This window comes from Balaenoptera acutorostrata, chromosome 1 (genome assembly GCF_949987535.1).
Source record: "Balaenoptera acutorostrata chromosome 1, mBalAcu1.1, whole genome shotgun sequence".
In the NCBI taxonomy this organism is placed as follows: domain Eukaryota; kingdom Metazoa; phylum Chordata; class Mammalia; order Artiodactyla; family Balaenopteridae; genus Balaenoptera; species Balaenoptera acutorostrata.
The window spans coordinates 119,575,676-120,075,679 of record NC_080064.1 but is presented as its reverse complement, the minus strand read 5'-3'; the positions used below and the strand labels follow the sequence as shown (position 1 = coordinate 120,075,679).

The 500,004-nt window shown below is 43.4% G+C and overlaps 4 protein-coding genes and 1 non-coding gene across 11 annotated transcripts; 4 read left to right on the top strand and 1 right to left on the bottom strand.

Moving 5' to 3' along the window:
• Window positions 1–18,410: 18,410 nt before the first annotated feature.
• SH2D1B (SH2 domain containing 1B) lies at window positions 18,411–49,735 on the top strand. The gene is made up of 4 exons (XM_007171680.2): window positions 18,411–18,544; window positions 45,584–45,647; window positions 47,901–48,057; window positions 49,698–49,735. The coding sequence occupies exons 1-4, from the start codon at window positions 18,411–18,413 to the stop codon at window positions 49,733–49,735; spliced, it is 393 nt and encodes a 130-aa protein (XP_007171742.1).
• A 19,306-nt stretch (window positions 49,736–69,041) lies between these two features.
• Window positions 69,042–381,071, bottom strand: C1H1orf226 (chromosome 1 C1orf226 homolog). Of its 4 annotated transcripts, none has more exons than XM_007171683.2 (12): window positions 380,525–381,071; window positions 304,073–304,144; window positions 169,715–169,807; window positions 161,140–161,213; window positions 121,935–122,043; window positions 111,533–111,674; window positions 98,312–98,478; window positions 96,506–96,685; window positions 89,225–89,390; window positions 87,643–87,795; window positions 73,360–73,669; window positions 69,042–72,545 (listed from the first exon to the last, which is right to left on the bottom strand). In XM_007171683.2, the coding sequence occupies exons 1-12, from the start codon at window positions 380,627–380,629 to the stop codon at window positions 72,047–72,049; spliced, it is 2,070 nt and encodes a 689-aa protein (XP_007171745.2). In that variant the 5' UTR covers window positions 380,630–381,071; the 3' UTR covers window positions 69,042–72,046. The 4 variants fall into 4 exon arrangements, with proteins under 4 accessions (XP_007171745.2, XP_007171744.2, XP_007171746.2 ...); XM_007171682.3 differs by having other exon boundaries at window positions 161,140–161,198; XM_007171684.2 differs by lacking the exons at window positions 87,643–87,795; window positions 89,225–89,390; window positions 98,312–98,478; ... (4 more) ...; window positions 304,073–304,144; window positions 380,525–381,071 and having other exon boundaries at window positions 96,506–96,585.
• SPATA46 (spermatogenesis associated 46) lies at window positions 78,448–81,246 on the top strand. The gene is made up of 3 exons (XM_007171681.2): window positions 78,448–78,557; window positions 79,835–79,948; window positions 80,612–81,246. Exons 1-3 carry the CDS (start codon window positions 78,455–78,457, stop codon window positions 81,136–81,138), a joined length of 744 nt encoding a protein of 247 aa, XP_007171743.1. The 5' UTR covers window positions 78,448–78,454; the 3' UTR covers window positions 81,139–81,246.
• Window positions 381,072–399,194: 18,123 nt separating the features above from the next.
• On the top strand, window positions 399,195–399,329 carry LOC114236438 (small nucleolar RNA SNORA70). The gene has a single exon (XR_003622398.2). It is a non-coding gene; the product is annotated as a small nucleolar RNA SNORA70 (small nucleolar RNA).
• Window positions 399,330–440,303: 40,974 nt separating this feature from the next.
• OLFML2B (olfactomedin like 2B) lies at window positions 440,304–476,687 on the top strand. 4 transcript variants are annotated; one of them, XM_057531745.1, is made up of 8 exons: window positions 440,304–440,947; window positions 443,432–443,695; window positions 445,969–446,076; window positions 458,227–458,403; window positions 462,260–462,491; window positions 464,362–464,895; window positions 474,860–475,036; window positions 475,583–476,687. In XM_057531745.1, exons 1-8 carry the CDS (start codon window positions 440,774–440,776, stop codon window positions 476,182–476,184), a joined length of 2,268 nt encoding a protein of 755 aa, XP_057387728.1. In that variant the 5' UTR covers window positions 440,304–440,773; the 3' UTR covers window positions 476,185–476,687. The 4 variants fall into 4 exon arrangements, with proteins under 4 accessions (XP_057387728.1, XP_007171747.2, XP_028019651.2 ...); XM_007171685.2 differs by having other exon boundaries at window positions 440,306–440,947; window positions 462,263–462,491; window positions 464,359–464,895; XM_028163850.2 differs by having other exon boundaries at window positions 440,306–440,947; window positions 464,359–464,895.
• Window positions 476,688–500,004: the final 23,317 nt, after the last annotated feature.

Below are 500,004 nucleotides of genomic sequence, written 5' to 3'. Positions count from 1 at the left end.
ATGCTTTAACAAATGGTTTTGATGTGATTGTTAAGCTATTTTAAAAGTTAAATTCTCCTCTTACCCCCCTTTTAAAGACAATCCTAGATATCATGCCATCATCTTCGTATTTCAAAGTGTGTTTTAAAATATACATACAATTCTTACATAATCTCCATGCCATTATCACAATTAAAAAAATGAAAATAATTCATTGGTATTATATAATGTCTAGTCTGTATTCCAAGTTCTCCCAATGGCAGAAAACTATTTGTAGTTGGTTTTGTTTTCATCAGAATCTAAACAAGATCCTTGTGCTGCATTTTGTTATTGGACCTCATAAATATCTTCTAATCTACAGAAGTCAGTGGCCCTCACCTCCTCCTTTTTTTTTTTTTTTTTTTTTTGAGGGAGGTTTCTCTCTTTCACTCTTTCTCTTTTAAGTATCATTATAACCTCATGAATTTTAGTATATGCAATGTGTGTCAACTGCAATTATTATTTTTATGCTTATATTTTCTCATCTTTGGTCAATGTGAGACCCTCCTTGCTGGTTCCTTTGTTCTTTTGACATGGCTGCATTAGGCTTTTTTTTTAATTCTTTTTTATTAAACATTGTTGTTTAAAAATTATTATTTTATTTATTTATTTATTTTGGCTGCGTTGAGTCTTCGTTGCTGACACGCGGCTTTCTCTAGTTGTGACAAGCGGGGGCTACTCTTCGTTGTGGTGCACAGGCTTCTCATTATGGTGGCTTCTCTTGTTGCAGAGCACAGACTCTAGGCACACGGGCTTCAGTTGTTGTGGTACGTGGGCTCAGTAGTTGTGGCTCTCGGGCATAGTTTCTCCGAGGCATGTGGGATCTTCCCGGACCAGGGCTCGAACTGGTATCCCCCAGTGCATTGGCAGGCGGATTCCTAACCACTGCGCCACCAGGGAAGTCTGCATTAACCTTTTATAATTTATTTGAATTCGTACACAAGAAGGTATTCCAGGCTCAACTTGTTCATAAACTTCCACAGACATAAAAGCAGCCATTCCTCAAAAGATCCCTTATTCCTTTAATGGGGGAATGCTACTTAGACACCACAATTTTGTCTCTAAGCATGCTCATTGGTATTGGGTTGTCATTGCTTACAGATATTTTCAGTGGACAGAATTAGGAAATACATACTCTTTAAAGAAAAAATGGAACAAAAATTTGTATTTTTCCACTTTCTATTTAAATTCTTTGATTTTACACATATCTCTTCTTTTACAAGAAAACATCTTGGTTCCTAACAGCACTAATGTAAAAATGTGTTTGTTTTATCCTGGAAAAAATATATACAGTTTTAAGATAGTAATAATATCAGAATTGTTAATAGCAACAATAAACACTGAATGAGTTTTAACATTAACATTTAACATCTAACATTTCTTTTTTTTTTTTTTTAAAGCCTTTCAAGAATTTTTTTTTTTTTTTTTTTTTTTTTTTTTTTTTTTAATTTATGGCTGTGTTGGGTCTTCGTTTCTGTGCGAGGGCTTTCTCCAGTTGTGGCAAGCGGGGGCCACTCTTCATCACGGTGCGCAGGCCTCTCGCTATCGCGGCCTCTCTTGTTGCGGAGCACAGGCTCCAGACGCGCAGGCTCAGCAGTTGTGGCTCACGGGCCCAGCTGCTCCGCGGCATGTGGGATCTTCCCAGACCAGGGCTCGAACCCGTGTCCCCTGCATTGGCAGGCGGATTCTCAACCACTGTGCCACCAGGGAAGCCCAAACATCTAACATTTCTTTGTAGGTTTATTCATCCTGTAACCAAGCAGGCCTTCTCAGACTAGACCCCCACCCATGTCCTCCGCCTGCCTTTTGTCTGTAGTAAAACTTTAGTCAAAGAACAAATTTCATCAGAAAAGTGAGAAAACACAGAAAGAAAGAAAAACAGTCAAGCAAGACAAAATAATAATACTCTAGCCATTAAATAAAGTCAAGGACCTTTAGTTCTTCCTCAAGGACTATAGATAATATTCTGAGCCATGTCCTCTGAGCTGTTTTGCAGATACTGAAACCCCCATCAGGTGGAAGAAGTTAACTGTATGCTGCCCACAAGCACGTAGACCCCAGACTTGTTGCAACCAGAGGTTGATGATGCTGACTCCCGATTACCTCACCACCAACCAATCAGAAGAATATCCATGAGCTAATCACGCCCTGCTCCTTGAAGACTCCTCATCACCCCCTCCAGGGTGGGTCACACAGTCTTGAGGGCATTAGCCCACTGTGGCCCCCTTTGCCTGGCAAAGCAATAAAAGCTACTCTTTTCTACTTCACCCAAAACTCCACATCTCCACGTTTCTATTTGGCACCGGTGAACAGAGGCCAAGTGTCGGCAACAATCCTTAGATATCTTCCACACAGAATGTACAATGAAAATATTAGGTCTGGCTTTCTGCAGTCAAATCAGCTTGGGATACAAGAGGAGTCCCCATGGATCTGCCTTATTACCACGGCCCTCTGTCCAAAAGAGAATGTGAGACCTTGCTGCTCAAGGAAGGGGTGGACGGCAACCTTCTGTTAAGAGACAGTGAGTCTATGCCCGGAGTCCTGTGCCTCTGTGTCTCGTGAGTGGCCTCATCTTCCACACATTTGGAATCTTATGTTAACTGTAGGACTGATAACCAAGTAGAAAAGAAATTGTACTTCACTGACTTCGCAGCCCAAATAAGCAGAATGAGAAATAGTTAGACTGCCAGGAAGGGATGGAAGGAACGTGTCTGTCCAAGCTCCTCCACCTGCCCTTCTCTCCCTGGTGCAAATGCCATACAAGCAATGAGCAGACTCTGTGGAGAAGCAGAAATGGGGCTGGTGAGGAGAAGAGTGCAGGAAGCATGGGAGCGGAGCGGGGAGACAGAGAAGGTAGCCACGTGGGAAAGGTCCTTTCCTCCAGATGTCTATTTATTTATTATGGAAAAGGCTAGAGACCCTTTTGAAATTTCAACCTGAAAGACCAATTATTACATGCATTCGGCCACCTCTGCTTGCAATATTTAAAACAGTAATAATATTTCACATTGTATTTAGATTTATAAAAGGCTTTAACATTTATCATTTTCTCTTGTCTCTCTCTGGGTCCACTAAGGTAAGTATAAATAATCGCTATTATTTAGATGAATAAGCCAGGCCCAAATTCCTCAAATGACTTGCTCTTGCTAAAATTCATCTGATATCAGGCCAAAATGCCAGAACTATCCTACCAAAGTGATTACTTAAAGACTAGTATAGAAAGCAATGCTGAGTGAATAATCACTTTAGTCTCCCAATAAAGTATGGACCACTGAAAATTTTCACATTTTACCTGCTATAGAATTATAATCAAGTCAGTCAAACATAAGGAGAAGATATATATTTCTCTCTGGGGATACAGAGATGAGACAGGTAGCCCTAATTTGTTCTGGGTCTATTGGAGGAAAGTGAGTTTAAGCAAATATTTATAATATTGTATCTTACCGTAGACTTAGAATTTTCAACTCTTGCCCATCTTCCTGTGCCAACCTTGAAACCTCTGGCCTTCTGAGACCAGTTCTTACCTGGACCACCACATATATACCAGGCCAGGCAATGAATTACCACCTTCACCAAGCCTCTACTTCTATTACTATCCGGGGTCCCAGCCTGGTTCTGCACTGAAGCAATTTTATTATTTGGGACTTCCTATTCTTTGTTTTTCTCCTGTGACCCAGTTCTTCTTCCCTTTTCTTTTTTTAAAATTTATTTGTTTATTTTTGGCTGCATTGGGTCTTCGTTGCTGTGGGCTTTCTCTGGTTGTGGCGAGCGGGGCTACTTTTCGTTGTGGTGCGCAGGCTTCTTATTGTGGTGACTTCTCTTTGTTGCAGAGCATGGGCTCCAGGTGCCCGGGCTTCAGTAGTTGTGGCCCAAGGGCTTAGTTGCTCCATGGCATGTGGGATCTTCCTGGACCAGAGCTCAAACTCGTTTCCCCTGCATGGGCAGGTGGATTCTTAACCACTGCGCCACCAGGAAAGTCCTTCCCTTTTCTTATATACCTTTCCACTGAGCCTTCTGGGAAATGAGATAATAGCAGTGTTATAAACCAGTAGTGACAACCAAAAAAAAAAAAAAGAAGAACAGGTTTCAGTGAGAGGAGGCACAGACAGACAGAGAGGAAAGATTATGAATTCTGTTTGGAGTATATTAATTCTGCAATACCTATGTGATGTCCAGGTAAGTTACATGCATTATCTCATTTATCCTTTGCAAAGCCATCTTCAGTAGGTGACATAGCCCTGTTTTGTGGGGAAAGAAACTGGAGCTTCTTATTAACTAAAACATCCAAGGTCAAACTGTTAATACGTTGTTATGTTCCCTCTCTTACTAATGTCCCCAGTTCCACTGAAATATGTTCAAGGTGGTCCCCTTAGAACTGTGTTATTAAGTGCCCAAACGGGGGACTTGAGGGCTTGGCAGGAGATCCTGATATGTGGAATCTTGCATTCTGCTTCTTAGAAATGAGCTACCCTTTCTTCTTTGCTGTATTAGAATGGCAATATACTAACTTCCATGCTTTCTCAGATCTAAATGAAGATATTATGGAGAAGGTTAGAAATAAAGGAAGGAAGTCACAGAGGAGAGTTGGCCTAGCAGCATATAGCACTGACCAGAAAGCTATGTATGTGGTAACCATGAACAGGAAATGTTACTTGATCTCACAGCCTGATAGAATGTGCAGAAAACACCAATGTGTAAAACACTGTCTGTGTAGGTGACATTGTGAGTGTTAGAAGTTGGAACTGGGTCTGGCTTTATAATCAGCAGAGTCCAAATGGAATAGTTATTCGGAGATGCAAGGAATTCACCTACGGGTATGAAGGGAAAGGAGGGACTTTCTGTAGTCGTAGGAAGGCTGCAGGTAAGAAGAACCTAAACCCTGACTCAGGGCATGTCCTCACTGAGAAGGAGGATGGCAATTAAAGAAATTGGTAAGAAAGGCCTTTGGAAAGTCTCTACATTTTAGAAAAAAGACATTTTATAGAGGTTCATAGTAGAAAAATCCAACAAAATACAAAGGCATAAAGAAGAAAGCAGAAACCCTCTAAAACCTTACCATTTATAAATGATCCTTATCAATATTTTGGCAAAATTCTTTCTAGACTTCTCTCTGTACATATACATATACACATACACATACACATAAGCATGTGCACACACACACACACACACACACCCAAACGACACACATATGTGTTTAGGTGGAATCATCTGATTTTCTGATCTGCAACATTTTGTAAGTCAAAAGATACATCATGGGCACCTTTCTACATCCATGAAAGCATATATTCATAATACTTTTATAATTGCCTAGTATTCTATTGAGTGCATGTATTGATTTGCATAAAATTATGCTAGAAATTTTCTCAACAGTGTGACAGTAAAAATTTTCATACTTACATTTTTAAAAGTTTACCTAGCTCTCTCTTGAGGTTAAATTCCTAGAAATAGTATTGTTTGGTCAAACACCTGTACATTTAAAACTTCGATATGCATTTACAAAATTATCCTGCTGCCCAAGTATTGTACCAATTTACCAGATGGAAAATTCTTAAAGTATTTTTATTGACTTGGATTCCCCTGCATGGGTCATGTCATGGAAAAATGAAGGCCACGTAAATAACATAACACACACGCATTCAATTTTATTTCCTCCAAGTGACTTTCCAAGTTTGTTTAAAACAAAAATTAAAACTCAAGCATGAACATCAGAACAGAATGTGAGCAGGTTTCCCCTGAGATACTGGTCATCTGCAACTGTTGAGGGACTAAGCACAGACTCAGAGACACATGTACAGCTCCTACATTTACTCTATAGAAACAGGATGGACTTCCACTCCAAAGTGGTTCAGATGTCAGACTAACGGTGCCACACACATATACCAAGAGGGTCTGAAAGGCTTATTACTTCTATAATGAGACGTTCTGGCTAGAGGAGCACAGTCTTCCAGAACTGGTCTGAAAAAGTGGAGAGAGCAATCAATGAAAAGTGTTAAAATGAAACAGAGACCAGACTTGAAAATTCCCTGAGCAAGCAAAGCCAGTTTAGTCAAACAAGCAAAGCTTAATCTGGCTTATTCTGCAACACAAATGAGGTTAACTTGGGTCACTTCTTGCTTATGCCTCTTGAGAATCATAAACGAAACTTAAGTTCCCCAAAATTGATATTAGATAACCACTAACCAATTCCCGTTCATTTAAGAAAATTCTTGTATTAACAAATCACTGTAAAGAATAAACACTCACTGCTTTCACGTTATATAAGCTGCTTTATAGCAATATAACTCTGAGTCTCATTCCATGTTTTGGTTTGAATGCTCCCAGTTTGCAAACTGTCTTTTTGGTGTGCACAATAAACTTTTACTAATCACTACTTACGTGATTCATTGATTTTATTTATATTTTTAAATGAACTTTGACAAAGGAGTCTGGCTTGGGGCTTTCATAGTACATCGGAGTGGGGTTGGTATGAGTGTTCCTGCATTTGGTCAGAGGCTTGTGTGCTTTGAACTTCTTGCTTGTGACAAAGGAAGTAATACCCAGCCTTTCTTATCAGCTTGATCAACTTGCCCAGTTGTGGGGCAGAAAGGAAAAGGATGAGGTGAGGCTTAAAAACTGTCAGCAGTCGAACATCAAAAATATAATGTCAGATTCTTACTGCATTTACAAGGCCAAAACTTTGTCAAGAAGAGCTTAGCAGTTTCATAAAGGACAGAAATGTAGAAGGCCTATAGTCTTCTTTAAACCTCAACTGAAAACATCAAACCAAAGATTGACAAATGGACTGTAAAAGACCTATGGAGTTCTAATCTCTTAAATGAGAATAAAAGTTCCCACTGGAGAACTGATAAAGGAGGCACTTCAATAGCCTAAGGCTTGCAAATATTAGAGAGGATTTCATCCTTCTTGTTATATCTAAAGTGGTCGTCCACTGAGGTCCAGCCAGCATCTATATATTGAAAACCTATATCAAATATAGGAAATCTTTTTTCTATATAAAGCTAAATATCCACCTAGAAAACATCAAGATCCACATTTGTCAGATCAACTCAAATTGTTTTACATTATAACAAGAAATTTAAAATGTTCCATTCATAGTTTTAATATAAAGCACAAGATACATAAATTTATATTTAAATAATATTAATAATAATGTATTACATTTATTGAACACTTACTTTGTGCCAGACACCCCATGTTTATTGCACATTATTTACAATAGCCAAGATATGGAAACAACCTAAGTGGCCACTGAAGGATGAATGGATAAAGAAAGTGTGGTACAGATCTTCCTTGACTTACGATAGAATTACATCCTGATAAACCCATTATAAGTTGAAAACACTGTAAGACAAAAATGCATTTAATACACCTAATCCACTGAACATCCTAGTTTAGCCTAATCTACCTCAAACATGCTCAGAAACACTTAACGTTAGGCAAAATCACTTAACACAAAGCCTACTTTAGAATAAAGTGTTGAATATATCATGTAATTTATTGAATTCTGTACTGAAAGTGAAAAACATATTGGTTGTATGGGTACAGAATGGTTTTAAGTGTATTGACCGTTTCACTGTATCATTGTGATTGTGGACTGACTGGGAGCTACGGCTGCTGCCACTGCCCAGCATCAGGGGAGAGCAGCGGAAGGCATATTGCTAGCCCAGGAAAAGATCAAAATTCAAAACTTGAAGTATGGTTTCCACTGAGTGTGTATCGCTTTTGCACCATCGTGAAGTCAAAAAATCGTAAGTTAAACCATCGTAAGTCGGGAACCATTCATATATATATATATATATATATATATATATATATATATATATATACACACACACACACACACACACATATATTACTCAGTCATAAAAAGAATGAAATCTTGCTATTTGCGACAACATAGATGAAACCTGAGGGTATTATGCTAAGTGAAATAACTCAGAGAAAAACAACTTATATGTGGAATCCGATAAAAAACTTATCTGTGGAATCTTGAAACTTATATGTGGAATCTTCAAAAAAAAAATCAGGCTCATAGATCAAAAGAACAGGTTGGTGGTTGCCAGAGGTGTGGAGTGAGGGAGGTGGAAGAAATGGGGGAAGACAGTCAAAAGGCACAAACTTCCGGTTATAAAATAAAGTCATGGGGATGCAGTGCACAGCATAGCGACTATAGTTAATAATACTAAATTGCGATACTTGAAAGTTGCTAAGAGAGTAAATCTTGAAAGTTCTCATCACAAGAAAAAAAAAATGTAACTCTGTGTGGTGACAGATGTTAATGAGACTTACTGTGGTGATGATTTCACAATGTATACAAATACTGAATCATTATGTTGTACACCTGAAACTAATATAATGGTATATGTCAATCATACCTCAATTTAAAAAATTTTTTTAAAAGTAGAACCTTTCAATGAAGTCATTTGGGTTTGAAGTTTTCTTAGTGGGAATTATCTTTCTAATTATACGTTTATTGAACTGTAACATACAGAAAAGTGTGCATATGATAAATGAAGAGTTCAGTAAACTACCAGACAGTGAGCCTATTAGTGTTACCACTACTGACACCAAGAAATTAAAAATTACCAGCAGTCCTTAAGCCTCATCTATTGCCCTGTCCCAATATCAACATGTAATCTCTCCCAAAAGGTACCAGATATTCTGACTTCTAATACCATAGGTTAGTTTTGCCTATAACCAAACTTTATACAAATGGGGTCATACAGCATATGTCTTTTTTCCATCTGACTTCTTTTGGTTAACATTATGTTTGTAAGAGTCATTCATGTTGTGGAGGCTAGCTGAACTTTCTTCATCTTCATTGCTATATGGTATCCTTCTGTATGTGTACACCACACTTTATTAATACATTCTACTAGTGATGAACATTTGTTTTTTCAGCTTGGGTCTATTGTAAATAATACTTCTATCAACACCATGTACATTTATTTATTTATCTATCTTTTTATTTATTTATTTGTACTTACATGCTCTCATTTATATAAGGTATATACCTAGGAGTAGAATATTACTGGTTCATAGAGTATGTCTATATTTAAACTTTAATAGATAATAAAAAACCATGTTCCAAAGAGGTTGCACAATTTATCCATCCATCTGCAGTATATGTGGGTTCCCATTGTTCCACGCAACATTGCTCCACTGATAACACATAGTGTCATTAGTCTTTTTACTGTAACTGTTCCTTGTGGGTGTACCTTGGTATCTTATTTTAGTTTTAATTTTTATTTGCCTGATTACTAGTGAAATTGAAACCTTCACAAATGTTTATTAGTTACATTGTTACATATTTTTCAACTCCTTTGCTCATTTCTCTATTGAATTGTCTGTCATTTCCTTTTTATTTATATGAATTCTTTATATATTCCAGGTAAGAGCTTTTTGTTATATGTTTTGCAAATATCCTCTCCTATTCTGTGCTTTGTTTCTTTACTCTCTTAATGGTGTTTTGATGAGTGGAATGTCTAAATTTTAATTTAGTACATCTTATCATTTCTTTTAGGGTTCTTTCTTTTAGGTTTGGTTTAAAATTTCTTTCCCTACCACAAAGTCATACAGAGTACAGATATTCTACTATAAATACAGTATCTTTTAGATTTGTTGTTTTACACTTCACATGAGGGTCTACAATACACTTGGAATTTTTTCATTTCTTTCCCACATGGATAGCCAATTGATCCAGCACTATTTGTTGAAAAACTGTCATTTCTCCATAGCTCTGCAATACTTTTTGTCATATATAAATGTCTATATACATCTGGGTGTGTTTCTGGAGCTTTTATTCTGTTCCATTGTTCTATTTGGCCTTTCTTTTGCTTCAACCACACTGTCTTAATTGGAGTAGCTTTATAAATAGATTTTGATATCTGGTAAAATTAGTTCTGACCTCTTTCCTCTTCTTCAACAGTGTCTTGACTGGTAGTAATTCCCTTCATTTTCATATAAATTTCAGAAACATTTGTCATTTTCCACACTAAAAAAAACTGCTGTGTTATTGTCTGGGATTGTCTATATATATTAATCTGGAGCTATTTACATCTTTACAATATTGATTCTTCCAAATTGTATACATATCCATTCATTCATTTGGGTCTTCCTTTATATCTCCAAATAATGCTTTATAATTTGATTCTGGAAATCTTACACGTCTTTTCCTAGATTTACTCTTAGGTTCTTGAAGTGTTTTGATATCATAAATGGTGTCATAAATATTTTCAAGTTTACTTTTCTAAATGTTATTGTTATATGCAAATGCAATCAATTTTTACATAGACTTTGTATCTTGTGCTTTTCTAAACTCACTTATTGATTTTAACAAATTATCTGTAGATTCTTTGGACTTTATTGCCCAAACAATATTGTTTGTGAATATGGATGGTGTTAATTTTTCCTTTTTAATCTTCCCCCACCCCCTGTCTTACCACTCTGGCTAGAACCTCTAGTACAATATTAAATATTTTCCTTTTTCCATTATTATTTCTTCTTTGATACATAGATTATTTAAAATTGTATTTCTTGTTTCAAAATATTATAAGATTTTTTTAAAACTTCTGATAATTATTCATAGCCTACATTCATTACCATAAGAGAACATTATAGAGAGAGTATGTCAAAATATTTCACTTTGTGGATTCGTCTATTTCTCCTTATAGGTCTATCAATTTTGTATTATATAGCTTAAGATTATCCTACTAGGTGCATGCAAATTTTAAATAGTTATATATATAGTTATATTTTAAGATTGTCTTACTAGGTGCATGCAAAGTTTTAAATGTTATGTATTACTCATAATTATATGATATATTATAAATTGTTATATATTAAACCTGTTTCATTACAAGGTGAACCTGTTTATTAATACTTTTGTCATAAGCTCTATTTTGTCTGATATTAATATAACTACTCCAATTTTCTTTTGGTTCATATTTACATGCTATATTTCTCTATGCTTTTACATTCAGAATTTCTGTTTATATGTTTTATATGTCTCTTTAGTAAACATTACAAAGTTAGATTTTGTTCATTTTAATCCTCTCCATCAATTTTTTTTTTTTTAACTCACCTTTCTTATTTATTTATTTATTTATTTATGGCTGTGTTGGGTCTTCGCCTCTGTGCGAGGGCTTTCTCCAGCTGCGGCGAGCAGGGGCCACTCTCCATCGCGGCGCGCGGGCCTTTCACCATTGCGGCCTCTCTCGTTGCGGAGCACAGGCTCCAAACGCGCAGGCCCAGTAATCGTGGCCCACGGGCCCAGCCGCTCCGCGGCATGTGGGATCCTCCCAGACCAGGGCTCGAACCCGCGTCCCCCGCATTGGCAGGCAGATTCTCAACCACTGCGCCACCAGGGAAGCCCCTCTCCATCAATTTTTATGTTTTACCTGGAGCACTTAGTCCATTTACATTAAATATAATTACTAATATACTTGAGTTTATGATTTATATCATTCACCAACTTTGTAATTATTCAGCTCTTGATTTTTTTCTGATTTAGGGGGATTTGGAGAATATTTAGTAATTCATGTCACACTTTTTGATTTGCACTATTCAAAATCTTATTAAATATAACCTGTCACTATATTTGATATACAGTTCAACAATGTAATCTTTTTTGAGTTTTTTTTGTCTCCTTTTATCTTGTGTTTTTGTTTGCTTGTTTGTTTGATTGACTAATTTGCATATCACTGTGTACAAAGAAGGGAGATATGACAAGACTTTGCTTATGGGAAAGGGGCAAGGGTGTCAAAGAGAGTTCTTGGGATATCAGTTAGCTGAAAAGTCACTCTGTGGAATCAGAATGTCTAAATATATTTCTAAGTTATTTGTTGTGGAGTGTGCAAGGCAAATCTCTCCTCCCCTACCTCCTCTGCAAATCTTCAGTAAATTCTACTTTGCTCACCAATCCTTTCTTATGAGTGAATTTTGATCTTGGCAGGGAAAGGCATTAGAAAAAGTGTTGCAGTATTGCTCTATGGGTCCACATGGCAGTGTTAGGAGAGAATGTGAGGCACAGGAACTTGGAGGCAGAGGAGATCATAAAAAAGTAAGTCCCTAGGAATTTACAGAAACACTGGAGAAATTTCCCCAGGGCACGGACTTGGGGAATTGAGGTAATTCTACCTAAATTTCAAGTGCTGGGGAGGGGTTCCCTGCAAGCTGTGTTGTACACCACTGGAGTTATTCCTACATTAGCCAATCAGGCAGCTGCATCATCTCTGAAGTCCCCAAGAAAAACATTTTATACTTGGGAGAAACCCCTTAGACCTCTACCATTAGTGCCTTTGGGTGGACATTAATTAATTAAATTTATTGAACCAATGGTCTTGTGTCCAGAAAACCTCTCCGGACTAACCATGCTGAGCACTCACTGCCTCGAGTTAGTCACACTGGTTTGCTGAGCCTCTGGAGGGACTGCCCTGACGAGAGCTAGCCAATTCCTAGAGATACTAAACAGCTCGCATCACTTTTCAAATGCAAAGACAACCAATCCAGAGCCCATACTCCTAACCACCTCCATTATCTCCCACTCCCAGCCACTATCCACCAGCCCTAACCACCCAGGGCGAGGTACCAGACAACTAGGAACAACCGCTATGCTCCAGCATCCACTGAAATGATTCAAACTAGCCAATTCTAGAAACAGGAAGCATTCTGTGCTTTTGGATACAAGGGCCCCTAGATAGTTAAGATGCATGTCTAGTGGAGAATTTCAATGACCCCAGATTCTTGCACCTTCCTATACATAAAAAAAAGCACTAAAATCATTAAGTTGAGATATCTGTTCTTTATGATTAGCATTAATAGTTTTATGCTTGACTACATGTATTTCCCAGACCCCCCCCCCAAAAAATCATATATATCCTGGCTCCTCCCCCACCTCTTCAGAGCAGTTCCTCATAGCTATCTGAGAGACTGTCTCCCAGGTTAGAGGCCTCAGTAAGGTCCTCGTATAAAACTGAAACTCACTGCTCTTACATTGTGCATTTTTTTTTCAGTTGACATTCTCTCTACCAGTAAAGAAATGGACCAGCAAAACATTTCACTGAATTCAAGTTATGTGGCCAAAGAAGAGCATAGAGCTAATTAGCTTAGATAGAAAATTAGCTCATCCTTTCCAACTCTTTAGAACTATGGTCTAACTACTAACTGAGATAGTTAAATCATAAAGCAGTTCCTAAAACTGCCAAGACATTTGTTTTTAATATCAAGTGTAATCCATGGTTACCGTTTGAGATTCTATTTCTCACCTAACAGTTATTCAACTAGATAATAAACTACCTCTCAGTTAGAAAGTACCAACATACACTCACACACACACACACACAAACACATACACACACATACACACACACGTGCACTTTCTCTTCTCTGTATACTGTGTAGGAAAAAAAGACCTGTGATCTAAGGAATGCAAGTTAGAGGAGATGCAGATAATATTAGTTTTATTTGGAATGAAGGACTGTGGGACTTGCACCTGACAAGTAATAGAGACTTCTTAGGAGAAACAAACAAACAAACAAACTAGCCAATTCTAGACCTGCTTACCCTGCCTCGCCTATTCCTTCCCCGGGAAACCACAATAGAGGCTATGGCCTCAGTTCCCCCCACCCTCTCTGCTCTTGTGCCTGTGACCTGTGTTTTCCCGTGTGCCCACTCCTATTGGGAACTGTGAGAAAAAAGGTGTTTTTTCCATGGCAATGGTCTCCTGATCATAGGCCTTACTGTAGGCCTTACTGATCTTCAAATTTTCTATGTATTTACTATATTTTAAAACAGCCCAGTACCTGGATGTGCCAAGTTCCTAAAATGTCCAGGATCACAAGGAGAAGGAGCACTTGTCCCAGGAGAACTTACATCACTGGGCAGTAAGTACCTGCGACTGCCCTGACCTGAAAAAGAAGTGAGAGAGTCCAGAGCACCTATGTGGACAGTGGGGTGTGTGTGTGTGTGTGTGTGTGCGTGTGTGTGTGCGTGTGTGTGTGCTAGGAATGGGTGTGTCCTTTTCTCAGCACTCCCTGACCTTCTCAGAGCATTTCCCAGGGGTCCTGGAGATGCCAGAAGGATCAATTACCTGCACAAGGTGTGTGGATGGAATACTTGGACCTTTGGCAATCATCCTGGGACCACAAGAGCCAGGCTGCTTGCTGAGAAGGCCAAAGTGGAAAGAGAGAAAGAATCTGGGTCCTCAACAGTGGCACTGAGCTGCTTTACCAACTGGCCTAGGAGCCCATGCCTCCTCTGGACTTCCAGTGGTGTGGAAGATGAATTTCATCCCTGTTTAAGCTATTTGAGTTGGGGCCTATTTTTGCAGCAAAAAGGATCCTAAGAGATACACTGACACAGGGCATGGAATTGTTAAATTAGTTTAGATACTATCTTAATTGATCTGGGTTTTTTTTTAATGTGGTAGATGTTACTCATCTACTAACAGTGTGTAGATGTCACTACAATGTTGAACTCCCCCTATTTTCTGATTTCCTCATATCTTGAGCTATCAGCTTTCCTAAAGTCCCTCTACCACAGATTGACTATCTCTCATTTTCTCCTTATCATTCATCAAATAAAATTTTAAAAGCTGTGTTATAATTGTATTGAACATTGAAAATAATAACTTGGTGTTAAATTAATATGAGCATACCTATGACATCTAAGAGGTGAAAACAGATAATGTATCTGTCTTACTATTTCGTATACTGGAAAATAGTTTGACATGCATCACTTTATTTAAAAATTGAAATACTCAGAAGTAAACAAAAGAAAAAAGCAAATGATTCATCTGAGGTTATTAATCTTCAGCCAGGATCTGTGGGTGACTTTTATCACTGAGATAAATCCTTTCTCTGCTCTATAGTTTCTCTGAGGGCCTTGGAGCTCATTTCTACAGTTCTTATTTAGATGGTGTTCATCTCATAAACCACTCTGAGGTTTAGAAGAGGAAAAGGAGGTGGAAGAAGAGGGGAGTAGGAAAGTACACTGGGTTGGATAGTGTCCTCCAAAAATTCATGTCCAGCATGAATGAAAAAAGAAAACCCTGAAGAATGCAAACCAAAATCTCAAAAGTGTCTGAGACACTCCAATCAAATACAAAAGGTAAACTTGCTAAGTATGAATTTTAGGAGAAGATGTGATTAGGAAATTTGTTCATTTGGCAAGTAAACATTAGGTAACTTTTTTTTCATGCAGTTTGATTTAGATAAACAGGCTTGACTGTTCGTGGAGCAGTATGAGAGAAAAGGAAGTTAAAATGTTCTTCCTGCAACAAGGCTTGGTTGCTGGGCTAATTCATAGTAAATAGGATCCTACTCTTCAATGTAACTACAGATGAATGAGGAGAGAAAAGTTAAGGGAAGCTACTTCATCCTGCATGAGAGAAATCTGGATTTTCTTCCTGAGGGAACCAGATTTGTTAGGTGTATTAGTTTTCTATTGCTGCTGTAACAAATTACTACATATAGTATTTGTCTTTGTCTGACTTATTTCACTTACTATAATGCTTCCAAGGCCCATCCTTGTTGTTGTAAATGGCAGGATTTCCTTCTTTTTTAATGACTGAATAGTATTCCGTTGTATATATATTTACCACATCTTCTTTATCCATTATTACGTTGATGGACACTTACGTTGTTTTCATGTCTAGGCTATTGTAAATAATGCTGCATTGAACATGGGGGTGCAAATGTCTCTTCAACATAGTGATTTAGTTTCCTTCAGATATATGCCCAGAAGTGGAATTACTGGATCATATGGTAGTTCTATTTTTAATTTTTTGAGGAACTTGCATACTGTTTTCCACAGTGCTATGCCAATTTGCATTCCCACCAACAGTGCACAAGTGTTCCCTTCTCTCCACATCCTCACCAACACTTGCTATCTCTTGTCTTTTTGATCATGGCCATTCTAACACGTGTGAGATGACGTCTCATTGTGATTTTGATTTCCATTACCCTAGTAATTAATGATTGTGAGAACCTGTTCATGTACTTGTTGTCCATTAGTATATCTTCTTTGGAAAAATGATTGGTGAAAGATGTTACCTCAGTGTGGATTTAATTTTCATTTCTCTTATGATGAGTGAGGTTGAAGGGACTGGGTTTTGAAACAGGAAAAAAAGGCATGAAAACCCCTGTGATGATAAAGACCTTGAGTGTATATCCAATTATTTCCTCTGTTATGCCCAAAAACATCCTCACACCAAGCTTAGTACCCAATTTCCTCTTTCGTGAGTAAAAGTTCTCTCCTCAACTGCCATAATTCTCAAAAAAATTATACATTGAATGGCCTGAGTTCACACAAGAGAAACTGGGGTTTGAAAGCATATCTCTCTGATACAACTCCTCAGTTACTGTCACTCCATTACACTACATTAAACCAAGAGCAGAGCAGTGGGACTTCCAAGGAAGAACAGAAATCTGCTACAGGAAAGTTCAGTGTAAGACAAATCCCCAAGAGTGGGTAGACAGCTGGTAAGCAAAGCAGTAAGATAAAATAATCATCTGAGTTAAGAAGGCATTAAGAGAAGTAAGGATGAGTCCTGAGCACATGGTTCTATTTTTATAGATAGGTACTTGAGATATGTACAAATTCCTATAGATATCTGGATAAGGCAGGTGAATAGGGAGAGAAATTTACATATAGTTCATACTAATTGACATTGTGTGATGGTAATTGTTAAAGTTAAGTAAACGTAATTCAATTTAAAACATTGGATTATAGATATGTTTACATGGCTTCTATCTGAAATTAATTAATAGCTAATTAAGTAATACTATGTAGGATGCTAATCTATATTGACACTAAATTTAGTCACATGGTCACAGATAGCTACAAGGCAGGGTAGGAAAAATAACCTTTAGCTAGGCAGTCATGTACTCAGTTAAAAATTTTACTACTCTAAATCAAGGACTGACAAACTATAGCTGGCGACCAAATCTTGCCAGTGGCTCTTTTTGTAAATAAAGATTTATTTGAACATAAAACAATACTATGTAGGATGGTTTAGGTGCTCAAAAAGCATTGGAGGAAATGGGGAGATATTGGTCAAAGGGTACAAACTTCCAGTTATATGATGAATAAGTTTTGGGAATCTGATGTACAGCATGGTGATTACAATTAATATTGATAATACTGTATTATATACTTGAAAGTTGCTACAAGAGTAGATCTTATATGTCCTCACAACAGTAAAGAAATGGTAAGCATGTGACAAGATGGCATTATTAGCTAATGCTATGGCAGTTATCATTTGCAGTGTACCAAATTAACACGTTGCACACCTTAAACGTACACGATGTTATATGTCAATTATATCTCAACAAAGCTGGGGGGGAAAGGCCTTAGAAATTACTCTTAAGACTAATTCTGATTCTCAGATAACAGAAACCATCTTTTCCAAGTATATCAGTTGACCAAGGTAGAAAAGGCTCAGCAGAAAAAAAGAGATTTTTCTCATCAACACCAGGTTGCCTAAAGGGGGCTAAGTGTCCCTGGCTAGATAGACTTTTCTTGGTCATCACTGCTGTCCTGCAGGATGGAAATTTCAAAGGACCTGAGACTCTTCAAACCCAAGCCTAATATATTCTTTTCTTCCACCTGGAGAAGTATCCCTGCACTAATTTTGCATATCCAGATATCACTCCCACATGCACCAGCTCCTTCCCCAAAAGGCACGATGCTTGAGGATGTCAAAAATGGCCTTTGTTCACCAGTGGCTAGGAGCCTTAGCCAGGGGATATTCCCCCCCCCCCAGCCATCCTCCCCCACAGCATCCAGTTGCTTTCTATTCCCATTGCTGTCTTACATTTCTCATGTCATTTGACCCATAGATGCGTCCTACCTTCTTAATTGTTCCATTGTGTCTGGACACACTTGGATTCATTCAGCATCTGAACAGTTTGTGAGCAACTGTTCTGAGATAAGCATAGCATAATCATAGGCAGCTTCAGCAGAAAATGGGCATCCATTTCAGCCAAAAGCAGTGATGTGATCCCTGGAAGGGATGCCATGAGCTAGAGAAGGTAAAAACTGGTGATTTAGGGTGACATACAAGGCTGCAACCCAGTTCTGGGGAGCTTGTCTTCAGCATTGAGCTCGAGCCATGAACATCGTTGATTCCAGTGTTTACCCAAATGCACTTTAACCCACGTCTATGAGTCATACTTGGTCTATTTACAGGCTGAAAAGTCTTGGCCACTTCATTACCCCACCTCTCACATTTCCTGAATCTTGTGAAACTACTTGAGTCCCACAGGTAACCTCATCTCACCCCCACGAGGCAGAGAAGGAAGAGGTATTTCCACAGGCTCCATTAGGCCAACTGCTTCCTCTTCTCTCCTCAGAGTTGTCCCTGAACTTGGGATATGAGAAGGCTCACCATGGATCTGCCTTATTACCACGGCCCTCTGTCCAAGCGAGACTGTGAGACCTTGCTGCTCAAGGAAGGAGTGGACGGCAACTTTCTGTTAAGAGACAGTGAGTCTATACCCGGAGTCCTGTGCCTCTGTGTCTCGTGAGTAGCTTCATCTTCCACACATTTGGAACCTTATGTTAAATTTAGGACTGATAACCAAGTAGAAAAGAAATTGTACTTCACTGACTTTGCAGCCCAAATAAGCAGAATGAGAAATAGCTAGACACTGCCAGGAGGGGATGGAAGGAACGTGTCTGTCCAAGCTGCTCCACCTGCCCTTCTCTCCCTGGTGCAAATGTCATACAAGCAATGAGCAGACTCTGTGGAGAAGCAGAAGTGGGGGGTGGTGAGGAGAAGAGTGCAGGAAGCATGGGAGCGGAGCGGGGAGGCAGAGAAGGTAGCCATGTGAGAAAGGTCCTCTCCTATAGAGGTTGATTTATTTGGTATGGAAAAGACTAGGTGCCCTTTATAAAATTTTTATCTGAGAGGCCAACTTTTTACATGGATTCTGCTGGCTCCACTTGTGATTCTTAAAATACTAATAATATTTCAAATTTCGTTGGATTTGTAAAAGGCTTCAGCATACATCATCTCCTTTCATCCTGCTTGTAGTCTATCAAGACAAACCACCATTTTACAGACGAAGAAACAGAGACCTGGGATTTCTCAAACAACTTGCTTGCGTTACAATTCATCTAGTGGTTCCAAAGAGGCTGGGTTCAGTATGCAGGTCCAAGCCAGAGCATCAGAGCTACACTGCTGAAGGAACTTGTTTAGCCCAGTTTAGAAAGCAATCCTGAACAGATATCAGGGGAAACCTACTGTCTTTAAGGATTCTTGTGTTTGTGGAGACCACTGAAATTTTTCTTTACCTGTTATAGAAATTAAAACCCAAGTATCTCCATGGATGTGCTTCAGGGCTTCTTAGAATTCAGGAGCTATAAGGACAAAAGAGATTGTCATTACTAACAGAATAGGCAGGGATATATTTCTTTCTCTATATGATACCAGGAATACAGATATAAGAAAGGCAGCCTTAAGGTGTTAGCAGTTTGAATTTTCAAGTCACAGGTGATGTTGAGGGTGTTTTCATATATTTTTAGCCATTGTTAATTCCTCTTTTGAGAATTGCATAATCATATCCTTTACGCATTTTTAGCTTGAGTTGTTCGTCTTCTTACTGATTTTTTCAATTTCTATGTATTAAGGTAAAACTTTTTTTTCAAAAACAAAGACACACACAGATACAAGAAAACTACAGACCAATTTCAATTTCATTTACTATCAATTGTCAATAAACTACTAACAAAATGGAAGCCCGTAAAACATTAATGGAGAAAATACACTATGCTCAAGTATCGTCCAATCCAAGAAATCAAGGATGGTTCCCTGATAGGAAAATTATTAGTTTAATTACATATTAATAAGTCAGAGGTTACAAACTGCATAGCTGATTCAAATTTGCTTAAAAGGTATTAGATAAAATTCAGCGTCAACCCCTCAATTAAACACACACTCATGTGTGCATATGCATGCACACACTTACATACTCTTAATCATGTAGAGCTAGAGACATGCTTCTTTAAACAAAGGCCAGATGAAGCACTAGAAGAATTACCCCCCAAATCATGAATGAGCCAAAGATGTTCATTATAAACACTACTATGTAACATTTTCTGAGAGATGTTAGCAAGTGTAATTAGTCAAAGGAAATACATGTAAAAATTGAAAAGGAAGATGCAAAATTATTATTATTTGCAGTTGACATGACTTTATACCTGTGAAATATAGATTTAACTGAAAAGAAAAACTACTAAAAACTAAGAAAATCCAGTAAGGATATCTGCTTATATTATTGAAATCTAAAAAATCAATAGCTTTTTCATACAGAAACAATAACCAGTAAGTAAATATAATAACACATCTCATTTACATCAGCAAAAAATTAATAATACCCAGGAATAAATGTAATATGAAACGCACAAAATTAAATAGCTACTGGGGAGCTTACTAGAAGACTTCAGTAAAGGGAAGGATTCAGTTTGAAAGCATATCACTTCACCATAATTAATCATAAATTCAGTATGTTTCCAGTGAAAAATCAACAGAATTTAAATTTTTTTCTTCAAAGATAGTAAAGTTTATCTAGGTGGGAAATGAAACACAAGGAACCTGCCAGAGAGCCAGAAAATTTTTTATTAAAAAAGGGGGACTAGTTGTACCAAATATTAAAATACATTATAAAACTACAGTAACTACTACAGTAATTAAAAGAGTTTGGTACTGAGAGATCAATGGAGTCGAATATAGAATCTGGTAGAAATAAAGCCAAATAAGTATGGAATTTAGCATATGCGTAAAAGAACATTTCAAATCAATGAGGAAAAGATGAGTGATAATTGTGTTGGGACACTTGGCTGGTCACTAAGAAAAAAATAATCCTGAATCCCTTTCTTACTTCTTGAAGTAAAATTAATTCAAATTGGTTCTAATACAGAACTTATTTTTCTAAATGAAACCGTGTGTACTAGAAGAAAACATGAACTATTAAAAAATATTCCTGGAATTGAGAAAGACTTCCTAACAAGATATAAAACACAGAAACCAAGAAAAGATTGCTAAATATGACCATTATAACAAATAACTGTTGTTAAAAAAAACTTATTGACAAACCAACAGAAAAAATCAAAACTTCATTAACATATAATGAAGCTTTTAAAAAACAATAGAAAACTAGGTAAAATGCAAGAGGAGGAGATTCTCTGAAATGGAATGTGAAAAAGAAAGATAAGAAAAAATGCTAGATCTCACTCATAACTAAAAAAAACACAAATTAAAAGAATAATGTGGGCTTCCCTGGTGGCACAGTGTTTAAGAATCCGCCTGCCAATGCAGCAGACATGGGGTCGAACCCTGGTCCAGGAAGATCCCACAAGCCACGGAGCAACTAAGCCCGTGAGCCTTAACTACTGAGCTTGCGCCCCTAGAGCCCATGAGCCACAACTACGGAGCCCAAGTGCCACAAATATTGAAGCCTGTGCGCCTAGAGCCTGTGATCCGCAACAAGAGAAGCCACGACAATGAGAAGCTTGGGCACACTGACGAAAAGTAGCCCCCACTCACCACAACTAGAAAAAGCCTGTGCACAGCAACGAAGACCTAACAGAGCCATAAATAAAAAATACATTTATTCATTTAAAAAATAATAATAATGTGATACCATTTTTACCTCTTCAAGGGTTTAGAATTAAAACTATGAAAATACCCAGAGGAATTTCAACTGCTGGGAAGCAGAAGTGCTTGCACATGCTAAATATAGCCTCTTTGGATAGAAATGTGGTCAAAACATAAAATGCACAGATATAACTTTTGACCCAAAATTTCATTAATAAAAACATACCTTATAGTTATTACTACATAAGTACGTGCAAATTGACATTAACAAGATTGAGTAAATCCATATATTGTATGAAAAAAACTCCAAGATCTATTGTTGTGTGAAAAAAGCAAGATGCAAAGTATGATCCCGTCTGTGTAAAAAAAAAAAAAAAAAAAGTAGGCCTATATCCTTGTATATTCATAAACAATTTTTGAAAGTTATATAAGAAACTTATAATAGTGGTTACAGCTGGGAAATTTAGGAGGAATAAATAGGAAAAAAAGGTTGTGGATTCATTCTTTTTATTTGATAACTTTTTCACACTGTTTAAATGCTTACGTGCAGGTATTACTTTGGTAATTTAAAAAAATGTTTATAAAAATGTAGTGAATCCCTACTATCTATTCAAACACTGTGCTAAGGCCTGGGGAGATTCTAAGGAGATTCCAATAGGGGACTTGCAATTTTTTTCAACATGTAAATAAATAAAATAAGGGTAAGACAATATTGTACAAATTCAAGGACAGAGGAGATGAGCAGGAAAGTCTTCTTAGAGGAGGTGGTATTTGAGCTGGGATTTAAAAGAGTGGATGAGATTTGGTTACACAGAAATGGGATGGAAGGCATTGTAGGTTGGGGAAAAGGCAGGAACATAGGTCTAGAAATAGGATATTTTAAAACACATAAGAATCATACAGGGTTCTGGAAAGGTAGTTTGGAAACCAACTTTTGGAAAAGTCAGTTTGGGGTAATATTATGGGGTCTTAAAAGAATGATACTGTGGCTAATGGGGAAACATGGATGGTTTCTAAGCAGGGAAATGACAAGACTGGTGCTGAGTTTTAGGAACTCCAGTATAATAAGAAGAGTGTACTGAAGCTGGCAGATGATGATGGCAGTACAGATTGCCGTGTCTCTAGATGGGAGATGGTGAGGAACTAGCTACGGTGGGGCAAGCAGTGGGAATGGAGATTAGAAGAAGTTGCAAGAGATGTGACAGAGACAGGAGAGACCTTGGTCAAGATTTCAGGGTAGGTAGTCAACACTGGGATTCTCTTTAAAAATGGACATTTATGCTCAACTGCTCTGTGATACATCGTCCTAGCTTATATATTCATTCAAAGCAAAATTCATTGAGAAATGTAATACAAATAATAATAACTAATCAAATGGAGAGGCAGGAATAAATATTTGTTAAACACCTGCACTTGATCAGGGCTCACCCTCTTCCCTGCCCACGTCACTAAAAGGCAAACAAAATTTCAGGCACCCTCAGGCTTAAGGCTCAGATCAAATGGTCCCCATCAAAACGGCCTTTTTCATAATTCTTGTGAAATTTTGTTACCACACAGATCAGACAGACCATTCAGTTGTTATTGTTCAACAGTTATTTAAAGTCTCCCATGTCAAGCACTATGGTAGACACTCAGTTGATGCCTTCAACACAGCTCAGAGTCTAGTGGGGAAAATAAAGAAGTAAAAGGACACTGTGACGTGTGTGATAACTGATGACTGAGAGCAAGGAGTGATTCATTCATCAAGGAGTAGAGAGCCTGCATGGGAGCTGGGACTTGGAGGATGACTAGAACCTTCATTCATTCATTCAACAAGCACACACTGAGCGCCTATTATGTTCCAGGCATGTTCCTATGCATTGGTGAAACAGTGATAAACAGTACAGGCACTAGTCCTGCCTTCATGAAATGACATTCAGGTGAGAGGAGACAATACAGTGAAAACAAAACAGAGGAGTATTACAGGGAGGGACAAAGAGTCTTCTTTAGGTTGGGTACAGGAAAGATTCCTCTGAGAAGGTCACATAAAGCAATTCATATTCCAGTATACCACCCTAAGTAAGCAAAGCCAAAATTATCTACAACACAAGCCTTAGACTGTTTTTCTACATCTGTGCAGCAAGAGCCACTATGAAGGTGCTTTCTATGAGTCAAAAATTGTGCTAAGCATGTTACATCAATTATCTCATTTATCTTTTGCAAAGCCATCTTCCATAGGTGATATATCCCTATTTTGTGGGAAAAGAAATGGAGCTTCTTATTAACTAAAGTGTCCAAGGTCAAACTGTTAATATGTTGTTATGTTCCCTCTCTTATCAATGTCCCCAGTTCCACTGAAATATGTTCAAGGTGGTCCCCTTGGAACTGTGCTATAAAGTGCCCAAGCAGGGGACTTGAGGGCTTGGCAGGAGATCCTAATATGTAGAATTTGCATTCTCCTTCCTAGAAATGAGCTACCCTTTCTTCTTTGCTGTGTTAGAATGGCAATATGCCAACTTTCACACTTTCACAGATCTAAATGAAGATATTATGGAGAAGGTTAGAAATAAGGAAAGGAAGTCACAGAGGAGAGTTGGCCTAGCAGCATATAGCACTGACCAGAAAGCTATGTATGTGGTAACCACGGACAGGAAATATTACTTGATCTCACAGCCTGATAGAGCGTGCAGAAAACACCAATGTGCAAAACACTGTCTGTGTAAGTGACATTGTGAGTGTTAGAAGTTGGAACTGGGTCTGGCTTTATAATCAGCAGAATCAAAATGGAATAGATATTCGGAGATGCAAGGAATTCACCTACAGTTATGAAGGCAAAGGAGGGACTTTCTGTAGTCATATACAGGAAGGCAGCAGGTGAGAAGAACCCAAGCCCTGACTTAGGGCATGTCCTCACTGAGGAGGAAACAACAGAAAGAGTGAATGAGAGAGAACCCAAGAGTCATTTCCAGCTCTCAGATTCTGAGATCTTTGGAAAGACTTGAGTTCAGAAAGAAAAAAAAAAATTCAAACTCTTTTGTTGCTTTAGAAAAATCAAATGTTGAGAAAGGTATAAAAAAGAGAGCAGAAATTATCTCAGTCTCACCACTCAGAAATCACCTTTTCTAATCTCTCCAGACTGTTCTCTATTCATATGCATGTATACGCAAATATTATGTATGTACATTAATGGTTCATTATATATATGATCATCTGCAACCCTTTTTTTCAGTGTATAATGGGTATCTTTCCACTTAAAAGAAAGCCAATACACATCATCCTTTCATGATTGCTTACTATTTTATTGATTGCATGTATCAAAATTTATACATAACTATACATTTAGGTTATTTCCAATTTGGTCCAATGGACACAATGTAATTTGAGAAGATTAACATTGTTGTGCTTACATCTTTGAGAGTTTGCCCAACTCTCTCCTCAGGATAATATCCTAAACATTTTAACATTTTTACACACATTGACAAATTAGTACAACAAAAGGTTATATGGATGCACACTCCAATCAAGACCAGTGAGAAAGCCAGAAGTTAAAAGTCTTAAAACATTCTGTATTGACTTGTAACTGTTTTTTTCATCGTCTTAGCAGTATATTTCAAAGAACAGAAGTTCTTGATTTTGATGAAGTCAAATTTATCATGTTTTTCTTTTATGAATTATGATTTCAGTATTGTATATAATAAACCCTTGCTTAATGCAATTCACAGAGATTTTCTCCTTGTTTTCTTCTAGAGTTTTATAGTTTTAACTTTCACATTTAGTGTAGCCTATTCTGATTTAATTTTTGCAGTCTGGGGTAAGGTTGGGGTTGTTGTTTTATTAAATATGGTCACCTATTTGTTCCAGCTCATTTGTTGAACAGACTATTCTTTATCCCAATAAATTGCTTTGGTGCCTTTGTAAAAAACAAAAACAAAAACAAAAGCTATTGACTATATAAGTTTGGATCTATTTCTAAGCTCTCACCATGGATTTTTTTTTTGTCTTTATGCAAATTCTGTATTGTGTTGATTACTATCACTTTATAATAAATCTTGAAATAAGATGGTTTAAATCACCCAACTTTTTCAGGGTTATTTTGGCTATGTTAGGCCCTTTGCATTTCCATACATATTTTAGATTCAGCTTTTCAACTACCCCCCCCCCCACACACACACAAACACACACACAGACTGATGACATTTAGATTGAGATTGCATGAATCTAGAGATCAATTTGGGGAGAACTAACATGGTAATATTAATTCTTCTGATCCATGAACATAGTTTAATCTCTTCATTCATTCATATCTTTTAAAATTCCTCTCAGAAATGTTTTGTAACAGGTCTTGTACATCTTTTGTCAAATTTATCCAGAAGATTTCATACACTTGATGTTATTGTAAATGATATCAGATTTTAATCATTTAAAATTTTAAATTATTTTATTTTCACTTTCCACTTGTTCAGTGCAAGTGAATGGAAACACAGTTGATTTTCATATACTGAACTTGTATCCTGCAACCTTGCTAAACTCACTTATTGGCCCAGTGGCTTTTTTTGTAGAATCTCTGTATGATTTTCTATGCCATCTGCAATTAAAGATGGTTTTATTTCTTCCATGCCAATTTTTCTATTCCACTTTTTTCTTGCCTTATTGCACTAGCTGAGACTTCCAAAACAATGTAGAATAGAAGTGATGAGTGCAGAAATCCTTGTCATTTTCTGATCTTGGGGTAAAAGTATTCAATCTTTTCCCACTAACTACGTCTTTAGCCCTCCTCTTCCTAGTAGGGTTGAGAGGTTTTTTCTGTATCAACTGAAATGGTAGTATGAATTTTTGTTTCTTGTCTGTTAATCAACAGATTAAATTTTCTAGATTCCAGATGTAAGTGATACCATGCAGCATTTATCTTTCTCCATCTAGCATAGTTGAATAATATTCTATTGTTTATATATACTGCATCTTCTTTATCCATTCCTCAGTTGATGGACACTTGGTTTGTTTCCTTATCTTGGCTTTTGTGAGTAATGTTGCAATGAACATGGAGTACAGATATCTCTTTGATATCTTGTTTTCATTCCCTTTGACTGTATACTCAGAAGTGGCATTACTGGATCATAATTTTTACTTTTTTGAGGAACCTCCATACTGTTTTCCATAGTGGTTGCACCAATTTACATTCCCACCAACAGTGCACAAGGGTTCCCTTCTCTCCACATCCTCACCTATACTTGATATCTCTTGTCTTTTTGATGATAGCCATTCTAACACATGTGAGGGGACATCTCATTGTGATTCTGATTTCAATTTCCCTGATGATTAGAGATATTGAGTTCCTTTTAAAGTACCTGTTGGCCATTTGTATATCTTTTTGGGAAAAACAGGTATGCTTTATGTATTTTGAAACAAACAGTTAGGTGCATAAACATTTAGAATTGTTATATCCTCTCGATTAATTGACCCCTTTATCTTTTTGAAAACCCTGCTTCTTTATTCCTGGTTATAGTCATTGCTCTGAGCTGATATTTCTAACTTTCTTTTTATTCGTGTTAAGAGTATATACTTTCCCCATCAATTGACTTTTAATCTAGTTGTGTTTTCATTTTTATATCAGGTCTCTTGTAAGAATCATACCCCTGAGTCTTGCTTTTTTATCCAATCTGACAATAACTTCCCTTTAATAGGGATGATTAGGCCATTTGTATTTAATGTGATCATTAATATGACTGTGTTTAAATCTACTGTCTTGGTATTTATTTTCTATTTGTCCCATCTGTTCTTCTTTTCCCCTTTCTGCCTACTTTGGAATTGATTGAATATTTAAATTATTTCCAAATTATCTCTTTTGCAGGCTTGCTACCTATAATTCTTTGTTTTTTGGTAGTTTATTTAGTATTTATAGTATTCATGTTTAACTTATTATAACCTATATTTGAGTAATATTATACCACTTCACCTATAATACAAGAACCTTACAATAATATCCTTTCATTTCTCCCACACTCTAATCAAGCTTTTGTGCTCTTATTGTCATCCATTTTATTTCTATATATTTTATTACCCCTACAGTAGATTGTTATTACTTTTACTTTTAGCAATCAATTATCTTTTAAAGTGATTTTAAATATAAGAAAAATATTTTTTTCTTTACCCACATAATTACTATTTCTGGTACTCTTCTTTCCTTTGTATGTACCAGGGTTTCTCAACCTTGGTGTTATTGAAATTTGGGGCCAGCTAATTCTTTGTTGAGGGGAATGCCCTGTGCAACTTGTGATGACTAAAAATATCTCTAGACATTGCCAAAAGTCACTCCTAGTTGAGAAATATTAGTATTGTTTCAGATTTTCACCTGGTACCATTTTCTGTCTGTCTAAAGGACTTCCTATAACATTTCCTGTAGTGCATATATACTGGTGTAAATTATTTCAGCTTTTGTGTATTTGAAAATGTCTTCTTTTCACCAGTTTTTGAAAGATTTTCCCTGGATATAGATTTCTAGGTTAATTTTTTCTTTCAATATGCTTAAGATTTTGTTCCACTGTCTCCTGACTTGCAGCGTTTCTGATAAGAAGTTTGCTGTCCTTATATTTGTTCTGTAGGTATGTATTTTTTTTCTTCAATTGCTTGTGAGATTTTCTCTTTATCATTGGTTTTAGGCAATTTGATTGTGAGGTACCTTTGTGTAATTTTCTTGGTGTTTCTTGAGTTTGGGGTGCATTTAATTTTTTTTACATGTGGGTTTATAATTTTCATCAAACTTAGAAAATTTTTGTCTGTTTTTTCTTCAAATAGTTTTGTTCCCACTCAGGGAATTTAATTACAGGTATATTAGGCTACCCAAAGTTGTTCCACATTTCACAGGTTCTCTGTTTATTTTTTTCAGTCTTTTTTCTCTCTGATTTTCATTTTGGATAGTTTATATTGCTTTGTCTTCAAGTTCACTAATTTCTGTCTTCTGCAATGTGAAATTTGCTGCTAATCCCATCTAGTGAATTCTTCATTTTATACAATGTAGTTTTTATCTCTAGAAGTTTAATTTGGGTGTTTCTTTAATATCATCCATGTTTCTACTTAGCAAGCTCTCTTTTCTCTAGATTCTTGAACATCTGAGATAATAACAACAACTGTATTAATGTCCTTGTCTACCAAGGTAGAGCCTTATGTCTCCCTAAGTTGATGAAATAGAGCTAGGAGTCCAGGAAGGCCAAGGTGCCTAGAGTTTATGGGGTTGAGAACATAGAAGAAAAGATACACTAAGAAAGAGCTCCTGGGATCTGCAGAGGGGTTCCTTGAATCTTCAGCTTAGAGTTGAATAGCTCATGTGCATGAGGTAAATAACCTGGTTGGGTAAAAAAAAAAAATCACCCTAAAAGCCAAGGGAACAATCTCTGGAGCTCACGCTGGTCTGGAAATAGTTTGTATTCTCACCAGAGTAGAAAATTTTATAATTCATGGACCTCAGTTAGAATAATCAGAAGCATATTGACTCAGTAGTGGTATAGAATTAGCTCTGAACTAAAGGCTGCTCTTGTCTCACCTAAAAAAGATTTAAAACAAGTCTCCAAAAGACTGAACTATTTCCAAGTAGCTTAACTACACCCTAGAAAGAAGTTCAAGAATCTTTATAGGAAAATGAGAATATCCAGCACCATAAAGATAAAATTTGCTACTTCTGGCATCCAATCAAAATTTACCAGGTATGGGGACTTTCCTCATGGTCCAGTGGTTAAGACTCCATGCTCCCAATGCAGGGGGCAAGGGTTCGATCCCTGGTTGGGGAACTAAGATCCCACATGTTGCATGGTGCGGCCTAAAAACAACAAAAACAAACAAAAACAAAATTTACCAAGTATGAATAGAGGCAGGAAATACAATCCATAATGAGGAGAAATGTTAATCAATAGAAACAGACCCAGAAATGAACCAACATCATATTTTATAGGATATTAATATAATCAATGTCCTTCTGTGTTATATTATGCCACAGAAAGAGAACTGATACATCTGTGTGATAAGACCATGACTGTGTACTGTTATTCTTATCAAATGAAGGCAATTGGTTCTGACTACTTTGCTATTAGGAATTTTAGCTAGCTAGCTAGATAAATTGCTTTTGTTTGATCTACAGCAAACCTTTTCCTAGATCTAGATGCCAGATCTGTGATTATTTTATCCACAAAAATATGCACATCTGGAACTGCAGTTGAAAATACAATAACCTTTGATTAAGGTTGTAATAATCCATAGTCATTCTTCAAGATATATCTGGTGTTTGTACTGGCCAATAGGTCAGTTAAATGACAATGTGGTAGGAATCAACACACCGTACATTTCATGATTTGATGGTGCCCTTAGTATAGAAATCTCTTCCAGGGATGTGAAATTGCTTTAGTTTACTGTCTTGGCAGATGAAACCAGTTATAGGAGCTTCTGCTTTGTCCTTTCCACTACAATAGTCCTCATTCTATGATTCAAAGAACCAATGAAAAGATTTTGACAATTCCTAAGTGTGTAAGTGCATTCTGGAACTGGGGAAATAACCATAGGATGGTCCCGTAGTCCCATTGGACCCACTTGAAGTAGACTCGGGCCAAGATTTCTTCTATCACCTGACTCCCATGAGTTCTACCTCTGACTGCTGGACCATGGGAATATTTGAGTCTCCAAAAATTAGCGTCAGTTCAGCGCCAGTATCAAATAACCCTAAAAAATATTGGGTATTTTTCCTTTTCCCAGTACACAGTGCCCCTAGTAAATGTTGTATGTTCTTCTGGAAAAGGCCTGGGGATGTGTGGTCACATTCCTTCCTTAAAGGAATCCAGAAACCCAACACCCCTCTCAATGAAAGGGATCTGAGTCTGTCAACTGGATTAAACCTGTAAATTGGGTAAGACATCCAAGAATCCCTACTCTGTGACTCAAGTCAGTGTTGTGCCACAAGACCTAGAAGTTCTCTGTTTACTTTATATCCAACAGAACTTTAGGCTGCCCATCATTCTATGCTTTGGAATCCAGTGAATCAATTAAACATCACCACAGATCCCTGTACAGCAAATTGCTCTTACACTGTTACATCCCTCTGGCTTATGATAATTGTGCCGTCTTTGTCTCTCATTGAGTGCTAACACCTAACCTCTACTATTCCTTGATCCCATTATTTCCACTGAAATCAGGGCGCCCAACCATTTCAGGATTCCCCACTGTCAGCTCCAGCTTACAGCACAGAGATACAGTTTTCAAAGATGCTGGTTCTCTCCTCACAATTTATTTTTTAGTTCATCATGAAGGTGCTGACCTTCAGACACCTGAAGGGGGGTGAGGAATAACTAGACAGTTTGCATTAATAGATTTATTATAATATTCCCATCTTCCTGAGTCTTCAGATTCCTTTCTCTATAGAATTCCAGGGAAGTTTAGGCATTTTGATCTCTATTGAATGTGAGCCATCATTAAATCCATGCTTCAATTAACCAGTCTAGCAGAATGTTTATGTCACTCCCCAGTGCATGAGCTAACACATTAATTCCAAATCCTGGGTGAGTGTGCCTTTATTTATGAATTCAGCCAACAAATCTTCTATTTTATCTTTCTTGGTTTAACATCCTAATATCCATTTCTGTATATACTCTTTTTTTTTAAACATCTTTATTGGAGTATAGTTGCTTTACAATGGTGTGTTAATTTCTGCTGTATAACAAAGTAAATCAGCTACTTTATCCTTCTTGGTTTAACATTCTAACATCCATTTCGGTGTATACTCTATATATGTGTCTCCCACTGACTGAACCCAATCAGAGACCTGAGAGCAAGGGAGCCCATAGAGGTCAGAGCACAGAGCAGAGTGGGGAAAGTTAGAAAGAGGATCTGGAGATACAGAAAATATCCGGCACATGTATATACTGGTACAGTAAGTCCCCTACATACGAACCTTCAAGTTGTGAACTTTCAAAGATACAAACGTGCGTTGGCATGTCCAATCATGTAAGTTAGTTCACATGTCTGACGTACCTTGCCACTTGCGTGCATCCTCTACAAGTGGTTGTGCTTTTGTGTACTTTACTCTACAGTACTGTATAGAGTACAGTAGTACAGTATCTTTATTTCAAGCCCAGGATGTCTGGTAGCAAGCATAAAAGCAGTGGTGATGTAGGTGGTACTGCTAAGAAGAGATTCACGACACAGAAAATGGCAAGGGGATTTTCTTTATTTGAGGAGGCACAGTTAGTTTGAGGCATAGGACCTGAACGTAGAATGGTACACGAAGGTTGCAGCAGCCATTCAGAATGCAATCCAGTGCCATCGTGTCGTCTATGGTGAAAAAAAAAGAGCTACCCAGACATCATTGGATCGTTTTTCTCAAGAGGGTAGATAGAATTGAATCCAGCAAGGAACCAGAACCTGTGCCATCAACGTCAGGCATGAGTGAAACTGCAGCTTGCCCTCCATCTCCTATTGCTGATGATCCTTCAACTCTACCAACTCCCACCTCCTCTCCCTCCTCCAGTCAGTAACTCTTCTTGCCTGTTCACTCGATGCCAGCCCCTGGAAGCCAGCAATTGTACTGTACTACTGTACTTTTCAAGGTACTGTACTGTAAGATTAAAAAGTTTTGTTTGTTTGCTTGTTATGTATTATTTGTGTGAAAAGTATTATAAACTTATTACAGTACAGTACTATATAGCCGATTGTGTTAGTTGGGTACCTAGGCTAACTTTGTTGGACTTATGAACAAATTGGACTTACGAACAAATTGGACTTATGAACGCGCTCTCAGTACGGAACTTGTTCGTATGTAGGAGACACTGTTCTGGACACGTTAAGTTTGAAATATCTAACATCCAAGAGGAGATGTTAAGTAGTTAACGTTAAGTAGTTAATGTTAGGTAGAAAAAATGAGTCTGGAGTTCAGGGGCAGGTTGGAGGTAGAAATACAAATTAAAATATAATTTGATAAGTGTTCATATTTTCACAGTAGTCAGTCTTTTCATTCAAAAACATTCCACCTCCTTTTATTTTGTTCATTTATGTCTCTTGGTAAGATTTTTCATACACACTTGGCACATTTCTTATTAAGATAATTCAATGCAACTCAGCAAACAGTTATTGAGAATGTATTGTAAGATTGGCAATGGTGCTAGAGTGAACAAAGCAGACATGATTCTGGCCCGAGTATGAACTACAGATGAGGAAATGGATAATTAAAATTCGGTATGATAAGTATGTTTCGATAGTAATGGACAACTTTTTCCAAAGGTTCCCCTCCTTTCCCCCTGATGGAATGCCCCACCCCAGGGTGCCTTACCTGAAGCCCTAGGTGCCTTGAATCAATTCAGCTGCCTTTCTCCGCCAAGTCTTTGAGCAAAGCCTGGATGGCAGAGGTGGCATGTGGCTGGTTATCGTGGTATGTAGTATGTAGATAGTGAGGTTATTGTGATATTGATTATCACTTGAGACCTGTTAAGACAGGAATACATACACCGATTAAACCCCATCTACCCATCATTCCTCTTCTCTCCCCATGAGAATCAGCCTGAAGTCACCCCATCCCCCATTCCATCCTCTTAAAAGCACAGGGGGAAAATCAGGGATACAAATTTTAAGACTATATTCATTTTAGGTCTGTTTTTTGAAAAATCTAAAAATTTTCTTGAATATTGAAAAAAGTAAAACCACTCTAAAAGAGAATTATTAGAGAATTTAAACATAGCCTTTACCACAAAATAGTGTACTTCAAAAGAGGTGAGGTTGTTGGCAAAAATAATAAATACTTAGTGGTGGGCCCTTTTTATCTGTTTAATTGTTTTGCTTTTGTGTTTGGATAAAGGCTGTTTCAGAGCAGTCAGTAAGCATCTGGTATCTAGAAAGTTAACCACTGTGATTACTAAAGGCTTAAATAACAAACTCTGTAGCTTGTTTTCAGTAAAGAGATATCAGCTCCCACAAAGAGCCAAAATGTTCATAATAGATTTTTTTCAAAGTTGCAGAACAAGAGATGTTTGTTGAAGATCAACAAATCATAGGAAAAGATTTACTTAGCCTATTCTTACATCTTTAGCATTTCCCAACTAGTGTAAACAGATAGAGCTTTTCCAGCAGATGGAAAAATTTGCACCAAAACCCCTCAGAACTCAATGAAGACACCACTGATACCCCTCCCTTCCTGCCTTCCTCCCTCTCCCTCCCTTCATCCCTCCCTCCCTTGTTCTTTTATCTTTAATCTCAAAATTGCACTAAAAAAGCTATTTTACTTTAAACTTTCATTATTAATTATAATTTAGTAAGTTTTATAGAGTATGTGTTATTTTTGAATACTGTATTTTGATTAAGTTAATCTAATAATAGTTCATATTAGAAAATATGTACTTTTCACTAATTTACACTTTTATTTGTACTTTATAATATACTTATGTTTAAAGTATATTTAAATGTAATAAATACATAGTTTCACTGATCTTTGCTTTGTAATAAGTAATAAAATATTGGCATTGTCAGTTTTGTTTCAATAGTGCCAATCTGAAAGAGTAGACACTTGGGCTCATGGATTATACACATTTCAACTTTACTAAATTTTGCCAAATTGTTCTCCAAGATATTAGTATCTAATTAGACCCCAATTAGTAGTATATAAAACCTTGTATAGCTCCAAATCACAGCCAATATTTTGAATTAGTTAACTCTTACATCATTGTCAATCTGGTATGAAATTATATCTAATGTGGTTTCATTTCTGTTTCCCTGATTGTTAGTGAAGTGAAGCACCTTTTCATATGTTTATTGGCCATTGTACTTGTCTTTTTCTTATTGTACGTTAATGTTCTCATTTTATCAATATATTAGGGTTGCAATTATCTTCTCCCAATTTGCGGACTTCTTCACTTTGTTAATAGTATATTTTGATAAATAGAAGTTTCAATTTTAATATAGTGAGTTTATTAATCTTATCTTTTGGCTTGTACTTTTTGTGATTTAAGAACTCCTTCCTTAACTCAAGGTCATTAAGTTGGTCACTTACATTTCTCCCAAGCTTAGTGTTTTGTTTTTTCATAATTGGATCTTCAATTAGAGTGAGAAGCAAGAATCCAATTTTATTTGTTTACACATGAAAACGTTACCATTACCATTTAAAAACAGTCTATCCCCTTCTCATTCATCTGCTATGCCAGCTCTGTCCTACGTCAAGTTTTTATACATATATGGGTCTGTTCCTAGGCTATTTTAGTCCATTTATGTCTTCTTGACTCCAGAGACAGTTCCTCACTATCTTTTTTTTTTTAATACATCTTTATTGGAGTATAATTGCTTCACAATGCTGTGTTAGTTTCTGTTATACAACAAAGTGAATCAGCCATATGCATACATATATCCCCATATCCCCTCCCTCTTGAGCCTCCCTCCCAGCCGCCCTATCCCACCCCTCTAGGTGGTCACAAAGCACCCAGCTGATCTCCCTGTGGGATACAACTGCTTCCCACTAGCTAGCTATTTTACATTTGGTAATGTATATATGTCAGTGCTACTCTCTCACTTCATCCCAGCTTACCCTTCTCCCTCCCCGTGTCTTCAAGTCCACTCTCTACATCTGTGTCGTTATTCCTATTCGTTTTTTTTTTTTTTTAGATTCCATATATATGTGTTAGCATACAGTATTTGTTTTTCTCTTTCTGACTTACTTCACTCTGTATGACAGACTCTAGGTCCACCCACCTCACTACAAATAACTCAATTTTGTTTCTTTTCATGGCTGAGTCATATTCTATTGTATATATGTGCCACATCTTCCTTATCCATTCATCTGTTGATGGACACTTAGGTTGCTTCCATGTCCTGGCTATTGTAAATAGTGCTTCAGTGAACATTTTGGTACATGACTCTTTTTGAATTATGGCTTTCTCAGGGTATATGCCCAGTAGTGGGATTGCTGGGTCATATGGTAGTTCTATTTTTAGTTTTTTAAGGAACCTCCATACTGTTCTCCATAGTGGCTATATCAATTTACATTCCCATCAGTAGCGTAAGAAGGTTCCCTTTTCTCCACACCCTCTCCAGCATTTATTGTTCGTAGATTTTTTGATGATGGCCATTCTGACCTGTGTGAGGTGATACCTCATTGTAGTTTTGATTTGCATTTCTCTAAAGATTAGTGATGCTGCGCATCCTTTCATGTGTTTGTTGGCAATCTGTATATCTTCTTTGACAAAATGTCTATTTAGGTCTTCTGCCCATTTTTGGATTGGGTTGTTTGTTTTTTTCATATTGAGCTGCATGAGCTGCTTGTATATTTTGGAGATTAATCCTTTGTCAGTTGCTTCATTTGCAAATATTTTCTCCCATTCTGAGGGTTGTCTTTTCATGTTGTTTATGGTTTCCTTTGCTGTGCAAAAGCTTTTAAGTTTCATTAGGTCCCATTTGTTTATTTTTGTTTTTATTTGTATTTCTCTAGGAGGTGGGTCAAAAAGGATCTTGTTGTGATTTATGTCATAGAGTGTTCTGCCTATGTTTTCCTCTAAGAGTTTGATAGTGTCTGGCCTTACATTTAGGTCTTTAATCCATTTGGAGTTTATTTTTGTATATGATGTTAGGAAATATTCTAATTTCATTCTTTTACATGTAGCTGTCCAGTTTTCCCAGCACAAATTATTGAAGAGGTTGTCTTTTCTCCATTGTATATTCTTGCCTCCTTTATCAAAGTAAAGGTGACCATATGTGTGTGGTTTTATCTCTTGGCTTTCTATCCTGTTGCATTGATCTATATTTCTATTTTTGTGCCAGTACCATACTATCTTGATTACTGTAGCTTTGTAGTATAGTCTGAAGTCAGGGAGTCTGATTCCTCCAGCTCCATTTTTCTTTCTCAAGATTGTTTTGGTAATTCGGGGTCTTCTGTGTTTCCATACAAGTTGTGAAATTTTTTGTTCTAGTTCTGTGAAAAATTCCATTGGTAGTTTGATAGGGATTGCATTGAATCTGTAGATTGCTTTGGGTAGTATCGTCATTTTCACAATGTTGATTCTTCCAATCCAAGAACATGGTATATCTCTCTGTATCATCTTTAATTTCTTTCATCAGTGTCTTATAGTTTTATGCATACAGGTCTTTTGTCTCCTTAGGTAGGTTTTTTCCTAGGTATTTTATTCTTTTTGTTGCAATAGTAAAGGGGACTGTTTCCTTAATTTCTTTTTCTGATCTTTCGTTGTTAATGTATAAGAATGCAAGAGACTTCTGTACATTAATTTTGTCTCCTGCTACTTTACCAAATTCATTGATTAGCTCTAGCAGTTTTATGGTGGCATTTTTAGGATTCTCTATGTATAGTATCATGTCATCTGCAAACAGTGACAGTTTTACTTCTTCTTTTCCAATTTGGATTCCTTTTAAATCTTTTTCTTCTCTGAATGCTGTGGCTAAAAATTCCAAAACTATGTTGAATAATAGCAGTGAGAGTGAGGAACCTTGTCTTTTTCCTGATCTTAGAGGAAATGGTTTCTCTTTTTCACCATTGAGAACAATGTTGGCTGTAGGTTTGTCATATATGGCCTATATTATGTTGAGGTAGGTTCCCTCTATGCCCCTTTTCTGGAGAGTGTTTATTATAAATTGGTGTTGAAATTTGTCAAAAGCTTTTTCTGCATCTATTGAGATGATCATATGTTTTTTATCTTCAATTTGTTGATATGGTGTATCACGTTGATTGATTTGCATATATTGAAGAATCCTTGCATCCCTGGGATAAATCCCACTTGATCATGACGTATGATCCTTTTAATGTGCTGTTGGATTCTGTTTGTTAGTATTTTGTTGAGGATTTTTGCATCTATGTTCATCAGTGCTGATAGTTTTCTTTTTTTGTGACATCTTTGTCTGGTTTTGGTATCAGGGTGATGGTGGCCTCATAGAATGAGTTTGGGAGTGTTCCTCCCTCCGCTATAAATTGGAAGAGTTTGAGAAGGATAGGTGTTAGCTCTTCTCTAAATGTTTGATAGAATTCACCTGTGAAGTTATCTGGTCCTGGGCTTTTGTTTGTTGGAAGATTTTAATCACAGTTTCAATTTCAGTGCTTGTGATTGGTCTGTTTATATTTTCTATTTCTTCCTGGTTCAGTCACAGAACATTGTGCTTTTCTAAGAATTTGTCCATTTCTTCCAGGTTGTCCATTTTATTGGCATAGAGTTTCTTGTAGTAATCTCTCATGATCCTTTGTATTTCTGCAGTGTCAGTTGTTACTTCTCCTTTTTCATTTCTAATTCTGTTGATGAGTTTTCTCCCTTTTTTTCTTGATGAGTCTGACTAATGGGTTATCAATTTTGTTTATCTTCTCAAAGAACCAGCTTTTAGTTTTATTGATCTTTGCTATTGTGCCCTTCATTCCTTTTTCATTTATTTTTTTATCTGATCTTTATGATTTCTTTCCTTCTGCTAACTTTGGGGGTTTTTTGTTCTGCTTTCTCTAATTGCTTTAGGTGTAAGGTTAGGTTGTTTATTTGAGATTTTTCTTGTTTCTTAAGGTAGGATTGTATTGCTATAAACTTCCCTCTTAGAACTGCTTTTGCTGCATCCCATAGGTTTTGGGTCATCGTGTTTTCATTGTCATTTGTTTCTAGGTATTTTCTTTTTTACTCTTTGATTTCTTTAGTGATCTCTTGATAAAAATACTCTCTTATTTAGTAGTGTACTGTTTAGCCTCCATATGTTTGTAATTTTTACAGTTTATTTTCCTGTAATTGATATCTAGTCTCATAGCATTGTGGTTGGAAAAGATACTTGATACAATTTCAATTTTCTTCAATTTACCGAGGCTTGATTTGTGACCCAAGATATGATCTATCCTGGAGAATGTTCCATGAGCACTTGAGAAGAAAGTGTATTCTGTTGTTTTGGATAGAATGTCCTATAAATATCAATTAAGTACATCTTGTTCAACGTGTCATTTAAAGCTTGTGTTTCCTTATTTATTTTCATTTTGGATGATCTGTCCATTGGTGGAAGTGGGGTGTTAAAGTCCCCTATTATTATTGTGTTACTGTTGAGTTCCCCTTTTATGGCTGTTAGCATTTGCCTTATGTACTGAGGCACTCCTATGTTGGGTGCATAAATATTTACAATTGTTATATATTCTTCTTGGATCGATCCCTTGATCATTATGTAGTGTCCTTCTTTGTCTCTTGTAATAGTCTTTATTTAAAGTCTATTTTGTCTGATATGAGAATTGCTACTCCAGCTTTCTTTTGATTTCCATTGGCATGGAATATCTTTTTCCATCCCCTCACTTTCAGTCTGTATGAGTCTCTAGGTCTGAAGTGGGTCTCTTGTAGACAGCATATATATGGGTCTTGTTCTTGTGTACATTCATCCAGTCTATGTCTTTTGGTTGGAGCATTTAATCCATTTACATTTAAGGTAATTATCGATATGTACTTTCCTATTACCATTTTCTTAATTGTTTTGGGTTTGTTTTTGTAGGTCTTTTCCTTCTCTTGTGTTTCCTGCCTAGAGAAATTCCTTTAACATTTGATGCAAAGCTGGTCTGGTGGTGTTGAATTCTCTTAACTTTTGCTTGTCCGTAAAGGTTTTAGTTTCTCCATCGAATCTGAATGAGACCCTGCTGGGTAGAGTAATCTTGGTTGTAGGTTTTTCCCTTTCATCACTTTAAATATGTCCTGCCAGTCCCTTCTGGCTTGCAGTTTCTGCTGAAAGATCAGCTGTTAACCTTATGGGGATTCCCTTGTATGTTATTTGTTGCTTTTCCCTTGCTGCTTTTAATGTTTTTTCTTTGTATTTAATTTTTGATAGTTTGATTAATATGTGTCTTGGCGTTTTTCTCCTTGGATTTATCCTGTATGAGACTCTCTGCACTTCCTGTACTTGATTGACTATTTCCTGTCCCATGTTAGGGAAGTTTTCAACTATAATCTCCTTAAATATTTTCTCAGACTCTTTCTTTCTCTCTTCTTCTTCTGGGACTTCTGTAATTTGAATGTTCGTACATTTAACGCAGTCCAAGAGGTCTCTGAGACTGTCCTCAATTCTTTTCATTCTTTTTTTCTTTATTCTGCCTTGTGGTAGTTATTTTCAGTATTTTATCTTCCAGGTCACTTATCCGTTCTTCTTCTTCAGTTATTCTGTTATTCATTCCTTCCAGAGAATTTTTAATTTCATTTATTGTGTTGTTCATCACTGTTTCTTTGCTCTTTAGTTCTTCTAGGTCCTTGTTAAACGTTTCTTGTATTTTCTCCTTTCCATTTCTAAGATTTTGGATCATCTTTACTATCATTACTCTGAATTCTTTTTCAGATAACTGCCTATTTCCTCTTCATTTGTTTGGTCTGGTGGGTTTTTACCTTGCTCCTTCATCTGCTGCATATTTTTCTGTCTTCTCATTTTGTTTAACTTACTGTGTTTAGGGTCTCCTTTTCTCAGCCTGCATGTTCGTAATTCCTGTTGTTTTTGGTGTCTGCCCCCAGTGGGTGAGGTTGGTTCAGTGGGTTGTGTAGGCTTCCTGGTGGAGGGGACTGGTGCCTGTGTTCTAGTGGGTGGGGCTGGATCTTGTCTTTCTGGTGGGCAGGGCCATGTCCAGTGGTGTCTTTTGGGTTGTCTGTGAACTTAGTATGATTTTAGGCAGCCTCTCTGCCAGTGGGTGGGGTTGTGTTCCTGTCCTGCTAGTTGTTTGGCATGGGACGTCCAGCACTGGAGCTTGCTGGCCATTAGGTGGAGCTGGGTGTTAACGTTGAGATGGAGATTTCTAGGAGAGCTCTCACCGATGGGCAGGAGGTCTCTGGTTGCCCAATGTCCTGAACTTGGCTCTCCCACCTCAGAGGCTCAGGCCTGACACCAGGCCAGAGCACCAAAACCCTGTCAGCCACATGGCTCAGAAGAAAAGAGAGAAAAAAAGAAGGAAAAATAATAATAAATTTAAAAATTATTAAAATAAAAAAATTTTTAAATAATAATTTTTAAAAAAGAAAAGAGCAACCAATCCAATAAACAAATCCACCCACGATAACAAGCGCTAAAAACTATACTAAGATAAAAATAAAAATCAGAAACAAATTAGTTGCAGACAGCCAACCCCATACCCCACAGTTTCTTCCAAAGTCCACCGCCTCAATTTTGGGACGATTCATTGTCTATTCAGGCATTCCACAGATGCAGGGTACATTAAGTTGATTGTGGGGATTTAATCCACTGCTCCTGAGGCTGCTGGGAGAAATTTCCCTTTCTCTTCTTTGTTCACACAGCTCCTGGGGTTCAGCTTTGGTTTTAGCCCCACCTCTGCATGTAGGTCGCCCTCAGGCATCTGTTCCCACCCAGAGAGTACAGGGTTAAAGCAGAGGCTGATTAGGGGGCTCTTGCTCACTCAGGCCGGGGGGAGGGAAGGGTACGGTAGTTATAATTGGAATGTGGGGCGAGCCTGCAGTGGCAAAGGCTGGTGTGACATTGCAACAGCCTGAGGTGCACCATGTGTTCTCCCGGGGAACGAGCCCCTGGATCACAGGACTCTGGCAATTGTGTTGCACAGGCTCCCGGGGGGGGGGGGGGTGTGGATAGTGAACTGTGCTTGCACACAGGCTTCTTGGTGGCTGCAGCAGCAGCGTTAGCATTTCATTCCCGTCTCTGGGGTCCGAGCTGATAGTTGCAGCTCACGCCCATCTCTGGAGCTCATTTAGGCAGTGCTCTGACTTCTGTGGGCAGACAGTGAAGGAATCCCCTCTCCTCGCACACCCTGAAACAATGGTCTCTTGCCTCTTAGGCAGGTCCAGACTTTTTCCCAGACTCTCTCCTGGCTAGCTGTGGTGCACTAGCCCCCTTCAGGCTGTGTTCATGCAGCCAACCCCAGTCCTCTCCCTGGGATCTCACCTCTGAAGCCCGAGTCTCAGCTCCCAGCCCCCACCTGCCCCAGCAGGTGAGCAGACAAGCCTCTCAGGCTGGTGAGTGCTGGTCGGCTCTGATCCTCTGTGCGGGAAGCTCTCCGCTTTGCCCTCTGCACCCTTGTTCCTTTGCTCTCCTCCGTGGCTCCGAAGCTTCCCGCCACCGCCCACCCCCTGTCTCCACCAGTGAAGGGGCTTCCTAGTGTGTGGAAACTTTTCCTACTTCACAGCTCCCTCCCATCCTTATTCTTTTATCTCTGTTTTTTCTTTTTTCTTTTGCCCTACACAGGTATGTGGGGATTTTCTTGCCTTTTGGGAAGTCGGAGGTCTTCTGCCAGCGTCCAGTAGGTGCTCTGTAGGAGCTGTTCCACATGTAGATGTATTTTTGTTGTATTTGTGGGGAGGAAGGTGATATCCACATCTTACTCCTCCGCCATCTTGAAGGTCCCCTGGCTATCTATTTTACATTTAGTAGTGTATATATGTCAATGCTACTCTCACTTTGCCCCAACTTCCCTTCCCCCCTCCCCACGTCCTCAAGTCCATTCTCTATGTCTGCATCTTTATTCCTGCCCTGCCACTAGGTTCATCAGTACTGGGTTTTTTTAGCTTCCATATACATGCGTTAGCATACAGTACTTGTTTTTCTCTTTCTGACGTACTTCACTCTCACTATCTTAATTACAGCTTTATAAGAAGACTTAAGACTTGTTAAGACAGAAGCACCCCACCGCGTGCACACAGACACACACACACATACACACAGACACACACACACACACACACAAACACACACACACCGGTTTTCTTTTTCTTTTTCAAAATTGACTAGACCAGATTTTTATGCAGAGGAGTGACATGATCTGACTCACAGTTTTTAAAAGGAGCACCCTGGCTGTTGTGTAAAGAATAATAATGACATCAGAGAGAGAGGAAAAATTGCTAGAATTATGTCCTTGAATAGATGAAAGCAGATGGCAACCAGTGGAAATAAGAGGGATTAGCTTTGCAGAGCAGCATGCAAAGTTCAACTACGGTAATAAAGAGAGAGTCTATGCGTGTAGATGCTATTATGCTATTATGGTGGTGGGAATCTGGAGATTCTCTTCTGATTGTTTTAATCTTTTTGGTGAAATCATCAGTTAAGAATGAGACATTGAAGGTTTAAGAAGAAAGGAAATGGTGTAGAATCATTGTTGAGGAGAATAGGAAAATAAATGATCACCTGGAGGCATTAAGAGCCCACTTGAGGTTTGTGGTCATTCATTTAAAGACAGAACAGTGAACATGGCTGTGTCTCCCAGCCACATACAGCTGTAGAGATTTGGGCTTGGTCAGGATTCTGCTAATTAAGGAAATAAAGTGAAAGATGATAAAGGAGTTGAAGGGAGTGATTGTAATGGTTGACAAGCAATCTAAACTGGGTAAAGAAGGGAGTGAAGACATGTGAGTGAGAACGCTGAAAAGTGGTAAGATCAATGTATTGGAAAGTCTATGGGGTCAAGGGAATGTTGGGGAAGGGATCTGGAAAGACAGGAGGCAGGAGAAAGAGAGTGGGATGCATGAAATTCACATTATGAGAGGGTTGCCCATATTGGCAATTACAAGGTCAAAGTTATGAGTGGGGCTGGCTTCGTGGCGTGCAACCTTATGCAGCCACCCAGGGCCCTACACTCAGAGGGCCCTGCACTTGGTTTCCTGTTCTGCTGTCACCATCTCAAAATCCCTAATAATTTTTTAAGAGGGGCGTTAAATTTTCATTTTTTCTATGGGCCCCACAAATTATGTAGCCAATCCTGGTTATGAACATGGGAGTGAGAGGGCGATGTAGGTGGAAGACAAGATTATCGAAGGAGAGGAATTCGAGGAACTGAGAAATTGGGATGTTAAAGGATAATCTACATGTGAATTGAAATTGCCAACAATTTAGTCAGGAATAGTACTGAAGACAGTGACAGTGAGCTAGGAGCTAAATCCTGGAGACATGAGTCACAGTAACCCAGAGCTGAGGAGCTGTCAGCATAGTGACATCTTGATTGGGTAGGAGGTGATATAATCTACTTGAAGCTCAAAGCTGAGGGTTTGGAGATGGGAAACAACACTGAAGAGCTGCAAAAGCAAGAGCACGGGCCTCCCCTCCAGGCCAGCCTTTTAGTGGGGTCCCGGGGAAGCAGTGTCCGTGGGACAGAGCCAGGTTTCCCTTAGAGTGAGAAGGTGACAGGGGTGATTAGAGAATAGGTTGAAGACATAGGAGACTTCGGTGATGGCAGACCTTGAGTGCTAGAGAACACATGGAAGGATTTCAGGAGCTAGGGAGAGGACACAATACAGGCTGTACAGAGCTTTGTAGGATTAGAAAACAGGAGAAAAGATATCCTGAGAGACTGGGGTTCTTGCAATGACTAACAAACAGGGATAAAGGGCATGATGAGATTAACCCAGTGGATTCCAGGCAGAGGGTGGAGGCAAGACTGTGAGTGCTGGGGGATAAAGAGGGGCTCCCTCGTCACCGTGGTGACAGGGGCAGAAGGCCCAGGGGAAGCATGGTCTTTATAACTGCCTTGAGTGTAAATGCACATTGAAAAATCATGTATCTTTTAAAAGTTTTATAAGTGGCATCTATAAAATAATAATTAGAATAGGAGGCATTACAATAAGTCTTTATGTTGACCCAGTAATATTGCAGTTGTATAAAGTAGATACTAATCTCACTGCTCTGTAATCTCTTACAGCATTTTTTGGGGTAAACATTCCAAAATAAATGCATATAGGTATCACAAATTCAGTAAATCAATTTCTTGTAAAGCATCACTGCAATGTGGCTTATTTCATGAAAAATACTTTGCAAAGAATAAGGCTATATTTGAGCAATGTCCCTCTTTCTAACTTGAAGTATATGGCTTTTGGATTAATTAATATAGAACCTCCATTTGTTTTATTCTTTCAAACTCCTCTAGTAAAGATTTTCTTAGGCTGATAATACAACAGTATAATTAAAAATAAAGTCATTTATTTAAGAATTTAACTTAGGCTATATGATAGTTGAGTTTCAAGAAACCATGTGAGCAACCAAAAGCAATGTATGGACCTTGTTTGGATCCCTATTTGAATAATACTTCTGTGAAAAGACACTTGTGAGACCTCATCCCAGACTGTGGAATACTTTAATTTGTCACATATAGACAAGGATTCATGTAAAAACTTTTTGTTGCTTGTCATGTGATTTAAAGACACCCACTAGCTTCTTCTGGCCTCAGGAAACCCCACAAAAAGGATTGGGATTTGAAGTCAATTGTCAAAGCCGCCAGACAATCAGTGATGAAGTCTCCTGTACCTTAAAGCTATAGCTATCTGCCTTCCTAATTCAGTCAAAAGATGGGTCATCTGATTCTTTGGCATGGGTGCAAGTGAAGGGGTGAGGAGCGATCAGTCAGATAATTTGAACTTCATGTCAATGTTTTTGATCCTCATTTTTTACATTTTAATATTTCTTTGGAATCAGAACATGGTTAACAGTTGATAGAGACATTTAATGCATGCATTTTTCTCCTCAAAAGCTATTATTAAATTGATAACATCTTGGAATTGAAGAAATATGGTAATGTATGCTATTTCCTGTTTTGGCAATTGCTCGATTGAGTCTGTTATCTAAATTCTAGTTAGATTACTTACCCAGTGGCTCCTGTTCCAGTGAGGCACAACAGCGCAATACATCACTTCCTTGCACAAAATTCCCAACCTTCTCTATTTTAGTTACATTAACTATCTCTAATGAGGTCAATGACCTGTCACTTAATAAACAACACAGGAATGGTTTGATGGTGTTTTGTATGTTGTATCAACTTAGGGCTAAGTGAAAAAACTAGAGAGAAATACCAAGACAATAGAAACTGTAAAATTTCTCTCCTTATTCTCTTTGCTACAGCCCAGACTTCCACCTTAGAATAAAGGTCTCCATTTTAAAACCTCTCTTTCAAATTCCCACAGATGAGAAGGCCTGAAAATGATCAGTTTCTTTTTGGGATCCAAGATTGACAAAGGCATTGCACACAAAATACAGTGGTAGATGTTACCTGGATTTGCATATAAGAACATTGTGATTCACACAGTCATCTTTCCACAGGTTTAAAAATTTGGTCTACACATACCGAATCTTCAAAGAGAAACATGGGTATTACAATATACAGGTAAGAACATACAAAAACTCCTATAACAAAAACAACACAAGCTGGGGGGAGAAAAACCTGAGAACATCTCTTGAACCTGAGACACCATGAAGAGGCATTCTAAACAGGGAAGCAGCGTGCAGAGTTAGAATCAGATCAGTAGTTAACCTTGTCTTTCTTTGAGAGAAATAGGAATGCACTAGAGTTGGGTTCCATTTTCAAGAAAAACAAGCCTGTTGTTCAAAAGTGTAGAGGCACAAAGTTCCTCCAGGGGTCAAATATACCAGCCTGAACTCCATATAAGACTACTGTCAAATTATAAGACTAAACAATGAACAGGATGGGTGGAAAGGGAAGGTGGGGAGAGGTCCGAATGTTTAGGAAGTCAACATTTGGGGACACCATAGCTGTGTGAAAATGCAAAGGGGAGCATCAGTCAACTGGCAATTTAGGGATTTCTTTAATGTTTCTGGTTTACTGAGAGCTAAGCAGAAAAACCTTTTTTCTTTTGAAGTTACTTCTCTGGTAGGAAATAGAGTATAATAAATGTCATTGAATCTTTAATTACTGACATAGACTCCTGAAATAATCTTTCTGAAACACTTGCATAAAGCTTAAGCAGATTTTTTTACTGCAGGATTTCTCAGAATCTTCAATATGCTAACGTTCATTGTGACTATCTGAAAGAGATTAGAATATACAATGATCCCCAGACACACACACACACACATATATGTAATTTTTCTTTTGCCACAAAGGACATTATTGAGGCAACTGACAAACTCTGCATAAGGTCTGTAGATTAGTAATAGTATTGCATCAAGATTAATTTCCTTATAGGGAGGGTGAGAGGTACACACAAAAGGGAGGAGATATGGGGATATATGTATATGTATAGTTGATTCACTTTGTTATAAAGCAGAAACTAGCACACCACTGTAAAGCAATTATACTCCAATAAAGATGTTAAAAATAAAAACGTTCCCTATAATGGCCATTGATATTCTAAACTGCCTTTGGTCAAGTCTGTTCATTTAGTTACAAATGTAGCTGAAAAAAAAAAAAAACGATTAATTTCCTCATTTTAGTGTGGATATGTAATGTTCTTGCTTTTTAGGAAATACGAAGTATTTAGGGTCAAAGGGATATCATGTCAGCAACTTACTCTCATAATTTTTTTTTAAAAAAGAATACATATATGTATACATATATACATACACATATATATTTAGAAAGAGAGAGAATGAAAGGCAAATACAATAAAATGTTAACATTTGGGGTATGGGTGAAGGTTATATATGGAAATTTAAAAAATATTTTTGCAGCTTTCAAAGCAACATATTTTAAAACATTTATTTCTTTCTTGTGCATATTTTGGGAAATTCTGGATAATTCCTTAATACCCCATTTTGTCTCTTGTCTGAACAAAACAGAGAGGCATCCATATCAGTTATAACAGACACAGAGGGGCATTTCATTGAGGAGCAGCTCTGTACCAGGGCCTGTGCTGGATGCTGCCTTGGGCTGAAGTGACAGCCTTTCGTAGAGCTGACTTCCATGTCAGCCTGCATCTCTGTCACGGAGGTTAACCACACCCCAGGTCACAGAGCCTTCCTGTCCACACCCCTCTGTAGACCAACACCGTGGTCCTAAGAGAACCACAGGGATCATTAAGAAAATCAAATACATAAGAGCCAAGAAAGCTCTTGTGTTTTTAAATTATTTCTATAAGATTATATTAGAAAATTGTACTTGGCTTGTAGGTGGTAAAGAGAAAACAACTATTCACAGTTTACCTGAGTCATGTTGACATTCCCATTTTCAATTTAAATCGGGACTTTTTGGTCTTGTTTTCCTCTCATGGAGAGTCTGAATTCATCAAGTACGTAAGTTGCATATTTTGCATTTCCCATCAGAAGTCCTCCCGTATTAGTCCCCTACACTCTGACATAAGCCCTTAGAGGGGTACCCTCCACAGGGTACCTACAAGAACTGTCCCCAAATTGCCAAGAATGGGAGCTCATTCGATACTGCAGACTAAGGTGGGGACCTTTGATTGTTAATCTTCTTTACTCAGAGTAGCTCAAGTCAGAATTTCGTTTTAAAAAGGAGGGTTTCTGGGTATTGCGTACGGTGTGAGCTCCCACACAAGAAGTGTCGGCCACCTGTTTTCAATTCACCGCTCAGAGGCAGCCCTGAAAACCACTGTTTTGAGAAGTGTCATCTTTCACACACAATTGCACGATGATGAGTGATCTCCTTGCATTTTTGCAGACCGTGGAAGGCGCTCAAAGACAGATCTTTCCAAACCTAGAGGAATTGATCTCCAAGTTTGAAAAACCAAATCAAGGGCTGGTGGTTCACCTTTTAAGGCCAATAAAGAGAACCCGTCCCTGCCTGAGATGGAGAAGATCAAAGATAAAACTAGATGGTATTTATGATAAATAACTTTCACATGGGTGCCAGACAGGAACCTTAGTCCCATTTCCACCACTGGCCTACTTTGCAGAACCAATGCAGATAATTGTCCCTTTCTATGATGTTAGCTCTGAAAAGCTTCATTCTATGAAGAACACTTTCCATTTTGTTGCGGAGTGGTGCCTTCGAGCTCCTGGAGGTGGCAAACACATAGAGCTCTCTCTCTGTGCTTGGACAGCCCGGGGAGCAAGGGTGGTTCCTGAGCACTCTCCGAGAGCTGACTTCAAACTCATTCTGTGACCTTGTGCACACAACACAGGTTTGGGAATAGATGACCAACAAGCAGAATTTTCAAACCAGAAAATTGCTTCAACCCTCTTCCCAAGCCTCATCCTGTTACATTTTGCTCAATATTTGCTAAGCATTCATTTATATAGTGTTAGGGGAGTAATTATTTCAGATACACCCCAAAAGTTATTAAGCCACGGTGGAAAAGGAGAGATGGTCAGTAAATCTGAGTGCAGAGAATCCAGATCATATCCCAAGCAGCTACTCTTGCTTACACCCCTTGAAGTCTGCTCTCAGAAGAGCATCTAGTATCTGTCCATTACAACATATTTCGAATTTAACTCAGACTTCCTGAGACATTTACAGTTTAACCCTGTCTTCTCAAGGTGGGATGTGTGGTGATAGCCCCAAGAAAGGGATTTCAGTCATCAGTGGGTAGGTGATGGGGATGGGAGCAGAAGTGCTAGCTAGGGAGAACGGCGGAGGACAGAGAGTTCTGGGGAGCCTGCAATCACCCCACACCCATTGTACTCTGTCTATAGCAAAGTTTCCCTTTAGACTGCCAGAGCAAACTTCTCACCTCCCCAACAAGACTAAGCGTGGCTTTTTAATTATGGAAAAAATCCCACAAAACCCTCCTCTACCATTTTCTCTGTCCCCCTTACCCCACGTAGAGGAGTGTGCACCCAGAGGAGAAGCGACCCATGCAGACCCGCTTCCTATAGGTTCAGCTGCAGATGTAGTCCCACGGCCATTTTCTACCGTAACTTACAGAAAAGAAGAATAAAAGGGGGCAGAGTAGAAACCCAGGGATGTACCTGTGCTGCAGTCCTCAGGCAAACCCAGATGAGTTGCTCAGGATGCTTGGGGTGGTGGTAGTATTTGTCTCAGCAATGATAAAAATAACCACAAATTCCAACAGGGGAACCCTTTAGAGTTCGTCCCCAAGAACTGGGCGAGAGTCTCGCCATACCAGTTGTCCATGCTTGGTCAGCCTTGACAGAGCAAGCTCCCAAATCCTCAGCTACCAAAGTGGGAACTTCCTCCCATTAGCTCATCTTCCTCCTCCTTTTCCCTTGGCCTCCTTAGAACAAGCCTTAGGTGTTCTCACTCTGAGGGAGGCACAGGTGTTCTCCTGGTGAGTGGAGGCATCTGGTCCTGGAAACTCTGATGTTTGACTTACAAACAGACCCCCTATTTTGCCAGCAGAGCTCCCTGTGGTACCCCAGCCCTTGAAGATGTCACTTGGATGTGGCATCAAGATCACCCTCTGCCTGGGGAGAAGTCTTTCGCTTGAGTGGTGTTGGTCAGTGTGACTCCTGGGTGTTGAGCCTCATGGCTGGTCTTCTGCTTTTTTTCCCCCAGGGAACAGTAACAGCGATTATGTGGATGTCTTGCCTTGAAGATAAGGAGACTGGACAAAGCACTTATAGAAGAGATGGGGTGATAGCTCTCACCAACGACCCTGCTTCTCCTGTAGGTGTAGGTCTGCAAGGCCAAACTCTAGGGGACAATTTAGACTCTCCTGGTGTGAGTGACTGAAGATGTTCTGTCCACCAGTCTCAGAGAAATCACTCCCCCTGCCCTCCCTCCCATGCATACACCTTGAGCAGCTTCGAAACCCCTTCTCCCCTCTCACTCTTCTTTCTTGCAATAGGACAGCCTGAACCTATTCTCCTTGACTTGTTAAAGGTGCCACCACTACATCGCAGTTGACGTCCCCCTTTCAACCACGTGACCAGAGGGGAGAGAAGAGAGAGCGCTGGCTGCTAGTTAGGAGCCTGAGTTCCAGTCCTGGCTCTGTGACTGCAGACAAACCTCTTCTTCTTTCTCGTTTTTTCATCTATAAAACAAGTGGCTAAGCAGAAGGGTACACAATGCCCCAGCCTCTCTGCTGAGCCTGGTTATGTCCAGTGGAGTTGGGGAGCCCTGGAGTGATGGACATGCATAGAGCATCCGCAAGAGATTAGGATCCCAGCCCTCCCAAAACAGCCAGTGCATTCCCTGCACCTGCCTGTGCTGGTCTTGGTCATGGTGGGAGCCCTGACCCACTCATGCACCCTTCTCCCTCCCGCCTGGGCTACTCACCTTCTTTCTAACCTTGATCCCTGCCAAATATTGCCCTGGAGACTCTTCCTATCTGATTCTGCCTGATTTCATTTATGCACTAACCACTTCAGCAGCAGGGATGTGGTTTTGCATTGTGGTATGTGCGGGGATTCTGAAGGTGTGGTTCCTGTTCCCAACGAGGTTTTAAAGCATGGTTGGATCTTCCCTGAACCCTCCACAGCACGTAGAAATGCATGGGGCACAGAGCTGTGCCCCATTCAGAGACATTACTGACTAGAAGCTCATTCCTGAAGGGTTTGTCGCATTGGTTCTAAGGCCCTTTGAATTTTTCTGCTAGTTCACATTTTAAATTAAGACCTGATTAGTGTGGAATGTACCAAATTCTATGCCCATTCTATCGCCCATCTTCAAACCGTAGTGATTCATTTCACCCCACTAGCCTTACCTTTTAAAGTTATTAAAGAGAGGAACTTAGATTTCTAGGAAACATGAACAGACATTGTGGCTGGAACCCCAAAGCATGAGCCGTTCTGACTTTTGGGTCACAGCAAACCATAGTAGAGAAAAAGTGCACTGTAGCCATATTCAGAGAGCTGAGGGAGCCAAATCCTTCGGGTTGGTTCAGTAAAGGACACCAGAAGCAAACCTGCTCTCCAGGGTCCTGGGTCTTTGATTCTTTCTCCATGGTACAAAGAAGCATGTTCCAGTTGTCAGAGCCTGCAGCGATCCTTGGCACAGAAAATATATTCAGTGAATATTTCTTAAATAAATGACTGAATAAATCAATATACATAAAATGTGGCCACTTATTCTGGATAGCAGAGATTTGTTTGAGCTTTATACATTTTGAAATCCAGTAGAACGTGACTATGAATTCAAGACCTTTCAGTTATAACTCTCATAGAAGTGATCTCCTTTTTTCTGAGCATCTGTGCATAGCACCTTACATGATGCTTGGTCCCCACTGGGTTTTCAGCATATTTTTCAAACGAGCAAGCCACATTTAATAGCTAATGTGGATGTCATGCTATAGTTCCCTGAAATTTAGAAGACCCTGAACAGGTCATGTGAAGAACAGCTGAAAGTTCTGAGTATGTGGGACTGGATGAGGGAGGACTTGATAAACTAAAGCAGTCGTTTCAAGTGTTCGAAGTGCTGTTCCGTGAAAGAGCGTGAAGATTCACTGGGTACAATGCCAGACAGCAGAACTCAGACCAATGGCTGGGTGTTTATAGGAGGGCAGTTTTAGCCAAATCTAAGAAAGAACTCTGAACCCACTGCAGCTATCCTACATTCAAACAGTCCTCCCTCTGCTGTGGTCCAAGTGACTTAGGTATGGAGAGTAGAGTTAATCCCATTCCTTTCTTCATAACTCCTTACCACCATCAACCCGTACAAGACTATTGTTTTATTTCATCTTTCTTCCCTTCATCCCTAATTCCCATTTCAATGGAACCAGCTCTGTACTATTTGATACATGCCCTTGGTATGTGTGCACCCTTGTAGAATATACAGAATTGGTTGTGACTATAGATCTTTTACATTTACGTGCATGATATGGTGCTATTGCTCCAATTCTGTTATTACTTTTCTTCACTCAATAGTATGCTTAGTTCTATTCCATATTGTTGAGTGTACATCTAACCCAGTGCCTCTAACTGATGCATGGTATTCCACAGCGTGCATCCACCACATTTTGCTTCCCTCTAGAGATGGAGATATCTAAGTTGGTTCCAACTTCCTGCTACTGTGATGAGCAACCTTGAGCAAGTCTCTTTATGGAAGTGTAAAAGACTTCCTCTGGATTATATGGGTGGGTCAGAAAATGTACTCAGATTTAATTATTTATTAATCAAGCCCATTAAGTGCTTTTTTGCCTTAAGCTTTGTGCTTTTTGATCCTTGTTTTACAAGCCCTTCCCCACTCCAAGATCGTGAAAAAAAAATTATCCTACATTTTCTTCTACTGGCTTTATACTTTTACCCTCTGCAGTTAGGGTTTTAAAGATGGCAAGGACTTTTGCCTTTTTCACTGGCATATATCCAGCGTCTAGAAAAGTCCTTCACCCATAGTAGATGCTCAATAAATATTTATTGAATAAATGATGAATCTGGGGTTAACCTTTGTTCATGGTGAGAGGTAAGAATCCAGCTTTGTATTTTTCCATATATATTTAAGTGGTTTTCTGATTTCAACCCGCTTAATAATTCATTTTCCCCCCTCTGACTTATGGCGTCTCCTTTATATCACAACTGTTCTAATACTCTGGCTTTTAATTGTCTGGTAGGATAAGCACTCTCTCTTATTTTTTAATACCAATTTAGCTGTTTGTGGACCTTGATTCCTCCACATACATTTTAGAATAAATAAGTTTCTCAAAACATCTTCCTGGAATTTTGTGTAAAGTTGCAATGAATTTGTAGAGTAATTAGGGGAGAACTGATATTCTTGTGATGTTTTCCCATGCATAAACATGCTACATCTATTTTGTCAGGCCATCTTTTTTGGTCTTTAATTCAATCATAAATTTTCATTACAGAAGTCTTGTATATTCTGTTAGTTTAATTGCTAACTATTTTTAGTTGTTATAAATTTAAGTCGTATGTTTTATTACATTTCTTTTTTTTCTTTTGAGGTTTCCCTTTATTTTTTTTTTTAATTGGGGTATAGTTGCTTTACAGTGTTGTGTTAGTTTCAGCTGTACAGCGAAGTGAATCAGCTATATGTATGTATACATATATCCCCTCTTTTTTGGATTTCCTTCCTATTTAGGTCACCACAGAGCACTGAGTAGAGTTCCCTGTAGACTACGGCAGTAGCAAACTGTTTATGCTCTGATTAGATCTACTGGTTTATCTGTTGATTCTATTGTAAATTAGATTGTAAATTCCATGTAAATGATTTTGTCAGCTATAAATGTTAGAATTTTGTTCTCCTCCCTTTCATCAGTTACACATTTTATTTATTTTCTATGTTTACTTGGTTGGCTAGGACCTCCAGTATACATTAAATACTAGCCATGAAGGTGGGCATTCTTATGTTGTTCCCATATTATATGAAATGCTTAGAAATTTCCCCATTTAAGCACAATGTTTGTTGCAGCCTTTAAGAAGGCTATTTTAGTTTTTATTGGAAGTGTTTGGAAATTTATTAAATGATTTGTTTCTGTATCTACTGAGATAATCACATTCCTTTAATCTTCATTCCATTATAGAGGTAAATTACATTAATTAAATTTCTAATATTATACCATCCTTGCATTGCTTAACTTGATCATGTTACATTATTTTTAATAGACTGTTGGATTCAGTAAGTTAGTATTTCATTTAAGATTTTTGCATTAAAACTCGTAAACCAAACAGAACTATAATTTGCTGAATTATGGTTATACCAACCAGATCAATATAAAGTGAATTAAGGAGTCTTTTTCTTTTTTCTATTTTTTTGCAACAGCTTTGTAAGGTAAGGATTATCTGTTGCATGAAAGCTCATTAATACTCTCTTGTAAAACTGAGTTTGAAGTTCTGGTGAAGAAGGAGAGGGTGTCTTTTATTACTATTTAAATATCTTTTTTTTTTTTTTACAAAATTTACAGAGTTTTATTAAGTGTCAGACACATGCATTATATCTCACACATGTTAAAATTTGTATTTGAACCCCAAATTTATTTTATTAAGAATTTCTCCCCCAGAGCTCTCATGTGAGCTATAGTTGGTCCCATAGGAAGAAGAACAAAAATAAATACTTTAATGGGGAAATCTATTTACAAATATATGTTTTTTAAAACATAGTCTGATGAGAGGGAATTAAACATATAATTTTTATTATGACTGGTTTGTTCAGCAAAAGAACTTGCTTATTACTCTCTTTAATGCATATTGGTTTATTCAATTATTTTGCGAAATTTGGTATTCTTTATTTTTCCAAGTATTTATCCATTTTGTCTAAGTTTTCTAAATTATTAGCATATAGTTAATAATACTATTTTATTATTTTTAGGAATATGTTGTGACAGTCATAATATCTCCTTCTTCACTCTCTATCTTATTTGCATCTTACTCTTTTTACTAATCAATTTTATGCATCTTAAATGGTCCTTTCAGAGTCAGCTTTTAGCTTTAATTTTTTTTGTTATTGTTTTTAGATTGCTATTCTCTATTTCATTGACTTTTATTCTCATTTTTTAGCTCATTTGGCTTATTTTCAATATTTATTGTTTTCTAATAAATATACTTAAAGCTATGAATTTATCTCATAGTACTACTTTAGCTGTACCCCACAAATTTTAACATGGTATTTATTGCTGTTCAGATCAAAGTATTTTTAATCCCTGTAAAAATGCCCTCTTCAATCCAAAGAGAATTTAGTAGTTTGTAATTCTTTTCAAACATGTACAGTACTTTAGTACAGATTCCAAACTATACAGCATTAAAGTTAGATAGCATAGTTTGACTTGATGAGGCTTCCTTGATGACCTAGTATATATGAACATTACATTTGTTTGGAAGAAATAGTTTTTTCTACCCATTTTAAAGCTCACTCTCTTCACCACTGCCACCATTGTATTCAAGATTATAGATCATATAAACCAAAACTTTAATATATTTTCTTATTTTTCATTTATTTGACCTATCAAAGAGAAATAAGTCTCTCATTTTAACCCAATATATAATAGAGTTTAGCTTTCTAATTACAATAGTTGTACAGATTTGTCTTCATAGTTCTGCCATTCTTGTTTTAACTATTTTGAGGTTATATTTTTAGGTGTGTATCTTTTTATAATTATTTTATCATCTTAATATCTTTCTTTTATGAAGGGTTTCTCTTTGTCTCATAAATTTATGCCTTTAGGGACTTCCCTGGTGGTGCAGGGGTTAAGAATCCGCCTGCCAATGCAGGGGACACGGGTTCAAGCTCTGATCTGGGAAGATCTCACATCCCACAGAGCAACTAAACCTGTGCTCCACAACTACTGAGCCTGCGCTCTATAGCCCATGAGCCACAGCTACAGAAGCCCACGTGCCTAGAGCTCATGCTCTGCAACAAGAGAAGCCACTGTGATGAGAAGCCTGCTTACCGAAACGAAGAGTAGCCCCCACTCTCTGCAACTAGAGGAAGCCTGCGTGTGACAATGAAGACCCAACGCAGCCAAAAAATAAATTAATTAAAAAAATTAATTTATGCCTTTAATTTTATTTTATCATATTAAAATTGCTATCCTTTCTTTTTTTAATTTAATTTAATTTTTTTTATACAGCAACTTATTTGTTATCGATTTTATACATATTAGTGTATATATGTCAATCCCAATCTCCCAATTCATCCCACCACCACCACCATCCTCCCCCCACCCTGTTTTCCCACCTTGATGTCCATAGGTTTGTTCTCTACATCTGTGCCTCTATTTCTGCCTTGCAGACTGGTTCATCTGTACCATTTTTCTAGATTCCACATATATGTGTTAATAAAAGATATTTGTTTTTCTCTTTCTGACTTACATCACTCTGTATGACAGTCTCTAGGTCCATCCACGTCTCTACAAATGACCCAATTTCGTTCCTTTTTATGGCTGAGTACTATTCCATTGTATATATGTACCAAATCTTCTTTACCCATTCGTCTGTTGATGGGCATTTACGTTGCTTCCATGACCTGATTATTGTGAATAGTGCTGCAATGAACACTGGAGTGCATGTGTCTTTTTGAATTATGGATTTCTCTGGGTATATGCCCAGTAGTGGGATTGCTGGGTCATATGGTAATTCTATTTTCAGTTTTTTGAGGAACCTTCATACTGTTCTCCATAGTGGCTGTATCAATTTACATTCCCACCAACAGTGCAAGAGGGTTCCCTTTTCTCTACACCCTCTCCAGCATTTGTTGTTTGTAGATTTTCTGATGATGCCCATTCTAAGAGGTGTGAGGTGATACCTCATTGTAGGTTTGATTTGCATTACTCTAATAATTCGTGATGTTGAGCAGCTTTTCATGTGCCTCTTGGCCATCTGTATGTCTTCTTTGGAGAAATGTCTATTTAGGTCTTCTGCCCATTTTTTGATTGGGTTGTTTATTTTTTTAATATTGACCTGCATGAGCAGTTTATATATTTTGGAGATTAGTCCTTTGTCCGTTGATTGATTTGCAAATATTTTCTCCCATTTTGAGGGTTGTCTTTTCGTCTTGTTTATAGTTTCCTTTGCTGTGCAAAAGCTTTTAAGTTTCACTAGGTCCCATTTGTTTATTTTTATTTTTATTTCCATTACTCTAGGAGGTGGGTCAAAAAAGATCTTGCTGTGATTTATGTCAAAGAGTGTTCTTCCTATGTTTTCCTCTAAGAGTTTTATAGTGTCTGGTCTTAAATTTAGGTCTTTAATCCATTTTGAGTTTATTTTTGTGTATGGTATTAGGGAATGTTCTAATTTCATTCTTTTACATTTAGCTGTCCAGTTTTCCCAGCACAACATATTGAAGAGGTTGTCTTTTCTCCATTGTATATCCTTGCCTCCTTTTTCATAGATTAGTTGACCATAGGTGCGTGGCTTTATCTCTGGGCTTTCTATCCTGTTCCATTGATCTATATTTCTGTTTTTGTGCGAGTACCATATTGTCTTGATTACTGTAGCTTTCTAGTATAGTCTGAAGTCAAGGAGTGTGATTCCTCCAGCTTCATTTTTTTCCCTCAAGATTGCTCTGGCTATTTGGGGTCTTTTGTGTCTCCATACAAATTTTAAGATTTTTTTGTTCTAGTTCTGTAAAAAAAATGCCACTGGTACTTTGATAGGGATTGCATTGAATCTGTAGACTGTTTTGGGTAGTATAGTCATTTTCACAATATTGATTCTTCCAATCCAAGAACATGGTATATCTCTCCATCTGTTTGTGTCATCTTTGATTTTTTTCATCAGTGTTTTACAGTTTTCTGAGTACAGGTCTTTTACCTCCTTAGGTAGGTTTATTCCTAGTATTTTATTCTTTTTGTTGCAATGGTGAATGGGATTGTCTCCTTAATTTCTCTTTCTGATCTTTGGTTGTTAGTGTATAGGAATGCAAGAGATTACTGTGCATTAATTTTGTATCCTGCAACTTTACCAAATTTATTGATTAGCTCTAGTAGTTTTCTGGTGACATCTTTAGGATTATCTGTGTATAGTATCATGTCATTTGCACATAGTGACAGTGTTACTCTTTTTTTAATTACCTTTTATTTATTTATTTTTAACATCTTTATTGGAGTATAATGCCTTTACAATTGTGTGTTAGTTTCTGCTTTATAACAAAGTGAATCATCTATACATATACATATATCCCCTATCTCCTCCCTCTTGCATCTCCCTTCCACCCTCCCTATCCCACCCAATATATATACTACTTCTTTTCCAATTTGTATTCCATTTATTTCTTTCTCGCCTCTGATTGCTGTGGCTAGGACTTCCAATACTGTGTTGAATAATAGTGGTGAAAGTGGACATCTTTGTCTTGTTCCTGATCTTAGTGGAAAAGCTTTCAGTTTTTCACCATTGAGAATGATGTTTGTTGTGGGTTTGTCATATATGGCCTTTATGATGTTGAGGTAGGTTCCCTCTGTGCCCATTTTCTGGAGAGCTTTTATGATAAATCAGTGTTGAATTTTGTCAAAAGCTTTTTCTGCATCTATTGAGATGATCATATGGTTTTTATTCTTCATTTGTTAATATGGTGTATCACATTGATTGATTCGCGTACCGTGAAGAATCCTTGCATCCCTGGGATAAATCCCACTTGATCATGATGTATGATCCTTTTAATGTGTTGTTGGATTCTGTTTGCTAGTATTTTGTTGAGGATTTTTGCATCTATATTCATCAGTGATATTGGTCTGTAATTTTCTTTTTTGGTAGTATCTTTGTCTGGTTTTGGTATCAGGGTGATGGTGGCCTTGTAGAATGAGTTTAGGAGTGTTCCTTCCTCTGCAATTTTTTGGAAGAGTTTGAGAAGGATGGGTGTTACCCTTTTCTAAATGTTTGATTGAATTCACCTGTGAAGCCATCTGGTACTGGACTTTCATTTGTTGGAGGATTTTAAATCACAGTTTCAATTTCATTACTTGTGATTAGCCTGTTCATATTTTCTATTTCTTCCTGGTTCAGTCTTGGAAGGTTATACCTTTCTAAGAATTTGTCCATTTCTTCCAGATTGTCCATTTTATTGGCATAGAGTTGCTTGTAGTAGTCTCTTAGGATGCTTTATATTTCTGCAGTGTCATTGTAACTTCTTCTTTTTCATTTTTGATTTTATTGATTTGAGTCCTCTCTCTCTTTTTATTGATGAGTCTGGCTAAAGGTTTATCAGTTTTGTTTATCTTCTCAAAGAACAAGCTTTTAGTTTTATTGATGTTTGCTATTGTTTTCTTTGTTTCTATTTCATTTATTTCTGCTCTGATCTTCATGATTTCTTTCCTTCTACAAACTTTAGGTTTTGTTTGTTCTTCTTTCTCTAGTTGCTTAGGTGTAAGGTTAGATTGCTTATTTGAGATTTTTCTTGTTTCTTGAGGTAGGATTGTAGTGCTATAAACTTCCCTCTTAGAACTGCTTTTGCTGCATCCTATAGGTTTTGGATCATCGTGTTTTCATTGTCATTTGTCTCTAGGTATTTTTTTATTTCCTCTTTGATTTCTTCAGTGATCTCTTGGTTATTTAGTAACATACTGTTTAGCTTCCATGTGTTTGTGTTTTTTACGTTTTTTTCCCTGTAATTGACTTCTAATCTCATAGCATTGTTGTCGGAAAAGATGCTTCATGTGATTTCCATTTTCTTAAATTTACTGAGGCTTGATTTGTGACCCAAGACGTGATCCGTGTGCACTTGAGAAGAAAGTGTAATCTGCTGTTTTTGGATGGAATGTCCTCTAAATATCAATTAAGTCTATCTGGTCTATTGTGTCATTTAAAGCTTGTTTTCCTTACTAATTTTCTGTCTGGATGATCTGTCTATTGGTGTAAGTGAAGTGTTAAAGCCCCCCACTGTTATTGTGTTACTGTCGATTTCCTCTTTTATAGCGGCTAGCATTTGCCTTATGTATTGAGATGCTCCTATGTTGGGTGCATATATATTTATAATTGTTATATCTTCTTGGATTGATCCCTTGACCATTATGTAGTGTCCTTCCTTGTCTCTTGTAACATTCTTTATTTTAAATTCTATTTTATCTGATAAGTGTATTGCTTCTCCAGCTTTCTTTTCAATTCCATTTGCATGGAATATCTTTTTCCATCCCCTCACTTTCAGTCTGTATGTGTCCCTCGGTTTGAAGTGGTTCTCTTGGAAACAGCATATAGATGGGTCTTGTTTTTGTATCCATTCAGTGAGCCTGTTTCTTTTGGTTGGAGCATTTAATCCATTCACATTTAAGGTAGTTATTAATATGTATGTTCCTATTACCGTTTTCTTCATTGTTTTGGGTTTGTTTTTGTAGGTCCGTTTCTTCTCTTGTGTTTCCCACTTAGAGAAGTTCCTTTAGCATTTGTTGTAGAGCCGGTTTGGTGGTGCTGAATTCTCTTAGTTTTGCTTATCTGTAAAGCTTTTGATTTCTCTGTTGAATCTGAACAAGATCCTTGCTGGGTAGAGTAATCTTGGTTGTAGGTTCTTCCCTCTCATCGCTTTAAATATATTGTGCCATTCCTTTCTGGCTTGTAGAGTTTCTGCTGAAAATCAGCTGTTAACCTTATGGGAGTTCCCTTGTATGTTGTCATTTTTCCCTTGTTGCTTTTCATAATTTTTCTTTGTCCTTAATTTTTGTCGATTTGATTACTATGTGTCTTGGCGTGTTTCTCCTTGTGTTTATTCTGTCTGGGACTCTTGCGCTTCCTGGACTTGGGTGGCTACTTCCTTTCCCATGTTGGGGAAATTTTCGACTATAATCTCTTCAGATATTCTCTTGGGTCCTTTTTCTCTCTCTTCTCCTTCTGGGACCCCTATAATGCAAATGTTGGTGCGTTTTATTTTGTCCCAGAGGTCTCTTAGGCTGCCTTCATTTCTTTTCATTCTTTGTCCTTTATTGTCTTCTGCAGCAGTGAATTCCATCATTCTGTCTTCCAGGTCACTTATCCGTTCTTCTTCCTCAGTTATGCTGCTATTGATTCCTTCTAGTATATTTTTCATTTCAGTTATTGTATTGTTCATCTCTGTTTGTTTGTTCTTTAATTCTTCTAGGTCTTTGTTAAACTTTTATTGCATCTTTTCAATATTTGCCTCCATTCTTTTTCCAAGGTCCTGGATCATCTTCACTATCGTTATTCTGAATTCTTTTTCTGAAAGGTTGCCTACCTCCACTTCATTTAGTTGTTTTTCTGTGGTTTTATCTTGTTCCTTCATCTGGTACATGGTCCTCTGCCTCTTAATTTTGTCTGTCTTTCTGTGAATGTGGTTTTCGTTCCACAGGCTGCAGGATTGTAGTTTTTCTTGTTTCTGCTATCTGCCCTCTGGTGGATGAGGCTATCTAAGAGGCTTGTGCAAGCTTCCTGATGGGAGGGACTGGTGTTGGGTAGAACTGGGTGTTGCTCTGGTGGGCAGAGCTCAGTAAAACTTTAATCCACTTGTCAGCTGACGGGTGGGGCTGATTTCCCTCCTTGTTGGTTGTTTGGCCTGATGCAACTCAGCACTGGAGGGGACAGGTTCTATGGTGGGGCTAATGGCAGAGTCCAGTAAGGCTCATGCCAAGGAGTACTCCCCAGAGCTTCTGCTGCCAGTGTCCTTGTCCTCACGGTGAGCCACAGCCACCCCCTGCCTCTGTAGGAGACCTTCCAACACTAGCAGGTAGGTCTGGTTCTGTCTCCCATGGGGTCACAGCTCCTTCCCCTTGTGCCCTGATGTGCACACTACTTTATGTGTTCCCTCCAAGAGTGGAGTCTCTGTTTCCCCCAGTCCTGTCGAAGTCCTGCAGTCAAATCCCACTAGCTTTCAAAGTCTGATTCTCTGGGAATTCCTCCTCCCGTTGCCAGACCCCCAGGTTGGGAAGCCTGACGTGGGGCTCAGAACCTTCACTCCAGTGGGTGGACTTCCGTGGTATAAGTGTTCTCCAGCTTGTGAGTCACCCACCCAGCAGTTATGGGATTTGATTTTGTTGTGATTGCACCCATCCTACCGTCTCACTGCGGAGTCTCCTTTGTCTTTGGATGTGGGGTATCTTTTCTGGTGAGTTCCAGTGTTCCTGTCGATGATTGCTCAGCAGTTAGTTGTGATTCCAGTGCTCTCACAGGAGGGAGTGCATGCACACCCTTCTTCTCCGCCATCTTGAACCAATCGAGGCAAAATATCTATGCAGACTTTCTTTTCATCCATACTTTTCATTATATAATTTTCCATCCCTTTGTTTTTAAGTTTTTTCATATCTTTTGTTTTAACCCTGTCTTCTGCAGACAAAGTATTGCTGGATCTACTTTTTTTTTTTTCCAACTTAAGTTTTCCTCCTTTTGTTTGGTGAGTTCAATACACTTATATTTATTATAATTTGTTCTATTTGAATTTATTTCTGCCATTGTTATGGGCCAGATGTTTTTGTCCCTCCCAAAACCACATGTTGAAGCTCTGACCCCTGACGTGATAGTATTTGGAGGTGGTGCCATTGGGAAGTAATTGGGTTTAGATAAGGAGGCGCCCTCATCATAGGTTCAGGGCGCTTATAAGAAGAGGAAGAGACACCAGAGCTCTCTCTCCACCTGCAAGCACAAGGAAAGGCCTTGTGAGAACACAGCAAGAAGGGGGCTGTCTGCACCTCAGGAAGTATCCTCACCAGACACAGAATCTGCTGGCACCTTGACCTTGGACTTCCCTGCAAGAAAGTCTAGTACAATATCTGCTGTTTAGCCCGCCCATTCTGTGGTATTTTGTTACAGAAGCCTGAGCTAAGATAGAAATCTTATTCCATTCTTTCCATTTGCTATACATTTTGTTTCTTTTTTTTTTTTTCTCCTTTTCTGCTTTTCATTGGATTTCCCCCTGCTGATTTGAAACCTCTATTAAAAAAAAAAATTATGGTGGTTATCCATAGCCTATTAAAACCTGTAGTTATTCTCTACCTAAAAAACTTAAAATATGTTGTTATAATTAAGCATACTCTCATTTCCCTTTTGTCACCATAATTAATCCCACCTCATTTTCTGATCTAAAATTTGAATTATTATTATCTACTCCTTTTGGGTCCTTTACCATTTAAATAACAGTAAGCTTTACTGAATCAATTACTCATCCTTACTTCCTACATATTTACAAACACATAGAACTCTTCTGAGTTCACTTCTTTTCTTACTGGAATATTTCCTCCAAGAATAGTTTCAAAGATGGTCTTTGAGAAGTAACCTTTTGCAGTCTTATATGCTTCATAATATTATTTTATACTCATTCAAATGATAGTTTAACTGAATATAAAATATAGGTTTAGTGTTTTTTTTCTTTCAACAATAGCAAATATTAAGCCATTATTATTTTGTATCTAGAATTCTTATTGAGATGTCTGATGTCAATCTGATTCTCCTTTATAGCCAATCTTCTTTTTCTGGAAACTTTAAAGATGGTGTATCTTTTTTTTTTTTTTTTTTTGACAGGTAAGAAGTGAAAGATGGTCTGTCTTCATGATCTTAAATTTCGCTGTAAATGTGTCTGAATTTTTCCTCCTCTATCCTGTTTGAAGGTCTATATGCCATTTTATTCTTAAGATTTTAATCTTTCTGTACTTTTGGAGAATTCTCATTTTTTTCAAAGATTTCCTCCCCTTCTATTTTCTCTCTCCTACTGGAATTCCTAGTAAAGAAGTGTCATCTGTTTTATTTCTCCTTTCCCATGCTATTTGTTGAATGATCTTAGGAAAATTACAAGCCTTTCCAAAGGAGGTAGTACTTACCTCATGAATGTATGTTATTTTTATCACGAAAAGCTGCCTCTTGGCAGAAATTAGCTGCCAGAAACTGTAATGCCTAAAGTCAGCCACAAGAGGTCAGACAACCATCAAGAAAACAGGTACTGAACCGAGGGTTTTTTTGTTTGTTTAGCACTGCTGAAGAACTATGGTAACCACAAAACCGGAAACATTCCTCTCACTAATACTCATCTCTCATTTGAATGCTTAATCTCCAGTGTCAATAGCAGGATTACTGTATGAGCCAGCCTTCCCTGAGTTTGCAATTTGAGATGCAATAGAAATACTTCTGCCACTCCTGCTTGGGGCTGAAATTCTTGCAATTCATAGAGCAGATTTACACCAAAACCATTCAGAATGGATGTTTTCAAGAGGCACCAGAGTCAGCTCTGTCACTCACTGGTAGAGTGACTTTGGGCAAGTTGCTGAAACTCCCTAAGCCTCTGGCCAGCCTCATCTAGAAAATGGGGTTAACGATTCTTACCGCATAGAGTTATTGTGAGGAATCAGAAACCACGTCAGCACAGGTTAACACTGAAAAACTGTAGCCTTTGCTGTTTCCTCTTCTGTAAAATGAGGGATTGGTGAATGGGTCTCTACATTCCCACCCCACATGAATATTCAGTGTTTAATGAAACTGCATTCACCCCTGGAGATGGTCCAATTCAACAAGATGTTTCTGGGCCATGAACATTTCCGGGAAATTTTTATCAGACTGGTGTGATGGAAGCAGAGAAGAACCATGTGGTGGTGGGGAAGCTGTCTGCCCCTCGGGTCTAAAAACCTAGGCCTACACATCTAGCTCTGCTTTTTATCAGTTGTAAGACTCAGGCAAATCTGCTTAGTCATTACCTCAATCTCAGTTTACCCATCTATAAAACGGGGCTGAAATAACTACCTCACAAGATACGAGGATTAATGAGAGCATGTGTGTGAATTATTTGAATGCAGTAAGGTTTTGTCTGTATCTAAAAAATGGGCAGGGCTTCCCTGGTGGCGCAGTGGTTGAGAATCTGCCTGCCAATGCAGGGGACACGGGTTCGAGCCCTGGTCTGGGAAGATCCCACATGCCGCAGAGCAACTAGGCCCGTGAGCCACAATTACTGAGCCTGCGCGTCTGGAGCCTGTGCTCTGCAACAAGAGAGGCCGCTATAATGAGAGGCCCGCACACCGCGATGAAGAGTGGCCCCCACTTGCTGCAACTAGAGAAAGCCCTCGCACAGAAACGAAGACCCAGCACAGCCATAAATAAATTAATTAATTAATTTAAAAAAACAAAAACAAAAAAAAAAACGGGCGTAATAGGACTTCCCTTGCAGGGCTATTGAGAAAAACAAATGAGATAATGAACGTAAATTGATTAGCACAATTCCTGGAATGTATAGGAGATTTAGAAATATAATAAAGCATCAATGAATAGCAAAGCCCAAAATAGTAAAGTACGAATATTAAGAACTGGACCTGAGAGAAGCTGGAGGAGCAGCAACCAGAGGTGGGCAGGTGCCTGGCACTGGAGCGCGACCCTTCTTACATTAGGCCGGACATAAGTGCCTGCTTCTGCCGGCTCCATGGCAAGGTGTCACTTGTCCGGGGGGCAGAATTAACGAAGGCTCTGGCTGGAGAGAAATGAGCTACACACTGGCCCATTCATCATTTTCCACTTTGAAAATGGCCTTTCTCAATCCCTCTCTGCAGTGGGTGATCAGGTACAGAGACTGCCTGTGGGTGGAGGCCCTGAGGAAGGAGGCTGAAAGGGGCGGGGTTCACTTAGCACTAGATTGTGTGTGTACACGTATGTAAAATCTCCCGAATCAGATGACACGTTCTGTGAGTTTAATTCAGTCCAAAGCACATCTTTATCAAGCGACATACCAGGTGCTGTGCCTGGGACCGAGGAGTCAGAGATGAAGATGACAAGGCCCCCGCCTTTGAGGAGCTCAGAGACTTGTGGGAGAGACAACAGGAGGCAGCTCTTGATACTTCCTATGTCACATGGCAAGTGCCAGCATGGAGAAACGCACAGGGTGCTACCCAGGCGCAGAGGATGGGCTGGGGGTGGCGTCTGGGCAGGGACCCCAGAGGGGTCCTGGATGCAGAGGGAGCGCATCCACTGGCTGAAGCTGCAGGGCTGATGGAGCTCCAGTCCCTCCATCTCAAAGGCCAGGCTGCCCCTTTGCTGGTCCCACAGTGGCCTGGACTAACCGGAACCACCCCATGGTAGCCACAGGGAGATGCTGTAAGTTGCCATGAGTTAGCCCACAAAGCAGGCTGGACACTTGGCTGTGCTCACACACCAGACCAAACCGGCGGGAGTTCTGTAATAAACAGGAGTGTAGAGACGCTACTGGCGGCAAACACGGAGGGTGCTCTAAGGCAGGGGTCCCCAAGCCCCGGGCCACAGATTGGTACCAGTGCTTGGTCTGTTAGGAACCAGGCTGCACAGCAGGAGGTGAGTGGCGGGTGAGCGAGTGAAGCTTCATCTGTATTTACAGCCGCTCCCCATGGCTCGCATTACCGCCTGAGCTCCGCCTGCTGTCAGATCAGCGGTGGCATTAGATTCTCATAGGAGCGCGAACCCTACTGTGAACTGTGCATGCGGTGGATCTAGGGATCTAGGCTGTGCACTCCTTATGAGAATCTAATGCCTGATGATCTGAGGTGGAGCTGAGGCGATGGTGCTAGCGCCGGGGAGCAGCTGCAAATACAGATTATCATTAGCAGAGAGGTTTGACTGCACAGAGACCATAATAATCAATTGCTTGCGGACTCATATCAAAACCCTATCAGTGAGTGGCAAGTGAAAACAAGCTCAGGGCTCCCACTGATTCTGCATTATGGTGAGTTGTAGAATTACTTCATTATATATTACAATGTAATAATAATAGAAACAAAGTGCACAACATGCGTGATGCGCTTGAATCACCCCAAAACCATCACTCCCCCGCCGCCGGTCCGTGGAAAAACTGTCTTCCACGAAACCAGTCCCTGATGCCAAAAAGGTTGGGGACCGCTGCTCTAAGGAAGAAGGTGGACAAGCAGATGGCACTGGAAACCACTGACTTGTTAAACAGTAAAACGCAAAACAAAAGTTGCAGTTTGTTGGGAGACTGCTTTTTGCTTTGGGGGATTTTCTTCTTTTTTCCTTTTTTTGTCTTTTCCAAGAGAGAGAAACTGGCAGCATTTCCTACTCCGAAAAGGAAAGATTCCTCAGGCACCTCCCACGAGGGAGAAAGTAGCCTGGTGTCTGAGTTGGTCCTTAAATATTTCCTCAGGCTGGCTTCCCTGTGTGGTCACTTACCAAGTGATTCGTTCCGTGGGGTAGAGCTTCCCCGGGTTCCCTCGAGCTGGACTATTTATCATGGCAGCAGCTGGAGATAAGCTGGACACAAAGAGGATTTGTGTCTCCACGGGTTGGGCCCTAGATACGAACGCGGAGGAATTTTCTCATTAGTGGTAAGTCATGGAGGGCACTCCGGGCTTTCATCGTGCGACCCAGTGCAAACGGCAGCAGGGAGGAGGGCACCCTGGAGGGGCAAAGTCCTTGAAGATGCTTTCACTGGACAACTGAAATGAAGGTTTCCAGAGTGGATTTCCTTGGGAGAGATGAAAGACACTGAATGTTGTCTGCAAGCTGTTCGGGGGTAGGTGGGGCTTCATCTAGGAGGGCTGCATTTCTTTGTGTGGACTTAATTACTTGCTCCCACTCAGAGGGGAGCCAGAGCGGGGGCTCCAGATGGGGCACCTCAAACCCAGCGGTTGGCTGGCAGGGGCAATGCTGAGTGAAGCCCAGGGGACCCTGAGGGCCAAAATCTCAAAGGCAAGGAGGTGTAACCAGCAGCTGGCAGACTGATCCGGGGAGCCCTGCGGTGGTGGAGATGTGGGTAGAGAGGGGACAGGGAGTTGAAGCACAGACGTTTCTAGAATACTCCCAGGATTCACAGACTTCGAAGGGATTCGGAAGATGTCCGAGAGCAAACTGACCAGGAAGGAATTCTCTGAGCTTGGAACAGTATCTGAGGTGCATTCCCAGACTAGCTAATTCCATAAATTCTGAATCCCAGCTGGGGTTCCTCACCAGCACAGGCACAGACTTTAGGAATGAAGTGGGCTTCCTGATGACCTCTGATTTGTTCGTTTCCTTCGGCAACCTCTATAGGCAGATTAAGCTCAGAGGAAAAACACTTAGTTGAAATTACTCGGGCACCCCCCCCCCCAATTTAGTACTTCATTGCATAACAGGCTACACTAACATAGCCTGTTAGCATACCAGGAAGGCAGGTTCCGTGGTGTCCTCACCCATCGTGGGCATAGTGAGAGACAGAAACAGGTGTCTCTTCTCCACCAGCGTTATCACTGTGCCCCAGTCAGCACTCAGCTCACAGACAGGCTTGGATATGTTGTCTGAATACATGCATCTCTGTATCCCAGCTTCTAGGCCAAAGGCTCAGAGCACAGCATTAAAAAATGTGACATATTCACATCCTTTTTCACACTTAAAAATTTCCTCAAAAGTTTTTAATTTTTACATTATAGTTTTTCATATTTGATCTTAGCCAAAAATAACTCCTTTGCATAATAGTGGGAAAGAAAAGTGTATGAAAGGCACATTTCACACCTGAATGACTGCAGAAGCTGATCCTGAAGCCATCCAACGGGAGAGGTCACCCAAAGAATAGTCACTGGACTTAGCTGAAAGGAAGAAGTTGGTATTGTAAGTACTTTCAATGCCTTTTCCCATGCATGGAATACGCTGGATTGGGTTTTGTGTTACTCCTGCCTTCCCAGAACAATACGCTGCACCCCACTCCAGAGCGAGCGAGCAATGTGAGTGCCCGTGGTCTTCTTGCCCGTCCTCTGAGAAAGGAAGTGCAGGAGTGGAATTCAATGCAGAAAAGGCTGGAGACAGCCTCATGCCTGAGACGTTTCTGATGTGCACCCAGGGAGGGACCCCTGGCATGTCATGGGGGCGAATGACAGGGCTGGGCAGAAAGGTCCCATCCTTCCCCCTTTAGAAATGTGTATGGCTTCTTTTCCTTCCCCTTCCTGTCTCTTCTCCACTTTGTCCCTTTTAAGGAGGTTAAAGGTCTGGTCAACTCTCAGCTGGGAGTCCTCTGGGTCTCCTGGTCTGACACCAGCCAGGGGCAGCAAGGGGGTTAAAGGGGCTTCAGGCCAGCGCTGCTCCAAGCCATGCTGTCTCAGTAAGGAGTATCTGGGTTGCCCCAGTCTGGGGTAAGTGCCTACGTCAGCAGCTTCGGGTGTTTTACCAACATTACTAATGACTCTGAATCTGATGGCAGCTCTGGTCCCTCTCTGAAGAGTGTCTGTGTGCACACCCAGCTCTGTCCCCTCCTTGATGGGAGAGGGCTATGGACCCCAGGTGGACGCTCTGGTGGTCACTCGCATTTCCTCCCTGCTTCCTTCTGACGGGGACGGTTGCACCTTTGCATGTGATGTTGATGCCCTGAACCAGACATAGGTCTGGTTGCAAGAGGGACACTTCCACAGCAGCCAGCCAGTCAGAGGAACATATGAGGGTACCTCCCGAGAGATCATTTCCTCCCAAGGTCTCGTGCTGGAGATCTGTCAGCAGTGCCCATCAACCTCATGTCTCACTCTTCCAGGCTCACAAAGCAAAAGGCCAATGCTCTCCGCTCAACAAGGCAGCCTTCAGAAAAACCAACCACTCTGCATCAGTCAGGAGAAAAAAAAACCAAACCAGCAAAACCAAACCAAATCATTTTATTGTGTAGTTTCCTTCTACCAGAAGATTACTAAAAATATAAATATAAAATCTCTAGAAAACACTTGGAATAGCTCTGTAATATTCTTCTTTCCCCAAACCGGGGCCAACCTCTTTGTTCTTTAAAAGTTGATGGACTACATGAATGTCTTCATATATCACCCACATTCGTTAACACAGATACATTTCTCTCCACGCAGGGGAATATGCCACCTTCCTGCCAAGTTCTGGAAGCTCACCTTGCATCTATCAGGGTAAAACTATTGCTGAATATGGGGATACAGGACAGTGGGTAACAGGCAGAGAAAAAACTCTGTGGCCCCAGCTTCCTTCTGTTGGACATAGAAGACAGGCCCTTCATTTCTCCTCAGTACCCTGTCCTTGAGCAGACTGGGCCACCCGAGGGTCAAGCTTCCGGAGAAGCTGGATTCACCATGAGGGGTGTGTCAGGGCGGTGACTGCAGTCATGGGCAGGTCAGGTTGTTGAGATGGACACGGGAAGTCAAGTGGGGCTTTGCATAGAGAGCTGGTCCAAGCCGGGGCCCTCAGCAGGACAGAAGTCGCTGTTCCTACTGGCCTCTGGGCAACACTCAGCCCTAGCACCAGGCACTCCCTGTCGCATCTATAGGACCTGATTTTAGCCTCAGAGAGCTCCCCCACCCCGGTAGCAGCAGCACCCCTCCTGTAGAAGGATGGCTGAGATGGAGATCGCAGAGAGGCCACCCAGACATTGAAGCAGGGTCCCACAGCCCCTTATTTGGTACTAGGCACGAGTCTGAGGAACACTGGGTCACCCTGGCCATGGTCCTGGGACAGCCTGATAGGATCCCTGGGCTAACCCTGGGTCTGAGGGCCAGGACCTCAGCAGCGGCTGGGTGTGGAGCGGAGAGCAGGGTGCTTAAGCCTGCCCAGGCCTGCCACCTCTGCACCTATGGCTACAATATCACCCGGCCAGACCCACCCTGGTCTCTGGGAGAGGAGCAGCCCCAGGGTGCAGGAACCTGGTAAGTTTCCCGTCAGAGGAGCAAACCGAGCTTCTGGGATGGAAGCGCAGATGAGAGCGGGCTAGCTGCCAGCACGTGGGGTTAGTTCTCTGCCCCCAGCTCTGTGTTTTGTGCAGAACCCCAAGCCATTCTGGGAAAACTCACAGGCCCCCGAATGCTAGTCCTGAGAACTTCTGAGCATCAGGGTCAGATATCAACATCTTTGTGATATTCCTGGAGTAAGTCAGGATCGACTCAATTCAGTAACAGCCTTCCTCACTTCACCACGGCCTGCAAGGTGCCTGGCGTGCCTGGGCCCTCCTGAGGAAGATGAGACAAAGCTTCACTCTGAGAACGCAGGGTAGGAGAAAAGGCAGCGGGAGAGCTGTGGCAAGGCCCCCGGCTGCAGAAGCAAAGAGGCGGGAAGGGCACCTGCATCCCGGTGGTCCCCCGAGGCTCCCGGGTCTGCAGGAGTTAGCTTGGACATTTTATAAGGCAGAGGTGGTGGGGAGGGGAGCAGGAAATGGGTGATGAGATGAAGTGGGCAGTGAGCTCTGGGGCACCCAGAGTGGGAAGCCGAACAAAGAATAGAAAAGGGGAGGCGGCAGGAATCACAGAAGAACTGAACAGCCCACTCTGGCCAGATGTGCTACTCCCAGCCTTCTCCCGGGGACCCAGCCACCTTGCTCAAAAAAAGGCATGTTCTCTTCTTGCTGCAAAGGCCCCCAGGGTTGGGATCACCCCCCGACAGGGTCTCTTGGCCACAGGAAAACAGCATGACAGGACCCCTGGTGGGAGACAGGAACACAGACGTCGGTTAACCCAGGAAGGCAGAACCAGTGGCGTTGTGTGAACTGTCAATCCCTCACAGAGACCCCAGAGGCAGGCAGGTAGACAGCACCTTCTGTACAAGAGCGGAGCGCCTCCTCCTTAAGGGCGGTCTGCTCCACGGTTCCTACCACATTCCAACCTCTCACACTCCTCACCTTGCTTCTCGTACTTACCATGCCTAGACCCTAGAACTACATCACATCACGCTGTGGAAACCCCGAAAAGCTGCTCTGAGCCCTTACGACTACTCTTTCCCCATCCCGTTTTCACTGCCTTCCCCACGACTGCTCTGGGTTCTCTCGGGACCAGCTCCCTGGATGCCAGGTTCCTGGGCCCTCCCCGCCAAACAAGATCAGAACTTGCTCTGCTGCTTCTGCCAGGGCCTGCCTAGCCCTGTCTTCACGCACAGCAAGGGAAGCCCGGGTCCCTTCTGTGCGGCGAGCCCGAGCGTAGCTGGCTGCATCATCTTGCCCAGTGCCTTCCACACTCCCATGCTGGCAGGCGCTCTCGCTGGCTGGCTCTGTGCCCTGCCTCAGGCTAGATGAGACACACCCTGTGAACCCGGGCTGTCGACAAGGCTGCCCGAGGTCTCAGGCCCGGGAAGCATTGCCCCCGGCTTGCATCCACACGGGCAGAGGCGAGGTAACAACCCGAGGCCTGTGCTGTCTTGGGACCAGGAGAAGCTGTGGCTGGGCTGTGCTCAGGGTGTGCGGCTTTCTGGGCCCGGGCCTATCATCAAGCCAAACCCGTCATCCCTCATCCAGCCTGATTCCCCCGGGGGGCAGGAGGCCTCTGGCCCCCAGGGAGGAGAAGAAAGGAACCAGGAGGGCAGGGGAGGAAGAAGAGCAGGCAGCATGTGGGAGCCAGGCAGAGAGAATACCCTTCAGCCTGCGCTGCTGGCCCTGCAGGTCGGTGGGAAGCCAGGGCAACTCGGAGCAGAGGCGCCCTAGTATCCAAGGGCTGCAGCCAGCACCCGAGGAGCTGGGGTGGCACCCGAGTCCTTTTGCCATTCCACGGACGGACTCTTGAACTAGGACTACGCATGGACTTGTGGCCCTGCAGCAGCCCGTGTGGAAGACTTGGCTCTGCTGAGCCTTGTGCAAGCAGGACAGACAGCAGGGTGGAGCTGGGGCAAGGGCCAGGGTGCACGGTGGAGGAGCGGGCAGAGGGGAAGGGGGGCTCAGCAGGAGCAGAAGAAGCTCTACTCAAAGGACAGCAGGTCTGGGTGAGGGCCCTCGATGTCAAGGCTGGAGGTCCGTGCCCGAGGAGGCGGGCTGCCGTCCTCCAGAGACTCAGCCAGGCTGATGGGGCTCAGGCTGAGCTTGAGACCATTTCTCTCGATGAGGCCAGGGGAGGAGGCCCTTCGGCACTCAGTCACCTTTAGCTTCGGTTCGTCCTGGTTGTCCTTGTGGATTAGGTCAGGTACCGACAGGGAAACCTCTCCATTGGGCAGAGCCTCGCCCCTGTCCATCATTTCCATGACGGCCTCTGGCTGTGAAGCATCTGCTGGGCTGGGCTGGGCAGTGGGAGGGGAGTCCTGGGGCTGCCCAGGTGACAGCTCTGTCCCATACTCCAGACTACTTAGGACCGGCTGCGATGAAATCAGCATGTCCTGGGTGGTCTTCAGGGCCCGAGGGGTTCGCTTCCTGGTGGTAGGAGGCGGGGGATCCAGCCGAGGGAATGCTTCTTGCAGGGCTGACCTATAAGGTTGGTGACATGAGCTGACATAAGGCTGGCAAGACACCGTGCTGCACTTTCCACTCACCCACCCGGGAAGCGCTTTTCGCTGTGGGCTTTCGTTCTTGGTTTAGCGTGCGAGTCGCGGCAGTTTGAACACAAATGGCTTTGGGCCTGTCACATCCTCACTCGGTGTTCACAGCATTAACACTGGGACCACTGGTGAACTGCGTCACGTCAGAACCTATACAGTAGCCCTGAAAAGTGCATCCCCACGTGGGGAGTGTAGGCGTCTACAACGAGGCTGGACGTGGGAGGGCTGCCAAAGCAGAGGCTCCTCTCTCCCCTGACCAGTGGCTTCTGCCAGACGCCGGCTTCTCCACTACCGACAGTCAGGGCAGCACTTCTCAGGTGTGGCTGGGTGTCAGAATCCCCCCCGGGGAGCTTCCGGCAATACCTGGGTTTGAATCCAACCCTGCCAATTACTAACTCTGTAACCTGAAGCTCCTCAGGTGACCTCTCTGAACCTGCTTTACCTGCAAAATGGAAATAATATAATTTATCTCAGAGGGCTGTTTCAGGGTTAGGTAAAATAATGCAGCTGAAGCATAGCACAGTGCTAGGACGTGACGGGCACGCCGTAAACTTCAGCCACGGTGGGAGAGTGGAAGCCGGCTCCCACAGACATGGCCCGATCCTTCAGCTGTTCCTTATGTGACAACCTCCGTCCCCACCCCAAGGCCATTCTCCCCTCTAGACACTACAGTCTGTCGCAGGCCCCTTCCAGCGGGTCCAGACCCGTAAGGATGTCAGGGCGGGAGGGAGAGGTGCACTCACCTTCCGTCATCCACGTCAGCCCCGCCGGCCAGCTGGGCCCCTGCGGTCTTGTTGACCTCCATCGTGCCCGCGCTGCCCAGGCTCGAGGGCTCTTTCCTCCGCAGGAAGTCGTTAACTTTGGCCCCCATGGCTTTGCCCAGGTTCTTGAGGTGCTGGCCGCTGCCCACCCACAGTCCAGGCCCTCCGGGCTCCACAGACCCCAGGGCGGCAGAGCTGGGGGCCGCAGGCCTGGGCAAGTGGGGGAAGGAGCGGCTTGACTGGAGCTTTGGAGTGAGGGTTGTGTTCAAGTTCTCAAACATGCTGTGATCGACTACAAACAGAGAGGGAAAGACAGAGAGCCGGTGAGGAGAGGGGAGGGGGGCCTTCGACCTCATCGCTTTTGATCTGCTCCTTATACCACACCCACAGCTTGTAACTTCATGAGGCTTTGGCAATAGTCAAGAGGGAGGCAGCAAAGACACTCTTGAACCTTCCGATCCAGTTGTTTTGATGGGATGTGGGACCAGAAATTCTAGTTCTGCCTCACCCAGGTTAATCAGTGATGAACTCTAGCCACAAGAAAGCTAACTTATCCCTTTAAACATGCCTCCTTGACTCATGGCTTCACCCCTTACCTTGGGGTCACCAGGCCCTTTGAAGTAGAGAAAAACAAGGATGAAGCAATGAGATGTGACATTTTTATCCTGCCACGAGCACATGTGGAGCTCTCTGAGTCAGGCGCTGGGGTAGAAGCTGGTGGAGGGATGGCAAGTATGAGGCTTGGAGTTGGAAGCTCCCTGCTAAAAAGCCACATGAGTAGCACGTTTTCTCCAGGAAAAATGCTCACTTCTCTTGGGGGTGGAACTTGGGAGGATGGGACAGCTGCATGCAGAGAGGTGCTAAGTGGTGGTTCAGAACCAGTTCACGCCAAATGGACAAGCATTTGGTGCCAAGGAAGCAGGAGGAAGCTGACAAACACCAGCTCGCTTAATCCTCACAAGCTAGTAAGGTGGGGCGTGGTAAGATTTCTCTTTATAGAGGAAGAAGACGGGGCTCAGCGTAATGAACTGCTGGGCCCGAGGTCACAGCCCAATTACTGGCACGGTGGGAACTAGAACCCAGGTTTTCTCACCTAAAGCTCAGGGCTCTTGCCACTACTTTTCCTGCCTTGCATGGAATAACCGCCTAAATACGCCTCGTGCACAGTCTGCCTCCCAGGGATCTCTGTTCGGCTGGAAAGATTAACTCAAAGGGCTGGGAGGAGACCCACTGGGTTGTAAACACTTGCAGGGCAGAAGCCATGTCTCGCTCATCTTTGTGTCTTTAACAGCTAGCCTGGGTGTGGCACATAGTAGGTGCTCAATAAATATCCTGAAATGCCAACCCCATTTGCAGATAGAGAATTGTGGAGACCAAGACCACAGGAGCTCCGAGGTCTGTAGTTGGAATGGCTAGAGCTCAGGGCTCTAAGCTACACTGTCCACACACTTGCACAGAGGCAGCCTCTCCCCACCAGGAAATCTAGCTCAGGCCTCAGTGCAGCCAGACCCACTCTGGGGCCTTGGAAGCAGGCTTGAGGTTGCTGTCCTTACCAGCTACTCCAGATATTTTGTCAGTCTCAGAGGAGGAGAGCGATTTGGTCATAGGCTCTGCTCCTTGTCAACACCTCTGCTAAAGTGCCTACTCTAGCCGAGCCTTCCTAAGAGTAACTGAGGTTAGGGTATACCTTTTCTTCCGCTGAACTTCTGCATAAAGCAATTCTCTGCCCTGCACTGCTGAGTCCTGGGCACTGGGAAGCATCTCTCTTTATTGTGGTTTTATGCAGAGATATCCCTTCTGAGCCAACTACCTCAATAAGCCATATGCTAAGGGGCTTCGGGCGGCAGGAGGAAGCTGTGGGAGGAGTGGAGACCTCCCCCTGTGATGAACCCCACAGTCTTCACCTCTGTAACTGCCCCTAACCCACGTGCGAGAAAAGCACCGCTGCAGGGGACATGCCGGGAACTCGATTAGAACATCCCTGGGACACAGGGCACAGAGCTGACTGGGTCAGGCTGGCTGGGTTCCAGATGTAGACCCACCACATTAGCAGGAGATCCCGGCCTATCCCACAACAGGGGTATCAACTCTTGAGTCTTCTCCTGAGAGTGTAAATCTTGCCATGTCATCCACTTTTGCATAATTTACCTATCATGTCCCATATCCTTCTAAATTTTCTTTAATCGTGAACTCTGCAAACGAGCAGAGAAGCCTTTGGAAACTTAAGCATTTAATGATTTCCCCCCAAACCAGAAAGTATTGGGGCCACCATGAAACTAGAGCAAATGTTCAAGAGATATATGCCAGGGAAGAAGGCCAATCCCTACCACTTTCGGGCTCACATAGTTCTGTGGCTGTTTCCTTACTGGTTTAATGTGAATTTTCAGAGCAGACACATTCATTTCTAAAAGTGTAAGTACCAAAAACACCTGGCAAAGTGACTTGTAAATTGTGAGCCCCTTTGATTATAATTATTGAAGAAACACATTCTAAGAAACATAAATAACTTTTGGATTAAGCACCATTTTAGATTTCCTGTACTTCTTGTTTCTCTACCCTTCAGGATGTATACACTGAATTCTTAAGTAATTTAAAAATAGCTCATCATATACTCTCTTCATAATTCTCTTAAGTCTTCTGGTAAATACATCTTGTCTTTAATAATAAAATAAATCCCTTGATGGGATGAAGCATCTTAAGTGACATTTTTTGTCTATAATGCTCAGCATAGGGCCTTGCACAACAGTAGGCATTTAATAAATTAATTGAATTGACTTTTGATATGAATACTTAAAACTGACTGCATTATGGGCTAACATCGTAGAGAAGCTGTTCCCCAAGCCTTCTTCCATTTACAAAAGCCACTCAAAATGCCCTCCTCCAGGAGTGGTCCACAGGGGCTCTTGAGGTCAGGCCAGGAAAAACTGCCCTTCTCTCCAAAGCAGGACTCTGGCTGGGGCTCCCTTCATCTCCACATCTGAGGGATGTGCAGCGAGCCCCTTTCCTGCTGAAGGCGCTAATGACCCCACACTCTGTCAGGATGGGAGGCTTGGTGGTTCAGAAAATAATGGTGATGGCAGAAAGAAAGGTGACTGGATCCCAACCAGGTGACCCTCCTAACAGCACCCCCCAGCATGCACATAGCCAAGCAGAGGGGAGCATCTGGGGCCAAAGTCATCCAAAAGAAAGACAGTATCTTACCTGTCCGAGAAAGGGGCTCGGAAAGCAGGCGGGAAACAAACGAGAGAGAGACACAGTTTATGTAGTGACCGACCACTTTGGGAGTGTCACCTCCCATCTCGGTCACCAGCAACAGCACACCAAGAGGATACAGTATGCAAGACAGGGGTCCTGCTATGAGGAGTGTAACAGACCTGGATGACCAGGTTCCCATACGCTTTGTAATAAACCAAAACAGAGTCGTATTTTAAAAATTCTACAAACAGGCGCTGAGGCAGCCTCCTGTATTTCCCCCAATATTTTGAGGCCCCTTTACATTAAGTATATCTGAAGTTCCTAGCTGGCACTGGGAGGAATTGAGTGGGCCAAGGCAAGATGAAATTCTAAGTTTTCTGGATCATGTGTGTATCACTCATTTTTTTGCTGTCTCGTTTCCAACATGTGAATCCCTAGATTTTAGACCAGAAAGATGTTCATTCATCCACTCCAACCGTCTAAATTAACAAAATGGGAAAAGCAGGTGGCAGAGAGGTCTGCCTAATACCACACAGGGAGATAACAGCAGAGCAGGGGGTTAGAACTCACGTAGGCTGACTCCCAGACCCATCATCTTTCTCTACACCACGACGGCCAAGTGAAACTGCCAATACCCTCAAAGTTGCCAAGGTACGTGGCGTCAATTTACATCCTAACATGTTCTAACGTTCCAAACCAGGCTATGAAGGAGGTACATGAGATCTCATTCTCCACACTGTCCTGCAAATGTTTAAGTACTGTGAGTAAACACAGACAGGAAGACAACTCTGGAATCTCATATGCACATGCTAACTCACACTTGCTTCACACACTGAGAGGGGAGCCCACTGCTGATTACGGGCTGGGCCAGACCTTTCCGACCCAGCAAAAACATACCCACCTTTAGATCTAAAGCCCTGTATGCATCTAGTCATGATGATCTAGAATGGGGCACCTTCAAGCTCATCTTTCAACCCTCTAGCAGGCTGGCCATGACAAAAGTGAAGCAAAGAGAAAGAGGCTACCTTGCCACTCTGAGTACACAGCCTTACTACCAAATTGCTTATAATGAGCAAAATGGTGTTGAGTAAGCCACCCAACTATGTTTTAGTCATTTGCTAAAAACAGACAACACCAACCATTTAAAACAGTATTTGGTCCCTATTCCTAGGACGTACGTATTGAAGTATTTAGGCACAAAGGGGCATTATGTTTGTAATTTACCTTCAAATATCTCAGAAAAAAAAAATGTATACACACATAGAGGCAGAGAGAGAGGGAGGGAATTGATAAGGCAGATGGAGGAAAATGTTAACAATAGGAAAATCTGGATACAGGGTACATGAATGTTCTCTGTACAAATTTTATTTTTGCAGCTTTTTATAGGTTTGAAATTATTTCCAAAGAAAAATGTAAAAAATATACCCCAAACCAAAAAAACAGAAACTAAGGTAAAACAACAAAAACATCTGGTGACAGAGGTTAGGCAAATGAAAAAAGCAAAGAGGTCATTAAGAGAGGACAGAGGATCCCCAGAGCTGGGGGTGGTGACAGCAACGACATGGAAAAGGGACACTAAACAACAGAGGGGGTGAATAGACAACATCGCTCTCAGGTCTCCACTACATTCCTCCCTCTCTCTGGGTATCCCCAATCAGGACAGGCCACGGAAGAATGACAAGTGAAAAACATCTTTAAAATTTTTGTATCTTGCTTGCTACAGACCCCATCCATCTTTGAGAGGGATAACCTCCCCTGGCGAGTAGAATCATGTGGTCCTCTTGTGATGTCAACTGAGCTCAGAATGTTTATTGCCTAGACAACCCAACCAGCCTCTTGGGAGCAGGTGTGTGTGATCTCCATACACTTCAGTAGTCAGAATATGGAGAACTTCTCACTCCTCAGCATTTCTGAGCCTCGAATCTCTTCCTCTGCTCTGAGCACTTTTCCTGATATCACGTCCTCACGTGCCACCAGCTTGCCAGGTAAACTCTCGTGCCACTAGGGCCACAAAAATGTGGTTTTCTGAAGCTTGTTAATTGAGTACCAGATCATGTTACAGGACCACAATTTAGTGAGAAAGTCAAATTACACATGGGGAGAAAATAATTTTTCAAAATGCTGCATACATGGTAAGTAGTTCCTGCTGTGTATTCATTTCTTGCAAGGGAAGGATGGGGGAAACATTTGTTGTCAGGCTTTTTTCCCCCTCTGAATCTGCATGAACCCTCAAAGTGACAGTTTGTCTAAGTAAGGAGTAGCTACTAGTTTCAGCCCTGTTTTGAAACCTGGAGAAGATCTAGACTTATCCATCCATCAGAAGGAACCTAAGGGGGGGGGGGGTGGTAACTGATGAGCCTATCATGAAATAAAGTTGAATGTTCTGAGGACTTGCTATTCAAAGCATGGTCCATGGACCTGCAACACCTGGGAGCTTCTTAGAACAAGGCAGAATCTCAGGCCCTACCCCAGACCCGCTGAATCAGAATTTGCATTTTTAACAAGATGTCCAGGTGATTCCTACGCACATTAAAGATTGAGAAGTGCTGTCCTCTGAAGTGGTTCTCCTAAACATCCATTTGCCTATACACAGGACATCTGTATCCATCTGTTTCCCAAACTGAGCACAGCTACTGCTCTGCGATTTGAGGCAAGTCAGCTTCTTAACCCAAGTATTAGCAACCATCAGGCAGCTGGGGTCCACCTGAACACTCTCTAGCTGTGGGTGGGAGGCATTTTAATTGGAGAAACGGGCTTCTCGTCCTCAAAGGGATCTTGTAACATAGCTACGCGGTCCGCGACCAGACTCCCTCCTCTGGGCCCTCCAGGGACCCAAAGGCTGCAGTGCAGAGTGAAAACACACACACACACACACACACAGTGCGGAGTGAAAACACACACACACACACACACACACACACACACACACACACACACACACACACACACACACAACCTGCAGGAGGGTCAAGAAAGGGGAGGGCCAGGCAGAAAGCTGTCATCTGGTCCACATCTTATATTCTTCTTTGGAGAGGACCTTTCCAGGGTCTCAGTGAAACCAGCACCCCATTTGGAATTCCCCAGGAGCTCATCCAGAATAGCTCTGCCTATGTGGATGCCACAAAGGTCATTATTTTGCTTCAGTTTTGCAGCGCCTTAAAGCACCAAGGTTGAACCTCTAGGTAGGTCTCGGGGGGAGGGGTCCCAAGAAGAGGACGCCCAACCTCGCTCAGCTCACCAGAGTGTTTCTTCTGTAACCCAGGCATTGCAAAGACGGTGTTTCCCACTGAGGCGTCCAGCCCAGCCCAGGCCCTGCTACCCCAGCACCAAAGCAGCGCTCTCCGGCATGGGGTGTACAACACAGTGTTCTCACCAGGTGAGGCCTTCTCTGACTCAGGCGGGCACATGTGAGAAGCTGGGGGAACAGGGGCTGCTCCCCTAAGGGCAGGGTGCCTGTGTGTGGGATCGCCACGTGCTGCCTTTCCCCCTGTAGTCTCCTGTCCGGTGCTTCCTTTAGCAGAGACCTGCAGGTCTGTAGAGTCCTCTGCTTCTCCTCTCCTGTCTCTCAGGCTGATGGAGAACAGCACTTTCTGCCTGACTGGGCTGTTGCAGGCAGACAGTGAGGCTGGAGAAACGGCCGCAACCGGTGGTGGTAGAAAGCGGGGCTCTAGGAGGCCAGAGGTCTGGCTGTCTGCTGAGCCACCTGTGTCTATCCTCAGAGGAGGCAGAGGAAAGGTGTCTGCAGGGAGGGATGCACCTGACAAATGCCAAGGCTTAGTTAGTCATTGCAAGGGGAGTCTCTACGCAGAGATCAAACTGCTTTTCTCTGGACAGCAGGAAGGAATGCCTTAGACTGCTCTCCCCACCCCACCCTCTGCCTGCTCTCAGAACTGCACTCAAGGAGGGGCAGAGGTAACCTGAGGTCCTGCCTGACTACCTGCCTTCTTGCCCTTCTGCTTCTCCGCTCGGCCTCCAGCCACCCCAGGCCTCACTGCTCCCTGCCTGGCTCGAGGCTCAGACCCAGCCCTTTCCTTTGCAGACTGCATCTTGGGGGACCCCCCAAACAGAGAGCAGCTGAGGTGGAACTGCACCATCTACCGGCCCTGGTTCTCCCCTTACAGCTACTTTGTATGCAAGGACAAAGAGAGCCACCTGGAGACCTACAGCGTCCCAGAGGTGCAGCGGGACGAGGGCAGGGGGGACAACTGCCTCCCAGAGGACACGGCTGAGAGCATCTGCTCGTCCTCTTCCTCCCCAGAGAACACCTGCCCCCAAGAGGCCACCAAGAAATCCAGGCACGGCCTGGATTCCACAGACCACATCACAACCCAGGACATCCTAATGGCCTCCAAGTGGTACCCGGCCCAGCAGAAAGGCTACAAGTGTGCGGGCTGCTGCCGTATGTACCCGACGCTGCACTCCCTCAAGAGCCACATCAAGGGGGGCTTCAAGGAGGGCTTCAGCTGCAAGGTGTACTATCGCAAGCTCAAAACCTTCTGGGGCAAGGAGCAGAAGGTCCGGCCGGGAGACAAGCTTTCCTCAGGCAGCTGCCAGGCCTTCAAGTAGGGCTGCTGGGTGGCGGCAGCTGTCTTGTTAGCGGACAACGCTTCAGGGAAACGGGGGATGATGCCTATTTATGTCTCTACAGAGAGGCCAATAAACCAAAGTTAGTGACAGCCTTCTGTCAAGTCTGAGGTCACCCTGTACCACCTGTGCTTCTCAGTCCCTGGTCCCCATCATCGCATTCCCCTTCTGCTACCAGTTGCCTAGCAACACCAGGCCCATCTCCCTGCCTCTCTCTTTTTTTTTTTTGAAAGACAATACCCAAAGTTTGAGACTATCTTCTAAAATGGTGGTTTTCAAAGTGAGGTGCTCAGACCAGCAGTGTGAACATCCCCGGGGAATTTGTTAGAAATGAAATTCTCAGACCTAATGAATCAGAAACTCTGTGGGGTGGGCCCCTCAATCTGTGTTCTAATTGCCCTCTAGGTGATTCTGATGCAGCTCAGGTATGAGAACCACTGCTCTAAGACCCTGGCCTTCCTGTTGGTCCCTCTGTGATTGGTCCTTGCCCTGCACCGTGGGAGAGCTCACACTGAGGGAGAAGGGTTGAACGCCCTTTCCTCTCGGTTCCACCAGCAGAATCTCTGCACAGTTTGAAAGCTTCTTAGGTGTTAGCTCTTCTGAGGGGTGGAACGGGGAGGACAACATGCCCCACGCATAAGGCAGAAAAGAGGCAAATAGGGCTGGGGCCCATTCCCACCACGTGTACCATGATCCTTCATTTGGAAGGGACATCTCTGGCTGAAGCAGAACAGATCATTTTTGACCCAGGGGGCATTTTTACATGGCTCTGTTGAGTCATGTCTAAAAAGCCCGGTAAACATGTGAAAACACTGCTTCCTAGTACCAAGAAATGTCCCAGCAGACAGCCCTGACCCTTATTCCATCACTGAGCAAACCTCATAGCCAACTCTGACCCAGAAAAATGGATGAGCGTCGAGGGTGCAGCAAGGACATCGGTTCTGCCCATTATGTGGTTAAAGAAAAAAGAGCTTATGTTTGATGGTCTTATTTTTAGGCCTTATTTACCTCTCACTTCATCTCCCTAATGACTCAGTGGGCCCCTTCACTGCAAGGGGGCATTTCCTTTCAGGGACCCTGGCACCAACCCTCCCCTTGTCTCTGCTTCCCCACTTGGGCCAATGGCTTGGCCAATGGGTTGGGGTGGAGGATCTCCGCTTACCCTTCCAGTGGTCACATAGTTAAGTCTTCCGAAGCCCCACTTTATAGTTTGGCCAAGCTGCTTCTGCTTATCACTGTTCTGCTAAAATATCGTTTGTGGTTCTTTTGTGAGAGACAGGCTGGCTCAAACCCCCATCACACACCAGTCCTGCACCCACTACCCCACTCCTCACCCCACTCTTTCCCCCACCCTCCAGCCACTAAGTCAGAGTCCCAGAGTCTACTTGATTTGCAGGCTCCAACTGGTCTGGGAGCCAGGACATGCAGGGTCCCACCCGCTCACTGGGGGCGGGGCAGGGTGGTCTGCAGGCAGCCCTGACATTATTCCATTGCTTCCAGGGCCCGGCTCCCGGCGGGAGCAGATGAGGGACTCTGGCGAGTCTTTAGTCCTCACTCTGACCTCCTGCTTTCCTAAATGGAAAGGCCACCGGAGCCCCCGGAGGCTTCTCCCTACGGACGCTGCTGTGCACGTGTGTCCCCTTGACAGGGCTCCTGAGGGAGTACGAGGAGGGGGACACGGAGTGGACTTGTCTCAGCATGGTCTGTGGGAGGACCGGGCGAGGAATCACTCCTCATCTGGTCTCTCTCCCTCTGCCCAGCCCTCACTCCCCCCTCCAGGGCATCCACATCATGGGCACAGAGCACAGTGTAAAAAAAAAAAAAAGAGAGAGAGAGAGAACGCCATCCAAAGGCCAGGGACTGAGCCCAAGGGCCACAGCACATGCTAATCATGGCCTGGCAGGTGCGAGAATTTAGCGTTTTCTCCCTAAGGACAGGGTACTTCCAACCTTTCACATTTAACGTAGTGTCATTATGACCCCAGGAGCTTTCTCGGTACAGAGTTCTGCATAGTTTCCGCACAGCAGAAAATGCACGCAGAACACAACTGCACTGAGCGGCACAAACACGGCCTCCCCCTCCCAGTTAATTAGGGGGTAAACCGTACTGCGCCCTGGGCCACTGCCAGGCATTCTGCTGGGTGCTTCTAAAATACAATCTCATCTACGCTTCATTATAGCCTTATGTGGTGTGTTGCATTCCCATTTTACAGATAAGAAAATAAGGCTCAGTTCAGTTCACTCAGCCAGAAAAGGGCAGAGGGTATATGACCCTGGTTGATCTGACCCTCCAACTTTCCTTCAGGCCTGGCCTACCACCAAAGTATCAGGTTTAACAAAACCTCTGCCTTCAAAATGGTTATGCATTCCAGTCGGGGAAGCCTGGTTTTCAAGATGTGGGTTCTGCAAGATCCTGCAGCTCCATATTTCTCTACCATCCCTCTCTGCTAGCAACCCTCCTCCCCTTTCATTTCTACTCCCTGCAGGAAAGCCCACATCTTAACGAGTCAGGACTCCTCTGCTGAGCTGTGTTTCAGCGACACCATAACCCTTCTAGGCAGGTGTGGGAAGAAAAGTCTGTTTGCCTCCAGTATGGACATTCCTGGAATGGGCCCACCCAGAAACCTACCAACTACATATTTCAGACATTTAGTCGGGGAGTCAGTGAAATTTTATAATCTTGATGATCTTAATTATATCTGAAAGTATCTATGATGTACTTTTTCAAGCACTCAAAACCTGCTGCCGCCGCCAATATATTCCAGTGATGTTTGGAGTTTGAAAAGACCTGGGGTTTGGGAGAGTCCAAAAAAAAAAAACGGGGATAGCCTAGGCATTACTGACATTTTGGGCTGGATAATTCTTTGTGGTGGGGCTGTTCTGTTCATTGTAGAATATTTAGCAACACCCCTGGCTTCCAACCACTATGTGTCAATAGCCTCCTTCCGAGTTGTGACAACCAAAAATGTCTCCAGACGTCACCAAACATCCATCCCTTGGGGGAGCGAAATCGCCCTAGGATTAGAACCGTTGGTACAGCCCGATCCTGCAAGGCTGGTCTGAATAAACTGCCACTGAAGACTCCACCTTCCCCCGCTCCTTGAAGGAACACACGAGTTCTTTCTAAACACCACACACCCTTGGGAATCGTGTGTCACAGAGCTGATGCCACCGGGTTTGGGAAGTTGGGAGGTGGGTGGGGAGAAGGAGCAGGTAGAATAGAAGAGGCAAGAAAAGACAATGGAAAAGCTTTTAGAAATAAGAAAGGTTTATTTAGCAAAAGCCACTAGACTAGTGACAACATCCAGGGAGTAAGTGCACTTACATGAACAGAATCTTTTCCCAGAGAGTTGATCCAACAGAGTTAATGCCACACAGTTTTAGGAAGTAGAGGGCTCAGGGGGGAGGGGGCAGAGTGGGAAGAAGCAGTCAGGCAAAGAGAAAATAAAAGGAATACAACCCCTAAATGAGAGTTGAGAGAAGTGAGGCTACGAAGAGGCTTTATAGACAGCATTAGTATAAGCAGGAATATAATTTTCAGTCCCAATATACAGTCCATCCTGTGTAGAGAAATTCTTTCCTGGCTCCGCAACTGTGGGAGCCTCGTGTACCCAAGAGTCTGCTGGCACCTAGGAAAGGCTGGGGCAGGTACAGTAAGGGAGGCGCCCCTGGTGTCCACTTGTCCTCCATACAGGGCAGAGTAGAAGGATGAAAAAGAGGGGGGGCAGGAGTTGAGTTAGCAGAGCGAGAAGCAAGGAGAGAGGACAGGGTGACATTGCTCGGAGATCAGCTCTGCAACATTCCCTTTCCTGCCCAGTGGCTGGTGACCCTTCAAGGCCCCTAGATCTGTCCTTTGTCTCCTCCACCTCCAACACACCTAGTGCGCACTGGTGTGGGTCACACTGAGGAGAATGCCAACACACAAACCAGTGCTCCAGGGAGGGCCTGAACTGGGGAAAGAATGGGGCCGAGGTGGGTGGAAACCACTGTGGAGCACCCCTAGGGCAAGGGTCTTAAATGGGTCCCAAGTCAGCGGTACATAGAACTAGTCTCTCCAATTCTTCAAACTCTCCACCGCCTCCTTTCTTCCCTCCCTTGGCAAGGTTTTCAAGACCCTTTTAGAAACTATCCCCCCCACCCACTCTTCTCCCCATCCCAAACAAGCTTTCTCCTACCACATTCCACACACCTAATCCACTGGCCTCTGGCTTTGTCCTCAGCCCCTGCTTGCAGGCAGTGGGCCTGGAGAAGCCAGACCTTCCCTCCCCTGAACACCCCAAATTCTAATGAGCTAAGAGGTCCCACACTCAAGGAAGCCCGGGTAGGATTTTGTAAGCTAGCTAGAGAGGCTCAGCCAAACTGGACTCCTAACCTCTCTCCTTTGATTTCATGGTTCTTCCTTCCCTTGTGTATCTGGACCTACTTCCAATGATTAATTAGAGAGTATAACGAAAACAGAACCACTTCTCTCCAACCAAATGCACATTAGGAAAAGAACACAAATCTACTGTTGATTCAAACACCCTGAAGATTCCCATTCTCTTCTCTCTGGTCACTTCTCACAAGCCTATGCACACATATACACCTTCCCTCACACGTGTGTGTCAATGCCAGCACACGTGTACACACATGCACACACACACGCACCCGTCCCATTCCACTGACACCCTCGTGCACCAAGGAAGGCTAACATAAAGCTACATTTATTTCCTTAATTTGGACTTTTTGGTCTAGAAGAAATCCAACTGTAGCTATAAGAAAAGACCTGCACTTCCATTTCTATATTTTATGAAGCCAAGTTAGGCTTGAAGAACTCAGTTTTGCAACTACATCCTTACCAATTGATCCCCAAATAACACTGCAGTCTGGGTCTGTGGTTTGCTGTCCAAGATAAAGACTTATTTCCCCAACACTTGGCACTAGCATGTCTCAGCTCTCTCTTCAGGCATCTTTAAATCTGTTAACAGCCACTTAGGGCCTTACCGGAACCAAGGACAAGTAAGCTAGCCCTCCCTGCCCCAATCAGCTCACTGTACCAGGTGGTAATCTCTAGGCCTAGATGGTGAAAGAGAATTCCACCTGGCACTTTTTACAGGTGTGCTTGAGGCACGCACCCACAGGGAGACAGGTCAAGGGCAAAGTGCCTATCGTCTCTGACTTAAGTGGCAGTGATTCTGAAGAGTGGACTTGAGCAGTCTCAGCTACCAGTCTATGTTTGGGTTTTTTTTTCTGCAGTAAAAACTGACTACTGCCCAGTGGAAGGGACAGGTTGAGAGGTAAGGCTGGGGGCTCCAGGTCTCTGAGGCTTTTATAGAGGCAAGAGTGCTACAAAAGCTTCAGCTGGCACAGCCCCTGAGGCAGGACACAGGGGAGAGAGGGCGGCTTTCCAGCCTCCATGTGGATGAGCTGGACTTGCAGGCAGGAGGTGGGCAGGACATCCACACTGAGGAATCAGACCTAAGTGATCTGGGGCAGGCAAGAGGCTGTCCTCCCCACGGGCTTTCACGGCAAGGGCCTGAGTGACAGTAAACTCCCAGTCTCCCTCAGTAGCAACACCTGAAGCCCATCTAGAGAAAACATTTGGATCCAATTCATCTGAAAGCTTATCCCCGCAATGTGACACATCCCAATTCCACGTTCACACTGAAAGGACTATCCTGTCTTTCAGCCTAGAGCGTTCAACCTCTACAATCTTCGCAAGGGCCCAGAGAAGGAATTCCTCCCACGAAGGTCAGGGGAGAGTTAGGCAACTGGTAGCATCCTGATATCCAAACACAAAGTACCTGAGAAGGTACCGATGGCTTCCCTTCATAGTCGGGACCACAGAAGTAGCGGGGGGGGGGGCAAGGGGACATCATACGACAGAGCAGGGGAGCCTGATGATGCAGCGGGCAGAGGGAGCAGGTCCTTCAGCAGCCTGGTGGTCCTCAAGAGGGACCCCTTCCCAAAGCCACGGGCTCTGAGAGGCCCCTTGCCCAACCCCCACCCACCCAGTAGTCACAAGCAGGAGGGAGGAGCTGAATCACTTCTGGGAATCCAATGTCTTCCCCACGTGACCCTCCAAAGCAAAATCCTAATCCTTTTCTGAAACTGTAAACGCTTCTGGGCCCCTGGGTATTATCCTCAGCAGTGCGCATATTCGCCGGCAGCCCCTACCCGGGGAAGCAGCCCGACTTGGCCCTCCACACCTCGGCCACGGCCTCCGCCTGCTAGCACCACGGCACCTACACGGCGATCTCATCGTCCAGGCTGTCGCCCAGCTCCTGCCTCTGCAGGACGTTCCGCGGGCGGGGCAGCTCCTCCTGAGACCACGAGTCTCGCTCCTCGCTCTCGTCCGTGTTGGATTCGTACTCCGAGGCGATGCCTGACTCTCGGAACTTGATGAGCTCCAGGCTGCCCAGGAGCGGCTCGCCCTGAGCAGGGGGCGGGGTGTCCTCGGGCGGGAGAAAGCGGAAGCACTCCAGCTTCACCAAGCAGTCGCGCCTACCTAAGGGGCTGCCCACCGGGTGGGCGAAGTCGGCCAAGCCCGCGCCCAGGGGCGGAGAATGCAGGTCCTCTGGCTTCGGGGTCGTGGGGTCACAGAGCACGGGAAGAGCTCCAGAGCGGAAGGTGATCTCCAGCAAGCTATCCTGGGAGCCCACTGGAGGGGGGGTGGGGAGAAGAGGGGAAGGGGGCGACATTAGCAAGGTGGTTGGTTTGGAAGCCACCCTTGGCCCTCCCAGGTCCCTGGCCAATTGAGCGGACCCTCACAGGGGCTCTTCAGCCCTTGCTTCCACCCCATGCAGCACAGACACGCCAGGCTGAAGGGGAGGAGCTCAGGGGAGGTGGTAAAGGCCGGGCAACGATAACCACATGATCAGCTGGTGAGGCCCGTGGATGCCTTGAATGGAGTGTGTGGTAGGAAAAAGGTACAAACTGAAGAGCTACGTTAAAAGCATGTAGTAACACTTGGTGCAACCTTGCAAACTGGCATTAATTAGAATACAACAGGGCCTTGATAAACAAAAGTAAAAATCCAGAGAGGCTTTCAGAGTGGTGAAGTACAGTGGTTCCCAATCCATAACTTCGGGCCACTTTAAAAACACAGATTTATCAGCCCTGCCCCAGATCTACCCATGCTGAACCTCTGTGGGTTGGATCTGGGAATATCCATTTTTTAAAAAGCTCACAGGATAGTTTGGGAGAACTACTGGTATAATAGGGAAAGCATTAGACCTGGGTTTGAATCTTGGCTCCACACTTTGCTAGTCCTGAAACTGTGAGCTGGTTACTTAACCTCTCTGAGTCCGTTTCCTCATCTGTAAAATGGGCACACCACCACCTACCACTACAGGGATTAAATGAGATTATGTATATGATCAATGGATATTGGTCCACAGCCAATGCACACTTAGAGCAGCAGACAACCCAGGGACAAGCTCAGGAGGGAGGGCACGGAGGCACGCTGTCTTCTAGTACTTCTCAGTGCAGCCTGGGGGCGGCTGGGCGTAGAGGCAGGCATCTCAGGCTGGGAGCCAGGCAACCTCTGCCACTAACCAGCAGAGCTAGCTGGCCACAGTTACTCCTCTGCCTTATCCATTAAATAGACGGACTGCTGCCAGCCTTTTCCATGCTGCTGAGTTGTGAAATAGTGCAGGGAGAGTAAACTACTCAACAGTTCGATGTCTCCTGCAGAGCTCAGAGAGAGCACAATTCACAGTAGGTGCTCAGCGTGTTTCGACTGGGAAAGCCCTCTGAGAAAGAAACGGGCAGCCCTAGCTTACGTGTAAAGAGACCGGGCCCCCATCGAGGAGAGGCTGGGTGAACATGTGGTCGTGACTGCCGCGGACTTTCAAGGTCAAGTCTGGGCACTGGGCTAGAAGGCAGCCAAGCCCCTCTCTGGCCCTGCCCTTTTGTAATTCCATGAAATGTATGGATGGGACAAACAGAGCTGCTTTTGTTTTCTGCCGGGATACCAGGTCAGGTCAGGTCAGGGGTCCAATAAAGCACCACCAAAAAGCTTTAGGGAACAGAACATGTGGTTCCGGAGCTTCCACATGGAGGTGAGGCTGGGCAGGGCCCTGGCTTACTGGCGTTCTGTCCCGACAGCTTCAGCTCCAGCTCCTGCACCTGCTTCACCAGCAGAGAGATGTGCTGAAGCATGTCCTTGTTCTGCAGCAGGAGCTGGTGTACGCGAGCCTGGGCCTCCAGCCGCGCCGCAGCCTCAGCAGCCAGCTGGTCCTTCAGCAAGTGAACCTGCAGGGGAGGAGGAGGCAGAGAAGACAGCGAGGAGACAGGACAGAGAGAAGAGAGGCACGTGAATGCAAATGCGAGTCACTGGTGGACGGCCAGGACCAGAGACACCTTCCAGGTTCAATTCAAGACAAAGAAGCCCTGCCCCGGGCAAAATGGGCGCCCGGGCTTGCAATTCAGAGGAGAAGCCGAAAGAAGCTGCTCGCTGGATCTCTGTCTGTCCTGAGTGAGGGCTATGATGTGTCACTCATGTAGGACTCAGAGCCCCACACCACGAGCCAAAGGTAGGAAAGAGTTGGGCCCCAGACCCTGCCCCCTGCTCCATCCCTGTCGGAACTCCTTTGACAGCTAACATATGACTGCTGTGTTGAGGCAGGTACATTTTTCTTATCTTGTCTTTTAAAAAACGAAACCAAAAACTGATATACTGACCCACCAGCTAAGAACAGTGTCACAGTAAACCCCCTGCAATCTTCCTTCTCCCCTTCCTCGCATCCAAATACCATGAGAAATAGGAAACCCTACACCTGCCCTTTCTAAGTCAGTGAAATGGCTGTAATGGTCTGTGTTTGCACATCTGTGGGTGGGTGTCAGCTTCCTTCCCTGACCTTCCGTTCCCTTTTTATTTCCCAGGGCACCTGGGAGCATGCTTCATACCTGGCAAATGTCAAACGTTTGCTGACTGACTAATAACAGGGCCTCATCCAGCAACCCCAGCAGGGCTGAGGTAAACAGCTTACAGAGACGGCCTCTATGAGAAGAGGGGGACCCTCATCAACTCTCGCCTTCTCATGGTAGAGCACCTGGCAATGGCATACCCCAAATGCTCAGGGCCCAGTAGGGTCTGCTCTTCGTGTGCAGTCTGGGTGTGGGGATACAATTCAGTGGGAGGAGAGGTGGGGTGATTCTGTCAGGACCCTGGTTTGAAGAAACTGAGTCACGAGACGATGGCAGTATTTACACATATGTGACTTTTCTGCTAAGAAGTGGATGAAGGGGTCTCTAGGAGGGTTTCTGAAGGTCCCTGAATAAGCAGAGCTGATGAATTTGGTGGCCTGGACCAAGGCAGCCTGTGGGAAAGAGGGTTTTCTTGAACCGAAAACATGGTGTGGATAAAGACACAGAGTCAGGGTGAGCGGGGTGGGAGAGGTGGAACCAGGAGCGGACGAGAGAGAAGGAAGGAACTGGAAAAGCCAATTCTCTGGCTCAGATAACAAATGCTCTGGATTTCTGAAGAGCAATCTGCTCCAAAGAGATTCACATTCTATCAGGGAGTAAAAGACCATGTCCGCCCCACAGTCTGGCCAAGCCTGACCCAGGGTCCTGCCAGCCCAGTGTCTGCCCTCCCAGCAGCCAGCACTCGGAGATCATCCTCTTGGATGCAGTGGCTGCTTCCCCCGCGGCCCGGATTTAAGGACCTGATCCTGCAGTTGGCTCTGCTTCTAAGTGGGGCCACTAATGAGATTAGTTGCCACTTTCCATTAGTGGCTCCCAAGGTGAGGCCGATCTTTCCCTCAGTGGGGAGGATGCCTAAGGAATCTAAAGTAAATCTGTCCTCCACCTTAGGTGCTGCTAAGGACAGAACTGATATTTTGGTCCAGAAATCAGCCTCCTTTGTTGCCTCAGATAATCTAAAGAGAGATCTAGAGAAGGGTGAGAACAGAGAAAAGAGTGGCAACAATATTTCAACCTGGATATCAGATGGTGGATGGCTATGAAGCCTCTATCTTCCTCGGAAACTGAGGCATGGAGGTAGTTCACCCGAGAGTCCCCCAGATCCTGTTGCTTCTGAGAAACAGGACAGTTGCTGTGGGAAGCCCACCCCCAGAAGGGCTCCCAGAGGAAAGGCCAACCTTAACCTTCTATCTGCAAGTAATGTAACTTATTCCAACTAAGAGTATCATTGAAAGGAACGTACCGAGCAGACAGAATTGTTAATTATCCATTTTCTATTTTCTTTGGAACAAAACAGAAACATTAGGCATAAATGTGGAACAAAACTTTCAATGCATGTAAGCAGAGAAAGTGGAGAATCCTGCCTACCACTAACTGGCATCTCTGGAGGGTTCCCTGCACACATATGCTACAGACTCAGGTGCCTGAACCCCACATCTGAACATCCCAACAGAAGCTGGAACACCTGAGTTTGCTGGTTACTCCCTATGCAACTGCAGGTAATTCACTTCTACTTGGACCTCACTTTCTCCATCTTTCAACTGAGAGGGTTGGCTAGAGGCTCGGACAGTCTGTGATTTCACATCCCGGTGGACGTAGTGGTCAGTACCAGGGGCCATTCATTAAAGGCTCACTGAAGAACATTTCTAGATTTCCACTGGGAAGTCAGAGAACTTGGACTGGGAACAAAAGAGGAATTCCCTCCTACAGAAGCCAGGGGGAAAAAAAATTGGAAGTTTCTTTTGCAGGTAACCATCCCAGTGGTGGAGGTACCATCAGTACATAAAAGACGACCCTTGCATCAAATGCTTTCATCACAAAGCCACTGGCACTCAGCACCATGAAAAATGCTGTGTTTGAGTGCTCCTCGTGCCAGACTAAATAAGAATTTTAGCTTTGCAAACGTAGTTATAACATTTCAGGCATTTTTCAAACCCTGGGAATGAGAAAGCACACACCGCTGCCGCTGCCTAAACCCAGCACTAACGAGCCCTTCTGCGCCTGCAGCCGTCAAGAGTGGCAGCAGGCATAAGGCTCACGACCTCTCTCTGCAGCAGTCTGCACATCACAGGAGAACCCAGACCAGGCCAAGCTGGGACAAAACAGCCAAGGCTTCCTTTAAATTCGAGGCAATGTAATAGTCCCTGTGTTTTGCATATGTGGGCCTGGCCTTGAAGCACCAAAATGCGGCAGCATTATCTTCAGCCTTGGCTTTGGGCAGGTCAGCTACAGCTGTGTGCTCGCTTCCTCCATGGTACAACAGGAGCAGGTAACACCACCTCTTCCCTACCAGGCGGGACTTATTTGCACTCAGCACACTCTTAAAGCATCAGACACCTTTCGCAAAGGTAGGCCATATCAATTTCTGAAAAGGTAGGACTTAGCTTTGCCTTTCCAGAGCTGTGTGGTCTCTGGCAATGACTTATTCCGGTCACAGTCTAAGTCAGTGGGAGGGCCACGCCTGGAGGGCGGCGTCCAGTTCTGCATTCCTGCCACAGCGCTACTATAAGCGTACGTTCGACCCTGTGCCCTCCAGCTCGGTGCCACTTCCCAAAACTCAGATACCCACCCCCTCAACCCACCCGGCAACACCAGACCACTGCCCACTGGCTCTCCAGCCTACTTGCCTGGACTCCAGCTCCTCCGTGAGAAGTGGGGGCAGGCCCAGGCTGAAGTTAGGGAGCGGCAGGCACATGGAAATGGCAGTGGAGAGAACCAGAGCGATTTGCCCACACACACACACCGGACACACAAGCGGAGGCAGGCAGCGCTGTCTCAGCATGCACAAGGCAGGGACCTGGGCAGTGCACCCAGGGTGCTGGGGACTGGGAGAAGCCACAAGGCCAGATGCTAAATCGAGGGCCTCGGCGGGGTGTGGAGGGTTTTTTAGCGCTGTTCCTCTAACTACGGCGTACACAATTGCGAAGCATAAGTAACCAATCACTTGTTTCAGAACAAGCGCAAGTGGCAGCAGGTAGAGGAGAAATCTATAAATAGCAATACTGAGCTGCAGTATAACATCTTCCCCATGAGCTAGGCCAGGAATTGGCAAACTGTGAAAGAGCCTGGCCTACTTAACTGTTGCCAGTCAGCCACAGCGCCTGGATCAATTCGGGAGCTATGCGGGCCCAGCCCGTGGCCATGCGGGCGCCAGCTACATCCCAGCTTTGGCTCAAGGCTTGGCTATACTCTCATTCGCACCCTTGAACTTCTGGTCCATCTAAAAGCAGGAAGCTAGTGCAGCCAGGCAAGCCTCATGCTGGGTCGGGAAAGTGGTCCAAAGGGCTTGGGGTTCACTATTTACACACTGGTATCTAATCTAGAAATGCTTAAGAGGCAGCTGAGCGACACCTTTGCCTGGATACCTTTAAGGCCAGGACAGGCCCTTTCTAGGCCAGCTCTGAACCAATTTAGGGAGAGGCTGGGAGAGATCTTGAGGTCTTAGACCAAATCAGAATGCTGTGAAGGAGATCTAAGCCTAGTCCCAATGATAACAGTAGAACCAGACTGGCCTGTGAGAATAAATGGGGGAGAGGGGCATAAGTCATGCAACAAGGGACCCCAAGAGTGCACCTGTTTGCAAGAAACTGTCTTTATCCTTAGCTCTTCTCAGGAGCCACACAGGAGGACTTGGATGCCCCCAGAGCAAAGGAGGATATGTTCCCACCAAAGTGCTGAGGTCACAGTATTACCCACTGGAATTCTGGGGACTGCTGGTAGTTTAACGAAGAAAGAAACCTTGCAGTTTGATGACAACAGAGTCTGACAGAACAAGTAAAAGCTGACCTCATAACTGGACACTGTGCAGAGAAACCAAATATGCCAGATTTGATATATTTTAAATGCATGAAAGATGCCAAGAAGACCTATTAGTCCACCTATATACCTTATATCGTTTATACCCAAAGATATGGATACTAATAAAAAGCCCTTGGATCAAATGCTACAAAGAGAGTGGGAGAGGAACACGCAGAGAAACCTGTAGCTGAAGGCTGGTTTAGGACTGAATCGGTCCGGAGGGCAGGGGAGCGGAAAGCCAGTTGAGAGGTTACAATAATACGGCTGCTTCCTTCCCGGGCAGCAAAGGAAGGTGCAAACTGAAGAGACTGCTTATGAGGAAGGCAGAGAGGGGCAGAGGAGTCTCCTCCAGAAGCTCTCTGAAGACCTCAAGGTACTGTCTGACCTGAAGATTTTACAAGTCTACGACCCTACCCCAAGTCATTTCATCAGTGAGGGATACTGATGCACTCTGGGGGCCTTTCAATCATGTCACTGCCCGAACTGAGACTCAACGAGGACACCACCAACGATAATCAACAGATTCCAAGTGCAGGAGAGGCTGAGGGTGTCCAGCCTGTGGAAGGGGCTGGAACTGAGAGAGGCTCATCAAGTGAAATGCAAGCACCATGCTCTTCCCCTCTCCTAGCTTCACTGTCTTCAAGGACAGAGGCAATTAAAATAGGGCCAGGGCAGTGATGTCTCCTTGAGACAGATGCTTGATTCTGGGCCAGAGAACCACTCTTAGGGTTTCATCCCGACTGTGGGAGACTTACAGGTCTTGTGGCTTTGCTGAGTACGTCGGTAACTGCCACAACACTCTTCTTCTTGTGCAGGCTGTACATTTGCAAATAGTTTCTCTTTAGTATTAAGCAGTGAGTTCACATTCAAATGCCTCTCTGACAATATTCATCATGAATATGCATCAAGCCCATTCTTAGATAAATAATAATTACTTGGCAATTGATATGCTGAAGGAGAAAAGTATCATGGTTGGAGGATGGATTTATATTTAATGGGAAACTTTTGGAAATGACATGAGTTGCTGAATGGCCCTGTGCTGCAGCACGCAGGCTTTGTGCTCCTGTCAGCCATCACACCTGGGAGGAGGGGATTCTCGGGACAGCCACTCCGTTAGTAACTAGAGGAGATGAGTTGTGTTATCTGACAAAAGGCAATGATTTTTCCCCCAAATATAAGAAGCCATTAATGACATTCCTCCTCTTTGTTGCTGTTTTGGGAACACCTGCGAATCCTCCTAGAATTAGCACACATCCTTTTGGGTTCATGGTCTGGATTTTTAAAAAGGTTCAAATCACTTGGAAGCAGTGCCCTACTGATTTTACTCTCTTGAAACCTGGCTGCAAAAGGCACCCATGAGGCTGGGCCTCAGGCCCAGGTCAGGGTGAGACTGTTACAAAGAAGGTCTTTTCAAGACCCAAGTCATTGCATCATTTTGGTTAGGCTGCTGGATGCTTCCTCAAGGGGTATGTGTTGGAAAGGACGGCTCCGCCTGGGTGATTCACTCCACCCAAGGGTCATGAGAAGAGTAAGGAGAAGAAACGATGAGGATCGATAGGAGCTCCCTAGAGAAGTCTTCGTGTTCTCATTCAAGAATGCAGAAGGCCAGCCTGGTTGACCAGATGTAGAACGTCGATGCATAGAGCTGCCTTTCCCGATCTCTCATCAACTCTCCAAACCCTGAAGACCCCACCCTCCTCCTCACTGTCTTCATCTACCCACCCAGGTCCTCACCCTGTCTGACTCTTACCGCAGGATTCAGCCTGTAAATGGTACAAATGATTGTGTCTTCACCATTCCCCGATAGCCCGTAGAGAAGATGAAGCTCGGACTCACTAGTTCCAAGGAAGATGTGGACTACCATGCCCTCCACAGAAAGCAAGAGAAAGGAATCCCTGCTAAAAGCAGCAGGGAAATCAGCTCACCCCTCCTTTATAAAGCAGCAGCAGCACAACACGTCTTCAGGGCTCAAACAGCACTTGGCTCCTGAAATCTAAGCCAAGTCTTCTCATTATGGCTCAAATACTACGCCTAAGTTTCTGTAAGTTAAATCCCAATATAATGAACTCCAGGCCAGTAGGGTATCAAATTCTGCCTGGAGAAATCTTAAAAAAAAAAAAAAAAATCCTTCCTGGAATGCGTAGATGACTAACAGAGGCATGGAAACCCCTATGGACGAGGTTTCCAGGGTGGTAGCTTCTGCAAGGGTGTTTGGGACAAATTCATACTTTAAACTCTTTTAAGAGTGGTATCACAAAGTCACATCTGTCCTGACTCCAGAGGCGTCCCTTCCCACCCCAAACACCAGGAAATGAAGGTAGGAAAGGAAGGGTGACATTATGTGCATCTTGTTCCTTAGTAAGTTCAAATCATTATCCAACAACATCCAGCCAAGCCAGCCAAGCCCAACTCAGAGCGGGGGGGGGGGGGTACACGGGAAGCCAAAACGCTTCTTCCCATTTCAACCGCGTCCCCCATCTCTCCCCTCCCCGCCGCCCCCATTCCTCAACAAGCAATGACCCAACAGCGGGAGCCATCCCTCATAGCTCGCTAGGTTGTAAACCTGCCCTGTGCCCCTCGCTAAGGAAGGCGCGTCAAGCCCATGAGAGTGGAGCCTGCGAAGTAGGGAGGAGGCTGAGGAGAACCTGGGCCACAGCCACTTGCGTCTGCTGCTGCTGCTGCTGGAGGAGCTGCTGGAGGAGCTGCATCTGGTGCTGGGTGGACAGCGGCGTGCCCGCGCCCAAGCCCGGGGCCTTCGAGGAAGAAGAGGGAAGGAGCATCCTGGGCGAGGCTGTCAGCATGGGCTCCTGGGGGCGGGGTGAGACCTGGCGGAGAAGAGGAGACACGGCGTGACCCTGGGCAGGCGCCACCTTTAGGGGCCTCACTCTGCCTTTCATACCTACAGCATATAGGAGGGTGGGGTGAAATGGCCCGCTTTTAACCAAGAGCTGGAAATGCTACATCTCCAGTGGAAGTGTGGACAGACCCCCACAGAGGAGATGATGATCTGATGGCCTGGGCTGGGACCACAGAGTCAGAAAACCCTGTTTGGACACCTGAGTTACTGATGCCGTGTGATGGGAGACCAGGCAGCTGAGACCATCCCATCTCTTGCCCACAGCTTCCAACTATACCATGTTGTTGAGTTACTTGAGGTTCTGGACTTAGAGGGGATCTGCCTCTATGAAAGATAGCTACCTACCACCCCACTATGAGGCGGCTTCTACCTTTACTTTGTTGTGTTCTTAGGGCTCCCTCTTCCAGGCTCTGCAGGGTTCTCCTGAGCTGGCCACAGGCGAGGGAGGTGCTCCAGCCCAGCACGGCCTCCTCTCACAGGGAGAGCCACCAGGGAAGAAAGTCGGGACACAGAGAGTGGTCTGGAGAGATCCTCTCTCTGAAAGGGGAAAGCAGTTTCCATTCCCTTCCCTCCTGTTTCCCTCCTGGTAGTTGGACACTTTCATTAAGATGGTTTCTGTGAGCCAGAGAATTCAAGCGCAGGGTTGAATTTGATTTCTGGCAGCTCTGCTGCCGGTCCTTCTGCAGATGTGCAAGAGGAAGCACCCAGTGACAGAGGGCTTTCGCCACTTGCAGAGAACAAATTGGGCACCAAAGAAGATATCAGGCAGACAATCTGAAACAACATTGCCCTTCAAACTAGACAGGTTTCTCCTTCTGATGAACCAGCCTAACGACTTCCACTTGAGAAAAGGCATTGCATGGTGAGGAAAGAGAGGCACTCCTGATACAGGGAACTGGCAGGGAATCTACAGGAAGGGCAATTTGTCAGTCTTTTCCTCCTGTTGGCGGGGGAGGGGGGGTTTGTTTTGTCTTCGGGTTGGAGGCTCTTAGTTTCTTAACCTGGATCGTATCAGGAACTCCTTGAGGGCGTCCATCATCTCACCCGTAAGATACGAGCGTGAAATTGATGATGCCTGAGGTGGTCTGGCAGCTTCTAACCTCCAAGGGGCCAATCTCCAGCCTCCCCAGGAGCGTCAAAGGCACACAACTGCTAGCTGCAGGCAGAGGCAGCCCAAACTCACTCTGCTCCTTCAGCTAAGCCCCCGGGGATCACGTCACGTTGTGCAAGGATTAGCCACGCACAGGTATCGTGCAGCGACAAGGTGCCATTCAGGGTGGGGCTTCCACTGAGAAGAAGGGGACCGAGTACTGATGGGACCCTGGAGGGTGGCGCGCATAGGAATGAGCTCTGTGGCATCCTGACACGCAGCGGCGTCTAGCATCAACACACAGGGACTGAATCTCTAGAAGTTAGGCCCCTCTGAAAGGAAGTAAAACATGCTCTGGAACCACCACCGTGCTGGGGAGCGCCTCACTCTAAAGGTGACCCGGCAGGGGCTAAGAGGTGACTGACGGTGGCAGAGGCTGTGACACAGACTGCTCTGGGAGGTGATATGCGTGCAGACCAGCTGGGTGGGCCACCTCCGGCTTACCTTGGAGTCTGTGTGGGAGCCTCCTTCCTTCCCTACCGCGTCGAGGTCGGTCACACCTCGGCTGAACTCCAGGGCATCGTTCCCTGGGAGTGGGGCCTCAACTGCGTCGATGTCCGTCTCCTCTGCGGTGGCCGTGGAGGCCCTCTCGGCTCCGGTGAGCTGGCGGCCTACAGGGACAACAGAGAGGGCAGGGAAGGGATCAGCCACACTAAGAACAATGCCCCACTTTCCCAACACTTTAGTTTTCAGCTGTGTCACGCCTAGGGACGCCTCTGGCTTTGCGACATTTTCACATATCTTTTCACTCAAGTCCGTTAAATTTCCAATCCAATAAGATGTTCACATTTTAATATCCTTTTGAAGTCCAGAAACAAAGACAACATTTCCTCAAGCCTGGACATGACTGCTTTGCCAAGCTGGCATGATGTTTATGCTGACAGGGCGTGGGGACCCTGGAAGAAAGGGATGACAGTCATCTCAACCTCATCCAAACTCAGGAGTGGAAACAGCCCAGGGAAAGAACACTGAACTGGGCGTCCAGAGATGTAGGAGTTTCCCCCACCATGCTCCTAACGGGCTGTCAGATAAGGGGTAAATTACCTCACTCCCTGGGCCCCAGTTCCTTCAACTATACAGTGGAGGCTGCGTTAGGTGGGTGGGAGGGTTGCAGGCCTGAAAAATAAGGACAAGGAGATCCGAGGCCCCATCCCACACAGTACATCAGTCTCCCATCCTCAGAGCCTGCCTCTGACCGTCCCCCAGGGGCAGAAGCTAGGGGAGGGTCCCGGAGAAGGCGGCAGTGGCAGGGGAGAGACAGGTGGCTGGTTTTCATGCCTTGCCTTGTCTATTTCCCACTTTCCCCTTCCTACTGAAGACAGTGACCATGTCTTTGATCACATGCTCAGCACATGTATGAAATTCCTACTGTTTCTTATTTCTCTTCATTCCCTGTTCCTTTCTCTTTCCTGGGCTCTATAAGAACACCTGGCAATTCTCAGGCATCTCCCAGGAAACATTTTTTTCTCTACATTTGGGATTAGGTTCATCACTACTGTCTTCAAATAAAACTTCTTTTTTTTTAATTTTAAAATTTTTTTTTGTTTTACCGCGACGCTTTCCAAGGCACGGGCCCCCCTCTTGGGGCGAACCCATTCCAGGGCGCCCTGCCCTTCACAAAGAAAAGAGAACTCTCCCCGGGGCTCCCGCCGGCTTCTCCGGGATCGGTTGCGTTACCGCACTGGACGCCTCGTGGAGCCAAATAAAACTTCTTAAAAGGCTTCAGAGACCAAGCACCAATTTAAAACTGCACAGGCTAATGTCAGTAGGAAGTATGAAGAGTTGATTCCCTAACCCTAAGGCCAACCCAGGGAGCCAGGCTTTGGTCATTTGAGGGCCTGCCTTGTAGAACAAATAGTTCTAACAAGTCTTCTCATGCAAACCCTTACGAGTCATCAGGGGAAGCAAGGCGGTATTTAGAAAGCTAACAGTGTGCTTGGTTTTCCTGCTGGCTGCTCTGGGAGCTGGGAGACGGACTGCTAAGGGTTGCAATGGCATGTAACAGGAAGGAGGGCCCTGGACCATGGCCTGGCAGGGCAGCTCTTCTGCCCCTTTGTAAACCAGCCGGCAGGAGCACAGGGAGTGGGCCGCTTTCTACCACCTCCTGCACCCAGAAGTGACCTCCTTGACGATGAAGAGGTTGATCCTGGGAGAGGGAGGCCGATGGATAACTCGTGACTATTTCTTAGTAGGTGGATGGTGTTGGGAACTGAGCATCTGAGTCTCCTTGCCCGCAGAGGAGTGAGCAGGGTGAACGGGGCCTGCGTTTGAGGAGAGATCTCCATCAGTCATCAGGAGGGACTGGCTCCTACAGCACCGGGCATCCATCTGTCAGTGCACTTAATTAGCACATGATATCAACTGTGCCCTTCTGGTCTTGAGACCAAGGGTGTATTTCATTCACGTCTCCCAAGGATCTGGCACAGAGAAGGTGTTCAGTAAACACTAACAAAGGCAACAGTGTCACGACAGGGTAGCAGAACAGGGAAGTGGGCTATAAGAGGCAGCTGCCCCTCATCCCTGGATATCCGAATGACGAGAACTAAGCAGCCCTCCAGAGGGTCCGGAGATGCCCAGGCCAGGAGCCCAGAAGGGACTGGAAAATCTCTTAGGTTCTAGCTCTGCTTCTGGGGGAGTCATTAAAAAACAAACTTCTCAGCCATTCTCTTTGTACTAGTGGAGTTCCCAAACCAAGCCTGACGTACATGAAGTCACCAACTATGGGACTGCTTTTTGAGAGACTTCCTGCCACTCAGTGGGTTCTTTGATGATCACATTTGGAGTCTCATAGATTTAGTACAGCTAACGGGTAGAGAGTACAAGCATACCTATTTTATTGCACTTTACAGATATTTCATTTTTACAGATTGAAGGTTTGTGGCAAACCTGCATTGAGCAAGTCTACTGGCACCATTTTTCCAACAGCATTTGCTTACTTTGTGTCTGTGTCACATTTCGGTAATTCTCACAATATTTCAAACTTTCTCATTATTTGTTATTAGGTGCTATTCATTATTTGTTATGATGATCTGTGATCAGTGATCTTTGCTTATAATTATTTGGGGGCACCATAAACTGTACTCATATAAGACAGTGAACTTAATAAATGTGTTCTGACTGCGTCACTTGCCAGCCACTCCCACCTCACCCCCCCATCTCTCTTCCTTTCCTTGGGCCTCCCTATTCTCTAAGACACAACAATATTGAAATTAGGCCAATTAATAACCTTACACTGGCCTCAAGTGTTCAAGTGAAAGGAAGAGTCACATGTCTCTCATCTTAAATCAAAAGCTAGATATGATTAAGCTTAGTGAGGAAGGCATGTTGAAAGCCAAAACAGGTCAAAAGCAAGGCCTCTTGCAACACTTAGCCAAGTTGTGAATGCCTAACCCAGAGCAAGGCCCTAACTCTCTTAAATTCTATGAAGGCTAAGAGAAGGTAGGAAGCTACAGAAGAAAAGTTTGAAGCTAGCAGAGGTTGGTTCATGAGGTTTAGGGAAAGAAGCCATAACCATAACGAAAAAGTGCAAGGTGAAGCTGCAAGTGCTGATGTAGAAGCTGCAGCAAGTTACCCAGAAGATCTAGCTCAGATCATTAATGAAGGTGTCTACACTAAACAACAGATTTTCCATGTAGAGGAAACAGCCTTATATTGGGAAGATGCTGTCATTCAGGACTTTCATAGCTAGAGAGGAGAAGTCAATGCCTGGCTTCAAAGCTTCGAAGGACAGGCTGACGCTCCTTAGGAGCTAATACAGCCAGTGACTTCAACTTGAAGTTGAAGCCAATGTTTATTTACCACTCCGAAAATCCTAGGGCCCTTCAGAATTATGCTAAATCGACTCTGCCTGTGCCCTACAAATGGAACAACAAAGCCTGGATGGCAGCCCATCTGTCGACAACATGGTTTACTGAATGTTTTAAGACCACTGTTGAGATCTACTGCTCAGAGAAAAAGATCCTTTTCAAATTATTACTGCTCATTGACAATGCACCTGGTCACCCAAGAGCTCTGATGGAGACGTGCAATGAGATTAATGTTGCTTTCATGCCTGCTAGCACAGCATCCATTCTGCAGCCCATGGATCAAGGAGTAATGTCAACTTTCAAGTCTTATTATTTAGGAAATACATTTCACAAGGCTATAGCTGCCATAAATAGCAATTCTCCTGATGGATCTGGGCAAAATAAATTGAAGATCTTCTGGAAAAGATGCACCATTCTAGACACCATTAAGAACATCCGTGATCCACGGGAAGAGGCCAAAATGTCAACATGAACAGGATTTTGGAAGAAGTTGATCCCAACCTTCATGGATGAGTCTGAGGGGTTCAAGACTTCAGTGGAGGAAATAACTGCAGATGTGGTGCAAACAGCAAGAGAACTAGCATTAGAAGGGGAGCCTGAAGATGTGACTGAACTGCTGCAATGTCATGATAAAACTTGGACAGATGAGGAACTGCTTCGTATGGATAAGCAAAGAAAGTGGTTTCTTGAGATGGAATCTACTTCTGGCAAAGATGTGTAAAGACTGTAGAAATGCCAACAAAGGATCTAGAATATTACATAAACTTAGTTGATAAAGCAGTGGCGGGGTTTGAGAGGACTGACTCCAATTTTGAAAGAAGTTTTACTGTGGGTAAAATGCTATAAAACAGCATTGCCTGCTACAGAGAAATTGTTTGTGAAAGGAGAGTCAACCAATGTGGCCAACTTCACTGATGCCTTATTTTAAGAAATTGTCCCAGCCACCACCCCCCACCTTCAGCACCCACCACCCTCATCAGTCAGCACCCATCAACACTGAGGCAAGACCCTCCACCAGCAAAAAGATTACGGTTTGCTCAGATGACAGTATTTGTTAGCAATGAAGTATTTTAAAAGTATGTACAGTTCTTTACACATAATACTATTATACACTTAATAGACTACAGTATAGTGTAAAGGTAACTTTTATGTGCATTGGGAAACCAAAAACTTTGTGCTACTCGCTTTATTGCAATATTCATTTTATTGCTGTGGTCTGAAACTGAACTCACGCTATCTCCTAGGTATGCCTGTATAGTAACAGATCTGTTAGAACCAGGGGGGTAAAGCTGGGGTAGAGAGAAAGAACAAGCTAGATGGAGGAATATTATTATTGTGTGTGTGCCTGTTAGTGTATCAGATAACACAATATCTCGAAAAGGGACCCACAGCAAATGGTCTTCTTCAGGTCCTATCAGACAAGGTACAAAATCTGGTATTTGCAATGTTCCTGACATCGACAAGCCCAAGGGACAAGAAATGATACGAAAATCTTCTGGTAAAACCAAGAAACTTACAGGATTGGGCACTATGGATTTCAAATTGTAATAGGGACAAGTAAGACTGAACTTGGGGTGGGGGTGGTGCTTTTTAAACTGTTTATTTAAAGTATACTGGATACATTGAATAGTCTCTCGACATATGCTGATTTCATTCATCTATTCAATAAGTATTTGTTAAGAACCCTGTATACAAAAGAAATCTACTGGGCATAAAGATGAATAAGCAAAATCTGTGCTTTCAATGCTTCCCCAGCCTGATGGAAGAAACAGACATAAACCACAGATGCAGCATGAGGCTGTATCACCTATGAGGGAGCTATCCAGGGTGCAGGACAACAGAAGAAGAACATCTAAGTCAGGAGGGGGTTAGAGAAGCCTGTGCAGAGGGGAAACACCTCCTGAGGAAGGAGTACCAGCTAAGGCAGGTGAAGAAGCAGGCAGAGGGGAGGGGAGGCCATGGAAGGCACTCTAGGCAGAGCGCAAGGCAGGGGCAAAGACACAGAGGTACAGAAATCCACAGCATGGTTGGAGACACTGCAAATGACTCTGCGGGAGGGACCTCACCAGGAAGAGTCAGGATCTGATCTTGAAGAAAGGAAAGCAGGTAAGTAATACCAAAAGATTTTCATTTTTTGAAATTTCACCTAGGGATGATGTGGAGGATAGATCTATAAGGGACAAGATAGAAAGCAATACTCTAGGTGAGAAAGACGAGGGCTTAAGCTAAAGAGGTGGCATAAGACAGAGCAGAGGGGACAAATCTGAAATACCTTCTGGGGTGCAGAAATCATAGGACTTGGTAACCAATTGTCTGTGGGCAGGGAAGGGGGAGGGAAAGAGGGAGAGAGGAGGAGATGGGGAGGGAGAGCGAGAGGAATACATGTAGAATGAGTTTTAAAACTCTGATTTAGGTGACTGAGTAGAGACTGGCATCCTTTAGGGAAAATTGAGGAGAAGGAGGATTGTGGATAAGAGAATGAAATTGTGAGAGTCCGTAACAGCTAACTGGAGATAGCCACTATTCATAAGTGGAGAGTTCAAGAAAAAGGTCTGGGTTGGAGTTAAAACCATGGGAAGTCAATAAAGAGCACAGGGACCAATCCCAGGAGAAATCCCCACACCTGAGGGGTAGGTAAAAAGAAGAACCTACAAAGGATGCTGGAAAGCAGCTATCGGAGGAAAAAGGAAAGAGTGCGGGGTGGCGGTGGGGTGCCCCAGAAGCTGGGGAAGGGGAGTGCTTCATTCCCAGTGGTGCACACTGCAGACAAAGGCTGGTTCAATTTGCCAACTAGGTGGCCCTTCAGTGACCTAGACTGGTCGTTTCAGGACTGGCAGGCAGCAGACACCAGATCACTGGAGGTTGAAGGGCTAATGGCGAGGGTGGGGTAAAACGTAGACAATGAGTATAAATGTGTCTCGCAAGAAGCTTGACTATGGAGAGGAAAGAGATAGGCTGGAGGAGATGCAGGGACAAGGAAGGTTTGATTTTTGGTTTCTTTATGATGGAAAAGACTTGACTGTATCTATCTGCAGTGGGGGAAAAAGCCAGCACAGTAGAAGATTCAGGAGAGAGAGCTGATGGCTCAGGGTTTAGGAAGAGGCGACATGAGGGGCAAAGCAGAGGCAGTGAAAAGGTGAATCTCGGACAGGAGAAGAACATCGTCCACCAAGATGGAAACTGGGGATAAGGGAAAAGCAGAAGGACTGCTGAATGGCAAAGTAGCCTGGGGCCAAGTCTGGGGACCACAGATGTGTAACGGACCAGCGTCACAGGGCAAAATGGATAGGTACTGTTGGATGAATGCAGAACTTTGTACATGTCAGTTATACCTCAAAATAAAATGGTTGGAAAAAAAAAAAAAGGATTATCAGCTCAGTCCAAAAGTACTTGAAATGGCCACTTTTTGCCTCAAAATTGCAACAGCAATAGCTTAAACTCAAATAGTGCTTACTATGTTCCAGGCACTAGTTTAAGGGATTTACATGTCTTAACTCATTTATCCTTATAACCACCCTGAGAGTTAAGCACTATTATTATCCCCATTTGACAGATAAAGAAACTGAGGCACATAGCTGGTAAGGCTGGAGCTGGGGCTCAAAGCCTGCCAGTCTGGCTCCAGGCTTGGTGCTTTTAACCATTGCACCACCTCGTCTCCCAACAGGCTCACTGCTTCCACCTGTAGTCTCAGCCACCCTGCTTTATCTTCTTCATTGCATCGACATCCCCTAAAATGGTCTTGTTTGTCATCTGTCTGATCCCCCACCCCAACTTTCAACGTGAGGTCCTCGCCAGCGGGAACCTTGTCTTGTTCACAGTATCCCCAGTACCCAGAATCGAGCCTGGCACATGCGGAAACTTGATAAACATCTGCTGAATGAAGGAAGGGAACTGAAACTAAGGAGAACCAAAGGATCAGGCAGTGGTGGCCTGATGAGATGGAAGAGCAGGTGTGGTGGGAGCGTGGAAGTGACACAAGGTCAGTGGTGTGCTTGCTTGAATAAGCCAGATGCCCAGGTCCAGCAGATGTAACAGGTACACAGTAAATACTCCTGAATCCACTGCTCACTGTCTAGATGGCAAGAGTTTTATTTTTAAGAAGCTCTAATCTCCAAAGGGCTCCAAGCCCTTCCCCACGTTGGATTGTCTGCTGCCGTGGGAAGAGGGACGCCTCCAGGGGAACGGGATCTCTCCCAGGAAACCCTCTCCAGGAGTCAAAGAAACTGCACAGGGCAAAGCAAGGCAAGCGGAACAGGGGCAGTGGCCCCACCTGGCTCTGAGCCCCGGGTACTGGCCAAGGGCAGCTGCTGCCAAAAGATACAAAAGATAAATCTCCCCCAGGGTAGGGAACGGTGGGAAGAATGAGGGAGGAAAGAAAGGCAGGCAGAGAAAGAAAGAGAGAGGCAACACACACAATGAAAGTGAGGACCTTCATTAAAAGCACTCCCGAAACCCAGAAGGGAAAGGGCTGACAAGACATCAAAGAAGATAGCAAAGCCTCCGCACTTTCCAATTCCTCCAGAGTAAACAAGTTTCCTCTGCATAACAAACGGCCTGCCTGGGGCAGCTCCACTGGAAAGATAAACACTGCATTAAATGAAAGCTCCCTAATGTGGAAGCAAGAGTCTTGTTAAAAGGAAAAGAAAACCTGCCAACCAACAGTTCCACTGTGGAGCTTCAAGGTGCCCCATTACAGAGAAAAATCCTAATGGAGTCAATAAATTCTTCCGGGTGAAGAATTTACGGAAAAAAGGAATGTGTCCCTAGCAGTTTATAGACAGTAAGGAAGCAAGTGGGGCTGTAAAAGGGAGGTGACTACGGGGCTTGATAAGAAAATATTTCCCATCTCAGATCTGTAGAATTCCAAGCACTGATACTCAAAGTAGGTTTCACTTCACGGCAATGGCACTACACCGCATTCAGAGGGCACCTGATTAATCATTTAACGTGGATCTGTCATAAAATCATGGGACTTCAGAGATCTTCTTGTCCACTGCCCCCACTGCATAGATGAGGTCACGTAGTTGAGACTCTGAACTGGAGAACTGGCTAATAGCTAATGTGTATTTAGAGTGTATTACATGCTAGGCACGATGCTGATTTACATGCATTATCTCCCAACACCTAGCAGATAAGAAAGATCCAGAGAGACTATAAAGTTTGCTGAGGATCACCCAGCTGAGAAGTGGTAGAGTTAGGATTCAAGCCCAGCTGTTCAGGTGCCAGAACCCAAACTCTCAGTTGCTTCTCTAGTCTGCTGGTCCAACACTCTCTCCCATCATGCCACACTGCCTTTTCTTTTCTGTGATGGTTAATTTTGTGTGCCAATTTGGCTGGGCCATGGTGCCCAGATATTTGACTAAACATTATTCTAGATATCGCGGTGAAGGTATTTTTCACATGAGAGTAAACATTTAAATCAGTAGACTCTGAGTAAAGCATATTACCCTCCATGACGTAGGTGGGCTTCAACTAATCAGTTGAAGGTCTTAACAGAACAAAGACTGACCTGCCTGGAAGAAGAGGGATTGTGCCAGCAAACCACCTTTAGATTTGAACTGCAAGTCTTTCCTGGATTTCCAACCTGGAGCCTACCCTGCAGATTTTGGACTGGCCACACCTCCACAATCACATGAGCCAATTCCTTAAAATGGGGTGTGTGTGTATCTCCCTGAAAAATACAATTTACATCACTCCACAGGCCAGATTCTCCCTTACAAGAGTTGGGGAGAGCCCCTACCACTCCCTTTACTCTGCAGAGATGCCAATACGATATATGGAGAGCACATCCAACCCATGCTTGACCTCCTTAAAGAGATACACTCAGTGCTTTGACATCTTAAACTCTGAAGCAACTACACTGGGCCTGACAGATTTCCCTAAAATGAACCGAGATGTTTCTACATGCAGAACATCAGTTACATTCTTCTTAGGGAGAATGGTATACAGAAGGTGCCAAATCACTGAAATCTCACGTATATTACTGTAATTTGAAAAAATTATCACCAAAAAGGTTATAAAAGGAGAGGTGCATGTAGCTGATGGGCCCAGTATCTCGACGCTGACCACCTGTTAGTCAGAAGAGCGTAACCACGTTGGTCTCTATCTGCAGCCTCAGCCACCATCACTCATCACCATCAGTACTCTCTTCAGCCTGCCAGTCTCATCCTCTAGGCTATATCACCTCAATTCTACCTACTCCCCCCATCCAGGTCATCGTTCTTCATCAAGGGGACTGTTTAGAAGTCACTCCCTGCTGAAATTTCTACTCAATCTCCATGCTCATTTTGGCACAGAGTAAGCACCGAATAAATGCTGTGGACAATGACTAAAATGACACACATCCCTTGCCACAATCACTGACCATGTTTATCAGTTTATTCAATAAGCATTTATTATGGCAGGAACAGTCCCTACCCTCCCAGAGCTTGCACTCTACTGAAGACAGGAGGACACTATGTATCTGGTAGACAGTGAGCTAAATGCTAATGTTAACAGCGTCAGCCAGGAGTGAAAAGAACATAGGAATCTAGAGGAAAAAAGTGTTTAAGTTTTCGGGAAGGGGAAAGGAAGAGGATGGGACAGTGGAAGCTGGAAGGCAGGCTTCCCAGAAGACAGAATAGTGAAGGATGAGTAGAATGGCTGCCTGGGGTAAATGCAGGAACCACTGGCAGATGAAACAGCACTGACAACGGCTGAAGGGTACACGATACACTCAGGGTGCTAGGGGAGGAGTGGGGGAAGACAAGACAGAGAAAAGGATAGGAAGGGATCCCTACTGGAATCTCTACTCAGCCCCAGAGAGAATCCTTCCTAGTATCACAGGAAATCATATCAACCCACCCCCACCCAGAAGACCCCTGCAGGGTCTAGAAGGGGAAGGAAGGAGTAGCTCCCACTGCAGGAGGGAAAGAAGACCTACCCCTCAGAATAGTCTGTATGAAATGCTATCCAGCTCTTCTCTCCAAAAGGCCAAACCATACCATCTCTTTAGCAAATGGCTGAGAAGTGAGTTCTGATTAGGTGCCCGGAGGCTAGGATCAAGCTCCTCAGACAGGAGTTCTGGGATAAGAACAAAGTTCAAACACTCAACCTCTAGGTAACCTCCCTATGTCCAACCCCTTTCACTCCAGGAATAAATGGCTTCACCAGAGACAATGCCCTTTACTTTCTGATTAGAATTTCTTTGTATATGTGCATCCTGGCTGCTAGTGGTACCGTGGGTTTGAAAGCCTCTGAGGCTTAGCTATGATTCTCCACCAACAGGGGAGCAGGGCATTACTGAAGAACAGTTAACAACGTAAAGGTATCCATCTTTTCCAGCTAGCAGCTCTGAGGGCAAATCCTCCAGTTCAGAAGTGAGCAGATCAGCTTCTGTTCTCTGAGCAACATGGCCAGCTATAGGTCTGGTATAATGAAAAGTACATCTTTCTCCCACTATCGCCACCTAGTTCCTTTTTCCAGAATGAACCACAGTTACCAGTGTCTTGTGTATCATTCTGGAGACATTCTACGCTGAGTAGGCACATATATGGTTTCATGTGTATATGTATATATATACATATATATACACACACACTTACATTTACATGTATATATTTTTCTACAATATAATTGGTAGCATATCATATCCACAGTTCTACACCTTGATTTTTTTTTTTTATTCAACAAAATATCTTGGAGATGACTTTTTATCAGTTCATAGAGTACACCAACTCTGTGTAATATTCCATTATTTGTAACCATAATTTATTTTAAAATCCCCTCTTGCTATTTCTGATTTTTTGCTTTTATAACAAATTATTTGCTTACGTAACTTTATGTATGCATTATTTCACATATGTATGGGTTTACCCTTAACATGAATTCTTTGAAGGGAATTTGAGGATAATTTGGGGGTCAAAGCATGTGAATTTTCAAAATTAATGATTTCCACATTTTTCTCCATAGGGATTCTACCTTTATCACACACTATGTCAACATGTGTGTCTGGGTTTATTTCTGAGCTTTCTGTTCTGATCCATTCACGTACTTATTCATGCATTAGCACAGTTTTACCTATTATAGCTTTATAATATGTTTTTGTACCTGGAAAGCCACTCCTCTGTCATCACTCATCTCTTCCAGGATTTTTTCTATTCTTGTTTTTTCCCATATTTTAAAATAATAATAGCTAACATGTATTTGGTGTTTACCATGTGCCAAGCACCAGACTCAGCATTTGAAATGTATCTGCTCATCTAATCAACACAAAAATTCTATGAGGTAGGCACTACTGTTATTTCTATTTTTTCCAAAAGAGGAAACTAAGGCACAGAGAGGTTATGGAACTTGCCCAAAATCACACAGCCAGTGACCACTGCAGCTAGAATGTAAACCAAGAGTCTCTACTCTTCACCACTTTGCGATAATGCCTTTTGCAGTATGAGATTTCTTTTGCTATTTTCTAACTTCTTGAATTGAATGTTTAATTAATTTGATTTTCATGATTGATCATCTATTAATGTAAATAATTAAGCCTTTGATTTTCCTCTGAGCACTCTTTTATCTGTATCCCATAAGTTTTGAATATGATAGCTTACCAAGGTGCCTACTTTGCTGTTAAGAATTTGTATTGTAATGTTAAATTTATAGATTAATGTAAGGAGAATTAACATTTTTATGATGTTGAGATTTCCCAACCAAGAACTTTCCAATTGTTTATGATCTTCCTCATATAAAACATATATGTTTTATTATGATTATTCATAGGCATTTTATCTTTTTAAATTGTTATTTTAGTGGATATTTGCTTCCACTATGACTTCCAACTGGTTGTTGTTGGAATAGAAAACCATAGTTATCCATATGTATTTATTGGACCTCACCTCTTTAACTAAATTCTTTTATTTCTAATATCTTTCAGTTTATTTTCATGGGTTTTCCACATAAAAATGTACAAACAATATTAACTTTTGGCCTAATACTCATACCTTTTCCCCCACATTTACTGTTAGATTATAGAGATGATAAAAGACACCTTAGTCTTATTCCTGACTTTTAATGAGACTTGAAGATTGGAGATATTGGAATAATGTCCACACTGAGGGTTCATAGAACTACAGAATTTAGAAATAGGAAAAAAAAAACCTACTTAGATAACTGTAATTATCTTCTTTCTAATTTGTTTTATGAAGGTGCTTTTGTACGGTCATTTTCTTTGGCGTCTGACTTGGTAGCATAAACAGTTCTACCTTTAAAGTGTGTTTCCTGATATCCAGTTTAAATGCTTCTTTGTTTGATAGTTTAAATATCTTTAATTTTCTGTTATAAAAGTAACACACATTCCTTAAAGAAAATTTGGAATATAGAGAGAAATGGAGAAAATCAAATGTTTTTTAAGTGAACTGATTGCTTGCACGCATGAACACACACACACCCCCAAGAGTACTCTCAGAGTTAAGGACTTGGTCCTGGTAAGATGGAGGAGGGGAGACAATTGAATCTGAATATGGAGGAAATTATTTTCAGAAGAATTTTATTTTTCAGAGTCCAAAAATCTAGCCAGGATAAGCTGATCCTTAGGACTGTTCCCTGGGCTGAAATATCCAAAGATATATTTGATTCTCTGACCAATTCTCTCAGTCTTTTTGCCTGTCTTCTCCCCACCTCTCCGGGGGAAGTCACCCAGCCGGCGAAATAGCCCCACACTCTGAATCTGTGAACCAGGAGGAAACAGGCTTCTTTTGGGGATCGGCTCAAGATTAAAACCAGACTGCTCCCCACCTGAACATCCCCATTCCTGGGCCACCGTTCACTTCCACCGCCCCACGCTGTGTGTCTACCTGCCTGTCCATCCGCACCCACAGCAGTGACCTACCTGGGTCCCCTGAGCTGTTGCTATTCCTCTCACTCTCCCCGTCTTCCTGGCCGTCGGCATTCTGCTGTGTGTGCTGTAGGCTCAGCTTGTGGCAGACCTCGAAGGCCTGCCCCACCGTCCGGACGATCCGCATGGCTTGGCTCTGGGAAGGAGAAAGGAAAGGAGAGAAGGAAGGATGTGGAGACCCTCTATAAGGACACAAGAAGGGCCGAGGTGGGAGAGGATGTGCAAGGAGCATGCAGACAGAAACCCATGAAGCCAGCAAAGGAAAGAGATGGAAAAACCTAATGTTGTTTGGATGTGCACATACTCACAAAGAAGAATGCAAAGACATTTTCCCTTCCTGAAATACTCCAGAAAATAGAAATTGTCACCACAGTTCTGAAACCATCAGTCAACTGAATGGACAGATAGCAAACAACCCAATTCTGGACTTAGCCCAATTCCGCCTCCCAAGTTTGACAAAAGTGGTTGATATGCTTCAGAATTCTTTGCCAACCATTATCAAATGTTCCATGGGTTCATCACACTAAGAGTAACTCAGCCATCATTTTTTTTTTCTGCTGGGAGCGGTGGGTTTCCCTGGTGTTCCTGCAGACCAAGGGTTGAGAAGCCATGGTCTAAACAGCAGAACCAGCTGAGGCCTAGAGTCCAAGTTCCCTGGAACACCACTGGCAGCCGACGGTATCTAAGGTGAGCTTCCCAGCCTTGCTCTAAAGATGTCTCTCACTGGGTCCATTCTTTGGCTACTTCCTTTCTTTCTTTCTTTTTTTTTTCTTTTCTTTCTTTCTTTTTTCTTGCTATTTAACCTCTTCCTCTAACTGCCCAAGCACTGAGCTTAACCCTAGCTCCCAGTATTCCACTACTAGGACAGCAGGAGACAGGACAAAAAAGCCTGTTCCTGGAAGGAGTCTCAAGTGGCCCACGTAGGCCATGAGGAAAAACCACATGCAAGGTTTTCAGGGCATGGTCTTCTAACTGGATAACTGATTATAATTTGATAATCGGTCTGCTTTCACATTCTTTCAAAGACTCACTGAACGACTTCAGTGAGAGCCATGCGGAGTTTAAGAGCTCAGGCCGGGAAAGCTTAGGTCACTTCTCCTTTTACACCAGTGGTCCCCAAACACTCTGCCACCACAGACTGCACCGCATTTAACTGTGGCTGTCACTCCATGCCTTGAGTCTAAGATTAATCACATCTTGGATGATCTGACTTCAGGTCAGCTGTGACTACCTAATGACACCATCAGTTCACCCAGCACATTTAAAAAACCCCGAGGTAACATCAGCAGTCAAGTAGAGCTTCTCATCAGCAAACCGATGCAATTATAGACAAACGCAGAGTCCAATGTTTTGATAAGCCTGTAAGGCCTTGTTGAGGATAAACGTATGATTCATTTACACTATTCATAATATTGAAATTAGCTCATATTTCTCCATTAGTATCTTCATGAATCCCTACGGGCCTTGGATCCCATGTATGGAACTACTGCTCTAATTCACTCTCTGCTAGGTGTTAAGTCCCCAAGTCACTCCCCTTACTATTTCCTCAAGCCTGGCATTACTTCTGTGTTCTCCCTTTTCATTTCAGGCCGGAGTATTCAGGTTAAGGTGAAAAGGCATCTTGGCCAATCGTCGTCATAGGCCTACTTCAGATCTCAGTCTACTTCTACTCCTCCTGATGTTCCTCAAAACACTTCCTAGAAGTGACCGTCTTAGCGCTCAGACCTCTCTTCGCCCATGATGCGAACTCCAGAGGTGTTCTTAACTGACCTCTCACCTGGACCATCCTGACGTGTCTGGATGATGAGAACTTTAAGTGAGGCAGGAAGAGATGAGTAACTTCTGTGGGATCCCCCATCACCCAGGGGTGGATCAGAGCCTCTGTCCTGTACCTCCAACCTTAACTTCCTCCTGTTTACCAAAGGTCAGGCTGAGGCCCCTTCTCACGCCACAAGTTCGTACTATCTAGGAGATAACTGCTCTGTCTGTGCTGGAAGTTGAAGAGCAGCAAGCACTGGTCTTAAGCAAGAAGCCCCCACCTTCCTCACTCCCCAAATATATTTTAAAAGTGTCATTTAGGGGCTTCCCTGGTGGCGCAGTAGTTGAGAATCTGCCTGCCAATGCAGGGGACACGGGTTCGAGCCCTGGTCCGGGAAGATCCCACATGCCGCGGAGCAACTAAGACCGTGAGCCACAACTACTGAGCCTGCGCATCTGGAGCCTGTGCTCCGCAACAAGAGAGGCCGCAATGGTGAGAGGCCCGCGCACCACGATGAAGAGTGGCCCCCGCTTGCCGCAACTGGAGAAAGCCCTCACACAGAAACGAAGACCCAACATAGCAATCAATCAATCAATTAATCAATCAATCAATAAATAAATCTTTAAAAAAAAAAGTGTCATTTAGAGGGCACAGTCCCTAACCAATCCAGGCCAAGCACATCTTTCACATCTCCTTTGGCAATCAAGCTGTGCTCTGATGAGGAGGCTGAGCCAGGAAGCTCAACCCTCAGGTAAAAAAGAAGGTTCTGTTCCACTCAAAAGTGTTCTTCCCCCAGGCCTCCTTAGATCTGTTGTTACTTATTCTCTTTATGAGAATAAGAGCAGACTGCCTGTGGTTAATCTTTTACAGCAAAGCTTACTACCAGTTTACCAAACCTTAGAGATGCTATATTCTACCTACCAAATATAGCCAGTGTCTATTACACAGAGCCTTTCCCCTTTCCCTTCTTCTGACTTTCGGAAATTTTGCTCTCTTACACATCTTTACAAGAGGCAGAAAAGGACAAATTTGGGAGGTCTAGAAATAAAATATGGTAAGTCTAAATGATATGTAGAGATTCCGCATTTAATTCCATTACTTCCTTATCTTCCATAAATTAACCCAGATAAATCATACTGCATAAGTATCTGCAAAGGCTGAGTTAGTCTTTTCCCAGTTGTATTATTACCAGAGTACAGACCCAGTTTCCCTCTTAAAAATATATACTCACACAGAAAATGCCAAATTTACTACCACATCTGTTGCTACAAAATCTCAGGTTCTCCTAAGGAGGACATGTTACAAATCCCCCCAACTCCGTAAGTCACAGATACCTCCCTTAACTAACTTTTAAGATAGTATTAAAAAATGAAAGGGACTCAAGTGTCCCTGAGTCTAAGGAATTAACAGGGGAAAGGACAGGATCTCTAAACTTCTCTTTGGAAGGAAACACTCCGATTTAAGTATGAGGATATAGCTGGTGGGAAACGACTTTTCAGAGGACCTGCATTTCTCATGCATCACACACTGACAGTGGATGATGGGATACACTCAGGACTGAGCATCTGCAGAACCTGGAACCCAGCTCAAATCTCTATTCTGCCACCTTCATCAAGGACAAAAGTATGACACACACACCCACTGGTTTCAACCAACTATTTACAAGCCCAAAACGGTCGTAAGGAAGTGGCTGGTCTTAATGCTTAATATTTGTACTCTCCGTGTCTCATTTTCACATTTTAGTACATTTACTAGGACAAGCAATTGACCTTCACCTCTATCTGATTCCCCTGAAAAAGTAGAAAATGCAGACTTAGGGTTCACTGGTCCTGACTTCCCTGTGTTAGAAATGACTCCCACCTCCCTGGCCTCCCATATCCTTCCTAGCCCCCTTTACCAGAGCTGTTCTGCAGAACATCTCTGTAACTTCAACGGAAAAGTGAATCACTGATGTTTATAGCCTCTCCTCCGCCACACAGAGGAATAAATATATGGCTAACGTATATGAGAGCACCTCCCACAGTGCTTGGCATATACCAAGTGCTCAAGAAATGTTTTTTTCTGAATATGGAATTCACTGCACCAAAGGGGAATTAAGACATAAAGCAAACAGTAGTTCAGGAAAGGCTAGGCTTACTTTATCAATGATAGAAACGTGAAGACATGAAGGGAACTGCCTCTTACGTAGGTATGTTAGCATCAAAAGGGCTAAAGCCACCATCTCTCCGTCCCCATAGCAACAGAGAAGAACTGGGCCAAATCATCTTTGGTCTGAGCTGGTATGAAGGTTTCTGCTGTGAGGAAACTGTTCAGTAAGAGTTCTAGATTGGCACATTCAGTGCTAAATGATTTCATTTTGATTTATCCTTTACTCCTGTTTAATGTGAAGGCTGTATTTCCATTCACAGTAAAAGGACACAGTAGCATGTTTTATGAAGAGCTCTCCGCACTTGAAAACATAAACAAGCTACCTTATCTGCTTTACAGAATGATTATATACACGTAAAAGAACAGCCCTTCCCACTCACCACTCTAGCAGTTAGAAGAGGCTGGGTGGCTGTTAATTCTCTCACAAATGGCTATGTGAATTCAGAGGGCCCTTGACCTTTTAGACTCCGCTTCCTTCACCAGTAAAAAGTCTACTTTTAGAAGATTCTATATAAGGACCTTGTTGGGGCACGTTACTTGAAGGTGGCTAGGAGGGCCAGCCTGCACCTGGCAGGGGCTGTCCCTCCCCTCACTGGTGTTATCTTCTCCCTGCATGGTCATGCTGGCCCCTGCCTGCCAGGCCTACCCCACGTGGTAACTGGGCCCTCCGGCCTTCTAAGCAAGAACACTGATTCTGCCTGCACCTCGGAATGCAGGAATCACACAGGCTGGAACTTATTTTAATAAACCATAACTAACTCAGGAGGGAGAAGCTTTAAGAAGAACCCATTCCACCGGGCCCCACGGGTCATCACGAAGCAGGTGCTCATACCTCCTGACCTCTGCAAATCAAACTGGGGCTTTAAAGTTGTGAAGATAGTCAGGTATGAAGCAGAGCAAATAATTAGCATGTTGGGAAGGCACCCTTTTCCAGCTCCAGCTGCGGGATATGGTCATTCTCTGGAATTTACTAGGTTTTTTATTTTTAATTTTTATTTATTTATCTACTTATCTATCTGTCTATTTATTTATGGCTGCGTTGGGTCTTCGTTGCGGCGTGCGGGCTTTCTCTAGTTGCGGCGAGCAGGGGAGTCATCAGATAAGTAAGGAAAGTGAATAGAAGAAGCTCAAAATGCAAGGTGTACATGATGATGGAGAAGATGATGACGACAATGACAGAGAATGAAGAGAAGACTGGGGGGCACACTTCTTCCAAGTAAGTGTCTTTCTTAGTCTACTTAGCCTTTCTTAGTATAAACTTAGCTTTCTACCCCAGTGTACATCCCCCTCCTCTGCCACCCTGTATCTCCTGGGAACTTGAGATTTATCTGCCAAGTGCTTCTGAATTCTAAGGAACTGCAGCCCAGTAAGCCAGTTCTAGGACAACTGACAGGTTTATAATTCTTTTCATCTACCACAGCAAGAAAGTACAGTGCCCCTCTCTTGACCTTAACCAGCACAGAATCTCAACAAAAATAGAGCTGAAGGTCACGTTTCTTTAATGTGTTTTTTGAACCTTAGTAAAAGATTTAAGCTTATATCTACCAAATGATCTCAATCTATAGAATCTGCAATGCTGAAGCAAGAAAATATATCTGGAATTCTACATAGAGGAAGATCCAACAAACTAAGCCTCTGAAATGGGAGATGGATTAGGTTTCTGTCTAACAGGTTCTTTAATGGCCTTGATCATGTAATTTGATCAAGGCAATGCCTTGGACAGTAGAATATTGCTACTATGGGGAAAGCTTAGTTTCAAAGTGGGTATGACTTGCAACATTGACAGGAGGTAGTGGACCTTACAGTTTCCAATGGACTGCTGGGTTTTCCCTTGTACTCTGCTAGTCCATGAACCACAGTACCATAGAGAAAAGAAGGTCAAGTTATAACCTTAATACTGTCAGTAACCAGCTAGGTGACCATGGGCAAGTTAATTCACTTTTCCAGCTACTGATTTCCTCTCCATTAACAGAGAGGTTTGGACTAGATCAGTTCTGAGACTCATGATTTCTATATTTCTGACTTCCCAACCCAACCCCACCTCAACATTAAAGATACAAAACATGAGGTTCCTTCCCTAAATTTAGGACCTATCTCTCCTCCATTTCTTGAGCTTGGCCAGGAAAGTGACTTATTCTTTAGCACATGACTGACATCACCATTCAAAATCCATTGCAAGCTCTTAAGGACAGTTAAACTTCTCCACTGTGGCCCCTAATCTGATGGTGACAGCATTATAGGAGGCAATGATTTCTCCTAACCCAAACCAACTGAGCTGTGATTGCCAGCAGAACAATTTCATGAAGATAATGGGGAGATTCCTGTGGCTCCTGTTAATCACCAACACTTCACGCACTGATGCGCTAATAAGCACAGTCACACTTAATCAGGGCAGACAGCCACATGCTCCTGGGGCTCGGAGGAAATGACAGGAGCGGGACAGCTACTCCACTGGAGAGGTCAAGAGACCACACAGAGGCTTCACAGGAGTCAAAAGGCCTTGCAAATGAATACTGTCATTATATCCCCTAAGGAGGAGAAACAGGAAAGCCGTGTTATTAGGAAATGTCTCCAATGCTCTGGGCAAGGAAAAGACCCTCTCCTACCCTTCCTTTCTGGCACTAGTCTGAAGAGTGCTGGGATCTCCCCACTACAATCCTGGTGATCCTTCCCAGTCACACAAAACTTGTTTCCTGAAGACCATCTCACTCCACATACAAAAAACAGCATTCCTGAGATGCCTTTCATCTTAGTTGATGGCTGGAGAAACTCAAATCCAGAGAGACTCATGTATCTCTTACGAATTTTGTATAACAGAGTTAAGTGGCCAAAGCTCTGGACCAGGAAGCAGGAAGCTAGGTTTTTATCTCAGTGGCAATGTTGACTCACTGCGCGACCAATGGAAATTTACATCCCTGGGCCCTTTCTTTCTCCCACTGTAAAATAGAGTCAATATTGACCAAACAAAGATACTAAGAGAAAAAAAGGAAAATCTATGTCAAAGAGACTTGGGCCCTTCAGAGTTAAGGAGCTCTTCATACCCCAGTAACAATTACAGTAGAATCCGGTTACAAGTAGGTCTTGGAGAACAAAGCTACTCCTCAGTTATGCAACTTCCTGATGAAGATAATATAATGCAGTGGCTAAAAAGATGAGCTCCAGAGTCAGACTTTCTGGGTTCATTTCTGACTCCACCACTCTTTATGAATTATGTCCCTTAAGTCTCCATTTTCCCATCCATAAGAGGAAGAGCATGACAGTACCTACACCTCACAGGGCTGCTGAGGGAATGAAGTAAGATAATTCATATAAAGAGTCTAGAACAGTCATGAGCACATAGCAAGTAACCAAAACTGATTGGATATCATTTGACTTAATATAAGGCTAAAACTTGGAAAATCTAGACTAACAGATGAATCGCTGGTAGTATGTTATCTTCCTGCAACATTCTGCTATCTAACTTCTGGTGAAAGCCCAACTGAAAAAAATCAGCTCAAGATTAAAGTCCCCAAGATGAGAACCACATTGGCTATATAGGTAAGTAAAGGAAGATCCACAGGTATAGAATAACAACTGTGCTGGGAGCGAGGTACAGGGAGGTCCTCTACCAGGCAAGTTGAGACACCTGACCCATGTTCTCAACCAAGAGAAGAGACAGTCCTGTTCCCCATAGTGAACTGTAAGGTAAGGATGACCCACATGAGAAGCCTGTCATGGGAAATATGCCATGAGTGCCCATTCGGGACATGATGTGACGTGAACAGCAATAACCAAGCCTTGACGTAGCAAGGAGCTCATACAAGGTTTTTCTATGCTATAATCAACATGAGGGCTCTGGAGAACACCCAGGTCCGCTGGCTTCCAGTCAAGAGACCACCATACTGACCTCCAACAACCCAGAAACATCCCTGCAAGACACTTATGCTCAGAGTATTTAGTCCTTTCCCCCTCGCCTCTTAAGTATTCCTATAATGTGCCAATTAAAACTCCTTCCCAAGCTAACTATTATCTCTCCAAACCAGAAGGGCTTTACAAGAAAGTAAATCACCAGATCTGGAGACTAACCAGGATAAGCATGCAAAACCTTGCAGACGTGTTCCCCACCCACCCCTCCCCAACTGTGCTTCCTTTGCTGAACGATTAATTCACTTCTCTTTCCTGGCTTGGAAACTAGCCCTTCCACCTATAGTTCAGCTGCAATGGGGCTCACAGCCCAGGCTGTCTGGAAACAATTCCTTCAGCTGCATGGCTACAGGCCAGCAAAGGGCCTGAGAACCAGCTCTGAAGAGTTACAGTCTCAGTAGGTGAGGGTGAAAGGGATATAGAAAATAAAAGAGCCAGAGATCAGGATTAGCTCTGAGAGCTAAGAAACATGGAAAACACTGATATGATAGGGAACCAGATGACTACTCCTTTGTCACTGGGTAATAAGAACTTAATTCTGCCCTTCATTTCAAGATCAAAGTTCCAATGGGCATTGTTCTTAGACTCAGGTTTTGGCAGAAGAACTGGACGACCCCACTGAGTTTGCATTGCTACACTAGATTGGCTGGCAAAGCAAATATAACCATCTCCTTTACCTAGGTTTCCTGCTCAAAATCCTTTTGTTCTGCATGTCTCCCTGATTCTAGCCAATGCCTATTCATGGGACCTTGGGCAAGTCATTTAATCTCTCTGAGCCTCAATTTAAATTTACTTATCCATAAAATTGGGCATGAAAATTACTTGTCTTAACTTCTTTACGTAGGTTTTTGCAAGGATCAAGTAAGATTAAATATTAAAGCACTTTGTAAATTAAAAAGTGCCATTTGTAACTTTAATAAATTCCAAGGTCCACACGGTCCAGTCTCTGGACAAAACTAAAGTCAGATGTAAAGTGGAACACTCGAAATGAATTAAAGGGAATCCTAGTCTTCAGTTGTATCTGTCAAAGACCATTACAGACGATCCAATTCATAAGTCTCAGGAACACTTTGTATTTCCTTTCCTCTCCTCCCTAGATCCACTACACCTCAAAGCCACACAAGTGCTTTTCACTCTCCCAAGCCCTAAATTCTCATCTCCAGCCCCTCTGGTTTTTCTTTCTCTCCCTCTCCTTCCTACTCTTTCTATCAGTTCTTTAATATGCAGCTCAACTTCACCCCACTTTCACTTTTTTCCTCTCAACTGTACTATTATCTAAAAGTGAAATCTACCAACTTGCCCCTTTTTCCTTCTACCTTTCCAGTTCTAGCTCTTTCCATCCAATTCCATGATTTGCACTAAAAAGCTTGGTGAGTAAGGGCACAAATCTCCTTAGAGGAAGAGGCTAAATCAGCAAAGTATAATTCTCTTTACGGAGCTAGGGTGGGGGACAGGACATATATAATAGTAAATCTTGACCCTGTCACATTTTTATTCTTATTATCCCCACTTGGCAAGGTACCTACAAATCTATTAAAGATGTCTTACGGCATAAGATGCATTAAGATATCACATAGCATCAAAGAAGGGACAAACACGAGAGAATTTGGAAGGAGTCCTCATAGAAAGCCAGGGTTAGTGGTTTGTGTCTAGAATGGTTGGGACCTTACCATTCCATACCTGTAAGGGACCTTTCAGACACAAATAGTGTTTTCCAAAGTCACCTCTATAGTAAAGTAGTTCCCAGGATATTAACACTTATACATGGAAAAAATATGATTCCATGGCCAATTCAGTTCGAAGAATGCTGCGTTACAGGGATTTCTCTGACTTTAGGACTTCCCAGCACATTTAAATTGAATAATTTTAACATGAAACATTTTGGATGGTAAATGTTTTACAGGATACATTTTAAGAAAGGCTGGTTTTGGCTCTCCTCCTCATTTTATAGACAAGGAAACTGAGACCCATGGGGGATACTGACCCTCATAACATCATTCAGAGTTCCGGGGGAGAAGAGGGGCTACAGCCCACATTTCCAAACCCCAGTTTTGTGTGTTAGACTCCGGGAGGAATGATAGAGAGGAAGCATGCCTCTACGGAATTGCAAAAGTTGCATTTACTCAAGCATCAAGGTTACTATACATCAAGGATGGTTACAAAATAATCATCCAGGACAACCAACATCACAAAGTCTAACTAGATCCCACATGTCATGTTTGTAGGCCACTGAACAGTATATAGGATTATGATGAAGGGTCACCTTAGCTAGCGGCAATCTTCTTTTCTACCACACATCAAGGGGAGCGCCACTCCTGGACCTGTCTGCCTGCTCCTGTTGCAGAGCCCTTAACCAATGGTCAAGATCTCTCCAGTTGTTCGCATAAAACTAAGTACAAAGTTCAAATGAAACTAAAAGAGAATTGCATTATATAGAAGCAACGACAGACTAGTGAGAGAGTTCCCCTATATCTTGCATTGAAATAGCCACCTCCAAATCTTGCCTCTCTATCAACAGGGAGACGGGTCAATGTTAGGAGCACGCTGGTTCCATCAGAGGAAGATAAGAGATGACAGCCCCTTTACCTTCTTCTTGGACTTGAAGACGTTACACCTGAAGATATTGCTGGCACCATCTCGAGCGATATAGCTGAAGATCTTCAAGTCTTGGGAATCGTGAGAGACGTAGAAGATCCTACAGGAAGAACAACAGAAAAATGCGCTGAAAATGGCATTAGGTTCAAATCTCCAATGAGGAAACCTCTGTTTAAGGACACTCTGCAGACAGAGCTCACTCAAGTCAAGTCCTTAGAGAAAGCTTTCTTCCTATGAAAGCCACAATGCAGGAGGCACTTTCCATGGGCTCCACAAACACTGACATTCCAGTGAGTGACCTCCAGAGGTGAAAGGGTGGACACAGGTAGGACATGGACCCCACGCTATCACTAGTAAATCTGTCCTGGCAACTTGTATGTTAGAAGGAAAAAATCATTCCCATCCTTATCAGAGCAATAAATCTGCATCTAAGCCAGGGAAATGTGGGGAGGTTTCCTAATACCTGTTCACAGTTACGTCCAAATGAGGAGACTTAGGGAACCAGCAATGCTAACCACATTGGGAGACACTCTGTTTCATTATTGTAGGTCCCTCGGTGAGAATGACTTCACTTTCTGTCCCACACCATCAAGTCCACAGCTTCGATGTATTCATTCCATCAGTCAACCAATCCCCCTGAGTGCACACCATGGGCCAGGCACTATCCCAGCAGCCAGAGGAACAAGCAACAGAACATATAAAACCCCTGAACTCATGGAGCTCATATTCAGGAGATATCAATAAACAAATAGAAAATGAGTGCCATGAAGAAAAATAAGGGACAGAACATGACAGAGCTGCTATTTTAGACAGGGTGGTTAGCAGGAAGGCCTTAAAGAGAGGCAAAGACCTAATGACGTGAGGGTGCCAGTCACTGGACTACGTGGCAAAGGCAGTGCAGAAAGTGGGAACAGCAAGTTTCAAAGCCAGGTGGTGTTTATAAGGCGCTCTAAGCATTCAAGGAATGGCCAGAAGGTCAGCGTGGCTCAAGTCAAGGGAGTGCGGTCAGTGACAGGGTCAGAGAAGCAATCAAAGGCCAGAACACAGGAGACCTTGAAGGGCAGGGGTTGTACTCCAAGTGAGACGAGAAACCATTAGAGGCTTCTGAGCAGAGGATTGACTTCCTGATGCTTTAGACTAAAGAATCCCTCTGGCTGCTGTGGGTGGGTGGTGGGGGTAGAGGCAGAGGAAAGGCCAGGAAAAGGGGAAAATTATAAGCAAGGTCCTAATGGCTGACTCTTAGGTGGGCCTAGGACAGGGTACCACCAGAACCACCAAGTCTGAGTGCTGTCAACATGGGGCAGGGGAGGTGAGTATCAGGGATACATCAGAGGAACTGATTTGAGCATTGAGGAGAGTGTTGCTCTTTATAAACACCCTGGGGACACATCATTTCCCCCCAGAATCTTTTCCTCAATGAAAACACAACTTTTCCATCCCAGGATTTCACAGGCCTGGTATGTCTAAGTCAGTCTTTCTGTGCAGCACAGACAGAACGGGATTTAGAGTCATATCCACAACTGTGCCCCTTACCATAAGGTAAGCCGGGGAACCCTCAGAGGCTCAGTTTTCTTATCTGTAAAATGGGACTTTTAATAGTAACACCTTGCAGTGTTACTGGGAAGATGAAATAATGAGTAAAGTGCTTTTTACTTCTCCTTACCGATATCCCCTCTAAGTAGCCTTTTTACTGAGATTCTTACCAAGGACCCCAAGAAGTCTGAAAGGGACTTTCAAAAGAGAAGTGATACAGAGAGGAGAACAATCCCCAGAAGAAATCCAAGTTCACCTTGGGGACCAAAGCTTCTCTGCTGAACTCTGCTAAAAGTCATTTCAGTTCATCTCACATGTCCACCAACTCTGAACGATGCTGAAATAGAGGTTATTATGTTTGTTTAACGTGGCTTCTAGGAAAGCTAATCTTACATTATCGGGCCCGCACCATAGAGTACCCGATTCTTCTAATGACGCCAAAGTGTCCTCCTAACACGGAAGGGACAAGCCAACAACGGCACCTCAGCATCTCCTGCCTGAGCTCCAGGCCCACCCAGCCAGTCCTTATGGACACACACTCCTGATCTTCTCTCAAGCTTCAAATTCATCATGTTCCCCAACTAAATTAATCATCTCCCCTGTAATTCTCAGGCAAACATGGCCTTCCTTCTCCCAAGCCCTCTCTCGATGAGGGGCTCCATGTCCACTCAAGCCAGAAACCTGGGCAACACCTTTAACTCCTTCTTCCTTTGTTCTCCAATATCTGTCACTCATGACCAAGTTCTCTGCAGCCCATCTCCTTGACATGGCTCTGAAATATACTTTCTCCTTCAGTTCCACAGTACTGCCTTAGTCCACAGGTCCTACTGTTCACCTGGAATTTTGCAACTCACCTAGTGTCTCTCTGCTTCCTACCTCACCTACTGCCAAGCCACTCTATTGCTAGCAAAGTGATATTTTTGAAAACACAAACTACATCCTAGTATTTCCTTCTAAAAACCATTCAAATGTTTCCTACTGCCCTCAGACCAAGTCCAAACTCCTCTGCATGGAGCAACTATGTTTCTGCTTTCACCTCTCTCCAGGAGCCTGACCTACATAGCCCTTCAGAACCAGGTGCATACATCTGCCTGCCTTTGCAACTGCTGTGACACCTCTGGCATCCTTGAAGACTTGATTCAGAGAAGCGTTCCCTGCCCACCCTGCCCCCAAGTCTGAGCTGCTGAATGCCCCTGGGTTCACCTTTACCATAGCACGTTATCTCATACTATGATGTTTAATTTTATATTTATTTTTATTTTTTCAGAATTTTATTTTATTTTTTTATACAGCAGGTTATTAGTAATCTATTTTATACAATATTACTGTATATATGTCAATCGCAATCTCCCAATTCATCCCACCACCACCCTCATCCCCTTTCCCACGCTGGTGTCCATACGTTTGTTCTCTACATCTGTACCTTGCAAACTGGTTCATCTGTACCATTTTTCTAGATTCCACATATATGCGTTAATATACTATATTTGTTTTCCTCTTTCTGACTTACTTCACTCTGTATGACAGTCTCTAGGTCCATCCACGTCTCTACAAATGACCCAATTTCATTGCTTTTTATGGCTGAGTACTATTCCATTCTATATACGTACCACATCTTCTTTATCCATTCATCTGTCTGTGGGCATTTAGGTTGCTTCCATGACCTGGCTATTGTAAATAGTGCTGCAATGAACACTGGGGTGCATGTGTCTTTTTGAATTATGGTTTTCTCTGGGTATATGCCCAGTAGTGGGATTGCTGGGTCGTATGGTAATTTTATTTTTAGTTGTTTAAGAAACCTCCATCCTGTCCTCCATAGTGGCTGTATCAATTTACATTCCCACCAACAGTGCAAGAAGGTTCCCTTTTCTCCACACCCTCTCCAGCATTTGTTGTTTGTAGATTTTCGGATGATGCCCATTCTAACCAGTGTGAGGTGTTACTTCATTGTAGTTTTGATTTGCATTTCTCTAATAATTAGTGATGTTGAGCAGATTTTCATGTGCCTCTTGGCCATCTGTATGTCTTCTCTGGAGAGATGTCTATCTAGGTTTTCTGCCCACTTTTGGACTGGGTTCTTTGTTTTTTTAATATTGAGCTGCATGAGCTGTTTATATATTTTGGAGATTAATCCTTTGTCCGCTGATTCATTTGCAAATATTTTCTCCCATTCTGAGGGTTGTCTTTTCATCTTGTTTATAGTTTCCTTTGCTGAGCAAAAGCTTTTAAGTTTCATTAGGTCCCATTTGTTTATTTTTGTTTTTATTTCCATTACTCTAAGAGGTGGGTCAAAAAAGATCTTGCTGTGATTTTTGTCACAGAGCGTTCTTCCTGTTTACCTCTAAGAGTTTTATAGTGTCTGATCTTACATTTAGGTCTTTAATCCATTTTGAGTTTATTTTTGTGTATGGTGTTAGGGAATGTTCTAATTTCATTCTTTTAAATTTAGCTGTCCAGAGTTCCCAGCACCACTTATCGAAGAGACTGTCTTTTCTCCATTGTATATCCTTGCCTCCTTTGTCATACATTAGTTGACCATAGGTGCGTGGGTTTATCTCTGGGCTTTCTATCCTGTTCCATTGATGTATATATTTCTGTTTTTGAGCCAGCACCATACTGTCTTAATTACTGTAGCTTTGTAGTATAGTCTGAAGTCTGGGAGGCTGATTCCTCCAGCTCCGTTTTTCTTTCTCAAGATTGCTTTGGCTATTCGCGGTCTTTTGTGTTTCCATACAAATTGTGAAATTTTTTGTTCTAGTTCTGTGAAAAATGCCATTAGTAGTTTGATAGGGATTGCATTGAATCTGTAGATTGCTTTGGGTAGTATAGTCATTTTCACAATATTAATTCTTCCAATCCAAGAACATGGTATATCTCTCCATCTGTTTGCGTCATCTTTGATTTCCTTCATCAGTGTCTTATAGATTTCTAAGTACAGGTCTTTTACCTCCTTAGGTAGGTTTATTCCTAGGTATTTTATTCTTTTTGTTGCAATGGTGAATGGGATTATTTCCTTAATTTCTCCTTCTGATCTTTTGTTGTCAGTGTATAGGAATGCAAGAGATTTCTGTGCATTAATTTTGTACCCTGCAACTTTACCAAATTCATTGATTAGCTCTGGTAGTTTTCTGGTGGCATCCTTAGGATTATCTATGTATAGTATCATGCCATCTGCAAACAGTGACAGTTTTAATTCTTCTTTTCCAATTTGTATTCCTTTTATTTCTTTTTCTTCTCTGACTGCCGTGGCTAGGACTTCCAAAACTATGTTAAATAATAGTGGTGAAAGTGGACACCGTTGTCTTGTTCCTGATCTCAGAGGAAATGCTTTCAGTTTTTCACCATGGAGAATGATGTTTGCTGTGGGTTTGTTATATATAGCCTTTATGATGTTGAGGTAGCTTCCCTCTATGCCCACTTTCTGGAGAGTTTTTTTTTTATCATAAATGGGTGTTGAATTTTGGCAAAAGCTTTTTCTGCATCTACTGGGATGATCATATGGTTTTTATTTTTCAATTTGTTAATATGGGGTATCACATTGATTGATTTGCATATATTGAAGAATCCTTGCATCCCTGGGATAAATCCCACTTGATCATGGTACATGACCCTTTTAATGTGTTGTTGGATTCTGTTTGCTAGTATTTTCTTGAGGATTTTTGCATCTATATTCATCAGTGATATTGGTCTGTAATTTTCTTTTTTTGTAGTATCTTTGTCTGGTTTTGGTATCAGGGTGATGGTGGCCTTGTAGAATGAGTTTGGGAGTGTCCCTACCTCTGCAATTTTTTGGAAGAGTTTGAGAAGGATGGGTGTTAGCTCTTCTCTAAATGTTTGAAAGAATTCACCTGTGAAGCCATCTGGTCCTGGACTTTGGTTTGTTGGAAGATTTTTAATCACAGTTTCAACTTCATTACTTGTGATTGGTCTGTTCATGTTTTTTGTTTCTTCCTGGTTCAGTCTTCGAAGGTCATACCCTTTCAAGAATTTGTCCATTTCTTCCAGGTTGTCCATGTTAGTGGCATAGAGTTGCCTGTAGTAGTCTCTAATGATGCTTTCTATTTCTGCAGTGTCCATTGTAACTTCTCCTTTTTCATTTCTAATTTTATTGATATGAGTCCTCTCCCTCTTTTTATGAGTCTGGCTAAAGGTTTGTGAATTTTACCTTCTAACAGAACCAGCTTTTAGTTTTATTGATCTTTGCTACTGTTTTGTTTCTATTTCATTTATTTCTGCTCTGATCTTTATGAATTCTTTCCTTCTACTAACTTTGGGTTTTGTTTGTTCTTCTTTCTCTAGTTCCTTTAGGTGTAAGGTTAGATTGTTTGAGATTTTTCTTGTTTCTTGAGGTAGGATTGTATTGCTATAAACTTCCCTCTTAGAACTGCTTTTACTGCATCCCATAGGTTTTGGATCATCATGTTTCTGTTGTCATTTGTCTCTAGGTATATTTTGATTTCCTCTTTGACTTCTTCAGTGATCTCTTAGTTATTTAGTAACGTATTGTTTAGCCTCCATGTGTTTGTGTTTTCTACGGTTTTTTTCCCGTAATTGATTTCTAATCTCATAGTGTTGTGGTCGGAGAAGATGCTTGATGTGATTTCAATTTTCTTAAATTTACTGAGGCTTGACTTGTGACCCAAGATGTGATCCTGGAGAATGTTCCATGTGCACTTGAGAAGAAAGTGTAATCTGCTGTTTTTGGATGGAATGTCCTATAAATATCAATTAAATCTATCTGGTCTCTTGTGTCATTTAAAGCTTGTGTTTCCTTATTAATTTTCTGTCTGGATGATCTGTCCATTGGTGTAAGTAAAGTGTTAAAGTCCCCCACTGTTATTGTGTTACTGTCGATTTCCTCTTTTATAGCTGTTAGCAGTTGCCTTATGTATTGAGGTGCTCCTATGTTGGGTACATATATATTTATAATTGTTATATCTACTTCTTGGATTGATCCCTTGATCATTATGTACTGTCCTTCCTTGTCTCTTGTAACATTCTTTATTTTAAAGTCTATTTTTTCTGACATGAGTATTGCTACTCCAACTTTCTTTTCATTTCCATTTGCATGGAATATCTTTTTCCATCCCCTCACTTTCAGTCTGTATGTTTCCCTAGGTCTGAAGTGGGTCTCTTGTAGACAGCATATACATAGGTCTTGTTTTTGTATCCAATCAGTGAGCTTCTGTCTTTTGGGTGGAGCATTTAATCCATTCACATTTAAGGCAGTTATCGATATGTATATTCCTATTACCACTTTCTTCATTGTTTTGGGTTTGTTTTTTTTTAACATCTTTATTGGAGTATAATTGCTTTACAATGGTGCGTTAGTTTCTACTTTATAACAAAGTGAATCAGCTATACATATACATATGTTCCCATATCTCTTCCCGCTTGCATCTCCCTCCCTCCCACCCTCCCTATCTCACCCCTGTAGGTGGTCACAAAGCACAGAGCTGATCTCCCTGTGCTATGCGGCTGCTTCCCACTAGCTATCTATTTTACGTTTGGTTGTGTATATATGTCCATGCCACTCTCTCATTTTGTCACAGCTTACCCTTCCCCCACCCCATATCCTCAAGTCCATTCTCTAGTAGGTCTGTGTCTTTATTCCCGTCTTGCCACTAGGTTCTTCATGACCTTTTTTTTTCCCCTTAGATTCCATATATATGTGTTAGCACACTGTATTTGTTTTTCTCTTTCTGACTTCACTCCGTATGACAGACTCTAACTCTATCCACCTCACTACAAATAACTCAATTTCGTTTCTTTTTATGGCTGAGTAATATTCCATTGTATATATGTGCCACATCTTCTTTATCCATTCACCCGATGATGGACACTTAGGTTGCTTCCATGTCCTGGCTATTGTAAATAGAGCTGCAATGAACATTTTGGTACATGACTCCTTTTGAATTATGGTTTTCTCAGGGTATATGCCCAGTACTGGGATTGCTGGGTCGTTTGGTAGTTCTATATTTAGTTTTTTAAGGAACCTCCGTACTGTTCTCCATAGTGGCTGTATCAATTTACATTCCCACCAACAGCGCAAGAGGGGTCCCTTTTCTCCACACCCTCTCCAGCATTTATTGTTTGTAGATTTTTTGATGATGGCCATTCTGACTGGTGTGAGGTGATACCTCATTGTAGTTTTGATTTGCATTTCTCTAGTGATTAGTGATGTTGAGCATCCTTTCATGTCTTTGCTGGCAATCTGTATATCTTCTTTGGAGAAATGTCTATTTAGGTCTTCTGTCCATTTTTGGAATGGGTTGTTTGTTTTTTTGATATTGAGCTGCTTGTAAATTTTGGAGATTAATCCTTTGTCAGTTGCTTCATTTGCAAATATTTTCTCCCATTCTGAGGCTTGTCTTTTGGTCTTGTTTATGGTTTCCTTTGCTGTGCAAAAGCTTTTAAGTTTCATTAGGTCCCATTTATATATTTTTGTTTTTATTTCCATTTCTCTAAGAGGTGGGTCAAAAAGGATCTGTAGGAATAAACCTACCTAAGGAGACAAAAGACCTGTATGCAGAAAATTATAGGACACTGATGAAAGAAATTAAAGATGATACAGACAGATGGAGAGATATACCATGTTCTTGGATTGGAAGAATCAACATTGTGAAAATGACTCTACTACCCAAAGCAATCTACAGATTCAATGCAATCTGTATCAAACTACCACTGGCATTTTTCACGGAACTAGAACAAAAAATTTCACAATTTGTATGGAGACACAAAAGACCCCGAATAGCCAAAGCAATCTTGAGAACGAAAAATGGAGCTGGAGGAATCAGGCTCCCTGACTTCAGACTATATTACAAAGCTACAGTAATCAAGACAGTTTGGTACTGGCACAAAAACAGAAATATAGATCAATGGAACAGGATAGAAAGCCCAGAGATAAACCCATACACATATGGTCACCTTATCTTTGATAAAGGAGGCAAGCATATACAGTGGAGAAAAGACAGCTTCTTCAATAAGTGGTGCTGGGAAAATTGGACAGGTACATGTAAAAGTATGAAATTAGAACACTCCCTGACACCATACACAAAAATAAACTCAAAATGGATTAAAGACCTAAGTGTAAGGCCAGACACTATCAAACTCTTAGAGGAAAACATAGGCAGAACACTCTATGACATAAATCACAGCAAGATCCTTTTTGACCCAGCTCCTAGAGAAATGGAAATAAAAACACAAATAAACAAATGGGACCTAATGAAACTTAAAAGCTTTTGCACAGCAAAGGAAACCATAAACAAGACCAAAAGACAAGCCTCAGAATGGGAGAAAATATTTGCAAATGAAGCAACTGACAAAGGATTAATCTCCAAGATTTACAAGCAGCTCATGCAGATCAATAACAAAAAAACAAACAACCCAATCCAAAAATGGGCAGAAGACCTAAATAGACATTTCTCCAAAGAAGATATACAGATGGCCAACAGACACATGAAAGAATGCTCAACATCATTAATCATTAGAGAAATGAAAATCAAAACTACAATGAGGTATCATCTCACACTGGTCAGAATGGCCATCATCAAAAAATCTACAAACAATAAATGCTGGAGAGGGTGTGGAGAAAAGGGAACACTCTTGCACTGTTGGTGGGAATGTAAATTGATACAGCCACTATGGAGAACAGTATGGCGGTTCCTTAAAAAAACTAAATATAGAACTACCATACGACCCAGCAATCCCACTACTGGGCGTATACCTTGAGAAAACCATAATTCAAAAAGAGTCATGTACCAAAATGTTCATTGCAGCTCTATTTACAATAGCCAGGACATGGAAGCAACCTAAGTGTCCATCATCGGATGAATAGATAAAGAAGATGTGGCACATATATACAATGGAATATTACTCAGCCATAAAAAGAAATGAAATGGAGGTATTTGTAATGAGGTGGATGGAGTTAGAGTCTGTCATACAGAGTGAAGTAAGTCAGAAAGAGAAAAACAAATACAGTGTGCTAACACATATATATGGAATCTAAGGAAAAAAAAAAAAAAGGTCATGAAGAACCTAGTGGCAAGATGGGAATAAAGACACAGACCTACTAGAGAATGGACTTGAGGATATGGGGAGGGGGAGGGGTGAGATGTGACAGGGTGAGAGTGTCATGGACATATATACACTACCAAATGTAAAACAGATAGCTAGTGGGAAGCAGCTGCATAGCACAGGGAGATCAGCTTGGTGCTTTGTGACCACCTAGAGGGGTGGGATAGGGAGGGTGGGAGGGAGGGAGAAGCAAGAGGGAAGAGATATGGGAACATATGTATATGTATAACTGATTCACTTTATTATAAAGCAGAAACTAACACACCATTGTAAAGCAATTATACTTCAATAAAGATGTTTAAAAAAAAAAAAGAAGGATCTGTGATTTATGTCATAGAGTGTTCTGCCTATGTTTTCCTCTAAGAGTTTGATAGTGTCTGGCCTTACATTTAGGTCTTTAATCCATTTGGAGTTTATGTTTGTGTAAGGAAGTGTTCTAATTTCATTCTTTTACATGTAGCTGTCCAGTTTTCCCAGCACCACTTACTGAAGAGGCTGTCTTTTCTCCATTGTATTCCCTTGCCTCCTTTATCAAAGGTAAGGTGACCATAGGTGCATGGATCTCTCTCTGGGCTTTCTATCCTGTTCCATTGATCTATATTTCTGTTTTTGTGCCAGTACCAAACTGTCTTGATTACTGAAGCTTTGTAGTATAGTCTGAAGTCAGGGTGCCTGATTCCTCCAGCTCCATTTTTCGTTCTCAAGATTGCTTTGGCTATTCGGGGTATTTTGTGTTTCCATACAAATTGTGAAATTTTTTGTTCTAGTTCTGTGAAAAATGCCAGTGGTAGTTTGATAGGGATTGCATTGAATCTGTAGATTGCTTTGGGTAGTAGAGTCATTTTCACAATGTTGATTCTTCCAATCAAAGAACAAGGTATATCTCTCCACCTATTTGTATCATCTTTAATTTCTTTCATCAGTGTCTTATAGTTTTATGCATACAGGTCTTTTGTCTCCTTAGGTAGGTTTATTCCTAGATATTTTATTCTTTTTGTTGCAATGGTAAATGGGAGTGTTTTCTTAATTTCACTTTCAGATTTTTCATCATTAGTATATAGGAATGCAAGAGATTTCTGTGCACTAATTTTGTATCCTGCTACTTTACCAAATTCATTGATTAGCTCTAGTAGTTTTCTGGTAGCATGTTTAGGATCCTCTATGTATAGTATCATGTCATCTGCAAACAGTGACAGCTTTACTTCTTCTTTTCCGATTTGGATTCCTTTTATTTCTTTGTCTTCTCTGATTGCTGTGGCTAACACTTCCAAAACTATGTTGAATAATAGTGGTGAGAGTGGGCAACCTTGTCTTGTTCCTGATCTTAGTGGAAATGGTTTCAGTTTTTCACCATTGAGGATGATGTTGGCTGTGGGTTTGTCATATATGGCCTTTATTATGTTGAGAAAAGTTCCCTCTATGCCTACTTTCTGCAGGGCTTTTATCATAAATGGGTCTTGAATTTTGTCAAAAGCTTTCTCTGAATCTATTGAGATGATCATATGGTTTTTCTCCTTCAATTTGTTACTGTGGTGTATTACGTTGATTGATTTGCGTATATTGAAGAATCCTTGCATTCCTGGAATAAACCCCACTGGATCATGGTGTATGATCCTTTTAATGTGCTGTTGGATTCTGTTTACTAGTATTTTGTTGAGGATTTTTGGGTTTCTTTTTGCAGGTCCTTTTCTTCTCTTGTGTTTCCCACTTAGAGAAGTTCCTTTAGCATTTGTTGTAGAGCCGGTTTGGTGGTGCTGAATTCTCTTAGCTTTTGCTTATCTGTAAAGCTTTTGATTTCTCCGTTGAATCTGAATGAGATCCTTGCCGGGTAGAGTAATACTGGTTGTAGGTTCTTCCCTCTCATCACTTTAAATATATTGTGTCACTCCTTTCTGGCTTGTAGAGTTTCTGCTGAGAAATCAGCTGTTAACCTTATGGGAGTTTCCTTGTATGTTGTCATTTTTCCCTTGTTGCTTTTCATAATTTTTCTTTGTCCTTAATTTTTGTCAATTTGATTACTGTATGTCTTGGCATGTTTCTCCTTGTGTTTATTCTGTCTGGGACTCTCTGCGCTTCCTGGACTTGGGTGGCTACTTCCTTTCCCATGTTAGGGAAGTTTTCGACTGTAATCTCTTCAAATATTTTCTCAGGTCCTTTCTCTCTCTCTTCTCCTTCTGGGACCCCTATAATGCGAAAGTTGGTGCGTTTCATTTTGTCCCGGAGGTCTCTTAGGCTGTCTTCATTTCTTTTCATTCTTTTTCCTTTATTCTGTTCCATGGCAGTGAATTCCACCATTCTGTCTTCCAGCCCACTTCTCCATTCTTCTGCCTCAGTTATGCTGTTATTGATTCCTTCTAGTGTATTTTTCATTTCAGTTATTGTATTGTTCATCTCTGTTTGTTTGTTCTTTAATTCTTCTAGGTGTTTGTTCTTTAATTCTTCTAGGTCTTTTTAAAACATTTCTTGCATCTTCTCGATCCTTGCCTCCATTCTTCTTCTGAGGTCCTAGATCATCTTCACTATCATTATTCTGAATTTTTTTTTTTCTGGAAGGTTGCCTATCTCCACTTCATATAATTGTTTTTCTGGGGTTTTATCTTGTTCCTTCATGTGGTACATAGCCCTCTGCTTTTTCATTTTGTCTATCTTTATGTGAATGTGGTTTTCGTTCCACAGGCTGCAGGATTGTAGTTCTTCTTGCTTCTGCTGTCTGCCCTCTGGTGGAGGAGGCTATCTAAGAGGCTTGTGCAAGCTTCCTGATGGGAGGGACTGGTAGTGGGTAGAGCTGGGTGTTGCTCTGGTGGGCAGAGTCAGTAAAACTTTAATCCACTTGTCAGCTGATGTGTGGGACTGAGTTCCCTCCCTGTTGATTGTTTGGCCTGAGGTGACCCAGCACTGGAGGCTACAGGCTCTTTGGTGGGGTTAATGGTGGACTCTGGGAGGGCTCACACTAAGGAGTGCTTCCCAGAACTTCTGCTGCCATTGTCCTTGTCCCCACGGTGAGCCACAGCCACCTCCTGCCTCTGCAGGAGACCCTCCACCACTAGCAGTTAGGTCTGGTTCAGTCTCCTATGGGGTCACTGCTCCTTCCCCTGGGTCCTGATGCACACACTGCTTTATGTGTGTCCTCCAAGAGTGGGGTCTCTGTTTCCCCCAGTCCTGTCGAAGTCCTGCAATCAAATCCCACTAGGCTTCAAAGTCTGATTCTCTAAGAATTCCTCCTCCCGTTGCCAGACCCCCAGGTTGGGAAGCCTGACGTGGGGCTCAGAACCTTCACTCCAGTGGGTGGACTTCTGTGGTATAAGTGTTCTCCAGCTTGTGAGTCACCCACCCAGCGGTTATGGGATTTGATTTTATTGTGGTTGCACCCCTCCTACCGTCTCATTGCAGCTTCTCCTTTGTCTTTGGATGTGGGTATCTTTTTTGTGACTTCCAGTGTCTTTCTGTCGATGACTGTTCAGCAATTAGTTGTGATTCCTGTGCTCTCGCAAGAGGGAGTGAGCGCACGCCCTTCTACTCTGCCATCTTGAACCAGTACTCACTATGATGTTTATACTGAAGCTTCTTGTAGCAAGAAGGGCCACACCTTGGTATTCCAGTGCCAGCACTGTGATTGGCACATAGGAGGTTCCTAATGCCTGCTTAGGAGGGAGGGAAGCGTCCTTGCCGTCATTAATAAGCACCCATAATGTGCTCAGCCTGGCTATTCATTTCCCCCACCCCCAGACAGAAGTGAGGTTCCATTAGTTCAGATGCATCACACATAAAACTCCTTTGATTTTTGAGTTTTTCATTTATTATTAGGTAATACCCTAAGGAATGTGAACTAGATTTAAAACCGATGGAGCAGATATGAAGGCAGACTGGCATGCCAACAAGGCATAAAGACATGGAAGGCACTCAGGGATGGCAGCAAGCTAGTGTTAACTTTACCTTGGTAGACAAAGCACCTTTTCGGCAAATATGATGACAACCTGGGCATGGATGCAGCCACTCTCTTTGGACTGGAGCTCTTCGGAGACTGCTCTTTTATGTCTGAGTTCAGAAACTTAATGTGTAAGTTATTAAAAGTCAATAATCTCTAGCTAACTATAAAGTCAACTAGTTAGAGTTTAGGAAAGTATCCGCCAACACAATCAAGAAGCAGGAAGTTTTTCCATGTGACCTCATTCACCGACAAATTAATAAATCAACAAATTAAGGCCTCACGTCCAAACTTCTAGATCTACAACTATATTCCACGAACCCTTACTTCTTCATACCTTGGTTTTAAGAACTGTGATTGTGTGTGTGTTGGGGGTGGGGGAGGGGAGAAAGAATAATATGAGGACTCAAGAGAATAAGGAAAGATTTCCCTTTTCCCCTCCTTAATCTTAATCCTTAAGTCTAGTGCAGTTCTGATCCCACTTCCAAAAAGTATCTCAACTTTCATAACTTTCAGTATAATTAAAGGGTAGGATACCAAAGTAGTTCATATAGTGTTAATAATGATTACTAAGATATTATTAGATTTATTCCCACTTCAAATTTCTTCAAATTTCTTGGTTTTATTTCAAAATATGCATAGAATTATAATTTTCACTCACTAATGGAACTGTTATGCGTTCAAGCCACAGCAATAAACTTTTCTGTACACTGTTATGTCCATAAACAACATAAATTACTGAAATATAAACAATATCTTGGGGAAACTGGATTTGGGGTTTATAGTTATGTTGGAATTTAAGTTGACGGATTGATAAAGAACCACTAGACCCACCACCAACACCCCGCTTCTCACTTCCTTGACTATTAATCTATAGGTAAATGTGTTTCTTTTAGGAGCACAGGAAAAAAAAACGGAATGTAGAATAGAAAGAGACCTGTGTAGTCCTCAGATCTGTCCAACCCAGCATCCCTGTCATTCAGCATTTGTCAGTGATGGGCAGTTCACTCCAGTTACAGTAGCCATTCCTCCTTTTGGAGGGCTTCTAATTACTTGGAAATTTCCCCTTACATTGATTAGAAATCTACCAACAGCAATGCAGTGGAAGGAAATGGTTGAAAACACTGGCCCTGGTGTGGGACAGATCTGGATTATAGGTCCAGGCTCTGCTACTTACTAGCTGTGAGATCCTGGGCATTATCTGGATTTACTCATGGTTCTTCACCTGTGAAATGGGGATAACCATAGTACTGTACCTCACTCATGAGGTTTAAAGAATGAATGTATGCAGAAAGATCAGCTTATAGCAAATGGTTAATAAATGGTAACTACTATTAGTACTGCCACACTACTGCCCTAGTTCTATCCTTTGGGGCCTTAGAGAACAAGGCTAATCCTTCTAAATGGCAACCCTTTGAAAACCACCACCATACTTATATTTACTCCTCTCATTCTTTAAAGTGACACACTTCCTCTTCCTTCAAGAGTTCCTCAACCAGCCCATTTTCTAGATCCTTTATTGCTCTGGCAGGTTTGTACTGTGGAAAGAGTATGGGCTTTGGGTTGAGAGAGATCTGGGTTCAAGTCTTAGCTTTGCCACTTCCTAGCTGTTGGCCTTATGCAAACTATTCAGTTGACATAACCCTTTCTTTCCTGATCTGAAAATAGGTAGATTAATGATCTCTTCATAGTATTAAGTATTAAAACACTCCCCTCCAGTATTTAACACAATGCCCAACATATGGTGAGTTGCTTGTTCAGTAAATACGATCTCCATCTTCCTTGTTAACCTTTTCTGTACATACCCCAATCTACCAATAACTCTTAAAACACAGTTCACAGAACTGAATGCATATTCCTAAAGGGATGAGAACACGACAGAGTGAATTTGGATATTTTCTATGCTCTAGAACTGAATTTTTAGCAAAGCATCTCTGATCATATTTTTTTAGCAAAGCATCTCTGATCATATTTTTTTCTTTAGTTACAGCATCTCACTGCTCATTCACACTGTGGTCAACTCAAACAGTCAAATCTAATTTGCATAGCTGCTCTTAAGGCAGATTTCCTAAGCATACTTGGTAATTGGTTTTTAGGACTGTCTCCTAGGGATCACTATTTCCTTTTCCAAGCTCTCACAGATCATCTGCTTAATGATCTCTTCTAGAATTTTGCCCAGGGGCAATGACAAGTTCACTAGTCTATAATTCCTAGACCCAGATTTTCCCCCTTTCTAAAAAGTGAAGTGTCTTTTTCTTGTAATCTTCTCATATCTCATCCATTCCCCATGATTTTGCAAAGATGATCAATCATCATTTTGCAATCACATTCTTTAGGACTCCAGGTCTTAAGTGACCAAGGCCTGGACACATTTAAAGGAGTGAGGGATGTCTGCCTTTTTCCTCGTGGTTTTCAAACTTCTATTTTTCAAATCACCTATGTTCTAGTGTTTCTAGTTTGAAGATCTGACAGTTCTCTACTTGAGGTAAAAAAAAAAAAAAAAGGAGATACATAGTTAGAACAATGGGACTTCAGAATATCTCTTTGCCATGTGCTACTCTCTTTTTATACTTTTCTTCTCTCATTGTCAGTCTTTTCCATGAACCCAACGCATTCAGTGTTTCAGTTCCTCTGCACTTATACTTGATTTTAAGCTCTGCTTTCCATACTGTGTACTTCTCAAAAGACATTTTATGAAAATGTAGGCAGCCACGTGATTTTTCTTCATGGTCTCAGCTTTTTGGACCCAATTAGAATAAATTATGTTGTACTTCTGTCTTCAAGTTCTCATCTCTTATTTCCTGAGACAACAACCTTACTCTGTCACCATCCCTCTCTCTGGATGTTATACACTCGAAAATGCCATGGCCATGTCCCCCCAGCAATTAGTATCCTGCCCCTACTACCCCTTGTCTCCATGGGGACTGCTGGCTGACCTTGGAACCCACCGGCTACAGAGAATGTGAAGGGTCTTGAGTCACCTGCAAGGTTTCCTGAGTCTACATCCATGCTCCCCTCTCCAAGACCCACAGACACAGAGCTCCACAGAAAAGTCTCCATGCAGCTCAGAACCTGCTGGGTCTCACCTAGCCAGCTGGGACCTGCCACGGTAGAAAGCACAGAACCTCAGGACAGAGGATCTAGACCTGCCATGGGGCCCCAGGCAAACTCTTTTCCTTCTCTCAGCCTTCTTTCCTAATCCTTAAAGTAAGGGCAATAAAAATATCTTTCAGAGCAGTTGTAAAGTTCTCGGATGGGCAAATATTGAAAGTGGATGAGATAGTAGATGGACAAATATTCTATAACCCATTGTACAAATACTTTAAAACTGTGGAAATAACTCTAGAAATGGCAAATGGAAGAACAAAGAGAAATCATCCCTGTTCCCCCCAACATCACCATCTCTCTGGGGGTTCTCCAGTTTGAATGTGGAGAAGAGATTTTTCTCTGAAGGCCCTGGAAGGCACGGGCATCCCTAACCCACAGGGACACATGGAAATGAACGAAGATTGAAAAGATAAGCTACCAAGTAACTTGCAGATGGTAAAGACAAAACCCAGTGGGATCTTAAGGGAAAACCTCTGGGAGAAGAAGAAGCATGATGTGAAAAATGCAGAAGACAGAAAACAGAACCAACCTGCTGCTTGAGACCAGCTGAGCGTGGCACAGCCATAAAGTCATGGTCCTGGGAAAACCCAGCATGACTTCTGCCCACGGGAGCAGTGATTCCCCAAGCAGCCCAGACCGTGTGATTTTTGTGGGTCCCCCCAAAGGAATGTGTTATCTTCAGAGGGCCTAGGAAACATATTAGGAAAGGTGGTGGTTGGAGGGAGGCCCCCAATGCTTTGCTAATAGAACCACACCAAAATCTACAGCAATGAGCACCCCCCACCCTTACCCCCAGCCCCTGCATATGCTCCCTGAACACTGGTGTGTCTTCTCTTCCCGCCCAGTCCTGGAGCATTCACACAGTTCCACACTTCTGTCCCTGGTCATCATTCTTTTCCCCATGTCTCTTATTTTAATCTAATCTTTAGACCAAATTGTCCTTCATCTTGATCATTTCTTCCTGTCACTGCTCTGGTCTGATTATCTTTCTCTCCCACTGTATTTTCAGGGCCCTTTATCACTTTGGCTGGTTTTCTTTAATTAGAAGTTAGGTCAGTTTTCATCTTCTTCATCCCTCAATTTAGCCATTTTCAGGGCTGCTGTTTGGCATAAAGGAATGGTGATCAGCTCATGAAATGGTGCCACGGTCCCTCATGGAACTGGTCTCCTTACTTCATAGCTGTCTGAGGTGTAGGAATACGTTGTCCAAGATCTGCTGGCAGCCACAGCTGGGCCGTATTTCACAGACCTGCCTCACCGCAGTGCGATCTGGAAAGAAGTCTGGGATTTTAGGGCTAGGAGAGACCTCGTGAGACAGTCAAGCCCGTCTACACAACTGCAGGCAGAGAAATCCGAGTATCCTAGTTGATTTCTAAGGTTTCTTCAAGGCGTAACATTATAAAAATGTCTAAATTATTATGACAATCTATCTACTGTGTACCTGAAATAAGAAGTAAGCAATCAGCTGAATTTTAAAATCTAGTGAGAGTCAGACAAATACATATTTATCTTTTGAAAGTCCAGTTAAGTCACCCTCATGGCCTATCTCAGCAGTTAATTTATGTTTTGTTTTTTTAAATTTTTATTTACTTATTTATTTTATTTATGGCTGTGTTGGGTCTTCGTTTCTGTGAGAGGGCTTTCTCTAGTTGCGGCAAGTGGGGGCCACTCTTCATCGCGGTGTGCAGGCCTCTCACTATCACGGCCTCTCTTGCTGCGGAGCACAGGCTCCAGACGCGCAGGCTCAGTAGTTGTGGCTCACGGGCCTAGTTGCTCCGCGGCATGTGGGATCTTCCCAGACCAGGGCTCGAACCCGTGTCCCCTGCATTGGCAGGCAGACTCTCAAACACTGCACCACCAGGGAAGCCCCTAATTTATGTTCTAATTTCACAGTTGTTAAGAAGTGCTTTCTTATATCCCACAAAATCTTCCCTGGTTTACTTGAATCAACCACAAACCACCATATAGCACTTTCTGAATACCAAGCACTGTGATAAGTAAACTTCCTCTTGTTCACTACTTGACAAACAGGCCAGTGTCCCTCACAAAACCCCAACAATCCTTTCACATACTTCAAGGCTTTAACTTCTCTGCAACACTGGTAATTTCTCCAAAATAGCTGTCGCCTGCTGTTGGCTTTCAAAAACGAATCTTCACACAGGCTGCAAATTCTTTCTCCTCTGCTTCCGTGTTATCTGGATTCGCACATTTGGCGTGTTCATGTTTTCTGGGGTCAGCCAACCTTCCTACACTTCTGAGGATCCTCAGGCTTCCTGAAGACTCTTGCTCAGAGACACAGCTTTCCTCCTGAGCCAGAGAGCGGAGAGAATACCAGCACACCACAAATAGAAGGGTGCTGCTTTGACTGGTGTGTGCTGGGGGAGCTTCGTTTAGAAAGCTGCATCTTCCTCTCCTTTCCCCATGAACAATTTGTCTTCTTGCTTTCACGACAGGGAAAACTTCCCTTCTTTAAGTGGTATGTGGAGAAAGGGATCAGGCATAAGTCTTCCCAATGCAAAATAAATCATAATCAGAAGTTCACACCCTTCCTGATCCACTCCTCTGTATCCCTTGAGATCCCTGTGGTTTTGTGGAATAAAAGAACTGACAGAACAGAGCCACAAAGCCTCAGCTGAGATGGCAGCTCTTCTACTTTCTCAAAGCTCTGAGCTTTAGTTTTCTCAACCTCAAAGAGGCACGAGAAGAGTCTCACAGGATTCTTACGCAAATCAAATGAAATGATTTATACACAGTGCGTGGCACACAGTAGGTGCTCAAAAAAATCTTTACTGAACTGAAGTGAGCAAGAATATTTGTTAATCTCTTGTGTCCCTCTCATGTGCCAGGCACTGCTCAAATCACACTGCACATAAAAACTCATTTAATCCTCACAACCTTATGAGGTGGGTACTACTACTATCCCCATTTTATAGATGAGGAAACTGAGAGGGGTTAGTTAACATTCTCAAGGTCACACAGCTAGTAGGTATCTGTATTAGTTTCCCAGGGCTGCTGTAACAAATTATCACAAAGTGATAATTTAAAACAATAGAAATTTAACCTCTCAGAGTTCCAGAAGCCAGAAATCAAGATATTGGCAACGTTAGTTCCTTTGAGAGGCTCTGAGGGAGAATCCAGTCCACATGTCTCTCCTGGCGTCTGGTGGTTGCCGGCAATCCTTGTTGTGCTTTGGCTTTTAGTTGCATCACTCCAATCTGCTGTCTCCATCTTCACACGGCCTTCTTCCTTGTGTCTCCCCTCTGTGTTTCTGTCTCCAAATTTCCCTCTTCTTATAAGAACACCAATCATTAGACTTAGGGCTCACTCTAATCAGTTATGACCTCATCTTAACTCAATTACATCAGCAAAGTCCTTTTGCCAAATAAAGTCACATTCATAGGTATCAGGGGTTAGGACTTCAGCATATCTTTTTTGAGGGACACAATTTGGCCCACTGCAGTCTCTGAGACAGAATTTGAACCCTGGCCATCTTAACCAAGTCCTTCACATCTGCATTATCTGCTTAGCTGATTAATAACTGTCAAAAATCATTCAAATATTAGATTGTTATTATTACTCTTGTTATCTCTATATCTAGCTAGAAGTCAGTGCTATGGTACATTTATGCCACCTAGGAACCCTGAATTTCCTTATTCCAGGTATTTTTCCAAGCCCTGGATGCCTTTATAGACACTCTATGGCCAAAACAAATTCATTCTCACGTGGGTAAGATTTTCACTGGACACTTGAGTGAGTGGTGCTTGATTGCTTTGCTCTCCCTGACGGCCCACCTTCCATCCAAGTTTCTTCAAATAAACCAACCCAGGAATATGATAAATGTCATAAGAACATCTTAGTCTTTCCAAAGACTAAGTGACCCTCAGGCCACTTGCTCAACACATGGGGAGCCTTGTGTGCCGTGACAGGAAACGAAGAGAGGGCATCCCCCTCTCCCCCCCGGGGCCTGGAGCATGCCTGACTGGGCCTGGCTGTCATGGCCACGTACTCTTCTTTCCTAGTAGTTTTCTTTCTCTGATTGCTCTGACCTGCTTGCCTGATGCTACATCAGAGGAGGTCTGAATCACAGCTCACCTGAAGGCACTTCCTCCCAGGACCTGAGATTAAGAGAACAAGCCAGGGAGCTCAGGGCAGGCGTTTACTCCAGGTGTCAACAAGGCTAATTCTCACATATGCCCCCAGGACAATGGCTGAACCACTCTGATTTATCCTAGGACAACTCACTCTCTATCATAATCTAGATTTTTTGTTCTATTTCTATAAAAAATGCCATTGGTAATTTGATAGGGATTGCATTGAATCTGTAGACTGCTTTGGGTAGTATAGTCATTTTCACAATGTTGATTCTTCCAATCCAAGAACATAGTATATCTCTCCATCTATTTGTATCATCTTTAATTTCTTTCATCAGTGTCTTATAGTTTTCTGCACACAGGTCTTTTGTCTCCTTAGGTAGGTTTATTCCTTGTTATTTTATTCTTTTTGTTGCAGTGATAAATGGGAGTGTTTCCTTAATTTCTCTTTCTGATCTTTCATTGTTAGTGTATAGGAATGCAAGAGATTTCTGTGCATTAATTTTGTATCCTGCTACTTTACCAAATTCATTGATTAGCTCTAGTAGTTTTCTGGTAGCATCTTTAGGATTCTCTATGTATAGTATCATGTCATCTGCAAACAGTGACAACTTTACTTCTTCTTTTCCGATTTGGATTCCTTTTATTTCCTTTTCTTCTCTGATTGCTGTGGCTAAAACTTCCAGAACTATGTTGAATAATAGTGGTAAGAGTGGACAACCTTGTCTTGTTCCTGATTTTAGAGGAAATGGTTTCAGTTTTTCACCATTGAGAATGATGTTGGCTGTGGGTTTGTCATATATGCCCTTTATTATATTGAGATAAGTTCCCTCTGTGCCTACATTCTGGAGGGTTTTTATCATAAATGGGTGTTGAATTTTGTCAAAAGCTTTTTCTGCATCTATTGAGATCATCATATGGTTTTTCTCCTTCAATTTGTTAATATGGTTCATCACATTGATTGATTTGCGTATATTGAAGAATCCTTGCATTCCTGGGATAAACCTCACTTGATCATGGTGTATGATCCTTTTAATGTGCTGTTGGATTCTGTTTGCTAGTATTGTGTTGAGGATTTTTGCATCTATGTTTATCAGTGATATTAGCCTGTAGTTTTCTTTCTTTGTGACATCTTTGTCTGGTTTTGGTATCAGGGTGATGGTGGCCTCATAGAATGAGTTTGGGAGTGTTCCTCCCTCTGCTATATTTTGGAAGAGTTTGAGAAGGATAGGTGTTAGCTCTTCTCTAAATGTTTGATAGAATTCGCCTGTGAAGCCATCTGGTCCTGGGCTTTTGTTTGTTGGAACATTTTTAATCACAGTCTCAATTTCAGTGCTTGCGATTGGTCTGTTTATATTTTCTATTTCTTCCTGGTTCAGTCTCGGAAGGTTTCCAATCACCCTTTAACAGTCTTCTGTTTTTATTTTATAGGTTTGGGAAAGGGGTGAGTTGAGAGGCCTGAGGCAGCCAGGTTTTTGTTTGTTTGCTGTATGCCAGAAGTTCTCTTACTGTCTGTCTCCCCACCACCCAAGAGCAGTTGCTGAGGGATTACAGTGCCTCTGGGGTGGTTCGGCATAACGTTTATTCTAAGAAATGCACGTCTTGCTCTGTATCCACACACTCCCCCACCCCACATCAGATTCTCTTGGGACACAGAGCTGAGCAGTTTCAGAGCCTGTCCCTGAGGAGCTCAGAGTGTGCTGATGGAGTGAGACAAGAGCGGGACAGTGGAACAGAGCACTATGGACATGGTCCTGGAGGAGCATGCAGCCAATGGCCTGTGAGCCAGGAAAGGCACATGGAGGGGAGCTGCTGCCTGAGTGACGTCTTGAAGAATACGTGGGAGGTGGCAGGGACTGGCGTGGGGAACTGATCAGTCCGGGTCCTGGCAAGAAACAGATAATTTGAGTCATCTGAGGAGAGTTTAATAAGGGACTGTTTACAAAGATGAGGGCAGAGTGCAGGGAAACCCCAGAGGATACTACAGTACCCGTGGGAGCTCTCAGCACCCCAAGGCTTGAGGGGGCAGGGCAGTGAGAGGTCATCAGAACCTGGAGAGAAAGAAAGAACTGTGTGCCACCTGGCAGGAACTCTCATGACAGTAAAGAAGGCTGCTGATGCAGTACACACAGGCCAGCCTCCCTGGGCACCTAGCACTGCAGAGAGCAGATCTGGAGGAAGGAACAAAGAAAGCTCTGCATCACAGAGACAGGAGAGGGAAGAACGTTCCTTGCAAGGGAAACTGCACATAGAAAGGCGAGGAGTCATAAAACAGCAGTTTGCTTGGGCACAGGGACATGGGACATGCTGAGGGAGTGGCAGGAGATGGGAACAGAGGGAGGTCAGGGCCTGCTGGGGAGCGGATTTCACCTTGGGGGCTCAGGGTACTGATGGGGGGGGTCTGAGCAGGGGAATGATGTAGTTGGTAATAATGGTGGTGTGAAGGGTATCTTGGAGGAGGACAGGAGCAGAAGAAGGGAGGCCAATAAAGAGGTTACTGCAATACGGAATGTCTGGGGGAAGAGGAAGAATCTGGACCCAGGGCTTGCCAGTCAGAAGAGCTGGACTCAAATCCCTGCTCTGCTGCTTACAATTGTGAGACACTGGGTGAGTCTTTTAATCCTCAAGTCATAGTTTTGCCATCTGCAAACACGGGAGCTGTCGTGAGAATTAGCGTTTGGGTAAACCAGGTGCCAAGCACAGGGCAGGGTGACCGACACACCCTGGAGTTACGCAGTGCACAGAGCATGCAGCCAGACCGGTCAACCTGAGTCCAGGCAAGAAAAGCTGAAGGCCTAATTAAGGCACTGGCAGCGATAATAGGTAGCACATAGATTCAAGAGTCTTTTCTCTGGATGTGAGAATAAGGAAGGGGAAGACTCCGAGTTGTGTAACTTGGGTGACTTGGTGAGCTGACTAAACATTAACTAGGTCAAGGGGCACAGAAACAGGAAAAAGTTGAGGGGACAGGGAAGGAAGAAGAGGAATGTGGTTCTAAACATGTCAGCTCTGAGGAGCCACCAAAGCACTCAGGCGGACTTGCCTATGAGACAACTGGAAACAAGGGATCGAGGAGAGAGGCAAGACGTACGAGTCATCAGGACTTAGAGGGTGACTGAAGCCATGGGAAATATGAGATACCCTGAGATGAAGTAGAACGAGAAGAGAAGGGGTCACTGAGAGAATCCCATTAACAGTATCCATTTAAATGGAGCACAGAACAGGGAGAGTCAGCAAAAAAAAAAAAAAAAAAAAATAGAGCAGGAAAAGACCAGGAGAGCAGAGGAGGAACAAGAGAAAACCACCATGGAAGCTGAGGGAGGAGAGAGACTCCACGGTCCACAGCACTAAGTGCTTCAGAGAGAATGAATGGGATGAGGCCAGACAGTGAGCCAGAGACTTCGTAACTAAGGCATCCCTGGTGAACTCAGCAAGGGCGGTCTCCACAGGGAGCACAGGAAGCCCAATTATAATGAGCTGAAAAAATGAGTGGGGGGTTTTGGAAATATATACAGCAAATGCAATCATTCCAAAAAGCCTAGCACTGAAAGAGCAAGATACCATGGTAGGCTGCGGGAGGATCATTTCTTTTTAGGATGGTGAAACCTGAGCCTATTTATAGGCTAAAAAAGGAACAAAACAGAAATAGCCTCCAGGTTGAGGGGAAATACAGAGAAAATGATGGCTCAAGAAACAGAGACAGCAGAAGACCGGGTCCAACTGGGGAAGCTCACCTCGGAAAAGAGGCAGCAGTGCTTCCTGTGGGTCAAGAGGGCACCGACTGTGAACCTGCTGCACAGGGGGCCGTCGACCCCTGGCTTGGCTCCCTCCCGCCTTCCTAGAGAGCACTGCGGTGGCCTTTCTGAAGCAGCTAAGCCTTTCCCTGGCAGAGAGTTGAGCTTGATGTGCAAGCAGGAGGAACGAGACTGGCTGAGGCAAGAGATCAGTGTAACTGATCTCTGATTAAAAGCAGAGGCTGTTTTACCTGCAACAGACCTGCATTTTATTGTCCATTACTTACTTCCCTTTCCTCAGGGTGAGGATGACTCCCAGAAAGAGACTGGATCAAAAGGAAAGCATGTGCAATCAGAAATATTTTTGCTGCAGTCTTCTTAGGAGATATGCATGAATTCATCCTGACTCTGATGGCCTGAAAGACGAGGCTCATGTAAATACATGGGGTGGGGAGGTGAGGAGGGAGGCCTGGCCAGGGACACTAAAAGCTCTCCGGGGACCCGGTTTATGAGCACTTGCAGTTTCAATCTTATATTTAGCCTGTCAAATTCCTCTTCATCAGCTAAGGCATCTGACAGGCTTAATTGTTTCCTTAGGGCTTTGTCCTTCCCATCAGTGAACAAAGGCAGTTGGGAGGGATTTGGGTTTAGCTCTTTTGATAAAAGAAATACTTTTTAACACACATATACACACACATAAAAACAGATGTGTGTGCATGTGTATTATGCGCACGTGTATATATACACGTGTGTGTACACACACACACACACACGCACATACATATTTTTTCTTTCGTTATTAGTGTTTTGGGAGTAGGGATAGGTAGATCTGACCGCTGGCCTGCTGCTGGCATGGCCACTCCAACTTTGGAAGGAAATGCACCAGCAATACCTCACCACCTCCAGCCGTCAATGCCATCTTCAACAACTGATTATGTGCCAACAGGAGACAATGAGGGAAAACGAGCCCATGTGCAGATCGCGACCATCAGGGCTTGCCCTTCTGAGGCTCTTCCCCTCCAAAAAACCTTTTACTGGGGCCATTATTAAAAACAAGATGAACACATTTACTGTTTATTATGGTTTCATTTCTCCCATCCACCCTCTGATAGTTACAAGACAAACTGGACAAGAGATAAAGTCAAAGACCAAGATAATCAAAAAAAGACCATCAACCCCTCAAGCCAAGAGCTAATGCACAGCAATAAGAGAGGACGGGGACCGGCATCCTTGGCCAACTTGAGGAGGGAGCAGGTATATTTTCAAAGGCAGCCTTGTTTTGTGGTTAATCCCACAGCATGAAGAGATACTGGGTTCTCTCCCGGAGCAAAGCTGAACAAGGCCTCTTGACTGCTCATTTCTGTGTTCTCAACTGCAGTGCTGCCTTTTCAATAGTCATTTGTGTGCTGTTCATTATCTCCAATTGGAACACATGTTCTGAAGTTCTAATGTTAATATTTTTTTGTCACCTTCCCCAAATATCTTTACATATGAGTCACATTCAGGGCTCAACAAATGTTTGCAGGTTGGTTGGTTCGTCTGTCCATCCATCCATCCATCCATCCATCCATCCATCCATTCATCCATCCATCCATCCAATCCTGGATAAAGGTCTACAGAATGAGTGTACCCACTTCCTGGGAATTTCATAAAGATTTAAGAAATCAATTTGATTTAACAAATATGATTTGAGCACAATTATGTACAAGGCAGTTGTCAAGGAGACATAAAGATGAATAAGATGTAGCTCCTACTAAAAAATACAAGACAGGTAAACAAATAACTACAGTACAAGGATGAGCTATATAGCCTTGGGGTCCAAAGGAGAAACAGAAATTAGATCCCCACTGTGGGAGTGAGTATGAAATCAGGAAAGAATTCCTGGTGGACGTGTATTTAAAATAAACCTTGAAAGATGAATAAGAATTTGACAGGCAGAAATGTTAAACCAAACACAGAGAACTCAATGAATCATGATTTGATCATGACTGCCACCAGCAACTAGGAAAGGCTGTAACTCCTCACTAAGTGCTTCTCAGAGTCTCCTGATAAAGGATGTGGGGACCTGCAGACAGTTTAGCTTTTCTTATTGCAAACTTCCTGAATTCTATGCATTATCCTCTGGACCTCCCAGTCAGCCTCACCTCCACAGTCTGAGGTCTGTGCTACCAGAAAGGAAGACCAGGCTCACAACGGCTATACTCTTAGAGGTGGGACACCACCACCCTTCCTCCAAACTGTGCCAAGACACAAGGAGGGGCCCACAGAGGGCTTCCCAGCCAGGCTGGCGGACAGGGCACTGCCACACAGCATCTAGCCTGGTGTGTAGTGCAGAATGCCCAGCTGCCGCTGTGGGATGAGCTATGATACTGTCCTACAACAATCCTAGAGACTATCTATTAACATTAAGGGCTAGTAGACAGGGGTTACAGCTCCAAATCAAGAGCAATCTTTCTTTACTGGCTTTTGGTGTTAAGGTTGGTCACACAATAATCCTTACACACTAGTGTGAAACATGGACCCTATGCCAACTTCCCCATATCCATATAAATCCAGGACACTCAGGGCATCATAAGGTCTCCTCTTACACAAATCCTTTCCCCTTACATGATCTGAAACCCACCAACACAAGATGAGTTTGTTTTGAATAAGACGACTCCTCTAACAACATGCAAATACCTCCTGGGAAACGAAAGTAAAATCTATCAATCATTCAAGCATTAAATTACTAAGAAAGTTAAACTGGTTTGTTTACTTTCCCTCCCACAGTAGGACTACCAATTATAAACTTTCCTAGCTTGAGATGCGAAATATTCAAAGAGGCTTATAATGCTTATTGGCACCAGGGGGCCTTACACCTTGGAATCGATAAACCTCAGGACTATAGGGTCCATGAATTGACAGAAAAATCAAAATTTTGCAAGTATATACAAGAATTAATTTTTCTAGGCAGAGAATCCAGTTCTCACCATATTCTCCAAGGTGTCTGTGTCCCATAAAAGGTCAAGACCATCCAATGGACACCCAGGCAAGTGCCTACTTGGTAGCAAGAAGAGAAGTCAAGGGGAGAAGTGCTGGTTTTATTGATACACTGCACATACTTTCCCATCTGAGACTCTTCAATGCATTGCATAAACTCTAAATTGATTCTCTTTATGTATTCAAGGAGAACAGGAAGCACAGAGTAATGGAATTTGAAACCAGGCATTTAGTAATAGAACTGGGACCAGGCCTGGTTTCCCTGTTCCCCTGGTTCTTCCTCCACAAGGAAATGCCCTCCCTGCTAGACAGTGCTTAATTATGTGAAGTTTTCTAAACTTGGCCTAATTGAATTTTCCATCATTATTAGCGTAAAAGATGCCCTCTAAGGCCTGGCATAGAGAGACTGATCCAGAGGTTTAACTTTGATCATGCTGGTGGCCGTTTTCAGTTTTCTGCTGTGCACATGTATTCATTCTCTGGCTGGCTTCATGCCTCATTTGGGCTGTGCTTTTGGCCATCAAGAAGGGCAGAGAATAAGGCCACCAAGAGGATAAGTAGGCTTAACAGCCTTTTTGGAATGAACGTTTTAGTGCAGCAAACAAGTGAATCAAGCCTGCCCTAGCTTTGACATGCAGTATTTATTGAGCACCTACTATGTAATAAGGATCCTTCCAGGCAGTAGGGATACAGTAGTGCACAAAACAGGTGTGGTCTCTGCTTTCGTGGAGCTTAGGCTTAAGTGTTACCATGACAAAAATTTCCACCCTTTTGCCATGATTGAATTTAATAATCAAGCAGGATCCACCAGAGGCAGAGAGCAGATGTAAAACTACCAAAGATTCAAGCTGAAGTCACTGCGATTTTTTTTCTCCCCCCACTCCTCAAGAAAGAGGATTCTCCTTTATTTACTCTCTATATTCAGACTGTCACTAGTCTGAATGACCCAAGGTTACAATAGCTCACAGACTGACCCCTTTCTATGCTGTCTTTATACGACATCCCTTTATATGGACACTCTTCCCATTATCCTCAGATTACTGGGCAATCTTTCCCTTGTTCACCTCCCTGACACGAGTCTCTTCACATCTAGGGTGCATTGCATTCCATGCCACACTGGTTGCCCTAAAACATCACTTTCACTTTGGAACTCTGAGTCAAAGCCCTCATGGGAAGACTGTAAGTACGGATGTGGAAGCAAGTCCTTGATACATTACTGAGAGGAAAACAGGCTCACGGTAGAACTATACACAGAATATCAGATTTTGAAAAAACATCTGAGTGTCTATATTTGCATACAGAGTGGTACTAGAAGGAACAGATGTTGAAGGAAGGGCATTTGACTTTTTCCTTTATAAAACTCTGTCACGACTTTATTTTTAGTAACAAACATGTATTATTTTGGTCATTTTAAAGCTCACACCTCAGGCATATTCCCCTGAGCCTTACCTGAAAACTGTCAAAGAAAGGAGGGGTCACTGTGAGGACCCTGAGGAGGTGAGCTATGCCTTACCTGTCTCTGCATTCCTGATGCTTTCTACACAGTGCATATGATGACCTTGAAGTCAAAGAGATCAAAGACAATGAGGAAGGAGAGAGGAAAAGAAAGTCTTGGGTGCATCTGCTAACATGAGCATGGGACACAAAGCCAGAGAATGAATTATGGGTCTGCAATCCCTTGCTGGAGACTCACAGTCTATCCTAGGTGTTTACTGAGCCTTCCCAAGCACAAGGGACTTTATCAGCCTATAAAGATTAAAGTGCAGAACTTGCTTTTAAGGAAAGATAAAGAATGGTGAAAGATTAAAAAATGCATATAACTACTTAGGTTTGAAAGCAAACAAAAGAGAAGGAGGCAGAGAAAAATGAAACAAGAGGAGAAGGAGAGGTGGCTTTGCAGAAGAACCTAGGAAATGCTGCTGTATCCGGAGATGTGGAGAGCACAGACAATAAACTTGGAGGGAGTAATTTCTACCAAGTGATGGAAATCAGTGTCGACTACAAGGAACCACAGGATGGTGGGCACTGGTGAGGACACGCTCAGTGCTCTGGGAGGAAGCCGAGGGTCGACAAAAGATGTGTCCTTGAATGGGGTTATCAGGGCTGAGGGAGGTTTTACTTCAGGACAGGAGAGAGCGGGACACATTGCTAGGGAGAGAGGGCGAGCCCAGGGAAAGTGAGATGTGGAGTGGTTGGGGGAAGGGTAGGAATGCTCACGGTGCTGAAGAAACAAGCGAAGGTGGGTCTAAAACGCAGAGAGGCAGGGGACAGAGCGACAGAGGGCAATGACACAAAGATGTTTGAAGAAGAGGAGGAAACCTGAGGAACCTCCCAGAAGATGGGGGTCACCTAAGGAGAGTGAAGATGTACCAACAGAGCTGACAGGTGGAAAAGGTCTTGGCACTTCAGCAAGCGGCATTTCTACCAGGGACAAATAACGGATTGCAGAGCAGCCCTGGGGAACTAAGTGAAGCCAGGGAGCATGAATGATTTTCCTTCCCCTTCTTAGTTCACAAGCTTCTCCATGCATAAAATTGGGTGAGTCATTCCTACTCATGCATATCTATAAAAAGACACTGTCTGTGAAAGGTTCTGGAGCTAGAGGGAATAAAAACATCAACTCTACCTGAAACATCCGTCACGACGAGAGTGATGGACACTTATAGCCTTCAGATGGGCTGGCCCAGAAATGATACGAAAAGAACTTAGATAGAGATCGATAGGCGGGGCTGCTTCCAGATTCCTGGTTATCAGTTTTCCCCGTTTAGTAGAGGCCCTTCAAGAAACTCACACGCTGGGAGGCTGAAGGAGGAGCAGACACTCATCCTTAGAAAAATAATATGGGAAGATGGAGACAGTCACCCTGTCCCTTGTAGATCACAGAAAGAACAAATGAGACATGCATGTAACAAAAGCAGAGAACTGGCTCCAGCTCCAAGTCTGCTCATCCTTCCCTGATCCTTCAGGACCCTTCATACCTCGGCCCCCCTCCATAACCCAGTGACAATGGAATGAAGGGAACACATGCCATGGTTTGAGTTGGGGACTTGGGTGTGTGGAGGTTTGAAAGAAGGGAGCTCATAAAATAGGATTGTCTGTATCTGGGAGGTCTCTATCGGATTTTGGAGGGACAACATGGATTTTGGAGAGTCATCTTACAGAATTCTGAAAGAGCTTTTTTGGCTCCACAGAACAATACAGTAACCAATTACTATATAGTCTATCTTCTAATTATGTAATTCTATCTATATATCCTAAGTTAGGATAGTAACTAATTCCATTTAAAACGTCTTCAGAAATGCTGTCTAGGATTTTTTCTACCTTACTGTCATAATATGAAAGTATTAAAGGAGTACTCTCTAAGCTTCAGCACTTAACCTGCCCTGACTCACCATATTCTTAAAGATAATTCACTATGTTTTGTCTTCCATTTTTGCTATTAGCCTGTGTTCCTTTGTAGACAGTATATTTTTCCCCTCCAGATTGTTTTTAAAATTGTTGTCTTCCATACTCTGTAGTTTCATTACTACGAGTCTAGAGTTTAAGAATCAATTTCTTAAAAAAAAAAAAAGAATTTCTTTTTCTTTCCTTGTTTGTAATTTGATATGCTTCCTAAATCTGAGGATACTCATGTTTCCTTAATTTTGTCTGGCTTGATCATTTAAACTCTTGACTGTGAACTAAGTTAAACATACTACATGGGGTGCTTGACTACCCAAGAAATTACCAAATATCACACAGTAGGTTTATCAATCCCCAAGAGAGAAAACATTTCATTCACCTTAAAATCTAGTTTTTGGGGTCCTTCAAAACGTCCTGAATTGTGATATATCAGTTTGAAATTATAAAAACAATAATATGAAGGCAAATAAATGAGTGGGTTTGTCTTGAGAGGCGGACGACACTGAGTGGAGTAGTAAAACAGAAAAGACAAAAGTTCAGGAGGCAGGCAGTTCTCCAAACATTTACTAGTTATGTGGTCATGGAAGTTATCTAATGTCTCTGAAGTTTAATTTCTTCACCTTAAGAATGGGAATGACAGATTCTACCACTTGGAGTTGTTAGGATTGAGGAAAACATACGTCAAATCTCATCTGACTATAGATTTAAGGGTAGGAACTATGTCTTGCTCACCACTTGTACCAGTTACCAATCTCTTGCCCTTTCAATACATGCTCTGTGATAATGGGCAGAATTCTGTTATGTACTCACTCCTTTACAGTAAGCGGGCTATTCGAATTTCTCTGTATAACGGAAGGACACTGCAGGAGGAAAGGGCTTCTCTTGCTGGTTGCAGCTGCTGTAGAGCCTATCAGCAGGACATCTGGTGGTGGTCTGTCCCAGCCACGTGGCCCAGAATATAGCTCTTCAGCGACCTCACATTCCCAGTGTGGCTGGGTGAGTCCCACCTACCTACAGCCCTCCCTGCAAAGATCCTGGGCATCCCAAGCCTCCCATCTACAGTGACACCCCTACTCCCTCCGTGCACCCACCGACCAGCTGCCCTTCTCCTTCACCCAGCCCCTGAGGGTTGCTTCCTATTTTCCAAGCAACTGGGGACCACTCTGGCCTAGGCAACCCAGTGAGCTTCTCTGCCATCCAGATGCTGCAACACAATCTCCACAATGAAATCTGAACCCCAGCCCAGGAGAGGGGTCTTCCTCCCCAAATTGGTCCTCCTTTTTGTACTCTCCTTCAGCCCCAGAGGACTCTTTTTTTTTTTTTTAATTTATTTATTTATTTTTGGCTGTGTTGGGTCTTCGTTTCTGTGCGAGGGCTTTCTCTAGTTGCGGCGAGCGGGGGCCACTCTTCATCGCGGTGCGCGGGCCTCTCATTATCGCGGCCTCTCTTGGTGCGGAGCACAGGCTCCAGACGCGCAGGCTCAGTAGTTGTGGCTCACGGGCCTAGTTGCTCCGCGGCACGTGGGATCTTCCCAGACCAGGGCTCGAACCCGTGTCCCCTGCATTGGCAGGCAGATTCTCAACCACTGCGCCACCAGGGAAGCCCCCAGAGGGGCTCTTAAGATTGCTCTTTACATCTTGAAGTTACTGTTTTGTTACAACTTAGTCATTCTTCATAATCCTTCTCCTGTTTAAGTCATTGTGTGAGTTCTGTCTCCCACTGGACCCAGACTGATAAATTACTGCTTTCCTCAGTGCCTAGTACAATGACCAGCAATGCACATCAGCTCTCCGTGCATTCTTTCCTCCCTTCCCCAGTTAGCCTTGAATAATCTGCGACTTGCTCAAAATCAAAGCATAGCTCAATGTGGAGGGCCAAAACTAGAATGCACTTTCTCTGATTTCTAATCATCTCACCAACCGCTTGGATGTTAATTAATGCCATTTCTGGGGAATGGCTGGAAACCCTATGGGGGCTCTACCTGGTTTGATCGTTTATACTCAAAACTGGAGAATTACTTCCAGTCTGTCTCCTGAAGACTTCAGGTTGATTAATTTACTTCCTCTGGTCACCCCCCTCCCACAAAAAAAAAAAAGGATTTTTGTTTGTTTGATAATCTGATCCCTAGCATGAAGAACATAAATGTCCTAGAGACTTTTTTACCCAAATATGTTAATTCTATTAGCGCCCAATAAGACTAAAATGTAGACGACATCAAGGCAGGGAAACTGAAATTCAAAAGCACAGTGACTTCTGCAACAGTACAACCACTCCAGTGCTATTTTTAAACTTTTAAAAAAAATCAGCATGCCCTTTAAACCAGAAAAGGTAAAATAAGCATATTAACTAAGGAAGTGAAAATAAAGAAAAATAAAAACATGAAGTCTACATTTTCCAAGCTTTCCCATTTTATTCAACAGCCTTATCAGTGACTTGGATGAAAATATTAAAGTTTCACTTAACAGAAAACGAAGAGGGATAGATAGCCTGTTACTAGAACCTGCTGTGATGGTTTATACTGGGTGAACTCAGCTAAGCTAGAACTGTGTACCTTGGCATTCGCTTCCCTGGAGAACTGCAGTTTAGGATTGCTCGCAAGAGAAATCTGTGGGGGATTTAGGAGGCCGAAATGAAGTAGCCCTGACGCTCTGAAGGTCATCACTCGTTAAAAGCAGGAAAGGATGAACATGGAGGTGCTAGTGAGTTGCAATTTGTCTTCACTCTTCTGTGCCCCATATCTGGCTGACCTTCATAACTGTCAGCCCTGCTGAACAACAGTGAACCCAGGACTGCCAGCAGAAGCTTCACTGCAAACTCAAATGCAGCAGCCATCAAGGGCCTTCGAGCCATCAAATGCCTTTCACAGACATTTGCGCCTGTGCCCCTTCCCAATTCCACTCCAGTACACAAGCGCACCTAGCACCCTGGACACGCTTGACTTCTAACACATACCGGGGCTGGCTCATGACTCCTCTTTGGTCGTTTTTGGACTTTTACTTCCCAGCTCCTACCGCAACTGTGTAGGTCTAAATCCTGTAACAAATTCCTTATGCCATAACACTCATAGTTGCCTGCTTCCCTGATTTCACTCTGATTCATAAGAATCCAAAAACTATGAATAATGGGTTCAAATGAAATATATCTAATTTAACAATGGTACATGTAAAGTTCTGTATTTAGGCTAAAAAATAAAACAGAGAAAACTACAGAAATAAAGAATGATTTAAAAATCTTGATTGAAAGCAATTAACTGTGAATATCCTAAGGATTCTGGACAATAAATCCACCACGACCTAGGACCTAACACAGTTTGTTTAATAAATAAAAATACAGTATGATCTAATTCTTAAAAAACAAATGCAGAACTCCATATCATGAGGGTAAAACTGTGTCTCTATAATTTACACTGATAAGACAGCATGAGATATTGTATTAAATTCCAACATATTTTACGCAGAAATATGATGTTTTGAAATTAGGAAGTATAGAAAAAATATAATAAAGAATGGCTTCAGAAACTTTAGAGAAATAAGATCTATGTATGTGTAACTCCAGACAAGAGAGCTAGGATAAATGGACAAAAATTACATAAACAAAGACATTTGCCTTCACCTAACAAAGAAGACCATAATAGCAAATACTTCAGAGAAATAGAGGCATCCTGTAATGGAGGGGAAAATGGACTAGACGTCCACCACAGTACTTTAACCTCTTAAAGTTCATGACTTTAAAAGTTACATGGGGTTCAAGGAGGGGGAATAAGGAGTTTGTACATAATGGATACAAAGTTTAGAGTGATGAAAACATCTTGGAAACAGTGCTGCTGGTTGCACAACACTGTCATTGTAATTAAGGCCACTCATTTGTATACTTAAAAGGAGATAAAATGGCAAATTTTATGTTATATATATATATTTCATCACAATTTTAAAAACACGATTCTGTTATTCTAGGTGAGAGATGCAAAAGGTTCAAATTGAAATTCTGACTTAGTAAAAAACAAAAACGTCATTACTGCTGTGGCAAAGTCCCTTCTTTTGACTAGGAAGAATATGTTTTACCATAAAGGAGTTTTCCTAACGTGAACGCTGCAGTAATCCTTTGTTTCATCAAAGGCACAGCAATTATGTATTCTTCAGCAGTGCTACTGAATCAAACTAGAGTGGTTGCTTAAGGGCAGAAAAATAATTGTACCCAGGAAAAAGCTCATTTGTAAATGTTACTATATTATCATGATAATAAATGTTCTTATTGATGAAAAAATGGGACACATACAGTTTAGAAAAAAGTTCTCTTTCATCTACCCATAACAAATAGATACACAAATACACATATACAGAGACTAAAACACCCACAATTTAATACATGAGGGGGAAAAGTATCTAGGAAACTGGAACAGCATTCCTTTGTTCATAAACACAGGTTGCTAAATTTTGATAGATTAGGAAGATATCCACAAGAAATCTACAACCAGAAAGTCTGCTGCGTGGAGGTTGGCCAAAGAAAAATTCACTTTAAGATTTCTTTGATGTTTTCTACTCCCCACCAAAAACCATTTTTCTTCTTAAAAATGAATGGAAAAAGATATACCATACTAATACTAATGGGAAGAAATCTTTGAAAAACAACAAAGTTGGAAGAGTGAGACTACCTGATTTCAATGACTGTTATTAAGCTACAGCAATCAAGACACTGTGGTACTGGTGTCAAGACAGACAATTAGATAAATGGAACAGAATAAAGAGTTCTGAAATAAACCACACAGATGTGGATGACTGATTTTCAACAAAGGTACTTCAGTGGAGAAAGAATAGTCTTTTCAACAAATGAGGCTGGAACAACTGGACATTCATTTGCCAAAAAAACCCAAAACTGAAACAAAACAAAAAACCCCCAGAAAGAACTTTGATATATCCCTCACACCATATAAAAAAAATTGGATCAAAATAGATCATACACCTAAACGTAAAGCCTAAAACTATAACGCTTCCAGAAGAGAACACAGAAGAAAATCTTTGTGTCCTTGAGTTAGCAAAGATTTCTTAAATATGACACCAAAAGCACAACCCACACACTTTAAAAAATGATAATATGAACTTCTTCAAAGGACACTATTAAGATAAAGACAAGCCAGACTTGGATAAAATATTTGCAAATCATATATCTGATAAAGGACACGTATCCAAAATTTATCAGGAACCCTCAAAATTCAATAAAACAAAACACCTCAATTAAAAATGGGCTAAAAAATTTGAACAGATGCTTCACAAAAGATATACAAATGGCACATATGATGGAAAGATGCTCAACGTCATTACTCACTAGGAAAACGCAAACTAAAACCACAATGATATACTACATCACACATATTTGCAGGGCTAAAAATAAAAAGACTGATGATACTAGATGTTGGTGAAGATGTGAAGGAGCTGGGACTCTCAACCACCGCTAGCGGTACAACCGCTTTGGAAAAATGTTTGGCAGTCTCAGAAAAAGTTCAACAGGGACTTTCCTGGCTGTCCAGTGGTTAAGACTCCATGCTTCCACTGCAGGGGGAGCAGGTTTGATCTCTGGTCAGGGAACTAAGGTCCCACATGCCACAGGGTGTGGCCAAATAAATAAATAGATAAAAATTAAAAAAATAAAGAGACGCAGTTTAAAAATCACTCCGGGATTCACCAACCAAAAAGATAACCACTTAAAATTCACTTTAAAAAAAAAGTTCAGCATACACCTAACAAATAATCATTCATTCTACTCCTGGGTATTTACCCAAGAAAAATAAGAGCGTATGTCGGGCTTCCCTGGTGGCACAGTGGTTGAGAATCTGCCTGCCAGTGCAGGGGACACGGGTTCGAGCCCTGGTCTGGGAAGATCCCACATGCCGCGGAGCAACTAGGCCCGTGAGCCACAACTACTGAGCCTGCGCATCTGGAGCCCACGAGCCACAATTACTGAGCCTGCGCGTCTGGAGCCTGTGCTCCACAACAAGAGAGGTCGCGATAGTGAGAGGCCCGCGCATCGCGAAGAAGAGTGGCCCCCGCTTGCCACAACTAGAGAAAGCCCTCGTACAGAAACGAAGACCCAACACAGCCAAAAATAAATAATAAATAAATAATAATAGATTAAAAAAAAAAGCATATGTCTATACAAAGACTGTATATGAACAGTCACAGAAGTTTTCACTGTAAGAGTCAAAAACTGGAAACCACCACAATGTCCATCAACATGTGAATGGCTAAGCAAATTGTGTTATACTCATACAATGCGATACAACTTAGTAATAAAAAGGGATAAGCTACTGATATATGCAATGGCAAGGAACGCATCTTAAAATAAGTATGCTAAATGAAAGAAGCCAGGCCAAAAAACAGTGGGGGTATACTGTACATATGTATACTGTACACTGTATGACTCTGTTTATACAAAACTCAAGAAAATACAAACTCATCTCTAGTAACAGAAGGGAGATCAGTAGTTGCCTGGGGACTTGGGGGGCAGGAGGGAGATGCAGCAGGGAGGGAGAGAGAGAGAGATTACAACAGGGTACAAGGAAACTTCTGGGGGAGACCTATGCTCAGTATCCTGACTGAGGTGATGGTTCTAGAAGTGTACACATATATCAAAACTTACCCAATTATTCACTTGAAATATGCTCAATTTTTATATGTCAATTATACCTCAATAAAGCTGTTATAAAAAATAAAAACAACAGCTTATTTGGGATATAAAACTTTGGGGAAAGTTCCTTCTTTCAAACCAGGAAAAGGCAAGATTAAAGTTCATGACCACCATCCCACACAGAGGTCGCTTTTGTATGGATTTGATGCCACTGTAAAAAAATAAAAACAAAAACACAAAAACCAAGAAACACTTCCTTTTACAAAGCGCAAATGACAGAGGTTTGTCCATTCACATCCTTCAAGCCCAGTTCCGACACAACTTGTTTCTTAAAGCCTTTCTTTATCACTCAAGTAGAAAGTGATTATTCCCTCCTGTGAATCACCATACCACTTACGTTAATTTTCAGATATTGATTCAATACATTTATCCATCCACCCGTCACACATTTACTAAATGCCTCATAGAGAACAGACACAGGCTTGGTGCTAGAAATACAAAAGTGAGTTGAACATAGTTCTTCACTGGCAAGAGCCTCACCGTCCAGTGGCAAAAGACAGATTCATTTTGAAGTAGCAGTAACTGTAACAAGTATTTCAACAAACACAAGTACAACAGAAACACAGAGAAAGAAATCCATTTTGTCAGACACACTGTCTTGTACCACAATGATTTGTTCAGGATTCCATTTCCCTACTAGACTAAAGCTTCCTGAGAACAAGGGACCATAACTTATTTTCGCCACCTACTAAATTACCTAGCACAGTACCTGGGATGAGTGTTTTAAATATGTATACATATTTGAATGAATGGAAATTCCATTTCACAGGCAGCTACTCTTTGACTCAGCAGGGCCACCATGATGCCAACTTCTCAGGTGAGTTCCAACCTTAATTCACTTTGGCAACCAAGGCAAGTAATTTGAGAGGAGACAAAACCAAAGCTTAAATCTAGACCCCCAAATCCCAAAAGAATAGCTAATACCCCTTTCCCCCAAGTGAAGAAAACAGGAAGGAGTTAAGAGGTGGGGTAGGGCTTGGTCAGCGGAGATCTAGGACAGAAGAATGACACACAGATGAATCAAGGCCCTGCGTGGGTCCCAGGAGGGCCCTGGCTCTGTGTGTGTATTGGTATCAGGTATCCCTCTGCCCAGAGAGTACACATGAACGGCAGTCATCTAATCTGAATAGGAATACCAGTATCATTGTAAAAGCAATTTCTATGGATTTTATTTGTGACTTTCTGCTGTCCCAAATGATCATAACCCCCTTACCTATGCTCAGTTTCTGAAGGGGCAGAAAGGAAGAACAGGTAACTGTGGGGAATTATAAGTATAGCGTAATGGGAAAACCCAGTTCTCTCATTTTTATCAACATATATGCAATTATGAAATTTCAGTTAAATTTAAAAAAAAAAGTAAAAAAAAAAAAAGAAATTTCAGTTAAAATAAAACTAGCACAAAATGAAAAGGTCTCAAGTGACAACTAAAAGACTTGCATTAAACATCAAGCAGAAATCCTTCATAGTTCTCTTAGTGCTACTGAGCATGAGAAGAATTTTCCTCTCTTTCTTAAAGAGAGAGCAGATTTGCTCCTTGTACTTACATCTACAGAAATAACAGGTCTCAGGAGGGAAAAAGGAGAAATTTATTTTAATTTGTCTGGACCCACCAACCCAACAGATGGCTCCCAGAGAGGACAGGTGTACCCTGGGGACCGGGCTCTTACCTGTAGATAGGGTCCTGCATCACCAGCATCTTGCTCTCATCCCACGTCCACTCCTTTTTCTGCAATAAAAGAAGCTGTAAATGAATAAGTTAGGCTTGTCCTCAGCTACAGAACCAGGGCACACACTGAGCTACTAATGCTTATGCAAACACATGCATTTGCTTCTGGCCTTGTTCCCTCTCAGAGGCCTGGAATCGATTGCTCCAAAAGGACAAGCGGAAAATGTCAAGTATCTGGTCTGATCAGTTTCCTTCAAGCACTTTAGGAGAGTGTCTCTCAAGGGTGCAGAGGGTAGGCAGGAGCCAAGGGGTCTCAGGAGACTGCAATCTAAATCATACTTTCATGGAGAAATCACCAAGAAAAAAAAAAAGATCATACATCACTCCAGAAGAGCAGGAGAGGCAGGGAGAACAAAAGGGAGAAGGGGTCATAGACACTGAATGATGCCATCAAATGCAAATGATATGTGGACCCCAGCCTCCCTCCCTTAAAGAGGTGGGGAGGAAGGCTGAACACAAGCCTGGCAAGCTAACTAGTACATTTACAGCCACCCATAAGAGGATACTCATCTGGTTTTGAACCTAACTTTCTGTGAACACAAAGGAGACAGATCCCTAAGCAGCTGGGGATAGAGGACAGGCATGAGGATGGAGGAAGGTGGGGGGAGAGGATTCTGGGGCAGTACTGGAGACCCCAGATGCTTGATGAGGTCAGTAGCACCCCAACATTTTGCAGAAGCAGCCGCCACGTGCCCTCAGGTCCCACCCGTAGGCGCAGGGACAGAGGACTCTGCTCCACCTTCACTGGCCTTTGTCACAGGGGCAATGCTGTTCAGGACCCCTGGGGAAGGAAACACTCAGCTCCCCATGGAAGAGAAAGGGGGGACGGGGCTCATTACCAGCTGGCAGGGGTGAAAAGTCCCTGCACTCTTCTTAGCTGGAGAGCCTGGAATCCCCTTGTTACTCCTGGCAAAAGGGGGGAGTCTAGGCTCCCCACTCACAGTCTTTGCTGGCCTGGGTGGTGGGGAGCCCATTTTTCTGCGTTGTCTGGCTGGAGGTTTTCTGCCTTGCTATGCCGTCCCTCCCCTCCTCCTTTGGCTAGAGAGAGAGCAGGCTTTGTTGGGGTTCTGTGCCATATCCAGGTTACAGGCTTCTTCGGCTCCGGGTCTGGGATATATGAGATTAAAACGAACCTCAGGGAGCTCTCAGCTGCCTGCTTCCGTGCGTCCCCAGCCAGCCTGCCTTGCCCCACCTTTACGTTTGTTTTACAGATAACGTCCAGGGTTTTCAGTTGTACTTTGGCAGGAAGAATAGAGAAAAATGCACCCATCCAAAAAGTGAAAGTCTGGTTTGTATGTTTTTTTAAAAACTCCAGATGCCAGGGCTCCGACTCTTTGGGGTCATTCACATGATGGGTCTAAGCTCACGGGAGGCCCGGTCATCTGTAGCTTTAACAAACATTTCAGGTGACTGTGATGTGACCTTAGGGTTGAGAGCCACTCTTCTATACCAGAGAAAAGGTATACATTGAAATCCCCAACAGGAGGATCTCTTTCACACACAGCACAGTCTGGAGTCTCAGGCCTGGCACGGGAAGGGTCTCCTGACACTAAAGACAGCCAGCCGATGGTGATCCCATTAACCACTGCCCCTGGCCAAGGCCCCCCCCCCCCCGCACCCCGGTGTTACTCAATAAACAGCCACTGTGAACTAAACACCTGGATGGCTAACAGCAGAGGCTGCTCTGCTCCTGAGGGAATCGAGCCCCAGTTTTCTCATGTTCTTACTATCAAGAAAGGCTACTCATAAGCGTCCTTGCTGCTCTGATGTAATTTTCAAAGTTAACACAAGAGTTAATCACTCAATGCACCAAGCAGTCCATAAAACTCCGAGAAGCTGCCACACCCACTGCTTTCCTCTCGGAGGAAAGCAGCCCCAGAGAGGGTTCTTTCTGAGTGTGGGTGACTTGGCTCACGCTGCGTGCATCTCATGAGCCATTCTTGCTAACGCAGCCGTGACTGACGGGGCTCAGGATCAGCACCCGACTGCACATGAGGAAGGTCAAGTGTCACGGAGGGGCTGGCCAGACCTGCCTAGTCCTTGAGCTCCACGATGAGAAGACCCAGTTCCACCCACTCAGATCCTCTCTTTGGAGACTACCAAGTCCTAGATGGAGCCTAGGCTGAACCCCCGGTAACGGTAGGTGGTTTCTGTGACCAGCCGCATACTTTCCACTCAAACAGACTGCCGTGCTGAGGAAGAGGAAGCATTGTGTGCCAGCCCATGTTTCCGCCCAGCCTGAAATAAGCCTCTGTTCAAGTTGATCTGGGCACGACTCTTCCTTGCAAGTCTAAGGAATGCAACTAATACATTCATCAAAAAGAAAGAATAATGAGGCAAAATAATACAGAATAAATATTTTTCTTTCTCTGGAAGACATGAGGAGAAGGATGGAGAGACCAGACTCCCAGGGAACCTTGTGTTAATTTATTGAGGAACATCAGAAGGGTCCACAGCGGGCAGAAAATACTTTACTTCTTGAAGTGATATCAGCATCTGTATAGAATACGCTGGCCAAAAATAATAAACATCTTTTCACTGACTTACTTACTAATTTTCCTTTTCTGAAAATCCCATTAAAATCCATTTAAGTAAAATCCATAAAATCCCATTAGATCTCCCTTTAAAGGTCTTGCAGTAATCCTTGCATGAGTCCATTCAATCTATGCAGGGATAAGGAAATTATCAAAATAACTCAAAGGGTTTGGAGGGTAGACGGGACTCAACAATGTTTCAGTTGTTCAAGAACCTAAGGCAAATATGGTTGGAGCATTTTAACCCAATCTCCTCAATGCCTGAATGATGCTCCAACACTTTGATAACTAAAGCCTCTCCACTCCTCCTGGCCACACACTCAATATCTTTCCTATCCCACCACCTTTCAAATAAGACCCAGAGCAGTGCAGTTTCTTGAGCAAGGTGTCCCCCTAGTTAATAGCCCAGTCAAGACTAGAACCAAGTTCTCCTGATTTTTTGACCCGTACAGGTACTCTGGTACAATTCAGAGTCAACGTGGTATTATCTGAATAGCGTAACTCAGAGGGAGGCAATGCGTGTCTTAAAAACGATTTGATTCTTCTCTTTGCTCTGACATTGTTTTACACATCTCCTCCATTTTTCAAACGTTGTAGAGGAAAAAAACACACACACAAAGGGACCACCCCCTCCTCACTTTTCTACATGGAAACATTCTTCTAAGGAAAAAAATTTTAGAAAAAAAAAGGTTCACGAGAGAAAGAAAACAGGAAGAAAAGCTACTGATCTACCTTTATGGGATTATAAATCAAAGTTGGCTTCGACGATAAAACAGAGACATATTATTGAATGGTAACTATAGCCAAACTCAGTTGAACTGTCCTCAGAAAACTCACACAGCTCCAAGTTACACCTGAAAACCACTTTTTTTTTTTTTTTTTTTAGTGCTTGGAAATAAGCCTTGGAGTCTTGGTAGCTATGTGAGGAAATTTTCAGTTTTGCTACCCACTGTCCTCAATGAGCTGTGGTCTCCAAGATATGCCAGGAAATGAAGACATGTCAAGTCCAAGTGGGAGTGGAAAAGGAGGTGGAGGGGGGGAAGAGAAGAGGGGATACATCTTTAAAGCTGTCAGCACCTCTTTGAGTGCTTTTGAGGGAAAGAGCGCCCTTCACAGCCGTACTCACTGCAAACAGCCCAGGGGGACCAACGGGACTGATCGAGGCTGGTCTTCAGGCTCCTTCCACCTGAAGCCCAGGCTCAGGCAGGGCCTCCCTGGTATCACTGGAAGCACAAACAGTACTAGCATTGAGGCCAGTGAGTGAGGCCCAGGGAGACAAGATCTACCTCCTCACTAGCTCCATAAATATAAAGAAATGGGGGTAAAAATATGAGTGGGCAGAGTACCTACTGGAGCAGACTGATGCCCTTGGGGCAGCTGTCTGGCATTTTGCCATACATATACACATACAGAATTGGGGTATCACTCCTTTCTCTTACTCTTTGTCCCCTCCGTACCTACAAAGGACACTCACTCAAGGCACTGTTGAGCCTTTTAAGAGGCCTCTGAATTAGTTTATTAACCTGTCTCTCTCCATGCCTTTCCCCACCCCAGCAGTCTCCCCTTCCCTCCTCTTTTTCTTCTCTTTTAAAAATGAATTTCTTACTCCAAGGTAATTAAAATGTCATGAGATGTAGAGAGCAGCTTCACTTGAAAGAAGGTTCTGCTTCATATATTGGCTAGTAAAAAATTTCTGGAGAAAAGAAGATGTTATCACAAGAATGTGCCCCACAGACCTCCAATTACAGGAAGTTTAACTAACCAAGGGCCCCGGCTGCTGCATTCTGAAATCCATCACTACATACACGCAGGGGCCCTGCCCCCAGACAGTGACCAGTGTGCGGGGATCCTGAGGAAGCCCATTCCTAGGAGACACAGGGGTCCTCTGACAGATGACTCTGGCTTCAGAACTCCCTGACGGCCCTGCCAAACCCTCCTCAGACCGTGCTGTACTCTAAGAGACCTTCACCCAACCTACCTGCCTTCCTTCCTTCCTCTCTCCTTCACTTGGAGTCAGACCCACACTGAAATCTGACAGCTATCTCAGCCTTGTCTCCCCACCTCCTCCCACAGGCATTTAATCCTGTCTTGGCATCTACTTGTTGGAGGACCTAGAATAACACAGAAAGTGAGAAAGTAAAAAAAAAAAAAAAGGAAAGATACAGGAAAGTCATATTTAGCTGCTTCACTTTTTGTTCTCACAGGAAATTTCCCAGTTGATATGGGAAAAAATGTCCTTTCTTAAGAACTTTATATATTGCTTCCTTGACACTATCAAAATTGATCTCAACTTTACAGACAAACAATCAGGCTCCGGAAGTTAACTTACTCCCCTGCAAGGCCATCTAGTGAAGCGGTAATTAAAGTCCAACCTGTCTACCTCTAGACCCCACGTTCTCTTTGCTACTCCAAGTGATGAAGTCAAAGGTTTTCACTCTCCACTGCCAGGAAGCTTTTCACTTTCAACAGAGGGAGAGGGGTAACGGGCTTTCAGTGGATGCTTTTATAAGACCGCCCAATGAGGTAAGCACATCCTTGAGTTTAGATTCTTCTCTTTTCTTTATCTAATGAGTGCAAATATCCGGTCCTCCACGGAAAGTTACAGCCATTTAGTTATTCCAAAATCTCCTGCCAGGGAATATTATATGCGAACTGGTTCAGAGGTAGGTCTGCCTGGAACAGGGCCAAGAACAGAAAACAGAGTCAGGGATAATTATCACAGAGGTCCTTCCTCCTTTTGGAACCCAGAAATGGACATGGCAGTTTTGATAGGCCTTCCCTAGGAACCCAAAAGTAGAGGAAGAATTTGTATTTCCACTTATTTCCTATCCCTTCTGGAAACTATCAGTAGGCACATCACGAAGTCTGTCTGCTTTATCATTATTTATGCTCCTGAAAGCAATGGTGACCTCTCAAAAAAATAATTTAAAAAAAAAGTTGTTTTAAATCACCTTGCAAAGGCCACATTAACTCAGCTTGACAAGTTCTCCATGCCTCCAGACAGAATAGGAGTGGCCTGAAAACACAGCTACCACCCATCTTAAGGTATAACCTATATAGATATAGAAAACACATTTCAAAACTGAAGCACTAATAAGTTCTCACACAATGCACACAATTTCCTAATACGCCTCTTTTAAAACTAGCAGAAAACATGGCAGAAAGAAGACTGGACTCAGTTTAGTCCCGGCTCCATAACTAGCTGGGTGACCTCAGGACCGTTCCTGGGTCTCTCTTGTCCTCTGTTACCGCATCTAATCAATTAGGGGATCAGACTAGAGCATTTCTGAAGCTCTTTCTCCCAAATTCTGGTTCTATAATTCTAAGTGCCTCCTTTTCTTACCCAAATAGATCTAAGTTGTGTGTTTCCGTTGGAACTAACAGTACTCTTTGAGCAGGAAACTAGTTTCCTTGTGATGTGATATCCCAGTGACAGGGTAAAGGCTAGAAGTTAAAGACACTGGATTAATTCATTAGGCATTTCCTACAGAGCAGTTTTTCTCTAAAGGATTCTGAAGAGATTAGTACACACACAGCAACATGGTAGTGGGAAGAACCCACTTGGGATCTGAACAAGACAGACCTGGTTCAAACCTCAACTTCACCACTGATGGGACTTGAGGCCTTGGGCAAGGTGCTTAATCTTCTTCTGCAAACCAAGCCTTAAAATGGTACCTACCTCACAGGATGGTTGTGTGGATCTAATAAGTATACACTGCATCAGACAAGGCCTGGCAAAAGGCAGGGGCTCAATATCAGTGTTAGCTATTATTGTTGGCTGTTCTCATTATCATCTTAGTGTGTAATTACGTTCATCAGCTTGCCCCCACTGGTCTTCTACCCTCTCAAACAGATGAAATAGAACTGGAAAGAAGACGTGGTCCCTGGCCCTAAAGGCTCGCAGCCTACGGGGTAAAGAGACAAATAACTATAATGCAGTGTTATAGGAGCTATGATAGACCTATGTATGCATATAGTGTCATTCAAAATAGCTAATTTTGCTGGAAAGGGTCCATATCTAATACCCCTATGTATCCTACCCAGTTCCTTGAACATGGTAGACACAGTAAATATTTGTTAATGAGAACAGTAGAGCCTTTCTAGAACAATGCTTTAGGCTATCCCAACAAAGTTACTGGTGTATATGAGAAACCACAGGAAACAGAGGCCCTTTAGGGTCCTTTTGTAGAAAAATCCTTTGGATGAAGTTCAAGACTAATCTTCCTTATTCAGAAGTCCCCTCCCTAGCAAATGGTGCAATAGTGTGATTCCAATACTATAATAAATAATCATTATCATATACACAGGAAAGATCATTACTTGGGCCTAGTTGGGAGTTGAAGAAAATATACTGATTGAGAAACCACAAAGCCAAGCCAATTATCTTAGTAGCTGGGTTCACACCACAAATAAAACCTAAGATTCATAAGGGAATTTGAGATTCATTATCTGTTAGCATCAGTTCAAGATGACAGCATTTTAGACACATTAATATAAACAAAAAGTTTTTTTTTTTTTATATCTCAGTAAGAGATGATCACAATATACTTGGCTACTGCCTGCATTAGAATAATACACCTGAAGATCAGAGTCACTGAAGAAGTCCTACTCATAAAGTTAGCAATTTCCACTGAGGCTTTTCTATGCTTGGGAAGGCTCTCATCCTTGTTTGTTTGTTTTTTTAAATGGGAAGGTTGACAGAGGAGAAAGAGGGAGAAGAATGTGACAGCCAAAAGTAACAAATGAGACTTCATTTGACCCAACTGCTAAGAACTTAGTTCTTCCTGATTTAATGACCATCATACACAAAACATGTTCATTTACCCAGCTAGCCAACAGCCAAAATCGTTGGAAACACACTACACATACCAGGTGTCCAACTGAGTGCTGAGCTTACAGAGATGGCCCCTGCCCTTAAAACATTCTCTGGAGAGCAGGGAGTTCCTGTAAACATGCTTCTCCCCACAGCCCGGAGGCATACCACCATTCAACAGTCATGGACAGGCTAGGGAAAGAGAGGCGGCTTGGTGGCTGCTTTGGGAAGTGTTTAACCTCTGAGGTTCCCATCCTGCCTCAGAGGTTCAGGGGGCAGAAACACACAAACCCATTTGGCCTCTAGGGTCTGCTTTCTCTGTAGCCCAGAAGGTTCTCAAAAACCTGAATAAGCACAGGTGACCTATACATACACATGCAAGCACCGAAAAGCACGGTTCCAGAGCTGGTGCAGTGTAATTGATCTGACAAGGGTAAAGTGATCGCCTAATCCAACTCTTCATTTTATAGTTGAAGCTCCAAAAAGCAAACTAACTCGCTTAGAACCACACAGTCAGAAAGAGAAGAGCCAGGACTAGAAACCAGGTCTTCTCCAATCCGCTGAGGGCTCCTTCCAGCATGCCACACTGACCCAGTAAAAAGCAACATGTTGGCCACGCTCTAGCCTTCCTGCATGCTGAATAGCAGCGGTGGCTGGGTCTTGAGGGACTATTGAAATAGATGGGCTAAAGCAGCAATAACTGTAACAAGAGGACACAAGGACACACAATGGGGCCGGATGCCACCTCAGCTGGAACTGAGAGTTATTCCTGCAGCAGAATGGGACAACTTCTGAGGAAGCCGCCTCTTATCCCCTCCCCCACTGAACCCTGCTACTTGCCCTCACTTGAACTTAAAGCATTTCCCAAGATCAAGACTCAAAGGTAAAGGTATCAAATGGGGGAAGGGGTCTGGATGCCAGGATGACAGGAGATGACCCTTGTCACTCATGGGATACCAGGACTGACCAAGCCAAACAGCTGACTAGGCCTTTGGCCCCTGCCTCTTTGCTCCAGCTGTAGCCTCTCAACACTGCTGCTGGTCAAAGCAGACCACCTCACCAGATAAGGGAAGGATTCTGTCTGGAAGGTAGCCTAGAAAGAAAAGCTATCCCACGCCTACCTCCCCTCCTTCCCTCTTCACCAGAGTTTGTGATTTAGAGTCACTTACCTTTTTCTTCTTCTTCAGAATCACTTTCACTCCATCCACTGAAACCATAATGCTCACCTTCTTCTTCTTGATGTTTTTGGCTTTAAACTCATACTGCAAGTGAGAAGAGAACAAGAGCACAATCCAGTTAGATCAGTGCATCTGCACAGCCCCAGAGAGCTCATGACCTGGAAAGGAGGGCCACAGATGGGCCTAGGGAGCTGATGCAGTTTCCGGGGACATGAAGCACCTCAGGGGATGTAAAAGCAGGTAGATGTCTGCAGGCAGGGGCTCGGCAATATTTGGGTTGGAACAGGGACTCTGAATGGTCACTGGTTTTTCCACTCAGCTATCACGTAGGGCCATGGGAATGGACCTGATCCATTCTATCAAGATGAAAACAGAGCCTACTCTGAAAATCTCATGAGAAATCCAGAACCTGCCCTCAATAACTCATTCTGACATTTAATGACTTTCGCTGTCAGGCAAGTTTTCCTCGTGTCTACCCAAATGCTGCTGGGACTCTATTCCATCCTCAATGAAGATTAGGAAGATTGGCACCCGTCTTCAAATCGGGGTTTTTACATACTTAAAGATCATTATGAAATCTAAGTTATTCTCCGCAAGTTCAAGTCCCAAATTCCTTTATCTGTAGGTCAGTCTCCAAATCTACCCATAGCCCCGTTAACCTAAAATATTCTAGAGAGTATTCTAAAAAGGATCTGACTAATGATAGTTATAAGGGAGGGCATTGCCTTACAAACCCTATATTCTAAATTTCTGTTTGCAATCCCGAATAGGCCTGCTTCAACCACAACTACACTGCTGAGGGATGCTGGCCCTCATCTTCAATCCCAGATATTTTTCTATCACATTTGCTCACTCACAGCCATTTCTTAGGTTTGTGCAGACATTCAGAATGGTGGAATAATTCTACACTTTCCTCACTGAACTTCATTCTGAGCGCTTACCCATTTTCATCTGGTTCCCATCTTGGTATCACCACCTAGCAAACTTACCTGCCAAGCTCTCTAACCAAAGATCTGGCCTACAGATTAAAAAAAATAACAATACAAGACCCGGGGCCAAAATCTCTACTCCAACCCACAGGCCCTCTTCTCTGGGACCTTTTATACTCAAAACCCTTTCCCACCATGCCACCACCCAAGCTTAGTAAGGCGTCCAGCTCCTTGTCTGGACATCTAAAACCTAACGTATTTCTACTTGGTATTTTGACAGATATGAACTTTAACCAACTTAACAAGATGAAAACATAACCTACTTTGAAAATCTCGTGAGAAATCCAGAACTTTCCCTTGGCCGTGCCAATTAATACTCTGATTTTAAGAACTCAGATTAGAGCTTCTTACTGTCTGTATTCTATCCCTTCCACTGAAGTCTCAGCTCGTTTTCTTATTCTGTTGCAGAGTTAGTGCTGATGCCCACTGGCTGTCAGCTTCTCAGAGACAAGGACATGACCTAGCTAAGTGAGGTGAAATATTTTTCTCTACATCGTCAGGGCAGGTTCTGGTTTACTGCTGATCTGAGTTTCCAGGTGATGGCAACATACATCACTCCCCAGTCTGGCGGTCACTTCTCCCAGCCTCCCAATCACTCTATCCTGTCAACAGCTGTCATTTTTACCAGCGATCCTGAAAGAAGAGCAAACCGGAGCAGCAGACACATAGGAGAAAGAGAAGAAAACTTCAGCTTCAGACTCTGCTTCAGAGTCTGGGAACCCAAAGCCAATTAAGAGTAATACAATAAAAGAGAGCAGGCGTGTCTGACAGGATGGGGAGAACTGCTATCTGTACTGGAGTCTGGCTTATAAGAGGGCCTTGGCCATGTAACAAATTCCTCTCTAGGTCAACGGCTGTAAGCTGGTGAAGGCTACAGTTGTGTGATGGGCATGCACTTCAGGACACAAGCTACAATTTGCAGAGTGTCCCCTGACTGCAGCCTTCGGCTCAGGTGCAGCACTAGATGAACTGAAATTACCTGTGGGTGGGAGAACTAGCGTGAGAATCTGTAAGTTGGCTGACTTTGGCCTTGTGCCTGCTGGGAGAGGTGAACCAGCTCCATTTCCTGACCTCACCTGCATTTACCTCTGCTCACAGGCTCTCAATAAACACAGTCTTTCAGCTGTGCCTCCCTTGGGGACAAATCACTAAAATCATAGCTGCTCCTGCCGGTCGAAGGAGGGCAGAGAGGTGTGTTTTGATGAACTCAGTGGGGGCAGACAAGGGCTCAAGAGTCCAGGAAACACCCAGAGGTGGACAAAACCTGCCCTAGACAGGTCAATCCTTGCCTGTTTTATTGTCTTTGCTCTCTTTCAGCATGTCACTCTCACAAGCTCCACATACTTCCTTCTTCCCTTTTTCCAGCAAAAAATTCAAAGCAGTGACTACTAAGTACCTATCTCTGCAGGGCAGGATGTCACCTCCCAGCCCTGGTTTCAGAGAGCATACTGCCTGCTAAACCAGACCCTTAAATGTCTTATATTTCCAGGAAAAACCTGTAGCTGACCATATCTCTTTCTTGTTTGGCCCACCACCCTATTGGTTTCATTCTCTCTGGGATCTTTTTAAAATCAGTATCCCCCCACCCAAGGCTCGCAAGAGACGCCCAACCAGCTCCTTGCTTGTGTATCTGAAACCTGAACTATTTCCACAGTTCGTGTTTTGACAGCGTTGGCCATGCCTTTAATACCCTGATCTTAAGAACTCAAAATGCAGCTAAACATTCCCTTTAGCTGGAACTGGAAAACAGCCTCTAATTCGATCCCTGTGCACACACTCCCAGGTGGCTCTTCTATGGTGTGTGGGCACGGTAACTGCACGGAGAAGCATGACCAAACGATTGCATTATAATCTCAATGACGGTGACAATACAGGTGCTCCTCCTTACAACAGCTGGTGGAATGCTCTCTCGAGTGCTTCAAAATGAAGAGAGCAGAAGAGGCATGAAACAGGCTTCTAGGCCCTGTTACAGCTGCCAGTATGTACCACCTGACTGCTGCTTAGAAGGCTCTTAGGTTCGACACACTTTGCAGCACCTACTCCACCTGTCTGGTGGTCAGATGTCCCAAACCTTTTGCAACTGAAGAATAGGTACTCAGATGGTAGTTTTGTTGAAAACTAGGGAAATGAAATCAAGTGTCTGAAAAGCTTTAAATCTTTATTATCATAAAACCATTCATTTATACGGCAATTATATTGCACTTGGACAACCATATTACTGTGCTCACTGTGGGGATGGAAAATGGATTTGGAACAGAGGAGATGTTGGGAGTGACTAGAACAGAGAAAAGAGACTCACAGGGACAAGCCCTCCTTTTTACCAGACTGTGCTGCTCCGAGGGGCAGGCGGGCCCAGGAGGAAGCATCTGTGTTCCTCAGGATAGGAATCTAGTCTGCCCAGGCTTGGCCAGGGGCTGAAGAACAAACAGGACTGCTGATGCCACCGTCTGTGGTCCAGGCCCGCCTCCCACAAAGCCCATGCCAGCTCTGGAGTCTGTGCCAACAGGCCTGGCTCTTCCCCCAACGTGGCCAGGCTGACCTGATATATTTGCTTTGCTAGTCAGAGCCCCACCAGCAAGGACAGATTAAACCTTACAGAACCTGACCTTGTAGGGAACAAAACAATACAAGCCCTGGAACACTAACCACTGACTAGAAAGACCAAACGTCTGGGGTTCATAAACCGAGCCTTGGGACCCTGCATGGGAACAGTAGCCCTGGAACTGAGAGTGCTGTGCCAACCAGTGAGGCCCATGAAGGGGAAACTGGGTGGAGGGAGGGGTTCAGATCCAGCAGGAGCCAGGAGTAAACACTCAACCAGAACACTGGCTGGAAGTCAGAGAGCTGCCAACAGAACAGGATATCTCTGATACCCCAATGCTTCCCTGTCCCCAACTCCCTCCCAGAACTACCTCCTAATCTTGTGTGTCTCCAGTTTCAGCCACAGGGTGTCCAAGAAGGGAAAGCAGGAGGTCTGTTAACAGGGGAGTGAGTTAATGAAGGGACTGGCCCAGCCCTGAGCTTGAGGCTGTACTGCAGAAACAGAAGTAACAGAATCACTTTCTTAGTAGTCGGGAAGGTTGGGGCTGTATACACACACGCACGTGCACACACACACACACACACACCCTCTTAACAGTCTATTTTCACAGTAATGTCTAGCTACCTGAAGAATCTGGGTTTTTTTTTTTTTAAATAAGGATCCCTGGTTCCTCAATTACCTTGTCTACAAACAACTTAAACTGAGTGATGCACTCTCTTACCAGCTATGTAGGAAACTGGTCCTCTCACTCGTCTCCATAAAATTTCTTTTGCCTAGCTCCTTCCCAGCGTCCCCACAATGCTTAGTTATGAATCAAGGTGCTCAGAGGCTACTTTACCAAGAGAGGAGATTTCGTTTGCAAACGCAGATAGTGATGCTCTGGCTTGGTAAGTCCTCGGCTGATAATCAGCTGTGTTCACCACCTGTCTAGAGGAAGTCTCGAGGCTTTGCTTCCCGTGCATGATCGCAGGAAATTTAAAAGTGAATTCTAGTAGTGCCATTGGGTATTTTAATCATATTCTGCCCGTAGTCTTGGGTTCAAGAGTGCAAACACGTCTCCACAACAAAACTGTAAGCACCTCAACCAAAGGCACTGTCTTATCAAGGGTTTGTAGGAAATCATTTTGCACTTAACATCTGAAAGTTTAACAGCTTAGGTAATAAGATACAAAATCGGAGTACGTCCATATTCAGAGCATATTCACAACAGCCCAAAAGGTGGAGGCAACTCCAGTGTCCACTGACAGATGAACAGATAAACAAAATGTGTTAGAGACATATAATAGGATTTACTCAGCCTTAAAAAGGAGATTCTGACACGTGCTACAACATGGATGTAGCTTGAAGACATTATGTTAAGTGATGTTTATGTTACGCTGGAACAAACAGACAAATATTGCATGATTCCACTTACATGAGGTACCTAAGAATAGTCAGATTCAGAGACAGAAAGTAGAATGGTGGGCTTCAGGGTCTCGGGGAGGGGAGAGAATGAGGAGTTACTATTTAATGAGTACAGATTTTCAGTTTTGGAAGATGAAAAGATCTGGAGACGGACAGTGGTGATGGCTGCACAACAATATAAATGCTGTATGTAGATGTCACAGAACTGTACATTTAAGAATGGTTGGTTGAAATGGAAAATTTTATGTAATATATATTTTCTCACAATAAAAGATAAAAATCTGAAAACACTGTAACAAACACATTTCTTCTCATGGCAAGTCCCCTTAAATTCTGCTTGCGAAAGGATATTGCTGTTACTCTCCCACGTGCAAGTCAAACATGCCATACTTTTCCATACTTCCATGTAATTGCATTTGCTAATGTTTATGCCCAGAATGCCCTCTCCCCCGGCAATCTTCTTAGTGATCTCCTGCTTATTCTTAAAATACCTACTCAGCCTTCTCCACAGAGAAGCCTTGCAGGTCAACGCCCCCTTCCCGTAGGCTCCCACGTAAATACTTAAATTTATGCTGGGTAAATTTAAGTATTTACCCAGCTCTGTAGACCAGGGGATCTAAAACTTGTTTTAAATTCCATTCGGGATTCCTGATAAAATGGCAGAATCCCAGACCCAGGCCTCAGAGATGCTCATTCAGCAGATCTGGGATAGGGCCATAAGTTGGCATTGTTTTTGTTTGTTTTTCTGTTTGTTTTAACATCTTTAAAGTATAACTGCTTTACAATGGTGTGTTAGTTTCTGCTGTATAATAAAGTGAATCAGCTATACATATACATACATCCCCATATCTCCTCCCTCTTGCGTCTCCCTCGCACCCTCCCTATCCCACCCCTCTAGGTGGTCACAAAGCACTGAGCTGATTTCCCTGTGCTATGTGGCTGCTTCCCACTAGCTATCTATTTTACATTTGGTACTGTGTATATGTCCATGCCACTCTCTCACTTCGTCCCAGCTTACCCTTCCCCCTCCCCGTGTTCTCAAGTCCATTCTCTACGTCTGCATCTTTATTCCTGTCCTGCCCCTAGGTTCATCAGAACCTTTTTTTTTTTTTTAGATTCCATATATATGTGTTAGCATACGGTATTTGTTTTTCTCTTTCTGACTTACTTCACTCTGTATGACAGACTCTAGGTCCATCCACCTCACTACAAATAACTCGATTTCATTTCTTTTTATGGCTGAGTCATATTCCATTGTATATATGTGCCACATCTTCTTTATCCATTCATCTGTTGATGGACACTTGGGTTGCTTCCATGTCCTGGCTATTGTAAATAGAGCTGCAATGAACATTGTGGTACATGACTCTTTTTGAATTATGGTTTTCTCAGGGTATATGCCCAGTAGTGGGATTGCTGGGTCATATGGTAGTTCTATTTTTAGTTTTTTAAGGACCCTCCATACCATTCTCCATAGTGGCTGTATCAATTTGCATTCCCACCAACAGTGCAAGAGGGTTCCCTTTCCTCCACACCCTCTCCAGCATTTATTGTTTGTAGCTTTTTTTGATGATGGCCATTCTGACTGGTATGAGGTGATACCTCATTGTAGTTTTGATTTGCATTTCTCTAATGATTAGTGATGTTGAGCATTCTTTCATGTGTTTGTTGGCAATCTGTATATCTTCTTTGGAGAAATGTCTATTTAGCTTTTCTGCCCATTTTTGGATCAGCTTGTTGTTTTTTTGATATTGAGCTGCATAAGCTGCTTGTAAATTTTGGAGATTAATCCTTTGTCAGTTGCTTCGTTTGCAAATATTTTCTCCCATTCTGAAGGTTGTCTTTTCGTCTTATTTATGGTTTCCTTTGCTGTGCAAAAGCTTTTAAGTTTCATTAGGTCCCATTTATTTATTTTTGTTTCTATTTGCATTTCTCTAGGAGGTGGGTCAAAAAGGATCTTTTGTGATTTATGTCATAGAGTGTTCTGCCTATGTTTTCCTCTAAGCGTTTTATAGTGTCTGGCCTTACATTTAGGTCTTTAATCCATTTTGAGTTCATTTTTGTGTATGGTGTTAGGGAGTGTTCTAATTTCATTCTTTTACATGTAGCTGCCCAGTTTTCCCAGCACCACTTATTGAAGAGGCTGTCTTTTCTCCATTGTATATTCTTGCCTCCTTTATCAAAAGTAAGGTGACCATATGTGCGTGGGTTTATCTCTGGGCTTTCTATCCAGTTCCATTGATCTATATTTCTGTTTTTGTGCCAGTACTGGACTGCCTTGATTACTGCAGCTTTGTAGTATAGTCTGAAGTCCAGGAGCCTGATTCCTCCAGCTCCATTTTTCTTTCTCAAGATTGCTTTGGCTATTCGGGGTCTTTTGTGTTTTCATACAAATTGTGAAATTTTTTGTTCTAGTTCTGTAAAAAATGCCATTGGTAGTTTGATAGGGATTGCATTGAATCTGTAGATTGCTTTGGGTAGTATAGTCATTTTCACAATGTTGATTCTTCCAATCCAAGAACACGGTATATCTCTCCATCTGTTTGTATCATCTTTAATTTCTTTCATCAGTGTCTTATAGTTTTCTGCACACAGGTGTTTTGTCTCCTTAGGTAGGTTTATTCCTAGGTATTTTATTCTTTTTGTTGCAACGGTAAATGGGAGTGTTTCCTTAACTTCTCTTTCGGATTTTTCATCATTAGTGTATAGGAATGCAAGAGATTTCTGTGCATTAATTTTGTCTCCTGCTACTTTAGCAAATTCACTGATTAGCTCTAGTAGTTTTCTGGTAGCATCTTTACAATTCTCTACGTATAGTATCATGTCATCTGCAAACAGTGACAGTTTCACTTCTCTTCCGATTTGGATTCCACTTATTTCTTGCTCTTCTCTGATTGCTGTGGCTAAAACTTCCAGAACTATGTTGAATAACAGTGGTGAGTGGCATGCCACATCTTCTTTAACCATTCATCGATGGACACTGAGGTTGTTTCCGTATCTTGGTTACTGTAAATAATGCTACTATGAACATAGGAATACATACACCTTCTTGAATTAGTGTTTTCATTTTCTTCAGATAAATACCCAAAAGTGTAATAGCTGGATCATATGGTAGTTCTATTTTTAGTTTTTTGAGGAACTGCCATACTGTTTTCCATAGTGACTGTACCAACTTACATTCCCACCAACATGAGGTTTGTGTGAGGGTTCCCTTTTCTCCACATCCTCCCCATCACTTATTTCTTGTCTTTTTGATAACAGTCATTCTGACAGGTGTGAGGTGATATCTCACTGTGGTTTTGATTTGCAGTTCCCTGATGATGTGATGTTGAGCATCTTTTCATGCGCCTATTGGCCATCTGTATGCCTTCTTTGGGAAAACATTTATTCAGGTCCTCTGCCCAGTTTTAATTGGCTTGTTTGCTTTCTTGATATGGAGTTATATGAGTTTCTTAAATATAATTTGGATATCAACCCCTTATCAAATATATTGTTAGTAAATATCTTCTCCCATTCAGTAGGTGAATTTTGTTGGTTTCTTTCCCTCTGCAAAAGCTTCTGAACTATTTCAACAAAAATTTAGAGGAATCGTTGTGTTTGAAATGTTTGGGACCACAAATGTTGACCAGATATTTCATCTTATGGATGAAGAAGTCACTGCCCAAAGATGGTAAAAAAGTTCCCCAGGTTCATTGGCAGAAAACCCAAGCCTGGAACCCACATCTTCTGTCTCTTAGTCCTGTTCTCAACATCTGTTCCCTATAGCCCCAGCACCTCACCAGCCCAGAATCCTGGCTCCAGCAAATACAATTATTCATTCATTCCTCCTTTCATTCAGTACATGTGTAATGAGCTCTCTGATATGCAGGCAACTCCATCTTATAACAGGAAGCAAGAAGAGGAGGAAGAACTTACTGGAAATTAACTTCATAGGATCTGGAATATTCTCAGACCACTCAGTGGAAAGCATATAATCTCCCCCCACCCCAAATTCTTTCCCGTACTAATCGCACTGGCTGCCCTCATTTCCTTTGTTGCTTCCCACCCTGTTCCACACCCATGGACAATATCAACGGCCTGGGAAGGGCACAGAATGCCAATGAGGTCAGAAAAACATGGCAAAGGGGCCCTGTGAACATAAGGAGGCCTTCAGGGCAGGAAATATCCAAGTTCACTGCTGTTTGGAACACTGAGAAGCGGGGAGAGAGGTTCATCCAAACACAGATGTTCTGTGGGAAGGAGGCATTTTCAGTGTGGAGAGACCGGCATGATGGTAGAGGGCAAATTAAACAGGCCCTTGGATGACGCAGCGGCAGACTCAAATGCAGGCAATTTCGGGCTGTGTACTCAAGGGAGCCTCTGAGTGGTGGTTGCTCCCTATAGAGAGGAGATGAGACAGGCCCTGGAAGACAGCCATCACTTTTTCTGACTGAGAGCATGTTGACAGGTCACGGGGAGCTGAACAACATATCAAATGATTAAGGGGCCCAAAGGGGTGATTTATGAAGCAAGGTAAGTACCACTACTAATAATAATCCACTGCTTTCAGGTTGCTTTTCCCTCCGCTAGTTCTTGCAGCACATTAAAAACGTGTATTAGAACCTTCTCCTTTTAAGTAAAAATAGAGGCATAGGTGGGTGAAAAGCCAAAAATAAAACAAAACAAACCCTGACTGTAACCAATTCTATCCTTCTCTAATATCTAACCCAGACCCTCCTCCAATTGGTTAACACGGTATCTCATGTAAGTAGAAAGACAAGGGACATTAAAATCATCTTCCAGAGGAAGAAAAAAAAAAAGACACAACAATGCTTAAACAGTATAACTCATATCTACACACACACATACACACACACACCGCCCCCTAGAAGGAGTAAGTGCCTGCCAGTATTTAGCAGAGTCATGAATGAAGAATTTAAGGTTGCCTCTGACCAAAAATGGTATGAGACAAATAATGAATCCTTTTGTCTTTCTAAGGCTTGATTTACCTCTCTTTAAAAGAAGGCAATCCATCATGTTTTGTGACTTCCCTGCATCCCTCACCATCCACCATGCACATCCCCACACTTACCTTGTAGTTAAACGAAACGGTTCACATCAAGTATTACAAAGTCCCCTGAAGGAGCCACACTGGACAGTGCTGCTACTTCACATCAAGCATTTGCACCCTTAGCTGTGTGACCTTGGGCACCTAACCTCTCTGGGTATTACTCTTCTCTTTTGCGAGATAAGGGTATTGGGTTAGATTGTATCTGAGAAGCTTCCCAGCTCTCAATGTGATTCAAGGTAACACAGAGCTCACAGCCCTTGTAGGAAGAGTGTGATGGGCAGGCCCACTTGAAGAAGGAAGGGGAGAAGGTGTAATAAAAAGGAAATGAGGGTGTTTGGCCAGGCCAGGCTGATCCCAGAAGCAGAGGTAGAGGATGGGAGGGAGAAAGGATGCAGACAGATGGGGGAGGGTTCTCAACTGGAAAATAAATTATTAAGAGTTTTGCATAGAAAGGAGGAGGGAGTTACATTCTTTAGGGTTTTGAAAACAGTGAAAAGCAGAGGGGCAGATGTTGAACATAATCTTGGCACCAGTACTGAGGATTCCAAAAGGAGAGAGACTGGAAATGGGAAACCTAGGAAAGACCAGGAACATATATCAAGTACTGGGTTGTAAGAATAAAGAAAATGTCTGGATGAGATCACTATATGGACTGAGAACCAGGATAAGGAAATAATCTCTAGATCCCATGCCTGGAAAAAAGTAGCAATGCTCTCAACAATGACAGCACAGGTGAGCACAGAAGATGTGTTATACATCAAAAAAGTCTACCTCGTACTGGAGAATCTGGGCCTAGGAATTAGAGGGGAATTTAGAGGTTATGTAGGTATTCATATGGGACTCCCTTTCCTAGCCTCTCCCAAGTCTTTGATCCGTTCAACCTTCCTCCCTTAGTTTAGATCCAGCAGCACAATGAGAAAGAGATGAGAAGACTTGGATAACCTGTGCTTGCACTCATCCATTAGGGTCATAAGGGTTTCCAGGTTTAAGCGGGGAAACAATGGGAAGACCACAGTGCACACAGCAGAACAGATGGCTGCAATGCACGTTCATGGTATAAGGTATAAAGAAAGTCATTCTTGGGAGACACTGAAGAAACTATTTGAGGAGGAGGAGAAAAACAATAAAATCAGACTTGGGAGGGCTCTTAGAAGTAACAGTGTTGTCCCTGTCAAGTGGTCCTTCAGTCTAAAAGAATTCTGGCAGCTGTGTTTGAAAAGGAGTTTCTTACTCTGAATTGAAATGTACTCACAGAAGCTTCCACTTATGATTCTCTAAAGCAGTGCTTCTCAAGCTTTAAGGTCCATATGAATCACCTGAGGATCTTGTTAAGTTACAGATTCTGTGGGTCAGGGGGTGGGGGTGGGTTCAGAGGTGGGGTGAGGAGGACGGAAGTCCTGCCTTCCTAACAAGGTCCCAGGTGATGCTGACACTCTTGATCTACACTTTGAGTAGCAAGGCTCTAGGGCCAGAGTATGTAAGTCCAAAAGATACTTGGACATGCTAGCTGTTTGAGCTAATGACCTCTAAGGTTTCCTTCAGTGTTAATATTCCATGATTCCTATCAATTGTATACACCAATATTCTGGGTTACATCAAAACTGAGACAGGGTGTTACTTATTGAGAGCTACCTTAAGATGGCCAAAAATCAAACTCTAATATACAAATGATAAAAAAAAAAAACCATTATCCAGAGCACAAGATCCCAAACTGGAATGGAATCTGAAGAGTTACTGACTTGTTTCCAAGCATAATAACTTCCTACTGTCAGTAGGTGGCAATATTTCCTCGGGGTCTAAAGAACTGCAAAGTGGAATGAAGGTTCTCAACTGTGGCTATACGCCGGGAACACCTGGGAAACTTAAGAAATCCTGGCAGCTCGATCCCACCCCAGAAATTGGCTTAATTGGTCTGGAGTACAGACCAGGTGATTCTAATGTGCAGCTAAGGCTGAGGACCAGTAAAGTCAAGTGTAGCAGATACAGAGAAACAAAGAGTCCAGGAGGGGTAAGAGGTAAATGCTGGCCATCACATCACCCCTAAGTCCCTGAGTCTCCCCCTCCCACATCGGGACTGGCTCAGATGCACCACATAATCTCCACTCAGTCTCATCTTTCCTTTAAGCCCATCACCACTAGGTTATTCCAAGGCTGCACCAGATTTTACTTCCTCCAAATTCCTATGATGATACTGCATCAAAAGATGCTAGGATGGTTTATGTAGGAAAAGCACTGTTATCGCTTGTTTTCTACAAGATTCAGTTTTAACCTCAGCAAAGTGCCCTACCCCGAAACTCATCCCCAGTACCAGCCTCAACTCCATGAGCTGGCAACACTTTTCTGTAAAGGGCAAGAGAGTAAATATTTTATGCTTTGAGGGCCATATGGTCTCTGTTCCAACTATTCAACTCTGCCACTGTAGCATAAAAGCAGCCATAGGCAATATATAAGTCAGTGGCTACAGGCAGTGGGCTGGATTTGATCCATAAGCCATAGTTTGCCAACCCCTGCTTTACCCCACACCTGAGTTTCTTCTGAATTTTCTGTCTCCTCCCTATGACATCATGTTCAGGTACCAAGCACAACCACTGAGACACCCACAGTACAGGAATGAGACCACTGCATGGAGAATGGAAAATATATGAGGGGGCCTTGGGAGGCAGATAAGATTTGAAACACGGACCTATTCTGACTATTCAAAAATGAGGACAAATATAGGGAGAAGAAAACCCCTTATACTAAGAACTGCAAAATCGCCAGATTTCTGACACATGGGGCCTATTCCTGGGATTCTTTTCCCATGAAGCAACAATCTGTAATCTGAGGCTGATTTTCATCACTTGCAACGGAAATCTAAAGTCAAACTTGTCAGGAAAAGACAATGAACTACCGGGAGTGAGATAGGACCAGACTAGGCAAGCAGATGAACTGTGACATAAGCCTCACACCTTATGCAAAAATTAATTCAAAATAAATCACAAGTGTAAATGTGAGCCTATAAAACTTTTAGAACAGAAGGAAATTTTCACGACCCAGGGTTATACAGAATTCTTAGACATGACACCCAAAGCATGATCAAAGAAAACTGATAAATTAAACTTCATCAAAATTTAAAATTTTTGCTCTGCGGAAGCCAATTTGAAGTGAGTAAAAAGACAAGCTAAAGACTGGGAGAAAATATTTGCAAATTACACAGCTGACCAAAAATAAACTCAGAACATACAAAGGACTCTCAAAACTCAACAGTAAAAGAACCACCCAAGTTCAAATTGGGCAAAGGACTTTTACAGAACTTCATCAGAGGCTATATGGAAGGCAAATAATCTCAGCAGAAGCCAACGAGGTCTGGTAGTTGGTTCAATGTTGCTGTGTGACGGGAAGAAGTGGGACTGCAGCGAGACTCCTGCCTAGGAAACTAGGCTGGAAGATTATTTTTGCACATTGGAACCTCTGAAGTCTGCATCGTGAGTCTCAGGGCCTACTGAGACATGTCCAGACCTCATTACAGCTCCCTCAGACAGCAGGATATTCCCCCAAGCCTGGAATAATGGCCTCCCACGGAAAGATGTTCAACAGCCATTAGGCAAATGCAAATCAAAACCACCATGGGATTCCACTGTGTACCCATTAGAATAGCTAAATTAGAAAATATTACCACCACCAAGCACTGGTGAGGATTCAGAGCAACTGAACCCCTCGTACACTGCTGATGGGAACGTAAAATAGCACAACCGTTCTGGAAAACTGTTCTGAAGTTTCCCATAAACATACACTTACCATATGCCCAACAATACCTCAGCTAGGTACCTACTCTAGAGAAAGAAAAACTTCTGTTCACACAAACACCTTTACATGAATGTTTAGCAGCTCAATTTATCATTGCCAAAATTAGAAACAACCAAATACCCTTCAAACAGGTGAATAGATAAACTGTGGTACATCTATATAATGAAATACTACTGAAAAATATAAGGAAAACGGGTACTTCATGTGTGATGTAGTGCTGCTATAAAAAATTACAGGTAAATCAGTTGGAATGTAAAAAAAAATTAATATATATAAATGAATCAACTATTGATATACACAAAACTTGAAAGTACTGCAAAGACATTAACATTGAATGAAAGAAGCCAGTCTCAAAAGATTACATACTGTATGAGTCCACTTATATAACATTCTCAGAAAGGCAAAACTATAGCTATAGTGACAGAGAACAAATCAGGGTAGTTGCCAGGGAGTAGGGGTGGAAGAGGGCATGACTGACCACAAAGGGATAGTGCAAAGGAGATCTTAGGGGTGATGGAAGAGTGCTGTATCCTAATTGTGGTGGTGGTGACACGAATCTACACATAAACTAAAATTCATAAAACTACAGTTTAAAATCTATTTTACCCTGTTAATTTAAAACAATCAATTAAAATGCTTACGGCTGGATGAAACATCAGGATGGGGGATGCGTCCCTACCTCCTCCTCAGGAGTCCCCCACTCCTCCAGGGTTGGTACAGACTGAATGTGAGGGGCACTGTCCCCACCGAAGTGCAAACTAGACAACTCGGACCCTCTGCCTCCCACGTCAAGGGCAGGGGCTTCCAGCGGTGGCCTACAGTACCAGCCCATCCAGGAGAACCTCATATTGCCTAAGGAAATGAGGGAAGTCTTCCCAGCCACAGAGTTCCTTCCAGCCTATACACAGCCAGTACAGGTGCTGCCTGAATCACTGCACTGGGGCAATGGACACCCTTTAAGGTCATCCGACTGCTATTTCCAAGCCTGCTCAACCATGGCAACTCAGCCCCTATGGGAGGCCATTATTCCAGACTTGGGGGGATACCCTATTGCCTTAGAGAGCTGTGACCAGTCCTGGATATGCCTCTTTAGGCCCTAGAATTCAAGATCAAATTACAACGTTCCCAGGGGCAGAAATCATTTTTCAGCCTAGTTTCCTAGGCAGGAATCGTACCCCAGTCTCAGGTGTACTGTCTGTCACACAGCAACATCGAGCCTACCACCCTGTTGGTTTCTGAACACCTCTGCCTGTCTCTGAATCCACACTAAGCAAAGGCTAACGAACTTGCAACTCAGACAAAAAGACAAGCTGAATAACGAATGCATGCTCTGAGCAGCCAGCGGAGGGAAGGCCTGCAGGGGAGCAGCTGATGAAATCAGCTGGCGACAGTCAGCTTGAGAGGAAGGGGGAATCCAGTGCGTTCCGTTCTTCTTCACACCATCCCGATCTAAGGCCTCTAGTCATGCTGCCGCCTCTCTGGGTTTGTTTCTCCTTCTCAGAGGATCAGACGTCTGTGCTCCACTCCCTGCACAGAGTCCTGAGTGGACGTGGAAAATCTACGAGGTTGGCGGCATCCCCAGCTTCAGCCAGCCATTCTGGAACGCATGCTGCAGAATCCCCTTCCTGTTCTCCACACATGCTGCAAGTGGGAAAGGCACTGTCACAAGGAATCAAGAAAGTCCTCAGTACAAGAGGAAAACAGGGAGCTGGTGGTCATTACTACTGCCCTGAGAGCTAAGTTCATGCCCTTGGAATCAGCAAGGCTGAGCCGGTGTCGCCTATCTCCGAAGGCTGCTTCCTCTCTCCCACTCTATCATAATATTACTGCTGCTAGGATACTACTCTAACGCACAGACTTTAGTCTTTTACACAATAGTCTTTGATAAATTTCAGAGCACCATCACATGTATTATCCTATTTAATCTTGGCCAGCACTCACCAACTTGGCCCTTATATCTTTTCTTCCTTTCTCCCCTTAAGTTATTTCAGCCACACATATCTTGCTCCTTAGTCAGAAAAAGTAAACACTCTCAGTGGACTCCTGCGGGGTGTTCTAAGGATCATGCTGTGGGGTGAGGGGGCACAAAAACTGCACCCTGCCACCATCCTAATCTTCCTGTAACACTATGTTAAAAGGTTCTGATCAAAAATTTTCTATAACAACCCACCGGCTAAACAAGAAACTCAAAATGGATATCCAACACTTTTTATCAACTGACCCCAAGTGGTCAGTTTTCTTTCTCCCACCAAGCTGCTCCCTGAAACATGTGGTTTCTAAGCTTTATTCCTCAGAGTGCTGTGTCTGGCGAGAGAGCCTCAAAGACCCCCAGTGCAGAGCTGAGAAATCACACAGGCAGAAATGGGCGAGTACTCTCCACCTGCATCCGGCTTTATCCACAGAAGCTACAGTTCTCATGTTTAATATGTTGGAGTTCCACATAATATTCTGCTTAACAAAAGGGGTCTTGACTTTAAAAAAAGAAAAATTTGAAAATCACTGACCTCTATGAAATACCATGCTGCAACAGTTTAACTGCACCGCACTTTATTCACTGTACATCCTGAAGATGCTTGGATTTTATCATGTCTGCACTGTTATGCAATTATTACCTTAAAACTCCTTGCTTGTTTCCTTCATCTATCCAAAGCAGTCCCATAAGTTGTACTTCAAATATCACTTCATAAAAACCTCCCCTGACAATCATAACCTAAAGGAATTGCTTCCAAACTGCTACGGCAATTAGCACTCAGGGGACTGATTTTATAATAATGCTATATATAAAACCTATCTAATACTCTTAACTTAGAACATGGATCTTTTCCATCTTCTCAACCAAAATGTAAGTTCTCTGAAAACAGGAGCTATATAGGTTCCGCTTTATATCCTCTTTAGCAACTATTATTGGATTTCCAGCCAAATATAAGGACTTGATCTGACAATCACTCTGGCTGCTGTGTCAAGAATATTAGAAGGCAAGTGAGGAAGCAAGGAACTCATAAAGGAGGCTAACTGCCCAGTGAAGTGAGAAAGTGACAAGAAATAACAATACAATCCATTAATAGAGGCAAATGGATCCCAGGCAGGAGGAATACCACCAATGGACAGGTTTTTGGCTAGTTGCCATTTAATTTTGGAGGAAGACAGTCTTCCAAATATGGCCAATGTTCTCCTTCGATTTATTTTTCCTTTTAAAATACTTGGTTGTTCTAATGGATATGATAAAGGAGAGTCATGGCATCATAAATTCTCAGAATTGTAGGTTAAAGCCCCTTGGACACTTAGCCCAACACTTTGAAAAGTTACTTCAGTTTAGGAGACAGAGTCAGCCTGTTTGAGTCTGTTGAGTTTTCCTAAGAGCTTAACATCTTTTAGGAAATCAGGCTACTGAGTGGACCAGAAAATTGTTCTCTTTCCTACTTTTTCAAAAGAAAATTGGAAAAAAACCAAACAAACAACAGTAGCTATAGCCCTTAGAAAATTATCTCAAATCATCTTCGTTTTGTAGCAATCATCACATTCTGAGCCCAAATCAAAGTATCTTCTATGACTAAGTAACATAATAATATGTCATTTAAACAATTTCTTTCCTTGGAATAATTGTGCCCCTCCCCGCCCAAAGAACTATTTTTCTCCAGTCTAAAAGGAGCTGAGTTCCTTTTATTTCTTCCCAACCCTTTTTTAATCAGGATGATACTTGGTTGCAACCAATTAGATTCAGATCACTGCTCAAAAATGAACACTGATTTTTTAAACTTGAATGAGTTTATTCATTCTAGTTCCCAAAATATCAGCTATTATCTCTTTTTTAAAATGTTTCAAATGACTTCTCAAAAAGGTGGGGAAAATATTCCTCATTTCATATCTCTGTATCTCTTAACTCCTCCTCCAGTCACTACAAAGAATAAAAGTAAATCCAACTTTAAAAACAGGGACATTTTGGGATTCCCTGGTGGCGCAGTGGTTGAGAGTCTGCCTGCCGGTGCAGGGGACACGGGTTCGAGCCCTGGTCTGGGGGGATCCCACATGCCGCGGAGCAACTGGGCCCGTGAGCCACAACTGCTGAGCCTGCGCGTCTGGAGCCTGTGCTCCGCAACAAGAGAGGCCGTGATAGTGAGAGGCCCGCGCACCGCGATGAAGAGTGGCCCCCGCTCGCCGCAACTGGAGAAAGCCCTCGCGCAGTAAGCGAAGACCCAACACAGCTAAAAATAAATAATAAATAAATAAATAAATGAATTTAAAAAAAAAAAAAAACAGGGACATTTTATTTGATAATGAATAATTAAGATAACCAAGGAACTGTCAGGTCTATTTTACCATAAGAAACTGACTGCAAGGTTACCAAACTCAATGAGCTTAAAAGACAGAACATGAGTCTTCCTCAAGTGATACGCTATGGCCCCTTCTAAAATGGAAAGGGGCAGCCATAGAGAAGAGTTCCAGCACAGCTACCTCTGGAGAAGGAATTGATCCTTGAGGTGCCTTAGTTTGCCTGGATTTGCCCTGAACACTCAGTGAGTCCTTCTCATTTTCACTGTGCTGATTATTCAGTGGGTCCTTTCAATCTGAAAAACTTAAATCAACTTGGAAATTTTTCTTGTATTGCTTTCTTTGACAATGTCCTATTTGTTTTTTTTCGGTTCCGTTTTAAAACCCATATTTATCAGGATGTTGGACTTCCCAGATTGATTCTCTGATTCGCTAATCTTTTCTCTCCCACCTTGTATATTTATTCTAATTTTTAGCTGATTTTCTCTCTCTTTCTTAACCTTTCAACACTTCCATTGATTTCTTTTTTTTTTTTTTTTTTTAATAAATTTATTTTTGGCTGCATTGGGTCTTCGTTGCTGCACACGGGCTTTCTCTAGTTGCGGCGAGAGAGGGCTGCTCTTCGTTGCGTTGTATGGGCTTCTCACCGCGGTGGTTTCTCTTGTTGCAGAGCACAGGCTCCAGGCGCACAGGCTTCAGTAGTTGTGGCATGTGGGCTCAACAGTTGTGGCTCACGGGCTCTAGCGCGCAGGCTCAGCAGTTGTGGCGCACGGGCTTAGCTACTCCGCAGCACGTGGGATCTTCCCGGACCAGGGCTCAAACCGGCATACCCTGCACTGGCAGGCGGATTCTCAACCACTGTGCCACCAGGGAAGTCCCCCATTGATTTCTCTTTTAGTTTGAATATCATATTTTTAATTTTGGAGAGTTCTGTAATTATTTCTTTTTCATAGCATTCTGTTCTTATTTTAGGACATAGTGTCTTAATTCCAGGTTTGTTTTTTGTTTTTATTAGGTTTTCTTCTGATCTCTGCTATCTCTGTTTTCTTCCGCTTCTTCCTTCCATTTAATTTATTTTTGTCTCTCTATTGTGTAGGATGGTTTCCTCAAATATTTCATGATTTTGGGCTGCCCGCCCCTATTTGAGGAGAAAAAAGTCAGAAGCTGACTGGAAATGCTCTGTGTAGGGGGTGGGGCTAGTTGCCTGGAAGGCCTCACTGACAAGTGAGTTTCCCTAGAGAGTGATCAGGATGAAGACTGGCCTTCTAGTTGCAGAAATCTTCAAACGTCAAGGCCTAGAGATCATTGCTCTGGGACCATTCAGTTTCTCCAGAGATAAGTCTTCTTACAATCAATATTCCAGAAACAGGGGAGGGAGCTCTAGGGTCCTGCCAGTTCAGTATGAAGACTTCTACTTAAAATCTTTTTTATCTTGTCACTTTACCTCTGCCTTTTGCAACAACTGGTACCCTCCATGTCTTGAGCCTCTCCAGAGCTTTCCCACATCAGTCAACTTACCTGTCACCTGGCACTGCCTCTGTTCAACTAAAGCCATCAACACACCACACATTCTGTCCTTTAAAAAGTCACTGAAGGGCTTCCCTGGTGGCACAGTGGTTGAGAATCTGCCTGCCAATGCAGGGGACACGGGTTCGAGCCCTGGTCTGGGAAGATCCCACATGCCGCAGAGGCAACTGGGCCTGTGAGCCACAATTACTGAGCCTGCGTGTCTGGAGCCTGTGCTCCGCAAGAAGAGAGGCCGCAATAGTGAAAGGCCCGTGCACCGCGATGAAGAATGGTCCCCACTCACCACAACTACAGAGAGCCCTCGCGCAGAAACGAAGACCCAACACAGCCAAAAATAAATAAATATAAATAAATAAATAAATAAAAAGTCACTGAAGTCTTTTACTATTTCCTCTTCTATTCCCTTTGTCCTAATGGTTATTTCAGTGAGATCTGGGAGGGAGAGGAGAGGAATACATGTAGCCAATACACCAGGTGTTACGACCATTCCCTAACACAGGTGGGGCCCTCTGGGAAAATTCTGTATGATTCTCTACACCAATTTTAGCGGTGCTAAAACTAACAGAAGCAGATTTTTCTCTCTTCAAACATTAGTTTGGAAGTAGTATTACCTCAGTAGGGCAGATACAACTCTTTGATCCATCTGCTAGTTTTTCTTCTACCACTACTACTACTACTAATACTGCTACTACTACAACTACTACTACTACTACTACTAGTTTTTCCACAACTACAGAAGTGCAGTTGTTCCACTGTGGCCTATCGTTCCATGGCTCACCATTGAAGTATGTATCCTCTAGGAAGAAAAGGACAAAAGATCAGAATTATGAGCATCCTGGTGAAATGTTTTCATAATTAACAGGTTCTTCTTTAGTTAGAAACCCAGCATTCAACAGAAGAAGCATGCCATACAGCACTACTCAGAAGATGAACAGACAGCCCTTTGGTCAAAGCCTTCCACGACAACAACAACAAAAGTAACCATGTTTAAAGACTCAGTAGGGAGGAAAATACCAAGAACCAGAAGACAAACAAAAGCTTCACTGACACCAATGAGATTAAAAAGCAATCCTCTTATAACCAGTATTAGAATGGTAAAGATAAGTATCAGGTGTTGATATCATCAGAAAGAATGAAAGGGAACTAGAAAGGGATAATTTTCTTACCAAGTGATTCATGGTTATGGACTGCCGTGCCCACTTAACACCTGAAGCTTTCCTGGATACCATCAAAAATTATCTGGTATTTCTGAACACATACCACATGCTTGGTAACATCCTATTACTGATATTACTTCACTGGTATTTCTCTTTTACTGTTAACTTATCATTTGTTTATATTTTGTTTCCCTAGTAAAACAGAAATCCTTGAGACCAGGAACTTGCAAGCTCAGTGGTCAAGAGCTTGGGTTTTACAGTCTTACGCAGAGACTGCCTGTAATCTCTGGATACACACTGCTTCTCCTCCTAGGGTAATAGAAACCCCAATATTTAGCTAGCACATAGCCACCTGGAGTAGTGACTTCATTTCCCAGCCTCCCTTGCAGTTTATGTGGCCATAAGACTAAGTTGGAGCCAATGGGACATAAACAAAAGTGCCCCATGGCAGCTTAGGGAAACCTTCCTTAAGAGGTCGTTGCATGTGCCCTCTGTGCTCCTCCCTGGCCTCAGACAAGGTCATGTTGGACCACAAGGTCAAGTTAAGATCAAGTGAAGCAACACACATAAGTAGCCAAGGTCTCTGACACCACAGGATACTAAAACACCTTGGGACAGTATTACATGACAAAGAAAGACTTCTACCTTGTGTATAAACTTCTGTTATTTCAGGTTTTTCTGTTCCTCAAAACTGATCCTAGCATTAATAAATACATCATCACACAGATTTGGGTTCAACTCCCAGCTCAGTCAACCTTCTAGCTGAATTATCTCAGGCAAATCACCTGCCCCAGTTCTCTCATCTGTAAAATGGGATCAGCCTAAATTGGAGTTGTTATGAGGATGCACACATCCAAGAATCACACAAATCCACGTAAAATTGTAACTGAGGATTTTCATAAAGAAAATGAGCTTATTTTAGGGAGATGTGACCTTGTCAGGAAAGAAAAGGAAGGCCTCTTCAAGGAACTGACACGTAAAAATTTAAAACATAAATAGAAGCTAAGAAAGCAAAGAAGGGAGGAAAAATATTCCAGGCAAAGGTCACCACCTAGGCAAAGGCCATGGGCTGGAGGGAGTACAGAGGCCACAGAAATGAAAAGAAGAGCAGTGTGACCCCAGAAAAGACAGGAAGGGAGCAGTGAAGGGAGAAGAGGCTAAAGAAGGAGGCAGGGGGCCACCTTGCACCAGTAAGGCCATGTTAAGAAGTGTGGCCTTTAGCCTAAGAGAAAAAGGAAGCAAAGAATATATTTAAGTTGGGAGGATGAGGAGGGGCATGGCTGAAGATTCTGATTTCAAAAGCTCACTCTGGTCATAGTATGAAGAACAGACCAAAAGGGTGGGGCAAGGCTGGCAAAGATGTAGGGAGACCATTCAGATGCTACTGCAATAGTCCACTTGAACTAGGACCACTAGGAGGGTAGTGGGGATGAAGAGAAGCTGTTGGATTCAAGACCTAGTACAGAAGTAAATGTAACAGGGACTGGAGAAAGAGCAAGGGACCAAGAGACAGGTTACTAATGTTTGTGCAACTGTATACATGGTGGTGCCAGTCACTGGACCAGGATAACTGGAACAGAACCAGATTCACAGAAGAAGAGCAAGAGTTTGATTCTGGACATGATGATACCGAAGTATCCCTGAGAAATCCAAGAAGAGACGTCAAGTAATCAGTGGTAAAAATAAAAATTTGGAGTCAGAGAAGAGGTCTCAATCAAACATACAAATTCTGGATTGTCTGTGTATAGTTGTAAACGTATATGAGATTACCCAATGGCAGCATAAAGAGAGAAAATAAGAGAACTCCAAAACTTAGAGACTATAATAGGACCAACGTCGCTATGAAACCACAGGAAAGTGCCATTTCTTGGACCCAAATAGCTGACTACCAGCAATTTCTATACGATTCAATCTAATAGAAAGGATGGCCAGAGCGGGTAAAATCAGGAAGGTGTGATGTACTGACAAAGCCAAAAACTTTAAAGGAAGTGGTGATGATCAATGGTGACAAATGTTCCTGAGGAGTCAAGGAAGATGACTGAAAAACATCCAATGGGTTTGGAGAGAGTGATCACTAATTTCTTTAACAAGAATTATTCTGGCAGAAAGATGAGGCTGGAAGTCAGTTTACGACGAGAGAGAGGTGAAAAAAATAAAGTATGAGCAGCAAGTAAGCAATTCTTCTGAAGATCAAACAAGATAATATATCTAAAGAGATGAGAAGAGTGCCTAGGCTCATTTAAATGGCTCAATAAATGGGTTAAATGATTAAATGTTTCTTATGCTACTATTAAGATTACTAGTAGCTTTACACCTCCCACAGCACTTTAAACAATGCTTTGCACTTAGCTGGTACTCAGTAAATAGTTTGGATGTGATGATAACTGTTAAGCAGGAACAAAGGGATGCTAAATCATTCTACACAGTTTGCAATTAAAGTAGCTACAAGTTCTTGGTGAACCAGATGCCCTATTTTCCCTTCATTAAAATACAAGCTAATCTAAATATGATTGTGTTCTTCAATCCCTCATGAATTAACAAAATCTTCCCATTAGAATATCACTGAATTATTACCATGATGAAGTTACCCCCTCAAAAAAAATGAAATTTGAACCAAAAGTGAAACTGGTTATATTTTATGACACTATTAACTATTAAAAGATTTAATGAGGATACCTATGAGAGCCCTGATCTTCCTAGGATCAGGAGCTGTTCTTTGCTATAGTCAGTGAAAGAATGAGGGCTTCAGGAATATTCCAGAAAGTACACTGGCCACAGGTTAGGTGTTAATTAGGTTTATATTTATAGGTAATTGATGCTTCTCTTAGCCATGGGTAAAATTCTGCAGCTTGAAGGACTAAATATCCAGCCAACATGCAGGACAAAAGGCAAAGAGGGCCTTAGAAAACCAAAACAGGTGTGAGTGTCTGCAGGGTCTTCATCTACTTCCCTCAAAAGAAAATCAACTGAAGGTGATTTACGAATTTTGCATTATCTGCAATGGGCTTTGCCCATCTACCACTTTTTCAATCAGACATGACTCCCCTTTCACACTTCCTCCCCCCACCAATCACATACACATTCATTCTGTAAGACCTGAACATTCTGGATCCCCCAAAATAAGATAGTTGCCTCTCTTCTGAATTCCTACCATTCTTTATTCTTTATTCATTCTTTATTCAGTTTCAGCACCTAATAGATTAGATTGCAAAGATACTTTTATCTGTCTTTTCCCAACTCGATCTCCCAATTGGACTAGGTACACAGCAAAACTGAGATGTGGGACACACTGTGTCTTATTTCATTCTGAACACCTGATACAAAATTGATAACAAATGTTTGTTGGACAGAAGGTATATGTATAATAAATTCAGTCGTCTGATATAATGCGTCAAATCAGGAGGGCAACAGCCAGGGTCAGTGTATTAGTTTCCTATGGCTGCTGTAATAAATTACCATGAACTTAGTGGCTTAAAAATGTCACAAATTTAACATCTTATTGTTCTGGAAGTCAGAAGCCTAAAATGAGTCCACGGGGATGTATTCCCTCTGGAGAATCCATTTCCTCGACTCTTCCAGCTTTGAGAGGTTATCTGCATTCCTTGGCTCATGCCCCCTTTGTTATCGTCATAGCCAGCAGCTTATCAGCAGCTTCAGATCTCTTTGATCTCCTGCCTTGCCCACAGAAGGACCCTTGTGATTATATTGGGCCCATATGGAAAAATCAGGGTGAGTAAAGGATCTCCACGTGGGAGATTAATCACACCTGCAAAGTCTCTTTTGCCACGTAAGGTAGCACCAGGACCCAAACATCTTTTAGGGGCCATTACTCAGCCTAGCAGAGTCAGGCACACTGACAGCTTCAAAAAGCAAACACCAGTAACCTAAAAGCAAGGGATAAAGCAGAAAAAAAAGATGGAAAGTAGAGGAAAACTAAAAACACACAAACAAAAAAAGGAGCAACTTGTGTCATTTATAAAGTGGAAATAAATTAGCACTATGCTCCCTCCATGACCTCTGAGGACAGTACTTCGTTATTTTGGTTCAGTATTACAAGTAGAATTCAAAATAATGACTTTGAGCCATGGGGGGAAAAAAGTTAAGTTTCGTTCTGTAAAGTTTCTTTAAGAAAGAGGGCATGACAGATCATGAAATATTTCAATTAAATGATTATTAATTTTGAAAGACAGGACTAATGCTTAGAGGGAGAAGCTTAAATTTTACTTATATGGAAAATCTCACTGTCTGATACAAAATGAGATTTATGATGTGTTATAGGCTGAATGTTTGTGTCCTCCCAAAATTCCCATGTTGAAATTCTAATCCCCAATGTGATGCTACTTGGAGGTAAGGCCTTTGGGAGGGGATTAGGTCATAAGAGTAGAGTCCTCATGAATGAGATTAGTGCCCTTAAAAAAAGACCCCACAGAGCTCTCTCACCTTCTCCGCCATGTGAAGATACAATGAGAAAATGGCTGTCTGCAACCTGGAAGAGGGCCCTCACCAGAACCCGACCATTTCAGTGCCTTGATCTTGAACTTCCAGCCTCCAGAACTGTGAGAAATAAGTTTCTGTTGTCTGTAAGCCACCAAGTCCATGGTATCTGTTATAGCAGTCCAAATGGATTAAGGCAGTATTTATCAGAGAGATTTATTTCTGTCATGTATACTTGAATTTATAGATCCAAAAAAATGTTAACCCTCAAAGAAGTCACCTTGGGAACATAATAAATTCTAATGAAATAACTGCTTGAAAGTTTAAGGAAATCACCCTTTAAGAAGTTATTTTAGAACCAATGTATAAACTACATCATTATCAGTCTCATTACTTTGTAATGATACTTCATTTTGTAACTGGAATAGCCATAAGTTGAGTTATCAAGATAGGCAATCATTAAACTTGGTTCCAAATGATTTGGACCATTAAAAAAAATCAAATATCATATATCCTGATAATGGTCAAAAGAGTGAGCCGCAATATCTGGATGCAGTTCTAAAAGAGGAAAGGCAAAAACAAAAGTGGGAGCAATCACTGAATTAAGAGCTTAGCCTTTCCAGACCACCTCTCTGAACAGGGCCACACTCTTCGGAAGCATAAGTTACAGTATGCTGCTTAATCAAACTCTGGCTCTGATCAATTAGTCATAATTTGTATTATTCATCAAGTCATTTACATTTAGAGAACATTTAAATGCATTCAAGTTAAACTAAACTATATGTCTACTGTATATCAATGCCTATTTATTACATGCATTATTACAAAGCTCCGATTTGTATTAATGCTGACACTGCAAGCCTTATGTATCTGGATACCAAACCCTGGAGACATCTTTCTCCTTCATTTCTTCCATAGATGCTGGGAACTTGATTTCATAGGTTACAAGTTCCCACCTCATGGACCTGGGAATCCAGATGATCTAAAGTCAAACCGTGAAGCAGGATTTATTTCACAATCACATACACATGGCTTCACAAACACACACTCCATATGGGCTGTCCAGAATTGCTACACAAATCCACTTTCCTCCCAGTCATATATATTTCAAGTTGCTGACAACAGAGCCCCATTAGCAACTTCATAGGTAAAGCTGGGCTCTATCACTGGCCTTGATATATGGCACTCCTGGTGGTCACTAAGCCCCATTCATACCCATGACATCACTGTTTCCATAGAAACAACATCACTACATTCTGTAAGGGGGAGAAACTACAAGGGGATTCTCAAAGACAACAAAACCCAAACAATGCAACTAGAATATGCATGCTTTTAGTTAAAGTGGTTTTTTAAGGGTGTCTTAGTTTCTTTAGAGAAAAACACAAGCACAAAGTGCAGATTTTTTAAATTACAAATAAACGCGGAATAAATGCAACTAGGAAATACAAGTGCTAAATTTCTTTCTGAAACGTAATCCACTCTACTTTGCACAAGCCAGATTTGAGAAGTTTAACTTTTCTTAAATTAAGTCTTGCAACCCTATAACATACACATGTTAATGTTTTAATGCTTTTAAAAAACATTTAAAACGTTTAAATGCTTTTTGACTTTGTGTTTATATGCTGTGAACTTAACATAATCGAGAGTAAACTTTAATGACTTTTTGGCAGTTCAACTAAGAAAAAACACATATGCAGTCTTATTCCACAATAAAATATAAGAACCAAGCCACAATCATGTAAATATTGAACGATGGAACTATATAAAATTGGAAACAAAGAATGGCAAAGTCGAACTATTATACAAAATTTGAACAGAACATTTTCAAAAGCAATCACAAAAATAAAAAATTCATGGAGAAGAAAATCAGACAATAGTACCATCCTCTGATCGTACAAACGTAAGAGACTATATCGGTATTGTTAGAAATGGCCCACTGTGCTTATGGTGAGAAACCAGCACATTCTTTCAAGTGTTTATAATTAACAGCCTGATTCACAACTCCAGAAACATCTGAGGAATGCCTTTCTGGACATGGGACTGTCTTTTAAAAGACTGAAAATGTTACCCAAGTCAGTCACCCAAAAGCAATCTAACTCAGAAAAGATGGAGAGCGCATAGGGGTATGGTCCCAGAGAGACCACTTGTATACAGACATGTGAACTCTGTCCCAGATGAGAATCACAACCAAACAAACCATATCAGAGGTTACAGGTTGTCTTTTCTACTCTTCCTGAGCAACGGTAAGAAAGATGATGATGCCTGAGCAATAGCGAGTATGGAAACCACAAAGTTTACAAGCTGAGAGAAAGGGTACTAATGGAATCAACCAAACATCATCCTATACACGCCACTGTGAATACCCACAGCACACCCTGCCAACCCCAGGGCTATTCCTTTGTTATCGACCTTATGTCAAATCCCCTAGGCTTATATAAGCATTTAAACCTTAGTATTTAACGATGATAAATCCTACAAAGATGCATTTATTTACCCTAGTGGTAGACTTGTTTGTGGGCACTCTCCCCCTCCCTGAAAACTCACATGTAGGAAGTAGCCTAAAGAAATACCAACGACAGAGAATGACAGCAAGTACCTGCCAGAATATCAACCAATCCTGCAATAGGTGCGACAGGCACTGTTGTCAGAAGATTTCCACCGTAGATCTTAAAGGCTTGACCAATGGGGAGACAAAAACATCTACAGCTAAAAGTTGAGCCATGGATATAAAATACCATGCAACTACAAGAGACCACTTATGTGTCAACCTGGAAACAAACCAAGGTAGGAGAGGAGAACCCAGGGAAGCAGAAGTAGATTCAAGTGAGAGGAAAAGATTACAGATAAGATGCATGGTGGGAGCTGCACCTATGCCTCCTACCCACCTGGGTTGTTTTTTTTTTTAATCAATTCTCTCCTGCCCAACCCCACCACCATCACAGCCCCTATATCCCACTCACAGTCCTGTTGGAAGATACAGGGATAAGGACTGACTGTTCTATAAGCAGGTCATACAAAAATTATTAGGAAGTGGTTCCTAACCTCACAGGGCTGACACACAAGTGAGTAAAAGACAGACATCTAATCATTCTGATTCAATGTTATAAACACTGTATAGTAAAATGGAAGGATGACCAGGGGTTGCCCAGGGAGACAAGGTAAGAGGGGAATATGAGGCTGGGAGAGAACAACAAGAACACGAACTGTGGCCTCCAGGTACCAACTCAGTGTTCGGGAAATGCAAACAGCCCTGTGCATCTGGAGGAAATAAGCACAGGGGAGTGGTTAGAAATCAGGCTCGAAATTTAGCCAGGGGACAGTTCATGGCCAATTTTTTAAATAACCAAAACAAGGCAATAAGTCTGCTACATTTGATTAATGGAGTTGCTTAAAGGCAGAAATGTCCTCCCTGAAATTTGGATAAAAAAGAGAAATGTCTATGGCCACTAAAGGAAATCTGAAGAGATGCATGGCTAAGTCAGGTTCAGCAACCAGGGGTTACAATCAAGGTGATCCATGGCACTAAGATGGCAACCTAACCTCAAGACCTACACAGGCAGCAGATGGTCACCTCCCGCTACCGCCGCCCCGCCCCACTATCACTACAGATGATGTTGCCTTTGACAATTCTTACGTTTGTACCAGATTTGGACCTGGATTTCTTACCGCTTATGTGACCTCTGGCAGCACTTCTTAGAAAAATCACATATAGATGTGAACGGAGAAACCCACTGGCTTCCACTGTCCTCCCAATGTGTTAACTCCCCGGCTTTTGGCAAGTTCCAGCCAGAGCTCCCTTTCTATTCTCCTCCAACCAGAAGGTTCTGCAGCATTTGACATGGATTCAAGGCCTGAATATGGGTGGCTGTGTAATAAGCTAAGTTTTTATTATCTTGGATGCCCCACTTATCCTTTCTGTGCATCTATCTCCCCTCCAGTGTGGCCCTTTCACCTCTAACACACAAGCTTTCTGACCAATCCTTGGGAAAAACTTGCACAAAAATCAGTTTCCCCTAGGAATAATTTGGAGCGAGAAGAGAACACCCTGTAAGTGGAAGGTGCTTAAGAAGTGTTTAAATGACTGAAGGTCCTGGATTCATTAAGAGATCATCTAAAAGAAGTTAATTCCTAAATAAGGGGGTACATTCACAAGCAGCTCTAGGTATCTGGCTCTAGTTGACAGGGTAAAAAAATCAAAATCCTTGACTCAGACCAAACATATGAGGGATCCTAAGACTCAATGAGAAATGACTTTTGCATCATCAATCACGCTGTTCTTGAGACAAGAGACCCTGTTCATATATAATAAGCACACATTTGTGTGTGCACACCCACATGTGTAAGTATATGTGTGCCTCCAAGAGAGGAGGAAGGAAAGCAAAGAAGTTGAGAAGCAAACATGGTAGAGTAAGATGAGTGATGCTGGCATTCAAAGACGATTAATTTACAGAGGCAGGTCAGAAAGGAAACAGTAAATTAAACATTGTCCACATCAGCACAGGCTTTGACCAATAGCTGAAAGTCCCAAGGACTCACAAGGAGTTCAAATGTAATGAAGCCTTTTGGAAGGAGAGTTAAATCCATAAGAAGATCAAGTTCAGTCCAGAAGCCAAAGTAAGGAAAACAGCTGCAGGAATGTTTACTGACACACCAGATGATGGTGGAGCAAAACAGTCATTCAGATACTCTGCCATAATGCCAGACATAGTCTCATGGGTTGGACTCAGTATATGGCTGATGCTAATTTGGCCCCTGTCTCCTTATCTCTATTCCAATTTATTGAATTCTTATTAACCAGATTCCTACCCTTAAAATCTGGGTTAGCTTGCTCACACAGAAAACAATCACTTGCATTGTTTGTTTTTCAACGTTTCTCTTGTATATGAAACTACATTCATGCAATGAGTTTACAATGCTACCAGAGGTCATTCTCCAAAGGATCCATCCATCTGACCTTGTTCACTCTATGGCCACTGATTACAGCTCTCACCTTGGCTGGGACTCCTGTCCTGATCAACACCTTGCACACAGCAACGGAAGGTCACGAGAGAGGAAATCAGAGAATGTAGATAGCTCAGAGCAATTCATTGCCTACCCTGTAAAAACAAATCTTCATCAGCAAATAACTCACATTGAATTCCCTCTCCTGGGCCAGCTACCTGGGTCTCTCAGCAAGAAACAGTAAATAAAAGGAGCTGAGGGAGAAAAAAGAACTGTTTGGGGACAGGTCTAGGGTGCTGACTTCAGTCTGGCCAGGGCCAGCTGGAACAGACAAGCACAGGAAAGATGTAGATCCCAGCTTCCGGAGAAAGGGCCATTGTAAATAAAAGCTGTCGGAGATGGGGAAAAGATGGATCAATCTATAATACAAACTCTGGGAGCCACCTCAAAATAAAATGCTCTTCAAGGTCATCTTGAGTCCTTCCCAGTACTTTAGAACAGCCTGACAGATGCTAATTAACCCTCCTGATTCCACAGCCCCAAGGGAGATGTAAATATGTTTAACTGATGAGCATATTCAATCTGTACTATTCCTGGAGTTCTAACAGCTCTCTAAAGGGCCTTTTGAAGAAAAGCATTTTGACAGCATCATAAAATGTCCGAATTGAAATGGATGACAAAGGGCCTCTCTGGAGAGGAAGCAGGAATAGGGGCTTGGACGAAGATCTGGCATCTATCAGCTGTGCGAGGCCAGGGAAGTTACTCAAGCCTTCTAAGCCTCAGTCTCTCTACCTGCAAAAGGAGGACGACATCGCCCACGCTACGGATTGTGTCGGTTAAAAGCCCAGCCCTGTGCCCTGTTTATAGTGGTCTACAGTTGTAATTTCTGTAAACAGTGCTATACTATACAGTACTGCAACAAAAGTAACTTATAATTTGGAACAGACTATCCTCACATCCTTTCTCCTTCGTCACCGCTCACCAATCCCAGCCTCTCATGACACGCCAGCCACGGCAGAAAACACATCCATGTAGATTCTCAAGGCCTCATATTCCTTACTGTAAAATGAGCAACATGTTTGCCTATTACCAGTCAGTCTGCAAGGCAGTGGTGGAGCCAGCTTGCCAACCCTGCCTCCCAAGTTCAAGTTTCTCATGCTCCTCATCGTTCTACCAGCCCCACTGCTTTCCCCTCAGGCATTCTCAGCTCTGTACATTATTGCCTACTCCTACATGCTCACTTCCCTAGAGCTCACCTCAAAATCTTTGGCCTTGGCTAGGGTTCCAAGTGCCCTCAACTTTAATTTTCATCTGTGACTCTCATTAACAAGCTGCCTACTTCCTCTTCAGGGTCCAAACAAAAGGCTCTAAGCAAGCAGACCTAGGGAGGTTTCTCTACGCTCCCGGGAAGCTTATGAAATCTTAATGAGAAGACGGCCCATCAACCTAAACGTGTTCAGATTATTTTCAAGTGAAAATTAGAAACACTTTGTTAGGGTCAGCATGGTGCATGCAGGGGTCGGGAGTGAAGGAGGGGGAGGCGTCAGCCACATGGGGTGATGGTAACATTCATGTTCACCCATTCCTACACACGATGACACATGTAATTCCCAACCAGTGGCACCCTCCTGAGCTGTTCTGGGGCTCCAGAAATCCTAGCCCTATGAGGTCCTGACTTAAAAAAAAGTTAGAGTTAATGATACAAAATATCTCATCAAAAACCCCTATTAGAAAAATAAATGGTTCTTAACTTGGTTTAAGCCAAGTTGGCCAAAATCACATGGCTCCAGAATCCAGGAATCCTACCTCCCCTTTCCTCCTCAACCACTAAGTAGCCTCTACAGGAGCCGACATTAACTCCCCAAGACAGGAATTATCATTTCCTGTGATACATACAGCATATGTCTGCTTCTTATTTTCTGGATTCATGAATTTAAAAAGATAAACCTTCAACCAAACTACTTGTCTGTGTCAGCAAAAAACATTTTTTTTTTTTAAAGTGGCTTGGTAAATGAAAATCAACAGATAATCAAAAGAAAAAAGCCCACAAGATTAGTCTGTTCTGGTGGGAAAACTGCAACTTTCTCACACTATTATATCCACAAAGGTGGTAACATTTCCTCAGATCTCAGCATCTCAAGAGTCGAGGGAGAAGCAGGGGAATCCAAGATCATAGGAAATGCCTAAACTTTCGCTTATCTTATTGACCAGAACTTGATAGGGTAATTGTTAATTTTGGTTTTCTAAGAATGCAAAGTATCTTGTTTGCTGTTGTGTGGTTTTAATTTTTCTCTGATAGTTCATAATGGTGATAGGGCAAAATATCAGTTTTTCCCAAATCAGTAACTTCCCTCAGCTTCACCCATGAGAAGCAGGCTTTGTTAATCTGAGGGCTCAATCAGTACATATTTATTTGGGCCAATTAAGTGTCATAGGTACTGGGTGCTATAGAACAGTCCATCAGAACTTTCTAGAATAATGGAAATGTTCTTTATCTGTGCTTATACACTAGACTACTAAGCACTTGAAATGTGGCTAGTGCAACTGAGGAAATGAACTCTACTTTAAACTTAAATTCTCACATGTGTCCAATGGCTATTGAATTGAATAGCACAGCTACAGGGGATACCCAGACATGAGAAAACATGGTCCCTGAATGCAGAATCATGTTCCATCAGGAGGAACAAGTCAAGGACAGAAGAAAAGCTAACTCGTAAGTACAAGGTAGTAAGTAAAGTTGCCCTTCAACTCTTCACTTTCTCTATGCAAAAGCCCCTGTTGATCAGGTGTCAGTACAACCATCACTTTCTCAGGGAAGTGTCTCCAATGGGTCAAATCCCTATATCATGCACACTAATCATACCATGGACCCTCTCCTTTAGCAGATCTTAGCTGAATGTTCATGCTCTTGTGTAATTATCTAATTAGCCCGTGATTCTCTTTTCTGTCACCTTCATTAGGGCACAGACCATGTCTATTTTTTTCTCACTACTATGCCCCAAACTCCAACACAATATGTGCACATAGTAGGTTTCAAATTAACGTGTTGAACTGAATAAACGATTAATTGAGCTCCTGAATGTGAAAATGATCTATAAAATATGAAGCACAATGGCAACGTTTGTGATTGTTACTTGGCGTGGTTGATGACAAGAGAATTAACGCTCTTAGCTGCTGGAAACCATTCTGCTTTCATTTAAGTAACAAAACTGCTGCATTTGAAGGACACCACAAGGAAAGGGACTCTTACAAGCTGTCCCACAGTGCCCTATTTCAGTATTCTCTTCATGACCATGTCAAAATATCCAGCTCATCTGTGTTCAGATGTAGTATTGCTTTATTCTGATCCATTGCTGGTCACTGTGGGAGCCTTGGTTGAGTCATTTGGCCTTTTAAAAAGCAAGAGGCCTATTGGCTAAATCTGCTGGGTATCTGGTGCTGGACCATAGACAATGCATTCTGGCCATGGGTTAGGCTGAGAAAAGCACTCCAGGTCCCACCAACCCCCACCTTTGCCTGAATCCAACTCTATACCCAAAGTGCCATGGGCATCAGGAGCCAAAGGAAACTGCAGTGGCCAAGGCCCGGGAGAGCTTGCTCCCCCATGCTGATACATTCAAGGGAACAAAGACCTTCCAAGTTGCACTGAGCTGGTCTGAAGATGGAAGGTCTTTATGCAGGTTTCCAAGGAGATGACTCAGATGCTGTTACCATAGAAACTGTTGCTACCATCTATTGTCCATCACCCCTTAACAGAAAGCCGGAGCGGGTGGGGGGGGGTGGCTGTTGATGGAGAAGGAAACAAGAAGAGTTGGATTTAAGTCAAGATAAAAAAAACCATTGAGGTGGGTCCCCTAAAGACTTCTATGGTGCATATAACAAAACCTCCAATCTCCAAAGGAAATGAATTAGGGACATGAGTGTTTATGGTTTGTTGTTATTTGTGTTGATAGAGTTGGAGTGAGTAAAGTGGCACATAAGAATGACCTCTACCCATTTGCTGGGCCTTGTCACCTAGGAGCTCTAGAGAAAACACTCGAGTGTGAGGGTCATCAGCAATGTCCAGGCCATAACCCCCTGAAGCTGCAGGACCATGAGGAAACTGATGTAAGCTGTCCCCTCCCTTCTTTCCTGCTGAAAATTTTTTTCAGGTAGAAGAGGAGTATATTAGAAGTCCCTCTGATTTTTGCTATTATCACATAATATCCACTACCAATAAAGTGTTAATTTTTTTAATCTAATGAGAGCAGCTTATGGGAAGAGTAGAATAGTTCCATAAGTAACAAACACATAGAAATGCACATAGGTAATAAAAGACATACTGGACTTGGCATCAAGTCTGAAGATCAGAATTTAAAGGTCAGTCTCATCACTTATATGCATGACCTCAGGCACTTAACTGCTTGAGTCTCAATTATCTCTTTTATTTCACGGGAATCGTTACTGCCAGTCTACTTCCTATGGTACAAAGCCTTATGGAGGAATTATGCTATCTGTGCCGAGAACCATGATGTTGGTTACCTAACATGCCATACCCATATTAGCAAAAGACTTTTAACTTCAATTACTCCAGGCAGGACTGTTATAAATCCTTTTGTGTTAGTCAACTTTCTGTTTGGAAAACAGTTGGTACCCAACCAATTAATATGACATTAAAATTATGGATGATAAGATGGAATATGTCTCCACCGCCTTCTGCTTATTTTCTTATCTAGGCCCGCAGACTATATGCAGGCATCAAGTCTGACAATTAGACCTAACTTTTTCCCAAAGTAGCCTTGGAAAGTTAAATTTCAATTGGGAATAAGATGCTGAAGTTATAGGAGGAGCTCTCTGGAGTAGACAGAAAGTGGAAACTGGGGAAAAAAAAAAACAAAACGGGGCTTCCCTGGTGGCGCAGTGGTTGAGAGTCTGCCTGCCAATGCAGGGTACACGGGTTCGAGCCCTGGTCTGGGAAGATCCCACATGCCGCGGAGCACCTAGGCCCGTGAGCCACAATTACTGAGCCTGCACGTCTGGAGCCTGTGCTCTGCAACAAGAGAGGCCGCGATAGTGAGAGGCCCACGCACCGCGATGAAGAGTGGCCCCCACTTGCTGCAACTAGAAAAAGCCCTCGCACAGAAACGAAGACCCAACACAGCCATAAATAAATAAATAAATAACCCCCCCCAAAAAAACCCAAAATTAAAAAAAAAAAAAGGGATCTGGCAGGTACATTGTCAAACCTGAAACATCTAATTAGGGTAGAGAATGGGAGTTGGGAAAGATCTGGAGTCTGGACATAGAAACAAGAACAGAAATTATATACTGCTGCTACCCCAATCTAAAAAGTCTTCACATCTTTCACACCCTTTATTAAGAAAACAAAAAGTTTGTAATCCATCTTACAAAGTAAGCACTCGCAAAGCTGCCAGGTAGGACCTGCAGTCTGCCATATCTGCTCCAGGAAAGGTGACTCAGGCCTGGGCATTCCCGAAGCCAGACAAAGGAGGCATTCAGGCACAAACAGATGGAGCAAAGAAAATGCAATTCAGTTCCTCTAGTTCTGCAGAAGTTCCTTATTTATGTTTTTCTTTCAAATAACACTGCTGTGCATTGTTGGGATACTACTAGATCAGGAGCATTTCTCTTGAGGTATCGGACAGGAGGGAAAGAGAGAGGCAAGGAAAGCAAATGCTTTTACAATCATGGCACTGGCTAATCCTACATGCCCGGAAGAAAGGAACTGGGACAATACAAAACATGCTAGATGTTCTCACTCTTGAGTTTAGGTCTCTCTTGATAATCATCAGGAACCCAGCACCAAACCAAGACCACACAGTCAAAAAGGGGTCACTGAAGGACAGAGTCCAAGGGGGCTAAGGTCCCTAGTGCCAGCAAATAAGATTCACACTTTGCTTTAGCTTTAAATATGATTCCCACAAAATGACTTCCAGAGCTTTAAAAATCCCTGAATCCCATGTTTTGCCCAACTTAATAATGGACAGCATTTCTTCTCAACAGCTTTTGTGCTTCATTGAGGCAGATCTCTCCAATGAGGACAAACTGGCCATGCTCACTCTACTCAGATCTCCTCAGGACACACTCATAGCACAGAAAGGGAGAGCTAAAATGGACCTGACATATCATACACTGTTATCGAGGCTTTTCATTTTAGATTTGAAAAGACCAAGGTCGAGAGACCCAATAAATGACTTGTCCAGCGTCAGGAGCCAAATAGTGTAGATTCCAGGCCGGAATATCACTGTATTATTTCTATCACATTAAACCACCATCCAAATCCTATGCACACTAACATACACCAAAAGCAAGCCAGTATCTGGGCCTAAACAGATGCTCTCCGTCTGACCTGTTTCTGTACCAAACCTGATTAGTTGGCAGGGTTTGAAAATGTCTCATTCACAAAGCAACGTCTAAAAAGGAATTGCTGATAGACATCTGGGTTGTTTCCAGTTTGGGTTATTATTACATTTAAAGCTACCATGAACATTCATGCACAAGTCTGTGCATGGACACGTGCTTTTATTTCTTTTGGATAAATACCTGGAAGTGGAAAGGTTGGATTATATGGTAGATGTATGTTTAACATTTTAAGAAACTGCCAACCTGTTTTCCAAAGTGGCTGTGCCATTTTATATTCCCACCAGCAGCACGTCAAGAGTTCCAGTCCGGGCTTCCCTGGTGGCGCAGTGGTTGAGAGTCTGCCTGCTAATGCAGGAGACACGGGTCCGAGCCCTGGTCTGGGAAGATCCCACATGCCACGGAGCAGCTGGGCCCGTGAGCCACGATTACTGAGCCTGCGCGTCTGGAGCCTGTGCCCCGCAACGGGAGGGGCCGCGATAGTGAAAGGCCCGCGCACCGCGATGAAGAGCGGTCCCCGCACCGCGATGAAGAGTGGCCCCCACTTGCCGCAACTAGAGAAAGCCCTCGCACGAACCGAAGACCCAGCACAGCCAAAAATAAAAAAATAAATAAATAAATAATAAATAAAATTAAAAAAAAAAAAAAAAAAAAGAGCACTGCTAAAACCACTGTTAAAAAAAAAAAAAAAAAGAGTTCCAGTCCCCCTACATCCTATCAGTACTTGATATGGTCAGTCTTTTCAATTTGAGTCATTCTTACAGTTATGTAGTGATATCTCCTTATGGTTTTAATTTGCATTTTCCTAATGACTAATGATTGAACATACTGAATATATTTTCATGTGCTTATTTGTCATCCACTTACCTTCTTTGGTGAAGTGTCCAAATCTTTTGCACACTTTTAAAATGGGATTGTATGTGTTCTTGTCATTGAATTTGGAGAGTCCTTTGTATATTCTGGATACAAGTCCTTCAGATAATAAAGTCTATAGCAATTGCTTCCCTTAAAGACAAAATACCTTACTGATTTCCTTAAGCCTTTCCCTCACCCCATCAGTCTCTCCTCCCCTGCTATGGTAACATTACGATCTGAACATTTAAATGCAGGGACAGGCAATATGGTCTTATTAGCCTCCATGACTCTGTGTGGTCACAGCTGATCAGGAAGCAGGATGTCTTCTCATACCCCTGACTGCTACTTAAGTCCGTTTTATACTCACACACTCCTGCAAGGCATTAACATAAATGTTTCTTATTTAAAGAGACATTACCTTTAATCAGTAGTTCTCAACAGGGGACAATTTTTTGCCCCCTCCCCCCCAGAACATTTGGCAATGTCCAGAGACATTTATGTTTGTCACAACTAGGTGGGGAAATGGCTGTTACTGGGATTTAGTGGGTAGAGGCCAGATATACCAGTAAACATCCACAAGGCACAGATCGGCCCCCAAAACAAAGAATTTTGTGGAAACCCTGCTTTAAATCTATTTGAGGGTACTGTTTTTAGACCACGCAATACAGTGCAATAGAAATACTGATTTAAGGGCCAGGAAATCTGGGTTCTTCTCCTAGCTCTGTCACTAACTAGTTGTGTAACCTCAGGCAAAGCACCAAAACTCTCAAAGTCCCAAATTTCTCATCTGTAAAATGCAAGGGCTGACCTAAATTACCTCTAAGTTCTCCAGTTGCAAAGAAATATAACCCTCCGACCATTTATTCAAAACCACACACAACTTGGAGCAGTCATGAAAATGTCCTTATGTTTTCCATACTTAAGGAATTTAACAAGATGGTGACAAAGGTTTGTTTAAGGGAACAGTCCCTGAGAATGTTTCTCATTAAAAAGGATGGGTATCACAATGTTCATTGCAGCTTATTTACAATAGCCAGGACATGGAAGCAACCTAAGTGTCCATCGACAGATGAATGGATAAAGAAGATGTGACACATATATACAATGGAATATTACTCAGACATAAAAAGAAACGAAATTGAGTTATTTGTAGTGAGGTGGACGGACCTAGAGTCTGTCATACAGAGTGAAGTAAGTCAGAAAGAGAAAAATATCATATATATATATGGAATCTTAAAAAAAAATGGTTATGAAAAACCTAAGGGCAGGACAGGCATAAAGATGCAGATGTAGCGAATGGACTTGAGGACACGGGGAGAGGGAAGGGTAAGCTGGGACGAAGTGAGAGAGCGGCATGGACATATACACACTACCAAATGTAAAATAGATAGCTAGTGGGAAGCAGCCGCATAGCACAGCTCAGTGCTTTGTGACCACCTAGAGGGGAAGGGTAGGGAGGGTGGGAGGGAGATGCAACAGAGAGGAGATATGGGGATATATGTATATGTATAGCTGATTCACTTTGCTATAAAGCAGAAACTAACACAACACTGTAATGCAATTATACTCCAATAAAGATGTTAAAAAAATAATAATAATCCATAGGGCAAAGAAGAAATCACAAGGGGAATTAGAAAACACTTTTGTCTGAATGAAGAAGAAAACTTAATGCAACAAAGTTTTGGGATGCTGCTACAGCAGTGATTAAAGGGAATTTTTTTACCTTTAAGTGCTCATGTTTAAAAAGACCAAAAAAACCTCACGTCAATGATCTAAGCCAGGAATTGGTAAACTTTAAAAATAAATGACCAGATAGTAAACATTTTGGGCTATGTGGATCATATACGGTCTCTGTGAAATGATTTTTGTTTTTTAACAACCCTTTAAAATATAAAAACCATTCTTAGCTCAGAGGGTGTATAAAAGTAGGTCATGAGCTGTAATTTGCCAACCTCTGACCTTCGCTATTGCCTTAAGAAACTAGAAAAAAATGAGCATATTAAAGTAAGCAGAAAAGAGGCGAAATAAAAAGTGAAATAGAAAAGTAAAAAAGAAAATCAATAGGATAAAATGTTTATTTGAAGTGATCAATAAAATTGTAAACCTCTAGCCAACAGGAAAAAGACTCAAATTACCATATGTAGAAGGAAGAAACCTGACTTCAGATCCTGTAAACACTAAAAAGATAATAAAGGAATCTTATCAACAACAACAACAAAAAAGGATGGGTATCAACTGCCGACCTCAGCAGGGGCTCCACTCAGAGATGGGAAGACGAGATGGGCTTCTAGCACCTACCAGCAGAGTTCAGATGTTCCCAGAACAGAACCCACTCCACTGAGCTGGATCATTCTATCCTCCCTTCCACCCCAACTCACTGGACTTCAGTGATATAAACATGACTTTCACAGCAGAGCAGGTGAAAACACTTCCAGGGCCAATTTGCCTAGCAGATGCAGTTTCCAACTCAAAAGTGAGATAGTGCCAATGATACAGCGTCTCTGAAAATCCTGACAGACCTCTGACAGGAGGAAAGTCACCTCCTAATGGGACCCCGGGAATCACCTCAGTGAAACAACAGGCTCACTGCAGGCCCAGACAACACAAACCCTGAAACCCAATCAAGTTTCTGCCACTCACGCCCCCTTTGGGGGGGAAGAAGATCCTTCACCAATTCTTACAACAGATGTTCTGCAGGTTAAATGAGTTTGCAAACTGCTCCTAAGGGTCCCTGCAAGAATAAACAGCTAACATCTCGGGCAGCCCAGGAATAAAGTTCTTTCATTTCAAACCGACAAAAAATTATAAACATTAATTAAGCAAGAAGATTTACCAGGAAAAACCTGCCTCTCAAAATCCCAAGAGCTTCCCACAGATATTCCTGGTGAAAGCATCATGATTTCCACCATAATTGATGGTTAAGAAGAGGAGCAAGGTCGATTCTGGTCGAGGAAGAGCTTTTGCTCTTCTAGCAACTGAAAGGAGGCTTTGAAGTCTTTTTCCAGTAGGAAAAAAGCTCTTTTTCCAACAGGATAAGGTCAACAGTTGGGACACACTATTAACCACTGTCACCTCTCCTCTCTGTTTTTCTTCTGTGAAGAGAAAGGAAGGCTTCCTACATGCATACCTACAGGAAAAGGGGAAAGCAAAGGCGAGACACAATGTAGAAGTGAATACATTGGTCTCTGATAGGAAATGTTCTCAGGCCGTAGCCCATCCCCGTTGCCGCTCAACATCACCTACCTCATTTGTTTCCAACTAACCCAGAGCTTGATGGAACCATGAGAAGCATGCTTCTCTCTTCCAGTTGCAGCCCTTACTCATTTTAGTCCCCTGTCGAGCACCGGAACCACTCAACAGACAAGCCTGAGGCAAAGCCACTGCAGAGACTTTTCAAACAGTTTAACTAACCAGGACGTCAGACCTAAAGCAGAGAGTACTATTCGTTACCAGCCTAAAGACTGAGTGCAGTAGGTGTCATTAGTGACGACCGTAACTTCTAGTTAATCAGGCTCCTGAGTTACCTGCTGTGTGCGTGGTGTGTGTATGTGTGTATGGATGGGGGAATGTCAGCTCAAACTCAAAGCAGCATGTAAAATCAAGTCTTCCTATTAAATTGCTCATTTCACTTTTTCTCTTCTACTTTTGCCTATCCCTTCCTTCACAAGGACCAGTTAGCAATAAAAGCTGAAAGATAGCTGGATGTATTATGTTCAGTGCTGAACCAGAAGATTTAAGCAATTTCTCCTCTCAGGATTTGAGCCCAATTTCCTCTGGGTGCCCTGAGGTGCCTCTCCTCTCAGTTCTTAGAGGCTGACTATCCCAGCGGCTATTTCTATACAACAACTTACAACATCTATAACATAACCACTTTTTTTTCTTTTCACACACACACTGTATTTTATTTTTACAAGAGATAAATAGACTGACACAAAGCATTGTACATGGATGACCACAACAAAAGCAACAATGATTGCAATTACCAAACCTGAAACACACTCATACTATGTCATAATATTGACATTCAGTCCAGTAATCCTCCACTGTAACAGCTCCTTTACTTTGCAGTGACAATTGATTTGTATATTCTTTGCCTCTGAGTCCTTGTGGGATTTTTTTTTTTTTAATTCAGACAGAAAGTCACAAAAATTATACTCATCCTCATCAGTTCACTCAGTCCCATGTAATTAATTTTTTTTCATCTTGATCTTTTGTTAGCAGTTTTTTGAGTTCATCAGTTTTTCATTAGAGTTCTGAAAATGCTTATTCATTCAGTTCAGCAGTACAGTCAGTTACCAGAAACCTGTACTTGTCAGAGTCTTTTCCATGAATTTCTTGAAGATGAAACCCTTTTATAGGAACATATTTGCAAAAGCATCAGAGTACACCCAGAACTGTCTGTAAGTGACAAAAGACTTAAAAATGACCACAGTTAAAGATTTGATGAAAGTTCATAATAATGCAGTTGACAAGAAAATTAGTTATTTCTGAGATATACATTTTAAAGTAATAACTAGGATTATTACTTATAACATTATACCAGAACATATGAGTTTTAGAAATTTCATGTAATGTCTGAAACATTTATATTAACATATTTCCATATATATTTCCATACAAATACAAATATAAGATTTTTAGAAATTTCATGTAATGTCTGAAACATTTATATTAACATATTTCCATACAAATAACCCAATGAAAGTTTAGTATTAGTTGTTTTGTTTGTTTGTTTTTTTATACTGCAGGTTCTTATTAGGCATCAATTTTATACACGTCAGTGTATACATGTCAATCCCAATCGCCCAATTCAGCACACCACCACCCCCACCCCTCCACGGCTTTCCCCCCTTGGTGTCCATATGTCCATTCTCTACATCTGTGTCTCAACTTCTGCCCTGCAAACTGGCTCATCTGTACCATTTTTCTAGGTTCCACAGATATGTGTTAATATACGATATTTGTTTTTCTCTTTCTGACTTACTTCACTCTGTATGACAGTCACTAGAACCATCCACGTCTCAAAAAATGACTCAATTTCGTTCCTTTTTATGGCTGAGTAATACTCCATTGTATATATGTACCAAATCTTCTTTATCCATTCGTCTGGCAATGGGCATTTAGGTTGCATCCATGACCTGGCTATTGTAAATAGTGCTGCAATGAACATTCGGGTGCATGTGTCTTTTTGAATTACGGTTTTCTCTGGGTATATGCTCAGTAGTGGGATTGCTGGGTCATATGGTAATTCTATTTTTAGTTTTTTAAGGAACCTCCATATTGTTCTCCATAGTGGCTGTATCAATTTACATTCCCACCAACAGTGCAAGAGGGTTCCCTTTTCTCCACACCCTCTCCAGCATTTGTTGTTTGTAGATTTTCTGATGATGCCCATTCTAACAGGAGTGAGGTGATACCTCATTTTAGTTTTGATTTGCATTTCTCTAATAATTAGTGATGTTGAGCATCTTTTCATGTGCTTCATGGCCGTCTGTATGTCTTCTTTGGAGAAACGTCTATTTAGGTCTTCTGCCCATTTTTGGATTGGGGTGTTTGTTTCTTTAATATTGAGCTGAATGAGCTGTTTATATATTTTGGAGATTAATCCTTTGTCCGTTGATTCGTTTGCAAATATTTTCTCCCATTCTGAGGGTTGTCTTTTCGTCTTGTTTATAGTTTCCTTTGCTGTGCAAAAGCTTTTAAGTTTCATGAGGTCCCATTTGTTTATTTTTGTTTTTATTTCCATTACTCTAGGAGGTGGATCAAAAAAGATCTTGCTGTGATTTATGTCAAAGAGTGTTCTTCCTATGTTTTCCTCTAAGAGTTTTATAGTGTCCAGTCTTATATTTAGGTCTCTAATCCATTTTGAGTTTATTTTTGTGTATGGTGTTAGGGAGTATTCTAATTTCATTCTTTTACATGTAGCTGTCCAGTTTTCCCAGCACCACTTATTGAAGAGACTGTCTTTTCTCCATTGTATATCTTTGCCTCCTTTGTCATAGATTAGTTGACCATAGGTGCGTGGGTTAATCTCTGGGCTTTCTATCTTGTTCCATTGATCTATGTTTCTGTTTTTGTGCCAGTAGCATATTGTCTTGATTACTGTAGCTTTGTAGTATAGTCTGAACTCAGGGAGTCTGATTCCTCCAGCTCCATTTTTTTCCCTCAAGACTGCTTTGGCTATTCGGGGTCTTTTGTGACTCCATACAAATTTTAAGATGATTTGTTCTAGTTCCGTAAAAAATGCCATTGGTAATTTGATAGGGATTGCATTGAATCTGTATATTGCTTTGGGTAGTATACTCATTTTCACAATGTTGATTCTTCCAATCCAAGAACATGGTATATCTCTCCATCTGTTGGTATCATCTTTAATTTCTGTCATCAGTGTCTTATAGTTTTCTGCATACATGTCTTTTGTCTCCCTAGGTAGGTTTATTCCTAGGTATTTTATTCTTTTTGTTGCAGTGGTAAATGGGAGTGTTTCCATAATTTCTCTTTCAGATTTTTCATCATTAGTGTATAGGAATGCAAGAGATTTCTGTGCATTCATTTTGTATCCTGCAACTTTACCATATTCATTAATTAGCTCTAGCAGTTTTCTGGTGGCAGTTTTAGGATTCTCTATGTATAGTATCATGTCATCTGCAAACAGTGACAGTTTTACTTCTTCTTTTCCAATTTGTATTCCTTTTATTTCTTTTTCTTCTCTGATTGCCGTGGCTAGGACTTCCAGAACTATGTTGAATAATAGTGGTGAGAGTGGACATCCTTGTCTCGTTCCTGATCTTAGAGGAAATGCTTTCAGTTTTTCACCATTGAGAATGATGTTTGCTGTGAGTTTGTCATATATGGCCTTTATTATGTTGAGGTAGGTTCCCTCTATGCCCACTTTCTGGAGAGTTTTTATCACAAATGGGTGTTGAATTTTGTCAAAAGCTTTTTCTGCGTCTATTGAGATGATCATATGGTTTTTATTCTTCAATTTGTTAATATGGTGTATCACATTGATTGATTTGTGTATATTGAAGAATCCTTGCATCCCTGGGATAAATCCCACTTGATCGTGGTGTATGATCCTTTTAATGTGTTGTTGGATTCTGTTTGCTAGTATTTTGTTGAGGATTTTTGCATCTATATTCATCAGTGATATTGGTCTGTAATTTTCTTGTTTTGTAGTGTCTTTGTCTGGTTTTGGTATCAGGGTGATGGTGGCCTCATAGAATGAGTTTGGGAGTGTTCCTTCCTCTGCAATTTTTTGGAAGAGTTTGAGAAGGACGGGTGTTAGCTCTTCTCTAAATGTTTGATAGAATTCACCTGTGAAGCCATCTGGTCCTGGACTTTTGTTTGTTGCAAGATTTTTAATCACAGTTTCAATTTCATTACTTGTGATTGGTCTTTTCATATTTTCTGTTTCTTCCTGGTTCAGTCTTGGAAGGTTATACCTTTCTAAAAATTTGTCCATTTCTTCCAGGTTGTCCATTTTGTTGGCATAGAGTTGCTTGTAGTAGTCTCTTAGGATGCTTTGTATTTCTGCGGTGTCTGTTGTAACTTCTCCTTTTTCATTTCTGATTCTATTGATTTGAGTCCTCTCCCTCTTTTTCTTGATGAGTCTGGCTAATGGCTTATCAATTTTGTTTATCTTCTCAAAGAACCAACTTTTAGTTTTATTGATCTTTGCTATTGTTTTCTTTGTTTCTATTTCATTTATTTCTGCTCTGATCTTTATGATTTCTTTCCTTCTGCTAACTTTGGGTTTTGTTTGTTCTTCTTTCTCTAGTTTCTTTACGTGTAAGGTTAGATTGTTTACTTGAGATTTTTCTTGTTTCTTGAGATTGTATAGCTATAAGCTTCCCTCTTAGAACCGCTTTTGCTGCATCCCATAGGTTTTGGGTCGTCGTGTTTTCATTGTCATTTGTCTCTAGGTATTTTTTGATTTCCTCTCTGATTTCTTCGGTGATCTCTTGGTTATTTAGTAACGTATTGTTTAGCCTCCATGTGTTTGTCTGTTTTACGTTTTTTTTCCCTGTAATTCATTTCTAATCTCATAGCGTTGTGGTCAGAAAGGATGCTTGATATGATTTCAATTTTCTTAAATTTACTGAGGCTTGATTTGTGACCCAAGATGTGATCTATCCTGGAGAATGTTCCGTGCGCACTTGAGAAGAACGTGTAATCTGCTGTTTTTGGATGGAATGTCCTATATATATCAATTAAATCTAACTGGTCTATTGTGTCATTTAAAGCTTCTGTTTCCTTATTTATTTTCATTTTGGATGATCTGTCCATTGGTGTAAGTGAGGTGTTAAAGTCCCCCACTATTATTGTGTTACTGTCGATTTCCTCTTTTATAGCTGTTAGCAGTTGCCTTATGTATTGAGGTGCTCCTACGTTGGGTGCATATATATTTATGATTGTTATATCTTCTTCTTGGATTGATCCCTTGATCATTATGTAGTGTCCTTCCTTGTCTCTTGTAACATTCTTTATTTTAAAGTCTATTTTATCTGATATGAGTATAGCTACTCCAGCTTTCTTTTGATTTCCATTTGCATGGAATATCTTTTTCCATTCCCTCACTTTCAGTCTGTATGTGTCCCTAGGTCTAAAGTGGGTCTCTTGTAGACAGCATATATATGGGTCTTGTTTTTGTATCCATTCAGCCAGTCTATGTCTTTTGGTTGGGGCATTTAACCCATTCAGGTTTAAGGTAATTATCGATATGTATGTTCCTATGACCATTTTCTTAATTGTTTTGGGTTTGTTTTTGTAGGTCCTTTTCTTCTCTTGTGTTTCCCACTTAGAGAAGTTCCTTTAGCATTTGTTGTAGAGCTGGTTTGGTGGTGCTGAATTCTCTTAGTTTTTGCTTGTCTGTAAAGCTTTTGATTTCTCCATCAAATCTAAATGAGATCCTTGCCGGGTAGAGTAATCTTGGTTGTAGGTTCTTCCCTTTCATCACTTTAAGTATATCATGCCACTCCCTTCTGGCTTGTAGAGTTTCTGATGAGAAATCAGCTGTTAACCTTATGGGAGTTCCCTTGTATGTTATTTGTCGTTTTTCCCTTGCTGCTTTCAATAATTTTTCTTTGTCTTTAATTTTTGCCAGTTTGATTACTATGTGTCTCGGTGTGTTTCTCCTTGGGTTTATTCTGTATGGGACTCTCTGCGCTTCCTGGACTTGGGTGGCTATTTCCTTTCCCATGTTAGGGAAGTTTTCGATTATAATCTCTTCAAATATTTTCTCTGGTCCTTTCTCTCTCTCTTCTCCTTCTGGGACCCCTATAATGCGAATGTTGTTGCGTTTAATGTTGTCCCAGAGGTCTCTTAGGCTGTCTTCATTTCTTTTCATTCTTTTTTCTTTAGTCTGTTCCGCAGCAGTGAATTCCACCATTCTGTCTTCCAGGTCACTTATCCGTTCTTCTGCCTCAGTTATTCTGCTATTGATTCCTTTTAGTGTAGTTTTCATTTCAGTTATTGTATTGGTCATCTCTGTTTGTTTGTTCTTTAATTCTTCTAGGTCTTTGTTAATCATTTCTTGCATCTTCTCAATCTTTGCCTCCATTCTTATTCCGAGGTCCTGGATCATCTTCACTATCATTATTCTGAATTCTTTTTCTGGAAGGTTGCCTATCTCCATAACCACTTTTTTATTTTGCTCACACTTTTATGGGTCAGGAACGTGGGAGAGGCTGGACAGTTCTCACTTGGGGTTCTCATGCAGTTACAGTAAGAAGTTGGCGAGAGCTGCAGTCATCTGAAGGTCAGATGAGGCTGGGCGTCCAAGATGGCTCACTCACAAAGCTGGCAGCTGGTGCTGGCTGTCGACTGGGAGCTCAGCTGGAGCTGTCGACCAGAGTGCCCACACGTGGCCTCTCCACTGTGGCTGTATCAGCCTAGCTGGACTTCTTACTTGGCAGCTGGTTTCCCTCAGAGTGAGGGATAGTTGTCTGGCCCTTTTTGGGACCTAGCCTCAGAAGTCCCACAACGTCAGAAGTCACATACTTCTGCTGCATTCTATGAGCTATAAGTGAGTCCCTAAGGTCAGCCCAGACACAAGGGAAGTAGTCATAGATCTCATCTCTCAATGGTATGAGGGTCAAAGAATTTTCAGGCATGTTTTAAAATCCCCACACTGACCTGTTTTAAAATCCCCATCTGCTTGAGGTCAGGAAATGTGCCTTGTTCACTACTGTATCTCTCATACACAGCAGAGTAGCTGCCATGTAATAGATGCTCAATAAATGGATGTTGAATGAATGAATGAATGAACAAAAGAACAAAACTTCCAGAGTGGGTATCTATTTCTTAAGAGAAAAAGTTATTTCCTTCCCCTGTGCCTCATTTTTTTTCCCCACTGCTATAGCGGGGATACAAATTCAACTTTCATGGGACTGTGTTAATAAATTAGATAATTTATGAGGGAGAATTTTCATTTTCCCAGAGTTGCTGGAAAAGACTAGAAAAGGCACCACGTGACTAGTCTCTCATTGTTCACAGAGCTGCAGTGCACACCCCCATGTCAAGGTTAACATCTGTCACCCTCTCTCGACGGGCTTCCCTTCCCTCCTCTGCGCAGTCAATCTTTAGAGGCCGGTCTCCATCTCGAGTTCTTCCCAGAGAGGCAGTGTGGGGATTAAGAACCTGAAGCCTGACTGCAAATCCTGTCTCTCCCTTTCTGCAGTGTAGCCTTGGACACGTTACTCAGTCTTTCTCTGTCTCATTTGCATCTGCAAAATGAGGATAATAATAATACCTACCTCATACAGTTGTCGTGAGGATTATATGAGTCACTATGCATTGAGTGCTCAGGTCACCTAGCGTATAACAAGTGCGATGCAAGCGTAATTAGCCATAATCGTCACTCCAGCCTTCACCGATCTTCCTCTCCTCTGAACCCACAATAAACACCCTTCAGATTCCCCCAAATGCTGTGTTTTCTTGCATTTCTGTGCCTTCCACACGTAGCTTTCTCTTAAAAGGATTCATCGTCAAGCACTCACAGCAGCACATCCTGGCACATGCTAAGCACTATCTCAGTGTTGGTGATTATGCTGCTGCCTGGGATGCTCTTTCCCACCTTTCCTCTCTTCCCCTTGGCTGGCTAATTCCTAGTCATCTTTCAAGTCTCCTTTCAGACGTTACCTGCCAAGAAAGCTTCCCTTCCATCCTAAATCTAGGCCAAGTATCTTTCCAATCAAGGTCACTGCTGGTCCCCATGTGCCTTTCTGTGGACTGCAAAAAGGCTCCCCTTCTCCAAGGCAGCATGTGTCTAGAGGAGAGGAGCATGGTCTGAATTTCAGCCTCTACTCACTCCTTCAGCCAACAGCCCTTGAGTAGCCCCACTCTGCCTCCACTGTGTACCCGCTGCATTTGTCATACCCCACTGTAATTAGCCCTTGACGTGTCTGTATCCTTTCAGCAGACTATAAACTTGGCAGGGCCATGATTGCTCCAACGGAAATCTCCAATATCTGTATACCACTCAGCACTTAATAGGTGCTCAGCAAATATTTGTTGAATAACTGAATGGACCATGAAGAAAGGACCATGTGCCTTGTATCCTTCCCTGCTGGCTGTTGATACCTTCCAGTATCCCAGTGTAAGCACAAAGCCACTCAATAACACAGGCAAAGCTTTATCATCACCCTTATGTCTGTAGTTTCTGTTGTTCTGAGTCGGGGGAAGAGAGAGGGAGGCTTCTAGACCCTTCCTCCCCAGGGACAGTGTAATTTACGCTCCAACTGGAAAGAGTGCTCTGCTGTAGGGCCCTCATGCAGGAGGCCTATAGCACCTCTGCAAATGCAGTCCTCCCTATTAAATGGCAAAGAGCTATTCTAGGGCCCAACTGAGCTTGCCCAGGCTTGGGCAGAATGCGTACACCTTAAGTATTGGGTTGGCCAAAAAGTGCATTTGGGTTTTTCCGTAAGATGTTACAAGAAACCCAAGCGAACTTTTTGGCCAACCCGATATTTCCCTGAATGGTTCAGAAGCCACTGGATGAGGGTGTTGCCCCAGCCGCTGCCCACAGGGCTGGAGGGCAGGAATCCTGAGGCTGATGCCAGACAAGCAGGTGTGCCTCAACACACACCCACCTGTCGTGCAGCGTGGCAGGAGCCAGACTTGGGCCATTCCCAGAAGTTCTGTGGCCCTGCATTTAGTAAGCTGGCAGTAGTTGTGGCTTATTGAAACAGAGCCACAATAAGGCAGTTTAACTTGGGCAGTTATGAGTTTCAATTAGTGTCTCTAGGGTGGCAGGTAGGTAAGTGAATGTGCCAGAAAGATGCAAAGCTGCCTGGTGGCAGGAACAGCACCAGTCGAGGCACCAGGAAGCCTGGTCAGAGCTCTGGCTCCACTTTCCTGGGACGAGTCACCTTCCCTTTATATCTGTGTCCTTAGGTGTTGGTTGGCAAGGTAGTGGTCTTTATACTTCCTGGAATTATGTTGAAAATTAAATCAGATAAACATACAAGCAATTCAGAAAGTTCTTCTTATCACTGAGTTGTATAATTCCTCTGCAACGTCACCCTAATTCTAAACTGTTTTTCCAGTTGGAATCCTCTCCTGCTGTCCTCGTCCTGCACAATGCTCTCTAGTAGCCCATTTATCTTAGCCAGTGATGTGTGACTCCTTTAGGTACATCCCCAGGTTCTTTGGGGGCAATGATCACCTTGGGTATTTTCTTGGGTCCTTATGGCTCACAGCACAGCACTTGACATATAGTAGGCTCACTGAATACTTGCTTAATTGGATACAAGCTCGTGTGTGTATGTATACATACATACACATACATGTTCACCCTTCAAATCCTCAGAGGATCTGACAATTGGAATAGCAAAGAAATCCCTTTGGTCACAGGCACCAAAGGGCAGTGTTATTTTATGTCAAATTTCATTATACTCAAAATAGAGCAGATGCGGTCCACTGAGTTTTAGAAATATTTGACATGTTAAAAGCCAATTCAACCCAATAACTGAGACAAAAAGGAACTTGCAATAAGAGAATATGATCTATAGGTCACACTGCGGTTACCTCACAGGCACATTCCTTACAGGAGCCTAATCTGCTCACCTGCAGCACTTGCCCACATCAGCAGGGGGCATCTAGGGCTCAGATCTGATTTGGCTTCAGTAACTTTCTTACAGTACAAGACTTCTTATCAACACAATCATGGCCAATAAAAAGTGGTCTATTAATTAAAACAGATGTTAAAACCAAAGAATCGGAACTTCCCTGGTGGCGCAGTGGTTGAGAATCCGCCTGCCAATGCAGGGGACACAGGTTCGAGCCCTGATCCGGGAAGATCCCACATGCCGCGGAGCAACGAAGTCCGGGCGCCACAACTACTGAGCCTGTGCTCTAGAGCCCACGAGCCACAACTACTGAGCCCGTGTGCCACAACTACTGAAGCCCACAAGCCTAGAGCCTGTGCTCCACAACAAGAAAAGCCACCACAACGAGAAGTCCGCACACCGCAACGAAAAGTAGCCCCTGCTCACCACAACTACAGAAAGCCCACGTGCATCAAAGACCTGACACAGCCAAAAATAAACTTATTTTTTTAAAAGTTCCACAATAAACATGTACTATTTAAAAAAGAAAGCAAAGTATCATAGAAAATAATGTGCATACCTTAAACACTTCATTTCAATATAAACATATAAACGTATGTTTATTCATGGATACTTTGATTTAGACTGGAGATCTTACTCTCTAGATATGGGTCCACAGATTTCCCAAAGTTTTTCTTGCATAAATAATATATTGACTGATTTCTAGTTTTGCTTTCTTCCAAGTGGATTAAGCACTTAAAGACATTTGCTAAGTAAATGCAAAGGTTTCTGGATGCAGAAACCAGCTAAGGTTTTTAGCTTCCCTCCAACTTTTTTACTGTTATTTTCTTCATACCTAATTCATCGGCAACATTTTCTTCATTTTTTAAAATTTTTATTTCATACTGGAACATACTTGATTAACAATGTTGTGTTACTTTCAGATGTACAGCAAAGTGATTCAGTTATACATATACATGTATCTATTCTTTTTCAAATTCTTTCCCATTTAGGTTATTACAGAATATTAAGCAGGGTTCCCTGTGCTATACAGTAGGTCCTTGTCGGTTATCTGTTTTAAATATAGTAGTGTGTGTATGTCATTGGCAACTTCTTTTGCAGCAACTCATTTTTATACATTTTGTTCAAAACATTCAACTTAGTTTTATCAACACAGCATTTATAAAAATGTTAAACAGAGAAGAGTACCTAGTACATAGTAAGTGCTCACTGAATATTAGCTATTTTTTCCCATTCATATTTCATTTATGTAATGATTACATTACTCAATTACAAGAACAAATTTAGTTGGCACAAACAGGTATGGAAACTTACACAATTGGCTCTTAGCATGTAGTCAGCCCAAATGGAGGGAGCAGAATCATGGTGGCATATAAGACGATAGGAACATGAGCATGTAGCAGCAGTAGCCGTTAATATGTTTTGCAAAAGGAATGAAAACCAACAAGTAAGTTAAATGGAGGTCACCTGAGAGCTTCTTCTTTAAGTCCTTCAAGTCTCTTACCCTTGCCTATGGACGCCATCCCCAACCGGGGCCATGGGTAGAGTAGCACAGGCTGTGACCTGCACAAGGGCACCCAACTGAGGAGGTTAAGTGAGGGCTGAAACCCAACCATGCTCCCCTCTCCAAGCATACTGCTGTACCCACCCCAAGGAAGAGGCACCTTTCCCTAACTCTCACATCAATTCTCCCCCCTCCTGCCCCCACCCTGCCTCCCACCCTGTGTTCTCCTCACTCAAGCCCCTGCGTTACTCAGAACACAATTAGGCAGGACTATAGGGTTACTGCACTGAAGCATATTGGAAATGAGGTCTTCATTAAAAACAACAGCACAGTCAAATAAAGAAATGTTTGCATATGAAATGTGATTAATTCTTCCAGGCCTGGCTCCCACTAATGGGGCAGGAGGACCAACTCAGACAGCAACACTGCGTGCTGTGTGCCTGGCCATGAGCTAAGTGCCCCGTGCTCACTTTATTTTTGCCCTCGGACACGAGACTGAAAAGGATCCACCCTTCTGTATAAGACCAAAAATGACAGCAACATAACATTTTTTGCTTAGAGAGTGCACTTAAGTTTTTCAAAATACAAAGCTAAAACTTTTCCTGCAAAAATCTCCTTTTAAGTGTGATAGCTGATGAAGTGTTTGAACAGGTCCGTTTGAGTTGAGCATTCTTTTAATAATAAAGGACTTGATTATGCTTTAATTCTTCAGACCTCATTTTCATTCTTGTTAACTGTCAGTTGCCCGTGTTCAGACAGACGTAGTAGAGTTAATCCAAAATCATATGTGCTTTAAAATCTAGATTGAACAGCATCTTCACCAAACCAGGCACCCAGCTGAAAAAGGGAATTGTTTCCCAGGGGGCCTTAATGCCCATGTAAATCCCCGTGCAAAACACGGAAACAGAGACAGAAAGTAAGTGACATCGGTAGAGGGCTGGAAAGCAAATCCAAATCTCTAGACCTGTAATCTCAGAGTCCGCACTGCCTTCCCCGGTTCCAATTTTACAGTTAAATGGCTTAGCAAGGGCTTTACTGTTTTGAAGTCAACACTAGAAGACATTAGGTTCTACCAGCACAATCCTGGGCCCTTTGTCTCTAATGAGAATTTGCCCAATTAAAATTTCAACATCAGTCCTACCTGAGGGACCTCAGCTTTCAGCCTGAAGCTCTTGAAAAGATTTCATTAATTCAGGTGTTCCTCCTACAAAGAAAGAGTCAAGAATCCTCTCCAGGAAAGGTGAGCTGGCCTCAGCTGTAACTGGGAAATGGTTTAAACTGGTTTAAATCGCCACCCTCTCAGCAGACACCAAGGTGAATTCAATAGAACATACATAGATTGCATTTCCACGAGGGCTAGGGGCTAGCCAAGGCTCTGATGGGCACGCTATGATCAAAATGACACCACTTCCACTCTCAAGTAAGTAGCGATTCAGCTAGACGAGGCTGCCGTGATGCCTTAGGGAGGTGGAGGGCAAGACAGATGAGCGAGGCGGCAGGACCCAAATGCAGAGGAGGCTGGAGAAACGAGGCCCGAAACCAGCCAGCCTCTCCTGCCATCAGAGGACCAGTCCGTGAGCTGTGGAGTTAGGGTTAGAAAGACTGTATCTCTAAGCAGTGAAAACAGAAAGGAGAATGCAGAAACAATGGACTCCCCCCAAAATCTGGAGTATTCTTTTCTAGAAGCCAAAGCATGGAGAAAGGGGTCAGAGGGTCAGAACAGATTTGCCCCACCTCCTCGTAGCTTAGCAGGGCAGCGTACGGGGAAGTCTGTTTTAACAGCAGACAAAAGGACCCATGGGAGTAAAACGTTAGGCCCACTAGTTACTCCCTGGGTATCCTTGGGCACACTGCTCAAGCTTGCAGCCTTTCAGCTGTGGAAATATGAATGGCATGTTGTGAGGGATAAGGCGGCTAAAAATATTTTCCTGGGGATTAAGTGAGATAGCATCTGTAAAGCATCTAACATAGATTCAGGCATTTATAAGGGCTCAACATAATGGTAGTTTTGTTATTAGTAACTGAGGAAAATGTTAGCACACTTCATAGGATATGGTAGGTATTCAAAACTGTTGGTCGGCATTAGAAAATTGGAGAGCTGCTAGCACAGGGAAGGTGGAGCTGAATTGACCTTTGGCACTAAACATAGGAAGGAGCCAGATGAGTAGGAAATCGGGAAATCAAAGATCTTTGAGTAGGAAATCAGTAATGAAACCAAAGACCTTGACACACAGTAGGTGATCAATAAACATCTTTGGAATGAATGAGAACCTAAACAGCTAAGTTACAGTTGTCATCTACAACACGACGCTAAGTAAGCTGGGGTTGAGGAAGTGACATGAAATATAGACTCTGCTCCTAAACGACTCTGAGAATCCTTCTGACCTCAGTTTCTCGCCTCTAAGGGATGGAACAAAATGACCTCCATGTCTCGTCCTGCTCTCAGATTCTGTATTTCTATGATTCATTCAACTGACGAGACAAGTGCTGGCAAATGACCTGACCATATGTATGCGTACGTGTGTGCACAGGGTGTGCCTGGAAACATGCTTGTGTCAGGAGTGCCTGTGACAGGCAAGTCCCCCTTGTACACCAGCTCCATGTGGACCAACAGACAGAACGTCAGGAATTAACCACCATCACCTTTTCATAACTGCCTCTTTGCCTTTAATCACACTGCCATGCACACAGGCTTGGTTTTAATTAGTCAGAGCAGTGACTGCATCCGTCCAGCCACCGAAGCTTTGATCTCCCCGTGGGGCAGGTTTCTGCACTGCTGACCATGCTCCAAGAGTCTGAAACATAAACCAGTGAAAGCCTTTGACAGTTCAGCCTTGACAAGGCTTCCAGTGGCCCCTTTGCAGATAGGTGCAACAGCAAGGGCCCACAAAGGGGCAAAGGCTGAGGAGAGGGCAGTGGAGAAAGGTGGCGAAGTCTTGTGTTGCGAAAATGCCAATAGCACCAGCACCAGGGAAGGCTTCTCAGGTTAGGGAAGCTCTTAAACAAGTGCCCGGTAAGTTACATGCTGGTTGCTACGTATGCAATGAAATTGTGATGGGGAGAAAAATGTTCTGTTGTCGGGAGATGACTCAGACTCAGTTCAAATTCTGGTTAGCTAAGTGAACCTTTCCAAGAGGGGAAGGCTCACAGAATCAGGTCCTCAGGGCCTAACGTCATGACGGTTGACAGGTTAAAAAGAAAGTTTTAAAATGTTTAAAAGGAAAATTTTCTGTCTCTGTACTGAATCTCTTCCCCATGTATTCAGAATTCACTGAAGGAACTCCCAGATTTAAAACAATAAAAAGCAGCCTACATCTAAATGAATAGGTTGAGAATGTTATGAGCAGAAGTGATGGCCCCTTCTCCTGCACGAATACAAATTCACCACTCCATGTGGCCAAGTGCAAAGGCCAGGGGCGGTGGTGGGCAGAGGGGGTGCCCTTCCACAGAGCACTGTCAACACATATCTACAGTTTCTGGAATGGGCTCTAGAGTTACAGCAGCACCCACTCCTCCTGTGATGTGAATCTTTTGGATTAGAATGGAATCATGGAGCTCAGGGCAGCAACATTTTAAAGGAGGGGAGTAAGCGGGGAAGGATGGGGACATAAAATGATACAGGTCACAGACAGAGGAACAGACAGGCTCTACTTCAGAGGGATTTAAGAGTTGGAGACCTTGGGCAGCAACGATGTCAAAATGATCTTGCCTACTTCACAAGAGAAACATTTCGATTGGAAGACACATCCTAGAGCACAGCTCTAACGCTGCCATGTTCCTGTCCCAAAACTACTGACTTCCCACCATCAGTGGGATACCATACACGCTTCCCATGGCACGCGACGCCTTCTATAGTATAAGCCTAATTTAGCTTCCTATCCTTACTCCACTAAACCCCCTCTTGTTCCAGGGACACCATATTAACTCACTGTCTGGATGCTGTGCCCTGCATTTTCCCACTACTGGGTGCTATTCCCTCAGCCTATAGCTTTCCCCCACCTTCGTCTACTAAAATGATACCCATTTTTCAAGGTCCAGATCATTCTCCATGAGCAAAATGGGCTTCCTCAGCACTCTGTACATATCCTGGAGCCCTGACCACATTCTGTCTAGTGTTAGCAGCAGTTTCTGTGCATGTTTGTCTTTCCCGTTAGACTTTAAATTCCTTGGGAATAGAGACCACGTCTTATTCATCTTCATATATTTCCAACAGCAGTCACGATGCTCTCCTCAAAAAAGGTGATTTCCCTATATGGAACATATCCCTAACTGTTGAGTTTAAGAGATCAAAAGATAATCATGCCCCTTCATAAACTGCCCCAAATGCCAGCATCAGATCCCAAACCCCAGAGTATATAGGAGTCGGGAAAGGTGATTAAATACCTCGTATAAGTTCTTGGCAGAAGAGGAACCACCAAGTGGTCCAGGCAAAGCTTTTGGAGGCAGGACTTCAAAGCTCTGTCTTCCAAGTAAAAGTCCCAGAGAGTCGTGTTATTCTTTGGGATTGGACCACAAAGGGCTAAAAGTTCCTCAAGTATGCCTACGGCCGGAGATTATTTGGGGGACATGCAAGTGACTGCTAATGGGTACAGGGTTGTGTGCTGAATGACAAAAACATTCTTTAATCGTGGTGGTGGTAGCACAACTCTGAATATACTACAAACCACTGAATTATACACTTTAAAAGGGTAAACTGGATGACATGTGAATAATATCTCAACGAAGTTATTTTTAAAGACGTGCACCAAGTACAAGCACCTTACTCTGAGGGAGCCTGGGAAATGGCCAGATTAGAGCCAGAGGTGGTCTGACCTTTGCTATGAGAGTCAGGGCCTCAGCCAACAACCCCCCTCACCACCACCATGTAAGAGCAGCAGACGCTGCGGTGAGGGAGAAGCTGCCTAGCAGGGACCAGTTGCTTTAGCCGTGAAGACGAGCCTGTCAGCTTCTCAAAGCGTAATCCCCGCAGCAGCACCATCAGTATTACCTGGAAACTCATTAGCAATGCTAGTTCTTGGGCCCCACCCCAGACCTACCTGATGAGAAACTGGAGACAGAGCCCAGCAAGCTGTGTTTTAACAGGTCCTCCAACAGACTCTGAGTCACGCTGAAGTTTGAGAACCACTGCACTGGCTTAATTCTTAAGTGCACAGGCTTTGGAACTAGACCATTTCCTCCTTTTACTAGCTACGTGACTGAAAGCAAGTTACCTAACCTCTATGCATAAGTTTCCCTCCCATAAAATGGGAGAACCAACCATACCTACATATCATAGGGTTATCCTGAGGATTAGATGAGCTAATTCCTGACAAGCACTTAACAGTGTCTGGTATATAATAAGGTCAATAAACATTTGCTTCTTTAAAATTTTTAGAGTCAGATTTTGGGTTGGTCTCATGGACCTTCAGCCTTTCTAGGCCAAGCTGGCATAAAGTTGAGTCAGGCTAATAATCAAAACACAAGACAGACCCATAAAATGGGCAAGCAGTCTTGCAGCTGTGTCAGCAGACCCCACACACAGTGCACAACAGATCACAACATTCCCCATCTTCGGCTTCCCTGAGGAAAAGAAAAAAAAAAAGAAAAAAAAAAAAAGAAACTCTACTCTGTAGGACAGAGCAGAGGAGATAAAATGCTCTATATAGAGGATGCAATATATAAATCAGTTCTAACAACAGCCTTTAATCCCCTGATCCCCGAGAGGAAGAAAGGAAACGAACAATGGCCAAGCACTCCAATCCCAGCCATCACCAAGCAGCTTTTAACAGAAACTGCATAAACCACCTTCTCTTAGCCATAAATTGGTAGAGATTAGGGTTTCTGCTACCTTGAGGACTCCCAATCATGACTTTTCAAACTCAGAATGGCAAAAGCTTTGCTCCTTACAAAGGTAGGCTCACACACTCACTGGAGTCAATCCCATTTACAGCATTCCCATTTCTCTCTGAAACTGTGACCGACTGAGGTCCGAGGGACTGGGCCCCCCAAGTCCCGATGTCTGGAGAGTCAAAGGACAGCTCTGTGCTATAAGAGTATGGATGTTATGTGAATTAACTGTGTGCTTATTAAAGAGAATTTGAAAATACATAAATGTAGGAAGAAGAAACGCAACTGCCCAGTACCACTTCCCAAAGATAAACATTGTTAGTATTTTAGTGTATGTCCTTTCTCTTCTGATACATAGGTTTCACTTCAGAGTTTTGTTGCTGTTGTTACAAAACTGATATTCTACTTATATACAATTCTAAATGCTATTTGACTTAACATAAGAAGAGCCTTTTCCCAAAATTCCTGCAGCTTTCTAGAACATCACTTCTAACTATACGTAATATTCCATTATATGGCCACATAATTATTATAATTGTGCACCAGCTATCGATTTATTGCCTCTCAGCTCCAAATCCATGTGCTATGACCAGCTTTCTGATCCTGGAGCTGGACCCTGTAAACTGCACTATCCGATGTGGTAAGCCAACTAGCCATATATGGTTAAGCATCTGAAATATGGCTACTGTGGATTGAAATGGGCGGTTAAGTATAAAACACTTGCCAGATTTTGAAGACTTAGTACAAAATACGTCAAATCTCATTAATAATTTTATGTTGATTACATATGGAAATAATATTTTTGGTATATTGGGTTAAATTAAATGCATTATTAAAATTAATGTAACCTGGTTCTTCTTGCTTTTTAGATGCGGCTACTGGAAATTTTAAATTACGAATGTGACTTACATTATGTTTCTACTGGACGGAGCTGCTCTAAACATTTCTCCTTTGCCAGCTGGCACAGCATCAGGTCTTGTCAGCAGAGGGTGCTGGAAGGACACGGCGGGAGGAAGGGTTTCTCTTCCTGGTTCTAGTGCCTTTGTTCTTGCTTCTATCACACACAGCAGGCAACTTCCTGGCCGCTGGTATGTGGGAGACTCAGTGGCATAACCGCGCCCTTGAGTCCTGCTGGTGCCCCTTGACTTCTCCACCACCCAGGGGGCCCCAGACACTCACTCTCCGACATCTAAATCTCAACTTTGGGGGGCTCTCTTTCCTAGTTTATCCTTCCTTGGATATTCTCCTTCAGCTCTAGAGATAGAAGCTGCTCTTGTAGTCTTTAAAATTCTCTTTACCCTTCTCAGCAGTTAGTTTTCATTTACTAGTTAACAATTCTTTATATTAAATTTTCCCTGTTCAAATTACTGGTGTGGTTTCTGTCCCCTGACTGGACCCTTACGGATATAGTTTGTAACGAGGAAAAAATAAGTGGCTGAAGGACTGTCAGTGAGGCTTTGAGCAGTTGCCATATATCCTCCATTTCCTGCCGTTCTCTCCTTCTCAAGTACTATCTTCCTTCTTCCGTGTTGTCAATTCCCCAAAAGCAGAAATGTGTGTTTTCCACTGCACCTCTACCACACTGTGAACATTCAGGAAGCACTTTAAGAACGTGAATTAATAAAGAAGTCAATCAAGAGCTATGTCTTCTATTCATTCAACAAATACTTACTTAGCTTCTATTATGTAAAGGTAATGTACTGAATGTTGGGTGGAGGGTAGCTGAGGGGATGGAAAGAAAGGTCACTCACGGCAAAGAGAAATGAACAGGTGAAACAGAAACTCTGGCTTGAAAAACCTAACAGCACAGTATATAAACATAAAGGATGACACAACTCACTATAATGTAATAGAAAACAATATAAAATAAAAATAATTAAAAATAAAAGCCATAGCTATACCATTCTGGGTACCCTAACTGGCCATAGGGAAATATATAAAGAACACAAAAAACTTTTTGTAATGGTCTCTCCTCACTCCAGGGTCCCCTCCCCTCTCCCCCTTCTAGGCATCTATCCAGGGTCTTATTAACCAAAGGTTCTGCTTTCAGTCGGCACTGGTTCCTGTTCTCAGACTTGTCTCTGCTTCCTTCCCAAGCCACAAGCAAACTACACAGCACAGGAACATTACTTCAGACAATCCTGAGCCATCAGCAGCTCCATTTCACTGGTCCGGATCATGGCTCCAGACTATAACTTCACTCCAACTCTTCTTTTTTTTTTTTTTTTTAAGGATTTTTTATTTATTTATTTATTTATTATTTTTTTGTCTGTGTTGGGTCTTCGTTTCTGTGCGAGGGCTTTCTCTAGTTGTGGCAAGCGGGGGCCACTCTTCATTGCGGTGCACGGGCCTCTCACTATCGCGGCCTCTCTTGTGGCAGGGCACAGGCTCCAGACGCGCAGGCTCAGTAGTTGTGGCTCACGGGCCTAGTTGCTCCGCGGTATGTGGGATCTTCCCAGACCAGGGCTCGAACCCGTGTCCCCCGCATTGGCAGGCAGACTCTCAACCACTGCGCCACCAGGGAAGCCCCCAACTCTTATCTTTAATAAAAGACTAAGATATTACCTGCTCCCTGTGAAATTTTCATTCTAGAATTTCTAAGTGATTCTTTTTAATAGATTCCCATTCTCTGCCAAAATTCTCCAGCTTATCATCTTGTTCCTTGAACTCATCCCAGTTGTTTTAGAAGTCCACGTGTAATAGTTGCAATGTGTGAAGCTCCTGTGCAGTTCTGTTTCTTTTGCTTTTTTTCCCCCTCTTGTTTTACAGTCATTTGGTTTTACTCTTTTAAACATCTGGGAATATTTTATTGGCTGTCATACACTGCATATGAAAAAGCACTGAGTTAATTTGAGGATCTGAATGTTATTTTCCTCCAGAGAGGCTTTACATTTGTTTCTGGCAGCCAGAAAAGGTGGACAGAGAAAAAGCACCTTAATCCAACTGAGCTGACAAAAGCTAAGTGTCAGCCTAGCAAGTGCTGGTATTTCCAGTCTGCCCTCACTCCCTAGATACAACCTTTCAGGGCTGCAAACTGAAAGCCTAAGGTATTTAGTTTTAGCAGGACCCCTCTTCCTAGGCAGGCAATTTCTGTCTCCCCAGATCTGAGAGACTGCTGAAAGCTCTGCGCACCTATTTAGCCTCTTTGCTGCCACTTACAAACTGGCAAATACGTGGAGGAGAAGGTGGCACCTAACATCGGGCTCACTTCTCTGCACGTCACGCGTCGCTAGGATCCTGGCCTCTCTCAGTCTCACTCCTGCAGCATTCTCCAGACAGATCTTACATTATCTGCATTCACATACACAGTATGCATATATATGCTTTGCTAGCATCCATAATGGAAGAATTAGTATGGTATAAGCTACTGTGACAAAACCTGAAGAAACCCAAGAAAGAAACTGCTAATTGTACGTTAGAGCTTCTCAATCTAACCTTTTTTTTTCTGTCCAACTTTTCAGCCCTTTATGGTTCTGTGCTGCCTCGTTGCTGTTTTCAGATTCACAGACTCTTCAGCTATATCTAATCTACTGTTGACGCCATTTCTTCATTTTTTCCCCCAAGCCCTGTATTTTTCATTTCAGAGATTTCCACTTAGATCTTTTTCATACTGATGAATTCTTGTTTAATACCCGCTATTTTCATTTTAGAAACACTACTACTCCGGTCTCTCTCTGAGATCCTAAATACATACATCATTAAAAACGTTTTCAGACTGTTCACTGCTCCTCTTTCTTGGGTTTGGAATCTCCTGTTTGCAGGGTCTGCTGTCTGCCTCTCAAGACTTGGTTTTCCTTGAGTTCTCATGAAGTTTCAAAGTTATCTTGCATCAGAGTTTTTTCCTCCTATTTGCCACTCCCTGGCAGTTGATACCATGGATAAACCTTGCCCTAAATGATAGGCAACTCTGAACAAGGTTTGAAGGTAGGCTTTTAGGATTTTCTCCATTTATGGACAACAAAATGCTGGATACCATCTGTATGCTGCACAGTTCTGGGTCCTATGCTCATACTTACCTCTGTTTCCTTCCTGGGCCAAAGGAAAGCTACCCATCACTAAGGACCACTGTGAACAATCAGGCTCTAGTCCACTGGCAAGGAGCATGGCCCTAACCCCAGCTTCATACCGGAGTCTGGTTCTGGTCTCCTGCCATGTGCAAGGTAGCTAAAACCCTTTTCTAGGGCAGGTTTTGAAGTCTGGGCCATTGACCCCCCACTCTTCTCCATTCCTGATCCAAAAAAGTTTCCCCCTGATTATGAATTCATTTATGATTTTTTAAAAATTACTTTTGTGTGTTGGGAAGAGAGAATTTTGAATATGAACAATAAGTTCACCAAGAGGGAATGTAAGTTGGTGCAGCCATTGTGGAAAACAGTATGGAGGTTCCTCAGAAAACTAAAAATAGAATTACCATATGATCCAACAATCCCACTGCTGGGCATATATCCAGACAAAACTATAATTCAAAAAGATACATGCACCCCTATGTTCATAGCAGCACTGTTCACAATAGCCAAGGCACGGAAACAACCTAAATGTCCATCGACAGATGAATGGATAAAGAAGATGTGGTACATGTATACAATGGAATACCATTCAGCCATAAAAAAGAACAAAATAATGCCACTTGCAGCAACATGGGTGCAACGAGAGATTATCATACTAACTGAAGTAAGTCAGAAAGAGAAAGACAAACACCATATGACATCACTTATATGTGGAATCTAAAATATGACACAAACAAACCTATCTATGAAGCAGAAACAGAATCAGGGACATAGAGAATAGACTGGTGGTTGCCAAGGGGGAGGTGGGGTGGGAGAGGGTTGGAGTGGGAGTCTGGGATCAGCAGATACAAACTGGTATATATAGAATAGATAAACAACAAGGTCCTACTGTATAGCACAGGGAACTATATTCAATATCCTATGATAAACCATAATGGAAAAGAACATGGAAAAGAATGTATGTGTGTATGTATGTATGTGTGTGTGTATATATATATATATATATATATATATATATATATATGTCACTTTGCTATACAGCAGTAATTAACACAACACTGTAATTCAACTATACTTCAATAAAAAATAAATTTTAAAAAAAGTTCACCAAGAAATGTTAATATGGCCCTCTTAAATACTAAAAAGCTCTCGTGCATAAAATGCAGAAAAAAGTAAGTTATGATTATATTTTATATATAGAAATGGATACATTAAATAACAAATGCAAAGGGGAAAAAAATACTGGAAGAATACACTCCATGAATGTTAACAGTGTTAACTCTGAATGCCAGAATTATGGATGGTATTTAAGCTAAAAAAAAATTTTAAACACATTTTCTATAATCATGTATTCATTATTGTCCAGGATACTTTTTCTTGTTTTAAGCTCGCAACCCAAAGGGAAATGAATGGTGCAATTTCAGGCAGTAGGAAGGCCCATTTATTCTGCCCTGCTCGCCCCTCCCCTCCCTCACCCCACCCCAGACAAATTGGCCCTCTGGGGAGAAAAGAGCTCCTGGCATACTGGAGAAAAAAGAGTTAAGAGCGGAGTCCAAGGCCTGTCATCAAAGGGCTACTAAAGAGGGGAGAACTTAAGAGCTCCCTGAGGGTAACACTAGCTTAGAAAAACACAAAGTGCTAATGGGCGTATTTATCACTTGTTCTCTAACGAGCAGATCTTAGGAAGAAATATAGTCCAAAGGAGGGAAAGTGAGCTGAATCAGCCTACAGGTGAAAGTAAATATATAGAAAAACAACAATTTAAAGTTAGCAATGCCTTCAACAGAACTTCCACACAAAAGCCTTCTCAACGCCCTCAAACTTTTACACCTCTTACTATTTCTTCATGGCACTTATCGCAATTTGCAAATTCACACTATTGCTATAATATTTAGTGTGGTATTTAGATCCCCACTCACAATTCAATCCCATGAGGGCAAGGACTGTGTCTCTTTCATTCACTGCGGAATCCCCAGGGTCTGGCGCTATAGCAGGTGCCCGATAACTTTTCTTAAATGCATGTTGAATACAAGCAAAAATAGTTTAGCTTGAGTTCCCCATTTCCTCTATAATATTCCTTGTTTCTGAACAGAAAATAAATTTAATTTCCTTAAATAATTTCATTTTTATGAAAAAAATAACCTGAGCTGTCAGTATTCTGTGGCTAAATTAGAGGTGACTATTGGATCTATTGTATCCTAGTGAGTACCATTAGTAATCCAAGGATCGTGCCAGCAGCGAAGGCAGAGAACAGGAGGAATTCACAAGCTTCCTTGAAACGTGGTTCTGAAACTTTCACCCCTTTTAAGTAAATAGAACAGCAGAAGTTAGCAAACTGACAGCCTTAACCTAGATTAGTTAGATCTGCGACACAGTAAAAATTGTAAGGAAATGGAATGTGGGACAACTTTATTTTTTTTAACATCTTTATTGGAGTATAACTGCTTTACAATGGTGTGTTAGTTTCTGCTTTATAACAAAATGAATCGGCTATACATATACATATATCCCCATATCTCCTCCCTCTTGCGTCTCCCTCCCACCCTCCTTATGCCACCCCTCTAGGTGGTCACAAAGCACCAAGCTGATCTCCCTGTGACAACTTTGATTATTAATGAAGCATCTGTAGGTACTTTAATCCTCTTTGGAAAAGGGAGGGCATAAGTTAACCAATCCATAATGTATAAAAAGAATTCCCACAAGCACTGACTCACCTTATCTTTACACAACCTATCTTAAAAGGGAGAAACTGCAGGTACTACTGTACCCAGTTTACAGGCTGGGAAGGTAAGTGGTGCTCTTAGAGGTACAGCTGGGCCCGAGCACCTGCTGTGGTGGCTGGAGCCCTGGTCAACAGGGAGCACGTAAGAGTGAGGAAGAAAGAGAGACTCAGAAGGCACACTTTCCCATGACTAGCCACGGTTTGTGCTATGACGATGGTCCAGGCCTTCAGGGAAGGGCAGAGCTACCATAAACTAATGAATAACAAATCAGGGGAGTGACCTCCTGACCTACCCAGGAGGGCCCTGGTCAGGGAAATCTGTGCTGCTATTTATCACCGCGGGCTCACAAGAAGCCAGAATTAAATCCCTTGACTGCAGTGAGAAGTATCTGAAATACTGGTGGTGGAAGAGTAGTAGGCATCATTTTCCAGGCTTCTTGATCTGAGGTCTATCATTGGAAAGAGAATAATTTCCAAGAGGAAAACTACCCAGAGCCTTATGGTTACTGAGATGCTTCTTCTTTGGAAGCTCACTTCTTCCCTGTTAACTATACGGCCCAGGGCCCTGCATTTACCACCTGTTTTGCTCATTATGCATGAACCCTACATCCCTCCCAACCCCCCGCCGCCCACCCCTGGGCCCCCTCTGATAAGGCAGTGTCACTCTGGACTTGTGCTCCATCCTGGAAACACCATCCTGGAAACACCAATGTTAGACAAAACCATGGGGAGATTCTAGCCAAGTCCCCTGGCAACAAAAACGAACAGACGGTTCTTGTCCTGACCTCCCTCTCTCCTTCTCACCTTGTGCCGAAGTCTTTCTAGATAAAATCAGGTTCAAGGAATGGGTCCACGGCATCTCCTCTGCCTTCCTGTTCAGTACAATTCTTCAATTTTAATTTTATTTTTTTATTGATTAAAGCAAAGCTCTTTATCAGAAGCGTTGTTACATGCATCCAACACGACACACATTTTTTTACTTGACATTTTTCTTGGCTCCCAGGGTTCCATTCTCAGGCCCCATTTCTATAAAGTTTAACCACCTTGAAAACCAAATAATGTCCTAAGTTTCCACTGGCATATTTCCTCTACCAACAAAGTTTATTTATTTATTTATTTTTTAACCAAAAGTCAAGTCTCCACCTGGAGAAGAGAAGAATCTGTGAATGTCAGAAGCGGGAAGAAACTGCCAGAATATGTCAATCCTGAAAAACACAGTGCCTTGACTCTAGAGGCAGGCAATAGATATGGGTTAAATGAATGAACAGCCTCGAGAACCGCTCCTAACCTTGTCTGCTGAGCGGATCCCTGACCTGCACACATCTCAAGTGCTTCCACCTGTCAACTGTGGACTCAGAAAGATCTGCCTTTTCTCTCTGTCTCCAAGAAACACTCTAACATCTTGAATGAAAAGTGTTAGGACTGCAAAGTTTGTTAATTACAAGTTAATGACTCTACACAGTCTTTAAACCTGAGAATGCAAAGTGCCAGCAAATACAAATGAAAATCATTATTTACATAAACTTCCTAAAAGTGAAATGGAGATTGCCTTTAGCAGAGTCACTCTCTAGTAGAAAAGATACCATTCAGGGTACCCAGGCACAAGTGAAAGGTGCTCTTTAGATTCAGAAGTAAACTTTATATATACATTATCTTATCATTGTATAGTATTGAAATGTTTATCTTGACTCTGTGGTCTTAGGTTTCCTTTAGGCTTTTCTTCCCTGCAAATAGGCTATAGGACCAACTGTCAGCACACTGTTGACCCCCTTTACCCATTTCGCCCTTCCTCTACCCCCCTTCCCTTATGGTAACCACTACCCTGGCTCTCTGTACCTATGTGCTTGTTTTTGTTTGGTTTGTTCATTTATTGCTTTTTTTCAATTTCACATGAGTGAAATCACATGGAATTTGTCTTTCTCCATCTGACTTTCTAGCTTCCTATACTCTACTAAGTTATGACTATTAAAACAGGTCAACTTGGATGATTCATAAAGAAACTACTTTATGTAAAACAGTTATAAGCTCAATTAGGCTCTTTTCTCAGAAATACCTTAATCACAGTTTAATTAAACCTTGTTCTTAACCTCAGATTTTCATTATAATTTTTTCTATGTATTGACTTTAGAAACCCAACCCTTTTGAGACCTTCCTCTAAACATTAAGCTCAGCTTGACCACAGAAACCTTTCTACCTGCCTTTTCTTGATCTTTGCAGCCCCTAAGTCCTTCACCCCATCCCCATCCAATTTTTGGCATGTAAGAATCTATTCTGTGGCTGCTTTCAAATAATCACAGGACGGTTCTGAGTTTTTTTTTTTCCTGTCCTCAACGGAGTTTCTCTGCTTTCTCAATATAAGACCAAAAAAAAAAAAAAAAAAAAACAACGGGGGAGGGGGGAGTATGGGGTTAAGGAGGTGTGCCTACAACTGTACCTCTAACTTGAAAGCAGAAATTTCCATAACTAGATTCTAAAGGAGATATTTTTTCACTTAACTTACTCTTACATGTATAATAATCACAACTGTCTTGGATATAATTTCAGAGCCATTTCCTTAAAGATTCCACATACTTTTTACTCAACATCCTGAACAAAATGTTTAAAAGTCTTTGAACAGAGCATTAAGGTGATATTGCAACCAGTAATGAAATGTCAACTGATGAGAGCTTATTCTTGGCTCTCAGATGACAAAATGGTGAAAGGACAGCGTGATCTATGTGCACATTCTCCTAACACCACCACACTCGCTTTCTTCCATTCTCTCAACCTGATCAGTCATACATGGCCTGAACCTTGCCCCACCAGGGATGCAAATATCCATTCTTAAAACCAGATTTACATTTCTTCTTTCATTTTTCTTTCATCAGTTTCATGCCTTTTCAGAATGATGCAATAAGTGCTCATCATGATCAACTGTAAACAGTTCCCAAAGAGGTAAAAGACAGTACAACTTCATAACCAACCAGCAGATGCAATGGGCCACCTGTGCTCGAGCATTTGCCTGTTTGGCTTACGGATCAGTCTGAGTAACAAAAAATCATAGTTGAGGCTGATTTAGCAACAGATGATTTGCACTAAAAGTTATGAAACAAAAAAAATTTGTGGGCTTCCCTGGTGGTGCAGTGGTTGAGAATCTGCCTGCCAATGCAGGGGACACGGGTTCGAGCCCTGATCTGGGAAGATCCCACATGCCACGGAGCAACGGGGCCCGTGAGCCACAATTACTGAGCCTGCGCGTCTGGAGCCTGTGCTCCGCAACAAGAGAGGCCGCGATAGTGAGAGGCCCGCGCACCGTGATGAAGAGTGGCCCCCGCTTGCCACAACTAGAGAAAGCCCTCGCACAGAAACGAAGACCCAATACAGCCATAAATAAATAAAATTTTTAAAAAATTAAAAGAGAAGGAAAAAAAATTTGTTTGATGAAAGACACACCAACGTGCATCTTTGATACATAAATGTAAGATGGTGTCAATACCACTTAAGCAATCCTTATACTAGAAGGTTCTGACAATGCAGGGGGCACCCAAGTCCATAATGAGCTCTTTTGAGCTCTTTAACACCAGTCAAGTACAAGGGTCTCGCAAATGTCTGATCATGTTCAAGGAAGAAATGTATGATACTGGCCACTATTAGATATTCTTCTTTGTGTGCCGCCATAATGATACTGCTCAGTAATACTGTTTCAGATGAACGTTAATGGCAGGTATTCAAGCAATTTGATAGTAACTTAAAAAAATTGGCATAGCCTCCAATTCGGCTCTACCAAATCTAGCAATAAAGCCTGCAGAGACACAAAGAGTGCAAAGAGAGAGCTATGAATATATTCATTGCCACAGTCTTTATAACAGCAAGGAATTTTTTAAAACAAATATTCAATGGGAGAATGATTATATAAATTATAATTTAATCTATACAACAATACTATGACATCATTAAAAAAGAAGAAGAGTATTGGTATATACTGACATGAAAGGATGTCATTTACCATTGAGTTTTTAAGAAAAGGAAGACGTAAGCTATTATATATAGAATAAATAAACAACAAGGTCCTACTGTATAGCACAGAGAACTATATTCAATGTCCTATGATAAACCATAATGGAAAAGAATATTTTAAAAAGAATGTATATATGTATAACTGAATCACTTTGCTACACAGCAGAAATTAACACAACATTGTGAATCAACTACACGTCAATAAAAAATAAAATTAAATAATAAAACTGAAAAAGTAAATTGTAGGAGTACATATAGTATGATCCCATCCCATTTTTGTTTTCAAAATTAGTAGCTGACATTTACAAAGTGCTTATGTTTCAGATACTATGTTAAACATTGACAGGGGTTTTTAATTGAATATTCACTAACAGTCCTATGAGCTATTTAATATTCTCCACTTGAAAACTGGGGGAAATGGGGCTGAGAGAGGTGTAGTGATTTGTCCTAGGTCAAAAACCAGTGAGAGCTGTGGCGTCAGGCTTTGAACCCAGAGACCATGCTCTTAACCTGTGTGTGTGTGTGTGTGTGTGTGTGTGTGTGTGTGTGTGTGTGTGTAATGTGCCTAAAAAACAAAAAGGAATTGAAAGATTACCCAAAGGGTTAATGATGGTAAACTCTCTAGAGAGGGAGTATGAGAGTATGACTTGATTTTCTTCTAAACAATTTGTATATTTTTTCCCCAGCAAGAGATTCTAGTTGTAATCGAGAAAGGAGAAAGACAAAACAAAAAGAAAATCAGCAGGCCTTCAATGGGAATTCCTAAATAGGCTAACACCATGCAGTAAGCCTAACCACCACCTCGAAATGTGTTAAAAGTAGTGTTTAAAGGGTTTGGTCTTTTGGGTTTGTTTTTTTTTTTTTTTTTAAACAGAGCCCTGATCATGAATCAATTTGTTGAGCCCAAATCAACAAATTCTGGATGACTCATTTATCTCATAAACATATGAAAATGGTGACTTGGAGGAAGGTGGTCAAAGGTACAAACTTCCAGTTATAAGATATACAAGTACTAGGGCTGTGATATACAGCATGACGACTATAGCTAACGCTGCTGTATGATATGTAGGAAAGCTGTTCAGAGAGTAAATCCTAAGAGTTCTCAGAACAAGGAGAAATTTTTTTCCTTTATTCTTTTCCTCTTTCTTTTCTTTTTATTGTAGCTATGAGAAGATGAAGGTTAGCCAAACCTTCTCTGGTAATCATTTCACAATATATGTAAATCAAACCAGCATGCTATATGTCTTAAACTTACAGTGATAATGAAATTCATTATTAGACTCATTATTATAAGACTCATAGTAAGTGATGTGTGTCACTTATTTCTCAGTAAAACTGGAAAAAACTGAGCTATATCTTCCAATTCATGCAAGCTAACGCATGTACGACTGTAATATACATGCTGCTCTATAAACTGATTCTTCACTCAACAGATTACATACTTTGGTTCACGTCAGTACATATAGTTCTATCTGATCATTTTAGAAGCTCCTCCACAGCATTTAATTTAAATGTAGTTTAAAAGCCACCATTTATTCAGTCTACAACTGATATTCAATTAGGTTGTTTCTAATTACAATTTATACCACGTTTCAGCGAACATTTTCTTGCATATATATTTTGGGTACTTGTGTGAGTTTCTATGGGCTAAATTCCTGGGAGCAGAGCTACTCTGCCAATGGGGGAGGCAAATTTAAAAATTTGAGAGCCATTACCAACTGGCTTCACAGAAGGTTGGTCTGCTTTGCAATCACAGCAAACTCCCTGTAACTTGGATGTATTTGCTGTTGTGTAACATTGTGTAACAGGTAACATTCAGAGGAATTTTATATTTCAGAGATGGCTGACTAGATTTATCAAGCTGTTCTGAGGTTTTTCCCCCTCAAAATATCTGAAAGCAGAGGAACAAGATCTAATAGTATTATCCATATTTAAATAAACAGTGAATCATATCAACTTCTTTTTCCATTTGATCCAATGGTTCTGAGAGCATATGCAAAAAAATTAAATATCCATATATAAAATGACAGGAGGCCACAGGGAAACAATAGGTTTGCTTGATGAGATTGCCAGAGTCTGAGATTTAGAGCCAAAATGGCAATCAACATCCAGGACAAGACAGGAGGACCTGGTAAGCTTCTGTCCATCCAACAAAACCCAGGAATCAAATCAACACTGGCCCTAGAAATACTAGTTGCCACAAGTGCCTTCAAAGTCCAGGTCACAATTTATCCATTTTATAAATGAGAAAATTAATTTTTAGCAACTGCACTCCCATCGGTTTGGCCAGACCACTTAGAGGTGTGGGTTCAACGTCCACTCTGGGCATCTGTATTCTTGGTACTTTGTCCATCTAACCCCCATTAAGACGTCGGCTTTCTGTGCCAGCAACTTTGATCTGTGCATAGCACACAGCAGATCCTCAAATTCTAGCTGAACAGAAGTGAGGGAGGTAGTTACTAAGAAGGAAGAAACTTCCCAGTTCCTGCAGTATCTCACCCCACATGTCCATATGTAAAAACCGAAGTTATTTCACTTAATGTGTCAATGTTTACTCTTTCTCAGGGGCACAAGCAGATAAAAGCTGCCTTCTGAAAGGTAAAGTTACAGGCAACTGTTTTTCCAAGCCATCAATCTTTCCCTCAAGCAGCAGCAATGATTAGAGTAAGTCAAGTGAATCACAGACTAAAGCTTAAAACTTAATGCCCAGTTATTCTTACAAGAAGAAATTTCCTAGAGGGCTGAACGTTTTCAGGGCTACTCTCCCTAGAACTCAGTCCTTCCCACCAGGGGCAACAAACCACTCTGAAAGTTAACATCTAACATTATCTCTGCTGTTATTCGAAAGAACAGTTATTGTGCCCCATCTGTTTCCTTGATGAGGCCAGCAATAGTGACTCTTTAAAAAGGGAAAGATTTTTTGGTAGGAGGAGAGAGGAAGGAGACACAGAGACTGAAGGATAAACGAAGAGCCACGGCTCTGATCCCTAGCACCTGGGTAGAAGAACAGGTAATGGATGACAGATGTTTAAAAAAAGAGAGAGAGAGAGAGAGAGAGAGAAGGACCAGATTCCTGGGGCCCATGGGATGAAAGGAAAATGAAAACAGGAGCCTATCTAACACTTAAACAAATAATTCTGGGGTTTAAGTCTGACTGCCCCCAACCCCAGAGACAACTGCTACTCACAGCTAATATTACTAAGCAACTACCATGCGCCAGGCACTGCTGGAATACTGGCCATACTTTATGTCATCTATCACAACAACACAGTGAAGTGGGTGTTCTCATCCCCGTTTTACAATTACAGAGGTAGGACCTGGAAGACTGACGACCTTGCTCAGTGAGAGACAGCTGGTAAATGCGGGAGTCACGCTTCATAACCCGGTGTAACTGAATGCTCCCCACCCAGCTGTTAAGCACGACACAACACCTCACTTGCACACTATGCTGCTCTTATAAAAGAGGTCTTCCCCGCCCCGGGCTCGTTGGGTATGTCGTAAGACTCCAAAAACTGTACGTGAAAAACTGTTTTAGGCCAAGTCATCAGCAAATGCTCTGGTAGGGCAGAGAAGAGAAATTTGAAAGTGACTGCAAACGCAGAGTGGGAACCACTGTACTCAGAACTGCATCTGTGCTCCAGCAGACGAAGCACGTGGCAGCAACCCCATGATGGTAATGGATGGGGCGAGAGGGGGCAGGCTGGCCTGGACACTCCTGACAATCTGCCCCACTCCCCCGAGAGGCTAGATTCCAGGAACAGCAGGAGGCTGGAGTCAGGAGGCCATTCAGTGAGGGAAACCGGTCTTAAATAGGTACTCCCGCTAACCAGCAAACCACATGTGTGATCACCTCCCCCAGAGACCACCGAGCACCTAATCAATCCTGAAGATGTTCTCACAAGACCTGCCGGAAAATGACACCTACAGGACCTGTCCCAGGGTGGCGGTAGGAGTATGAACAACAGTGGGATAATAGTCACACCTGTCATCATTATTATGAAATTCTTAGTGTGATCGCTTAAGGCACAACCAGAGAGGCTTGATTTCAAGTGGGTAAGAAAGCTCAAAACACTGTCGCGGCAGTGCATTCATTATTAGCCTGACATTTCTGAGGTTGATGGTGTGACCCCACTTTCACAGATAGGCAAACAGGCTCAGTAAAGGACAAGTGACTTCCCATATCAACCCCAAGCGAGAACTCAGGTCATCAGGCTCCCAGCCAAAGATTCTTGCTCCTGGAGCAGTGATTTTCAAATGTTTAAAGTCTCCGAACGGTTTCAAACAGAATCTTCCCTGGAAGCTCAAACTAAGTCAAAAGTAGAACTGATCTCTCTGATGGACGCAGTGGTAGGGCTCAGGTTCAAATCCCAGCTTGGCCACTTCCAGCTGTGACGTCTTGAGGATGTTAGTCTCTCCAAGACTCACTTTCTTCATATCTAACAAGAGGGATAATATTGCCTCCCTCACGGTTATTTACGAGAAATAAAATGAGACTATGTAACGTTCCCAGATGCTCCATCCGTGGAGGTCATTATTATTATTGCTGCCAGTCTATCTGTGGGTAGGAAGGAAGCTGCTGTCACTCAGCAACTGGTGCAATGTCATTCCCAATCACGGTCATAAACCAGGCAGCAGAGAAGCCAAAGGTTAATTTTAAAAACTGATGCCAATCCAATTAGAGAAATATACATAATAGGGAAAAAGAAAAAGAGAAAAGTGTACAAGCATGTTTAATTACATTCATAGAGTTAACAGGGAGGCTGTGCCCTTCGCTCTGGCACCAGTGACTCAGCCACGTACACTCACTCCGCATCTTTGGCACCAACAATAATTAGGACATCCACATGCATTCAAACACACTGCTGGCTGACCCAGATGCCCACAACAGATGTGTCAGGGCCAAGATGGGAAGCGGTAGGATACAATGAAAAGAGTACCAGGGCTTCCCTGGTGGCGCAGTGGTTGAGAATCTGCCTGCCAATGCAGGGGACACGGGTTCGAGCCCTGGTCTGGGAAGATCCCACATGCCGCGGAGCAACTGGGCCCGTGAGCCACAATTACTGAGCCTGCGCGTCTGGAGCTTGTGCTCCGCAACAGGAGAGGCCACGACAGTGAGAGGCCCGCGCACCGCGATGAAGAGTGGCCCCCGCTTGCCGCAACGAGAGAAAGCCCTCGCACAGAAACGAAGACCCAACACAGCCAAAAATAAATATAAATAAATAAAAATTTAAAAAAAAAAAAAAAAAAAAGAGTACCAATGTGGCGTCGGACAAAGAAGTTTGATCTTGCTAGATTTGTCCTCTGAGGCTCAGCTTCTTCATCTGAGGAGATGACACACAGAAGTACCAGCTGGACCCATCATCACACAACAGGCACCAGATAAACAGGAATGCCCTTCCTCCCTTCTAAGTCACTCACTTGGGGCCCCTTCTCTAACCAGCAGGAAAAGATCTGATGATAGAGTGTCTCTATAAATGATAACAGTACCCACAATAATAATACTTAGAAGTGTGCCAAGCCCTCCTTTAAAAATGCTACGTACCACGTATTTTATATGCCCCTATACCATGGGAAAGAATGGGAAACAATATGTATGAAAAACATTAGAGCACCAAGACACTTGAAGATAAACTGAAACTCTTTGGGCTGTCTAAATAAAAAATAAATCCATGTTGCTATATCCATGTGGATGTATATAAAAAAAAAATGCTACATAATGTTAACTCATTTAATCCTACCATAACCACAAGATCATAAAGTACTGTTACCCTGCTTTCACATTTATAGCAGAGGAAACCAAGGCACAGAGAAGCTAAGAAACTAGCCCAAGGTCACACAGCTAGTAACAGTACTGTCAAGATTTGAACCCAGGCTACCTGGTTCCAGAGTCAGTTCTTATATTATAATACTATTAGTATAATGCTTACACCCCTCTTATTGAATGTAAGTATTTTCTTTTACATTCCGTAGTACAGTTGACCCTTGAACAACAAAAGGGTAAGGGGCTTTGGCCCTCTGCACAGTTGAAAATCCACATATAACTTACAATCAGCCCCCTGTATCTGTAGTTCCTCTGTATCCACCGTTCTGCATCTACAGATTCAACCAACCGCAGGTTATGCAGTACTGTAGTATTTACTACAGAAAAACATCCACATATAAGTGGACCAATGCAGTTCGAAGCCGTGCTGTTCAAGGGTCAACTATACTCCTAGAATTACAAAAGGCTTGTCATGCTATCTGCAAATACACTTGTGAGGTTGGTAGGACAAATTTTAATATTCCCATTTGGCAGATGAATAAATCAAAGCACAAAGGTTAAGTGACCTGCCTAAAGTATAGAGTGGGAATTAGGGGCAGGGCTGAGATTAAAATGCAGGTCACCAAGAGTCAAACTCTAGAAGTAAATGGTCCAGTGATTGTCTAGGCACTGAAAATAAATTTCATAGGTGTCATCAACATGCCCCCATCAGCGGTACTTCCCCACGCTGCTTTGGCCAGGGCAGAGGTAAGGACACACTGGTCCCGAAACAATCTCCAGCCCCACCCTAGACATTCTCCTCTCATAGCAATTGTGTAAAGAAGCGTTTTCCTTCTTGCTGGTGGGCCCACCACACATCAGCCCAATGAGGTCACCAGCAGAGGTAAGAGTGGAAATGGGACACAGGTGGCTCAGGGTGGTGAGCAACTAATGAGAAAGAACCTGGAGAAAGCAGTGCGGGGATGAGCATCACGAAGAGAAGGGAAAGGAGTGTAAACAAATGTCAATGGGCTCTGAAGAGCCATGACAGGAAGGAGGGAGAAGAAGAAGAAAGTGTAGCTGGAGCTCTCTGGCAGGAAACGGAAGTGCACGTGAGGCTCTCTGCACCACCCTCCACCTACAGTCCCACAGAGGGGGGCAAACACACAGAGAAGCCGGACTCCCACCAGAGGCTGGCAAACGAAGAGCAAGTATAATCAAGCAAAGGATACGTGCTGAGAAAGAGAGCTGATGAAAGCCCTCCAAGATGCTAACAAAACAAGGAAGCTAAGATCCTGAGTTATCGTTTTCCCTTTCCTCTTTTTTTCCAGTGTTTCTGTAAGAAGGTTATAGTACTTTATAAATACTGAAAGTGCCAGCTTGAGCCTAAGGTGCCTTCACCTGAGGATTTAGGCCTATCTGGGCGTGGTGAAGGACCTCAGGGGCCACTCTGCTGGAAGACCATCTGGAGTATGGACGAAAGGGCCTGCTGGAAGTGAATGTATCTTCAGGGGAGAGAGTGGTGGGGTCCTTAGACTTGAGCCAGTTCACAGGGCTTGGGCAGGGAGCAGAGCAGTTCTGAGCATAACACAGTGCTGGTCACTCTGTTTTCTGGCCTGGCATTCATACACTCATGCTTGCATCTTAGGAAAAGAGCAAATTTCAGGACATCAGAGCACAGCAGACAACACAGCCCCAGGGCTCACGAAAGGAGTCTAGCCCAAAGCCGCAAGTGAAGGTCTCACCACTTCAGTGGAGGGCACAGCACAGTGTTGCCACCCGGAGGTGCCAGTGCGTCACTAGTGTGGCACAACAAGACAGCACTCAATAGCCCAGCGGCATGACCGCAGTACAGTGCCAACTGGCCCGACTCTGGTAAGCATCAGGGAGACCCAGTCCGAGGGCCCTAGCAGGGCACTTTCTGGGACTTTCTGGGCCCCAGAGCTAGGCTGAGTGCTAGGAATGGTCATCACCACATAGAGAACTCAAGAGGAAGTGGCCTTCAGGACCCATAAGGCACCTCCCAGGGGTGCTCAGAAATACTTGGAGAAGCTTCAAGGGAAAGCAGCATAAAAGTTCTACTGTGGTGGGTAGGGACAGAGCCAGAGGAATATTGTTTTACATTATTAAAGTTTTCTATTTTCGGTGCTCTATTCACCGACTTGGCCTAGAGCGGGGAAAAGTAACGTCTTTCAAAAACGTAAGAATTCAGAAATAACAATGGTGAATTAGTAACTCAAAGCAGTTATAAGAGGCCAAAGAAATAGAGAAATATGACTAATAAACACATTTAAGCATATAGATAAAACTCTCACATGTTGTCAGCCATTCTTTATGGAAGGATAGAGTAGATAATTCCATACTGAAAATTAAGTAAAACAGCTCTATAGCTATACAAAGTGCTTCAAGAACACAATTAAAAAAGTAACAAATATATAAGATGAAAGGCAAAGGAATACACAGTTGACTAATGAAGAAAGTGATATTTCAAAAAATTAAAAAGATGTGCAGGTTGGCAGAAAAGAGGTTAATCAGCCATTTGAACGGTGGAAGGATAAGAACAGAGATTTATTTTTTAACAGAAGACAAATTACGACAGTAAAAATCAAACCTAGAAGCTAATTAACTCTTCTATCTTCTACTTCACATGGCATTTTATCCCTGCCTTGAGTACAGCATTTACTACTGTGCATTATCATTTCCTTCTTTCTCTCTCCAACTAGACTGTGAGCTGGTTGAGAGCCATGTCTTATAGTCACCGCCTTGTTTCTAGTGTCTAGCACAGTGCCTGGCAAAGAGTAAGCATTAAATTAGTGTTCACTGAATGAGTGAGTGAATAAATGAACAAATGAACCAAAAAGGAAATGTTAAAGGGATTGAAATAAAAGCGTATCTATGGAAAACAGGGGGAAAAGGAAGCTCTGGTCCCATAAGGCAACCAGAGAAGGCAACTCATACACTTGGCATTTCGTTGAAGTCCATTTTATATATTCCTTAATGGTTTCAGGGGCATATGTCTGTGTCCACCGAGAAGCCTTAGGTCCATAAAGAGCAAGGACCACAAACTTCTACTTCTACACACCCCCCTTTATAGTGCCTGGCATGCTGCTAGATTTTAGGTCTTAAATAGATATTCATTAAATAGGCTTGAATAAAGAAGATGAGAAGAGACAAGTAAAGGTACTTCTAGCAGGCAAGGTTCTTTCATTTTAATTTATAGGAGAAAGGAGCTGGCTATTTATCAAGCTTCATTGCGACAGGCATTCCTCAGGACAAAGGCAGCCTTTCAGAACTACACGAGGAGTGGCAGCGCCTTCTCCAGAGCTCCAGGCTTGGTATTTCCAAGGCAGAGCTACGGGTCAATAGTAAAATACGCCGACACAGGCACATGCCCGGGAAGTTGGCACAGCACCTGCCCAGGCTAGGACTGACTCCAGGCAGACTGACCAAAGTCAAGAGAGCTCATATTTCATCCAGAGGAGAATTTAAAAACAATCCAATTAGTCAGGTACGACTGCATTGGGCAATTGCATGTCAAATGAATTCAACAGTGAGGACAGGAAGTAGGGGATGGGAGGGGGAGTGGGCGCTTCCCTCTTTCAAGAGCACATGACCCAGGTGAAGGTGAAAGGTCTCTGCTTCTTGGATTCGGCAACTCCGGCCACAGCAAAAATGCCTGCATAGGATCAGTGGGAGAGGCTCCTCTCTTAATGCAAAAATTCCTAAAGGGGCAGCTCCCAGCTCCTACCATTAGATTAGAAGAGCGGAACAAAGAAGCTAATTATTAGAAAGGCTCTGAGAGAGGAAGTGCAGTTGGTTATTACAGCTAGCGCTAAGGATGAGAGTTGCCAGGGTATTTAAATATGTATGGAGAATAAAGCAAAAGGAGGCTATGATCGTAAGTTCATGCCCTAAGGAAACATGCCAGGGTTTTCAGGTAACTCTGGATTCCCTAACTGTACCTAGACTCCTCCAGGTAGGGGAGGTAGGCAGCCAGCCCTGCCCTGATGCCCCCCAGACGCCCTCTAAACCTGCTTTGCCTCAACACAACTCCTGTTCCACCCATATTATTCAAGAGAGTCAGAAATGGTTACACTGAGCAAGAATCAGAAGCTTGTCACTTGAGTGTAGACATGGAACAGACTTTGAAGGGATAGTCTCTATAGACTCATCCAGTAACTGGTATTGCCACATGCAGCTGAGCTTGTCAGCCCTGTCCCCTGCACTGCCAGAGCACTCCCAGGAGAGTTTAAAAGCTAGACTTTCACAGAAATAGAAAAAACAATTCTAACCACAAAAGACCCCAAACAGTCAAGCAATCATAAGAAAAAAGAACAAAGCTAGAGGCAACACACTTGCTGATTTCAAGCTATGTTACAAAACTATAGTAATCAAAAACAGTATGGTACTGGCATAAAAAGAGATACACAGACCAATGGAATAGGACAGAGAACCCAGAAATAAACCCAAGGCACCAGGAATATACAATGGGGAAAGGATAGTCTCTTCAATAAATGGTGCTAGGAAAACTGGATATCCACATGTCAAAGAATGAAATGGGACCCTTATCTTATCTTACCCCATACACAAAAACCAACTGAAAATGGATTAAAGACTGAAACATAAGACCTGAAACCATAAAACTCCTATAAGAAAACATTAGGGAAAATAATTCTTGACATTAGCCTTGGTAATGATTTTTGGATATGACACCAAAAGCTTAGCCAACAAAAGCAACACCAAACAAGAGGAACTACATCAAACTAAAAAGCTCATAAACAGCAAAGGAAACCATCAACAAAATGAAAAGGTAATCTATGGGTTAGAGAAAATATTTGCAAACCATACATCAGATAAGGGGTTAATATCCAAAATATATAAGGAACTCTGACAACTAAATAGCGAAAGAGACAACCCAATTAAAAAATGGGCAAAGAGCCTGATAGACGTTCTTCAGAGATGACATACAAACGGCCAACAGGTACCTAAAAAGGTGTTCAACATCACTAATCATCAGGAAAATAGACATCAAAACCACAATGAGATATCATCTCACACCTGTCCAGATGGCTATTATCAAAAACAAACTAACAGACAAAAGATAAGTGTTGGCAAGGATGTGGAGAAAAGGGGATCCCTGTACACTGTTGGTGTGAATGTAAACTGGCGCAGCCACTACGTAAAACAATATGGAACTTCCTCAGTAAAACTACTGTATGATTCAGTAATCCCTCTCTTGGGTATATATAAAAAGGAAATGAAATCAATACCTCAAAGAGATATCTGTGCTCCCATGTTCACTGCACATTGCTCACAATAGACAATATATGTAAACAACCTAAGTGTCTCTTAATGAATGAATGGATAAAGAAATAGCATTGTGTGTGTGTGTGTGTGTGTACACACACACATAGTGGAATATCATTCAGCTTCACAAAAAAAGATTGCTATCTGCAACAATATGAATGAACCTGAAGGACATTATGCTGAGTAAAATAAGCCAGATACACAAAGAAAAAAACTGCATGATTTCACTTACGTGTAGAATCTAAAAAAAGTCTAATACATAGAAGCAGAGAGTAGACTGGTTACCAGGGACAGGGAGGTGGGGGGAAATGGGGAGACACTGGGCAAAGCTGCAGTTAGGTAGGATGAATAAGTCTAGAGATCTAATGTATAGCATGATGACTACAGTTAAATAATACTGTATGGAATACTGAAAAATTGCTAAAAGAGTACATTTCAGGTGTTCTCATCACACCAAAAAAAAAAAAAAGTAACTGTGAGGAGATGTTAACTAGCTCGTCTCTAGTAATCATTTCACTATATATATGTATATCAAATCACGTTGTACACCTTTTCATTTTTTAAAAAAGAAACTAGACTGCAGTAGCCAAAGTTCCAGGGAGAGCCAGGATAGAATGGACTCCAATCAGGAAGGAGGAGATGTATGGATCAATCTCCACAGCCACCCCCTAAGCTATGCCCTACCCCATCCATTCTCCCTTCCTAGGCCTTTACCCGCAGCTAGAACCCCTAACTGTTCCTGCTTCAGGTAAGGGCACAGTGAGGATGTGGGGATAGAGAGAACAGAAATTAGACTCTGTTCCATGAGGGCAGGGCAAGCCCACTTTCCTCACCATTATATTCCAGCATCCAGCACAGTGCTAAATATTTACTACGTGTCACCTGAATTAAGAGTGAGGTTATACTAGAGAATGGACTTGAGGATATGGGGAGGGGGAAGGGTAAGCTGTGACAAAGTGAGAGAGTGGCATGGACATATATACACTACCAAACATAAAATAGATAGCTAGTGGGAAGCAGCCTCATAGCACAGGGAGATCAGCTCGGTGGTTTGTGACCACCTAGAGGGGTGGGATAGGGAGGGTGGAAGGGAGGGAGACGCGAGAGGGAAGAGATATGGGAACATATGTATATGTTTAACTGATTCACTTTGTTATAAAGCAGAAACTAACACACCATTGTAAAGCAATTATACTCCAATAAAGACGTTAAAAAAAAAAAAAAAAAAGAGTGAGGTTAACCAGCATGTCAGTTCTAAGAGAGAGGCCTTAAGTTCAAGAGGTGGAATCTGGGGCTTCCCTGGTGGCGCAGTGGTTGAGAATCTGCCTGCCAATGCAGGGGACACGGGTTCGACCCCTGGTCTGGGAAGATCCCACATGCCACGGAGCAGCTGGGCCCGTGAGCCACAACTACTGAGCCTGCGCGTCTGGAGCCTGTGCCCCGCAACGGGAGGGGCCGCGATAGTGAAAGGCCCGCGCACCGCGATGAAGAGCGGTCCCTGCACCGCGATGAAGAGTGGCCCCCACTTGCCGTAACTAGAGAAAGCCCTCGCACGAACCGAAGACCCAACACAGCCAAAAATAAAGAAAGAAAGAAATAAAGTAGCTATAAAAAAAAAAAAAAAAAAAAAGAGGTGGAATCTACAGAAGACCTGCTCATATCACTGGTCATTAAGTGCCTTGTTCTTTAAATGTCATAGAACACCTTTCCAGTTTGTAGAGAAGCCCATGCAATGAACTATCTCACTCTTTCCCCACCCCTTCAAGTGTGAAATGAAGAACACCCCCCAAGAGAGCAAGGCTAGGGAAGGTTACTCAACAAAATGAGCAAAGCATTCCCTTCTACATTCTCCCAGGAAGTTCACCAGCTCTAATAACAACGAAGGATTGTAAACAGGCTTATGCTCCTGGTTCTGCCACTAGCTAGTCTTAAGACCTCATACCAACCATCAGAACTTTTGCAGTCTTTGTTTTGTCTTCTGTAAAATGATCTTCTGACAGAGGAGGGCAACAAGTACTGAATTTAAACATAAGCCACTCCTTGTAACCTAAATCTGAATCAAGTCCAGGCACCCTTAACCACGCCAGTCCCTTGGTGGCACAGTATCTAGAGACCCTAGACCTTTGTCAGTGTTTTTTTTTTTTGGTTTTTATTTATTTATTTTTGGCTGTGTTGCGTCTTCATTTCTGTGCGAGGGCTTTCTCTAGTTGCGGCGAGTGGGGGCCACTCTTCATCGCGGTGCCCGGGCCTCTCACTATCGCGGCCTCTCTTATTGCGGAGCACAGGCTCCAGACGCGCAGGCTCAGTAGTTGTGGCTCACGGGCCTAGTTGCTCCGCGGCATGTGGGATCTTCCCAGACCAGGGCTCGAACCCATGTCCCCCGCATTGGCAGGCAGATTCTCAACCACTGCGCCACCAGGGAAGCCCCTGTCAGTGTTCTTTAACCAGGAAACAGCGAGCTATCTGTGGACAATGGAATTACATGGAGAGAGAAAGTGGCTCCCTCAAGGCCTCAAATAGTCAAAGAAAAAAAAAAAGCAAGAGTTCTGACGGAAAGAAGACAGCCGTATAACCCATCACCTCACTGTGCTGTTCACACATTACAAGGCGAGTTATTCTTTGTCTTCTGAAGTTGAAGAAAATCACCAATAAGTAAGTGATAGACTGAACTGAGTCCCCCTGAGTTCATATGTTGAAGCCCTAACCCCCAAAGTGACTGCATTTGGAAAAGGAGCTTTTAGGAGGTAATTATTGTTAAATGAGGTCTTAAGGGTATGGTCCTAACTGATAGGATGGTAGGATGGATAGCCTTAAAGGAGAAGAAAGATCTTTCTCTCCCCATGTCCATGTACCGAGGAAAAGGCCATGTGAGGACACAGAGAGAGGACAATTGTCTACAACCCAAGGAGAGAGTTCTCACTGGACACCAAATCTGCTTATACATCATCTTGGACTTCCAGCCTCCAGAACTGTGAGAAAATAAATGTCTGTTGTTTAAGCCACCCAGCCTATGGTATTTTACGGTACTGTTATGGCAACCTGAGCTAAGACAGTAAGAGATCCAAGTAGCTCTTCCCAACGTCAAATGCCATTCGCCCTCATTTCCAAAACCAGAAGGGTCCATAGTGGATTCATCATCTCCATGTAAAACTATGGGTGGGATGAGAAGAGGGATGAAAGCAGTAAGAGCACAACAGTGAGAGGTAGGGTAAGGGCAGGGGAGCAGCAGATTGACCAACTTCCTTCAAATGGTAGGACACCTGGTGCTTTAGGACCCAGCTAGTTCAGCAGCCCCTGACAGATGGTTCATGCACTGTGCTACACAGGTTGTCTGCAACAGCAGAGATGAAGAAATAAAGGCAGTCAGTGGAAAGAGGAAGCAGTGTCATCGAACAATCTGGGTATATCACCCTCGCCCTACCATCCAAATAAAGCTGACCTCCCATTCCACAGGCAGGGAAGCATGGGCACGAATGCCCGGGGAAGGCCCCCCCAAGAGGAGCCACTGCCATGGCCTCAGCAGACAATTACCTCGAGGTAATTACAAGTGGCATAAATATATCCAGTCAATTACAGAGTGGAACAGGCGCTCTGTGGAGCCCTACAAAAATGCTCCAAAAATGGAAAGCAAGGACTTCACAGAAAGATGCTGGCCTCAGAAAGCACAGCAATGTGAGAGACATGGGCCTGAAAGAAATCATCTCCAGAGAAAGTGGATTAATTTTGGTTCTCAGTCACAGCCAATTCCCATGACAGCTGATTCAGAGCCATGAGGAGATAGACAGACGGTGACAGGGGAAACAGCATGGCTTTTGCTTGCTGCTCAGTAAGGCAGGACAGCTCACAGTGAGAGAGGCAGGCAGAGCTGTGGGTTCAGCATGGGGGCCAGTCCCTGGCCCGTGAAGGTCAAGCTGGGGCCCCACAGCCAGTGCACCACAAAGATTTTCTTGACACATCTCTGAGCGCCTACATTTCAGGCCACACCCCACTTGAAAGCTGTTTCTGAAGAAATATAACTAAAAGCAATGCTCTCTCTGCCTCAGAGCCCTCACTTTAACATCCATCTCCACCAAGGAATCTCCTCCCCTTCCCTTTTCAAGGATCTCAAGATATAAGTAATAAAAAAAAACAAAAACAAAAACAGAATTTTTAAAAATTCGCAGGGTCAGAAAGGACTTCAAGTCACCTAGTCTGATCACTCATTTGATAACTCAGTTTCAGCCAAGCAAGGCTGATCACCTCAGCTAGAATACCCCCAGTGATGAAACTCCTTCCCTCTAAAGCTTATTTCACTTTCCAGCAACTCTGATAGCTAGAAAATTCTTCTACTGAGCCAGAATCTGCCTTCCTATCACCTGGTTCTACTCTCAAGGTATCAAAGAACAACTCCAATCTCTCAGCTTCAATGGCAGCCTTTCCAAAAGTTGAAGATGGTTAGCAAGAGAGTAGTCTTCACAAAGTGTTGGGAGACCCTGGCCCAACGTTCTAATCAAGTCTTCTTCCATGAGTATAAAAGAAGTGCGCTTCAGGCTAAAATTTTCAAGTCATAAATGTTCAGAGGTAGAAGGGATGGTAAAGATCATCTAATTCATTTCTCTCCCTTCACAGGTGAAACCAGGCCCAGAGAGGAGTTACTACCTTGGCCAGGCCCTCATAGCCACTTAGTGGTGTATCCCAGCTTAGATCTGAGCTCTCATTTCCAGAGCTCTTTGTACTGAATTCTCCTGGAACACCACTTCTCCTAATTTTCCCCAACAGAACCTTGCTCTGTCCTCACTGTCACCTTACTACACACACACTCTCACAAACGCACACACTCCCAACTTAAAAACTTAGACCTTTAGCCTTTGTTTACCCTGGTACAACCGTACATGTAAAACTGAGTCCCTGGGACACTTGGGCCACCTATTGGTGTCCATCCCTGGAAGGGCAGAGCAAATACTTCTTGAAACTATTCCTAAGCAAATTTAGCACCACCTTGTGCAAAAATGACAAACAGAGACCTCATGGAGTTTTAAGGCCATAAATGAGATTTCAGAGGAGGAAAAAAAATGTACCCATAAGTCTATTATATTAATCAATTTTTTCCAAAGGAAATCTAAACAAGGGATGTGGGATTTGCTCATTTGCTTGCAGTACTGGCATTCAGAAAGTAGGAGACTCCAGACCTGAGAGTTAGCAAGGAAGGCAAAATGAAAACCAGGAAATTCTAAGCATTTATTTAATGCATGCTAACCGAGGACAATGAAGATAGCCTTGAATTTCTTGTTCTTCCCGGCCTCAGCTGAAAGTGGTACAACGAGGAAAATGAGCCGAGCAGATTGAGTGAACAAACATCTATGAATTAGACATGTACTCTATGGCCAGTACACAGGCATTGTGGAGATAAAGAAAATTCTCCCCCCGGAATTTATAACCTAACTGAGAAGACAAGAAATAGGCAGTGAGGGGAATTCCCTGGTGGTCCAGTGGTTAGGACTCGGCGCTTTCACTGCCATGGTCCCAGGTTCAATCCCTGGTTGGGGAACTAAGATCCCACAAGCTGTGCAGCAAGGCCAAAAATAAATAAATAAAAAACAAAACAAAAACAAAACAAAACAAAAAAAAACAGAGCCAATCAAAATAGTTTTCTGACAAAAGAAATATTTTAGAGGGAGAGAGGGAGGGAGGGAGGGGGGAAGGGGCAGTGCCTAGAACACAGTAAATCAGTGGTTCTCAACCAGGAGTGATTTTTGCCCTTCAGGGTACATTTGGCAACGTCTGAGGACATTCTGGGTTGTCACAACTGGAGGGTGCTATTGGCATATAGTGGATAACGGCCAGGGATGCTGTTAAACATCCTACAGCGCACAGAATGGTCCCCACAGCAAAGAATTGTCTGGTTCAAAACGACAGTAGGGATGAGGTTGAGAAACGCAGAAGTACATGCTCAAAAAATGATGGTTACATTGAATTAGAATTAATCCAATCCAATATTTATTGAGCATATGCATGTGTCAGGCACTGTTATAAGCGCTCAAGAATTAAAGACGAGTTAGACATGTATCTTCTCTCAAGGCTACATAAAGCAATGATAAAAATACAGGTGGGATGCGATCCAAAGTTAAATTGGGTGGATAAGTGCTTCAGGATTCTGAGAAGGGTGTGACGCCTGTAAGCCAACATGCATCAGGAAGAAGATGGGCCCCAAGCTTGGTTTTGGAGGAAAGACGAGATTTGGACAGGCAAGCTGGGGGTGCTCTGGCAGGTGAGCAGGCTGAGTTAAGAGACAGCAGCAGCACCACCGGCCTCACTATGAGAAATGCACACCTGATGGACGCACAAAGAGCACCTCTGGTTCTCCCGAACCATGGCTAGCCACAGAAGCCAAGGCTGGGCAGAACCTATGCATCTTTATCTCCTATCTCTGTTCATCAATGTCTGCAACAGGATATGGAGTTAATGAATGAATATGAAATCATTAGAAAATGACAATAAAAACAAGAACTACCATTTAATGAGAGCATGTGCTCCACGTCAGATAGTTTGTTTCACACTTTATCAGCAGTATCTCATTCAATCCTTGCCACAACCCTGGAAAGTACATAGTATTACCCCTCTTAATATGAGGAAACTGAGTGATGGAATGAAAAGATAAATGAACAAATGAGTCGATCAAGAAACAGCTTGAACAGCTCTGCTTCTCTCTCATCCTAACCTCGGATCTTCTCGACTCCTACCATTGCCCAGCTTTCCAGCTTGCTCCTCCTTTCAGAAGATTTACACGCGAGGTAGCTGACCAGAATCTAATTTGAAAAGCATAGGTGCCCCGTGGGTAGATGGTCATTTTGTGACGGTCCCTAAGGCCATTGCGCCACTGGCACTATGTCTAGGACTTCCCAGAATTTCTGCTGGCCAGAGGCAGCATCACAAAAGGGAAGGGAGCAAGGATGCTGTTCTAGGACATCCTCAGGGAAAACGCTCAGGATCCCTGGTCCACATTAACACAAGGCAACAGCACACAGCAGCTTCTCTTCACTAGCACATTCAGCAGACCCTCTAATTATGTGATAAAAATCCTACTGGCGACTGCTTTTTCTAGAGCAGCACATTACCACCATCCAAATATTTCTCAGTCTCTAAATAATAGGGTAGTTTTACTGGGCAAGTTATCTGCAGCAGCTGCAACAGCACAAATAGGTGCTGAATAATCCCTCCTATTTATACAGTCCTCCTACCGTTTATAGGATACTCTAGGGGCTTTATTTCATTGGATCCAAGCAATCATGTTATAAGACAGGTCACCTTATTTCCATTTTACGGTGGAAGAACCGAGGCTCAGAGATGTGAAGTGAATGGCCCATGGTCATACAGCAAGGTCTTCCGACCACAGCTGCCCTTTCCAGTAATCCTGATGTGTACCAACCACTTGGCATGGCACCTTAGCCATGGGGCAATTTTCACTCTCTGTTCCTTTCCTACTTAATGTGTAAACAAATAATTCCTACTTGTATGTCAATTTTAAAAAATCACTGTGATACAAAGCCTGGCACAAAAACAATCCCCTTCTCTTATTAGAACAAGCTCAGCCTATTTCAAGGGTTGGCACACTTTCTGTACAAGGTCAGATAACAAATATCTTAGGCTTTGTAGGACAGACTGTCGATCACAACTACTCAAGTCTGTCCTTGTAGTGCAAAAGCAGTCACAGACAATGGAAACATGAATGGGCGTGGCTATGTTCCAATAAACTTTATGAAAACAGTTGGGGTGGGGGGTGGCTAGTTTTCTGACCCCTAAATTAAATCATAAGGTCTTCCCATCTGTTGTGGACTGAATTCATGTGTTGAAGCCCTAACCTCCAATGTGTCTGTATTTGGAGACAGGGCCTTTAGGGAGCTGATTAAGGTTAAATGAGGTCATAAGAGTAGAGCCCAATCCAATAGGGCTCCTGTCCTTATAAGAAGAGGAAGAGACACCAAGAATATGTGTGCACAGAGAAAAGGCCGTGTGAGGACAGAGTGAGAAGGAGGCCGTCAAAAGCCAGGAAAAGAGGCCTCACCAGAAACCAACTCTGACAGCACCTTGATCTTGGACTTCCAGCCTCCAGAACTGTGAGTAAATAAATTTCTGTTGTTTAAGCCACCAAGTCTGTGGGATTCTGTTATGGCAAATTAGTCTGCAGCCCAAGAAGACTAATATACTATCCTCTTACAAATCTGATCAACCCACAGAAGTCAGATCGCCTATAAATTAGGAATCAGAAAAATACGCAATTTTTATTAAAAGGAAATAGGTTTAAAATGCCTTAGTCCATTTTCCTTTCCAGAGCTCCCTGAATTAAAGATCCCTTTATCCTATTCTAACTACTTGGCTCAACACTGTTTCTTTTCCTTGTTCCTCTGAGTTTTCCAGTTACTTAGATAACATTCCCTAAAAGTCTTTATGCCACTGTTTTGCCTTCCAAAATGTAAATAGACAATCCCAGGTCCCTCACAAAGTGGTCTTCACTTGAGCATTGAGCAGTATAAACAATTGCTCTGCTAAGGGAGAGTGATCAAACGAATGCACAACTTTGATTCCTGATATCTAGATTCCTGGTTAATACTGTAGGAGAGCGAATACGACTCTAATAAGTCTGAAATGATCGTCTTAAATTGAGGGAGAAATGAACCTTTAGAACAGTTTGCAAGAGACATCTGAAGAAGGGCAATAAAGAGCCACCAATAGGCGCCAAAAGCACTACTTGCTTATAGAGCAAGGTCGTCTATAGAGTTCAGAACTTTGCAGGGTGGTTCTCACAGCAGAGCTAGCAATTACAACCAGGCTGACCTACAGCAAGACAGCTACAATTCCCCAACCTATAATTCTGTGCCAATCACCCTTTCTGCAGACCTCCAAAGTCTTTCTTAATAAAAAGATCCAATGGTGATGACACTAGAATACTCCCTGGAGAGGACGTTATGTCATTCTGGATGAAAAACAGAAATGGAAGCACAAGCGTGGCAATATTAGAGCGGTTTTCAGAAAGCGAGGCAAGGAAAACTAATTTTGAATCCCATTTTCAAGAAGTATCTTGCTTGTTAACAAGTTGTGCTTTCTCTGGTCCCCATTCACTTAATAGTTACTCTCATTCCAAAGAGGGGGAAAAAGGTGGTATGGCAGGTAGAAAAAGAGAGCCAAGCTCCTTCCTAATGCTTTGTCTTGCAACCAAGTAGCACAAGTCAACACCACTCCCCATTAGATAAACAGCCACACCATCGAAAACAAATTCAAGAGTATTTCTTAAAAACTCCTAAAATAAAACTCAAACTGATCCCGGAACTGTGCGAAGAAATGAGGTAGTACGTGTATTCAAGCACAAGCAAGACTAACACACAATAATCAATAAATGTTTGCTCAATAAATGTATAAATAATCACCAGGAACCAGCTTCCCGTCCAGGGCTCACAAGGTTTCTTTTCACTTTCTAATCCATTAAGAAGCTGGGCATCAGTTCTATTTCGTCTCCAGAACCAACTGATTAGCACTCTGATTTCTGGCGATATGTTTGTGCTAAATGAGGTCATCAAAACAGTTCTGATAACTTGTGTCCTTCAGCCTCATGAATGCTTGGTTGTATAGAGAACCCTGGTAATTTCTTATTCACTTCAGCAAAAACCTAAGATAAATTTTAGCAGCTTCTTCTCAAAGTTTCCCAGTCCCACCCATGAACAAATCACCATCCATTCACATCCCACACAAGCACCCACAGCCTCACGTGTGCACAGAGAATCTCCAGACAACTGCAGCATCACCAACCCAGGGATTCAGATTCATAATGATTTCTAAGAATTAAGAAAAGTGAGAGCTTGACATCTACATTCCTCCATCCCACTCCCTTTTGAAAACCACTCAGACAGCTGGGGGCCGCTGCACTGATCAAAAGCTGGGACTCCACACCTTGGGGCAAAAGCACTAACACAGAACATGCCCAAAGCAGACAGGCATAGGATAATGCCAAAGGGACAGGCTGACACGGAGCGCCTTCCTCCCAGCTCCTACCGTGAACTCTGCTCAGAGTGACCACACCACTCCGACACCCACTGGCCATTTGCTGGACTTGGGTTCCATACTCAGTCACCACCCGCCCAGACAGAGGGCACACGCATAAGCCATTTTTACCTTTTCCACCATTAGTGACTAGCCATTCAGTCTCTCAGTCAAAAGAGGGACAAAAATTGGAGGAAGTGACATGTAAGCTGAAATCTGAAAGATGACTCAAAGTTTTGGGGTTGGGGGTGAAGCAGAAATAAACTACACCCGGGAAGGTCTGAAGGCAGGAGAAGGCATGGTGTAACCGAAAGAAGTCCAACTGTAATGTAGAGCCACAAAGAAGGAAGGGAAAAAATAAAGCGATGAAATCAGCTGGAGACAGATCACTCCTATGTGCCTTTTTCAGTTACATGAAGGAGTTTAGCGCATCCCAAGAGCAGGGCTGAAGCAGGGCAAGTGGCATGACGGGACTTGCACTTTTAGGAAGAGCAGTCTACGGAAGATGCAGAGGAGAGCTGCAGGGCGAGGTTGCTGCAGTAATATAAGCCAAGCTGAAGGGGGCCTGTGGTGGCAAGGGATGTGAGGAAGAATCCGCATTTATTTCACGCTTTTTGAGGTCCAGATATTTATGTGCAAAGACTCAGTGGTTCTTGAATATCCTACCAACCTCCTTTTTTGGGCTCCTCTACCAAAGAGGAAAAAGACCAATTCCTCTGGGGCCTTACTGAATGGGACATAATAACCCCTTTCAGAACGGATGTGGAACTTGCTTTTACGCCCTAGGTGCTCAACCCTTAACACATCATCTTACATTTATGTGGTGCTATCGCGTGCGTTTTCATTTCGTTTTATCCCCCAACCCCAAACCCTCTGAGAGAGGCAGAACTGGTACATTAGCCCTCTTTAAATAATGAGGAGGTGTTCAGAAAGCAGATGCACAATCAGCTTCTAACATCTTGGTGAGTGACTCTGGGGGTGGACTTTGCAAATCAGTTGGAAAAAGAGAGAGAGACGGTACCCTTTGATTACATTCCCTGAGTGCCTCCATGTCTGGCTTCCACACTACTTCCTCTAACAACTTTTCTCTATACATTTTACCTTTTAAAAACTGCTGGAAAGCAGATGCTTTGGAGGATGTGCCCCAGGAGGAGAAACTGCTCCCTGATCCCAGCTGTGCTTTGGTCACTGCCATTAGGGCACACTGCGCTAGGGTACCAGTGCTGGAACCTGGATGAGAATTCACATCCTTTCACTCCTATTCATCCATTCATTACCTGGATGAATGAAGAGACATATGGACAAGCACAGAGATGGAAAGATGGACCAAGGGACAACCCCTTAAGGCTCTGTAATCCACCTCCTTTGTCTAATAAAAAAAACTTCAGTGGAAAAATTTTCACGTCAGCAAAACCAGACCAAATGGGACCAAAGAAATAAGCAGATTCCCCCTGATAGCCTCCTTGGGTTGAGGCTGCCTGTGCCAGTCATGGAAACACTATACCTCATTCAAAGCTCAATTATAACCACACACACATACACACAGGCCACCACAAACAGTTGCCCTGAGTAGCCAACAGACTTTTATTGATGGGGGAGGAGGGAGAACCGAATCCTAGAGACATTAGTTGAGCCCCTGTATCCACGCACACCTGAAGCTAAACTCTAGCCCTACATCTTTTTTTTCCAGTAATATAAGCCAATACATCCCTTTTTTATTCATGGCAGTTAAACTTAAGTTTTCTGATCATTTGGAGCAAAAGTGTATTAACTGATACAGAGTATAAATTGGTATAATGGTATAATATTTCTGTAAAACCATATAGCAATATTTATCAACAGTTTATAGTGTTCATACACTTTGACCTAACAAATTCATTTCTAGGAGTCTACCCTGAGCAAATGATCTAAAACACATGCAAAGATTTATTATGCATAATGATGTTTGGTGCAAAGCACAAACTACAAAATAAACTTAGTGGCCCATGGCCCATGTTGGAGGAAATGTTAGATCAAATTACGTTATACCTTTAGGATAGCATATTATGAAACCACTAAAATGTTATGTTTACCACAAATTATTAAATGTGAGGTTAAATGTTTTGCCTGAAATCATTCTTAAAAATTAAGATTCAAGGAATTCCCTGGCAGTCCAGTGGTTAGGACTCCGAGCTTTCACTGCTGAGGGCCCATGTTCGATCCCTGGTCGGGGAACTAAGATCCCACAAGCTGCATGGCGTGGCCAAAAGAAAAAAAATTAAGACTCAAAATTGTTTATGCACTATGATTTCAACTTTGTAAAGAAAAAGAAAATACACAAAAATACTAGAAGATAACGTGCCAAATGCTAACAGTGGCTGCTTCTCAATAGGGGCATTATAGATACTTCATGAATTTTTTTTTATTCTTTCCTCTTAAATGCTCCAAAATTAACACATCACTTTGATGGTCAAGGAGAAAACAGTAAAAATACCATTCTAAATGAAACTCATTCTTCCTCATATTAAACAGAATCACTCTCCTTAAAGCCTCCACCCAAGAGTTCTGTGATTCCAATGTAAGGACCTCTGGGACCACACACGGATCCCCAGCACAGCCTTCCAAACATTTAAAACCCAGTCAAAGCCTGAGTTTTGCCTTCTCCAGGTTAAAAATCACTGTATTCCCAGCCATCCCCACAGACCAGAGTGGGCTCTTCCACTCTCCTATAAATATGTTCCAGCGTGTCCATATCCCTTGGAAAATGTGCTTTTCTGAATTCATCACAATGCTCCAGGTGCGGTCTAACAACTGGCGCTGAGGGAGTGGGATTCTCACCTCCTTTATTCTGGATACAGCATCTCTATTAATTCAGCCTAAGTTTCCATTTCCTTCTAGCTCAGGATAGGAGTGAACAGAGCAGCTCAGGTTCCTAAGACGAAGATGGAATTCACCACAGCAATGTACACTCCCTCTCTCTTTGGAGAACTCCTGATTCTCCAGAAGTCATCCTCCCACATCCCCCCAAAGAATTCCTCAGGGGTGATGTCACTCTGAACTTCACTCAGAATGAAGTCCAGAGCTTTCTAAACCCCAGGGGAGGAGTGCCAGGGAAGATGCGGCAGAAGCCCTGAGCTTCAAATCTCTCTGGAGATAATCCTCTGCCCCCAATGCCAGGCGCCAGGGCCTCACAAAATACATGGGACTTGAGCCAGATTTCCGTTCAACCTGTTTCCTTGGGCCCAGGGAGGGTAGCCTAAAAAGCCCAAGGAGTCACAAAGAGCCCCTTTCCAAATCTCAGAACATGCATAGCCTTTTGGGAGGTGAAATGGGATGCATCGGTATTATTTCTGTGTCATCCTACGGGTCCTGAGTGAAGTGCAGGGAAAAATTTAAAAAGCCGAATTCTGGGCCTAAGGGGATAAATCACAGAAAGACCACTATGGTGAAAACCACCAACTATCCACATGCAAATATCTGTGTACCTACATATGCCCTCACATACAAGCTTTTACTCTGGGCAACAGTGCTCCTTTCCCCTGCAGCACCACAACTTCTTCTCCATAAGGCAGCACTGAGAAAGGGATGTCAAACAGCAAGTAATTTTTTCTCCTAAACCACAGATAGAGAAACTGAAGCTAAGGAAGTGAGATGGGGTTTCCTAAGATCTCACATGGTAAACTGTCCCCAGTGCCAACAGCTTCCATCTCCAGGGACTTGGCTTCTACCACCAGCCACTGCTTCCTTCTACAAAGCTGAATGCACCAACCGCCCTCTGGATTCTAGGACCAAAGTGATCATTTGTATCCGGCTTAATTTGCATTTGCATACAGAACTCACAGCGCTTAGTTTCAAGCAGGTAAATCAATTATGCCAGTCTACTGCAACTGTCCTCAAACCCAGAATTATGTGTACTAGCCACAAAATACTTAAACGTTAAAATCAGTCCATTCAGTTGTATCCCAGCACAGGAGTACCTGGGGAGTGGAGGGAGGTAGAAGTTGGCAGTTTATCAGCACTCACTCTAGGGGCAGGAGAATTTGCAAGGATTTATACACATACACAAGACAAGCAATCCATGCTCTGCTCTCCAGGGATTATCACGGGAATTTCCATGAGTTCTAGTCTCTCAAATACTTCTCAGGAAAAGCAAGCACAGAAACCACTCAAAGCTCCTGTGTACATGTATACGCTTCCCAGAGGGGCTGGGGAAAACGTTAGAAGGCACAGTGACACAGGCTTCAGCCAGCCGTCAGTTAGCTCCCGTTTATCCTTAGCAACATCAGGATCACACCACCTACTGATCCTTACAAAGGTTTAAAGGACTAAATAAAACAAGTGCAGTGTGAGGAAGCAACCAGCACAGAGCAGCGCAGCAGAAAGGCTGTAAGTGGTGCTGTTTCCTTCTCCCAGCCTTTAAGGGATATCTTTGCAAGACTCCATTAGGAGAGTCAAATCTCCAGCTGGTCTCCTCCCGCCTCAGGCTCAAACACATAATCTTAGAAGCCGATTCTAGGAGATGTGATGGTCAAATGTAACCTAAAGCTGCATTTGTGGTGAGACACAGCGAGGGTGTACTAAACCACCACCCCTGTAAGGCACGGGACTGAAACTTATCCAGTGATGAGGAAGCAGTACAACTAAGAGGAGTGCTCAGGAATATCTTTGCCATATTTAATCAATCAATCTATATTTGCAGAGTGGCTATTACTTGCAGGGTATCATGCAGAAGAACAAAACCTGATCCTGCCCTCCAGCTGTTTACTATTTAGCTGAGAAAACAAGGTCCCAAACCCTGAGACTGTGGGTAAGACAGTTCCTCCTCTCTGGCCTCAAACGCCACATCTAAACGGGGTGAGGGGAGGGACAGGGGGTGAGGGTGTTGGTCCAGACAGTCTCCTCCAGCCTCTACACACTAAGCTCCCAAGGCAGGCACTGAGTGTGTCCAGCTTGCCATTTTATCTCCAATGCCAGCAAAACGCAAGGCACAGGGAAGGCTCTCAATAAATATTAGGTCAATAAAATCAACCTGAGAATGAGCGAATTAAATTTGAATCCTAGGCAACACAATCACTTGGAGATTTGCTGCATACTGATACCAACAAATATCAGGCTGATGTCCCTGCTTCCAAAGCCTCAGGGAGAAACATGAGTGGTTCCCAGGTCCTCCTGAGGTCCATCTTCTCAGTCAGGTCAGCAAGAACCACCCAGAACATTGCAGCACCTTCAGGGTTCTTTTGGGGTTGACTTTTGCTTCAAGTTCCTTAAAAACAGATCTGAAATCTGATTCACATGCCGCTGCAGGGACATTTCAGTGCCTATAAGGAGCTGGCTCCTGCCCTCTGTTCACTCCCAGGGCAAAATCACAAAAGGTTAGACTGACAGGATATTACCAAGATCAGAAATTTTAAGCCTCAGCACCTCCAAGTCATATGCAGATGACTCGGAAGACTAGAAAATAAGGAGGACCACTGGGAAGATTATAGGCCTGACAACTCAGTTTGTAATTAAAATGTCACTGTCTGTCTGGCTCCCTCCCTAAGCCCCTAAAAGAGCATCAGGACAGCCCACTCTCTCCTACATCCCTTTGCTCATTCCTCTCTCACCATCTCCTTATAATGCCTTCCAGGTCAACCCCAGAGCAGGCAGCACCAAAGCTCTCAGGCTGTGGGGTCCCGTAACGCCTCCCTGCCCTGCCCTGCAGGCAGCAGGAGAGGGTACAAGTAGAGCCACCTTGCCACAGGGCACATTCTAGGTGAGGCTGATGAGCAACTATCCTCCTCGCACTGCAGTGCCCGTGCTGTGAAGCTCTCTCCCTCAGAGCCCCGAAAAGCAGCCCTAGAACACAAGTTAACCTGAGGACAGCGTGAGCCCAGGCAGGAGACAACCAGGAAAGTTAAGTGCTCTCAATCCTGCAGTCCTGCAATGCACGCCCAGGCCAGGCATCTCTGCTTCCTCTCTCAGAAAAGTGACATGCCAGACAGCTGGTACCTAGTGGTAGAAGGTGCCCAGGGAGGGAAATACAGCAGACCCAGTCTTCAGGCCTAGCCCTCAGTGACCCTAAACAAGACATTTCCTCTCTCCTGAGCCTGAAGGAGGGCTGCGGAAGAGGAACTCTAAACTGCATGACTTCTAAAGTCTGTGTTCCCAGGCTCTTTCTCCGCAGGCTTCCAACTGAAAAGCACGTAGTGCTTTTACTTAATTCTTAGAGACTTATTTTAAGGACAAACCAGGCTCAATCCACTTGTTACATTTCACAGAGACTCAGATCTGAAAACTCCCAAGGGAGATCCAGCTACAGTTGAAAACCCAGCAGCCAAGAGCCTCTGTTCTGCCCTTCTCACCATTATCTGCGTGCCCTCCACCAGGCATGAGGAATTTCAAGGGAAGCCGACACCATCATGCAATTAAACATGGCAACACAAAACCAGCAGTATTTTCTCCCTTTTGTTTCTGCTTGTATTTAGTCAAAATACCACTCTCCAGGTTTGTCTGTGTGTGGTCTTTGCATTGGCCTGAAAACTCTCATTGAAGACAGGCTATTTCTTGATTGTTTACCATACAGCACCAAAGACAATGCCATTAGCAGTTAATTATTACTCAAAGACACGGACTCTGCCCTCAAAAACGTGTGTTTTATGGACCTGCCAGTAAACGTCTACACAGTACATGGCCTTACTTACTCACAATGGAATGAGAAAAAAAGAGAACTACCAATAAAAACTCTTTTAACCACTCTTCACAATTTTCATCTGGTTACAGATGGAAAATGAAAAGCTCTTGCCTGAACCAGCAGCAGTGGGTTGGGTGTGAAAAAGAAAAAGAGGAACAAAAACCCTGGGGCCTCCAGCCCCACTCTGCCCTGAATTCATTCACTCAATAAATGTTTACTGACCGTCTGCTAAATGCCAGGCAGTGTGCTCCTTCCCGGTCCCGTTGTCAGTCTGTAAAATTTATAATTATTTAAATATTTACCCACTATAATAGAATACAGTATGGCATTTCTTCAAAACACATTTATTTCTACTATACGTTGTCTTCCACAGTCCATGTGGTGATGGGAGGCTCCTCCAGCATCTCCTTCCTGTTCCTTTTTCCCAAAGGCTGGCTCCCTCTTGGGAACTAGTGCCCTCTAACCCCTCCCTCTCCCCAGCCCTCACACCGCTGCTTCACTGCAGTCCCAGCCCAGGTTGCACATTCCTGCAGGGCATGTCTTTCATTTGCATGCATCCACTCCCAAACACTGACAAAGCACCTGCTATGTGCTGCACACCGCATCTCCTGAAACCCCCCCACACAGAGTCCTCCACTGGACCTCTGGCCGCAAAAAAATACTGAATGAAACAGCCAATTATAGTTTCATAGCAAAACAGCTTGGTAATAAAGCTAATGAAGAAATGAACACAGCATGGATAAATAAAACCCACTAAATAAATGGCAAACCTCGATGTTACCATTAGCCATTCCCATTTCCTTTATCACTACCAAACATGTTACCTTCCTCCCCAGAGACAGTAGACAAGCTTAAATTTTACATTTTCCTTCATACCTTTAAAGAAGTGTGAACTCTTCAAACACTGTAAAAATAAAATAATCAGGAGGAAAGACAGTGAAGACCCAGCACCTGAGGAAGATAGCAGGATCATAAACCTAAGAGAAGATTCAGGTCCTTTCAGCACTTCAGTTCTACAATTCCCTGAACGAGAACACTGCCAAATGAGAGCCAGGCTTCATTTCATTACAACTGGCCTAAATATCACAGTTTACAATTCTTAAAGGACACACCCAAGTCCCGTTCAGGAGAAGAACTGACTGGAAAATGCGAAAATAGGAATTGGGAAGACAGAGTACAGAAAACCCGTAACTTAACACAAAATTTAGGTGCTGGTAACTGTCCTCAACCCCCATATTCACACAACTAACTATAAAGACTGTGTTCCATCAGCAGACATTCTTATCTCATTTACCCCTTTAGTCCAACAGTCTAATTCATTTAGGTATTCTGACAATGGCTTACTTTTTATTTAGAAGCAATTATGTGCCAGGCCCTGGTCTATAACCTGTACTAGACAGACACAATAAACATATGGTTGCTCTCAAGAAGCTGACAATCTAGTTGGAAAGATAAAGCTATCACACAAAAATTCAAGAACAACAAGGCTTTACAGGCTGTAAAGGAAATAGGACTGCATGAATGGGATGAACATGGGCTGGAGTGGGTGGGAATGTATCATGGAAGAGAAGGAACACAGGAAGGGAAAAAAACGATGCAGAATGGCAACAGAGAAGATGAACAGTATTTCAAAACAAGAGGGCAGGTATGGATAAAGGAAATGGCAACTAATATGGCCACTGGGGAAGCAGGAAAAGAGATCAGATAGGCACCGAGCCTGCATGAAGTACAGGATACGCACTGCATAGTAGGGGAGTGTGAAGTCTGGGAATACATTTTTAAAAGTCAATTAGAAGAGTTCGTTCATATTTTATTTGGTACCTAGTGAGCCCGTTCTATGTGCCAGGCACTGTAGTACAGGTGCCAGTACATCTCCACAGGTGCTGGAGATGCTGGGATACAATGTAAACGTGACAGCAGTTTCAAGGACCTAGGCATATGGCCTCATAGAGAAACAGCAAGTACACTGGCAATTAAAGGACAGAGTGATAAGTGCTATGAGAACAAGGTACTCATGGGACAGTAAAGATGGGGCACCAACTTCATGCTGTTAAGAAAAATAGCCATATTGGTATTAATATTAATAATTATCAATACTGTTATTCTTAATGGCAGCTTCCATTTACTGAACACCTACCACATGCCAAGCACTATACTTAGTACTCATTTAATCCTCAGAGAAACCTCTAGTCACTGCTCCCACCTCTTTTCAACCAGAGAGGAAGCAAATCTTAACAAAGATCACAGAACTGCTAAGTGGCAGCCTGTGTTCAGAGAACACCATCCCTGGCACTCCCTCTAGTACCTGCCATGAGCAATGCCAACGCAGACAAGCCACGGAGCATCAACCGGGTAACACACACCCAAGTGACCCACTGGCCAAACCCTCCAAGATAATGCTGGACATCAAATCCAGTTTCTGCAAGCTCACTTTTTCAGGACTGAATGTCTCAACTCGAATTCAAATACCTCTCCTAAGATAAAAAAAAGAGAAGTTAGACTTCCTCAAAGCATTAATATCCCCCTACTGCCTCCCCTCTGTGTCTCTCCAGCCCCAATCCCCAACGAGAGCCAAGGGCTGTTGGTGAGACACTGTCTCAGACCTATGAGCCCAGACCAAAGGTAAAGAGAACACTGGCAACCTTGCCAACCCCGCAGTACAGTTTTTATGTGCTCCTTTTGATCATCTGTGAGATCATTTAATTAAAAAAAAAAGACCACTTTCATTTCCAGGAGCCCCTTTGGAACAGAGTACAAACCTTGAAAGGTTACAGGGAACTTTTCCACAGATACGGAACTTCCAACAAGGAAGGAGAAGCCACAGTGCCCTTTGAGAAAGGTCTCAAAACAAAAAGGGCACAGCCAGCCCTGAAAGTTAGTTCAATATGTTGGAGAGCCTCTTCTCAGTCAGAGAGGGGTTCCCAAACCAATCCGGACCCCATGACCTACACAGATAAACCAACCAGGCTCTCTGCCAGGCTGGGCAGAACAGTCTTGCAAACTGGTCGTGGGCAAGGGAATATACTATCTGCTCTATTAAAGCAGTAAAAGATGCTTTGGTTCTTTTATTGAAGAGGGAGAAGAGAGGGAATATATAGGGGTCTAGGTAGGTGGTGATGGGAAGTTGGGAAATCATGTTTCAAAAACATATGGAGATGGAAAAGGGAGTCAGAGATGAGAAACAGAACAGATCCTTCTGGGATATTTATTTAAGGCTATGCATGGGAAGCTCTGCGTGCAGAGTGTGTATATCTGACACTTGTTGAAGTGACAGCCCCGCATCTCTGCAGACTCTGTGAGATGGGCGGTCCTAGCAGCTGTGTCATGCTCCAGTAAGTTGGCAGATTTGCCTTGGATCTTCTGGCAAATACTTGCCAATAGCTCAGATGGTGAGGTAATTTCTTAATTAGAAAGAAAGAAAAGAAACATCCATCTAGAAATGGAAAATAAAGTAGCAGAATCTAATACAGTCGGGAGCGGGGGTGGTGAAAAAAGAAGGGTCCCAGGTTTGGAAGACGGGTCAGGAAGAAACAGAAAAGAACTAGCTTGATTTCTGAGAAGCGTCCCTTTTCCCTGGCCCCTCTGAAATCAGGAGAGATTCTTTAGGGAATTGTCAGGGGAGGGAACAGACAACCCAACTAAATTATTCAGACGGCAGACAAAAGAATTTAGAGTCTTCTGGCTGCTATTCAGCAAAACAGGCAAACATTTAGTAAATGGTAAAGAGAAAAAAGGAAGCATAAAATTATCCATCAGCACAGATTCTTGAACACCCTTCTCCCTCTGCTCAGGCCTGATCAGTTTGTCTAGTTCCCTTTCTAACCCTCAGGCCATTCCTACTTTATCTCTTCTACAGGCTTTTCAGCAAGTCCGCATGCCTATCAGCTACAAGTGGCTTGGGCTCTTCCCTTTAAGCCAGGGCACTGAGACATACTACAGTACAAAATGGCCCAGAATCTTATCTCCCATCATCCCAGCTTACCTCCACTTCAGGATAGGAGAGGCTTGAAGTGTCACCCTTATGATATTTCAAAACAGACAACCTACTGCTAAGTGGAATTTAATACAGGGGATCTAGAGCCACCTATTCTTATAGGACAATCCAGGTTCCCAAGTTCAGCTGCTTTCCGGCTACATCAGGCCTACTTCTTCGGCATTTAGGTATTTCCTTACAGGCTGACAGCCATTTTTTCAGTAGCAGAAAAGGAAAATCTTTAACTGTTAGAACTTTCCTGCAACATCTCCTGATGTGGTGAGCTCTCTCATCACAGGAATTTCTCAGCAGAGGCTGTCGGTTCCTTGCATATGGGCACATCCTAGTTACTCACCAGGGATCAGAGTGGGACATTAAGAGGGTCTGGCTGCAATCAGGAGACTGGACCAGATCCCTTCTCAAGTCTCTTCCTTAGTCTGTGTAAGGGAGGCTTGCAAAAAGGTGTTAAGAAGCACATCCGGTCTCCTGCTGAGCATTTAACTTAAAAATCAAACACATATCAGATCCACGTAGAAAGACACAAAATCACCTAAGGAAAACAGAAAGCTGCCAAGGCTAGTAAGCCTGACTAGAACCAGAGTAAATTATTTAAAAATCTCTCTCCATTTTTACACAGACCCAAATCAAAAGGGGACCTGGAGGCTTCCCTGGTAGCGCAGTGGTTAAGAATCCACCTGTCAATGCAGGGGACACAGGTTCGAGCCCTGGTCCAGGAAGATCCACACATGCTGTGGAGCAACTAAGCCCGTGCGCCACAATTACTGAGCCTGCGCTCTACAGCCCGCGAGCCACAACTACTGAGCCCACATGCTGCAACTACTGAAGCCCGCACCTAGAGCCCGTGCTCCACAACAAGAGAAGCCACGAAGCCACTGCAATGTGAAGGCAGCGCACCGCAACGAAGAGTAGCCCCCGCTCGCCACAACTAGAGAAAGCCCGCATGCAGCAACGAAGACCCAAGACAGCCAAAAATAGATAAATAAAATAAATAAATTGGAAAGGGGAGGTGGGGATTAGCCATTAGTGAAAGTACAGAGAAACTGAGATGAGCAGACATGCATTGCCCATAGAGGCACAGAGACAAGAGACGGGCAACCTTGGCCTAAAGACACACTGCCACAGCTGCACGGCGGGAGACATCCTTTCTGTGAGGGTGAAGGCAGTCATCAAGCCTCTTAGCCTGGTTCTCTAACACAAGTGTCACTTGTACTCCTTGTTCTGAATTTATAATCCCCAATGGCCTTCTGCTAATCTTTCCACTTCAACTCCAAGCCTGCCCCACCAGGTCTTATACTATGCTCAAAGGGTCTTCCTTTAAGCCAGCTAATCACCAAAACAAAACCACACATTCTCCTTTCAGAACCTCTCCTGAGACTCTGCCCAGGTTCAACCAAATCATCTTAAGAGTAGCAACTTTTCACACTAGAGTCTGCGACATATCCCTGGAAAAAAGAAGTGAAGTTGATGGCCCAGACCAGCAGCTCTTAAACTTGATCATACATCAGAATCACCTAAAGGGCTTGTTAAGAGAGTTTGCTGGGCCTCCACCCCAGAGTTTCTGGTTCAGTAGATCTTAGGTAGGGCCTGAGACTCTGCATTTCTAACAGGTTCCCAGGTGAGTCTGCTGCTTGACAGTCTGGGGACCACACTTTGAGAACCACTGGCCTAGACCATTCAAGTAATCCAGGATACAGAGTTGGGAGACCAAAAAAGCTGTCACTGACTAAAAACCCCAAATAATCCCTGTAACTTTAAGGAGACAATCACCCCCATCTGAGTAGCAGTACACCTGTTAGTTGAACACCAAGCCAGGATCTACGCAAGCAATTTGGTCTACATTATCTAATTCTAAATGAACAGGGTAATGGCTAGGCTAAATAAGTGGTGTAATTGCAACAACAATAATTATTATTACCATTATTAAAATTAGTGGGCCAATAAATCATCTTGATCAGAAGGATCAAGAGTCAGTGACAAACATAAGGAGGTCAATTACAGGATCAATCTGAGCTCAACTCTCTCTTGCCCCCAGGCCTCTTTAACCGAGGAGGATGGGGAAGGGAATTTAGCCAGCTATCTGGGAGAAAGCAGCAAAGAATTCCTGGAATTCCTTATCTTCCTCTGCCAGCCTAAACACAGCTCCTCAAGCAACTCAGTAAATCAAAGAATACATAAAAAGAGTCCCGGGTGACCACAGGAATCTTCTCCCACTGTACCTCCACACTGGGCCGGCAGCAAGTGGCTGGTGCACAGAACCACATAATAGCAAGATCTATGGGTTGTGGAGAGGAAACAGAAAGCAAAAGCCAGGTGGCTGCCCCCACCAGACCTCTGCACTACAGTGCGTTATGCAGAAAACGCTCTCAAGTAAGAAAGACCCCCCAGGAAAAGAATGCTCAGAAGAGAATCGAGAAAAACACTACCCAGGGAGGAAGCCAGTTAGCAAGCTGAAGTAGAGGACAGGGGACGGAAAGACTCTCAGAGCAGTGCCTGTCTCTTAAGAAATTGAGGGGTACTTCCCAGACTGAATGTTGTATGAAAGCATCAGTGGTACGGGCACACTGAAATGCTAAAAGAAAATCAAACTGAAGCCCAGAGAAGAGCTGATTTAAATAATGCTGATATGAGCAAGCTCAGCTACGGGGTGGTAGATGGTCTTGGCAGGGGAACAACTGTCATTAGATTCCATATATATGTGTTAGCATATGGTATTTGTTTTTCTCTTTCTGACTTACTTCACTCTGTATGACAGACTCTAACTCCATCCACCTCACTACAAGTAACTCAATTTCATTTCTTTTTATGGCTGAGTAATATTCCATTGTATATATGTGCCACGTCTTCTTTATCCATTCATCTGTCGATGGACACTTAGGTTGCTTCCGTGTCCTGGCTATTGTTAACAGAGCTGCAATGAACATTGTGGTACATGACTCTTTTTGAATTATGGTTTTCTCTGGGTATATGCCCAGTAGTGGGATTTCTGGGTCATATGGTAGTTCTATTTTTAGTTTTTTAAGGAACCTCCATACTGTTCTCCATAGTGGCTGTATCAATTTACATTCCCACCAACAGTGCAAGAGGGTTCCCTTTTCTCCACACCCTCTCCAGCATTTATTGTTTGTAGATTTTTTGATGATGGCCATTCTGACCATCACACCACCAAAATTTTACCAATTCCTGAAGTTCTCAGAAAATATGTGTTCAGAGAAGAGAGAAACCCTAGGGTTGAAGAATCCATCCAAGCAAGAAAGGACAGCTGATAAAACTAAAGATGTTACCCTGGAGAGACTGGGGAACCAAATATCTGCAGGGCTACCACAGGAAAGAGATGAAGTATGCTGTACATGGAACTGGTGAGAAGGGTGGGAGGGTAAGGCAGGTACTGTCAAAGTCACACGATTTGTGTAATACCAATTACAAAAAGCAAAACTCCACAAAACCTCATTGGCTGCCAACTAACAGGCCTGGATTATAAAATGGTGAGAAACTCCTTACTAGCCACAGCCTGAAAGGCCCTCCATGATCTGGGCCTGCCCACCTCCCCAATCACACGTCAGGTCGCTCTCACCCACCACACTCTATGTGAATTTTCCTTCTGTTGCTGGAAGAGGCCAAGCCCATTTTTGCCTCTCAATCTTGTACTTGCTGGTCCCTCAGCCATAAACAGATCTTGGCATGGCTAGCTCTTCACCAACGTTCAGGCCTTAACTTGAATTACACCTCTTCGGAAAGGCCTTCCCAGTCACCTCCAAAGTATGATCACCTCCCAACCTCCCCCAGGGTTGCTCTTGGTCACATCACCCCTTTTATTTTATTCACAAGACTTACCACCGTCTGATATCACCTTGTTTATTATACTGTTGTATTATAATGAGTCTTCCCCACTTGAACACAAGTTCCATGAGAAGAGAGACCTCACCCATCTGTTTCCCAATTCCTAGAATACCGTCAGATACTGATACTCAAATATTTGTTGATCAAATGAGTATTTGTTGAAACACCGGGCACAGTCCAACTCTTTACGTATGAGAAACCTGGCTCTGTATGCAAAGGCATGTTCTTTTGCATCTAAATTATAGAAAATTAGTTTGCTTAAAATAAGAATTAGCAGAGCACTGACAAAAATATGTCAGTTTTTCTGTAATAAATCATTAGAACTTAATGAGCACCTTAAATTTTTTCCATGTTTCAAATAGATGAAATCTGCATAGATACGGATGTTATTTTGGCTTTTTATAATGGCAATTTCAAGTGATAATTTCTGGGTAGTTATTAATAACTAAAATAATCAATATGTAAAAGACCATTCTTAGACATTCTATTGTCAGGTAAAATGATGTGATATAAATATCACAACACATATACTATGATGCAAATACAAACTTATGGAAAATACTCAAATAATCTTAGTATCAGCCAACTATTCAACATTTGAAGAAAAGTGGGAATGTTTATCACACTGGTATCGTTCAACAAAACTTCCTGCACTTCAAGGATGGCATATAATACCACTACACATGCAGCCTATGTTCACACCACTTCTGTCATTCTTTCCAAAGATTTAATAGTTGCCAGCCAGATTGCTCTATTGCACCGAAGTTGAAACAAAATTTAGCCATTCTCAATGTCTGCTGCAGTTGCGTCTCAGGACATGCAACAAACATGAGTGCTACCCCTGCATTCTAAAAATTCCATTTCAATAAATCAAGTGGTCTAGGTCTTATAAGGGACATTAACAGTAAAGCATTTTGAAAATGGCCTATGAAGAGAATGCATATGGGCCCAACAGAAACACAGGAAGAATTCTCTCATCAAGCAGAAGTCTGTGCAATAGAATCCTGAGCAAGTTTCCCAGCAAGCCACAGATAATTTGCAAAATGATCGCAAAGGGCATCATTTGCTTATACAAAATAGCATCTTTTATCTGAAAACTCCAGCATGCCTTTGACATTACCAGAGGCCGTTTCTGTTGAGGTCCTTAACATGAGCAAGAATCAGTCCCAGTTTTCAAGAGTCTGGCCCTTTTTTCCACCGGACAGACAGGAAATCAATGGGTGATTAAATTGGTTGCGATGTTGGGCTGCTGCTAGTTCCCCCTGCCGGGAAGAGGGCTCCTCATGGTAAGAATGGCAAGCCAGGGATGATAACAAGAGACGTTATACCGCTTTTACCATATGTTCAAGTGGCCCTGGGAACTCTTCCCAATGCTTTCTTATTTCTGATCTCTACATGGCTGCATGAGTGTAGCTCAATCAGGCAGGAGCATACACAGCCTGCCTTCTGTCCAACACATCACATGGCATCTTAGACATCAGGAAATTTTAAATCAGGGCAGCAGGCAACTGGTCATGGGCTCTGGACGCCTGCTGCAACTGCAAGGCCACTCTGAATCAGGTTCCAGCTCACCATCAGTGACCTGTATTTCCATGAACTACCCCAACGTCCATCCTCTCTTCAACTAGCTTCTCATGTCTGTAACATACTTCTGCACACTGAAGAGAGCCGTGGAGAACCCCAGCACACTCTTATACTCAAAGGGTACCATATTTGGGAGGAGGGGTGCAATCTGGCAATATATGTATCCAAAGCCTTAGAAGCTACATACCATTAAATGCAGCAATTCCATTTAGTAATTTATTCTAAAGGAATAATTCTGAATGTATTCAATGACATAACTACAAGGATGCTGACAGTGACCTGTGAGACACTAGAAACAAGTTAAATGTCAAACAATGAGGGTCTGGTTAAATAAATTACACTATATCTATTTACTAGAATGTAAATATATTCAGCCATTAAAAACGATGCTGTAAAGGATTATTCAATGACATTAATCTTATAAAATATTAAGTAAAAAAAATACACCTTCTACAAGATCTCATTATTGTTAGAGATATTCCATTTTTGCTAAAATTACAATCTAGAAGAGAGACACCAACAGGCTTTACGGTGGCTATTTCTGGCCAGTGGGATTACGGGCAAATTGTTTTCTTTTTCCCCTCATTTTTCTGAAAACTTTTACATAATAAATGTGAATCAGGTTTTACATCCAGAACCACAGAAGTCCTTATTTAAAAATAACTCAGTGCTCTGTGGAAACATCTCACAGGTTTTAAACACTCATTTTGTGGGAGACGATCACAACATCTCAGAACCAAGCACAGTGACGTTAGGATTTCTGCCCGGTGACGTGCATTATGACATGGTGCCAACCAGAAGGCAGTTTCACTGTGTTTCTTGAGGTCTTGAACAAATGGGGCTGGATATAGACCCATCACACCAGGACTACCCTATCCTGATGTCATAATTACCAGTGTTATTTTAAAGCTTGCAAATAAATATATAAGTAAACAAAAAGTTAAGAAAAGCAACTACGAAAGAAAGAGGGGGAGTAAAGAATTTGCTTTTCTGCCCCCTGGGCCACAGCTAATCATTCAGTTCAGCCCCTTTTAGGATGTGCTCCGGGCGCATCTTGGTAACCTCAGGACCTCAGTGTGCCCTGGAAGAGGAGAAAGGAGGTGTCAGCCAAAGGTTCAGAATTAAAATCTGAATCCAAAGTAGGGAAGTGGGTGATACACATGAATTCTTTCCTGAATGTGCACACATAAGGTTTTGTATTTTTTTTAATCACGAATCCCATGACATTCCTCATTATTATATTTGGTTTTTATATTTTGTGTCTATATGCAAAAATGTTACTTTAGAAACTACACAATAATCCTCTTATTAGTGATCCTAGCAGCCCTGGGAGGTAGGGGGAAATGCTCACTACTATTGAAAATCAGAGGTAGAAGGCTATGCCACCTGTCCCGATGTGCGCAGCAGGGTAACATCACAGGGGCAGCTGGTACTGAAAATGGGAACCAACCTTCACAGCAAATAGTGAAAAAAATAAAAGAGCAGACCAAGACAATCTTTTCAAACGAAGTAAAAAATCATACAAATAAGCTCATTTAAAATGTAAAGCATTAAATAAAATGTGAAACATTTAAGTTATATTGAATTTTGCATTAATTCTTAGATTGGACTAAGAGTTCATTAATTATTGATTTACTGTTGTAATTTCCCCCTTACTGCAGCAAAACTGCACAAAAACATGACATCCTTCACGTCCCCTCTGACTTTCACACAGCACTACTTATACAAGGGGTAATCTCTGCAAAAATTATTTAAGGGCTTGCATTTTCTCAAATGAGCCTCTTAATATTCAAAGATATTCAAATCCTTCTCTTTTGAGACTGGTTTCTTGTCAGCATGCTGGTTGTTTTTCTCACCAATTATGAGCAGGTCTAACCCTGCTCGCTCCTCATTTGTCTGTAGAATGGTTTGAGCAGTGCTCCAGCAATCCTCTTATTGACAATCCGTAATCCTACACCTTTTGAAAGATTTGCAATTTCACTTTGAAATATATTTACATGGAATTTGCATTGTACTGCCATATCTGAAAGCCAAACACTGGCTGACAGACCTCGAGGATGGACAAGAGCAGATGTGAGTGTTAGATGGAAGATAACTGAAAGGGAACTCTTAGTGTCCTACTGCTGTGCAACAAATTACCACAAAACTCTCAGCTTAAGACGACACATTTACTACCTGCCTGTTTCCTTGGGTCAGGAGTCCAGGCACCGCTTACCCGAGTCCTCTGCCCAGGGTCTCACAGGCCATCACGCTATCAACCAGGCTGTGTTTCATTCGGGAGCTTGGGGTCCCCTTCAAAGCTCACACAGTTGTTGGTAGAATTCAGTTCCCTGAAGTTATGGGACTGAGGCCCCCATTTTGTCTCTGGCCAGCAGCTGGGTGTCACTTGCAGCTCCTAGAAGCTTCCCACAGTTCCTCTCCACATAAACATCCCCTCCCCAAACACGGCAGTTCACGTCTTCAACGTCTGCAGGAGACACTCTTGCTCCGGTCTCCTAAAACAGCGTCTTATATGATGTGACGATCACGGAGGGGTTTATACAAGGGCAAGAGGCACTGGGGGTCACTTTAGGGTACATTCACCACTTGGACCATTTTTATAAGTGATCAATCTGTTAGTAAAGATTTAATTGTTACGACCACTGTTGATTTCCTAGGCAACCCCATAATTCAGAAATTCAGATAATGAACACTTGCATAACAAGAATCCCCTAGCCCTCACCTCTCAGATCCATCCTCTCCATTCCCTCAGTCAAGACTCTGGTTTAGACTCCAGCATTTCTTGCCAGCACTATTGAAATGGCATCCAGTCGTGCTCTCTCCCAATCTATCCCCTTCAATGCCCCTAGAGAGAGCTTAGTTAACGGGCACACCTCACCATGTTTCTCCTCTGCTTGAAATCTGTCAGTAGCTCCCCACCAGCAGCAGGATAGAGTCAAAGCTTTTCAGCAGGCAAGTCGGTGCCTTCACGACTGTATTGCCTGAGATGTCCAATGCCACATCCATCTCTCTCCAGCCCTCCCTGTATTCTCACCTTGAGGCCCAGGATACCCCCTCTCTGCCTGAATTTCCTCCTCCTCAGCCATCCTTCTGACCTGAGATTCAGGATCACAGCCTCTGTGAAGCCGACCTTGACTTCCCTAGGAGGTCCCGCATGATCTATCTTTCACACTCCCACTGAATCTTACATATAATTATTACAACATTTACCCCTCTGTGCTACAGCTACTGGTCTCCAGGTCCTTCTCCCAACCACACTGGGAGCATCTGGAGGCCAGGAGCTAGTTTTTTCCTTCCTGTATCTTAGCAGTACTAGGGAACTGACAACAGTAATGGCTTTTGAATTAATCATATTTCTAGTACAGGATGGCGATTAAGAGCACAGATTATGAAACCACACAATCTATATGAGGAAATGAATGTTAACTAAATTTACTGTGGCAATCACTTCACAGTATATGTACGTCAGGTCACTATGTGGCATAACAAACTTATACAGAGCTGTATGTCAATTACACCTCAATAAAAACAGGAAATAAAAGAAATAAATTTTTTAAAAAAGAAAAGAAAAAGAAACCACACAATCTGAGTTTGAAGGCCAGCTAGACCACTGCATGCATGACTCAAGCAGGCTACTCGACCTTTCTGTGCCTCGGTTTCATAATCTCCAAATAAAAAAAAAAACTCTTTAAAAAAAAACAACTCTAAAACCTCTAAATCTCTACAAGAGAAAAAAAATATCTACTTCATAAGATTGCAATGAAGAGCAAACAGGTTAATATTTGTAAAGAACTTAGAAAAGGGCATGGCATATGATTAGGACCATATAAAAATTTGTAAGTAAAATAAATACCCAACCACCACATGATACACAATAGTAGGAAACTCATCCAAAGGAAAGAGAGATGCCACACAGATCAGCGAGATGAGCCAATGGTAAAACTGTCATCATCAATATTGTTTTGAAATACTCCAGCCAAAAAAGAAAAAGTACAAATAAAAAACAAAAGCTAACTACAAAAGAACAGAGAAAGCAAGAACTGCAAAATCCTGATAATCCTAGAACCTGAGAGGTAAGTGTAAGAGCAACGCTACTAGGCTCTCTACTTTTTACGTGTTTGACGATTTCCAGAATGAAAACAATTTGACTCTCAATAGGCCAGAGTAGGCCTAGCATCCTGGGAGAGTAAAAGCACCTGGGCAAGGTGCTTTTGCCTCTCACATGTAAAGGAACTACCCTTCCTTCTGCTGTTCATAAGCTGACACGCATCCCTGGTGAACCTGAGCAGATGCTCTGCTCCACCCTCTCCAGCTGGGTGTATGTCATCTTCTCCACCATGCTTCTCTTCAGAGATGGCGTGATGCACTGAGAAAGCACCGACACCAAGAGAGCTGGGTGAAAATGCCAACTCTGTCACTTGTCAGCTAACCCTCCTCAGCCTCAGTTTCCTCATCTATAAAAATGGAAAACCCTACCTCATAAGGTTGTTAAATGGATTAAATAATATATTTTAAAAACAGCACAATGTCTGCCATGTGTCAGGTAATCAGCCAATGTCTTTTAAAAATTAAATTAAAAGAGTAGTTGGGGACTTCCCTGGTGGCACAGTGGTTAAGAATCCACCTGCCAACGCAGGGGACACGGGTTTGGGCCCTGGCCCGGGAAGATCCCACATTCCGTGAAGCAACTAAGCCCGCGAACCACAACTACTGCGCTCGCGTGCCACAACTACTGAAGCCCGCGCACCTAGAGCCCGTGCTCCGCAACAAGTGAAGCCACCGCAATGAGAAGCCCACGCACCGCAACGAAGAGTAGCCCCCGCTCACCACAACAAGAGAAAGCCCGCATGCAGCAACGAAGACCCCACACAGCCTAAAATAAATAAATAAATAAAAATAAATAGTTTAAAAAAAAAAAAAAAGAGTAGGTGAACTCAGGATGTCCAAACCCAAAACTTCCACAGGCCAGCAACCTGCCTGCAAATCGAGGTTTGGGTAAACTGGGAGGGAGGCTGGACTACACTGACCACAGTGCTGGTTCCCTTCATCCCAGTGACTTGAATACCAGACAGTAACCAGAGAGCACAGCCCACCTACCTGTAAAACAGACTTGCTACCCCAACTTGACCCAAAGACCTGAAAGGACCATGCATGGGCCAGCCTCCTTCCCAAGTCACACAGGGTGAATCGCTGGCCGTAGCAAACTCCCCACATTACTGGCGCTTACTGCCACACCCAGGTAAAGTGAAAGCAGCTTTCAGAGATCAGGGTTAAGCTCCTATTCAACACAATGGAGTAATTCTCAGGGCTCAGCCAAACCCCGACTCCAGGGCTGCACCAAATCACATAATCACCCTTCTCTCCCATATCACTTTCCAATTAAAAAAAAAATTCTCAGCAACAGGGGTGGCAATGCTTACCACTTACAGACAAAGGGAAAAGCTGGTCAGTACACAGAGAGCACAGCAACAGAACTAGTCGATTTTCAGAGTGTGCTGATATTGTCCAGGTGGAACTAGGGGGAGGCAGAGGCTGAAAGCAAGGTATTCAAATGAGGCACATTCCTCTAGGTATTTATCCAATTGATGTGAAACTTACATCCATATAAAAACCTGCATGTTAATGTTTATAGTAGTTTTATTCATAATCACCAGCCTCTGGAAGAAACCAAGATGTCCGTCAAAGAAGGACATTGATTGGATGAAGGGATGAGTGGTGAATGGATAACAGACTATGTACACCCAGACTGTGGAATACTATTCAGCAATCAAAAGAAGTGATCGGGCTTCCCTGGTGGCGCAGTGGTTAAGAATCCGCCTGCCAATGCAGGGGACATGGGTTCGAGCCCTGGTCCCGGAGGATCCCACATGCCACGGAGCAGCTGGGCCCGTGAGCCACAATTACTGAGCCTGCGCGTCTGGAGCCTGTGCTCCGCAACAAGAGAGGCCGCAATGGTGAGAGGCCCGCGCACTGCGATGAAGAGTGGCCCCCACTTGCCACAACTGGAGAAAGCCCTTGCACAGAAACGAAGACCGAACACAGCCATAAATAAATATAAAATAAATAAATAAAAAATTAAAAAAAAAAAAAAAAAAAGAAGTGATCTATCAATCCTCAGAAACACATGGATGAATCTTAAGTGCATATTGCTAAATGAAAGAAGCCAGTATGAATCCAATCATACGACATCCTGAAAAAGGCAAGGTTATAGAGACAGTATCCGTATCAGCCGTTGCCAGGGTTTGGGAGTAGAGGGAATAGAACAGGTGAAACACGGGAGGATTATTTAAAGTGATGAAATTATTCTGCACACTACTGTAAAGGTAAATACAAGACATTAAGCATTTGTCAAAAACCCAGAGAACTTTACAGCACAAGAGTAAACCTTAATGTGTACAAATTTTTGAAAATCATTTAGGATGAGTGAGAAGGGGAAATTCCGGGATAGAATGCAAACTATGACAAAAGAATCTAAATGTATTACAAATGGATGAAGCAACCTCACTTAAGGAGGTGGGGGTTAAGGTGCTGACCAAAGTAATAGTTGGAAATGAGGAGCGTCTATAAAACTAAAGGCAAAAGGAACTGTACATTAAGTACAGTTAATGTACACTAGCTGTCAAAATTGTTTCCCACGGGGGTGTGGGTTAACAACTCTTAAAACACTACACTAGAATTGAACAACTAAGTAAACGGCTGGTGGGAGCCGGTTTTCTCACTCTCAGCCTGTTGGAAGAGGAAGTTATAGATAAGCAAAGGGAGGAGGCTAGAATGATTCACATTAGATTTGGAGATACGGTATGAATTTATGTTTAGCTTAATACAGATACAGATGGTTACATAAACATTGATAAACATGTGTATATACAAGAGTTAGCATACACACACATACTTCTTTGCTCTATCAGCTGAGAGGGCTGGAAGCAAAGATACCCCAGTAGCAACACACACACCTAGCACCCAGATCTTGGTTTCTAATACCATTCTTCAATAAAGGAGATAAAAGAGTCAATCTCTTCTATCAAGGGTTTATATGTACCACAGGGAAGTCTCAGTCTCTGTGACTCATTTGTCTAAATTCAGACAAAGCCAGGATCTCATGATGTATATTTCTATTGCTACAGCTACCCTGCTGTCCAGGAAATGTGAGAACTTCAGATTTATTCTTCCTTCTTGAGCACTGGCACAACATATGTCTACGTTTAGCTGCCATTTATTGGTGGACACTCGGGTTTCCTCTCCTCCACAGTCTATCATGGGTTCCCTCTCCTCCACAGTCTATCATGGGTTCATTCTGAACTTGAGCTCCTGGCTGGCTTTATAAAGAGGTCTTGTTTGTGCTGGGTAAAGGACGGTAAGTAGGCTGAGTAAGGCCTGAGGAAGTTTCTCCCACTGAGCGTGTGTCCTCCTGTGTGACACTATCAAGCAGCCCACTGGCTGAAGCCTCCACCTCAGGGCTGGTAAGCGGGCCCTTTGGAAATGACATCTTCCCATACAAAGGATTAAGGAGTTATAAGGAAGAAATGTATCACCCAAAAAGGGTGATGTGGAAGAATGCCATCAACCTCCCTTCACTGCACTGGGAGGGCTCCGTGGAGAAGAGACTGACACAGCTGATTGTAATGTGGCCTCAAGAAGAAGCACAATGGGAGGGGAGAGGAGAGAGGCCACGGGATGGAATGAACTCTCAGAGGAAGAATGGGGACCAAAAAGTGGAGGCTCAAATTGAGTGGTGAGTGGAAGGAGAGAGTTCAAAGAGAAAGGGTGGGGCTTCCCCAGTGGCGCAGTGGTTGAGGGTCTGCCTGCTAATGCAGGGGATGCGGGTTCGAGCCCTGGTCTGGGAGGATCCCACATGCCGCGGAGCAACTAGGCCCGTGAGCCACAACTACTGAGCCTGCACGTCTGGAGCCTGTGCTCCACAACAAGAGAGGCTGCGATAGTGAGAGGCCCGCGCACCGCGATGAAGAGTGGCCCCCCCTTGCCACAACTAGAGAAAGCCCTAGCACAGAAACGAAGACCCAACACAGCCATAAAGAAAGAAAGAAAGAAAGAAAGAAAGAAAGAAAGAAAGAAAGAAAGAAAGAAAGAAAGAAAGAAAGGAGAAAGGGTGGAGAATTCTGACGAAAGACCTTAAAAAATGTGATCGTCTAAGAGCTCACTTGCAGGATCCTTAGAACCAGAAAGCTCTGAGCTTAGGGGTAGGGACAGTTAAGACAAGGCTAGAGAACACAACTCTGGCTGCAATAAAAACTAAGTACAGGCTTCCCTGGTGGCGCAGTGGTTGAGAATCCGCCTGCCAATGCAGGGGACACGGGTTCGAGCCCTGGTCTGGGAAGATCCCACATGCCGCGGAGCAACTAGGCCCGTGAGCCACAACTACTGAGCCTGCGCGTCTGGAGCCTGTGCTCCGCAACAAGAGAGGCCGCAACAGTGAGAGGCCCATGCACCGCGATGAAGAGTGGCCCCCGCTTGCCACAACTAGAGAAAGCCCTGGCATAGAAACGAAGACCCAACACAGCCCAAAAATAAATAAATAAATAAAAATGAATTTTAAAAAAAGCTGTCAGAGATGTGTTCTCTCTATACAAAAATTAAAAAAAAAAAAAAAACAAACTAAGTACAGAAGCCCAGTGCAAGAAGACCACAACAGATTAGGCAAGAGATTCCTGGGGCCTAGACCAAAGTAGAAGTTGTAGGGACAGGGAAACATGCAGCATCTAAGAGATGCAGACAGAATAAAGATGGGGAGGAGCAGCCCCACACACCTTAAACGACCCTTTCCAGCAACAGTAAGGGTGAGAGAAAGTCATTTGTTACTCTCTACAAAGCCTGAAAACAAAGCAGAAAGAACCAGGGGCCCGAATTCCAGTCAGCACCGCTGCTACAGTGGGATCCAGGGCAAGTCACAACCTTTCTGGGCCTCAGTTTTCCCACCAGTAAGCTTGGAGACGTTGATATCTGCATCCACCCCCATCTATCCCTTTTGGTAAAAGCTGTAAGTCACACCTGGAGCATGTGTGGTGATTGTGCCAAGCGTGCCAGGCATGCCAGGGTCCAGGTATAGCAACTGACAATCCCTGTGTCTGCCTCAGTGTGTGGTCACCCCGCACCCCTTGAACCTGATTCCAAAAGCATGAGCACCAAGCTTCGATTAGCTCAGCCTTCTGTGTTCCTCTCTCTTCTGTTCCTTCCTTCTTAGCTCTCCTCCTTCTCTTCCTACCTGCTGATTCTAATTTTACTTCTTCCTGTTCCTTGTTTTTAAACTAATTTATCCCTGCTCACTTACATCTCTGGAATTCAGTACAATTTTTCTTAGTAAACATGTATTAAACAAGTACCTGCTATGAAACAGGCCACGTAGCAAAGTCACAGAGAGCCTGCACTAGGAAGGCAGACAGTCTGAGTGGAAACCTGTGATAGTTAAACTTATGTGTCAACTGGACTGAGCTAAGGGAAGCCCAGAGAGCTGGTAAAGCATGATTTCTGGGTGTGTCTGTGAGGTTGCTCCCAGGAGAGGTTAGCATTTGAATTGGTAGAATGAGCAAAGAAGATTCACCTCACCAGTGTGGTTCGGCACCATCCAATCTGTTGAGATTCCAAACAGAACAAAAAGGTGGAGGAAGGGCAAATTTGCTCTGCTTGAGCTGAGACATCCATCTTCTCCTGCCCCAGACATCGGCACTCCTGACTCTTGGGCCTTTGGACTCAGACCTGGACTTATACCATTGGCTCCCTGGGTTCTCAGGCCTTCAGGTTTGGACTGGAATTATACCACCAGCTTTCCTGGTCCTCCAGCTTGAAGATGGCAGATGATGGGACTTCTCAGTCTCCATAATTGCATAAGCCAACCCTTCATCATAAGTCTCTTTCTATATATATACATACACACACACACACACACACACACACACACACACACACACACACACACACACGTATCCTATTGGTTCTGTTTCTTTGGAGAACCCCAATTAATACGGACCCTCAGCTCTGAAACTTGCTAGCTAGGTGGCCTAAGACAAATTACATAGCCTCTCTATACCCCAGTTATCTTATTTGTAAAATGCGACTAAACACAGCATCTATCTCCGAAAGCTTTTGTGAGGATTACTGAGTTGAATACGTGCAGTGCTTAGAACCGGCACAGAGAAAGCACTCAGGAAATGTTAGTTACTACTCCAGTTGCCGAGTTCCATTCTGTTGGGAGCACATGTGACCAACACAGGGTCACTACTCTCAGGCAGTCCAATTTAATAAGAATAATTATAATATAAAGCAGGCCAAAATACCTGAGGAGATACAGAGAGGGTGGCTCAGTTCAAAGGGGGGTGCTACAGCTGAGAGAAATCAGAAAAGATTTCATGGCAAAGATATTCACTTGAAATGGGCCTTGAACCATGAGACCCGTTAAGAAAGGGCGGGAATTCCAGAGAAAGGGAAGAACATAAAGGCAGAAGGCAGGACAAACAGGACACCACATATTTGAAGACTAGTAAGAAATTCAGTTCGGCCAGAGAATTGGGCAATGATGGAAAATAAAGGGGTTTTTGTTTTGTTGTTGTCGTTTGGCCGCACGGCATGTGGGATCTTAGTTCCCTGAACAGGGATCGAACCCGAGCCCCCTGCACTGGAAGCGCACACACGAGTCTTAACCACTGGACCGCCAGGGAATTCCCCCTAGAAAATGAGTTTTGACAGACACAGCGAAGCCAGCCTGGGGAAGCCCCTGACCACCAGCTGAGAACTCCTACCTTCATTCATAGGCAGTGGGGAGCCACTGAAGGCTTTTGAGCAGAGACGTGACAGGTCTCATGCTAGTCCGGACACAGTGCGCTGGGTGGGCAGGGAGAGCCCTCCAGCTCTGCCAAACACAGTCTCCCCCGTGAGGTCAGATGGATGCATGCCACACACGTACAGTGGTCCTACCTATATGCTCGAGAGTACTCCTCTCTCCCTCTGGAGACGAGGGCACTGGATTCTTAAAGGAGCAGTCTGAGTGCCCTTTTAATGCAATTAAACGCAGGGGTGTCTGGAAATGGATTTAAATTAAAATAATAAATCAATACGATCTCTTTCAATAAACAGTGTGGCTACTGACTCCCCACTGGCCCCTCAACAGGGTGAAGTTGTTCAGTTTAAAGGCAGCCGAACTCTTACTTAAATTAAGTGTCATCCCAGCTAAATGAAGACCAGATGTGCAAGCCAAGAAATCTAATCAGGTTTAAAGAAAGCATTTCTGTAAAACAGAAAACTGGGGGAGAGGTAGCGTTGACCAGACGACAGCAAGTGCTGAGAAGAAAAGTCAAACCAGGGCTCCAGATCAATAGGGTCCCTGGCAAGGAAAGGCAGCGCGCCTGCCCTAGAGCCCATCCAAACAGGGCCCTCATCCGGAAGTGGCGCCTGGCATCCTACTAGGCTGTTAGCAACCTGTCACTCTTTCAGAAATCCCAACCAGGAGAGCCAGACTTTCTATTTTGACCACAAAGTCCAGTGCTTAAAAGACAGCCCAAACCCGGCTCCCCAAGTGGGAGAGAAACCTCAGGTGTAAGCCGCGTACCAGGTGGAGACTACCTGACCCGAAGCAGGCCTGGGTTTGGGAGCTTAAACCTGAACCAAGCCAGACACGGCAGTGATCCCTCATGGCCTCAGCCCCTTCAGCCTCCTGTTCAATAAGCAGCTTTTACACCATCCAGAGAAGGCAGAGTTTTTGTAAGCTCAGAACCCCTCTTCTATCGAGTATCTTTCACCAGGACCGCCTCTTAGTCTTTCAATGCAGGGAGGGAGGGACAAACCAACCCACGTGCCCACAAGCCTCAGACGATGCACATGGACTTCTAGGTCTTTGCTCTTTCAAGTGAGCAGGGCAGCCTCCCCTGGGGACCCTGCCATCACTCTCTCCTTGAGCAGTCTGACCCTGTTTTATCAGCTGTTTCCACAGCTGTACCAACTGATGTCGCAAAGCCTAACTGAGGACCGGGGAGGAACAGCTTGCTTTGGAGGTTCCTACCTGAGCAGACTGGCTCAACCAGCAGCTTCAGAGAAGGGGGGATGGGATGTGACCAGTTTTAACAGAACAAATACAGACGATGTAGACTCTGTGCACGGAGAAGCCCAACAGAGAGGTCAAGGCTGCACTCTGCAGTAACACATGTCCAACTAGCAGATAATCTCAACTGAGGTGACTTGGTGGTGACTTACCTGCCTTAGAGAGACAGTATAGCAGTCAAGAGCCTGGGTTCCAGAACTGGAATCCTAGCCATTTACTGACTGTGTGTGACCTTGGGCAAGTTACTGACACTCCTCTTCATAAAGTAATTGTGATGATTAAGTGAGTCACTATAGGCCAAACACTTAGAACAGTACCTGTTACACAACAACTAACACTTACTGTAGACTTACTGTCATTGTTAGTTTTGAACTCTACAGTTGATTCTTGTGTGTCTGATGTTTGGGTATCAGTATCACCTAAATGAAATGAAACCATTACCTCCCTGTCCTTCCCTGGTTTTTCCACGAAATGGCTCAAAGAACTGAGGAGCTACCAGTCAAATTTTAAAATATTAAATGACTCATATATACCCAGAACTATTCAAACTGTCTTCTCTTCCAGCTCTTCCTGGGCCAGGATAAACAAAGACCTACCTGGGTCCACAAATGATAAAATGAAGCAGAGGCTGACGTGGCCGTGAACAAGGACATGAGATGAGTTCTGTGTCCGAGCTGCTTGGAGAGTGCCCCTTCCAGTGAGGCCCCCTTGCAGAAAGGCTGCAGGGGGGCAGGGCTGCCCTGGAGGCCTGAGCACACAGCAAAGGCAGGAGCCCCACCTCCGTGAGGAGCTGAAGAGAGAAGAACCTGGGATGTCTTAGGAAGGGCTGAGCTGGCTGGAGGGAACGGAAAGCGGGGATACTGACTTCCCTCTGCCTCACAGCCACCTGGAGCCGGGGGTGATTAAGTTACTCAGGACACAAGTCCCGGCCGAGCAGAGAGGCAAGCCAGGGACTCTGCAGCCCAGAGTCCATGCCCTCCCTACCATGGCCTCTAAAAAGAGAGGAGCAAAGGCCCGGGGCTCTGGCAGCTCAGGAGAGAAGCTATGCAAGGAGGAACAGCTCAGAATGACTGTTTTCAGTGGAAATCCAGGGTGTGCACTCCACCTATTTAACAAGCCCTCGGGTGATGAGACTATTAACAGCGGCAAAGGGAAATGCCAAACCTTGTCAAGTTGGTTAGTGGGGTTAAGGAAACAGGGTAATTGCTAATATCGCACTAACAAGGGTGATTCCAACTGGGTTGGTTAGACAGAGCTCCTTGTGGAGAAGTGATTTGTCATTCCCACAGCTGACGCACGTGGTTAAATGCCTCTCCAGGGAGACAGAAGACCCAGGAACAGCAGCTGCCGCCCGTTATCTTTCACACTGACGCAATGCCAAAGGGCCGGGTGCCTACCGAAAAGACAGACATGGGAGGTTTTCCACTGAGACCTGGGATGCAGGCACCAGATTCAACCAAGAACAGCAGCGCCCAGTGGGAGATTCTACCAGCAAGGAGCCCTGACCAAGGGGGCTTGTGGCACCCTTCTCACTGCCTTCTGGGCCCAAACGCCGCCTATCTGTACACGCACTTGGCAATTTACATAGCCTTCTATGTGGTATCTCATTTAACCCTCATGAAATAGCTACGAGGAAACTGGGCAAAATGACCCTCACTTTACAAAGGGGAAGGCTGAGGTTCGGAGAAGTTAACTTGCTCACGGTGGTGTAACAGAGAAATAAACGGAGGGCTTCTGCCTCCAAGTCCAGAACAGCTCAGAAGGAAACATTCCAGCAAATGAGCTAGTGTGGGGATGCCTGGGGAAAGTTTCTCTCCAGTTACACGGGCAGGAGGGCTGGAGAGAGAAGATGCTAATATCCCCTGAGTATCTGTTATAGGCCAGGCACATGCTAAGGGCCTGACATCATCATTGCCTTTAAGTCCAACAGGGTTGACTTTGTTCCTATTTTACAAAAGAAGAATTAGCATTCACCCCATGGCTCTCATGATGATTATCATAGCCCCTGCCCTGAAGGAGACACATACATTGTGGTCTAAGTGCAGAGACAGAGGTCTCTAGAGGGGAAGCTTCTAGAAAGGATGAAAGCCCAAACTGGCTCGTGCAGGATATGCAGAAGTTCCGCTGAGCCCTGAGGAGAGAGACTTCGGCCACATTGATAACGGGGAGCTTCCCAGGCAGAGGGAAGAGCAGGAACAGAGGTGGGCCCCAACAGGACAGGTGCAGGGTCCTAAGAACAGCAGGACCGTCACTGTGGCCTGACGTGCCGAGCAGAACCCCTCGTGCCTTGCTCCAAGTCCAGGCTCCAGCCTGTCGGTGATGACCTGTCACCACGTGGATTTAAGCAGGACAACTCCTACGGACGTGCCTTTAGACAGATGAGCCGGGCAACAGCCTGGAGGATGGGTAGGAGGGGGACAAGCCTAGGGCACAGCGACAAACCTTGACGAAGAAGGGCTACCGCAATCTCTGTAAAATGACATGGGTCCCCCCAGGGAGGGGTGAAGAGGGAGAGACACATTTGAGAAATATTTAGGGGGCAAACTCAGTAAGGGTGACTAAGGCTGCCGTCAGAGAAGAGTCTAAGGTGACTCTGAGGTTTCCAGCTTACATTCTTGGACTGATAAGATGCCTTTCAATGAGATAAGGAAACATTAACAGAAAAAACCGCAGGGGAGAGGGTTCTGAGCAAAGAGAAGAGACTGTAGAAATGATGAATTCCGTTTTTGACATATTGAATTGAAGAAGCCTTTGGGATAACCAAATGGGGGTGTCACACAGGATGTATGAGTCTCAAAATCTAAAAAGAAGTTTATAAAAAAAATCAAATAATGCCCACTGTCTGGCAGTGTTCCCAGACTGGAGAAAGGCACAATCAGGGACACAGATGACGCTGCCTGGACTGATATTTGGTAAAGCGGGGACAGTCAGCAGGTTCTTGTAGGATCTCTGACCCAGAAGTAAGCAAACTGGTAGTATCGGAACCATGGCAAGACTCAGCTGTACCTCATTCAAGCTCTGGAGTGAATCCTAGATTCCCCACTTACCAGTTCTGTGATCTTGGGCAAGTTATTTAACATCTCTGTGCCTCAGTTTCCCCATCTATAAGAGGGGATGATCATCACACCTATACCTATACTCTGTATAGGTATACCTATAGTATACCTATACTCTGTGTTGATGATCATCAACACAGAGTTGTGGTGAGGATCAAGTAACATAATACTTGTGAAGCACTTTGCACGTAGCCTGACATTGTAACACAGCGCACGGCACAGTCTATAATCAACTCTGGTCATCATTGATAAGGACAATAAGATAATTAGTTTGAGGAAGTCATTTCACTCTGATGACCCTTATCTGTAATAAAACAGGGAGAATACCTGCTTTAACTTTATAACTTTATAAAAAGTTACTGGAGACATCAGGTGACAACGGACATGAAAATGACTTTAACAACTATAAAGTACTACGTAAGTGAAGACTGGGCCTTTCAGCAGGGACCAAAGAGGTTTCCCTCCAGCAGCTCAGGTCCTCAGTATTTGCTGCTATGGATGTTTTGTTCCATGACTGTGAATCCCTGTCCTATATAATACATTGCTTTTGGTCCCAAGAGGAAACAGCCACACACCAAAGCCTGCATAATGTGCTGAGTGCAAAAAAGTCACAGCAGAGAATACTATTCAGCCATAAAAAAAGGAATGAAATTTTGATTTATGCTACAACATGGGTGGTCCTTGAAAACATCACACTTAGTGAAATAAGCCAGACAGAGAAGGACAAATATTATCTGAGATTCCACTTATATGAGGACTCTAGAACAGGCAAAAATCAGAAAGACAGCAGAATAGAGGCTACCAGAGGCTGAGAACAAGGAGGGAGTTACTGTTTAATGGGTAGAGAGTTTATGTTGGAAATGATGTAAAGGTTTTAGGTATAGATAGTGGTAATAGGTACAGAACAGTGAATTATTTAATGCCACTGAGCTGTACACTTACAAATGGTTAAAATGATAAATATTATGTATATACTTTTTTAAAATGCACAGAACTCATCCAAGCAAGGAGTGGATGCTCAGTGCAACCTGTTACTAATGGCGGGAACATGAACAAATAGGTCCCCAGAGACTGGTAGCAGTAATGAACTGAGGTTCTTCATCTCTTCCTGATGTGAAGGATAAACATCACTGGCTTCCAGAAGACCTCCGAGCATTAAGTAGGTCAGCACAAGAAACTGTGGGCTGAGCCAGGCAATAATTCAAATGCTCCCATGGAAGCTCAAGTACATCATTTCTTATTCTTGAGCATAAATGGCTGTAATAAAGTAAGTCACCATCTTTAAAAGCAAGCACGTGTTAGTTTCTGATAACAACTGATTCTTACTAACTCTTCTCTGCTTACAGATAATGCATCTAGCAGCTCTGTCCCAGTTTTAAAATCATCCCCAAACTTGTTCACCTCAGGAGCAGAACCAAAGCTCCTCATGCAAAGTGACTTTTCAATCTGGTGCAGATTAAGGGGAAAGATAAATGCATTTTCTCATGTGTGGTCAGACATTCAGTAGGTACTAAGTGAACCAGATTCACATGATGTGTGATTCCTAGGAATAAACTCCTGGAAATAATCTACTATTTGTGCTTGGACTCTTTGAGTCTCCAGCCACACTGAGCTTCTTGCTATTCCTTGAAGCTGCAAAGCCCATTTCCGCCCCAGGGCCTTCGCACTTACTGTTCCTTCTGTCTGGGTAGCTGCCTCCAGATATTCACATGGCTTGCTTGCTCACTATCTCACATTCACATCTCTAGAGATTCAAAGGTCACCATAGACTAGAGGTCTTTTCCAACAATTCACATAAAATAGCTTCCACTCCCTACCTCCTGGCACTGTCTATCCTCATGCCCTGCTTTATTTTTCTGCAGACAATTTACGTGTGACATTATATGTATATTGTCTCCTCCTTTACCTCCATCCCAACCACCAGAATATAAGCTCCATGCAGACAAGGACTTTGTTTTGTAGACTGCTATATCCCCAGAGCCTAAAACAATATTGGCTCATGAAAGGAAGTCAACACATTTTTTTAGTGATTCAATATTTTTATAGATTATACACTATACAAAGTTCTTACACTATTATTGACTATATTCCCTGTGCTGTACATTATATCCCTGTGATTTACTGTAATCTATTCCAGTAGTTTGTACCTCTTAATCCCCTTCACCTATTTCACCCATCCCCCTCCCCTCTAGCAACCATTAGTTTGTTCTCTGTGAGTCTGCTTCTGTTTTGTTATATATGTTTGTTTTTTAGATTCCATATATAAGTGAAAGCATACAGCATTTGTCTTTCTCTGATTCATTTCACTTATTTCTTTTACTTTACTTCACTCCAGATCCATCCATGCTGTCACAAATGGCAAGATTTCATTCTTTTTTATGGCTGAGTAATATTCTATTGTAATATACATAAAACACATCTTTAACCATTCACCAGTTGATGGGCACTTAGGCTGCTTCCGTATCTTGACTATTGTAAATAATGCTGTGAGGATGTGGAGAAAAGGGAACCCTAGTGCACTGTTGGTGGGAATGTAAACTGGTACAGCCATTGTGAAAAGAGTATGGAGGTTCCTCACAAAATTAAAAACAGAACTACCATACGATTCATCAATTCCACTCCTGAGTATTTATCCAAAGAAAACGAAAACACTAATTCAAAGAGATATATGCACCCCAATGTTCAATACGTTTTTTTTTAAATGAGTGGACAAAAAATTAAGTTCTCCTATCAGTACATCATTCTTTATATTGATGAGAATGCGTCGCCCAAGATTACCTAAAAAAGCAATGATTTGTTTCCTTTGGCTGAGAAGACAACAACTGTCACCATCCCTTTACACCCTGCTCAATCCACATCAAATGTTTTCTAAAATTTAATAAAGTCTGGGCCTCTTTTTAAGAAAAAAAAAATTTTGCAAACACTCAGCATTTGAATGAATAAATGATATATGGTATATCCATACTATGGAATATCATTCAGTAATAAAAAGAAATGAAGTACTGATACATGCCATAACACAGATAAACCTTGAAAACATTATGCTAAGCGAAAGAAGCCAGACATAAAAGGCCACACACTGTATGACTGCCATTTATATGAAATATCCAGAACAGGCGATCCATAGAGACAGAAAGTAGACTAGTGGTTGCCTGAGGCTAGGATGGGGGGTATTTGGGGGAGATTGGAAGGTGATGGCTAAGAAGTGCAGAGTTTCTTTTTGGGGTGATGAAAATATTCTCAAATTGATGATGGTGATGATTATTCACAACACTATGAACATACTAAAAACCACTGAATTCTATACTCTAAATGGATGAGTTGCGTGATATGTGAATTATGTCTCAATAAAGCTGTTACCAAAAAAAGTGCTGGCAAATCATGTACACCATTTAAATATGTAAGACATAAAACTGGATATAAACTGCTTATACATACAGGTCTTTTACAAATTTATAATTAAACACAAATTGTATAACCGATAAATTCAAAGTAAAGATGTTCATGTCGGAGAAGATTTTGTTACTTAACTGAAATTATACCCCTTCTCACAACAGGAATCTGTTGTTGAGTACCTTACCCAAGTTCTTTTGAGTTCAGCACACACAACATTGGATGACGGTATTCTGACAACCAGCACAGCACAGGTGCCAACAAATCACACCAGTCACACAAGCCACGAGCAACTCAGAGAGCCACCCCGGGGAGCGTGGCCACACTGCAGCCCTGCCTGCAGTCCTGCGCTCCATGTGCAGTCTCCATTCTTCTGCCACTTTCTTCTGTTCCCATCACTGCAAAATCGTAATTCCTACAAGGTGTGGTACCGTCACTTGTCCTTCCCCCTATGAGAGTTCATTATAGACATACTGTGAACTTTGTCTTCAGGGCACGACAATTACAGAAGGACTATCTGGTGCCAACACAAGGAAACAAACACAACTGTAGACAATAAAACAGTTGGCAGCACTCAGGCATAATATGGCCCTTCCAAGAGTCTGGAATAGGCTTATTTTACTTTGCTATTGGAGCAAATGAAAACACAAAATTTTGTAATTCTTATAAAGAACTCAGACCCTGGAGACTACACCCCTAAATTCCAAGAGAGCCACAGAACCCATTTTGAGAAACACTCATCTACAGACTAAGGGAAAAAAATAATTGGCATGCAAAGCTGATGTCTTTTAAAAGCTAATATTTACTGGGTGCTTAAAGTGTGTCTGACAGCCAACTTGTATGGTTTTCTGACCCCACTGTCCCTGTCCAATACACACTAATTAGAAAGGAGAGAAGGGAACTATTATTTATGGTGCACAATCCATGTGCTAGGCACGTTGCTCAGTGCTTTGCATGCACTCACATAAAACCGTAAAATATATCTGCCAAGAAGATACTCCAACTTTACTGATTAAAGACTGAGGCAGTAAGAAACGTCATACAGCTAGTCAAGAGAAGGAAGAGGATTTGAACCTAGTTCTTCCTGACCCCGATACTAGAGCACCTCAGCAAAGGAGTGGAATCTTTCCAATCCCCGCTACAAGCCTAATACTCAATTAATACCACCCCCCTGCCACCACCATGATGTCCACAAGCTAATCTCCAAAACCTGTGAATATGTTATCTTACATGGCTAAAGGGACTCCTAGATGGGATTACATTAAGAACCTTTAGATAGGGGAGATCATCCTCGATCATCAGAGGAAAGAGGAAGAGCCAGTGTAATGATCAAGGTCCTTATACATGTTAGGGGAAGGCAGCAGAGTTAGAGCAGGGGTTGGAGTGACATGATTGCTGACTTTGAAGATGGAAAGGGGCCAAGGACTAAGGAATTCAGGAAGCCTCTAGAAGCCGGAAAAGCAAGGGCATAGATTCTCCCTAGAGCCTCAGAAGGAAAACAGCCCTGCCAACTCCTTGATTTCAGCCTCATTTCAGACTTTTGACCTCCAGAACTGGAGGATAACTGTAAGATAATAAACTTGTGTTGTTTTTTAAGCCACTATGTGTGTAGTAATTTGTTACAGCAGCAATAGGAAATTAATAGGGCCATGCTAGGTCTGTGTTACAATCTAAGCTGCTCAGGGGTAGACTTGCCAACTCTGAATTTGGGAAGAGAAGGAAAACAATTAATGACAAAAGAGCAAATGATACTGAGGGTAGCCACTTAGGGGGAGAGTTACATAAAGGGATGAAATGATTCCTGGACAAAGCCTCCCGGAAGCGGGTAAAACATAGATTTCCTGGCTGAACGTATGAAGAGGCCACGTGCAGGGGCTTAACGCCTGTGGGGAGGGAAACACAAGTGCAGCTGTAAGGCACTCACAACTCCAGTCACTACTCCATAAAGCCACCAGTGTCCCCAGTCCCTGGATCTTCTCCCAAGAGCATTTCATTCCTGTTCTCCCAAGACCATCCAGGACCTTTTTATATTTGTTTGTTATCATGAGAGAAATTTCTGGAAGAGGTGGCACCACTGGTAGGGAGCTGTAGGAAAGGGGAGAGCTTGGCCATTTCCTGGTCACCTGCCCATTCCGTTCCAGGCCACGGATCACACCACTCCTGAGCAGTCCTTCTTGAGAAATCAAGTCACTGTTCAATGGCAAACTCTGATCCCGTGCTGGACTACTGTGAAAGCTGTTTGCAGGGTGGCCAAGGATTTACCCAGCCCACAGCCAGAGGAGCCATGATGGGGGACCACACAACTCTTGAGTGCATCTGGCTGCACGCACCTACCCCTCCAGGTCCAGCTGCGTGGCCTCTGTGAGGCCACACTACATTTCTACTGCAGGGATCTGTCCCCTGGGTTTTTAACAGCCATTAAATCTGGTCTTTAGCCACAAACCTGTCTTCTCTCCAGCCCTGAAGGCCCAGCAAGATGCCTCTCTCCTTCCCCACCTGAGGCTTCCCTTCCAGCAGCTACAACAGGTTCCAAAGGTGAGAGAGTAACAGAACACCAGCTGCCACTCCGGAGCCCAGCCTGGCTCTCCACATGCCAGAGTCCTTGGTAGGTTACAGAGTTGGTTAGGTCTGACTTCACTGCAGCCCTCCTCCTCCCTGGCACTCCCTCAATAGAGCCTCGCTGGGTTTCACTGCTTTATGCTCACATGGTTATCAACTAAGATTAATTTTCTCAGTCACTCAACAAAAGGCTACTCAGCAAAGGCTGGCACCCTGCCAGACACTGGGAATACAGTTGCTACAAGTGCTACAAAAGAGAGAGGTGTGGTGCCCCAAGATCATGTGAGAAGACAAAATGACCTAGTGGGGGAAGCCTCCCGAAGGATGTGATGTTTGCACTGAAATCTGGAAAAAGACGCTGGCTATTAAAAGGAGCTAGATGAAGCAGCTCAGTATCTCTCCGGGTATGTACCTGCATTTATGAAATGCTTTGGAACCCAGAGGAATGTATAAAAATGATACCGATGAATATAAATTGTCCTTTTTGGTTTATAAAGTATTTTTTCATGCATTATCCCAGACTCAACGATAGCACCAGAGAGAATAAGTATCATCCTTTCCCCTTTATAAACAAGGAAACTGAAATTAATGGCAGTCAGATACCTCACCAAGGTTACACATCAAGTCAAGGGGACTCGAGTCCAACTCTCATTATTCTGCACTGAGAGCTCTTTTGACTACACAGCTTTCCGAGGAAGCTAAAAAGTGCAATGGGGGGAATGGTATTCATATTTGGGAACGATGGACTTGAAAATCATACCAGATATTTGGCTGCCAAACTCACCTATTCACACAGCAGGCCCAATGGTGCAAAGCCAGTAGCCTGATTTCAGTATTACTGGCCACCCTTCAACTTTCAACCAGTTAACTTCCAAGCAAGCAACCCCAGTGTGTCAGACCAACTGTGGGCTCATGCAGAACTTCTCTGAACTTTGTGAATTGTTCTAAGCTGTGCAGCTTTAAAAGAATTTTAAAAAAAAATTGTATCCCCTCTTCTCTTGTTTTCTTCATCCAGCCAGCATCTTCTCAGACCTCTGGATCCTTGGTAGACAAAGAGCAGGGTAATCATCCAGTGCTTCTGAGGAATATCTCTTAAGCTTCCTTCCTGCCTGGGTCATCACAGGGATCAGAGGAGAACATGTGGGTCCACCCAATACGAGGCAGCTAGTATGGAGTGGGGGAAGTATGTGATCTGGAATTAAGAGGGCCTGCTGATTTGGTCTGGCCTCCACCACTTAGCTTATCCTATTTGGTAGACAATAAACAAGGCAGGCGTGGTAGGTGGAATGATGGGCCACCAAAGGTGTCCATGTCCTAACGCCTGGAACCTGTGCCTATGTTACCTTACATGGCAAAAGGACTTTGAAGATGTGATTTAAGAATTGAGAGATGGGGGCTTCCCTGGTGGCGCAGTGGTTAGGAATCTGCCTGACAATGCAGGGGACACGGGTTCGAGTCCTGGTCCAGGAGGATCCCACATGCCGCAGAGCAACTAAGCCCGTGCACCACAGCTGCTGAGCCTGTGCTCTGGAGCCTGCGAACCACAACTACTGAGCCCACGCGCCTAGAGCCCGTGCTCTGCGGCAGGAGAGGCCACCGCAATGAGAAGCCCGCACACCACAACGAAGAGTAGCCCCCGCTCGCTGCAACTGGAGGGGGCCCGTGCGCAGCAGCGGAGACCCAACGCAGCCAAAAATAAATAAATAAATAAAAATAAAGTTCCCTTTAAAAAAAGAATTGAGAGATGGGAAGATTATCCTGGATTATCCATATGGGCCCAGTGTAATCACAAGTGTCTTTATAAGAGGGAGGCAAGAGGGTCAAAGTCAAAGAAGCAGATGTGGTGATAGAGAGTTCAGAGTGATGAGGCCACAAGCCAAGGAACACAGGCAGCCTCTAGAAGCCGGAAAAGGCAAGGAACAGATTCTCCCCTAGGGCCCCTAGAAGGAACACAGCCTTGCTGACCCATTTTTATTTTAGCCCCATAAGACTCATTTCAAACTTCTGACCTCTAGAACTGTAAGATAATAAACCTGCATTGTTTTAAACCAGTAAGACTGTGGTATTTGTTTCAGTAGCAATAGTAAACTAAGACAGAAAATAAGAGAAACTGAAGATTTCTTAAGAGTAAGACAAACAAGGGAACAGACCAGGGTCTTCATGTGTCAAGGGGACTAGCTAAAGGTACCTCTTTCAACCTTGAGGAAAGTGGCAAATCCTGAATAAGGAAACAAAAATAAAAGAGCAGATCCAAAAACTATTGCTACCCACAGCTGCAGTTCATTCCAACTCAGTTTGACGGTCAGGGCTTCCCACAATTCATCCCAACTCCCAACTAATCAATGGAAGTTCCTAGAAGCCGTCCAAAGAAAACAAGGAAGCAAAAAATGTGCAGTGAATTTCCACTGGCCTTACTCTGCAGCAGTGCTGGGCTGGGCATCAAAAGATCTGGGTCTTCCTCCTGTGTGACCTTGGGCCTCTAAAATCTGAGGGATAAACTGCAATTACAGTCACTTCAAACAATGACTGATGTGCTACGACTCTGTGTTTGAAGTACACAAAAGACTGAGTTTAAACAAGTACATTTTATTGGGGAAAATTCCTCATTCATTCAGGAAACACTACTGTGTACTAATGGTCAGGCACTAAGTTAGGCAGTTGAGGTTCAAAGACAGTATGATGTGACGTGGTCACCTCCCTCCAGGAGCTGCAAGTCCTCCCTGCGCCACAATATCCTCATCTCGGGGGTCATCTGGCTGCAGTATCTACTGATTATTGACTCCGTCCCTCTGTAACCCACAGGTCTTCCCTGTCTCCCCCAAATTGGGTTACATCTCCCAGTTACACGCTTTCTTAGCTTCTTACCCTTTTTCTAATAATATATAGTTATTCACATGCCTGGCTTGTCCATTACTGAATATAAGCACCCAAAAGAATATTGAAACATTAGCCCAGGATAGAGTGTTCCATAAACATCTAATGAATGAGTGAGTGAATAAATGAATGAGCGCACATGCATTATGCCGGCTGACATGGCTGGAGAGCCTGGTGTCCCCTTCCTTCCTCCATGCCCTGTCTTCCCACCTCTCATCAAACAGAGGTGACAAAGAGGAACACTCCAGGCTAATCAAATGAAATAATGTATGGGAAAGTATGTTTAAAGTTGTAAATGTACGAGTTATAAATATATACGAATGATAACTATCAGCCACAGGGCAAAAGGAAACACTAAACACCCTTCGCCAGCTGAGCAGGGCTGGCTCTCCTTCTCCTCCCTTCTTCCTCCCCCATCTACCTCCCAGGTCTCAGGCTCTCACCTGTATGGTCTGCACTCTAAGCGGCCCCCAAACACACTGCCCCGGGAACATGCCACGCTAGTCACCAGAGCCTGACCAAGAGCTGTGCATCCAAGCAAAGGGACACTGCGTGACCAGGGCAGGGCATGGCAGGGCTAGAAGTGGTTCTACTTGGAGTGTTAGAGAAGCAGAAGGTGAAAGTGCTAAATTAAGGAGAGGCCTTCTAAGAAGTGCTGATGAATTCATCCACTTATGTGCCAACTCATACTATGCCAACTGTGCTAATGCTGCACTTACAACCATTCACAACCCCAGATCTAGTCCTCAGAAGTACGGCATAAGGAACTCCCACACCCCAGCATTGGGCAGTTCAGGCAGGAGGCCCCTACGACAGCAAGTAACCTGGCAATCCACTGTGAATCCATGTCCTGCTCCCTGAGACTATGCAGAAACACTCCAAGTGCTTAGTGGTTCCCACCCCAGCAAATCCTTACCAGAAAAAGACAATTCATCTATTTAAAGAAAATTCATCTATTCATCTATTTAAATTCATGTGTACCAAGAAGGTACACGTTACTGAGAAGAAGAAAAAATCTTGGAACCCTTTTATATTGGTGCAGGAATTAAAAACGGTACAACCGTTATGGAACACAGTATGGAGGTTCCTCAAAGAATTTTTAAAAAGAACTACCATATAATCCAGCAATCTCACTTCTGAGTATACAATCCACAGGAATTCAAAACAGGATCTCAAAGAGATATGTGCATATCTCTTTGAGATCCTGTTTTGTTCAGGAGCATTATTCACATGCTCCTGTGAATAATGTTCACTGCAGCATTATTCACAGTAGCCAAAAGGTGTTAGAAACCCAAGGGTACAGCAGATAAATGGATAAAGAAAATGTGTTACATACATTCAACTGAATACTATGCAGTCTTAAAAAAGGAAGGAAATCCTGTTACATGCTACAATATGGATGAACCTCAAGGACATTATGCTAAGTGAAATAAGCCAGTCACAGAATGGCAAACTATGATTCCATATATATGAGGTATCTGAGTAGTCAAAAATCACAGAAAGAGAAAATGTAAAGGTGGCGGTCAACAGCTGGGGGGAGAGGGAAGAAGAATTAGTGTTCAATGGGTATAGAATTTCAGTTTTCCAAGATAAAATTTTAGAGTGATCTGTTACACAACAGTGTAAATATACTTAACATTATTGAATTATACACTTTTAAACGGTTAAATATGTGATGTGTTTTTAACCACCATAAAAAAAAATAATCTTTGAAAGCACATGAGAAAAGAAAAAGATGCCGAAGACAGATAACAAATTTTAAAAGAAAATCTATATGGCAAGGGAACCAATGAGAAATGGGGAAAAGAAGAGAGGAAAAACACCAGTCAAATCAACAGTCCATATATTTAGCTCAGAGTCAACACTGCAGGTGTGGCCCTGGGGCAGGAACAGGAATCCGTACAGCTGCTGGAACCCCAACTCAAAAGATGAATCTGGCCAACCTCAGGCCAATCCCTTCACTCCAGGTGCTTCCCTCTCTGTGAAATGGAGACAGTCTGCACTGTCCCGTGCAGAGCTCCAGAGGGGATCAGGGAGACTGGCGTCTAAAGGGCCTGGCGAGGCACGACCCATTTCACAGACGTAAGGTTACCATGATCCTTACAGTAACTGCTTCTCTCTGAGGACGAGACACTGCTCAGGGCCAAGCTGGAGGCCTGCACCCTGTGAATCCACAAGAGCATCCAGGAACCAAACTCCGCAGTGTCCTGCCCAACTTTAGCCTGCCACCGTTCAACACAAAAGGACAGAGTCAGGCACAGTCTTTTACACCGAAATCACATGCCCTAGTTCTCGACAACTGTAATTACAGGCAAGACAGCTTTTGAAAGGGAGAGAAGAAAAGAAAATAGCAGCCTGGACCTAGCAGTGAATTGGGGGGTTCAGGGTAAAACACACACCCGGAGTTCTTATTGGTGGTCAGACTAAACAAGTGACTGGACAGCCAGACCAAACAGCTTTCTGGCCAATTCACTTCTCCATCTAATTTAATGAGCTGCTCATTAAGAACCAGAAGCAGGTCACAGGGAACGGAGCTACTGGCACATGGCCAGTTGGGCTGACAAGTGATGAGGGAAGAGGAGACAGGGGCCACACTCCAGCCCCAAAGGCCTCCAGATCCCATGCATGGCCAGCCCCACCACACACCCTGACCCTCCGTTGCTTCAAGGGGATGTTTTCCTGTACCTCTGTTCCTTCTACAAAGTTGTATTTCTGCCACTGACTCCCTCACTGGGGAAGCTCCATGTCCCTACCTTTTGGTTCTCCAGCTGGGATCATCACCCAAATTAGGGAGGAGCACAGCCCTGGGCATGAATCCCAGCTCCAACTATTGACACCCATTTGATCTAGAATTAATTATTTAATGCCCCAGGCTTCCATTTCCTCATCTATAAAATTTAACAATAATACCCTCACCTCATCTAGAGTAGCTACAAATAATAACATTATTTCCATATTAAAAGGCCTAATAAAGCACCTATCACATAGTAAGTACTGAATAGTAGCTACTGTTATTGATAGCTACTATTATTAATATTTGTTACTGTAATAATGATAGTGATATTAGCAACAACATATGCGCTGTCTCTTCGTCAAATATGAAGAAAAGAGGGACTTTTTTGTTGTTGAAACCCCAAGGTCACAACCATGATGAGAGCAGTAACCTATCCTCACAAGAGCAACACCCCAGATAAGCTCAGCTGAGGCCTTGGTGCTTTCTACCTGAGCAGGAAGGTGAAGGAAGAGAAGAGGCCTGGGGATACTGAATGCCAGGCCTGAAGCCAAAGGTGTGATGCATTTTGCACATTCTCACGAAACCAACTGGAGAACTGCATTCAGGCCACATGCCCACCACTTCTAGACCTCTATGACTCTCTGAGCCTCAGTTTAATCTAGAAAATGAAGGAAACGTGACCCCTTCTTCACAGCTCACTATGAACATTAAATGAACTCATGTGAAAGTGACTCATTTCTATGTCCATGAAAAACAGTATTGCTGTATTTAATAGTAGTTTCAACAAATTCAACTTAACAATAAAAAATGCTGAAGGGGTTTCCCTGGTAGCGCAGCGGTTGAGAATCTGCCTGCCAATGCAGGGGACACGGGTTTGAGCCCTGGTCTGGGAGGATCCCACATGCCGCGGAGCAACTAGGCCCGTGGGCCACAACTACTGAGCCTGCGCGTCTGGAGCCTGTGCTCCGCAACAAGAGAGGCCGCGATAGTGAGAGGCCTGCGCACCGCGATGAAGAGCGGCCCCCGCTCGCCGAAACCAGAGAAAGCACTCGCACAGAAACGAAGACCCAACACAGCCCAAAAAATAATAATAATAAATAAATAAATAAATAAAATGCTGAAGGACTGGGAGGGCCAAAGCAGTGAAAAAATTATTTTAGTAGGCTGATGAACTGCTTAGAGAAACAGAAGCAAACACACTAATTTTCTTCCCAAAACTGCTGTCATTGAATTGAGGTTTCTGTTGCTCAGGTGAATTGACTGAAAGTAAACCTGGCAAAAAGCAAAATGAAGCTCCCAACATCTATATATTTTCCACTGAGGTGAGTAGATTCTTCTAGACGACAAAGAGTCCAAACCAGGCTGCATTCAGGATGACCAATCCAGCCACCTCCGACACCGATTCTCTCCAAAAAGTCATTACAATTTGTTTGACCAATCCCAACCCTACCTTCGAAATGCACAAATCTAATTTCCTCTGTTTCATGACAGAGCACATGGGCAAATTCCTTCACAGTGATCAGAAGACAACTTAATTTTTATTCCATCTCTGCTCCGCATACCACAGACTCCGAAAGCAACAGGTTGGAAAGTTGATCAAACTCTATACTAGAGTACCGGAAATGGCAGAAGAGAACCCACACACATGTCCAGAGCCTAAAGCAACCACCCAAGGAAATTCTGTTGAAATTCCACATTTGTTTTTAAAAATTTAAGTAGATCCTCTTTATGTACCACAAAAAAAGCTTTACTTTTGAAATGCTTTGAGCCAATTATCAGCTAATTACTAATACTAAACCTTTTCACGAAAATCTTTGAATAAAAAAGATACTTCACCAGTCTCTCTCATTCCCTGGCAGAACCCACACAACCTCAAGGGTAACGTGTCTCAGTTTGAGAAGCAGCAGGTCACAAGAGAGGGAGGGTGGTAGCCCTCCAACCATCATATATCCATTTTACCTTGGTCTTTAATCAAGATCAACCACCTAACTCAGAACAGCTCCCCTGGACCATGTAGGGGTCTTGCAAAGAGTGCAGCCATCCATTCTGGTACCTCCAGTACTTTCTAAAAGGGCGGACGCTTGAGTTCCAGCTCCACAACAGCCCCACCTCCAGCCACTCACCCGGATCCGACGCATGGCAGCCACAATCTCCACTCTGCTGTTGGGCCTCGGCACGTCCAGGCTTCCGACATACTGCGGGGAAAGAAGCAAACACTCACTGAGAAGAGGGATGGCAAATGCCCCTAATCACAGAATGTTAGGGCTGGAAGGACCTTTGGAAGTCATCAAGTTCATCTTCCCATTTTACAGATGAGGAAATTAAGAGCCAAAAGGATGTCTTGAGACTATTTCTAACTTTATACAAAAGCAAAACAAGAAACCGCTTCCTTTCCATCTCGTTCTTAATCAGAGATGCAGCCAAGGACTGTGTTTAAACAAGCAGGCTCCTGAAACAGAAAGAGTTGGGTATGAAGAATCTCCCACCACTATATTTGTGGCAAGCTACTTTGCCTTTGTCTCAATTTCCTCATCTGTAAAATGGGATTTCAGTAAAGATAAAATGAGCTAAGGTATAAATCTCTTACACAAATCTGGTCTGCATGCATTAAAGCCATCCAAAAGAATAAAAAAGATGAATATCTACTTTTTTTAATTAATGGAACTATATTGAGTTAGCCCTGGATGTTATAGAGACCTCACACATTTGAGTAATTTCCTAAATGTAGAAAAAGAATGGACTAGTTATGTATTAAAAAATTTAACTTGGGGCTTCCCTGGTGGCGCAGTGGTTAGGAATCCACCTGCCAATGCAGGGGACACGGGTTCGTGCCCCGGTCCAGGAAGATCCCACATGCCGCGGAGCGGCTAGGCCCGTGAGCCACAACTACTGAGCCTGCGCTTCTGGAGCCTGTGCTCCGCAACAAGAGAGGCCGCGACAGCGAGAGGCCCGCGCACCGCGATGAAGAGTGGCCCCCACTCGCCGCAACTGGAGAAAGTCCTTGCACAGAAACGAAGACCCAACACAGCCAAAAATAAATAAATAAATAAATAAATTTATTTTTTAAAAAAAAATTTAACTTGATTAAACTTTTAAGTTAATTTTAAAACCAAATGACATACAGGTTGTCTAATACTGTATATAATTTCTTGCTGTACACTATTCAAATAATGCAGATACATGCAGAGCAAAAGAATAAAGTCCCCCACTGTCAACAGTTTGATGTACATCTCTTTTTGTATATTAATGGACATATATATATATTCATAGACACCCAGAGGAATTTCTTTTATGTAAAAAGATTCATACTACTCACGTTGTTCTGCAACTTGATTTTTTAACTTTAAATATAACTTGGACATCTTTCTCCACCGACGCATACAGGTCTATCACATTACCTGTGATGGCTGCCCTGGTGACCGATGGACACTTCCCCTAGGGCACTACTACAAAATTGCTTCCACAACCCTCCTTATCTACACACCTTTGAGCTCATCCACGTAGCCCTTTAGGCTGGATTCCTACAAGTGGGATGGCTGGATCAAAATTATAGATTATTTCTAGATATCATTACTTAGCAGGATGAAACAAGGAAAGAGGACAACCCAACATTTATTAAGCACCATCCCATTCCACACTGACCCACTGGAATTTGTCTTTCCTTTTTACACACACATATAAAATAGCCCAGAGGATATCCTAGCAATTAACAGCGCCAGGATAATTTAAAAGTCTACGCAACCCAAGATTGCATTAATAGAAGATAAGAGCAGGACAGTCATTTCTACCGAAAACATATTTCCTGTGGTTACGGGAATAAAAGGTTCTTCCTAAAATTTGGAATTAAGGCTGGCCCCAGTGAGGAGGGTTTACAAAAACTAAATACTGGGAAAGGATTTCCCCTAGTACTGACCCACAGTTTGTGCTAACACACTGAAGATCAAGATTCCGAGCAGCCTGTAGGAAGTCTGGGCCCCAGATGGACAGCCTCACCACAGCAGGTAAACAAAGCCCCCTCGATCTAAGGATCTAAGCGTGCTGTCAGCTTTAACCATGGCTGGTGTTTCTGCCCTCTGAGCTCTGCTGGGGCCCCACCGTTTGTCAGCATGTCAGTGACCCACATAAGCCAGGAATGACGTGAGGCCGGGTTTGTGATTGCCCAACTTCAAAGCACCCCCCCTGCCGGGGGCAGTTTCCGTGCTCCCTCTCCTGAATGCTGCACGCCTGATGGCTCTTGCCCTGAACTCTGAGCAGTCAGGGCTCACTTGGCCATCAGACCTTCAAGGCTTGTGTTCCCTCTGGCATCACATGGGAGCCTGGATCTCAAGACCGAGCAAGGTCACCCGTTACAGGTAAACCTGGAGGACTGAACGGTCCTCCCACACTGATCCCTGCAACCCCAGGAAAGGGCCTGCTACCCAGTGAGGTCCACAACTGGGCCTGAATGCAGATGCCCAGATGCGTCCCATCCCCATCCCTTCTCAAGAAGAGGCCCCGCTGGACTGAGAATCCCAAAGCGTTCGGGGTACAGTGAGGATGGAAGCAACACAGACAGAATGGAAAGGCAGCTTTTCCGAACAAGCGAGTAGCATCCTGCATGTGAAGGCACTCACGTGAGGACACCCAACATCTTCATGCTATTAGTGCCTCCTTCACGCCATCAGCCAACCTGGTACATGTGCACGCATACACCACACACCTTCACACACACACATCAGGGCACACGTTCACACACCTCATGTGCCACATGCATACACATGACTGATCACCACACACACACACACACCCCCCACACAAAGCATGCACACGGTCATCCCACACTCACTAACACATCCCACTTGTATTCACACCACACACTCACTCATCCTCCTTCCCAATCATGTGAAGAAAATCACAAATCTGTCTTTCTGAGGAGAGTCTGGAGCAGATAACCCATCTCTACCATAGCTGCACCTTACGGTTATTCAAGGAGATTAATAGGAAACACGAAGTAGGGATCAAAAGCCAAATATCCACACTAATCATGAACCAAAAAACAGCGACAATTTCAGGGAAGCAGGGGAGGGGTCAGAAATCCCACTCCTCAGGGCAAAACCAGAGAGTACGATAAGTGATTACTGCCGTTATGTACATGTATAACAAAAAAAACCAAAAAAGTATCTCGATACCTAAACATTACCACCTCCACAACTAACTTCAGTCCATTCTGAGGCTCCGTTTTGGGCAAAGTGTAAGACACAGTCGTAGACCAGACCCACCTGAAAGGTGGTTCGTACAACCACACAAGTTTAAAAATATCAGGGCCTGCTTCCTTTTCATTACCACCTAGAAAGAAAAAAAAAAAAAGAAACTAGAAGGAAGATGCAAATTGTACTAAGTAATCAACATGTGAGATTTATCCAAGTCAGTTTTTTATTTATTTATTTATTTTATTTTTGGCTGCATTGGGTCATTGTTGCTGCTCACAGGCTTTCTCTAGTTTCAGCGAGCAGGGGCTACTCTTCGTTGCGGTGCGCGGGCTTCTCATTGTGGTGGCTTCTCTTGCGGAGCACGGGCTCTAGGCGAGCGGGCTTCAGTTATTGTGGCGCACGGGCTTAGTTGCTCTGTGGCATGTGGGATCTTCCCGGACCTAGACTCGAACCTATGTCCCCTGCATTGGCAGGCAGGTTCTTAATCACTGTGCCACCAGGGAAGCCCTATCTAAGTCAGTTTTATCTGTGGCTTCCTCTTCCAGTGGAAGAGGAAGGTACGTGAGTGCCTTCACACGCAGGAAGCTACTCACAGAATAAGCAGGAGTTAAGTGCAAATAAGGTTAACCAACGGACTTCAGATATTCTTTGTAAGTTTCCAGAAAACCTCACCCTTGGTGCTAGGTTAATACCTCATGAAGGTTTTTTTTGTTGTTGGTTTGTTTTTTGGTGGTTTTTTTTTTCCCCCATTTTCTTGCTTCCACCCTATTTTCTGGAGATTAACTTCTGAAGACAGTGATAAACTGAACTGTAGTGTTTCCTGGTACATGAATCACACTAAAAACATCAAGACATAACAGCTTAACACAGCCGCAAATATCATCGCCGCCCATCGACTTGTTAGACTTTCTGCCCTCGCCCTTGTCAAGGAACTCCCTTTATTTACAAGGTTTCTGTCAAGTGTTTCCAGAGACTGGGAAAAAGCTTATGTATGAATCAAAAATAAATGCATCAGATGATTCTGCTTGTGATAATGCTGGAGAAACTGGTATCCTCAGGCTAGGCCTCCAACAAACTCTGGACAAGATACAAAGAAATAACTGCACAGAATGTACGAAGAGTGAACTATGGATACATATAAACTATGGATATTAGTTAATTATAATTTATCAATATGGGCTCATCGATGGTAACAAATGCACCACACTAATGCAAGATGTTAATAATGGGAAACTGGGCGGGGGGGCAGGTTGAGCGGGTATATGGGAGCTCTGTCCTCTCTACCCAATTTTTCTGTAACCCTAAAACCACTCTAAAAAAATTAAGTCTGTTAACTGAAATAATAAAAGTTAACTTTGAAGGCACTGGAGAGAGACCAAAAGCAGGCAGAGACTGGCAGAGAATCAACCCTTAAAGGGAGGGAACCACACTAGGTAAGACCTGGTTTGTGCAGTTTTGCCCAATAGCACAATCCTGCAAGTGCTGCCTTGGCTGCCTGGAGCTTAGGCCAAAAGACTCACTCAGACGGCCTGGGGAGTTGGTCACTAGAGCCTGAAAGTGAGCAGAAACTTCTGAGAGAAAAGGAGCCCCAATCGTGCATAAATCCCGCTCAGGTCTTGGATGACCCCACCAACTGCACATGTGCAAAGGAGGCTGCAAGGAGTCCAGCAGAGGGTGGCAGCTGCTCACCTCAGCACAGGCAGATTTAGGATTTAAGACCAGCCCCATCAACTGTCCTTAAGAACAAAAATCTACACTCTTCAGAGGAAGACAGCAGAATCTTCTGTCATGGGCTATAAAAACCCCACTGACTGGCCAATGCAGGCAAGGCCATGGGGAAAGACCACAGTGCCACATTCTCCTGGGGTAAAAGGACAGGGCCCCCATAAATGGGCACAATGTAAAGGTCCCTGGATCTCTGCATTCCCATCTTACATCTCTCTGAAAACCACTCAGTGCTACAGCCTCAGCCCAGAGCACATCCATGTGAGGTTCAGGAGGACACCCCTCCTGTTACAAAGATAGACAATGAGGCCTAAAGCGGTTAGCAGGTGGCAGAGAAGGGGCTTGTTCTGCCCCCAGCTCCTGGGTCCCAGTCCAGGACCCTCCCCACTGCCTGCATTCTTATTAACTCTCTCCCTTCACGTCCCAAACCTGGCCTGGTTTTTATTCCATCACCCTGCCTACCTTCTCATATCCTTCAGGTCTCCTGGCCACACTGAGTTCTCTCTCCGAAAATACACAGAAGCAGTAGAAAATCTGATACGCTGCTTGTATCTAGAAATCACCAGCTGTGATGGGCCCATCTGAGTTAGTCCCGTAACCAATCCTCTGTCCTGATACCTGCTAAAAACTTGGAATCATAGGTGCAGACAATTTCCCAAAAGGAACCTTAGGAATCACGTCCAAGGTTATGTCACAGAAGAAAGATTAAGTAAGAACATATGAAAAGCATTTAGCACAGCTGGGTATCCTGCCAGCGCTTAATAAATATTCACCACTATGACTCCATCTAAAGTTACTCTTTTTCACATCATGCTGTATCCTTCCCAGCATTTAACATGGTCTGCACTTAGGGGTTTGCCTCATTTATATGGTCGCTATCTGCCTTGCCCAGTAGAATGGAAGCTCCTTGAGGGCTGAGACCTTGCCCTCATATTCCTGCATTCCCAGCCCTTAGAACAGGGTCTGGCAGAGTAAAACTCAAGTATCTGCTGAATGAGTGCGGGGTAACTGCAGCCCGCAGAAGTGACCTGGTCCAAGGACACAGTTCATGGCAGAACTGGCATCGAAAAGCCCGTTCTCCCCACTCCAGGCCAGCGCGACTGCTCCAACAGGAAAGTTCCTCCTTGCCTGCAGAAACTGCTCTCGGTGCACAGCTGAGCGTCCTGCTGAGCAGGATTATGAATGTGACCTGGGTGAAAGTTCTCGCCTCATTTAGCATCGAACAAAGCAGCATTAACTGCAGCAGCAGCGGTGGCCCCAGATTCCAGGGCACGCACTCAGCCAATGACCTTCTACTAAATGCTCTGGGGGAGGGAACCAAAAGGAGAAAAGCTGCCTCGGGGTGCCCCACACCCCACTTCTGCGGCCTGCTCTGTTCTCCAGGTGCTGAGGTGTGCAGGAGGGGCAGTGGGGACTTAGAAGTACCCATATGGACATTTACCAGTGTTCTTACCACCGCCTGCAACAAGACAGAAGCCTCAGTGCAGGTTCCCCTCTCCCCGGTCCTCCCCCTATCCGTCCCCAACACCCACACACCAGAAAAGCTTCCAAAATGCTTGAAATGCGGCTGCACACCATGTCTTTATTTATTTGTAGTCTAAGAGGAATGAAGCACTTATATTTCTTCCTCTCTCTCCCAGCCCATCTGAAAAAGAAAGTACTATTTGAAGGCCATCTGATGCGACTGTGTCACTATTGATCAGGGGCTCAGCGGGGGCCGATGAATGTGCCGGAGATCACAGCAGAATCCTTCCTGCTCCTCAACATTAAGGGGCTGGGTGCAAAATAAATAATTGTGGTGACTTGTCTTTATGCTAATGCCTTGCAATTCTCTAAAAGGCACAGAGGGTAAGACTGAACCATGCAACGTGCCCATGGAGAGGCTGCCTCTGTGAGTTCTTTTAGTCTCCATTAGCAAAAGCTTAGATGGGTTGGCTTCATCATTTTTCTTTATTATGAGGACTCTGAATGAGAGAGCAAAGAGGAGAGAAAAAAGCAGTAAGACGGAAACCTGTTCTAGTCTTTCAACTATTAGCTCTTGAATGAAAGCCTCAGCTTCACAATTAAGATCTCTCGCTTACATCACAGATGCAGGCATGGGGCAGGGGCTAGGGCTGCATCCTGGTCAGGGAGTGCTTTCCATTCCTTCCACCTGGGATGCTTACTTAGACTGCAGGTTATTTCTCCTATAGGGGAAAAAAAAAAAAAAAAAAGGAAAAGGGGGAAGCCCAGGGCATAGTGAGAGGCAAAGAGAAACACTGACATTCCATGATACTGAAATCACCTGTAGAACAACCAGGTAAGCCAGGAATGGAGAAATGAACAAAGAACATGAGAAAATCATAGGGAAGTCAGACCCAACAGCTTAAGTGGCCTTAAAGGTCATTTGATCCAACCCTTCATTTTACAGAAGGGAAAACTGAGGCTCAAAGAGAAGAATATAGTTTGTGAGTGGCGGAATCAGAACCAAAGTGGGTCTCCCTACCCTTCACTGAAACACTCATACTTCAGTAGGAAATAAGCATTCAGGATGAACACAAGCCAGTGTGCCCCAATAAGGCCTGGTTCACTACATTAAACTCAAACTGAGCTGGACAAGTAAGCCTGTGTACAGACACCAGAATGATCATGAGGTCAAAAACAAACCAATGAAAAATTTCAGGGCATGAAGATTTGCAGAAAAAGGAAAAGGGATCACCATTTGATTCACTGAATGACACTGGGAATGGAACTGAAGATGTTCATTATGAAAATGGAGCAATGACACTGAAGGAGGAAAAAATGATCCCACTATTGGAAAGGACCAGGGAACTGAAGAAACACAGAGATGAGGAGACTCCAGGATGATGCCAGAGAGGGATTTCCCAGTACCAACACTCTGTACCTGCTAGATTCTAAGTATTTAAACTCTCCAAGCCTGTTTCATCCATAGAATATAGCTAATATCTGTACTGCCTGTAAGTCAAAGTTGTCATAAGAATCAAAATTAGATCATGCAGACAAAACTATTCTAGTTTTTAAAATATCATACAACCATAAAGAGATGATATTCTTTATATCATTATGCTCTTTCTTTGTGGGCCAAAAAGACCCTAAGGAGGCAGAATTTGTAGCTCTACAATAATCCTGTCTTGGATTCTCACAGACTAACGACTCTGCACAAAACAAGGTAATTCAAAATGCCACAGAGTTAATGGGAGGATGGAATCTAGAATTCAACCCCAACAGGCTCAAACAAAAGGGAAGGGATGAACGGCATGAGCAGGGAGTGTCACCAGTGACCAAGCTACACAGACACTGACAGACTCCCGCCCCCACCCAAGGACCACCCCCAGCAGGGAGTGACTAACTATGACACTGCTCACAGAACCTCACAGAATAGGCTCAGCTTGAGGTACATACCTTGTCACCTTTCCCTCCAGATGAACAGGCTGTGACCAGGAAAAGAGTTGGGGATGCAGGAACTCTAGTACAGCGGTCATTTATCACCGACCAAAACCCCACAACTAGTAAAATTTCCAGATAACTGGCATGTACCCCCATTTAAATACCAACCTTTTCTTTATTTTTCTCTCTTTTCTCTTTCTTGACTGGAAATTGTCCTAAAATATATTATACTCTTCCCTAATAATTGAGACTCTGAACTAGAATCCAATGTATTTCTTCAAGACTCAGAATAACCATTATATACATCACTTAATATATAAGCTAATATCAGCAATGACTCCATGAGAAATGTCTCCAGATTACTACTATGTCTTTTGAATCCTTGAGGCTGATTTTTAGGACTTTTCTAATGCTTCCTACATTGTTAGCAGCAAAAATGATAACAATATGCCATATATACTTCTGCTTTTGACAACTGTCCCCAAATCCTCAAGTACTAGCAAGACAAATCCAACAACATATAAAAAGGATTGATACAATGACCAAGTGGAATTTTTCCCAAGAATGCAAGGTTGGTTTAATATATGAAAACTAATTAATGCACTATACCATATTAATGGAATAAAGGACAAACACCAAATGATCCTCCCAATAGACAAAACGTGTTTGACAAAAATCCAATATCCTTTCATGATGAAAACACTCTACAAACTATCAGTGGAAGGAAACTTCCTCAACCTAATAAGGAACATCTACGAAAAACCCAGGGCCAACATCATACTGGATGGTAAAAGACTGAATGCTTTTTCTCTAAGATCATGACCAAGTCAAAGATGTTCATTCTCATCACTTCTATTCAACATTGATCTAAAAGTCCTAGTCAGGGAAATTAGGCAAGAAAAGAAATAAAAGGCATCCAGACTGAAAAAAGAAGAAGCAAAACTATTTACAGATAAGATTTTCTATATAAAGATCATGTTAATACAGATATACACACACACACACACACAAAAAACCCTATTAAGACCAATGAATGCGTTCAAAAATGAAAACAATTTTATTCACAATAGCATACTGTAATATTCAAAAAGAGTAAAATGCTTAGGAATAAATTTAAGTATAAGATGTACAATGAAAATTATAAATCATAATTGAAAGAAAGTCAAGACAGCATAAATCAATGGAAAGACTTCCCATGTTCATTGTTCAAAAGACTTAATACTGTAAAGATGGCAATACTCTCCAAATTGATCTACAAATTCAGTGCAATTTCTACTAAAACCTATACACTGTTTTTACTACCAGCACTTCTGATATCAAATGTGTGGGTTTTTCACACCAAGTAATTCTGCACTTCTCTGCAGACACCAACTGGGTATCCTACAATTTAATTCAATTCTGACACTAACTACCCAGAGTTAGCACAGACCCCACAGTTAACAGCTCAGTCCCACAAGACTGCCCCGCCACTTCAGACGCCAATCACAAGTCTTCCGTCTCGTGTACCTCTGACCAACCAGCTATAAATTACGGGTTCCTATGACCCCTCTCAGGTTTGATAATTCGCTATAACAGCTCACAGAACTCAGGGAAACACTTTACTTACTAGTACTGAATTATTATAAAGGATACAAATGAACAGCCAGATGAAGAGATGCATAGGGCAAAGTATGTGGGAAGGGGAGCAGAGTTCTGGTAAGCCTCTCTGGGCACACCATCCTCCCAACACGAACCTGGAAGCTCCCCAAATCCCACTGTTTAGAAGGTTCTATTATATAGACTGGCCATTGAGGTTGGACTTAATCTCCAGCCCCTCTCACCTCCCATGAGGTTGGGAGGTGGGGCTGAAAGTCCCAACCCTCTAATCATAAGGTTGGTTCCTCTGGCAACCAGCTCCCATCCCGAAGCTATTAGGGTCCCACCAAGAATCACCTCATTAGCATCAACTCAGGTAAGGTGCTGCTTATGAGTGACAACAGATGCTCCTCTCACCCCTAACATTCAGGAAATTCTAAGAGCTTTAGGAGTTCTGTGCCAGAAACCAGGGACCAAATATATATTTATTACACCACAATATCACAGAATCCCATCTTCCTTTCTTGCAATAAATTGACAAGTCAATCCTAAAATTTGTGTGAAAATGCAAGGGACCCAGAATCACCAAATCAATCTTAAAAAAGAAAAACAAAGTTGAAGGACTCAGACTTTCCAATTTCAAAGATTACTACATAACTACAGTAATCAAGACAGGATGGTACTGGCATAAAGCTGGACATACAGATCAGTGGAACAAAATTGAGAGTCCAGAAATAAATCCTTACATTTACAGTCAACTGATTTTTGACAAGAGTGCCATGATAATTCATTGGGGGAAAAAGGTCTTCTAACAATGGTGCTGGGACAACTGAATAGTCACATGCAAAAGAATGAAATGAGACTCCTACCACATATATGTGAAAATTAACTCAAAATTTATCATACATCTCAATGTAAGAGCTAAAACTATGAAACTCTTAGAAGAAAACAAAGGAGTGTATCTTCATGACCTTAGATTAGATAATGGTTTCTTAGATATGACACAAACAAAAGAAAGAAAATAAATTGGACTTAAAATTAAAAGCACTTGTAAAATGAAAAGCACCTGTGTTTCGAAGGATATCATCAAGAAAGTAAAAATACAACTCACAGAATGGGAAAAAAGATTCACAAATCATACCTAATAAAGGTGTTTTATCCAGAATATAACTCTCAGAACAATAAAAGACAAAAAACCCAAATGAAAAATGGGCAACGAATATGAATAGACATTTCTCCAAAGAAGATAAACAAATGGCCAGTAAGAACTTGAAAAGATGTTCAACCATTAGTCATTAGGGGAATGCAAATCAAGACCACAATGACATACTTCTTACCTATTAGGATGGATAAAATTTAAAAAGACAGACAATAAAAAGTGTCGGCAAGGATATGGAGAAATTGCAGTAGGAAATAGTGCAGCCACTTTGGAAAAGTTTGGCCGTTCCTCAAAAAGTTAAACAGAGTTAATATATCAGCCAGCAATTCCACTGCTAGGTTTATACCGAAGAAAAATGAAGACATATGGCTGGGACTTCCCTGGCAGTCCAGTGGTTAAGACTCCGCACTTCCACTGCAGGGGGCACAGGTTCGATCCCTGGTCGGGGAACTAAGATCCCACAGGGCACACGGCATGGCCAAAAAATAAATAAAAATAAAAAAGTAAGACATATGGCTATGTAACAATTTATACATGAATGTTTGTAGCAGCACTATGTACAACAGCCAAAAAATGGAAGCAACACAAATGTTCATCAACGGATGCACAGATTTTAAAAATGTGGCATATCCATACAATATCTTTTGGCAATAAAAAGGAATGAAGTACTGATACATGCTACGGTATGGATGAACCTTGAAAACATCACTTTAACTAAAAGAAGCTAGTCACAAAAAGCTACATACTGTATTATTCTATTTATAGGAAATGTCCAGAATAGGCAAATCCATAGAAACAGGAAGTGAATTAGTGGTTGCCAGGGACTAGGGAAATGACTGCTAATGGTATATGTTTTCCTTTGGAGATGATGAAAATGTTCTGCTACTAGATACCTGTCACACAACTATGTGAATATACTAAAAATCACTGAATTGTACATGCTTATTAGGGTGAATTTTATGGCATGTGAATTATACCTCAATAAATCTGTTATTAGAAAACAATGCAAGGGGGACCTCCCTGGTGGTGCAGTGGTTAAGAATCTGCCTGCCAATGCAGAGGACACGGGTTCGATCCCTGGTCCGGGAAGATCCCACATGCTGTGGAGCAACTAAGCCCGCGCACCGCAACTACTGAGCCCACACGCCGCAACTACTGAGGCTCACGCGCTCTAGGGCCCATGTGCCACAACTACTGAGCCCATGTGCTACAACTACTGAAGCCCACACACCTAGAGCCCGTGCTCCGCAACAAGAGAAGCCACCACAATGAGAAATCCGTGCACCACAACGAAGAGTAGTCTCCACTCTCCACAACTAGAGAAAGCCTGCACACAACGAAGACCCAACACAGCCAAAAATAAATAAAATTTAAAAAAACAAACAAACAATGCAGTAACTCTCCCCCTTTTGGTCTGCTGTGGAAACAAAGTACAACTGCAGCCAAATTAGATTCTCCTTCAACACAAGGCTATGAGATTCACCATCCATCTTGGCTGCTCAAATCTCTCTTCTGTGCCTTTCTGCACTGCTGCCTGTCATCAAGATGCTTGAGTTCACCAAATAAATAATCCCTGGGGGAAAAATGAGCTATAACTGTACTGAAATTTAGTTCTAGTCCTAGAAAATACATTTCCCTCTCCCAAAGAAAATGAATTTTTTCTATCTTATAAGAGTTCAGCAATCCCATTTCATATTCCTACTCTCCAGTGCAGTAAAACTGAACAGAAGCTCACAAGATAGATTATTTCTGTATCATGCTGAAGCTTCCAGAACAAAGAGTCCAAACACCACACCATTTCTGGGACTGCGTGGGTAAACCAGGCTCACTGAAGTGGCCCTAAAACACAAACAGTACCAAACTTCCAGGCAGGAATATATTTTTAAAGACACACCAAGTAAAAAGGTAAAATAATATATTACACATTTTCCAACTTAAAAATTCCAACATTCAAAGACTGTGACTAAAAGGAAAAAACAAAAAAGTGGTGTTATGGTGAGATTAAGGAAGTAGAATTTCAGGGTTAGAAGGGACAGTAAACACAGATCACATTGTCTGACAGCCCTCCCCCCTCCACACATATACCTGAAATTTTTCTCTCTTCTATAAATCCCTGCCATGGTGTTAACCAGCCTATGCTTAAATACCACCACTGAAGAAGAAATGACTACCTCAGACGATAGCTTTAACTGTTGGCAAGTTCCCCGCTATGGCAAGCTAAGACTGCTCTCTGTAAGGATTCAGACTCTACTCTCTCCTCAAACACGTAAAGATATTTCCCATCACCCTGGCACCCACGGGCTTTCTCCTCTGTACATTATAGCCCTTCTCATCTTTAGAGTTCAAAGGACACTATGGATAAGGCTTCACTATTCTCAAAAAGGTGTCCCAAGTGCTACCAGCTCTGCCAAACATTACCGTGAGTGCCCTGACAGGCTAAGGCTTAAGGAGGGGACAGTTGTAAAGAGGGGAATTTTCAAAGAAACAAGTAGATGAGCAGGAGAAGGGAGAGAGCAAGAGAGAAAAGCTAAAGAGGTGCTCATGAGGACCAGCTGCTGAGAGGCAAGCCCAACAGGCTGAGCTCTCACCCTGATGCCAACTAAACCCCGAGCAGCAGCAGGTTCAAGAACCCCAGATAAAGACATGAGTCGATCTACTCTTGGCTCAGCCACTCGGCTGCGCTGTTTCTGATCTGTGTATAACAGAGAAAATAAATACCGGTTCCTTCTTCTCACATAAGAGCTGAAAAAAATAATATGATGCACTTTGTATCTCAGAAGGGTGAAAAGATGTAGAGAGACAGACATGATATCAAGACCAGCAGAGGCAAAGTTTGTCTCTAGTGACCTTTCACCTCTCACATGGGGTCCCATTCCTCATCTTTCCAGGTACCGTTTCTAGCCCTCCTCCCAGTATAGAACCAAATCTCTGGGCAATTTCTTTCCCCACCAAAACTTCCCTGTCCTGGTTCCAAGTCCCCAGTCCCCATGCATTCCACACACAGCTAGCTAACTAGACAAACTAGGACAACACTAGCAGCAAATGTCCTAATTTACTACCCCAGCCAGATGACACACTCACACTTTAAGAGCATCTCATGGAAACCAAATATCCTCAAAGGCTATTCACTGGCCAGAGTTTCTAGCACTGAGTATCAGATCAGTAGAGTGGATATTTGAGGACAAAGATGCCCCTTAACTACAGCCTTCAAATCACAACAGAAAAGCTTCCATCTATTCTGCCAAAGGGTAAGTGATGGCCCTGCACAGAGAATTACACAGGTTGGGATTAAAGACTCTTAAGGGAGGTAGCAAGGTATAGGATAAAGAACCTGGGCTATGGAGTCAGGTCAGGATTGAAATCTGAGCTTCAGTTTCTTTTTCTGCAGAATGGAGCAAAGACTACCCCCCTTACAGAGCCACTGTAAAGACTAAATGAGATAATGTATACAAAGTGCTCGACACTTACATCTTCTTTCAGCTCCCCGTCCAGGTTAGTTCTCCCTGTTACACTTGGTTTCACTTATCAGAGTTGTGAGTTTAGAACTGTTTGTTTGCTTCTTATATTAACTGTGTCTCCCTTAACCAGACTGCAATAACTAGGTAGCATGTAGCTGTCACCACTGTATCCTCAACATCTAGTACAAAGCCTGGCCCATCAAACAAACATGAACAATGAGTAGCTATTCCTGTTGTTAAGCAAGAACCTTTAAGATGTTATCTAATTCTTTACCTACCTTCAGGCTGTCCCAGACTGTTGAGCCTCCATCTTATTACCCAACTTCCCATGATGGTCCACCCAACAGTTCTCATAGCAGAGTAATTCATCATCATCATCATCATCACCACCACCACAAAACAGCAAATACTTTTGCAATGATTTTTCGGATATGGTAATCTAGGTAAACTATAGGAAGCAGGAAGTCTGAGGAATCCAAAGTCACAGCAACAAAATTCCTCTCACCAAAAGGTGGAGGGAAAGAGGCTAAGAAAAGCCACAAGGATAATCAAAGAGAAGAGTCCTTAAGAGTAGCCAGTGCGAGGGGAGAGAAATGAGGGGTACACATGGACTGTGAAGATAGTTTCCCAGAGAGAAGAAATGATGGAAGACAGAGACATTAGCACGGGAAGGTACCCCCAAAGTCTTTCAGTCCCAACTTTTTACTCCAATAAGGCAGGACAGTGATGTCCAATGATCTACTGTTTGCTCAAGGTCACCCGGTTAGTTACAGGGTCCAGATGAGACTATGACACAGGTGTCCTGGCTTCCAAGCCAATGTTCTAAAAATAACAGTATGATAGAATCAGATGAAAAGGCTTGGCAGTCCCAATCCCAGTTCTGCCACTTTTAAGCAGGTCTGTGAATTTCAGCTAGCTGGTCAACCTCCCTGCACCTCCGCTTCTTCATCTGTGACATGGAAACCTGCAGGGTTATCATGGGAATTAAATCAGACCATATAGGATAAGCACATAGTATCTCAGAGCTCTATTCCTTTCTTTATGAAAAAATTACAGAGCACTTATTTGCCAAAAATCAGGGAGGCAAGAAGAAATGAGATTGTAAAGGGAAAAAAATGATAACAAGGAATGACCAAGCTCTATCCTAATAGAGAACTAGATTTGGAAATAATTGTCTGAAGGACCTTTAATGAATACGAGTGCCGGGTTAGGGAAAAGGAAGTGGTCCAGGGCCGGGACAGAAGAGGTTGCAGGCAAAGGTCTTCTCTGGGACACACAGAAATGCTTCAGAAAACAAAAGTAAGACTCTGCCACACCTGCCCTAAAAGCTTAACCTCAAACTACGCTGCTTGCATCCCATTCTGAGATGCCAACAAAGCACAGCAAAGGTTCAGATCTGTCTGACAAAAGTTTATTAAAAAATAAATTTCTCCTTAAAAAAAGATTTTTGTGGAGCATCTCCTTACATACCACGGAGCTAAAGAAACTGTTTAGATGTTGCTGTCAGAGGCCCACCCCACCCCTGGAGCACCAGAAGGTTCAGAGAAGAAAACTAGGGAGGAGATGAGGCCAAAAGCCAGGATGGGATGAGAGGCACCCACTGGGGCAGAGGAAGATGCTGCGTCCTGAACCAGGGCCCTCATCCACAAAGGAGCCATCTGCCAGATGCTCACCTGTCATGAGCCACAAGGTTCCTTGGGTACAGAAGCAAGGGGAAGGATGGTAGGGATGAATGCCAACCAGGAGGACCAGCCATCTTGGTCTTCCTGGAGCTGTCTTGGTTTTAGCACTGAAAGTTCCACATCCTGGGCAAACCCCCATCCCAGCTGTTTGTAGTGTCCCCTCTCCTCCACCCTGGTTTCACTAGCAAGATGGTGAAACACGCCTGACCTACCAAGGGCACTATAGGTGTGAGCAGCCTTGCCAGCTAAGCACACGATCTCTCAAAGAAGGGTCTTCTTAATGCCTCCACTTAGGTAAAGTTATAGAAAAGGAAGAAATAGGTGCTGAGAAAGCAAGACGAGTCCCTTGGGATGTCTCCCAGGCAGGCAGGATGCCAAGCCTCAGGCCCCATCTTGCCAGAGTTATAAGGATGTCCTCTGACAAGTGACACTCAGCCGTGCCAGCTCCTGCATGCTTCCTCTGTCGTTTTCCCAGATGGATTCAGGGCTGAGGGGCAAATGGACAAAGAAAATGCTACTCAAGGGCATAACAATTATTAATAACTACATATTAATATCAGTGTATGTATTTCTGTACAAATTCCAAGAACTATAAACACCTCCCCCACACTCATTACCACAAAGTTTTATCATCTGGGCCCACTCTTCCTACATTTACAAAACCAAACCAAAGGAAAACCACATACCCCATCATGACCACTGCCCCACTGCACAACAGAAGGATACACTAACCTCTCTGGGCTTCAGCTCTGCAAACATGAGTAAGAATACCCATTGTAGAGTGACTGTGAGGCTCAAAGGAGTGATCAATGTGAACATGTCTTGAAAAAGTATGAAGCCCTACAAGAGCAAGAGGTGACATTGTTATAACCCAGGAGTGAGGTGGCACTAGGTCCCTGCCCGCTGAGATAGGAGCAAGAGGTACAATCCCAGGGAAAAGGAGGGGCTGAGCCAAGCCAAAGCACCAGACTTTCTGGGCTGGGGACCACAGACTCCCCTGTACCTTTCTATAGCCCCACCTGCTCCCAGGATGCAGAGCAACGTGCTCTGGTTGGGGGACTGTCTTTGGACACTACCTCTCTCCTGGAGAGGAAGGGGCCGTTTCCAAGATGCCACGGCCCGACGCTGCCACTGTAAAGCATCACTGGACTGTTAGTGCTGTTGGTTTCCACTCAGGGATAGCTCACAGGCAGCACGGTGAAGTAGAAAGGGTCTAAATTTCAACATTACCACATTTTGACTGTGAGGGGGTCTCAGGAGAGCTACTTACCCTCACTGAACCTAAGTATCCTCATCTGTAAAGTGGAGATGATACCTAAGTGGAGGGTTTGAGGCAAAAATTAAATAACATACGTAAAGCACACAGAATGCGCCTCACTAAGTGGAAGCTGTTCCATGAAGAGCTTGGAAATGCTCGAGACACCATGGCTCCCGATCCCTCCTCGGACTTACTGCCCAGCTGCCCCACCACAGTCAGCCCAGTGGCGCTGGGTATGAAGAACGCCCTCAGAGAATGCACGAGGATTTGCAGACTGCGGCTGCCGTGGGCACCACCAGTCTACTTGGTTGACACTGGTCCTTCTTGAATGACAGAGCCTTTACCATAGGTTTTATAATTTGGTGAAATACTGCAGAAATCACGAAGCCAACCATCCACGCTCTCCTCACCTTACTGAAAACACACAGCTTGGCAAAATTTTCCAACCTCCTGTGAGTTCTGGCCAATGAAAGGTGATCAGAATTGACACTCACCACCACCAAGACTGATGATTAAAATCAACTCCCAATGGAAATCCTTGCTGTCTTTCTCATTCTCAGATGAATAGAGGGCAATGACGCCCTAGAGGAAGGTAGAACAACAAGACGGAAAGAATCTGGGTCCCCAGATGACTGCATGTAATTTAGCCCCCTTTCCACACAGGACTGTGAAATAAGAAATACTGATATAACCTTTTCTTTTTTTTTTAGATTCCATATATATGTGTTAGCATACGGTATTTGTTTTTCTCTTTCTGACTTACTTCACTCTGTATGAGACTCTAGGTCCATCCACCTCACTACAAATAACTCAATTTCATTTCTTTTTATGGCTGAGTAATATTCCATTGTATAAGTGTGCCACATCTTCTTTATCCATTCATCTGTCGATGGACACTTAGGTTGCTTCCATGTCCTGGCTATTGTAAACAGAGCTGCAGTGAACATTGTGGTACATGACTCTTTTTGAATTATGGTTTTCTCAGGGTATATGCCCAGTAGTGGGATTGCTGGGTCGTATGGGGCAGGACAGGAATAAAGATTCAGACGTAGAGAATGGACTTGAGGACACGGGGAGGGGGAAGGGTAAGCTGGGTTGAAGTGAGAGAGTGGCATGGACTTATATATACTACCAAATGTAAAACAGATAGCTAGTGGGAAGCAGCCGCATAGCACAGGGAGATCAGCTCAGTGCTTTGTGACCACCTAGAGGGGTGGGATAGGGAGGGTGGGAGGGAGACGCAAGAGGGAGGAGATGTGGGGATATATGTATAGCTGATTCACTTTGTTATAAAGCAGAAACTAACACACCATTGTAAAGCTATTATACTCAAATAAAGATGTCAAAAAAAAAAGAAAAGAAATACTGATATAACCCGTTGAGATTTTAGTGTGTGGTAGCCAGCACGACTCTCGCCTCCTGGTATTCACACCCCTGTATAGTTCCCCCCAAGTGTGAATAGGCTGAGCCAAGTAACCAGTAAGATGTTATGGAAATGACTGGGTGTGAATTCTGCAGCTAGGTTTTAAAGACATTACAGCTTCCACCTCTCTCTCAGTGCACCTGCTCTGGGAGAAGCCAACTGCCATGTTGTGAAGGCACCCAAACAGCCCCACAGGCAGGTCCGTGAGGCAAGGGACTAATGTCTCCTGCCAATAACCAGCTCCAATCTGCCAGTCATGCAAGTTAGGCAACTTGAAATTGGACTCTCCAGCCTAGTCAGATCTTCAAATGACCGCAGCCCCAGCCAGCATCTTGACGGCATCTCCCAAGAGACCTCGAGCAAGAACCACCAGCTAAGCTGCTCCTAAAAACTCGACCCACAGAAACTGTGACATAATTAATGATTATGGTTGTTTTAAGCTGCTAAATTTTGAGGTAACTGGCTATGAATACACAAAGTATATTGTTCTGTTAGCTAGAGTTATTTACCAAGTCAATACATTACATGCCCAAAGAAATCCCAAAGGAGCTGTCCAACGCATTCTGTTCCCTCGGGTTACCTGTAACATTTAATGCGAGGAACAGATAATGGCTCCACTGACCATACCAGCACTCCCCTCTTACACTCTTACATATTCTCTCTCTCACAGACCTATGTATGCTTAGATAAACGCTCTGGGCCAATCCACAGCTGTTGTAACGTTCTTTCCGTTAAGTAGGGTGTTCTACCTGGGATTCATAGATGGGGAGGAACCTGAGGGAGCCTAAGAGAATGTGCAGTCTGTGTATGTAACACCACAGTAAGACAATTAGGTGTGCACGTGTATGTACGTGCATATGTTAAGGCACAGGAGAGATGCTAGGCAACCACAGTGGGGGGAAGGCATAGGTTTTTGACTAATGGGACAGCAGAATGAGGGGCAGGCAACTGAATAAGGGAAAAAATGGATTTAGAAATAAAGCAGAGAAAGGGCAGGAAAAGGTCCTCATACGCAGACTTTTAAAAAGAAAACAGAGCTATTTGCTTTACCTCTAGTGCCTCTGAGTCACTGGACTGCTTTGGCTGTAAAGCAAAAATCAGTTAGGAACACAATGTGTTGCTCCCAGACAGCACTCCTAGAAACCGTGGTGATGGGTACCATTAAATCAGGTCAATAGATAGAAAAGCATCCAGAAGCACACGCCAACCCAAATTCAGTTAAACTGTATGCAAATGGCAAATCCACAGCATTGCAGAAGTGCAGAGGGACAGACAAATGGCTCTGGGGGTAGCAGGAGTGGCCCAGAATTTGAATGTACTTATCTATGTGTCTGAGGGGCCGATACTGACCAAGGGATAGAAAATGCTGGGCAGTGGCAATGCTGCAGGAGACTGAGTAAAGTGCAAATCGTGCCCTCCCTCCTAATCTGGGGCAGAGCATCCATCAATGACAAAGTCAAAGAAGCAAAGGAAGACGGACTCCAGCTTTCAGCTTCACCTCTATCACCAAAACCAAGGCCAGTGAGGACTGAAGGTTAAGACAGAGATTCAGAGATCAAGTCCCAAGTTGCCCAGGATCTCACAATCCTTATGGACAAGCCCAGGGCACTTTCACATGAGTCACCAATTCCTCCACAGCAACTCAGAGCTGCTGTACTGTGACCTGCACTCTGGTTGGCCTGACACAATCTGCCTCTTCCTAGAGTTCCAGGGCACATTTAGAAGGGCAGTACTCATTCCAGAAAGGCCAAGAAGCACTTCTTCTATCTGCTCAAAGGCAGCTTCCTTCATGATACGTCCGCTGAGAAGCAAATGAAGGGAAAAAAACACAAAAACAATCCACTTACTGTGTTTCTTCCAACCAACTTGTCTCCTTGAACTTTGGCAAATCAACTGACATCAAATTTCCCATCTAAAGGGTAAGGAATAGCCATTTACCGACCTCTGCAGCACGGAAGAAAAGAAACAGGTCTGGAAAGCAGTGGGAGAATGAGAGAGCAAACCCAGAGCATCAAACCAGGAAGACAGAATCTGCGGCTCTAATCTGACATTTTCATTTCAAAAACTGCTGTTGGTTCTATGTTTTTCAGTAGGTTAGGGTAATTTACAAGACTGAAGCTCCATAAGGAAAAGGGTGCTGTCTTGCATTTATATCCAGCCCAGTCTGGGTACATGGTAGGTATTCAAAGAATTAAAAAGAGGTTAGATAAAAATAAGAGTAAGGGGGTGGGGGTAGGGAGATCATGAGCCCAGATTTCTATAATTAATACTTGGTCAAATCGACACCATAAATCTTAAAGATATTAAATGAAGGATGTCCATCTGGTTGGCTTTGCGCACACTGTTTTCCCACCGAGGAATCACCTCTCTTCTCCATTACATCTCTTCAAATTCCACTCACCTTCAAGATACAGCTCAAACCTCATTTTCTTCCCTATGCAGTATTCCCTGACCACTTCAGCTCATAATAGTATCTCCCTCCTCTGAAGATCTGTAGCATTTGTTGAAACCATTTTTATAGTACTACTTGGGTTGTTTTAATGTTTTTCACTTGCTCATAAAACAGAGCTTTCACTAGACTCCCAGAATCTTAGGGTCCCAGATTGTATTATGTACCTAAATCACATCTCCTAAAACACTTAACAACAGTCATATATACACACAGAGGTGAACACAAAACAGTTTTTGAATAAATGTTTAGAGTCCCCACTTCCAAAGAGAGTCAATTTATAATATTCCATTTCCTAGACAAATTTAAGAAACATGGACATATCAAATGACATGCAGTCCACTAAATGCAAAAAGTTCATTTAGGATGAGGCGTTTGGTGGTCTAGAAAGTAAGTCTGCCTGTTTGCCACTGTTGGTCTTGAAATTCAGCTACCCTCCCCGAGTTTCCACAGAGGTCAGAAGTGTCCCAGCCACCTTCATGCTTTAAGGCAGATCCCCAGATGGTGAGAGTAATTGCCAAGTTACAAAGTAAAGCTGGGTCTGCCACCTCCCCACACAGACCTGGCAGCCCCTTTGGGAGATGTAGAAGGTTTCCATTTCTCAGAGTCCAAAGCAAATGCCAGCTCTGCAGACAGAACAGGTGTTCCCCATCACGATCATATCAACAAATTTAGGACATTTGTACCAACTGTTCCTGTCCTCTAGTACTGGAAATCTTCCAGAATAAGAAAGAAATTCATCTTCCCACATTCCCAAGAGCCTGTCTTTTCCCCTTGCAATATGTGAAAGTCAAAAGCCTTTGCAGATACTCAGTATGCACGCTGTCTTTGAGGAGCTTACAGCCCGACATGACCCCGCCAGTCCCTCCATCAGCCAGCAGCCACTGCCATGGAGGACATAACAACTAAGACACGACGCCTGTCTTCTAAAAACTAACAGTACACACACAAGACAGACATGTGCTTTAACAAGGCAATGTGCTAAGGTCACTGCTGTAATAAGGTTCTATCTACAAAACACAGCAGAAGCACAGAAGGACAAACACCTAAGTGACCAGATGCAGGTCAGAGGTCTTCACAGAAGAGACAGAGGGCATGAGTAGATGCTGTCAGAATGAAACTGAGGAGAGGGTCTGTTCCCGAGAGGAACACCAGTATGCACAGAGACAGAGTGGAATCAGCATGGCCCATGGGCCTGTTCGATGCTACACGTCCTCTAGCCCCAAGACCTAGGGATTTTGCACAGCAAACTTTGGTCAGATTTGTATGGCAGCTTCCTGGATGGTGGATTGGGGGGAGGGGGGCAAGAGGACAGACCAGTGAGAGATAAGGAGGACCAGAACCAGAGCAATAGAACTGGGGACAGGATGAGGGGATATCTGAGAAGTATTAGGGACAGACCTTGGAAACTAATCAGATGTGGCCATGAGGGAGGGAAATGAATCCAGGATGATTTTCAGGGTTCTTTTAACCTTCCTTTAACCTTTTACCGACTGTATCTCTACTTTTTACCCACTCTCCCACCTCTCCTCCCCCACTTACACCACTACAGTTTTGCTTTGAAATATGTTATCCATTATACCTGCACTTGCTATGACTCATTCCTCAGATTTGTGTAATTTAGCATAAATTCTGACTTGATGGCTGTCACCTGTGTTTCTTCCCACTCAACTGAATTTCAAAGGTGTCCTTTTGAACTGAATTCATTTTCCCTCCCCTTTAGAATAGATACAATTTTGTGAAAATGTCTTCCCTTCCTTCCGTCCTCCCTGCTCAGTTCATTTCATATGACGTTCATGGGGCAGGAACCAGGTCTGATTCTATGTTCTACTTCACGCCAAGCACGTTCTTGGCACTTGGTGAATGCTCATTACTTTGACCACAAAAGTAACAATCTACAAATACCTTGGCTTCCTGCAGTTGAAAGGAATTAACCACACTGCAATTAAGGAAAAGCTGGAGAAAACACTTAGTTAGCAACTTCTCAAAGCAGACAACAAGATTAAGGCAATACATACTACTTCCAACATATTTGTTTGGTAGTGTTTCATATAATAGTCCAATAAAATGCTAAAGACCACCCAGTGCCACAGAAGAATGCTAACAACATGAGTCACCCAATAGCTAAAACTGAACAGATTAATCTATCACGTAAGAGACAGAATAAACGTCAATAATTTATACTGCTGCCAGATTATAAAAAGGAGAGACTGTTCTAAAATCCAGTTCATATAAAATATCATACTTCTAGAACAATAAAACAGCAAGGTAGTATGACCCCATTTATAGACCCCATTTAGAAAAAACTATAAACGGTCTCTGGGTTCAGGCACAATGGTAACCAAGAGGGATATGAAACCTACTAGAATTGGTTCTATCGAAAATAGGACAGATAAGGGATAACTGCAGGCCAAAATATGCCAAAACGTTTGATGCTGAAAGGTCTACTGTGTCAAGTGAAAACCAAATATAGGGCATCTGATAAAACAATGACTTGCTTTTGCAGTCAGAGTTTAATTCAAAGTGTCTAAGCGTAAACATTAAGGACATAGACAAATTAAGTGGACTAACATAATGAGCTCACATCTGGAGAATATTTTAGGTAAATTGCTGCCAGAGAATGAACTCAGATGGAACTGAAGCAATGGACCCCGAAATCTCAGCCGACTTGTGACATCGTGATATTTCATCAACCTCTATCACTGGGTCTTGTTGACATCAAACTTTAAATTAGGTGCCAAGTCAAAAGAGACTACAAAGGAAAAGACAAAAAAAAAAAGCCTACAGCTCAGGGAGAACAGCCAGAGCAAACAAGGAAACCAGGGCACATTCAGGTAAAGCTGGGAATCTTAACAAGAAGAAAGCAGTGGTTTCAGAAAGCAAATCTTTCCCCAGTCATGGCACCCAGAGCACTAGGGTAAACTGAAGGGGTCTGGAACCTAGGAGAGACCACTCACGACCCACAGGGCTGACAGAATCAACATCCGTCTACCCTCATCTCCCATCACGAGCTTCCCCTGGATTCCCTTGTTTGGGCACGTATATGTGACTTGCACTTTCTCCAATACGCTTCACTTTCCCAAAAAGTTTGTGGATGCCATGACTTTCTTCTGGAGGGAACATTGTGTTTGATATAGTACACCCAGTACTTGGCTGAGTCAGGTGTCCCATAACATTCTTCCTCCCAGGGTACCTCTGAACTTCTCACAATCTTCCACCATGATCAGAAGGTTTCAGCCCACCTTTCCATGCACACCCTGGGGTCAGCGTGTCTGGGACAGACACACGTGCCACTGCCACCAAATTAGATTTCTCAGTAGTCACAAAGGACTACATTGTGCAGCTTGCAGTTTTCAGAGCATTTTCACACATTATGTCATTTGATCCCGGTAATAATCCTACAATACAAGCAGACAACATTGTTACCTCTGTTTCACAGGTGAGAAGCCTGAGGATTGGAGAAATGTGGATACCTGCTCAAAGTTTCACAGCAATACAAGAATTACAAGTCAGAGATTCTGACTCCCTTCTTGGTGCTTTTTCTGCCTTTATCTTAATCACAATCAAGAAAAGATGCCACTGGCTAATACTAGAGCCCACAGAATAGTCCAAGAAGCCCATAAAAAGGGCTGTTTCTGTTTCAGCAACTAAAAGAAATCACCTCTGAATCCTTTCCAATCTCCCAGGGAAATGTCCCTGCAAGGACATTGGTAAACAGGCTGACCCAAAGTACAATCTAAATTAGAAGCCTCTTTCCATGGGAAATCACAGACTTAACTGTTTCTAGACCATCTACCTCAACAGCTGATATAATGAAGACCCTAATATCTCCTAACTGTGCTCCCTTTTATGTCCAACTGTGCCCTGTCACTTGTCAGGGAATCAGCAACATTTTAATAAAGTTATTTGCTTATATATTTGTTTCCCCACTGCACTGAGAGCCCCCAAGACCAAAGACCTCTTGAATCCCCACACCTGGCACCTAGCATATTACAAGCATCCAACATTCAACCAAACACAAAATACACACAAGTCCTGACGGGACATGCTTCCCAGTATATTCACTGACTCCCATCACAGAAATTTGAAGGGGAACCTCCTCTGGTTGCAGAAAGCGGTAAGAAAATAGGAAAGCATTTCTGCTTCACTCACGACTAAGTCTTTTCCAAGTCCATTCCCCTAAGTCTCAATTTTCTTTTATTAAAAGATGGAGACAGGCTAAATTTCTAGATGCCAAACACGTACTATCAGACCTCCTTGACCCCAATCAAGACGATTTTTATCTGTTAGGCTTAGAGTGGGTCCTGAGAATCAACATTATTTTTTTTAATTCCTTAGGTGACTCTGATGATCAGTAAACCAACCATTCATCCAACAAATGTTATGGCACTTACTGGGCACCGGACAAGGTGCTGGGTTTACTCTAATAAAACCAATGTGGTACCTCCCTCGTTAAGCTGACCACAGAGACCGGTTTGAAGATTCTGGACTAGATGATCTCTCGTGCTCAACAAAAAGGGAGCCTCTGGAAAGACCTCTTCCCTGCCTTGGACAACGCCATACTCTCATGTAAACCACAGCAGAGATGGCCTCATGCACTGGTCTGTTCCTCCTAATCTTGGCAAGAACAAGGCTTTCAGCAAGTGCCAGAAGTCACATGGATATTGCCTGAGAAATAGAGCAGGCAGGTGAATACTCATCAGGGATAGCTTATGAGGATGTAGCATCTGAGCTGAGCCTATTAGGATAAATAGATACAGAGAGTGGAAAGAGAAGACATTCCAGGTAGGGAAAACATGAGACAGGACACAAAGGTAGGAAAGCATATAGCATATTTGTGGCAGTGACAGGACTGCTTGAGCAAAGTTGGGAGTATACACTGTGAACTAGTGAGAAATAATGGCTGACAGAAAAAAAAAAATGAGGTCAGATGACAAACAGCACAGCTTATTCAGTTAGGGGGAGCAGACCTAGAGAAAACAATTATACAATAACACATGACATGTGTGACCATGGGCCAAATGAGAGGACAGAATTCTGAGGAAAGGTAGAGCACAGAGTCCTAGAATGGTCAAATTACAGCTAAAACTGAGCTTGAAAGAAGTACGCACACTTGGAAAAAGACAACACAGAGAAAAACTTAGCTGGGGACCCAAAACTTTAGCTTGGCATGAGACGGCAAGAAATTCATAAAAATCAGTACATTTAGCACCTTCAAATCCTCGTGAAACCCTATGTGCAGAATAAAGGGTAAAATCAAGCCAGGGGTTATCAGAGCCAAATAAGAATCTCCTAAGACTGGGAAAGAGAATCAATGACTTTATCAGGATCCACCCACAGAAACATAGATGAACATAGTCACCCTTAGGTGACTAAACAGCCACCCACCAAATTAATCAGGTGACAGGGAAATCCCAGGCTGGCTTCAGAGACCGGCAGCTGATTCCTGGTAGTTCAGGAATTACTCAGTTTAAACTGATTCCTTCAGATAATAAAGGAAAGCAGGGGTTGAATGTGGAATAAATTTTTCCCTGTTTGTATAATTTATATGCTATACTGTTAAATTACCTTGTAAATAGCAGATACTCAAGTATCTATATGGTAAATAAGGAGAAAAGAGAAAGCATTAAAGAAATGAAAAAATAGGAAAACCTACCCCTTTTAAAGAAAGAAGATTACAAGTAAACTTTGGTTTGGAATACAAATATTTTTTGAGGATTTTCATTCAGTGATATTGGATAATGATGAACAAAATTATCAATATTTAAAACAACACTGAATATTTCATTCTGGTATGATGAACTTTTTGTAAATATGCACAAGGAATGAATACTTCGTGATTAGAATGAAACACAGGAGAATAGATCATTGAGTGAATTGAAATACCAATTCAACTAAATCAAAATATCCCAAAGACAGACAATGCAAAACAATACAGAGTACAAAAAACCCCAAATGCATAGAGAAATGAAGTGCATAATAAAGGCAGTATTTCTATGGGAGGTGGGATATTTACTTATTAATAAATAGTGTTAGGACAACCACTTTATGTTTATAAAAATATAAAATTAGATCTGTACTTCATTCTGTATACTAGGATAAATACCAAATGAATGAAAGATTTGAATTAAAATTTAAGAAAATTAAAACCACCCAAGTAAGTACTAAAAGAAAACATGGGTAAATTTCTTCACATCCCTCAAGTGAGAAAAATCTTACTATGCTTCAAAATCCAGAAGCATTAAAATAGAAGATTGATAAATTTAACTATGTAAACGCATACAAACTATATAATAAACTATACAAAAGCACAGCAAAAACAAAAACTACCGTAAACAAATTATTGCTGATTTTTTTCAGCATGATAATGTTGTTGCAGTTAGGTAGATGTCTGTCCTTATTCTTAGGACATGTATCTTAGGTATTTAGTGACAAAGTGTCCATTTCTACAGCTTACTTTCAAATGAAATAGCAAAACTGTGTGTGTAAAGAGATAACAAATATGGCAAAATTATTAAAAATTGATGAACTTAGGTGGAGAGTATAGAGGTTCATTGTACTATTCTTTCAACTTTTTAAAAACTTTTCAAAACATAAAAAGTTGTATGTGGTTAGGTGGGGCAGGGGGAGAGCACCATAAAGTCAAATGACAAAGTAGAAAAAAAAAATATTTGCAGCAGATCACAAAGGGATCATATCCCTAATATACAATAGCTCCTAAATTTTGAGAAGACCAAAACCCTGACAGAAAAATGGTAAAAAAATATGACCAGTTTATTGAAAAACAAATGCCAGTGGTCCTTAAACAAATGAGAACATGCTCAACCTCACTCATAATAAAATTAAAATTAAAATTAAAACTATATGATTATACTACTTCTCACCTATCAGATGAGCAGAGATCCAAGCTTGACTACATATTCTGTTGACCAGGCTATAGAAACAATCATTGCTGATGGTATGTAAAATGGTACAATCTCTATGGAGAGAAGTCTGGCAATACCCATCAAAAATGCATATGCATTTACCCTTTGACTCAGAAATCCCACTTCAAGGAATTCATCCCCCACCACGCCCTGCTGCCAAAAAACAACCTGGCAAAATTATCAAATGACTTATGCCTAAGGTTACACATTGTGACACTACTTGTAATAGCAAAAGACTAAAATTATCCAAATGTCAATAGGGAACAAGTTGAATAAACAATGTTCATCAGGATAGAAAACTATACAGCTATAAAAAGGAATAAGAAAGTGTTCCACGTACTTGCATGGATGATTTCAAAGATATATTGCTAAGTGAACAAAAAACATGGAGAAAAAAGGCAGAACCTAACCAAGTGATAAAGGTTAACATCACCAGTAATGAAACAAACCAACACCTGTGTCTCCTGATATGATGCACTTCTGTGGTGTTCCTGTCCCAAATGCTAAGCCTAAATCTAATCTTGAGGAAACAATCAGGCAAACCTCAAATAAAGGACATCTGCAAATTAGTCTGTATTCTTAAAAAATGTCAAGGTCATGAAAGACAAAGAAAAACTGAGGAACTATTCCAGATTAAAGAAGACTAAAGAGAAAACAACTAAATACACTGTACCATCCTAGATTAGATCCTAGACCAGAAAAAATTTATTTTCATTTTTCTATAAAGGATATTAGTGGTAAAATGTGAATAAAATCTGTAGATAGGATAATGTGAGGATGTGGGTGGGTGGATGGATGGGTGGGTGGGTGGATGGATGGATGGATGGGAGGGTAAGAGGGAAGAAGGCAGAAGCTAAGTGAAGGGTAAATTGGAGCTCTTTGTCTTATTTTTGCAATTGGTCTGTTTGACATTAATTCAAAATAAAAACCAATATGCAAAACAGTGAATACAGTATGTCCCCTTTCATGTGTAGGTTCAGGGAAAGGACGGAAATACTTCTAACTTGTAAAAGAGAAACACTGAAAACATTACCCAAAAACTAATAAAAATGTTTACATACAGGATGAAGGAGGAGAGAGGGTAGAGGGTAGGTATCTCTGAATATACCACGTTAATAGCTTTGAATTTGTAATCATATGTTTTACTTACTCAAAAAATATAATTTTTTCATTGAACAAATTGAAACAAATGAACCTAATATCTCAAGATGGTAATATAAACATACAAAGAAAATCAATATTTCAATGGCCTTTAGAACACAGTACTTTGACAAATACTTGATGTAATACATTCTAAGGAAAACAGAACTGTGATGAAATCAAACCTTATTCAGTATGATTATCAGTAGCAATGTTGATATTTTTTAAACTACTCTATATATACTCTAAGAAAAGACAAATAGGAACCAAGATTTTCAATGAAAAGAAAAACATACAGGTATAAAATTAAAGAAGTTAAAATCTTGTAATGTTCATTATCATTGGAAATAGCAGCATGAACTTTCTTCAAAAATAAATGCTTCCTAATGTAAAACTGATAGCTAGTGGGAAGCAGCCACATAGCACAAAGAGATCAGCTCGGTGCTTTGTGACCACCTAGCGGGGTGGGATAGGGAGGGTGGGAGGGAGACGCAAGAGGGAGGAGATATGGGGTTATATGTATATGTATAGCTGATTCACTTTGTTATACAGCAGGAACTAACACAACAATGTAAAGCAATTATACTCCAATAAAGATGTTAAAAAAAAGACCAAAAATAAATAAATAAAAAGAAAAAAGAAAAGAAAAGGCCTCAAAGCCAGCAACAAGTGCCCCCAACATCCAAACCACCATCTCTAAATTCCTCCTCTATTAAAAGGAACAGGGCCCCTTGAAGGCGGGGCTGATTCCAGGTCTGGGTTAGGAAATATATAGATCGGCCTAGGATATCTTGATGTACCACTAAACAAGGAGGCCATAAAAACTAAAGGGTCACAAAGCACCAAGCTGATCTCCCTGTGCTATGCGGCTGCTTCCCACTAGCTATCTATTTTACATTTGGTAGTGTATATATGCCAATGCTACTCTCTCACCCTGTCACATCTCACCCCTCCCCCTCCCCATATCCTCAAGTCCATTCTCTAGTAGGTCTGGGGGATAGGGAGGGTGGGAGGGAGGGAGACGTAAGAGGGAAGAGATATGGGAACATATGTATATGTATAACTGATTCACTTTGTTATAAAGCAGAAACTAACACACCATTGTAAAGCAATTATACTCCAATAAAGATGTTAAAAAAAAATCTATTACATATTAAAAAAAAAAAAATAACTAAAGGGGCAGGGGGGAGGAGGAAAAAAATGGGATCATGTCAAAAGGACACAGGAGCCAATTTGCAGAGCTCATCCCTATTAAAATATGATACAATATGAGCATCAAAATGCAGACGGTAAATTTTTAACACATTGAATGTATCAATATCTCATAATGATTCTCAAAAAAATTCCAGTGTGTGGGACATCCTACAGGACCACCGAGCCAGTTTCTTCTAAGTCACAGGGGGAAAAAAAGGAGGGGCACTACCCTAGACAAGAGCCCTGAGTCATAACAACACACTGCAACACGTGGACTGCACTTGATCCTGATTCCAACAAACCCAGAGTAAAAAGACATATTTGAAGACAACTGGAGAAAGCAAACAAAGGGCTAGGTATAAGGATTTTTGGCTAATTGACTTGAGTTTGTAAGAAAAGCCTACATTTTTATGGAGATTCACATTCAAGTATGTAGTGGTGAAACAACATGATCCCATGATTTCCATTAAACTACTTCAAAATAGGGAAGCAGGTTACAGATAAAGCAAATATGGCAAAATGCTAAAAATGATTGACTCTGGGCAATAAGTATTTGGGGATTCATTATATTATCCTACTTTCACATATTTTGGACCTTTTTCATAATAAAAAGTTCTTAAAATATATTTCCCAAAGACCTACTACATGCAGAATACAATGTGACCTTGGTTTCTGGAGGGTTCTCTACAATTACCATTAATTCAATTTAAGATTTATTGACATTCTGTGTGGAATAAAAATTAAAATAATTTTCATTTTGCTATATGCCCGCCAGATAGTTTACTGCATTTTTTAGCACTAGTATTTTTAAACACTGATGACATCTGAAAGCACTGTTTCTGAACATTTCTTATACCATTAGAAGACAATTTTACCTCAACAATAGATTGCATGTGTCTTGCTTTACACAGTTTTCATTTTGCTTATCATTGTAAGAGGGAAAACTGTCAATGAATAATCTTATAATACTCAATATGAGCTTCTCTACTTAAATATACTTTGAAATTAATTCTTCTGTAAAGTGAAGGAGTCATTTGTAATTACTGTAATCACCCTAATTTACCTGTTGATATATTCCAGCTTTTAAATACTAGGTTGTCCTAAAATAGAGGTTCACCTGCACTGTAACGTGTTCATTTCAAATGGACTTAGAAATGGGTTATTCCACCCTCACTGCAAATATTCAATTATTGCTGTATGTCCCCCCATGTGGGGACATTATCTGAACAATTATCTCACATCTCCAAGGAGGTGAGGGTTCTATTTCCTAAGAAGGTCCAAATAATGGAAGCAAGAGTCCTTTCTCTTAAGTAATAACAATAAAAAGTAATGATTACTAACTTTCACTGTTACTTGTATTTTTATTGTATTTTTATTATTGTTTTATTATTTATTTGTTTTATCTCAGTCTCACCCACTGAGACTCAGATTTTTCACCCAAAGTCACACAGCTACTAAAGAGCAAAGCCAGTGTCTGCCACAGTCCTCCTCTGTAAAAGGGGATGCCACACCTATCACTCACTACCAGCTACGAGATTTGGGGCACCTTACTTGGCCTATGTTTTCCCACTTGCAAAATGAGGAGATGGGACCAAATATTCTCTCATACTCGGAACTGATCAGTCTACCCCTCTCAGAAGCAATTTTCCAAATGAAAAACTAATGTTCCAAGTTCTTTAGCAGAAATGTATCTCCTTACACCCGGACATGGCTTAGCAGTGACCAACTGGCTGAACTCCTCATGAGGAATCCTGCTCTACAGAGACGTGGGTAAACGGGAAACCACAGTGCAGGGGGCCTTTTCAGAACCAGTATCCAAGAGAGATGAACACCAGGATTACAGGGCAGAAGCATCAACCCTTCTGCAAGTGTGTGAGTAGCAACAGATTGCTGAGGAATGCAGTTGGCAGTGGGGAAAATAAAGAAACGATTCTGGGGAGAATTATACATGGAGAATGTGAAGAAGTACATGTTAAGAGATATAGGAAAAAATTGAAAGGGTTCTCTCCCTGTCTCCTGCATCAGATTCCCAATTCTTTCTGTGCTTCCTTATTCATAAACAAGCTTAATGGCTGCACAAATTTCCATCATTTGAGTGAACTGTCACTTGCCTAACAATTCCTCAATTGTGAGCACTTAAGCTGTCTTTCCACTTGTCACTGTTACAAATAAAACTGTGCTGAATATAAAGATGCACCACACAAAATATTTTACTATACTTAGGCTATTTCTTTAGGACAGATCTCCAGAAGCAGGAATTATGTGGTTAAAGGGTATGAAATGTTGAAGTATCATAATATACACAAACACATATAAGTGTATGTATCATATACATAATCAAATTGCTTTTTTAAGAGGTTCACACTCCCGTGGGCAGCACAGGAGACATCCTATTATTCATGGGATAGGTTCACATTCGTCACTCTGGCCATATACCCATTATTACCATCCCTCTGCCTCCCCCACGCCATCCGTTTCCCTTCCAACAAGCCAAGGACCCCTAATATGTTTCACTCTTCAAGTCTTCAGAGGGCAACTCCAGGCAATTCCAAGGGCCTCCATAAATCCCCTCATCTGACATGAATACCTTTTGCTACCCTTCAGTATTTCACAACGACAGAACAGAGATTCCTTAGCTTTGACTGTTAAGTGCTCCAGGATCCAAGACAAAGCTACAGCTGCACAAAGAAATAGGAAGACTCTCATATAATTTTTAATAAAGGCAGGAAAAAAAGGTCACGCAAGTAGGTTCCTACTACTTCTCTTAAACTGACTGAACCCTCGTCATGTTGGCATTTTATTTATTTGTTGGTTGGTTGGTTTATGGCTGGCTGCATTGGGTCTTTGTTGCTGCGCGTGGGCTTTTTCTAGTTGCAATGAGCAGGGGCTACTCTTCGTTGAGGTGCACGGGCTTCTCATTGCGCTGGCTTCTCTTTTTGCGGAGCACGGGCTCTAGGTGCACAGGCTTCAGCAGTTGTATCACGCCGGCTCAGTAGTTGTGGTGCACGGGCTTAGTTGCTCCGCTGTATGTGGGATCTTCCTGGACCAGGCCTCAAACCCGTGGACCTCGCATTAGCAGGTGGATTCTTAACCACTGCGCCACCAGGAAGTCCCATGTTGGCACTTTTTAAATAAAAAATGAACAGCAGTCGTACACCTTTGCTGACTTTCTGCCATTTGCTGTTTTTTGTTTCATCTTGGTTTTTTGGCTTTTGCATAATGTGAAGTAAACCCAGTAGAGATCTCAGCTTTAGTGAAACAGGCAAAAGTGGGGGCACCCCTATACAGTTCTCAGGGACACGCAGACACACAGGCTCACTGCCTGCATAGTTATGTCTGCGTAGTAAATCCTTCCCTACTAACCAGGTTTGTTATTGCCTGTGCCAGACACTGAGCTCCCAGACCCCATTTCCAGACTGCAGAAAGGTAAAGACCTCTCTGGAATGCCTGGATGAGCTGCTCTCAGCCTCTCACTGCTCTTCCTCACAGGATACTGGAATAGTTTCCATCCACGGTCCCCAAGCAGACTCTCTTCTGCTTATTATGATAGTGAAATGGTCTAGTTTCTTTAAAAAGGAAAACATACTAGGAAGGTCCAGAAATTAGTATTCCTACCTCTCAAAATGCAGATGATGACAAATCTCTTAAGTGATCTGTCATATCATCAAGACAAGTGACTCGGGGCTTCCCTGGTGGCGCAGTGGTTAAGAATCCGCCTGCCGGGGGCTTTCCTGGTGGCGCAGTGGTTGAGAATCTGCCTGCCAATGCAGGGGACACGGGTTCGAGCCCTGGTCTGGCAAGATCCCACATGCCGCGGAGCAACTAAGCCCGTGAGCCACAACTACTGAGCCTGCACGTCTGGAGCCTGTGCTCCGCAACGGGAGAGGCCGCGACAGAGAGAGGCCCGCGCTGGCCGCAACTGGAGAAAGCCCTCGCACAGAAACGAAGACCCAACACAGCCAAAAATACATAAATAAATAAATTTATTTAAAAAAAAAAAAAAGCTACCAAGAAGTCAGCAGTCAAGTGTCAGACACAGGCTGCAATCCATTAAGCAGCAGCAAACGAATCCACATGCATCTAGTCACTACTGCCCAATATTAATCTGATAAAGGCAGGACAGATGTATGGAAACCTGCAGTATCTGGAGAGACAGCCAATGCAAACGGAACAAAATGCATAAAATAAGCTCCTGTCCCCAGGAGACTGAAGCCAGCATTTTCTGATAATTAAATTATGCCCTAGAAAATGGATGAATGCTGTCCACAGAGGCACTTTTAACTCTGTTCTTACTCCCTGATGCTGTGGTATACGTGTCTGCAAGGAGCTTCATGAGAGCTCAAGTAACTTAAAAAATGAAATGGGCTTAACTTTGATTCAGGTGGAACAAAGGCTGCCTCTTGTTCCAAAGCTGATGAAATACATTCTTACTCCCAAAAAGAGCCCACAGATCTACGTAGGAGCATCAAAATATATAGGGGGAAATGTCTCTGAGGATGTCGGGGGAAAGGGGCAAGTGGAGCTGTCTTTACATCACCCATGGTCACTTCTAAGACACCCGCTCATCCTGAATCAGCACCAAAGTCAATAAATCAGAATGCTAAGAAGTTCAATCAGAAACCATACCTGTCCACTGCCTGCCCAGTTGTCTTTTCCCCATGTGTCTCACAATATTTTTGAAAGAAAACTTACGGCATTCACAACTGTCCCTAACTAGGACTGATTCCCAGGTGACATGTTACAAATCTATCACATTAAGCTACCAGATCAGCCAAGATCTTTCTGAGCTGTAGCTGGAGTGAATACAGGACGTGCACAACACCCAACACAAAGTAAGAGTTGAATGAAGTAAACACCCTCAGTATGATGGATTCCGGGAAAGACAAAAAACGAAACCTGAGGAGGAAAGGTTAGTCCTCTGGGGGATAAAGCACACAAGAATGTCAATCCCATGGATGGGACAGCTGTCCATGGAATTTTACTAGGAAGCAACCTGTTCTGGGAACACCAGAGAGATAGGATCAGAGTCTCCCACAGGGCATCAAGAAGCTAATTCCATTCCTACAATGGAATTAGCACACAACAGTCCTAGGAGTCACCACTAAAAAGGAAGACAGTGACCTGCACCCAAAGGTGAGCCATCACCCAGCTTCTGGAGAAGGTGATAAGTGGCTGTGACAGCAGAGCACACACTTCAGAGGCCAGGGCTCAACTGCCCAAAGGCTGAGCCTAGATCTCTAAAGGCAACATTCCTGAAGCAACAGATTGATACATCCAGCAACACTGAATATCCTTTAATGATAAAGACCAATTCCAACTTCTTGATCCTTGACTCCCCAAACAACCTGCTACCTTGTGTATCTGACATCTGGAGGGGACTTGGGACCCAGGAAGAAGTGTCCTATGCAGAGACCAGTTCAAGTGTTCAGTATTTTAAAACTGCATACCTCCCATCGTAATCTAATAAATTGGAAATTTTGGTAATGAGGCCATTTCTTGAAGGTCAGTTCTTCACAGACTTCACCCAGGATAAAACCGGTCAAAATGACCTTCTGAATTCATTCTCTCCCTTCTTTCCCTTCCATTTCTTTTCTGAATCCAAAGCTTTATACCTAAATTGCTCCAGTAGCCTTCTGAATTGCCCTTGGCCTCTTTCACTCCAGTGTTTCTCAAACTTTAGTATACAGACAAGTCACCTAGGGATCGTGGTAAAATGCAGATTTGATTCAGTGCGTCTAAGACAGGGTGGCTTGAGAGTCTGCCTTTCTCACAAGATCTCCAATGAATACTGATGCTGCTGGACTACAAACCACACCCTGAGGAGCAAAGCTTTAACTACCCCAAAAGACATTTCTAGACAACCCACCTTCCTAGAACCTCTTCCCAAAAACTTACAATGGCTCTCACCACGGTGTCTCAAACTCCAAACATCTCAGAGATTCTTTTTTTTTTTTTTAAAGTTGAATCTTTTTTTAAATTTTACTTATTTATTTATTTATGGCTGTGTTGGGTCTTCGTTTCTGTGCGAGGGCTTTCTCTAGTTGCGGCAAGTGGGGGCCACTCTTCATCGCGGTGCGCGGGCCTCTCACTGTCGCGGCCTCTCTTGTTGCGGAGCACAGGCTCCAGACGCGCAGGCTCAGCAATTGTGGCTCACGGGCCTAGTCGCTCCGCGGCATGTGGGATCTTCCCAGACCAGGGCTCGAACCCGTGTCCCCTGCACTGGCAGGCAGATTCTCAACCACTGCGCCACCAGGGAAGCCCATCTCAGAGATTCTTATCCTAGGTGAAACAACTGAGGCTCAAAGAGGTGAATCTGCCCAACATCACACAACTCAGAAGTCATTACTTGAACTCAGAAAGTAACCAACAAGTTTAGAGTCACAGGATCCTGCTTTATTTTTCGCAACACACTTAGCACTATCTGAAATAGGCTTGTTCATTTCGTTTGTAGAGTTATTCATTGTTATTCTCCTTCCCTCTTTCCACGTTCCCAACACCCATGTTAGTCAGTAAAGCTCCAAAGGAGCAGGAATAGTGTTTTTGTCTTGTTCACGACTACATCTTCAGTACATGGAAAAATCCCCAGCTCATAGTGGGCACTTGAAACTATCTGTTGTACAAACCAAACAAATTGCTTTTTCTTCCATGAGGAGATATGCCAAGAATCTTGGCCATTCTGGGACCTAGAGGTCAGTCACTGGTTGCAGTCACTGCTAACTGAGAAGCCACTTAGAGCACTGAAGCAGGGATTCAGACCAGAAACAGATAATGCAACAGAAGGTACCACCCCACCCCTGCAAGAACTTTCAACTTAGTCATGGGGAAAGGTCATGGGTACGCAAAAGAAGACTTAAGCTTTTGTACTTAAGCACTTAAGCATTTGTACTTCTGCTTAGGAAGCAGAAGTACAAATGAATATAATAAATGTCAAGAACATGATGTTCTGGGTGGACAGGTCCTGGTAAGACCAGTGGGATTTACTTTAGACCTGATAATTATATCCTAGAGCAGGGAGGGCTGTAGAAGAAGGGGTTGGACTACCGAGGCGGATGATGTACCCAGTTCTTCAGATTAATTTTCAAACAGGATAGTTTACCAAATGTGACAGGCTTTTTTAATGTGTCAATCTAGCTAGGCTACAGTACCCAGTCATCCAATCAAATGCTAATCTAGGTGTTGCTGTAAACGTATTTTGTAGATATGATTAAGATCCATAAATCAGTTGACTTGTAAAGGAGATTATCCTAGATAATCTGGATGGGGCTGATTCAATCAGTTGAAAGGCCTTAAGAGCACAGCTGAGAATTCCCTGAAGAAGATTCTAGTTCTGCCTGTGGACAGCAGCTTCAGTCCACGCCCAAGAGTTCCAGTCTGAGAGCTTGCCCTAAAAATGCTGGACTTGCCTAACAGCGTCCCCAATCGCCTAAGCCAGTTCCTTGCAACCAATCTCTTCATACATCTCTCTCTTTCCAACTGGTCTGTTTCTCTGGTTGAACCCTGGCTGACACCCCAGCTAAGCAGGGTGATCTTGTCCTGCTGGAGAGCGATATGGCCTCTTCCAACACTGGCGTTTATAATGAATGACACCACAGTTCTTTCCATTCAAATTAAGTAACGGTTTATGTTCCAAACACGGCGCCACCTTAAACTAAGACTATGGGTAAAGGTAACCTACATACCCCCTCACTACTTGAAATAGTCTTTCTGTAAGCTCTGAGTTTTCAAACTCTCTATCATGACATTATCCTGTGAATAATTTTTAAAAATTATGTCCATTCGTTCTCCCACCTCAGAAGGGTGTTCGGGAGCAACCAGAGGCAGTTGCTTTACTGAGGCTGCCCTCCCTCCTAAGAGGTGAAGGATGGACAGGCGAGGGGAGGCTCTCTCCTCAGCAACCTAAGCCCCACACCACACTCCTCTGGGCCAGCAGACACTTCTGTAGGCTTGATGCGTAAATGTCCTGCCAACAAAGTCATGCCTGGACCGCCTCCGGTCCTGCTCCAACAACTGTGCTTATACTATATGAACCAAGGCCACCCACACCTATCTACTGCCAGCCTCAAGTTCCACCTCCCGGCAAGGCCGTGGGGAGGAGAGTTGGTTTCCCCTCACCCCATCTCCGGACACCAAGATTCCTCAGTTCAGTTCCTGTCAACTTGCCTACCTCAGTGACCCCATCCCCACACCCCACTACCCGATACACCCACTGACTGACAGGCCTATTCTGAGAAGCAGCCCAGATATCAGAAAAGGCAGAGACACTGATGTCAGACAAAATGGAGAAGCCACAGAACCTTTGAGAGGCTATTTCACCTCTCTGAATACGCACGTCTCTTCACTGGAAATTACAGCAACTCACCCTGTAGAGTTGTTACAGGGAATATAAATAATATATGTAAAAAGTACCGCTGTTACAGTCAGCCCTATGCCAGCTGAGGGTTGCGCCAACCACAGGGCTATGCCATTTTATACAGCGGACTGGAGCATTCTTGGATTTGATATGGAGGAGGGGGAGGGGGTGGGGGGAGGCGGGATCCTGGAGCCAATCACCTACGGATACCGAGGACAACTGTATTATGTCCTTGACATGCTTAAATTGCTAATATACTCAGTCTGTGGTATATGCATGCCTATATTTGAGGGAGTTCTTAGGGCAAATGACTTAACCTAAGTAGTGAAGGTGGAAGGAAGAAACACATCCCTTTTTCAGACGTGACAGCTTCATCACACTACTGATAGAACTGTTCAATAATCCATTGGGTGTCTGTCTTTTAAACGTGCATCCATGTCAGGAAGTCTTTGATTGCAAACTTTGGGAAGTCGGAGCCTGTCTAAAAGGCCAATTATGTTCCTGATGGTGCAGAGCACAGGCAAAGAACACTTCTGAATGATCCCAGGGCTGGATGGGCCCTCCAGAGAGCCACTAGTCTAATCCCATCAACTGGTTTAGACATAAAGAATTGGGGCCCAAAGATGCTGAAAGAGGTGACCAAGGCTACGAAAACAAAGCCCAGTGACAAAGGAATCAGAACCCAGAGGCAACTCTCGTGCACCTTACAGTGGTGGCCACGAGGCTCTTACCGTGAGATGACACCTCAAGCCTATGTCCCGAGGCTTATGCTAGCTTCCACAGATGCCATATGGTACCCCTGTTGACCATGCCAAGTAAAAACTTTTAAGTACAGCAAGTCCACTGAGAACACATCTAGCTCCCAAGCTATCAGATAGGCAGGCAGACTGATGACAAGGAGGCAGCTCTGCAAAGTGTGATTACAGACAGATGGTACCAGTAAGCTGGAACATCTAGAACTGCATCAAATAAGACACCACTGAAAATAACCAGGATCCCAGAGTATATCAGTGACCATATGCAGCAGTGCCACAAGAAGTCAGGGCATGAGGGACCACTAGCCCCAACTGTGAGGCACACAGGAACAAAATTCAGGTTTGGGATCCTTCGTCTCCCATAAACTGCTACTAACCACCATTACCATTGACTGCCACCCTAGCAAAGAGGCTCTCAGGACTGCAGGCTAGGAGGGCCAGAGATCACCCAGTCCAACGCCTCCGCCACTTGCAGTCCAGGCTTAAATTATCCTGCAACACTCCTGACAAGGGGCAGTGCAGTTTCTCATCCACGGTGAGGGAAGGTGTCAGTATCCAAAGAAGCCAATTCCATTTTCAGGCAGGAACACCCTCCTTGTATTTGGCAGGTACCACCTCTCCATACTTCATCCATCCGGAAAGCCTCTGACGGCAGCAACTTTTTTGGCAATCACATCATACTGACACTGTTTCCACTTGATGCCACTAAAGACCCTAAAACTGTTTTCACACTTGCCAGCAAGCCAGGTCTCCCCTTTTACCTGTCCTACTAGTTTTGAGATGAAAGAGCCAACAGTCTTGAAGAAATATGTCATTTCTCTGGAATGGAGTTTCTCAGAAATGAGACCACTTACAGGTCAATGAGCTCTACTCCGCGGTCAAAGGCGTTAACTCCTTACCCTACTATGCCCGGGTCACCACAGAGGAGCTCACTGCAAAACTGTGCCCGCCACTGGCTAGGCAACCCTGCCCTCTCCATTGGCTTCCACATCCTCTCCTGTATTCTCTTTCTGTTCCCCAAACATACCAAGCCAGCTCCCACTACAGGACTTAATTTTCACTTGTTCCCTGTCTACTCAAGTCCTAACTAACCTCAGAGAAGCCCCCCGACCAGCCTAAAACAGCACCCAAGTCACACTCTTAAGACGTTCTGTGTCACATTGCCCAGTTTTATTTCCTCATCATTGCCTAGAAATATCTTGTTTATGGTCTGTCTCACCCCGCTAGTTCTAAGTTGTTTATGGACAAAAGAGTGTGTCTGTCTTGTTCACAACTGTATCCCTGATGTCTGAAAAGTACCTGGCATGGAGTAGGTGCTCAATAAATATCTGTTAATTGAATGAGTTAATGAAAATCAGTGAATGCCCTGGCATCAGACACACCTGGGTTCAAATCCTGGCTCGGCTCTTTATCAGTGCTGTGACCTTCGGAAAGTATTTAATCTTATCCAAGATCCCAAAGCTAGTAAGATTTTATTATGCATGCCACAGGGTTTGTATTAGAATTAACATTTTGTTTTTAAACATTAGGACTCCAGTTGCCAACCATGCCTGACACACAGTAAGTCCCAAACTGACTGTAGCAGTAATTATTACTCATTTAATAATGACGGTGGTTGTGGTGGTGGTGGTGGTGACAGTGACAGGAACAGCCTATGCCATAATAATGACAGGCCAATGGCATCATCTGACGATATCATACATTACTATTTTCAACTTTTGCCAAATGAAAAGGGCAGTGTGACAAAGAAGAGACAGCATGGAGTCTGGAGTCAGCAGACCCTGACTGCAGTCTCTGACTTGACAAGCCTTTCCATCACTGATAAGAGCAGGTGTGGTGAAGAGGAACAAATGAGATGGTGTATTTATGAGAAACACTTTCCAAACTCTAAAGCACTATATTTATGAGTATTATCAATATTAAAAATGTTCTTGTCCCCAGTTTAATATTCCTCAGACCCTGGAGACTATGTTCATTTCCTTGGGCATGTTAAAAGTTATTTGGCTACTGAATGGTACCCAGAAAGGCACAGTGGTCTATAAATTACTCAGGGCAAAACTGCTCTCAAACAGCACATTGGAGGTTCAGCAAAGAAGAATACAGGCACCCTTCATCACATGAGGAAACATGCAGAATTTAACCTACCAAATAAGAGCAAAGTATAGAGTACAGGGCGGTAGGAGTCTGGAGACAGGTTCGAATCCCAGCTATCCTACTAATTGGCCAAGTGACATTGGGAGGTCACAGACCATCTCTAGGTGGCTGGGTTTTCAAAGGGCCCTTGAACACTTGGGACTAGGGAAACATTCTTTTCCATTCACAGAGATAGTACAGTCTGCAGTTGGCTGGAGGTGATGATGAGAGAAGACAGAGCCAGATTAAAGGAGAATCATAATCCACACTAAGAAGTCTTCTTATGAATGGTCTTCCAAGGGAGCAAACGTGGGCTGTCTCCCTTAGCAATCATGGGCTTAGAGGGCTTGGTGAGCAGCCGAATCACTGAATTAAAACCAGAACTAATTCCAGATACCCAGTGCGTGTTCTGTTTCCCTCTAGGAATTTCTAATGTACAAAGACAAAATGAAAATGAGGTTTAACATAGAGTCCCATTTTACATAACTTTTCAGAAATTCACCTCTTCTGAGCCATATTTATGTTAAGAATTCTACTTTCATTTAAGGCTTTACCACTGAAAACCTTAAACATACACAAAAGTAGAGAGAACAGTAGAATAATGAACCCCTATGAATCCCAGTTTCGATCACCACCAACTCAGGGCCATCCTGGTTTCATCCATACCCACCCACTTCCTTGTCAGCCTTTTATTTTAAAGCAAATCCCAGCCATCATATTATTTCGAAAGCAAATGATGCAGCAAAACCTGTTCTAAAGGGAAAGTTTATAGTGATACAAGCTTACCTCAGGAAACAAGAAAGATCTCAAATAAACAACCTAACCTTACACCTAAAGGAACCAGAGAAAGAAGAAGAAACAAAATCCAAAGTTAGTAGAAGGAAAGAAATTCTAAAGATCAGAGCAGAAATAAATGAAATAGAGACTAAAAAAACAATAGAAAAGATCAATGAAACCAAAAGCTGGAAACTAAAGCTTGGAAAAGATAAGCAAAATTGATAAACCCTTAGCCAGACTCATCAAGAAAAAAAGGGAGAGAGCCCAAATCAATAAAATCAGAATAAAAAAGAAGTTACAACTGACACCACAGAAATACAAAAGGATCGATCATAAGACACTACTATGGACTCAGTATGAATTTTTAAAAGATAGACGTTTCTTCAAACATAACTGCAACAACATTATCTCACCTGAAAAGAATTAACCATTTCTTTCATCAAATAGCCAGTATTCAAGTTTTCCCTGGCTACCTCAAAAAATTTTTGAACAGTTTGTTCTAATTAAAATCCAAACAAGGTCTAAACACTGCAACTGGTTAATATGTCTATTCTAATCTACAGGTTTACCTACCATTTTTTTTTCATAACTTAATATTGGTAATTATTTTAAAACCCAGGTTATTTTCCTATGGCATTTCCAATAGTTTGGATTTTGCTGATTGCATTCCCATGGTACTGTTTAATATATTCCTCTGCCCCTGTGTATCGTTAAAAAACATTTGTTAAATCTAGAGGCTTGATCGTATTAGGGTTCAATTTTTTGGGCAAGGCTATATCAGGAGGCACATTATGTCTGGTTGTCTTTTATGCTGTCAGCAGTCCTTGTTCATTGCCTAGATCCATGAGTTTATTAAGTATTACAAAATGGTAATGATTTTATCATTCCCTCTTTATTTCTTGGCTGCACTACTTCTAAAGAGAAGCTTCCCTTTTCCCTTTATCAGCTCTTTGATCATCCTAAAGTACCATTTGTAAAATGTTTCTTTTCCTTTACTTACCAGTTTTCAAAATAATGAGTTAATTTCATCCTACAAAAGTGACTGATTTTCTTTCTTTGAATATCATTGTAAACTCAAGTATTTAAACCTGTGTCATGTTTCAATCCATTGTAGTAATATCCTTAATGATGCTCAAATTGTCAACTCTTTGGCCAACAGAAGCCTCTTCAAGTTGGTCCTTTTGGGACATGACCTTGGAAGTCCTTCCCTGCTTTCTCGTGTGATATAATGCTCCAGGCACATTCTGTGTATCTCCTGCCCCATATTTGAAAGCAGACATTTCTCCAAAGAGCGCTGGTTCCTTTTATATGGAAATGGTATTTGGCAATCACTCTATGGACACTAGGAATACTCATTGTCATTGTTTCTGGGCCTTGCCAGTGAACAGAGCTAGAACATTTTTTTTTAAATAATGAAATGCTTCATGAGTTCATACATATGTCCAATTCAAATTCATGACTGTGGGGATTTTAATCTCACTGTTCTTATGTTGGTGTTTCCTTTCTCCTACCAATGTAATTAGTTGTTTACTCTTTCCCACAATACACATAAGGATTTCAGAATAACAATACCAACACTACCAACAACAATATTAAAAAACAGTCTACAATTTTTCTGCATTTTTGGTATCTTTATGGTATATGTCACCAGGAATATACAATCAAATCACTCTGTTTTAAAGCCAGCTGGCAGAATTCCTCCCTGTGGGTTATACCAACCAGCTCAATACACAGATTTATCTGGTTTTCTCAGGGATTGCTTGTTTTTTTATTTAGTTTTAAAATTATGTTTAAAATATATGTTTCAAAGCCAAACTAACAAAATAAGGTATCTTCAGAGAAGATAAAGTTTTATTCCTTTTCCCTCCAGCCTATTACCTCTCTTCTCCTGAAGATAACCATTTTCTAAATTATTATTTTATGGCTTATTCTTTTTCTAATGTAAAAACATATTCTTTCCTTTCTTAAATAAATATTATATTGCCCTTTTACTTAGTATATCCAAGCTATCACTCCATTACAGATACATTCTCCACTCCTTTTTTCAACCTCATAGTTCTCCATCATGTGAAGGCACCAGAGTTTATCTAATCAGTGCTCAAGTGAAGAACATGTGGGTCATGTTCAGCCTTTTGTTACTCCAGATCATGCTTCAATGAATAGCAAAATGCATACTTTCAAAAAATATTTTTGCCAATAAGGCTTTGGAATAGAATTATAAAAGTGGGATTGCTAGATCAAAGAGTAAATGCATATGTAATTGTACTAGCTACTGCCAATTCCCCTTACAAAGACGGGTATTATATTATTTTGCATTCCCCCGCCAGCAGGTGGGAATATATATTTCCTCCATGGCCTTACCAACAGAGTATGTAGTCAAACTTTTGAAATTTTGCCAATCTTTTCAGTGAGAAATGCTATCTCAGTATAGTCTGCATTACTCTTATGAGTCAAGCTGAGCATTCTCTCATATGATTATGAGCCATTTGAATTAATAATTCTTCATATTTCTGATAAGTTCAAAGGTCTACTGTTGAACAGCCTAAGCAAGAGAAATCATAGACATGTGGAACAGAGAAGATGAGAAACACTTAAGGTGGCCTAGTGGGAAAAGAGCCATGAAATGCAAGCAAAGAATACAAGCCCCCAACCGTAAGAAAATGTGTCTCTGCAACAGATACCACTTATTGCAGCAACCAAAACTATAAGACACCTGCAAACCAATAAAAGGTGGATAAAAATTTAAGAAATTATAAAATTTTATTGAAAGACATTAGTAATGTCTAAATAAAAGATATAAACCAATTCATCGATTGGAAGATTAAATATCATAAAGGTGTCAATTATCTACAAAATTATTCTATAAATTCAGTGCAATTCTGATTAAAAATTTCAACCCAAAAAGACAAATTAGTAAAGAAACTGATAAACACAAAGGTCTCTATTTTAAAGAACTTACTAAACTGCTTCTAAAATGTTTATGAAAAATCAAAGGCCCAAGAATAATCAAGACCATAAGGTTGGGAATCGTCCTACTAAATCACAAGATTTACAATAAAACCATAATAATTAAGATAGATGCGCTGAAGGAATGAGAGACAACAGACCAATGGAACAGAAAGCCTTGAAACAAACCTCCACATATACAAACAACTTGATATATGACAAAAGTGGCATAGCAAAAGTAGTGAATGGACAGGCGAAAATGGTGCCAGGACAACTGGTCATCTACACAGAGGAAAAAATAAAACTAGACTTCTATTTCAGACCATACGTAAATATAAATTCCAGAGCTAAATGTGAAAAGCAAATCTTAAAAACTTTTAGAAGATTTTTTAAAAAGCCCCTTTGTGACCTCAGATTACAGAAAAATTTTGAGACAAAAACACCAAGGAAAAGGAAAAGAGTGATAACATCTTATGTTAAAATCTTATGTTAAAATCTAAAACTTTTATATATCAGAAGATAAACCATAAAGATAGTGAAAAAACAGGCCCCAGAGTGGAAAAAGACAGTTGTAATACACATAACCAAATTCAGCATTCAGATAAAACTTCTATAAATCAACAAGGAAAAGACAAAAGACTCAATTGAAAAATGGAGGAGAAATACAAACAATTCCCATATGAGGAAAAAAAAACTAATAAGAAATAAAGAACTGACGCTCTAACTCAGTAGTAATGAGGGAAATGCAAATTCTAAAAAAGAAGATATTTCACATCCATCATATTGGCAAAAAAAATGTTAAAGCTAACGAAACTAAGTATTAGCATGGGTATGGAGCAAAGCAACATGTAAGCACTGCTTATTGATTTACATCCCTCCAGCAACCTTACAGTATCTAAAAAAGTGGAGGATGTGCTCAGCCCTTCAAGTCTACCCTTAACAAATTTACAACTGTGCTCAAGGAGACTTGGAGATTTGTACAAGAATGTTCACTACAACATTGTCTATAATTTCAAAAACCTGGGATTAACCTAAATACCAATTAACAGAAGAATGGATAGATTGTGCTATATCCATAAAATGGAATACTACTACTTAGCAGTGAAAATTTAATAAACTAAAGCTACATGGCTATATCTCAGAAGCATAATGTTAAGTGGAGGGGGAAAAAAAAGCAAAGTGTAGAAGAATAAGCAAGGATGCCCTCTCTCGCTACTTTTATTAAGCATAGCATTGGAAGTCCTAGCCAGAGCAATCAGGCAAAAGAAATAAAGGCATCCAGGTTGAAAAGGAAGATGCAAACTGTCACTATTTGCAGATGACAAGATATCATATATAGAAAACCCTAAAGACACCACCAAAAAACTGTTAGAACTAATAAATGAATTCAGTAAAGTTGCAGGATATAAAACCAATATACAAAAAGGTACTTCATTTCTATACACTAACAATGAACTACCAGAAAGCGAAATTAAGAAAACAATCGCATTTACAACTGCATCAAAAAAAAAGAAAAGAAAACCCTAGGAATAAATTTAACCAAAGAGGTAAAAGCCCTATACATTGAAAACTGTAAGATGTTGATGAAAGAAATTAAAGATGACACAAGTAAGTGGAAAGATATTCCATGCTCTTAGATCAGAAGAATATTGTTAAAATGTCCTTACTACTCAAAGCAATCCATAGATTCAATGCAATCCCTATCAAAATTCCAACGGCATTTTTCACAGTAATAGAACAAACAATCCTAAAATTTGTATAGAACCACAAAAGATCCTGAATAACCAAAGCAACATTGAGAAAGAACAAAGTTGGAGGCATCACACTTCCTGATTTCAAACTATATTAGAAAGCTACAGTAATCACAACAGTATGGTACTTGCATAAAACAGACACAGATCAATAGAATAGAATAGAGAGGCCAGGAATATAACCATAGATATATGTTCAATTAGTTCACAAGAAAAAAGCCAAGAGTATACAATGGGGAAAGGACAGTCTATTCAATAAATGGTGTTGGAAAAACTGGACAGCCACATGCAAAAGAATGAATCTGGACCACTATCTTACAACATACACAAAAATTAACTCAAAATGGATTAAAGACTTGAGCATAAGACCTAAAACCCTAAAACTTCTAGAAGAAAACACAGACAGTAAGCTCCTTGACTTCAGTCTTGGCTATGATTTTTGAGATCTGACACCAAAAGCAAAGGCAACAAAAGCAAAAAACAAGTGCAACTACATCAAACTAAAGCTTCTGCACAGCAAAGAAACCAACAAACTAAAAAGGCAACCTACTGAATGGGAGAAAATATTTGCAAATCATATATCTGATAAGGGGTTAGTATCTAAAATATATACAAGAACTCATACAATTCAACAGCAAAAAAATTAATCCAATTGAAAAATGGGCAGAAGATCTGAATAGACATTTTTCCAAAGAAGATATACAGATGGCCAACAGATACTCAACATCTCTAATCATCAAGGAAATGCAAATCAAAACCACAGTGAGATCACTTCACACTTGTTAAAATGGTTATTATCAAAAAGACAAGAAATAAGTGTTTGCCAGGATGTGGGGAAAAGGGAACCCTTGTGCTGTTGGCAGGAATGTAAATTGGTACAGCCGCTACAGAAAACAGTATGGAGGTTCTTCAAAAAATTAATACTAAACCTACCATATGATCCAGCAATTTCACTTCTGATTATTTATCCTACGGAAATGAAAACACTAATTTGAAAAGATATATGCACCCCCATGTTCACTGCATCATTATTTACAACCTAAGTGTCCATCAATAAACGAATGGATAAAGAAAATATGGGGGGGTGTACAAACACACACACAGGAATGTTACTCAGCTGTAAAAAAGAATGAAATCTTGCCATTTTTGACAATATGGATGAAACTTGAGGGCATTACACTAAGTGAAGCAGAGAAAGACAAATACCTTATGATCTCACTTATATGTGGAATTTAAAAAACGAAAACACAGTGCTCGCTTCGGCATCACATATACTAAAAATTGGAACAATACAGAGAAGATTAGCATAAAAAAAAAGAAAAAAATGAAAACACAAAACAAAAAAACTCACAAGCACAGAGAACAGACTGGTGGTTGCCAGGGATGGGGGGGAGGGGATGGGTTAAGAGGGTCAAAATGTACAAACTTCCAATTATAAATAAGTCATGGGGGTATAATATACAGCATGGTGACTACAGTTAATAATGCTGTATTGCATATTTGAAAGTTGCTAAGAGAATAAATCTTAAAAGATCTCATCACAAGAAAAAAATCTTGTACGTATGTATCGTGACAGAAGTTAATCAGACTTACTGTGGTGACTGCTTTGTAATATACACAAATATTGGATCATTATGTTGTATACCTGAAACTAATACTGTTATGTGTCAATTATACCTAAATTTTTTTAAAAGGCAAGGGAGGAAAAAAAATCTGGGTGGTGGATACCTACATGATCTTTATATTATCTATATTTTTATATGCCTAAGGTACTTTATAATTTTTTTAAAATTACATGAAGAGGCCTGATTATGGTTCAATTGAAAAGTTACACTGAAAGACACTGGTTCAATACCAATACAAGGGGAAGTCTTCTAAAAATCTGAGCCATCTCTGCATAAAATATGCTAACCTGGAAAGTGAATTTCCCATCACCAGAGCTATTGAAACAGAAGCAGATACCCTCCTGTGGAAGATGGCCCAGAGGAAAGGACCATGAATATCTCATTTACCGTTCTATCTCCACTGCAGAGCCTATGCTTGGAAGACACTTGATTAACATTTGTTGAATAAAGAAATTTTAAAAGCATTTCCTGAAAGTTTCCTTAAATGCTAGGGATGAAAATGGAAAAGAACAAAAGTCTAAAAACTAGTAGCAATTAAGAATACTAACTTACATTCACCAATGAGGATTAAACAGAATGAATAAGATAGGAGACTGGAGAAGAGAGAAAGCAATGTTAGGTATGGTAATTAGAGAGACCCTCTATAGTGGATTCGAAAACGATTCTAATAAATTCTACATAATTAGCCTTTGAAGAGTGTTTTACAGCTTACTTGTGTTATTTAATACTCACAATAATCCTGTGAGGATAGTTTAACTCAATTCTATCAATTAAGAAATTGAAGATGAGAAAGGTGAAGGGACTAGCCCAAAATCTTATGACCATTTAGTGTCAAGACTGGTCCTACAACACAAGTCTCCAGACACCAAGCTCCTCCACCTTTCAGTGGCACAAGTAACCATGCTCACAGGATAAGAGAACTCCATTTACAGACGGATTCATGGTCTAAAATGGTCCCTACAGAACTTGACGTACAGACAGTATAAAAGACAGTTTAACATTCTCTCCGACTCCCAACTTTATCTTCTAACGCCATATAGTACCCACATATCCTGTCTCTATGCCAATCAATAATCAATCCCCACTAAGAAACCTAAGTGAGTTATGGTTCCAGAGTTCCTAGAATTGTTACCAATTGTCCACACTGAGCTATGAAAAAAAGAAATTTAGGTTTCTCACATTCATGACATAAAAATCCCTGCAGAATCCCACAGTGGAGACTCAAATGGACTCGAGGAGAGCTGCTTCACACAACCACCATCATCATCACCACCACCACCACAGGTCCTACTTTACGGCAAATAGGCCACGTTCCTAGAAGCATTATAAGGAGTGGAAGATGACACGTGGCTGAGCGGTGCTGAACTTAGAGCTGGAACCGCCAGTGACACCTGGCCCACCCACACCTTGACAGCTGGACCACTTTGGAAGGGACCATAACAGGACAGAAGTCAAGGCTCAATCCTAAACTAGCTGTGTGATCTTGGATAAATCACCAAATTTATACAAGCCTGAGCTTCAACTAGTATCAAGTCAAAAGACAGGAAGAGATGACCTCGAAATGTCCAATGACACATGTCCACATCCACCTCCCGGCCAGGTCCAGGACAGGCCCAGGGCAGGCCTGCAGACTCAGGTCACTCAGCAGATGTTTACTAAACCATCCATCCGTCAACAAGACTGTGTTTATGGTTAGCCCTAACCGGCATGATTAGGAACTGGTTCTCTAATTCTGTTTTACGGGTTTCGTGGGCTCCAGGGGACGAATAAATCAAGCAGGAGTTCCAAGTCTGACTTGGAACACGCCACCAACATTTCAATGACATACCAAAATCTGCAAAAGAAGCTAAGATTACCCTCCCCACCAACCCACCTGCTGTCCCAATGGAAGATTAGAGTCAATGAAGTCACGAGCATAGAGAAGAGGGATCAGGGAACCAACCTATGTTTAAGATGCTATCGGGGCCACTCCATCAGAAGGCTAAGTCCACTTTCCAGGTGAGGCAAGAGTAGGCCAAGGCCTTCTCCCCCTCCTGAGAGGGTAACAACTCAGTCCCACCCATCAGCTGAGAGCTGAGCTATGTACTCTGCCATTAGCACAGGTCTCTCTTACCTATGCACACAGACACAACTGGCTTTGAGGAAGGCTAGGAAGGTTATATAGGAGCACTTTACATCTGCTAAGTTCTTAATCAGTCACAGGTAACTGGGCTGCCAGAGGAATCTTAGAGCCCACCTTCCTGGTCACAATCAGCACAAGCACAAGTCCTAGAGGACAAAAAATTATACTGTGGTCCCTGTTCATATGGCCTAACTGCTTTGTACAGCTGCATTTTTTCAAGGATGTCCCGAGTACCTCCTCCACTAATCTATATGCAACCTGGGGGAGAGACAAAATGCCTACCACACACCTAATGCCCTCACCACCAAAAAAAAAAAAAAGTGCACGATAAAGCACTCTGTTCTGTGGTCTGGATAATTCTGAAGAGTCCACGGGATATGCCAACCTTGCATGATCTATACATCACATGACCCTCGCAGCCAATAGTGTCTTCTTGTTCAAGGGCATAACCCTATAACCTAGCACTGTACCTGGCTTGCCATGGTACTCAGGAAATGTTTGCTGACTTTAATCATGAAATTGTCTTCCATGATGCTCTTATCTTAGCACATTCCCACTGACCCTCTGCTCAGCGGAGCTCTGAGAGGTGGCATACAATACAGCAAGGGCGCTGGAGTCCCAGTTCCACTGGGAACTGCCTTTCACTAGCCAAGAGATGTTATGACACTCAGAGGCTAGGACCTAAACTGTAAGTGAAAATACAGTCAGCCCTCCTCATGTGCGAACTGAACTAATAGTGGAACGAAAATATTCAGGAAAAAAAATCCAGAAAGTTCCAAAAAGCAAAACTTGAATTTGCCACGTGCCATCAACTATTTTCACAGTATTTACATTGTATTTACAACTATTTACAAAGCACTTACATTGTATTAGGTATTATAAGTAATCTAGAGATGATGAAAAATACACTGTAGGATGTGAGTAGGTTAGACGCAAATACTACGCCATTTCATATAAGAGACCTGAGCATCCTCAAATTCTGGTATCTGCAAGGGTCCTGGAACCAATCCCCAGTGGATATCAGGGGACAACTATAATAACTATCTCAAATGAAGGATCTAAAGACCAAACACAATAATTAAAATGCTTGAAAAGCTGCAAAAGATAACAGGCTGAGGTAAGGGTGAGAAAGCAGCAGCTGAACACCTGCCTCTCTCTTCAAAGAACCATTTTTCTCTGATGGCAAATATACTTTTCCCTCATTTGATGTCATTATCATAGCACTGCAGTAGTAACAGTAAGTACTCAAATCCTCCTTACCATTTCATCCAGGAAGGCTTCCAATCCGGCACACCTTCTTCTCAGGATTTGTGGCGTATTGTTTAGTACTCAACCATGCAAGGGAATTTGAGTTTGTTCATCTTGTCATGTGTTAGCCTCACTTCTCCAAACAGATCCATTCAATGCACATAATATATATGGAACACAAATCATGTGCCAGACGATGGGTACACAACTATGAATTACTATCTCCTTGGCCAAAGAAACAAGAAGACCATTAAGAAAATATATGTTGAGATGAATAAATATCAACTCATTAAATCATCAGTCATAAACTACCATTCAATGAATAGCATACAGTTTTCAGACAGACACTGCCTTTTCTTGGAAGTGTCAAGGCCAGATTTATCACCTGGTGGAGTGAAAAGTTCAGTGGGAATGACGCAGTCAGGCCTTCAGGTTCTGTCTTGATTCTACCATGGGAGAGCTGTGATACTGTTGAAATTCTCTGCTCCGCCCCTCATTTATTCCATACAAACAACCAATTATGCGTGCCTCTATTTTAAGAAAACCCACTAACTGAAACACTGAACTTCTTAAAACAAAAGAGTGAATACCCTTTAATTTACAAAAGGCCTCTTCGCTTCATAATAATCTGTTTACTCATTACTCAACAGGGAGGCCAGGGTCTCGAGACTAGAATGAGGCATGGAAGAGTTCTGCACTGGTTGCAATGCCAGTCCTACCCTTTGTTGGATCAAACAAGCTTTGAACAAGTCACCTGCATCTCTCGGTACTCCAGGTCCCTGGTTTGTAAAATAACAGAGCTACTTAGAACCTAAATCTTAGATGATCTCTGAGATCCCTTCCAACTTGAACACTCTGATTTTCTGTTTTATTCTTCCCATATCTTCTGCAATCCCACCCCAATGACTTAATGCCCACATACTGGTTGACAGATCAATTAGAGCAAACAGCCGGAACCCAGCAAGACTGCACGTGGGGCTCAACATGCTCCCGGCTGTGGAAGTGCCCTCTCTCTCTCTTTGAGGCGTGGGAGGCGGGAACTTGTGCTCTTTCTTCCCCCTAGCTGTTCATTAATACGTTGCTCAAGTGTAACTACACATAAGCAGAATTTATTCATTACTCGTCTTCTGTCCTCAAATGTTTACACCTTTTGCTGCTCCACGGGGGGAAAAAACTTTTAAAATCTCAGTCAGCAATTTGCCCGATTGCAGTGAAAATAAAAAGTTGATATCCCAATTCCAGTTAAATGGCAGCAACGGTGGCAGTATAATTATTGGATCTTCTGCATTCCTTACAAAAATAGAGCAATTAAATAGCAAAATTTAAAACTCATGGACAACATCCAACAAAATTTGGTGACAAGGTATCCCACAAGCCGCAAAATACATGCAGTTGGGCACAAATCACTAAGAGCTACCATGATACTGGTGTCCATGTGGGAGAAAACAAAGGGAAGCAATCGGACACATGAAGAACCTGAACGAGGAGAACCCCAAAAGGGCCAACAGGTGTTCTTGAAGAGCACAGTGGGAAAACTGGAGAACTGCAGCTGAAACAAGGGGCTCAGGGGGCCCACAGTGAGGTCTGAAGGGCTGGAGCACCCCAGCCCCTATGCGCTCTCAAAACTGACTCTCCAGGCAAGATCCCACACCGAGGAGAAACCACTGGAAGTAGAGTCAAAATTGAGGAGGATAGGCAACAGAGACAAAAGGGAAGGTTCGGATAAAAGTGGGAGAGGAAACAGGGCCACCAGAGTTTCCTAATCTACATGAAAACAACGGAAGAGGAATTGTGAAGTTAGAAACGCTACTGAACTTATCATCCTTCTAGAAATTGAGGAGAACAAGTTCAAAGAATAATTAACAGAGAAGTACCAAGGTCAATTGCATAGACATTTCTATAAGAAAAAGGGATTAAGCAGGAAAATGTTATCCCTGGAGATGTGTAACAATAAAAGCATGCCAAAATGACATATTCAAATAAAGATAAAAATATAACATTTCAAAATAAGCTTTAAAATATTTTAAATTATGCAAGACATGAAAGAACATCATAAATTTGAATTATGAAAATTCAGAAAATGAAGTGACTGAATTCAAGAAAGAATCCGAAATTTAAAAAAGAAAATCATTTTAGAAATGAAAACCAAACTAGAAGGAATATAAGAAAGAATAACCTTAAAATACCTGAAAAGTTGGGAAAGTTTTAAAATGAAGAAATATAGGAGTTGACTTGTTTGACTCCCACTTTAGTCCCAGATATTTAGTGTAATCTGGACACTTATATCCAAAAACACTTCAGAAAACTTTTAACATACTTAAGGCCCAGTATGTTTCTCCATATTTCTGTCTCTCAAAACTTTATTGCCAAAAAAAAAAAAAAAAAACAACCCAGCAATAAAAAGTTGTACTTCATCAAAAGCAGGTTTGTACGTCAAAGACACCCTCAAGAAAGTGAAAAAGCAACCCAAAGAACAAAAGGAAATATTTACAAATCATATCCAATAAGGGACTTTATCCAGCATAAATAAAGAACATGTATAGCTCAATAACAAAAAGACAACTCAATTTTAAAAATGGACAAAGGATCTTAATAGACATTTCTCAAAAGAAGATATACAAATGGATAATAAGCACATGAAAAGACACTGAATGTCATTAAGGAAATACATATCAAAATCACAATGAGAGACCACTTCACACACTTTAGGGTGGCTATAATCAAAAAGTCATAACAAGAAATGTTAAGAATATGGAGAAACTGGAACTCTGATGCATTGTTAATGGGAATGTAAAATAGTGCAGCTATTGGAATAGTCTGGCATGTCCTCATAAGGTTAAACATTAAGTTTCCATTAGATCTAGCAATTCCACTTCTAGGAATATACCTAAGAGAAATAAAACACATCTATCTACACAAAAATTTGTACACAAAAGTTTCAGAGCAGCATTATTCATAATAACCACAAAAGGAAAACACCCCAAATATCCACTAAATGATGAAAAGATAAATAAAATGTAGTGTATCTATACAAAGGAATATTATTCAGCAATGAAAATGAATTAAGTACTGATACATACTACAACTGGATGAATCTTGAAAACATTACATTAAGTGAAAGAAGTCAGTCACAAAAGACCACGTATTGTAAGATTCTATTTATACAAAAGGTCCAGAGTAGGCAAGTTTATAGAGGTAGGAAGTAGATTAGTGATTGCATTGTGCTGAGACTGTGATGGAGGAGGAGGCTGGTTTGGAGGAAATGAAGAGTAACCATGTGACAGCTAATGAATGGGAGATTTTTGAAGTAATAAAGTTCTAAAATTGATTTGATTACAGTGATAGTTGTACAACCCTGAATACATTAAAGACCACTGAGTTGTATACATCACACAGGTGGATTTTATGGTATGTGATTTATAGCTCAATAAAACTGTTTTTAGTTTTTTAAAAAAAGAAACATACAAAGAGATAAAAGGGATCTGAAAGTGACAGATACTGAAGATGGGCAAAGAAGAGCCAACATATGGTTAAGAGGGGTTCTTGAAAAACAAAACCAAAGCAAGGGAACAGATTCTTTAAAAACTTATTCACGAAAATGTTCCCCAAAAATATTTGAAACCTTATATTTAAAGAGATTATGTACCTGAGAATACTGACTCAGAACAACTGATGTATCAAGCTATACTCTAGTAAAATTACAGGACTTTAAAGATCATTTGGGCATCTAAGGAGAAAAAGTACATGAATTATAAGGGAGAGAAAATTAAGATTATCAGACTTACAAGATTTATGGAAGAAGAAAATGGAGTAATATTTAAGATAAAGAATACGTGAATCAAGAATTTTGTATGCAGCAGTTTTGACAAAATTTTACCAACATTAAAAAAAAAAAAATCAGGAAATATTGTTCCCATGAGTCTTTCCTAAGGATACTAGAGAATTAACGTCAGAGGACCAAAATGACTAGACACGTGGAAGTAAGCACTGGTAGTAAGTATTAAATACGTAGTTATTAAGGAACTAATACTAAGAGAGGCTTAAAAAAAGATACACCATGTGTAATGGCTATATGATTATATTAGTTTCCTATGCCTGCTATTACAAATTATCACAAATTTGGCTTAAAGTAACAGAAATTTATTCTCTCACAGTTCTGGAGGCCAGAAGTCCAAAATCACTTTCACTTGACCAAAATCAAGGTACCAGCAGGCTGCCTTCCCTCCGGAGGTTCTAGGTGAGAATCTGTTGCTTGCTCTTCCAGCTTCTGGTGGTTGCCAGCCTTCCTTGGCTTGTGGCTGCATTACTCCAATCTCTGCCTCCAGGATCACACTGCCATTTCCTCTTCTGTGTATAATCTCTCTCTGCTTCCTTCTTTGTGATGGCATTTAGGGCCCACCCAGATAATCCAGTAATCTCCCCATTTTAAGACCCTTAATCCCATATGCAATGCCTTTGCAATATAAAGTAACCTCACAGGTATTAGAGATTAGGAGCTGGACACTTTTTGAAGGGCCATTACTCAGTCCACCACAATGATCTAGTATAAACATTTTTTTTTAAATGATGGAGGATAAGGATGGCATATGCAAAAAAAGTTTTTGGATATTTTCAGTAACATAATTGATGCTGGCATTAGTATTGTTATTCCAAGACTGCTGATTGTATACTGTGGGATAAAGCAAATGAGTAATTATGGGGTATTCAATTCTGTCATTCCCTATGTACTTGAAAATCAGAATTCACAGTGTGAAAGAAAGACAGGTGAAATATAGGAGAGACAAGGAAAAAACCTTGTAGTCTTGAATTCTAATTGGAAATCTCAGTATGAACTCTCAAGTATTGATATTATGTTCATATCTATTACATTCATTCTCATGCTCTCTCTTTATAGTTCCCCAACTGTGTCCACTGAAAAAGATCTAGAAACAATGGCCAACTCCATAAAAAACAAAGAAATCAGCATCCCGAGTGCCCATATGGTGGTCTTGAGAAAAGATTTTGCATGAAAAGATACCAGGTCTTCCTGGAGAAATGCTAATTCGAGACTGAGGCAGAAAATATATGAGGAGTGGAGGAGAAGGAGGGCAAGAGAGAACAGGGGGACACAGAGAGGATGAATCTCCCAAGCCCAAAAGAGGTGTCAGTTATCAGACTCTGTATTCACAAAGGTAAAGAAAGAAGGTATCACAGGGAGGGGAGGGAGGCACTGATCGGCCCTGGACACAGTCACGCACGACAGCACAACACGGAAAGGCAACTGCTGGCAGTATCCAGCCAAATATTTTGTAGGTGGGGAGAGCTTTGACCTACAGACTTTGAATGTTCCAGCTTCACCAGGGAAACCATCGTCATCATGTGGGAGGACACCTCAAACCCTCTTGGCCTGCTGACATTAAACATCCCCAACGGACCCTCTGATGGAGACCTATGCCCCTCCAACCCCCATCCTCTTACCTGCAGGGAGATAAGTGCTGGTTCTGCAACCACAAGAATATCCAGTCACTCATTCAATTACGCATCTCATCGTAAATCCATCAAAAGGCATCCTGGCCTAATAAATCAGGCTTGTCGATCGGCATAACCCAGGTCTGCTCATAAATGTCCCCGTTCTGTGAATACATCAGCAGTTCTCCTGGCTGCGTGCTGCAATCACCTGGGAGCTTTTAAAGTTACAGTGATGGTGGGACCCCAGCCCAGATAGATGAAATAAGAATCCCTAAGGGTAGTGGGCATCTGTATCTAAGTTCTCCAGGTGATCCCGAGGTGCGGCTGGGTTGCAAAGCGCTGCTGAAATACAAAATTAGGTTTCTGAGGCAGCAAGGCTGAGGGTTCACCCTTGAAAAGCGGGCTGCTCTTCAAGGCTAAGACTGGCCCATGTGAAGCACACAGAGGCCTCTTCCTGCTTGAATTTCTACAAAATCCAAGATTGCAGCTCAGTCTTTTTTCTCCTTTGCCTTTCTGCAGAATGTGACCCCATAGGGTTCTGCAGTTTTTCAAAATTCTTCTCTTCTGGCTGCAATGGGGAAAAATTGGTGACTAAGACTTGAAAGGTTTTTTTTCGCAGAGCAGCAATAGGTATAAATATTTGAGGACAGAAGACGAGTAATGAATAAATTCTGCTTACGTGTAGTTACACTTGAGCAACGTACTGATGAACAGCTAGGGGGAAGAAAGAGCACAAGTTCCCGCCTCCCACGCCTCAAAGAGAGAGAGGGCACTTCCACAGCCGGGAGCATGTTGAGCCCCACGTGCAGTTTTGCTGGGCTCCGGCTGTTTGCTCTAATTGATCTGTCAACCAGTATGTAGGCATTAAGTCATTGGGGTGGGATTGCAGAAGATATGGGAAGAATAAAACAGAAAATCACGGAGTGTACAGTTTAGAAGGGATCTCAGAGACCGTCTAATATTTAGGTTCTAAGTAGCTCTTATTTTACAAACCAGGGGACCGGAGTACAGAGATGAAAGTGACTTGTTCAAAGCTTGTTTGATCCAACAAAGGGTAGGACTGGCATTGCAACCAGAGCAGAACTCTTCCATGCCTCATTCTGGTCTCATAGATCCTGGCCTGCCTGCTGAATAAATAGACTGTTATGAGAAAAGAGTACGTTGGAATGGGGAGGTGAGAGGAGGGACTGCATCCCTCCCACATGACATAGCCAAGGCGTCAAGGCTTCTCCCTTAGAAGAGGTGAGTCAGCAGCCTCAAGTGTGTGCTTTAGACATACTTTTTAATGAAAAACAACTTCAAGCTACGGCTGGAAAGAGGAAATAAAGAACCACTAAAAGGCAGCACTGTCATCAGGCGCTTGATATCCACAAGACCCAAAGGATGTCGGCCTCACTCTCTGACAAACCAAACCCTTGCCGAAGTCCACGCACCCCACATAGGCTCACTGAACAGCTACTATGTGCCAGGCCCCCTGACAGTACTGCAGAAAATACAAAAGTTTAACCACCTTTTATGGAGCCTACGCTAAGACAAGTACACAAGTGACAGATTATAAACCAACTGGTGCTACAGTCATTTAAGGAAGAAGAATGCACATAGAGTTGGGAGGTGAGGAGAAACTAGTATCTGATGAGCTAAGCTTCGTAAGATGAGAATGGAGTTGATGTATTCATCCCAGATCTACAACAACAAAGCCAGCTTCAGGCCACAGGCTAGATCACCTTCTGGAGAAGAAAAGTGAGACCCATACCATAAAAATCTTTACCGTTTTGCCAAGGGAATGGCTGGGAGGGCACAGTCACCAAACACTGCATTCTTGCCACAAAAAAAATATTCTGAAAAATACAACCAACATGACTGGGGTAACAATTGGGCTGGGCAGGAAAAGCAGAATTACTATGCTGGGTAAGAGCCATGTTTGGGATCCCACTCCTGGCAAAGGCACCCAGGTAAATGTGGTGAGGAGCAAACTCACTGGTGTACACTCAATGACACCAACTTCATTCATTCATTTGTTCATTCAAGATCAATGGTGCACCTAGAATGTGTCAGGCGCTGTGCTAAACCCCGGAAATTCAAAAATGAATCAGACATGGTGCTTGTTTCAGCATCCACAGGCCAGGGAGTACCACCTGGAGGGGAGTTGGGAGTGGAGGGAGATTGTAGAAGACAGAAATAATTGCAATATAGGCAGTAAGGATTAACAGAAAGCCTAGGGACACAAAGGGATTTGCTATCTAATATCCCAAACAATTTAATTAGCCTCAGAAACCCATCATGGATTTGTCACCAGTGACTTACAGAATCCCTGCCTGAAGTTTCTATATTTCAGCAACTTCCACTTCCAACAAGAGGCTGGGAGGGAGAAAGAAACTTCCTAATCCTAACTTGCTGAGATTGTCAACTAACCAGGGACTGTGTTTTTACAGCCTTTATTAGCATCCCACTCAACCCTTTTCTCATTTCTCAGAGGAGCTCATACAGACACACTCTCATTCTCATCATTTTGGCTAAATAGACCTTAAACTGCCACATCTCAGCAGCCTAATATGTTTCCTAAACTCTGAGATAGTATAAGATATCAGGACTACTCTAAAAAGAGAATTCCATACAGGATATTAGGACATAGTGTAGCTAAGGGCCCAACCCACGAAGAACAGCTGAAGACCAAATACAGAAATGAGACAAGTTCAACCACCTTTCAAGCTCTTGCAGTTCAGATATTAGAGTGTCCTCCCAGTGGACAGCATTTAAAGGTTTGTCATGTGAATTGTAATGACTCATTTAGAGTAAGTTCCTTTGAAGTGAAGACTATTTAATTCTGTATCTTTTCTGCTTCTGACTCTCCTTCCCAAATACAGCCCGGCCCTAAGAACACAATACGTGTTGCTGTACCAAACCTTTCTTTGCAATTTCTCTTACACCTACCCCTTCATTTCCATGCCTGCCATTGTCGTCCAGGTCCTCACACGTGGAAAAGCGCTCTTTCCTGTCTTTACAACTCTTATCCATTTCCTCTTCCTAATACATGACTCTGTGTGTGTGTGCACACATCTACATACATACACATACGTATATATGTGCATATATATGTATATATATTTATATATATGTGTGTGTACATATATATTTTATATATACACACACATTTATATATCATCCCCTAGAGGCACACATTTTTGTTCCCCACCATTTACAAGATGAAGTCACGTCTCTCAAGCCTGGTATTTAAAGCCTCCTGGGGTATGTATGGGTCTTCCTGCCTCTATCATTTCTTCATTATCTATGGTTTTCTTATTATCTCCTCCCCCCTCAAAAAGAAGGTAATAAACCTCCACATATAAACCATCCTCTCCCCCATTCATACCACAGAGCCACCCTTCCTCTCCTTTTCACTTACCTAAAAGCTGCCCATTCACTTCTTTACTTATGCATGTGGTCATTCCAAACCAAAAGATGCCCTTATACCTCTTGGCAACCTCCAGAGTAGAACATGGTCCCTCGTTCCAGCCACTGCCATCTCTAACCTGAAATACGGGATGAGCTTCCTGAACAGTCTCTCTGGGCCTATTATTGCCCCCTCCAACCCACTCTCCACAAAACTGCTTCAGTGATATTTTTAAACCTCAAGACTCATCATCTCATGCCCCTGTAAGACCCCTTCCAAAGTCACAGACTAAGCCACTAACAACAGCTGCCTCCAAAAACTGTCCTAGGTTTCGGGGAAGAATATAAATGGATGAGCTCTACCCCGTCACAGCAGTACCCCCGTGAACATGCTCATGAAGAAAGCGCAGTAGAACATCTCTGTGTGAAAAAAGCAAGGTCTCATTCCAGCAAAGCCTTGGTCCAATTTTGTCCCAGAATTGGATATGGAAAGACCTTGAAAAAGTCACTTAATACTGAGCCTTTGAAACTACAACGATAAAAGGGAGAGAATGACATCATGCAGCATAGTTGGAAGGATTAAATGAAAAAGTGTATGAAACAACCTGGCAGAATGCCCAGCACATAGTATGTGCTCAATACATAATACTATCACTGTGCCTGTCTTTCCATATCTCCCCAGCTGGGCTGATTTCCTTCAAGTCACCACCTTGTCTCATGTATCTCTGACCTTCAACACCAAGTGCTGTGCCCTAAACACAGTACAAGCACAATAAATACTTCCTATATGATTGGTTTTAGTCCTACGCCTGCATTTGGAAATGTATATTCAGGGAACACGAGTCAGATTCAGAAAAATCTACACGGCGAAAAAATCTCAATAAATCTACGGAAGGAAAGTGAAGATAAGTGATAAGAATTCACGACGGAGTACACAATGATTCATAAGGACCTCCACTTGGGAAAGACCCCAGGCCCTTTTGGTCTTTCCACCAAAACTACCTTGGGCTGCTGCAGCACTCTAACGCTGAGATTCTCCAATTGTGCTCCTTGATTTGATTTGATTAGAATCACCTGGGGGAGCTTTTTAACCTCCCAACGTGCAGAACTCCCGTTTCCAGAAAGATGGAGTAGACATACTTAGCCCTATTCCTCCTGCTAACAACCACCAAAACTCCAGGCATTATATATAAAACTAGTACAAGACAACTTCAAAAGATGGACAGAAGGCAGACCAGGCAGGGATCTCAGCACCCAAGGAACGCAACAGTTGAGTTCCCTGGGTTCTTTTTGCCTCACATCTCCCAGACCTGTTGCTGGAGAAGCCAGGGACCCAGAAATGCCGATGAACACAGACCAAAAAAAAAAAAAAAAAAAATCCCAAGAGAAGCCCGCTTTCTCTAGCCAAAGGACCAGGAAACGGGCAGCTTCACATGACAGAAAACTTTCAGACAATAACAGCTTTACTCCAGCCAAACACCACAGAAAAATCCTATTACCCTCATGCTCATCCCACCAGCAGTGTCAGAAACTAGACTTCTGCCCTCACCACACTGTAAGGAGATGCTCCACCCTTACCTTCTTCCTGTCAGTATCAGAGAAGCCTGAACGGGAAGCTGGGACGCCAGGAAGTCCACCTACAGGTGATAACAAGACCTCCTGCTCTCCTTGCTGGGGTTTCAGAAGAGTCCCAGTGCTGAGTCAGAACTTTTACCACCACCCAGGGTCAGGAGGCAGAGCATCAGGGGAGATCACGTGAGCAACAGTAATGAGGCACTCCTGCCCCACACCCAGAGTGGTATCAGCTGAAGCCAATAAATGATCTAGCCTTCCACCCCCACCTAATGGTAAGGAGGCAGCGCTCCCCTCCCCCCACCAGCGCATTGGCAGAGAAGAGAAATCTTGCCAAAACAGATCTAATTAAGATCCAGAATGTCATAACATAATACCCAAACCATCCAGGTTTCAATCAAAAATCATTTATCATTCCAGGAACCAAGAAAATCTCAACATGAATGAGAAAAGACAATCAAAAGATGCCAGTACCAGCACAAAAACAGAAATATAGATCAATGGAACAGGATAGAAAGCCTAGAGACAAACCCACGCACATATGGTCACCTTATCTTTGATAAAGGAGGAAAGAATATACAATGGAGAAAAGACAGCCTCTTCATTAAGCGATGCTGGGAAAACTGGACAGCTACAGGTAAAAGAATGAAATTAAAACACTCCCTAACACCATACACAAAAATAAACTCAAAATGGATTAAAGACCTAAATGTAAGGCCAGACACTATCAAACTCTTAGAGGAAAACATAGGCAGAACACTCTATGACATAAATCACAGCAAGATCCTTTTTGACCCACCTCCTAGAGAAATGGAAATAAAAACAAAAATAAACAAATGGAACATAATGAAACTTAAAAATGTTTGCACAGCAAAGGAAACCATAAACAAGACAAAAAGGCAACCCTCAGAATGGGAGAGAATATTTGCAAACAAAGCAACTGACAAAGGATTAATTTCCAAAATATACAAGCAGCTCATGTAGCTCAATATCAAAAAAACAAACAACCCAATCCAAAAATGGGCAGAAGACCTAAACAGACATTTCTCCAAAGAAGATATACAGATTGCCAACAAACACATGAAAGGATGCTCAACATCACTAATCTTTAGAGAAATGCAAATCAAAACTACAATGAGGTATCACCTCACACCAGTCAGAATGGCCATCATCAAAAATTCTACAAACAATAAATGCTGGAGAGGGTGTGGAGAAAAGGGAACCCTCTTGCACTGTTGGTGGGAATGTAAATTGATACAGCCACTATGGAGAACAGTATGGAGGTTCCTTAAAAAACTAAAAATAGAACTACCATATGACCCAGCAATCCCACTACTGGGCATATACCATGAGAAAACCATAATTCAAAGAGTCATGTACCACAATGTTCAGCTCTGTTTACAATAGCCAGGACATGGAAGCAACCTAAGTGTCCATCGACAGATGAATGGATAAAGAAGATGTGGCACATATATACAATGGAATATTACTCAGCCATAGAAAGAAACGAAATTGAGTTGTTTGTAGTGAGGTGGATGGATCTAGAGTCTGTCATACAGAGTGAAGTAAGTCAGAAAGAGAAAAACAAATACCATATGCTAACACATATATATGGAATCTAAAAAAAAAAAAAAAAATGGTTCTGATGAACCTAGGGACAGGACAGGAATAAAGACACAGACGTAGAGAATGGACTTGAGGACACAGGGAGGGGGAAGGGTAAGCTGGGACGAAGTGAGAGAGTGGCATGGACATATACACACTACCATATGTAAAACAGATAGCTAGTGGGAAGCAGCTGCATAGCACAGGGAGATCAGCTCAGTGCTTTGTGACCACCTAGAGGGGTGGGATAAGAAGGGTGGGAGGGAGATGCAAGCCGGAGGGGATATGGGGTATATGTATACATATAGTTGATTCACTTTGTTATACAGCAGAAACTACCACAACATTGTAAAGCAATTATACTCCAGTAAAGATGTTAAAAAAAAAAAAAAGATGCCAGTACCAAGATGACAGAGCGTTAGAATTATCTGACAAGGACTTTAAAGTGGCCTTCATAAAAATGCTTCAACAAGCAATTATGAATATGCTTGAAACAAATGAAAAAACAAAGTCTCAGCAAAGAAATAAAAGATATCATTGCAACACCCAGGCTACACCCATATTAACTGAATTAAAATTGCTGAGCGTTCGCAGCCAGCAGCAATTTTTTTTTAACTCCCCCGAGATTCCAAAAAGCAGCCAAGTTTGAGAGCCAGTGCTCCAACTCATGGTTCTCAAACAAAGGTATCTATCAGAATCACCTGGAAAACATGATCAAGGCACAGAGATCCAAGCCCTATGCTGCTTCAAGCCCGGGCCTCTATATTTTCATCAGTTTCCACATGATTCTAATAGACACCAAAGTTTGAGAACAGATGCCTTAACTAATCAAAGGAATTTGCAGGTGATTCCTCTCACTTGAGGATGCTGCAAAATTCCTGACCTGAAGGAGGAAAGAGCAGCATTTAAGTGACCTTGAAGCAAGAGGTGAAGTTTCAATCATACTTAAAAAAAAGTTTCAATCATACTTTGGATATGGGTGGCCAGGATATAGTGTGTTTAACCTGGGCTGCCAACTTTAAGAGAAAAGAATCCACACATATTGAGGACCAGTTTGAAAATGTAGTTACAGTACAGGTTAAATCCATTTATGGGAAATAGCATGGGAGCGAAATAATACGTTAGCTGTCACTTGGCCCATGGGAGACATTAATCATCTTCTTGGCAGAAAAATAAAACGCTTCCACACGAGTGCCTCTTCCCATCCAAAGAGACCAAAACAAAAAGGGAAGAGTTTATAATCAAGATAGAAAAAAAGGACACAACCAAGAAGCTTTTCCATTGTGCCCTGTGGGCTAAGATTTCCAACCAAAAGGCAACATCTCCTGGGCTGGAAGTTTTTTGGCATTTATACTTTCCTAGAGGGACCCTGGAGGCTCCAAGTGGAGTGGAGAGAACCGGTCCTCAGAAACGGAGCTGAGAAGTGCAAGGAAGAGAGCATGGACGTTGACACGAGGAAGAGGTGTGGTAAGGGTGGGTGGATAGCCACCATTAGATAGGAAGTGCACGGGCAGGAGCCCAGCAGAGAATAACTCTCCCCAGGAAGGAAGGGCCTCCCAAAGCCCCTCTCCTGCCCGTCTCGGCTTTTCCACTTACTCATTGATGCCTCATTTTCACATCTGGAGACCATCAACATGACCCACCAGAGAGGCCCACCAAAGGTGGCCTGTTGCCCACTGGCACACAGCAGCTGGTCAGTCCCTTGGTCACAGGCTTAACCTCAATGGGAGGAGCTGAGACCACCACCTTTAATAGTCCATTTGCCCATTCAATCCAACCTAGAAAGATGGTCTCAGTTTCCTCATTGGAAGCAAAAACACCTACCCTCAGGGGGCCACTATAAAGATTAAATTAGTTTGCATATGTAAAATTCTGAGAACCATGCGTTGAAAGTGGTGAGTACCAGATAAACATTAGTTCTTGGTATTTTGAAGCATATTCAGCACAGAAGTTAATAGTGCCAGACTGCCGGGGTTTGACTCAGGGATCTATCCATGACTAAATGTAGACTGTGAGCAAGTTACTCTGCCTCTCTATGCCTCGGCTTCCCCATCAGTAAAACTCAAATGATGAGAGTACCTTAACGCATAGGGCTGTTGGGGAAGATTAATCATTTCCTAGAAAGAGCTTGGCACAGTGCCTAGAACATAGTAAGTGCTTTGTAAATGATAGTGATTATTATGTTAGCTTTCTATGATGTGAACAGCACAAGGCAGGTATGTGGGGAGTCCCCTTCATCCTTGAGGAGCTTATAGCCTAGATCAAGAGATAAGAAATGCACAAACAGAACCAGCAGGGAGGAGCAGCACAGAATAGGGGACACGTGATGATTCTGCAAGCATGCAAACAGCGTTTCTAACATGCTCACGCACAGGCTAATGGAGTTCAGAGCGTTCTGAATACAGGGTGCATTGGGCAAGTGCCCTCTTCTTGGCTACCCCTTGGTAGGGAGTCCCAGGTCTCATTCACCTCTCAAGGCTGATCATTTCAACAGTTCTCCTGGAAAGCACTGCAGCTTCAAGAATAAATGGGGGTAGTAACCACTGTCCTCAGTTCTCATGGATGGAGTCATAAAAGTGTCAAGACACACAAGTCTCGTTGAAGTGTTGCAGGAAACCAACTGGGTTACACGCGGTGGGTAGGAGACCAGGGGTTCTAAAGTGTTCCAACACTCTGGGCACAGGAACTTGCTGGAAGTGCCATTTTAAGTAACTTTTAAAGCTAGCTGCTCCAGTGTTTGAAAGGAAATATGATGCTGAATATAAAAATTGAAAAGGGAATTGTAAGCATCACAAGGTATTAATTAATCCCATGATGCAAGATTCCTTCTGCTTAGATTACCTCTGCTTAAAGACGTATTTATCCAAGAAATTCAGAGAAAGGTAGTGAATACAGACAACGTACAGTACTTAACAAGATTCTGTGATTTTTAATCCGAACAAGGATTAAAAGACTGGAACAAATGTGATGGGGGCATGCACCAGAAGCTAGTTAACCCCTCCTTATTCCTTCCCAAGGAGGCTGACAGCTATTTTAAGTCCACAAAGTAGTCACGCTGTCTGATTTGCAACTTTGGGAATCAAGAACAATATGGCAGCTAGATGCTTTAAGCAGGCACGTAAAATGAAGATAATACACTACTAGGTCTCTGACTTATTAAAAAAACAGTGTGGGGACTTCCCTGGTGGTTAAGAATCCACCTGTCAATACAGGGGACACGGGTTCGATCCCTGGTCCAGGAAGATCCCACATGCCGCGGAGCAATTAAGCCCGTACGCCACAACTACTGAGCCTGCACTCCAGAGCCCACAAGCCACAACTACTGAGCCCACATGCCACAACTACTGAAGTCTGCACACTCTAGTGTCCGCGTGCCACAACTACTGAGCCCGCATGCTGCAACTACTGAAGCACACCTAGAGCCATGCTCCACAAGAGAAGCCACCGCAATGAGAAGCCCGCGCACCGCAACAAAGAGTAGCCCCCGCTCACCGCAACTAGAGAAAGCCCACGCACAGCAACGAAGACCCAATGCAGCCAAAAAATAAATACATAAAATTTTTTTAAAAAGAGTGTATGACAATTCCTAGATTAAAACTATGCACAGATGAAACTTAAATTGCAATCTGCAGGACTAAACAACAACAATAATAAAAGTAACGACCCACTGGGTGGCAGGCACTATGCTAGGAGTTTGCGTGCATAACTCATTTGCTCCTCTCACTAACCCTATGAGGTATGTGATACCTGTATCCTCTTTTTACAGATGAGAATACTAAAGGAGAGATGTTAAGTAACTCGCACAAGTTCACACAGCAAGTGAGGGATAGAGCCAAGATTTGAACCCAAACACAATTCGGCTCCTGAACCCATTTGTGCTATGCTGTCAACCAAATTCATGTCATAAAAACTATAAAATAGAAAATTAAAGGAAATAAAGAATTGGGGGTAAAGTGTATTAATTCATTAATAAGAACACAACAGGTTGAAAATATTTTTTTTACTAATAAATGACAATTATCTACTCCTAAAATTGGCCATGTGTTCTACACTCAAAGATTCTAATTCCATTGCATATCCATCACTGGAATTCCATTTAATTCAGGAAAAATGCTTACCTGCCACTTCCTTTGGAAGGCAGTGGCACTCTGTGAGGTAGGGGTGATGGGGATACGTCCTGGGATCAGGGACTAGTCTAGTCTCACTAGGGACTGAGAGGTACAGGCCTAAAGCAAGAGGAAAAGCTGGGAGGAGACTAGAGCCAGCTGAGGCATCTCCTACTCTTGAGTGATACAGGAGGGTCCTGGCAGTCCTTGTAGGGAGCATCTTAGAAATTATATTCATTGATTCAAAATACATTTTCTATATGCAAAGCACTGCAGTCAGCACTGCAGAAGACACAAGGGGGCAGAGTGACAGGGACCCTAATGATGACAGTGGGGGGATGAAAATCAGACAAGGGCAAGCAGCTATAATCCATAGCAGGGTCTGGTCAGTCCCTTCCAGAGAGAGGAGGGACTGGTAACATCCACTTCACTGAGTGACAGAGGACTGGGCCTAAGAGATGGATGGGGAATCACAGGGGGGCGGTTGAGGGAATGGTAGGTACCCCAGTTGGGTTGAAGCATAGGGTGATTAAAGGGAACTGTTCAAAACCAGAGAGCCCTGAATATCAGGCTAAGAATTTTTGGATCTAATATAGTAGGCTTATAAACTTTTAGTGTCTTTGAATAGAAGGATATCATAATTATATTTCAGGATAATTAACAGAGCAAAAGTTCGTAGGGTAAAGTGGAGGCCTCCACAAGGTAACTGAAACAGGATGGTAAAAGGTGATGAGCATCTGAACCAGCCAGAGGTGAGACAAGAAGGAACAGGCAGGATGCATGGATGGATATAACTGTGGAAATTCAAGGACACAACTCATTTGAAGTGGGGGGATGGGGTGGGTGTCTGGGAAAAGCCTGGCCACAATAGGTACTCAATCAACAGCCAATGAGTCCACTGCTCCAAAGTGCCAAGCTTGGTGTCTGAGAAGATGGTGGGGTCATTTAAAGAAGTATGAAGTCATCAGAGAGATTTGAATTCAACCTTGTTGAGCGACGGGGTTAGCAACATGTTCACTGGGGCAGAGATGGCCAGCAGGAAGCTAGAAATAAAGATCTGGAGTCTGGACTAGAGTTAGAGATCTAGGAGCCAACATGCATAACGAGGGGGGAGGGGGAAGGATGAAACAGAGCACTTACCTTAGAGGTCAATGTGCAGCAAAGAAGAGAAGGTACAGATGGGGGGCTATGCACGGCCAATCGAGAGCCTGCAGAGAGCTGAGTGAGGCATCCCAAGAAAGACAAGGATAGGCTGTTCAGAGAGAAAACTCAAAAAGAATGAGGACAGAGAAGGGTGACAGTAGAACAATTTCTACATGGCAGCCAGGACAGAGGTGGGAAGGACACGGCCACGGACTGAATGAATATTGAGAAATTGCGGAGAGTAGACCACTCTTTCATGAGGCTTAGCTGTAAAAGGAAGAAGACAACATGTAATGAAGAGAACGGTGGAGAGAAGAGAGTTTTCACATAGAGAAGGTCACAGCACACTCCTGGGCAGAGGAGTGAGCCAGTAGGGGGAAAGATGGAACAATGCAAAGGTGGGGTAGGGAGTGATGGGGCAATGAACAAAGACTCAGGAGAGGCGGGCTAGCAGCAGAGGGAGGGCAGATGAATCTTAAAAAGAAAGAGGGAAAAAGAAAAAAACTAATCGGACTTCATAATTTAAAACTTTTGTGTTTCAAAAGCCGATACCAGGAAAGTGAAAAGACCACCCACAGAATAGGTGAAAACACTTGCAAAGCTACTTAATGGATTTGAATACAGAATATGTAAAGAGCTCTTACAATTCAGTATTTTTTTTAAAAAAAAGACAATCCAATTTAAAAATGGGCAAAAGATCTGAATAGACATTTCTCCAAAGATGTGAAAATGGCCAATAAACACATGAAAAGATGTTCTATATCATTATTCATCAGGGAAATGCAAATCAAAACCACAATGAGATACCACTTCATACCCACTAGGCTGGCTAGAATCAAAAAGCCAGATTATAAGAAGTGTCGGTGAGGATGTGGAGAAATCAGAATCCTAACACACTGCTGGTGGAAAAGTAAAATGGTGCTGCCACATGGGAAAACAATCTGGCAGTCCCACAGTGGTTAAACATAGTTACCATTTGATCCAGCAATTTCACTCTTACCTACCTACCCATGAGAAATTTAAGCATATATCACACAAAAATTTGTGCACAAAATGTTTATAGCAGCATTATTCATAATAGCTAAAAAACAAACAACCTTAATGTCCATCAACTGATAAATGGACAAACAAAATGTGGTATACCCATACAAAGGAATATTATTCAGCCACAAAAAGGAATGGAGTCCTGATACATGCTACAATATGGATGAACCCTGAAAACATCATGCAAAGTGAAAGAAGCCAATCACAAAAACCCACATACACCATGGTTCCATTTATATGAGATGTCCAGAATAGCCAAATCTAGAGACAGAAAGTAGATTAGTAGTTGCTTAGGGCTGGGGTGGATGGGGGCGGGGAGGATGATAGTTAAAGGGTACAGGGTTTCTTTTTGAGGTGATGAAAATGTTCTAAAATTGACTGTGGTGATGACTGCACAACACTATGAATATATTAAAAACTACTTAATGGTATATTTTAAATTAGTGAATTGCATGGTATGTGAATTATAGCTCAATAAAGCTATTAGGGAAAAGGGAGTGGAGGAAAGAAGGAAGTTCTTTTTCCAAAAACAGGAAGGAAGGAGGAAAGTAGCAGAGACCAAGTCTGCAGTGTAGGGCAGGAAAGTGGGAAAGACGGAAAGGGTGGTGGGCATGGCTCCAGGCTGCTGGGGGAGCAGGATAAGGGCAGCAGGAGGTCACTGAGGAGCTAAGGGCAGCCTCAAGGCAATGAGGTGAGAGGAAGCAGATAATGATGGTCAAAGGAAGCATTCTGAAGGTTTGAGTTCCGGAAGTAGCAGCATTACGAGTAAGCGATAATAAACAATGAGTCTGATTAGGGTCTTGGACACGGATGATTGGCAAAGGTCAGCATGACAAGTTGAGTGTGAGATTCTGACCACTAAATGGACTAGGACATTTTGGGCAAAGGAGACATGGCAAAATCATGAAGTGTACAGATAAGGTAGAAATACATTTGCCCATCAAATCCCAAAACACCAGCTCCAGAGGAACACCCTGGGGCACCTGAGAGCAAAATAAGGGTGAATAAAAACAGGTATTATTTCTGAGCAGTGCTGTATCTTTGAGACCCATCGTCCCCCAAAGATTCATCTGGTCCAGGCAGAAGATAACAATGGATATTAAAGCATCTGGACAAATACCTAATAAGGTGAAATAAGCTGCACTTCAATGATGACATCGGCGAATACACCAGGGCCTCTATCTGAATCCCTACTTGTCCACAATCCTGGAAGACAGGACCCTTTGAGGGGTGGGCGGGGGAGGGGATAGTGCCCACCCAGAATATAGCAGAGTTGGTTCTGAGAGCTTTTTACCACACACCACAGGTTAGGTTTGAGTTAGAGTACCCCATTTATGGTGAACCAACATATGTAATGTCCTAATCTGGGAGCCCTCAGGATAGCGTGTTCAAGAGGCATCCACAGGTAGCCTGCTGTGTGGGGTTGCTGGAATTTCTAAAATCTACATCATGGAAACCATCAGCCAGTGAAGCCATTTAGCAAGGAGGGAATAATGGCCAGAGAATTCAGTTCAGATTTGACCAAGGACTCCCAAATCCCCCAAGTCACTCAGCAATAAGACAATGTATTTACTGCTTTCAGACCTTCTACAATTGGAAATTTCTTCCACTTGATAAATAATTTGATGTTGCTGGCTATGTATATATGTATCTGATGTTGGGGGAGGGTGTTATACACAGAAGCACGAGACAAGGTACTCAAAGAACACTCGACATCACTGGAGAAGCTACATGCAGAGGGGAAAGAACACAAAATTTTATGGTTGACCATGATCCAAGGATGGCTTTGGCAATATCTCTCATCCCACGTGCACTCTTGCACTGTGACCTTGACACTCCCCACCAAGAAGTGAAGAATACTTCTCCTCCCCTTGAATCTGAGCCAGCCTATGGCCCGATTTGACCAACAGAATGCAGCAGAAGTGACTCTGTGTAACTTTGGAGGCCAGACCTTAAGAGCTTCCACCTTCCCTGCTTGGAACACTCCCTCCTGAAAGCCAGCTGCCAGATCAAAGGGCCACCATGCTATAAGGAAATCCAAGCTACCCAATGCAGAGAACCCACACACGGAGGACTACCAAAGCACAGCCATGAGAGTGAAGCCTTCTAGGACCTTCCAGCCCAGCCACAGCAGAATGAAGCCAAGTGAGTGATCCAGTCCACACCACATGCAACAGAAGAACAGCCCAGCCAAGCCCTGCCTGAACTCCTGACCCACGAATCATGAGCAGATTAAACAGACATTGTTTTACGCCCCTGAGTTTTGGGGCAGGCTGTTAAGCAGCAACAGATAACTGAAACCAACTTGAAGCCAGGAAACTAGGGATGAGTCCTGGTTCTGTTCTCACCTAGCTATGTGACCCTGGGTCGACAACTTCCCCTCTGGACCTCAACTTCCTCATCTGTAAAATATGGAGGCTATACAAGGTGAGCTAAGGTGCTTTCCAGTTCTGACAGGCTGTGCCACACACGCCCAGATCAGTGAACGGGCTACGCAACGAGAGCTAGGAATACAGAGGGAGCTACTACTTCAGGATGAAGTTAAAGAACCATGGACGAGGAATCAAAAGGACTGGAGTGTGAGGCTTAAATGAGGCAGCACCTAGAACAATACATGGTCCATAGTAAGTGCTCACTAAATATCAGCTATAATCATTATTCTTTCATCTTATCAGTTCTGTGACTCTGGACAAGTTAATCTCTCTGATCCCCAATCCTTTCATCTGAAAAACAGAGATAACACTAGTGTCCCAATTTCCACATGAGGAAAATTGTGTGTGTGTGTGAAAGTCGCATGCAGATCAAAAATCACCTACAAACGTCAGGCATAACTATGTTATTAATACTCTTATTCTTTGCACCACTGTCATGAGAAGTCTTCTTGTCACCCAGCAAGCAGAGACAGCCAGTTGATGGCACTGGCCACCAGGAAGGCATACTGGGAGAGGAAGAGGGAGAGACAAATACAAAGAAGCCACACAAGCTTTCAAGCCGAGAAGGATTTTACCGCCCACCCACCAGCAACGGTCAGTGAGCCAGGTGTCCTTTCTGACACGGAGGGCACTACCCTTAAGAGCAGCTCCCAGACCAAGATTATATCTTGAAAGAGCCTAGCACTAAAAGTGTGAATAATTTTCTACATCAGAGTCAGAGAGGCCAACAACCTAAGGATGCCCCACCAGTGAACCGTGACTCAGACCAACCGCCCAGCATAGAGTGAACATTCCATAAAAAATATTAACTGAATAAGCATTGCATTTGAGAGTCTGAAGTCAAAGCTCCCAGGTTTAAATCCTGTCTCTGCCATACGCAGCTATGTGCACTAAAGCAGGCAACATACCCTCATTTATAAGGTATAAGGAGATCCACCTCCGGGGAAGCAGTGAGAATTACATGAAGTACTGCAGGTGAAAAACCTCTAGGATCCTACTTGATAGTTAAATGCACGGTGTGTTTTTAAGTGCACAGAACCTCTGACACCCAGATGCCCTTCAACCCTAGCCATAACCTTTTCAATCTCCGCGGCACCCTGAAAATGAGCGGCATCCATCCAAAAAGTCATTCCATCCAGTGTTGATTGTGAACAACTGCCAGCCCTTGGGAGTGAAAGACCTGGGCTCATTTTCCAAGAGTATCTGACAAGGCAGCACTAATACATTTACATTTTACAGCCTGTGCTTTTCCAAAACAAGGAATGAGTGTGGTGTGGATTTAACCCTGAAAACCCAGTGATCGTGCAGTTCCACGGACACTGCTGGGGAGGGATGTGAAAACCAGCCAGATGAGGTGCTTGCCAGGTGCTCATGAGACAGAAAAGCTTCTGCTTCCACCTCTACTCAGGTCTTGGCTGACATGATTTGAATGTACCGGTGTCCAGCATCGATTACCAAGAGCTGGGAGTTAGGACCCAGTTCTCAAGGTCAGCCCTGTCCTTTCTTCCCTACCTCGCCATTCTCAAAGCAGAACCCATGGTTCACCATGTCCCACGTCTGCATTGGGAACACAGCTGGGACCAACTGTGGTTCCCCTTCCTCTTATTGAGCACCACTGCGTGTGAATCCAGGCAAGTTACTATAGGAACTACACCACACAACCCCCAGACGTTTGCTTAGAAAAGAAACTGCATGTTGGGAAAGAGAGGGTAAGATCCAGCAAGCTGGAGGCAAGCCTGAAGCCAGTGTTTCTCAAAGTCTGGTCCCAATCACCTGCATTAAATCACCTGGAATGCTCCTTAGAGGTGCACAGTCCTGGGCTCTCCCCAGAGGTGTCAGATTAGAATTGGAGGTGGCAAGAATCTGACTCTTTAACAACCTCACCTGGTGATTCTTATGCATGCTAGGTTATGAGTCCTAGCGAGGACCAAATGCAGAGACTGTGAGAAAAGAATTAAAAGGTTAAAAAACACTTTAATTCTGATCTTTCTTCTTCTGTTCATTTTTGCAAAACAGAGCCCTGGTGAACCAAACAAGACAAAAGCCAATTTCCCAGTTTATGCATGTCCGAGAAAATTAAATCATGACGTGATGAAAACTCATACTTTAAAATTTAAAACCCTGCTCACCAAAGCAACAGGCCCGGACAAAAATTAACCCAAACATCCTATATTAGACCAACCAGCTCTATTCTGAGAGAAGCAAGATAAGATCTTGGCTACAGCCCCACTCTGGTCCCAGCCATACCCAGTAATTCAGCTCTGCATTCCACTGCAGGGTTTGATGTCTGGGGAAACAGGGGGTGCCCTCCTAGCTCTAGCAAATATGGCTGGGGGAAGGTTATTCAGGGAGAAAAAAAAAGGTGAGATTTAACAACTCACACGTCTCCATGAGAAGGAAGAATAATCGAAAGTAACTGACCACATTGGACTCATATCAGACACTCAAAAAGATGTCTCAAAAATTGAAGGAAATAGCCACCTGATGGAGTAACCCTTGCCTGAGATGCTAACACCCTGCCATCTACAAAGCCATTAAGGAGAAAAAGGGAATGAAGACTGTCTCCACATCGAAAGTACTACCTTTTCAAAACCAGAAGACACAACCTACTTGGAGGGGTAGTATTTTCTGTCACTTAACCAGTGACAGGCACACAGTAGGTGCTGCGCATCTCTGAGTCTTGGGGGGAGGGCGTCAAGCTGCAAGAAGGAAGGGCAGAAACACTATTCCCCTGTGATGGGCAGCAGGAACCCCAGCTGTAATCTCAGAAACCAGAACTCCTCACTCTGGGAAGCGCATCACGGGGGGCCAGCCTTATTCACACCTCATGGTGCAGTACAGAGGCTTCCGCCCCGCCCCCTCTCCCAAGGACGGACCTGGGGCTTGGAGCTGAAAATTCCAGTCACCCCCGATAAATTCTTCAGCAGCGGTCCCCTACTAGCTGCTGAAACTTAACATTAAGCCACAAAACTAGTAACCGGGCAGCTTTCACCACACCTCCCCCCCTTCAATGACTGGCACTTGCAAAGGAGTCGTGGCAAATAAGGCGTTTAGGAAGTGACTCTGACACCTGGCCGGGGTTACCTGGAATCTAGAAACAAAAACCACCCCTGTATTATTTTCTTCAATCAGGAAGCAGGTATTCCCCCTTTAAACGACCTTCCTGAAAGCACCTCTCCCAAGGGATCCCAACAGGTAAATAACACCAAAGCTTCCCTAAACCGATTCTGAAGAACCACGTCCAAGCTGCGCTCACCCACTGGCTTCTCCTTCTCGGAAGGAGGGATCCGGGAAGTAACTCAATCAGTCCTGGATGGGTAAGGATGGGGGAGTCTGCAGGTGGGAGGAGGGGGGTGAAGCAATACCGCTCAAACTTTGCAGTTGCTCTTTAGCAGTTCTGGGCAGGAGCCCGCGGAATTCTATACAGAGAAGGGGAGTCACCCTCCCTAACAGAAAGGCCCCCAAATCAGCCTAACCCACCAGCTCTGCGTCCGGGATGGCTGCGCATCCCGTCCACTCACACATGCCCCTCCGGGGCAGTCCCCTCCCTGGGGCCCCCTCACCTTGGCCTCGAAGCAGATGCCGTGCTGGAAGGCGTCCTCGTTGTGCAAGGGGATCCGCAGGTCGTGCCCATCGTCCACAAGGTTGTACTTGGTTTTGCTGGGCATGGTGACCCGCGGTGGACCGGCTCCTCCAGAGGCGGCGGCGGCGGTGGCAGGAAGGGGCTGGCGAGACCCAGGGAAGGGGAGGCGAGAGCTGGGGGCGACGGCGCGCGGAGGGGGCGCAAGCGGAGGGGCGCCCTGGCCGCGCGGCGGCCGTGGAAGCCGGGACTCGGAGCGACGCCGAGGGCCGGGCTGCAGCGGGCGGCGCGGTTGCGGGCGACGCGAGCGGCGCTGTGGCCGCGCAATTCCTACCGGCGAGGAGGGCGGCGAGGGCGGCGAGGGCGGCGGGGGCGGCGGCGGGAGCGGGCGGCGCGACGAGCGGGCTGGGGGAGGGGAGCAATGGGCGCGCGGCCCGCGGCGGGACTGGGCGCGGCACTGGCCCGGGAGCAGTGGCGCGGACAGCCCGGGACGAGGAAGAAAAGGCGGCGGCGGCGGCAGCGGAGCGGGGTGCCTGTCACGGAGACGCCGGATCAGCCGCCGGCGAGCGGCTCCTCCTGCGGGGTGGGCCCGGGCCGGCTCCTCCCGCGGGGCGTCCAGGCCCCGCCCGCCGCCGGGGCCGCCCCCGCGCTGCCCGCCGAGCAGGTGAAAGTCCCCGAGAGCGCCGCGCCCGGCCCTGCCCGCGTCCAGCGGCCCGACCCCGGGAACTTCGCCCTGGCCCTAGGCAGCCGGGGTCTCAGGAACCCGGGCTCGGTCCTGTTTTTGTTTTTTGCAGTCAGAGTCTGAGCGAAGCTACTGATAGCAGCAGCGGCGCCTTGGATTTTCTGTTTTTGTTTTTTGTTTTGGGAGGGGGAGGGGCGGTGTTTATTGTTTTGTTTTTATGTTTTACCAGAAGGCCCAAGTCCTGGCCCATATATATATTCAGATCTGCACTGAGAGTACCCTTTTCTCTGGAGAATCAAGACTGCACCCAAATGGGAGAGTATCGCAAGTGCTTTGTGTTCGTTCCTTTGAGCAGTGATTTGTGACTTGTGTATTGGGGGGGTTGTGGAGATGCCTTTGGGGATGGTTTTAGTATTTAAAAGCCATCAGCCTTGTGGAAATGGAGTAGGCCAAAACAGAGTACTAAGGACAAAAGAATCCACCGCCTTTTTATTTTCTTGAACAACCTATAACCGGGTATGGACAAAATGAGCTTCCAAGTTATTTCTGTCTTCTATTATTCTTCCTATCTTAGTAAGTGCTTGAGTTCAGTTTGCCTATTGTTAAAAGGAGGCCCATTCACTTTTCTCCTTTACATCAAGAGTTTTTTGCCGGGCAAAAATGTGCAAAGGGGGAGGCCAAAGGGGCAGTTACTGACCAATTATTTAGTATCTATCAAACCCCATGGGTAGAGGTACATGATAACTATGATTTCCATGGCTTAATATTACCCCAGAGTCACCAAAAGCAACCAAACAGGCCGGTGCCAAGGCCAGCCCAACCTGAGATCACTGAGACCAGATGGTCAGCTCCTCTGTTGAATTCATCAACTTAAACCCGCTTTTAATACCTTGTGGACACATCCACCCAGGGCAACCTGAGATCCAAACATCATTGACTGCTTGTTGTATAGTCAAGGCTTGGCGTCACCATAAAGCATCACAATGAAATTACTTGCAAAAGGCATGTCTTCCTATACTACTTCAATGATAAATTTATGTAAGAGAATGCATTATTGCCATAATTATATTTCTGATTTTGTCCCATAGTGCTAACATACAATTGCCCTTTCCTATATATTGCCTACTCCCTATCTGTTGAAATTACTGCTCAAGATGTAGCATCTTCTGGCATATCTCCTTATATAAAATAAAGCTGATGACTAAGATTAATCACATATATTATGCTGTATAAACTTTATTCATAAATATTAGTAAGAACCAAAAATAATTTGCACTGAGGAAATGCACCACTAACCTTTTTATAAATACAGGACATGAAAGTCTAATCAGGCATGTTTGACTCTTTGAATGTCACCGTGGTTTTAATATGCATCATAATGCACTCTCTAAAACCTGGCACAGGAACTCAACAACTAAAAGGCAAGACCTTAAGTACTTCATTTACATCTCATATTCCCTCCTGAATTTAAAAAGTCTTCTGAACTCCAAATGGCCTTTTTTTCTAGATTAACTTGGGTCCCACTGGACTGCTACATTTACCAGAATTTCATATCTAACTCTGTAACACATTCTTTGTAGACCAGACACAAAAAAAAGCTAAAGCCCCAAAGATATTTCAGGATCTAGTATAGAGACTACTACATGGTAGACATCCAATAATTATTTATGGAATTGAATAATAATAATAGCTAATATTCATTGAGCTTTCTCTATGTGTCAGGCATTGTTCTTAGAGCCTTGCCTGTATTATCTCATGTATTATTCACAACAGCCCTTAGGTAAGCCCCATTCTATGAAGAAACTGAGGCAGAGAGGGCTACATAACTTGCCCAAGGTCACACACTTAAATTAGAAAGAAGCCAGAATTTGAATCCAATTCTTTGTCAAGAAGTGTTTCCATCGGCCTGGATTGCCATGGAAATCTTATTGCAAATGACATGCATATCAAATGCAGGGTCCATGTTTTATTTGGGTGTATTTTGTTGCTAAGCTATATTTACTCCACTTCAGTTAGATGAAATGTTCCCAGAAGAGGAGGACTGTCCTCTGCTTTGGCCTACACCTAATATAACGTCAGAGCCACACAGGCACAAAAACACCCTTCTTCCAGAAACAATGGGCATCCAAAGTAATTTCCTTTTTTTTAAGCAGTGATTTCAATCTTGTTTTTGCACCTTTAAATACAAGTGAATTTCACCCACAGCATTTCCAAATTTTTTTTAAGTTTTATTTCTTAAAGTGAATGATAGGTACGTGTATCACTTTCCATATCCTTCTGTATTTTAAACATTGCATAATACAATTTTAATCTGAAGTACATTTAATTAAAATATAAATTGCTAAAGCATACAATACTTCCTATGTTAAATTTTATTAAAACTTTGTTTAAAAATGAATTGGAAAAAATCCTAACACAGAACTTTAGAACTGGAAACTACTCAGAGATCCTCTAATCCAGCTCCTTTATAAAGCCAAAGGAATAGAAACCCAGAGAGGTTAAGTAATTTGCCTAATCATCACTATAGACTACATCTCCTAACTCAGTAATCTTTTCATCACACGAATATGGGTTAAAAATAAATTGCCAGCAAACTTTATTTGTAGCACACATTGGGAACTGAGAAAATTAATTTGCTTTTGGTCATAAAATACCTGCTTTTCTATGCTAAGCACTTCCTGTGCGTTGTCTCACTTGACCGTAAGAAGTAGGTACTATCAGTATCCACATTTTACAGATGAAGAAACTGAGGCTGGCAAGGAAAATAGCTTGTGTAGGTCATAGAGCGGTAAGTCCTAAGACCCCTTTCATGACTATAACCAACAAAGATTGAAGAGTATGTCAGCTTGCTCAGTACTGCTCAGATACGCACACAGAACTCACAAAATCTTTGTATAAATAATAATATTAAATATTAACAACATGTAATGATTTCTTTCCATTAGCTAACAGTTAGCTCCAAAAAGCTCCAATTATTTTTTCATGGCACCATTTTTACCTGACACTGTTTCCCCAGGCGTATAGATTTAGAAATCATTAGCCCATTCTAACAGGTGGCAGTAAAGATGTTAAGTGATTTCTCTGCCACCCCCCCCCCCCCAAACATCCTCTATCACTAATAGTCTCTGATCCAAGTTTGGCTTATTATGATCTTTTCTTATGTAAGCAAAAATTTAGGATGTTAGCCCCATAAAAAAGATTATTCTAAAAGGTAGTACAGGGCTTCCCTGGTGGCGCAGTGGTTGAGAGTCCGCCTGCCAATGCAGGGGACACGGGTTCGAGCCCTGTTCTGGGAAGATCCCACATGCCACGGAGCAACTGGGCCCGTGAGCCACAATTGCTGAGCCTGCGCGTCTGGAGCCTGTGCTCCGCAACAAGAGAGGCCGCCATAGTGAGAGGCCCGCGCACCGCGATGAAGAGTGGTCCCCACTTGCCGCAACTAGAGAAAGCCCTCGCACAGAAACGAAGACTCAACACAGTCATAAATAAATAAATAAATAAAAGAACGTGAATTTCTTAATAAAAAAAAAAAAATGTCATTAAAAGGTAGTACATATTCTCATGCTGGCCTACATATTTTTCCCCTTAATTGAAACTGACTCCCCCACTTAACCCCCTTTTATAAGGGCAAGCCGCATTTCCTATTGAGTCATTTATTTCTGTTTTAAAGGTAAATCTTTCTACAAAATTATGCAAGTTATATTTTTATAAATTGAATACTCTTTCTAATCAACTCCCAGACAGGTATAACTTTTGGGTTCCAAGCTCTCCTCAACAGCTCACTAGTGCAGGCAAAATTAGAGGAAGAGGGAAGGCATGTTGAGTGGGAAGAAGTGGCAGGAGATCCCTCCCTCCGCAGCACTTTCCTCACGCACCCCTGGACCAGAAAGGCATGAAACAAACAGATCGAAGGGTATGGCTATTTTCAGAGGGCCTGCAGGCTGCTTAACAGCCTTCTTTCTCTTGGAACACTTGTGGAGAATTAAGAGATCTAGAGAAAGGAGCAAGATCTGAAGAATTTTGAGTTGAAGAAAGAAGGTTGGGTTTCCCTTCTTCTTATACATTCTTCTAAGACTCTCTCTTGGAGGGTGTAGCCATTCACTGCTTCTAATTCAAAAGATTCTTTTTCAAGTTAAAGTTAATAGCTGGGCTTCTTAGCCCTGCTTAATATTTCAGGTGAGAAATATTTATTCATTTGACAGCTTTTGGTCAAAAAGCCTTTCCATCAAAGGCAATAAAATAATATTTAACAAATATTCCTGCTATAATGGTTTCCCAGGAGTAGCAGGGGTTATAAGAGAGGTATATACACCCTTAGTGCAAGAGACACTTTTAAGTGCAGAAGGTAATCTAAGTAGGATCAAAGTAAAAAGTGAGAGGTACCATTTCTAAGTGTCATGGGAGGGAAGGGAAGGAGAAAACTCATTGGGACCAGCATGGTCAGGAAAGACTTCAAGAAAGAGGTGAGGCTAATTATTGGAAAAATGCAAATCAAAACTACAATGAGGTACCACCTCACACCGGTCAGAATGGCCATCATTAAAAAGTCTACCAGGGTAGACGCCTGTCAAGCCCAGGCAGAGCCCCTGGTACCCTGGGTGACGCGGGTGGTGCAGTTGGCCTGGCTCTGACCCAGAGGACACCAGGCCACCCTGTGCATCTCAGGCCACCACCCTGACCCTCCGGCAGCACCGGGTCCCCATTGCTGCACACCAGCCAGGCGGTTCCAGGGATTTCAATGTCCATGTCTTTGGGGGACCATTACTTCGCCTGCCACATGCTTGTGGGATCTTGGTTCCCAGGCCGGAGGTTGGGCTCAAGCTCCTGCGGTGGGAGCTCCAAGCCCAAACCGCTGGACTAACAGAGAACCTCAGACCCCAGGGAATATCAATCAGACTGAGGCCTCCCGGAGGTCATCTCAGCACCAAGACCCAGCTCTATCCAACTGCCTGCAAACTCCATTGCTGGACGTCTTAGGCTAAACAACCAGTAAGACACCACCCATCAAAAAAAAAAAAATTAAATGACAAAAAAATATGTTACAGACGAAGGAGCAAGGTAAAAACCTACAAGACCAAATAAATGAAGACGACATAGGCAACCTACCTGAAAAAGAATTCAGAGTAATGATAGTAAAGGTGATCCAAAATCTCAGAAACAGAATGGAGAAAATACAAGAAACATTTAACAAGGATCTAGAAGAACGAAAGAGCAAACAGTGATGAACAACACAATAACTGAAATTAAAAATACTCTAGAAGGAATCAGTGACAGAATAACTGAGGCAGAAGAATGGATAAGTGAGCTAGAAGACAAAATGGTGGAAAAAACTGCCAGGGAGCAGAATAAAGAAAAAAGAATGAAAAGAATTGAGGACACTCTCAGAGACCTCTGGGACAACATTAAACGCACCAACATTCAAATTATAGGGATCCCAGAAGAAGAAGAGAAAAAGAAAGGTTCTGAGAAAATATTTGAAGACATTATAGTCAAAAACTTCCCTAACATGGGAAAGGAAACAGTCACTCAAGTCCAGGAAGCACAGAGAGTTCCATACAGGTTAAAGCCAAAGAGAAACACGCCGAGACACATATTAATCAAAGTATCAAAAATTAAATACAAAGAAAAAATATTAAAAGCAGCAAGGGAAAAGCAACAAATAACATACAAGGGAATCCCCATAAGGTTAAGAGCTGATCTTTCAGCAGAAACTCTGCAAGCCAGAAGGGACTGGCAGGACATATTTAAAGTGATGAAAGGGAAAAACCTACAAACAAGGTTACTCTACTGAGCAAGGATCTCATTCAGATTCGATGGAGTAATTAAAACCTTTACAGACAAGCAAAAGTTAAGAGAATTCAGCACCACCAAACCAGCTTTACAACAAATGCTAAAGGAACTTCTCTAGGCAGGAAACACAAGAGAAGGAAAAGACCTACAATAACAAACCCAAAACAATTAAGAAAATGGTAATAGGAACATACATATCGATGACTACCTTAAATGTAAATGGATTAAATGCTCCCACCAAAAGACACAGACTGGCTGAATGGATACAAAAACAAGACCCATATATATGTTGTATACAAGAGACCCACTTCAGACCTAGGGACACATACAGACTGAAAGTGAGAGGATGGAAAAAGATATTCCATGCAAATGGAAATCAAAAGAAAGCTGGAGTAGCAATTCTCATATCAGACAAAATAGACTTTAAAATAAAGACTATTACAAGAGAAAAAGAAAGACACTACATAATGATCAAGGGATCATTCCAAGAAGGAGATATAACAATTGTAAATATTTATGCACCCAACATAGGAGCACCTCAATACATAAGCCAAATGCTAGCAGCCATAAAAGGGGAAATTGACAGTAACACAATAATAATAGGGAACTTTAACACCGCACTCTCACCACTGGACAGATCATCCAAAATGAATATAAATAAGGAAACACAAGCTTTAAATGACACATTAAACAAGATGGACTTAATTGATATTTGTAGGACATTCCATCCAAAACAACAGAATACACTTTCTCCTCAAGTGCTCATGGAACCATATCCTGGGTCACAAATCAAGCCTTGGTAAATTTAAGAAAATTGAAATCGTATCAAGTATCTTTTCCAACCACAACACTATGAGACTAGATATCAATTACAGGAGAAAAACCTGTAAAATATAAAAACACATGGAGGCTAAACAATACACTACTAAATAACCAAGAGATCACTGAAGAAATCAAAGAGGAAATGAAAAAATACCTAGAAACAGATGACAGTGAAAACACGACGGGGGGCTTCCCTGGTGGCGCAGTGGTTAAGAATCCGCCTGCCAATGCAGGGGACACGGGTTTGAGCCCTGGTCCGGGATGATCCCACATGCCACGGAGCAACTGAGCCCGTGCACCACAACTGCTGAGCCTGCTCTCTAGGGCCCATGAGCCACAACTACTGAAGCCCATGTGCCTAGAGCCCATGCTCTGCAACAAGAGAAGCCACCACAATGAGAAGCCCACGCACTGCAATGAACAGTAGCTCCCACTCACCACAACTAGAGAAAGTCCGCGCGCAGCAACAAAGATCCAATACAGCCAAAAATAAATAAATAAAATAAATAAATTTAAGGAAAAAAAAAAAAAGAAAACATGACAACCCAAAACCTAAGGGATGCAACAAAAACAGTTCTGAGAGGGAAGTTTATAGCAATACAGTCCTACCTCAGGAAACAAGAAAAATCTCAAATAAACAACCTAACCTTACACCTAAAGCAATTAGAGAAAGAAGAACCAAAAAAAACCCCCAAAAGTTAGCAGAAGGAAAGAAATCATAAAGATCAGATCAGAAATAAATGAAAAAGAAATGAAGGAAACAATAGCAAAGATCAACAACACTAAAAGCTGGCTCTTTGAGAAGATAAACAAAACTGATAAACCGTTAACCAGATTCATCAAGAAGAAAACAGAAAAGACTCAAATCAACAGAATTAGAAATGAAAAAGAAGTAACAACTGACATGGCAGAAATACAAAGGATCATGAGAGAGTACTACAAGCAACTCTATGCCAATAAAACAGACAACCTGGAAGAAATGCACAAATTCTTAGAAAAGCACAACCTTCTGAGACTGAACCAGGAAGAAATAGAAAATATAAACAGAACCATCACAAGCACTGAAATGGAAACTGTGATTAAAAATTTTCCAACAAACAAAAGCCCAGGACCAAATGGCTTCACAGGCGAACTCTATCAAACATTTAGAGAAGAGCTAACACCTATCCTTCTCAAACTCTTCCAAAATATTGCAGAGAGAGGAACACTCCCAAACTCATTCTATGAGGCCACAATCACCTGATACCAAAACCAGACAAAGATGTCACAAAAAAGGAAAACTACAGGCCAATATCACTGATGATCATAGATGCAAAAATCCTCAGCAAAATACTAACAAACAGAATCCAACAGCACATTAAAAGGATCATACACCATGATCAAGTGGGGTTTATCCCAGGAATGCAAGGATTCTTCAATACATGCAAATCAATCAATGTGATAAACCATATTAACAAATTGAAGGGGAAAAACCATATGATCATCTCAATAGATGCAGAAAAAACTTTTGACAAAATTCAACACCATTTATGATAAAAACCCTCCAGAAAGTAGGCATAGAGGGAACCTACCTCAACATAATAAAGGCCATATATGACAAATCCACAGCCAACATTGTTCTCAATGGTGAAAAACTGAAACCATTTCCACTAAGATCAGGAACAAGACAAGGTTGCCCACTCTCAACACTATTATTCAACATAGTTTTGGAAGTTTTAGCCACAGCAATCAGAGAAGAAAAAGAAATACAAGGAATCCAAATCAGAAAAGAAGAAGTAAAGCTGTCACTGTTTTCAGATGACATGATACTATACATAGAGAATCCTAAAGATGCTACCAGAAAATTACGAGAGCTATTCAACAAATTTGGTAGAGTAGCAGGATACAAAATTAATGCACAGAAATCTCTTGTATTCCTATACACTAATGATGAAAAATCTGAAAGAGAAATTAAGGAACACTCTCATTTACCACTGCAACAAAAAGAATAAAGTACCTAGGAATAAACCTACCTGAGGAGTTAAAAGACCTGTATGCAGAAAACTATAAGACACTGATGAAAGAAATTAAAGATGATACAAAGAGATGGAGAGATACACCATGTTCTTAGATTGGAAGAATCAACATTGTGAAAATGACTATACTACCCAAAGCAATCTACAGATTCAATGCAATCCCTATCAAATTACCACTGGCATTTTTCACAGAACTAGAACAAAAAATTTCCCAATTTGTATAGAAACACAAAAGGCCCTGAATAGCCAAAGCAACCTTGAGAAAGAAAAACGGAGATGGAGGATTCAGGCTCCTGGACTTCAGACTATACTACAAAGCTACAGTAATCAAGACAGTCCAGTACTGGCACAAAAACAGAAATATAGCTCAATGGAACAGGATAGAAAGCCCAGAAATACACCCACGCACATATGGTCACCTTATTTTTGATAAAGGAGGCAAGCATATACAGTGGAGAAAAGACAGCCTCTTCAATAAGTGGTACTGGGAAAACTGGACAGCTACATGTAAAAGAATGAAATTAGAACACTCCCTAACACCATACACAAAAATAAACTCAAAATGGATTAAAGACCTAAATGTAAGGCCAGACACTATAAAACTCTTAGAGGAAATCTTAGGCAGAACACTCTGTGAGATAAATCACAGCAAGATCCTTTTTGACCCAGCCCCTAGAGAAATGGAAATAAAAACAAAAATAAACAAATGGGACCTAATGAAACTTGAAAGCTTTTGCACAGCAAAGGAAACCACAAACAAGACGAAAAGACAACCCTCAGAATGGGAGGAAATATTTGCCAATGAAGCAACTGACAAAGGATTAATCTCCAAAATTTAAAAGCAGCTCATGCAGCTCAATATGAAAAAAACAAACAACCCAATCCAAAAATGGGCAGAAGACCTAAACAGACATTTCTCCAAAGAAGATATACAGATTGCCAACAAACACATGAAAGAATGCTCAACATCACTAATCATTAGAGAAATGCAAATGAAAACTACCATGAGGTATCACCTCGCACCAGTCAGAATGGCCATCATCAAAAATTCTACAAACAATAAATGCTGGAGAGGGTGTGGAGGACAGGGAACCCTCTTGCACTGTTGGTGGGAATGTAAATTGATACAGCCACTATGGAGAACAGTATGGAGGCTCCTTAAAAAACTAAAAATAGAACTACCATATGACCCAGCAATCCCACTACTGGGCATATACCCTGAGAAAACCATAATTCAGATAGAGTCATGGGGCTTCCCTGGTGGCACAGTGGTTAATAATACACCTACCAATGCAGGGGACACAGGTTCGAGCCCTGGTCTGGGAAGATCCCACATGTCATGGAACAAATAAGCCCTTGAGCCACAACTACAGAGCCTATGCTCTAGAGCCCGTGTGCCACAATTTTACTGAGCCCGCATGCCACAACTACTAAAGCCCACACACCTAGTGCCCGTGCTCTGCAACAAAAGAAGCCACCGCAGTGAGAAGCCCACACACCGCAAGAAGGAGTAGCCCCCACTCCCCACAACTAGAGAAAGCCCGCACAGCAACAAAGACCCAACGCAGACAAAAATAAATAAATAAAATTTTAAAAAATATAACAAAAAGAGTCACATACCACAATGTTCATTGCAGCTCTATTTACAATAGCCAGGGCATGGAAGCAACCTAAGTGTCCATCGACAGATGAATGGATAAAGAAGATGTGGCCCATATATACAATGGAATATTACTCAGCCATAAAAAGAAACGAAACTGAGTTATTTGTAGTGAGGTGGATGGACATAGAGTCTGTCATACAGAGTGAAGTAAGTCAGAAAGAGAAAAACAAATATGGTATGCTAACACATATATATGGAATCTAAAAAAAAAAAAGGTTCTGATGAACCTAAGGGCAGGACAGGAATAACAACACAGACGTAGAGAATGGGCTTGAAGACATGGGGATGGGGAAGGGTAAGCTGGGATGAAGTGAGAGAGTAGCACTGACATATATACACTACCAAATGTAAAATAGATAGCTAGTGGGAAGCAGCTGCATAGCACAGGGAGATTAGCTCGGTTCTTTGTGACCACCTAGACGAGTGGGATAAGGAGGGTGGGAGGCAGACGCAAGAGGGAGGTGATATGGGGATATACATATGCGTATAGCTGATTCACTTTGTTATACAGCAGAAACTAACACAACACTTTAAAGCAGCTATACTCCAATAAAGATGTTAAAAAAAAATATCTACTGGGAATTCTGTGGCGGTCCAGTGGTTAGGACTCTGCACTTTCACTGCTGAGGGCACGGGTTCAATCCCTGGTCAGGGAACTAAGATCTCACAAGCCACACAGCCAAAAAATAAATAAAATAAAATGTCTACAAATAACAAATGCTGGAGAGGGTATGGAGAAAAGAGAACGTCCTACACTGTTGGTGGGAATGTAAATTGGTGCAGCCACAATGGAAAACAGTATGGAGGTTCCTCAGAAAACTAAATATAGAATTACCGTATCATCCAGCAATCCCAATCCTGAGCATATACCTGGACAAAACTATAATTCAAAAGGATACATGCACCCCTATGTTCATAGCAGCACTATTCACAGTAGCCAAAACATGGAAACAACCTCAGTGTCCATTGACAGATGAACAGATATAGACGTGGTAAATATATACAATGGAATACTACTCAGTCATTAAAAAGGAACAAAATAATACCATTTGAAACAACATGGATGGAACTAGAGATTATCATACTAAGTGAAATAAGTCAGAAGGAGAAAGACAAATACCATATGATATCACTTATATACGGAATCTAAAATATGGCAGCAAGGAACCTATCTACAAAACAGAAACAGACTCACAGACACAGAAATCAGACTTGTGGTTGCCAAGGGGAAGGGGGGAGGGGAGAGGGATGGACTGGGAGTTTGGGGTTGGTAGATGCAAACTATTACATTTAGGATGGATAAACAACAAGGTCCTACTGTATAGCACAGAGAATTATATCCAGTCTCCTGGGATAAACCATAATGGAAAAGAATATTTTAAAAAGAATGTCTGTATGTATAAAACTGAGTCACTTTGCTACACAGCAGAGATTGGCACAACATTGTAAATCAACTCTATTTCAATGAAGGAAGGAAGGAAAGAAAGAAAGAAAGAAAGGGAAAGAGAGAGAGAGAGGGAGGGAGGGAAGAAGGAAGGAAGGAAGAAAGAAAAGGCATCCAGATTGGAAAAGAAGAAGGAGGAGGAGGAGGAAGAGGAAGAGGAGGAAAAGGAGGAGAGGCTTGAGTCCGGCTTGAAAAAGGGAAAGTATTTAATAAAGAACAGAGCAGGAGGAGAGCAGAAGACATGGAAACAGGGTGTGAAGAGACATTAGTCTGCAAAGTGTCTTCAGGGAACAGTGAGGAGATAAGCTTGCAGGATGGAGTCCCCACCGGAGCACAGGGGAGATAAGACTACCAGCAGATCTGGAGGCAGCAGAGGAGGCCTTGACATGTGGCTGAGATGACCACGCTCTGTGGGAAATGTTTGAACTGGGATATGACCCAGGGTGCTAATTCAGCAAGATTACCCTCCTCCCCCCACACCAAAAAAAAGAAAAGAAAAGAAAACAACATATGTTTCCTGACCCTTTTATTTAAGCTACAATTGAAAAATGGCACTTAAAGCAAATGATTGGATTTTCCATATTATAAGAGCATGTGGAGAGTTGACCGGACGGTCCTTGCGCGGTTCTCCTGTACCCACAAATAAAGGATGAGAAACACAGAAAAAGCTGCAAACAATTATGTCTCAGGATCGTGGGTTCCAAAGTACCTCCACCCTGCTCACTTCCAGATGCTAGTTTCTAATTCTTTTTTTCTTTTTTTAACATCTTTATTGGAGTATAATTGCTTTACAATGGTGTGTTAGTTTCTGCTTTATAACAAAGTGAATCAGGTATACATATACATATGTTCCCATATCTCTTCCCTCTTGCGTCTCCCTCCCTCCCACCTTCCCTATCCCACCCCGCTAGGTGGTCACAAACCACCGAGCTGATCTCCCTGTGCTATGCGGCTGCTTCCCACTAGCTATCTATTTTACGTTTGGTAGTGTACATATGTCCATGCCACTCTCTCACTTTGTCACATCTTACCCTTCCGCCTCCCCATATCCTCAAGTCCATTGTCTAGTAGGTCTGTGTCTTTATTCCCGTCTTGTCCCTAGGTTCTTCATGACCTTTTTTTTTCTTTTTTCCTTAGATTCCATATATATGTGTTAGCATACGGTATTTGTTTTTCTCTTTCTGACTTACTTCACTCTGTATGACAGACTCTAGGTCCATCCACCTCACTACAAATATCTCAATTTCATTTCTTTTTATGGCTGAGTAATATTCCATTGTATATATGTGCCACTTTAGCTTTAGGCCTTCTCATTGGCTGACAATTTGAGTATTATTTATGTGGGCCATTAGTTTTGTTTGATTTATTTTTTTGCTTGTTCATTGGTTTGTTTTAGTGCTCCATAATGGCAAAGAGAATTTAGTTTAGCTGCTCCACTGGAAATTGATTTTAAGACCTTCACTTTTACCCTTCCAAACTTAGATCTCTATTCCTAAATCTAGGATGACTTTTCCTTAACTATCTATTTAAATCACCAAGTAAGCCCAGCTGTTAAAGTTGGAGATTGTCTGCTCGACTAAATCTACCCTGTCATTGTAAATGATCTTGGTTCCTCTTTATAAAAGCCACATTCTTAAGATAAGATGACACAAGGGTTGTGAAAAGACTATGGAAACATTTGGAAATGCAATATAAGTAAATATTTTATTTTCAGATCTCTCTTTGAAGGTGTAAAGATTTTAAGCAGCTTTGTAGCTGCTTAAAAAATAAAGCTTCCTCCAGACCCCCCACTAGCGTGCTTAAAAAAAAATAAGGAAGAAAGAAAGAAAAATACAGATGTGCAGTGCACCCAGGTGCATTTGGGCATTTATTCTTCTTCCCAGGTCCTGGATCGCCCACTTGGGGCTTTATGTGTGAGATCTCAGTTTCAGTTACCCCAGACTTCGATTAGCATAACAGGTTCTTCCCTCCACACTCTGATGTTGTCTTTTGAAGTACACACAAAGGGAGTGGCACAATATGTTTTTTTAAAAATTACAAGCGTTTCAGGATAACTAGCAAATTAAATGTTCAGGCCTTATCCAGATCCAGCTTTAGCAGTTTTCCATCATTAGCAACTGCCTCATTCCCTTAAAAGGTCTTGTAATCTCTTTTATAAATCCCTTGACATCAGCAGCTGGCCCCTCTCCACACCACTCAGAGCATTTTTCCTGAAACAGTGCTGGAGGGGCCTCAGAATTTTCCACCTCTCTGAGCAGCCGGTCTGTACCATTTACTGGCCAAAGGCAGCCTCTGTAATTTGAGCTCCACAGACGTGATAACACTTTAACCGCAGCCAAGCTTAATTCAGAACAAATGTGCCTCAAGTCCATACCTTTTCGGAAAAGCAGCCCAGTCTAAGATCTAGAGCAGTGACGGGGTTGAGGTGAGGGTGGGGTAGGATTGGCTGATGCAAATCTGACTGTCCAGACGGACGTGCTGGGCACATTACTAATGTGTACTGGGGCCCAGTTACCTGCCTCCTGGTGGCCCCGCGTCCATTCCTGAGACAGAGGCATCATTCCCTATCACTGTCTCGTGTCCATCCACCCCATATTCCAAGAAAGGTCCTTAGCAAGCCTAATGGTGGAATGGAGTATTCTAATTACTCAAATTTTCTGGTTAGCGGGAAGTTACCATGGATCTAGGGTTTACCAGTGAGAATAAGTCTATGATTTAAAAAACGACATATTTCTGAACAGGTATTTGTACACCTGTGTTCATAGCAGCGTTATTCACAATAGCCAAACGGTGAAAACAACTCACATGTCCATCAAAGATGAATGGATACACAAAATGTGGTGTATACATACAATGGAATATTATTCAGCCTTCAAAAGAATGAGATTCTGAGGCATGCTACAACATGGGTGAACCTGAGTACAACACACTAAGTAAGCCAGTCACAAAAGGACAACTGGTGTGTAATTCCATTATATGGGGTGCCTAGAATAGGCAAATTCATGGAGACAGAAAGTACAATAGAGATTACCAGGGACTGAGGGGAGGGGAGAATGGGGAGTTATAGTTTAGTGGGTATTGAGTTTCTGTTTGGAATGATGAAAAAGTTCTGGAGATGGATAGTGGTGATGGTTGTACAACAATATAAATGTGCTTAATGCCACTGAATTGTATATTTTTAAATGGTTTAAGTGGTTTGTTTGTTTTTTTTTAAAGAAATTCACATTCTTTTATTTATTTATTTATTTATGACTGTGTTACGTCTTCGTTTCTGTGCGAGGGCTTTCTCTAGTTGTGGCAAGCGGGGGCCACTCTTCATCGCGGCGCGCGGGCCTCTCACTATCGTGGCCTCTCTTGTTGCGGAGCACAGGCTCCAGACGCTCAGGCTCAGTAATTGTGGCTCACGGGCCCAGTTGCTCTGCGGCATGTGGGATCTTCCCAGACCAGGGCTCGAACCCGCATCCCCTGCATTGGCAGGCAGATTCTCAACCACTGCGCCACCAGGGAAGCCCAAAGTGGTTTTTTAAAAGCATGTCTCTGAAGATATTGTATCTTTAAACAAGGTATTTGGGTTTCTTGACTACAGGGTCACTGCTGCAAATATCAGTGACCATTCTGCTGATGAGCAGAGAAGTTCTGATTAACCAGATGTTCTAACTGAGATGATCTTAAATCGTCACGCATGCACTCTACTTTGTGACACTTCAAGTTCTTCTGGAGACTAGTTGGGATATTAAACAGACAAAGAAAATGACACATTTTGAAATATTAGAATACTTGAAACACCTTGAGACCATCTCATACCCTACCTCAAGGCAGTCTTTACGGTTATTTCCGTGGAAGTTTTGACAGATTTTAGAACTCAAAGGGTTGTGTGTAACTGGTTTCCACCTGAACATCAAGGGTAGGGTAAAAAGTCTCTTGCATTTCCCAGCCGTGGGAGATGGATGTTATTGCATTCAGTATGCATTTGCCGAGTGCCTACTATATGCCATTGTCATGAAATACATCATTTATTCAACAGATATTTATTGGTTGCTAATTGTGTGCCCTGTGAAGAGCTCTGAACAGTAAAAAGAATAGATGAAAAGATTCCTGTTCTCGAGGAACTCACTCTGATCTATCAAAGAGTTAAGACTGGTATTCAGATAGTACAGACATAAAGCAGCAAAAGTAGGTACACAGGTCATGTCATAAGGGTTCAGAGTGCGAGAAATCACTCTGTATGGCAGCCAGGGATGGGTGGTAGTGGGTGGTAGGGTGTAACGTAGGGAAAGCTTCGTGTAGGTGGCAGGATGTGAGCTTGGCATTGAAGGCTTATATTACTTCCATGGGCACGATCAGCAAAGGGCATTCCAGGCACAGGAAACAGCCAGTCAGACTTGCTAACCATCGCTTAAGGTACCTGAGGCTGCAGTGCCCCACCTCCCAAGCCTCCCCGGCAGATGCATCTTGAGGTTACCTGAGACTTCTCTGTGGTCAGCCAGCGAGTCCTGCTCAGTTGTCCGCTGAGTTCTGCAGTCCCTTCCCAAATTAACTCCAGGGGACTGGCCACAGAAATTCCAAAGGGGATGAACAGGACTGGCCAAGACCTATCTGAGCTCAGATCTCCATCCTGTGGCTTTGTGTCCTTGGACCAGAGAATGACAAGGGTCCCAACAAAGGGCTTTTCCTCCTGTTTTAGCCAAGAAGAGGGAAAGGAGATAGAACAAGTAGTTGCTTGTTTCAGGACACAATTCTTTATAGAAAAGAAAGCAATGTAATGCTCTGGGCAGAGAATGAAGCCTTAACTTTTCTACAGGCTGGTCTTACACACTTGTGCACGCACATGCACATGCATACACACACATACATGATTTCACGGGCAAGAAGGAATTGCAACACCTCTGTTCTGCGCTCACCCACAGCCCACACCACAAGGCCAAAGGATAAAATCCTTTATTTCACAACATAAATCCCCCAGAGGGATTACACATTGACCTCTGAGAGTCATACTCTGATAGAGCATGTTTTCTTGACGTTTGCTTCTGTGGAGAGAAGGTGGGCCTGGTCCCCCAAGGAGGGGAGGGGAAAGCACACATAATGCTCTCTTGCCACATGCTAGGAGGTGTCTGGCACTTTCACTGAATTTATCTCATTTAATCCTCACAACAACTCTGGAGGTTGGGGATCACTGACTCCAGTTGCAACTAAGAACTAAGGCTTCAAAGTCATGCCTATCTGTTTCAAATTCCAGGCAGCATCCAAGAGTGGGAAAAAATGTAGGAAGAGGCAAACTTTTCCAAATGCACTTTTCCAACTTGCCCAAATTTGACTTGATGTGTGTGTGTGTGTATATATGCAAACACACACACAGGTGTAGCAAAGACACAAGTATGTGCTCAGCCATCACGCTGCCTGAGTTTAAATCCCGGCTCCATCACTTAGGAGCTCTGTAATCTTGGTAAGATAACCTCTCTGTGCCTTTCCATCTGTAAAATGGAAACAAGAGTGGCATTTACGATATTTGAGATATTCTTCAAAATAATACGGGATGGAGAATTAGGTATGGATATAGATAAAAAGAATGCCTGTGAAGGGAGTTCCTTAGCTGTCCAGTGGTTGAGACTCTGTGCTTCCAATGCAGGGGGCACGGGGTTTGATCCCTGGTCGGGGAACCAAGATCCCACATGCCCTGTGGCATGACCAAAAAATTAAAAACTTAAAAAAAAAAAAAGATTGGCTATGAGTTGATAATTATTGTACATGGGGGTTTATCACATTCTTTTGGCCTGCTTTTGTGTATGTTTGGAATTTCCCATTAAAAAAGTTTTAAGCAGTATTACTCACAAGAGCCCAAAGGTGGAAACAACTCAGATGTCCATCAACAGATGAATGGATAAACAAAATGTAATATGTATAATACACACAATGGAATATCATTTGGCTTTGAAAAGGAATGAGGGACTTCCCTGGTTGTCCAGTGGTTAAGACTCCATGCTCCCAATGCAGGGGGCCCGGGTTCAATCCCTAGATCCCGCATGCTGCAACTAAGAGCCGCAACTAAAAAAAGATCTTGCGTGCCACAACTAAGACCCAGTGCAGACAAATCAATCAATAAATAAATATTTAAAAAAACTTTTTTTAATAAATATTTTTAAAAAGCTAAATCAATCAATAAATAAATATTAAATAAATATCAATAAATAAATATTTTAAAAAATAAATAAATATTAAAAATAAATATTTTTTTAAATATTAAAAAAAAAGAATGAAATTCTGCTTTTTTCCCCTTGGGGGCCCAGTGTGCAATGGCTGCAAATAGCAGCCTCCTCAGTAGTGTACGCGGCCTGTTGCCTGTACGGCTTGCCCTAACAGACCTTGGAGACAGCCCTTTCCAGTGGACATTCATGACTGGCATGGTGTCCCCAGTCTAGACTCCAGACAGGTATGCGCAGTGCCTTTGGAAAGCTCCAGGGCACAGTGGCCAGGGTTCACACTGGCCAAGTCACAGTGTCCATCCGCACCAAGCTGCAGAACAAGGATCATGTGATTGAGGCCCTACGTAGGGCCAAGTTCAAGTTCCCTAGCCACCAGAAGATCCACATCTCCAAGAAGTGGGAATTTACTAAGTTTAATGCAGACGAATTTGAAAACATGATGGCAGAAAAGCGGCTCATCCTGGATGGCTATGGGGTCAAATACATCCCTAATCACGGCCCCCGGACCAGTGGCGGGCCCTGCACTCATGAGAGACTTGGCACTGTCCCCTCCTTACTCACGCCCACCAATAAATCCTACTTTCCTGTCAAAAAAAAAAAAAGGAATGAAATTCTGACACATACTACAATGTGCGTGAACTTTAAAGAATTATGCTAAGTGAAATAAGCCAGTCACAAAGGGACAAATATTGTACAATGCCACTTATATAAGATACCTAGAATAGACAATTTCATAGAGACAGAAAGTAGAATAGAGATTGCCAGAGCCTGGGAAGAGGGAGGTAATGGGGAGTTATAGTTATTGGGTACAGAGTTTTTGTTTGGGATGATGAAAAATTTCTGGAGATGGGTAATGGTGATGGTTACACAACATTGTGAAAGTACTTAATACCACTGAATTGTACACTTAACATGATTAAGATAGTAAGTTTTATGTATATTTTGCCACAATAAAAAAAAAACAAAAACAATGAGATCATGCATGTAAAGTACTTAGAGTTTTGGGTACATCGTAAACTCTCAATATTAGTTATTATTATCAGATGCACATCCAGTCTCCTAGAGACATGTTTTGGGACTACGTTGCATTGTCTGGCCCCCAGGATTTCTCTTCCCAGACCCTGTGTCCAAACCTGTGCGTGTCTGTATTACATGGGTTTGTCTAGCTTGCAAAGCCCTCTTGTTTTTATTCTCTCACCGAATCCTCATGAGAACCTTCTGAGAGAAGTGTGAGTATGGTTCCCATTGTGCAGATAAGAAAACTAAGGATCAGTCAGGGAGTAAGTTATGGGGTTTTGCCAACAGCAGGTAGGCAGAAGCCAGGTCTAGAAGGCAAGCCCTCCACTCCTACTCCACACCTTCTGTGCATTCCTTCTCTTTAGTCCTTGACTCCCATACCCCACTCCACTCTAAACCTATCCGCCTGTGGCTCCTTTGATGGGAGGGGGCTTCTGGAAAGAGGCACTCCTGCAAAGCCAAGACCGAAGACTTGGTTCTTTGCCTTCATGATGGTCCCTCAGGGGGAGTGAGGAACTCTGTAAACTGGGAGGGCAATGCCCTCCCTGAAAGGTTTCCAGGGATCCCCCTGCCCTAATGCCCCTCTCGAAGCAATCGCAATCTCCTTCCCCACACTTCTATCTTGCTTTACTGACCCAGTCCCATGTGACATCCTTGCAAGATGAGAAGTGAAATGTCTGATACTGCCCCCAACAGAGTGATGGTGTTGTTTTCCCAGCGTTCAGAACATCTCAGGCTGCCTCGACCTCTACCTCTGGCGTTTACAACATAGGAGACCACTTTTCTCCATCCACCACACAGTCTCTTTACAGTCCTTTGTGACACCCTGGTCTCTGCGTTTAACCTACACACAAGCACCATTGGGACAATGGACTAGACCCCATTGACCGGCCACCACGCTCTGTCTGCTCGGGAGCCAGAGACTAACACTCTGAACAATTGTGCCTGAATCAGAATTGCCTTCACTATCCTCACAGCCAAGACTCTTCCCCTCGGTGCTCACTCTCTTTCAGTCATTGACTCGTTCATTCATTTCTTCAGGAACGACACTACATGCACACATCTCATCTCCCTACCCCAATGACTTTTTGTGAACCAAAATATCACGCACAGCTTGGGTGTGGAAATGAATTGTCAGGGAAAGCTCATCTGTGCCTGAGAATACTATTGAGACGACCGCCCATGTTTCAACGGGGCTCGTGAGTGATACTCAACATTCCTGAGTAGGTCTGGGTTATCCTGTGCTTCATAGTTGTTATTTCACACACAGCTAGACTGCTTGGGATGGTTACAAAAAAAGGTTATCCAATCTTTCTCCAGATCCTGCTCCTAGTGTCGTCTAGGATCATGGATTAAGGAGACCTTGTGAGACTTCCACCTCCAATTTATCTCCTGAGCTTCATTCTCCTCTGTGGTCATTCAGAGCCCTGATATCACCCCCATCCCAGCCGTCTTGCCATACTTGCTCCTGGTCATGCTAAGGTCTATGCCCAGGACAGGGACACTTTTTTTTTTTTTTTAATAAATTTATTTTATTTATTTATTTATTTGGCTGTGTTGGGTCTTCGTTTCTGTGCGAGGGCTTTCTCTAGTTGCGGCGAGTGGGGGCCACTCTTCATCGCGGTGCGCGGGCCTCTCACTGTCGCGGCCTCTCTTGTTGCGGAGCACAGGCTCCAGATGCGCAGGCTCAGTAGTTGTGGCTCACGGGCCTAGTTGCTCCGCGGCATGTGGGATCTTCCCAGACCAGGGCTCGAACCCGTGTCCCCTGTATTGGCAGGCAGATTCTCAACCACTGCGCCACCAAGGAAACCCAGGGACACTTTTAAAGGTTCCAGGAAATAAGAATCTAGGCTGTTCTATCATTTCCTATTTTCCTTATTATTTAGAGCGATTTTAATAAGCTGGAAGAACCTGTCTGGTTTCCATCTAGGCCCCATTCTCTACAGCAAAGCGGTCTCTGGTGCCCTCAAGGGGCAGAACCGAGCAGTGGCGAACAACTCCACTGACAGACAAAGCCAGGAAGCAGCCTGACAAATGAACCCTCTGATTCACCTCCACCCCAATTTTACAGAATACTTTGGATTCACCTTTTTATTTTAAAGATCATGAAACACTTTTAAGAATATCAAAATATGTTTGAAACACACACTGCCCCTAATACTCTCAAAAGCATAGACTAGACCCAGCCCGGACCCCATGTGAGAACTGGGGAGCCCAAGGGCCATGCCAAATGCCTGCTCCCCAAAGAATCTGAACTTGAAATGTGTGAGCATAAGGGAAAAGTGATGAGATGACTCTCAGTTGGAGAAAGAGGTGCTCATTTCCTCCCTCCTGGTCCTCCGAGCCACAGTGCTGCCCTCCCATTAAGGACGGGAGGAGATGAATGCTCAGGGCACAGAGCACTTGGTGAGCAGTGGGAGCTGATCATCGAGCAGGGAAATAGGCAGCAACATCTCCCCGGTGGAGGCCAGAAACCCTGACCTCCTTGAGCAGAGATGCTGGGAGGGCAAGTGTGAGGATACTGCAGGGATGTGGGCGGAGAGGAGGAAGGAGGAAAGGGGACCAGCAAAGCGGTGACCTGGATGGGAAGGACCACTAAAGGAAGAGTCGGGAGTCCTGGGAGTTCCCAGAGCAGCAATGATGGGAGGTAAGACCCAAGCTGTGGGCTTCATTTCTAAGAGCTGTAAGGAACCCAGTGCTGTCTCTGTGTGTGCTTGTTCTGTGAGAGACGGACATCCAGAAACTGTGGCCTTTTCTCTACTAACCACTGACATAGACTATATGTAAGCAAAATTAGTTGTTCTATCATCTGTTCCCATAGCCCTGTTTGGGCACGTTATCTTGTGTTGTATCTTGTTTCATCTCTGACTCTCAAACTATCCAATTCAACAAACATTAATCAAGTGCTTCTATTTGGCAGGCACTGTGCTGCCACAAGAGGCTTAAGGAACTCTGATTTGTCTCTGAACCTCGTACATGGCCAGCACAATGCAGCTTGGTAAGTATTAGATTTGAGTACTGTTTTTTAGGCAGGATGATTAGAGATACGGATTCCCCATATCAAGTATGGAATTCTTGGTACCTGGCTTTCTAGTTATGTGTGTTGTTCTTACAAATGTGACCAGTGGGGGCTTGTCCCCTTCTTCACCCCCTTTTGTGGTTGATAGTTGTATGAGTCAGGGTAATTGACTCTAGCTGCTATAACAAATCATCCCAAATCTCAGTAATGTAGCACACAATAAAAGTTTATTCCTCACTCACACTAATGTCAAGTGGATGTTGTTGCTAGTCAAGCAGCTCTTCTGGGCAGCTGTCGTCTAAGGTGGTGACTTGAGATCCAGGCTCCTTCTGTCTTGGGTCCACCTTGTCATCTCCATCGGATTCTCTACATGCAGCCAGATGATGAAGAGAGAGATGAGGGCTTCCCTGGTGGCGCAGTGGTTGAGAATCCGCCTGCCAATGCAGGGGACACGGGTTCGAGCCCTGGTCTGGGAGGATCCCACATGCCACGGAGCAAATAGGCCCGTGAGCCACAATTACTGAGCCTGCGCATCTGGAGCCTGTGCTCCGCAACAAGAGAGGCCACGATGGTGAGAGGCCTGCGCACCGCGATGAAGAGTGGCCCCCGCTTGCCACAACTAGAGAAAGCCCTCGCACAGAAACGAAGACCCAACACAGCCATAAATAAATAAATAAATAAATATTTAAAAAAAAAAAAAAAGAGAGAGATGAAAGGCCATGTACCTGGAACTTAACCAGCTCTGCCAGAGATGACACACATCACTTCTGCTCAAGATCTTTTGGTGAAGAATAGTCACGTGGTTCCTGCCACATACACTAGAAGCAGAGACCTGGGGGCTCTGCTGGACAGCTTCTTGCCAACAGTTACTCTTCATCTTGGAAGTGAGCATGAATTTTTGGGCTAGTCATCCCTGCCAAAACAGCACTTTAGGATAATTAGGCATTAAAGTTATCCTCTGAGAGACAGAGAAATAAAAAGAAGGATTGTTTGACTTATAAGTACTTTATTCTGAAAACTCTAGAAGACAACCTGTTCCTGGGAAGATTTGTAAAAAAAGAAAAAGCAATTTTAAACCCCAGGATCCTCTGTAGCCCTCCCAAGATCTCCACAGTTGCTCATCTGGATCACCACCATTGGAGCTGGAACCAGAGGGTACAAATAGAGAAGAGGGGGAAAGACCCAGGTGCCTTTCAAGGCTGAAAGAGAGCTTGATGGAAAGACAAAGAAACTTTTTGTGTTATCCTCTGGGAAGAAGATTATCTTCTTTCTGGTAATGGTTCTGTTTCTTTATCCACTTCTAGGCATAACAGGGCATAAAGACAGGTCACAGATAAAAGTGTGCTCCCTGTACCAGAAATTCTGAGCCGAGAAAGACAGATGACTGTATGAAATCTTTGGCACTAAAGGAAGAAGCAGTTTGAAGAATCAGCTAGAGATGAAAAGGAAGGCCTGGCCTCCTCTGGGTTCTTTCACTAGCCCAGGAAGAACTGGATTTGAGGCCTCTGGTGTCTACATCTCTTTCTTTAAAACATGAGACCTAAACATCAAAGGGTTTCTGGTCTGAGATGTAGGTTTGGCATAACCTAGAGGTGATGACTTGTCAATGATACATGTTAAATTAAGTGGCAATTAGGCTATAGGGAAGAGTGTAATTAAAACTTAGAGATAGTCCTAAGACCTGTGTGAAGACCTGAAACAATCTGTTTTGGATAAAAATGAATATTATTTCACTCTCCCCTCAAAACATAGATATAAATATTCCCCAAGTCTCAAATCCTGCCCAACCAGCCCCTTTGTGTGGACCTAGGGGAGAGGGGACAGGGGAAGGGTCAGTTTGAAGACTGTATGATAAGTTTTGTGGGATGAACCAACTAACTAGTGAGAAGTGAGTCCCCTAGAGGTGAGGGGGATCCTACAATATGCACCCTCTACCTTCCCTGGAGCTACCAAAGACAGAGAAAAAGAGGGAGGGGCCAAAATAGATATTGACATCACAGCATCATCACCTTCAGTGCTGAACCCTGGACCACTGACCTGTAGGTCCTGAAATTCTCCCTGAGCAAGTACAAGACTGATCCGAGAACCTAGGTGGGGATTGACCTGTAAGTAGGAGTTGGGAATCTGTAGCTACAAAGGGTATAGAGCAGGAACTTAGTAGGCATTACATTATCATCATCAGAGAATGCAGTGTCAAGAACCCTGTGTAGTTAGTGATGTTTAAACTAAGGTTACTAAACTGTCTTCTAGGCCAGTGATGCAAGCTTAGCGCACATAAGAATCATCCTGGGGGCTTCCCTGGTGGTGCAGTGGTTGAGAATCTGCCTGCCAATGCAGCGGACATGGGTTCGAGCTCTGGTCTGGGAAGATCCCACATGCCGCGGAGCAACTAGGCCCGTGAGCCACAACTACTGAGCCTGCGCGTCTGGAGCCTGTGCTCCGCAACAAGAGAGGCCACGATAGTGAGAGGCCCGCGCACCACGATGAAGAGTGGCCCCCGCTTGCTGCAACTAGAGAAAGCCCTCGCACAGAAACGAAGACCCAACACAGCCAAAACTAAAAAAAATAATTAATTAATTTTTTAAAAAAGTGGTCTTATAAAACCATATTTATTAAAAAAAAAATCATCCTGGGAGTAGGAAGGAGAGTGTATTAAAATGCAAAGTCCCAGGGAGCAAACTAGAAAAGAGGTTTGGGAGGGGACCAGAAGTCTACATTTTTAAATCAGCACGACCAGGTAATTCTCAAATAGGTGCTGAGACATAGCTGAAAACAGCTGTTGGCTAAGAGGCTACAGTGGATTTGACAGAAATAAAAGATTTCTATCACCATCCAAGAAAAATTAAAATATTGTTTTTTCTAAAAGAAAAACATTCTTGTTACTTGATATAATCTTATCATAGAGCTTTCAAAAATCGAATATGCATATTTCATTTATTGGCAGTGAACACTTTACATTTTAAAGCAGTGATCTATTTTTTTTACTTTTTCAGGCTGATTTTGTATCTTGAGAAAGCTGAATATCAAGTTGTTCATTTAGGTGCAGGAGTCAATGCAGGTGAATGTTTCCAACATGGCAGGGGAATCGTGAGCCTTTTTTGAAACAGGTGGTAGAAGGTCAACCACTGATCCTATAAAACGCAGTTATACAAAATTGTTCTGTTTAACTAGAACGTATATGAATTCAAAGGTGGTAGTGATTCTAATTAAACTGGCCTACAATCAACTGTTTTAAATCTCTTGTTTTTAATTTGAAATGTTTCTTTATGCAGGGAGAATAGCATGAAATACTTCAAATGTTAGTTTTTGTAGGAATAATAAAGTTCTACATATAATAGAATAAAGTAGCAAAAGACTCTCTGAGTTGAAAAAGACCTTGAAAGTAAACTGTTCCAGCCACTCATCTGACGCTTATCAGCCTGTGGAAATGGAAATAATACAGGCCTTGGAAACATGAGACCTGAGTTCCAAATCATCTTTGCCACTTGGACAGTAGCTGTATAATCTTAAACATGTAACTTAAGTTTTCTAGGCCTCAATTTCCCCATCTGTAAAATGGCATGTTGACCACCACGATCTCTTTCATTCCTAACATTCTGTGATTCTCTTCTACAATTTCACCTTCCTCTTCATGTTTATTCATAATCTGAAGAAGGAATATGAGCTGATTTTCACTTTGCAAATTATCCTTCAATTTAGAAGGAATGAATTAGAACATACATATGTACAAAGATTGTTTTAAAAAATTAGACCTAAAATGAAAATGTCCTCAATTAAAATGCTTAAAATATGAATAAATTAACCGCCAGTAAAATCAGAAGGAGCATTCGCCAATACGATGCTTAAAGTAGACGGCGGCAATTACCAAACCAGTGATGCTACTCCATAGGGACAGCCTATATTTGAAGTGGAATTCTCCAACACAGATAAATAGAGCCATCAAGTGGCATAGTTGTTATCGCAAATTATCTCTGGAGACCCAAACCCATGCATTAAGAACCAAAACTCAGCATCTTTTTGATGCGTAAGGGGATGTGCCATCCTGATTGAACATCATTTCCCATCAGTAAAGGGACTTCCTCTTATCTTTCTAAGTGAGCCGCACAAGATCCTTTTGCAAACCTTTCTTAAAAGACAACATGGGTATCATCTTAATTTTAAAGCTATTATTAATACAAATAAATGATTTTAGTTCAGTGCTTTGCACTTTCAAAGCACAGCACACAGTATGAGCTCAATAATTGTTCACTACATGAATAATTTAAATTGAATAAAGCACTAGGCACTTCACAAACTGCGTCATTGGTACAGTTGAAATAGCACTGGCATTGGGGTCTTGACTACCTCTTGCTAGCTGCATAATTGTAGGCAATTTACACAACTTCATTGAGCCTCAGTAGTCTCATCCGTAAATGAGATGAGAATTCTCTTCCCAAACACTAAGCTTAATGGGAGAATTAAAATAGATAATACCAAGAAAGGGAATCTATGACAAACTTCAGCTCACATTATTCTTATGGTGAATGTCTGATGTTGTTTTCTCCTAAAGCTTTCTAATCATCAATTCTAATGGGTGGGATTTTCTCCCCTCACACCAAGCAATTCTTGGCCACTAGCAGAGTGTCCAAAAGTCAGCTCAATTCTGACACTATCTGCCTGGAGATAACAGTAGATTCCACAGGTTAAGGGTTAAGTCCCACAGGACTGCTCCCCAACCCCTACCCCACTTCAGACACCAATCACAAGTCCAGGTTATCACTTGTGCTTCTGACCAGTTGGCTGTAAATCAGAGGTTACCACACCCCCTCCTTGGGTTTGATTAATTTGCTAGAGCAGCTCACAGAACTCAGAGAAACACTTTACTTACTAGATTACCAGTTTATTATAGAAGGACATCACTCAGGAACAGCTAATTGGAAAAGATGCATAGGACAAGGTATGGGAACGGAACATAGAGCTTCCAAGCTCTCTCTGAGAGGACCACTCCTCTCAAATCTCCACATATTCACCAACCCAGAGGCTCTACAAACCCTGTCTTTTTGGGTTTTAATGGAGGCTTCATTACATAAGCATGACTAATTAAATAATTGGCCATTGGTGATTGATTCAACCTCCAATCCCCCCCATCCCCATCCCCAGACGTCAGGAGAGTAGGAGTAAAAGTTCAAAGTCTCTAATCTCACCGTTGGCTCCACTGACAACCAGCCCCATCCTTAGGTGGAGTCCAAAAGTCACCGCATTAATATAACAAAAGACCCCTTTAATGCGTTCATCACTTAGGAAATTCCAAGGGTTTTAGGAGTTTTGTGTCAGAAATGGAGATGAAGACCAAATATATATTTCTTATGATAAACCACATTATCACACCTCCTAAGACTGGGAACAAGTCTGCTCTCACGTCTATTCAACACCATACTGGAAGTCCTAGAAATAAGGCAAGAGAAAGAAATAAAAGGCATACAGATTGGAAAGGAAGAGATACTGACTTAATTCTCAGACATACGCTCATCTACATAGAAAGTCCTGAAGAATCTATTTTTAAAAATGAACTACAATTTGTATGGAAACACAAAAGACCCCGAATAGCCAAAGCAATCTTGAGAAAGAAAAATGGAGCTGGAGGAATCAGGCTCCCGGACTTCAGACTATACTACAAAGCTACACTAATCAAGACAGTATTGACAGTAATCAAGACTGGCACAAAAACAGAAATATATATCAATGGAACAGGATAGAAAGCTCAGAGATAAACCCACGCACATATGGTCACCTTATTTTTGATAAAGGAGGCAAGAATATACAATGGAGAAAAGACAGCCTCCTCAATAAGTGGTGCTGGGAAAACTGGACAGCTACATGTAAAAGAATGAAATTAGAACAGTCCCTAACACCATACACAAAAATAAACTCAAAATGGATTAGAGACCTAAATGTAAGACTGGACACTATAAAGCTCATAGAGGAAAACATAGGAAGAACACTCTTTGACATAAATCACAGCAAGATCTTTTTTGATCCACCTCCTAGAGAAAGGGAAATAAAAACACAAATAAACAAATGGGACCTAATGAAACTTAAAAGCTTTTGCACAGCAAAGGAAACCATAAACAAGACGAAAAGACAACCCTCAGAATAGGAGAAAATATTTGCAAATGAAGCAACTGACAAAGGATTAATTCCCAAAATTTACAAGTAGCTCATGCAGCTCAATATCAAAAAAACAAACAACCCAATCCAAAAATGGGCAGAAGACCTAAATAGACATTTCTCCAAAGAAGATATACAGATTGCCAACAAACACATGAAAGGATGCTCAACATCACTAATCTTTAGAGAAATGCAAATCAAAACTACAATGAGGTATCACCTCACACCAGTCAGAATGGCCATCATCAAAAATTCTACAAACAATAAATGCTGTAGAGGGTGTGGAGAAAAGGGAACCCTCTTGCACTGTTGGTGGGAATGTAAATTGATACAGCCACTATGGAGAACAGTATGGAGGTTCCTTAAAAAACTACAAATAGAACTACCATATGACCCAGCAATCCCACTACTGGGCATATACCCTGAGAAAACCATAATTCAAAAAGAGTCATGTACCACAGTGTTCATTGCAGCTCTATTTACAATAGCCAGGACATGGAAGCAACCTAAGTGTCCATCGACAGATGAATGATTAAAGAAGATGTGGCACATATATACAATGGAATATTACTCAGCCATAAAAAGAAATGAAATTGAGTTATTTGTAGTGAGGTGGATGGACCTAGAGTCTGTCATACAGAGTGAAGTAAGTCAGAAAGAGAAAAACAAATACTGTATGCTAACACATATATATGGAATCTAAAAAAAAACAATGGTTCTGAGGAAACTAGGGGCAGGACAGGTATAAAGACGCAGACGTAGAGAATGGACTTGAGGACATGGGGAGGGGGAAGGGTAAGCTGGGACAAAGTGAGAGAGTGGCATGGACATATATATACTACCAAATGTAAAATAGATAGCTAGTGGGAAGCAGCCGCATAGCACAGGGAGATTAGCTCAGTACTTTGTGACCACCTAGAGGGGTGGGATAAGGAGGGTGGGAGGGAAGTGCAAGCCGGAGGGGATATGGGGTATATGTATACATATAGCTGATTCACTTTGTTATACAGCAGAAACTAACACAACATGGTAAAGCAATTATACTCCTATAAAGATGTTAAAAAAAATGAACTGGAAATAATAAGTGGGTATAGCAAGTCATATAGAGAACATGCAGGAGGAGAGGGTGTTATTGGGAAACTCAGAAATCTAAACAATAAGTGGGTAGTTTAGACAATAAAAAGAAGCTAGGCCCACCCAGTCATGGCATGTATCCCACACCCCAGTTTCACGAGAATTGTGTACACTTGGTATATTTTCATAAGCTTGCCTTGAAAGGAAAAATTTAAGCTTTTTGAATGAGCAAACGTATCTGTGAGATAAGCTAGTTTGCAAAGTCAGTCTCAATAATGTCCACAATTTTACAGTGATGGGTTCCTTCTGGAAGTCCTGAAGTTCTTCTTGCAACTTGAATAGACAAGAGAGGGCTTTTTTCTCATGAAAGCCACTGAACTTCAGTATGAAACAAATGTTGCTTATGGACACCACCTATCTGACAAAAAAAGTCAAGAATGTATTGCCTTGCTCTTAACGTGACTGACAATTTAAACAGATTTGTTAAATCTTCATGCAGTTCTCTGGTGGGAAAGACTCCCCTGTGTTTACATCAGTAAGAAAATTTTCCTATTGCTGCAACAGATTATATATGAGAAACAAGTCTTCTTACTGATTTTGCAAATAACTGCGAGTTTATGGAAGAAAGACTTCACTATTTTCCTGAAAAGCATGCAAGAACTCAATATATGAGAAGTCATGTAAGTAATCTATATCATTGCTAACATCAATAATTTTACATAACAGAAGATTTGGTTACTGGAATTTGGAAACATCCATATACTTGCTTGAGCATGTCCTATGTTTTATGTGTTCTGACTAAAATAGAATTTTATGGTTCTAACTACCTTAACCCTGTCCTATGCAAAAGCCTGAGAAATCAAAGTCTTGATGTATAATTAATTATATCTTTAAGTACACATTTAACTAATACAACTGTTAAAAATGTTTTCTCATTTATCACCTAAGATAACCAGACATATCACCAGTGGTTTGCATACCAACTTGGGAAACACTGGTATAGTGGGAAAAGCACTATAATTAGAGGCAAAATACTTACATTCAAATTATGGTTCCTTTGCTTAGTAGTTCTGCAACACTTAAGAGTCACTTAACATTTCTGAGCTTCAGCCATTTTAAAAGGAAGAAATGCAATAAAAAGTATACTGGGGGATCATCTGGAATGTGATCGTATAACCAAATACTACCACATATTTCCAGGCCTGTGTTTGCATTTGCGTTTGCACAAAGTGGACTGCAATGCAGTCACAGTGAATAAAACCTTGCTAGTAGTTCAAACAGAGAAAAATGGGGGGAGGACTGAGTCACAGAGCACAGGCATGCTGAACTCAAACTAATCTGCACTTTAGGCATCAACACTATACTCAAGTGATTTACTTCTTTAGAAATATGAAATGCATTCGTGGCAAGGGTAGGCTAGTTGATGTTGTAGCATGAATTACCATTGCAGAAGAAAAATTTTGTCCTTAAATTGTTAAAAGAATTCAACATGGTAATAATAATGGGTCAATGATCATTTTGACATCAGAACATATCAGACTTTATTACAACACATTAAAAATCAAGCACTGTCACTTAGGGGATCACCAGTTGACAACACGATCATAAACACCAATGTAAATGTTAGCCCTGTTCTAGAATATCCTTATATCTGACTTTTAAAATATTTTCAAAATGAAAATATAAGATTAAAAATTGTGATGGGGAGGGAATTCCCTGGCAGTCCACTGGTTAGGACTCCGTGCTCTCACTGCCGAGGGCACGGGTTCAATCCCTGGTCAGGGAATTAAGATCCCACAAGCCATGCGAAAAAAAAAAAAAAAAATTGTGATGGGAAGATTTAAATACCACCAGGTTTTCCCTTATCATGACATCAGACCATCATCATGTCAGCTTCACTCTTGTCTTACTCTTACATTTATACAAGCATCTATGCGCAGGGTGTTTTGATAAAACATTTATATATGATCATATGGATTGATACAATCACCAGGCTAATTATGTGACCAAGAAAATAAATTAATATAGAAAATTGCAATGAGGTATCATATCTTTAAGATAGTATCAGTTAAAATAGGCAATCTTCATCTTTATTTTGGTAGGAGTTTGCTGATTCATTCTTGACCCTCAAAAGATACATGACTATAGCCCAAGAAAGGGCAGTATGTCCCATTCCTACAGATGTGATGAGTGAAAATCTGGGCTTATTCACCTAAGCCTTGTGCAGACCCATTCTATTAGTTAGAATGCTTATAGCGGCAGGAATAGAAAATCCTCATTCATTTTGACTTTGACAAAGAGGACTTGTACTTTTCCCTATAATAAGCTGTTCAGTGGTTGGGAAATTCTGTGTACGATTCACCAGGCTCCAACTCTTTTTCTTTGTGGTTCTCCTGGTAGCAAGATGGCTGCAACAGTTCTAAACATGGTAGTTAAACACAACATTCAGAGATAGAAAAGGAATTGTCTCTCCTAGTGTGTCCTCCTTAGGAGTGAGAATAACTTTTCCCAGAAAAGTCTTAGTAGCACCCACCACATTTCAATGGCAGAAATGTGTCACATGGTCACCCTTAAATAAGAGATTTGCAAGGGAAATGGGACTAACATGAGTGACTTAAACTAATCAGGACTTAACCCTGAGCAGGGGATGGGGTTACCTTCTGATGAGTCACTTGGGTAAAAGATAGATCACTGTGAGCAAGAAAAAGGAAGGAAACTGGTACTAAAGGGGCACAAATATATCAACAAACAGACCATGTCTTCCATTCACCAAAGTGCCTGAACTGGACGTGAAAAGAGTAGTTGGCCAGTTTATCTGTATAGAGATTTAACTATATTGTTTTTCACACCTGGGGAGGTGGTCTACTTTCTGTTCAATCTCCACTTTTGGTTTTTTAGCTGTACTGGGTTGAATAGTGTCCCCCAGAATTCATGTCCACTGGAACATCAGAATGAAACCCTATTTGGAAATAGTATTTGCAAATATAATTATAGTTATGATTAGGTCATACTAGATTAGGATGGACCTTCACCCCATGACTGGTGTCCTTATAAGAAAAGAAAACAGAGACACACAGACACACAGGAGAATGCCCACTGATGGAGACAGAGATTGGAATGATGCATCTACAAACCAAGGAATGCCAAAGATTACCAGAAATGACCAGAAGCTAGAAAGAGGCAAAAAAGGATTCTTCCCCACTGCCTTCAGTCACCTTGACCCTGCTGATACCTTGATTTCAGACTTCTAGCCTTTAGAACTATGAGAAAATAAATTTTGGCTATTTTAAGCCACTCAGCTTGTAATACTTTGCTGTGGCAGCCCTAGAAAACTAATACGTTAGCTATACACCTCTTAATCTTATTTTTTAGGCGTTGCTTTAGAGTTTCCAATATTTTTAATTCATCATAGTCTACTTTCAAAATATTACACAATCTCAGCTATAATTTAAGAACAACAGTATACTTAAAATTTCCCCTTCCCATCCTTTGTGCCATTCTTGTATTTCATTTCTATTTATGTTATAAACTTCAGAATACATTGTGTTTTTTAAAGATTTGCTTTAAACAATTACATTTAAAGATATTTTAAATTAGGAAAAGTCCCTTCTATATATACAATATCTCTTAATTCCTTTTTGTATATCTGGCTTTCCATCTGGTGTTGTTTTTCTTCACTCTGAAGAGATTTCTTTAGCATTTATTTTAACACAGGTCTGCTGGTGACAGATTTTTCTCAGCTTCTGCTTCTCTAAAGATGTCTTGATTTTGCCTTCATCTTTGAAGGATATTTTTGCTAGATATAAAATTCTAGGTTGATGGGCTATTGTTAAAAATTTCAACACTTAAAATAGGTCATTCCCTTGTCTCCTGGCTTGCATTATTTATGGTAAGAAGTCATTAAATTCTTATTTTTGTATTCCTGCATATAGTGTCTTTTTTTCCTGGTTGCTTCTAGAATTTTTCTCTTTACTACTGGTTTCCAACAATTTTTCTATTATGTTCTTTTGCGGTTTTTGTTTGTGGGTGTGTGTGTTTATTCTGCTTGAGTTTCATTTAGCTCCTTAGATAATTAGGTTTCTAGTTTTCATCAAAATGGAAATTTTTCAGTTATTGCATTTTGAAATATTTTTCTTCCCCACCCTATGACTCCAATTACACATTTATTATGCCACTTGATATTGTCCCACAGGTCACTGTGGCTGCTTGTTGTGGGGTTTTGTTTCCAGCTTTTCCCCCCTCTGAGGTTCAAATCAGATAGCTTCTACTGCTGTCCTCAAGTTTACTAATCTTTTTTTCTATAGTTTCTAATATGCTGTTAAGTTCATCCAGTGAATTTTTCACTTTAGATATTGTATTTTTCAGCTTCAGAGAGTCCATTTGATTCTTTTTTCATATCTTTCACTTCTCATATTCATATTTTAGAGTAAATCTTTTTTAAGGCTTGCTTTATATATTTGTTTGTTGTATGGTACAATCTATATATTTTTTTCCATTACATCTTGAACATATTTATAATACCTGTTTTAAAATTTTGTCTACTAATTTCATCTGAGTCTCTTTCTATTGACTGATTTTTCTCTTGGTGATGGACCACACCTTCTTGCATCTTCGTGTGTTTAGTCATTTTTATTAGATGCTGGATATTTAAAATATTACATTGTTGATTGTATTTTGATGCCTTTCTTTAAAGAAGATTTAATTTTGTTTTGAGAGGCAGTTAAATTAATTGCAGACCACTTTGAGACTTAAAAAAAAAACTTTCATAGGGTAGACTTTGAATAGGCTTTACTCAGTGGTATTGAGAGGCTTTTTTTCTCCTGACACCAACCAATTCTGACTTCAACTGGGTGTCCCACAATGCAGTTCAGTTCTGACACTAACTACCTGCAGTTTGTGTCAGACTCCACAGGTTTCATTGCTTAGTCCCACAAGATTGTTCTCACTTCAGACACCAGTTGCAAGTATTGGGTCCCCAGGTTACCTACACTTATGTTCATTTTGGCTATAAAGTTGAGGGTTCCCATGACTTCTCTCCCTTCGGGTTCAATAATTTGCTAGAACACCTCACAAAACCTAGGAAAGCACTTTACTTACTATTACTGGCTTACGATAAATGATACAACTCAGGAACAGTCAAAGGGGACAAAGATAGTGGGGCCCAGTGTGGGGCACACCACCCCCTAGCACATTAATATGTTCGCCAACCCAGAAAGTGCTTCAAACCCCATTATCTGGGGCTTTTATGTAGGCATGACTGATTAAATCACTGACCATTGATGATTAACTCAATCTCAAGCCCCTCTTACTTCCCCAGATGTTGGGTAGGGGGGCTAAAAGTTTCAAGCTTCTAATCAAAGCTTCTTCTTTCTGGCAACCAGCTCCCATCCTGAAGCTATCTAGGGGCCTGTCAAGAGTTGCCTCATTAGAACAAAAGACACTCCTAGTATTCTTAACACTTAGGAAATTCCAAGGATTTTAGGAGCTCTGGGCTAGGGACCAGAGACAAAAACCAAATGTCTTTCTATGACACCACAGGTATGCTGGTAAATGTTTAACAACCAGTTTTCCAGGGGAAAATAAAACAACAATCCAGATTTGTAACGTATGCTGATTTCCTTGATGTAAATATTCCACAATGGCTCGTGACCACCTACCAGCATGATGTCACTGAAGGTGGAGTTGGGAGGAGATATGAACAATTGGCTCCACAAACTAGTTTGAGCCAGCTCCAACACACCACTGCCTTAGTCCAGTTTAGCTCTAGTACTAAAGGATAACTATCTTGGGGTCTCTACTGAATGCATAGGTGTTGGAAGAGGACCACTCTGAATGGTCAGAAATTAAACATCTGCCCAACCTGTGTGTGCTCTAGGAAATCACTTGTCTTATTTTGGTTTTCTTTTAATTAATTAATTAATTTATTTTTGGCTGCATTGGGTCTTCACTGCTGCGTGCAGGCTTTCTCTAGTTGTGGCGAGCGGGGGGCTACTCTTTGTTGTGGTGCACAGTCTTCTCATTGTGGTGGCTTCTCTGGTTGTGGAGCACGAGCTCTAGGTGCGAGGGCTTCAGTAGTTGTGGCTTGCAGGCTCTAGAGCGCAGGCTCAGTAGTTGTGGTGCACGGGCTTAGTCGCTCCATGGCATGTGGAATCCTCCCGGACCAGGGCTCGAACCTGTGTCCCCTGCATTGGCAGGTGGATTCTTAACCACTGCGCCACCAGAGAAGTCCTCTTCATGAAGTTTTATTCTATGTATGTAGATCTTAATGTTCAGCCAAGAATTCAAGAGGAGCCCTTATGCAGATTTCTGAATCTCTTTCTCTATATAGCTCCCTTCTTTCTGGTACTCTGCCTTGCATATTCAAGCTGCCTTGGCCTCTCTGAACTCTGTCTCCTCAACTGCAGGCTGCTGTGATCTTCTTGGGTTTCCCACCTCTGCATCACATTCCAGAAAGTACCTCCAGGCAGGAAACTGTGTTAATTGTAGGTTTCACCTTATCTGTTTCCTTTCTCTCAGGGATCACAGTTCTGTGCTGCCTGTTGTACAATGTCTGTAGCAGTTGTTTCACACATTGTGTCCAATTTTCTAGTTGTTTACAGTGGAAATACAAGTCTGTTATCAGTTACTCCATTGCAGCCAGAAGAGGGAGTCATTCAGCTTCTATTTCAGTGAAGCGGATTCCTTCCTTATGGGGAGATATTACATTTCTGATTTCATATTTGCCTTTTATGAAAAAAGGGAGCTTATCTTACTTCTGTTTTCACAGAAACCATCAGCTTGATACTCTTTTACGCTACCTTGCTTTAGCGAATGGATCGACCACGCACCGTGGAATAAGCCTTGGGAAGGCAGCATTCTGAAAGAGGCACCACTCCTCCGGCTTATACTCTCTGAGCGACAGACTGACTGCTGTACTCTGGTGGGGACCCTTGGGTCCAGAATTATCCATAACAATATCGGAAGAGTTCTTTACCTCAGGAGATTATGACAATGGCATGAGGACTAATTGCAAGTAACTGAACTCACATCAACAAAAGAGACTCAAGTACAATTTGTTACAATTAGTTCAGGATAAAATAATCACTTAACATCTGATGTATTTTTTTTATATTCACTTCAAATTTCTCCTATGAGGAAAGTAGGAAAAAATCTTTAGCCAGGTATGCCTAAGAGGTTTGTGTCTGTCCTGGTGTAATCTGGATTTCTCCTTTCTAGCATTGCCCAGGCTCAGCTGATCCTCTTCTGAGTGTCCCATACTGTTCTTTCTCCATTTGAGTCTGTGCTGGAAGGAGGGTTCTTTTTATCAGTGCCTTTCTTGCCAGATGCACAACTATTTTTCAGTCTCTGCCAAAAATTGTCAAGGTCTTGAAAACCAAAACCATAATGAGATTTTTCTTTCTTCCAATGTGATCTGCAAAATGTCCCCATTGGTTATTTGTCATCGGGGAATGGCTTGTCTTTTTAGCAGTGTGGTGTATTACTTTCCTGTAGCTGCCATAACAAATTATCACAAACCCAGTGGCTTAAAATAATAGAAATTTATTCTCTCGTAGTTCTGGAGGCCAGAGGTCTGAAATCAGTTTCACTGGATCAACATCAAGGTGTTGATAGGGCTGTACTCCTTCCAGAGGCTGTAGGAGAGAGTCTGTTCCTTTTCTCTTTCAACTTTTAGTGGATGCCAGCATCCGTTGCCTTGAGGCCACATTACTCCAGTTTTGAAGGCCAGCATCTTCACATCTCTCTCTGCTACTTCCTCACATTGCTTTCTCTTCTGTATGTATCAACTCTCCCTCTGCCTTTCTCCTTTAAGGACATTTGGGATGATATTTAGGGCCTACCCAGATAATCCAGCATAATCTCCCCATCTCAAGATCCTTAATAACAACTGCAAAGATGCTCTTTTCAAATAAGGAAACATTTACAGTTTCCAAAGATTAAGATGTGGGTATCTTTTTTTGTTCAGGGGTTGGGAGTGGATTTTTCAGCCTACCGTGTGGGGAATTCTGCTTCATGTCCAAGTGTATTACCTCAATTGCTGTTGAATTCTGTGAGACAAGTCTTCTGGCCATGCTGTGGTAATTTGGGAACAACATCTAAAGAAAGAAAAAACTGGAAAAAATGAACTGAGTAGAAATATGGATGCTATGGCGTCCCTGTGTAACACCATTAAGTTAAATACTCTTTCTAGGGCTTCCCTGGTGGCGCAGTGGTTAAGAATCTGCCTGCCAATGCAGGGGACATGGGTTCGAGCCCTGGTCCGGGAAGATCCCACATGCTGTGGTGCAACTAAGCCGGTGCGCCACAATTACTGAGCCTGTGGCGCCCAGAGCCCATGCTCTGCGACAAGAGAAGCCACCGCAATGACAAGCCCGTGCACCACCACGAAGAGTAGCCCCTGCTCGCCGCAACTAGAGAAAGCCCGCACGCAGCAGCAAAGACCCAAAGCAGCCAAAAATTTTAAAAAAAGTTTTCTGTCTGCAGTTACAAAAGATTTTTCTTTTTACCCATTTTGGGCCAACTCTAGTCAGGGTCCCCCTACATCTATAAGAAGTACAATGACATAGCCCAGAGAGTGTTCAGATGACACTACTATCTCCTCTTGTTACATGATCTTCATTTATTCTAGAATTGTTCTGCACAATTAGCCTCAAGAGAACCTAGATCAGCCAGGCAGTGCTCACTGCCACCATTAGTCACCCAAGAGTTTAAATGGAGAAAAAAAAAAGAAACAGTTAAAAGAAAGATCTGGGGTACAGCTAGAAAGAGATGAAAAATAATAAAGGAGGAAAAATAAAGGAAAGAGGTAGCACCATCTGGAGAGGAACAGTCAAGCAATATGTGAACAAGCATTTAATGAGCAACCATAATGCAGTAGAATGTACTTGGCCCTGTTGAGGGAAAGAAAACAGGTATGACATCATCCTTGCCATCAGAGAGCCGTCACTCTAGGAAGACAGAAATGTACAAATCTAACTATAATATAAGGTGTATTAATATAAGGACCGTACAAAAGAGTCAAAGTAACGTGGGAAAGCTCACACCTGCTTAGAGGAATCAGGGAAAGTTTAGTGAAGGAGACAGTGTTTGAGTGATACCTAGAATTGGTATAGACAAGACAAGAGAGTGCACATGCTGTGCGGCTGAGGCCTTTATAAATCTTCATGGTCTGAAACCTCAGTGAAGCAAGGCTGACTCTAGGTCTTCACAGTTCCTCTTTCATTCCCCTACAGCAACTATTTTAGACTCTCTTTACTCTCCTCGAGCTCCCTACCCCACCACCTCCCCCTATTTCTCAACAGAGAACTGTTGGTAAGAACATTTCCAACTTCTTTCCTCCATCTATGGGTCTAACTCCACCATTCTCATTCCTCCTACCTCAGGGAAGAGGCGCTCCTCTTTCTGTGTAAGGCTGATGAATGACCACTCCACCCCAAGCTTGGAATTATTCCCCCTTCCACCTCTTAAGGGACTCTGCTCTGCTGGTTATCCCCTCTCTCTTGTATGAAGTGGTTAAGAGTGCACACTTGGAGTTGAACAGCCTGGGTTCAAATCTCAGCTCTACCTCCTTCTGGCTCTTACATGAGTACATTTCCTCTCTGGGCCTCAGTGTCCCTATCTGTACAATGGGAACAGCTATAGTACCTACTTTGTAAGGTTGCGGAGAAGACTGAATTAATTATTCTTTATTAAACAGAGTCAAGACTCTGGCCCTAGGAGGTGTTCAGAGGGTGCCAATATATATATCTTTAACCTCCCCCTCAGTGAGCTCTTTAATCTCTGCCTTAAATCATGTTCAAGTCATTGCTGCTCATCAGAATAAAACTCTCTCTCTGATCATCTCTTTTACCATTTGCTCTATCTCTCTACTTCTCTTTATAACCAGCCCTCTTGAAAGAGTGGTTCATATAGGTGGAAGCAGTAACTTGAGCTGCAGAAAGCCTGGAGCATGATTGAAGAACACAGGAATAGTGGGAAATGCCAGAAGGGTAGCCTGGGGCCAAGTCATGAACAGGCTGAGGTGTTGGGCTTTATCCTGCAGGTCATGGGGAACTATTGGCAGAGGAGTGATCCGATGGAACTATACTTTAAGAATATTAATCAGGCAGTGATGTGTAGGTGAGAACTCTTAAGAAAGTTATTGCACTGGGAGAGATGAATTTATGAGCCAAAAAGAGGCAGTGACAAGAAGGGGCAAGACACATAAAATCAACACAAGTCACACTGAGACACCTTGGCAATGGATAGGATGTGGGAGGAGAGAGGGAAGAAATTACTGGTGATGACTGTGAAGTTTTCAACCTGATACCAAGGCTGTCTGCACCCAAACAGGGGATTGAAGGAAAGGAGGAGAAATGGTTTGGGGATGGAGACGAAGCACTCAGACTGGGATTTGCTGGGTTTGAAGAATGACACCAGACACCAGGTGTCACTCTACTCCAAGCCTGAAAATCGCAAAACAGCCACGTAACTAACAAAGGGCCATAAAAAGCTGTAATGATTGCCACCTCCTGTCTCAGGTTCCTGTCCTGACTTCCCCTCCTGCAGGCCTGGTACAGAAACTCCACATGCATCAGAGACTGATTCACAGCGCGTTACAAACATCCACACCGCTGACGGCTCCTTGGGAACGCTATACTCTGAAATCCCACCGTTGAAGAACCAGTCCGTTGGGCCTTTAAGGATTTTGACCTTGGGGACGATAAAACCTCAAACCAGGGGTCACAGCCTCATATGCCTTCAGGGGCCTGGAGTTAAGAAGGATGGTGTTATGCAGAGAAGTGAAGTCTGAGAAAACTAGAGTGTGTCCTCCCTGAAGACATTCAAATTCAGAAATTAAAAACAATCACTGGGGGGCTTCCCTGGTGGCGCAGTGGTTGAGAATCTGCCTGCTAATGCAGGGGACACAGGTTCGAGCCCTGGTCTGGGAAGATCCCACATGCCACGGAGCAGCTGGGCCCGTGAGCCACAATTGCTGAGCCTGCGCGTCTGGAGCCTGTGCCCCGCGACGGGAGGGGCCGCGATAGAGAAAGGCCCGCGCACCGCGATGAAGAGCGGTCCCCGCACCGCGATGAAGAGTGGCCCCCGCTTGCCGCAACTGGAGAAAGCCCTCGCACGAACCGAAGACCCAACACAGTCAAAAATAAATAAATAAATAAATAAATAAATAAGAAAATCCTTTAAAAAAAAAAAAAAAAAAAAAAAAAAACAATCACTGTGCTGGCCTAACTAAATACATCTGCCACCAATCCCTTTGCAACCTATGCCTTAGGCTTCTCACTCAAGATATCTGACAGCAAAGCTTTAGATGCATAGGAGACAGGATGGTGGGGGTGGGTTAGATATTAGAAGTGGGATAAGTTGAGCTTTGGCCTATTAAGTCTTCTGTATACACAATTTGTTTTTCTCCATTCAGAGGGATCCAAATGCCCACGCGTTGGGGACACAGTGCCAGAGGCTCAGGGAGGCCATAGTCCTGCTCTGTCCTCATGGAACCAGTGAACATTGAAGCGTATTATCTGATTCTGCAGTCCTCAAGCCTCAGGTGTTTGTGAAGTTCCCATCTTCACAATTTTTGCCACATCACCTGGACTGACTTAACCCTTTTCTTAAATCAACTCACTTTTTAATTTGGACTCTTCCTAAGCAATATTTAATAAATAGCAAGTTTTATGTGTGTGATTTTTTTTCTAACACACTTGAAAATAAAAAACATAACAGTTAGAATTAATGAATAACTGGGTATCATCTAAAATATCCTCAAGTACCCCTAGCAGTATGCATGTCACATGCCGGGAAGCAGTGGTTCAAGCCCTTCAGTCCACAGATGAGGATTATAGCACTGGTTCTGAATAAATAAGCCCAAGTTCCAATCCACAGTCTGTAATTTTGGTTGTACTACTTGTACTTTCTGAGTTTCTGTTTTCTCATCCATAAAGTGGAGAAAACTACAGCTGTCTCCCAGCAACGCTTTGAGAATTAGTGACAGTATGCGTAAAACCATGAAGAACTGGTACTATCGTGAATGCTGCTATTGTTACTGACTCTCTCAAGTTAGGACCCCAACAATGGTCCTTGTGCCGGTGTCATTCGAGCCAGTCGAATGAGACTGAGTTTGGCTGAGAAGCAAAGAAAAGCTTTACTCTTTGATCAGAGAATGGAATGGTGTGAGCTCGTGCTATAGAGTCCGCCCAACAGGCTGACAGACCGTGGGCAGGGCTGCTTTACAGGGATTGCCGGGAGGGAAGGGGCGGAGTCCTCACGGGGCGCACAGGCGTGCGCAGGCGTGTTGCTCACCCTCCAGATGGCAGTGCCGAGTGCAGCGTCTCTGCACACAGACCACCACCGCCATCTCGAACTGCAGTGTCGTGGGCAGTGCTTCTGCACATGGTCCCTAAGCTGAGGTGCCAGGCACAGCCATTAGGCGCTAAGAACCCTGGTCTGAAGTGCCGGGTGCAAGGCCTCTGCACTTGGACCCATATGATGAAGTGAAACTAGACTAAGCACAAAAGGAAAGAGAAAAAAAGGTTAGACTTTATTTTATTACCCAGATTCTTTTTATTTTTCCGGGGATTGTTAATAAGCTTTGCTGGTGACAAATCCCTCCTCTATCTTTTGTGCTGCTCCTCATTCTTTTTTTTTTTTTTTTTTAATTTATATTTTACTTTTGGCTGTGTTGAGTCTTCGTTTCTGTGCTAGGGCTTTCTCTAGTTGCGGCGAGCGGGGGCCACTCTTCATCGCGGTGCGCGGGCCTCTCACTGTCGCGGCCTCTTCCGTTGCGGAGCACAGGCTCCAGACGCGCAGGCTCAGTAGTTGTGGCTCACGGGCCTAGTTGCTCCGCGGCATGTGGGATCTTCCCAGACCAGGGCTCGAACCCGTGTTCCCTGCATTGGCAGGCAGATTCTTAACCACTGCACCACCAGGGAAGCCCTGCTCCTCATTCTTGAAGGGCGCAGGTCTGTCTTCTGTAACTGCTTCCTGCTGAGTCTGTGCGTGGTCATAACCCTGGGTGCCTGGGTGGAGGAGCAGAGCTTCTCCCCAGCTGCCTTTAGATGTGTCTGCCTGTCACCAGGCCTCAGCCCTAACTGTTCATCTCCTTGAGCGACCACCATCTGTCTAACCATTTGTCAGACAAAGGACACCAGACAATTTAGGATGCATGGAGCAAATGTTAGCAAGAGAATAATGGTTACATGTCATTTTTTTCCTGAAAATGCAGGTAGCTAGGTCTTTTACCTGTAGGCACAAGTGTGCCCTGATGTTGAGGCTCTGCGTGGCCTGAATATCCCTGGTCACACTTTGTTGTTTTTCGGAAGAGAAGCTTCAGGTCAGAGAGAGGTTCACACGAGTAGTCAAGAGGGTCCATTGCCCCAGGTTGTCTCTCCCGAGGTTGAGGCTCTGGGGCCACTTCACTTGAGTGTGTGATGTCCCCATGGAGTGACCCCTGTAACTTCAGGGCAGAGTGGGTGGTTAGGATCACCAAGTGGGGTCTCTTCCCCTTAGGACTGAGCTGATCTTGCAGGCTGCTGGTTTTCCAGGTTTTCAGATACACCCAGTCTCCTGACTGGAAGCAGTGGAGGGCCAAGTCAGTGGGTGCAGGCAGCACCTGGTACCATATTCTGTGAGGGCTTTCATGGTTTCTCCTGCCTGGAGGGCATATGTGAGTTGGTCCATTTCAGGAGGGTTAAGGGTTCCCTTCTTTGGGCTCGGGGAATGGGTCTACATATATGAACTTATCCCTTGGGGCTAACTGCATTCAGAGCAGGGCAATTGGAAGCAATTTAATCCAGTTTCCTTGAGTTTCCTAACATAGCTTGGCTAAGGCCCATTTCTAGGTCTGTTTGGATCTCTCTACTTTCCCTGACAATTGGGGTCTCCAGGCTGACTGAAAGGTCCATTTTATGCCCAGGGCACTCGTTATCCCCTTTGTTACTTGAGACACAAATGCTGGACTATTACTGCTTTGCAGGGATCCCAGGAGCCCAAACCTGGGGGTTATTTCTTTTAGTAATGCTTCTATCCACCAGAAAACGTGTCTACTAGCACCAAGAGATACCTGAAATCGCCCAGAACTCTTGGCATGACAGTGACATCAATCTGCCAGTCTTCCTCAGGATATGTCCCTCTGGTCTGAATGGACCTTACCTGGGGGCCTCTGGGGGGTCTGGTGCTGGGGTTGTTCATTGTGCAGATGGGGAAGGTCTCAACTATCTGACTGATTATACTTTTCATGCCAGGAGTTACCATCACCTCAGCTAACAAGTTATATACGACTTCCCTCCCATACTGAGTTCTTTGATGAGCCTCCCTGATGGCTTGACCAAGGTACAGTTTGGGGAAAGAAGTACTGCCCATGTTTATTAACTAGCCACACATGGCCTCCTAGATCTCTATTAAAGCCCCATTTTCAGGCTTTGTCTAATTCTTCCTTTGTGTAGATTGCAGAATAATTGTATAAATCTGGCCTTTGAGGCGTGAGGGGTAGTTGCCAAGTTACTGGTTCTAGGGCAGTTGCGTCCACCCTGTTTTCTTTTATTACTTCCACATCCCCCTTTCAGTGACCCCCTGCAATGAATCATTGCCATGTTTTTTGGAAGCTGTACTGCTTCTATTACCGAATGAATCAGGTCTCGCTGCTCACTGCTTACAAAATCAATTACATACTCACAAATGGTAGAAGGGAAAGGTGCCTTTAATCAGAATGCTGGCAATCTGGGGAGATGGTAGACTCAGGGTCCCCCAGAGAACACCTCCGAAGATTCTGCTCAGCCAGGAAAGTTTTAAAGGAAAGGAGGGAAGTAGTCTGAGTTAGCCACTGAGATAGGGGGTCGGAGTCGTCGCCATCCCCCACTGCGTGCAGGCTCGTTGACTTCTCGTGATCTTCCACTAGACGCTATCTTGTTCACACAGTTTGGTCACACAGTTTGTTCGGGAGATTACTGAAGGGGAAGCTAGGGAAGAGATCTGGTCATCTGTTAATTATTTATTCTTCTTTTTTACTTCTTTGATCTGCAGAAAGAACCAAGTTAGGCAAGGTATTGTGTGACTGAAAGATTTGAAAGGTGTGCTTGGGTGGGAGATGCGTAGAGAGAGCATGGGGGTGCCTGGTATAAAAGTTGGTTACAATATAGCTTTGCTAAAGTGACAAGAAAAGGGGCTTCCTGCTGAGGGTGGTTTCTTGCAAAGAGCTGCTTACACTTCTAAGAGCTTCAGTATGCTTAAGCCATGTTTTACCTGTTTCTTCTCTGCAGTAAGCATACCTCTTTCCTTTCAAGTAGCCGTGTGCATGTAGAATGGCATCACATATCGGGAATCTGTGTAAACATTTAAGATCTTCCCCATTCTGAGCTCTAAGGCTCCGGTGAGAGCTATCAGCTCGGCCTTTTGGGCAGAAGTCCCTGGAGGTAGGCTTTGTGCCTCTGTCACTTAGGTCTGGGAAGTTACCGCATACCTCACCAGCTTTTTTCCCTCTCTCATAAAACAGCTCCTGTCTGTACACCAGTCCTCTTCGGCGTTCAGGAGAGGCTCACCTCCTAGGTCGGGGCAACTGGAATAGACTGTGTCTATTGTTTCTGTACAATCATGTTTCAAGGGCTGTGTTTCTTTAAGTAGTAAGAGGGCAGGATTTAGTGTGTGACAGGTTTTGTGGTAACCATTGGGTTCTTTTAATGCCCGTTCTTGGACCTTCCCTTGATACCCCCATAATTTTATAATGCTTGTGATCAAGTTTGCCTGATCTGGCATTCAGAACCAAGAAAGTGGCACCGGTGTTGACTAAGCATTAGATTGGCTTTCCCCCTTTGTCCAATGTCAGCCAGGGCTTCTCAGGGACAACTGGAGTGCCAGCTTAGGAGCACCTGGGCCCATCATTCTTCATATATTTGGACCATCTGCCTTCCAGGGAAGAGGCCAGGATCTGCCATTTCCATCCCCTTTCAGGGGCAGTGAGGGCATTCTCCCTTGCAGTGACCCTCTTGTTTACATATGGTGCACTGATTGGGTCCTAGTCTCCTTGGCTTGCTATCCCTCCTTGGGGGCTGGGGATCACTCACCAGAATCAAGAGTCTCCGTGGGCACTTAGTCCAGATTCCCGTGACCCGTTGACATTGGAGGGCAGCAGTTAGTAGGTAGGCTTGCCTCTGGGCCTTTTTATCCTCTGGCTTTTCCTCCTCTATACCTCAGTTATTAAGCACCCAGTAGGCAACCTCGACCAGGCCAGAGGTAGGGGTATCTGACTCTGTTTCCAGTTTCCAAAGTTTACGCCTAATGTTGGGGGCACTTTGGGAAATGAAATATGACCTCTGGACTGCATTCCCTTCCAATGACTCAGGGTCAGTGGTGGTATAGATTCAGAGGCACTCTAGGAATGCTGAAGGGTTTTCTGATGGCTACCAATTGATTTCCTTTATTTTATCTAACTGACAGGTAGGTGAGGGTAGTGGGTGTTTCCTTTTCTTGCCAGCAGCTCAAGGGCTTCCCAATAATGGGGTTCCTAGTCTTGTGAGCGGCTCATGGGGCTCCCCAGCCCACTTAGCCTGGATTCCCTTTAGGACCATAATTTTATAATGAGTCAGCCTCTGTCTTCCACCCCATTCTCCATTATATTGGTGGTCCCAGTTAGGTTTGTTATCTGGGACCGTTTGATTCCCTGCATGACTTGCATTGTTTTTGTTCTCTTTGTCTGCTTCCTTTTGGGCTTTTGAAAAGATCGTGGCCTTTTCTTCCCCGGTTAGGAGTACTTTGAGGCTGGATGTCAGCCCATGTGGGGTTATGGGTCTGAAAGATTCCCTAATCAGATTCAGGAACCCCTCTGGATTTTCCCTCAACCCCTTACTATGACTTTTCCCAACTACCGAGGAGGCAGTTGGAGTGATCTGCATTTCTGGTTTGGGAAATTTGGACTGTTAATAGACTCCTCAAAGGACCTAAATAGGCAGCGTCCAAATGGTGTGGACTCTGATATAACTGGGGGTCCCCCTTGAATTTATAAGGGTGTGTGCTTGAGAGAGTTAGTCCCTCCTCAGTCAGAATATCCCACAGGAGTTTAGACAGGACTGTCTCTGGGCCAGAGCAGTTTAGCCACGTTAGTTCCTGACCACCTTGGTCCCTTAGGGAGTAGCACAGCTGCCTGAGGCAGGGGTCTTCTCTTTCTTCCTTTCAGCCGAGAAGGAGTTTTTAGACTTCCCACTGGGTGAGAGCTAAAAGCAGTAGGAATTCCCACAGGGTACTCACTAGACCACTGGGGCAGCTAGTATTCTGTGCTGCTACCAGGAGAGCCCGTGGAACCTTGGTCAACAAAGAATCACCCAAGTTTCATCTCACAAGCAGAGGGGGAGGAGAGGTCAGGCAGTGGGTGTTTCCTGTTCTCACCAGCAGTTCACAGGGCTCCTCAGCCCACCAGCACTCCCCAGAGAAACTAGTGCTGACCGGAAGAGGTCAAGTCACCGGTCGAGTACCTACCTTGAGACCCTTTCACACTCAGGTGTCCCTGGTGCCTTTTCCTGAGCTTGGATCGAGCAGCCTTGCTCCATTTTGTCAGGTGGTCCTTACTACCTGGGCCTTTTCCCAATCGTGCCTCTTGGGCTCATGGGGCTGGCCACTTTCCTTTAACAAACTGAAAGTGACTATGGAGAATGCTACCATTGACTCCTGGAGATCAGTGAGGAGGGCACAAAGTCCTGGTGTGGCCTCTCCTGCCTTGTACAGGGGTCGAAAGGACAGCACTACTAGCAAGACAGTGGGCAAGATGGCCTTGGTTCCCTCTCGTCCACAGGTGCCCACTGTCCCCAGGGTGTCTGGCACTGCGGGAAGGCCAGCCAGACACAGTGGGCAGTCGTGTGAATTTCAGTCCCCGATCCCCAATGATGCCACAGTGTGATCCCCTCGAGGGGGTGCAGTCCAGATGACTCTGGGGCCACCGCTGTGTGCGCACCACACCAGGGTTCAGGATGCTGTTCAGGGTTGCTCTGAATCTGGCCAAGGCTGCCGCCGTTCTACCCCGTCAGAGTGAACTCAAAGACCAGAGCCAGTCATCCTCAGGCAAACCTCCAAAGCCTTTGCCGTCCTCCCACTGGAGCAGAGTGGATAGGTGCCGGTGAAAAGGCCACGGTCCGTACCTTCGTGGTCACCAGAATTTTTGTTACCGACCTTCCTGGGTTGGTTCCCAACAAGGTTCCTTCTGCCCAGTGTCGTTCAAGCCAATAGAATGAGATGGAGTTCAGTTCAGGAGGAAAGGAAAGCTTTAGTCTTTGATCAAAGAATGGAGAGGGGCCAGCTCATGCTCTGGAGTACATACTCTCCCCAAAAGGCCTTTGGTGGGGCTGCTTTATAGGGTTCTCATCAGTAGGGAGGGGAGAGGGGTGGAGTTCTGGCCGGTCAGGCACAGCTGCGCTGATCACAGCTCCAGATCGCGGCGCCAGGCACAGCGTCTCTGCACACGGCCTGCCATCACCATCTTCAGCTGCGGTGTTGTGCACAATGCTTCTGCACATGGTCCCCGAGCTGAAGTGCAGGGTGCAGCCATTTCCCACTAGGAACTCTGGTCTGAAGTGCTGGGTGCAAGGCCTCTGCCCGTGGTACCCTATGAACAAGTGAAACTAGACTAAGCACAAAGGAAAAGGGAAAAAAAAAAGGTAGATTTTATTTTATTACCCGGATTCTACTTTTATTTCCTGGCAATTGTTTATGGGCTTTGCCCACTATTGCTATCACTATCACTGCTTAGCTTGTCCCCATCCCAGAGTGAGCCGATCTAGAACCAGACTGTTTCTCCTGCTGCCCGGGCCAGGACACACGCTCCACAGGGAGTGACCCACCACTTCTGACCAGACCAGCCAAAGTCCCAGCAGCACGCCCTGGGGCAGCCCTGATGTTCCTCCCTCCTCTCCCACCTGTCTTCAGATACAGACTGCACACCATGGCTATGCAATCACCATGCTACAATTTGAGGAAACCCAGAATGCACACATGTTGTGGAATGCGTCATGAAAAACACGGGATGTCTACCCTTCTCACAACTCAAATATTCAACACTTTCTAGAGTGACTGATGGCCTTACAGAAACATACAAAACAACTATTTTTCTGTGGGTAGCTACATTCAAGCCAACTGTTCAGAACACAGTAAAGAAGTATCATAAATCAAGCTGCTTGGACCGAAGAATTCAGAATGTTAGGGTTGAAAGGGACCACCTTGGAAATCACTCAGTCCAACCAGTTCTCTTGGAAAATAGACCAAACTAAAGCCCATGACTTCCCAAGTTCACACACACAGCTAGAGTGGCAGCATTCGGACTAGAAGCCAGGTCTCCCAGATGGGACATCTCACTGCCCACAGCTTCTGCAGTCGGTTGTTTTTACATAGATGCACCACTTTGCCCCTAAGAGGTTGGAGAACCTTAAGTATGGAATTCTAGAAGGGGAGATGGCACGTGGGTGAGGAGATGAATTTGGGTTTTAAAAGTTAAGTGTTGTAGGATGGGGTGTGATGAACAGCATGAGCCTGGAGTCAGACAGACCTGAGATCAAAAGCTAGCTTACCACTTATAAGCTGTGTAGTTTTGTCCTCTGGCACATTTAATCAATCTCTCTGCTTCAGTTTCCTCACCTGCAGCCTGGGGGTAATAACACCTCCACTGCAGGATAGTTGTGGTAATGAAATGAGATGCTTGCACCTGGCCATATTAGGTGCTCAAACTGTCCTTCACCCCAGAGGACACCATTTACATTGTATGGTTCCCCTGGAGTTATACAAAGGTAGTGTGTTACTGGACATACAATTCTAGGTCTAAAAGCAGTGAAGCTCAGACACTGAAAATCTTCTGTGAAGGAATGGAAAACTTCAATAGCACGTGGCTGTTCAGGAACCACTCTTACCACTTTCAGATAACAGAGCTCTGAATGGTTTTTTTCCTTGCAAGAAGGGAGGAAGGAGGAATAAGAGGAAAACAGAGCAATATCAACGAGATGAAGAAAGGCTGAGAATGATGCGGGCAGGAGGGAAGATCCCAGGATTAACAGGAACGAACTTGGATTGGGTTTTCAAAAGCGAGTAATTTTTTAGAGGAAGGGGGAGAAGGAATGTCGGCAGGAGTTGGAACTCTGGGGTGGCACCACCATGACTCAGTTGTGATGCTGCTATTTTAGGTGCCTCTCTCCTTGCATGGGAGCGTTGGCTTTCCGAGCGCATGGCTGGGTGTCCTCCGGTCGGAGTGAGGTGTCCCTTGGTTTTCACTCAGAACTCAGTGTCAGGCCAGGGATGCTTGTGACAGCCTTGCTTTGCTCACCACCTTGCTCTGGGTGATGCTGTATGTCCCTCCAGACAAGCCCCCTGCCCTACCCACTTCCACCCCCATCCCTATTTCCGCATTGGAGGTAGCATGTCTCTGGGCAGCTGCAGCTGCCAGATACGCCTGGGCTGCCCTGCCAACAAAAGCAAGGGGCTGGCGGCTGGTTCCAAACGCCTCAGGAATTGCTCAAACTTTAGAAAGTTACCTTCTTAAAGTTTAGTCCCCGGAACGAAGCAAACCCAAAAAAAGGGAAAAATTTGTTTACGTAAGTCACAGTCACCAAATGGAAGGAACAAAGAATCGAGAACGATAGTTTACTTTTTCAGAGAAGTAAACTGAGGCACAGAGAAGAGTTCTAAGTTCACATAGTGAGTCAGAGACAGGAGTAATAATATCCCCATTTAATAAATGGTTATTATTTTATCATTCATTCGACATTCAACAAATATTTGTGAATGTGGCAAGCTATGAGCCAGGCCTTTTTTGACATCTCTAATCTCCACAACGATCTAGCAATGTTAAAAAAAACTAAGGCTCAGAAGACAAAAACTTGCCCGAGATCACCTGCCAGATAGGTGGCAGGATTAAGATTTGAGCCCAGCAGAATATTTCCAACATCTCAGAAAGTTCCCTCATGCCCCTTCCTAGTCAATACCTTCCACCCTCAGGGGCAACCACTGTTCTGATCTCCACCACGTTACTTTGGTCTGTTCTAGAACTTGATATGAGTGGAATCCGACAGCATGTACTGTTTGCTGTGTTTGGTTTCTTTAGCTCAGCATAAAGTTTTTGAGGTTTATCCATGTTGGTGCATGGATGGGTAATATGTTTCACAGAATTTGTATACTACTCAGCAGAGTGGTATTCCACTGTATGGATGTACCACAATGTGTCTATCCATTTTCTTTTCTTTCCTTTTCTTTTTTTAAACCCATATCCTTATGCGGCACTGAGTCTTCATTGCTGCACGTGGGCTTTCTCTAGTTGTGGCGAGTGAGGGCTACTCTTTGTTGTGGTGTGCAGGCTTCTTGTTGCAGAGCACGGGCTCTAGGTGCGCAGGCTTCAGCAGTTGTGGCACACAGGCTCAGTAGTTGTGGCTCGCGGGCTCTAGAGTGCAGGCTCAATAGCTGTGGCGCACGGGCTTAGTTGCTCCGCGGCATGTGGGATCTTCCCAGACAGGGCCTGAACCTGTGTCCCCTGCATTGGCAGGCGGATTCTTAACTACTGCACCACCAGGGAAGTCCCTATCCATTTTCTTGTTGATGAAATATGGGTCATTTTCAGTCTTTAGCTATTGTAAATAAAGCTGCTGTGAACGTTCTGTACCAAAAAAAAAAAAGATTTGAGCCTAGGTCTGTGGTTCTAAAGCCCCCACAAAGCTCAGACTAGAATCATCTCTCCTGCTTACAAGCAAACCTTCACCTTTGTATCAGTGTCTGGCTTTCCTCTCGATGCCAAATCTAAGACTTCCCCTCTCAGTAAGCCTTTTGGGATCTTGATAGTCCTCATGATTTTTAGCCTTAGAATTGGGGCTGGAGTTCATTCCTGCCCGGGTCAAACAAGGAACACGTGGTGAGTGCATAGTAAGCAGCAGAGGATGCTTACATGACTCCCAGGTTAGAATGAGGAGACCGAGGCTCACAGAGGTGAAGTGACTTTCCCAAAGTCCATAGTAAGTGTGGTAAATCCAGGATTCCACAGACCATCTGTCTGACCTGAGGCCCAGGCTCCTGCACGGCTCCAGGCTGCCTGACATGGCTAAAATTAAATGACATTCAGGCACCCCAGTGAACAGAAGGGAGTATCCTGAAAAGCAAATGTATGGATTACCGTTTTCAGTGGCTCATCTACCAAGTGAAATGTCTACACTGAGCTGAGAGCTACTGTACATACATATACCAGCTTAAATTTATCATTGAATCTGGTGGCTGTAGGATGGTGAGAAGTCACATCTGGACTAGATTCAAGCCATGCTGGAAAAGGTATCACCTGGAGATGTGGACACATAGAAGAGTTGTCATTCTTAGATACTAATTTGGCTTGTCTCCTCTGTGGGTACATTTTTGCTTTTCTCTAAGATGATTAATTTATGCTAAGTAAGTGCATCTTGGAAGCAGAGGGGAGACAGAGAGACAGCCAGCCATGGGCTAGAATACAGTGGATACCTGTCTATTTGCCTGGTCTATTAGCCCCTCCCTGGGACCTGCCTTTCTTCCCACTTCTACACAGTGACCTGACCCCCTGCACACACACCTTAGGTGATCAGTTCAGGACTGGGCACCTGATGCATGTTGCACCAGAGTCCCTTCCCTGGGCATTTGGAATTGGGCCTGAGAAGGAGAAAGCCTCACACTCTCTTCATGTAACTATGACCTGGACGCCTTCTGTCTATTGTGTGGAGAAGTCCTTAATGACCCCAGTGACACTGGAGCCCTTGGGTTCTGTGAGACAATCTTATATCCTTATAATAAAGTCCCCTTCCTCACACCTTTTCTTTGATTAATCTGTATAAAATTGCTTTATTACTTGCAACCAAGAATTCTTAATAATACTTTCACCCTACTCTTTCCCCCATATCTAGACAGTCACCGAGTCCTATTATTTCTACCTCTTTCTGAATCTCCTACCCACCCCTTTCTCTCTATGCCACTACCTTCATCAGAGCCTTCCCATCTCATGCCTGGATTTCAACAACAGCCTCCAAACAGGTCTCCCTACTTTAGTCTGACCCTCCAACCCATTCTACTGCCATGACCATCTACCAGAACTCAAGTTTAATTATTTCACTCCCTTGCTTACAGCAATTTTGGGGTCTCCCTCCCAGAGCCTTTGGCTCAAAATCCAAACTCCCAGCACAGTACACAGGTCTGGTGTGATCTGCCCACCATTCTCACCTCTGGACCTCCATGCTATGTCCCCTTCTCTGTCTATTGTAACCCCCATGCTCCAGCTTTGCTTGCATTTCCCAATAACTCACCGCAGTTTTACCATCTCTAGGCTTCTACCTGGAGTGCTGTCTCCCAGTCTTTACTGAACCAGCTTCTATGCATCTTTAATAATCAAGAATGAGTCCTTACACCTCATTTCTAGGCTAGGTGGTAAAGCATGGACCAGGCCTTTCCTTTCTCCACATTCTCCTCTCTGGCATTGTCCCATAATGCGTCCTTTTGACTTTGCAGTGTTTTCCCACTGCTGCTTCCCTAGCAAAATCTGTTATCAGTTATTTATTCCCTGGTATAGATTTAAGGCAATGCAATGCCTCTACCAGAAGTATTCATGTGTAAAGACTCATCACTGAAGGCAGAACTTATTAAAGGGACATCAGACTTCTATGAAAAGGCAGGGAAGGCATGTGAATGCCCTGAAAAAGCCCACCACAGGACAGCACATAATCTGTGCCAGCGCTGCTCTCTGCTTTTAAGCATGGAGGTCTCCTGGAACTAGGAGAGAAGGAGAGGGAGTGAAGGAAGAGAGAGGGGTAGGGAAGAGAGAGAGAGAGAGATCATGGTGTGTAGAAGCCACAGGCTGTATGCAGTGTTCCTGGCCTGTCCCAGGACAGTGTTTGGTGGTTGCCGGTTGTGCCTGCACAATTTTGGGGGGCTCCACTCACGTAAGCTATGATGGGAATTGTACCTCTTGGAGTTCTGCCATGTAGCAGCCATGGAAAATTCCTTGCGAAGGCAAAGGGCCTCTGCCTACCTATCCCTCCTTGGGTCAGCACAAGTCATAGAGGACAGGGGAGCTTCCCTCTGAGTCAGAGCAATGACCCATCCAGCACAGGACTCTGGCTTGGGCAGAGCCAACCCAGGAGGCCAGGTGGTCTGTAAACAGAGAACTATAGTTATTGTATTGCTTTTCCCTCTGCTTTCTACTCTTCACCACATGAGTGATTCATCTAATCTGCAGATCTGACTATGGCCATTCTCCTGGCCCAAATCTTTTAATGGCTCCTCACTGCCTACCTCTCTTGCAGTTATGAACAACTTTGTTTTTACTAAAATACCTTCGGAGGGAAAAAAAGCCTTTTGTATGCCTCCCCGGGATTACATGTAATCTTTATAACATGAGCTCATAAAGGCAGAGGTTCTGTCTTCTTCATCTTTTGTGTTCAGCAGGCCATAGAGCACCTGGCCCATAGTATACATTCAATAATTGAGTTAAACTGAATTTAAAAAGGGAGAAAACCTAGAAGATCAAAGGCAAAATAAGAAGCTGAGAAAGCAGCAAAGCAGAGTGAACAGGGGAAAAAAGACTTCATTTTCGGCCAGGCTTTCCATCATCCCTTTCCAGCATTTTATGGCAGTTCCCTGGCAGGGCTCCCACCCTGCAGTGAGCCAGGGAAGGGAGATGGCAGAATGATGGTGCACGTGGGATTTTGCCCTGCTCTTTGATTCTGATGCTGTGGGGCAGGTGCCTTTTCTAAATTACACACTAAGGTGGCAGGTCATTTCTAGCCACCCCAGCCCCACCTGGCAAAGCCTTGGTTTTCAACAGACGGGCATTTCAGAGCAAAGTCTGGAGGCTCCCAGGTAAACTGGAAAACAGATGCTCTTGCCAGAAGGAAACTTGGCTGGGGAGGCGTGGTGGATACAGCAGCTGAGGAATCCCCAGAGCCCGGCAACCTGCCCACTGGCCAAAACCTATAAAGGTCCTGGGTCTCAGCTGAAGTGGCATGCTCAGGGCTTTCTGGGACCCTGTTCTTTGAACTTTTCCACAGTAAGTATGCCCCTCTTTGAGGCTGTTTCCTCATTTGTATAAGGGGATGATACTACCTAGCTCAGGGGTTTTTTTTTTTGAACATCAAATGACGCGTGCACACAGTAAGCACTCAGTACAGAGTGGTCATCATACAGCTCATTGTCTTGGTGCCTCAATGATTTCCTCTGCACACAGGGAGAGCAGTACTTACTTTACATGAATACGCTGAGGATCAAGTGAAGTGAGATCTGTAGGCACCTAGCAAAGACTGCACAGAGTTTATGTCAACTTGGATGCTCTAAAGCCAAACCGAGCTCATCTCAGGATCTTCAGATTGGGTTATCAGACTGGCAGGTGGGAGGAATGCCACAGTATATCTGGATTTCTAAAAGTCTGTCGGAAAATACTTTTAGACATGATGAAAACACATGGCCTAAGCACCAATGTCTCTGACTGCCTTAGCAATCACCAAAAAAGTTAATACCAATAAGGAAAGATTTTTCCTATTATGGGTAGGGCTCTAGAATATGAATGGATATGACTTTTTTAAATTACTGATTTGCATTAAGACAGAAACTAGGCTTATTGAATTTGGAAATTATCCCAAACTGGGACAAGAGCAAAAACAGCAAGATTTCAACAGAATGAAAAGATGGGCCAAAACCATCATAATATTCAATGGGAAAAAATGTAAAGGCTGGCATTTGGGTTAAAAAAAAAAAAAAAAAAAAGAACATCGCTGGAGAGCACAAGATGGAGAAAACAAGTATAAAATTCATGTAAAAGAAAAAAGAACAGGGAAAAACTACATTTAAAAAATAAATCAATGTGAATCATTGGTGTAATGTAACTGCCAAAAAAACAAAGGCAATCTTTGGCTGTATTAATAAAACAACAGTGCCCAGAAAAAGAGAAGAAATAGTTTCAATATGCTCTAACAGATACTCAAACTGGAGCCTTTCTAGAGAAAAAATAACCAGAATAATAGAAGGTCTAGAGAAAAAATAACCAGAATAATAGAAGGTCTAGAAGGTCATGTGGTCTGAGAAACAGGTGAATAAAAAGGAAATAAAAGGTGAAGAAAGTGGGGGACTTCCCTGGTGGTGTAGTGGTTAAGAATCCACCTGCCACTATATGCCAATAAAATGGACAACCTGGAAGAATGGACAAATTCTTAGAAAAGCACAACCTTTCAAGACTGAACCAGGAAGAAATAGAAAATATAAACAGACCAACCACAAGCACTGAAATTGAGACTATGATTAAAACTCTTCCAACAAACAAAAGCCCAGGACCAGATGGCTTCACAGGCGAATTCTATCAAACATTTAGAGAAGAGCTAACACCTCTCCTTTGCAAACACTTCCAAACTCATTCTACGAGGCCACCATCACCCTGATACCAAAACCAGACAAAGATGTCACAAAGAAAGAAAACGACAGGCCAATATCACTGATGATCATAGATGCAAAAATCCTCAACAAAATACTAGCAAACAGAATCCAACAGCACATTAAAAGGATCATACACCATGATCAAGTGGGGTTTATCCCAGGAATGCAAAGATTCTTCAATATACACAAATCAATCAATGTGATAAACCATATTAACAAATTGAAGAAGAAAAACCATATGATCATTTCAATAGATGCAGAAAGAGCTTTTGAAAAAATTCAACACCCATTTATGATAAAAAACCTTCCAAAAAGTAGGCATAGAGGGAACTTACCTCAACTTAATAAAGGCCATATATGACAAACCCACAGCCAACATCATTCTCAATGGTGAAAAACTGAAACCATTTCCTCTAAGATCAGGAAAAACACAAGGTTGTCCACTCTCACCACTATTATTCAACATAGTTTTGGAAGTTTTAGCCACAGCAATCAGGGAAGAAAAAGAAATAAAAGGAATCCAAATCAGAAATGAAGATGTAAAGCTGTCACTGTTTGCAGATGACATGATACTCTACATAGAGAATCCTAAAGATGTTACCAGAAAACTACTAGAGCTAATCAATGAATTTGGTAAAGTAGCAGGATAAAAAATTAATGCACAGAAATCTCTTGCATTCCTATATACTAATGATGGAAAATCTGAAAGAGAAATTAAGGAAACACTCCCATTTACCACTGCAACAAAAAAGAAAAAATACCTACGAATAAACCTACGTAAGGTGTTAAAAGACCTGTATGCAGAAAACTATAAGACACTGTTGAAAGAAATTAAAGATGACACAAACAGATGGAGATATATACCATGTTCTTGGATTGGAAGAATCAACATTGTGAAAATGACTATACTACCCAAAGCAATCTATAAATTCAACGCAATCCCTATCAAACTACCAATGGCATTTTTCACAGAACTAGAACAAAAAATTTCACAATTTGTATGGAAACACAAAAGACCCTGAATAACCAAAGCAACCTTGAGAAAGAAAAACGGAGTTAGAGGAATCAGGCTCCAGGACTTCAGACTATACTACAAAGCTACACTAATCAAGACAGTATGGTACTGGCACAAAAACAGAAATATAGATCAATGGAACAGGATAGAAAGCCCAGAGATAAACCCACACACATATGGTCACCTTATTTTTTATAAAGGAGGCAAGAATATGCAATGGAGAAAAGACAGACTCTTCAATAAGTGGTACTGGGAAAACTGGACAGCTACATGTAAAAGAATGAAATTAGAACACTCCCTAACACCATACACAAAAATAAACTCAAAATGGATTAAAGACCTAAATATAAGGCCAGACACTATAAAACACTTAGAGGAAAACTTAGGCAGAACACTCTATAACATAAATCACAGCAAGATCCTTTTTGACCCACCTCCTAGAGAAATGGAAATAAAAACAAAAATAAACAAATGGGACCTAATGAAACTTAAAAGCTTTTGCATAGCAAAGGAAACCATAAACAAGACAAAAAGACAACCATCAGAATGGGAGAAAATATTTGCAAATGAAGCAACTGGCAAAGGATTAATTCCCAAAATTTAAAAGCAGCTCATGCAGCTCAATATCACAAAAACAAACAACCCAATCCAAAAATGGGCAGAAGACCTAAATAGACATTTCTCCAAAGAAGATATACAGATTGCCAACAAACACATGAAAGGATGCTCAACATCACTAATCATTAGAGAAATGCAAATCAAAACTACAATGAGGTATCACCTCACACCAGTCAGAATGGCCATCATCAAAAAATCTACAAACAATAAATGCTGGAGAGGGTGTGGAGGAAAGGGAACCCTCTTGCACTGTTGGTGGGAATGTAAGTTGATACAGCCACTATGGAGAACAGTATGGAGGTTCCTTAAAAAACTAAAAATAGAACTACCATATGACCCAGCAATCCCACTACTGGGCATATACCATGAGAAAACCATAATTCAAAGAGTCATGTACCACAATGTTCAGCTCTGTTTACAATAGCCAGGACATGGAAGCAACCTAAGTGTCCATCGACAGATGAATGGATAAAGAAGATGTGGCAAATATATACAATGGAATATTACTCAGCCATAAAAATAAACGAAATTGACTTATATGTAGTGAGGTGGATGGACCTAGAGTCTGTCATACAGAGTGAAGTAAGTCAGAAAGAGAAAAACAAATACTGTATGCTAACACATATATATGGAATGTTAAAAAAAAAAAAAGGTTCTGAAGAAACTAGGAGCAGGACAGGAATAAAGGCGCAGACGTAGAGATGGACTTGAGGACACGGGGAGGAGGAAGGGTAAGCTAGGACGAAGTAAGAGAGTGGCATGGACTTATACATACTACCAAATGTACAATAGATAGCTAGTGGGAAGCAGCTGCATAGCACAGGAAGATCAGCTCGGAGCTTTGTGACCACCTAGAGGGGTGGGATAGGGAGGGTGGGAGGGAGACGCAAGAAGGAGGAGTAATAGGGATATATGTATATGTATAGCTGATTCACTTTGTTATAAAGCAGAAACTAACACACCATTGTAAAGCAATTATACTCCAATAAAGATGTTAAAAAAAAAAAAAGACAGACGTAGAGAATGGACTTGAGGACACTGGGAGGGGGAAGGGCAACCTGGGACGAAGTGAGAGAGTGGCATGGACATATATACACTACGAAATGTAAAATAGATAGCTAGTGGGAAGCAGCCGCATAGCACAGGGAGATCAGCTTGGTGCTTTGTGACCACCTAGAGGGGTGGGATAGGGAGGGTGGGAGGGAGACGCAAGAAGGAGGAGTAATGGGGATATATGTATATGTATAGCTGATTCACTTTGTTATAAAGCAGAAACTAACACACCATTGTAAAGCAGTTATATGCCAATAAAGATGTTTAAAAAGAAAAAAAAGCTATCCTCTGGCTGGAGGTTTTACCAGGTTCTAAAGCTGCCGCAGGCAAGCAAACTACCAATGGCGCTAAGTTCAAAGCTGCCAAATATCTTTCCCAAAGTCAAGTCAGGGAAAAGAAACGTCCAACAGCAAATGTTTCTTCTCTCCTCCAGATGCAGTAAAAGGAGGATGCTGGGGATCCATCCATGCTTGCTCGTGCTTGGAGAGAGTTCTCGGTGCCTACCTCCCATCCCAGAGGAAACTCGCTCCTCTCCGCGAGAATGGGCACAAGAGATCTCCAAATTTCAGGGATCCCGCTCGGGGTAATTTCTCTCCCTCTATCATTTGCGGTCAGATGAAGGAAAGGGGCGACCTTCCGACGTCACCCCCCCCCCCCCACCGCCCCGGAGGGCGTGCGCAGCAGCTGAGGTCGAGTGGAGGGGGGAGCGGGGTCGGCCGGGAACCCCTCCGCCCGAGCCCCGGGCGCTTCCCGGTCCTCCTCCTCCGCGCCGTAACTGGCTGCATCCCCGCTGCCCGGCACAATAGAGGCTCCGCCCTCCCTCCGCGCCAGCGCTCCGCGGCGCAGTCGCCCAGCAGCCCTCGCAGCTGCCCGCCCCACACGCCCACCAGGTCCCCTTGCGCCCCCAGGCTCCCAGCCGCCCGCCCCCGCGCGCCCCGCCCCGCCCGCCTCCGCCTGGACCCCTTCCCTCCACCTGAGCCCTCTCCAGAGGACGGCGCGCTCGGCTAGCCTTACCACCTCCACCTTCCCCGTCACCTCCTCCTACCCTGCGCCCCACTCTCTACCAGGGCCGCACGGTCGGGGCTGATCGAGTTGGGAAGGAGATGACCAGGGTCTCTAGGGAGCATCTTCCCGCCCCGCTCAGCCGCACCCAGCTTTAGAAGGCACTCTGAGCAGCCACTCTCGGGCTCCAGCCAGACACCCTCTCGCCTTAGTCCTTGCTGAGACACCCCCCCTCCAACCCACCGGACCCCAGCCATTCTCCGAAGGGGCCGAGTTCCCTCTTGTCGCGTCCCTCATGGCCAAGTCTTTGCTGCTAGTTCTCTGCTTCACTCTGGTTATGGCTCTGGGCTCGGGGTACAGCACTCCCCCGACTGGGACGACCGAGCCCCCAGCTGTACAGACGGTGGCGCCCACGGAGGACGAGACTCTGCAAAACGAAGCGGACAACCAGGAGAACGTTTTATCTCAGGTAGGCTGCGAGTCCCGTGCCCACCCCTCTTGCCCTGGGTGGTGGCAAGAGCCTCAAGATGGTCCTCGCTGAAGCGTTCGGAAGCAGCCGTTTCTCCCTCCGTTACCAAAGGGGGGGGGCACTTGCTTTTCATTTATCAGAATATTTTCTTAAGCAAAGGAACATGGGTCCTCCTCTCAAAATCATAGGGTCTTTCAAGGTTACAGAATCAGGAGAAAGGAGAGGAGAAGGAAGGGAAGACACCACACAACTCCCAGAGAAGAAAAAAAAAAAAATTCAAAACCTTTTGGTTGAAGGGCTGTAGGAAGTATGGCCATCTCTTGTCTCTGTGGCTGGTTGTCAGAATTGGAATGTTGTCAGAAAACAGGCGGGCATGCTGGACAGGAGGCAGATGGCGTAAACCATGGGGAGATATTTCATTGCTCGGAGTGAGACACCCAGGGAGAAAACAGAACAGCAGCAAGCGTGATGAATATGAGGTGACCGCCAAACAGAGGGACTGATGATAAGTCCCCCCCATATTGAGGAGGTAAAATGGAAATGCAGATCCACTCAGGTCTGGCAGATGGTGGGGGGGAGGGGAGGGAGTGACAGCTGATAGGGACAGGATCTGTAACATATCCTTTTACGAAGTACTTTCACTTGTTTTATTTGACTCAATCCCCACACAATCCTGATTCCCGTTCTATAGTTAAGGACCATGAGGCTTAGAATGGTAAAGGGCCCTAGAGATGGGTAGAGCCGGGTCTTCTGACAATCTCATGGTTGTCCCAACCCAGATCTCATGACTGGAAAAGACAGTTCTCTCTAGAGTGTTTATTTCATGCTTTCCAGAGCCTGCATGATGATTGTGTGGTGGGTGTCGCCATAATCCTAGGGATGAGGGATGGCTGAGAAAGGGCTCCTATAATGCTGCCTGTACCTCCGCTAAGCCTTGGGACTGGGGTCCTTGGCTCCTTCCTGTAGAAACACTTGGCATTTATCAAACACTAGTCTCCTCGCCCTTCCTTTAGTAATTATGCTAATACATGCCCCATACTCACCCATAACCTCACACTGACCCCCAAATAGAAAAGACATAAAAATCCTTCACATGGGGCTCTGGAGGACCATCAACAAAAGCGTTCCTGAAACCTGAGCCTCCTGAAATGAAGGAATCCACCCAAGCTCTCAGAGCAGGGATATGTAGGAATCTAGGCAGAGTTTCAGAGAGCAGACAGCTACGATTTGCTATCAGCCCATAAAGACTGGCCAATTAAGTCACCCTGAACTACAGCTCCTTCCACTGATCCATTCTGCATTTGACAACAGTCCTAAAACAAATATTAGTATTAGCAGAAACCCAACCCTTGTAAGAAAAACATAACGAGACTTCTTCCCCCCTCCAACAGCATCCCAGGAACATATCCACTCCAACAAGCTCAAAGCTTGCCTGACAGTGTCATTAGTCAAATGAAGGGAACCCTTCTCTGTGCCCACAAAGGGAGCCCTAACTTCAGGGATGTAGGATGTCTTGGAGAGGAGTTGGGGAGGAGCCTTTTCCCCAGCAAGTGCCTAGGATCGTGGTTCCAGAAAGCCTGATGTTGCGTGTTTTCCTGCCTGGGGAGGCCGGCAGGGGAAAGCACTCAGAAGGAAATGTTTAGCACTGTAGAAGCAGCAAGTGCTGCCAGTTTGCTCTCCTGGCTTTGGCTTGGGGTTTGGGTGCAGAAGCTATTCTAGGAGCCAAATGAAGCCTTGGGCTGAGTAAACCTTACTGACATTTGGATCTGTCTCTCTCCTCCCAGTTTCTTTTCTCCAAATCTAACCCATCCTTTGAGACCAGATCAGATACCATTTCCTCCAAGAAGTCTTCCCTGGTGCCCGGCTAGAGCTACTCTCTGTGGCCCTCTGTTTGAGCTCCCGCTGCACTCCCACTTCAGGGGCACTTATCACTCCCTAATTGGTATGACTGTTATTTATATGTCTCCTGCACCCTAAGCTCCTTGAGAGCAGTCTCTCTCTCTGGCCCATTGCTTTACCTCTCACAGCACCTAGCTGAGTCCCAAGGTGGCACTCAATAAATGGTGAATGAATGAAGGAGGACAGAAGCCAGTAGTCTTGAAATTGGAATGTCAGTTTTCCAATCCCTCCATCAGTCCCTTCTCCTTTCCTTTTTAAATGTAAATCTGGATTCTAGCTAAGGCAAGGACTACCGGAAGAATGATGGGGCTCATTTGCTTTTTTCCTTTAAATGATGAAAGGCTTAGGCCCCCTGAGAAGTGCACAGCTTTCCAAGATAAATGAAGAGAGCTGAACTCTGAGTGCCTCCCAGGAAATGCTAGAGTCAGCAAATTGTGTTGCGATGACCTTTTCAACTCACATCAGAGCTGTCTGAGGTCTCTGGCTAGCAGGACATCTGACAAAGTGAACGGAGAGCCTTCTTCAGGACCCTAACTGATGCCTGTGTTTGCACACCCCCAACCTGTTCTCTCTCTCTTTGTCCAGTTGCTCGGAGACTATGACAAAGTCAAGGCTGTGTCTGAGGGCTCGGACTGTCAGTGCAAGTGTGTAGTGCGACCCCTGGGCCGAGACGCCTGCCAGAGGGTCAACGAGGGGACCTCCAGGAAGGAAGACTTCTACACTGTGGAAACCATCACCTCAGGCTCATCCTGCAAGTGTGCCTGTGTTGCACCGCCATCCGCTCTTAATCCCTGTGAGGGAGACTTCAGGCTCCAGAAGCTTCGGGAGGCAGACAGCCGGGACTTGAAGGTAGGACCTAGTGTGGGTTGATGCCTGGGTGAGAGGGTGCCTTAGGGGCCCATGAGTCTGGCAAGGCTGTTGCTGGGGATTGTGGGCCTTTGAGTAAGTGGGCCCTGTTTTAGCCTTTAAAGGAGGTCAGGCCCTGGCCTGAGAGTGTTGCGTGTGGACCCAAAGCTGATGATCTGACAAACTGGTCATTTGCAACTCTAACGTCTGAGGGAGATGCCTAGAGCAAAGTGTGCCCGCCTCTCTTATGGAGCCAAGGAAGCTGGGCCTGGGGGCAGCTGCCAGACCCAGCCGGCCAAAAGAACTCAGCATTCTTCTCCAGGGGAGTTACTGCCACGATTTTTTTTTTAAATTAATTAATTAATTTATTTATGGCTGTGTTGGGTCTTCGTTTCTGTGCGAGGGCTTTCTCTAGTTGTGGCAAGCGGGGGCCACTCTTCATCGCGGTGCGCGGGCCTCTCACTGTCACGGCCTCTCTTGTTGCGGAGCACAGGCTCCAGACGCGCAGGCTCAGTAGTTGTGGCTCACGGGCCTAGTTGCTCCGCGGCATGTGGGATCTTCCCAGACCAGGGCTCGAACCCGTGTCCCCTGCATTGGCAGGCAGATTCTCAACCACTGCGCCACCAGGGAAGCCCCACTGCCACGATTTGCTGTTAGCACGGAAGGCACCCCAAAGACACACCAGACACACAGAGAGAAGTGAGCCTTTAGTCCTCAGTGCAAGGGCTGGGTGACCCAGAGAAGAAGAGGCCTGGGGCCTGCTCTAGGTCCAGTCATCAAACTGCAATCCTGTAATTCTGGTCCACAGGGTGGGGAAGCTCAGGCCCTACCTGGGGCAGCCCAGTGGGTCAGCTGAGGGCTTCATCTGATCCCTGCAGTGTGGGGTCGTGGGATGAGCTTGGTTTGGAGTCAGACTTGGGTTCAAATCAGTGCTCTGCTACTGCTTGCTGCGTGATGCTACTCAAGTTACTCACCTGGTCTGACCTCAGTCTCCTTGAGTTAAAAAGTAGGAAGAATAACATCTACCTTTGGGGGTTGTTTTGAGAATCGATGAGATGACAACTATTGAGTACTTGGCACAATACCTGACATATAGTTGGGGCTCAATAGACACTAGTTCCATTAATGAATGACCATGTAAAGTGCTACTGCTGTGCCGGCAGCTGGTACACACTCGGTAACTGGTCATCATTGATATTCCTTTAAGCAGAGTAGAGTTTACCAATAAAATGAGTGTCCCAGGATTCAGCCACATCACTCAGAACCACAGCTCTGCCGTGAAACAATCTCTGAACCAAAGGCATAGTTACCCAGTTATAGGATTGGATTCTTGTGGGATTCGGAAACAACAGTACGCAAAATTTTAGGAATCAGAAAATCATCACAGTACATATTAATCAGCTACCCTCCCTTGGCCCTTACCCAGGATTCAGCTATCTTCCTCTGAGGAGGAGGAAGGAGATCTTCTAAACATGAGCATTTCATACGTTGAATTCTTCAGCTAATAGAAAAGCTGTTACTGGAGTAGCAGAGTAGCACAATAGTGTCCAACAAACTCTTCAGGGATGGTCCTTGGCAGGGAGGCTCAGTTAAAGCATCTCTCATCTGCTTCCTTAACCTGCACTTTGCATGCCCTGGATGTTACCAGTGCCTCAGCCACCTTCCTCCCAGTGGCTCTGTACCGGCAGGAAGGACAGTGTTGAAAAAACTGAGAGAGCTGGGTACCCTATGACAACTTGCCGCCTCAAAGATGGGCCACTGGGTCTCGTTTACCCCAGGGGCAGTTTTGCTTTTAGTGCTAAGGAAAAGCTTGTTGGTGTCTTCCAGGGACTTCAGCAGACAATGCATGTGAGTGTTTCAGATCACTTGTTATGGGCCAAGTACTGTACTAGGTATCATGGGTAATCAAAGATGAAGATGACATAGCACTACTTCCAAGGAGCTCACAGTCTAGTATGAAAGACAGACGTGCATGCAACAGATGGACTTAGTAAAAGAAGTATAAACAGTTTGGTGAACCTGTCCAGACCTCAGCTGACTTGTTCTTGTAGGATTCTCCCATTTTCTTACCCGCGTATTCCAATAGACAGAATACACCTACGCCATTGGGTCTGCTTATGTGCCCACCCACACAAGTGCTGGTTTCTGAGGGCCACCTCTCAATTTATGGCTAGTGGCTTCCCTGTCCAGACTCCAACATGGAGATCTAAAAGGAAATGTCTCCCTCTGGACCTGTCTGCCCCAGCCTTGGACTGACGCCTGCCCTTGTTTCATAGCTCTCCACCATCATAGACATGCTGGAAGGAGCTTTCTATGGCCTGGATCTCCTGAAACTTCATTCAGTTACCACCAAACTGGTGGGGAGAGTGGACAAACTAGAGGAGGTAAGGAAGAGTCTGGGTTTCCATATCTTTCTCTTGATCAGGCCCCAAAGTGCATCAAAAACTTACCATACTCTTTTCTTCAGAAAGCATGTACCCTGGCTGTGTTTAACTCATTGTTCTTTGGAAAGAAAAAAATATACACAAAACATAAAACACTCATGCAAAATCATGCCAAATTGTTGGTGACAAAGAGAAATAGTGTAATATAAATGTAAATACCTACTTTTTTCATATATAAGAACCGTATAACCAATGTATATCTATTTTCCCCTTGACTTCCAGGGAACTCAGAGTTAAATAAAATGTAAAAGTGCAATAAGCATCTTACTTCCAGTTTTAAGGTGGAGTCATGTCTCTTCTGGGTATATATTTGTTAATTTCTCTTTTTAAAAACTGTTCTGGTGCATGCCTCTGTGTGTGTGTGTTGGCGGGGGGCGGTAATCCATCTCAAATCCATTTTAGAGAAAGAAGACATAAAAATGATTACTAATAAATAATATTCCTTATTGCAAAACATTCAGGCTGATCACCCACAGGAAGAATACACTAGTAATTTAATTTTCATAGACAGAGATACCTCATTTGTATGACTGAGTTCTAGAGAGATGCATAGCTGGAGCTATGGTTTTCAGCTGGTGTGTGATATGGTGATGGGAGATAAAAGTCGTTATAAACAATCATGTTGACATTGTTTTGTTGCTGTAATGCTTTAACATATAAATAAGAAGTCATTTAGTTACCAGAAAAGGAATGATCATCATTCAGCCTGATTGGTAAGAAGCTTATGGATGTTTCTTCGACTGGCATCCAGTTCTGGAATGGATACTTGAAACAGTGACTCAAAGAGCTGCTGCTTCAAGTAGAAAACTATTTAATTTTTAGAATTTTTTTAAACATTTTTTATTGGAGTATAGTTGCTTTACAATGTTGTGTTAGTTCCTACTGTACAGCAAAGTGAATCAGCTATACGTATACATATATCCCCTCTTTTTTGGATTTCCTTCCCATTTAGGTCACCACAGAGCACTGAGTAGAGTTCCCTGTGCTATACAGTAGGTTCTCATTAGTTATCTACATTATACATAGTATCAATAGTGTATATATGTCAATCCCCGTCTCCCAATTCATCCCACCCACTCCCCTTCCCCCCTTGGTGTCCATACGTTTGTTCTGTATGTTAGAATGTTAATATAAGAGGTACATTTAATAATGGGATGAATGTAAACATATCAATATATTCCTCATGAAAAAGTGGGCTTTTGGGGGTCTCTCATGGAGGAGCTGAGGTCCCCTGATGGGTGATCAGTAGGTAGGATGAGAAAAAAGTAAGGATCTTTAGTGTGGCAGAAAGGGAACTCACTGGACTAGGAGTCAAGACAGAGTGAATTACTCTTTGTTTGCCGCTACCAAGGAACCATATCTCACTTTCTCCATCTGTGAAGTGGGAAAGGTCCCCTACCTACTGCGTATGATTGCTGAGGAGATAAAAGTTGAGCTAATCATTTTGGAAACACTTTGAAATGCTAAGTAAAACAAAGCACTCAGGTTATGACCAAGGAGTGAGTGTGGGCAAATGTCCCTCTGTTGCTTTGCCAAGAGAACTGGCCAAAGGATGATGAAACGCTGTGATTTCAAGGATTGATTTCAGCACACTTCCTACACTCCTAAAGATGTTCCCTGGAAGTGAACACCAGATCCTTCTCAACCCACCCTTAGCCTTAGCTCCCCCGGTGCTGGGATGAAGTGTTTTCTGAACACGGCCATTTGCTCTGGGAGGGTTGGTAGGTTCACAGTCACTTCAGTTACGAGGTCTAATGAGCGGGGTCAGGACATTGGAGCCCAAGCTTGTAGGCAGATCAAAGTGGCCAACGGGATCATGGCAGTCCACTCTTATCACCCCAGTCTTCCTGGAGGGGCTCCCTGAGAGAATCAGGCCACTTGGCATCTCGAGTCTCTCCTGATGTTGACAGCTGGAATGATGGGATTCGGAATGGTCAACACCATCCTACTACCAATGGACTTCACGTGGGCTTGGGATTCTTTCTGCTATTTAAAACCACCTTCTGATTCTTTCAGATGGGTTCAAAAGGAATTAAACCAAGATCCCATTGGACCTTCAAAGTTGGAAAGTGCTTCTCTTTCTCTTGGCACCATTGCACATCCCAAATGTGCAATGCCCCTTTAAAAAAAAAAAAGATTGATCTTCTATAGGAACAGGGGTGATAGTTGCCTCTTCTGCACCTGACCTTGGCAGCCACGTGATTTTCATTCTGTCTGGAGAACACAGCCTGGGAAAGATAGCTCTGGGGGTACAACACAGTGTTCATGAGGCCAAGGTCAGGCACTCAGCCTCTGAGAAGGCCAGTGGGCTGAGCTTTGTTCAAGGGCTATAATGTTTCCAGCCTTGTCTAGCAGCTGAGCCCTCCCTGCTGGCAAAGGGTAGGAGTGTGGATGAATTTGGTGCAGTGCCACTACCCAGCAGGATGTATCTTCTGTGCAGTCATACAGTCACTGGGTTTTTGCCCAAACCAACCTTAGTTATATCGATGAGAGTTACCTCTTTTTCAAAACTGTGGAATGATTAGTGGCAAAAACTGGACCTTTATGATAATAATCATCATCATCCCTTATATTTGTATAGCATTTGTGGTTTTAAAGCATCCCATATACATTTTGCTTATTAGTTCCTGTGAGCTGGACAGGATATGAGGCCGAAGGAAATTAGATGACTTTCCTTCAGTCACAGTGCTAGTGAAGTATAGGCTGGAGCTCAGGCCTTCTGGTTCCTGGTTCCTCAGGACTCTTTCTAATCAACCTCATAAGTTTCTTCAAATCATTGCTGGCCGCCCTGGGAGCATCAGTTTTTCCTAACCAGAACTTACAGCAATAGCTCTTCCAAGGGAATTTCTAGGCAGAACCATGGCCATACCCCATAAATCCTGTTAAACAGGATTAAAGTTAAGTTAGAGAAGGTCCCACCCAGTGAAAGTTTCCCCAAGCAGGCAGCCCAAGATGACAGGGTGCTTTGGTGTGACAATAGATACAGATGGGTCTGGGCCCTGGGCCCACAGACCAGAGCAATGTCTCTCAGCTTCAAGTCCAGCCACTCGTCTCCTGGCTCTTGCTGGCTGACTCTGTCTGCAGTCTGCATGCAGTGAAAAGGCAGAATGTTGGGTAAATGGAAAAAACACTCCTTCTCCAGCCTGGCTCTGTAGGAGGAATAGGAGTGAAACTCTGCTCCTGGTCTTTGCATCTTCTTGAATCCCAAAGAGAGCTCTTTGGAGGTCAGACCAGACAAAAGGGTCAAATTAGAGGGACATTTTGCCCAGAGTAAGATCAGTACTTGGCAGAAGAAGTAGGCACGCACATGTGTGTACATTCACCTCAGCTATGTAGGAGGATGTAAGAATGGAAACTCCATTTGCAGATGAAAGAGGGAGAAAGGAGAGATAAATGGAATCTGAACTGTTGAGAATCTCACCTCTTGGTAAAATCAGCTCTGGAAGCTCTTCTTGGTGGAGTGATTTTGGTTGAGCTTCTGTTTTAAATCGTGAAAAATAACACATGTATAGAAAAGTGCATAAACAATGAATGTACAGCTTAGCAAATTATCATAAAGCAAATACCCATGTAACCAGCACCCAGCTCAAGAAACACCCCAGAAACACCCCAAAAGCCCCCCACATGCCCTCTCCCATTCACATCCCCCCCGAAGGGAACCTCCATCCTGACTTTATGTTAATCATCTTCTTGCTTTTCTTTGCAGTTTCATCACCTAAGGATGCATCCCTAAATACAGCAGTTTTGTCTGTTTTTGAACTTTAAATATGTAGAATCCTACAGAAGTGCGTGTCTATGTGTGTGCATGTTGGGCTTCTTCCACTCAACTTAATGTTTTTAATACTCACCTATGTCATTTTTTGGCTTGTAGTTCATTCATTTTTATTCCTGTGTGGTATTCTAGTGTGAGATTATACCACAATTTATTGATCTGTTCCACTGATGGCGGATATGGGGGTTATTTTTAGTTTTGTAATTCATAGTAACCTCAGGGGCATCCCTCTATATGCACATCCCATACATGCATACATTTCTCTATGATATATAAGTAGGAATGGAACTACTGGGCTATTAGTTATGCTTATCGGCAACTTTAGGGGATACAGTTGGCCTTACACATCCACATGTTTCTCATCTGTGGATTCAACCAATTTGAATTCACATGGAATTCAACATTTATAATTACTTGGATGTGACTGTGTATACATGTGCCTTTGTATATGTGTGGGTGTATATCCCAGGCTCTTAAAATAGATGCATGCCTACGATTTGATTCAACCACAGGAATTTTAGGGTGATCGAAAATATTCCCCCCCAAGTTCCAGAAAGCACCAAAAAGCACAACTTGAATTCGCTATATGCCAGCAACTATTTACATAACATTTACATTGTGTTAGGTATCATAGGTAATCTAGAGATGATTTAAAGTATATAGGAGGATGTCTGTAGGTTTTATGCAAATCCTACACCACTCTCTATAGAGGACTTGAGTGGATTCTGGTATCTGTGGGGAGTCCTGGAACTAATCGCCTGCAGAGACCATGGGGCGACTGTATTGCCAGGCTGTCCTCCCACGTGGTAGTACGAGTTCATGTTACCTCCAGCAGGGTGTGAACGCTCCACGCAGATTCTCATCGAAACTTGGTATTGGCAGACTTTCTAATTTTTATCAATTTGGAGCATGTATCTTAGTAGGACCCTTTCACTGTGTGCCACAAACTTACCCCCCAAAACCTCTTTCCTATTCCCCTAGTGGAGGCCTGAAACCGCATGGGCATTCCTCTAGAACTTGTCCAAGTGGAACTAACATCCAAGGTGGTCAGTGGTCCAAGAACCTTCTATGGGGTAGATCCAGGCTGACACTCTTCTGAAAGTGGCTGGGAAGGGATAAGGGATTCAGGAAGGACCGGTATGTATTGGAGCTGGGGTGGGTGTAGGCTCAGAATATAGGTGCCAGGAGAGATAGGAATTAGAAGTCTAGAAGGAAAATCTGTAGCTTCCAAAGGCAAAGGCAGACCCTATTCATTACACGCAGACCTGTCGTTGGCACAGATTCAGCTCAGAAGACTTTTGCTCTGAGCGCTGAGTGCGCCCAGAGACACAAAGACTTGTAGGCTGCCCAGGCCTAAAAATGGATTCTGATGGCAGCAGGACAAGAGGCAGAGAGGTACAGGTACTGCTTCCAGGAGTAGATTTATCATCCAAGTAAAGAAAAAGACAAACAGAGGGACAGGTCGTTGAAATAATTTATTCCAGCATCAAGGCTTTAGTTGAATTAAGTCATGCCCATAAAAATTGCAAATCTTTGTGAAGAAATGCCCTACCTCCACTTAGCTGCAGTACAACTGGCAACATTTATAATTACTTGGATGTGACTGTGTACACATGCGCCTTTGTATACATGTGGGTGCATATCCCAGGCTCTTAAAATAGATGCCTGCCTACAAGCTTCCCAAAGTGTGATTTCTGTTGCCCAAGTGTGTGTGTGAGTCCTTTTCTCTCGCACCTACCCGCTGGAGTTTGCAAACCCAATCCGTGAGTACAGATGGCACTGTGGAACCTTGTGTGTCATCTGAAGCTTTTTCTTCTGATAATGTTGTGTCCGAGTGGGAATTAAAGTCTACAATGGATTTACCAGACCCAGAACTGGCCCTCTCCCCAGAATGTGCTGGCACAAGCATTACTGAGGGCTTCTCCCCCAGACGTAAGGATTTGGTGGCCTTTGTGTTTCTGGTCTGGAAGGCAGGATCAAAGGATCATTCCTGACTCTGGGGGATATATCTTTTTACCAACTAATAGCAAAATGTAATTTTTGTCTGTGCAGACCTGGCCATGAGTTAGGGGAACTGTCTCTTTCCAAGCCTCTCCTCTCTGCCCTCCCTCCACTCACATCAAGACCCCCCAAGTGCTCACTCTCTCTCCTGATCAGATCTGCACTCACAGAAGGGTTTGCTGTAAATCATTTCACTCTTTTCCTTACTCAAGTGCAGCCTTGGAGAGGAGTGTCACTCACCCTGTCTGACCATAGTGTCCTCACCTGTGAAAAGGGAAAGGGCTGGAGATAATATTTCTAAGATACATTTCAGCCCTAACGTTATTTAATTCAGTTTACATCTTAGAATGGGCTCAGGTCAATATATAACCTCTCCTGGGTTTTATATATACTTCAAATCTAATCTGTCACTGTGGCATGAAAGGTGTTCTTCTTGGCTAAAGGGGCTTAAGGTGTGAGCCTCAGCCCTCCATCCGCTGGCCTAGGAATAGCTTGTAGCTGCCAGCATGTGAGGGAGCGTGTGGCTGTATTTATGGGGTTCATCATCAGAGGCCTGGGGCTTCTGGCTCTTTACTTGTTTGACTGTCTTCCAGGCTCTGGACTCCTTGAGGACAACCTGGGTCTCTAAGTTGTCTCTGTTTGCCACAGTTTAGCCCAATGTGGATGTGGATTAGATGCTCAACAGCTGTTTGGTTGGGGGAGTGATTGAGCACGTCAGCTGGCCGCCCCCTGCAGGCAGGCCGGCCCGCCCGTCTCCATCATCTGTGGTCAGGGATTGTGCTGCGTCCTGCCTGTCCTGTCAGCTGGAGCGCCAGCTGTTTCTAGCTGCTCTCCCCATCCAGCTGTCTTATAGGGGCTGGAGACAGCTGTCGCCTAGGGTGTCCGTCCCAGGCCACCTGGTCCTAGTCGTGTCTTGGAGGGTTCTGAGGGGGGGAAGGGCAGGGCGAGCTATGGGAACTCCGAGCCCTCCCACCAGGTCCGGTTACTCCCACACTGTCTCACTTCACTCCCGCAAGGAACCGTGCTCCCTCTGTCCTCAGGCTGGCCATCTGCCTCTGAGCCTTGTGCACACCCAGCCATCTACCAGTGGGGGCACATGCCTGCTGCATGACTTGGGGCCATGGTTTGGCTCAGCTGCAATCTTGCTTAGTCTCCTTCTACAGGAGTCTGTTTACAACACACCAGCTTTGGGTCCTCGCCTTCTCCCCTGTCCCAGCCACACCAAAGCTTAGCTCCCCTCCCCCTTTCCACCTGTGTATCTGCTACTGAGATCCCATGAGTCCGTCCCACTCCACCTTGGGCGACGCGTGTCAAGCCCTGTTTTGTGTGCTGTGCTACATACAGCTCTTCATTCGTTCTCCAGACCAAGCCTGGTGAGCTAGGTATCATTATTCCTTCCTCCTCTAACTGATGGGGCCTGGAGAGGTCCCATCACTTGCCTTATGTAGTTACATAAAACCAGGTAGTGACTGTGGTGTGGGTTTCATACCTGGTCTCCAGAGCCAGCACTTTGCCCACCACACCTCGTCCCTGGTCCTGGTTGGGAAGACAAGACCACAGAGAGCTGATAGAGCTTTGCACTCCGGTTGTCTTTCCCTCGGGTCCCAACGCTTTTGGCTTAAGCTGCCCCATGGTCTCACCCAGGCATGCACACACTTGTCCAATAGCTGGACAAGGTCAGGACACAGTCTGTGCCCATGGAACAGCCTTTCTGCACATGCCCGTTGCACCAGTGGGCACATCTGCTTGTGTTGTCCCTCCATGGCTCGTTAAAGCTGTCCTCTGACCAACTGTGCTGCCCAGTGCTGACCGCCAGCTGTACCCTCAATTCCACCTACATCCAGTTCCCCTTTTCCCAGGGACTTGCCTAGTTTGCCCACTTCCTCCCCTCTGGCACCTGTGCATCTGACTGTGGTCAGCACAGGACACCTGTCCCCATCTGGCAATGCGGGCTTGCTCTCAGTAGGCACCCTCCAATGCCCTACTACATGCCCCCAGCACATGGCACTTGTTCTGTGAATACCTCTCAGTTCCTTGGCTCTGTCTAGCCCAAGGACCATGACACAGTTCTCAGATCTTTAATTGCCCTGGCTGGCTGTGTCCTGCCTTCTGTGCCAGCCCTCTATCTACCTGCTCTTCTTCCCTCCTGCTTTCCCTCCTCACAGCACCAGGATCCTTGGCAGGGACCATGTGGTGTGCTCACCCCTGGCAGACAGGTACCCTTCCCACTTCCTCCGCCACGTTGCCAGTGCCATGCACAAGCCAAGTTGCACACACCATAAATGTCACAGTTGCAGCTGTCCCAGAGGGGAAGAGCCAGAGGCATGAGGTCATGGGGTTCACCCTTCTCCCAGGGCAGGATCCAGAGCATCTTGTGTGGGCACCATCCCCGGTGCCTCCTGAGATGTACCCCACAAAAGGCCCTTGGTGTGAGGAAGGCAGAGCCCCAGGGAGGAGTGGGGAGCCCTGCAAGGCCAGCACCCCTGGGGAAGAGGTGGCTGAGTGGGAGGCGTGGCCGCTGCTCTGCTGCCCTGGGGGACATCAGCTGGCTTGGCCCAGCAGGCCGATGGGGGGATGCCACCATCAGCCTGGTGTTTATTCAGGTGGCTGGCGGGCTTTGCTGTTCCCACGAGGGAAATAAAGAATATTGTCCTCTGGGGTCTCAGGGCCAGGCCTGTCTCAAACCCTCCTCTGTGGAAACTCAGAATAATGGCTCCTCACTAAAACCAGAAAGCGTACTGACATTTCTAAATCAATGAGAGGGGAGCCTTCCAGGGGCCTAGAAAACCCAAAATCTGGAGGGCAGGGGCTAAATCTGTGGGGTTGCCCCTTTGCCTCACAGCGAGTGCAAGGACCAATGCTGACTCTTTTGAGGTGTTCAGGAATTGGGTGAGATCTTGTTTTAGGCTACTTAGGCCAAACCATTGGGTCCACCCAGAGAGGGGTCCTAGGGCCATGGCTGGGCAGCAGTTGTGGACATGCCTCAGTCTCCACCTCAGACAAGTGTCGTTGATCTTGCCGATGAGCTAGAATCTGCATCTGTCACATCACTCTGACTTGCTTTCCTTCATTGCACTTTTCACTAGTTGATGTTTTCTTGTTTATTTCTTATTTATTGTTTCCTTCCCCTCATGGAGGGTGGTCTTCATCAGAACAGGATCCTTGCTGGCTTACCCTCAGTGCCCAGGGCTGAACTCATGAGTGCATTAGTGAAGAAGTACTATATCGAACCCCTGAACCTTCTGGGGCTTCATTACCTGTCACAGGATGTGAGAGTTACAGGAGAAGACGCACAGGTGCGGCTCTTAGCAGGTGCTTATAGATATACAGAAATGCTTGAATCCCACTCAGACACCAGGAACTTTTCCTGTCGGCCCCAGAAAGAACCTGGTTCCTGTAAGACAGTCTCTCTCACACATTTGGGCCCCCTTTCCATTAGCTTTACCCCAAGCTTCCTACATTTAGGACAGTGCTTCTCAAACTTTAATGTGTATGCAGATTGCCTGGGCATCTTGTTAAAATGCAGATTCTGATTCAGCGGGTCTGGGTCAGGTTGGAGCTTCTGCATTTTAACAAGCTCCTGAGTGATGGAGTGATGCCTTTGCTGCTGGTCTCTTTGAGTAGCAAGGATTTATGGGGATCCAACATTTTTATCTTTCTCTGTATATGCATATCCTATTGTATATCCTGAAACCAAACTGACAGTGTTCGCTGGCCCCCTGTCATGTGCTCAGTGCTGCTTGAGAGCTGGCTGAGTGCCAGGAACCTCTCCTGGTGTTCTTAGTGATCCAGCAAGTGAACTGAAGAAGCAAGGGCCAAGAGGCTGGGTGCTGGATTCAGTTCTGCCACTTTTAAAAATGATCATGGGAAAAATCATATCCTTACTCTGGGCCTCAGTTTCCTCATTTGTGAAATGAAGGGTTAGCCTTGAGTTCCGGGGTCCATTCCAGCTGTGACATTCTATGAAAAATAACAACCACTTAGTACGTCCCATGCACTTCCACATATAGTTTAACTCATTTAATCCTCATAACAACCCATAGGGCAAGTGCTCGTATTAACCCCGTTTTACACATGGGCAAAACGAAGCACAGGGCGCTTAAGTAATCTGCCCAAGATAACAGATCTAGCAGTAGCACCATTGAGATGTAAACCAGACAGTTTCCTCCAGAATCCACGCTCTTAACCACTGTACTTGACTGACCCTGATAACACTTACCAGGAATGACTGCACCCCCAGTAAAACCATTTATTCTGGGTATTCTTGAAACAAGACCTCTTCTCAAGGGCTTTGGCTCTCATAGTTAATTCTGTGCAGTTTAGAGAGGTTGGCTTGGCCTTAGCCCCACGGACACATTGAGCCTTTCCAGTGCTCAAAATCTGGCGTGCACTGAAGTGCTGTAAGAATAGCATGGCCAGTGGTCTAGAGCCTGGTTAGTTGTAACTACCACATCGTGGGCTCCTCTGGGCAGCCCGCGTAGGGCCACTGGAGTCACAGTGTCTGGGTGTCACCATCTGCCTACACACCCCCTAACTCTGAGCTACCGCGGCTTCCCTCTGGGACATGAGTAGCATCTTACCAGGCTGCAGACTGTTCCCGGCAATGCCTGAGCTTTTGCACTTCTCATGTCTGTCTGTCAAAGAAAGATGAAAAGTGAATGCATCTTCCATTCTTCCATGGTTACTTCCTCTATCGCCCTCATAAACAGGGCTCAAAGGAGAACATCCCATTTAAAAATTCAGATGCTCCTGGAAACCTTGGAATGGGGGCCCACGCTGGACAATGTTAGATCTCAGTGCAGTAAACTTCTCTAAGAATAACTGGAGGAGAAAGGATACCTCTACGCCTGTTGACAGCGTCCAAGATTCAAATCGCAGTCAGCTTCGTCTTCTCCAGGATGCTGCTTCTTGTGCGTCCAGTGCACTCCCTCCCTTTGAACCCATGTTTGGCACTCACAGAACCTGACATGGTCGGTCATCTTCTTTCTGCAGTGTGGACCCTGTCTCCCCCATTACAGTTGTCCTCCCACTGCGCCCACCTCCGTCCCAGGACAAGAATCCCTAGGGGAATTAGAGGCTTTCTTTCTGCCATACTGTACCTTAGACACACAGGAGGCACTCACCAGTGTTGGTTGACTGAAATGTAGCTTTAGTCCTTTCTGGTATGAACTACGTCTGGAACATGCCTAATTCGCCAAGCTATTTAGGGAAACTTTTTAATGTGTGAATAGGAAAGTTTAAAGCCAGCCTATCAATTTCCTATATTAATGATGCTTTTAAATTGCTGGGGAGCCATAAAAAGAGAGTGAAATATTGCCATTTGCAGCAACATGGATGGACCTAGAGAATATCATACTAAGTGAAGTAAGTCGGACAGAGGAAGATAAATATGATATCATATCACTTATATGTATAATCTAAAAAACAATACAAAGGAATCTATATATAAAACAGAAACAGACTCACAGACATATTAAACAAACTTATGTTTACCCAAGGGGCAAGGGAGGGGGGATAAATTAGGAATACGGGATTAACAGATGCAAACTGCTATACATGAGGTAGATAAGCAATAAGGATTTACTGTATATTTACTGTATTGAACTATATTCAATATCTTGTACTAACCTATAATGGAAAATAATCTGAAAAAGGTATACGTGTGTGTGTGTGTGTGTGTGTGTGTGTATATATATATATATATATATATATATATATATATATATATATATAACTGAATCACTTTGCTGTAGACCTGAAACTAACAGAATATTGTAAATCAACTATATCTCAATTGAAAAAGAGACTTTTAAAAAGTGCTGGGGAATAGTTTGTGCTCATTAGAAAAGCATACTATGTAGATTTCTTTGGCCACCTCTTTTAAAATTGCTCAGAAAATCTTTCATTAACTGAGCCACTGGTTCACATGTGTGGAGGTGCAAGCGAATGGAATTTTTCTGTAATGTTACTCGTCACTGCATAAGAGCGTACTGTGAACAAAGGGTGGAAAAATAACAGATGTCCCAGTAGCCTAGGGACATGGCAGTGTTATTATTAGGAAAGCCGTGGTGGTATTGGGAAGCATTTCCAGCAGAGGACGTACCAGAGCCAAGCTGCCCTGGAAATGCCACCTGGGACCGAGCTCCGGTCCTCAGCGCAGGGCTGGACACACTCGAGGGCCCCAGTTGTTTCTGGCTGATTTCTCAGCCTGTCTGTTGAGTCTCTGTGCTCTAAGCAGAAGCTGGCTGCCAGCTCCCTCCTGTTGGCCTTCAAAGCACTTTAAAGGACTCTCTTTTTAAAATTTTCTCTCTTCTTAGGAAGTTTCTAAAAACCTCACCAAGGAAAATGAACAAATCGAAGAGGACGTGGAAGAACTTCGAACCGAGATGAACAAGCGAGGCAAAGAGAACAGCTCCAGGAACATCCTAGACAGCATGCCGGACATCCGCTCGGCCCTGCAGAGGGACACGGCTGCAGCCTACACCCACCCCGAGGTACAACCCAGCCTCCAGGGGCTCTGACCACAGACCCCCGGAAAGCATACTCCCAGCACCTCCCACGTGCATAGAGCTTGCAGGCTTCAGTCCTTCCATGGGCATGGTCTCGTTTCATCTACACAACAGTTCTATAGGTCTGATGCGGCAGGGGTTGACCCCATTGTACTTAATTAACATTGAAGCCCAGAGAGGTTCAGTGAGTACTGAAGCCAGGACTCAAATCTGGGTGTTTTGACTTTCAGGCCCCATTCTTTTTATTATACTCCATCCTGCCTTTTCGAGTACTACGTCTTTCATCATCATACCGTGTGGTCTTCACCACAGCTCTGGAAGGCAGGCTGGGGCAGAGATCAATATCCTCACTTTGCAGATGAGAAAACAGATCCAGGAATGCTCACAGTCTCCCTTGCTCAGCCGGGAATTGGTGACAGGGGTCTCAAACCTCTATCTCTTCCCACTCAGTATTGTCTGGAACACAAAGTCACCTGTGCAATGAAATGAAACACTATCTAATGGGATTTGAGTGATGCCCGAGGACCTATTTGCTTAAAAATACCTCCTCATTTGATACCTGTTTCTTTTGGTTGTAGTTACTAAGTTATGTGTATGTGCTAATATTCAATAGTTGCGTGTGTGATTATTTAATATATTGGACTATCTCATAAATTGATGCCTGAAAAGCAGGAGCTAACCCCAAAAAAGTGGAAGAGGAAACGGGTAAATTCTGGCTTCAGGACTTGAAGAGTGTGGGTGCTATTAGCAAGGCAGGTCTGGATGAAGTATCATAGGAGGGGTCCCTGGCAACCATGGGATAGCTGCAGTTAAGAGGGGTCTTGCTCACTTCTACTGGGCCAGGGGTTGGTGGTGGACGGCAGAGCTTGGATTCCAGGTGAACCATTGAGGGATCCCCTCAGCCTGGGGCAGACGGGCAGGGTGTGGATGGAGCAGGGCCTGGGACAGGGGCTGTCAGAGCCCCTGAGCTGTTGTATGTGCTGTGACATTGCAAAGGGCTGGGAAGCATCGCTACGAAGGATCCTGTTGCCTGGGTCATTAGGAATCGGGGTAAGAAAGGAAGTGAGACTAGGCATGTGGGCCTGGAACTCTTGAGCAAAGAAGCTCCTCAAAGTGGCGCCAAGCAGACAGCAGCTGTGGGTTTGGGGAACCTTGGGCTCATGTGTTCCGAAGGCAGGAGAGCAGGCAGATTAGGACCTTGGAGGCAAGAAGCCCTGAAGAGAGTATGGTGCCTGCGCCCTGCCCCATTTGTAACTCAAAATAAAACCAATTCCAACCCAGAAAATAAGTACAAGGAAGGCCAGTTTTCTGGCTTAGCCCATGATGACTACTTTGATGGGGTTTTTTTGGGAAATATCATATTCCTTCCAAAATTATTTTTATTCTCATTTTTGGGTGTCCCCGACATGCCAGCTACTGAGGGTGTGTTTAGTCTGCTTGGTGGGTCATCCCTGAGCAGGTCTGAGTTTGTAAACCAAAGAGCCAGAAGACATTTGGGCCGGAAGGGAACTTGGAGGCACCCTTGCATCACACCTGGGGCCCTGCGGCTCCCATCGCAGCCCGTATGGCAGGCATCCTCTGCTGGCCCAGCAGCCCAGCAGAGTTAGGCACTCCCTGTCCTCTCTGGCTTCCAATTTCCCAGTCGGCTGAGCTTGAGAGTTCCATCTGTTGTCTTGATGACACGTCATGTGGTATGTTCAGGAACCCAGCTCAGATTTCCTGAAGGCAAATCAACCACACCGAACTCTTTTTCTCCTTGCTCAGCAAAACTTTCTGCCTCCTGAAATCCCCATTCACACATTGTGGAAGTTAGCACAGTCCACCCAAACCAGGGGGGTGGGGCAGAGCCAGGGCCAGGGTGCGACTGGAAAGGGGGAAGTGGTGAAGGAGGCGAGGCTAGGATCTTCCTCTCCCTTTGCATCTGTCTGTCTCTTTAGTGAACCCCGTGCTGAAAAAGGGGGTGAGTGGGGTGTATGGGTTTGGCTGTTATTTTCAGGGTTCTTACAGATGATGTCAGGGTTTCTTGGAATGGTGAATGGCACTTTGTTGGAGGCCTCTTTCCAGGAAGGTCCTTGCCTGGAGGGTTGGCAGGGGGCTCTGGGGGGGTGGGTTGGGAGTGGAGAGGGCAGGGTGGGATTGGGAAAATTGGGACACCAGCAGTTGAAGTCATACAACAGTTTAACAGAGAGAGGAAATCAAAGCTTGTGGGGGCCACTGCCTCCCAGTGCAGCCAGCGAATCCAAGGAAATTATATGTTCTCTGGCAGAGGCTGTCCATGGTCTTTCTCCATCTTCTTGGCTGGGAGAAGGAACTGCAGTTCCCGCTCGTCCCTAAGAGCTTGGATTAAAGACAGTTCCTGGGGTTTGCCACGAAGAAATGACAGCTTGCTTTTGCAATGCAGAGGGAAACCAGAGTCTGGCAATTAGATGGCCCGTGGCGTCTGAGTCAAGGGCTGGGGCCTCTTGTCAGCCTCCCAGGCAGCTCTTTCCTATGGGAAATGAGGGATCCCCAAGTCTGCTGGGCACTGGCCAGACCATGGCCCTCAGGACTTGGGGATGTAGACAAGTTTTTGGATGGCAAATGAGTTAGTCCTGTGGTCACAGCTGAGGACAATGTGGCTTTAATGTAAGGTAGAGCACAGGCTCTGAAGGCAGGCAGCCCTGGGCCTATTTAATAACCGAATGACTTAATAAGTGCCCCTCTCAGCCACTTAATTGACTGACCTTCAACCAAGTTGCTAAATGACTCTGAGCCTCTCCTTCCTCATCTGTAGAATGTGGATAATAATATCTACCTTGCCCCATTATTTTAAGGGTTGAAAATAATATAAAGGGACATGTCTGGCCATAATAGGTGCTCTGTAAAACGTCATCAGCACCAGCCAAGTATTCCCTGCGCTTCTGATGGAGGTCACCTCACCAGCCAAGAATGGGAAGTGAGAGAGGGGCAGGTAGCAGGAGTAGGGGCTGTCCGGGGCACAAATCTGCCTGTTTCTTCTTGGGCAGCGCTCTGGCCCCAGTCAGGGGAGGCTGGCAGAAAGTGTCCCTTGTCTTCCAGGAGTCGGTCAGCTCAGGGGAGCAAGGGACACATATTCAGGAACTGCCATGTCTCCTGTGCCATCTGGATAAACTCTCTTGTCACGGGAAAACCAGTACAGACTTGGGGTGTGGTTGGCAATGAGGACTCTAGAAGTTCAGGAGTCAACCAAGTGCCTGGAGTACCGGGGGTGTCGGCGCTGGGGGGTGGAGCAAGAGAGAAGAATGCTGAGCTGGGCCAAGTCGATTTGAGTTCTGAGTGCCAGGCCAAGGACTTTGGACTTTATTCTGGATTTGTTAGGGAGGGCTTGGGGCAGTTTGTTCTAACAGCATAAGTAAAAGCAGTCATGATTCATCCTGAGGTATGCATCTTGGTCCTCAGCCTTCATGTCCCAGCCACTTGGACCTCACTAGAAACAACTGATACCAGATCTAAGTCACCCAGCATCCCCAGGCCAGAGCTGAGAGGACAACTGCACTCTCTGAGAAGTATAGCATGGAGGTTAGAGACAGAATCTGGAGCCAGACTGCCTGGGTTCAAATCCTGCCTCTACCACTTACGTGCTGTGGCACCTTGGGCCATTTACATAACCTCTCTGAGCCTCAGTTTCCCAATCTATAAATGGAAATGATTAAAAATGGTTCCTACCTCATAGGGCTGATGGGAAGATGAACAATGCCTGGCTCTTAGGAAGTGCTTTTAGGATTAGCTGTTGTTATTAGTATGGCCTTGGCTCCAGCATTGTCTCTGCCTGACCACTGCCTCTCTGACCAGTGACCTGACCTTCCCTTGTGTCCCCTCTGAGGAGCAGTATGAAGAGAGGTTTCTGCAGGAAGAAACCGTGTCCCAGCAGATCAACTCCATCAAGCTCCTGCAGACGCGGCCACTGGCTCCGCCAGAGGTGGTGAAGCCTCAGCGGCCCCTGCAGAGGCAGGTCCACCTGAGGGGCCGGCCGGCCTCCAAGCCCACCGTCATTCGGGGCATCACCTACTACAAAGCCAAGGACCCTGAGGAGGAGAATGACATCGAAGAGCATCGTGAGTTGGGGGTCAGCAGGGCCGCCCCCCCAGAGGCAGGGCAAGGGACGGAGTCTCCACTTGGTCCCTGTGGAGGTGCACTTCCCATGAGGCACACACCCTTTTTGCAGTTTGATTACTACTGTGGCCCCGCAGAGCCAGCTCGGTTACCTGAGAATTCCCTGCAGTTACAAATTATCCAGAGTTCTTACGGCCTTTCCTCACCACTTGCTGAGCGCCCTGGGGCAAGTCACTTGCCTTCTCTGGGCTTGCAGAGGACCACAAGGCAGAACATGGCTGAGCCAGAAGGGACTTCAGTGCCCTGGAGTCCAGTCCTTCCCATTCGCAGATGAGGACCCTGAGGCATAGAGGCGGATGACTCACTCCCCGCCACACAGTGGGCTTCTCCCACCTGTTCCTTCTCCAGGGGCCCTGGGCTTCCTGACCGAGACTCCAGCACATGCTGGACCCCTTTTATCTCTGTCCCTCTTATTTTTTCATAGAAAACAGATCTTCCCTTTCACCTCATCTTTATCTTGTTTCCCTAACACTTCCTCTTCCTGTGCTTCTCTCCCTGCCACCGGCCCCTCCCTTTTCTTCTGTCTCTCCCTGCCCAGCACCCCAGGAGGCCCCACTCTTCCTCTCTTTCCACTGGAGTGCCGGTTCCTCCCATCAGGCCCTCCTCAGCAGACTCCTGACTTGTCCACCTGCTCTGCCTCGACCTCCTTACAGTTTCTGCTCACCCAGTCGCTGGCGTAATCATTTTCCCCATTTTCAACTGTTTGTAGCCTCTTTAAATTATTAATTTGTGGGAGTTCCCTGGTGGTCTAGTGGTTAGGATTCAGCGCTCTCACTGCCATGGCCCGGGTTCAGTCCCTGGTCCGGGAACTGAGATCCCACAAGCTGCGCAGCGTGGCCAAAATAAATAAATAAATAATTGGTGTGTGGGGTTTTTATATTCTGGAACAAGCCCTCTGTCAGGCATACATATTGCAGATATTTTCTTCCTGCCCGTGGCTTGTATTTTCAGCTCCTGAATAGTGTTTCTGATGAGCAGATAAAATCCAATTGACCAATTATGTCTTTTGTGGTTAGACCTCTTTGTGTCCTTCCTAAGAAATCTCTGCCTCCTCGTATTCCTTCTCTGCTCAAAACCCTGCAGACTGCCCCATTTCACTTGGAATAAAAACTGAAGTCCAAACACAACGGCCAAATGCCACGTGACTTGGCTACTGTGTCCTCTCTGACCTCTGTCCACCTCACTGCTCCTCAGCCTCTGCGGACATGTTCTGGCCCCAGGGCCTTTGCACTGCTACTATTTCCCCCCTAGTATACTCTTCCCCTGATAGCTGCTTGGCCAACTCCCTTACTCCTTCAAGCCTCTGCTCATCTCTCCATCCCACTGAGTCCCATCTTGACTACTTTATCCATTACTGCAAGTTTCTCTTCCCTTCCCTTCTCCTCACCCTACTAGACTTTTTTTCATAGCACCCTCAAATGTACAATCTATGAATTGTTTGGTGTCTCCACCTCTAGATAGAAGCTTTGCAAGGGCAGGATCTTTTTTTTGCTCATTGTTCTTGTGCGTGCTCCGTAGATACCTACTGAATGAATGACTAACTTCCTCCCAGGTTTCGTAGCCCGTGGTTGTGCGTCCTCTAGGTGGCCCCTGGGTCCCAGGTAGAGGATAGCAGTAGACTATTCAGAGACCCTCCAGGAAATGCTTCCATCTGTGCTCCTTTTCACCTGCTTCTCCTAAATCCCACCTGGGCTCTATCTCTAAATCAGGGCATCATGTTGAGGAAAGAAACCCTCATTAATCTGCCACATACCACATGCTCCCAGTTCCTCTTCCCCAGTCACAAATGCACCTGTGTTTGTTTCCCAGAAGACGAGTTTTTCAGCGGTGAGCACGGAATGGATTTGCTGATTGAAGATCAGCTTCTGAGACACAACCACCTGCTGACCAGTGCCACCCGGAGGCCAGTAGCCACCCGTCACAATGCTGCTGTGACAACTGATGCTGGCACTCAGACCACAGCCCTGTTTTCTGCACAGCCGCAGGCCTTGACCTCAGCTGCCAGCGTCCCTGACCCTACTCTGTCTGCCTCAGTTGAAAAATTCTCAACACCACTCCAAATCACCTCAGTGTTTCCAGATCCCACAGGGGAGGCAGTCCTTAAACCTTTTACTCAGGTACCAGCCACAACCGTGGCCCACACAGCCACCCAGCGACCTCCAGCCTCAGCGCCTCCATCAGTGGCTCCCGAGGATGCATTTGTAGAGGCTATGCACACAGCCCCGGTGCCTCCCCCGCCAGTCAGGACAGACTCACTGGGGAAAGATGCTACTGCTGGGCAGGGCACAGCCCCCCTTAGCCCCACCCTGAGCCCCGAGGAAGAAGATGACATACGGAATGTCATAGGTGAGTTCATTCTACCTGGCTTGGGTCTCCTGCTCAAGTGAAGGGCAGAGCCTGGAAATGGCTTGAAAGGAGAGGGAGGATTCAGATGGTCCAACTGCTTCATAAAGAAAGGCAAGTGGAGTTATGCTGTGGCCAATGATCAGTTTTAACATCTAGGGTCTATCTATTCAAAATGTGCCAGTGATAAGAGTGGGAAACTCCTTTCTAAAATATAAGTAAATTAATGGAGCCAAGATCTCAGCTTCATTAATAAATTTTATAAACATTTGTCAAGTGCTGGTGTACTAGGCTTTGTGATGGGTATTGGGTATTTGGTTATTTAGTGACGACTAAGTTTTCTGCAGTATGTTTACCAGGCCATGAACTAACAATAGATTCTTATGTGGGCAGAGGGATCCTAGAATAATAAGAATGGGAACAGGGGAATAACCAGTGCAGTGGGCCCCGGGGAAAAATCTCGTGAGCCCTCAGCCTTAGAAAGCATGGAAACATTGTGGCATCATGTGATAAATGCTGTAACAGAGGAATGGAGAAACAGAGACATGAAAGAGGGAGCAGCAGCTTGGCCTGGCTGCTAAGAAGGCTGGGGAAGTTTTTCTAAGGAGGTATCCTTTGAACTGGGTTTTGAAGGATGAACAGGAGTTTTCTTTTTATTTATTTATTTATTTATTTATTTATTTATTTATTTATTTATTTTTGGCTGTGTTGGGTCTTCGTTTCTGTGCGAGGGCTTTCTCTAGTTGTGGCAAGGGGGGGCCACTCTTCATCGCGGTGCACGGGCCTCTCACTATCGCGGCCTCTCCCGTTGCGGAGCACAGGCTCCAGACGCGCAGGGTCAGTAGTTGTGGCTCACGGGCCTAGTTGCTCCGCGGCATGTGGGATCTTCCCAGACCAGGGCTCGAACCTGTGTCCCCTGCATTGGCAGGCGGATTCTCAACCACTGCGCCACCACGGAAGCCCAAACAGGAGTTTTCTAAGTAGAGAAGTCTTCTGACTATTAGGTCTAAAGGAGCAGGGTATGTTCCAGAAGCACAGAGAATACAGCCCTGTTCTGTGCCTGGGAGCTCCATGGCCACAAGATGACTCTGAGAACAATGAACTGTGAGACTGTGTGTGTGTGTGGTGGTCGGGGGGGCAGGAGGGGGTGGAGGAACAACTAGAAAAGAAAATGAGACCTGCCTACAGATGTCTCTTCCAAAAAGAACTAAACCAAACATTCATTACATCACCATCCATAGTGATTGAGAAATAACACTGTTGAATAATAATTTCATTAAAAATATACTTGATTTGACAGAAGACGTGATTTGCCTTATACCTGTCTTTCCCTTCTTCCCATTTTCTGCTCCCTTGGCAGCCTCTTTCCCAATTCCTCCTCAGAATAAGGTGCCAGCTACGCCAGACAGATGGTGGAAGGAGCACCTGCCAGGAGCCAAACACCTGGTTATAGCCTGGTCTCTGCCGCTGACAGCTGTGTGACCTTAGCCAAATCTCTGCCTGTCTCTGGGTCTCAGAAATTAGAAATTTGCTAAAGACTGTTTTCTCCATTATATTCTGTGGTTTTCTGCAGTAAGTTTATCAGACCATGGTATAGCAAGGGATTCCTATTGGGTGAAAAATCCCAGAATAATGGCAAGGAAATAACCAAATGGACCCCAGGGCAAAATCTCATGAACCTTGGCCCGGAGGAAGCTAAGCAAGAAGACGGTTCTTGAGCTACAGAGGTTGGGGTGGGAGGAGAGAATGTTTTTCTTTTCCTTTCTTTTGCTTCCATGACGGGAGCAAGCTGACCATAGAGTAGAAAAGGTCCATTCCTCACTGCATGGATAATCAATTCTGAAGCTGCGGGTCCTGCTCAGTTTCTGCAGAATGCCCCAGGGTCTGAGCAGAGGTTCCCAGTTCCAAACTGGCTCTGGGCAGCCTTGACCATGTTCATGGGCCCATAGCCCCTGAGCCCAGCACTCCATCCCCTCTTCTGCCATGGAAATGAGCCCCCTGGGGGGCCCCCGTACAACCACCAATTGGGTGGGAGGGATGGTTCCTCCAGAAACTTAGACAGCTGCCCGCCACTATCCCTCCACAGATGGATAGAATACTAACAGTGAAGACAGGCTACGGGTGTATCTGCACGCCTTGTATGTCCTCAGCGATGGTGTTTGCCAGCCTGGAAACCTCTTCCCTTGGCGACTTCCTAGCCAGGGGTGGAATTCTCCACTGTCTCCACAATCCACCTGCCTACCCTGGGTGTTGCCACCAGTGGGCTTTTCTGGTGTTAACTCCCGACATGCACCTTTCTGGGGTTCTTAGGACGCCACCCCCTCCATTAGCCTGACTGAGATGCTGATGCCCAGACAAGAGAAACCCTGTGTCCTAGCCACTATTTACCTGGTGGTAGGAATGGGAGACAGGGATACATTTTCTCTTGTTGTTCAATATTCTATTCAACCAGAGTAACATCGTCACAGAGGATGTAAGCTTCTGCTTCAAGACTGGCCTGTAGGATTTTTCAGAAGAGCTGGGGTTCTTTTTTTTTTAATTTTTATTTTATATTGGACTATAGTTGATTAACAATGTTGTGTTAGTTTCGGGTGTACAGCAAAGTGATTTCGTTATACATATACATGTATCTATTCTTTTTCAAATTCTTTTCCCATTTAGGTTATTACAGGATATTGAGCAGAGTTCCCTCTGCTATACTGTAGGTCCTTGTTGGTTATCTATTTTAAATAGAGCAGTGTGTACATGTCAATCCCAAACTCCCAATTTATCCCTCCCCCCACCCTTCCCCCCTGATAACCATAAGTTCATTCTCTGTGAGTCTGTTTCTATTTTGTAAATAAGTTCATTTGTATCCTTTTTTTTTTTTAGATTCCGCATATAAGCAATATCATACGATATTTGTCTTTCTCTGTCTGACTTATTTCACTTAGCATGATAATCTCCAGGTTCATCCATGTTGCTGCAGATGGCATTATTTCATTCTTTTTAGTGGCTGAGTAATATTCCATTGTCTATATGTACCACATCTTCTTTATCCATTCATCTGTCTTACACAGAGAATGTAAGCTTCTGCTTAAAGACTGGCCTGTAGGATTTTTCAAAAGAGCTGAAGTTCTTGCCTCTTATGTCTACTGCAGAAAAAAAACACAGGGACGTGGACACAGATATAAGTGTTTCTTCAAATACCAAGGGATGAAAAGAGGGGGTGGCACAGAGAGAAGGGTGGCTGTTTAGGCAATGTGGAGTCTTGGCAAGTTTTTTCAGGAATCACTTTTTTTTTCTTCTTTTTCTTTTAAAATTTATTGATTGATTTATTTATTTTTGGCTGTGTTGGGTCTTCGTTTCTGTGCGAGGGCTTTCTCTAGTTGCAGCAAGCGGGGGCCACTCTTCATCGCAGTGCGTGGGCCTCTCACTATCGCGGCCTCTCTTGCTGCGGAGCACAGGCTCCAGACGCGCAGGCTCAGTAGTTGTGGCTCACAGGCCCAGTTGCTCCGTGGCATGTGGGATCCTCCCAGACCAGGGCCCGAACCCGTGTCCCCTGCATTGGCAGGCAGATTCTCAACCACTGCGCCACCAGGGAAGCCCCAGGAATCACTTTTAATCATGTATCACTGTCAAGTGCTTCTCTCGGGCTGCTGTTAGTGTGTATGGGATTTCTTTTCTGGAACCTTCTCTGCAGACTTCCTGTCTGCCTGTGCCTGGCCGAGTAGGACTACATGTAGTCATCATTTAAATAAAAATCATTTGGCTGAAACCAACACAGGCCACTGATTTGTTGCCTGTGAAAGGTTGCTTGCTGTTTACTGAGCCTGGCAATTTTGACTTTGAGCTGTCTGAGTGCTTTTAAATGAGGCTGCTTTTAAAAGGAACATCCTATCCCATGGTTTCTAAACCTGGTTTTGTAATACCCTAAAAGGTCCACCATCTTCCTCAGGAGAATTGTAAAACTGTCAGAAAAATTCCCAAAACAAGCAAATTGGAATTAACTTTTGGCCAAAGCATAGTAGCTCTAGGACAGGCGAGGAAAAATGCTGTCAGTGATGGGAGCCGGGGCTCGGGAAGTGAAGGGACGGGACAGGAGCAGTCACCATCCTCAGTGTCTGGGAGAGGTCTGCTCAGGCTACCGCAGAGGAAGAGGACACTTGTGCCACATTGCCAAGGCTTTGCGGAGTCCCATACTTTAAGGACTGCAACTCCTGCTGCACGTTTTAGAAGAGGCTGCTTTGGGGCGGGGGTGGGGAGTGGGAAGGCGCAGACAAAGAGGACAGTCAGGATGACAGCACTACCGGAGAGCCTGCGTCATGGTCGAACCTGGGAAATATGATTGGCTAAAGACTGTCTCCTTCACAGAGTAAACCACCTTAACAACCCCCGAGGCCTGGCCAGCCACTGGCTGTGGGCACGAGATGGCCAGCCGGCCTGGCACGTGTCAGCGGGCCTGGTGTGAGGCAGCCTGAGGAAGGTGGTGCTGACACGGGCAGGGGCAGGGCTAGCCAGATCCTCCACGGCACCCAGACTCGGGACCAAGGCGTGTGCCAGTTGGCTGCCCTGAGTCACTGGACAGGCAGCTTTCCCGACACCCAACTCCACAGACACACTCTGCCCTCTGTCTGTTTGCCGGGGCACCTCACCAGCCCCCTGAAACCACGAGGAGCTTCAGTCAGAACGCAGAGGCCGCTGGCCCTAGAAACAAGGCGAGAAAGTGGAGACGTTCCTTGTAAACGGATGAGGAATAAAGTCTGTGCCTCTCTACAAGGATGAAGCGCCCACTCCTAATTCACTCAGCCCCACGCCGTGCTGGCTGTGAAAGGGAGTGAGCTCTGGTCACTTCCGCAGAGGGGTCACCGTGAGGGGGATACAGGCGACTAAAGTGGCCAGGGCTGGCAAGCGGCAAGGTGTGCATTCCAGTGGAGACTGTCTTTGGTTCTGAGGGTGGAGCTCCATTTCCGAGTGTGGTCCCCAGGGCAGAGCTGACAGCATGCGCCTGTGCGGGCATGGGGGGGTGGGAGGTCAGGGGGATTAAGGAACGCCCATCGTCCTGGCATACACAGGGTGACATAAGGGAGAGGGGCCTGCTGATGAAGGGAGTGGGACGTTGGGACTTATATCTAAAAGTGGTACAGAAGGTTCTAAGCGGGAGGACTATATTCAGATTTGTCAATTTAAGGAAAGTACTGGGTGCTGTTGATGCCCAGGTTCTGTAGGTGTTGGTCGTGCAAAGGCACATTGAGGCAGCGTCCCTGACCTGGAGTTGCCGCAAGCTTGTATATGAGACACATAAACACCATTTCAACTCAGGGTGGTGAGTGAATGCATAGGGTGCTTTGGGGTCAGAGACACTCTCTTCTGAAAAGAGAAGCTGACCTAGCTGTCTTGAGGGATGAGGAAAAAACAGCCAGGAAGGAAGGTAGCACTGCAATGAGAAGGACCAGAGCCGGCAAGAGCCCCAGAAGTGAACCAGTTTGGTCAGGGCCAACTACGCATTTTGTATAGCCCAGGGCAAAATGAAAACAGAGCCCCTCGTTCAAGGAGCAGGAGAAAAGTGCCATTGAAGATAGTCAGTATAAAGCTGTTTCTTTCTTCTCTGGCCTCTCTCTCTCACTTGGTTTTTTTCTTTGGATTTCATGCGATTGTAAGTAAAGGAATATTAAAAACTTGAATAGCATGAATTTTATCATATTGTGCACTGCCGGTTTTCAATGCAAAGGTCAGATTATTTAACTCATGTGGAATCCACCAAAATGACAGTTGGTATTTCATGGCTGCTACGTTCGTATGCATTTTGTGCCTAGCAGACCAGTGGAAACACACAAAACTAACTCATCTCTTTCTGTTTCACTTTTTTTTTTTAATTATTATTTATTTATTTTTGGCTGTGTTGGGTCTTCGTTTCTGTGCGAGGGCTTTCTCTAGTTGCGGCAAGCGGGGGCCACTCTTCATCGCGGTGCGCGGGCCTCTCACTGTCGCGGCCTCTCTTGTTGCGGAGCACAGGCTCCAGACGCGCAGGCTCAGTAGTTGTGGCTCACGGGCTTAGTTGCTCCGCGGCATATGGGATCTTCCCAGACCAGGGCTCGAACCCGTGTCCCCTGCATCGTCAGGCAGATTCTCAACCACTGCGCCACCAGGGAAGCCCCCTCCATTTTTAATCCATTAAGTTTGAGGAATCAGGAGGACACACAGGAGAGAAATGTCTAGTAGGGGTTGGATGTCTGGTGCTCAGAAACAAACGCAGGGCTGTATAAGAGCTGAGTGTGCCCAGGGAACACAGGAAGAACAAGAAGATAAGGGGCTAAAAGTGGGGCTCTAAGGGATAACATCTGAAAGGTGGGCAGAAAAGAGAACCAGCCAAAGGCAGCATGACCAGGGCGGTGAGCAGGGACCAGGAGAGCAGAGTGTGAAAGCCCAGTGAGCGAGGGAGGTGGGGGGAGGTGGGCGGGGGTTTCAGACAAAAGACAGGCTTGACTCGAATAAAAAGACCAGAGAGCATCCCTGATGGACAGTGTGTAAGCATTTAAGGCAGCCATCAGGTGAGGAGTTGCGGAGTGTGCAGGAGAGGCCTGCCGCGAGAACTGAGAGCCCCAGAAGGCACGGAGCCTCTTGTTTGCTGATTTCTTTGTGTTAGATGGCAAGATTTGAGCAGGTTTATATGCTGAGAGGAAGAGCCCCTACTTTTCAGACCCCGGGGACCTTTGATGCAGGGCCAACTGTCTCCCAGGACTATCGATGGTTAAATGAGTTAATACATAGAGACGGCTTAGGAAGTGTTCCCCGTCACCATGCTTCGGGGGAACAGTTCTAAGATGAGCTGCAGGCGCCACTCTCTTTTCTCTTCAGTGCCTTCGAACTATCTCCCTCCCTTCTCTCATTACCCTTGAAAAGGAGTAGACATGCTGCGTCTTCTCTCCAAGGCTGACAGTTTGCTGCCAAGGGTGGGAGCATCTGGACGGCCCCAGATTCTCAGACCTGGGTCTGGGCCTCATGGTTTACTGATCTCCCTTGAACCTGTCTTCAAATGCTCTCAAACCACCCTTGTCTGTCCCACTGTTCCTGCCTGGGCTGGACCACCCTGTGGGATGCCGGCATTTGCTCCGAGGGCGTGTGGAGATACAGCCTGAGGTCCCGGGTATCAGGACTTTGAAGCTGTAAGCTGGGACTCCCCTCTTCCTACAGAAATAAAGATGCCAGAAGCTGACTCCAGCTGTATTAGTTTCCTATGCCCCCTGTAACAAATTACCACACACTTAATGGCTTAAACAATAGAAATTTATTCTCTAACAGTTCTGGAGGCCAGAAGGCTGAAATGTGTCTTATAGGACTAAAATCAAGGTGTCAGAAGGCTGGTTCCTTCCTGAAGCTCCAAGGGATAGTCCATTTCTTGCCTTTTCTAGCTTCAGGTGGCTGCCAGCATTCCTTGGCTTGTGGCCTCATCACTCCAATCTTTGCTTCCATAATCAGGTTGCCTCCTCTTCTGTGGTCAAATCTCCTTCTGCCTCCCTGTCATGAGGATACTTGTGATTGCAGTTAGGACCCACCTGGATAATACAAGATAGTCCCCCTATCGCAACATAGTCTCTTTTGCCATATAAGGTCACATTCACAGGTTCCAGGAATTAGGACCTGGTTACCTTTGGGAGCCATTACTCAGCCTACCATACCATCATCAGAGTGCATTTTCCAAGCGCTCTTGTGAAGTAGGTAACGCATATATTATACTTGTTTTACTGTGGAAGAAATTAAAGCTTTGTGACCTTTTAAAAGAAACACAGACTTTGGAATCAGTAGCAGGGCCAAGACCAATGCCAGGCCTCTGTCTGCAAACCTGGGGCACGTTCTATAGCCTCACGTTAAGCCCCTCTCATTGCAGAGCCTTAGTGCTGAGACAGGACCCTGCAGGGATTTGGGGGGCTGCCTGGGGCAATGCGGTACATCGAAACTTAGATGAGTCCTGGCTTCCAGGAGCTCATCTGCAGTTTCCATATCTGGGCAGAGAGGTGGCATAGCCATGGCAGAAACCCCTGGCCTCGCACAGCCGTTTGTAGGGCTCTGGGCATGGCTTGGGGGCTGCCTCTCAGACAGGGAGTTGATGTCCTCACTGGGCTTTTCCAGGGGAAGGGGGCACATAAAAATGCCCCTCCCTGGGGATGGCATGCTAGGGCTCACCTTAGTTCTAAGGAAGCACAGCTTCTCCACTGGCAAGCCAGGGCCCTGCTCGGCGCCAGGGAATGAGATATTTTCCATCAGACCTCTGTTGCCTGGGCTCAGCCAGAGCCTTCTATTTTATTGTCTTGAGCAGATGAACTCACGTGGGGGAATGAGGCTTTGGCTGGTAGGCTCTGTTGTTTGTCTTACAGAGGCCAAAACCCTCTCCTCTCTGTTGGACCAGGACCTAATAAACCCCACACGGAGATGCCTGAACCCTGCCAATTGCACCCAACTGTGGGCCCTGCCTGAGAAAACAATGTTTATCCTACTTTCAGACGCCTGGCTGCCCCAGGCCCGGGGCCAAGGGCACAGCGCCTGCCCTGTCCTGCCAGCTCAGACCGCTATGCGGGAGCAGAACGGATGGAACAGACTGCAACAATTTGGAAGTGGGCGTGGCCTGGAGTTTAGAGAACCCTGAATCTGAATTGTAGCTCCTTGCTCTTTGGTCCCACGTGAATGTCAGGGACAAATTACTCTCATCACTGTTGCCCATGTGTGCACCAGTCTTGATGGCAGTTGGGGGTTATTCTGCTGGTCCCAGCTGCCAGGAGGAGTAGGAGGAAGTTGTAAAGCCTGGATTAATCTGCTTCTCCCACTGCCCCCTCCATTGTCCTCTTCCCATCTCCTTCATAACCCACTATTGCAGAGACAAAAAGAGCACGTGCTCTCTGTAGTCTCATGTGATTTCAGTATCATTCAGGGCCATGTTCAATAGTAATACTGCATATTAAGCATGCAGGCAGGCTTTCAACTTGATTTAGAACCCAGCATGGTTCTAGTGGTCTTTTAGGGCCTCTCATGGGCACCAGGTCTCTCCAAAGAGTCACTCAGGAGGACATTGCAGAGTTCCCTTAAAGCAGACTTGACCTTTGAAGGAGTCTCCTACAGCCAGAGTAAGCTCCTTATGTGGGAACTTGGTCCCCGGCCCCTCCAGTTTCCCAGAAGGGGGCCCTGGCATCCTGCCCACAGAGGCATAGGCTTGAGGACAGCTCTCTAGGACCCAGAAGGTGGGCCTCAGGGACATGACACACACTGCACAGTCAGGGCTGGTCTCTGCTGGTGGCCTGGGCCAAGCCCCTTGGGGTAGCTCAGTGGCTGGTGAAGCTCCATGTTCCTGGTCATACCTGTAAAGTCCTCTCCTCTGGTCACACTTCTCATGCTGCCGTGTATTCATCCAAGTTTCAGAACATCTGCTCAGTGCCCGTGGCCTGCCAGACACTGTGTATTCTGAGGACTGAGGACACAAAGAGGAAAGCCACAGACCCTGCTCCCCGGGGCTTATGCTCTGGGTGGGGGTGGGCTTTGAATCAGGAGAGAGATGCACAAACACTGGTGAGACATAAGATGACATGTCCTGTAAGAGAGCTACATTCACAGTACTATGGGAGCAGGATGGCATCCAATAAAAGGCTAGAATGGTTTTTCAGAGGAGGATGTGGTGTCAGAAAAGGGCATTGGAGCTTAGATCCTTGAGGGGTGAGTTTGTAGGATTGAGAAGTATGAGGACAGCAGGAGCAAAGCATGGTGGCATGGAAGTGGCCCAGGATGGTGACAGTAGATGGCTTCATAGGAGTAGAATATAGGATAGATGACAGGATTAGCAGGGGATGATGCTGAGAAAATGTCTGGCATCAGGTTGGCTATACAGGGCCGTAGAAGCCTGCAGAGGAGTTCAGGCTCCAGGTGGCGGAGCCAGCAAGGGTTTTAGGGGTGGGGCGTTCTTCGATCATCCCAACCTCTCCATCCACCTCTCCTCCATCAGGAAGGTGCAAGGACACCCTCTCCACAATCACGGGGCCAACCACGCAGAACACATACGGGCGGAATGAAGGGGCCTGGATGAAGGACCCCCTGGCCAAAGATGAGCGGATTTACGTAACCAATTATTACTATGGCAACACCCTGGTAGAGTTCAGGAACCTGGACAACTTCAAACAAGGTACGTGACATGGGTCCACCTTAGGGGGGTTCCTCCTTCCCCACTGTCCTCTGTTTTAATCATGGCCAGATCTCTTAGGGTGGAGACAGTGGACAGGAAGGGCAACGCCTTCTGATGGTAAAAGAACCTTCTCTGGTAGCGGGATGTCCCTCTTACACACTCCCTCACATTCTCTGCTCTCTCATCTCTCAGCCCTGCCCCTCCTTCCCAGTCCCTGGGACATGGGACAACCTGGAGTCTGGTCCAGAAAACAGTAGTGATACATCCTCCCTTTCCCATGGCCCTTGACAGTTTACAAACCATGCTCACGTACATTAGCACTCTGGATCCTTGAAACAGCTCAGTGAGGGGAGTGGAAATCGTTATTTCTAAATGACAGATGAGGATGCCATACAGAACTAGGAAGTGGCAGAACCAAGACACAAACCGTGGGCTCCAGACCTCAAGCCAACGGCACGTCCCATCTCTCTGGGCTGCCCCCTCCCTGCCTGGCAGGCTGTCTCTGCACCGTTGCCCTCGAGCCTTCTGCCTTCTCACTGCCCACAGGTCGCTGGAGCAATTCCTACAAGCTCCCCTACAGCTGGATCGGCACGGGCCACGTGGTGTACAATGGTGCCTTCTACTACAACCGGGCCTTCACCCGCAACATCATCAAGTACGACCTGAAGCAGCGCTATGTGGCTGCCTGGGCCATGCTCCATGACGTGGCCTATGAGGAGGCCACGCCCTGGCGGTGGCAGGGCCACTCGGATGTGGACTTTGCCGTGGATGAGAATGGCCTGTGGCTCATCTACCCGGCCCTGGACGACGAGGGCTTCAGCCAGGAGGTCATCGTCCTGAGCAAGCTCAACGCCGTGGACCTGAGCACACAGAAGGAGACCACGTGGCGCACGGGGCTCCGGCGGAACTTCTACGGCAACTGCTTCGTCATCTGCGGGGTGCTGTACGCCGTGGACAGCTACAACCAGCGCAATGCCAACATCTCCTACGCCTTTGACACCCACACCAACACGCAGATCATCCCCAGGCTGCTGTTCGAGAATGAGTATTCCTACACCACCCAGGTAGACTACAACCCCAAGGACCGCCTGCTCTACGCCTGGGACAATGGCCACCAGGTCACCTACCATGTCATCTTTGCCTACTGACACTCCTGTCCCCCAGAAGCAGAAGTGCAGAGGGGCTACTGGCACCTTGTGTGTGTGTGTGTGTGTGTGTGTGTGTGTATGTGTGTGTGTGTGTGTGTATGTGGGTGTGTGTGTTGTTTAAAAAATATATATTATTTTGTATAATATTGCCAATGTAAAATGACAATTTGGGTCTATTTTTTTTATACGGATTGTAGATCAATCCATACGTGTATGTGCTGGCCTCACCCTCCATGGTTTATATTTTTGTGCAAATGAACTTCTCCTTTTGACCAGTAACCACCTTCCTTCAAACCCTCCACCCCCTCCAGCTCCCACATCTCGATCAGAGAAGGTTTCTTCATCTGGGTCTTGCAGGCAGCTGGCACCAGAAGCAGGAGTGAAGGAGGCAAGAAGGAAGTGCTAAGGGGCGGGAAAAACTGTTTTATGTATTAGAGAAGTTTTTTTAAAAACCCGGAAAAAAAATGCTTTTTTTTTTTAATAAAGAAGAAATTTAAAATCACCCCCCAGTGCGTTTTTGTTTAGCACTGATATGACTGGCGGGCTTCGATCCCTCCCCCCAGAAGGAGATGGGATCTGTGTCCCATAGAAATCCCCTCATGCTGAGCTGCCCCAGGCAGCTCCCCTCCCCTCCTAATGAGGGGCTTCCTTGTGGCAGCAGGAAAGGGGGTGTTAGAGATTTGGAACGAGCTGACCCCTGCACTCGCTTTAATTTGGGGGCATTGATCCCTTCCCGTCTCTTCCACTGTCTCACCAGCTTCCTTGCGCTGTTCTGCTTTTTTCTAGTCATTAACCAAGATAGGGGAACCTGTTCATTCCTTATTCCTCCTCCGTGTGGCCTGGTGGTTGGCACTGCTGAAAATACAAAGCTGAGTGTGACCTTGACCCTGTCCTTCTTAAGAAGCTTACAATCCATCAATCAATCTTTCCCCTCCCCATGATCCTCTCCTCTGCCTCATCCTGAACGTTCACCTTCAGCCAGCCTTCCTTCCCAGCTTCCCCTCCAGGAGAAGGGCCTGGTTCTGAAACGAGGCCCCTGAGGGAAGTGTTTGCAGGATGGGAAGACCTGCCGTCCCTCCCCGTGCACGGCCCGGCCCTGTGCAGTGCCTGTTGCCCACAGCTTGCCCTTTCCTCCACGTTACACAAAACAGAAGACAGAAAAGTGGAAAAAAACCTGAATGGGCGTCTCCTGAGTTTATGGGTGGAGGGCAGAACCCAAGAATGACGTGGGAAGACAAGCACATCATGTCACCACACTGTCCCCACCCTCTCCACCCCACGCCCCCCATATAGGGAGCAGCTGCTGCCTGCTGAGTCCTTCCGCACAGACACCCTCCCTCTCCACGCTCCCCAGTCCATCTTCGCGCTGCTTACACCTCTCTGCACGGTGCATGGCTTCCACGCCCACCCTGCTAGCAGCTTCCTCCACTTAGACTATTTCAAGTAACAAATATCCAATGACTTCACTTTGTCTTGGGACTGTTTGGGTCAAATTCTCCTGAGCAAGTGCAAGTGCCTGTCAGGCTTGGAGGCAGCAGCAGGGTTTAGAGGCGGGGAGATGGTATGTCCAGGGCTCAAAAAGGCTTTGGTGGATGATGTTGGTGGTAAAGCTGCCTACGTCCAGAGTTCTTACCCGACCAGAGGAGAGAGAAAGCATTTCCTCCCTAGATCCTGGCCCTTCTGTCAGGCCCCAGTTGGAGACCACAGCAAAGTCAGCCTGAGCCCAAGGTAGGGCTGCTCCGAGGGAATGGGGTAAGCCAGCAGGAGAGTTGCTGGTGGGGAACTCACATCTTACGGAAATGTTTAGCTACCTATCCATCCATCTATCATCTACCCAGTCATTCATCCACCGACCCACCCATCCATCTATGTAAAGTGATATATTTACAGTTGCCAGATTCCCAGACCAGGGCTTGTCACCCAGGGCACACTCACCCCGCCTGGGACTTCCCTGCTGGGTGGCCCAGAGGCCGGGGCCGGATGTGTGCCTCTCTCCCACTTGTGCCTGACCCTCAGCTTACTCTCTTTGCTGCTGTCCATATGACACCAAGGCCTCCCAATCTGCCTACTCCTCAGGTTTCTGCACGAACCTCCTAAAAGTTGCCCTGCCATGTCAAGAAAGGGAGTTCTCAGACTTCACGTTTCCAGAGCGAGTGACCTTCGATAATGGACCTCAGGAACAAGCAATCAGGGTCAGTAGGAAGTGGTCAGGGCTTGGTCAGGGCCCCAGCTGTCATGCAAAATAATTAGTTCTGGGAGGCCTGCCTCACAAGTGCGGGTGTAGGATCCCAGGCCATGAGCCGCGTCCCCTGAAAAGCCAGAACCCAGGCTGAGGAGCCTCAAGGCAGGAGGGGCAGAGCAAGGGCCAGGCAGCAGTACTGCCTAAGCCACAGGAGTGGCTGTCCTAACCGTCCGTGGCCTGGATCCGTGGATCCCAGGACAGGTGGTCAGCAGGCAAGGAGGGCTGCCCTCCACCCCTCGGTGACTCTGGGTTAAGGCTCCAACGTGGAAACTCACGTGGCCGCTTGCCCAAGAGTCAGTTTTCCTGCCCTAGCTCCTCAGAGCCCCCTCTGTAGGTGGTCAGCAAACTCCCCCTGCCAGGAGAGCCAGGGGGCCATGAAGATCAGCCTCTGCGGATGCCAGCTGCAGCCCCTCTGGGCGATCTAATTGCCCTGCGGCCGAACTGCCCACTCGGGCCAGGTGAGGATCCTCTCCCCAGGTACCTCCCACACGCTGCAAGGAGGAAGCGGCGGAAGGGGTGACCTCAGGCCTGAAGCCGGGTGGTGGGAAACAGTTTCCCCGAGCACATCCAGGACTTCTCCAAACAGCTTTCTCATCGTGGGTTTGAGCTTTGGAAACATGAAGAACTAGAGAACGAGTTTCTCAGAAAGTTGAAGAGACCGAGCAACAGTCAGGTATGTACCCACCTTCCCTGGCCTTCTCCCCACCTGTGAAATGAAGGGGGATTTTCCAGCTCTCAGATTTGCTGAGGCTTCTCCGGGCTTTGTAACCTCGCACCGAACCTGAGGCATTTTAATCACTTGATACTGACGGGAAAATAGATTTACTTTTGTTTTCCTATTGAAGTGTTTCCCAACAGTATCATTTTCAAAAGTGGAGAAAAATAAGACTAGCAATTTATCCTACATTCTTTTTACCTTCGTTTATTCATGTATACATGTATTCATTCAACAAATATTCATGGAGTCCCCCACTGGGGATCCTGAGGGACCAAGACAAAGTCCCTGACCTCAGAGAGCTTATATTCTGGAGTGGAAGAGAGAAAAGAAATAGATTTATATGTGATATGACAGGTGGCAATAAAATAAAGCAGGGAAAAGGTATAGAGAAACACAGGTGGAAGAGAGGGCGTGGCTTTTTGTGTAGGCAGGTGAGAGAAAGCCTGTGTGATATGGGGACATTTGGACAGAAGCAGAAGATAGCCAGGGCTGAGCATGCAGACCTCTGGAGGCTGACAGCGGGGGACAGGACCAAGCAAAAGCCCTGCAGCGGTCCCACTCAGCCGTATCAGCCCGGAGTCCCTCCAGGCACAAGGTGAGGCTGGCCAAAGCACCTACAACCAACCCAGCACCCTGGGCAGTGAGCAAGTTTATTCTGCAGCCGCTCGATATGCTAACTCACCTGAACACAATTGGGTGATGGCGTGCAGGCCTTTTTCTCACTTGCTACCACCAAGTGAAGAGGGATGTCTGCTGGAGGAAACTGGGTTTGGGTCCTGACTCCCCAACTTGGCCTTCATGTGATCTCAGACAAGGAGCACACACTGCCTACAAGGAGGGTAGGTGCACGGAAGATTCAAGCAAGGCAATGCAGGTAAAAGTAAGTGAAGAATATTAGCCAAAGTCCTTATTTAAATTTCTCAAGCAAGCTCCTCCTCTTGACTTCCCTGATAGTCTCCTGATCTCTGGGATATAAGCTTTAGGCTCCTTTCTTAACTCTCCCGGACCCCACAAGATACTGTCCTTCCACCCGAGGTAATATGGGAGGCAGTGGGTACTTGTGGACAAATCTTGGCTCTTTCCTGTTCTGGCTGTGTGATCTTGGAAAAAATACTGAACTGCTCTGAGCCCTCAGTAATGGATCTGTCATATATGGCTGTTTGGGGACTTAGTGAAATAACATCTAAAGCATAAGGCAAAAAATAGGCATACAATAGTTTTTATTGTGACAACTTTCAATCAATCAGAAAAATACAGAGGAAAGTATAATGAGCCCCCATAACCCCAACAACAATAATATAATAATTATCAATATTTCATTATATTTGCTTCAGTTTTTTAAAAAGTTTTGCTGACGTGTTTTAAAGACATCATGACATTTTACCCAAACTTACTTCAGTAGGCATATTTCTAAAAAAGGACATTTTTCTACATAACCTCAATGTAACAAGATTAACAATGATCCCTTAAAATCGATAACACCCAGCTCTCATTCAATTTCCCCAGTTGTCTCAAAAGTGTCTTGTACATTTGGACATTTGAATCAGATCAGTCAATGTCTGCACATTGATTTTATGGTTTTGCATCTTAATTCTCTTTTCTCTCTCTCTCATAAATTTTAAATGTTGGAATAATTTAAGATTTACAGAAAAGTTGCAAAGTTAGTACAGAGAGTTCCCAAATACTCTTCACCCAGTTTCCTTTATTTGTCAAAACTAGGAAACCAATATTGGTTACGTTACTCCTAACTAAATTCCAGTTAAATCTTTTAGTCTAGAATAGTTTCTTCCTGTTCTGCTCCCTTTCTTTCATGCTTTGATTTGCTGAAAAAAATCATGTTGGGTTTTCTGCAGAATATCACTTTCTGATATTATCACTTATCTGATTGCTTCCTTCAGCTATCATTTAATTTATTCCTCTCTCCCTTGTTTTTCCTTTAAACTGGAAGTTAGATCTGAAGGCTTGATTAGATCCAGGTTCAACTTTTTTGGCAAGAAGACTGCATGGTGATGCTATGACTTGGTGTTCAGTGTTTTCCATACTTTCCCTACTTCTTCCACGGCCCCTCTTCAGCCTCACCACCCCAGGATGGCGTACTGCAAACACCCCATACCAGTTCTACTGCCTCCTGGGTCCTCTCCCACAGATCTGCCAAGCCCATGGCTGACAGATGAATCTTGCTTTGATCATGTCCCTGTAACTGTCAAATTGAACAAGAGTGTCTCCAGGGCTGTAATCATCAGGCACCTTTATTTTTCCTACCAATATCCCTGTACATTTTTTTTGGTGAGCCTTGTCTTTTCCTGCTCTCATATGAAAACCTGGGCAGACCCTTTGACGTTTCTGGGAAGTCTTAGGTAACAAAAAAGTCCTATGGCCGCCTTAAATAAATCAACACAGATTCAGCTGAGTAATTAAAACGTCCAGTCAATTTTAATAATCAAAATTTTGGACTTGACTTCAGCCACATCCCTGCTTCGGCTTGTTGGAGGCAGGAATCCTGCTGATGGTGGGGGGGTCATCGACTCTCCCAGGTGGCTAACTTTGGTCCAGAGTTGAATAGGAGGGAGAGAGGGGAACAAACGGGGCCGGAAAATTATGATTTGACTGGTAAAGACATGGTGGTCCAGCTCTGTTGGGAGGCTTTTAAAACACTCTCTCTCGGGCACCTTTGTGGGTCCTTTGAAGAGCATCTTCCTCTTTTGATAGGGATGCTTTTTCGTTTTCTCTTCGCAAGGACTAAAGCATCTCTGTTTTGGCTGGTCGTCCACCCCTTCTCCAGCCCCTAGGATGCTAGTGATACCTCCAGCAGCATGCTGATAAAATCTCTGTCCCTCTAAAATGGCCACTTGGATTGAACTGAAGATGACCCCACGTATGACAACATCTGGTCCATGGAAAATTTTCACACATTATTTATTCTGACCAAACCTGGGAGTGCAGATTGGCCTCCAACTAAGTAATCTTTGCTCTACTGAAAAGTAGTTACCCAGCCCATCTTCCCTCTCTAGGTCTCCCAGATGGGAACCAGTCACTTGTCCACTGTGACCCCCCAAAGTACAAAGAACATGGATTAAGTGTCCCAACTGGTCCATTTCAAGCTCTCTTCCCTTAGCCTTGAGGGGAAGCCCAGGGGGGAGGGTTGGGCCTCTGAAAAGCTCTCTCCAAAGGAATCCTCTTCCAACATTCTCCTTAAAAATATCCAACTCAATTAAAAAAAAAGTAATCCTAATGTGGGTGAAGAGTTTAAAAGTCTCTACCCAGTTTCCAGACACCTCCTTGGTGAATACATCATGCAGACTTGCCCCTCCTTTGCAATGAGAGATCTAGTGTCTCCTGGGGTTTCGGCTGGAAGCTCTCACTTTCAATTCCTATAATACTTCCCAGGTTCCCTTCTCCTAGAATGCCTTCCCAGCCACCACCCTCCTTCTCTTCTTGTCATTTAGACTCTCTTCAGTGCCCAGGGTAAGGGAAGTCTTGCCCAACTCCCCAGCCAGAGCAACCGTAGCCCTGAATACCGTGCATGGTACCAACTACATTTGTCTTTTATTGCATTCATCTGTCAGCAGGTCTTGTCCGCTCAATGAGGTGTCCCTCTCCTGGAGGGCAGAGGCTGTTCCCTATTCACCTGGGACTCTCCACTACACTTAGCACTGAGTCTGGCTCATAATGCCTGTTCATTAGAGATCTGCCAAATGAGTAAGTAAATGAATGAGGAATTCATTTTTACTGCACAAAATCCAAGGTCAAATTAGTGACTTCACAAACAGGAACCTGACCAGATTCACAGGTTTCCCTGCGGTATATATTCAGGGAGTTATTTTTCTCAAGGTTGTCCTGCCTGCAGACTCTTAGTACAATGCTCAGCAGACCGGGTGGTCTGAATATGGTTGTGCTGAAGTTCAGGGAAGTTAAGACTCGAGGAGGGCAGACTTCTGGACACCCTTGGAGAGGATCCCTGCTGGGGCCACCGGTCTTCACCCAGTGGTCATCCCTGAGCTCAGGACATGTCCAGCTCAACCCAGATTGTCAAGGCCTCATTGAGGACAATGGGTTGCTTTCCTTACTTTTAACCAAGAGACACAGAATTGTGCCCAGTTTCTCAACCAGTTATACAATTAACAGGAAATATGGTGATCTGGGTCTTTACTGAGCACAGGTGTCTCTGAAGGCTTGATCCTGAGTAGGTTGGTGAGGACCTCAGCCCTCCTGATCACAGAGCTTCCCCTGGCTGCCCACGCACACCCACAGCCTCAGAAACATCCTCCCCACCTCCTCCACTAAATGCCGACTTTCTCAGCCTCCCCTCGCCCCACTCTTGTGAAATCACAAATGGACAACAATAAAAGTCTTGGATTTTCAGAGAAGGAAACTTAGGATAATATTTGCTTTTTTATTTTTAATTGAAGTATAGTTGATTTACGATGTGTTCATTGCAGGTGTACAGCATAGTGATTCAGTATTTTTGCAGATTATATTCCATTATAGGTTGTTACAAGATAATGGATAAAATTCCCTGTGCTAGACAGTATATCCTATTGCTTATCTATTTTATACATAGTAGTCTGTTAATCCCATACCCTAATTTGTTCCCCTTCTCTCTTCTGTTTGGTAACCATGAGTTTGTTTTCTATGTCTGTGAGTCTGTTTCTGTTTTGCACATACATTCATTTGTATTACTTTTTTGATCCACATATAATTGGTATCATGTAGTATTTGTCTTTCTCTGACCTATTTCACTAAGCATGATATTCTCTAGGTCAATCAACATTGCTGCAAATGACAATATTTCATTCTTTTTACGGCTAAGTAATATTCCAGTGTGTGTGTGTGTGTGTGTGTGTGCGCACGCGTGCGTGTGTGTGCACTCACGCATATACACATAGATACATACATGCATACATACATACCATATCTTCTTAATCCAGTTGTCTGCTGATGGGCACTTGGGGTTGCTTCCATGTTTTCATGTATTGGCTATTATAAATAGTGTTGCTATGAACATTGGGGTGAATGTAACTTTTCAAATTAGTGTTTTCATTTTTTCCAGATATATACACAGCAGTGGAACTGCTGGGTCATATGGTAATTCTATTTTTAGTTTTTGAAGGAACCTCCATACTGTTTTCCATAGTGGCTACACCAAATTACATTCCCACCAACAGTGTACAAGTGTTCCCTTTTCTCCATATCCTCTCCAACACTGGTTATTTGAAGACTTTTTGATGATAACCATTCTGACAAGTGTGAGGTGATATCTCATTGTTGTTTTGATTTGCATTTCTCTAATAATTAACGATGCTGAGCATCTTTTCATGTGCCTCTTAGCCATCCGTATGTCTTCTTTGGAAAAGTATCTATTCAAACTTCTGCCCATTTTTTGATAGAATTGTTTTCTTGATATTGTGTTGTATGAGCTGTTTGTATATTTTAGATATTAACCCTTTGTCAGTCGCATCATTTGTAAATATTTTCTCCCATTTTGTAGGTTGTCTTTTATTTTGTCAGTGGTTTCCTTTGCTGTGCAAAAGCTTTTAAGTTTAATTAGGCCCCATTTGTTTATTTTTGCTTTTATTTCTTTTGCTTTAGAAGACTGATCCAAGAAAATATTGCTATAATTTATGTCAAAGAGTATTCCACCTATGTTCTCTTCTAGGAGTTTTATGGTTTCAAGTCTTACATTTAGGTTTTTAAACCATTTAGAGTTTATTTTTGTATATGGTGTGAGAGAATGTTCTAATTGCATTGCTTTACATATAGCTGTCCAGTTTTCCCAGCACCACTTGTTGAAGAGACAGTCTTTTCTCCACTGTATATCCTTGCCTCCTTTGTCATAGATTAATTGACCAAAGGTATGTGGGTTTATTTCTGGGCTCTCTATTCTGTTCCATTGATCTATGTGTCTGTTTTTGTGCCAATACCACACTGTCTTGATTACTGTAGCTTTGTAGTATAGTCTGAAGTATGGGAGGGTTATGTCTCCAGCTTTGTTCTTTTTCCTCAGGATTGCTTTGGCATACTGCGTCTTATGTGGGTCCATATAAATTTTAGTATTATTTGCTCTAGTTCTGTGATAAATGTCCTGGGTATTTTGATAGAGATTGCATTAAATCTGCAGATTGATTTGGGTATTATGGTCATATTAATAATATTAATTCTTCCAATAAAAAGAGCATGAGATACCTTTCCATTTCTTTGAATAATTTTCAGTTTCCTTCATCAACGTTTTATAGTTTTCAGAGTATAGCACTTCCACCTCCTTGGTTAAATTTATTCCTAGGTATTGTTGGTTTTTTTTTTTTTTTGGCTGCGTTGCATCTTCATTGCTGTGTGCATGTTTTCTCTAGTTGCAGTGAGCGGGGGCTACTCTTAGTTGTGGTGCATGGGCTTCTCATTGCGGTGGCTTCTCTTGTTGCAGAACACAGGCTCTAGGAGTGCGGGCTGCACTAGTTGCAGCATGTGGGCTCAGTAGTTGTGGCTTGCAGGCTCAGTAGTTGTGGCTCGTGGGCTCTAGAGTGCAGGCTTAGTAGTTGTGGTCCACAGGCTTAGTTGCTCCTCAGCATGTGTGATCTTCCCGAACTAGGTATCAAACCCGTGTCCTTTGTATTGGCAGGAGGATTCTTTACCACTGTGCCCCCAGGGAAGTCCCATAGGTATTGTATTTTTTAATGAGGTTTTGAATGGGATTATTTTTTTTACTTTCTCTTTCTGGTATTTCATTATTAGTGTATAGATATGCAACAGATTTCTGTATATTAATCTTGTATCCCGTAACCTTGCTGGATTCATTTATTCTAATAGTTTTGGGGTGGAGACTTTAGGGTTCTCTATATAAAGTATCATGTCATCTGCAAATAGTGACAGTTTTACTTCTTATCTTCCAATATGAATACCTCTTATTTCTTTTTCTTTTCTGATTGCTGTGGCTAGGATTTCCAATACTGTGTTAAAGCAGCAAGAGTGAGCACCCTTGTCTTGTTCCTGAATTTAGCAGGAAGGCTTTCAGCTTTTCACTGTTGAGTATTATGTTTCTGTGGGTTTGTGGTAAATGGCGTTTATTATGTTGAGATAGGTTTCCTCTAAACCCATTTGATGAAAATTTTTATCATGGATGGGAATTTTGTCTAATGCTTTTTCTGTGTCTATTGAGATGATCATGTGATTTTTGTCTTTTCCTTTGTTAATGTGGTGTATCACATTGGTTGATTTATGAATGTTGAACCATCCTTGTGACCCTAGAATAAATCCAATTTGATCATGGTGTATGATCATTTTCATGTATTGTTGCATTTGGTTTGCTAATATTTTGTTGAGGATTTTTGCATCTATATTCATCAAATATATTGGCCTCTAATTTTCTTTTTTGTAGTGTCTTTGTCTGGTTTTTACCCTGGCCACCAGGGTAATGGTGGCCTCTGAATAAATTTGGGAGTGTTCCCTTCTTTCAATTTTTTGTAATAGTTTGAGAAGGATAGGTATAAGCTCTTCTTTATATGTTTGGTGAAGCTGTCGAGTCCTGGACTTTTTTGGCTGGGATTTTTTTTTTTTAATTACAGATTCAGTTTCACTTCTAGTGATCGGTCTGTTTAAATTGTCTGTTTCTTTTTGACTCAGTCTTGGCAGGTTGTATGTTTCTAGAAATTTGTCCATTGATTCTAGGTTGTCCAACTTGTTGGCATATAACTGTTCATAGTATTCTCTTATGATTTTCTGTATCTCTGTGGTATCAGTTGTTATTTCCCCTCTTTCATTTCTTTTTTTATTTGGGTCCCCTCTCTTTTCTTCTTGGTGAGCCTGGCTAACAGTTTATCAAATTTGTTTATCTTTTCAAAAAATCTCTTGGTTTCATTGATTTTTTCTATTGGTTTTTTTAATCTTTGTTTTATTTCATTTTTGACCTTTGTTATTTCCTTCCTTCTGTTGACTTTGGGCTTTGTTTGTACTTTTTTTTCTAATTCTTTCTTGTGGTAGATTAGGTTGTTTGTGATTTTTCTTATTTCTTGAGGGATGTCTGTATTGCTATGAACTTCCCTCTTAGAACTGCTTTTGTTGCGTCCCATAGATTTTAGAAAGTTGTGTTTTTGTTTTCATTTGTCTCGAGGTATTTTCTGATTTCCTCTTTGATTTCATCATTGACCCATTGGATTTTTTAGTAGCCCTCTTAGAACTGCTTTTGTTGCGTCCCATAGATTTTAGAAAGTTGTGTTTTTGTTTTCATTTGTCTCGAGGTATTTTCTGATTTCCTCTTTGATTTCATCATTGACCCATTGGATTTTTTAGTAGCATGCTGTTTAGTCTCCACGTGTTTGTTCTTTTCCCATTTTTTCTTTCTGTAGTTGATTTCTAGTTTTATATTGGTATAGTCAGAAAGGATGCTTGATATAATTTCTATCCTCTTAAATTTTTTGAGGCTTGTTTTGTGACCTAGTATGTGATCTATCCTGGAGAATGTTCCATGTGCACTTGAAAAGAATGTGTATTCTGCTTTTTTGGTTGTAGTGTCCTGTAGGTATCAATTAAGTCCAACTGGTCTATTGTGTCATTTAGGACCTCTGTTGCCTTATTGATTTTCTGTCTGGATGATCTGTCCATTGATGTCAGTGGGGTGTTAAGTCTCCTACTACTATTGTATTGTATTGTCAGTTTCTCCCTTTATGTCTGTTAGTATTTGCTTTATATATTTAGGTGCTCCTGTATTGGGTGCATATATGTTAATGAGTGTAATATCATCTTCTCATATTGATCCCTTTTTCATTATTTAATGCCCTTCTTTATCTTTCACTGTAGCCTTTGTTTTAAAGTCTATGTTGTCTGGTATGAGTATTGCTACCCCTGCTTTATTGTCATTTCTATTTGCATGAAATATCATTTTCCATATCCTCACTTTCAGTCTATGTGTATCTTTCACCCTGAAGTGAGTCCCTTGTAGGCAGCATATTGAAGGGTCTTGTTTTTGTTTTTTCTTTAACCCAATCAGCCACCCTATATCTTTTGATTGGAGCATTTAGTCCATTGACATTTAAAGTAATTATTGATAGGATATACTTATTGTCATTTTATATCTTGTTTTTCAGTTGTTTTGTAGTTCTTCTCTGCTCATTTCTTTTTTGTTTGTTTGTTTCTCCTGTTGTGGTTTGATGATTTTGTTTTGTAGTATGCTTAAGTTCCTTTCTTTTTAGCTTTTGTGAATCTATTGTTTATTTTTGATTTGTGGTTACCATGGAGTTCAAGTATGTTAACCCATAACTATATCTACTTACTTTAAACTGATAGTCATATGAGTTCAAACACATTCTAAAAGATCTACATTTTTCTACTCCCCTCCCCCAATTTTGTGATTTTGATGTCTTATTTTACATCTTCATTCCTGTAATTATAATCACTTTTACAATTTTTTGATTTTTTTGCCCTGGCTTATGTAAGTGATCTTCCATCCTTTTATATATTTGCCTTTCCTACTGTGATTTTCCCTTTCCAATAGATTCTTGCTTCTTTTCTATTCAGAGAAGACCCTTTAATATTTCTTTTAGGGTAGGTTTAGTATTGCTGAATTCTTTTAGTTTTTGCTTATCTGAGAAATTCTTTACCTCTCCTTCTATTCTAAATGATAATCTTTCTGGGTAGAGTCTCCTAGGTTGCAGGTTTTTCCCCTTCAGTATTTTGTATCTATCATGCTACTCCCTTCTGGCCTGCAAAATTTCTGCAGAGAAATCAGCTGATAACCTTATAGGGATTGCCTTGTAAATGACTCTTTTTTTTTCCTCTTGCTGCCTTTAAAACTCTTCCTTTAACTTTTGCTATTTTAATTTTGATATGTCTTGGTGTAGGTCTGTTTGGGTTCATCTTGTTTGGTACCCTCTGTGCTTCCTGTATCTGGATATCTATTTCCTTCTTCAGGTTTGGGAAGTTTTCAGTCATAACTTCTTCAAAAACATTTTTAACACCCTTCTCTCTCTCTTCTTCTGGAACCCCTATAATGCAAATTTTGGCACATTTTATATTATCTAATAGATCTCTTATGTTGCTTTTGTGTGTTTTTGTTTGTTTGTTTGTTTTTCACTTGTCTTTCTATCTGCTGCTCTGATTGGGTGATTTCCATTATTCTACCTTCCAGATCACTTACACATTTTATGTGTCATCTAGTCTGTTATTCATTGCTTCTAGATTGCTTTTTATCTCAGAAGTTGAATTATCTATTTTTGATTGGGTCTTCTTTATAGATTATAGTTCCTAGTTAAAATAATCTGTGCTTAGATTGATTCTCTTTCTTAATTCAGTTAGCATTTTTATTACCAACTTTTAAAATTCATTGTCTGGTAGATTGATGGTCTCTGTTTCGTTATTTATTATTTCAGGGGTTTCCTCTTGCTCTTTCAGTTGAGAGTAGTTCCTCTGCCTTTTCATTTTTCTTCACTTTCTCTGTCTCTCTGTATTTAGGTGAAATAGTTATCTATTGTGGTCTTGAGGGGGTTTTATGTAAGAACATCCTTACGTAGGCTGTGTGTGTCCAATGCCTTTGGTAGGAAGGTTGGATTTGATAAGGATGCTAGTAACGTCTTTCCTCAGGGTGTACTGGCCACTATTACATTGGTAGGGGATGTGGCTGATTTTGGAGGAGCTAGAACCTGTTCAGGGTGTGAGGTGGGACTTCCTCTCTGCTCAGTGGCAGTTGACACCCTGTCAGGAGTGGGATCTGATCTCAAGTCTGGAGTGAATGCCCTGAGGGTTGGGCTCTAGCTGGCTCTGTTCCCTTTAAGTGTGTGTTTTTCCTTCTCCCTGTACTGTGGCCTTTGCCCCAAAGGAGGGGAGTGCTGAAGCAAGTGGGGCTTGTGTGGCTTACAGAGATCTGATGCTCTGCCTGTGTAGGCATCTGTGGCTCTGCCCAGATGCAGCCCAAGGTTGCATCCTTCCCCCTGTTGTGGTGGTCCCAAATCTAGAGCAAGCTTGTAGCATGGAGTGAGCAGGACCAGAGCATTTCCCTGGCTGGCACTGGGCTTAGCTGACACTGGGGATCACTGCATTGTGGTTGTGGGAATTGAAGTGGCTGTACTGCCATCAGAAGTCTGGGCTGCTTCTGTGGTCCTGTTTGAGTAAGTGCCAACAGTGGCCACTGTTGCCCCACCTAGAAAACACCCCAGGCCCCTGGGTCACCTCTGAGTCCCTAGATCGACTCTTTTCCTACGTCCTGACCACCCTACAGCCAGTGCCAAGCTGCGGAGTGGAGTGAGTGGGGCCAGGGTATTTGCTCAGCTCGAGCTGGGGAGCATGGCAAGGTGGCAGCCAATGGGCAGACTTCTTTCTGCCCTGTCTCGGGATAAGCCAGCACCCATACCTTCCTCACAAGTGGAGCGTAGGCTTCTCCAGCCTTTCTATCTGTCCCAGTGGTTCTCCAGGCAGCCAATGGGGCTTGTGTCCTATGCATAGGACCCCAGGACTGGGATGTCCAGTCTGTGGCTCAACCATCTTACTCCCCAGGGTGAGCATCTGCCTGTGTGATCTCCCTTTTCCTCTTAGTCCTTCTCAGGGCCACAGGTCCTGACCTGATGCCATCCTACCCGCTTACATGGGAATCTTTCTTGCAGCCTTGGTTGTATAGTTCTTCTGCCGGTTTACATTTTTCCATGAGAATTGTTCCACATGTTGATATATTTTTGATGTGTTTGTTGGAGGCGGTGAGCTCCATATCCTCTTATTCTTCCATCTTGATCCCCCTAACATTTGCTTTTTGAGAACATTCTCATATTCCATATGAACTTATTAGCATCATATCTTTAGGAGTCCTTGGTTGTAAGCCATAGGAACAGATTTTTGTTAGCTTCAGCTAAAAGGAATTTATTGGAAGGATACTAGGAAGTTCACGTACTCAAGGAAAACCCAGAATGGGAAGGACAGAACCAGTCCAGCTCTGGGGCTCAGGGTAGCAGGATGTTGTGAATGGCCTTTTGAAGATACCCTCATGGGAGCCTCTGCTTTAACCATCTACAGTCTCCAGGTGTCTCCACTCAAGATGCAAATTTCTAGTAGAGGGTATGATTAGTGAGCTTGAGTTCCAAGCCTACCTCCATAACCATGGTGGGATTCTGTGATTGACAGCTCACCGTAGTCACACCACATCAGGAAAGGCCAGTTCCCCAGAAGAAGTGCTGCTGAGTAAACAAAAACAAAAACAAACAAACAAAACCCCAAAACCAAAACCAGATGTCTCTTAAAAAACGTTTCTTCAATAGCGACCTCTGCTAATGTATTTAAACTGTGATTCAGTTTGCCAAAATTCAGTTTATACATGACTCTTTGTGTAACTAATCAAATCTCTCTTTCCATAATAGCTGCTGGAAAGTGTACAGCCCTATTGTGTTTTACCCGTAGAAAGCATGTAGAATTCTCATGGTGACCATATTGTCTTTGCCTCTCTCCTGGTTCTTTTTTACATTTTTGATGTTCCTTTTTCTTTCTCTCTAATTATGCTGTGGGTTTTTTTTTTTTTTCTGGAATAAGGCAGCATATAAATGAGTAGATTTATCTGTGACTCTTCAGGAATGTGTTATGGTGTAAAGCAAGGTTCATCTGTATCATGAGTTTTTCCCATTGGGAGGGCTTGTAATCTGAAAGCCAGCAGTTAGAAAGACATCATGGCACAGTATCCTTGGAGCTCTCTACTTGGAAAGCTTTCCCAGAGTGATTAGGTGCAAAGAAGTTGTATCAAACTTTCACAGCACAGCACTCCTATATTTAGAAGAATGCAATTTGACCTGGTAAAACAGGCCAGTTTCATGTAAGAGAGAGAGACAGAAAGAGCAGGAGAGAACAAAGGGAAGCCTGCTGAAGCAGCTTGGGGCCGGGCTCTGCTCATGGGTTATTTTCCGTGTGACCTCAGCTGAGCTCGCTCTCTGGAGGAGATTGCCTGGCCTGGGAGCACCAAGGAAAAGTTGGCAGTGCCTGCGGGGGTTAAAGTGCAGCCAACAGCAGCAGGTGCCAGGAATGGGGTGGAAAACTCTGGTGAAATTCCCAGTCGCATAGCAGCTTCAGTTCGGGTTTGGAGAGACAGAGCTGGAGTTGGAAAGATGGGAGGTCTGCCTGCTGCCCTCAAAAGAACCCCAGCTCCACCCTCCAGCCTCCGTGATAAGCTGGATTTTCCTGCCTGAGCCCAGAGGCGAGGCAGGAGGGTAATGTTCTTTCATCTCAGGATCTCTTGGTTGTAGCGAGCAGAAACCCACTCAGGCTAGCTCACATGGAAGACAACTGTTTGTATGGATGCAACAGGCGGTCTTGCAGATATTCAGGGAGGTATCACAATCCTCTCAGGGGCTGGGACAGAAAATTCAGGAACTGTCAATCCTCTCCATCCCTTGGAGGCCCTCAGAGAGCTCCCTCACTTCTGCTTCTCTGGGATCAGTCAACCTGCACGTGGCCCAGCATGGTGGCAGCATCAACCAGCTCTCCAAGCTTGAGTATCCACAGTTCGCTGTCCCCGGGTCTCCTTCTTCAAGCCTCCTGATTGGTCCAGCTCATCCGTTCATACTGAGCCCATGGCTTGACTATGTCTACCCCTTGTCCAGCTGGCCATGGCTAGGAGGAACAGGTCTCAATAAATGTTAGCTCCACTGGAGGGTGTTGATACTGGCTTCTCCCCTAGTTGAAGGGCTGCTGAGGACCCTCCAGGCCTTCAGAGTCCAGAGGCCTCTTGTCAGGAGTGATGTGGAAGGAATTCCTGCACCCCAGGGCTACTGGGCCCAATGACTCAGAGGACCGTGAGGTGTGTTCTGGTTGCCCAAGCACAGCAATGCTCATGACGTCCAATGAAATGCAGGCTCACTTTTTTTTGTTTTTAAATCATATTAGGTGTTTTTAAAAATATTTATTTATTCATTTTTATTTTTGGCTGCGTCGGGACTTAGTTGCGGCACACAGGATCTTTCATTGCGGTGCACGGGCTTCTCTCTAGTTGTGGCGGGCAGGCTCCAGAGCGTGTGGGCTTAGTTGCTGCACGGCATGTGGGATCCCAGCTCCCCGACCAGGGATCGAACCCACGTCCCCTGCACCGGAAGGCGGACTCCCAACCACTGGACCACCAGGGAAGTCCCCAGACTCACTTTTTGCAGGTTGACACCTAACTCTTTCCTGCTAGGGAACTCCTCAGAGTATGACTCTCTTGAGATAGAGCTATCCAAGTTCAAGGAACAATTTGGGGTTATTCAAAACCAGCATCAAAGAGGTACTTTGAGCAGCTGAAAGTTATCTACCAGCTGGCTTCACTCCTCCCTGGGCACAACAAGCCTTCAACACGTGAGGCCACACTGGCCCACACGCATCATCCCTGCTTTTGCTCAGGCTGTTCCTCCCCTTGAAATGCCCTGAGAGGTGACCCTCCCCAGTCACTACCTGACTGAATTCTCCCTTCCCTTAAGGTCCTACCCCAAGCCCACCTCCTGCAAGAAGGGCCCCCCTGGCTCGCCTATCCTCCCCTCCCCTCATCCCCTCTTCACCTGTGTCTTAGCACACACCACATCTGGCGCCTCTGAGTTGCTCTCGGCTGCACGTGTGTTCCTCCCAAGCCTGACCATTGCCGGAGGACACCTCTGTGTCCCTGTGAGAGCACAGGGACCGGCTCAGAGTAGGTGAACTGGTGTGCTGACGTGTGTGCTGCCACCCGACAGCCCAGCTCCGGTCACACAGAAGGACTTCTGACCCTTCCAACAGCCCCTGGAATGCACCAGGCTCCAGGGGTCCCTAGGTCGCCCTGACACTCCCAGCCTTCTCTGCCAGCAGTGGACCCGCCCTTCCACAAACACCTTAGCCCTCTTCTGACTCCTCCGCCTCACAGTGGCCACTTCTGCTATGGAGGGGCCGCTGCCCTCCGTGCTGCATCTTCAGAACAGACAGGGACCCCCCCCCCCCACCCGGAGCTGCTGCATTCTTACAGGACAGACTGCCTAACCCACTGCAGCTCTCAGGAGACAGGCTCCTGACTCTGGGGTCCCTGGGTGCCCCCCACCTCCCTCCTCTGCCCTGAAAAATAAGGGCCAGTGGCTGGCTTCAGCTCCCAGGCTTGCTTGCTGTCTTGCTAACTCTGAGGAAGCCAGTCCACTTTTTGATCCTCTGCAAGGCCAGGCCAGTGGTCAGGAGGGACGGGAGGCCGGGCGGAGAGAGGGAGGCCTGCCAGGAAGTGGAGAGCCGAGGCCCCGGACCGCTCTCCCACAGGAAACCGCTGGCTGGAAAGGCTGGAGCGCTCGGAGGCAGCTCCCAGCTGCACGGCTCAGAGCGCTGTCGTGTGCTCCCACAGCCCCTCCAAACTGGCTAGCGAGGCATTCCGGGGGGCTTAGCCTGAGCAGTGGCACCGAGGGGACCGCACAGCCTGGCACGGCCCGCGGTGCCCAGGGAGGAGTGACGCTGGCTGGTGGAGAACAGCCAGCATCTTGAAGCACTCGATGTTGGCATTAGTCTCCAATAACCCCACACGGTTCCTTGAGCCTGAATAGCACGTTATCTTGACACTCTGCGATGGGAGGGACTGCGAATCCGGAGAGGGGGTGCTGGGGGTCTCCGTGCCCGCTTCGTCCCGCGCCATCTCAGGAGCCAAGGTGGGACCCGCCTGCCCAACTCCCAGGGGCCGCATCATGTGACACGGCTGGTACATTTACTTGGCGGGAGGCTCGTCATAGGCATGTGGGTTACAGTCACACCCGGTCAGGAAAGTCTCCTGATTTTACAAAGTAGGTGTGAAATCTTTCATCCAGGAATTGAAGCGCCTGTGTCATTTTTCCTGGTTTTGTCTGCAAGGCTTTTTTCTCTTGGTGACTCAGTATTTGGATGGTTCGCCCTGAGGGAAGCCATGAGGGTGAGATCTAAGAATCAGGGGCTGGTGCCAGGCTCAGGGCAGGGGAGATGCCCCCAAGACCTCCAGGAGCCATAGGCTCGGGTCCCTCAGGGGCGCTGCCCTCTCTCCCTCGGGGAAACAAGAGGAAGGGTCTGGCTTCCCAATGTCGGGCCCAGAGCTCCTTCCTCTGTGAGGCCTGCAAAGCCAGGAGCGGAGGAAGAAGGAAACGGGACACCCTGGCAACTGGCTGTGTCTTGTTCCTTCCCCTGAGGGGCTGTGTGGTGAGAAGCTGCCCCCTCAGCCTTCTCCTGGGAAGCTCTCCATCTGGCCCCAGCCCGAAGCTGGGTGGGTTTGGGTCAAACACTGTGTGTTTTTCTTTTCTTAGCGGTAGATTCCTTCTCTCTCTCCTGGCTTCTCTTTTCTTTCGTTGCTTCAGCTTCTTTTGGGTCAGCAGTTGCCCTCTTTAGCCATTCCTCATGCCAACCCAAAACACCCTGTCCTCTCCTTGGTGCATCTTTTCACGTCTTCTTGTTCTTTCCCCAGCTCTCCAGAAGCCTGAGAGCGGATCGACCTCCCGTGTTCCCTCTGGCCTGGGGCCTCCCCTCTCCCCTCCTCTCTCCTTTTTTTCCCTCTCCCCCCTCTCCCCTTCCCTCTCCTCCCTGCTCCCTCTCCTTCCAAGAACATGCCATTTCACAGAAAGTTCCATTTCCACAGCCACGTTTTTTTTCATGTTTCCCGAGTTCTAACATCGCAGAGGAATGTCTGACATCATCTCCACCAGTGGATCCAATGCTCACCAGCCCGCCCCCACCCCTACCTCTCTCCTCTCCTTTCTTCACCAGCTGTTTGCTAAGTCTGGAGTCTGTCTGATGATTCAAACACATATTATTCTTGTCCTTGGAACCCTGCTCTACCTTCCACCTTTAGAACTATGTTGCTCCCTAAACGTTAGACACGAGCTGGGTCTTGGCCTCAAGGAGAAATTGTTCATTGGTTCCCAAACTTTTGTGCACATTAGAATCACCTGGGGAAACTTTAACACTCCTACACCCTATACCAATTAAATCAGAACATCTGAGGGTGGCAGTCGGGCAGCGGTATTTTTTAAAGATCCCCAGGTGATTCCGCTATGCAGCCAAGATTGGGAACCACAACCCGGTGCTGTATGGAAGGGGGTTAGAGCCTGCAGCCAGCTGAGTAAACCTCATGGAGCCTGGAGCTCAGACCTTCTTGTCTTCAGAGCTGTGAAGTCGAGAGATGAGGGGACAGGTCCCAGGTCCCCAGCGGGACCAGGGGCATTCTCTCTGGAGTGTCCCTGCACTTGTACTGGGGGCTCTCCTAGCCTCGAGGTGAGGACCTGCTCTGGGGAGGGCTGACAGAGGCCCAGGAGACCTCCCCCTTCCTCAGCAGACGGTGCTGGTTCCAGGCGGGACCTCTCAGGAGCTCAGTCCCCAGGAGAGCCTCGTATCTGTGTGGGAGGCAAGCAGCTAGTTCTGTCCCTCTTTCCCCAATGCAGCCCTGAGCCCTGGGGCGGCTGACACACTTCTGATTAAGGGCATGGCCCTGAGTCCCAGCGTGCGGGCAGCCCCGATTCCTGCTGCTCAGCTGAGAGTGAGGTCACCCAAGGTAGCAGGAGGCCAGGTGATGTGACAATGCATGCGAGGCTGTGGATGCTCAAGGTGTAACCCCTGTGGGCTTTCAAAAAGAGAGTGACAACAAGGAAATTCTTTCCTGCTATTTCCCTAAAGCCCCAGTGATGGCAGTCCCGGGAAGGATCACCTTGGGCAGAAGTCTGATATTCTCACTCCTCTAGTCTTTCTGACTGACATCTACATGAGTGGTTCTTAACGTCACATCAGAATCCTCTGAAGGGCTTGTTAAAACACAGATTGCTGGGCCCAGCCTCAGAGTCCGACTCAGTGGGTCTGGGTTGAGGCGGGTGGGTCTCTCAGTGGGTCTGAGAGAAGTTGCATTTCTAGCAAGTTCTGCAGTGCTGCTGCTGCTGCAGAATGGGGGCCACACTTGTAGACTCCCTGGTCTAACAGCCTCTCCCCAGGACACGTCCAGTTTGCCACAGACTGAAATCAGAGGAAAACAGTAGGAAGAAATAAAAAGGGAAGGGGAAAGCTGACGTTGCTTTCTCTGATGAGGGAAGGCAGGGCTCTCATCTTGTGTGTCCCTCCTGCTCAGCGCTGGGCACGGTGCCTCTGAATTGCGAGAGCACCGTGAATATTTGCATATGGTGATGTCCTGGTACATGCAAACGCAAGTGACAAATGCCAGTCTATCACGTACGCTCCCGGAAAGAAAATGTCTATCTGTGGCTTTCTAAGAGCTCAATAATTCAACTCAGCAAAAAACAGAGTTAGCCTAAAATGCCCGAAGGACCATATCCTAAGCACATCATGTCAAAACACTAGTGGGGATAAAATAGTGAATTAGACACTGACAGGGTTCCTGACCTTCTGGAGCTTATTGTCCTTCAGAGATGACATACTAAACAAGAAATTGCAGAGGTGAAAGTTTGGAAAGGAAGCTAACTTTCTAAGAGCAGGTTTTTCCCTCTTTGGACTGTTCACGCCCTGCTGACTTGTACCAGATTATAAATCTTGGGGAGATGGAATTAGCCCCAAATGTGCTGCTGGTTGTGTTCACCTGAGCGGTGACCCATAGAGCCATTTAAAATAAGAGGTTAAATGTTTCAGCATCTTTCCTGCTCATACTGTTTAAATTAAGACGAATTTGCAGTTCCCCCCAGCTGAGGATTCAATGGAAACAGCCAGACTAGTGGCGTGGAGGTTGCTGTATTTCCGTCTTGCTTGAGGCTGCCAGGCTGGAGGGGGCAATGTGTTGGTCTGATGTGAACAAGTCGCTGAGCAGAGAATTCCAGCATGTTCAGGAAACCAGAGACAGTGCAGTGAAATGCGCCATTGTGTGTCTTAGGACCAGCAGCCAGGTGAGTGGGTGAGCCCTGTGGCCATGGCAAAGACATTGGCCAATGAATCTTCCATCCCAAAGCTCTCCTGAGAGCAGCTTGTGTCTAACTATTTTTCAGGCTGACCAGAAATCATGACCTCTTCTGGAAATTATCTTTACTCTTCTGTGGGAACAGAGGGGTGACCACACAGACCCATGGAAGAGACATCATTCACATGTCTTTGAGGACAAGGAGGTTGTCTGGTTTATCTGTATAGCATCCCACAGATCAGTGGTAGTTGCCAAAGCTTGGTCCACCACTTAGAATCTGTGACAAAGGTTTAAATTCTGGGGCCACTAGCTCTAGCTATGGAGAAATTCAGCCCAAGAATCCAAGTTCCACTGGGTGCTCAGGCAATGCACATAACCCCAGAGGCTTTGGAAGTCTAGAAGGACAACAAAGAAATGAGAGTCAGGGATGGCTTTTGAGGCTCTCAGTTCTTCCTTTTCAACCAGCTAACGTATGCCGAAACATGGCTACGCCTGTAAACAAGTGGAAATATGTTTTGGTTAGCTTCACATGGTCCCCCCATCTAAATGAGCACAGTTTTTAGGAGTGACAGGGTTGCAAATAGTTAAACTTACAAGATGACCCATTTCTTAATATGGTGTGTTGCATCTATTTTAAAGATATGTCCTTCACTTCTGGACCAAAGCATTTCAGTTTTGGATCTGGGGATTAGTGATCTCTTACAAAAGCATCTCTCACCATCTCATAGTCCAGCATCCACACTAGAAGTTAATCCTGCAGTGAAAAGTTTCCAAAAACAACAGAACTTGTGATCAAAAGAGTAGTCAGTTGGATGCACCCAGGGGATGCGGCTGAATGGTCACACTTGAATGCTCTTGGACCTGAGCAGAGTGGGAGTATTGGCCGAGCCCGGGATCTTCGATTGTGGGAGCACCCAGCTTGTCTTTACCCCACTGGGTAACTCACCCAAGACGAGGACTGCAAGGATTGAGGTTCAGTAGCCCACCGTGGGCTCCACATGCAACCAGCAGTGAGTATATACTCCTTCAGAGGGGATGAATTGTTCATAGAAAACCCACCAGCATCATTGGACTTTGCCTCTTAGCTATTGTCCCCCTTTCCTGACCATGCCTCAACACCCTGGTTGCCCATGATGTGTGGCTTGGTTTCTTCCTCTCTACTTTGTCTCCTGCTGCATCCTTTATGGCTTTAAAGGATGAGCGGCAACATACTATAGTAGAAAGAATGTGGCTTTACAAGCAAGGTAGACTTAATTTCAAATCCCAGCTCCGGTATGTGTTAGTAGTGAGTTCGTAGGCAAGTTCCTTATTCTTTTGTGCCCATTTTTTCCATCTGTAACGTGGATAATGATATCTATTTCATAAGGCTGCTGTAAAGTTTAATGAACTAATGCTTGCAAATGCTTAGCACAATGTCTGTTAGAGGTTAAGTCTTCAATATGTATCAGCTGTTATCAGGAAGTCAACTAAGGGAAGGATTGTCTTCAGGCAATTGTACAGATTACACCAAATGTGATGGAGTGAATAATATGGTACAGATTTCCTATGGTTAGCAAAACATTGGAAGTGGTCTAAATTTCTAACAAAAGAGAACTAGTTAGATAAATTGCAGAGTATGCGCTAGAAGAACCCTCTATTTCGGGCACCATGTATTGTGTAATCCAAATGTCAGTTGTGGTTATCCTTTGAGATCCTAAAATTGGCTTGAACAGTATCCCACATACAGTGGGAAGTCCCGGAGGCACAATCCCATAAGGATTTGGTGGCAAGGTCCCATGAGGGCGAGGGTGTGGCGGGAGCGATATTTTCCTGGTCACCTCTGTTGCTTCACTGACTTCCATTTATGAATTATCTTGCTTCAGTATCTGCAAGCTTTTTTCTGCATTAGTCATACCACACTGAATCCTACTCCCATTCTTTCACCCCCCAAAACAACACTGATTCAAAGCTGTGTGTGCAACAGGCTTTTACTGACTACTTGAGACAATGAAGAGGATTTACATTTTAGCACCATAGTTTGAAGCCTTTTTGCCCTCCTGCCACCAGGGAGTCTTCTCACGAGTCCCTGAGAGGCTCCAG

Coding starts and splice junctions, on each gene's coding strand:
- SH2D1B (XM_007171680.2), top strand. CDS start 18,411: ATGGATCTGCCTTATTACCACGGCCCTCTGTCCAAGCGAGACTGTGAG. Junction 18,545..45,583: donor GTCCTGTGCCTCTGTGTCTC/GTGAGTAGCTTC, acceptor ATCTTTCCACAG/GTTTAAAAATTTGGTCTACA. Junction 48,058..49,697: donor ATCAAAGATAAAACTAGATG/GTATTTATGATA, acceptor TTTTTCCCCCAG/GGAACAGTAACAGCGATTAT.
- SPATA46 (XM_007171681.2), top strand. CDS start 78,455: ATGGAGAACTTCTCACTCCTCAGCATTTCTGAGCCTCGAATCTCTTCC. Junction 78,558..79,834: donor ACGTGCCACCAGCTTGCCAG/GTAAACTCTCGT, acceptor TCTGTAACCCAG/GCATTGCAAAGACGGTGTTT. Junction 79,949..80,611: donor CAACACAGTGTTCTCACCAG/GTGAGGCCTTCT, acceptor TTTCCTTTGCAG/ACTGCATCTTGGGGGACCCC.
- C1H1orf226 (XM_007171683.2), bottom strand. CDS start 380,629: ATGCCCAGCAAAACCAAGTACAACCTTGTGGACGATGGGCACGACCTG. Junction 161,214..169,714: donor TTCTGAAGAAGAAGAAAAAG/GTAAGTGACTCT, acceptor ATTCATTTACAG/CTTCTTTTATTGCAGAAAAA. Junction 96,686..98,311: donor GCTCCCACACAGACTCCAAG/GTAAGCCGGAGG, acceptor CTTCTCCGCCAG/GTCTCACCCCGCCCCCAGGA.
- OLFML2B (XM_028163850.2), top strand. CDS start 440,774: ATGGCCAAGTCTTTGCTGCTAGTTCTCTGCTTCACTCTGGTTATGGCT. Junction 440,948..443,431: donor AGGAGAACGTTTTATCTCAG/GTAGGCTGCGAG, acceptor CTCTTTGTCCAG/TTGCTCGGAGACTATGACAA. Junction 462,492..464,358: donor GAATGACATCGAAGAGCATC/GTGAGTTGGGGG, acceptor TTTGTTTCCCAG/AAGACGAGTTTTTCAGCGGT.